The sequence below is a fragment of the Spea bombifrons genome, chromosome 11, assembly GCF_027358695.1.
Source record: "Spea bombifrons isolate aSpeBom1 chromosome 11, aSpeBom1.2.pri, whole genome shotgun sequence".
Classification (NCBI taxonomy): Eukaryota; Metazoa; Chordata; class Amphibia; order Anura; family Pelobatidae; genus Spea; species Spea bombifrons.
This window is the reverse complement of record NC_071097.1, coordinates 466,348-982,500: the sequence shown is the minus strand read 5'-3', so window position 1 is coordinate 982,500 and position 516,153 is coordinate 466,348. Positions and strand designations below refer to the sequence as shown.

The 516,153-nt window shown below is 46.2% G+C and overlaps 41 protein-coding genes, 2 long non-coding RNA genes and 5 pseudogenes across 49 annotated transcripts in view; 26 read left to right on the top strand and 22 right to left on the bottom strand.

Annotated features, from left to right (window-relative positions):
• VDAC2 (voltage dependent anion channel 2) overlaps nucleotides 1-4,893 on the bottom strand; it is a 5,763-nt gene extending 870 nt beyond the window's left edge. The window contains exons 1-7 of one of the 2 annotated variants that reach the window (XM_053450061.1): nucleotides 4,659-4,893; nucleotides 1,595-1,666; nucleotides 1,156-1,205; nucleotides 848-1,000; nucleotides 677-729; nucleotides 221-448; nucleotides 1-90 (exon numbers count right to left, since the gene is read on the bottom strand). The exon at nucleotides 1-90 is cut by the window's left edge and continues 61 nt beyond it. In XM_053450061.1, the coding sequence (XP_053306036.1) occupies nucleotides 1-90; nucleotides 221-448; nucleotides 677-729; nucleotides 848-1,000; nucleotides 1,156-1,205; nucleotides 1,595-1,666; nucleotides 4,659-4,887 (875 nt within the window). In that variant the 5' untranslated portion in view covers nucleotides 4,888-4,893. The remainder of the gene's footprint in view (nucleotides 91-220; nucleotides 449-676; nucleotides 730-847; nucleotides 1,001-1,155; nucleotides 1,206-1,594; nucleotides 1,667-4,658) is intronic. The other variant, XM_053450062.1, reaches the window with a different exon arrangement.
• A 2,836-nt stretch (nucleotides 4,894-7,729) lies between these two features.
• Nucleotides 7,730-15,214, bottom strand: SAMD8 (sterile alpha motif domain containing 8). The gene is made up of 6 exons (XM_053450373.1): nucleotides 15,050-15,214; nucleotides 10,591-11,171; nucleotides 8,964-9,059; nucleotides 8,617-8,734; nucleotides 8,372-8,522; nucleotides 7,730-8,282 (listed from the first exon to the last, which is right to left on the bottom strand). The coding sequence occupies exons 2-6, from the start codon at nucleotides 11,154-11,156 to the stop codon at nucleotides 7,978-7,980; spliced, it is 1,236 nt and encodes a 411-aa protein (XP_053306348.1). The 5' UTR covers nucleotides 11,157-11,171; nucleotides 15,050-15,214; the 3' UTR covers nucleotides 7,730-7,977.
• Nucleotides 15,215-16,176: 962 nt separating this feature from the next.
• On the top strand, nucleotides 16,177-18,037 carry LOC128468745 (dual specificity protein phosphatase 13-like). The gene is made up of 3 exons (XM_053450532.1): nucleotides 16,177-16,366; nucleotides 17,049-17,266; nucleotides 17,754-18,037. Exons 1-3 carry the CDS (start codon nucleotides 16,203-16,205, stop codon nucleotides 17,972-17,974), a joined length of 603 nt encoding a protein of 200 aa, XP_053306507.1. The 5' UTR covers nucleotides 16,177-16,202; the 3' UTR covers nucleotides 17,975-18,037.
• Nucleotides 18,038-18,642: 605 nt separating this feature from the next.
• LOC128468626 (dual specificity phosphatase 29-like) lies at nucleotides 18,643-20,262 on the top strand. The gene is made up of 3 exons (XM_053450377.1): nucleotides 18,643-18,784; nucleotides 19,328-19,545; nucleotides 19,626-20,262. The coding sequence occupies exons 1-3, from the start codon at nucleotides 18,666-18,668 to the stop codon at nucleotides 19,835-19,837; spliced, it is 549 nt and encodes a 182-aa protein (XP_053306352.1). The 5' UTR covers nucleotides 18,643-18,665; the 3' UTR covers nucleotides 19,838-20,262.
• A 1,329-nt stretch (nucleotides 20,263-21,591) lies between these two features.
• LOC128469275 (dual specificity protein phosphatase 13-like) lies at nucleotides 21,592-22,408 on the top strand. The gene is made up of 3 exons (XM_053451097.1): nucleotides 21,592-21,744; nucleotides 21,946-22,107; nucleotides 22,223-22,408. Exons 1-3 carry the CDS (start codon nucleotides 21,592-21,594, stop codon nucleotides 22,406-22,408), a joined length of 501 nt encoding a protein of 166 aa, XP_053307072.1.
• A 1,520-nt stretch (nucleotides 22,409-23,928) lies between these two features.
• LOC128469274 (uncharacterized) lies at nucleotides 23,929-31,870 on the top strand (annotated as a pseudogene).
• A 1,327-nt stretch (nucleotides 31,871-33,197) lies between these two features.
• Nucleotides 33,198-34,980, top strand: LOC128469160 (E3 ubiquitin/ISG15 ligase TRIM25-like). Its single transcript, XM_053450999.1, has one exon. It carries the CDS (start codon nucleotides 33,215-33,217, stop codon nucleotides 34,850-34,852), a length of 1,638 nt encoding a protein of 545 aa, XP_053306974.1. The 5' UTR covers nucleotides 33,198-33,214; the 3' UTR covers nucleotides 34,853-34,980.
• Nucleotides 34,981-40,389: 5,409 nt separating this feature from the next.
• On the top strand, nucleotides 40,390-42,096 carry LOC128469192 (dual specificity protein phosphatase 13-like). Its single transcript, XM_053451027.1, has 3 exons — nucleotides 40,390-40,514; nucleotides 40,618-40,838; nucleotides 41,380-42,096. Exons 1-3 carry the CDS (start codon nucleotides 40,390-40,392, stop codon nucleotides 41,577-41,579), a joined length of 546 nt encoding a protein of 181 aa, XP_053307002.1. The 3' UTR covers nucleotides 41,580-42,096.
• Nucleotides 42,097-45,875: 3,779 nt separating this feature from the next.
• On the top strand, nucleotides 45,876-48,548 carry LOC128469183 (dual specificity phosphatase 29-like). The gene is made up of 4 exons (XM_053451019.1): nucleotides 45,876-45,902; nucleotides 46,025-46,234; nucleotides 46,634-46,854; nucleotides 47,605-48,548. Exons 2-4 carry the CDS (start codon nucleotides 46,056-46,058, stop codon nucleotides 47,838-47,840), a joined length of 636 nt encoding a protein of 211 aa, XP_053306994.1. The 5' UTR covers nucleotides 45,876-45,902; nucleotides 46,025-46,055; the 3' UTR covers nucleotides 47,841-48,548.
• Nucleotides 48,549-50,840: 2,292 nt separating this feature from the next.
• Nucleotides 50,841-68,414, bottom strand: KAT6B (lysine acetyltransferase 6B). 2 transcript variants are annotated; one of them, XM_053450983.1, is made up of 18 exons: nucleotides 68,344-68,414; nucleotides 67,576-67,633; nucleotides 66,197-66,889; nucleotides 61,697-61,805; nucleotides 60,842-60,957; nucleotides 60,679-60,760; nucleotides 60,335-60,467; nucleotides 58,833-59,764; nucleotides 57,773-57,894; nucleotides 57,308-57,423; nucleotides 57,028-57,169; nucleotides 56,733-56,894; nucleotides 56,525-56,618; nucleotides 55,215-55,446; nucleotides 54,863-55,022; nucleotides 54,532-54,771; nucleotides 53,913-54,138; nucleotides 50,841-53,649 (listed from the first exon to the last, which is right to left on the bottom strand). In XM_053450983.1, exons 3-18 carry the CDS (start codon nucleotides 66,803-66,805, stop codon nucleotides 51,197-51,199), a joined length of 5,928 nt encoding a protein of 1,975 aa, XP_053306958.1. In that variant the 5' UTR covers nucleotides 66,806-66,889; nucleotides 67,576-67,633; nucleotides 68,344-68,414; the 3' UTR covers nucleotides 50,841-51,196. The 2 variants fall into 2 exon arrangements, with proteins under 2 accessions (XP_053306958.1, XP_053306959.1); XM_053450984.1 differs by having other exon boundaries at nucleotides 59,709-59,764.
• Nucleotides 68,415-70,030: 1,616 nt separating this feature from the next.
• Nucleotides 70,031-98,892, bottom strand: ADK (adenosine kinase). Of its 2 annotated transcripts, none has more exons than XM_053451007.1 (11): nucleotides 98,734-98,892; nucleotides 87,157-87,231; nucleotides 86,573-86,626; nucleotides 81,847-81,925; nucleotides 78,983-79,155; nucleotides 78,765-78,873; nucleotides 73,123-73,293; nucleotides 72,785-72,820; nucleotides 72,150-72,264; nucleotides 70,867-70,953; nucleotides 70,031-70,683 (listed from the first exon to the last, which is right to left on the bottom strand). In XM_053451007.1, exons 1-11 carry the CDS (start codon nucleotides 98,796-98,798, stop codon nucleotides 70,559-70,561), a joined length of 1,089 nt encoding a protein of 362 aa, XP_053306982.1. In that variant the 5' UTR covers nucleotides 98,799-98,892; the 3' UTR covers nucleotides 70,031-70,558. The 2 variants fall into 2 exon arrangements, with proteins under 2 accessions (XP_053306982.1, XP_053306983.1); XM_053451008.1 differs by lacking the exon at nucleotides 98,734-98,892 and adding an exon at nucleotides 90,746-90,864.
• Nucleotides 98,893-100,535: 1,643 nt separating this feature from the next.
• AP3M1 (adaptor related protein complex 3 subunit mu 1) lies at nucleotides 100,536-106,064 on the top strand. The gene is made up of 9 exons (XM_053451005.1): nucleotides 100,536-100,566; nucleotides 101,468-101,742; nucleotides 101,943-102,114; nucleotides 102,607-102,744; nucleotides 103,601-103,686; nucleotides 103,969-104,102; nucleotides 104,448-104,655; nucleotides 104,744-104,888; nucleotides 105,564-106,064. Exons 2-9 carry the CDS (start codon nucleotides 101,470-101,472, stop codon nucleotides 105,662-105,664), a joined length of 1,257 nt encoding a protein of 418 aa, XP_053306980.1. The 5' UTR covers nucleotides 100,536-100,566; nucleotides 101,468-101,469; the 3' UTR covers nucleotides 105,665-106,064.
• Nucleotides 106,065-106,865: 801 nt separating this feature from the next.
• On the top strand, nucleotides 106,866-109,233 carry LOC128469161 (E3 ubiquitin/ISG15 ligase TRIM25-like). The gene has a single exon (XM_053451000.1). It carries the CDS (start codon nucleotides 107,482-107,484, stop codon nucleotides 109,096-109,098), a length of 1,617 nt encoding a protein of 538 aa, XP_053306975.1. The 5' UTR covers nucleotides 106,866-107,481; the 3' UTR covers nucleotides 109,099-109,233.
• A 4,458-nt stretch (nucleotides 109,234-113,691) lies between these two features.
• Nucleotides 113,692-117,388, top strand: LOC128469164 (E3 ubiquitin/ISG15 ligase TRIM25-like; annotated as a pseudogene).
• Nucleotides 117,389-119,474: 2,086 nt separating this feature from the next.
• LOC128469273 (E3 ubiquitin-protein ligase TRIM39-like) lies at nucleotides 119,475-120,927 on the top strand. The gene is given in 2 exon segments (XM_053451096.1): nucleotides 119,475-120,700; nucleotides 120,702-120,927. Coding segments are annotated over 2 exon segments (1,410 nt in total). The 5' UTR covers nucleotides 119,475-119,516.
• A 2,627-nt stretch (nucleotides 120,928-123,554) lies between these two features.
• Nucleotides 123,555-189,951, bottom strand: LOC128469151 (E3 ubiquitin-protein ligase TRIM11-like). Its single transcript, XM_053450992.1, has 3 exons — nucleotides 189,421-189,951; nucleotides 180,764-180,788; nucleotides 123,555-125,306 (listed from the first exon to the last, which is right to left on the bottom strand). Exons 1-3 carry the CDS (start codon nucleotides 189,949-189,951, stop codon nucleotides 123,721-123,723), a joined length of 2,142 nt encoding a protein of 713 aa, XP_053306967.1. The 3' UTR covers nucleotides 123,555-123,720.
• Nucleotides 128,430-145,700, bottom strand: VCL (vinculin). Of its 2 annotated transcripts, XM_053450987.1 has the most exons (22): nucleotides 145,162-145,700; nucleotides 140,464-140,534; nucleotides 139,983-140,133; nucleotides 139,747-139,855; nucleotides 139,394-139,516; nucleotides 139,127-139,287; nucleotides 137,841-137,931; nucleotides 137,479-137,626; nucleotides 137,019-137,172; nucleotides 136,611-136,786; nucleotides 136,171-136,361; nucleotides 135,878-136,077; nucleotides 135,663-135,791; nucleotides 135,423-135,572; nucleotides 135,171-135,279; nucleotides 134,753-135,055; nucleotides 134,430-134,554; nucleotides 134,166-134,351; nucleotides 132,610-132,846; nucleotides 129,898-130,101; nucleotides 129,319-129,423; nucleotides 128,430-129,077 (listed from the first exon to the last, which is right to left on the bottom strand). In XM_053450987.1, the coding sequence occupies exons 1-22, from the start codon at nucleotides 145,327-145,329 to the stop codon at nucleotides 128,931-128,933; spliced, it is 3,438 nt and encodes a 1,145-aa protein (XP_053306962.1). In that variant the 5' UTR covers nucleotides 145,330-145,700; the 3' UTR covers nucleotides 128,430-128,930. The 2 variants fall into 2 exon arrangements, with proteins under 2 accessions (XP_053306962.1, XP_053306963.1); XM_053450988.1 differs by lacking the exon at nucleotides 132,610-132,846 and having other exon boundaries at nucleotides 145,162-145,698.
• On the bottom strand, nucleotides 149,704-158,498 carry CHUK (component of inhibitor of nuclear factor kappa B kinase complex). The gene is made up of 21 exons (XM_053450991.1): nucleotides 158,341-158,498; nucleotides 157,335-157,429; nucleotides 156,818-156,932; nucleotides 156,590-156,659; nucleotides 156,009-156,097; nucleotides 155,664-155,753; nucleotides 155,300-155,424; nucleotides 154,947-155,054; nucleotides 154,698-154,833; nucleotides 154,314-154,508; nucleotides 154,075-154,177; nucleotides 153,530-153,653; nucleotides 153,287-153,438; nucleotides 153,010-153,071; nucleotides 152,497-152,606; nucleotides 152,186-152,241; nucleotides 151,950-152,046; nucleotides 151,658-151,805; nucleotides 151,268-151,398; nucleotides 150,654-150,753; nucleotides 149,704-150,321 (listed from the first exon to the last, which is right to left on the bottom strand). Exons 1-21 carry the CDS (start codon nucleotides 158,443-158,445, stop codon nucleotides 150,292-150,294), a joined length of 2,241 nt encoding a protein of 746 aa, XP_053306966.1. The 5' UTR covers nucleotides 158,446-158,498; the 3' UTR covers nucleotides 149,704-150,291.
• PLAU (plasminogen activator, urokinase) lies at nucleotides 179,350-184,627 on the top strand. The gene is made up of 11 exons (XM_053451004.1): nucleotides 179,350-179,414; nucleotides 180,471-180,580; nucleotides 180,678-180,711; nucleotides 180,845-180,949; nucleotides 181,537-181,711; nucleotides 181,905-182,008; nucleotides 182,288-182,480; nucleotides 182,588-182,739; nucleotides 182,827-182,967; nucleotides 183,206-183,354; nucleotides 183,629-184,627. The coding sequence occupies exons 2-11, from the start codon at nucleotides 180,521-180,523 to the stop codon at nucleotides 183,812-183,814; spliced, it is 1,299 nt and encodes a 432-aa protein (XP_053306979.1). The 5' UTR covers nucleotides 179,350-179,414; nucleotides 180,471-180,520; the 3' UTR covers nucleotides 183,815-184,627.
• Nucleotides 189,952-192,116: 2,165 nt separating the features above from the next.
• LOC128469272 (E3 ubiquitin/ISG15 ligase TRIM25-like) lies at nucleotides 192,117-193,712 on the bottom strand. Its single transcript, XM_053451095.1, has one exon. The coding sequence runs from the start codon at nucleotides 193,704-193,706 to the stop codon at nucleotides 192,117-192,119; it is 1,590 nt and encodes a 529-aa protein (XP_053307070.1). The 5' UTR covers nucleotides 193,707-193,712.
• Nucleotides 193,713-195,651: 1,939 nt separating this feature from the next.
• On the bottom strand, nucleotides 195,652-197,596 carry LOC128469178 (E3 ubiquitin/ISG15 ligase TRIM25-like). The gene has a single exon (XM_053451013.1). It carries the CDS (start codon nucleotides 197,579-197,581, stop codon nucleotides 195,983-195,985), a length of 1,599 nt encoding a protein of 532 aa, XP_053306988.1. The 5' UTR covers nucleotides 197,582-197,596; the 3' UTR covers nucleotides 195,652-195,982.
• A 2,586-nt stretch (nucleotides 197,597-200,182) lies between these two features.
• Nucleotides 200,183-202,071, bottom strand: LOC128469162 (E3 ubiquitin/ISG15 ligase TRIM25-like; annotated as a pseudogene).
• A 2,050-nt stretch (nucleotides 202,072-204,121) lies between these two features.
• LOC128469271 (E3 ubiquitin-protein ligase TRIM39-like) lies at nucleotides 204,122-205,991 on the bottom strand. Its single transcript, XM_053451094.1, has one exon. It carries the CDS (start codon nucleotides 205,709-205,711, stop codon nucleotides 204,122-204,124), a length of 1,590 nt encoding a protein of 529 aa, XP_053307069.1. The 5' UTR covers nucleotides 205,712-205,991.
• Nucleotides 205,992-208,802: 2,811 nt separating this feature from the next.
• LOC128469167 (E3 ubiquitin/ISG15 ligase TRIM25-like) lies at nucleotides 208,803-210,458 on the bottom strand (annotated as a pseudogene).
• Nucleotides 210,459-213,943: 3,485 nt separating this feature from the next.
• On the top strand, nucleotides 213,944-223,277 carry ERLIN1 (ER lipid raft associated 1). The gene is made up of 12 exons (XM_053451012.1): nucleotides 213,944-214,081; nucleotides 218,144-218,261; nucleotides 218,499-218,580; nucleotides 218,934-218,980; nucleotides 219,277-219,338; nucleotides 219,630-219,755; nucleotides 219,962-220,035; nucleotides 220,917-220,975; nucleotides 221,387-221,478; nucleotides 221,761-221,850; nucleotides 222,457-222,536; nucleotides 222,772-223,277. Exons 2-12 carry the CDS (start codon nucleotides 218,149-218,151, stop codon nucleotides 222,958-222,960), a joined length of 1,014 nt encoding a protein of 337 aa, XP_053306987.1. The 5' UTR covers nucleotides 213,944-214,081; nucleotides 218,144-218,148; the 3' UTR covers nucleotides 222,961-223,277.
• Nucleotides 223,278-227,253: 3,976 nt separating this feature from the next.
• LOC128469181 (sperm flagellar protein 1-like) lies at nucleotides 227,254-244,283 on the bottom strand. Of its 2 annotated transcripts, none has more exons than XM_053451017.1 (7): nucleotides 244,075-244,283; nucleotides 243,267-243,378; nucleotides 241,193-241,355; nucleotides 240,159-240,207; nucleotides 239,472-239,553; nucleotides 237,642-237,744; nucleotides 227,254-227,474 (listed from the first exon to the last, which is right to left on the bottom strand). In XM_053451017.1, the coding sequence occupies exons 1-7, from the start codon at nucleotides 244,187-244,189 to the stop codon at nucleotides 227,469-227,471; spliced, it is 630 nt and encodes a 209-aa protein (XP_053306992.1). In that variant the 5' UTR covers nucleotides 244,190-244,283; the 3' UTR covers nucleotides 227,254-227,468. The 2 variants fall into 2 exon arrangements, with proteins under 2 accessions (XP_053306992.1, XP_053306991.1); XM_053451016.1 differs by lacking the exon at nucleotides 227,254-227,474 and adding an exon at nucleotides 231,860-232,505 and having other exon boundaries at nucleotides 244,075-244,282.
• A 1,287-nt stretch (nucleotides 244,284-245,570) lies between these two features.
• ADAM8 (ADAM metallopeptidase domain 8) lies at nucleotides 245,571-260,665 on the bottom strand. Its single transcript, XM_053450993.1, has 24 exons — nucleotides 260,579-260,665; nucleotides 258,559-258,635; nucleotides 257,858-257,936; nucleotides 257,044-257,120; nucleotides 255,181-255,370; nucleotides 255,017-255,082; nucleotides 254,863-254,931; nucleotides 254,494-254,663; nucleotides 253,999-254,080; nucleotides 253,712-253,860; nucleotides 253,388-253,565; nucleotides 253,170-253,259; nucleotides 252,894-253,089; nucleotides 252,161-252,263; nucleotides 251,792-251,975; nucleotides 251,632-251,709; nucleotides 251,142-251,226; nucleotides 250,885-251,002; nucleotides 249,134-249,323; nucleotides 248,832-248,894; nucleotides 248,467-248,544; nucleotides 248,285-248,332; nucleotides 247,535-247,603; nucleotides 245,571-247,099 (listed from the first exon to the last, which is right to left on the bottom strand). Exons 1-24 carry the CDS (start codon nucleotides 260,663-260,665, stop codon nucleotides 247,064-247,066), a joined length of 2,562 nt encoding a protein of 853 aa, XP_053306968.1. The 3' UTR covers nucleotides 245,571-247,063.
• Nucleotides 260,666-272,072: 11,407 nt separating this feature from the next.
• On the top strand, nucleotides 272,073-274,592 carry LOC128469270 (gastrula zinc finger protein XlCGF57.1-like). Its single transcript, XM_053451093.1, has 2 exons — nucleotides 272,073-272,189; nucleotides 272,798-274,592. Exon 2 carries the CDS (start codon nucleotides 272,895-272,897, stop codon nucleotides 274,590-274,592), a length of 1,698 nt encoding a protein of 565 aa, XP_053307068.1. The 5' UTR covers nucleotides 272,073-272,189; nucleotides 272,798-272,894.
• A 173-nt stretch (nucleotides 274,593-274,765) lies between these two features.
• LOC128469268 (NACHT, LRR and PYD domains-containing protein 12-like) lies at nucleotides 274,766-312,745 on the bottom strand. The gene is made up of 9 exons (XM_053451092.1): nucleotides 312,423-312,745; nucleotides 311,301-311,336; nucleotides 309,421-311,137; nucleotides 308,607-308,777; nucleotides 307,326-307,496; nucleotides 278,800-278,970; nucleotides 276,952-277,122; nucleotides 276,572-276,742; nucleotides 274,766-274,817 (listed from the first exon to the last, which is right to left on the bottom strand). Exons 1-9 carry the CDS (start codon nucleotides 312,721-312,723, stop codon nucleotides 274,766-274,768), a joined length of 2,961 nt encoding a protein of 986 aa, XP_053307067.1. The 5' UTR covers nucleotides 312,724-312,745.
• Nucleotides 290,335-298,968, top strand: LOC128469148 (NACHT, LRR and PYD domains-containing protein 12-like). Its single transcript, XM_053450989.1, has 9 exons — nucleotides 290,335-290,412; nucleotides 291,099-291,434; nucleotides 291,522-291,557; nucleotides 292,106-293,825; nucleotides 294,937-295,107; nucleotides 295,767-295,937; nucleotides 296,432-296,602; nucleotides 296,812-296,982; nucleotides 297,213-298,968. Exons 1-9 carry the CDS (start codon nucleotides 290,397-290,399, stop codon nucleotides 297,268-297,270), a joined length of 2,850 nt encoding a protein of 949 aa, XP_053306964.1. The 5' UTR covers nucleotides 290,335-290,396; the 3' UTR covers nucleotides 297,271-298,968.
• A 7,751-nt stretch (nucleotides 312,746-320,496) lies between the features above and the next one.
• LOC128469267 (gastrula zinc finger protein XlCGF66.1-like) lies at nucleotides 320,497-322,858 on the top strand. Its single transcript, XM_053451091.1, has 5 exons — nucleotides 320,497-320,560; nucleotides 321,639-321,756; nucleotides 321,943-322,312; nucleotides 322,594-322,737; nucleotides 322,839-322,858. The coding sequence occupies exons 2-5, from the start codon at nucleotides 321,667-321,669 to the stop codon at nucleotides 322,856-322,858; spliced, it is 624 nt and encodes a 207-aa protein (XP_053307066.1). The 5' UTR covers nucleotides 320,497-320,560; nucleotides 321,639-321,666.
• A 138-nt stretch (nucleotides 322,859-322,996) lies between these two features.
• LOC128469266 (zinc finger protein 850-like) lies at nucleotides 322,997-331,655 on the top strand. The gene is made up of 2 exons (XM_053451090.1): nucleotides 322,997-324,120; nucleotides 329,874-331,655. Exons 1-2 carry the CDS (start codon nucleotides 322,998-323,000, stop codon nucleotides 331,502-331,504), a joined length of 2,754 nt encoding a protein of 917 aa, XP_053307065.1. The 5' UTR covers nucleotide 322,997; the 3' UTR covers nucleotides 331,505-331,655.
• On the bottom strand, nucleotides 327,025-327,390 carry LOC128469195 (uncharacterized). The gene is made up of 2 exons (XR_008345923.1): nucleotides 327,227-327,390; nucleotides 327,025-327,172 (listed from the first exon to the last, which is right to left on the bottom strand). It is a non-coding gene; the product is annotated as an uncharacterized LOC128469195 (long non-coding RNA).
• On the top strand, nucleotides 328,824-329,847 carry LOC128469199 (uncharacterized). Its single transcript, XR_008345926.1, has 3 exons — nucleotides 328,824-328,911; nucleotides 328,971-329,079; nucleotides 329,621-329,847. It is a non-coding gene; the product is annotated as an uncharacterized LOC128469199 (long non-coding RNA).
• Nucleotides 331,656-337,858: 6,203 nt separating the features above from the next.
• On the bottom strand, nucleotides 337,859-347,106 carry LOC128469149 (gastrula zinc finger protein XlCGF58.1-like). Its single transcript, XM_053450990.1, has 2 exons — nucleotides 346,946-347,106; nucleotides 337,859-340,660 (listed from the first exon to the last, which is right to left on the bottom strand). Exon 2 carries the CDS (start codon nucleotides 340,385-340,387, stop codon nucleotides 338,084-338,086), a length of 2,304 nt encoding a protein of 767 aa, XP_053306965.1. The 5' UTR covers nucleotides 340,388-340,660; nucleotides 346,946-347,106; the 3' UTR covers nucleotides 337,859-338,083.
• A 4,000-nt stretch (nucleotides 347,107-351,106) lies between these two features.
• On the bottom strand, nucleotides 351,107-356,682 carry LOC128469153 (gastrula zinc finger protein XlCGF58.1-like; annotated as a pseudogene).
• A 1,422-nt stretch (nucleotides 356,683-358,104) lies between these two features.
• On the top strand, nucleotides 358,105-379,951 carry LOC128469145 (NACHT, LRR and PYD domains-containing protein 3-like). 2 transcript variants are annotated; one of them, XM_053450985.1, is made up of 13 exons: nucleotides 358,105-358,125; nucleotides 362,049-362,384; nucleotides 362,472-362,507; nucleotides 363,773-365,471; nucleotides 368,258-368,428; nucleotides 369,173-369,343; nucleotides 370,090-370,260; nucleotides 371,007-371,177; nucleotides 372,679-372,849; nucleotides 373,483-373,653; nucleotides 374,681-374,851; nucleotides 376,264-376,434; nucleotides 379,754-379,951. In XM_053450985.1, exons 1-13 carry the CDS (start codon nucleotides 358,110-358,112, stop codon nucleotides 379,797-379,799), a joined length of 3,501 nt encoding a protein of 1,166 aa, XP_053306960.1. In that variant the 5' UTR covers nucleotides 358,105-358,109; the 3' UTR covers nucleotides 379,800-379,951. The 2 variants fall into 2 exon arrangements, with proteins under 2 accessions (XP_053306960.1, XP_053306961.1); XM_053450986.1 differs by lacking the exon at nucleotides 358,105-358,125 and adding an exon at nucleotides 359,559-359,580.
• A 10,500-nt stretch (nucleotides 379,952-390,451) lies between these two features.
• LOC128469265 (oocyte zinc finger protein XlCOF22-like) lies at nucleotides 390,452-393,636 on the top strand. Its single transcript, XM_053451089.1, has 3 exons — nucleotides 390,452-390,569; nucleotides 390,706-391,099; nucleotides 391,778-393,636. Exons 1-3 carry the CDS (start codon nucleotides 390,480-390,482, stop codon nucleotides 393,316-393,318), a joined length of 2,025 nt encoding a protein of 674 aa, XP_053307064.1. The 5' UTR covers nucleotides 390,452-390,479; the 3' UTR covers nucleotides 393,319-393,636.
• A 2,512-nt stretch (nucleotides 393,637-396,148) lies between these two features.
• On the top strand, nucleotides 396,149-407,407 carry LOC128469264 (zinc finger protein 845-like). Its single transcript, XM_053451088.1, has 12 exons — nucleotides 396,149-396,280; nucleotides 396,598-396,964; nucleotides 397,091-398,241; nucleotides 399,170-399,292; nucleotides 399,729-399,935; nucleotides 400,183-400,371; nucleotides 400,537-400,600; nucleotides 400,886-402,222; nucleotides 404,550-404,696; nucleotides 404,952-405,119; nucleotides 405,201-405,324; nucleotides 406,084-407,407. Exons 1-12 carry the CDS (start codon nucleotides 396,206-396,208, stop codon nucleotides 407,124-407,126), a joined length of 4,995 nt encoding a protein of 1,664 aa, XP_053307063.1. The 5' UTR covers nucleotides 396,149-396,205; the 3' UTR covers nucleotides 407,127-407,407.
• A 1,799-nt stretch (nucleotides 407,408-409,206) lies between these two features.
• LOC128469263 (zinc finger protein 551-like) lies at nucleotides 409,207-424,189 on the top strand. The gene is made up of 13 exons (XM_053451087.1): nucleotides 409,207-409,242; nucleotides 410,208-410,376; nucleotides 411,045-411,212; nucleotides 411,294-411,417; nucleotides 412,009-413,034; nucleotides 413,582-413,745; nucleotides 414,699-414,844; nucleotides 415,253-415,478; nucleotides 419,500-419,742; nucleotides 420,125-420,292; nucleotides 420,374-420,497; nucleotides 421,368-422,505; nucleotides 423,773-424,189. The coding sequence occupies exons 2-13, from the start codon at nucleotides 410,224-410,226 to the stop codon at nucleotides 423,783-423,785; spliced, it is 3,693 nt and encodes a 1,230-aa protein (XP_053307062.1). The 5' UTR covers nucleotides 409,207-409,242; nucleotides 410,208-410,223; the 3' UTR covers nucleotides 423,786-424,189.
• Nucleotides 424,190-438,091: 13,902 nt separating this feature from the next.
• On the bottom strand, nucleotides 438,092-445,525 carry LOC128469190 (oocyte zinc finger protein XlCOF6-like). The gene is made up of 5 exons (XM_053451026.1): nucleotides 445,406-445,525; nucleotides 444,550-445,295; nucleotides 443,827-444,337; nucleotides 439,386-439,825; nucleotides 438,092-438,715 (listed from the first exon to the last, which is right to left on the bottom strand). Exons 1-5 carry the CDS (start codon nucleotides 445,488-445,490, stop codon nucleotides 438,263-438,265), a joined length of 2,235 nt encoding a protein of 744 aa, XP_053307001.1. The 5' UTR covers nucleotides 445,491-445,525; the 3' UTR covers nucleotides 438,092-438,262.
• Nucleotides 445,526-449,258: 3,733 nt separating this feature from the next.
• On the top strand, nucleotides 449,259-470,449 carry LOC128469261 (uncharacterized). Its single transcript, XM_053451086.1, has 17 exons — nucleotides 449,259-449,334; nucleotides 449,886-449,976; nucleotides 454,523-454,696; nucleotides 454,857-454,923; nucleotides 455,422-456,815; nucleotides 458,828-458,883; nucleotides 459,374-459,556; nucleotides 459,789-459,900; nucleotides 460,138-460,240; nucleotides 460,514-462,052; nucleotides 464,084-464,271; nucleotides 466,590-466,694; nucleotides 466,880-467,068; nucleotides 467,150-467,273; nucleotides 467,386-467,691; nucleotides 468,253-468,980; nucleotides 469,806-470,449. The coding sequence occupies exons 2-17, from the start codon at nucleotides 449,899-449,901 to the stop codon at nucleotides 470,169-470,171; spliced, it is 5,712 nt and encodes a 1,903-aa protein (XP_053307061.1). The 5' UTR covers nucleotides 449,259-449,334; nucleotides 449,886-449,898; the 3' UTR covers nucleotides 470,172-470,449.
• Nucleotides 450,171-452,158, top strand: LOC128469174 (oocyte zinc finger protein XlCOF7.1-like). The gene is made up of 3 exons (XM_053451009.1): nucleotides 450,171-450,288; nucleotides 450,521-450,581; nucleotides 451,168-452,158. The coding sequence occupies exons 1-3, from the start codon at nucleotides 450,265-450,267 to the stop codon at nucleotides 452,148-452,150; spliced, it is 1,068 nt and encodes a 355-aa protein (XP_053306984.1). The 5' UTR covers nucleotides 450,171-450,264; the 3' UTR covers nucleotides 452,151-452,158.
• A 3,426-nt stretch (nucleotides 470,450-473,875) lies between the features above and the next one.
• On the top strand, nucleotides 473,876-475,058 carry LOC128469259 (oocyte zinc finger protein XlCOF8.4-like). Its single transcript, XM_053451084.1, has 3 exons — nucleotides 473,876-473,899; nucleotides 473,981-474,104; nucleotides 474,217-475,058. The coding sequence occupies exons 1-3, from the start codon at nucleotides 473,876-473,878 to the stop codon at nucleotides 475,056-475,058; spliced, it is 990 nt and encodes a 329-aa protein (XP_053307059.1).
• Nucleotides 475,059-484,847: 9,789 nt separating this feature from the next.
• Nucleotides 484,848-497,135, bottom strand: LOC128469188 (oocyte zinc finger protein XlCOF6-like). The gene is made up of 5 exons (XM_053451024.1): nucleotides 496,199-497,135; nucleotides 495,927-496,091; nucleotides 495,722-495,845; nucleotides 494,216-495,278; nucleotides 484,848-485,846 (listed from the first exon to the last, which is right to left on the bottom strand). The coding sequence occupies exons 1-5, from the start codon at nucleotides 496,421-496,423 to the stop codon at nucleotides 484,985-484,987; spliced, it is 2,439 nt and encodes an 812-aa protein (XP_053306999.1). The 5' UTR covers nucleotides 496,424-497,135; the 3' UTR covers nucleotides 484,848-484,984.
• LOC128469186 (gastrula zinc finger protein XlCGF66.1-like) lies at nucleotides 486,415-487,665 on the bottom strand. Its single transcript, XM_053451021.1, has 3 exons — nucleotides 487,464-487,665; nucleotides 486,906-487,049; nucleotides 486,415-486,621 (listed from the first exon to the last, which is right to left on the bottom strand). The coding sequence occupies exons 1-3, from the start codon at nucleotides 487,539-487,541 to the stop codon at nucleotides 486,496-486,498; spliced, it is 348 nt and encodes a 115-aa protein (XP_053306996.1). The 5' UTR covers nucleotides 487,542-487,665; the 3' UTR covers nucleotides 486,415-486,495.
• A 7,736-nt stretch (nucleotides 497,136-504,871) lies between the features above and the next one.
• Nucleotides 504,872-507,049, top strand: LOC128469204 (oocyte zinc finger protein XlCOF8.4-like). The gene is made up of 4 exons (XM_053451032.1): nucleotides 504,872-504,943; nucleotides 505,054-505,242; nucleotides 505,324-505,447; nucleotides 505,632-507,049. Exons 1-4 carry the CDS (start codon nucleotides 504,872-504,874, stop codon nucleotides 506,837-506,839), a joined length of 1,593 nt encoding a protein of 530 aa, XP_053307007.1. The 3' UTR covers nucleotides 506,840-507,049.
• Nucleotides 507,050-508,121: 1,072 nt separating this feature from the next.
• Nucleotides 508,122-510,119, bottom strand: LOC128469158 (oocyte zinc finger protein XlCOF7.1-like). The gene has a single exon (XM_053450997.1). The coding sequence runs from the start codon at nucleotides 510,085-510,087 to the stop codon at nucleotides 508,306-508,308; it is 1,782 nt and encodes a 593-aa protein (XP_053306972.1). The 5' UTR covers nucleotides 510,088-510,119; the 3' UTR covers nucleotides 508,122-508,305.
• Between the last annotated feature and the right edge of the window lie 6,034 nt (nucleotides 510,120-516,153).

Genomic DNA, 516,153 nt, shown 5'->3' with positions numbered 1-516,153 from the left:
TTGCCGGCCGTCCAAGCCAGGTTGACGGCCGTCTCCATCTTGTCGCTGACCTTCTGGTAGATGGAGCCGGCAAACTCCGAGCCGTCGTTTCTGGAACCAAGGAGGAGAAGATTTACCCCAACGAATCCCAAAGGGTGAAGTTACACCCCCCCAACCGGAAGCCCTGGGAGATGCCTCCACGAGGGGTGAGAAAGCGCGTGGGGACTGGTGGGTCACTCACACGTTGGTGTGCAGCTGGAAGTCGCCCGTCTTGTAACCGATGGCGAAGTTGTTCTTGGTCAGCTTGGACTTGGCGCTGTCGAATGTCATCTGGTAGCCGGCCAGCCAGCCTTCATAGCCCACGACGGCGGAGCCGTGGATCGCTGGGCCGGCGAAGTCGAAATCCACATCGCAGCCCAGGTTCACGAATTCGCGTTTGTAGGCGGCCTTCACCTTCCCGCTCTTCTTCCTGAAACACGAAGGACTCGGGTCACCCCAGAACTCCGCCGAAAGCGACCCCCCCTCAGAACCCCGCCAAAAGCCCGCCCCCCCTTCCAGGCGGGAGCCCCGTCAATAGCCCGCCCCCCTTCCAGACGGGAGCCCCGTCAAAAGCCCCCCCCTTCCAGACGGGAACGCGCATGTCACTGAAGAGACCGCCCACAACACCTTAGGGGTGCAGTAAGCTGCCGTCACTTACCCGGTGTTTGGGGAGAAGGTCGTGTCAAAAGTCAGCTTCAGGCCCTTGGCGATCTGGAGAGGAAAAACCCAACAACATTCAACAATAATCCGGGGTGTAAGAAACGTAATGCATTAAAGGCGTCTGGCGCGCGGAACTGCATTCCAGCAGAAGAGACAGAGGGGCGCGCACCTGGTCTTCGATGGTGATCTCTGTCCCCAGAGTGTTGTCGGTGTTCCACTTCTCGGTAAAGGTCAGGCCGTACTCCCCCCACTTGTATTTGGTCTCGAGGCTGCCGTTCACTTTCCCGGAGTCCGTGTTGGACGAGCCGGAGGTCTTAAACTCCTGGCAGGGAGGAAAAACAAAAAGGGAGGCGATAAATAAACCCCATGGAAACCATGGCAACCAGAAACAGGGGCACGAGCTGTGGGTGATGTTCAGAGCCCCCTGCCCAGGAGTCCGAGGGTTAAAAAGCCGAAGCTATTTATTTGTTAGCTTACCACTCCGCTCGCCGACTTGGTCTTCACGTCGAGTTTCACCAGCCCAAAACCTGATCACGCAGGAAGAGAGGAGAGCGTTAAAGCCGCTTACAATCCGCATCGCATCCGCCAAGGCCTCGCTAACCCGCAACCAATAGAATTCCTGGGCTTCAGTAACCCCGGCTATCAGGTGACTAAGGCCCGTCATAAAAGGCATGCTATGGAGCAGCCCTGCCCCATAACCCAGTATCCCCCACCCCATAACCACCCCCATATCCCAGTATCCCCAACCCCATAACCCCCCATATCCCAGTATCCCCAACCCCATAAACTCCCCAGCCCACTATCCCCCAGCCCCGCTATGCCCCACCCTATTAGACCCCCCCACCCCATCAGACCCCCCCACCCCATCAGACCCCCCCACCATATGTAATTATTATAACCCCCCGCCCGCACTCACCATATCCTTTGCCGAAAACATCTCTGGCGGATTTGCCGAGGTCGGCGTAAGACGGGGGGACGGCCATTTTTCCTACAAGTCAGAGAAGAGGGGCAAATCCTCAATTCAAGATGCATCAAAATGCAACATGCGCAGGGGGGGTTGGGGGCAGCCAAAGCATTCAAACGATTGGAGGGTCAGACAGGAGGGGCAGTTACAGCACAGCCTCAACGTCATGAAGACCCCCGTTACCCTACGAGACACCCGCCCCGGGGGTCACAGAGACCACATCTGCCACTGAACACACGCAAGGCTTCCCTGCATCAATGGAGACGCATCTACCCCTCCCCCCAGTAACAGCGCAGGAAGGCTCCGCCCCTAAAGGCAGCAGATAGACTTTATATATAGAATATAATATATATAGAATATTTAGAGAGAGAATATAGAGAAAATATAATATATATAGAATATTTATAGAGAGAATATAGAATATAGAGAGAGAATATAGAACATATAGAGAGAATATAATAAATATATAATATATAACATATAGAGAGAATATCATATATATCTATAGAATATATATGGAAGGCTGAGGCGGCATGCGCGGCTTGGACACAGCCGGGGCTCTTAAGGACAAAGTGTCACATGCTAACCCGTCCTATATATAGCACACGCTACACGTGGGGGGCAGCCATCTTTGAAGCATGCACGGGGAGGAATAACTGATACGACTTCATGGCTAAAGGAGCAGCCGGTGAACTAAACCGGAAAAATCCCATCCAGAGAAGGAAGGGAACCCCCCTGGGGGGAATAACTCAGGAAGGGCTGGTTTATTCATTAAAAATAGAATTAAAAGGGAAAAAAGTGTGTGTGTGTGTGTGTGGGGGGGGGGTACATTAAAAAAAAACAATATATATATTTTTTTTTTTAAGATCACAAAAAACAGTTTCCCCTTTTAGAAAAGGCAGTGTGTCTCCATGGAGACGGCAGCAACCGGTATTAATGACAGGCGTGTCCTTGACTTCTCACAGGCCCTACACGTTGAGATGGCGGTCCCTTCTTCATTTATTGACCTTCTGAGGACAGGGGATGAACCAGCGCCCGCCGCCAACCAACGGGCTCACCTACACCAGTAGGGGCAACAACTGGCCCAACCCCCCCCATACATTCCCGTGGGGCCATACTGAACCCCCCCCATCATATACAGAACATACATGAGCAGCTACACGCAGTTATACAATCACCTCACCAACATATATACATTATATACACACCGATATATATATACATTATATACGCCCACATATATACTGTTCTGTATGAATATTACATATACACCCACATATATATTACATATATACCCACATGTATACTGTTCTCTGTGTATATATTATATCATATTATATATACACCCATATATACTGTTCTGTGTGTATACATCATATTATATATACACCCATATATACTTTTCTGTGTGTATATTATATAGTATATCAATATATATATATATATATATATATATATATATACACACACACACCAAACATATTATATAATTATATTTACACCCACATATATACTGTTCTGTATTTATATTATACAGCCACTTATATTACTTAATATTATATTACATATACACCCACATATATACTGGTCTGTGTGTATATTATATATACACACACACATATATATATATATACTGTTCGGTATGTATGCTATACAGCCACTTATATTATTTAATATTATATAACATACACCAACATATATACTGTTCTCTATGTATATTATATAATATTATAATACATATACACCCACATATATATATACTGTTCTGTATGTATATTATATATACGCCCACATGTACTGTTCTGTGTGTATATTAAATAGTATATCATTATATATACACCCACATATTATATTTACACCCACATATATACTGTTCTGTATGTATATACACCCACATATATACTGTTCTGTGTGTGTATGTATATATATATATATATATATATATATATATATATATACACATACACACACTGTGCTATGTGTATATCAGATATATATATATATATATATATATATATATATTACTATATCTGTGGGTGTATATATAATATGATATAATATACACACAGCACAGTAATATATATATATATATATATATATATATATATATATATATATATATATACACACACACACACACCCTCTCACATATATACTGTTCTGTACATTATATAAATATATTTTCATATCATTACATATGTACACCCACTCATACACACTGTTCTCATACACACCCATGCACTATTAATACATTATATATTATATACACCGACAGACATATATACTGTTCTGCACATATGTATATTATACACACACATATGCTATTAATACATTATATATATATTTTTTTTATTATTACACTCACATATACTATTAATACATTAACATACATTGTATATTATACATATACACACACCCACTTTACTGTTCTGTATGCATTATATACGCACATATATCCCATACTGTTCTGTATGTATATTATATATACACACACACTCCCATACTATTAATACATTTACATTATATATAACAGATATATAGATATACACACACCTCATACTAATACGTTTCACATTTTTTTCATATATATATATATATATATATATATACACACATATGTATATCTCTATACACACACACACACTATATATATATATATACATATATATATATATATATATATATATATATATACATATATATACATATATACATATATATACATATATATATATATATATACACACATACACACATACACGGTATTATACACACACACACAGAGATATAGGGACCGGTGGTATTTCCCAACTCCAGCATCTGCCCCCCACCGGCGTGAGGCAGTTTTAACCCCTACAGCTCGCGGAGGGGCAGAGCGCCCAGTACCCACAGACATTCGGCCCTATGGCTCAGTCTGCCCCTCGGACACATGGCGGCCACCGCTATCCCCCTGCCCAAGCCACGGAGCACCGGCCCCGCTCTGTTCTCTGGTTCCCAACCCGTTTGCCCCGGGCACCTGCCCCGCCGAGCCGTGCCAGCTCCTCGGCTGCCCCGGGTACCTGTGCTGAGAGTCGTGCGGCCTGTGCTACCCGGTGCGTGCGGCTGGAGGGCGAAGTGAAGGAGACACGGAGCCTGTCAACTGCCAACCACTCCCAAGGACCCCGCCCAGGTTCGACCCCGGGCTGTCCTCCGTACTGCCTGTAACGCACGAAGCCCGCCCCGCGCCCTGTATCTGGAAGCCCCATAACGCTACCTCTCCACCGCTTACTACTAACACCGGGGTGGAAGCCACAGGCGGCGGGAGGCCGATATAAACGAAGCAAACAAGGAGGTTATCTACAGGCGGCGCTCGGGCAGCTCCAGTCACTCGGGGGTCCTTCAGAGGGCGGTAGCTGAAGCAGCGATTGCGCTGTCCTAGGAAAAGGTGACCTCACGGGCAGCAGACACTAGGTGGCGCTCCACCCCCTCCCAGACGACATATGAATGAATGTGTACTAAATGCCTTATAACATCCTTATTAGAAATACAAAGTCCTTATAAGGAAATGCTTACATTTACAAATATTGCTTAAAAGCTTATTTTTAATCAAAACGTGGACTCTGCTTTACTATCTCCCAATAAAATGTTTTTTAGAGCAAGTGTCGCCGCATTTCCTTCCACCTTTGTTAACAGGGGTGGTGGCCACCTACCAGGCAACTGCCCCTGACCCACCCTGAACCAGTAGCGTCTATGCCCACCCTCGTGTGGGAACTTTTAGGCCCCTTTCAATAGCTATTTCTGCCCCTATGTGGGCAATTAGCCTCCCGCTCCGAGGAGAGTGTGCAATCCATGCCGGTGGCCGCTCGCGGCGGGTGTCTCCAGCAACTCAACCAACCATGAAGCCACCAACGGCCCTTCTAGAAGATTGGGTGGGAAGCACACAAGTGCCTGGTCAAGACTGAGATAACCAACATGCGGCCTGTAGGCTGCCCTCAGAGCCAACAGGGCACAGAGCATCGCCACAAGAGAAGCACTTTCCCGGTAGATTAGTTCCGTGGTCTTTTGGTTCTATGAGCATAAACAGGGCAAGACCCCCCCTTACAGGAACCAAAAATGGAGCACGGGACCGGACTGTCTAGAAGGTATAAGAGAAGGTTAGGAGGCAACTATGGGGAACGTGTCTACAAACTGCTTTAGATGTAAAAACTTGAGTTTACCTATGGAAGCCAAGGACCCTTTCACATTCTGAAGATCTAGAGCTTCACCCACGGAAGCCAAGGACCCATCCATCAAGAGGCCCACCCATGGAAGCCAAGGACCCATCCATCAAGAGGTCCACCCATGGAAGCCAAGGACCCATCCATCAAGAGGTCCACCCATGGAAGCCAAGGGCCTGTTCTCTACCTTGAAAAAGGTCCATGTCCAACCCAGCAAGAAATAAGCAGGTGACACGTTGAGACCAGTCTCCTCTTTAATAATCTACGTTCATGTAAACAGATCACAAGCCCCATGCGCAGGCTCAGGTTAACGGAAATCAACGAGAACATATTAAAATGAATACTGTTGCCGCGGGCAATACGGTAAAAACGTTGACATTTTAAACATGGCGGAATCGTAAACACGCGGTAGAAAAGTCTATTCTACCGGACGCAACAAAAATAGAACGCAATACACATTCTCCACCGGGAGGTCTCGTCAGAAGGGCGCCCAACAGACAAACCGAACATTTTCCTTACACCAAAAACTTTAGCTTTATGGACCTAACCCCCCCCCTCCCCTCCCCAAAAAATCATAAAAATAAGTGTTTAAAAAAGAAAAAATTATATATATATATACACATTTTTATATTTGAGAAAAAATTGATTTTTAATTATTATTTTTTTTTTTAATTAGAATTGAATTAAAAACCGGCAGTTTTTATTTTAAAACCAGTTTCAGGCGGTCAGGGCGGCCCCTGTTTGCGATGAGGCGGTGAACCCTACCGGCCGTTGGCCTTACACACCGCGTGCTACGGGATCTGGTCGAGCGAGCCAATCAGAAAGGGCGCGCGCTGGCAGCAGTAGCTATGTGATCTCATTTACAGACATTAGAAGAACGCCAACACCTTTAAAGCTTTTGGGTTTTTTTTTCTCATCTGAAAAAGAGCCCTCTGAGGTTTTGAGTGCGAATGACGACGATCTCTTGGACAGATACGGTCATTTAAAGGCACATAAACATAACTTAAAGGGGGCGGGGGGAGGCTGTGATTGAGCAAAATACTGTAATTCACGGGGTTAACGGGAAATATAAAAATTGGAAATTTTAGGGCATAGTTTTACTAGAAATACTTTTTTCTTTTAAAACAAAAATACAAATAAAGTAGACGTTCGCGTAGAGTCTGTTAGTCGGCAGCTTCTTGCCCCTCGCAGAAGGGGCGTCAGACCTCCAAGGTGAGCGAGGGCCCCCAGCGGCTGCCGCTAAACCGGTTAATAAATAGCAAATCGGCAGAGTAAAGGTAGCAGCATAACAAAAAAAAAAATTGAACAAAAAGAGTGCCCTGGTGGACTGCGCACACCAGCCAAGTGTCGCCACCCCTGGGGCACGAAAGGTAATGCGTCTCGGGGAACCGGTACACATCGCGTGGCGCCCCCCCTCACTGCGGATGTAAATTAAGCTCACGGCGGTTAAAGCAAATATATTAATAATATTAAAAAAAATCCCGGAACAAGTAACCATTTCAACATTTTTAGTAATTTGGAAGAAAAAAAATATATATATATATATTAAAAAAAATAAAATCCCATATTTAGTAATTTGGAAGAAGAAAAAAAAACGAAGAAAAATAAAAGAAATCCCGGCACAAGGAACCATTTTTAGTAACTTGGAAGGAAAAAAAAAATATATATATAAAAAAAAAATGTTTTAGGAATGAAAGACTAAAATTTTGTCTGTCCAGACAAAAAAAAAATCCTCAGATTAAAATATTTATTCTATACACGATATTCTGGGTAATTTCAAGAAAAGGAGGAAAAAAAAAAATAATGCGTGCGCAGAGGCAGAACCGTCCACTTTCGGCCATTCTTATGCATAAATTAAATCATCACCGTGGTTACGCTACGGCGGATATACTCCACGCGGAGTTTATTTGGAAAGTGCGTAGAGGTTGGGGGTCTCGTTAGAATTGTATAGCAGCCTTTCGGTGGGTCCTTCCGACGAGCGCGTGCAGGAGATCGGCGGTCTCAGCCGAGGCGCTCCGTGCGTCTTGGTACCTGCACCCCCCAGCCCCCCCACCACGAGCGTGCGGAGGCAAAAAGCGGGAAGCCCCCCCAAGCGTCGGCCGTCAACCTTCAAGACCTTCCGCTGGTCGGGAAACGGCTTCAGCCGAACAAGTTCTTGAGGAAGGCGGGGCGGGAGAAGGGCCAGCAGTACTCGTTGGGGACGGGCCCTCGGACGTTGCACTCGAAGAAGGAGAACATGGGGAACCAGATGCGGGCGCGCCGGCTCTGCTGGTAGGCCCGGGTGTTGGCCAGCGTGTGGTAGTAGAGGAAGAGCCTGGTCGTGATGTAGAAGGCGATGAAGACGTCTATGGAGTAATGCTCATGGGCGGCCAGGATGAAGAAAATCCCAAACAGGTTGAGGACCCAGGACAGGGTGTGCAGGAAGTTCCAGCTCCGGGGGGTATCTGCAACACAAAAGGCGTCGTTGAGGCTACGGGGAGGGCCACAAGCTCGTTGGCTACGGTCAACAGCGGCTCTCTTTTCGACAACTTACATTCCGTGACGAAGAAGTTGAGCATCGTCAGGACCACCGTGTGGCCGCTGAACATGTAGTCGCCGCACGTGTGCACCCCCGTCAGGGTCATACCAAAACCACTCCAGATGGCAAAGGCTCGCTGGAGCTTGGCCCACATGTTGTCGTAGAGCTGGAAGGCAAACACAAACCTCTGGTTACGCAGTAAGGGGTATTTAGGGGGGTCCTACGGGTACGGAGGACAGGAGGGCCGTGCTTCGCCGTACCTTTCCCGAGCACTGAAGGTGTTCTCCGGGGACGGAGAGCGACGTCACGAACATGGTGATGCACCTCAGGAGGAAGACGGTCCCCATCAGGCTACAGAGACGGCGCAACAGGATGGACCTGGGGTGGGGGGGGGTGACAAGTCAAAGCGGGTTAATCTCCCGAGAGCGCGGGTCATACCACCGGGCTTGGTTCGGTCCTACAAGTCCACCCGACCGGGGCCAGAACATCTACTCTATGGCGCGTCACAGATCATCATGAACGTTAAAAGCCACGGACGGACCAAAGGCCTTAGACTCCCGCCCCATGCGAGGAGCCGATGGGGGGGGGCATATTTTTTTTTCCGTACCGGTGTTTATGGAGGAGGAGGACCAGCAGCCAGATGTAACAGAGGACCACGCCGCACATCTCCGTCATGGCGAAGGCCCAGGGGATCCGAGGGACGCTGCACGGGGAGACAACGAACACTTTACTTTATGCGCGAAATGGCCACCAGGGGGCGCTGCCATCGTGAAGAACCTCTTCACCACCACACGGAATCGGGGGCAGATCGGCCCGTCTAGTGGCCCTTTTCCCCAAACCTTAACCAGTCGTCGGCCTCGTCTTAGATTCAGGAGCCGTACGCCTCTCCCGTGCATGTTTAAATCTCCTCACTGTATTACCCTCTACCACCTCTGCTGGGAGGCTGTTCCACTTACCTACTACCCTATCATCAGTGAAGTAAAACATTCATCTAAGCCCCCTGACCCTCTAGGTTCTAGGTTATCACTTCTAGATCTGCTAAGCAGTCCGGGTGATAACAGAAGGAGGGGGGCTTCACAAAATCCCCTCTACATGTAAAAAAGGCCAGAGGGAGGGCGGTATGGAGGGGTGGGGATAGAGGTGTTGCTAGGGGGCACTTTAGCCACATATATTACATAACATGAGCGAGGGGGGTAAGTCCGCGGGGCGGGTCTATGGTAACCCGACCACCCGGTGGGGGGGCAGCCAGGAGTTACTTCAGTTCATACTTCAGTCAGCCCGACGGCGGCAGACGCGTCTCGTGGCTGTTACCCAATAGCCCCTCCGGAGAGCGGACACCCAGCTGCTGGATGAGTTACTCAACTTCTTGTAAACTGCCCCACCCCCTCCCCGGACGGGAACACATACTGGGTGTATATCCTGTAATTTGCCCCCCTCCCCGTTAACCCCTTAAAGGGCACTCAAGGCTGTGACCGGTGGCAGCCTGTGGCACACCCAGTATCATCTGATCAATGCCCTGTCTTCTTATTGGCAACTTAAAAGGAGGGAGATAATTTACTGGGGAGGAATAAGCTTGCAGAGGCTGAGGACAGGGCATGGTTTATTTAGTGAATAGACTAAATATTCTGCGTTAAATCACTGGCCGGCAGCACAACACGCTTGGTCTTCAGAGACCATGAAGGCTGGCCGAGCCTGTGGCTAATTATCACGCCGGCTGTAACCAAAATACAGAGGCAGGGGCTGGGTCAGGCACGCCCCGGAGAGTTTCGAGCGATCCCGTGAGCAGCGATTGGCCGCGCCCTCTGCCTGTCACATTATTGACAGAGGGAGGGTAAATACCGACAGCAGAAGAATAGGCCGCCTATAGCGTTCGGCCCCATTCGGCCCGTCTAGTCTGCCCAATCAAACCTTAATCAGCCGTTGGTCTCGTCTTAGATTCAGGAGCCGTATGTCTATCCCATGCATGTTTAATACCCTCACTGTATTACCCTCTACCACCTCTGCTGGGAGGCCATCTCCCGGGTATTTATGCTATCCCCCCCGCCTCTCTCCATCATTCTGATATCTACCCATCTCCCGGGTATTTATGCTATCCCCTCTGTCTTACCCCTTGGCTCTCTCATTCCAGTATTACCTAGACGAGTCCCCTGGGTATTTACCCAGATCTTCTTCCACTCCACAGTATTTACCCATGTCCTCGTCACCAGGGGGCACGGATATTTCCAGGCACCTACCTGTCGAGGAAAATGTCCGGCAGGGGCGGGTAGGTCTGCATGTCGGGCACGCGCTCGTGGACTATAACCATCACGAAGGAGGTGAAGCCGAAGACGATGAAGACGTAGACGCAGCTGATGGCGGTCTTCCAGTACTCCGGGTCCAGCCTCTTGGCCGCGTGTCTGTGCTTGCCGTTGGAGTACTGGTGCTGGTCCGCGCCGGAGTCCGTGGCGTTCCCGTCGTAGTCCCTGGCCAGCTCTCCGTTGCACAGCCAGTCGGGGCTCGGCGGGGAAGCGAGGCCGACGGCGGGCGGCTCTCCGTTCAGTCCCAGCTCCTCCAGCACGTTGACGTGCTGCTTCTGCAGCTTGCGGATGGACAACATGAGGCGCTTGATGTCCCCCAACACCTTGATCTCCAGCGGCGGTGAGCGCAGGTCGTAGTCCGTTAGTGCCAGCAAGGCCGTGCCGTCCAGACGATGCTTGTTACACAGGAGGTCCACGTAGTCGCAGAACCCTTCCTCCCGCAGCCATTTGGCCACGTGCTTGGGGGTCCACCGCCGGATGCAGAGCTGGGTGGTGCTCGCCATGGTTTTCGGGGTTACCTGCAACAGAGCGGTGATTAAGCTCCGCTATCGACCCGTTCAACAGACAAGTTCGCAGGGGCCAGCCTTCGTATCTATAAGAGCCTTCGACGATTAAAGGTCAAAGGTCAAAAACATGACATTAAAGAAATCGAACAGGTTTGACAAGGAGGCTCCACCCCCTCATTACCCTCATTCCAAAGGTCTATTTAAATCTATTAGCCTCTATTTTTAATTTCTATTAACCTTTAGATTTTATTATTTTATTTTATTTTTTACATTTTCTTCATTTATTTGGACTAAAAGTATTTTTTTTTAATTTAATTTTTTACACTTAAGGACTAGAGTTTTTGTGCTCAGGTTTTTTTTTTGTAGAAACCACACATTTTGCCAAAAAAATTAACTCTAAATACCGGTATATGGTTCTGGATTAAGAAAAAAAGAAAAAAAATCAATCCAGGGTCCGCATCCTATCTTGTCCAGTCATAAGAATGGAGGTGTTGGCGATGGACTTCATTCCTTTACGCTGGCAGAGAAGCGTAGGAATGTGGTGGTGGGAAAGAGGTGCCGTAATCTCACGGTTCAAAGTGTTCAAGGTTACTGTAGGCAAAAAAAACAAAAAACGGGGAGGCTCATTAACGCCCCCCTCAAAGGCCACGGCGAGCCGCAGATCAACACTGCTGAGCCTTCAAATTCCATTCTATGATCGTTCCCTGGGACATTCATGCACGTTCTCCGGTCCTCCTACGCCTGGGCTCGCTGCTTCGCTCACCGAAGTTCCCGCAGAAAACATCTCAGCTCCTGTCTCCCTCTCCCGGGTATTTACCCAGGAAACCCTCTGATTTCCTGCCCTCTTTGCCTGGATTTCTGTCGGTATTTGCCCGGTACTCCGCTCTTTGATCCTGGAATTAATTGGCTCCCTGGATCTATCATTCAGTCACACCACAAAATTTACCCATCTCCTGGGTACCTGAAACCCGGCTCTCTCATTTACCCATCTCGCAGATGTCTCTCTCTCCCTTACCCTGGTGTTTATCTACCCGCCGGGTAACAATGCAACCCCCTGCCTCTCTCCCCCACCCCAGTATTTATTCTTCACCGCTACTGACTGACATTTTACGATCGCCCGGGGATTCATGGGACGCCCCGTTAATCCCCAATAACCTGCTATTTACCCATCTCATGGGTATATATACGCTGTCCCCTGTTTATCTCGAGGGTATATAAATATGCGCTCCCCTGTACATCTTGCGGGTATATAAATATACGCGCTCCCCTGTATATCTCGCGGGTATATAAATATACGCGCTCCCCTGTATATCTCGCGGGTATATAAATATACGCGCTCCCCTGTTTATCGCGCGGGTATTTATGTGATACTCTGCCTGGTACCTGTTCTCTGAGCCCCCTCTTTACCCAGAAACCCTCCGGTATTGACCCTGGTCTCTGATCAATATATTGACCCGCACACACACTACACGCCCCAGCCAACAAAACACACACCCTATAGCTGAAAACAACATCACGCTACCCCCTCTGCCGGGCGTCCGGCTCCTGCTTCCACTTGTCACTCCGTCAGCGCAGACCGCCGTCGGGTAAATACCATTAGAAGCTTCTGTGTCCCACCGAAAGACTTGCAGCAACAAGTTACGCGCGTGGATAAAGTAACTCACCTGGGGCGTCATTCCTGCACGCGCACGACTGCCGGTGGAAGCCTCGGACTTTAATATCCCGGGGGGGGGTTAAAGCCGTGGGGAGGAATTATTAACGCTGCATATTTCACATGATAAGGACTGGAAGCGAAGGGCTCCTTGGCATTTATCAGGACGAGTTCCCCGGTTACGCTATCAGCTCTCCGATAAGGCGGCAGGGAAAAACTGCGCATGGACACGGGCAGAGCACCGGGGGGGCCGCGGCTGGTGAAAGTTCACCCACATCTACTCGGGTTCCTTGGGCGAGTCTCTCGGAGCTCCCGGGGCGTAGCGAGGCATGAATCACTGCGATGCAGTCGCGCAGGAAAAGGAGCCTTGTGTCTTGAGCAATTGTTGTTGCCTCACAGCTCAGTGCGTGACGCCTGTGAGCGGGGAGGATGAAGGAGGCACTCGGGGGGCCGAGGATCGTTACGGCGTGACAGCCCCGGCACAGCGCGGGTTAACCCATCTAGTGCCACGAGCTCGCAGCCGCACCACAGCATGATTACTAGCTGGGAAGGGCCGGCCTGTGCCAAGAAGACCTATCCACCAATGAAACTGGGGGAATTTGCATGTGCATTAACCTCTTCAGTACCAAGCAGATGTAGCAGTGCTGTTTCTATGCACATTAATCGGGGCTTTTAGGGCCGTAGAACCCTGCGATACCCTCATACCCAGCAAACATTCTGACCTCCTAGAAAAGAGGGGCATCGGGGGGGAGCAAGAGGGGAGCTTCTGGAGAGGAGCAAGGGGGGAGCTTCTGGAGAGGAGCAAGGGGGGGAGAGCATCAAGGGAGGAGAGCGGACCTGATCAAACTATAAAAGAGTACTTGGAAAGTATGGCAGGACTGCCCCAGCTAAATACGGACACTTGTCAAGTACGCACTTACAATAAATCTGTAACTATGTCTGCAGTGACGGGAGCTGCAGTCCCGCGAACGTCACACTCAACCCCGCCAAGTCGGACCACAACATCAGTCATTCCAGCCTCTGTGGGCCTAACGCTATGGAATAAACGCATCCGGAATCCCCACTGCAAATTATTATCGTTCCCATGGCAACCAACTACCGAAAACTTTACAAAACACCCATAAAACCAGCTGAATATTACATAATCTAAATCTAAAATAATTGGCGGAAACAAGCGATTCTTTACAAACACATATATATATATATATATATATATATATATATATTATAACACACGCATACACACATAAGTGAGAGAATAAATTAATTAGTGTGTGGATGAATTGTGTGAATGAGGGAGAGAATGAATGAATGTCTGGATGAATCGTGGGCAGTGTGGACGTCAGGGCTGGCTTTGGGGTGTGCAGCCTGTGATCTATGCCTGTAATTTAGGGGGTTATCTATGCTGAGTTTGTATGTGAATTCCAGTTGATCTATACCTGCAAAGCTGGGTTTGTGTGTTAATCTGTTGATCCATATCAGATATGACATGCTTCCATACATTATTTATGTTTACCTGCAAATACAGGGTTTGTACGTCTTATTCAGTTGCACAATACCCGCAGTGCTGTTTCCATGTGTTGTTTATTTGATCTATACCATCAGTGCTGTTTACATGTGATTTCCGGTTGATCTATACCTGCAATGCTGGGTTTGTGTGTTATTCTGTTGATCTATACCTGCAATGCTCTGTTTCCATACATTATTATTGTATACCTGCAAATACAGGATTTGTTTGTCTGATTCTATGCCTTCAGTGCCGAGTTCACATGTGAATTCCCAATTGATCTATACATGCAAAGCTGGGTTTGTGTGTTAATCTATCCTTGTTATGCGATGTTTCCATACATTATGTACGTAGTTATGTTTATAGGTTTGTATGTCTTATTCAGTTGATCGATACACGCACGTGCTGTTTTATGTGTTGTTTATTTGATCTATACCTATTTTTGGTGAGGGAGTGATTGCATACTAGGGAGCGTGGAGCGAGGCCCAACGTGTAACCAATCACGTGCGTGTAATCAGGGGTACACAAGCATATCACATGATGGCGTTATATATATATATATATGTATGTATGTATGTATGTATGTCATATATACATACATACGTACATTTCTATATACATGTGAACATATTACACACATGTAAATAACATGTGTATAATACATTATATACATATAGATTTTACATGATATATAGATATTACATGTATACGTACATGTAATATCCCTCTTACCTCCCTGAGGAGCCCTTCTTGCTCCCCGGGGCCCCCTCTGTCCTCCAGCGGGGCCCCTGCCTCTCCTCACCCGATTGCGTTACACGAGTACGGGCTCCCTGCTACCGAGCAGGCCCCAGCCGCGTCCATGGAAACGGGAGTAACAAGTCGGGCAGTGAGTGTAAAGAGCGGCCCCAACCAGAGAGATTACGTGATATAGACACGCCCACAGGGTACACAGGCGGCGCCACAGCGGCACCCGCTGGCCACCCAGCGCACTGCGCGCACCCTTCAGCTGCCGGCTTCCCTAAAGCTGCACATTATAAATTGGATTTGTGTTAAATCGGACCGGGGTTCCCCATACGCTGTGCTGGCCGGGTTATTTTTATTAATACTATTACTATTATTATCATTACTATTATTATTAGTAGTATTATTATTACTACTACTATTATTATTATTAATATTAGTAGTATTATTATTACTACAACTATTATTACTATTATTATTAGTAGTAGTATTATTATTACTATTATTATTACTATTATTATTATTGTATCATTATTTTATATAGCGCCATCAAAGTCCGTACCGCAGGTTACTGGCAAAATGTAAAGACCAGATCCTATTCCCCTGGGTGAGGGGGCAGATTCTCAGGGTTTTTACCCCAGTCTCGGGGTCAATGGGCAGATTCTCAGGGTTTTTACCCCAGTCTCGGGGTGAACGGGCAGATTCGCAGGGTTTTTACCCCATTCTCGGGGTCAATGGGCAGATTCTCAGGGTTTTTACCCCAGTATCGGGATGAACGGGCAGATTCTCAGGGATTTACCTCCTTGCTATATCACAGCTGGAATCCCTGCTTGAATACAGGTGACTCCATTCAGAATATCGTCACCTGACCAGTCACAGTTTCCTTAATGACCGTTATTGGAGCCATCCCGTCACTGCAACAGGGTCTGTGTGACGGTCTATTAAAGGGTTAATGTTAAAGGAGCCTAGGGGGGCAGAAATGTCTATAACCTCTGTCTCTGTGTTTTTGGGGTGAAATATGTCATTTTTAGAAGGTATGTTTGTTTGCGACGGCCCCCCCTTTAAAGACGATTCCCCGGCTGACTCCTATCACCTGTTGCCAGTAATCACGGCTCGTCCGTAACACGGAGTCTGGCGTGTTGTCATGGAGGGGCCGGCAGCGCAGCGCACAGAGCTCCCAGGGGAAGAGGATGATGAGGGACACGCGAGACCCTCTGTAAAGGAACTTCAGAGCCTCCTGGACAGCAGACGGACCTCGTTCCCCCATCACGTTAACGAAGTGTGGCCCAACCTGTACTTAGGAGACCTGTGAGTACATCCCATGCCTGGACGTTGGCCTCGTCTTAGAGCCCTCACTGTATTACCCTCTGCCACCTCTGCTGGGAGGCTGCTCCACTTATCCACCACCCTCTCAGTACAGTATAGGGAAATACGATCAGGTTTTTTTAGTCCATGAGCAGCTCTCAAAACCTTAAACGACACCTGAATAACCGAGACAGATAGTTCTTCTGCCTGACGGATAGTTCTATGGAACGTTCTTATTATTCCACGGAGGGGAAGCTCTGTTGCCGTAACAACAAGTAGTAAGAGTGTCTCTTATAGACTGTGTTGGGTTTAAATGGGGTTTTAAAGAGGCCGGAGCAAGAATGTCCTGAAGGAATCCTCTTCACAACTTCATGGCTTGAGGAGAAGGCCGTATCTAAGAAAAACAAAACCCTATTTATTCAAAACAGTTTCTGTTTTGATACTTTTTGAAACATTTTTGGGGGTTCTACAGCATTCCGATAGGTAAAGTATGGAGTTTATATCAAAATCCCATGTGATGTTTTTGTCCGGGGCAGAAGGAACGTGTCTGGGGTCCCTCAGTTTCCCAGTTCTGGTCCTGAGCAGGACGGAGCTAGAGGAACATCAATATGGAGGTTCTCAGGCCACCAAATTGTCCCCAAGAACACATAAATAACATTATTTATCCCCAAATTCCTCTTCTCAGTGTCATCGCCAATAACAGATATGAGTTATGGAAGATGGGCATCACCCACGTTCTGAATGCGGCTCACGGGGGCCGGTTTTCTGAAGGAAACTGCGACTTCTATGGTTCCACCATCACGTATCACGGCGTCCCCGCGTGTGACGTTCCACACTTCGACATGACCAAATATTTCCACTCCGCCTCAGAGTTCATCCACAGGGCTCTAACCACCGATGGAGGTACGGCAAGGGCCGAGGGGGTGGGGGGACCCCGTGCTACCCCTGCTAACGATATGGGGTCATCTTAACCATTATGAGGAAACATCTCAACCTGTTCCAAGATGTCCATGGTGCTGTGTAGAGCGAAGCCGATGTACATTCCGCCAGGACGGACATAGGGCTCCACCATCTTACAATAATGACACGATAAAATTAAATATTAAAAAATATTCTATTTCCCTTTTAACCTCTTAAAGACTAAGGGTATTTTTTTTTTTTTATATATATATATATATATATATATATATATATATATATATATATATATATATATATGTTGTTTTTCTAAGGGTTTTTTAAGCCTTTTTGCCTTATTTTCAAGAACACAATTTTTTTTATTTTTTTGTGTAATTTCATCAATCATAAAATAGGTAGAAAGAACAAATTACCGATGTAGTCTTGATAAATTGGTTTAGTTTTAGTCATGATGGTTTAATTTCCTTTCTAGCCAAGCTTCTGGTCCATTGCGTGGTCGGCGTTAGCAGGTCCGCCACCCTGGTCTTGGCTTATCTGATGATCCATCACCACCTCTCCCTGAAGGGGGCCATAAAAAAGGTACAGGAAAACCGATGGATTTCCCCGAATCCGGGATTTCTCCGACAGCTGCTTGACCTGGATGAGGAACTACGTCGTACCCAGCGAAATCCGGGACAGGGAAACGGGACTTAAGAGATGATGTCAGAGTCACATTTTTCTCAACATGATGTAATAAAGAGGTTTTCTATCAACACAGTTACGTCCTCTCCTCCTTCTGTCTCGTATCACAGCTGAAAAAAAAGAGTAAAACTCTGTAAAACTTTATCCATACGGAATAACCCAACAATTAAGGTTAAAAAAAACCATATATATATATATAGTGGATTCCACATTTTTAATGCTCTTACTGTTAAGAGCCGTTTTTCACAGCTTCAGGTCTCTTGTTCTTTTAACCAACGGGCCATCAGAGAGCGGCTGGTGTTGGCCCCGTATTTATTTATTTTTCTAGCCTTTCTTCATAACTAAGGCCTTCTATTAATTCTGAAGCCGCCCCCCCGGAGCTTTTTAAGCTCTAAAATGTCCTTTTTAAGAACCGGTGTCCATAATGTCATTTTTTCTCCATATGGTTAAAAAAAACTTCCCACCATAGACTCACGAAGAGTAATAATTCTAACACAACAGACGCCTGACATTAAAGAAACAATGGCTCAGTGTTTGGGCTTCTCTCCGGCCCCCCACCGACGCATTCGGCCGCGTTTGGTGACAGCCCGTCAGCTGCTACGTCCCATCAAGCTACTTCACAGAGGGACACCAGGAAGTCAGACACAGCGGTCGCTTCACGGAATCTCCTGCCGGTTACGAGAAGCGGTGGGAATCTCCAAGTATGAGGAGGTTGTGCCGGAGCCCACCTTCGGTTCTCGAGCTGGAGACCCTGCTAGAAGCCTACAAAGGAGGTTTCCACCACGTCGATCAAGTTTTCCCCAATCTGTACCTTGGTGATGTGTAAGTGATCTCCGTAAGATTAAAGGATCAAGCGTCTCCTTAAAAGCTACGCACACAATAATCCACGCTAAGGATCCGGGATCTTCTTAAATGTCCCACATAGAAGCGACCAAACGAATTAACAACCACTCAAAATGTCATAAAAAGGGGGGGCTTCCACCAAAATGATTTCAAAATAATATAGTTTTAAAAAATTTGGAGGCTCCTCACAAATTTTTTTTTTAAAAAAAAAAAACAGGAGCTCCTCAGAAAAAACTATCACAAATTTGGGAGATCTCCACAAAAAAAAATATAAAAAAAATTGGGAGATCCTCAAAAGAAAATGTAAAAAAAAATTGGAGTATCGTGTTAAAATGTAAAAAAGAAAATTGGGGTGATTTGCACAGAAATGAATAAAAATGTTAGGGGATGCATACTTTTAGATTTCTGACCCGGCCGTATTATGAAAATGTTCTATCGATGACCTTCACAGGGAGAGCTATGATAAATTATACGATGGCCGTGGGCGATACCTTCTAATGGCTTACCCCTGTGTCATAACAGCGTCATCGCAGGTGATAAGGAGAAATTGAAGAAAATGGGGGTCACTCACATCCTCAACGTGGCCCACTGCTCCTGGGAGTGCAGAGGAGACAGCATTGACTATGGCCCCCATATTCAGTACTACGGCATCACGGCCGAAGACTGCCCACAGTTCAACATCAGCCGGTTTCTCAGACCTGGAGCTCAGTTCATCCACAAGGCCATGAGTACGCCCAACGGTAAGAGTCCCACCAAGCCACCGTTGACTAGATCCATAAAACCGTTAAAATAGTTAACTTGTTGATCACATTTATTACAGGAAAGATCCTGGTTCACTGTGTGCTCGGTAAAAGCCGCTCCGCCACCCTGGTCCTCGCCTATCTGATGATCTACCAGAGGTTTACGCTGGAGGAAGCCGTACGCCACGTGTCTCGGTTCCGTTGTATATCTCCCAATCGTGGCTTCCTGGAGCAGCTTCGGAACCTCGAAACTGACCTGCAGCATGGACTCTGGGGATGTCATATCCTATAAGGGCCCAGGAGACAGAGGAATAATTGGGTACTTTTGGGGGTCCTACGTTCGTCCAACCACTTTGGAATCGTTGCATTGAAATCACTTTTAATTTAACTTTTACTAATGCCCTTCCATGCTTGGGGCAGAAGGAACCTTCTATGTGAAAATCGGAGGCTTTCTTCAAGGACTTCTAGGACAATTTGACCTGTATTAGGAAGGACCAAGTGATCAGAGGATGCAAGTGTCTCCTCTGATCACTTGGTTATCAGTTCTCCTTTAACTTGCCCCTACAACAGACACTTACCAATAATTGTCCATGGGACACCATTGTCACCACCATGTCCAACCACTGACCATGCCAGACGAGTGATATATTAATGTGGTTGACTCAGAATGCCAAAAGAACCACTGGGCCATCACTGGTCTTCAAAAGTGTTCATAGAAATAGTTTCAAATGAAATTGGAAGATAAAACTTCATTCTTGAAGGCCACGTCAAACATATGCATCAGTTGGGAGGTCACACGCTTTTCACACAAGAGAGGAATGCCCCTGAAGCTGACAGGTGGTTGACAAGTCCTCCATTAAATCTGAATGGCTTAATAGTTAATCCATCCTCGAATACCCAGCTTATAAAGCTTATCAGAAGGTTTCTTACCAGAAAACCAACCATGAATGAATTTTTCCCTCAAGTGAGTTATGGCGGTTGAATAGGGTCAGTTTCGGGTAATGTACAAATCCAAATTGTAGAAGAACCGTTGTGGACATGATGCCTTTACACTTTCTTGTAAATAAACATTTGGTTTAACATTCTAATAAAAATCGAATTATTTATAAGGCCTGAATGTTTTTTTTTTTTTTGCGATGGTTGGTAATGGTGCTACCATCTTTGTGTGAGGACGACCATGAGCAAAAATGGCTGTATAAACGTATAAGAAGAACATAAGACCATAAACGTATAAGAAGAACATAGCATATAAAATGCTAAAAAAGAACCCAAAAAGGTAAGAGAGGACGTCGCACTGCATCGGACATGAAGACCATGTACAAAGGTACACAAGGTCAAACGAAAGAGCTCCAAGAAGGATCACAAGGCTATTTGCTGGATTGTGAAGATAGAAGAAAGGAACGATATGTGGTTGGATACAATTTAAGGATTTAGGGCAGAAGCCAGGGCCGGCATGGATGTGTTGGAATATAATGATGGAGACACGTCTCATGGTAGGTGTTGGCTCACAGGATCTTGAGGTGGTGTCCTCTATATGCGGATATTAAAGCCATTAATTCCGCCATTGCTTTATCAGGTTTTCAAGTACTAGTTCTGGCGGAATTTAGTCATAAGGGAAGCATGACATCACACATCACAATACATACAGTTATGTATCCATGTTCCTGACCAGCTGTGGATAAACAGATGTCATTTGAATCCTTGCTCTGCCAGGAGGTAAGTTTTATTTCATGACACTTTATGCACGCAGGACATTTCCACAATTAACATGTTAGGATTAACGACTTCCCAAAAAATTGGATTTTTGGCGAGTAAACCCAATTCAATCAAAATCCATCCTTTTTAAAAAAAAAATATATTATATCATGTATTTGTTTTTGGTCGATAACAGTAACGGTGGACCATGTTGCCCTAGTCATGCAAAGGGTTAAATACCCTATGAATTTAACATTTGGCATTGGTGGAAAAGCTCTCAAGTGGTGTCATCTGGTGGCTACCTTGGGGTACTACAGGTTCATGCTTGAATTGCAAGTAGTCCACATAAGGATGTCGTCCATTACCCCCACCGTCAAACCCATGAAAGAATCAGAAGGGAAGGAACAATATCTATCAGAGATACAGAAAATCCTAGAAGCGGCCTCAGCCCCAATAAAACCCATTGACCACATCTGGACCAGCATCTTCCTTGGAAACGCCTACGTAGTATAACGCTCCATCTCCTGCCTACAGCATGGCGTGGACCATCTCTTGCTTGCCAACCTCAAAGAGGACAATGGCTACAAAACCCTAATGCTGCTTGTATGGACTCTTTAATGTTGAGCCTTTGCTGCATGAACATTATCCTTTCATTCTATGTGCAGAGCTGCTGCTAGGGACATATCCCTCCTACGTTACCTGAAGGTCACCCATGTCCTGCGCGTGGCCGAAGAGGCTGTGAATAACCAAGTAGACCCGGCGGTGTACACCGGACTGCATATGAACTACAAAGGGTTCAAGGTTCTCGATGACCCATCTTTTGACATCAGCTCCTTCTTAGAACCAACGAAGGTGTGTCCTCTCATGGTGAGCAGACATATGTGATTGTTCAGCTTGGACTTTGAGGACCTTGTATTTTAGGATTTATTACCTATTTTTCTCAAAAAAGAAATTCTATAACTTTTTTTTAAACTTTCCACAGGTAGAGTTCTGGTTTTCTGCCCAAAGAGTGTCAACTTACTTGATGCTGTACTACAAAATGTCTCTCAAGGAAGCTGTCTACACCGTCATCGCCCATCAGAGCATCAACCCCAACGTAGGGTTCCTGTACCACCTCTATAATCAGGACCAGCAGTTGAGTCAGCAGAGAGCAAAGAAAAATGCATAAACCGGAAGTCCGGTTAATAAACATCTGCATCCATAACCCAAAGGCTTCATTATATGTCTACAAAGCCGGAATAGGTTTTCCTGTGTCCCAATGGCCAAACCCCTCAAAGGGAATCGTTTTTAGTGAGAATTCCATCTGACACTAAAAGCGGAACTGTCCACCTTTTTAAAACATTGGTATGCTGGACCCAAGACCTTGGGTTCTGGATGCTCCTGGCATCCTGCTTCACACTTTTATAGTATAACATAACAACTTATTATAATTGACCTTTTGAAGTGGGTCACAAAGTGGATAGAGGTGTCATGAACTTGAAAGTTGTTTTTCTAGAGTTTAGCGCCCTGGTCCTTGCCCCCAGTTCATGTTACCCATTTGTGTTCTCCCTGCCCGGCTCTTGCCCTTGTTTCAATAGTCCTGACTGTCGGGACTATGCCGGCTGTTTTCTGAGCTTGTACTGACCAAGCTTCCGTCTCTACAGTCCCTCTGGCTACAAATCCCCTGGCTTGTGCCGGCCACGCTATAGCCTCTTCAGTCCATCCGACTCAGTTTTCCCAAGCTTTGCTAATTTTTTAGCCCAGTCCTCACTCCTGTTTGTCTGTTCTCTGTGTTACCCAGTGTGAGCTGTCATCTCAACCTTAATGCTCACTGTGAGCATCACAAGGTCATGGTCTTCCTCTACATGGTTTCAGCTCCCACGGCTCTGGACCAGGTAGGTCCAAACACTCACCCTTCTGAAGGCCTGATCCAATCAACAGCAATCTGTAACAACAGGGTAAATTGATATTGTTAGTGAATGTATAGATCAAAGACATTTTGGTAAACTGACCACTTTGTTTCCATCAGAAATAAACAGGTGTGGAAATGCTCACCTGGTTGTACATTGGATTTTCTACTTCAACTATATCATTGTAACCCAGGGCTATGGAGACCTCCTTGTGACAATGGCAAATCGGTCATTTCTACAGCGACTTCTCGGCCAATCAGGCTGGTTTTCTATGGCTTGAAGGGAAGGGTATGACCAGTTGGATTCAGTATCGCAGGATCGCAGAGGACCACTTAGTCCACTACCTTTGGTCTGGTGGGTCAATGCCTGACCGTGCATGGTAATTTTGCCCTCACTTGAACTTGGGGCAATGTAACAGCATTTGTGGTGACCTCCTCTTCCCCAATTGAAGAGCAAAGTGAGCGTTTTAGGTGACATCTTCTCCCCCGATTGGAGGATGGGGGAGAGGACGTCACCGCAAACACTGCCCTTTTGGTGGAAGCTCCCACATGCCGAGATGTGGTATCTGCATGGATCCCAGCTCTCTTCACATCACTGATGTACTCGTTTAAAAATGATTATACAACATTATCTACTTGTTTACTCCAAATTGTGCAAGTTATATGAAGCAACCCACACATAAAGCTGTAGGGTTACCAGCAAGTAGGTGGCATAAACTGCCCACACCCTGTATGTGAAATGAGTTATAACATGTACTCTGAAGAAATTTTACTTTCGTTTCTTGCTCCTGTGTTCAGTGATGGCGTCCGCTGGTCTGAGAGAGGAGCTGACCTGCTCCATCTGCCTGAGCATTTATACCGATCCCGTAACCCTGACATGCGGACACAGCTTCTGCCGGGTCTGTATTGGGAACGCGCTGGACACCCAGGAAGGATCTGGAGTTTATACGTGTCCTGAGTGCAGAAAAAGGTTTAGGATGCGACCTAATCTTAAAAGAACATTGAGACTAAGAAACATAGCAGATAATTTCTTCAGAATAGAGTCCGAGCTGGAAAAGATTGGGATAGCCTGCACTTATTGTATTATCTGTCCTGTTCCTGCTTCTAAAACTTGTCTACATTGTGAAGCTTCTTTGTGTGAGAACCACATCAGGGTCCACAGTAAGTCACCAGAGCACATCTTAACTGAACCCACTGCCTCCATTGAAAAGAGAAAATGCTCCGTCCACCGGGAGATCCTGAAATATTACTGCACCGAGGACGCTGTCTGTATCTGTGTGTCCTGCAGGCTGGATGGAGAGCACAGGGGACACCAGGTGGAGACTCTGAATGAAGCCTCTGAGAAGAAGAAGGAGAAACTGAGAAATGTTCTGGAGAAACTGACCTCAAAGCGAGAGGAGACAGAGAAAGGAGTCCAGAGTCTGCAGGAGCTCAGGAGAGAAGTGCAAGAAAAAACAGCTGCAGTAACAGAGCGAGTCGCTGCCCTGATTAGAGACATCAGGGAACAGCTGGAAGCTCTAGAGAAGCGGGTTCTTGGTAAGATCTCCCGGTACGAAAAGCAGGTCTCACTCAAAGCCTCAGATCTAATCCAGCAGCTGGAAATAAAGAAGAAGGAACTGTCCAGGAAGATACAAGACATCGAGGAGCTGTGCAACATAACTGACCCATTAACTGTCTTACAGGAACAGGAATCAGACCATTATAACTTCTGTGATGCTGATGAGGGAGATAATAACGATAAGGGGAGAGATGATGAAAAGCTCCGTGCTGTAGATCTGGATGAGGATCTGATCTCAGTGATTTTACACGCAGGTTTAACTGGTATTGTGACCGCTGCAAAGAGACGTCTCGATGCTCCTCAGGCTTCAGACATATTACTGGATGTAAACACGGCTGGTAATCGTGTAGATGTATCAGGTGACTTGAAAACTATATCCAGATCAAAAATTAACCAGGGTCGCCCAGAAACACCAGAGAGATTTCAGGATTATGCTCAGGCTGTAAGCACCAGGAGCTTCTCCTCAGGGAGACATTACTGGGAAGTGGAGGGCAGTGAATTAGGGGAATGGGGCGTAGGGATGGCCTATCCCAGTATAGACAGGAGAGGACGTCAGTCACTGATTGGATGTAATAAGAAGTCCTGGGGTTTGTGGAGCTTTTTGGGTAATCAGTATTCAGCGATACATGACAGTAAAGAAATCCCTTTACCTTACTGGCCATCCTGTCTGATTTTAGGGATATTTCTGGACTATGAGGCCGGGCGGCTGTCCTTTTATGAGCTGTGTGACCCGGTCAGACACTTACACACCTTCACTGCCACCTTCACTGAGCCGCTTCACACTGTACTCTGGGTAGGGGATGAAGACTGGTCCCAGATATTGTTTAATAATGCCTGGATAAGAATCAGGAGTTGGGATAACTGACAAGAAACATAATAATCGCCCGTGTGCCAGTAATATTTCACTCCCTTCTCATGGGGCGCGCAGCCTCAGTCATGTTACATGGCGTTATGTGACCCCCACCGCACTCCTAGATGAAGAATTCCAGACAGGCCTGGAAAGCAATCCCCCCCCCGCCTCCTGGATCAGCCTGCCCTGTTAATAATAATAATTAGAGCTATTACCTGGCATATAATATTTACATAAATAATATATTTCTAACGCTAACACTATGGCCCCCAGAATGATGGGAAACATGGCAGGAGGGGGTTCATAGAGGCCTGAGCCATAAGAATGGGTCATCTAGCCGACATGTAGATAGGGGATGGTTGTTACCTGTAGACTGGTAATAACATGGGGGACATGGTCATGATTTATTAACGTAGAAAGCACCACAACAACCAAAAATATGGCATTTTCATACATCAGACCAGAGTCTGCTGCCCGTCTTTATGACCCAACTCATTACAAGCGTCATAAAGTGCAGGGGCCCCCCAGCCATTGTCACGAAGGGTACAAAAAATAAAATCAGCCATTGTCACCAAGGGGTTAACGTAGAAGAGGAGACTCATTACGAGCGTCATAAAGTAACTGGGCCCCACATTCCCTCCCATGTGACACCAAATGGACGTCTCCTCGACACGGAGAAAAGGGGGATTTCTATAAAAATGGGAGATACCCAAAGATTCTTTCACTCTGATACAGTACAGATTTTCTGTCATTAATCGTTATTTATCTTGAAACTCTTTTGTGCGTCTTTAACTATCATTTGTGGATAAAATTCAGATTAAATATAAAGGAATCGGTTCTGTGTTTGTGATGTTATTTTAAAAACCTAGCTTTCCCAGCACCGCAGGTTCTTGGGGCTATCGGAGCCTCCTCAGGTATTCTTTAAACCTTAAACATAATGCAGTGGTGGCGGTGGCAGCGAGTCATTTTTGGGGTAAAGAGGTCTGGTTTGAGGTTTAGTTGCTCTGTGGCCAGAAGGCAGCGCGATGAATGGGCCGGAGGACTCGTTTCGATTTATCCTATTGTAGGAGACAAAGGGTTAACTTCACAACAAACGGGCCTCTTCAGAGAGTTCCAGATCCTCTGAAAACTGCTTACGTTGTGGAGGTTACCGGCTGATGTGGTTTCACTAAAGCTCTGCCTTTGTCCGAAAAGAGATAAGGAGTTAATGAAACTGCCCTATATATGTATAACTGCCCCTATATACATGAAACTGCCCTATATACATGAAACTGCCCTATAAACATGAAACTGCCCTATATACATAAAACTGCCCAATATACGTATAACTGCCCTATATACGTATAACTGCCCCTACATACATGAAACTGCCCCTATATGTTTAAAACAGCCCACTTGCGCAAATAAGGGCCGACCCTTTTAAGATAAGGTATAAAAGGTTGGAGAAAATGTTTTTTATTACCGCAACGTCTGTTTCACTTTATTAGGGAACGAGCAGTCGGATTTGCACACACTTTCACGGCCATAAACCCAAAAGTTACACCCTATAGGGTTAATACGAACAGGTGAGATAAACTGTCTGCACCCTATATGTGGACTTTGTTCTAACATTTCCCTTACAAAAAAATTACTGCATTTTTTCTGAAGTAATACTGCAGTTTTTTGGACATGAAAAAACTGCAATACTGCACTTTTACTGCACATTTACTGCAGTTTTACTGCATTTGTACTTCTCTGTACTGCAGTTTTACTGCACATTTACTGCGCTTTTTTTTTATATTGCAAACCTACAGTTGTTCTTCAATGTACTGCAGCTTTATTGCATTTGTACTTCCATACAAAAATAACTGCAGTACAGTGAAGTACAAATGCAGTAAAACTGCAGTAAATGTGCAGTAATATTGCAGTAAAAGTGCAGTATTGCCGTTTTTTCGTGTCCAAAAAACTGCAGTATTACTTCAGAAAAAATTGCAGTAGTTTTTTTGTAAGGGTTTCTCTCTGCTTCCTAAGAAACTAGACAGTTTCAGTTTCATTTCTTGCTCCTGTTTTCAGTGATGGCGTCCGCTGGTCTGAGAGAGGAGCTGACCTGCTCCATCTGCCTGAGCGTTTACACCGATCCCGTAACCCTGACATGCGGACACAGCTTCTGCCGGGTCTGTATTGGGAACGCGCTGGACACCCAGGAAGGATCTGGAGTTTATTCGTGTCCTGAGTGCAGAGCAGAGTTTCAGGAACGTCCTGTGATGGAGAAGACCAGGAAGCTCTGTAACATAATAGAGACTTTCCTATCTACTCACCCAGCGGAGGAGGACGTTGGGGTCTCCTGTACTTACTGTGACTCTCCTGTACCTGCTGCTAAAACCTGTCTGCTGTGTGAAGCTTCTCTGTGCGAGAAACACTTACAGAAACACAGCAAGTCCCCGGAACATGTTCTAACGGAACCCACCGCTTCACTGGAGAGCAGAAAATGCTCCGTCCACCGGGAGATCCTGAAATATTACTGCACTGAGGACGCTGTCTGTATCTGTGTGTCCTGCAACTTGGCCGGAGAGCACAGGGGACACCAGGTGGAGACTCTGAATGAAGCCTCTGAGAAGAAGAAGGAGAAACTGAGAAATGTTCTGCAGAAACTGACCTCAAAGCGAGAGGAGACAGAGAAACGAGTCCAGATTCTGCAGGAGCGCAGGAGAGAAGTGCGAGAAAAAGCAGCTGGAGAAACGGAGCGAGTCGCGGCCCTGATTAGAGACATCAGGGAACAGCTGGAAGCTCTAGAGAAGAGAGTCCTGAGTGAGATCTCCCGGCAGGAAGTGCAGGTCTTACTCCGAGTCTCAGATCTAATCCAGCAGCTGGAAATAAAGAAGGAGGGACTGTCCAGGAAGATACAAGACATCGAGGAGCTGTGCAACATGACTGACCCAGTAACTGTCTTACAGGAACAATCAGACAAAACTGACTTTGGTGATCCTGAGGAGGGAGATACTGAGAGTGATGAGGATGAAGAGGATACCGAGGACAGAGACATTGATGATCTGGACGAGGGTCTGATCTCAGTGATTTTACACACAGGTTTACCTGGTATCGTGACCGCTGCAAAGAGACGTCTCGATGCTCCTCAGGCATCAGACATATTACTGGATGTAAGCACGGCTGGTAATCGTGTAGATGTATCAGGTGACTTGAAAACTGTATCCTGGTCAGAAATAAACCAGAGTCACCCAGAAACACCAGAGAGATTTCAGGATTGTGCTCAGGTTTTAAGCACCAGGGGTTTCTCCTCAGGGAGACATTACTGGGCAGTGGAGGTCAGTGAATCAGGGGTATGGGTTGTCGGGATGGCATATCCCAGTATAGACAGGAGAGGACGTCAGTCACAATTTGGCTATAATAAGAAGTCCTGGTGTTTGTGGAGGTGGTTGGATGATCAGTATTTAGTGAGACATGACAGTAAAGATATCCTGTTACCTCACCTCCCGTCCTGTCAGAGGTTGGGGATATTCCTGGACTATGAGGCCGGGCGGCTGTCCTTTTATGAGCTGTGTGACCCGGTCAGACACTTACACACCTTCACTGCCACCTTCACTGAGCCGCTTCACGCTGCGATCAGGGTAGGGAATAAATCCTGGGTGACGATCCGGAGCTGGGATTAATGATCTCTGTGTTACTGATCTGCCCGGCAACTAGTGATACCTCAGAGGAAATAAATCTGATTTGTTACAGAGCTATTTCACTCCCCATCAACAAATCTATCTCCAAGTTATAAATAACTAAATATAAATTTTTAAGATTAACTCTGGGGATTTATTTCATTCTAAGAAGTTACACAGAAAGAAGCAGGGAGGATTTTATTTGGTAGAAAGTAAAATATAAACGTTAGTTATGAGCGACCCCTTTTACATTTAGCATCCATAATATAGAATTGAATGGGGCCAATAAAATGAATTGGATGATGGGATGGATTTCTTGCGATATCGAATGTTAAAAACTTTTTTTATTGCATTTGGCCCCAATTCCTTGGTAAGCGTGATCGTTACAGTTCTATACGTTATATAAACCCATAGAACGGTTTTTAAAGAGTTAACAGAGCGCCTCGTATTGCTCGTTTCTTTAATGTATGCCGGGAGTCAGTTTTTTGAAGGATTCCAAAGTATTTCACTGCGTGCCAATAGAACAGAGCGACACATTTTTATATTCAGCTTTTATAATCAGTTATTCGATATGCTTTTATTTGTAGTAATAGCGTTAGGTAAGGAAATGGTTAACGGGCTAAGGTTTTTTTTAATAGATTTAAATAGTAAATAGATGGGATCTCTACCCAAAAAGTCTGTCGTCTGCGTTGCTGTGACGTCTGTATCAAATGTGTAAATGATTGGCTGATAAAAAGCCTATGAAACTTGTGTTGGGGGTCCATTCCAGAGACCACCTGTCTGCGTACAGCTGTGATTGGTCCTTATTAAAAGGTATTATCCAATAAACACCGATATTGTTGTAAAGAGTACCTGAGACTGGCGAATGATTCTTGGATTCCCCATAACAGAGTCTGAATGGGATTTCTTAGTTATCGCCATAACTGGGAGCTCTCCAGGTTCGACCCGAGAAATGCAACACCCAACACCCCCTACTCTCCGCCCATTTCCCCGTCCAGTGACGTCAGCGGAACCGCCCACTGACGTCAGCGGCCTGACATGTCCGCATCCTGCAAGGGTAGCCTCTGGTGGCCGGAGCCCCAAAGTTCGAGAAACAGATAAGAACTCAGATCAACCTGCAAATAGACAGAAATATGGATATTTTGAATTTAAAATGTCAGGGGCAACACCTTTAATGCCATGACGGCCTTATGTAAAAACGTAACTGCAGGGATAAAGGGTGGTGGTTTTACATCAGAATGGTCCTCTGTCTCTAATGAGACAAGACATGGTTGCCCCCTCTCACCCTTGCTGTGTTTATTAACTGTTGAGGCTTTAGCGATAACAATAAGGGGGAATGATGGAATTAAAGGGTTCCCAACATCAATTAGTGTTAGAGACAGACAGATATTTTTGTCCAATTACAGGATGAATATCGACAAATTGGTGGCTCTTGCGGTGAATGTCAATTAAGAAGACCTAGCAATGTGGAAATTTTTTTTTTCCCTGCAGGGTAGATAATAAGTTTCAATACCTTGGAATAACAATTACTGCCGATCCTGGGAAGATAATGGAAAACAACTTTATGCCCCTTCTGAAATAGGCCTGGGCAAGGCGATCATGGAGCAGCCTAGATGTCAGTCTGAACCACATGATGCATAACAAGTAACTGGTAGGTACAGACAGGTTAGATGAAACACACAGGGCTGGATAGGAGAGCACCGACAGGACTAGTAAATGCAAAACAGGACTGGTTTGCACAGAGAAGACAAAGCACAGAGAATGTGCTGTTCCACCAAGGCAGGACTACTAAACCAGGCAGGTAGAACATACCCAGGCGGGATAGTTGTTATGGAGTTATTATGCAAATACTGTGACTGTTTGTTTATGGTAATATTGCATTGCCTTGTACTTCCTGTTTCCTGTTCCAACCTCTGACCTAGATGCAGTTATGCAGTTCAACATGATTCCTCAAACCAACAGCTTACTGTGTCTTGATTTCTTTACATGAAACAATAGTCTTCCGGCCAAGGGTCTGAGTGCAGAAAAAGGTTTAGGATTCGACCTAATCTTAAAAGAACATTGAGTCTAAGAAACATAGGAGATGCCTTGATGCTCCTCAGGCTTCAGACATATTACTGGATGTAAACACGGCTGGTAATCGTGTAGATGTATCAGGTGACTTGAAAACTTTGTCCTGGTCAGAAATAAACCAGAGTCGCCCGAATACACCAGAGAGATTTCAGGATTATTCTCAGGTTTTAAGCACCAGGAGCTTCTCCTCAGGGAGACATTACTGGGAAGTGGAGGTCAGTGAATCAGCGGCATGGGGTGTCGGGATGGCCTATCCCAGTATAGACAGGAGAGGAGATCAGTCATGAATCAGATATAATAAGAAGTCCTGGGGTTTGTGGATGTGGTTGGATGAACAGTATTCAGAGATACATGACAGTAAAGTAATCCGGTTATCTCACCGCCCGTCCTGTCAGAGGTTGGGGATATTCCTGGACTATGAGGCCGGACGGCTGTCCTTTTATGAGCTGTGTGGCCCGGTCAGACACTTACACACCTTCACTGCCACCTTCACTGAGCCGCTTCACGCTGCGTTCGGGGTCCCAGTCCAAGTGACACCAAATGGACGTCTCCTTGACACGGAGAAAAGGGGGATTTCTATAAAAATGGGAGGTTCTGTGTTTGTGATGTTATTTTAAAAACTTAGCTTTTCGAGCACCGCAGGTTCAAGGGGCTACTGAAGCCTCCTCAGGTATTCTTTAAACCTTAAACATAATGCGGTAGTGGCGGCTGTGGCAGCGAGTCATTTTTGGGGTAAAGAGGTCTGGTTTGAGGTTTAGTTGCTCTGTGGCCAGAAGGCAGCGTAATGAATGAGCCTGAGGACTCGTTTCGATTTTTCCTTTTGTAGGAGACAAAGGGTTAACTTCACAACAAATGGGCCTCTTCAGCAGATCCCAGAAAGCTCCAGATACTCTGAAAACTGCTTATGTTGTGAACGTTACCGGCTGATGTGTTTTCACTAAAGCTCTGTCTTTGTCCGAAAAGAGATAAGGAGTTAATGAAACTGCCCTATATACGTATAACTGACCCTATATACACGAAACTGCCCCTACACGTGTCAGGATTGGGCTGGGAGCGTAAGAGCAGAGGATAGTTCAAAGCGGTGTCAGTAAACAAGCAATAGGTCAAGGGCAGGCGGCCGATCAGCATAAACGGTAGTCCAGGCAAGGGTCAGGTAACAGGCAAACGGGGTAGTCCAATAGAGAAACCAAAGGTCAGGTAACGAAGAATCCAATAGAGGGTCTGTAGCAGAGCGAGCAGAGGAGAGGAGAACAGGAAGCTGAAGTCCACGGACAGACAGGAACCAAAGTTCTGGAACACTGGAGTAAAGGGTTTTTATAGTGCTGCAGGTATCTACTCCTCCCCGTGCCGAACAAGCTCCTTACTGGATTGGTTACCAGGCAGGGGTAAATCCATAGCACCTGGTTCATTAGTGTTGTATGTGGCCTTCACTGGTGGATGCTTAATGAGGATTACAGGTATTACCACCCTGCTACAGGTGTACTGCATTGTGTTAATGCTTGAGCAAGCTGAGGTTTGCTGCAACTTTAGGCCGCGGTTTCGGCCTACCGCACTACCGCGATCGGGGGAAGATGTTGCTACTACAGACCGCGGCTTTGGCCTACTGTGTGATCGCGGAGCTTTTGCATGGCATGCAGTAACGGAGGACAGCAGGGGGGAGCAGGTAAGGGTGAGAGGGGCATGACAACATGTTTAAAACAGCCCACTTGCGCAGATAAGGCCCGACCCTTTTAAGATAAGGTATAAAAGGTTAGAAAAAATGTTTTTTATTACTGCCACGTCTGTTTCACTTTATTACGGAACGAAGAGTTGGTTTTGTATAACCCAAAAGTTACACCCTACAGGGTTAATACGAACAGGTGAGATAAACTGTCCGCACCCTATATAAGGAATTTGTTCTACAAACTGCTTTCTGAGAAACTAGACAATCTCAGTTTCGTTTCTTGCTCCTGTGTTCAGTGATGGCGTCCGCTGGTCTGAGAGAGGAGCTGACCTGCTCCGTCTGCCTGAGCGTTTACACCGATCCCGTAACCCTGACATGCGGACACAGCTTCTGCCGGGTCTGTATTGGGAACGCGCTGGACACCCAGGAAGGATCTGGAGTTAATTCGTGTCCTGAGTGCAGAGCAGAGTTTCAGGAACGTCTTGTGATGGAGAAGACCAGGAAGCTCTGTAACATAATAGAGACTTTCCTATCTACTCACCCAGCGCAGGAGGACGTTGGGGTCTCCTGTACTTACTGTGACTCTCCTGTACCTGCTGCTAAAACCTGTCTGCTGTGTGAAGCTTCTCTGTGCGAGAAACACTTACAGAAACACAGCAAGTCCCCGGAACATGTCCTAACGGAACCCACCGCTTCACTGGAGAGCAGAAAATGCTCCGTCCACCGGGAGATCCTGAAATATTACTGCACCGAGGATGCTGTCTGTATCTTTGTGTACTGCAGGGTGGTCGGAGAGCACAGGGGACACCAGGTGGAGACTCTGAATGAAGCCTCTGAGAAGAAGAAGGAGGAACTGAGAAAACTTCTCCAGAAACTGACCTCAACGCGAGAGGAGACAGAGAAACGAGTCCAGAGTCTGCAGGAGTGCAGGACAGAAGTGCAAGAAAAAGCAGCTGCAGTAACAGAGCGAGTCGCGGCCCTGATTAGAGACATCAGGGAACAGCTGGAAGCTCTAGAGAAGAGAGTCCTGAGTGAGATCTCCCGGCAGGAAGAGCAGGTCTTACTCCGAGTCTCAGATCTAATCCAGCAGCTGGAAATAAAGAAGGAGGGACTGTCCAGGAACATACAAGACATCGAGGAGCTGTGCAACATGACTGACCCAATAACTGTCTTACAGGAACTGGAATCAGACAGAACTGACTTTCGTGATCCTGAGGAGGGAGATATTGAGAGTGATGAGGATGAAGAGGATACTGAGGAGGAAGATATTGAGAGTGATGAGGATGAAGAGGATACCGAGGACAGAGACATTGATGATCTGGATGAGGGTCTGATCTCAGTGATTTTACACACAGGTTTAGCTGGTATTGTGACCGCTGCAAAGAGACGTCTCGATGCTCCTCAGGCTTCAGACATATTACTGGATGTAAACACGGCTGGTAATCGTGTAGATGTATCAGGTGACTTCAAAACTGTATCCTGGTCAGAAATAAACCAGAGTCACCCAGAAACACCAGAGAGATTTCAGGATTGTGCTCAGGTTTTAAGCACCAGGAGCCTCTCCTCAGGGAGACATTACTGGGAAGTGGAGGGCAGTAAATCAGGGGAATGGGTTGTCGGGATGGCCTATCCCAGTACAGACAGGAGTGGAGATCAGTCAGTGATTGGATATAATAAGAAGTCCTGGGGTTTGTGGAGGTGGTTGGATGATCAGTATTTAGTGAGACATGACAGTAAAGTAATCCGGTTATCTCACCGCCCGTCCTGTCAGAGGTTGGGGATATTCCTGGACTATGAGGCCGGGCGGCTGTCCTTTTATGAGCTGTGTGACCCGGTCAGACACTTACACACCTTCACTGCCACCTTCACTGAGCCGCTTCACGCTGCGATCTGGGTAGAGGATAACTCCTGGGTGAGGATCCGGAGCTGGGATTAATGATCGCTGTGTAACTGATCTGCCTGGTAACCAGTGACAGCTCAGAGAAGGGAAATCTGATTGGTTACAAAGCAACTTAATAACCCCTTCTGCACCAGAGCTATTTAACTCCCCATCTTAAAATCTATCTCTGCCAAGTTATAAATAACTAAATATAAATTTTTAACATTAACTCTGGGGATTTATTTCATTCTAAGACGTTACACAGAAAGAAGCAGGAAGGATTTTATTTGGTAGAAAGTAAAATGTAAACGTTAGTTATGAGCGGCCCCTTTTACATTTAGTATCCATAATATATAATTCAATGGGGCCAATAAAATGAATTGGATGATGTGATGGATTTCTTGCGATATTGACTGTTAAAAACTTTTTTTATTGCATTTGGCCCCAATTCCTTGGTAAGCGTGATCGTTACAGTTCTATACGTTATATAAACCCATAGAACGGTGTTTAAAGAGTTAACAGAGCGCCTCATACTACTTGTTTCTTTAATGTGTGCCGGGAGTCAGTTTTTTGAAGGATTCCAAAGTATTTCACTGCGTGCTGATAGAATAGAGCGACACATTTTTATATTCAGCTTTTATAATCAGTTATTCGATATGCTTTTATTTGTAGTAATAGCGTTAGGTAAGGAAATGGTTAACGGGCTAAGGTTTTTTTTAATAGATTTAAATAGTAAATAGATGGGATCTCTACCCAAAAAGTCTGTCGTCTGCGTTGCTGTGACGTCTGTATCAAATGTGTAAATGATTGGCTGATAAAAAGCCTATGAAACTTGTGTTGGGGGTCCATTCCAGAGACCACCTGTCTGCGTACAGCTGTGATTGGTCCTTGTTAAAAGATATTATCCAATAAACACAGATATTGCTGTAAAGAGTACTTGAGACTGGCGAATGATTCTTCTGAACAGCGTCTTAGTTATCACCATAACTGGGTTCGACCCGAGAAACGCAACAACCGAATCCTCCGGGTCCCGGGGGGCCACTAGAGGCTGCAAGTTGAAACAGCAGCACAAGGGATCTGATGTATCCACGAGCCTGGTGTTATGGAGTCATTATGCAAATACTGTGACTGTTTGTTTATTTGGTGTCGCTGCATTGCAATGTTTATGCTGTCGGTCTGCCGTCTGTCCTGGCCCATAACTTTCATACGTCTGTCAGTGAGCTCCGCGCGGGACGGATTTTTTAATCCCGCTCCCGCTGATTTTTTGCCCAATCCCGCCCGCTCCCGCAATGTGGGTGTTCCGCTCCCACCACCTTTGTGGCCAGTCAAGCCCACCTCCTTACCTGAACTGCAGATTTCCCGCTCAGTCCCGCAAGGCTGCCCTTGAGTTGCTCCCTCACAGCGTCTCTTCTCTTGCTCCGCCCAGGAACAAGGTGGAGTCACGGGAAGTGACGTCACATCGCGTGACTCCGTTTTGTTCCTGTAAGGGAGCAGCGGGAACGCAGCCTTTGCGGGTTTGCGAGGGATTACCGGGACCCACAGGTACAGTGCCTGACTGCCTGCTCCCCCCAGCAACCCCAGCAAGACCGCCCGCGCCCACGCCACGCCAATGCAGTCTTCTAATGTACGGGCTCAAAATGCATTGTTTTCAATGGGTTTAGGGGCTGCCGATTGTCCTTAAGGGTTTATATACAGGCCTACATTCACTGCCCAGGATTCTCCTCAGAGTTGCTGCTTGCGCTGCTGCAGATTTCTCATTCAACCCCGTAGCCAGGGAATAATCTTCAAACCCAGCTCTGAAAGTATCCCAATCGCTGCTCCAATCCCCAGTGATTCTCGTGCCCTCAGGGGGAGGAATGCAATTCATGGCTGCCATGTTTACGCCTCTGAGCTCTCAAATGTCAGAAAATCCACAAAGAACAGTCTCACGAACCTGTGCGGTATCCCAAAGCTGCTGTGCCCAGTCCTGAATCTATCCCACTTCTAACACCATGTTTCATGTAAAGAAATCAAGACACAGTAAGCTGTCGGTTTGAGGAATCATGTTGAACTGTGTAACTTCATCCAGGTCAGAGGTTGGAACAGGAAAGCAGGAAGTACAAGGCAATGCAATACTACCATAAACAAACAGTCACGGTATTTGCGTAATAACTCCATAACACCTGGCGCAAGCAGGGTGTAGAACTCTAGAAGATCTAGAAGTGGATCCTCACTGCAGGAACTGGAGAAGGCTGCCCCCCTAATGGTCGACTGGTGACACAGCTACTGATGGAGCGGGATGTGGTACGCGGGTATAGGGCAGAAGAGTCAGAACCCCACAGTGGTCAGATGGACCGTTTTGAGAAGACCTTCCATCAAAGTAAGCATTGCTGTTGATTTAAGGGCAGAAGGTCTACCATGAAGTCCGTTGCCAGGTGCATCCATTGCCAAGTGCGTTCAGGAGGGGGTAGTGGTTGTAGTAGACCCTATAGCGATCTTCAAGGAGGTTTGGTGACAGCACAAAGCGGGCAGGATGAAGCAAAGTCCAACACATCCTTTCTCCTGGTGGGCCGCTTACATTGTCTGGCGATTAATGATAAAGTTTGTGAAGCCCCGGAATGACCTGCCATTCTGCTTGAGCAAAGAATTCTGGGAATTACGGATGTGTTTTAGTAAAGGAGATGATAGATTAGTGGTGAAGGCGATACGATGCTGGGGAACAATGGGTTCCCCCTGTAGGGTATCCTCTTCCATCTCAATTAGAATATGAGATAGTTATGTGTGATGTAAGCTCTTCGTATCAGTAAGAATGACATCACAAGCACGTCTCTAAACGTGAGTGTGCGGTAAAAAACCTTTCCACCACTAGGTGGCAGCAGTCACTCGACACAGATAGAAGACCACGGCTAGTCGGAAGGTTTGTCTCATCCTAGGTAACGAAGACGCTTGGACACTCTGTCCCTGTTGTGTCCCGAGGAGGATTAGTGGAGTTATGTGCGACTGCCCACCATGACCTGGCACGGCTCAGGCGGAGGTTTTAACGCATTCCCTTATTAACCCTCTAAGCAAAAAAAAGGGTGAAACTGATCTCCCAGCTTCCCAAATGCTTGCCTTACTGGGGGCAGCCATGTGTACCTGAATGGCCCTCCACAGTGTAGCATCACAAGCAGACAAATACCAACAATCTCCTGCGCCCCACAACATGTACTCTTCCTGTTTTGCCACTAGAAGGACGCAACACACAGGGGAGGACAGCTGTAGGACCCAGGCTCCTCTGCCAGGACTGACCACAAAAAAACTGGACAGCTGGCAACCACAAGAAGGAATGATAAAAGGGGAGATGGGTTCAGGGAACGCAACTAGGACTGGGCAGAAATCGCAAGACAGTAAGGTCTCCAACACCTCAGTGGGCCCCTGTGCTAAAAACTTTACCTGCTGGTGGGTACTTTTTGTGTAGGAGCTGCCTTTTGGCACTGCAGGGCTCTCTATACAAAGTTTCTATAAGAGACAGCCAATAAGAGAGGAGGGATTGCACCACATACTGCAGTCTGGAGGGGAAGGAGGCTCTCCATGTCAAAACGAGGATCCTTCAAAGTGCACCAGCTAGTCAGATTGAGGCAGATGGTAGGGTTGCCAGCACTCCCTTTAGTCACCTGTTAGAACTATACCCAGAGGTGGCTTCAGACATGGACGCGGCAGGACTTCTGGCCAGGTGGGGGACCAGGGACAGAACAGTCATCCTGCCATATGCCACCAGTCACCGTGTGATGTATTGAAGCACGATGGTGGAATATGATGTCATATCCTGGCCTTCTGCTTCAAAAGTGAGGCAGGTACCTGGCAATGTTCACTGCCAGCTGCTCAAAGCACCTCTGCTGTGTCACCACTCTGTGTATCCACATCTAAACGCATGTGCGCGCTATCCCAGTCACCTTGGGCAAAATGGGACACTTGAGGTGAGTGGTCCATCCGAACAATAAAAGTTGGTAGGAACACGTCATGATTATCTATTATGCCTGTGTCCAGGGCTAGAGGTAGAAGGTTCATACCATATCCACCTCTAAATTGTTCTTCAGGTTTGGTTTAAACAGAATTATTTTTTTAAAGGACAAACCTGGCCCCTTCGTGCCCAGAGCCTCGGTTCCTTCCTGGCAAAGAGGGAAGGGCGAGGGAAAGGAGAGCGCCCAAGGATTAAATTAACCGAGATCAAAAATAGAAGCAAAAGTAAGATTTGCCTGAGTCAGAGCCCAGACATCTAGAAGGAGTCAGCTTTAGGCGGAAGGGGGGAAAAAAACCAAGAAGAAGAGTGAAGCGAAGACAACTCCAAGAGAAGGAGAATCGAGACCTTACATGCAGGTGTGTGCTTTCAGTTGTGTCCGCCGAGGATAGCAGCCATTAAATCTCCACGTTCAACAGCCCGGTTCCAACCAAATGACATTTAATCCCGACGGAAATATCTAAGTGCGTAGGACGTTAGTGTATTGGATATTTAGTATATGACAAATAGGCGTTACTTGTCCATGGGATACATAGGCATACCTTCCAGCATTACATAAGACCTAAAAGGGGGAACTTTTACAATGGCGCCGATGGAGGCGGGGCCAGGGGCGTGGCTTATTCCTGACTTTTTCCATGGCTCAGATTAATTTTTGAGCTCGCTTTTTTAATATTGTTGAGGAAAAGCATACAGAGATGCTGAGATTATTCGTAGCACTTATTGTTCCTGTTTTCAAGCTGTTAAAATATAATTTTGACCGCAAAGCTTATTTCAAGAAAATGTATCATTTAAGCATCTCGCATTGGTAATGTTTGAAAATATGCAAGACCATAAAGGACTTTCTAGGACTACCTAGGACTCTAGGAAAACCGTGGTCCTCTTTGATCTGACGGGCTTCTGACGTTGAATGGTTGTTACCTGCTTTGTGTTTACATGAGTCTGGGTGGGCATATCATTGTAACAACTAAGAAGGGTCCATGGTTCTGGAGCACCTATTATTGGCTGATTATTATCTTCTTTTAAGCCCCGAGGTCAGTGGCCACAATGGCAACCAGAACCTCAAAACACCATCTCCGTATCCGAAAAGATATTTTATTAAAATAAAAAAACTAGTACATCGTGAGGGAAATATCTGATTATATTATATGCAGGATTGGTGAGGAGAAATATTTCCAAGAAAGGTAGTCTGTGTTTTGGTCGAGACCTGTCCTTTCCGAGCTCCTGAAGGTTTAATTTACTGATAGTCTAATCCAAGCTTCTTCTGAAGCCACCATTTGGTGTTCCGAGAGCCATGAAGGAGTAAAGTGTTGAGACGTAATTAATTGTCCCCCAGATTCCCCAAAAACCGTCTTTCAAGTAGTTGGCACCCGATAAGATCTGAAGGTCATGTACGTTCTTCAAAATACCTGTTCTAGAGAAATAAATAAAATGGCATAAAGTGTTGGGATAAAGCTCAGTTAGGCCCATAGTTGGACCCTGGTGTTCCAAACAAACCTGCTTCTTATATTTGTAATGGTCTACAAGGTGACTGAGAAATGTTCACCAGCAGATGACTCCATCTATCATTTCCAGTAAGGAGAAATTCATCCCAACGACAATAATACTCTTTTTGTTCAGGATGGCCAGTCTCGCGCAGGCCCATGAACCCCTTCCTGTGTCTGATCTTCAGCGTTTTCTCTGTTGCCATCGAGGTTCTACAGGGCACGTGAACCAAGTCTGGCCAAGGCTGTACCTGGGAGACGCGTAAGCATACTTATTGATCGCGGTTTGCGGTGGGACTGAAGAAGACAACTTGAAGATCGCCAGTATAACAACACTGATGTTCTAACTTATGTTCCTTACGCAGGTTTACAGCCAGGGACAAATCCGTGTTGCGTGAACTGGGGATCACACACGTGTTAAACGCTGCCTCTGGGAGATACCGCATCAACACCGGACCCGAATTCTACAGAGACCTCAAAATCGACTACTACGGGGTGGAGGCAGACGATGATGCAAATTTTGACCTGAGTGTCTATTTCTACCCGGCGGCCCAGTTCATAAGATCTGGGCTGCAATCTTATAAAGGTATAGCGTCAAACAAAACAGGTCTGGATTTTAGGGTCTGTACAAATAAACCGAACGTCAGCATTGCTTTTCTGTCTCTTTGTGCTTTGAATTCCTTGGCCAGGTGGTGGTCACACAGACGATGGTGGAGACAGCCAGCAGGAGATATCAACATCACCCAACAAAGGGTGGCCTTGGCTTCACCTGTCTACACAGAGTGATCTGATGTTTTATGTCTTACTGGTATTCTATGAATCACAGAGACAGTGATGGGATGGTAGAGACGTGTTATTTATAGTACATAAGGCAGGGCTGTCCAACCTGAGGCCCTCCAGCCATTACAGGACTATATCTCCCATACTCCTCTGCCAGCCCCATAGCTTAAAGAGCGCTATGGGAGGTTGGACATCCCTGACATGCGGCACAGAAGAAGAGAGATTCGGCCACGGTGGACGTATTTGACTTTATGTCCAAAATACAAATATTTCCCATGAGGTCCCTCTTTTTATCCAGATGTTAGGTCAGCTGGTGGTAATAACCATGCCTTTATTGGTCATTTCAGGCCGGGTGCTGGTGCACTGTGCGATGGGCATCAGCCGAGCTGCCTCCCTGGTCCTGGCCTTCCTGATGATCTCTGAAGGCTTCTCCTTGGTGGACGCCCTACGAAGCGTCAGTGAGCATCGTGACATCTTTCCCAATCATGGCTTCCTGGAGCAGCTTCGTCAGCTTGATATGAAGCTTGAGGCCAAGAAAAGGTCTTGAATGGAGCAGATACAGAAGCTTTCCCTCAACCGATGACAACCATCACTAACACGTAAAAGTCACCATCACCAAAACTATTTGCCCCATCCATCAGGACACTCAGAAAAGTGCTTTAGCAAGTAGTTTATTTTATCTAGCAGGACGTGGCTTCAATGCCCATGGCTGGCACAGGTCTGGTGAATGAGACCACTCAGGCAGGAGAGCATTTCTATGAACCTACTACCTTCCTCTGGTGGCCAAGGTTCTACACCCAGGTTGCAATTTGGGGCGGCTGCCATATACACATGTCCAGCGTTTGATCATGCGTTTGTCCAACACTGCGTATGGTGAATACCAGGGCTTTTGGTTAAAGAACTATTCTAGTGCAAAGTGGTAAAAGTGGGCAACCACCAGATCTCATTGGCTGCCAAAGTGTCTGCACCACTCTTACAGCCCCGACTTTCAGCAACTGGGAACTATTTACTAAGCTTCAGGTCACATTAATGATTTTCTCCTATTAAAAATGATACCATATGGAGTTTCTGGTTGCTTTGCTTATTGACGCTCATGGTGGGACTTTCCTTGGTGGCCACTCCTGCTGATATCAGACACATGGCTAGAAGTCCAGATCTCATCCCTGTTGTGTATTTTGCCCCATTACTAGATTTGTAGTTGAAACCTTGATTTGTCGTTAGTTAAAGATACACTAAGTTGAGTCACCTGCATTCAAGCAGGGATATCAACCATAACACACTGGGAGCAAAAGCACCAACTGGGAGTCTCACAGTGGGAGGGATAGGAAGGAGTCAGATCCAGACTGTGTGACCCCCGAGAATCTGCCCCTTTACCCTGAGATTGGGGCAACGCTAAGGGTATGATGCAACGGCCCACATTTTACTTGCAATGAGGTTTCATAGCGGAAAAACTGAGAAATAAAAAAAGACATTTCCTTAAGTTTGGTTTCCCAAATATTTTTTACTAAAGTTTGTTTTTATTAACAAAGTTCTGTGCGTGGCAACGTAGGGTTAAAATGTCCAAAGACCGTTAAAGGAAGGTCTGACCAGCAGATAAAAGATCTGACCCCCCCCTCCAGTCTGCCCCCACCCCGCCACCAAGGTCACAGTCAGCAAATCCCACCCTAAAAATAACCCAAACTGCCAGCGAGGCGAGGAGTCGCACAACGCGCCTCATTCACACCCGGGATACGGCAGACGCAGGTACCTGCGGGGTCTCCTGGGGAATCGCAATGGGGGTCTCCTGGGGAATCGCAATGGGGGTCTCCTGGGGAATCGTAAAGGGGTCTCCTGGGGAATCGCAATGGGGGTCTCCTGGGGAATCGTAAAGGGGGTCTCCTGGGGAATCGCAAAGGGGTCTCCTGGGGAATCGTAAAGGGGGTCTCCTGGGGAATCGCAATGGGGGTCTCCTGGGGAATCGTAAAGGGGTCTCCTGGGGAATCGCAATGGGGGTCTCCTGGGGAATCGTAAAGGGGGTCTCCTGGGGAATCGCAAAGGGGTCTCCTGGGGAATCGTAAAGGGGTCTCCTGGGGAATCGCAATGGGGGTCTCCTGGGGAATCGTAAAGGGGGTCTCCTGGGGAATCGCAATGGGGGTCTCCTGGGGAATCGTAAAGGGGGTCTCCTGGGGAATCGCAAAGGGGTCTCCTGGGGAATCGTAAAGGGGGTCTCCTGGGGAATCGCAAAGGGGGTCTCCTGGGGAATCGCAAAGGGGGTCTCCTGGGGAATCGTAAAGGGGGTCTCCTGGGGAATCACAAAGGGGGTCTCCTGGGGAATCGCAATGGGGGTCTCCTGGGGAATCGCAAAGGGGGTCTCCTGGGGAATCGCAAAGGGGGTCTCCTGGGGAATCGCAAAGGGGGTCTCCTGGGGAATCGCAAAGGGGGCCTCCTGGGGAATCGTAAAGGGGGTCTCCTGGGGAATCGTAAAGGGGTCTCCTGGGGAATCGTAAAGGGGGTCTCCTGGGGAATCGCAAAGGGAGTCTCCTGGGGAATCGTAAAGGGGTCTCCTGGAGAATCGTAAAGGGGTCTCCTGGGGAATCGTAAAGGGGTCTCCTGGGGAATCGTAAAGGGGGTCTCCTGGGGAATCGCAAAGGGGGTCTCCTGGGGAATCACTGTTTTTGCAGCATTTCCTATAATTTGTGATTATTTTTATGTATATATATGTAATATTTATGGCTGCACTGAGAGTCCTGGATCCATGCATTAGTCACGTGCTCTCCGAGTGATTGTCGGACACAATGCAGATGCCGTGACGACACGTGACTTGCTTGTGGCTGTTAACACGCGTGTTAGTTAAGAGATCTGTCACAGAGCAATGTGCGGAGTTAGACCATAGACTTTCGTTAGTCAGAGAGTCCTGCTGGTGAATAAGACTGAGTCATTCTATTGTTCCCCACAGGCAGTATGATAAGGAGTCGGGGGGTTTAGTAGATCGGGGGTCAGAAAACAGAGCGAGAATCATACAAACGGCTGATATGCAGCTGCCTGAAAACTTTATATTATGGGGGGGAAAACTACAACTGGGGTAAAAAACCAGCAAAATATTTTTGAAAATGAATTTTTGTTCTGATTCGAGGAATAAAACGAACGGTGGGAGATCCCGCTTTATATCTTTTTCGTCCCCCCAAAAAAGTACTTTTGTAAAAAACTAAAAGACTCATCGAAAGACTCCCCACAAAATACGTTCAGTACCCCCTTTCCCAGGGTACTGCAGATTAATACCCCAGAGGACAGATAACTGGCCAACCCACCCTCAAAGAGAGGAGCCCAGTTTCGGGTATGAGGGTATGTAGAAAAGCCCCTTTGAATCCCGGGATATATAACCTTCACCCGTCTGGCTTTCCTTTAACTACTACCGATTCCTCGTCGTATGAAACTCCACTTACACCAGTGGCTTAAAACAATGGGTTTATTAACATAACAAATACATATATATGAGTATATAGAGAAGCGTCTGAAATACAAGGCTCTATGACTCTAACTACACTATGCTAATGACTATGTGTGCATGTAAGGATGGGGTGTCCCTGTCACCTTGATGTTATCCTTCCTTCTTTCTTTCTGGTTCTCTCTCCCTTCTTTCTTTCTGGTTCTCCCTCTCTGTCTTTGTTGCTCACACCTTTATAGCCACCATGCCCAAACAGTCCCAGCCAATCATCTTCTGAGTTTGTGTCCACTCATCCTTAGGAAGGCACAATCTTGTACCTGCACCAGCTGCCTGTAGAGACCGCTCTTGTCCATGAAGTTAGATTGCCCCCACAGTGAAGTTGATGGTCCTCAGGGTGGGTCTCTGGAATGTTGATATTGTCTCCTTTTGTTGTAGGACAAACACATGCTTGTCTCCAGCCCAGATACTATCTCCTGCAGTCCTTTTGTTGTAGGAGATTGTAGATTGTATCTCCTGTTTATTGTTCCCACCTGGTAGAGAGATAGCCCTTTGATGTATTGGGAGTTCCTGGACATTTGGGTTTCGCCACTAGTGTAATTCCTTGAAACTGGTTTACTCAAGAGGAATCCCATTGTGTTGGGAGCCAGCTGTTGTCCATGGAGATTAATAGTTGACTTATATTTATTACAGGGTAAATACTAGATTCTATGTTTATGGAATATAAGACTTTTTGGAAAAAAATTATGAAAAATATTAGGACTATGGGGTTTTTTTTATAACCAAATGTGAAAGAAATAGAAGAATTTCTATAAATATATATATATTTTGGTAAACGCTCAACTCAAATAATTGGTAGAAATTTGAGAGGTTTCGTCGAGGTGAGATGTCCACAAATTTGGATCAGAAATGAAATTTTTGGAATTTTTTTCACGTCTCGTTGGCAGCTGCTTAGTTAGCGTGCGCGACGGGTTTGTGATGGGACATGGCTGGGACGACGGTTTTGCTGATAGATTGAGATCTTGTTAAGAGTCGGGTCATGTAACCACATACTGATCCCCATGGCCCCCGGGGTGTAATTTCATTCCTCGCAAGCAGTTGGGGCACGATGTGATCCTCTGGGAGGCTGTTTGACCCGTCGCGTCATCTCATTACAGCAGCTGTCTTTTCACATGGACATTCTCGCTCTGTTGACACTCTGTTCTTCCCAACGTTACGTGACGGAGCCGCCGTCAGTGGCCGACGTTAACCGTTTATCTGATCTCAAAGGATGAGGGTAAAATCTAAAACCGTAACGTTCAGCCGTAAGATACGTATTTGTGGGTGGAACGCGGACGGAGTGAAGTTTCAGACGCCTGGGAATCCGTGGGCCAGGAATTAGCTCTTATGTAGCATTCCAGTCGGGAGATGAAGTCCACAGTGGGACAGTGGGCAAAAAGGACCTTTGAGGTGCCTAGTAGAATGCGAAAACCTTATCCATGATAATTTATGATATTTCAACCCAAGCGCGGCCTTTCCCTTCATCGTCCAAGGGTAGATAATACTAAGAACCTTCTCATTTTTCCCCCCAGGTACCACTGACCATAGGTTTCCAGAAAGGAAATGCCCGTGGACGCACCCCTCCGAAATAAGAAGCCCAACGCGTACGCAGCTGTGGCTGTGGATCCAGAGACTGGTTACTGCACCCCGGGAGCGTTTGAACTGGAGAGACTTTTCTGGCATGGGGCGGCCAAATATGCCCACGTCAACGAAGTCTGGCCCAATCTCTACATCGGAGACGAGTAGGTTTGACCTCTATAGTTCTTACGGGTTCAGTGGCAAAGTACAAAGACACCTCAACAGAAAATGAATCCGAGGTTCAATAGGTTTCTTCCACCTGAACGCAATTGTTTTATACACAGCATCGGTATGACGCGAAGACGAGCGTGGGGGCTTTCTCTTGCGGTTAACTTGAGGTCCTCTCGTCCGGTTAGAGTGTTTAGTGCTAAATAATGGATTATTCAGGCAAATCCTGGAGTAACGCATTATTTTTGGTTCTTTTTATACGATAATCTGCCAGGGGTTTAACGAGAATCTCTTAAAGCGAGGCTTTAGGACGTGTTTGTAGAGGGTTAACGTGCCGTTAACGGAATTGCCGATGTCGGATTGCCGTTGACTTAACGTTCTCTGGTGACCTGCAGGAAAACCGCTCTGGACCGATACAGCCTGGAGAAAAATGGATTCACGCACATTCTGAATGCCGCGCATGGACGTTGGAATGTAGACACGGGCGCAGAATACTACAGCGACATTACGGTGGAGTACTATGGGGTGGAGGCCGAGGATCTCCCGAGATTCGACCTCAGCCAGTACTTTTACCCTGCAGCTCAATTCATTCACACGGCGCTGAACAATCCTGACAGTAAGTGGTCCCTGTTAGAACCAGATATTGGATGATGTAACGGAGCCTTGCTTTACAGAGAGGGTGGTAGATACGTGGAACAGACTCTCAGCAGTAGCAGCAGAGGGTAACACAGCGAGGGGATTTAAACGTGCGTGCGATAGGCGTACGGCTCCTCAGTCCAAGACGAGACCAAGAAATGATTAAGGTTTGAGTCTTTACAGCAGGAGAAACGGGCGACTAGATAGGGCCAGCAAGTCTGAGAGTGACTACTTATACTCACAGAATACGACAGAACAATATATTTATATTAAACACTACAGGTGATCACTGAGACGCTAGGACCGATGCCACGGTTGGCACAGGGTTGGCGCAGGTTTAGGCAATCTGCCCAACGATAAGCACAACTTCATATTTCAGAATAGATGGGCAACGCTTGCTGCAGTAAGCAATCTTCCGTTGTGCCCTATTAACTATGTCTACCTCGAGCAGCAACTTTCCGCACCACAGAGGAGAAACGTGTCAGGGATTCTGGTATCTTCAGACCCTGGTGCGTTTCACCAAAGCTATTATTGGAGCGGAGTGTCTCCTGCATCAAGCAACTTGGGGAATGATTTTTGTGAGACTTGCAGGAGTCTCAGACATCCTAATAAAACAGATAACTCGTCAATGACAGCTAGAGATCAGGTTGCCAAAATCCTTGGGTGTCGGGTTTAGGATGTTCTAGGTCGTGGACAAGCTTGTACTGAAAACCTCCCCCTCTGTCTGCAGGTAAAGTGCTTGTACACTGTGCCATGGGCCGCAGCCGATCCGCATCCCTCGTGCTGGCCTACTTGATGATCTACAAGGACATGACCGTAGTTGATGCGATCGCGCAGGTCCTGAAGCATCGCTGCATCTTGCCAAACCGGGGGTTCCTCAAGCAGTTGAGGGAGCTGGATATTCAGTTGGCCTTGGAGAGACGGGCTGCCCGGGCACAGGCCAACGGGACGGAGAAACAGGAGTGATGGCCAACCAAAGAATTAACAGGCGAAGGAAGCCTAGAGACGGAAGATGGACTCCACACAGTAGGTTCACGTGGAGATACCTCATCTACATGAGGACCATGCTTCTCCTCTGGATCAAGCTAGTCCAACAAGTTACATCTGTGGTCCGGGTTCCTGCCAGATAGTGACATTTCCACTCTCCATCTTACTTTTGCCAAGACATAGATTTTTAGTTTATAGCAACGCGGACCTACTTGGTGATGGACAACGTAGACCATAACTGTGTTTTGGGGTCTTCTCCTTGACTTGGACACAGAACTTGGTGAATATAGAGTGGATGGGTCTTACTTAATCACTGCCCTTCCACCCTTCCTCATAAAACCTTCACAGGAGAACATTACCAACATTTGTTTTTGTAATGATGTCATCAGAAAACATAAACCACTCATTGATCAAAAGGTGGGATAATGGAGAAAAATGGCTAATTTCAAAACGATTACCATTCATTAGATAAATGCGTACAATTATTTTTACCCCAATTTTGCACTACTTATTATTTTCTCTCGTGGATCCTTCATTATGTCGCCCAAACCAAGGATCAACGGCATCGGTTTTTGTATCTGTATCACGTTTGAGTCTTAGAACATGATGTAACCAGTTTAAAAAGTCATGGAAACTTGTTCGATGTATGTGATTAGAGACTTTCAGGAAATTTAATAAATTGTTTTCATAAATTGATTACTGTTAAGAATATTGGCCACGAAGGACAGTGAAAGGTGCGAGGAGCAGGGTCGCAAGGGTAATCCACAGCGGCAGTGGCTCCAGGATGGGGTTCTGCTCAACGCTACTCTACAGGGCTGTCTAGACTAGGGAAGACGAGAACATTTTTAACCTCTTGTCCCGGGGACACAACAATTTCATTGGGAATCGTGCTTTTCTTAACCTCATGAGAATTCATGGAGCCAACATGAACTGTCCTCCACTCAACCTTTGAGGAAGGAAGGTTTTACTGAGAACAGGAAAAAGTCAAAATGGAGGACCACCACGGAAGCGCGGTGGAGTCAAAACCCTAGAAGATTCATAGTTGATCCCAAGTGGTTCCACGTATTAATAGACAGGTTCATGTGTACTACACATCTCCACCTAACCTTCTAAAATGGCTGTGTAGCTTTGGTTTTGTGAATGCATTACAAGGCATTGACCAATTACATAAGAGCCGCCATCTTTCTGCCCCATCATAGCGGTAATAGCTATACGGAGGGACCTGCGCGGCTGGAAACAATCTCTAGCGCTAGAGGCTTGTGCGCCGTACGCTAAAACAACAGAGGTAGAGAACAGGAAGTGGGGTACAACTTCCTGCTTGGGTTGACGGGAGAATTCAGATACCTGTACCCGCTATGCCTTTGGGGGATGTCAGAACTGGAAAATCTAAATCTGAACCACTTAAAAAAATAAGAATAATAATAAAAGTAATAGTTTTAGCGCAAAGCGAGACGGGGTTCTAGAAAATCATACTATTAAAAAAAATAAATAACTTTTTTCTTGCACATAATTCAGAAATGGCTCCTCATAATTTATTCCATGTTAAAATGTACAGTTTTTTTTGTCCACTCTGGACAAAATGACGTGTCATATCAAATAAAGAATAGAACGACGCATTAAATAATCCCTAGAAATAAACAAGAAAAAGGGGAGGAAAAAAATAACAAAAAAATTCTCACAAATAACAGTCTCAAAGGGCATAAATATATATATATATGTGACATGCGTCTCCTTCTGTTGTGGGCAAAGATACTTTTTAATAAAAATAATTCCAATTTTTTACAAAAAGACATAAAAATATTCAAATGGAATGAAAGTTTTAAGTCAACTCTAGTGTTCCAAGAGGACTTTAAAGGCATTTTTGTAATTTTATACCAATTTTTTTTTTAACCAATCCTCACCAAAACGTTACTCAGCATTTTACATTTTTTTGTTAATGTTAAAATTTCTTTGCCAATTGAAAAACTATACTTAATCCACCCTACACCTATTTAGATCCATTATATGGATTTTTTTTTATTTTATTAAATTTTTTTTAGATTTTCCACATTAATTTTTTTAAAAACTTTTTTTTTTTTTCTTTTTTTTTTTTTTAGAGGACACCTGGAAAAAAAGTTAGAATTTGTATACAGTTTCATAATTAACAAAAATATATTTATTATTTTTTTTTTAAACTTTCAACAAGGCAGACCAATGTCAGAAAAAAATTAATAGCGAATGGCTTTACAGTTTAAGCACAGGACTTATAACGTTACTACGTAGAAAAGCTCACACACCACAAAGCAGCATGCTTAGTAAGGCTTACTTCCAGCAAAAAAAAACAAAAAACATAATATTTAAATAAATGTAAAAAAAAATGTAAAAGAAACCCAATAATATAACAATATTTAAATTAAATGTAAAAAAAAAAAAAAAAAAAAAAAAATCAAGGCAGGTGAGGGAATTATAAACAAGATCATATTGGAATTCAGTGCTGGTTTAAGAGAAAATCCCTTTTGTATAGCAAAAAAAAAAACAAAAAAAAAACCCCACAAAAAATTTAAAATAAAAAACAAACCAAAAGTATAACGGATTTTAACCATTTAGCTACCAGAGAAGTCTCTCACATGCCATATGGCTGTGCTCAACACAAAAACTTTCTTGGTCGTGAAGAGTCGGGATGATGTATAAGGCTTCCTAGCGTCCATGTTGTCAAAAAAAAAAAAAAAAAATCTTATGTTTTTTTTTTTTGTCCTCATTCATACCAAGTGCTGGCTTTGAAATCTCATCGTAAAATACTTGTGCAGTAATGGGGGGAGGGGGGAGTTTGTAGGAACTGCGGGAAAAGGGGTCGTGAGGAAGGGGAAGAAAAACTAGATGGTGAACGGGGATAAGGCGGACAATCCATCGTAGGGAGAATGAAGGAACGCAGGGCACTCTCCTTGGGATTTTAAAGCATTGGTGGGAAAAATTAAAAAAAAAAAAGAAAAGTACTAGAAGATCAGTGCCAAAAAAAAGGAAAAAAAAGGTGAAGGAGGCGTGGGAGAGAAACTAGGAAGACGAGAACATGACCGACACGTAGCGGAACCGCCTTCCCGTTGCTCAAGGTTTGACCGACATGGAGGGGCAAGGAGAAGAAAGCTGCATTACATCCTAAAATACTGGCCTGGGATAAGGTGGAGGGCCGAATAACAGGAAGGAGGGAGAGTGCACGCGGTGGGGGATGGGACTGGTGGACAGCCGGGCCGAGTCCGTCTCTTCTGGGATGGCCGTCAGTCCGTATCAGCTTTTGTAGTGCAGATTATACTTTGAGTTAGGGGAGCAGGGTATGGGATGCTGGTAACCCCAAGGGCAGCTCACCGCCTCATGTACGACCCGTTGAGCGGCGACTGTTTGGGCATGGCCGTATTCATGTAGCCGTGATGGCCGGGGCTGGAGTACATCATGTTGCCGTGAGGACTGGCCTGCATCGACTGCTGAGCATAGGGCTGACTGGCCATCATGCCCATTTGCATCGGGTACTGAGGGGTCTGGTTCATGTAGCCGTGGTTGCCATGGTAGCCACTGTTCATCATGGACTGCGGCATACGGTAGCCGCCCATGGCGTTGAGCGTGTTGACCGGGTTCACATTGTACGCTGGTGCTGGCATTAAGTTGACACTCATGTTCATCCCGCGTTGCATGGCGAGCGAGCGAGAAGGAGCTTGCATGGCCACAGTCTGGGGGGGAGGTGCGTGGCCGTACAACTGGGGCGGGTGGGGCCCGGAAGAGGCTCCTGGGGGCAGCGCAGACACCTTGGTCCTCATTGACATGGCGCTTTTGCCAGACATCTGGGACTGCAGCCTTTGGCTGTGGGAAAGCCCCATTTGACCACTGGACATGTTGCGTTGAAGAAGGGGAGGGGGCAGGTTCATGGGTGGCGGGGTAAGGTTTGGGGGAGGGGTCATGGTGGCCTGGGACTGAGGGGGCACAGAATGCGGAGACTGGGAAAGCTGTACCATGTTACTCAGGGACGAAGAGAGGGAGGCACTGCTTGCATAGGACGTAACAGCCGGCGCGTGGCTGTAAGGCAGGGAGTGATCCATTAAGGTGTTGGTCAGCTGCTGAAGTTTGGCAAGACTAAAAGTAGCAGAGGGCTGAGGGTAATGGCCAGGTCCAAAGTCCCCTTGGCCCAACCGGTCATAAAGCGACCCCAAGCCACCTCCTCCCGTCTCGGGGATGTCTTGCAGTGTGAAGCCAGAGCCGGACATGCCGCACGGTGCAAGCTGCTGCCCGCTGCTCGGGGGTCTCTCCACAGCACATGCTTGCGGGGACTTAACGTTACATTGGGCCTGAGGCGGTGGTGACCCGATCATGTTGCAGCTGCTGTTCATAGCGGACCTCTGCTGAGTTACGGCGCAGCTACTCTGGGTCAAGTTGGAAGAGGTCAGCCCCCCGCTGTATGAACAGCTGTTCTGAGAGGACAGGTTACCCCCTCCCATGGCAGAGTCATAACTGCTGGGATTATCATAGTTCTCTGAAGTGCTTTCAATGCTGCCCAAGTCACTGAACCCGCTGTCCACCACCTGCTGCGAGTGGTCAGGCACAGACGGGACATCCATCATTGGGCTGGTCTCTAGGCTTTGAAGGGAAGGGACAGGCATGCCAGTCTGTTCTGGGCTTATCTGGGCATAGCTGCTGTCCATGTGGGGGGCACTGGGACTGCTCGCTGACCTTGCCGACTGAGCAGGCTGCGAATGAACAGAGGAGACAGGGCTGCTGTGGTCCGGTGGCTGGCACTCATCTGAAACGCCCACAGCTGGGCTTTGGACGTAGTTCTGAAGACCGTGGCAGGGCTCTGGGGCCTCTACGCATTCTCTGTAGGCATCTTCGTGTTCTTCGCTCTCCCGTGTAAGAGACTGGACAGCCTGCGCCGTTTCCGAGTCAATGTCCAACGTCCCCCCGCCGCCCCCTTGGAGCGCAGGCAGCAGATCTTCGGTTACAGGCTCATCGGGAGCCGGGGCTTGCTCTTCTGCTTCAGCTGCAGGATCTGGGTTCCTGGGCGTGTCGTTAACGGGTTCCACCGCCTTTACTTCACTGCAGCTGCTGGTGGAGACATCTCCCTCAGATGTCCTATTCGCCATGCCAAGAGCTAGCAAAGCCTCCTGCTCCGCTAAGGTTTCCTGAAACGTCTCCTCTGGTATCTCTTTCTTTGTTGTGTCCAGATGACTCTCATCCTCGTCATCTGCATCATGATCATCGTTCTGAGAACGTTCTTCCTCATCATCCTCTTCTTCTTCTTCCGCAGCCACTCGCTGATCTGTCTGCCCGGTCACTGAAACATCCATCTTCTCCGCTCCTTTGTCTGGTTTCTCTTCCACTTCTGTGTCCTCCTTGTTCTCATCGCCTCCCTGCTGCTCATCTTCCTCTTTCTTGGTTTCCTCTTCTTCACCCATGGCATCTCCCGTCATTTTTGTGTCTCCAGCTTCTGTCTGTTCCGGTTTGGCAGCGTGCGGGCTGGATGGCTCCGAGGAGATAGGGGCGGCCTCTTCTTTAACGTCAACATCTTTGCTGGTTTCCTCTGCAACCTCTTGAGGGGCAAGTTTATCCTCCCCTTCCTCCTTCACCTCGTCACCCTGAGCCTGGTGGTCGGACTCCATGGGAGTCTCTGGCGGAGTATACAAGTTGAGTTTGAAGCCAGCATTTCGCTCCATGCTGCGTCCCCTCCTGGGTCCTCTTTTCACTCCCTTCGGCCACCCTTGCTTTCGTGGAGTGCGAGCGGGGACGTGTTTATTTGCGGTCTTCCCTGGTGTTGCTTCCTCTGCATGACCTGTGTAGACAAACGGGGTAATAAACGCCTGCTTTACCAAAGCACCATAACGCACCAAAAAAATCTCATTTTCCACCAACTAGGGACAACTTCACCTCCTAACAAACCCTAAGACACAGGCCGTACCGGGGTGTCATCATTTATTGTTTTTATATAGCGCCATCATATTCCGTAGCGCTGTACAGTGGATGCTTCATCTCACAACGGAGCCGGAATATGCTACTTTTTCACTCTTCCAACATCCCCCCCCCATCAGGGCGTACCTGCGTCGGACACGGCTCCGCTTGGCACATGATGGGACCGTTGAGCGCTCTTCCTCTGGTCAGGCTTGACGCTCGGGTCAGTGGGCTGCGGATCGGGGATGCCCAGATCAGAGTCGTCAAAGGGCTCGTCCAGCACCTCTGTGGTTTCAGAGATGGTCTCGGTAGTGACGCTGCTGTTAATTCGGCCGCGTTTGCGCCCCCGCTTCCTCCTCAGGCTGAAGGCTCTCTGTGCAAATAGATTCTGGTATTTATACAGCGTATTGGGTTGTAAAACGGGCCATTTAATGCGGTTCTGGCCATTTCACACACAAGATCAGGACTTTTTCTTGGTATTTTAGCAAAGGCCAGCAGCAAATAACACCACCAGGTCCTGCAGTACCCAAAGTGTCCAGCAGAGGCCAGCAGCAAATAACACCACCAGGACCTGCAGTACCCAAAGTGTCCAGCAGAGGCAAGCAGCAAATCGATATTTACAAAAATGAAACTCAAAAATATGAATACACTGAAATAACTGGGTCTACAAACCAAAATGGGTAATTTTACATTTTACGCTCAGATCGGTCGGGGGCCGCGGATCTGTCTTGATATGAACATAGAACGTGAAATGCCAACACGTTACCTTCCTCTTCACTGCCAGCGTCGGGGGTGAGGATTCTTGGCTCTCGTCTTCCTCCTCTCTGTCCTCCTTCTCGCTTGCCTCCTGCTTCCCCCTGTCTGCTGGGAGCGGGCTGCTCTCCGCGAGGAGCAGATATTTCGCGGCGGACTGCTCCTTGGGAGGCGACTGCTTGGTGTAACGGGACGCATGCATGCGCTGGTAGTCCCGATCCCCAGAGCTCGCCTGTTCCATGAGACGCTCAGCCTGCAGGACCCAAAGCAACGTAAATTCGGGCCTCGCCCGGAGAATGAGGTTCTGGAAGATATTCACGTGCCGTCGGCGGCTCGCTTCCTACCTCCTTTTCAGCTTCTCGCTCCTCTTCGGACATGGCGGCGCTGGAGGGGATGACTGGCGTCCACCGGAGACACTCTGGATCCACCTCATTGACACAAGAGCGGTCTTTAGCCTTTCGGAGGTGACCCGCCATGACCTTCTCTCTCTTGATGATCGCAAACCTGTAGTAATTTTATGGAAACACAGCACAATGAGAAACACGGAGCCATTACATCATCCATCCCTAAAAAGATGGCGGCCCAGGCACATCATAAACCCCATGAAGACTGCTCCCTGTTGGAGGCCAAACCATTCTCTGGAAGCCATGAGTGTGTTGATGATCACGGATGCCTCCACGGGGTCGCTTTGCTCACCTGTCCCCTCTTCTGTCGATCATGTTGAGATGCTGCAGAGTGGTGGCGATATCATGGGGGCACATCCCCGTGGCCCGGCTAAGTCCTTTGACGCTGACCTGCTTCTCCCGGTGAGAAGACAGGTAATCGATGAGGACGCTCTTCCAGTACGCCAGGTAGGACAGCCTGCCCAGGTCGGACAGGGGCTTTTCGGGAGAGCCGGCCTGGCCCTCGCGGCGAGACAGCAGGTAACCTGTAAGAAGATCCATGCAGTGAGAAGAACTGCGTGTTCCTGGTCTTACGTGATGGTTCTAGGCTACGCGCTCCTGCCTGCCCGGCCCTGGGAATCCCCACGGGGAAGGTAACGATGGCCGTCGCGGTCTCGTCTTTTGTGCTACTAAATTTCGATTTTACTTTTTACAATACACCAACAAAAACGTGCGTAGTTTTACTACAGAACTAACGGGCAATTTCAATAAGAGACCAGAAGCCGGCAGAGCGGGATAATGAGAGAGCCCTGCGGACTGTCGGGGTTATTAAGAGGCACTTGGAGGGACACAAGTACCCCGGGGAGAGAAACTGCCCAACTAGCTGTGCTTAGAGCGGACCTCATTACACACCTCCGCCGGCTCTAAATAAACACAGACACGCAAAGAACAGATAACATGCTCAACGGAGAGCCTCACACGCGTGTAGCACCGAATCGCATTCTTCTGTCTATATAGCGCTATAGGGTGGGTGAGGAACCGGAGCGCTGGGGTTATCTCCCAGAACAAAAACAAGGCACAGACGACAACACCAGAAAGACACGACAGCAGCCGAGAGCGCGGGCAGACAAAAGAGCTGCCGAGACCAGCCCCGACGGCATAGACAGGTGGACGGAGACGGGAGGAAGGCGAGATTTTGCAAGCAACGCCTGACCGGCCCATCGCGGTTCTACCAGTACTACGCAACCCGTTCACAAAGCGATGCCACCACCACACTGGGTCTTACGATGCCATCACCTGGTAACGTGCTCACATCTCTCGTTAGTTTATCGGTAATCCTAGAGGTTCTGGCTGGTGTCCCTGCCGCATTCAGGTTAAAGTTTGCTGAATCAGATCTACCATTGCTTGTACGGCCTTTTCTTGACAAACCTAAACCTAAAACCGTTGATGGATGTGGCCGCTCCCCCACTGGTGGCCTTGGAAATTGCGCTTTGGTTTGGCCTTCTGTTGGCTGGTTGACTAAGGTACACAAAGCTAGTGGAGAGAGCAAGGCGGCACTCATCGCTACGGGCCTGGCGCTGTCTGGACAGGTTTACGTTGGAGCGGGGAGGTAGGCAAACTTACTGAAGTCGATGAGGAGCCTTCCAAATCCCTGACGCTGGTACTGAGGCAAGATCATAATGCAGGAGACGTTGTACTTCTGCTGGCAAAGCTTCTCCTGTAGGGTGGAGAGAAGTGAAGAATGGGATAGGGAAGACAAGAAAGGAGACGGATGGGGTGGGGTACGGACACCACGGCTGAGCTGTCCACAACGGACCGGCAGCCACCGTACCTTGGAGAAGTATCCGACCACATGACAGCCCTTCTTGTCATTTTTGGTGAGGACATAAAAGAGGAATGGCTCCACGTCGTAGTACAAGGTCTTGTGGTCCAGGAACAGCTTTGCCAGCAAACACAGGTTTTGGCAATAGAGTTTGCTGACGTTTCCGTCCACCTGGAGGACAAAGAGGACAGACCCTTAACGCACGTTTCATGGAACATAGATTTATTGGGGTGTACAGATAACGGGACAAGGTAGGTACGTTCACCCCCCCACCATCCGAGCCACAATAAATCCAAAAACTTGCCTCGAATACAGAGAGGTCGTCTTTGCGGTAGATTTCATTGGCCGGTGGGTGGAACCAGCCACATTTCTTCAGGTGGCGCAGGAGCATACCCTTACTTTTCATGTACTTCAGACAGAACTCACACAGGTAGAGCTTCGGTAATCTAAGAAACGTGGAGACGTTAAGTCAGTGGGGGGAGCTCTGAACACAACACAAAGCCACGGTCCGAGCTCGTACAGCAGAACAGGTGGGGCCGACGGCTGGTATCTGCCGGCAGGGTCCACGTTCCTACGTTCCTCACCTTGCATACTCCTGTGGGTAAGGCGATGAGTACCACGTCTGGATTTCGTACTTGCCGAACTCAATAACGGAAGGGTAGCGGCCGATGTTGTCGGGGACATTCTTGCATCCTATTTTCTGCCAGAAGTAAGCAACAAAAAAGGTCTTAATTTACAGCCTGCCGTTCATTGGGTCGTGTCGAGTGACAGCCTAAAACGATAGGACGTCCCCCACCCAATCGGCTGCTTGGCTCTACAGCTTCCCTCCAATACAGCTGGTGTCTCCTCCCCATTATTTTGCCCCTAGCAACACCTGACCTCACACTGAGCTCAATGGGCCTGAAGCTCTGAAAGCCAGCCAATTGAACGCCGGTAATTCTAAAAGTCACATGACCCGGACAAATTAACACTGAATTTCTTGATACTAAGGAGACCAAAGTGTGCAATCTGGCAAGTCTACACATCCAGGATGGCCTGGCGCCGCTCACCTCGAACGAGAGTTCTCGCGCTTGCCTGAATATGTCCACGTCTTCTTGGGTCAAAGTGTCCACTCGGCTCAGCAAACCCATCTCCCAGCTCTCTGGCTTTGCGCATGTTTTTGAATCCACGGCTGGTGTTTAAAAGCAGAAAGGTTATTGGTAAGTGGGACTTAAACCTCACGGTAAAAGGGCCCAGAATAATCTATACCGTTAATCCCCCCCAGGGACGGGTATTTTATATGCAGTATGCCGTTGGGTCTAACAAGAACATAATTAGCAAATCAAGTTTGTGTGTTGTACATATATGTTCATCTGAACATGCACGTGTGTTTCATGCATCTATGAGACGTACAAGAAAGAGAGGTCATTGGTTAAAAGAAAGAGAAAGAGTTAAAAGAGGAGATGTTTGTGGTAATGGGTGGTGGGGGGGGATATGGTAACATGGTCAAGCGATGAATGGATGGAAGGAGCTCAAAGCGAGGGATGGAGGGGATGATGAAGCAGCCAAGAAGACACTGGACCAGCCATGCCAAAAAGCGATGAGGTGATGGAGCTGCAGGAGAAAGCTAGAGAACTACCTACGACGAAGACACAGGCGAGAGCTGGGACGGAGAACAAGAAAAGCGAAGGTGGAGAGAGTTCGACTAGCCGCAAGGGGTCACTAAATGGGGAGACTTCAGCGCATGGATCGAGAAGAAATTTATTTCAAGAAAGAAGAAATACGAAAAGGAAGAACCATGTGTATTAGGCAGCGTCTGCTCGGACACCACTGACCGTTACCGCATCTCTTGGTGTAAAAAGACCGGAGATTTGGGCGGCCGGTGGTAATTTGGCCCACCTTGCCCTGCTGCCTCCTGACAAGGAGGACCACGTGAGAGAGGACACCAAAACACAGCGTGGCCGCTTAAACTGCGATATCCGGCACCGGGAAACAGGCAGGCCGGACACACCTCGATGGTTCTTCTGAGAAGTCCCAGGGCATTTATTTTACAGAGCATTAGTGTGTAGGCCCCAGGGCAGTTATCGGATTAGAAAGGATGGAGGAGGGGGGTCTTTAGCCCATGCTTACCATCATCTTGGTTGGCCATAATCCTGTTGTCTGTCTGGCCGACTTTCCCTGGAGTCCTGGATCCCGCCCCTAAGGGTCCCGCTTTATACTTTAACCTGCCTACAGTCACGTGGTTTTTAAGCAACGTTGAGCGCTTGAAGTGGGAGATGGCTTTCAGCGCCCGTCCCCTGGCCGCTGCCCAGTTAGGAGGGACGGGGTGCGGGAGAAGGAGTCTAGCCCTAGCATCCCTCATGCTAAAGAAGTGGGCCGAGGTATAGAGTCTGCCTTTGCGTCGAACGCGCTTGGGAGGTGCGTAGCTCGGATGGCTTTTTTGGCGTGGCTGGCCCTGGGTGGCATAGATGTGGGACAGTCCGTCAAAGAGCCCCTTCAGTTGGCTGTTACTGGGAAGGCTTCTAAAGGACGGGGCACTGGAGTGGCTGGAGGAGCTCCGAGGGGACGTAGAGCTGATGGAATTGCTGGATTTCTGGGAGCCCGGGCTGTGATTGGAGACGGGGTTCGCAAGCGAGAGAGGAGGAGGAGGATGTGAAGGCTTGTGTGTGGTACTCGTGGCTGGCACGTGAAGCGGAAAAGGCTCGGGGTCAGCGAGCTCGTTCCTGGCCCGGCAGTGCATGGACAAGTCTACGATCCGACCACGGAACCTGCGCCCCTCGGGTGAGGGAGTGAAAAACTTAGTGAGCCCGTCAATGAGGCCTTTTGTTTTCTTGTTAACTTTGAGGGGGGAGCAGGCGGAGGTGAAGGTGGAAGTGATGTGATGGGGGCCAGGCCGGATGAGGTTGCTTGCAGCCAGGCTGCTGTTGCTGGGTTCCTTCACGGATTCAGCATGACCAGATGGAGGGGTGGTGGTGGGGGGACACACTTTAGTTTTTTGACTCCTACCAGGTGGCCCCCTTCCTGCGAAGGCATTCAGCGCTCCTCCATCACCCGACGAGCACCTGTAAGAGAAAGAGGAACAATTAAAGCAAGAGGCCACTTCAGTAGGTCGATGCCCTCCATGGATGGAGACATCACCATGCAACGGGAATGGCTTCTTCCCCATGGAGCACCACGACTGTAACAAATCTGGTCCTAACAGGACACACAAACTCCCACAAGGCTAGTGGCTGACCGGTCACCGCATGGCCTTCAAACACACATCGGCAAAATAAAAAAAACGAGGGTGAACACGGGCATATATGGTGGATCTGTCCCCATCTAAGAGTCTGCTGCTCAAGCCGTGCCGTGATTTCACAGGTCCTGTCCGCGTAAGCGAGACGTTAAAATAATTAATTCCCACAGATTAACTTTAATTAGAGACGGATCGACTAATAGCCCGGGCTTCACACACTCAATACAACCTCCAATTACGTACCATTTACAGATACCTGGGGGGGGGGCTTCCAGAGAAGAGGTTAATTTGGCCGGGGGGGGGCTTTCTTGCCCTACCCAAGGGTGCCAGGGGTACCATCGCTGCAGATCATTACCCCTGGGCCCCGGTGATTTTAGTTTTTAAAGCTATGACCTACAACTTGTGCTGCTTTAGCTTGCTTTTCGGCCGCCCGATGGGCTTCGCGTATCTCCTCTTGATCTGTGCGGCTTTCTCCTGCAGAATCTTCCGACCCCTTTTTTTGGGCTGACACACGTGACAAATCCACATGCCTGAATCAAGAAAAAATGACAGATTAACGATTCAGCCCCTGAAACATGCGCTGCCCTAAGGGGTGGGGGGGACCCCCCGGAGTCATGATGGACCCAAGTAACCAATTTTGCCCACGAGCTGGGCTTTAAAGCAGATGGACAAACAGCGGCAAACGAACACGAATACAGACCACAGCGCGGCCCTTTGAGAACATGACCGTTTTACCCTCACCTTTCGGCATGCGCGAGAGAGGCGGGTCGCAGCACTCCATGTGAAATCCTCGGTCACAAGAGTCGCAGAAAAGCATGTTATCCTGAAATAGAGAAACACGCGTGAGGCTGGCCGCGTTGCCGCGAGGTTCGGTAGACGCGCGGGCACAGAACAAGCTACTCACGGCGTTTTTGCCCTGGATCCGGCAGGCACTGCAGGTCTTGCACTCGATGCACTGCCACCTTAAAGCCTTCACGTTGGAGGTCAGCTCCGGGCAGAACTTTAAACAGGACGGGTGACCTGGTGGAGGACGGCCAAGGGGTAAAATAATAATAAGTACTGCCACCCCAGATCGAGTCTTAATAGAAACAGGTTTCCGGTAACAGAAACCAAACTCAATAAAGAAACCGGATCTGGTTGGGTCGGCCCAAGAGACGATGATGTTGGGCCAACATAATTGGAGCCACATTGGTTTTTGGGACCTCGGAGGCCTCACGTTCGGGTGGAAAACGGCCCAGGCTTCTGCAGACTACCGAACTCAAACTCAATTACTAATTAAAGGCAGAAGGGCCTGGAGACCCCAGCCCAGGTCTACCTGCTCATCAGGGGCCTTAAGATGTGGGCACTGCCAACCACAAAACCCATGGAAACAGGAAAAGCGCCCATGGATTGGGATGCCCGCTGGAGCGTGATGGGAGCGGGCGATGCCCCCTGGAGCGTGATGCCCCAGCAGAGGTCCTATTACGCCAATGGTATTGTTGGATGGAGTACATGCCTCCTTCCCACGGGATTCGGAACGCAGCCTCCAAACACAGCGGAGGAGCTAATTAAAGATAATTTGATCCTAATGAAGCAGAGAGAGGATAAGCTGCTAGCACTGACAGAGGAGGATCCATTACAGAGACTTATCTAGAGCGAGAGAGACAAAACGCGTACGCAGACAAGCAAACTACCTCCGCTGGGCGGCTGTACCACGTCTCCTCCCGGAGATAAAAAGCTACCCCTGAATTGTAAGGAGAATCACAAAGCCGGCACTCACCGCTGCTCCCGCAGTCCGCGCATGAGATCAGCTCCTCCGGCTTCTTCTCCCGGTTAGACTCCTTTGTCCCGAGGCAGAAGCTGCAGATGGGAATGGGGTCTGCCCGCGGCTGTGGGGAGACATGACACAGAAAAGTCAGTACGCCGCCGCCGGACCCAACGGAGAGCTCTACAGGAACCCGGCTTCACTGGACGAGGGCGTTTAGTACTAATCCACCGAGGACACGGATGTCTCCAGCATAAAAACACAGCAGATGACGAAAATAGTCTAATCCAACCCAACTGGCGTTTGTGCCATACCCTTTCCCACATGGACCATACCAACCATGACTATCACCGGGGGTCCTCTCTGTCCCACACCCCTTCAGCTGATGGTCAATGACGTCCGCCATGACGGCTCGGTCAGCGGCACAATAAATGAACTCTCACAACGGTCTCACAGCCCACCAGTCTCTCTAAACTATCTTGACGCCCATCTCAGAGACCTATCTGAAGAGCTTCTGTGAGCTCGGGCTTCACAAGCTCGATTCCAGATCTCCGTTAAGCGGCAGCTCCCCCCAGCTGCTATGATGTCATCAAAGCGATATCGCACGGTTTGAAAGGCGCGCATTGTGTCAATTTATTTCCTCCCGGGGTAATTGCTTCTAAATCAGTGAAAATAAATAAAGGCTGTCGGCAACGTTATCTAAGGAGAAGATTATCGTCGGCGGGCGAGACCTCGGGGGTAATTAATTCCCTCCACGCATTATAAACTGCTCGCTCACTAATGAAATCCGTTCCCCATTGACTTTCATTAGTCAGAGTCCGACTGTATGATTAAGACCGAGCCATACTATTGTTCCCCGCAAGCAGTATGATAAGGAGTCAGGGGGGTTTGTTTAGTAGATTGGGGGTAAGACAACAGAGCGAGAACTCACACAAAACACATGAAAACATGATATTATGGGGCAAAAGCTACAACTGGGGTAATATTTATAAAAAAAAAAGTATTTTTAATCTGATACAAGGAATAAAGTAATCATAAGACTCCCGTCAGCGATGATATCCATTAGGTGGTGTCACACAGGGGTAAATAACGGGGCATCTTGGATCTTATATATTTTGCAGACATGTATGACAGATAATTGCCCCCCCTCCCCCAGATTTGTGTCTACCTAAAAACGTAAACATCTGACCTCCTTACAGAAGCCGTCAACAAGCTTTGAAGAATTTGTGCCGTCAAGACCAATTTATTATGCTCGACCCCCCAAGAATCCCAATGCGAAGCGATAATGGTATCACCCAAAGTCAGAATGGTATGATCCATATAAAGGTTCATTGGTAATCCTCGGACTCCACAGGGGTCCGAGGATCTAGTCAATGCCAGGAACCACGGGGGCCACAGAGGCCCCTGAAAGTTTAAAATGACTGAGGATTTTCAAAAGAATCTATTCCTATAAGAAGAAGAAGAAGAAAAAGTAACCAGGAGTGGTCCAGAAATGCTGCCACCTACCCCGGAGTGACCCTCCCTGGGGTTTAAACGCTAAAGCCCCGGTATATTTGATAGACTCTTTGCGTCCCGGTTTGAACTTTTGTAACCGGAGGAACTTCTGTATTTGTTTTGGAGCGTCATTTGGGATAAAATTGTCAGGCCTTTTTCTTATTTTCCTTGCGGTATGGTAGCCGGTGGGATTGCAGGAGAAGTGAATTGGAGAACATTCCTAGGTCGGGGGGGATGTGAGGTCACAGCAGCTCACACGTACCATTAGACGCGGGCACGTTCTGGGGCTAGACTGTCGGATTTCATGGAATGACCCCATGGAGATTGGGTGTAGAACCAGATGTTCTCTTCCACCAGTTTGCCAACGATGAGCAGAAGTTGAGGCTTCTGGTTAGAACTCGTATAATTGGGCCTCATGCCTTGCAAGTTCTGGATCTAAACTGTGGATCAACGGACCCAATGGTGAGGACATCAGGTGGGCGCCTACAAAAGTAGACTTCCCCGAGGGTGGATCCGGGCAAGGCTCAGTTGTACGCCATCAAGCAGAGAGCACTCATCATGGACCTCCACGAAGATCCAACTTCGGAGGAACCTTGAGCTTCTCCACGTGAGTTTTCCCAAAGCCCTACACAAAGCCCGCCAGGATCCGTGACCGTCAGGTGGACCTCGATGTCCTTTCCAAGGTTCTATTCAGCCCGCCGGGAGCTCGAGGTTTTTGGCCACATTAAACGCTTTTTGTGCTAGAGCTGTGAGTAGGGGGGTCAGCCGGCTGCCTGTCCCCCCCCCATCCTCCTGGCTGTTGCTAAGGGATACGGGTCCCTGATGTGCGGTCTCTGAACACACGCCTGCGGGCTGCCACTTGCTGTACACGAGTCCGCCGGGCCGCCTCGCAGATGGCGGGGGGGGGCAATCTTTTGTCATTTGTCCCCGTTGTTGGGTTGGTGACTCGGCAGCTGCTCCCTCCTCAGCCCTGTGTTTACAAGAGACCCCCTTCTGTAAAAACGCAACACGAGCCCCCCCCACCCCGAGTCTTAATGCAGAGGGTCCGGGATTGTCCGGGGATGGGGTCCTGAGCATGTTAGAAGTGCCATACTCAGCCCTGTCAGATTGTATCATGACTGTGCTGGGTCAGGTGGATAAGTGGAAAGGCCTCCACGCAGAGGTGGTAGAGGGTAATACAGTGAGGGGATTAAACATGCATGGGATAGACATCCGGCTCCTGAATCTAAGACGAGACCAACGACTGATGACGGAGAAACGAGCGGCTTTTCTCCAAAGGATTTTTACCTGCGCACTGCAGGGCCCTACCCACTAAACGCAGCGACGCATTTCTCCTTCTACATTATACAGGGGGTCACTGATTTATCTATCCATTACACAGGGGCCGGTCACTGATTTATCTATACATTATCCAGGGGGCCGGTCACTGATTTATCTATACATTATACAGGGGCCGGTCACTGATTTAACTATACATTATACAGGGGGCCGGTCACTGATTTATCTATCCATTACACAGGGGCCGGTCACTGATTTATCTATACATTATCCAGGGGGCCGGTCACTGATTTATCTATACATTATACAGGGGCCGGTCACTGATTTAACTATACATTATACAGGGGGCCGGTCACTGATTTATCTATACATTATACAGGGGCCGGTCACTGATTTATCTATACATTATACAGGGGGCCGGTCACTGATTTATCTATACATTATACAGGGGCCGGTCACTGATTTATCTATACATTATACAGGGGGCCGGTCACTGATTTATCTATACATCATACAGGGGGCCAGCTCGCTGATTTAACTATACATTATACAGGGGGCCGGTCACTGATTTAACTATACATTATACAGGGGGCCAGTCACTGATTTATCTATACATTATACAGGGGGCCGGTCACTGATTTATCTATACATTATACAGGGGGCCGGTCACTGATTTATCTATACATTATACAGGGGCCGGTCACTGATTTATCTATACATTATACAGGGGGCCGTTCACTGATTTATCTATACATCATACAGGGGGCCAGCTCGCTGATTTAACTATACATTATACAGGGGGCCGGTCACTGATTTATCTATACATTATACAGGGGGCTGGCTCACTGATTTATCTATACATTATACAGGGGCTGGCTCGCTGATTTAACTATACATTATACAGGGGGCCGGTCACTGATTTATCTATACATTATACAGGGGGCCGGCTCGCTGATTTAACTATACATTATACAGGGGGCCGGTCACCGATTTATCTATACATTATACAGGGGCCGGTCACTGATTTATCTATACATTATACAGGGGGCGGGACGTCGGGCAGAGGTTTCTGTACAATAAATCCAGTGCAATGTCTGGGGGTTTGGATTTACTGAGAGGGTGGTGGATAAGTGGAAGAACCGGCTGGCAGATATGGTAGATGCTAATACAGTCTTTTACAGCAGGGGAAACGGGCAGACTAGGCGGGGTGGTGGTCTTCAGCCTGGTGGAACCCTGGTGGCCATGGAGAAGTTTGAGGGCACAAAGCCCCTCCACCAAAGGAATTGGAACCAATAAGGGTTCCCCCTGGTAGTCCTGAGGTCACAGTAATGACATCATAGATGTGAGGCAACCTCCGCTATAGGATCACTTGCCACCATGAATCCTTTTGGCTAAGATATCTGTGTGATGGGAGTGGGGGTCTCCGGGGTGGGCATCAAGGGGCCACATACATTAACATGAGGGGGGTGGGCTCTTCTCTGATCGGTCGCCCCATCCTATAGCGTAATATGCCGAGCCGTTGTTTTTGCCCGTTGGAGACACACCCCCCCTGGCCATTTATTGGCTGATGGGCGTAACCCCTCACTGCTCATTGGTGGGACTGACTGGACACAGACAAACCCCCCCCCCCTCCGCACGGAGAGCTGCGATTCTGGGTCAAAGCGGCAAAAGCGGAGCAATCGCCATAGCGACCAACGAATCCTTCCTGTGCCGCTTTGCACAGCACCCAGCTTCTCAGCTTACCTGGTCCTTCTCGTGGGGCAGCAGGCCGACGACGGGGAGGCCGGTCCCCAGGGGGCCGCAGTATTTCGGGGCCCCCTTGCCGTCGTGGCCCCCGTAATGGAGTCTGTACTGCGCGCCGACCTTCAGCAGCCTCCCGCTGTTCACGGCCCTCTTGGCCGCCATGCGCAGCCTCCTCTCGAAAATGGGGTTGGCGACGACTCCGGCCAGGTCGTCCTGGCCACGCAGGAACTTCTCCATGGCCTTCAGCGAGGACCCGGTGGGCTCCTGGAGACCCTCCAGCGCCCGCCGAAGGAGCTTATTCCAGTCCACGGTGCGCATGTCCGTGCCCACCACCCTGGCTCTGGGCAGAGGGGCCGACGGGGTCGCCGTGAGCCGCCCCGGGTTCTCGGGGTCCTTGTACGAGACCACTCCTCTGTTGTTGACCTTGAGGACGGACCCATCCTGGACGCTGAGCTGGAGCTGCTCGACGACCAGCCGCTTCTGGAGGCCGTGGGCCGCGTGGACAGCGTGGCAGATCCGTTCCTCCGACGGCCGCTGCTTCTGCCGCTTCACCTTCTGGATGGCCTCCAGGATCCACTCCGTGTACAGAGGGCTCGCCAGCTTCACCATGACTGAGTCCGGGAGCCGCCGGCCGGCCCCACCGCTCACCCGCGCGCCACCCAACACATTCCCCGGGACACCGTCGGCCAGCAGCTGCAACACAGAGAGAGAGTGGCCATCAGAGAGAGAGAGAGAGCGGCGTCAGAGAGAGAGAGGGGGGGGAGAGAGGGGGGAGAGGGGGGGAGAGAGGGGGGGAGAGGGAGAGGGGGGGAGAGAGAGGGGGGGAGAGAGGGGGGAGCACCGCATCAGAGAGAAAGAGAGCAGCGTCAGAGAGAGAGAGGGAGAGAGAGAGAGAGAGCGCGGCGTCAGAGAGAGGGAGGGAGAGAGAGCACCGCATCAGAGAGAAAGAGAGCAGCGTCAGAGAGAGAGAGAGGGAGGGAGAGAGAGAGCGCGGCGTCAGAGAGAGGGAGGGAGAGAGAGCGCGGCGTCAGAGAGAGAGAAGGAGGGAGAGAGAGCGAGCGGCGCCAGAGAGAGAAGGAGGGGGGGAGAGAGAGCGAGCGGCACCAGAGAGAGCGAGCGGCACCAGAGAGAGCGAGCGGCGCCAGAGAGAGGGAGGTTACTTTACTGAGGAGGTGGTGGATACGTGGGAGAGCCTCCCAGCAGAAGTGGTGGGTACTGTGACATGCGCAGGCCCCTGAGTCTGAGACTAACCCGCGAGGCGCTGGCCGAAATTAGCCCCCCACGCACACAAATTACTGCTGGGAGGCTGTTCCACGTATCTACCACCCTCTCACTAAAGCGCCCTCGTGCACCGGGTGCAGACAGAGCACAGGCCTTACCTTCTGCAGCGCCTTAACTCGATGATGTCATGGTTTCTCTGTGAGCTCGTATCTCAGTCTGGGGGAGAAAAAAATAAACATTAATAAAAAGATGCAAAGACATGATGTCAGAAGTCAGCTAATGATGTCACAGTCCGGCACGTAAACCAGTTAATACATTATGACATCAAAGTTTGGAAAGCCGCCTTATCGCCGTAGCAACCAATGAAATGCCTCTTCAGGCTGGACCCCTCTGTCAGGTTGCCATGGCAATAAGAGCACTTTCTGAAACTTTGGAAGCTGCTGGTCGAGCAGCGGCGGCTGAGTGTGATGGGCTTTCTGAATCCTGCCCACCTGCCACCTCGCACGAGAGGCGGGAGGGCAGACACAGAACACACGGGACACAATGGTACCTGATGACATCACAACAAATCTTGGTGGCACTGGGTGACATCACACACACTATACACCTTGCAAAGATACTACTCACTGTTTACAGATGACGTCACACGCAGCTTGCACACTGCAGATGCTACACACTGTTTACAAATGATGTCACATGCAAACAAACGCACGCGAGTGCCCCGGTGACGTCATGCGTTACCCGGGATACACACAGTCCTCAGCACACAGGCGGCCAAGATAAGCCCGATTCCAGAAGGGTGACGTCACCGCCCACGTCCTCGGTTTCCGGATGACGTCACGGTGCAGGTGCCGTCTCCCCTGAACCCCACCGCGGCCCCAGGTGCTTCCCGCCCCCTCATCCCCAGCCACCGGGCGGACTCTCACCTCGCTCCGGCCGCCGTTAAGCCTCCACCGCCATTTTGTTGCCTCAGCGCTCGGCTCCGACATGACACTGAGCGGCCCAAGCAGATCACAGCCCCGCCGCCTCGCCGGGCACGCCCACACCACGCCCATTGGCGGCATCGCCCGTCCCTCACCGCACTCCGCCAATCAGCGCCGGCGCTAGACCGCTGGGGGGCGGAGACAACGCCTTCCTCACAACCTGCCCTCCCTGTCCGCTGTTGTGGCAGAGCTGAGCCCTGATTGGTGAAGCTGTGTGGTCGTCAAGGTACGAGGAGGCGGGGTTGAGCGAGAGAATCCGGGACGGTGTAGAAAGCGTTAAACACCCCAGAAATTGGGTAAATCGGCCAAAAAAAACAACCGGGGGCGGGGGAGAAATCTGTGCATGACGTCATGGGGGTGACACGTGCAGAGCAAAGCTGGGATGAAGTGGCGTAGTTACCATGGAAATCAAACACCACAACGGGATTGCGCCACATTTGCACCAGGATTTGATATCACGGCCAAATATATTTTGTATAAAGGTAAAGGTCATCCATGGGGGGCAAAAAAAATTCTGGATGAAAATCATTTAACTCACATTTTCAAAAACTCTGGAATTTTGAGATTCTCTGCCCAAATTTTCCAAAATACTCCCCCCCCCCACCTCACACTGTGCTTTGCGTTCAGTTTACACAATGATTTCAGTCATTTACCCCATCTGCCCCCATTTTTATTTATTTAAAGAAGACTCTTAAGCTTCAATAAAAAATATATATATATATATATAAAAAACATGTAAAAAACAAAAAGGCCATTTGTTCCGTTAAAAAGGATTTTTAGAATATAATTTAAAACCTCCGCGTTCTCCGGGACTTCAGTTTGAGGATCAGAAAGAAGTTTGGACCCCCATCCCGGGACATGTCCAGCAGGGTCACGTTGGGTTCCATCGGTCTTCTGAGCATCGTCCCGTTGGCCCCAGCGACAGGTCAGGGGACCCAATCTGATGGCCAACATGGGGTGAGCTGGGGGCCAGAGCTGGACACGTGAGGAGAAAGGGCACCAGGGGGCCAGGCCTGGACCATCACCATGCAGAAGAACCTCCTCAGTCAATGGTCTCCTCCAAAAACGTCCACCTCCGGTCAACTCCACCAATCATTGGGGCATCTTCTCCCCGGGCAGGGGCCTCACGCCACCGACAGCTCCAGACCTCGGCAGGGGTAAGTTTTATGCATCTCCCGGGTATTTTATTATTATTTTAATTATCTATGACACCTTTGAGATGTGTGATGTCATAACTACTTAAAAAAAAATGAACAAAAATGTTTTATTTTTTTATTAGTATCAAATAAGACATTTTATGAACAGATATTTTGTTTATGATGAACATCGTTTAAAAAAAAAAAAAAATACAACTGAGATCTCTTCCGATAATGAAACTGTGCGTTTACACCCTTTAAAGCCCGCGGGGGGTCCACAGGAGCGTCCGAAAAGCGACGCGCTGTGTCGAGGGGGGCCCTCGGACTTTACAAAACGGGTTAAAGAACTGATTTTGGCATCGCTTAAAAGTAATAAAAAAAAAACGTTTTCTGAACGAATTAGTACCTGATTTCGATGCCAAGGGGCACCATTTTAAAAAAAAATGCAGCTTATGCAGAGGGGGTTCCCAGTGGGGATTTGGGGCGAGCAGGCCATGAAGCTCACGGGGGGGGGGGGGTCAGACAGCTGAGGACTGTCTGGGGGGGTAATTCAGAAGTTTAGTGCCCAGCAGGAGAATGATATTATGTCCTCACCAACCCCGAGCCTCATTTGTGGTGCAGAGTTGGACCTCCACCCAGTAGAAGGGCAATAACGTGGACCCATGAGTGACATCATAACCCCAGACTATGGAGGTGGTCCGGGCCTCTTTGCCCCCTTTGGTGTTGGGAATGCTTCTCTCGTCGAGCGCTGCGGGAGGGCAGGTCTTCTGCTGGTAACCCAACTCCTGAGGGCCACGCTACCCTTGCCGATGGCTGGAGGGAAGCCGTCCTCCCAAATACTGAGCAGATGCCGCTGGAGCAGAGGTAGCGAGAGGGCCCCCCCCCCCACGCACTATGTGTGGGGGGGGCAGGAAGAGGGTCCTTTAATATGCACGTTGGAGATGGGAAGTGGTTGGCAGGGGAAGGCGAGAAGATGTCTGAAGGAGCTCCCGGGACGTCCTCCGCTCCGTCTCCCGACGTTATTACTTGAAGTCTGGTTTCTCAGGGAGGGTGCAGCCGGCCCGTCGGATGACCACGTTGGCCGAGTAATGACCGGCTCGGACGCATTCTTCTAAAGGCTTCTCCGAGACCAGCTGAGACAGGAAGCCTGCGGGAAGAGACACGCTTCAGAACGTCTGGCAGAAGCATCATCGCGAAGGAGGAGAAGACGAGAACGTGCCGGGCTCACAGAGGTCGGCGGCTCCCGAGCCCGGTTCTAGAGCGGACTCGCCGCCTGACCGAGAGCCAGGACAGGAATCGGGGCCGTTCTCTGGCCGGACCGGGCCCTTACCTCCCACAAACGCGTCTCCCGCTCCGTTGGTGTCCACGATCTTGGACTGGTCGATCTCCAATACAGGGAAGGACCTGACTTCGTCGGCTGCGGAAAGAAAACGCACAACGGTCAATAAGAAAGGCAACAAAACAAGAGACCAACAGGGCCCCGGCCTGGGGAGGAATTACAGAGCCCACACATGGAAGCCTGGATTGACATTGATAACTTTTATTGGGCCAACTTAAAAGTTTCTGGAACAAGAGACCTCCGAGGTCTCGAAGGCTTAAGTAACTTTACAACTTTTTCTTGACCTAATAAAGAGGCATTAACTCCGACTCCGGACTCCGTATAAATCTGCGGGTCTATTAGCCAGTAACGGACCAGCTTATTAGATCACGTCGGATTAGATGGCTTTATCCCCGTCTCCCTCCTCTACCCCTTCCAGCTCGAGGGAGCCTCTTAATTCCCACGGCTAGCACGCCCGCATACTGATCTGATTAAGCCATGAACATGCACGCAGCACAGCCAGTGCCGGCCACATGCAGAACTCAGCCCTGCCCCTCCCCCCGCGTGATGCAGAGTCCTCCTCACGATGGTTTAGCCACGGATACACCGACGGCGGAAATATGCCGTTGTGCTAGGCGGGGCTTATAACCAAAGTCCAATCGTATGACTGGTCCGTGACACGCTGTGTTTTTGCACGGTGCGGTTCTAAAAGATGCTAAACGCCACACCGATTTCCCTCTGGGGCGCACGGAGAGCGGTGCTGGCAGATACGAGCCGTCGGCCGCCATCTTGGATGGAGCATCTAGAAGCGATAAGAGACATCTCAAGTCTAATGACCGTCCCGACATCGCCCGCTTCCCAGGAAGACGCCTCCACTGTCTATCTGCTCGCTGCTCCCAGGAGCGGCGCTGGGGCCTCCCGTCCGAGCGTTGAGCTCTCCGGGACAACCGGCCAGGAATTTCTGGGAGCAGCTGGCCTGTCAGATCTCCGCGAGTACGAGAGATGCCAGGAAAGGCCGGATCGTCATGAGCTCTGCTCATTATCATGTCAATGGAGTCTGCGCCGGCCACACAAAGCCCGGCTACGAGAAGCTCAAACAGCCTCCTGGCTCGACCCGCTAACAAAACCTCTCAGGAGAGCATCTGTAACACGGAGCTAATTATCTCCCCAACCTGGAGACGCGGCTGTTGGGGAGGACCACCACCTCGCTGGTGGGGATTCCACCCTCGCCCGCCATTGCTAAGCCGCTCCTAGCGGGGCATGTGATCTGCTCTGTGCGGAATCGGGGCCCTTACCTGTGGCCATGATGGTGTCTTCGCTGCCCTGGGTAAACACGACAACCCGCGGCCTACTGGAGTTGACCTTTGGCAGAGCCTGCGTCCTCCGCGCAATCTCGCTGATGTCATCGGTCTGTCGGAGGCAAGGAGGAGAGAAGCACGTTGGCCGTGTGCATTCATGTGTACATGGGGGGAGGGGCCATCGCTGGGAGCATGTGGCCTGATATGCAAATTAACTGCTTCAATAATGACTTAATTTGCGTGGAGGGGCGCCCGGTGATGTCACGTAAAGGGCATGGAACCTACCATTTTAAAAACCCTTTGTTCACTTGCACTAGTGGCTCCCCCCATGTGATTATGAGAAGATCCCCTACACCGCCGAGCAGGGGAGGACTAAGTATCAAAAACTAAAGCCTACAGTTGAGGCTTAAAGACAAAGCAGAAAGGTAATAGTCCTAAGAGCCAAGCGTGGCAAGCGCCAGAACATGCACGTTACAGGCTTCGCTACGGCTGATGAGCGCAGGACAACATATTTGCCATGGCAACAAGTACAATGGCGCATCAATGGCTGCCAGACACTGAAATCACCGGCAACACGCTACAGGAAAAGCTCGTTAACCCTTGTGGGCCCGGTATGGTCCCGGCTCACTCACCTCAAACCCTTGTTCCCGGGCGAAGGCCGCCGCTTCCTGTAAAAGAGACAAACCACAAAGATTACATTCAGTACACCCCCCCCCTCCGCTAAATACCCCATCAGGCATGCCTGCCGGGCCCCTCTCTCACTGACCCTAAAACACGCAGTGGGATGGAGGACATTCATAAAGCGGACACTAAAGAAAATTGGCGCAACGTCACACTCGTATGACATGAAGGTGTCTACGGCCCCCCTCCCCCCATCTCATCAGGATGATAACGGCCACAAGAGGTGTCCAGAACCCCACCCCACCCCACCTCTTCGGTTCAGGTCCACCTTCGGGAGGCCACAACTCACCGTTTCGTTCCCAAACAAGATGTCCACGTACGGCATGGCTTTCATCAGAGGCTCCTTGTAGAACTGGCTGATGAACGGGGCCGAGAGGTTCATGCAGAAGATCTTGTTGCTTTCCGAGGCCTGAGTTCCGACTTTCATGATGGACTCCGGCGACACCGTCAGGAAGAAGCCCTGAAAGAGCGAGGGGATCATCAGCCATGTAACCAACGCTGAAGCAAATCAACCAGTCGGCAATAACAAAGCCTATAATATAATGTGTGCCTGGGCACGCGCCCCTCGACATGTGTAGGACACGCGGCCTCCACGGTGGAACCACATAGACCTTCATTAGTGGACATTTATATGGCCGAGACAAACATGTTTTCAGCTTTATTCCTCCCAGCAGATATTTTTTCTGGTTGCTCCAATGTCTGCTCAGTGACAGAGAGACAGAGGCTGGGTGTGTGGCCCCTGGGATCCCGTACCGGTGGACACCCACCGACACCCTCCCCCTGATACCGAGTCCCATGCATTGAGTTGGGACCTCTGATGAAACGTCTTCTCCAAGGCGCCCGCTGAGCCCCCTGGCAAACCCCGGCGTCAGGAGAACAACGAGGCAAATTAAGTCTAATTCCGCTAACAGATACCACATGAGAGGGGGGGGGCGAGAGGGCGAGGGGAAGAGAGCGATAGAGAGAGAGGGCGAGGGAAAGAAAAGCCCCAGCGTTACTATACAAGGCTCCACACTTGACACACCCGGAACCCCCGACGCGCCGGCCGCTCTCTCCATGAATGGGCCCTTCTTCCCGTGCTGTTTTATTGAGTGTGAAAGTGATGAAAGCCGTGAGTTTACATTAAAACACCAAGTGAAGTCATTTTTAAGGGCGCTGCGACCCGCGACCAATAACCCCCCGAGCGCGCCTATCAAAGGGCCTATTATGGCTCGATCCCCCGCCTCGCACCTCTCCCAAACCCAAATCACACATTCCAACCCGCAGGAGATGTCTCCAAAGGTCACATTAGCGGCCTGGAACTCCCCGCTCTACGACTTAGCGCTACACTAAACCCATACATCTAACCTGCACAAGTACAGCAAACGCATAGACCGAGGGGTGATTGACAGTGAGCTCCGCCCACCTTGCAGCCTCCTATTGGTGCAGGAAAAACTATTTTGGATTCCCAAAAATCTAACACATTTCAGATTTTGATGATAAAAGTGGCTCCATATTAAAGGGAAGTCGTAGATGAGTGGAACAGCCTCCCAGCAGAAGTGGTAGAGGGTAATACTGTGAGGGGATTAAACATGCATGGGATAGGCATACAGCTCCTGAATCTAAGACGAGACCAACGACTGATTAAGGATTAACGGGCGGTCAAAGTGGCCCTTCTGCGTAGTGAAGAAGCCATAACTTGCCCAATGCGTCAGAATTTAGGGCGAGACCGTTTGGGGCCAAAGGGTTAAAGTGGCAGCTTCGCAGGGAGCTGGGGGGGAGGCATCAGTAGCCTGCAGCGCGATCAGACGGACGCCTGCTGGATCCACGAGCTTCTGGGCAGCTGCCAACGGCGGGAAACAGAGGCTTTTATTCTCCTCGCCGGACATCGAGTTACCGGGACACGCTGCGCTAACCGCAGAGAGGAACACGGCGGCCGAGCTACTAAACCGGGTCCGGCGCAGAGACAAATTTATTTCACTCCCCGCACCTTAAGGCTCTGCCTCCCCACGGAGCTGGTGAGGAGAACAGAAAAAGGAAGCTCCCCGTGGACCCCTAGAAAGACAGCGTTTAGATAAAGCCATAGAGACCACGGCTAAGGAGGCCCGAGACCCCAGTGGAAGGACCTGGATATGGGAGGATGGGTTATGGGACCTCACCGTGCGTGGTCAATTATAACAACGTTATTAAATGTTCTATATTAACATCAGCCAATCACAGGAGGGATCACGGTTTTCAGATTAAGACAGTGTCCAATAGAAAACGTGGTCTTTTCCACATGCTGACACAAAAAGGTCTCTGTCCGGACGCAAACCTTGTCCTGTCAGCTCACGGCTTCCGGCTAACGCAACGGGCAAAGAAGTCATTTCATTAATGAGGCCGCTGAGTCATGGACTCGTTAAGGAGGTGATAATGTGGCAAGAGTTCATTAAATCAGGCACCAAATCCCTCAGCAAACATTTGCAGAACGGAGTAAGAGGGAACGGACGCAGAGTCGCTGTGGCCTTCAAACCAATGGAGGAATTGGGTCTCCACCGGTGAGGAGATATACTGGAGGACACAACTCGCGGTCACCAATGGGTTTGGGATGAACCAGTCCGGATGGACTCAGTTTTGGGGTCTGTGAAACCAGTGGAGAAGAGGTAGAGGTTTGATGCAGTGAGGGAATCTGAACACGTTCTCCCATCTAAGACAGGACTGAGTAGAGTTTGAGGACTTATGGAGGCTGGAGAGGCAGGCAAAACCAGAAGAAGACTTTGCGGATCGCAAGGAGCCTTTTTTCTGCCAGAGGCCCAGCATACAGGTATGAGGACGGTGCCTACAGGTTACCCCTCATAAACCTGGCAGCAGAAGAGCGTCACCAAAGTAGGCTGACCACCCAGCGGTGGCCGATGGAAGTAGAAGACAAATGTAGGAGAGACTCTAGAGTAAGGTAGTGTGGAGGCAGAGGGCAAAACATCAGATGACACCGGTAACGGGGTGTAGACCCAGCGCCATGAGGAGGAACGGACAGTTAGTCCAAGCTGGTCTTCACTAGGATAGATGATGAAGAGTAAGTGTTGAGGAGGCTGAAGCCAAGTCTGATGGGCAACCATTTTTATCTACAGCTACCAAGGCGGCCAAGATGTTTTGAGCCTCGAGGCCGTAAAGCTCTATACAAGGTTTAAACAAGAGGCGCCTTTATGAAGAGCTAAAGCCAGGTGGTGTTGTTCATCGAACGCGAACACAGAGGTGTCTGAGCTAGCGAGAAGGAGCCGGCCGCGCCGCTGTCACATTCACTAAGGTTGAAGTGGGACATAATGAAGGCTTTCCCAGACGGAGACCTCAAAGATCACATGATTCAACAGTCTCTACGACAGAGAGGACAGCGGCTGATCCAGGTCACGGTACATAGCGGCCTATTTAATGTATATAGGCACAGCCTCCACCACGCGCTGATTAATGGAGACCCAGCCTCCCGGAGCACTCCAAGAGACCCTTAACTACATTTATCTCTGGCTGGAAGTCGGCCACGGGCCAGAGACAGCTACAAAGCCACCCCGTCCCACGGAGCAGCACGCCGACAGCTGATTAAAAGGCAATTATTCACCGGCGGGGAGGAAGAGCCATTCACGCTGCTGGGAGAAAGGTTCCCAGCCTCTGCTCCGGGGAGAGGACCTCTGCTTAATCAGATCTGTGAAAGTCTTCTTCCAGATACGAGGCACCGAGATCATCAGGTCCGAGAAAGAAGAATTAGACTCAGGAGCCATATGCCTCCTCGTTTATTCACTGCATTAGCCTCTCTTGCTGGGAGGTGGTTCCACTTACCTACAACCCTCTTAATATAGTCAAATCACCTAGATTATGACTTTGTGCTCAAACACATCAATTCTTCAGAACCATCAACCAGGATGGACGAGGCCCAGAAGACGACCTGCCCTTCACGTTCTCACACGCAGCCATAATCCAGACCGTGAGTCTTACGTCTAAAGAGACCTAACCCCCGTAACGATTACATTACACTTTGTGACACTAATTGCTGCCGTTTCCTCAGCCGTCCTCCACGCGCAGCTGGGTTATTGCCGGAGAGCACGCGCCGGCCGGATATCTTGAATTATTCAATCACATCATGTGTCGGGGATATAGAACATGCGGATACAGTGGGCTCGGTCACCCTCTTAGGGGTAAAAAGGACGGGAATGCCCCTACAGCAGGCAGTTGGGGGGCCTTGATAGTCTTTGGACCCCACAGGCTAGATGTCGGGTATGGAAGGTTCCTCAAGGTAATAGCGAGCCGAAGAATTAATCGTGTCGATGGACACCAAGCGTGCTCGGCTGAAACGGGCTCCGGCCCCTGGGCTCCTGTGCTACTCCTCACTTTGGACCCTATTATCTTTATTCACCGATAGTATTGCCCAAGGATCCACTACATCTAAAAGGTCCATCTGGCACAAAGACTCCCCACTGCCCGGGGAGCCCGCGCCGCGCAATACTACATGAGAAAACAGGGCAAAACAGAGCAGGTCGATGGATAAACGATTAAAAGAGGACGTCCGTCTGTCCGTCGGAGCGCCTGGTAACCAGATGCGGTGCTTGACTGGTGTGAGGAGGAGGAAGCGGGGCGAGGGTCTCGGCACAATGGGCCGCATTAAAACAGCTCGGAAAGCGCATCTGTCGCTGGGATCGCATTACGAGAGGCGACCGCGGAGCCCGAGAGGAGGGGGTAAGCCTTCTCCCCCTGCACGGGGGGGGGGGGGTATTATGTCAGTGAGCGTTTAGCGGCGTGGGAAACAGGCGAGGAGGGGGAGCGAAGCCAGCCTCCAATTACACTCAATCATGTGTGTAAGAAACAGGCAGGTTTAACCAGACGTGTTGCCGGGATAATTACACGAACATTATCCTCTTCGCTCGTAACCCCTTCCGCACAAGACGCCGCCGTGGACCTCGGATTGGAGGAGTCTGCCCGGCATGGTCCGGACCTGAAAGGGTGCGCTGAGACAAGACCCCAGACTTTTCGATACGCTCGCGGTGTCATTAATAGCGCGCGGGTTTTGGTTCCTTAGCAACGGATTGGCACCAAAATATTTTGGCCGTGTTTCAGGGATTTTATTCTTTCCCTCCCCTCTACTTCTCTCCCGTCTGTAAGATTTGTCAGGCAGGGGAAGGGCTCCAACGCCCGGCACGGGCTCAGGCGTAAATCCTAAAACGTTTGGCATTTAAGGGGCTTCAAACAGTTACATCTACGGTAATTGCCCCATGGGAGGGCAAAAGAAAATTTGGGGAGAAGGTGAGATGGCCGAAGGGGGTCAATGAATTAGTGTCTTCTGCCCTTTAGTGGAGGTGGATGGGGAATCGGGTGATTCATTATGAAAATGGGGTCCTACCACCCAACATACTTTGCCTGGAAACGCCAGCTCCCACTTTCACGCCCCATAAAAACAGAAGAGACTCTAGAACGTTCTGGAAGCCGGCGTCAGATATGGTGCAGAGGCAGGAGAGCGGCTTCAAGCCCCCTCTTCACCGGGACGTATCCTACACAGATGAAGAGTCAGTCTGCGGACCCCCCCCCCTGAAGCTGGACAGATGTCTGTCTCTGGGGCCCTCGCTCAGATGGAGGATATGAACGCTCTCTCGGTAACCCTAAAGCCCGGCCCCGTTCCTGGAGATCGGACGTCTCCGCTCCCAAGAACATCTGGAGACCAAACTATGGAGTCTAGCACGTGGACGACGCTTCTCCACAGCCAGCTGACCGTCTCTCGGTATGCGAAGCCCATAAACGTGACAATTGGGTGTTCCCGGCCAAATTCTTTACACCCCTGAATTATTTTTGCGTTTGGACAGGCTGTGGTCTGGGTCCATGCGTGTCATTTCCATACCACAAAGACCAAAAACATTAAGCAATAGCAGGAGAGGGCCATGTCAACCGCAGACATTGGAGGAGATGATAGAGCGCTCCCCACCCTCCACCACTTACCGCGATGTAATAGACTTTGGCTTTCTCCACCAGCTGCCAGTTCTCCTTCAGGTCCAGGTGTTTGGTTTTATCGTAGCAGTTGGCCGCCGCCAGATTCGCCACCAGAGACCTGGAAACAGACAGGGTAATGGTAAGCAGGGCCACCAGTAGAAATCCAGGGGCCACCAGAAACCTACCCCCCCCCAGCCCACTGACGACCCTGGGGAGCAGCGTCTCACCTGTTATCCCCGGTAATGCAGGCGGCGCATGTTCCCGTCGGCTGCTCGCTCTGCTCGTAGTAATGAGCGTCCACGCGCGCCTCCTCTGCCTTCTTCTTCAAGATCTCGCCGAACTTGTCTTTGCCGATGCAGCCGAAAAACGTGGCGACTTTGTGCGGCTTCTGGATCATCCACTGCGGAGAAGAGACGAGACGGGGCAAATTAGCAGCAAGACATTACCTCTGGACATTTTCCGACGGGGTGTAGAGAATTTAAACATGCACGGGACAAGAACGCGGCTCCTGAAACTAACCCGAGACCAAGGACTTAATTCCGGCCCGGTGGAGATTAGGTCTCCTTCGCTCGGCATGACCCTTGGCCAACGTCTTCTGGCCGCCGTCGCTGATCGTGAAGCGACCCGAATGAGCCACAATCTGCCCCTATTGTGCGGATGACAGGTTTAACCTCAATGGGAGAGGATGGAGGGCAGAGGGGCCAGGGCCAACTCCGATCTGGAGGTGGACTCCAACTCTGGACCTCAAAATAACGGTCGCTCTCACCACGTGGGTCTGAGTATCTAACAGGAACGGATCGGGGTCCCTTAATTACCTCGGGACTTGACGGATTTCTACAGGGAGGTCGTCCACTGCCCTCAAATACATTTTATTACCCCAACTGCCCCTGTTACGGGAAAAGCCTAACCAACACTAGCCTCTAAAACGAGGAGACTTTGTTTGAAGCTTCTGATTAACATCCGCCTAGGCGATAGGTTTCATACCATCCGACCGACTGCTCTCCATATTCACAGGTTCCCGAGCGTCTCCCCCCCCCCATCGTCTCATCGAGTATTTATCCGACAATAGCGGGCGAGGAGGGAGGGCGGCCGATAAGCTTTCTATAACAGGCAGGAGGGAAGCGATGAAAACCCGGCGGCCGCCTGCTAATGACACAATGGGGAAGGGGGGGGGAGCAGTTAAAAGCCGCTCTCTCTCATTACAGCCGGGGAGCTTTACCCGCTCCGTCTGCGGCGAGAATTAAAAGCTGCCTCGATTTGCCGGCGATCTCCGGAGCGGGAGGAGGGAGGGAGGCGCTAATTGTTTTCTCAGCAGGGTTCGAAGGCACGATAAAAGTCTCGGTTACTAATCAGTGTTATGTGTAAGGGCACGGCGGGGTCGCCGGCGCGGTTACTGCGCAGCCATCGGGGGCCGACGTCCCACCCCATTACAGCCAATACGTTAATAGAGCGCCAGCAATAACATGAACCCTGTTCCCGAGAGCTTGCAATCTATTAGGACTGCTTCCAGCGGGTGGTCTCTGGGTATACCCATTGGGGTTCCGCCCTTGGGACGTGGCATTTTGGGTGATTTTTGCAGCATTTGTCACTAACCAATCGGCAGTTTCCAAGGTAACCGGAACGTGCGCTTTGTGGAAGGTGTGCTGTGCGTGCCCCTCGTCGTGAGCGCGGATTATGATTTTCTGCAATTAAGCACCCGTCAGGGACCCCGCAAGCAGTGCGAAATCTTTTAACCCTTCGGTAACCAGAGAACGTGAATTCCACGCCCCATAGATTCCATGGTGGTTTTTGCCCTAGTACCCAGCCCCCGGGGGCAATTATTCCTGCCCCGGCTACACCAAGCGGGGTTAAATAGTGCTGCCGCTGCCCTAAATGCCCCTCGTACGGGGCATCACTCCCTCGCGTGACTCTCGGCCGCCCCCCGTAATGTCGTTTGGAGGCTCTTGGTACCCCACTTTGCAGCGACCCCTCTGAGTCCATCACCAAGAGACTTTATAGTGGATTCTGCCAATTCTGCCCCAAGAACGGGATTGATACAACCGCGCAGGACTCGAGGGCCACGCGTCAATCACCAACGCGTCCTTTCTATACTACAAAAAAGCGAATAAATCGCCCTCCCGAGAAAGAGAGAGCGAGCGAAAGAGCAAGAGAGCCAGAGAAAGAAAGCGAGTGAATGAAAAAGCGAGTGAACGAGTGAGTGAGCGAGCAAGAGAACGCTGTGTTCTACTTAGCGCGGCTCCCCATCTGCTGAAGATAATTAGACGATTATATCAGGCGGTGCCGCGGCTTTTGTGTCGGGGAGGAGAAGGGGGAGAGGAGAGGCTCGTTCCACCGGCACAGATGTCTTAATAACCCGGGCAGGAGGGGGGGGTAATCGGGACATGATCCTTCCCCGATCCAGGACCCCGTAACCACGCTGCAGGTCTCACCTGGTGAACGTCGAGAGCGCCGCGCCCCCCGGGTAAGAGACGCTTTCTAGGAGAGCTGGCGCGTGAGCGATGAAAGGGCCCGAGAAAGAGACCCCCGAATTCCTGCCGGGACAGACGTGAACGAAACGCATCGGAATTCCAGGTGTCAGCCGCCAACGCCGTGATTTACGAAGCGAGGACGCTGGCACTGCGCCGCACGGAGGGGGCCCGACTCTTAACCCGGGCCCCGAACACAGCCCACGGAGGGCCCTGGAACCAACACAGCAGCTGCCACGGCGACCCCCCCTTTAATGAGCCGTCAATCCACGCGGCACCTCGTGAAATCCCAACCCGGCTGGAATTTGCTTTTTTTCTTTTTTTTTTATGCGTTTTGCTGAAAAATCAGCATTTAATGTTATTTATGGCAGCGGAATCATCTCAGTCGGCTAATAATCCCTCCAGGTTCCGGCCTCCATTGCGGCGCATGTGCGCTGTGAAGGGCGGAACCTTGCCAAGAAGAAAGCCGCCGGATTAACCCTTTCAGCCAATCCAGGCCAAGCAAAAAATAAAAATGAAAAAATAAAAATAAAAAGCAATAATAATATTATAACAAAATAAGTAAAATATAAAATAAAAATAATAACCCTGGCGTGGGGGAGGGGAGAGATAACGGTGAAACTGACCTGGGCCACTTTGACGGAGTTTTGCGTGGATCCGCCAGCGTGATAATCCACCTTGAACTTTTTCACGAGCTCCTCGAATCTGCAACGAAAAAAAAAAATATATAAAAAAATACAAAAAATTCCCCAAAAGTTAGTAGGAAGGGAGTTTCAGAGCCAGGAATCGGAGGGGGAAGGGTGAGCAGGATGCGCACGGCGCTCGTTAGCCGCTTTACAAGGTGTGAGCTGAGAAAACGCAACGCCGCTGCTGCACAAAGAGGGTCCTCCAGGCGCGGGGGCCTCGTGGGGGCCGCAAGACCCGGGAAACTCCGACTACACGCGGCTGCCTTATTACCTCCGCTACCCCGGGGGGCTAGACTGTTCTCCAACCCCCCGGCACAGCACGCAAGTGGTTAACACACACCGCCATTCCCAGGCGCAAATTTTCGTATTTAATTATTTTAAATATTATTAAATTAATAACTTATAATAATTTTATTTTTTTTGGGGTGCACATCCGGCTGGCGTGGTGCAAAGACCCCCCCCGGCATATGACCGGTTAGCGCCGGACATGACATGTGTTATCATTCGATATGGGGGGGGGTGTGCTGTTATTTCCATGACAACACCGCCTCCGGCATGTTCTTGTAAAAAATAATAAAAAAAAAAAAAAAAGTGTGCCCGCGTGTGGCGGGAAGAAAGAAACGCTCCAGGGCCACGCAAGCAGCGAACGGGGACACTTGGCAGGTATGGAGGGCAATCTGGCCACGCTATACACCTGGCTCCTTTAAATGCCCCACGAGAGGGGGAGGTAGGACCCTAATATATACATATTCATAAAAAAATAATTACATGACATTTTTTTAATAGAAACTAAGATTTGTCCCAAAAAACGTTAAGGGGCGGAAAAAATAAATCCCTTTAAATGTCAGATTGATGGAAGCCAAACGCCCCCCCCCCCCCACACACACACACACACACACACACACACACACACACACACACGTGTTTGTACTTAAAGCTATTGAAACAATATGGCCAGAGGGGGAGGAAAAAGAGGCATTCTGGGCTGGTTTGGAACAGACGGTATGGGGGGGGTTTGTACAGCGCTGCAGAGCACGATGGCGCTATATAAACAGACGTCCCTTTTTTACTTCCCCTCGGGCAGCTACGGGTACCCAGAGGGGTCTGACGGTTGGGGCAAATAAGAGCCTCTATTAATACCCCCCTGCCCCTTTAATTTGCCCCATGGGGCAACACACAAGGTGGCCGGGGGGGGTGATCGCGCTAGACAGAGAGCTTGTGGGAAGTAAAGGGGGGGCCAGGGGGCATTCGGGGCAGCATGAAAATTAACAGGTGCTCTTTGGTGGCATATGCAAGAAGGGGAGGGGCTTAATGGCAGCTCCACCCAGTCCCCTTTCGTTAATACCCCCAGTATGGTCTTTGTTACACTTAAAGTTGTTGAATGTATGGGTCAAAGTGCCCTGGGGCGGGGGTAGCTCTCAATAGAGTTTACTAAGAGGGTGGTGGATAAGTGGAACCGCCTCGCAGCAAAAGCGGTAGATATTAACACAGCGAGGGAATGCATGGGGTGGGCTCCTGAATGTAGGAGGGACGGTAACGAAAGGGTTAAAGTGACTGCCGTTGCCCCCTTCTTGCTTCCGTGGCTTGAAACAAAAGGAGCGTCAGCTGCTGGGCCAGACACGCCGGATAGGCAGGTGCATCTTTCTTTTGGGGGGGCTGCTGGCAGATGCCAATAATTTATCCCCCCCCACCAAGGAATGCAGTCCCTTTATTGCCTCTCTAAGCCACATCCGGGCCCTTCCACCCCCCCAGAGCAGGAAGGGGGGCCCCGGACGAGCATGTGGGGGTGTTGGGCTAATGAGGAGCAGCACTGAAAACGGGGGGGGGCAATTAAAGGGCCGCTCGTGGCCCCTGTGAGGGAAGCCCCCCCCAGACCCCTGCCACATATTCCAGACGAACAACGGCCGGGAGCGACACGGGCGCCACCTAGTGGCAGAGCCCCAGAATGGTGGGCCTTTAACCCTTCAAGTGCCGAGGCAAATTGTGTACACATTAACCCTTCCCAGACACCTGGTGTAGGGCGATGGAACACACGAGAAGGGGGGTAACATGCCACGCGCACGCTCAACGCTCTCAGCAACCCTGCTATACGGGCTACAACTCCCACCGCCCATCAGGATTCTGGCTGAGCATGATGGGAGCTGTGACCCGAAACAAAAACCTCACCGAGCCCATTTCTTTACCTAAAACACACACACATATATATATATATATATATATATATATATATTTATTTATTTATTGGAGCGTGGGGGGGCACCTGTGATGTCACAGACCCCGGTGCCTACATGCTACCTGCTGATCTTGCGTTAACATTTTGTGTGACATCTCTGGTTACCATGGTAACAAGCAGCCCTATTGGCCATCTATATATTCCAATAAGCGGTTAAGCGATTGTTAGCTGATAAGGATAATATTGTGTGGAAGCGGGCGCAGGGCCCCTAGGCATTGCTAGGCCCCCCCGGGGGTTCCAGGTACGGAGGGGTATGCGTGCTGGGGCCCCCAGGGTGGGGTTCCAGGCATTGCTAGGGGCCCCAGGTGTTCCAGGTACAGTGGTCTGCATGCCGGGGCCCCCAGCGCCACCTGGTGGACGCGCAGCATCAGCACGCCTCCAGGTACGGCCTGGCCGTCTCCGTGGTGAAGGAGTGGAGGCGTGATGTACCGCGCGCCTGCGCATGTCTCACACATGTCCACGCTGGCACGCGTTGCCTATTACTGGTTAACCCCTTGGTGACCAAGAGCAGCACCAATAACCCCCATCCCGTCCTGCTGCCCAAAGCCTTCCCGGAAACAACCCTTTCATCGCTGGAAACCCTTGTCATGTGACCCCCAAAAAAGCAGGCGCTGGGGCAGTTGCCATAGAAACCTATCAAGTTTCCGGGTTGTTTCATCCGATTTACAACAACGCGTCACCTGTCAGATTTGAGACCCCCCTCTGTACGGGAAGGAAGTCTCGCAGTAACCAGCTGTCTAAAATACACAGATTAGACAGACACCTCTCCTCGACCGGCCCGAACCCGTCCGAGACAGGAAAAACCAACAACAGCCTGCCGAGACCTCCCCCGAGGGGCGTTCAGATCCAAAACAAACATCTCAGGAGCCACAAAGTACTGGGCGGGCCTAACTGAAACCACAATGGTCTCTATTCAGAAAAGAAATGCAAAAAAATACAAATACAACATTTGTAGAAAAAAAAATATTTAAGAAAAAACTCTTCTCTTGTGACTTTACCGGACGTCTATAATGAATATAATATGTATACGACGAACATAAGCTTCCCGGGGCGGTCTCGGCGAGCGTCTACTCTGCGCGTCTCGTGTCTGGGATTTAATCACAACTAACCTTTACGTTAATGCAATTTGCTTCGCTCTAATGCGATTGGACGGCTTCGACTGCCGGGAGAGCCCGATGCACGCTGCCGGCTGTAACCGGAGACCGACGGGCGGCCGCAGAGAGGACAAGAGCGCGGAGACCGCTACCCGGTGACCACAGAGAGAGGACAAGAGCGGGGAGACCGACCGGTGGTCACAGAGAGAGGACAGGAGAGCGGAGACCGCTACCCGGTGACCAGAGAGGACAAGAGCGCGGAGACCGACCGGTGACCACAGAGAGGACAAGAGAGCGGAGACTGCTACCCGATGACCACAGAGAGGACAAGAGAGCGGAGACTTCTACCCGGTGACCACAGAGAGGACAAGAGTGTGGAGACCGACCGGTGACCACAGAGAGGACAAGAGAGCGGAGACTGCTACCCGGTGCACAGAGAGAGGACAAGAGCGGAGACTGCTACCCGATGACCACAGAGAGGACAAGAGAGCGGAGACTTCTACCCGGTGACCACAGAGAGGACAAGAGTGTGGAGACCGACCGGTGACCACAGAGAGGACAAGAGCGTGGAGACCGACCGGTGACCACAGAGAGGGGACAGGAGAGCGGAGACCGCTACCCGGTGACCAGAGAGGACAAGAGCGCGGAGACTGCTACCCGGTGACCACAGAGAGGACAAGAGAGGAGACTGCTACCCGATGACCACAGAGAGGACAAGAGAGCGGAGACTTCTACCCGGTGACCACAGAGAGGACAAGAGTGTGGAGACCGACCGGTGACCACAGAGAGGACAAGAGCGTGGAGACCGACCGGTGACCACAGAGAGGACAAGAGCGCGGAGACTGCTACCCGGTGACCACAGAGAGGACAAGAGAGCGGAGACTTCTACCCGGTGACCACAGAGAGGAGAAGAGCATGGTGACCGAGGTTGTTGGCTATGGTGACCACTAACAACCTTTCCAAACCACGAAGAGCAGATCCTCTCTATGGTGGAGGACCGGCCATCCGCGTTCCCCAGCTGTGAGCAGTCTGGTTAAGGGAAATTACGGGGGGGGCGCAGGGTGAAGGAGCCCAAAGGAGCTCTTCAGCATGGAGATGCCCCATCAGTCTGCTTGGGCCCTCGTGGGACTTGTCAGGGAGGCGCGAGCGAGCAAGGAGGTGCTTATTTCAGCACGCAGAGCTTGGAAGGGCATTAACTCCTCAATCTCAACGCCAGGTTGGGGACTCTAAGTGAATTTAGGAGCGGCAGCCCCCAGGGGCCCCTCCTGCCCGCGACGCGCCCCTCGCTTCTTTTTCCGTAGAGCTCAGCGGCCGCTGCGGGTGGAAAATTTCAACTTACAGCTCTTTGTGCTTGTCCTCCGCCAGGATCTGGTCGTTCGCCTTCAAGCCGTACCTGCGGAGGAGAAAAAGAGGGCGTTACTACCGTCACCGTGTTCACTTTGGGACAGAGCTTACGGAAAGGGTGGTAGATAAATGGAACAGCCTCCCGGCAGAAGTGGTAGAGGGTATTAAACATGCATGGGATAGACATACGGCTCCTGAATCTAAGACGAGACCAACGACTGATTAAGGTTTGAGTCTTTACAGCAGGAGAAACGGGCGACCAGACGGGGGCCGGATGGGGCCGACACTTGAGATCTCGGCTAATCTTCGGCTAACTCTCTGATGGATTAAGAAGATTTGCGGAGGGAAGTCAAGGCAGTAATCGGTTTAGCCGATTAGATTAAAGGCCCGCAGTCAGAGAGGGGCTGACGACACTTGTTTGTTTTATTCAGTTTTAAGTTAATATATTTTTAGAAATATTTTGCCATTTCCTTTTTTTTCCACCCCAGCTGTAGTTTTTGCCCCATAATGTAATATTTTCAGGCATCTGGGCCACGCCCCCCCTCCGCGCCATCATTCGCCACCTCGCGTTCCACGTACTTATCCAGGAAGTCCTTGTCCACCACGGCGCAGATGTCCAGGAGCGGGTTCCCCATCCCAAAGAGGGTGTTCTCGCTGCAAGAGAGAAAAAAAAACAAAACACAGAGCGTCAGACGGGGGCTGGTCTCGCGGTCTCGGCTGCGGTTTTTTCACCCCAGTTGTAGTTTTTGCCCCATAATATAATGTTTTCAGGCAGCTGCATATCAGCCATTTGTTATACGACCCCCGATCTACTAGATCACACGGCCTGTGGAAAACAATAGAATGGCTCGGTCTTAATCACCAACAAGACTCTGACTAATGAAAGTCTATGGAGGAACGGACTTCATTAGCATCGCCATAAAGCATCAGCTCGGTGTGGTGTCTGAGCCGGGAAAGTCACCCAAAATATCACATGACTGACAGCAATGGCGGCTCCAGGTCTGCAGATAAAGGGAGTTTATTGAAACAAAATGAGGTAAAATCAGGTTTACTACTAGTATAAATATAATAAATATTACTACTACTACTACAATAATTACCACTATTATAATAACTATAAATATTACTATTATAATAAATATTACTACTACTACTATAAATATAATTACTACCATGACTACTAGTATAAATATATTACTACAATTATAATAAATATTACTTCTATTATAATAATCAAATATTACTACTATGATAAAAAATATAATTACTACAACGACTACTAGTATAATTACAATATTACCATTTTAAATTATAATAAATATTACCACTATTATAATTATATTATTACTACTACTACTACAATAAATATTACTACTACTACTATAAATATTACTACTATTATAATAAATATTACCACTATTATAATTATATTACTACTACTACAATAAATATTAAATATTACTACTACTACTATAAATATTACTACTACTATTATAATAAATATTACCACTATTATAATTACTACTACTACTACAATAAATACTAAATATTACTACTACTCTAAATATCACTACTACTATTATAATAAATATTACCACTATTATACTTATATTACTACTACTACTACAATATTAAATATTACTACTACTACTATAAATATTACTACTATTATAATAATTACCACTATTATAATTATATTACTACTACTACAATAAATATTAAATATTACCACTACTACTATAAATATTACCACTACTATTATAATAATTACCACTATTATAATTATATTACTACTACTACTATAAATATTACTACTACTATTATAATAAATATTACCACCATTATAATTATATTACTACTACTACAATATTAAATATTACTACTACTACTATAATTACTACAACTACTACTACAAATATTACTACTACTATAATATTACCATTATTATAATTATATTACTACTGCTATTATAATAATTACTACTATTATATTACTACTTCTACTATTATAATATTACTACTATTATATTACTACTGCTAATATTATAATAAATATTACCACTATTATAATTATATTACTACTACAATATTAAATATTACTACTACTACTATAATAAATATTACCACTATTATAATTATATTACTACTACTACTATAAATATTACTACTACTACTACTACAATAAATATTACTACTACTATTATAATAAATATTACCACTACTATAAATTATAATATTACCATTATTATAATTATATTACTACTACTACTACTACAATAAATATTACCACTACTATTATAGTTTAATATTACTATTATAAATATTCTATCAGTAATAAGACCCCACTTCCCTTTGAATATTTGTAACCCCCGCGCGGCTCTGTATGACGATGTGCGTGGCAGAACACGAGCTGAAGTGCCGTTTGGCCCCGAGGCATGTTCTTTGGCCCCAGATCCTGCCAATTAAAATCTAAAACGGGTTCAAGGAGAGAGCCCACGAAACCACGGAGCAGAGGCGCACGGCGGTGTCCACGGAAACCACAGAGCGGAGGCGCACGCCGGCACCCACGGAAACCACGGAGCGGAGGTGATGGAGGACAGGGTTTTGGGATCATCGCCTTCCCTCCGTAAACAAGACGTCAGCCTTAAAAGCCGTCTGTCTGGATAAACCGGAAACACGCGAAGCGGCCCAAAATATTTACAGGGGCAGCTTTATGCCACGTCTGCAGGACCGGCGTCACGGGGCTGCCGAGGGGGGAGACCCCCAGCCCGGGAACACCAGATCATTACGGGGGCTACGTATAGGAAACGCGCGGCGATCTAGCAGGAAAACAGGAGAAATTCCCCCAAACTCCTCCACGCAGCCTGGATAGAGCGTCAGCTCCCAAGCTCAGGGCCTGGATGCCACTCCATGTAGACGGACGGAGCGGCTCTCCGCAAGGAATTAACCCCGAATAACCCGAGCAGGGGCGGGTACTCATTGGAAGCGGCCCATCGGACCCTCTTGCGTTGAGGGAACGAGCGGCGGAGGCGCGCAGAGCGTTATCTGGCCACGTGCGCTCGCCGCTCAGGGTTCCCACCACGTGAAGCCGACGGGCCGGCAGCGAGATAAGCAGCTGTCGCCAGATTGTTATCGGCGCCTCCCAGCTCCACCAGCGACCGGGCCCCGCCACGCCGGCAATCAGTGGGGCTTAATAACCGACAAGGCACAAATACTCCCGGAACGAGAACGCCGGCATATAGCGCCACAGCGCTGTACAAACCTACAAACTGCTGGTCCCGTCTTAAATTCAGGAGCCATATGTCTATCCCATGCATGTTTACATCCCCTCGCTGTATTACCCTCTACCACTTCTGCTGGGAGGCCGCTCCGCTGATCCACCACCCCGCAGTAGGATGAACTCCAAAGGCTGGAAGGCTCTGTAAATAGAGTCTAGGCTCTCGTCCTCCGCTGCGCCGTCCGCATACCTTTCATACCGAGCGAGAGGCCGCGAGGCTCCGAGTGACAGATCGCCGGCACGCCGAAAAACGAAATGTTAAGAAAATTAAGATCATTTATAAATAAAAATAAACGATTAAAGCGTGACATTATTTCCGGTCGCTGTGTGCCCCGGCCAAAGTCTCCGGGGTATTTGCCCCGGCCGCAGTCTCCGGCTGGGTGGGGTGATGAATAAGTCATGGCGTGAAGAATATAAACGATAGCCTCCGGCCAAGTGCTGGCCGCCCCGCAAAGGGTTAAGGAGGCCATTAAAATACGGCACACAAACAAACAGAGGCTCGGTGCCAGGGGTCAACCGGGGCCGGCCTCTCGGGCAATGACAGCTAATGCCCCCCCCTACTGCCCCGAGACCCCCACCGCAAACACAACAGGTGCCCACCAGGACAGGACACTATTAACCCTTAGTGAACAAGGGCCATGTGGGGGGCTGACCACTGCCCAATGACACTGCGATTCGATGACATGACAGGGCAGATGGTGCCCCAGAGGGGGGTGCAGGGCAGGCCGGGGCAACTACAACTGACCCCCCCCCCAAACCCCAACGTCCCAGCAGCTTCTATAACCCGTGCGTTTAAACCGAGGAGCGGGGGTAGGGGGGCAAATGACAGCGGCCTGCCGGGGCAGCAGAGCCCGAGCCGTAGCCGGGCGGGAGGCAGGCTCGGCGGGGTTACCTGAGGGCTGGCATGGCGGCTGGCAGGGTGCTGTAGCGCTGACAGTGGCCGGAGCGCAGTAGCAGCAGAAGACAGCGTGCTCCCGGGGATGACTAGCCAGCAGGAAGCGGAAGCCCCGCCCCGTCGCCTGTGATTGGCTGCGGGCGCAGGGTGCTCGGGGGAACACGTGGGCCCATGCCAGTACCAGCCCCGGCAGCAGGCAGACACACGCAACGCTGGGGGCAGATCCGGGGACAGAGGGGCAGATCCGGGGACAGCAAAGGCTGGGGCAGAAGCGCACAGCCAATCGGACGGCGACTAGCACATCAGGCAATGCTCTGTGCTACCATACTGCACCCAGAAATGCCCCAACAGCTGGCACCAAATACCCCTGGGGTAGGAGCCACATGCCCTAGATGCGTGGCCCCAGCCCCTTCACACGGTTTAATCCCCCATTGCAAATACCCCATTACCCCAGGCGCTGGCCCCTCTCTCCCAGCAGACTGCCCTGCATTAAAGCCCGCGCAGCCCAATACCTGTATAGAAAGTAACCCTGTAACTGCCCCAACAACTGCCCCTCACACCCCCTACCTGCTGGGGGGCATCTGGGGTAATAGCCTGGCAGCCATCATTACCCCAGCGTACCTTCTAAACCCCCCTGCTATTAAAGGGGCACTGCAGCCATCATATAGCGCGCCATAGTATCACCAGACGCATTTGCCCCTTCTGCCCCCCCCACACATCAAATGCCCTGCACCCCCCCTCGGATATACCCCTCTCCCTGGGGCTGCGCGGAACGCACTCCCACCGATTCTTAACGGTTCTTCTCTGCCGCTGATTGGCTGCTTCCAATTGTCGGGGGCATTAAACTGCCCCTTTAATTACCCCAGAACCCCTAAAACGGCAAAGCTGCCCACGCAAGGTGTAACGCTTTCTATATCGGTTTTAAGTAACTGACCAGTACCCCCACCCCGGGCCCGGCATATAGCCCTGCTGGGGCAATTTCCGTTACGGCTGCCCGCGTTCACACGACGCACCTGGGCACCTAGAGGCTGTTGCCATAGCAACTACCAATGCTTCTTTCAAACCTGGGGCTTATGAGGTGAAACCTTCTGCAGGCCGGCTGAGGGTTATTTGCTCAGAGGGGCAGTTTACCCCCCCAGGGGCATTTTCAAGGGGGGGCTCCATGAAGATTTAAAAGGGCCTGCGCATGTTCAGACATTCACCTTTGCTTTACTTTAGGCACACACCGGGGTGGGGGCGTCTCCAGCTTCAGCCAATCAGCAGCCAGAGGCCGTGCCGTGTGACCCTGAGGACCCGGCCGCGCACCGGGCGACCCTGAACCCCCTCCTCCTGGGCACGGAGCCAAGGAGTCAAAGTTCCCTGGAAGGCTGCGCATGCACCTGGTGCAAACCCTTAAACCCCCTCCCGGGGGCATCTCATAACCCCCCCCGGCCCCGGGACAGGCGGTTATACCCCGGAGGCCCACGCTATGGACAAGGAACAGCCTGGGGAGCAGACACCTGCCAAGTGTCTCTGATCAGTTTGGCCAGTCCCTCTCCCAAACCCCTCGTGCCACTCTATCAGTCCCAGATGTCCCTTTTTTCCTCCCCTGATGCCCCTCTTTTCTAGGAGGTCGGAATGTTTGCTGGGTATGAGGGGATCGCAGGGTTCTACGGCCCTAAAAGCCCCGATAATGTGTATAGAAACTGCACGAAACGGCTTTATCAACTAAGCGGTGTAAATTAACCCCATTATTCTTCTAAATGCCCCCCTGAGTTCCACAAATACCCGGCGACAGGAGACAAAGTCGCAGAGAGTCTGCAGAAAGCCCTGTTGGCCCTTACGGACAGCGGCCAGCATCAGGGGCCGCACGAGGCCAAAGGGCGGCATTCTATTCCTCTAGTGATATGTCCTGTTATACGTTGGGAAGGAGTGCCCTGCACTGCCCCGTATCCTCGCTGTCATTCCCCATCGCTGCCACTAGAGGGCGATAGAGCATTTTACTGCCAACAATAACTCGGCGTCGCACTCTGCACCAGGGCTGCCCCCACGGGCCGGGTATCTGCCCCCACGGGCCGGGTATCTGCCCCCACGGGCCGGGTATCTGCCCCCACGGGCCGGTGACTGTGACGGGATCGGGAGCTCTGCAGAACCTTTCCCACACATTGTGCTCCCATCAGGCTATCACAGATCCCTCTGACACAGAGAGCTCCCCCCCGGGGGGGGTAATTAAACTGTTAAGGCGCTCCCAGCCTTATGGCCATTAACCATTTCATCGCCTCAAACAGTCGTCAGTCTCGCCTTAGATTCAGGAGCCACGCGTCTGTATCACCCTCTACCACTTCTGCTGGGAGGCTGTTCCATTTTTATGTTCCACTCTCTCAGTAAAGTAACATCTCCGACCCCTAGTGTTAGATTCTGGTCATAGCTCTAACTTTTATCCTCCCCCTAACTATTTAAATGTCTCTCCCATATCCTCTCTCCCTCCTCTCCCAATCCCACATCCCCTCCCTCCTCTCCCCATCCCACATCCCCTCCCTCCTCTCCCCATCCCACATCCCCTCCCTCCTCTCCCCATCCCACATCCCCTCCCTCCTCTCCCCATCCCACATCCCCTCCCTCCTCTCCCCATCCCACATCCCCTCCCTCCTCTCCCCATCCCACATCCCCTCCCTCCTCTCCCCATCCCACATCCCCTTTCTCTCTCTCACCCACTCCCTGTCCTCTCCCTTTTCTCCCTCTCTCTTCCCCGTCATCCCCTCTCTTCCTCTCTCTCCCCCCCTCTTCCCCCTCTCTCCGCATTCTCCTAACATTAAACTGCAGCCGCCGCGCTCTCCCCCATTCTCCTAACATTAAACTGCAGCTGCCGCGCTCTCCCCCATTCCTCTAACATTAAACTGCAGCCGCCGCGCTCTCCCCCATTCTTCTAACATTAAACTGCAGCCGCGGCGCTCTCCCCCATTCTTCTAACATTAAACTGCAGCCGCTGCGCTCTCCCCCATTCTTCTAACATTAAACTGCAGCCGCGGCCCTCTCCCCCATTCTTCTAACATTAAACCGCAGCCGCGGCGCTCTCCCCCATTCTTCTAACATTAAACCGCAGCCGCGGCGCTCTCCCCCAATCTTCTAACATTAAACTGCAGCCGCGGCCCTCACCCCCATTCTTCTAACATTAAACTGCAGCCGCGGCGCTCTCCCCCATTCTTCTAACATTAAAACGCAGCCGCGGCGCTCTCCCCCATTCTTCTAACATTAAACTGCAGCCGCCGCGCTCTCCCCCATTCTACTAACCTTAAACTGCAGCCGCCGTGCTCTCCCCCATTCTCCTAACATTAAACTGCAGCCGCCGCGCTCTCCCCCATTCTTCTAACATTAAACTGCAGCCGCCGCGCTCTCCCCCATTCTCCTAACATTAAACTGCAGCCGCCGCGCTCTCCTCCATTCTACTAACATTAAACTGCAGCCACCGCGCTCTCCCCCATTCTTCTAATATTAAACTGCAGCCGCCACGCTCTCCCCAATTCCTCTAACATTAAACAGCATCCGCCGAGCTCCCCCCATTCTTCTAACATTAAACTGCAGCCGCCGTGCTCTCCCCCATTCTTCTAACATTAAACTGCAGCCGCCGCGCTCTCACCCATTCTCCTAACATTAAACTGCAGCCGCCGCGCTCTCCCTCATTCTTCTAACATTAAACTGCAGCCGCCGCGCTCTCCCCCATTCTTCTAACATTAAACTGCAGCCACCGCGCTCTCACCCATTCTTCTAACACTAAACTGCAGCCGCCGCATTCTCCCCCATTCTACTAACATTAAACTGCAGCCGCCGCGCTCCCCCCATTCTTCTAACATTAAACTGCAGCCGCCGCGCTCTCACCCATTCTCCTAACATTAAACTGCAGCCGCCGCGCTCTCCCCCATTCTTCTAACATTAAACTGCAGCCGCCGCGCTCTCCCCCATTCTTCTAACATTAAACTGCAGCCACCGCGCTCTCCCCCATTCTTCTAACATTAAACTGCAGCCGCCGCATTCTCCCCCATTCTACTAACATTAAACTGCAGCCGCCGCGCTCTCCCCCATTCTTCTAACATTAAACTGCAGCCGCCGCGCTCTCCCCATTCTTCTAACATTAAACTGCAGCCACTGCGCTCTCCCCCATTCTCCTAACATTAAACTGCAGCCGCCGCATTCTCCCCCATTCTTCTAACATTAAACTGCAGCCGCCGCGATCTCCCCCATTCCTCTAACATTAAACTGCAGCCACCGCGCACTCCCCCATTCTCCTAACATTAAACTGCAGCCGCCGCATTCTCCCCCATTCTAATAACGTTAAACTGCAGCCGCCACGCTCTCACCCATTCTTCTAACATTAAACTGCAGCCGCCGCATTCTCCCCCATTCTAATAACGTTAAACTGCAGCCGCCACGCTCTCACCCATTCTTCTAACATTAAACTGCAGGCGCCACGCTCTCCCCCATTCTTCTAACATTAAACTGCAGCCGCCGCGCTCTCCCCCATTCTTCTAACATTAAACTGCAGCCGCCACGTTCTCCCCCATTCTCCTAACATTAAACTGAACTTGCCGGGCTCTTCCCCATTCTACTAACATTAAACTGCAGCCGCCACGCTCTCCCCCATTCCTCTAACATTAAACTACAGCCGTCGCGCTCTCCCCCATTCCTCTAACATTAAACTGCAGCCGCCGCGCTCCCCCCATTCTTCTAACATTAAACTGCAGCCGCCCCGCTCTCCCCAATTCCTCTAACATTAAACTGCAGCCGCCGCATTCTCCCCCATTCTACTAACGTTAAACTGCAGCCGCCGCGCTCCCCCCATTCTTCTAACATTAAACTGCAGCCGCCGCACTCCCCCCCATTCTTCTAACATTAAACTGCAGCCGCTGCACTCTCCCCAATTCCTCTAACATTAAACTGCAGCCGTCGCATTCTCCCCCATTCTACTAACGTTAAACTGCAGCCGCCCCGCTCTCCCCAATTCCTCTAACATTAAACTGCAGCCGCTGGGCTCTTCCCCATTCTTCTAACATTAAACTGCAGCCGCCGCGCTCTCCCCCATTCTACTAACATTAAACTGCAGCCGCCGCGCTCCCCCCATTCTTCTAACATTAAACTGCAGCCGCCGCGCTATCCCCCATTCTACTAACATTAAACTGCAGCCACCGCACTCTCCCCCATTCCTCTAACATTAAACTGCAGCCACCGCGCTCTCACCCATTCGCCTAACATTAAACTGCAGCCGCCGCATTCTCCCCCATTCTACTAACATTAAACTGCAGCCGCCACGCTCTCCCCCATTCTTCTACCATTAAACCGCAGCCGCCGCGCTCTCCCCCATTCCTCTAACATTAAACTGCAGCCGCCGCGCTCTCCCCCATTCTTCTAACATTAAACTGCAGCCGTCGCGCTCTCCCCCATTCTTCTAACATTAAACTACACCCGCCGCACTCTCCCCCATTCTCCTAACATTAAACTGCAGCCGCCGCGCTCTCTCCCATTCTTCTAACATTAAACTGCAGCTGCCGCGCTCTCCCCCATTCTTCTAACATTAAACTGCACCCGCCGCGCTCCCCCCCATTCTTCTAACATTAAACTGCAGCCGCCGCGCTATCCCCCATTCTTCTAACATTAAACTGCAGCCGCCACGCTCTCCCCCATTCTTCTACCATTAAACTGCAGCCGCCACGCTCTCCCCCATTCTTCTAACATTAAACTGCAGCCGCCGCGCTCTCCCCCATTCCTCTAACATTAAACTGCAGCCGCCGCGCTCTCCCCCATTCTTCTAACATTAAACTGCACCCGCCGCGCTCTCCCCCATTCTCCTAACATTAAACTGCAGCCGCCGCGCTCTCCTCCATTCTTCTAACATTAAACTGCAGCCACCGCGCTCTCCCCATAAAGGTACAGGGAAGGAGTTAAGGTGCGTTGGCTGCGCTTTACGATACCACACCGCGTGTTCATCTCCGCGCTCACGTGTTCTTCTCACACGCCTGACTCTAAAATAAAGCGCGGCGTCCGAAGGATGATAACCTTCACCGCAGAGGACTGCCAACAGCCCTGACTCCAGGGACACGGCCTTCAAGGAGTCGATTGGAGGGTTTATTTTAAGAAGGAATAAAAAAAAAAAAAAAAAAAGATGCATCGGCTCGTTACTTAGGAAAAAGGCTATTATTAGACTGTGTCTGCCGGATGACTGGCCCTCGGCGGCCCATTTGCCTGTAATGACTCGGACCTTAATCAGCCGTTGGACTCGTCTTAGATTCCAGGAGCCGTATGTCTATCCCATGTTTAATCCCCTCACTGTATCACCCTCTACCACCTCTGCGGGGAGGCTGGTCCACTCATCTACTACCCTCTCAGTAATTTAAAACTTCCATATTAATTGGCCTACGAAGACTGCTTCGGATGCGACAGTCGTACCTATCAGAGAGACAGCCGCTCCGAGGACAGTGAGATGGCTGCAGGGAGAGAGACGGGCCCTCCACGGGGTCACCGCTTCCTGAATCATGTAGAGACCGGATAACAGCCGGACAGGAAGTGATCAGCCGGACAGGAAGTGATAAGCCACATCCCGACATATAACACCGGCACAGACCCGGGACACCAGAGAGTACACGAGTTACCCCAGCACCAGTAACAAGAGTAATACCCCCGGGGCAATTATTACAAGCAACGGCATAATACAAAGAGCTGCTTGCCCACCTGTCCTGTCCTTAGCCCCCACTGCTTGCTAATGCCCTCACCCCATCCTTAGCATTTCTTGCTTGCCCAATGCCACTGTCTTCAGCCTCCGCTGCTTGCCTCCCCGCACTGTCCTCAGCCTCCGCTGCTTGCACCCCTACACTGTCCTCAGCCTCCGCTGCTTGCACCCCTGCACTGTCCTCAGCCTCCGCTGCTTGCACCCCTGCACTGTCCTCAGCCTCCGCTGCTTGCACCCCTGCACTGTCCTCAGCCTCCGCTGCTTGCACCCCTGCACTGTCCTCAGCCTCCGCTGCTTGCACCCCTGCACTGTCCTCAGCCTCCGCTGCTTGCACCCCTGCACTGTCCTCAGCCTCCGCTGCTTGCACCCCTGCACTGTCCTCAGCCTCCGCTGCTTGCACCCCTGCACTGTCCTCAGCCTCCGCTGCTTGCACCCCTGCACTGTCCTCAGCCTCCGCTGCTTGCACCCCTGCACTGTCCTCAGCCTCCGCTGCTTGCACCCCTGCACTGTCCTCAGCCTCCGCTGCTTGCACCCCTGCACTGTCCTCAGCCTCCGCTGCTTGCACCCCTGCACTGTCCTCAGCCTCCGCTGCTTGCACCCCTGCACTGTCCTCAGCCTCCGCTGCTTGCCGCCCCCTGCACTGTCCTCAGCCTCCGCTGCTTGCCGCCCCCTGCACTGTCCTCAGCCTCCGCTGCTTGCCGCCCCCTGCACTGTCCTCAGCCTCCGCTGCTTGCCGCCCCCTGCACTGTCCTCAGCCTCCGCTGCTTGCCGCCCCCTGCACTGTCCTCAGCCTCCGCTGCTTCCCGCCCCCTGCACTGTCCTCAGCCTCCGCTGCTTCCCGCCCCCTGCACTGTCCTCAGCCTCCGCTGCTTGCCACCCCCTGCACTGTCCTCAGCCTCCGCTGCTTGCCCCCCTGCACTGTCCTCAGCCACCGCTGCTTGCCCCACTGCACTATCCTTAGCCTTAAATGCTTACCCTATGCCCCCTGCCCTGTCCTTAACCTCAGCCGCTTGCCCCCTGTGCTGTCCTCAGCGTGCCCCCTGCCCGGGCTGTACCCTCTGGTGCTTGCCTTTTCTGTCCATACATTCCACTGCATGCCGCCTGCCCTGTGGTTGCCTTCTGCCCCTGAATTCTGCCCCACGGGCACGTACGCCCAGAGAGGTCCATGTCTTTAGCTGTCTGAACCCAGGAAGACCCCCTCTGGATGCCTGTAATGCCCCCTTCTATACCCCAGATTGACCCCTGGCAACCAGTAATACCCCCCTCCATCAGCCAGTGGCGCGGTTACCTGGGCCCAGGCTCCTCCAGCTTCTGCTTCTTGGGCTGGGGCTCCTCTGCTGCTGCCACCTTCATGCTTCACGGCTGTGGGGGGTCTCTGCCGGGCGACTGCACCTCGCTACCTTACACACGCTGCCTGCTGCCCCTCCTCCTCCGGCAACTGCCCTGCCCTCCAGGACTGCCCCCTCAAACTGCCCTCCTCCCCTCTCACCTCATCGCCCTAGGCCTCTCCTGGCCGTGGTCGCCTAGCAACCGGGGTCCTCGCCCACTCTAACACAGTAGTCCCGGATAGTGCCTGACGGGCGGCTGGCCTAAACCTGAACCCCCATGACCTGTGCAAATATTTATTGCTTTATATAGCGCCACCACATTCCCTAGCGCAGTGCCCTACCAAAGCAGTCAAAGCGCCAAGAACTTCATTAAAATGACATCGTCTCACAGTCAATCACAGAAGGTCATGACATTTTTCTCCCTGAAAAACACTTTTTAATAGACTTTTTTAAACAGTCATCGGACCAGGCAGCCACCGCTGTACAAATGACACGGCAATCAGTCAGCGGGTGTCCTAGTTGTTTGAAGGCGAATGCCAGGGCTACCTAAATGGGTCCTCGGCGCCATCTTGGTTGTGGCGGAGTAGGCTTTGATGATGTGTACAGCTACCTGGCCGCCCCAGTGACTTCCTGGTCCTTACTTTGGCTCTTCCCGGTAATTTATTCGCTGCTCCGGGCTGCGGGAGGCTGCCGGTACCGGGTAAATACCAGGACTTTAAGTGCCAGGGGCTGCAGGTCTGGTATTGCGTTGAAATCTACGTGTATGGCAGCCATGTGTCTCTGCATTACGTTATGGGCTTGTTAGAAATGATGTAATATAGAAATATTTGGCGTATATCCTGTCATTAAACTTTGTACCGGATACATGGATTAGAACCCAAACGTATCTAAAATAATTGATCCCGGCGGGGAGGAAAAAGAAGCTTCATGTCGGCTGTGGCTAAAAGCGATGTAATTCGTAGCCACGTATAAAAAAATATATATATTAAAAAAATGATTTTGTGTTTTTCACGTGATGTCGCCGACGCTCTGTCTGCGGCGGTGTCTGGGGTAAAGATGGCCGTCACGTAGGGGTCCCACCCCGTGTCCCTAAGGCAGGGGAATTCCCCCCAACGGCCACTAGTCACGATCAGGAGTGTAGCCTGGTTTCGTATACCCCTCTCTGGGGCAGTTGATCGAGACAGGGGTAATTATCCCACCTGTCGCTTCCGAATGTAACTCCAAAAGAGAATTAAGACCCCTGTCGGCCCTTCGGAGCAGGACCCACATCCCGCTACGTGGCACGGCGGCAACCCACCTAATCGGTCTCGACTTAGATTCAGGAGCCGTACGTCTATCCCGTGTGTTTAATACCCTCACCTTATTACCCTCTACCGCTTCTGCTGGGAGGCTGTCCCGCTTATCACCTTCTCAGTAAAGTATTTAAAAAAAAAAAAAAAAAAACATATCCTATATACACTTATTACCCGCTAATTTATTAAATTCCTAGCTGTATTAAGTTGGAGATCTCAAAAATGCTCAATTATTTTTTTTCCTTCACTTAATTATTCTGAATTATTATTATTATTAGTGTTTTTTATTTTAATTGAAAAATATATATCATTTTTTTGTATTTTTTTTTAATGATAGTTTAAAAAAAATAAAATAAAAAAATTAATAATTTAAAAATAAAATAAAAATGAATTTTTTATTTATTTTTAAATATTGTTTGGGTTTTTTTTTTCCAGTCTTTCTCGGCAAAACCCAGAGAAGGTTATCCTCCCTCGCGCATGTGGTGTCCCCTCTCACCTCGGGTCTAATCGTTCTAGGTGAGTAATTGGGGGTAATAATTACGCCGAGCCGCTAATAAGGACGAGCCGTGTTCTTGTATCAAGGTTCACGTGGTGGAAGATAAGATCCGAGGAGTGGCGTGAGGAGTCCCAGGGTCACGCGTTAGGGTATGACCCGGCGCCCGTTCCGTGTATCTTATCCCGTGGGATGATTACGCGTCGATCGGATGTCAGGGGCCGGCTGAATTATTCTAAGATCCTGGAAAGGAAGGATCCGTTGAAATGATTAAAAAGTTTTTTAGTGTTTTATATTTTTATTAACTTACTTTTTATTTGCTGGGGGGCTTTTTTTATTATTTTTTTTTTTTTAATATTTTTTATGCATATTTGACATCTGAGAAAGGGACCTCTGAGTTCCAAAAAATACCGCCTTCCAAAAATATCAAACATTACAGAGAGAATTATTTTTTTATTCTATATATATATATTTATATAAATAATATAAGAAAATATATATTAAAGGAGTGGACCATTAAAGAGACATGTTTTGGGGTTATTTCTTTAAAAAAAAAACAAGGCGGGAATGAGAACCGGTTTTCTAAAGACTAAAAAAAAAAACTAGTAATTCAAAACACAGGAGGCAGTCTTTGATAGTTGCCCCAAAAATGGGTGAATTCAAATTGAAAGTATTGCCAAACCTCAGCTTTTTATTATTATTATTATTATTAAAAAAGGACGTGGTCACATGGCTTTTGTCCAGCGGAATGTCAGCGCGTAGATTTATCTTTTGACAGTTGGGTGGTATGGTCTATAACTTACTCTTCTGGAACGTTGTTGCGGATGTTACTTGTTGAAGGGTTTGAAGGAACGTTCTATGGTTCTAGATTAATGATGATGGTCTGCTCCTTGTATCTGCCGCTTGCAGAAATGATTCACAGCCTCTTCCTGGTCAACGGCTCTGGAGACATCTTCCTGGAGAAGCACTGGAAGAGCGTGGTGAGCCGCTCGGTCTGCGACTATTTCTTCGAAGCCCAGGAGAAGGCGGCCGACGTTGAAAATGTCCCCCCGGTCATCCAAACCCCCCACCACTACCTCATCAGCATCTACAGGGAGAAGATGTTCTTCGTGTCGGTGATACAGTCCGAGGTGACCCCGCTCTTCGTCATAGAGTTCCTGCACCGAGTGGCCGACACCTTCCAGGTGAGCGTCTCCTAAAGCGCCCCAGACATTCATGGTGGCAAACAGAACGTTAGGGCGGTTTCCGGAGGGGGTCACGGGTGTTTCTAGGGTCCTGCTGGTCCATGCTTGAAGGCCCATTCCCACCACACCAGCACGCCGACATCCATGCGCGTTGGCTGGCTTGCCGACCCTTAATCTTGGGGTTTAATTATTTCTCCGAGGACTACTTCGGCGAGTGCTCGGAAACCTGTCTGAAAGATAACGTGGTGGTCGTGTACGAGCTGTTGGAGGAGATGCTGGACAACGGGTTCCCCCTGGCCACCGAGTCCAACATCCTTAAGGAACTGATTAAACCACCGACCGTCCTGAGATCCGTGGTCAACTCCCTCACAGGTAACCAAAAGCCGTCTTAGCGCCTCAGGAGATGGGCACGATAATTCCTCCCCGTTATGTGGGCTCTCGCGCCTGATTGGTTCAGGCAGCTTTTGTAAGGGTGGGCGGAGGAGGAGAAGGGAGAGAACGTCAGGACGGGAAAATGAAGTCCTTTCCCCTATTATCCCCACGCGTAGACAGTCATCTTTGATCTGGCACTCAAAGGGTGCGTTTGCCTAGCAACAGACTGGGAAAGGTTAAAGGTCAATAACGTGCGAGTTCCACGTGGCTCCAGTTCCTCGTCCCTGAACTGGTTTTACAACCAGTCGGAGGCTTTACTTATCAAGTACCCCGACTGCCGAAGGTGGCGGACGTCATCGCGGGCCACCGTGTTTTAGCTGGGGCAATGTTTAAATCCCGTCTACCGCTTCTGCTGGGAAGCCGTTCCGCTTATCCACCACCGCCTCATTACTTACCGTTTTCTCCCCATTTCCCCCTGCATTTCTCCCCAAGGGAGCAGCAACATGGGGGACACCCTGCCCACCGGACAACTCTCCAACATCCCCTGGAGGAGAGCGGGGGTTAAATACACCAACAATGAAGCCTACTTTGATGTCATCGAGGAAGTTGATGCGATTATAGATAAGTCTGGTGAGTGAGGCTGGCAGGCGGTTCCAGGTGCGTCAGGGACACGAGACACCCGTTCACCCCCGAGACTGGGGTAAAAACCCTGAGAATCTGCCCCTTCACCGCGAGACTGGGGTAAAAACCCTGAGAATCTGCCCCTTCACCCCGAGACTGGGGTAAAAACCCTGAGAACCTGCCCCTTCACCCCGAGACTGGGGTAAAAACCCTGAGAACCTGCCCCTTCACCCCAAAACTGGGGTAAAAACCCTGAGAACCTGCCCCTTCACCCCGAGACTGGGGTAAAAACCCTGAGAACCTGCCCCTTCTCCCTCAAAACTGGGGTAAAAACCCTGAGAACCTGCCCCTTCACCCCGAGACTGGGGTAAAAACCCTGAGAATCTGCCTCTTCACCCCGAGACTGGGGTAAAAACCCTGAGAATCTGCCTCTTCACCCCGAGACTGGGGTAAAAACCCTGAGAATCTGCCCATTCACCCCGAGACTGGGGTAAAAACCCTGAGAATCTGCCCCTTCACCCCGAGACTGGGATAAAAACCCTGAGAACCTGCCCATTCACCCCGAGACTGGGGTAAAAACCCTGAGAACCTGCCCCTTCACCCCGAGACTGGGGTAAAAACCCTGAGAATCTGCCCGTTCACCCTGAGACTGGGGTAAAAGCCCTGAAAATCTGCCCATTCACCCTGAGACTGGGGTAAAAACCCTGAGAATCTGCCCCGTTCACCCCGAGACTGGGGTAAAATCCCTGAAAATCTGCCCGTTCACCCCGAGACTGGGGTAAAATCTGCCCCCACAGCCAGTGACTTGGAGCGGCGGCTTATTGTTTATAATGAACCGGGGTCCCTCTTCCTGTTTCCTCGGCAGGTTCCACGGTGTTTGCGGAAATACAGGGGGTGGTGGACGCGTGCGTCAAGCTGAGCGGGATGCCGGACCTCTCTCTCTCCTTCATGGTAACCCCAAACTGGGGGGGGGCGGGGGGGCTCCCAGTGGACTCCAGTCTCTTTCTGCTAACGGGATGATTGGTTCATTCAAGAAACTGCTTGGACATCGCAGTGTTTTGTGATGGCATCGGATAATCTTTGGGTGTGGAGATGGCGCAATGGGGGACCAGTCCAGCAGTGCAAAGGATAGGGTTAAATTATTCCTCTGGTCCAGCACTGTCCATAGGGGCCAAAAAAAAAAAGTTTTTTTGCTTTATTAGCCTAAGCCGTAGCTGGTTTCTTCCTCCGCAGAACCCCCGGCTCCTGGATGATGTCAGCTTCCACCCCTGCGTCCGATACAAGCGATGGGAGTCGGAGCGGGTCCTGTCTTTTATACCCCCCGATGGCAACTTCCGCCTCATGTCCTACCGCGTCAGCTCGCAGAAGTAAGCGCGTCCTTCCGGTGGGGGGGGGGCTGGTGTTATTAGGCTTTTAGGGTCTGTAATGAGACCGAGACAGAGATGACTCCAATAGCTTCTGAGAACATGTGACTTGGGATTGCTTGGTGCTAGAGCAGTATGGACTGGGTTGCAGTTGAAGGATGTCAGGCTCTAGGGATTCCCATGAGCACCTCTGCATCAGCGCTGCGCACGGACAGCTCTGTTTAGCGACCGTCTCGCATTGCCTGTGCCCGGTCGCCCCCTCTCGGTCGCCCGCTTGTGCCCGGTCGCCCCCTCTCGGTCGCCCGCTTGTGCCCCGCTCCTCAGCCAGCTCCTTTTCCCTCCTTACAGCTTGGTAGCAATCCCGGTCTACGTGAAACACAACATCAGTTTCCAGGAAAACAGCTCGTCGGGCCGGTTCGACGTAACCGTCGGCCCCAAACAGAACATGGGCAAGACGGTGGAGGGGATCGTCATGACTGTACACATGCCCAGAGCCGTGCTGAACATGAGCCTCACGCCAACCCAAGGGACGTACACCTTCGATCCTGTCACAAAGGTACGTCGCTGCCAGCGCAGACCGGACCCCTCTGACACCGCGGGCTTTTGCAATTCCGACATTGTTTTGGGGTTTTTTGTCTATTCAGGTGCTGAATTGGGACATCGGGAAGATAAGCGGGCCAAAGCTTCCCAACCTGAAAGGGATGGTGTCCCTGCAATCCGGAGCCCCCAAACCCGAGGACAACCCCAGCGTGAACATCAACTTTAAGATCCAGCAGTTTGCGATATCAGGTAACCTCGCCCCTTCCCAGCCGCTTTACCCTTTTTTTTTTTTTTTTTACCCTCCTCCATTCGAAGAGGTCTTTCCGTCGCCCCGCGCGACCACCGGGACCTTCTGTTACCATCTGCGCGAGATTCCGAGCTGCGTTCCTTGGCAGTGAGATCTCTGCTGATTGGTTTGGGGAGGACCGACGACGATCCGGGAGGCGCATGCTTTTCGAGGGCTCCCGACAACCTATGGGTCTTAAGGCCCGTTCTAGGCGCTCTGTGTAGCAACCTCATGGTCTTCGCTGGCGGGTCAGGCGGGTGAATTTTTGTTTTTCTCATTGGCTTCGTTGTTATTACACTAGGGGGGAGGAGGGGCAAGTTATTGCTATGTTACCATGACAACTCTTCCCCTAAAACCAAATACTTTAAAATGCTGAAAACTGATATCGTATGCGGGGAACCCAACCGCTCCCTTCTTCACTACATCATGCTGTATAGCCGGTCCGTGACTGGCTGAGAGTCTTGGCTGTGGGTTGGGGGAATGACTTGCAGGGTGCGCTGCACATTTACCAGCCAATCAGGAGAAAGGAAGATGTAGACGCCTCAACTGGACTCCCCACCAGGAGTTGTCCATCTGGCAATGATTGGCATTGTGTGGGGATACCTGTAACGAGCCCTGTACCACCGCTTCCTCTGCAGGTCTTAAGGTGAACCGGCTGGACATGTACGGGGAAAAATACAAACCGTTCAAGGGTGTGAAGTACATCACCAAGGCCGGCAAGTTCCAGGTGCGGACATAACACGCCGCCCGGGGGGGGGGGATACACAAAACCGAATGCGGCCTTCAGTCCCAACCACAGAGCCTGGGGCTATGCTTTCCTGACCCGGCAGGGAAACGGCCTCTACGGAGCTGGTATGTGGCAGGAACCTTGTAGCGAATACAGAGTGACCCCTGGAGTCGAGGGAACTGACGTCTTCGTACATAAAATAAATTGCTGTTATTACACATGGCTGTAATACTCACCTGTTCCCACTAGAGGGCAGCACACGCACAGCGACGCTGGGAAGCTGCAGCCGTCCACCCCGCGCCCTCTCATGTTTAAAGTATTTCAATTGTAATATTTCTAGGGTTTCATCCAAATATTCCCGTGTCGTTATTAAAATAAACCTCCGATCCGGTTCACTGAACCGCCCCGCTAACCCGCTGCGTTGGTTCATTTCGCCACTTCGGTCTTTTATTCGGAAACGTAAAAAATGTCTCGGTCTTCTACCGGACGCAGAGTCTGGGAACCTTTTCTGGTAAAGAAATAGAAAGAAATACTCGTTTCTGTTACAGATATCTCCATAGTAGTTGTGCTCATTAATTGCATTCCCATAATGCATTGTTACAAGTCACTTCCACAAAGTTTTGAATGGTCTCGTCGTTGTAAGAAATAAAAGTTATCTCTGAGAATCATCAGCCATCTGATTCAGAATTTTCAAGATACAAACCCCCTCTTAGCTCACAAGCAGGCAAAAGGGGTATGTAGGTGTATTTCTGTCTAATTATGTCGTGTGATGTCATTGACTGCATGCCTGATGATTTGTCTTTCATATTCATCTTCTTTACTTAGTTCTACGGTGTTGATTTGTCTTTGTTGGAAGCTGACATGTGCATTAAACATCTGTGAGTGTCAGGCATCCCCCAGAGTCCCACAGACTGCAAGGCGTGACTGCCCCTTTAAGAGACCTGGTTGGACTTAAACTCACTGAGGTGTTACCACCTAGTTCTGTTATGGACTGCACCTCTCTCACCTGGCCTCGTCATCAGGCTTTATATGATCAGCCGCACCTCCAGCCCAGGATCTGGTTGCGTGTTGGCTTTATATGATCAGCTGCACCTCCAGCCCAGGATCTGGTTGCGTGTTGGCTTTATATGATCAGCTGCACCTCCAGCCCAGGATCTGGTTGCGTTTTGGCTTTATATGATCAGCCGCACCTCCAGCCCAGGATCTGGTTGCGTGTTGGCTTTATATGATCAGCCACAACTCCAGCCCAGGATCTGGTTGCGTGTTGGCTTTATATGATCAGCCGCACCTCCAGCCCAGGATCTGGTTGCGTGTTGGCTTCATATGATCAGCTGCACCTCCAGTCCAGGATCTGGTTGCGTGTTTTTGCTTCTGGATGCGCTGTGATTATATGCCTGATTCCCCGGACTTTGACCTCTGCTTTGATACCCCGTTTGTGAACCCTGTCTGCCGGCCCTGACCTCTGCTTAAGTTTGACTCTGCTTCTGGATATCCCCTCTCTGTACCACGTACCTGTTTTGCCCCCGTGCACACGTTCACTGCTCTAGTGATTTCTCTACGCTGTCACTCTGAGCAGTGTTATTTTGCAAGGGTGTGCGCCACCTCCTGCAACTGGGCTCCGGCTCAATTGTTATACATTATTCAAATAATGCACTGGGAAAAATAAATATGCCCCTAAACAAAACAATACAGACTGAAGCGTACAGGGTTAACAGAAAGTATGTGAGTTAAACTCTCCGCACCCAGTATGTGTAATACGATATAACACACCCCCTGCTTTCCGGGAAATCACAGAAATACAGTTTCGTTTCTTGCTCCTGTGTTCAGTGATGGCGTCCGCTGGTCTGAGAGAGGAGCTCACCTGCTCCATCTGCCTGAGCGTTTACACCGATCCCGTAACCCTGACATGCGGTCACAGCTTCTGCCGGGTCTGTATTGGGGACGCGCTGGACACCCAGGAAGGTTCTGGAGTTTATTCGTGTCCTGAGTGCAGAGCAGAGTTTCAGGAACGTCCTGTGATGGAGAAGAACAGGAAGCTCTGTAACATAATAGAGACTTTCCTATCTACTCACCCAGCGGAGGAGGACGTTGGGGTCTCCTGTACTTACTGTGACTCTCCTGTACCTGCTGCTAAAACCTGTCTGCTGTGTGAAGCTTCTCTGTGCGAGAAACACTTACAGAAACACAGCAAGTCCCCGGAACATGTCCTAACGGAACCCACCGCTTCACTGGAGAACAGAAAATGCTCCGTCCACCGGGAGATCCTGAAATATTACTGCACTGAGGACGCTGTCTGTATCTGTGTGTCCTGCAACTTGGCCGGAGAGCACAGGGGACACCAGGTGGAGACTCTGAATGAAGCCTCAGAGAAGAAGAAGGAGAAACTGAGAAAACTTCTCCAGAAACTGACCTCAACGCGAGAGGAGACAGAGAAACGAGTCAAGAGTCTGCAGGAGCGCAGGAGAGAAGTGCGAGAAAAAGCAGCTGGAGAAACGGAGCGAGTCGCTGCCCTGATTAGAGACATCAGGGAACAGCTGGAAGCTCTAGAGAAGAGAGTCCTGAGTGAGATCTCCCGGCAGGAAGAGCAGGTCTCACTCCGAGTCTCAGATCTAATCCAGCAGCTGGAAATAAAGAAGGAGGGACTGTCCAGGAAGATACAAGACATCGAGGAGCTGTGCAACATGACTGACCCAATAATTGTCTTACAGGAACAGGAATCGGACAGAACTGACTTTTGTGATCCTGAGGAGGAAGATATTGAGAGTGATGAGGATGAAGAGGATACCGAGGACAGAGACATTGATGATAGAAAGCTCTGTGCTGTAGATCTGGATGAGGGTCTGATCTCAGTGACTTTACACGCAGGTTTAGCTGGTATTGTGACCGCTGCAAAGAGACGTCTCGATGCTCCTCAGGCTTCAGACATATTACTGGATGTAAACACGGCTGGTAATCTTGTAGATGTATCAGGTGACTTCAAAACTGTATCCTGGTCAGAAATAAACCAGAGTCACCCAGAAACACCAGAGAGATTTCAGAATTATAATCAGGTTTTAAGCACCAGGAGTTTCTCCTCAGGTAGACATTACTGGGAAGTGGAGGGCAGTAAATCAGGGGTATGGGGTGTTGGGATGGCCTTTCCCAGTATAGACAGGAGAGGACGTCAGTCACTGATTGGATATAATAAGAAGTCCTGGTGTTTGCGGAAGCGGTCAGGTGATCAGTATTTAGTGATACATGACAGTAAAGTAATCCGGTTATCTCACCGCCCGTCCTGTTGGAGGTTGGGGATATTCCTGGACTATGAGGCCGGGCGGCTGTCCTTTTATGAGCTGTGTGATCCGGTCAGACACTTACACACCTTCACTACCACCTTCACTGAGCCGCTTCACGCTGCGATCTGGGTAGGGAAGAAATCCTGGGTGACGATCCGGAGCTGGGATTAATGATCTCTGTTAACAGATTCACCCAGCAACCAGTGACAGCTCAGAGAAGAGAAATCTGATTGGTTGCAACATACTACAGGATCATAAACTCTTGTTTACCTGGTAAATCTATTAACCCTTTCAGGAACTGTTTTTTTTTGCCATGCTTGCACTAAAGAACCAGAGCCGTTTCCCACCAACTCATTTAGTGCCCCCCCCACACATTATATATTGTTTATTTCAGCACAAGTAGGGATTTCTTTTCAATTAATAATTATATATTAAAAAAAACATCATTTCGTATGAAAATTTTAAAAAATGTGGGGGAAATAAGGAAAAAAAGAAAATATTTTCACAGTTTCACCTATAAAAACTATACGTAACCGGTGCAAATGGGAAAAGACCCCTCATATGCCTGTTGTTTTCATTTATTTTGGCACTTACAGGGTTAATTACGAATGACGCACATGCTGGGAGTTGCGCCCCAATAGCGGCCAGAAAAAGAAAAACTGCTAAACAAAAGTATATATTTTTTGAAAGATTTTTTATTTAACCATTTCAGTGCCAGTCTGCCCTAAACATTGCAGTAAAATTGCATTTTTTTCATTTTTAATGAATTTTTATTTCAGTATTTTTTTCCTGGGTACGTGACATGACTGAAATAACTTGTGATTTGTATTCCGAAACCCCCCCCCTGCGTACAGGAATCCCCCGTATACACGGGTAGGGCATGTCTCTGCGGCACTGCGGGTTGGGAACATGCGCATTAAAGTGTTTAAACAGTCTCATCTGAGACACGTAGACGTCCCATATTTCATTTTAACCCCTAAAACGATATATTTCCCCAAACTAGACAGCTCAGGGAGACCAATCAATAATCAGTGAGTTAAATGTCAGCGACAAGTGATGAGGTAATAATTATGTATTTTTTATTAATAATTTGTGGGTTTTTTATTATTACCCTAGATGACCCCTCTCTCTTTCTAAGGCAGGGTCACCCAGGGGCCGCCATAATGATCCGATCGCTCCTGTTGGCCAGGAGTGATCTGATCATCATGAGCCCACTTTTGATTGGTTCTAAACTCACAGCATTTGACCTGAAAACAACCTTTTTCAGTGCCGTTATTTTTTAAAAAGTTTTTTTTTTACTTGTGTGGCGACCCAATCAGCGATCAACCCCCTTCCCTGAAGCTGCCTGTGGCCGTGGAAACCGCGATCGCCGGATTACCCGGGTACCAGGTACGCCTGCGGTCGTGAAGGGGTTAACCCCTTATTTACTGACGGTACTTTGTACCCAAAATCCTGGGGCTTTTCTTGCGTTTTGACGATATGCTTGTTTAGCTGATCATCCTTTTTCATTTTTACTAAACCCGCACAAATTATACATCATTTTTTTAAAAAAATATATGAATAATACATTAAAAAAAGATGAAAAAGGGAAAACAGCGTCACATTTTTGTATGATTTTGCTACGACAAATGTAGCTGAGTTGATCAAAATCCAGTAATTTGAGTGTTGAATTTGGGAATCCCTCATATGGAAGAATTACGATATCTTTGCGGGGAACCTCGGTTTTTTGATTCTTGTTATGCAGCCGTTGGGCCGCCAAAGTTAGCCATTGTGTTTTTTTCACAAAAGCTTTCAGATTGGCCCGAGGACAGAGGGCAATCGCCCCTCCAGGCGGTCCAAAGGTCTTCACAAAGGGCCGGTCCGACCTGGACCCGGCTAAATGGATTTGTTTAGAAAATGTAGTGGCCGTTTTTGGTTGTTTTTATTCTGGTTTTTTTATTATTTGTGATATGCGGGGGGTGGGGGGGTTCTGATGGAACGCCATGAAGCTTTTAAGCGGTTAATGTTCTTATGTCTGCGTCTGAATGCAATTTCTCAGGATAATTAAGTAAATACAGATTGTTTAACTAATTATATATAATTATAAGTTCATTATGTTAAAACATTTATTGAATTTGAAGCTCATAATCCTCTCACATACGGTTGCCATATCAGCCATATTTCTTCACCGTATATTTTATTTCTCATTTGTTCCTTTTCCGTTTGCCGGTGAAGCCGGTGAAGTATCACCCAAAAAAATAATAAATGAACCAATGAAACGATCTCCTCTTATTGCCTTATACGTTATAATGTCAGAAGACCGTTAGTTATGACATGATCCTTGTCGTCCTCTTTTTCTTATATATATATATATATATATATATATATATATATATATATATATGTGTAAAAAAAGTTTATTTTTATAAGCTATTCCTAAACTTAGTGTTGTATCTTCACAAAAATTCCTTGCATGGAAAGAGTTAAATAACGGTATTTGAAATGCCCATGCGGTGTCTAGCTTTCACAATTGTGTGGTTTCATGCTGTAAGTCTAACTGGCCGAGTCCAAAGACATCCCAAATAGGACATAGGTGCAGACTGACCAGGTGTCAAAATTCCCCAAAATATGTGCACTTCCCTAATGTGGCCTTTTACCCCCCAAACAACCAGAAATCCATGCATGGGGGTTATCGCTGTACTCGGGAGATGTTGCTGAACACATATTGGGGTTTGTTTGACAGAGACATAAACCAGGAGCTGAAGAACAATGCGTGTGAAAACTAGACTTGGGCACCGGCCAACTCTTCGTGTTCGTCTTTGTGGGGGAACAAATCTTTGTGTTCCACGAATATTCATGTACGTTCTGCATGTTCGTTTTTTTTCATTGTTTTTTGCCGTTTCTTTTTTTTCTTTTCTTTAAAAAGAGGGGTTAATATGGGGTTAACGCAGTAACTGTACTCAGCAGCTTGGGCGCCAGCATCTTAAATGTCCGTACGAGCAACTCTATTGGTCACCGGCAAGTTTTCAACACATATACTGATACATTTCCCCTATACACACATACACTGCCCCTATACACATACACTGCCTCTATACACACACACTGCCTCTATACACACACACATACATGTACATTTACCCTTGCAGTCACACGCTTATATCCACTAACACACATATACTTTCAAAATACAATCACACTCCTCCCTTTCTCGTTATCCATCACCTTTTTCTTTATATCTCTTCTTTCTCTTTACCTTTCTTTTTTATCTTTATTTCTCTTATGCTCCCATTTCATTATCTCCCCGTTTATCTTATTTTTCTTTATATGCTCAATTTCTCACAGTTTCTCTCCTTTCTCACTGTCTCTCCTCCCCATTTTCTCTTATATCTCCCCTTTCTCCCTAATCTCTTACCTTTCTCCCTCTGCCCCCTTCTCCCCATCTCTTTTCTTTTTCCCTCTATTATTATCTTTTATTTATATAGCACCAACAAGTTTCGCAGCGCTTAATACAATCCATATATTCAAGGGGTCTGAGAAGACGAGAATTGACAGACAAACCGATACATTAGGTGGAGAGACTCGGCTCGCAAGCTTACAATCTAGAGGGAATGGGGTGACAAAAATAAGGCACAAAGAAACGGTGAGAGGTAGTGTGGGGGGTATCAGTGACGGGTGAGAGGTAGTGTGGGGGGGTATCAGTGACGGGGTGAGAAGTAGTGTGGGGGGGGAGCATCCGTGATGGGTGAGAGGTAGTGTGGGGGTGTGAGAGGTAGTGTGGGGGGGGAGTATCAGTGACGGGGTGAGAGGTAGTGTGGGGGGAGTATCAGTGACGGGTGAGAGGTAGTGTGGGGGGGTATCAGTGACGGGTGAGAGGTAGTGTGGGGGAGTATCAGTGACGGGTGAGAGGTAGTGTGGGGGGGTATCAGTGACGGGGAGGTTATGGGGCGGCTTCTCTGAAGAAGTGAGTTTTGAGAGGTTTCTTGAATGTCGGGAGGGTGAATGCTGAAGGTTCGGTGGAAGTCGGTTCCAGAGATTTGGGGGCAACGAGTGACGGGAAAAGGAAGAGGTGAGAAGGAAGAGAGCCTCAGTCCATGGAAAGAACGTAAAGATCGAGTAGGAGAGTATTTACTTATGAGGGCAGAAATGTATGGGGGGCAGTGTTATGGTGGGCAGTGTTATGGAGGGGGTAGTGTTATTGGGGGGCTTTATATGTCAGTACCAGGATTTTAAATGTAATTCTAAAGGTAATAGGGAGCCAATGGAGGATCACAGAGTGGGGAAGCAGAAGAGGAGCGACGTGCAAGGAAGATAAGCCTAGTAGCAGCATTTAGGACAGACTGTAGAGGTGAGTGGAGACAGTGGAGCGCCAACCAGAAGAGTTTCACTTTCTCCCCATCTCGTATCTTTCTCCCTCTGCCACACATTCTCTCCATCTCTTTTCTTTCTCCCTCTGGTTTCTTCCTCTCCATCTGTGGTGGGAGCGCGAGGTCTGTTTCTTTGGACCTCTTTGGAACCAGACTGCTACAACACAGGTCTGAAGAAACAGACTCCCTTATTTTTGGGACAATTAGACGGAAATGCATGATCTCCCAAACAGCACCTGGACAACACCCGCTACTAACGATATCCAAGAACATGTAACAGGGCATGACCTAGGACTGTCTCAGGAAAATCGGGACAGTTGGCAACTATGTAAGTGCTCCCAATCAATGGCACGAATTGTTATACATTATTCAAATAATGCACTGGGAAAAATAAATATGCCCCTAAACAAAACAATACAGGCGGCAACTAGAAACGTACAGGGTTAACAGAAAGTATGTGAGTTAAACTCTCCGCACCCAGTATGCGTAATACGATATAACACACCCCCTGCTTTCCGGGAAATCACAGAAATACAGTTTCGTTTCTTGCTCCTGTGTTCAGTGATGGCGTCCGCTGGTCTGAGAGAGGAGCTCACCTGCTCCATCTGCCTGAGCATTTACATCGATCCCGTAATCCTGACATGCGGACACAGCTTCTGCCGGGTCTGTATTGGGAACGCGCTGGACACCCAGGAACAGGGGAGATACACGTGACCTGAATGCAGAGAACGTTTCGGGACTCGACCTGAGCTTAAAAGATCCCTGAGACTGAGGAACATAGCACAGAATCTCATCGATACAGAGCCTGTGCAGAAAAAGACTGGGATTCCATGCACTTATTGTATTACCTCTCCTGTTCCTGCTTCTAAAACCTGTCTACGCTGTGAAGCTTCTTTGTGTGAGGAGCACCTGAGGGTCCACAGCAAGTCAGCAGAACACGTCTTAATGGAACCCACCACCTCTACTGATAAAAGAAAATGCTCCGTCCACCGGGAGATCCTGAAATATTACTGCACTGAGGACGCTGTCTGTATCTGTGTGTCCTGCAGCTTGGCCGGAGAGCACAGGGGACACCAGGTGGAGACTCTGAATGAAGCCTCTGAGAAGAAGAAGGAGGAACTGAGAAATGTTCTGGCGAAACTGACCTCAAAGCGAGAGGAGACAGAGAAACGAGTCCAGAGTCTGCAGGAGCGCAGGAGAGAAGTGCGAGAAAAAGCTGGAGAAACGGAGTGAGTCGCTGCCCTGATTAGAGACATCAGGGATCAGGTAGAAGCTCTAGAGAATAGAGTCCTGAGTGAGATCTCCCAGCACGCCTTACTCCGAGTCTTAGATCTAATCCAGCAGCTGGAAATAAAGGAGGGACTGTCCAGGAAGATACAAGACATTGAGAAGCTGTGCAACATATCTGATCCATTAACTGTCTTACAGGAGCAGGAATCAGAATGTGCTGAGGACAGAGACATTGATGATAGAAAGCTCCGTGCTGTAGATCTGGATGAGGGTCTGATCTCAGTGATTTTACAGACAGGTTTAGCTGGTATTGTGACCGCTGCAAAGAGACGTCTCGATGCTCCTCAGGCTTCAGACATATTACTGGATGTAAACACGGCTGGTAATGGTGTAGATGTATCAGGTGACTTGAAAACTGCGTCCAGATCAGAAATAAACCAGATTTACCCAGAAACACCAGAGAGATTTCAGGATTATGCTCAGGTTTTAAGCACCAGGAGCTTCTCCTCAGGGAGACATTACTGGGAAGTGGAGGTCAGTGAATCAGGGGTATGGGTTGTCGGGATGGCCTATCCCAGTATAGACAGGAGTGGAGATCAGTCAGTGATTGGATTTAATAAGAAGTCCTGGGGTTTGCGGAAGTGGTCAGGTAATCAGTATTTAGTGATACATGACAGTAAAGTAATCCAGTTACCTCACCGCCCGTCCTGTCAGAGGTTGGGGATATTCCTGGACTATGAGGCCGGGCGGCTGTCCTTTTATGAGCTGTGTGACCCGGTCAGACACTTACACACCTTCACTGCCACCTTCACTGAGCCGCTTCACGCTGCGATCTGGGTAGTGAAGAAATCCTGGGTGACGATCCGGAGCTGGGATTAATGATCGCTGTGTAACCGATCTGCCTGGCAACCAGTGACAGCTCAGAGAAGGGAAATCTGATTGGTTACAACATACTACAGGATCATAAACCCTTGTTTACCTGGTAAATCTATTAACCCTTTCAGGAACTGTTGTTTTTTTTGCCATGCTTGCACTAAAGAACCAGAGCCGTTTTTGTGTTTTTGATTTGACTTCAGCTCTGATTGCCCACCAACTCATTTAGTGCCCCCCCCACACACATTATATATTGTTTATTTCAGCACAAGTAGGGATTTCTTTTCAATTAATAATTATATATAAAAAAACATCATTTCGTATGAAAAATTTCAAAAAATGCGGGGGAAATAAGGAGAAAAAGGAAATATTTTCACAGTTTCACCTATAAAAACTATACGTAACCGGTGCAAATGGAAAAAAAAACTCCAAAAGTGTATTTAGGTATACGTCCTGTTTTTGGAGACCCCTCATATGCCTGTTGTTTTCATTTATTGGGGCACTTACAGGGTTAATTACGAATGACGCACATGCTGGGAGTTGCGCCCCAATAGCGGCCAGAAAAAGAAAAACTGCTACATAAAAGTATATATTTTTTGAAAGCTGACATCCCAAAGTATTTTACCTTGGGGCATTTTAACACTTTTTATTTAACCATTTCAGTGCCAGTCTGCCCTAAACATTGCAGTAAAATTGCATTTTTTTCATTTTTAATGAATTTTTATTTCAGTATTTTTTTCCTGGGTTCGTGAAATGACTGAAATAACTTGTGATTTGTATTCAGAACCCCCCCCCCTGCGTACAGGAATCCCCCGTATACACGGGTAGGGCATGTCTCTGCGGCACTGCGGGTTGGGAACATGCGCATTACAGTGTTTAAACAGTCTCATCTGAGACACGTAGACGTCCCATATTTCATTTTAACCCCTAAAACTATATATTTCCCCAAACTAGACTGCTCAGGGAATCTAGTTAGGGTTATATTGGACGTCCCACGCAGCTTATTCCACCCCGGCGCCTTCCACAATTACTCTAACAAAAAAAACCTTTTTCACATCCGCGTTGCGGTTTCATGGATTATTTTTCTGAGTGGATGTGAAAAAACAAAATCGGTCTTGATTTGTGTTCAGTGACCCCCCCCCCCCGAGTACAGCGATACCGCGCATGCGGAGATAAGTCATGTTTCTCAGATATTGTGGGGTCAAAACTGGAACGTGCGCAGTTCAATTTCTAAACTTTTTGTAAATATTTTTTTATCAGATTACTTGAAAGCGACGAGTTTAGACATCGATCAGGGAGACCGATCAATAATCAGCGACTTAAATGTCACCGACAAGTGAAGAGGTCATAATTATGTATTTTTATTAATAATTTGTGGGTTTTTTATTATTACCCTAGATGACCCCTCTCTCTTTCTAGGGCAGGGTCACCCAGGGGCCGCCATAATGATCCGATCGCTCCTATTGGCCAGGAGAGATCTGATCATCATGAGCCCACTTTTGATTGGTTCTAAACTCACAGCATTTGACCTGAAAACACCCTTGACTTTCAGGTCAGTGCCGTTATTTTTTAAAAAGTTTTTTTTTTTACTTGTGTGGCGACCCAATCCGACCCGGACCCGGCTAAATGGATTTGTTTAGAAAATGTAGTGGCCGTTTTTGGTTGTTTTTATTCTGTTTTTTTTTATTATTTGTGATATGCGGGGGGTGGGGGGGTTCTGATGGAACGCCATGAAGCTTTTAAGCGGTTAATGTTCTTATGTCTGCGTCTGAATGCAATTTCTCAGGATAATTAAGTAAATACAGATTGTTTAACTAATTCTATATAATTATAAGTTCTTTATGTTAAAACTTTTATTGAATTTGAAGCTCATAATCCTCTCACATACGGTTGCCATATCAGCCATATTTCTTCAACGTATATTTTATTTCTCATTTGTTCCTTTTCTGTTTGCCGGTGAAGCTCACCGAGTTTATATCACCCAAAAAAAATAATAAAAGAACCAACGAAACGATCTCCTCTTATTGCCTTATACGTTATATCGTCAGAAGACCGTTAGTTATGACATCATCCTTGTCGTCTTGTAGAATAAATACAATATGCTTAATTCTCGTGTAAATAAGCATAGTGTATAAAAGGGAAAAGAAAAAATGAGGTACATGTAAGGGAAGAAAATAAATATATAGCGTGAAAAGTATAAACACTAGAAAATGAGTGAAGTTATGGCTGCACTCACAAACGGATGGAATGCTTCAGGCCCTTCAAATAGCTTGGAAAGAGAATTCTTTAATATATCTTCATCCAAAATCTAAAAGATAAAACTGAACATGGTGCAGTATCCTCAATAAAACGATAGTCGTTTAGAGTTCACTTTACTAACAAGGAATAAACATACGGAGAAAGCCGGAGAAATCCGAATACGTCCGAACGCGACTACATTGAAGACGTCAGAGTGCGCGACGGGACACATACACGAGGGATGTAAAAGAACAGCGACATTGAACATGGATGAATACCGGACAAAAAAATCTTCTCTTGAGGAAGCCTATACGGCGACGCGCGTCAGAAAGATTATACGGAACCCCCACGGCGGGCTTTTTACCCACTGCTTTTAAGGAAAGACCACACGGGATCCCCCCCCGGCGGACTTTTTATCCATCGCTTTTATATGCACTCAGTATAGTAACGACTATCGTTTTATTGAGGATACTGCACCATGTTCAGTTTTATTTTTTAGATTTTGGATGAAGATATATTAAAGAATTCTCTTTCAACGCTATTTGAAGGGCCTGAAGCATTCCATCCGTTTGTGAGTGCAGCCATAACTACACTCATTTCCCGGTGTTTATACTTTTCACGCTATATATTTATCTTCTTCCCTTACATATCCTTGTCGTCTTGTCCTCCTTTTCATGCGTCGTGTCTTCCTACGGAGAGTTAACACGGCACCCAGGCGCCACTAACCTAAGCTCGGTATGGGCAGGGCAATGGGTGTGGCGGTGGGATGGACATGGGGTGGGCCGATAGGAGGGGCATGGGGCTCTGTTTTTGCCCCCAAGATTTGTGACGGGGGCCCTGGCTTCAAGAGATCTTATTTTCGGTGTCGCCTTTGGGTCAGGGTTAGACTTTATTGCTGCTCTAGTTCATGAAGCCTCAGAAGAAGGAAGGTCATTTTCTGTTCTCTAAGCTGGGCTAAACTTAGTATCAGATATATCAATGAGAATGGGTTTTAGAAGAAAGCCTTTGTTGACCTGAAAAAAGGGTATATGGGGTTGTGGGGATGGAATAAATACAATAAAAGGTTACAGTTAACCCTTTAAGGACAATGGGCGGTCCCTAAACCCATTGAAAACGCTGCATTTTGAGCCCGTACATGTACGGTCTTTGTCATTAAGGGGTTAAAGTCGTCTGTAAGACTTTATAAGAAGAGCCTTTATAGCAAACAAAGTGGCTGATGGCTCCTCTGCCTGGTGGCTTGGAGGTGATGGTGTTGATGGATGGATTATTGCCCAAATGGTGCATGCGAGTCTTCCCTATCTTCCCGCGTTTCTGCCCGCTCTACGAGGTAAGGCTTTCCCTTTTATCTTTGGTTTAAAAAAATTGCCACATTTCCAGAGAAGTTTTTGGGGTATTTTTTGGCAATATGATGACACGCTTGCTTAGCATTAATAATGATTTGCAAAATGATGGCTTCTGTGATTTTGGCTTAACTTATTCTACACCTCATTGGGCCCCACCGCCCCATAATCACCCTACCCTGAAAACCAGGAAGCTGGGGAGGTATGTGTGATGGTGCTAGGCCTGCTAGGCCCGTCGTTGAGCTGCTCCTCTTCCCTGCATGTTAACATTCCATCACTGTGCTAAAATCTACAACTGGAAGACTGTTCCACTAATCCGCCACCTTCTCAGTAAAGTAACAAAGATCTAAGGAATGGTGTTCAACTGTTCATACACTGAAACATTATACTTTATTTAATTCCCAAAATGAATATGCCTCAAAAGGCAACAGGAACTGATAGGGTTAAGGGAAGGTATGTAAAAAAAAAAATTTCGCACCCTGGAAGTGGAATGAGATATAACACGTTCTCTACAGTTTATTCGTGTCCTGAGTGCAGAGCAGAGTTTCAGGAACGTCCTGTGATGGTGAAGACCAGGAAGCTCTGTAACATAATAGAGACTTTCCTATCTACTCACCCAGCGGAGGAGGACGTTGGGGTCTCCTGTACTTACTGTGACTCTCCTGTACCTGCTGCTAAAACCTGTCTGCTGTGTGAAGCTTCTCTGTGCGAGAAACACTTACAGAAACACAGCAAGTCCCCGGAACATGTCCTAACCGAACCCACCGCTTCACTGGAGAGCAGAAAATGCTCCGTCCACCGGGAGATCCTGAAATATTACTGCACTGAGGACGCTGTCTGTATCTGTGTGTCCTGCAACTTGGCCGGAGAGCACAGGGGACACCAGGTGGAGACTCTGAATGAAGCCTCTGAGAAGAAGAAGGAGAAACTGAGAAATGTTCTGGAGAAACTGACCTCAAAGCGAGAGGAGACAGAGAAACGAGTCCAGAGTCTGCAGGAGCGCAGGAGAGAAGTGAGAGAAAAAGCAGCTGGAGAAACGGAGCGAGTCGCGGCCCTGATTAGAGACATCAGGGAACAGCTGGAAGCTCTAGAGAAGAGAGTCCTGAATGAGATCTCCCGGCAGGAAGAGCAGGCCTTACTCCGAGTCTCAGATCTAATCCAGCAGCTGGAAATAAAGAAGGAGGGACTGTCCAGGAAGATACAAGACATGGAGGAGCTGTGCAACATGACTGACCCAATAACTGTCTTACAGGAACGGAAACATGAAGGAGATATTGAGAGTGAGGAGAATGACGAGGACAGAGACATTGATGATAGAAAGCTCCGTGCTGTAGATCTGGATGAGGGTCTGATCTCAGTGATTTTACACACAGGTTTAGCTGGTATTGTGACCGGTGCAAAGAGACGTCTCGATGCTCCTCAGGCTTCAGACATATTACTGGATGTAAACACGGCTGGTAATCTTGTAGATGTATCAGGTGACTTGAAAACCGTATCCAGATCAGAAGTAAACCATATTTACCCAGAAACACCAGAAAGATTTCAGTTCACTCAGGTTTTAAGCACCAGGAGTTTCTCCTCAGGGAGACATTACTGGGAAGTGGAGGTCAGTAAATCAGGGGCATGGGTTGTGGGGATGGCCTATCGCAGTATAGATAGGAGTGGACGTCAGTCACAATTTGGATATAATAAGAAGTCCTGGGGTTTGTGGAAGTGGTCAGATGATAAATATTCAGTGATACATGATAGTAATCCTGTTATCTCACCGCCCGTCCTGTCAGAGGTTGGGGATATTCCTGGACTATGAGGCCGGGCGGCTGTCCTTTTATGAGCTGTGTGACCCGGTCAGACACTTACACACCTTCACTGCCACCTTCACTGAGCCGCTTCACGCTGCGTTCGGGGTATGGTATGAAGTCTTGCCTCATATATTGTGTAATAAAGCCTGGGTGAGGATCCGGAGCTGGAATTAATGATCTGCATTCACTCCCCAGCACTCGAGTAACTCTGCTGATGCACAAATGTCTGCGTCTGAATGCAGTTTCTCATAATAATGAGGTAACTACAGATCGATGAATTAGTTCTTTTTTTTTTCTATGCTGTTTCTGTCATTCTAATAATTTTCATATAGAGGAGCAGGAAGTATACGCTGTATTTGATGAGATGGAAACGTAACTTAAATGTGCGTTTTTCTCTTACATTCAGTATCTCTGATATATAATTATCCTGCAATTCATTATGTTAAAACATTTATTGAATTTGAAGCTCACAATCCTCTCAGCCATATTTCTTAAACATGTATTTTATTTTTTTATTTCTCATTTGCTCCTTTTCTGTTTGCCTGGTAAAAACTTTATATCTCCCAATAAAAATAATAACTGACCCACTGAAACTATCTCCTCTTATTGCCTTATACGTTATATTGTCAGAAGACCATTAATTATGACATCATCCTTGTCCTCCTTTTCATGCGTTATGTCTTCCTATGGAGATAAAGCTTATCTATTAATTCAAAGGGTAAATATAGAAATGTGTCCTTCTATTCATATCAGAATAATTAATATTGTAAAAAAAAAACTGAATGGGAATAAATGAAATAACCCAGAATGAGTTAAACGTGAATATTTACATGCAAATTTTGAAGGGTTAATAATAAATGGCACCTGACAGAAAAATATGTGCGCTGCTATGTCGGAGCCCTGAGGTAACGCACATGCGCCAGAACTACAGCTCTCTTTAAATGTCACGTGAAACTATGGCCGGCACTCCGGACAGAAGGAAGGCCACGAGCAACCAACGCAACAAAAGGCAACCGCTGCTACTCGCTACCTGAAGCACTGAATTACCAACAACACTTACAGAAATGGCGGGAAAAACACCACACAACACAGTGAATGAGCTGCACAAAAGAATGAATGAGCCGCACAATAGTGTAAATGAGCCGCACAATAGAGTGAATTAGTACAAAACACTAAAAGGAAAAATTATCAGCAGATAAATAAAAAATCAAAATGATAGAAACGCCTCAAAGAGGAGCATAAATGTTACCTCAGAAAAATAATGCGCCATTTATTATAAGGTGACGCTTATCTCAAAGCAAACAAAGAGGGTTGATGGACCTGGGGGTGTGTTTATATAACGTCTGCTGCTTTACTATTGGTGGAATTTAGGGGGTTTTATATCTGTAAAGAAAATTAACTCTTCATTTACTGTGTTGTTTACCTCGATGCTGCTATTGGGAGTAGTAAAGGAAGATAATGCATAATATGAAGCTTTCTGTCTAATAATAAAATCATTAATTATTAAATATTACCAGCAAATTAAAAATAAAATATATTAAATAGTTCCTGACCTTAACATATTTTTCTGCATAAAACCCAAAAGCTGTTTGCCTAAAGAGCTGTTGTGGGGCAGTTTGGCCGGTGAGAGGGTGTGGCTATTCCTATCATGGCCCGCCCCTTTGGGACAGGCAGTTTCCTCCAGCAGTTTATAGGAAGCACTTGTTTGTGCTGATATTTTACACTTAATTCTTTGCACAATAAAGTTATTTGATGAAATTCACCAAAAAAATATCAGCAGAGATATTTTTGGACACACTGCAAAGTGACCGGCCAATCAGGGGAGAGACTTCACTGCAAAGTGACAAGCGACTCTTTTTCCCAGAAGTCGTCTGAAGAACCCTGCGGAGTCAATAAAGTGAAACGGTCGTCCAACGGATTTTTATTGACCCCTTGACGAAAAAAATCAAGGCATTCAGCGACACAGAAAAGCCACCCCAGGGTGCAGCATGACCGCTCCGCAGAGATGTTGCGGCTCGCATTTAAAAGGCCGTTTCTTCTGTTGCTTGCTGCTCAGTGTTCTGCGGGGTCAGTACATGGCGCTTCCTTTTCACCTCGGATCGTTTAACCGTTCGGCTGCCTCTCTGGTGTCTCTGACCTCGGCTGAACTCTTCCTGCTGGTAATTTGGGATCCCTTCCCTGCATTTTGGGCTCCTGCTCAGAACTACCTAACATATACACACAGTATATATATAAATATATATATATGCACTGCCCGTATACACTGCCCCTATACACATCTATATACACTGCCCCTATACACACACATACATACACTGCCCCTATACACACACAGCTTGCTCCAAATGGATTCATGGCTACCAGGCCCACACACTTGAGGGCCACGGCCAGTTGGTTCTGCTGCAACATTTCTAATTTGGACAAGGCAGCACAGCTGTAAAATAATACCAACAAAAGGGAACCCAGGCCTCAACCCCATAGGCCTGCAGCTTCCATGTCCCACCATCAGGACCAAGATGGACATGGCTGGCTACCCTGGTCTTGCTTCCTCTGACATTTTGGGATGAAGCTTGCGAGTGCTAGAGTATAATGCATTCTAAACGTGAGACAACTGGACTCAGGACCCTCCAGTGCACTGGGAAGCAGCAGTGCTCTCCTGCCCTAGGAGAGGGGAAGACCAGCGACAACAGCCAAGGCACCGACGGCCTTACAATGAATTTCAGGATAATATATCAGTGATATCAGTGAAAAACAGCGTTAAAGAAAAACAGAATTAAATCATCGATCTGTATTAACTTCATTATTATGAGAAACTGCATTCAGACATAGGAGCATCAGCAGAGTTACTCAGGTGCTGGAGAGTGAAATAGCAATGGCGCACAAGGGGTTATTATGTGTTTTAACCAATCAGATTTATCTTCTCTGAGCTGTCACTGGTTGCCAGGCTGATCAGTTACACAGAGATCATTAATCCCAGCTCCGGATCTTCACCCAGCCTGTATTCCATACCTCAACCGCAGCGTGAAGCGGCTCAGTGAAGGTGGTAGTGAAGGTGTGTAAGTGTCTGACCGGGTCACACAGCTCATAAAAGGACAGCCGCCCGGCCTCATAGTCCAGGAATATCCCCAACCTCTGACAGGACGGGCGGTGAGATAACTGGATTACTTTACTGTCATGTATCTCTGAATACTGATCATCCAACCACCTCCACAAACCCCAGGACTTCTTATTATATCCAATCCGTGACCGACGTCCTCTCCTGTCTATACTGGGATAGGCCACTCCTAAAATCCATTCCCCTGATTCTTTGCTCTCCACTTCCCAGTAATGTCTCCCTGAGGAGAAGCTCCTGGTGCTTAAAACCTGAGCACAATCCTGAAATCTCTCTGGTGTATTCGGGCGACTCTGGTTTATATCTGATCTGGATACAGTTTTCAAGTCACCTGATACATCTATACCATTACCAGCCGTGTTTACATCCAGTAATATGTCTGAAGCCTGAGGAGCATCGAGACGTCTCTTTGCAGCGGTCACAATACCAGCTAAACCTGTGTGTAAAATCACTGAGATCAGACCCTCATCCAGATCTACAGCACGGAGCTTTCTATCATCAATGTCTCTGTCCTCTTCTTCTTCAGAATGTAACTCATCCTCATCACAGAAGTCAGTTCTGTCTGATTCCTGTTCCTGTAAGACAGTTAATGGGTCAGTCATGTTGCACAGCTCCTCGATGTCTTGTATCTTCCTGGACAGTCCCTCCTTCTTTATTTCCAGCTGCTGGATTAGATCTGAGACTCGGAGTGAGACCTGCTCTTCCTGCCGGGAGATCTCACTCAGGACTCTTTTCTCTAGAGCTTCCAGCTGTTCCCTGATGTCTCTAATCAGGGCACCGACCCACTCTGTTACTGCAGCTGCTTTTTGTCGCTCCTGCAGACTCTGGACTCGTTTCTCTGTCTCCTCTCGCTTTGAGGTCAGTTTCTGCAGAACATTTCTCAGTTTCTCCTTCTTCTTCTCAGAGGCTTCATTCAGAGTCTCCACCTGGTGTCCCCTGTGCTCTCCGGCCAAGCTGCAGGACACACAGATACAGACAGCGTCCTCAGTGCAGTAATATTTCAGGATCTCCCGGTGGACGGAGCATTTTCTGTTCTCCAGTGAAGCGGTGGGTTCCGTTAGAACATGTTCCGGGGACTTGCTGTGTTTCTGTAAGTGTTTCTCGCACAGAGAAGCTTCACACAGCAGACAGGTTTTAGCAGCAGGTACAGGAGAGTCACAGTAAGTACAGGAGACCCCAACGTCCTCCTGCGCTGGGTGAGTAGATAGGAAAGTCTTTGTTATGTTACAGAGCTTCCTGTTCTTCACCATCGGAGGACGTTCCTGAAACTCTGCTCTGCACTCAGGACACGAATAAACTCCAGATCCTTCCTGGGTGTCCAGCGCGTTCCCAATACAGACCCGGCAGAAGCTGTGTCCGCATGTCAGGGTTACGGGATCGGTGTAAACGCTCAGGCAGACGGAGCAGGTCAGCTCCTCTCTCAGACCAGCGGACGCCATCACTGAACACAGGAGCAAGAAACGAAACTGTATTTCTGTGATTTCCCAGTAAGCAGGGAGTGGGTGTTGTTTCACTCTAAGTACAAAGTACAGTTTTTTTCTGGATTGTTTCCTTATAATAATAATTTTATCTGAAAATAGGGTGTTTGTTATGTAAAGATATCAGCAGCTTAACTGGTGTAATAACAGAGTATTCTCTAAATATAAAGGGACAGTTTAATGACCCTGACAACCCCAGTATGAGTACTTACTTATCGTCCTCTGTGGTCTGATAATTCTAACCCACTGATTGGCTGCTTCAAACAGACAAATTACGTCAAAAACTCGTTGAGTTGGAGCCCTTTACACACAGGAGCAAATGAGTCTGAAGCCTCAAATGAAAAGGTTCCCTGGGTCAGCGCTGGGGGCGAGTTTGCTGTGGCCCCTAATGCCAATTTAGAGAGGCACATGGGGGGAGACCAGGGCTCTTACTTAGTGGGCTTACAGCTTACTCAAAATGGATTCATGGCTACCAGGCCCACAGACTTGAGGGCTATGGCCAGTTGGTTCTGATGCATCATTTGTACCAAAACAGTTTGGACAAAGCTGTGGAGCTGGTCCCACCATCAGGACCAAGATGGACATGGCTGGCTACCCTGGTCTTGCTTCCTCTGACATTTGGGATGAAGCTTGTGGGTGCTAGAGACAACTGTCATGCCTTTCATGGAGGAGAAAGTGAGTCAATGAGGTTGAGGAGATGAAATAGTTCTTAGGTACACAGGCAAGAAGTCGGCTACTGTAGGACAGGCCACACCACAAGCTCAACAGGCAAAGTATCACTGAGCAAGCAATCCAGGCAAGAGGCAGGTTTAAATAGTCTCCTAAAAGGGTGCCGTGATCAGCACTCGGTGGCTGCTGGTGGAAGTTCCCTGACCGCAGAGAACAAAATAGCAATGCAGGTAGTTGACTGCAAAATAATGGATGGGTAGCACCGATTGGCAAGTGGGAGGTAGATCTGAGAAGCTCTCTACGGGTTTGAGGTTCCTTCGGCAGGCACAACCCCTGATGAGCCATCCGCAGACCTTGAACGCTCATTCCCACTTTGTATCCATTTTATGACATTGTTTTTTTTTTTCTTCCGTCAGCAATATCTCCATGGTCATTGTTCTAGGTGAAAAACCTCATCTCCGTAACAAGGCTGTTGGACTCGCCCTGGATCAATATAACCTTATCTACTTTCACTCGTGATAACTTCAGGTAGCAGTCTACTGTTAACCGCCCTAACAGTAAAGAAAACTTTCTCTATGTTGAAGACGAAAGCTCCTTTCATTCCGGTCTTAAGGGATGTCCACGTGGTGTCAGGAAGAGATCTCCAAAAACACCACTGCATTGACCTTCAATATACTTGCAAAGGTTTGTCACAGCCCAACGAAGACGTCTTTTTCTTCAGAGAAAACAATTCCAATTTGGACAGCTTTATTAATTTCTGAAATTTTCCATTCCTTTAATCATTTTTGTAGATGTGGTCCTACCAATGATTTATAAAGCGGCAAAATGATCTTCTCATCTCCTAAACCTTTTCCCCTTTTAATACACGCCAGCATCTTACTTGGCTTAGCAACAGCTGCCTGAGGTTGTGCACAGCTGCATAGTCTATCGTCAATAAGGACACCCAAATCCATATATAATCCAGTATAATTAGCTTTTTTTGTTTTTCTAGCCCAAGTGCATCAGTTTACATTTATCTATGTTAAACCACATCTGCCAATTAACTGCCCATTCTCCCGATGATATCCTGCTCAGACTTTAGTACCTCACATGATTTTGTATCCTAACTCTGGTATTCTCAGGATCTTTTTCCTCCGCACTAAACGTATCCCTCCTCTATTGTTAAGTTGCTGATTGCTGTTGATTGGTTAAGGGCCACATTTGTGAGAAGGAGAGGAATTCGAGAGAGGAAATTGATTTGCATAATGCTGGTTCTGCCGCCGAGCTTCTCACGGATGAAACAGGATTAAAAAGTGGTTTAGCCGGCAAATAAATGCACACCAAACAGAAAGCTATACAAATGCTCTTTATTTTTTTTGTAAAGTAATAGAGTAAAGCTGAATCAGTGACAGTATAAGACCCATTAGGTCGGGATACCCCATACTGCGCCGCGTCTACAGATCTGTGCCATGCAACAACCCTTCTGATCAACACATCAACCTCGGTCTAAATTGGAAGCCTCATTTTAGACACTTTCTGCAGCCAAGTGGAGTCACAGTATTCACCAAAAATATAACCAACGGCCATGCTAACACTTTGATGAGTCCACGAAAAAAAGCTATAATAGTATTAAAAAAATGTCTTTGGCTTAACTAATAAGTTTGAATGGGTAAAAAAATAACCAAAAAAAGGCATTATGGCGTTTTATTGAAATCTACACAACCCATCTCCCGGCAAACACACACCTTAGGAAGATGGTACTTTGGAAGATGGGAGTGCCGAAGGCAACTAATGTAAAACATTCAAGAGTCAGGACTGAAAAGGTGGAACCGATGTTGATTTTAAAATGGCCAGGCTTGCCTATCATGGAGGAGAAACTGGTGGGGTGAAATTCATTCTCAAGGAAGCTCTCCTTTGAGGTTCCTCAACTCAGCCCAAAGTTCTCCAACCAAAATGCGGCTCCTTTATAATGTAGTTAACGTGGGGGAATTCACGCTCTTCGTTTCTCGATCGTCACCCTTTTAGCAAGTTCAGACCCTAGAACTTAATAACGTGACGAGGCATGTAGGAACCCTCTTCAGGGTCACCATAGTGGTGTTAATACCCACGTGGAGAACACGAAAGGTTAAGGATGGACGGCTACCATGCAAAAGTTTGTTATGTCCATCTTGTGCAGAAGACCTTGTCTCATTACCAAAGAAAGTAGATTATACACCCTGCCAGTTATCAGGGTTTTCCGGGAACAGAGATGGACAACTCGACCATCCGTGACCTTGGGGTCTGGGACGGCTGGGTCGCCGCGTTCATGTTAGGCTTTGAAATCGGTTGGTGGAAACGTGAATATTATACAGTCAAACCGTATGATTAAAAGGACACTTCATAAACACTTAAGTGTAAAAAAAAATCTGGTATCAGCTCAGAGAGCGCAAGGGCTGAACCGCGCGAGACCGGAAAAGCTCAACCAAGCACCAGAAGAAGGCGGCAAGAAATACAAGAAGTAAACAAAAGTACATTCGGTTTTAGTGTTTCATACGTATAAAGTGAGGCCCGCTCGGATAACGATACTCGCAGGCAGTGCGCAGCAGAATGCGTGTGCGTGTGGGGGGGTGTGACGTATGCCAGAGCCAGCTACGCAGCCTGACGTACCGGATACAGGCCGAGGCCTGGCAGAAATATCATTAGGTTTACTGGTGCAAGGAGATGTTAATACTTTAGCCTGTTAAACAAAATATTAATAATAATAATAATAATAATGAAAAGGGGGGATTGAAGCAGTCGCTGGAAAGAGCCGACATACTGCTAGAAAAACGTGATGCAAAAATCTCCAATATGTCTAAAAAAAACCCGAAATGTGTTGGGAGCGCTTGCATCTCTTATTATTGGGTACAAGGTACTAGCGTGTGCTGTACAGAGGGCAGCGGGGAGGCCTGGCCCCGGAGTTACTGGTACCATGGGGTTTTCCTGGCCCAACGGAGGGCGAAACCAGCATCCGTTCGGATCTTGATGGACGCAGCCTCGGCTTCCCTCACGGTCTCTTTCACCGACTGCATGAGGTTCTGGGCGTTGTGGACAAGCATTTCCGTGGCCTGCGGAGAGGAAAGGCAACCAAGCGGAACGTTAGATGAAGCCCATCAAAGAGGATGGATATTATCATGGCTGCCAGCGAAGATAAGCACAATTATGGCCTGGGTAGGTTAAAAGGGGTCTGCATGAACCTTAATCTCGCCAAATCATAAGACATGCAGAACCAGGAAAGATCGCGTTGAGGTTTTATGGAACCCCAAACCACAGGCCGGTTTGTACGATAAAGAAAACCCTCGCACCCACCTGCTCAGACTCCTCTTCGCTGATGTTGGTGCGTCCCAGCATGGTGGCCTTGACGGTACTGAGAATCTTAAGCTGGGTGCTGATGGTTGGAATTCTCTCGCATACCTACACAAGAAATTGAGACTGATGAGACAGCGGGGGGGGGGGCAATGCCACCAAACAATTTGCATTGGGGTCTGTTCTGTAGACGTAAAACGTCTTTTCTATGTCGGCCAAAGATCAGTGCAATAGGACGTGCTGTCAGTCACGTGAAATTTTGGGAGAATTTCCCTGCTCACACACCAGACTGAGCTGATGCTTTATGGCGATGCTAACAAAGTCCGTTCCTCCATAGACTTTCATTAGTCGGAGAGTACTGTTGGTGATTAAGACTGAGCCATTCTATTGTTCCCACAGGCAGTATGATAAGGAGTCAGGGGTGTTTGTCTAGTAGATTGGGGCTCAGATAACAGAGCAAGCACTCAAGCAGTATCTTTGAAAATGTATTTTTAATCAGATAAACAGGACATTTTTAACAGTGAGGTTCTTCTTTTTGATGACATCATATAACCCCCCACACTCCCAGCCAAAGTTTGTTACCTGCAGAAGATTAGTTCGGATCCTCTTGTCTGTGCATTGCTTGGCCACCTCCTTGGCCAGCCGAGTGACCTCGTCGGAGGCTTTGGCGATGTCCTTCGCACATTGGATCAGGGCTCGCTTGTTCCCGCTGCCTCCTCTCACCAACTTCGACATCTCTGCCATCAGAAGCGCCATGCGCTTGGCAGCTGCGATGATGTCATTACCCTGCAGGTCACAACACACAATGACCAACTCCTTTCTGGGATTTTGGGGAGCGTTATTCTGCGGTCACTAGCGTTATATTTGCAAAAAAGCCCCCAAAAACTTTCTGTGCCTCTCTCTCTCTCTGCTTTTAGGAGAGGTAATTAGAGACTGCACATAATCCAGTATATAAGAAAAAGCGCTCTCCACGATAAGGCGACTTTGTTTCGGTTTCTTTGTGTAAATGGTACATTCGGGGTCACACCATCATGGAGCTCACATTCTCGATCAGGACGAACCTTAGACATACTTAGACAGCTGAGAACAGTTAGATATATGCAGGTCTGTCTCCGGAGACACTGCCACGTAGCTCAGGGACATACAAGAGTCAAAACAGCAAAAAAGTGAAGCTGGTGTCAGACTTGCAGGGTTGGGTTGCAGGGATCGGTATGACTGACATCAACACATTTAAGCTCCCTTCAGTCCCACTTATTCTTTCAAAGCCCTGCAGACGGACGGCAAGACAGGCTTCACGTTCAGACATGAAAACAAGTCACAACAGTCAGCACCGCAAGACACGACACAAAGGGCTAGGTCGTCCAGCGTGCGGCCAGACGCCGCGCTGCCGCTCGCAAGCTGTGGGTTAGTACCGAACACAGCAATGACAGGTCATGCACCGGTGGCCATCGTTAGTATCATTTATATATTTTAAACAGGTGGATGAATGCCGGGGGCTTGATAAACAGAGATCACGGAAGGCTCCAGGCATGGCATAATATGAACATATTAATATGAGAATAACTACGGAAGACACGAGAGAGAGGGGGATGGGATAGACACATTATAATACATAAAAGCAGTTAAAGGATAGGAGGGACATTTATTACAGAGGAGGAGAAATGTTATAAGAGATTATGCTCTAACACTAGAGGGTAAGAGGCTGAGATGGAATGGGGGGTTTGTTTTTACTAAGGGGGTGGTGGATAAGAGGAACACCCTCCCAGCAGAAGTCATAGAGGCTAATACAGCGAGAGGATTTACACATGCATGGGATAAGGCATATGACTAAATCCACGACCAAGGACTGCTTAAAGCTTTGGGTCTTTACAGCAGGAGAGACGGGCAGAAGTTCCCATCACCAACCAACTTTTGCAGAAGCATCTTCAAAGGTCAACCGAGCAGATGGGGGGCTTTAGCACTATGTGGTGGGTCACCCTACGGATATATATGCAAATTAGCTAGCGGCTAAATCTGCATGTGGGAACCTCATGGTGAGGTCGCTAAGTTACAAAGTGCAATCTTATTTCCCATGTCTGATTGACGTGCATGAGACCCATTTTATGTTCCAGAACTTCACAAGGACGACTGCTTATTCTGCATCTCACAGGAGGTAAGGCCCATGAGATACCTGGGTATCTTTCCATTAAACGTGACGGAACTTGCTTGCTAAGGGTATATATGAAGTGCCTGGATCAATCTATTTTGACCACAGTGGCTCCCCACACCCATTTTTGGGATGTGATTTGTATGGAGGTAGTGTTCTTAAAGATGGTTCTACAGCTTCTCAATACCTTCATCTCCAGTTCTCCACCATCAACGAGGCTTATCAGGTTCTCAGTGCAGCAGGAACCCACAAGCATTGAGGACTGGACATCAGGGGCAAAAATATTTTGCTTTGTTTTTTTGTTTTTTTTTTGGAGGGCAACAACACTTTGGACTTCATCCACTCTGACAGACAAGACTCATGTTCTTCATGAACACCGCCATTCCAAGCCATGCTTTTTTTGTTCTCGGTGGAAGCCAACAAAATCTACAACATGTGAGACAACATGGACAGCGGGGGGGGCTCCAAGGCTTGCCTTTCTCTATTGGGCTACAGAACCACTACTTTGTCGGATGGCGGTTCGGGAAACTGGCTGTCCTCCAGATGGTGTTGGATCAATGCCACCTCTGCCAACGCCTGGTTGAGGGCGCTGGATGTAAATCTCCTAATTTGATAATCTGGTCACAACTGGTAAAAATCACCAGCAAGTAATCCAAAGTATGACCATACACTTCCAACTTAACCAACACATCTCTGCAGAGAGCAAGAAGACTTACTACGCATATACTTATTGATTTAGTTAATGGAGATCGAGGTACTACTAACCATTCAAGGCTGAGGGGAGGCCTTAAAACCTTCAGTGACCGTATTATGCAGGCCCCTTGATGATAACAGTGGTTCACCCAGTCTACGTGGCACTGAAAACCCAGTGGGGGGGTATATTACTACTTTGGAAGTGTATGGGGATACCATTCTTGGGGGGTCTTCCAAAAAAAGAGACACGGGACCACTAACCCCAAAAACGTTTCACACAGAACACACGCAAGCGGATTCCCGCAGACTGTTGAAGCCATTCAAGCCGGCACAAGTACACACAGGGCACTCAGCGAGAACGTCGCAGCCCGAGGGGAGGCGCAAACCGTGTCATGGATGGAGGGTGGGATGCACATGGCACGGTGGAGGATGCAGATTTGGTAACCGTAGAGTACCTTACTGGACCATTTGGTAGCCTCCCGATGCAGAGCCTGAGCGGCGGCCAGCATTGGCTGGTTTACAGGCTGCCCCTCGGGCACTAAGAGCAGCTCTGGCTCATAATCATCTTCCATGTCAGAGGAGAGGGCGGCTTCCACTGACACCTCCTCCTCTTCCTCACGCTCCTGCTCTACCTCCGACACAACGGACTCTCTACCCTGCTGCGGGGTAGCAGGAGCGGGGCTTCCGGGCGACTGGGGAGGGAGGGGTGAAGGTAAAGAAATAAGGGGGACAGAGTTAGTATAAGAAGCAGAGGCAGGAAGGGAGGGTAAAGGGGCTGGCGGCACCAGAAGCCAAGCCACATAAGGATTGAGGAACACTTGGAAGACCTTTTCAGAATGCGATATTTACCGTATTTGCTCGATTATGAGACGGCCCCCAAATTTTGAATGTTAATTTAGGAAGAAACCTTGGTTTTATTTCCTTTTACTTGTCAACCTGCCCCCCAGTTATGCACATCTGCCCCCAGGCTTGCGACTTTGCCCCCTAGATATGTCTTATACCCCACTATATGCCACTCTGCCCCCATATATACCTTATACCCCCCTATTTGCCACTCTGAAACCCCCCCCACACACACACACACTCCCTGCGTGTAGACAACCTCTGCTGCTGGCCGGCACTTCCGCCAGGGCTTCTATGATGGAGCCCCGGAAAGTCATGTAATGCGGGCCCCAGGCGGAAGTGCTGGGCAGCAGCGGAGGTTGCCTGTGTGCATTGCGCAGGCGTTCACCGGCTGCCAGAGAGGAGGATCCAGGTCTCCTGCAGCGCTGCGGGGGATCTGGATTTTAGTCTTGCAGTCAGACCTCTATTTCAGGTGTGATTATAAGACGACCTCGAATATAAGATGTATTTGCTCTGAAAAAAAAACTTGTCTTATATTCAAGCAAATACGGTATAATTGTCTGGTCTTCAAAACAATTGGTCTTACAATTTGGTGGCTTCAATGCAAAAAGCACCTGTTCTACGTGTTGGATGGATTATCACCATAACGTCTACCGAAAATTTCCATCCCTGACCTTGTCTACTAGAACCCCCCAATTCCACAGTCACAATGGCCGGCGTACATTAGCGTCTGTGGTTTCCTAACCGCTCTCCATTCTTTTCCTCCGGATGTAAACGCCACCCAGGCCAACTTACGCGTGTGAATCATGCCCGCGGGACGATGCCCCGGACAGCCGGGAAACCGAGGCAGCTCGGGTGTCATTACGGCAAATAAGAAATCAAGTTATAATTATTGTAAATAGAACCCAAGGCAAAGATATCACAGCTGAGAAACCAAAGGGCAGTGGTGTCTATCTGCAGCTTCCCTCTCCTTCCCCAACCCGTGTCAGGAGCTTCTCCTAGAAGCCAACTCAATCATGTCACAAGAGATGTCGGCCCTTTTAGCTCTGTGTGCCTGTTTTTAATTAGTGGGTTAATATTCCAAAGCGGTTAAACATGCCCTCCTCTACGTACTGATATAACCCTTCCTGTTTCCCTCAGCGGGTTATGTTATCCCAGGTTGGGTTACCTTGCTGGACCACTTGCGGGCCTCGTCGTGAAGTTGTCTTGCGGCCACCATAATCGGCTGGTTGACCGCCTCGCCCACTTTCAGCTCGGGAAACTCCTCGTCCTTTTCCTCGGGCGGCGGTGGCCTTGGAGGTGGAACTTCTCCTTCGGGGAGCGGGGGTTTCGGAGGAGCGGCTTCGTCGGACAGCTGCGGGAGAAGCAAGCACCGCGTGAGACGAGAAGGACTTTGGGAGCGGGGGCCGTCCAATGAAAGTTAAACAATTACCCGCAACTGCTCCAAGTCGGGAGGTGGTGGAGGAAAATCTGGTTCCGGTGGCTGAAATGCCTCCCTGACCTTTGCCACAGCAGACAGAATTTTGTATCCAGAGTCCAGGAAACCTTTCTGGAGAGCTGAAGAAAGAACGCAGAAAGATAAAAACCGCAGGCACACGCGGACATCTCCTCTAAATCGGGACTATTCCTTCTACGGAACTCCATTACACAAAGAGTTCTGTCTGCATCAGTTTTTTGTTGTTGCAAGACAGATATTACTATTATTGCTCTTCTCATTGTCGAGTTCTGCTTTTGTTAACAAGGTTGGGTTCTTACCAGGGTTTGAGATGTTTCCAGCAACCGATTTGGCCTCCATCACCATGGGGGAGATGGTCTTACTCAACTCATCCGAAGCCGTCTTCACCGCCTCGCGGAATTTAGGGTCTTCAGAGTTCTCCACCTCCCGTTTGGCCACCAGCAGGATGCGGTTGGCCCTACGGGCAATGCTTGTGGCCCCAGCAACGAGCATCTGAGGCTGCATGTTGGCCATAGCCACCTTACACTTATCGATGTCCTTCTTGATGGCTTCTTCAGAGGCATCCAACAGGGACCTGGTGTCAATGGCTTCATCCACCAAGCCTTGGTTTGGAGAAAAAGTTGGAGAAATATAAAAAAACAAAAAATACATGAAACTACAACCCATGTAGGCTTCTGATGATGTCCTACAAATTTCCAAAAGGTTTTCCAAACGTACCCGTCATCTTCTCCACGTTGTCAATCCACTGGTTTTTCATGGTTTCAAAGTGCTCGTAGGCAGCCTGATTCCCGGGATTTCGGAGCAGAATGCGCGCCGCCGAGATCACCTGCAACGGACCAGGCTTGGTTATGTGGTGGAATCTGGCATTGCCGCCATATTCTTTTTCATTCGGAGTAGAACCTATACATTGCTTTAGGTACACCGAGTTTCCTCCCTCCCTCAAAACGTTCTTCTTTCCCAAAGACTAACCTGGGGCGTCAGCTCCCTGGCCGACTTCACGGTGGCTTGGATTGCCTCCACGGTGGCTTTATTAGCTGACCCCACGGCGGCGGCCTTGTCGGCGGTGGCTCCAAGTCGAGCAGCGTGGTTCTCAAAGTTTGCAGCCCTCTCGTCGAAGACCTGCGTCGAGGTAAAACAAGAATAAAAGGTTACACCGCCCCGTTATTATAGAAGTATTAACGGAAGGCGATCGCAGGAAGGTGAGCACACCTCTTCCCTGTTGGGAGCGTCGGGAGGAGATGTTGCCGCTACGGCAAGCAGTTTGATTGGAGTGGTGGTGTCGCTGAAGATGTCAGAGACTTCCTGTGTCATCGCTTCCTGCATTTTTCCCTTCAGGTCCTGTCATTGGAGGGGAAATAATGGACTTGTTATTCTGAAATTCCTGCTTCGATACAGGTGAATATCTATGGCCATAACCCAGATACCTTCAGAGCCTCCTGGAGCTGAGCTGCCACGGCTTGAGCTTGAGGAGAGTCTCCTTCTCCCCTCGCAGCCAGTTCTGCCAGCTGCCCGGCCAGCTGTTCTACCCGGTCACACTTGGCCATCATGTCCTGGCGAAACGGTCCCATCATGGAGTTGGCCAGACGGCGCCCCTCGGCCACCATCGCACGGATCGCAGCCTGGCCTGTTCAGGAGACAGAGGTCCGTGTGAATCCAGGAACCCTGCCCAGACCTTTATGCTGGTTGTGAAGCCCGAGCCCGTTCAGTGTTCTCATACCGACTCCCCTATCGTCCATGGTTGGGTTATCGATCCAGCGCTGGGCCTGCTCCACCTTTCCCTCCATGTTGACAGCCGCCTTCACCGGGCGACTGTTCGCCACGGCGCGGTTCACCTTGGTCTGTAGGTTCTGCAGCGAAGTGGCAATCTGCTTGGCCAATGCACGGGCCTCTGGGGTGTCTCCTTTGCCCCTGTGGGGAAAGTAGGGTAATTTGTACGCGTGGCATTAACGCATGCAAGCATTACTCGCTCATTTCTACCGAGTGGATGCTTTAGGACTGGCATAAATGGAGGTGGTGTGTCTGCTCTTATAAGCCAGTCCTCAACTGCCATTACCCCCAACAAGAACCATTATGTCCTCTTGTTTTCCATTCCTCCTCAGTTCTACCCTGTCTACATCCCCAGACCACCTCCCCCCGGGCCCCAGTCACTGTACATACTGCCGGCGGAGGTCGGTGAGCTTAGCGGTGAGAGCGGCGACCTCTCCCAGGGAGCGCAGGATGTCGTCTCGGTCTTTGGGATCCTCGCAGAGCTCTGCAATCTTCTGGGCCTCCGCAAGCAGGGCTCGGATATTTTCCTCTCCCTCCGGTCCCCCGTTGGGATCTGCGAGCCAGCTCTGCATGGGAGAGCGGGGAGACACGTCAAAGAAATAATTCACGCTACTCATTGTATTCTCTAAACAGCAGCATCCGCGTCAAAATAACAAGAACTACGGTGAAAAGCAAAGGTAACAAAGCCTGGAGACCGTAAAATAGTAAAATATAAAAATATTAATTTAAAGTAAAAAATAGTAAAAAAAAGGTAAAATAGCCAACTGGCCGTCACCAGGGCCAACGCGATGTCCTCACCTGGGCGGCATCAGCCCTCTTGCCAATGGCCTGCTTGGAGTTTGTCAGGGCCTCCAGTTTGCGGGCAGCGTTCCCCACCTTGGATGTCAAGACGTCCAATCCCTGGGATACTTGCTGAGCTTTCTGCATGGCTACAGGTGTGGCGCCCTGGCCCCTAAGGAGGAGAGGAAAACAAGCCTCCATTAACCAGGGATGCGAACTAAAGTGTTCCACAGAGAAGAGTTACAGATACGAAACGATATGTTGACTGGGGCACCATGATGGGTTTGCACCACCATCCCAAAGGTATGTTTTCCCCTTAACTGCAGGCCTTCTCAGTCAGCCATGGCCAACCCATGGGCAACCGAGCTGCGGCCGGAATGTAGTCGCGCATGTATCTCGGCTTATGGTTCCGCAAACTCTTCTCCATGCCCAACGGCAAGGTCTGTTTCTGGACTCAAAGGCATGATGTCATCGTTACCTCGCTCTTAGCTCAGACACCTGGTCGGTCATCTGGCCCAAGGTCTGGCAGGTGCCCAAGATATCTCTCCGCTCCTTCCCGGCACACAGCTCTCCGACCTTCCCAGCTTCGTCCAGTATCTGCCGCACGGCTTGTTCACCGGCATCACCTGCGCAGGCGGGGAGGCACATGGGAAACCAATGAGCAAGCGGGGATCCTTCCGACCGGGACCTTCACGTTTAGAAGACCGGACCCAGCAGGACCCATATAACGCGGCCCCCGCTCATCAGTAACGCAATAACCTTAAATGTAACAGTCTTAATGAATGTGACGAGTTTACTATCGGCCCAGAGGAAGAGCCGTTCCCGGGGTAAAACCGCTACCTGGAGGAGCGTTGGGATCACGCAGCCAACCTTTGGCCTGGTTCAGCTTTGAGTCAATCAGGGCCAGCGCTCTCTTCATGGCCTCCGTATCCTGCGCGGGAAATAAAAGCAGACCCCCTGTGAGTTCTCCGTCGCCCAAGATATAAAGCGCTGCTGCCGGAAGCCACCGCTAAACGGGCTTTACTGAAAACCCGGCCATTATCGGAAATAATTGTAGAATTTGGATAAAAAGTGTCATTTTTAGCTCTCACGGACAAGGTTTCTAAAGAGATCATCGTCATTTGTGAGGTCAACAGCCTCGGAGCGAGACGCGGCGTGCAATCCAGCGGGACAGTCTCCGAACAACAAGGCGGCCATGTTACCGGCACGTCACGCACACCTGCCGTTTATACTTGGGTAGGGGTAACCCTTCAACCAAACCACACCAGCCGAGAAGGCATCTCACACACCACCAAGGAACACTTCCCATGCAAAAAAAATAAATAAAACTAAAATAAATAAATAAAATGAAAATAAAAAATCACCAAAATCTTTAAAACAAACCAAATCCCAAAACTTTGATTACACAAAAGAAACTAAACGCAGCGGTTAGGAGGACAAACTTCATGACCATCATTTCAGAACAAGCTTCCTCAAACCTGCAAAGAGGGTTTATTAAGCTTTCGGGGGGGGGGCGTAGAGTCCCCATATAGCCAGTAAAGAAGGGGGGCTCTGTCTGCAGAAAGGGGGTCAATGTGCCTTATGGGGGCTTTTCTGGATACCCCACAAGCAGGCTGGGGGTCACATCTCACACTCAATATCTAAGGTTGTTTAGTCTACACGAGCAGCCCAAGATCTGCCCCCTTCAGGTCTCTCTAGGTGTCCGACGGTTGCCCCTCGCCTCTAGCAGAAGACCCCGAAACCGCCCCAGGTCTTCGGTAAGCATGTGGAGTCCCGACGGGCACATCCAATCAAAACACAAGATCAAGCGGTAGCGAAAACACTGCATTCTACGGTTACGGGGACATGCGGCTCCTGTACGGCTTACCTTCTACACGGCGCAACATAAAAATAAAGACGGGATTGGGGGGGGGAAATAAAAACAGAAAGAGAAAGCAGAGGATGAAACGAAGGACACAAAGAGATCAGCTCTGTAACAGCAACGAAGACCCAAAGCTTCCCCCAAAACCTTGTAACCCGCACCGTTCCTCCCGCTGAGAAACCCAATGCCGCCATTACCTTTTCTTGATGTGGTTTGCCCCAAAATCCCAGTTTTTTTTCTTAGCGTTACCCCCCCCCCAACTTACCTTGCTAGCCCAGGCGTCTTCGTCCCAGGACGTGAGTTGCAGCACTCGGATAATCTCGTTTATCTCCGCGCTCATCTTCTCCACTGTGAAGTTGCGGTTCTTGAGGGCCTCCTCGATGCCCTGGCTGCGGGAGTTCTTGGTGGTCACAAAGATCTTCATGGCTAGAAGAGGGGAAACGACCAAGCGGAGGGACGCATGAGCAACAGCGTGACGATTCCATACCGCATGGAACCAGAAGGACGCATGCGTTATCTAAAGCCTCCTCACCGGATATCAGGACAGGGAGGAGGTCTTTGACCATGTTCATGGAGTTCACAAGCATGACGCGGTGCTCCTGGTGGGTTAGCTCCTGCTGGCGTTCATCGATCATCTTGGCCATCTTGGTCATTCCTGCGGCAAGAAGACTCACATTACCGCCTGCGCAGACTCGAGGTCACCCCACACTGAGGAGATCAGACTCTGAGATCCAAGAGATCCAGCTTCTGTAGCCGCCATATTGCCATCGCACTTTGTCATGGGGGGGTCTCAGGCTATTACTCAGCTCTACTATTTGAGAAAGAGGACGCCGCCGCCCCCCCCCCCAGACACCACGCGATCAGGTGACTGAGGAAATCGCATACCGGGACCAAGGTTTTTGGTGTAGGTCACGAGGTCCTCCATGCTCTCCACAACTTCTGCCACCGTCAGGTATTCCAAGATTCCTTTGCAAACGCGGATGATTTTTCTCACCTAAGGAAAGAAAGATGATTTTTTGGGGGGCCTGGGGGTGTCTGGTGGTCCGACCCCAGAACAGGATGAGACAAGACGGGTATCCCAAAGATCCTCCCCGCACCCGAACAGCTTATAAACGACCTACCTCGGCTTCGTCAAAGGTCAGGAGCAGGTCGGAGGTCCCGGAAAGTATCCCTCGCGAGCCGTCGATCAGGTAATCGCGGGCCGGGACGGAGTACGGATCGGCATGCAACATCTGAGCCGCTTGGACAAGCTTGGTGCAGGCGTTTTCTACTCTGGGGTAAGAGAGCGAGAAGAGTTAACCAAAGAGGGCAACCACATAAAAGAAGGATCAGCCTTGGACCCCCCCCCCCAGTATCACAAATAATGATTTCTAGGCGGCTGCCTTTTTGGTTTGTTTTTATTAAATTGAAAAAAAATAATAATAAAAATAATAATAATAATAACAAAAAAAAATGCTGAAGGGCATCGCAATCCCAAATTTATACTTAAAAAAATAAAAATAAATAAATAAACCATCTCCTACAAAAATATATATTTTTTATTTATTTTTGAAAATTTTAGTCGGAGCCAAAGAAACCAGCGCAGGATACGTCGGGACTTACTTGATAAAAGCGGGTGGCATGTCACGCTTCATGATCTGGTCCTCGGTGGTTTGAACCGTCTCCTTCCCAACCTAAAAAAGAAACGAGCGGGTTTCGGGTGTCAGGGTTCACGGCACGGCGTCAGTGCCCGGCTACGGCGGGGGTTAACGTGGCCACCTTCGGCTGGGAGCTACCTCCTGGCTCGTCACCCGGGGCCTCGTCATCGCTAGACCAGAGCCAGACCCTCCAGAGACCGAAAGGGGGTAAAAGCAGCTGTCCGGATGGGCCAGCTGACTCATACTGGGAAGCTGGAGGGAGTGGTAGATAGGTGGAAGGGCCTCCCAGCAGACGTGGTAGAGGCTAATACAGTGAGGGGATTTGAAGAGGCATCTGGATGAGATAAAACCGATGCAGCAGTGGAGCTGCAGCTTCTCCCTCACAGCCAAGGGCTTGGCACAGATTATTTATCAAACTGTAGTTAATAGGGATTCGGGTGCAAAGGGGTAGAACTGAAGCAGTCGCCATAGCAACGAATGGAGGGTTTCTGCCCCAGTTTTAGAACTCGCTAATTGCCCCCAAACAGAGGGTTATTCAGAAGCGCCGGAAGGCGGGGGCCCGGTAATAAAAGGGTCAATGAAGCAGTGGCCCCGAGCGCTTACAGGGGCTGAACAATGACTCCCCTATCGACGCGGGGGGGCAGGAAGCGATGATGTCATTTTCATTGACCCCAGGGAAGAATTACCCAAACTTTCCGACTGCATCATCCGGCACGCGGACAACAAGAAAAAAGGGGGGGGGGGGCGTGAAGCCTCAAGAAAGTGTGGGGCAGTTACCATGGTAACGCCTCCATTGCTGCGCTGCTTGCCAAGTCAGGCAAAGTAAAAATCCAGCCCAACATCGGCACGCGGGAAACGAGAAGGGGCGGAAAAAATTTAACTACACCACAAACTTTTAAGAAGCCTTTTCAGTTTCTATGGCAACCACCTCTGTATCACCCGACAATTAAGTGTTCCCGGCAAAAACTATACGTATATATACATATAAATATTAACGTTTCAATTAACAATAAAATAATGGTCGGGAGGGGGGGAATTAGCCGCGGGTGAGACATTAGAAATACAATCTGCTTCACGCGGCAACCGACGCGGCAACCGACAGCCTCCTCCAGGGGCCACGATGTCTCAACAGCCGCGGGAAGACGTTATTTACAACATCGAGGGTTTGTGTCGCAACCAAGAAAAAGAATGAGAAGAATTCCCCCCTCCCCTGCGTCTGCACGCTACCAGATGCCAAGTGTCCCTGTGCAGCTCGGCCAGTCCCTCTCGCCTCCATATATATATATATATTCCTGTCACTCATCGCCGGGTTACGGATCGTAGCATCGCCGGCCGCTGCCTGAAAGGGTCCAGTTTAATTTACGAAGCTGTTTGAGAATTTGGTGGGTAAGTAGAACAGCCTCCCAGCAGAGGTGGTAGAGGGTATTAAACATGCATTGGATAGACATATGGCTCCTGAATCTAAGACGAGACCAACGACTGACTAAGGTCTGAGTCTTTACAGCGGGAGAAACGGGGAGACTAGACGGGGGCCGGAAGGGGCCGATCTGCTGGCGGGTTCTATGTTCGGCCCATGGGTAGGATGCCCGGCCCCAGGGGGAGTCGGCTGGTGGTTGGAACGTATCTTGGAGGAAGCAGAGCACGGTGTGGGTGGCAGAGATACCGGCTCACAGGACACACAGCACCCCCCCTGTCCCTGACCTAAATTGGTACGACCTTTTGCCTGCGCCCCCCCTTCCTTCCGAGTTAAATGACCCCGGACCACCCAGCCACACTATTAAGTTACACAGCGTTCTCACAGCGGGGTATTTAAAGAGCGGTCTACACCCCCTGGAGGAGGAGCCTCGGTAACGCAATACGGTCCGCGGGGAGAGCGCCGGCGCGTTCCGCAACGTAAAACCCCGACGCCGCGAGAACGGGTCAAAATATAAACATTTATGATAAATAAAACAAAGAAGGAAAATTTACTAAAATACAAGCGTCGTCGGAACTAAAAATCTGACTTTCTCATATTAATTACAAAGGAGAAACGCGTCGGGGCCGTCGGTTTCCCCAACATGTGACCACTGGCCCCGCCTACAGTTCCACCCCCATGGAATTTTTATTTTATTCTATTTTTATTTTTTTTAATGAAATCTTTTTAAATTATTTTATTATTTCTCGTCAAATATAGTTTATTAAAATTATTTTATTATTTGTTTTTTATTTTATCTTTTTTTTATTTTACCCTCCCCCAAAAAAAGCGAGGGAGCTAATGATCCGGCAGAATCCATCCGCACATTCGCAAGGGGGGGGGCACAAAAAATGTAAAGGAAATAATAAATAAAAGAAAAAATATTGAAAATTTAGAAAAAAAAACAAACAGTATTTTTAGAATTTTTGTTTTTTTGATGGCAGGAATGTCAGGGCACTTTCCCCAATAGGTATTGAGGTTTGTCAGATGCTGGCTGGCAATCATGGGAGTTGCAGTCGCCGGAAGCTTGTGATATTGAGAAAGAAAAAAAAAAAAGAAATTTTATGGGAATGGAGCAAAAAAATAATAGAAATATTGTAAAAAAAGAAATAATAAAATAAAAGTTTTGGTGGCAAATGTTTAAAAAAAAATTCCCGGCCCGAGGAGCGGACCCCCCGGCGGGACTAGTGACCCCAGTACTGGCGCCGGCCCCCTTACTGGGAATCACTGGGGTTTCCTCGCGGCGGGAAGTCCGAGGCACAGCTGTGTTTACCAGCCACGCTGGCTGCCGTCCAGGACCACTCTCACCGCCACCCCCCCAAAACACAGAGCCTGCCGGCACATCGGCCCCCCGTCTAGACTGTAAAGACTCAAACCTTAATCAGTCGTCGGTCTCGCCTTAGACTCAGAAGCCGTACGCCTATCCCGCGGCACTGTATTACCCTGTACCACTTCTGCTGGGACGCGGCTCCACCCATCCACTACTCTCCCAGTGGAGAGTAAAACGTCCTTCCAGCGGTACACTTCGCCTCTGAAACGACCCCAAGCGCTCTGATCCGCAGCATGGACCGCGGTCATCAGGTTTCTACTCGATTCCGGAGCGAACCCTGACGTTTCCATGGCAACGTCTCCCCCTTGGCCCCAAATTCCTCTTTTTTCCCCAGGTCGCCTACTCCATGTTTGAATATGTTCATGTCCTGGTGAGGAAGAGGTTAACAGGCAATTGACACCTGCCCCCCCAGCTGCCCCCCCCCCAGTCTCCAGACAGTCTATGGCCGCCCTCCGTGGCCACTTTTAGAAGGTGACAGGAGCCAAAACGCAAGGGGACCTGTTTGGGGGTGGGGGTAGGGTGGGGGTAGTATGGGGTTTAAAGCGCCATTTTTTTAAGTTGTTTTTTTTGCTAAATAATAAATTGCACATTTCTTTGTTTCATATAAATAATAAAAAATGTAAAATAATAATTTTAAATTCGATGCGCCTGGAAGTTGTCAACACGACAAAAAAAAACAAACAAAAAAAAAAAGTCGTAGCTCAAAAATGATAATAAATTTTCAAACAGTTAATGGAAAAATCTCTAATGAAAACCCAATTTTTTTTTTAAAAAAAAAATGGGCAACCCCACGTAAAGTAAAAAGGGAAGTATTTATCGGGAAAAGAGGGGCCGCGGCGCGCGCCAAGAATAGAACGCAGATTAATTCTATATTTAATTATCTCCGTCGGGGTGAAATTCATCCGCCGGCCTCTCGACAGCTCAGCTTCCGGCCAAAATTTACCCCCCCACAACGTGGGCTAACGTAACTGCCCCCCCCCGGTAAACTTGCCCCCCCTGGCACTTGGAATGCAACTGGTAAGAGATCCCTGGGGGGGGTTATGGGGCAACAGCTGAGCTCCTCGCTCCAAAATATCAGCGGGATTCTGGATTTCCCCCAAATAATCGGCCGGCCTCAACCAAGAAATTTGGCTAATGAGCCTAAAAAATGCCCGAGACATTTTTTTTTTCAGGGCTTCCGGGACTGTAATCAACTGAATTTATCCCAGGTTTTTTTTTTTTTTTTTTTTTTTGTAGCTTACAAAAAAGAAGAAAAAAAAAAAAAAAAAATATTTATTAATTCTAAATTTTAACACTTCTGGTTCGATGACATCCAACGCACAGATGTCACGTATGGGTTATACTTGGTGTAAAAAAAAAAATACTAATTTTTCGGTGAATTTTTTTAAATTTTATTTATTTATTTTATTCTGAAGCTGTCGCTGGAGGCAGGAAATTCCCCGACGTCCTCCACCGAGCCACACGAGTTAAATGTCACCGTTTGACGGACGGGGTGACATCCAGTCCCCAGATGCCACGGACGGGGTATATTTGGGTTTAAAGAATTTGTATTTTTTTTTGTCTTGGGAGTTTTTTTTTTTATTTTGTTTTTTTTAGAAATTTTGTACTGAAATTAGAAAATTAAAAAATTTTTAATAAAAAAAAACAACTAAAAACAAGATCCTCACTCGAAACAGCGGCAGGTGCGCCTGTAATATTGGGTGCGCCGTTAACGGCAGAACGGACCGTACTTTGTCGCCGTTAACACAAATTTCGGTAAATTCCCGGCAAAACGCGAAATTTCATAATTTGGCGTAAATTTCCTTATTTTTTTTTTCCTCATGCCAGGCAGGTTCATAACGGATTTAAAGTCCCCCAAAAGTCCCCCCCGGCTCACTTACCCGCACCAGGTTGCTGACGGCCGCCTGCACGGCGGCCACAGGGGCCGTTAGCTCCGGGATGGCCTTCCCGTCCACCTCGCCCTCCTCGTGCATGATGACCAGGTGCGAGATCTGCTGGGCCACCGGCTCCAGGATGCTCTCGATGGTCTTGGTGTGGAACACCGGCATGATGGCGGCACACGTAACACTCACCCAGCGGAGAAACTACGGCCCCTCAGCGGCCCTCGGCCCCCACGCTCACTGCAGCAAGGGGTATTACCCGGCCCTTCCTGGGGTACTACACGGCTCTGGGTTGCTGGGTTCTGTTGCCCCTGGCACTTCTCTGCTCTTGCCCTTGCTTCCCTGCTACAAGAGCCTCTGTGGCCCCTGGGTTCCTCTTCTCTGTGGCCCCTGGGTTCCTCTCCTCAGTTGCCCCGGTTCCTCTCCTCAGTTGCCCCGGTTCCTCTCCTCAGTTGCCCCGGTTCCTCTCCTCAGTTGCCCCGGTTCCTCTGCTCTGTTGCCCCTGCCTTCCAGCCCCCGGCCTCCCTCTCCGGACTTTTCCACCTTAGCTTTCCAACTCCTGTCTCTGCCTCAGCCGGGTGGCGTCACCAGACCACGCCCACTCCCTCAGACGCCCGGCTTCTGCCACCACCCTCCGACCCCACCCCGCCCTCGAATCCCGCGCTGCCATTGGTCGTCGGCAGCGTCGCTCACAGCAGCGCCGCTTCTCACGCCCCGTCCCCTCCTAGTGACGTCACCCAGCTGCCATCTCCTTAAAAGGCGAAGCCTGGAAATCAGAGGGATTCCTGGGACTGTGACGTCACTGGGGGTCTCAGGAATGTGGGAAAGAGGGTGGTCTGGCGGGGGTAACCTGAAATACCCCAACAAGGGGCAAAGACAGCATGCAGACGCTGCCAGGAGTGCCTTTTTAGTGTGACTTTAGTGTAGCTGTCAATACCTGCTAAGTATCCCTGCTTAGTCCTGCCTCCCACTTTGTGCCCCTCTTCCCTCCCTTGTCCCCCCTCTTTCCTCTCCTGATGCCCCTATTCCCTCCCTTGTCCCCTCTCTTTTCTCCCTTGTCCCTCCTCTTTTCTCCCTTGTTGCTCCTCTTTTCTCCCTTGATGCCCCCTCTCTGCCACCCTGATGCCCCTCTCTCCTCCCTAGATGCTCCTCTTTTCTAGGAGGTCAGAATGTTTGCTGGGTATGAGGGGATCGCAGGGTTCTACAGCCCTAAAAGCCCCGATAATGTGCATAGAAACAGCAGGAAATGGGTTCATAAATTAATCTTTTTAAAATAATTTTTTGAATAAATGATTTTTTTCGCATTAAATTACTAAGCACAAAAAATATATTTTTTTAACGAAAAATTATGAAAATTGTCCCTTAAACTTGTTATTCTGGATAGATTTTCCAAATTTGAATTTAAAAAATATATATATATATATATATTTTTTTTTTTACTCCAGATTCCTGAAAATCACACCTTGCTTGGTTTTTTTCCTCCCCAGGGCTGACTAATTTGTCACCTCTTGGTTTGTGGTGACATCAGCCGCTCCACGGTGGTAAAGGTTCGTTCGAGGCGCGGTCGGCGACCACTTCCTCCCCACTCACTGCTTCTTCTCCTTCTTCTAATCTGATGAGTGTCTTCCAGGTGACGGCGGCAGCCGGATGGCTCTTCTGACCGTCGCTATGGAAACCGTGCCTGGTCAGGGTCTGAATGGAGTCACCTGTGTTCAAGCAGGGATTCCAGCTGTGATATAGGAGGGAGAAAAGCACCAATTGGAACGCTCAGATATCATTCAATCAGATGAGACCAGGTGACCCCTTCACCCCAAGACTGGGGTAAAAACCCTGAGAATCTGCCCATTCACCTCAAGACTGGGGTAATAACCCTGAGAATCTGCCCGTTCACCCCAAGACTGGGGTAAAAACCCTGTGAATCTGCCCCTTCACCCCGAGACTGGGGTAAAAGCCTGAGAATCTGCCCCTTCACCCCGAGACTGGGGTAAAGACCCTGAGAATCTGCCCCTTCACCCCGAGACTGGGGTAAAAACCCTGAGAATCTGGGGCGGAAAGAGGGACTGGCCACACTAAACAGGGACACTTGGCAGGTATGGCTATACTTGAGTTTTCTGAGGACGGGGAGGAAGAATGGTCTTTGGAATCCAACACAAACCACAAGAGATGAAGCTCCTTCAGCCAACTTCCTAATATGGGAGAAGCAGCTCCGGCGGGGTGTCGGACGGTCTGACGGTCAGCCGAGGCCAGGCAGGCGTCCCCCATAACCCAAAGTCCACAATTTGGGGCATTTTTATTATTCCAGGTCACTTTTACCCGCCTTTTATCGCACAATCTTTATAAACGAACTCATTTGCATTATGGATACCTGCCAAGTCTCTCTGTTAAGTTGGGCCAGTCCCTCTTCTAAATTCCTTGTGCCTTTTTACTCCCCTAATGCCCCCCCTTTTCATTCCTTGATGCTCCTCTTTCCTCCAAAAAACTCCTATAAGGTCCTGACTTCGAGTCACTGGTGGGTGAATGAGACGATCCGGGGAGAGGTGGAACCGGTCACCGATCTCCTCATTTGGTGGCATCGTTTCTTACGACAGCTTTCCACCCCCCCCCAGACGCGATGGGCCTCCACCCCCCCCCACCCCGGACCCAATGGGCCTCCACCCCCCCCCACCCCAGACCCAATGGGCCTCCACCTCTCACCCTTAAGATGCGATGGACCTCCACCCCCCCCCCACACACACACGATGGACCTCCACTGTATTAGCCTCTACCACTTCTGCTGAGAGGCGATTTCACTTATCTTCCACCCTGTTGATATTCGGGGGCCATATGCCCGTCCCGCGCATGTTTAAATTCGCTCACTGTGCTGATTATTATTAGGGAGGGAGGTAGAGGGAGGTTTTGACAGCCATACTTTAAGAAGGATGGAGGAGACAGGTGGAGGAGACCCCCCTGGGCTCCAGGGGGGCAAGGGTCAAACAGCACGGGGAGGGGGGGTTTGATTGACAGCCATAACAGTTAAATATAGACGCGCTGGGGGATTGAGGGTCGGTCGGAATTTAGAAGATCAATATTTGCTACCGGGGGGGGCGGAAAAACCTTTTCAGCTTGAGAAAGATGCCCCCCCTTCACTTGCCGCCGTAGGCCTAATCAACCTGGGCCAGAAGACTGATGAACACAATAAAGTTCATTTTGCCTAAAACCTTCCAACCTGTGATGTTTTTTGGGGGTGAAAAAACAAAAAATGGAATTCCGCCAGCTCCGAAGCTCTTTGGAGAGATCAGTTTATCCCTTTGAGAGATAGGCCAGGACGAGGTGCACACGGAACACTCTGCCTTCACAGAAGGTCTTCTTGAGTTCCTCGACTGGTTCCTACCAGCTTCTTGGCATGAAACACGTCCAAATAGTTGAAGGCCAAATGTCATGGTTTGGTCTCCATGGGAATGACCTGTAGATGACGTTGAGGGCGTCGTGGAGACCCTAAAGGAGGACTCCCATGGTTTTGTGTTGGTGGTACGGATGTGTTCCTAGCCTCGCGTGCCAAGTTTCTGTAAGCGAAGACGTCTTGTGGTGGAAAACTTGCCTGAAGTTCTCCATGGGTGTCCATGCTTCCTGGTTCCTTCCGTGTCTAACCGGGCTGTGACATCCTCTGATGATGTCAGGAGGCCCCGCATCACGAAGCTACGTTTGGCCAAAAGGTAAGGCTTCCTTATGGGATGTTGGACACAGTTTGCCGCCAATGACATCACTGCGTGAAGCCACGTGCCACGCCATCGCAGCAGTGTTCCAGAAGCCTGCTGGGTCACGAGGTAAGACATTGAAGAGCGCCAGAAGATCGGATAGTCCCTGGTAAAGCTACAGGTAAGTAAATAAGAGCTTAAGAAGGGCTTAGAACATTATGTATCACTAGAATGAAGGCTAGGCCCCATCCTCGGCTACTGGTTGTACCTTCCACCAGAACCACCACCGATAGTGGCCCCTGGTCTTCAATGTAACATTTTTATAAATGAATGAGATGCCCCAAAGTCTGAGACTAGGAACAATGAAATCAGGTGTCCTGAAACTTGTAGGCATTAGCCAAGCGGCCACCTGTGGCAGCATACCCTGATGGACCTCGTTGGCCAAAGCCTCCGTGACAATATCTCCAGATGTCCTACAGAAGAAAAGGGAGACATCACTTCGGAGGCTCGTGTGACGGGAGGATAGAGGAAGTAGGTGATCACTTCCTGCTTGGGGCTGTTCTCCAGCCAAGGATCATGGGAAATAGACACATTTACATGAAAGGTCCTGCCTCTGTCATCTCTGACGGAAAAGATAAGTCGAAATACCCAAAAATGTAAGATTCCGATAGGTTTTCTTATGGGTTAGAGGGGGGGGGGGGCTTAAGTATTTTCATGGATTGGCACACTTGCTGGGTTGGGGGGCTCCATTTATTTATTTATTTACATTTCCTTTCATTCTGGTATTTCATTATTTTGTTGTATTTTTGCTATTACAATTTTTTTTATAAAACAGAATATATTTGTGAAAATAGAAAAACAAAGAAAATACCAGAAAGTAGAATTGTATTTATTCAAGAAGTAGATTCTTCGCAATTTAAATATGAAATTTAAATGAAATTATACAAAACGTGCAAAAACATTTTTTTGTACACATATACAGACCTGACATTTTTGACAGATACACAAAAATATTACGCCCCCCCCCCCCTTTATTAATTCAGGTAAAATACTAATTTCTCATGGGTAGGGGTCATTTCCAAAACCCAGGGGGCCGAGGGTCTTCCTCTCAGAGGATACAGAAAGCAAACAAAAAGAATCGGTAGCAGTTTTTCTGCCTGGTGGCAGCTAAACCCGCGTACGACTCTTGGTTGGGCGGTCGGATCGGAGGTCTGGTCGGGACGTGGACCTCATGGCGCTAGAAGATGGAAGACGGCACGTTGTAGCGCCAAACATGGTGGGGACGAGAGAGATTGCGAGAACGACGCAGCTGGTTCTGGACCCCGGCCGGTCAAACCCTTCCATGTAGGAGAGCTTCATGCCATCCTGGAGGAGCGGGGCTTGCGAATGGCAGGTGGCCACACCAAGCATCTTCCACCGAGATGGCCAGGGCTGCTTCTAACCAACGGAGCCTCCGTCACTGCTTTAACCAACCCCAGTCCATGCTCTGAAGGAGAAGAAGACATCACAGGTTAACGGGGGGACGGATCGGACTCCTCGCTGACCTCCAAATACACACCGACCCCATCTCTGCTCTTCTAACGGTCTTCACCGGCCCTCTCGTGATCTTATACAAGACTTCCCAATGGCTGCCCCCATCCTCTGGAATGCCCTCTCCCGGCTTATCCCACTCCCCCCTTCTGTCCTTCAAAAAAAACTTCTTTGAGACGACCTATCAATGGACAGGTTACCTGGCCTCCTCCCCCTACCTCCCCATTCAGGAGGACCCTGTAAGCGCCGTCACCCGAGATTGACTCTCCGTGGACACCGTACACTCACCATGATGCTGTTCTCCTGCTCCACGGAGGTCGCCAGGATTAAGGTGCTCAGCTGCTTCTGATAAACCAGATTGTCGTCTATTAGCCGTCTGCAGTTCTCCCTACGGACAAAGGGGAGGAAAAAAGTCACCGTCCGCACCTACACTGTATCTCCCCCCCCCCATTTACTAGCAAATAAGAAGTGGGGCAACAATGTCTCAAGAGCCACGAGAAGACGTTATTTACAACATCAAGGGGTTTGTGTCGCAACAGAGGAAAGAATGAGAAAAATCCACCCCCTCTGTGTCTGCACACAAGATACCATACCACCCAAGCGTCCCTGCTCAGCTTGGTCAGTCCCTCTCCCGAATCCCTGTAACCCCCACATCTTCCATATATATTCCTGCTCCCCTAAATTGTAGAGAATCCATGTTCTGGATCACAGGGTCGCTGGTCACTCGTTCAAACGGTCTATTTTTATGAATCATAAAAAAAAGGTTTGGGTCTTTACAGCAGGAGAAACAGGCAGACCAGACGGGCCAGATGGTGGCCGATCTGCCGGCAGGTTCTGTGATTCTTTCCTGGAATGTCACAGGTTAATAAAACAGACCCCCGCATTATGTGCTTGCCCCCCACCTGCTTTTGTCCTTGGGCATGGAGGCTGCGCAGAGAGGCTGCGGGGAGCTTCGGTCCGACCAGTCGCTGGTCTGTAGAGTGTTGGGGGGCTCTAGACTGGAACTGCCGAGCGAGCGCGCCGAGCTCTGTGTCTGGAACGATAGAGAGGGAAACGTTCTAAACGCAGATCTAAAGTATCAGACATTGGGGTAATTCGGAAAGCGAGAAGAAATGACACAAAGCTGGGAAATCCGCCTTCTTTCATATCATTTGCGATAAAATGACATTTTGCGTATTCAGTAAGATCTGACACCAAAAATAAATTATGAAATGCCAAAAAATAAAATAAATAAATAATAAACAAGAAACGCTGGTAAATAAAATAAATAAAAAATAAAAGGCCGCACTCACGCATGCGATTTTCAGCAGGTGCCATATCTCCCGCTGTCTCTTGGCCTGCATCTGCATCAGGGAGCTGTCGGCGTCCTTAATGGTATTCACCGTCATCTCAATTTGGGGAAGCAGGTCGATGATCTTCTGCTTACATCTGAAAAGCCGGCTGCGGACAGAGACGAGGTCAACGCGTTTGTGACGTTTAATATTTTTTTTTTTAAATAAATGTAAAAAAAACCAAAAATAAACGGAGGATCCCACTTCTGCCACCACGCTCACGTAGCTCAGGGGTTTAACCGTCTCACGCTACCTCAGGTGTCCAAACAGCTCCCGGAGCACGCGATCCTGACTCTGCACCGTCTGCACGATGATTTTAACCATTTCGGTACTGTCACAGTAGGCATTGTCTGCAAAATAATAAATAAATCATGAAATAATAATAGTTAAATAAAAAATTTAAAAAAATAAAATAAAAATCATTGCAGACAAAGCAAGGGACAGAACTCTAAACTCTATCGTTTGACACATCGTCCGATAAATACAGACCTGGAGACCAGGATTTCCCTTTCAGCTGTTTGTATAATTCAATAGCTCTTTTTTCTCTAAAATAAGAAAAAAAAATTTAAATAAAATCAATATATGAAAACAGTCACTGGGACAACCTGCGCGGTGGGACAGCGTGACCATTTATTGTAGAGCTGATGGGGCAAATAGGTTTGCTATAGAAAGGCTCATCAGAACATTAAAGCTGCTGTTCCACTAAGCAGGCCCCTCGTTTTGGCTTTGGTGTCACATTGGGGGGGGGGTGTTAATTGAATTCTGCATGTTACGGGACCGGGGCGAAGGCGTCTTCTTACAGCTGGTCCATCACGTCTCCTTGTCTGCGGGCGTACGGACTCCTCTGCAGTTCCACTATCTCCGTGTGAAGCTCCATGATCAGTTCATCCAGGAAGCCGATCTCTCCAGCCTGCCACAAAGAGCACACAGAATGAGTATGCGGAGCGGCACGCCGGCAACCTTCAGGAACGCGGCGGAGACCCCCCCCCCCCCCCCCGAAGTCCAAGGATATCGCGTGCTTTCCCTTATCGCACGAAGAAGGGGCGCTCCGAGCGTGACGAGGGCTTTCAAAGAACACCAGATCCCCAATCCTTCCTCTTCAATACCCACGTTGGGACCACGTAGCCCCCTGTACCCCCCGACCAAGGCCTAAGGAGGGCCTGATCTTCTAGGACCTCCACAATGCAGCCAAAGTCTACATATATTTGTGGTTCTGAAGGTGTAAGAATGGCTCATTTTATTCACTACACACCTAGCAGATCTGTTTGTTTTTTTTCAGTATTTTGAGTAAAAATAAAAAAAAAAACAATTACCTTCCCACAGGCCACAGCTTTATTTTCCATCTCCTTCCAGGCCCTCAGCATCTTCTCGGAAGCTGAACGGGGGAGGGGTAAACAACAGACCTAAAGATTAGTATTTCTAACTTATTTTGCATTAAAAAAAAAAAAAAAAACATTATCCTGACTGTACAAAAAAATAAAAAAAATAAAAAATTAAAAAAAAAATTAAAATAAAAAAAATCATTAAAAAAATAAAATGATCAAAACCAATTAAAGATAAAAACGAAGGTGTTTTGGGGGCTAGACGTACAGATGCCGTAGGTCATTTGGTCGCTGTAGCGTTCCAGGTCGATGTTGATGCTCTGCTTGAAAAACCTCAGCTTGGCTTCCAGCTGCTGGGAAGCGGAGAACATGGTGTTCTTCATCTTGGTCAGGTTCGTATTGTAGCGCAGAAGACTCAGCCTAGGGGGACGCCGGACACTGATTTGGTTACCGGAGTCACCGACGGAAGGACAGAAATAAAACATAACAGGAAGGGGGGGGGTAAACTTACATGGCGGCTCTCTGACCCTGGAAGAGACGGCTGTAGTCTTCTTTCAGGCCGGAAATGTAGTGTACCGCCTCCGCCCAGACCTTGCGCAAGTGGACGACGGGGAACTGGACCTTGCTGTCCTGGACTGGAGGTACAGAAAAAATAAAAATAAACCACGATTCCCACGCAGCTAAGAGCCCCAAAACGCCTTGTTCAGGACCTCTAATTCAGGCTCCTTCTACATATGCCTGCATCGCGCAGGACCAGGTAATAAATTAGCCTACAAGCAAATGGAGGACCAATCAATTTGGAGCATTACATAGAAGAGTGGGCCCCTGCATCCGAGACCCCTTCCTCAGGAGAAGGATTCCAGATGCTCAGTCGTTGTTGGAGAGGAGAGATGTCTCTGGTGGCATGGACCTCTTCCCTCGGCCAGGAAATGACATCATATCCCCTGACAGCGATCACAAGGGAAACGTGTCATCGTACGGCCTATGGCCTCAGCCACACAGCCAGGGGTTGGATTAGGGAGCGCGGGTCTTCACTGACACTAGCAGGATACTCACCGATGTAATTAACGGATTCCGATAGGCTTCTCGACTGGAAGGGCCCCTCGTAGACGGTTTTGCTTTTGTCGAACAAATATACCATGTAACTGTCCCATCCTCTCTGTATGAACAAAAACACAACGGGGGGGTGAGCGGCCACCCCTCATTATCCTGCCCGACGTCAATACGGGGCGATTACCGGCCTTTCCGCACCCATACGTCGGCCATACTTAAAGGAAACCAAGCGAGATCCTCACCACCCCGTCTATGACGCACTGCGAGGCCGGTTTACGAGGGTCGAGAGACAGTCCCATTTCCAGCAGCAGTTCCTGGTTGCCGGCGCTGATCCCGGTCTCCCTCTCGATGCGAGACTGTAAGGAGAGCAGGTTCTCGTCGGGTTGCAGGAGCACAGAGAGGATTTTGGCCGACGTCATGTTCAGGATGTGCACGACCTGCGGGGGGTGATAAAGCAGCCGCGTTGCCTGACCAGTTAGCCGTCTCTAGCCCTCCATCGCCCTCCATTCTTACAAAGGCTGCCTAAACCAACCAGCAACTCAACACTGGGGGAGACATGATATTTTTGGGCGATAACTCGCTGAACCCTTCGCTCTTCTGAATGTCCCGGGAGGGAAACTCCTCACCTTGAGGTTTAGGATATTATCCATGAGCTGGAAGCATCGTGGACGACCAGTGGCGGGATCAATCAGCCCACCGCGGCTCTGGGGGTCCCAGTTGAGGACCAGCTGTAACCAAGCTTCCCACTGCTCCACCATGATGCTGAAGAACCAACAGGAGACAACGGGTTAGACAGAACCGGGACACGCTGCCGGGCTAGACAGCACCCAACAGAACCGGGACACGCTGCCGGGATCGGGCTAAATGCTCCTCACCTGCATAAGTTATTGGGCGCCGGCAGATTGGCGCTAAACCTTATCTCGCCGGACAGGTCTTCATAGGCGTAGATGTGCTTCGCGTCCTTCTTCTTAATCTTTTCGTGCCTGCGTTACACCAAAGAGATAAATGAGTCCTACAGCACCCTCAAACCCCCGCTTCCCTGCCACCGGTCTGCCCCAGATACAAGCAAAGGTGACTAAGGAACATCACCCGGCATGGAAATCTCTACAGAGACAGAGGGGGAGGGCGAGCGAATGGGGAACGGGCGAGCGAATGGGGAACGGGCGAGCGAATGGGGAACGGGCGAGCGAATGGGGAACGGGCGAGCGAATGGGGAACGGGCCCTTACCAGGTGAACGGCTGCATATAGTGTAAGAAGGGACGGAAACCGCAGATGCACTCGAACACCATGGTGCCAAAACTCCAGTAATCGACGGTGGCGCTGTACGGCTTGTTCTCAAAGAGCTCCGGGGCCTTGTGTAGAGTGAAAGGGACGGTGGTTAAAGGATGGTGGTCCGCGAGGGTCACTGATACCCAGACCCGCCTTTGATCTCTCTCTACAATGTCAATATCCTCCTGGAGATGGGGTCTCCAGCACTAAACCCACTACCCTAGGTGAGGTCTGGTCAGAGATCTGTAACGTGGCAGAACCTCCTCCCCTCAGAACGGGCAGCGGGGTCGCTGGGTAAGATTTTACCCCGCTGTATACGTACCAGGTACTGCAGGGTACCCACAAACGACGTGCAGAGACTCCCGTGATCGAGGTCCTTGGCGTATCCCAAATCAATGATCTTGTGCAGCGTCTAAGAATAAAAAAAAAAGATGAGGCTAGCAATCCCCTGCACATATATTTAAGAGTAGTAGGTACATGGCATCACCGATCAGTAGAGGATGGTGGCACAGAGCACAACCTTATTTCTATCTTTATTTGGCCCAAACCCAGAAGCCGAAGGCAGATCGGCCCCGATCCGGCCCGCCTCGTCTATCCGTTTTCCCCCTTTAAATCGGTCCTCGGTCTCGTCTCAGGAGCGCACAGGGACGCTGTATTAACCCCTCACCTTCCCATTACTCTCCATCAGCACCACGTTTTCCGGCTTTAGATCTCTGTGGATGATTCGATTTTCGTGTAGATACTGAATCCCGGAACCTGAAACACGAAACGGAGCGGGTTCACGCGGGCCGGCTGTTACACGGCTCTGGTGTTTAGCACTTCATAGGAGACTTCCTGTAGACTCTGGGGGTTCAAAGCACCGGCCGTGGGACTCTGTTATGTTCCCAGCCGTGAAGAGGTTAACAGATTTGACCTTAACCCTTCCTCCCCATCTTATTCCCATTTAACGGCCTCCTCAATCTCACGCGGGTGTTCCAAACACTAGAGACAACCCAAGCCTCCTAACCTGCGCTGCAAAGCCTCTACCAACCTCCACGTGCCACCTGCGGACTCCATGATTTAAAAGGCTGGACTCTGGAGTAGAGGAGCCGCAGGATCTCCGGCTAAAAGCAACGCCTCCAATTTTCTACACCACTGATTGGTTGCTCCCACCGTCAGTCATTTTATTGGACCAACCGCATGAGTCCAGCCTCTCCGGCGGACCGTGCCATTACACGCCTCGGCAGGGGGGAGCCGCCCGCCACGTACCTATGTCGCTGATGAGGTTCAGCACCTGGCTTTCCTTCAAGCCGCAGCAGTTTTCCGGTTTGTTCAGAAGCTGAAAGCAAAACAAAAAACGCACATATGTGACCGAAAACACCAAACACACGTGTCCCAGACTTAAACAGCGGCCCCCGAGGGCCCCCGTCTAGTCGCCTGCTTCTCCTGCTGTAAAGACTCAGACCTTAATCAGCCGTTTAGTTGACCGAGACTCACCTTCCGTAAATCCCCCCCGGCGCAGTACTCCATCGCCAGGTGAGGCACGTCGTTCACCAGGAAGTCCATCTCCGGGGGGACGTCGCACGCCTTCACCACGTTGGGGTGATTTAATCTAAAGGGGAGGAAAAAAAAACCCACAACTGAGCTCATAGGAGCCGTCATTACTGTCACGGAGACGCGTCTGACTGCGCGGTAATAACTACATGCCCCTCCCCAAAGGGGCGTATACAGTAATATAACCCCCCCTTCGTATACATGTACAACACCACATAACCACCCCCCCCACGCCGTATACAGTAATATCCCCCGGCGTCGTATGCAGTTATATACCGCCCCCCCCGGCGCCGTATACAGTTATATACCCCCCCCGGCACCGTATACAGTTATATACCCCCCCCGGCGCCGTATACAGTTATATACCGCCCCCCCGGCACCGTATACAATTATATACCGCCCCCCCGGCGCCGTATACAGTTATATACCGCCCCCCCGGTGCTGGAGAAGCGCGTCAGACCTTTTCATTATGTGAATCTCCTGGCACCATCGCTCTTTATTCTTCGTACTCAGCTCCAGCCGGCAGGATTTAATGGCTTTCAGCTCTCCGGTTTCCTGCGGGGAGGAAAAACTCTCAGTGACACAAACACAATAATTCCAAACGCAACAACTTCCGGGCAGCCATTATCAACAGGGCATAGAGGGGTCATACCCACCCCTTGTCTGTCTGTGGGGGCATCTCCTGGGTCAAAACCCCTCTTATCTGTCTGTGGGGGCATCTCCTGGGTCATAACCCCCCTTGTCTGTCGGTGGGGGCATCTCCTGGGTCAAAACCCCCCTTATCTGTCTGTGGGGGCATCTCCTGGGTCATAACCCCCCTTATCTGTCTGTGGGGGCATCTCCTGGGTCATACCACCCCTTGTCTGTCGGTGGGGGCATCTCCTGGGTCATAACCCCCCTTGTCTGTCGGTGGGGGCATCTCCTGGGTCATAACCCCCCTTGTCTGTCGGTGGGGGCATCTCCTGGGTCATACCACCCCTTGTCTGTCGGTGGGGGCATCTCCTGGGTCATACCACCCCTTGTCTGTCGGTGGGGGCATCTCCTGGGTCATACAACCCCTTGTCTGTCGGTGGGGGCATCTCCTGGGTCATACAACCCCTTGTCTGTCGGTGGGGGCATCTCCTGGGTCATACAACCCCTTGTCTGTCGGTGGGGGCATCTCCTGGGTCATACAACCCCTTGTCTGTCGGTGGGGGCATCTCCTGGGTCATACAACCCCTTGTCTGTCGGTGGGGACATCTCCTGGGTCATACAACCCCTTGTCTGTCGGTGGGGGCATCTCCTGGGTCATACCACCCCTTGTCTGTCGGTGGGGGCATCTCCTGGGTCATACCACCCCTTGTCTGTCCCCCCCCCCGGGTAACAGCCCCGTCTATAATACCCTCTCCCTGTAATGCCTCTATTACCCCAACCCAAAAGCTACGCTCCCACCACCCAGCCAGCACCCCACAGCTGCCCACACACACCCGGTTCTGATAGAGGCACACATTGCCGAATCCCCCGGTACCGAGCCGGTCCTTCATCTCCCACGGGCCGCACACGGCTCCGTGCTGCACCGGCGGCCGCTCCATCCCTTTCCTGGTTTCCCCTTCCCGGGGCCGCTTCCGGTCACCTGTCACCTGCACGCCGGAAGTCCACAGGGCCTCTCACAGCAACTGGGCGGGGTTACGCGCGTCACGCCGGGCGCTCCCGCGTTCCACAACTCGCTTTGAGGTTTGCACGGCGGCTTCCGGTGCAGCCAGCCAATCGGATCGCGAGGGCGGGACGAGCTGATACAGGCGTGGAATGGTGGGTGTGTATGTCTGTGTGTTTATGTAACCGTGCGTGTTATTTACATGTATGTATATGTATGTGTGTGATATATACATGTGTTTCTTTCATGTCTGTGTGTAGATTTACATGTATGTATAGATAAATGTATCTATGTATGTGTGTTTCTCGGTGTATGGCCATATGCAGGTGTCTGTGTTTATTTACGTGTACACATGCACATGTATGTATTTTCTGGTATGACGTCACATTTCGTCACTAGAGCAGGTGATTATGGTAACTGATAGCATTAAGACGTGGTTTCGCGGGCGCAGTGCCGCTGCTTTGCCTATTCTTATCATGACGTGTAATCCCACGTATGTAACCGGGTATAAAACATACTATCACGCGAAGGCTCGCTTCCATACCTGCAGACGCTCAGGGCGTCTCTGCCCCAGTCCTAAGCTGAAGGGGCAGATTCTCAGGGCCGCGCCTTCCTACCCTACCCCGCTGTGATCGTATACGAGACTCCCTATTGGTCCTTTCATTTGTTGATAGTCCTGCTTGAATGCAGGTGGCCCCGTGCAGGAGCACCGTGGTCAGACACATTCGACGAGTCGCTGCGCAGAAGCTTCACGATGAGCCATTAAAGGGTTAATATTCTAAGAGTCTCGGGGCCAGGAATTCTCGGTTCTCTCAAATTGGCCCCAACACAGAGATCCTTATATTTATTTATATATATTTTTAAAATGTTTGATTTATTTGCATAAATAGAAGGTTTTACCTAAAAAAAAAATAATATGAATAAATAAAGAGATGCCTGCTGCCGGTAAGTCTGACACTTTCCTCGTCCCTGACGCTGTGGTCGTCGACTAACTCTTATTTTTTCTTTCTTCCCCTCGCTCAAAATATTTTACTCACAGCTTTATTTCTATTTTTTTTAAGTAAATAGTTTTTCTCATTCTGTCTGTAATATATATAAATAATTATTATTATGCATATTATCTATCAAACAGGCTAAAAAAATATATTTTCCACTTAAAAAATTTCAAAAAAAATGTCATTTGAAACTTTTTTGTTTTATTATTATTCCTCTTTTCTTTGTTAAAAAAAATCAAGATGGGGGGGGTTTTATTTTTTTTGTAGCCCTGTTTTACCAAAATATAAATTTTATGTTTTATTAATATAGGCTAATTTCGTGTTGTTGTGGCTGGTAAGGGTTATTAATAAAGTTATTAAAAAAAGTGAATTGTGTTTTTTTTTATTATTTCTCTGTCCGCAGACGAAAAACTTTTTTTTTTTTTTTTTACGTGAAGCCAATGAGGGACCCTCCTTCGGCATCCGGCCCTTCCTCAGCCTCTTCTGGACGGAGTCCACGGAAAAGACCCGCGTAAATAAGGAGGCTGGAAGCTGCTTACCCTCGGATGTCGTTCATTAGATTTTCGATAAAGTTTTGAGATGTTTACGAGCGATACTTTGTTTCGCGGGTAAACGGAAGGCCGAGGTAGACGATGATGTCATGCTTACAGGAAGAGGGGGTGTCCATGTGGATCAAATGGTCACACAGGGGCCATCTTTAAATACCATCATACGGGTTAGTGAGACAGTATAGATGTGTTAGGGCGTCCCAGTTAACCAGTTGGCGTTCCCTTTGGTGGCAAGCAATATGGCGGCCATGTGCACGCTAGTGATGTCATATGAGGATCCGTTGGGCGCCACCAGCAGCAGCAGGAAGACCCTGGTGGAGATGGACGATATTGACACTGTCCACATGTTGGGGGAGAACCAAGACGACAACGAGGAAAGTAAGTCCACCGATTTGGGTCCACCAGAGGAGAAGACAACGTCCGTGCAGATGACTCGCCACGATGAGACGCCACCGGCGACGGAGACGAACGCGGAAGAACACAACGCGAATCAGCTCAACGCCAACAGCTGGTACGTCGCCATTTACCAAACTTTTTAGGGAGGGGGGAGTAAAATTAGGGATTCTAACAGTCCGTAGTCCAGGCGATCAGCGCACGCCCACTAAATACCATTTAAAAGCCCCCGTCTGGGGCGTAACGTCGCGGATACAGGTGGATGGGCCGAGCGGGGCCCTGATTTCTAGGAGTTTCCGCTTGAAAGTTTGCATGTAGTTACAGAGAGTGTCCAGGAGGCGGAGCGCGAGGGCAGCAATCCTAGAACCCGTGTTCTAGAGCCTCCCTCGGCTTCTGTGATGCCTTTGAAAAGCGGGTCAGGGTAAAGCTGACGTTCCGACACCTACGGTCCCGTAAGCCTCGGCGGTCACTTCTTCAGGTAGAAATCCTGTTTCTGAGCGGCCTTGTCCATGACCCCCCCGCCCCGAGTCCCTCGTTTAGTCGTCAGCCCCGCAGAACTGGACTCTGTTTATTAAAAAGAAGGTCACGCCGGGAACATTTGTTAGGAAAAGGTTCAAGCTCTGTTTTTCCGCCCCCGTTTGTCCCTTTGAGGTTATATCGCATGTATGTGCCAAGCCGTGTGTCTGTGTGCCGACGTTGTTTTAAGCGGTAGATGTGTTGCGTAGAGCCGACCGCGCTGCCCTTGCAGATTTAAGGTGAACGTCTGGTCCGGGGGCGACGCAGAGTGTTCTGCCGGGGTAAATATTTCTCCAGCTCTCGACAGCGTAGCCATGAGCCGGCATCAGCGATGGGTAAAGAAAAACAGATGTGTTTGGAGGGGCCCGGCTGTGCGACGGCAAATGACATAAAAAAATAATAGTCGCACGCGTGTTACTTAGTAAGTACATTATATATGCAAAAAGCACTTGCCTTAGGGAGAAGCTGCAGCTCCAGCGCTGCAGAGGAACACCACCATTGTGGGCCAACGTTTCGCGTTAATCGGTGGCAGGAAAAGCAATCCCACGGGGAGCTCCTTCCGCACAGGGGTCTCCCACCTGGAGAGTTCTCAGGGGGCCCGCCCTGACTGGCAGTAAGTATATCATATGTCAGGGGGTATGTTTGGACCAGTTGAGGGGATGGGGAAAGGGGCAAATAGATATGGGGGGATTCTGCAATACCCCCCTCCCCCATGTGGGGAAGAGGAGAGAGAGACATTTAAATACATAAAGGGATTTAACAAAGTACAGGAGGGAAAATGTTACAACCAGAGGCCGGAATCTAACACTAGAGGGCCAGAGGCTGAGATGGAAGGAAGCTTAACCTCACTACGAAGGTAGTAGATAAGTGGAACAGCCTCCCAGCAGAGGTGGTAGATGGTAATACAGTGAAGGGATTAAACATGCATGGGATAGACATACGGCTCCTGAATCTAAGACGAGACCAACGACTGATTAAGGTCTTTAAAGCAGGAGAAACGGGCGAGTAGACGGGGGCCGGGTGGGTCTTATAAAGCTCTGTTTCTATGTCGTATTTCATGCCGCAGGATCTCTGTTGGGTCGATTAATCTCGTTAGGATTTGGGTGTCAGTTCACGAGTTATCAATAGAGAACCGCCCCCCCCCAGTCACCTGATCTCTGAAATAGAGAACCGACCCCCCCCGTCACCTGATCACTGAAACAGAGACTGACGCCATCGTAATCCCTGGAACACAATCTGCCCCCTTTCTTTTTACCCCTTATAAATTAAAAGCAGTTAGACCTCCCTTCTCATCAGTTTTCTGTACGGTCCGGATTTCTGCTCACGGTTTAGGTTACCGGCTGGTTATTGTTCTACGGCGCGCGGTTAATAATAGGCTGTCCGGGTCGGTCAAACCCCCCGCTCCGTTTCAAAAGAAGCCTTGCTTGATACGGATAATTCCTCTAAAGACGCGGAGAATTCCCACAGGTGCGGGATATAGCGGAGTAACAGTAATGCAGCTGGTAGACAGATGCTGAGAAAACCATCGAGGGGGGCGCTTACCAGAAACAGCCATTACTTAGAGCGGGGTGGAGGAGAGGGTGAGGAATGGAAGGAGGGATCGGCATGAAGAACGCCGAGAGAAGTCCCAATCCTTTTTCCAGAGGTGACCTATTTAGATGCCATCGAAGGCAAGAGTCCTGTCCATTGACGCTCGTCCCGAGAGCCTGCCGCGGACTCACTCCTTTCGTTTCTGTCTTTTTCAGGTGCATCGCCGTCGTTACCGTCGTCCTCTGCCTTCTCTTCTTCCTCTACTACTGCTTTTAGACGTCAGCCCCCCGTTGACGCTACACGCAGAACCCACAGTCGTACCCCTAGCCTAGCTTCACCCTGGACACAGAAGAAAACCACCCGGATAAACTGCCTTTACCCCAAGAAAGGACCTTCCGGTGTTCAGGGGGAAGGGGCAGAGGTTACTTGGAATAATGACAATCGGTCATTCTGCTCAAAAAATGCGTTCTGTTCCACATTCAAAGCATTGGAAGAAAGAGGTCTACATTCTCGAAGCCATCCCGATAACGCGACGGTCTCTGGGGTGGAAAGCTTGACTCGTTACCGGCTGCTGACCTCATACATCAGCCTGGGAACGGAATGATTCGCTTGATGTTTTATTTAACGATGGTCGTCCACCAGTTTCAAGATTTAGAGGCTTCCACCATGTTGTATTTCTCTAGTATTTAACAAAAGGAAGTTGAGAGCACGCTCGGTGTGTGTTGAGAACGTTAAAATATGGTATGTATTGGACAAATTGCACTAGAGGTTGTCGAGACGAGAAGAGCTTCTATTTGAAGAACGCTTCCAAGTTGGATGTACCGGTCCACGGTCAATAATGTTCCATGAGTGTCCTTCAGCCTAAAAGCCCTGAGGAGTGAGGCGAAACGGGCCCTCGAGCTTAGTGAATAGACCAAGCTGTAGAGGACTGGGCTCTTCATAAAACCTTCTGGTTTCGCTTGGACTATCTGAAGACATCTGGTCGATGTTATAGATAACTCTCACACTCTACCTCTGTGGGCCCTGCTTATTAGGATCCTGGATTAGAACTACCACGTTAGGCGGGTAGAAACCCGGGGGTAATTTCATAATTCGCCAGGTCCTCCTTAAACTCTGAGTTTTGGAGATCATCAGCCCAACTCGGCATTACCTGCTCTCAATGGCTTTGAGTTCCCACCACCTTTCTCCAGCTGGATCTCTTTAAGACAAATTCAATGCTTCCAAAACCTATGTGGCCCTCAGCACTAAAAAGTTGGAGAAGGAATCCTGATGGGTTTACTCAAAACTCCCTTAAAAAAAACCCCACATCTCCGTGATAAATACCCCTTATTCCTTAAGGGGTTTGTCTTAGCACTTTATTCTAGAATCTTTGAACACAAGCACTTTTCGTCTAGAGTTCTAGAGCACAAGGTTTTCATACTAATTCTGCATAAACACCCCAAAATACCCTTGTACTAGAGTTAAGTCGCACCATCAAAGCTTCTTTTACGAAGGAAGCATCCAGAAACCCCCAGATAAATATGAGAATCAGGTAAACCCCCTACCCGGAACCCCCTGAAATTTTGCTTGCGAATCCCTGAATAAATTGGTCTAAATACTTAAATCCAAGTAAAGTATGAGATTATCGTGGGGGCGATGGTCAGGTCTTCTCCTGGTTAATCATCCCACTGCTGCAAGGGACACATTTGAAGGACTTTGCTAACCTAAAGGATCATGGGTAGGAGAAGGAAGGCACCTGAAATTCTGTTTACAGCGTTGACGCGGCCAAAATAAGTGAGAAAACTGGTTAAAAAAACCAGCAATTTTCAATGTATTGGTGGTCTTCCCATGCCTGGGGATTAATATATTTATGTGTAACTGCTAGCGTATCATCCTAGAACGTGTTTGATCCTAGATTTTGCTTTCTGTGATCTATAAGGGACCCTTCCCAATATTTAATCGAGCATGTTCTAGCGCGTGGGGTGCCCCTTGTGTTAGGAACATGGTATCTATTCACTTAACTCCTATGTGTTCTACAGGTCGCTGCACCTTTCGTGTATCTGTTTACAGCCTGCGGTAGCAGCCTATGGCACAGTTCTTTACGGTGACATGCACAATGTTACGATGTAACCGTGTTTAGGTCCTCGGAACCCTCTGTTAGTTTTGGAGGGGGGGTTCCCCTTTTTGTTCTAGAGCACGTACTAGAGGGGGCAGTCATACAGTGTTAGATTCCGTGTACCATACATTGACTGTTATCTGTATAGTAGATGTCACATGTATGGAGAGCAATGGCGGGTTATTTCTTAATTTCTTGGAGTCAATTCACTAAATCACAAATTTAACTCCTTATTACTCTAGAGCAGGAGGAACAGCAGAGGAATTCGTCTTTCTCTCCAAGCAACTCCCAACATTTATGAGTTGCGGCAAAATCAATCCCATTGGATTCCATTAGAGCCTTTAGTCTTTGGTGATACCTTTTTTTGGAGCCAGCATAGAAAAAGACACTTTGTTGGACATCAGAGGTCTCTCCTCCAGATGGGAGAAGAGAACTCTGAGGTTCCAGAAGCTTATGTGACTCTACGTCTTTTTCTGTCTTGGTCCAATAAATGTTATTGCCTTCAACCAAAGACTCCATCTTGTCTTGGAGCATTATGGCGGCATATACATTTTCCTGAGTTCAGTAAGGATTTGTAGGAAATGAAGACTTTTAAAAGTAACAAAAAGAATGCGTTTTAAAGGAACTCATTGGGTTTTAACCTAGAAAGGGATTAAGTCAAATGTCCCCAATGAGGAGGACTCATGTTTTTCTGAGCAACTTGCAAGTTGGTCAACGCCAATACCTTTTATTGGACCAATGGAGAAAAAAAGATGGAGAGTCTCTTTCTGGGACCTAACAGACCTGAGGCTTGAGGGTCCAAAAGCTCTAGATCTTGTTTTTCTGTTGGCCCAATAAATGGTATGGCCTTCAAATAGTCTCCACATTGTATCCATTTTCCTTATTTGGATTCAGGAAGGGTTTGTAGAAAATGTGGAGACGGAACATTTTTCTGGATCCCCAAGATTATAGTTTCCGCCATGACCAGTTTATCATATATGTAGCCCGGAGCAGAACACTGGTCAACCGAATAGAAGTATTCTAACCCAAAGTACTGGCTCGATAATCCGACAGGCTCTTTACTAGACTTTTTGGAACAGTGCGTAGTAACGGATTTAATATTTTCTATATATATATATCCATAATTTTATATTCGTTCTTGAGGGCTTCGTGTAATTTTTACACGCGCATTAGCGTAACGCACCCTTTGTAAGCACAGATCGTTTTATAGATATATAAGGGCTTAGTGTGTTTTTGTGCAAATGTAATATTTTTTACGTCGTAGCCGAAGCGAGTATGGTTTGTACCGGAGATTTTTGAAGAGCACCTGTGTGTTACGCACTAGAAGTCTTAACAGTATTTTTATACGTTCTTGTGATTGTGGCAGTAAATCTGGGAAAAAGGTCTATTAAAGTGGACGAATCTGACCCCTGAATTTAAAAAAAAAAAAAGTTTATATTTTTAAAAAGAATTTGGTATTTTTCCCCTTTTTTAACAAAAAAATATACTGATATAAACACGCTGAACAAAATAAAAAAATAATAAAAATGTTGTCTTCCAGAGAGACTAACCGCATTTATTCTCAAACCAGATTTTGAGTTTTTTTAATTTTTTTTCACCCTCAAAAAATTGTGCTGTTTACGGCTTTGTGCACTTTAGAGAGAAGATCTTCTCAGAGCATATAACTTTAGATGGATAATTCTGACACCGTGACTGTAAAAGTATGTGTTCTGTGACTCTCTCCTGTACCTTGTGGTGCATTTTTCAGAAATAAATGTCACTTTAGATCCACGCTTGTCTGTGAAATGTTTTTTTTCCTTCATATGTCCAACACGTAGTGGATGGGATGTAAACTAATGGAATTTTTGAGATGTGTGTGTGTGGTAGAAAGTTTGAGAGACTGTTTTTGAGGTCCAGGCTGAGGTTGTGAGATGACTCGTCTGCGTTTGTCTGGGTGCGGAATTGTATTTTTCGGGTTTTTTTATTATTATTTGGGCAGTGTGTGGCTTTTGGAGGCTGAGAGTTGTTTTTCAAGGAAGTCCAGTTGGGTTTGACCAAACGTCCAGTTGACTTTGACCAAAAGCGTGGTCGGCACTTATGAGTTTTATCACAACGTTTTCTATGGCAAGCTGAGTTTATTACTGTACCATAGACAAAAAATGATCTCCGGCAACCAAATCCAACCCGTGGGTAGATGTTCCATAAGGGACGTCTAGGCAGCTTCTGAGTTTTCCTCTGTAAAATGTGTGGCTCAGAATCGGCCTCGGAAAAATAAATACAAAAGCGGATTACAGGTAAATTGTCCACAGCAGATTGGATCCTGCTAACCAAAAGTCAAATTGCTGAAGTCCTACACGATAACGGATGTGTCAAAGGACATCACAGATCAAACCACGGTGCCAGTAATCAGAAATAATCCCATTGTGTTTGTAGGTGGTCGTATAGTATTCTTGGTTTTGGAGATATCTGAGCCAGAACCCTTGTTAAGCACCATTTCATCCTCTACAATGTTCTTCTCATCACATGTGGAGATTTATGTTTGTGGAGAGGTACGGTGCCCTGACTCCACAAAACTTGGCCGTATGGATCAGACAAGTTCTTGGGCTAGATGCTTGGCTGCAAGGTCTGATTGACCGGATTAACGATGCATTCTGATCTACTGTCTTGTCCGGCTGATGACTTTGTGACCACCTGCTAAATAGTCCTTTCCGCTTAGACAGTGGACCATGACGCCTTTACATAATACATGCAGGATTCATAGTCGGACAGGAATGGCTGAGACTACGGTATGACATGTAGTCTGTTCCCCAGAACATGCAGCAGATGTGATGATGTCAAATCTCCGAAAGGGACAGTACTTATTCCGAAAAAACTGGTCCCAACGGGACAGGGTTTGAGCAGCTGCCTTCAGCGTGGACATGGGAAATGTTAGATTCCTGGAAGACCGAGACAAACCCTGTTAATGAAGTCTTAAAAAAAAAAATAACCACTTTTTTTCCCACTAGAACCTTAAGGTTGGCCAAAAGGGAACACGATTTGCGATTTTCTCCAGCTAGACTGATGATTCCAAGAACTAATTCCTAAATTGTTATTGAAGACATTGTAAGCACTCACTCATAACATGCCTGTTCAGAGGAGCTTACAATCTATCCAACCAATGCCTTCCACCTGCAAGAAACCATCTGTGCTCCTCACCTTCAGGATCTTCAGCCACCGACTTCTTCACCCGCACTACAATGAAATCAACCTCACCCAATCAGCTCCTCCCCATCTGTCTCCTTTTCTTCTCAACCTCCTAAAAGATTGTAGGCTCACACAATCAGGACCCTCTTCTCCTTCTCTACCAATATGATAAATCTGTCCATGTTGTCAGTTCAAATATTATTTTTACTTTTGTCTTCTCCTTCGTTGGCTCTCCTGGATTTACGGAGATCCCTCTGTAAACGCTAAAGGTAATTTCTATACTTTGTTAAACAAATTGGGTTAGGTCTGTGATAAACGACACCTCGCAAATATGAATAGCAGGAACTCAACTAATCCGGACGACGCAGGCTGAATTATTATTGTAGAAGGCCCTGTACTTGAATAAACATTTGAGGTTCACACATTCGGCTGTTTAATTTGGTCTTTGGCTGATTTATCTTTAAAAAAGATGTCCAAGAAAAACAACCAGCCTCCAAGTCTTAAGCATCAAGAAGGGTCTTCTAGAAATAAGACGTTCAATGTGGTTCCTCTTTATGTCTCACCAGGGTGTCAAAGTCAGAAAAGTCAACGTCATAAAGAAAACTAAGCATATTTGGCCATAGATTATGCCGCCTGCCCTGACGTTGGCTTATTCCTCACTAGAATGTGGCTTTTTTAAAAATTGTTCTTAGGCTTGACCTCTGCCTTTTTTTTTATATAAAACCTGCTGCATGCCCCAAACTCGGCTTCTCTCTAATTAGAACCATCTGCTGCCTACCCTGACCTCAGCTGATTTCTGGCTTTAATCGTCTTCTGCCTTTCCTGACCATAGTTTCTTTCTGGTTAAAATATGTTGCTGCCTGCCCTGACCATAGCTTCTTCCTGGTAAAATTTTCCTGCCCATCTGCCCTGACCTTGGCTCTTACGTTGTGCTGCTGCCTGCCCTGACATTGGCCTTCTTTCTCATTATAATTTTCTGTTGACCTCAGCAACTTTCTGGTTAGAATCTTCTACTGAGGAAGTGATCTACCAATACCTGCATTAATTATTAGATTCGGCATTGTCCAGCTTCATCTTAAAATTTGGTTCAGTAAATAACTGAAACGATGACGGCCAACTAAAAAGTTAGGGCTTAAAATGTAAATGCTAAGAAATAAATAAATATATTTTTAATTATATGTTGACAAAGGCAACAATAAACCACTCCTTTCTTTTAGTTTTGACACTCGGAGCCAAGCGTGGGTGTAATTAAATGTAATAACATAATTGTTGTGCTTTGTAGTAGTGACAGTTAACCAGAGCTTGGGGTTATTAGTAAATGGTTCCTTTCTTTTTAAGCTTCCTACCAACCACCAATGGACCCCCTAAACCCACTATGCCTTTGGAGCAATGATAACTACCCTAAGGGCTACAACACAGCATGCGTTGAGAAAAAAAGCTCTCAATAACTCAAAAATGACAACAGCCAGGTTATGCAGCTTGGTTTTAGAGACAGAACCCTCCTCCAGTGTTGAGGCTCTCCAACGTTCTCTTCCATGTTGCTCGACACTATAATAGAGGACATTTTTCCTCCCAAAAGTATCAGCGTTGGCTGGTCCCACCACCGAGCTCCAGGGACTAGACCCAGTTACCTGGGAGAAAAATTAGTCCTCCAGAAGAAGGAAAAAATGTCTCAGCTCTGGTAATGAATCTATCTCTTGACGATCGAGATGACTACGTTTCGGTGGCCGAACGGTCCTTCGAGACACAATCAGAATCTTCCCTATTTTTAGCTACAAAACAATGACTAATAACTAACTTCTTGCCACATTCTATTTTGACCAATTTTAGACACAATCGAGAGAAGAATTGTGTTAAAAAAGAACACCCTGACCCCATGGGTTATCTGAGCATTTCCCCAAATATTCTCTAAAGTGAGCAATTATTATTGGTTCGTTAAAATAAAAGTCAAGTTCTTGTATGTTTTTCTAATGTACCAAAAATTCCCTTATTAGACAGAAACTGAACCTGAAGTCTAAGTTTGACCCTAGCCCTATTGTAATGAGTTGAAAAAAATATAAAATCTCCATGCGGCGGCCATTGTTTTTTTGATAATGGGTTATCAGACAGGATGTGGTCAGACTCGACGAGGTTTTGGATAAACTGCCGTTGCGTCACAACTTTTTTTTTTTTAATTACCCCGGCAGGAGTGTGAGGCATCTGTCGCCATAACCCACCGAGTCCTGCGCAGTCACGGCCATTAATCTGTCCTAATAAGGGAAACGAAGAAGGAGATGAGAAAGGAGGAAGTCTCCAATATTGTGGTTACGTCTGATGTCATTGTACGGAGAAATGCTTGCTGCGACTCTTTTCAAAGAACCCCTTAAGACCCATTTCTTTTGAGAAGAACCCACCAATGCTTGGGACCGGTCCTCAACAAGATAGGGCCTCAGGCAAGAAGCCTCCATTGTTGCCCCTCACATGTACACACCTCTTCTTTGTACCAATACAAGCATGGACCTCTTATTCACGTCCACCACACATTGTAGAAGCTCCAGCTGTGCCACTATCAGGTACTAGACCAACGCCTACTAATTGGGGGCATTTTCTGGGGTGCCTCCTGGTCCGCTCCAGTCACCCCAGGCAGCTGCCTCAACACACCTTCTTAAAGAAGCCCCTGCAAGTTTGCAGAACCCCCCCTCATATTCATTGGCAAGGGGGACACCACAAAAAAACATAAAGGGACCTCTTAGCTACGATATGCATTACGTATAAGTATGACGGCTGGACTGCCCCTTAATAATAATAACTGGATGACATCACGTTTACTGGATATGTTACCCAAACCAGTCTGAGCCCATCGTTTTCTGGATACATGCCCCGGGAATCTAGTGGGCCCCACCGCTTTTGTATAAGTTGGCAGAGCCTTGTTTGTATGTTCCTAGTCCAATGAAGTCTGGCATCCTGACAATGTAAATGCCGCACCTGTAGGCCACGTGAGAGACCTGAAAGTCCCGTGGAAAACCAAATATTTCCTTTTGCACGTTAGGTCCCATCTGGAATGGTGTCAGCCGAGGTAGCGTTGGAGAAAAGTGATTCCCCCCATTTTTTAATACAAAACTGGCGTAAATGTGGACGTTGGGGCGCCATTAAAGGCAGACATGTGATACTAAGACTCCACCCCCTCACTCGCAAGCCACACTGTGCTGATTGCTTTATGGCAGCCCTACTCAAGTCCTAAGTTAGTCCTTTCGACATAAGGATTTGTTAGGTGGTCCCACTGGGTGAATAAGATAAAGGCATTCTACTACGTGATAAAAACTTTAGTGTTTTTGTCTAGTAGATTCAGCCAAAGGGACGAGACGTATACACGTAGTGCGGCTGCGCACACTAATGTTATCCTGAAAGCTTGGACAACTCTGCCCTACTTTTATTATTTTATTTACTTTATTCAGATGTCGTTTTTTGCAGTTGCTATTTTATTTAATATTATTATTTTATTAATTTTTTATGTTTTTTTTTAAATTAAATTATATAGACATTGGAGTGTATGAAGAACAGTTGGGTCACTGAATAGCACCCATAGCGTCTCAGAACAGAACATTTCTTAAGGAAGGGCATGCTGGGATCTGCTACTTAAAACCAAAAGAATGCGTGGAATCCAGCCGTAGAAATATTCAATTTATTATTTCATTCATGCGCCGCGCATGATAACCAAAAATCACAGATATTCAGAATGCTTTTTCATTGATCCCATGGGTTCACAAAACCGAAAATTCTCACAAAACGGAATAATTCTTCACAAAAATTAAAATTCTTCACAAAAATTAACATTAAAATTTGATGGTAGCAGCCAAATGGCTTTAATAACGATCCATATGGAAACCATGAATGGTCAGGAGGTGAAGATATTCTAATTGAATTCACCTGTATTTAAGCAGGGATTCCATCTTTGATATAGCAGGGAGAAAAGATCGGGATGCTCCTAAATGATTAAATTAGAGTCATGTGACCCTGAGAATCTGGGAGCCCCTGGGACTGGGGTAAAAACCCAGAGAATCTGCTCATTCACCGCGAGACTGGGGTAAAAACTCTGAGAATCTGCCTATTGATCCTGAAACAATGAGGCTGGGGGGTAAAAACCCTGAGAATCGGCCTATTCGCCCCAAGACATGGGGAGTATAAAAAAAAGTTTCTCAGCTAAATACAGGAAGTGAGTCATACATGTGGAGTAAGGGGCAGTAAAGCATTGTTACCCCACCAGCACCCAGGGGGTTAAACGCAGATCAAAGTCATCATAAATCGATATCTGCACATTAGTGGGTAAGAGGAAGCCCTATTAGCCACTAAACAATGTTTAACCAACGGCTGGAGGGAGCGTCAGCTCGTTCTCATCCTCCGGCCGCGGAGAGGATATGAATAATACCGACCAAAATAGAATGAAGAAACTGGATATTTACTAACAATTATTAGAGCGTCTGCAGTCACTCGCCGGGTAGGATTGTGAAACTCATGAGCAGTCACAGAAACTTGAGGTTTTACTTTTACAGAGAAGATGGGCAATCACGTGCCTCGGAGGCAACAATTCTCGATGCCAAACCACAGGACGCGGGCATACCCACCACGTGTCCCTGTTTAGTTTAGCCAGTCCCTCTCCCAAACCCCTGACGGCCCTCTTTCCTGATGGCCTTCTTTCCTCTCCTGATGCTCTTCTTTCCTCTGCTGATGCACCTTTCTTCTACGGATGCCCTTCTTTCCTCTGCTGATGCACCTCTCTTCTACTGATGATGATCTTCAAATAATGACAAGCCAAGGTTTTCACGAGGGCCAGTATTAGAGCCATTTGGTTAACATATTTGGTCAGTAGCTAGAATCTTTACAACGGGAAGGGAGTCTCATCACCGTGCCGCCTCCACCTATAGATGTGTCCCAACAGGGAGTAATCAATAAACCCTATTAGTGGGTAGAGTCTTACACGATGACGTAAAGTACAAAAAAATGTAAAATTCTGGGAAAATTCAGGGTCAAGATCGTCGATTTGTCACCGTGACAAATGTTTACAAATGTTTACATGCAGGACCGGCACACACGGTCGAGGAAAGCTATAGGCGTAAACAAATCAGATATTTGCCGTAAACAAATTTTCATTAAGTAAGCAATGCAGACGCAAGCAAACTGCTTAAAAATCCTTAGCAATGTTCGTCGTGTTTTAACACGCAGATGTATCCGCTCGGCCAAACGTTAGCTTCTGCAACACTGGGTTTTTTTTTGGTGTACAAAGGAAATAGTTCAAAATTGTTCATAATTTGACTCTGTAAACATTCCGTAAGCGTAAACATCTGGATTTTCCCGGCGGCTTTTACCCTACATTTGGATAATTTGTTGCCGGATACATTTGGATGGCGAACCACATCACGCGACTCTAAGCGTTGCCTTCAAGACAGGGCGTGTAGAGGTAGACACAGGGCGATAACCTATAGAGATCAGCTAATTTTGAAACAATTAAACGGTATAAACGCAGCTTGAATGAGTCGGAGGCCCTCGCGGTAAAAACCGCTGGGAATCAGGGCAGATTTCGGCTCCCACAGGCTGAAATAGAAAAATTGCTTCTGCGTTGAGCCGGTCTGAGTACTCATTAAATATTAAACAACTCTGAAAGGGTGCATTTTTATAGGGAATTGCTTTGTTTACGGGTGTACGGAGAGCTGCAGAAACAGAGTCCGCCATATTTCCATAGACGTGAAGCTATTTTGCCTTCCCTCTCTTGAGATCTCGCCCTCTCCTCACCAACTGTCTCTCTGAAATGGCATCATGGATGGTGTTCCACTGCCTGAAGCTCAACATCTTCAAAGCTGAGCTTTTGGTTACCCCATCATCTCCTCTGGCCCTAGTTCTTGATATCTCCACCACAATTGAGAATTCCTCTCGACTCAACAGCCCAAGTGGATATCTCGCTTGGTTCTGCTCTCTCCTTCACCCCTCACATCCAGAAGCTCTCCAAGTCCTGCCACCTCCACCTGCAAAACATCTTGCAAATAAGACTAATACAATACTAATCCTTTCTGTTGTGATCCTCCATGTGGATTATCGCAACTCCCAACAAACCATCCTCCTCTATGGCCTTTCGCTACTCCAACCCATCATGACTTGTGTTACCCCCATTGCTCTCCATCTGCTGCCCACCTGTACCAGTCACTCCACTGCCCCCCATACCCTCTAGAATTAAACTTAACCCCCTCTTAAAAGCCCAGCACCCCTATATCTCTGGTCTTATCTCCAAATATTCTTAACCATCCTCTTCACTCTGCCCAAAACGTGCGTCTCTCTTCAAACTTTATTTTCCTTTTTCCCAACCCTGTTCCCAGGATGTTACGTCCTCCCTACCTTCTAGATCTCTGGCCACCGATCTCACCACATCATTCTCGCTACAGTCACATCATCCTCAGCCAAGCAGCGTCTCTCCATCTGTCTCATACCTCCTCAACCTCCTAATAGATTGTAAGCTCCCAGGACCCTCTTCTCCTTCTGTACCAGTCGCCAAGTACAAGACCCTCATCTCCTACAGAGTCATCACCCTCGAAAATTCTTCCCGTAGAAGCTTTTAGAGACACGTAGAGCGTCCCATTCGTAGACTTCAGACAGTGCCAGGGAGAGGTGCCATGCTAACACCCTGACTCATATCTGCTCCTTCCTGCCAATCCTCATTACTAACAAACTGCCAAGGGACTCCCATGCAAAGAAGCAGTTTCAGATGCGGCGCCTACGTTTCCTCTCAACGCTGAGAGACAATGGCCACTCTTACCGGCCTATTCTTATTTCTCAGCTTTACGGAAAGCGTCTACACGAGGAAGCAGACAAGCCGCGGGAAAGTGGACGTGAACCCATGAACCCAGACTTTGTCAAACTTCACCTTCATATATTTTCTCAGGGGAAGGCTTAATTGTCACGTGACACTGGAAGTTGGCTCTGATAGGCTGAAAAAAATATTTGTAAAATAAAGATCAGAGCAGGCTCCAACAGTCCAAAGATCAGGGCAGGAGGCAAGAGACTTCTGATACAGTTACCTGTTTGGTGTTTTAGCCATGACCTCCATCCTTAAAGGTATATTCTAATTCACATTGCTTCCTGACCCACACAAATGTAAAACAGGTGGAACCCCATCTTGAAGATCAGAGAGTGCATCGGCAGTCCAGGATCAGGGCAGGAGGTAGACAGAGACTCCTGATACAGATACTCTTTTGCTTTAGTTAGGTCCTCCACCCTACACACTCAAGTTACTTCCCAGCACAAGGCGACGCAGAGGACCCCACCGCACAGGACTTCTTTGTTGAGGTTCTTCAAAATAATGTTTTAGATGATCTGAGTTTCTCAACATTGATCATCCATTCTGCTGTTACTAGAAATCCGTGTTGGTTTTCCCACGGCCCTAAAAGCATCTTTCTTAACCTTAACGGTCCCCGTTTCTTACGACCTTATTGGGCAATGAAGTATCCCCGACATTTAGATAATTATAATATTATTTCTTAATTGTACATTCTCCCACATTCTAATAGCGCTATAGAATGTACTGGTGCTCAATAAATAAACTATAATTATTATAATTAATAATAATAATAATTATTATTATTATATATTCTTTTGGACTGTAACCCATTATATGTATATGTGGGATGGTGATATGAGTCTCGACAAGTCACGAGGCACTTCGCAGAAAATAGCTGAGAAGCACTTTGGGTGAATTTTGTAAAACATTTGTTTGGTCTGTTTTGTAATATTTCAGCACTATCGGTTCCTATTTAGAAAAACAGAAGTAAATTAGAATGAAAAACAAATGTCATTCCCAACATATGTGAAATAAAGTCCTCCTAATACATACAAGTTTGCGAACACTGATTTTTTGGAGATAATAGTTCACGGTCCCCATAAATAGGCGCTCACTAAGGTGGGTCTGCACACAGGTGTCAAGGCATGAGTGTGTGTGTGTTAGCGTATCGTGTTGGCCAGTGTGTGTATGTGGAAGCTTATGGTGTTAACATTAGTGTGTGTTAGTGCATGGTGTTAACATGAGTGTGTGTTAGTGTATGGTGTTAACATTAGTGTGTGTTAGTGCATGGTGTTAACACACTGTGTTAGTGTATGGTGTTGAGTGTGTGTTAGTGTATGCTGTTAACATGAGTGTGTGTTAGTGTATGGGGTTGGTGAGTTTGTGTGTGTAGGTGGAAGAGTATAGTGTTAACATGAGTGTGTGTTAGTGTATGGTGTTAACATTAGTGTGTGTTTCGGAGAGTGTGTGGGTAACTGCATGGTGTATGATGTTGGAGAGTGTGTGTGTTATCATGGTTATCATGAGTGTGTGTTAGTGTATGGTGTTAACATTAATGTGTGTTTGGAGAGTGTGTGGGTAAGTGCATGGTGTTAGAGTGTGATGTTGGAGAGCGTGTGTGTGTATTGTGTTAGCATGAGTGTGTTTGTGTACGGTGTTAGCATGAGTGTTAGTGTGTTTGTGATGTCTGGAAAGGTCACTAGAACGTAGAGGGGAAGAGAGTGTGAGTATATGAATGTGTAAGTGCGTGGTGTTAGAGTGAGTATGTGGGTGCTGGGGCGAGCGGGCAGGTGAATACTGCACCCACTAACGCCCCGCTGATAGTGAGCCCAAGCTCTTCTCGGGTTAGTGAAGCACCGAGTTAGTTCTGTAAGGTTGGGGAAGCGGGGGAGCTGGGACGGTTCTGCTTTCCGACAGCAGCTTCAGGCGTCTGCTGATAACCGCACTTTGTAAAATCTGTCACGGTCACTGAAACATAAACGTGCCGGACGCAGAGCTTCGAAAATCTGTGCTCAGCAGGAACGCCGATCCTGCCGCCAAATGCGGCTCCAGCATGCGCCTCTGCAGTAACATCATGCAGCACATGCCAGAGCTGCGGCGCATGTCCCGGGATGCTCTCATGCTGTACAGACACAGGCTTCCATCTACTTTTTAACCTGGTCTGTGGACCCTGGGGTGAATGGGGCAGATTTTCAGGGTTTTAACCTAGTCTCTGGACCCTGGGGTGAATGGGGCAGATTTTCAGGGTTTTAACCTAGTCTCTGGACCCTGGGGTGAATGGGGCAGATTTTCAGGGTCACGCAGTCTGAAGCCGACTCCATCATATTCTCCTCTGATATCTGAGCATCCCTGCTATATCACAGCTGGAATCCCTGCTTGAATACAGGCGATTTAATTCAGAATATCTCCTGACAAGTCCATACGGCCATTGACACCAAGGTGTCCACCATGATGAGGACTTTAATCCCTGATTGGATCTGTTCTTATGTCTTACAAACACATCCAAGCAAAGTCGGTCTATAAACACAGCCCTGAAGACAGCACTGATGCTGATTGGCTATTTTGTTGCACACACAGGGGTGGAAAAAAAAAATCAATCCTTATTCTTTAATGGCACTCAGATATTATTACATGGTAAGACTGGAGGCACTTATACCCCCCCCATGCTATTAACACAGGTTCACCATGGGATTCGCTCTGATCTCCCGCACAATATGGCTGACTCAGCTTCCTCTGAATGCGGAGGAATGAACTCACTTCCTATCGGCAGGTAAAAATAAAACAAGGAGAGTCATTAACCCCTTTTACGAAGGGCACTCAGTGGAGAAGGACACCTATAATATAGCGTATAGAGCTCCGCGCGTCGTGTGGAAACACATTTCATGTCTACATGTCATGTTGCAATTCTGTAATTAAAGTCATTAAAGAATAATAATAAAAATACATTATTAAAATACAAAAAAACATCAAAAAATTCTCAGTCCCGATCATGACTGGTGGCTTCAGGAGGCAGGAGAATGGGGGTCTTCAGAACATCTGATGGTGGCCCTGATTAACGCAGAACCCCATTACAGAGGGACGTGTTACCATGTCTTACTCAGGAACTTTGAGGTTTTGCCAGGAACTGTAGCTCCGAATCGTGCTCAGTGAATGTAGAAGCAGCCTAAGTAGGAGGAAATGGAGTAATAAGAGGAAAAAAAAAGAAAAAGAAAGGAGAAGAAGAAGAGAGGAAAGAAAAGAGAAAAACAGAGATATTTTGGATAACTTAGGGCTTCCACAATCGGTAGACAGGTGGTCAATCAACCAAGTTTACAGTTACCTCCTTTTTATTGTGATGTCTACATCAAAAAGTGGTCTGATGGGTGGCCATCAAGATGACTTCAACTTATCCTCGCTAGAACCCTACGAAATAATGAGCTTTTGTAACCACTTAACGTGTTATATTTCAATGGTAGCGGAACAGGTTCTTAAAGTCTACTGGAACAGGTCCTTTAGGTCCACCAACTCCTTAATCATTCATGGTCCCTGGAAGTCCATGCCGTGGATTTATCACCACCACCACCACCACCCCCCCAATAGAACGAGCCAACACCTATTTTGGTACATCACAAAAATAGATTTTTTCTTAAGCAGGAATCATCATCCCACGGCCAACTACGGAATGCGTCCTCACAATGAGTTATAATGAGCGAAGACCGAAATTGGCAGGTCGATGAGGAGAAGCTTGAGTCATATTCTCACCGTACACATGCCTCCGCAGGAAGTGCACACCTCCCGGTAACACCAGCACAGCTGGGAGAGCTGGCTCGGGGGGAGAGAAAGGGGTTAATACCAGCCCCAGCCAGGGGCAATCTACGCCCTGAGGGTGACCCTGCCTTATTTTATTCTGCATCATCACGTGGCACGTGTCTTGTCTCATTCATACGGTTAAGCAGGCATGGTGCGTTGGGGAATTTTTAAAGGAAAGAGTGAAAATTACCCATTTCAGAAGATTTTTTTTCGGGTTAATAAACAAAAATTTACAGTATAGTCCCTGAACCAAGTTGATCCTTTATAATATGTTTGATATTCCCCGTGAACTCACATTTAAGTGAATAAGTCACCAAAACCAGTGGTCATTTTATGTTAAATGAAAGAATCCCCCCAGGTTCATTTCGATTAACAGCTCTTTTGGGGACAAATAATCGATTTTAATGATTCACTTAATTACGCACATTCTTTATTATTCCATAATGAGTCACGTGCATTCTATATTCACAAAGAGGTGGGGCACTTTATCCAGCTGGGAATACCTGTATTTGCCCATCGGCCATCATCAAATGGGGCACCTGTCCAGGTGGGCCGACGGGTCGCGACTTCACCCGATCCTTTTTGTTTTTAATGATTTGGGTGAAGAGATACTTTGTAACGAGTTATGTTGGTAAATATAGGTGAAGTCACCATATACGTACCCAGGGGACACACATTCTATGCTGAATAACTGTGCTTGTTGTAAGAACATACTAAGTACCGCTATACAGCGCGTAATCCTGCAAAGACGGGGAGGGGGAGGTTAATCATTTCATTTTTTATTTTTTTTTAACCACTTTGGGCAAAGCTTTTCCTGACAAATCAGCTGTAAACCCCGACCGCCTGAGTCACATCCACCTCTGGGTGAAAAAAAAAAAAGAGTTAATGAGCTGCCACGCCTAGGGCACAGTGCCAACCAATCAGAGCGCAGGGGCCAGCATTCTAAGGGAAGGCTGCCAGCCAATCAGAGCGCACAGCTGTTGATTATAAGGCACAGTCTGCATTCTAGCTGCAGCACAGAGAGAGTATCAGCAGCAGGGAGCATCCTCAAACCAGCAAGGGCACTGGGGTGAACTGGTGAGTGGCTTCTGCTCTGGGCAGGGTACTGCTGTGGATTACTCCTGGGCTTCACACGCCACCAGATTACTGGCCAAGGCAGCCAGCAGCAGCATATGAAATTTATATTTTATTATTATTATTACTATAATACAATTATTACAATTTTATTTATATTTTATTATTAATATTATTATTATAAGAATATTACTATTATATTTTATTTATATTTTATTATTATTACTATAATACAATTATTACAATTATATTTCATTATTAATATTACTCTGGGGTTATTAATATTATTATATTTTATTTATATTTTTATTATTAATATTATAAAATTATTATTATTATAATTCTATTCATATTATTACAATATTATTACGATTATATTTTATTATTAATATTACCATTATATTTTAATTATTAATAGTATAAAATTATTATTATAATTGTATTTTAGTAATATTATTATAAGATTATTATTATACTTTCATTATATTTTATTTATATTTTATTATTATTATATTAATGTAGTTCGGCTTTTAGTCTGGGATGTTCACTGCAGATGCTGTGGCTTTCAACTCTCATCATGCTCAGCTTATAGCCCAGCTGCTGTGGTGTTTGGAATTAAAACAAAAATAAATAGAAAATGTTACGTTGAAAAGTGAAAGTCACATTACAATATCCTGAGTTCGGTTTTGTTAATACATTTTTTTACATTCTTTTTTATTTAAAAAAATGAATAGAATCAATTTGAAAAAATGATTAATTTACTGAGCCTGTAGTGCGTTATTCTGTTTATCAGTTTTTTAATTTCTAAAGATCTTTGGAAAATGTAATTTTGCGGGGGATTCTTGCTACACAGAGATGAATTGAAAGGAGAACTAAACATTTTATTTTTAGAATATATCTATATATAGAATAAAAAGTTATTTTTTAGAATTTATCTATTTAATATTCATTTTAATAATATTTATAATTTTTTTTATAATATTTTGCAAATTCTCATTTACTAAATTTACTAAGATGAATTTCTATAAAAAAATAAATAATATCTTTATATTATTTTAGACAGTGGTGACCTCATCAACCTCACTTCTAGAAGATAAATACCGAACGAGATGAAGACGTTTTTGTTCTCCGTAGTGTTTGCGTTCGTCCTTTTTTCTGGACTTGAAGCAGTAAGTGTTTTTTCTTCATATTCCAAAATTCCATATGAAATATATATATAAAAAATGTACATTTTTACATTTACTTTTTCTCTTCTTCCTCCCTTAGAGATTATCAAAACTAATGAAGGAAAGTACAGAAGGTAAGAGTGAAAAAGAAAGCAGGGGACAGAAGATAATGGGCGAAACAAAGACATCTGGAAGTTTTCATTCCTGATGCCTTCAACCCAAAGACTTTCAAGATAAATATTATATAAATGTATATTTTTTTTACAGAATGCGTCTGTCTGAACGGAGGAACCTGTGTGTATTACAGACTCTACGGGAGACCTTTCCGATGCATCTGCCCCAAAGGCTTTACCGGAGAACAGTGTGAAATAGGTAATTGGGTCAACACCAGCGCCAATCCAACACTAGTATCACCATCAATGGCAAGGTGTCTCCAGCTGGTTGAGGATATTGAGGAGATCTCCTTTCAGGACTAATCTTAAAGTCTGTCTGAAGGAGGACATCCATTGGAGGAAAATCTTATCCTTCTTGAGCATAAACCGCAGCACTGTATGCAGTAATATCTTGTTTTGCCCCAAAGAACTCCCTTTATCTGCAGACCTGGAGGCCACTACTGTTGTCATGTGATATTTTGGTTGACTTTCCTGGCTCAAACACCACACTGAGCTGATGCTTCATGGCAATGCTAATGAAGTCCGTTCCTCCATAGACTTTCGTTAGTCAGACAGTCCTGCTGGGTGATTAACACTATTTCTCCCCACGGGGGTATGATAAGGAATTAGAGTTTCTCAACTTGATTGGGCTAAGATAACAGAGCTGTTCTGTTGTGGTATTTGCACTACCAGTGGAGCCAATAAGATGTCCACATCTGCCCCACCAGGAGAAAAAAAAAATCCAAAATCTGGTATTTAGATGTTTGATAACTGTGATATAATGTATATTTTGTTCTTCATTTCTAGATATTAAATCAAAGTGTTATAAGGATACAGGCTTTGACTACAGGGGCATCGCATCTAAGACTAGCCACGGCAGAGACTGCTTGCCCTGGGATTCAGTTGATATAAGGCATCATTACTTTAATACCCAGAAGAAGGACGCCTTCGTACTTGGACTTGGCAAACACAACTTTTGCAGGTACTAATGCCATTTGTAACAGCACACAAACACCAAGAACAGAAGAACTTCCAGAGTCAGGAGGTCAACCAAACCAGCAGTTATGGATCCTTACCTGGCAATCTGCTGAGTGCTTAAAAAGTCACCTGATTTGATTTGTTTTGGTGTGAAGTTATCTTAGTACTGTTTATGTAATAATTCCATTTTTTTAAAGGAACCCGAGCAAAGGCTTAAAGCCATGGTGCTATTTCAAGAACGGGAAAAAAATCGCAGCCATGCCTTGTGATCTTCCAAAGTGTGAAGAAGAAAAGAGTCCTGGTAAGTACGCTGCATAGTTGGACCTGGAAACATGGTCCACAGTCTCCCCCTAGTGGAATAAACTGACACATAGCCTCTAACTGAAATACCAAGTAAGAGTTTCTACTTACTATCTAGGTCTCCATATGGGACATGCGGACCTAGAATGGTCCTGGAATTTGGAGATGATCCAGTTGTATTGCATATGAGATAAAACAAGAAAATACTTTGTTGACCATCCATAAGTTTAACTTTGTCTTACTCCCATTGAATTTTGATGATTTTTTTTTTCACCCACAGAACCCACATGTGGCCAACGTCAGCATAAGATGTATAAGGTGGTCCGTGGGAGTAGCACCCCCATCGAGTCCCAGCCGTGGATGGCCACCGTTTACCAGATTTCAAGGAGGAGCCGCCAGGAAAATTTTCTGTGCGGCGCCAGCCTTATCAGTCCGTGCTGGGTGCTAACCGCAGCCCACTGCTTCCCTGACAGGTAAGAAACCCTCCAACGTGGTTACGTTCCGGCCGTGACTTTCTTCAGCACATATGTAGCTAATACCTTGTCATTTGAGTGATCCCTGATCTATGTTTCCCATTTAGTGAGTTCCCAGAACCCAAAGATTATGTGGTCATCTTGGGAAAGTCTAATCTTGACGAGGCCAATGAAGAGAAAGAGCAAAAATTCCAGGTTGAGAAGGTTATCCGACACGCAGACTACAATGACCATACTGGAGCACTGGACAATGACATAGGTAAGGGACCGTTTGGTGGCTTAAAGTCACTTTTCTAGGGCCTTGGTTGATGGGTGGTAACTCATACATTTTTTTTTGTTTTTTCAGCTCTGGTGAAAATTCGCTCTGCATCAGGGAAGTGTGCATCCATGACAGAATCCGTCCAGACCATCTGTCTCCCACCATCCGAGCTCAAAATGGCGAGCAGCACCAAGTGTGAAATTGCCGGATTCGGCAAAGAGTCCTACAGTAAGTACATACTTAGCTAGGTGTAATTGGATTATTATTGAAGTGTAGGCACAAGTTTTGAGTATTTAGCCATTCTTCTTCTGAGCATTCAATACCTAACCCTATAGTTAAAACCGACAATTAGTGAATAGTCCATCTTGAAGGCCTTGAGAACCTCAGATGCACCTGTTTCCTCTTACTCTGTCTATAAAACTGTAGACCAGTAAGCTGTATGTAACGTTGTTCTCCATTTCTGCAGACAGCTTGGTTTTCTCTCAGCTTCTGAGGTCCACGTCAGTCCAGCTGATCCCCCAGGAGCTGTGCCAGTCGGAGCTTTACTACGGGAAACTGATAAACAACAATATGTTTTGTGCTGGAGACCCCGAGTGGAAGGTGGACGCCTGCAAGGTGAGAAGCTGTCTTTGGTGATTCTCTGTTAACACTGCCTGGAATTACTGTCGCTGATTAACACCCTTGTGGGCAAACCTACTGAGGTCCTTGTGGAACCTTTTGTAAATTCCTCCAACAAAGAGCTGGCTCAGATTGAGGTGACAGAAAAGTAGTGGTGACCAAGTATGAGAAGTTGGCGTTAGCCGCCTATGATCTCTCTTCTAGTACCCAACGTCGACAGGTTAAGTCGTGCTAAGTTTAACTTTAACCCGGTCTTTGTCTGCTCTTCTAGGGGGATTCTGGTGGACCTCTGATATGTTCCCATGATGGACAGATGACCCTCTATGGAGTAATTAGCTGGGGGGACGGATGTGCTAAGGAAAACCGACCTGGAGTGTACACCCGCATAACACAATATCTACCCTGGATAAAGGAAAACATGGCAGAGGATAATTACAAGCAGAAAACACCCAAATAATGAAGTTTGATCCAAACCTCCAGTGGCTTATCTCTTCACTGCTAGTGGATAAGGACCTGTAAGCCTCGACGGAGGGGAAGTTGGAGACTGTTACTGTGACAACATTTCAAGAATTCGTTGACCACACAAGCAATGGTGCAATGTAAGGTTGACCAAAACGTTCCATGGTTGCTGTCGAAAAAACCTTCAACACCAGCGTTTATGCATTGGTCATGGACATAAGTTCTTAAGATTTAGGTGCAAATTATCTTCTGGTTTTGAACCAGAGGGTCTTCTGATCCATGAGTGGTCATCATACATCCCCCAAAAAGTTCTTCCATACACGGGGAGGGATTTTAGTTTAAGTAACTTACCACCACCCACCCTAGACTTACGTAATTGGCTATCTGGTCCTCTTAACGTCGGCAGGAGGAATTTGGGGACCTTATGCAGCACCTTTTCCACCTTGTGGTGTCCAAGTATCGCACATCCCGTCACGGGTGTATTCAGACGTTTATGAAACTGAATCCTTTTGTTGGGATATGCAAATGAAGGTATTTGGTTTTTTTATTATTATTATTTCCTGAAAAAAAAATGCACTTAACCCGTTCACCGCTGGACTGATTTTATACAAAACTACGGAGTTTCATATCTTCGTGACAATGGTTTGTAACAAGAAACACAGAATCTCAAGATGGGTGACCTCCCTCTCTCACCGAGATGAACTTGCTTCTAGGCCAACGTTCCCAAACTGACATTTCTTAACGTCCGACGTTCTTCATGGTTTCTCGGAGTCTGAATGCTAATTAAAGGGGAAGCGTCATATTACGATTCTCTGATATGGTTCCCCTTTAAGCAGATCACACGACGGTGGAATTTAATTTACTGAATTAACCCTCTTTATGGTAAATCTAACCCCAGAGAATGAACTCTATATATATAACTTATTTCTAACTATTTATCTTATTAATTATTTATAAAACTATTTTATTTATTTATTTGTGTATTAGAAGACTTGTTAATATGAAGGATATCCTCGTCTGCTTTAATATCAAAGGTCTGGCGATCCCTTCAGCGTTAAGACATTTTTTAAAAAAAAGTTTATTTATTGTCTTGTATGTTTTTTTAATTGTTGATAATATGAATTAATTTAATATTATATAAATATTAGATTAAACCAATAAATTATTTTCTCTGTATTTTTGCCTTTTATTTACGTTCTATACATTTAATAAACCCATGTTTCGGATTGCTATAGGGGGCTGAGTGGGAACCTGTTGTGGCCTTTAGGGCAGAAGAACCCTTTGATCCGGTAGCATCTTCCTGGCATCCCGTGGCACTTACCAGGGTTACTGCTTTGGGGCTCACTTGGGACTTCTGAGCCCCTACGTTAAACAAAGAGATTGGGGTATCTGGGTCATTGGCAGCGTCCCCTACTGGATAGGAACCTGCAATGCAGGTGATGATCCCTAACCAGCATACCTGGGGCCCTTGCCTGGGGTACAGGAGAATATATATATATTTGTGTTTCTGGCCAACCAGTCCTGCCTCCTCCACGCTGTCCCGGAGGTCTCTCTACCATCGGGCAGCATAGAGACAGCGGGCACTCAGATCTGAGCGGGGGGGATCCCGGATACCCTCCCCAGCTAATGGCGGGACCCCAGGGTAACTACAAGACTTCTCTCCTCAGGGAGCCCACAATACTGTAAAGAGTGTTCCTGCGGCCTGATCACACAGCCCACTCCTGTGGAGGACCTTCTTCCACAACCTCCCTCACTGCCAATAGCCAGCTCCCAAAAACCTCTGGAAGATCCTGCCGCCCCCTGATTGGTGTATCAGATCACATGTCCCAGCAGGCAAAGGGGCATGAGAGAAACATTCAGCTCCTCCATTTGAAGTCCTGAACTATACTGATTTTCCCAAAACATAAAGCGTGAGCTTTATCACGTTCTAAGTACAGGGTGCGGACTGTTTATCTCACATTTCTGTTTCGCTTTCTGTTTCTGGGAAATCATAATTGCCGTGTCCTATTTATGTTCTCAATTAGATGTATAAAAAGTATGAATTGCCCAGTGTAGGGTGGGGTAGTGCATAATACCTGATAATCCTGTTTAAATCACATTAATAAAGAGGGTTTTTTGATGATGAGCAAGATGGAAATGCGAGGAAGGAGTTCCTGTGATTCCCCCCACCGTCCCTATGTTTTTAGTTAATTATAGTGAATATATGTACCTGGAAAGTCCTCCCCAAATGTGTCCCATAGCTGAGTTAGGGAAAGTTTGGCTAGAGTTTCCGTTTTTTTGAGAAAACCGAAAGCCATAGAGGCACAAAACATGTCACAGTAGGTGGAGAAAAGCTCTAACTCATCAACAGGTCTAGAGTCTATTGTGGCTGGAGATCAGAGCTCTTAAGTGTTGGAGACAAGTGGTGATAGCCCAGTCATGGATACCTTAATGAAATCACTCCTCTAAAATAAGGGTGAAGCGTTTAAAAAGGATACACGAGACATGACTAATATACTGCAAAAAGATATCCAAGAGTTACATGGGTGGACCACATGGAATCCAAGATGATGGATTACATGGAGGCCCATAATGGGTTTGCAGACAATGTCATTGACGTGCTTGTGGAGATGAATTGAATAAAGTGGCTGACCTAAAAGACTAGTCTCCCCGAAATAAAATTCGTAGGAGTGATAAGTTGGTCAGACCATGCACTGATAGCAGGCGTGCTTGGCTTAGCTCGTTCCTTCATGAGTATGGAGATTGAACGATTGAATAATGACCCAAGCTCCATCTAACAACAGATCACAGATTACTTCAAGGACAACCCCATTCTTCAGTTTCTCCAGACGCCCTGGACTGTTTACAAAGCAGTGGTTGGGGGGGGGGGGATAATTCACATTAATACAAATTGAAACAGGAACAAGAGCGTACATGCCTAGGTTGATGTGACCAGGAATAAACGAACCCCCACCGATCAGGCGACCCGACATATGTTGACTAACAGCATAATAGATACCAAAATGTTAAAATACAGTGTGTTAGTTAGAATACTGTTTTACTATTCCACTAATCTAATTTAATCAAATTTTTTTATTTTTTAAAAAAGCACCTAACTTTTAGGATGCGGCCTATAATCGGGTGGGGCCTATAATCGAGCCGATACGGTAATTACTGTTAGCGCAATCAATGGGAAAATACCTTCAGCAGGAAGAAAACTTTCTCAGAACAGAGACTGAGCTTTATCATATTCTATTTTATATCATCTATTTATTTTTGTAACTGATGAATGTTGGGTTTAGGATTGAGACATGTTTTACATACATTGTCTTATTATACATTGTTGATTACCTTCTTGCTTCTTGATTTCTACCTTTCTTCGCTTAGATTTATTTATGTGGGATAAAGCCAGGAGGAGGTCTGAGCCAAACCCGTACATCCTCCATGGCAGCTTTACCCAGCAGCGCACGTCCAGCAGAGCGCCGGGTACGGGGTACCATGCTGTATCCAGGCAGCAGGGTTCTGTTCGCTTGGATCAGGCCTAGGCCAGTACCCAAGGTTAATATGCCCCTGAGTTTGGCCCTACAGAGACTGGCACTGAAATGGCCCAGTGAAATGTGCGGATGTCTCCATTATCGGCAGACAGTCCCTACACCGCAGACATCCCGACATTTCAAATAATGGAAGAAGACGCTTTTAAGGGGTGGGGTTAGAGGCGTGGCTGGGGTAGGGCTTTACCCAGAGACTCTATGTCACTTTATGCCCTACTGCTGAGTATTTGTGTAACTGAGTGGGGTATTTAGGAGAATGGGTTATATTTGCCGGATTTAAAACTTAAACAAGGCAAATATACCCTGATACGCAGCAACCATTCTGAGCTCCTGGAAAGGACTGGCAACAGGGGAGGAAAGAGGGACACCGTGGGAGGAAAGAGGAGCAATGAGGGAGGTAAGAGGGGCAACAGAGGAAGACAGAAGCACACAGAAATATGGCGCTCCCACAGAGGCACTGGACAAATGAAATAAGTATCAAGATATGATACTGAGATTTCTGATTCCAGTTAGCATTTGCCACGGAATCCCTCTTTTGTCCAAAAGTAAAGTAGGATTTGTGAGGAGCGGCGTGTTTTATTTCAGATGCAACAACAGGACTTTAACATAATCAATCCCAAGACACAAATCTCCATCAACCGATTTATTTGCTTACATGAAACCATTAAATTATATGTTATTGATACAGAATCTTAAACATTTGATTAGAGAACTATAAAGAGATACATGGATAGATAGATAGATAGATAGATAGATAGATAGATAGATAGATAATAGATAGATATATAGATAGATAGATAGATAGATTCTGATTAATTAAACCCATTACATCACTTGGTGCAATATATGAAAAATTACATTCAGACACAGATCTAGTAACATTCCCAGAGTTACTCAGGTTATGGGGAGTGAAACAGCCCTGGCACACAACGGGTTATTATGTAACCAATCGGATTTCTCTTCTCTGAGCTGTCACTGGTTGGCGGGCAAATCTTTTACACAGAGATCATTAATCCCAGCTCCAGATTTTCACCCAGGATTTACTCCATACCTCAAAGGCAGCGTGAAGCGGCTCAGTGAAGGTGGCAGTGAAGGTGTGTAAGTGTCTGACCGGGTCACACAGCTCATAAAAGGACAGCCGCCCGGCCTCATAGTCCAGGAATATTCCCAACCTCTGACAAGACGGGCGGTGAGGTAACTGGATTACTTTACCGTCATGTCTCACTAAATACTGATCACCTGACCACTTCCGCAAACCCCATGACTTGTTATTATATCCAATCCATGACTGACATCCTCTCCTGTCTATACTGGGATAGGCCATCCCGACAACCCATACCCCTGATTCTATGCCCTCAACTCCCCAGTAATGTCTCCCTGAGGAGAAACTCCTGGTACTTAAAACCTGAGCATAATCCTGAAATCTCTCTGGTGTTTCTGGGTAAATCTGGTTTATTTCTGATCTGGACACAGTTTTCAAGTCACCTGATACATCTACACGATTACCAGCCGTGTTTACATCCAGTAATATGTCTGAAGCCTGAGGAGCATCGAGACGTCTCTTTGCACCGGTCACAATACCAGCTAAACCTGTGTGTAAAATCACTGAGATCAGACCCTCATCCAGATCTATAGCACGGAGCTTTTTATCATCAATGTCTCTCTCCTCTTCTTCTTCAGAATGTAACTCATCCTTATCACTCTTAGAATCAGAAAAGTCCTGTTTCTGTAAGACAGTTAATGAGTCAGCCATGTTGCACAGCTCCTCAATGTCATGTATCTTCCTGGACAGTCCCTCCTTCTTTATTTCCAGCTGCTGGATTAGATCTGAGACTCGGAGTAAGACCTGCTTTTCCTGCCGGGAGATCTCACTCAGGACTCTCTTCTCTAGAGCTTCCAGCTGTTCCCTGATGTCTCTAATCAGGGCAGTGACTCGCTCCGTTTCTCCAGCTGCTTTTTCTCGCACTTCTCTCCTGCGCTCCTGCAGACTCAGGACTCGTTTCTCTGTCTCCGCTCGCTTTGAGGTCAGTTTCTGCAGAACATTTCTCAGTTTCTCCTTCTTCTTCTCAGAAGCCTCATTCAGAGTCTCCACCTGGTGTCCCCTGTGCTCTCCGGCCAAGTTGCAGGACACACAGATACAGACAGCATCCTTAGTGCAGTAATATTTCAGGATCTCCCGGTGGACGGAGCATTTTCTTTTATCAGTAGAGGTGGTGGGTTCCGTTAAGACGTGTTCTGCTGACTTGCTGTGGACCCTCAGGTGCTCCTCACACAGAGAAGCTTCACAGAGTAGACAGGTTTTAGAAGCAGGAACAGGAGAGGTAATACAATAACTACAGGAGATTCCAGCCATTGTAAGCACAGGCTCTGTATCGAACAGACTCCGTGCTATGTTCCTCAGTCTCAGGGATCTTCTAAGCTCAGGTCGAGTCCTGAAAGTTTCTCTGCATTCAGGGCACGAGTATCTCCCCTCTTCCTGGGTGTCCAGCACATCCCCAATACAGACCCGACAGAAGCTGTGTCCACATGTCAGGATTACGGGATCGGTATAAATGCTCAGGCAGAACGAGCAGGTGAGCTCCTCTATCAGACCAGCGGACGCCATAACTGAAAACAAGAAAATGAAACTAAACTTTAATTACCCAGAAAGCTACTCAACTAATTAACTCTTTGGGTTCTCTGTGGTAATACTGTTTTGTGTTCTTTTATTCTTTCTTATTAACTGAGCATTTCCCCCCTCTGTGTGAACTTTGGGGCATCTCATAATGCGTTTTGCCTCCTTAAGATTTGTTTTGTATTTTCTCCCTCAGTCTGGTTATAGTTCTAGGCCGAGACTGGATCCTGAAAGGGCCTCAAAACAAAGAGCAGGATCTGCTTCTTGTCTACCATTTTCTCCTGTTCACAACCACCTGTAGTCCAACGGTCATTTCCAGGAAGCCTCTGAGGCTGCAGCACCGGTGATTTGTGTGGAGTTGGAGAGTTTGTAAATCTCAGCCTCCACTTTATGAACCTCCTGATATAAAAGAAAGAATTGCTGGTAAACAGAGTTTTATAATCCGCCATGTTGGTCTGAGGTAAAAATACAACACACATGTCACGTCAACAGGCCGGCGGCCTATTACTGTACCTGAAGTGTATGCAGATGCTTATTATCACCACCAGATCACCTCCTGATTATCACCAACTACACTTAGAAAATGCTGTATTTGGACAAAAGCTGCCGATTGACAGATGTACCCCAGACGATGCCCTAGGCCTGACCCAGCGCAGCACCTCCAGCAAACTCAGAAAATACTGCCCGGCTATAGACAGTTTAAATACTCACACAAGACTCCACCCACTACAAAGTAATCCAATCACCAACACCCAGCTGGTTCCAGTCAGATTAACTCTCTCCTAATCTAACCAAGGCCTCAATTTTTCTTCGAGTCTCCCAAGGAGAATCTGGCCTGTGGTAGAGGAGAGGGAGATGTCAGTAAAGCCGGATACAAAAAGAGATCTCCAGAATATCTCTGGCTAGAATGCTGACCCGGGACAAACGCTTCCCACTTCTCTTTCTGTTGGAGGAAAGTGGAATCCATATTTTCATTTCTCAGCCACAGCTTAAAATCTATGGTTTGCTGCCTTGTACACTCCTGTCTCGCATACACGGGTAAAACCCCCGATAAAGATACGTTGGATGCCACCTGCTGCAGATCCTCATCAAGGTTACTGAAAACACCTGTTAGCGCGCTGACCTCCTCACTGGACAAATTCACAATAACATCCAACTTCCAGTCATGTCTCGCTTCCTTACCATTTTTAAAATGTGTCAGTAACACCCTCTCCCAGGTGTTTACCCTTCTTACCCTTTTCTCAGTGCATTTACTCTTATCTACCTGTATAGCTAGAGATGGGGTCTCAGAAGCCCCCTTACAGCACTGTTAGGAGAAGGCCTGGAGAACTCCAGGAAAATTGCTTCTTCTCCGGTTTAACAACCGAATCTACCAGGTCACGGGAATGTGGTCCTGGCATGCCCCACTACCCATCCATTATCCCTTTTAAATGGGGGTGTTTCCAACAATGTCACCAGGAACACCCACTGACATCTGGGAGAACGCCCACTGACATCAGCAGGACTGCCCACTAATCTGGGCAGTTCTGACCTTATCCCTCCAGGGTATGCTCCAGAGGGCCGGAGCCCACAAATTCCCAGGTATGATTAAGAGAGCTATAGGGGAGTAAAGAAGGGCACAAAGATTTGGGAACTGGCCAAACTAAGCAGGGACTCTTAGCAGGTATGCTATTTAGGTTTCTGACTTTGATTGACATTTGTTTGTGAGTCCCACTTAAGTCCAATAAGTAAAGTGTGATTTGAGAGGGATGATTTATTTCAGATGCCATGAATTTATTTTAATCTAATTAAGACCACGACACAAATCGCCATCAGCCGATTTATTTTATTAAATGTCACCATTAAATCATGTTATTAATGCAGAATTTGAGGGGGGATTAAAAAGCCCCAGAATTTTAAAAAATTTGGTTAGGTTGATTTAGGAAAGATAGATAGATAATTCATTGTTATTAATTAAACAGAGTATATAATTTGGCACAATAAATTAGAAATTCCATTCAGAAGCAGGCGTAGTGACGTTAGATTTACTCGGGTCCTAGAGCGTGAACTAGCCCTGGCATGCAATGGGTTATTAAGGCGCTACCTGTTGTAACCAATCAGATTTCCTCTCTTTGAGCTGTCAGTAGTTGCCAGGCAAATCAGCTACACAAGAATCATTATTCCCAGCTCCAGATCTTCTCCCAGGCTTCACTCCTTACCCCAAACGCAGCGTGAAGCGGCTCAGTGAAGGTGGCAGTGAAGGTGTGTAAGTGTCTGACCGGGTCACACAGCTCATAAAAGGACAGCCGCCCGGCCTCATAGTCCAGGAATATCCCCAACCTCTGACAGAATGGGCGGTGAGGTAACTGGATTACTTTACTGTCATGTCTCACTAAATACTGATCACCTGACCACATCCACAAACCCCAGGACTTCTTATTATATCCAATCGCTGACTGACGTCCTCTCCTGTCTATACTGGGATAGGCCATCCCTACACCCCATATCCCTGATTTACTGACCTCCACTTCCCAGTAATGTCTCCCTGAGGAGAAACTCCTGGTGCTTAAAACCTGAGCACAACCCTGAAATCTCTCTGGTGTATTCGGGCGACTCTGGTTTATTTCTGACCAGGATACAGTTTTCAAGTCACCTGATACATCTACACGATTACCAGCCGTGTTTACATCCAGTAATATGTCTGAAGCCTGAGGAGCATCGAGGCGTCTCTTTGCAGCGGTCACAATACCAGCTAAACCTGTGTGTAAAATCACTGAGATCAGACCATCATCCAGATCTACAGCACAGAACTTTTTATCATCAATTTCTCTGTCGTTATCATCTCCCTCCTCAGCATCACAAAACTTATAATGGTCTGATTCCCATTCCTGTAAGACAGCTATTGGGTCAGTCATGTTGCACAGCTCCTCGATGTCTTGTATCTTCCTGGACAGTCCCTCCTTCCTTATTTCCAGCTGCTGGATTAGATCTGAGACGCGGAGTAAGGCCTGCACTTCCTGCCGGGAGATCTCACTCAGGACCCTCTTCTCTAGAGCTTCCAGCTGTTCCCTGATGTCTCTAATCAGGGCCGCGACTCGCTCCGTTTCTCCAGCTGCTTTTTCTCTCACTTCTCTCCTGCGCTCCTGCAGACTCTCGACTCGTTTCTCTGTCTCCTCTCGCTTTGAGGTCAGTTTCTGCAGAACATTTCTCAGTTTCTCTTTCTTCTTCTCAGAGGCCTCATTCAGAGTCTCCACCTGGTGTCCCCTGTGCTCTCCGGCCAAATTGCAGGACAAACAGATACAGACGGCATCCTCAGTGCAGTAATATTCCAGGACCTTCCTGTGGACGGAGCATTTTCTGTTCTCCAGTGAAGCGGTGGGTTCAGTTAGAACATGTTCCGGGGACTTGCTGTGTTTCTTTAAGTGTTTCTCGCACAGAGAAGCTTCACACAGCAGACAGGTTTTAGCAGCAGGCACAGGAGAGTCACAGTAAGTACAGGAGACCCCATCGTACTCCTGCGCTGGGTGAGTAGATAAGAAACTCTCCACTATGTTATACAGTCTATGGCTTCTTTCAAGCTTGGGGCGAGTCCTGTACCTTTCTCTGCACTCAGGACAAGAAAATCTCTGCTCGTCATCCTGGCCATCCCATGTCTTAGTGATACATTCCCGGCAGAAGCTGTGTCCGCATGTCAGGGTAACAGGATCTTTGTAAATGTCAGTGCAGACAGAGCAGGTCATCTCCTGTCTCAGACTACCAGTAGCCATCACTGAGAACAGCGAGAAGAAAACTATACTGAATTTCCCGGAACGCAGATGGTGAGCTTTACCATCTTCTAAATACAGGGTGGGGACTGTTTGTTTCACATAGTTTCTGATGACGCTCTAGATTAATAATTGCCGTGTCCTATTTATGTTCGTATTTAGATGCATAACTATGAGTTGCACGGTGTTGGGGGGAGGGTGTGCACAAGACCAATAATCATGTATAAAAAGAGTAAATCTGGGTAATGAGCAGGAGAAATTCATTCCCTCCATACAGGATTATACATTCATTCGCAGATACTCAGCGCTGTTACCCAAGTGACGTCTGGCAGCATCCGCTGGGCAAGATTAATGCAAATTGCAGAGAGACATAGTTTGCGTCACTCATCTGTAAAAACGTTGGAGGTGTGACTCAATTTAGCCCTCTGAGTGCCAGGCAAAAATGTCCTGTGTGAGACACTGGGATAATTTTACACTTTACTCAGGGGAATCTCCATATATTTTCTTGAGGACAATTTAAGCTATCTTTATATACCTTGCTTACCCGTGCACCCGGCTCATCATAAAATGGAAATCGACAGAAACCAGAAAGGGACATTAATAAACACATATTCATTAACCCCTTAATGACAAAGCCTGTACATGTACGGGCTCAAAATGGTTTTCAATAGGTTTAGGGACCGCCCATTATCCTTAAGGGGTTAATAAATACATATTTTTGTATTTATTTACTCCTTTATGGTTTGCACTCTGGTGATATGATTTTTTTTTTTTGGTTAGGGAGGAGACCTGTATGGCAGCAGCAGTCTTAGTAGAGACGTTTAAGCTCATAATTTCCACTTTTGTTATTTATTTTGACTTCGCATAATAGTACAATTATTTTTTAAAAAAAAAGTTTTAATCCCCATTATCTTCCCATTTAACACAAACCCAATGAGAAAACTGTTCAAAAGTTTTTTTTTTTTAATTGAAAAATGCATCAGTCTGATGGTTGATCGCGCATCACTATTGGTCTGGAGGATGCCATTTTGAGGGACACTTTTCTCTCTTAGCTCCTTTTTCTTGTGTTTTGGGAGTTTTGTTTATTATTTATTTATTTCCAGGAGACCTCTGAGGCAGTGGCACCTGCTGATTTGGAGAGTTTATAAATCTCAGCCTCCACTTTATGAATCTCCTGGTGTAAGAGAGAATTGCTAGCCTTTTATAATCCGCCATGTTGGTCTGAAGTAAAAATACAACACAAATTGCACGTCAACAGGCCGGCGGCCTACTACTGTACCTGAAATGTATGCAGATGATTATTATCACCACCAGATTACCTCCTGATTATCACCAACTACACTTAGAAAATGCTGTATTTGGACAAAAGCTGCCGATTAACGGATTTACCTCTGACGATGCCCTAGGCCTGACCCAGCGCAGCACCTCCAGCAAACTCAGAAAATACTGCCCGGCTAATATAAACAGTTTATATAATCACACAAGGCTCCACCCACTACATGGTAACCCAATCACCAACCCCCGGCAGACTCCAGTTAGATTAACTCTTTCCTAATATAACCATGGCCTATATTTGTCTTCAAGCCTCACAAGTAGAATCTGGCCTGTGGTAGAGAGGGAGACGTCAGATGATACAAAAAGAGATCTCGAGAATACCTCTGACTAGAATGCTGACTCGGGACAAACGCTGCCCACTTCTGCTCCTTTTGGAGGAAGGCGGAATCCATATTTTTTTTATACAGTTTCTTATTCCGCTAAATAGGGCCATTGTGGGAAATAAAACCAAATCCTTGTTCTTGGCTTCATTTCCCAGCCATGGCTTAATACCTATAATTAGCTGCCTCTTATGCTCCTGTCTCGCATACACGGATAAAACCCCCTAAATAAATAAAACTATTAAATTATGTGTTATTGACACTTAATTTAAGAAAGAAAATCCACATTTCGTTACATTCGCCATCTTTATTACAGGTACATTTATTTTTACTTGTTCTCATTATGGAAAGGGATATGTAGTTTTTTCCAAAGCAGCCCAGAATTTTAAAAAAATTATTAAAGAACTATAGATAGATAATAGCTTTAATTAAACCCAGTAAATCACTTGGAGCAATAAATGTGAAATTCCATTCAGACGCAGACGTAGTAACATTCCCAGATTTAGTCAAGTTACGGGGAGCGAAATGGCCCTGGCGGTATATTGTAACCAATTGGATTTCCTCTCTCTGAGGTGTCACTAGTTGCCAGGCAGATAAATTATTCAGAAATCATGAATCCCAGCTCTAGATGCTCACCCAGGCTTTTCCCCAAACCCAGAACGCAGCGTGAAGCGGCTCAGTGAAGGTGGTAGTGAAGGTGTGTAAGTGTCTGACCGGGTCACACAGCTCATAAAAGGACAGCCGCCCGGCCTCATAGTCCAGGAATATCCCCAACCCCTGACAGGACGGGAGGTGAGATAACAGGATTAATTTTCCATTATGTCTCACTGCATACTGATTACCCGGCCACCTCCACAAACCCCAGGACTTCTTATTATATCCAATCCATGACTGATCTCCTCTCCTGTCTATACTGGGATAGGCCAACCCTACAACCCATTCCCCTGAGTTACTGCCCTCCACTTCCCAGTAATGTCTCCCTGAGGAGAAACTTCTGGTGCTTAAAATCTGAGCATAATCCTGAAATCTCTCTGGTGTTTCTGGGTAAATCTGGTTTATTCCTGACCAGGATACAGTTTTCAAGTCACCTGATACATCTACACGATTACCAGCCGTGTTTACATCCAGTAATATGTCTGAAGCCTGAGGAGCAACAAGATGTCCCTTTGCCCCGGTCACAATACCAGTTAAACCTGTGTGTAAAATCACTGAGATCAGACCCTCATCCAGATCTACAGCACGGAGATTTTTATCATCTCTCTGTGTGTCCTTAATAACTTCTTCATGCTCATCACTCTCAATATCTCCCTCCTCAGCTTCACAAAAGTCAGTTTCATTTAATTCCCGTTCCTGTAAGACAGTTAATGGGTCAGTAATGTTGAACAGCTCCTCGATGTCTTGTATCTTCCTGGAAAGTCCCTCCTTCTTTATTTCCAGCTGCTGGATTAGATCTGAGACTCGGAGTAAGGCCTGCACTTCCTGCCGGGAGATCTCACTCAGGACTCTCTTCTCTAGAGCTTCCAGCTGTTCCCTGATGTCTCTAATCAGGGCAGCGACTCGCTCCGTTTCTCCAGTTGCTTTTTCTTGTACTTCTCTCCTGCGCTCCTGCAGACTCTGGACTCGTTTCTCTGTCTCCTCTCGCTTTGAGGTCAGTTTCTGCAGAACATTTTTCAGTTTTTGCTTCCTCTTTTCAGAGGCTTCATTCAGAGTCTCCACCTGGTGTCCCCTGTGCTCTCCGTCCAGCCTGCAGGACACACAGACACAGACAACATCCCTTGGGCAGTAATACTCCAGGACCTTCTTGTGGATGGAGCATTTTCTCTTTTCAAATGACATGGTGGGTTCAGTTAAGACGTGTTCTGCAGAGCTGCTGTGGACTCTCAGGTGCTCCTCACACAGAGAAGCTTCACAATGTAGGCAGCTTTTAGAAGCAGGAACGTGACAGAGAATACAGTAAGTGCAGGAAATCCCAGTTTTTCTTAGATCTGACGAAAAAAGATTCTGTGCTATGTTCCTCAGTCTCAGGGTCGATTTCAGCTCAGGTCGAGTCAGAAACCTTTCTCTGCATTCAGGGCATGAGTATCTCCCCGCTACCTGAGAATCCAGCGCATTTCTAATACAGACCCGGCAGAAGCTGTGTCCGCATTTCAAAGTTACGGGATCGGTGTAAACGCTCAGGCAGATGGAGCAGGTCAGCTCCTCTCTCAGACCGGTAGATGCCATCACTGAAAACAGGAGCAAGAAACGAAACTAAACTGGTCTGATTTCCCAGAAAGCTACTCGCAACTAATTAACCCTATAGGTTCCTATTTGTAGTACCTCATTTGTGTTCTTTTACTATTTTTCTTTCTTAAGCACCAACAACAATTCCACAACACTGTACAATTTAAATATGAGGGGACTTAACATACACATGATATACACACATGTATATATATATATATATATATATATAGATACTGTGGCAAGGTAACGGAGTCTGTCTACGTCAGTGGCAGGTTGGAACGCTCAATATTCCCAGCATGAGGGGGTTAATTGCTGGAAGTCAGCAGGTGGAACCAATTAACCTGCACTGAGGTGTTTAAAGGGCTGTCGTTAGAGGTATTAGTTGTCTGGAAACAGGGAGAGAGGCAGTCAAGCCAGAGGCCCTCAGACTTTATAAAAAAAAAGGTGTTTGGAGTTTTTTGTTTTGATTGGGCCATCCTGCCACAATACATAGACACACCAGGAGCTACTTTACAAAGTTCCTGGCAATAATGGTGGGCTTATAAGGGCCATGTTAATCATCTTACAATTTAAGAATTATGATATGGGTAACCGAGACATAGGGGAAAGTGGTTGCGGGTAAAATAGAATCTATAAAGAAAATGAAGGCATGAAGGTGGCTTGCGTTGATCTTGAGGTATTAACAGGAAAGCTTTCTGTCTTGGAAGGAGCTTGTGGCAAGATGGTGGCAAACAATGGATGCCCTTCCTTTCAGTAATTTTAAAGAATATTTGTGATGATACATAAGTGTGGGTTGCACACACAACCTGTATAGGCCACAGTACACAATATATAATTTAACACAGGATTTCAAAAGGGTCCAAAGTCCTCGTTTCAACAGTTCACGATGTTATGAAGACACGTTCTGCTCATGGAATTGTCAATAGCCTCCCAGGGCGTGGTGGCCAGAGTCAAATTAATCAGAGAAACCTTCAAAGGTAAGTGTAAACTGTGGGAAAACACCACATGAGACATCCACACAGGTTACGGTGGACCTGGAGCAATCTTGAGTGATGATCTCATCCCGCTCTATATGCTGCATACTAAACCAAGAAGGCTTTATGGGCAAATGCCAATGAGGACCCAACTGCTGAAAGCAACTGATCTTTGTCCAAACCTACCTAGCTTCCTTCAGGTAAATGTTCTATGGACAGATAAAACCAAAGTAGATATCTTTGGCGATGCATCCCTGTGAAATGTTTAAAGGCAACAAAATTAAGCTTATAAGGAAAAGAACACGCTACTTCCAGTAAAATATAGTGGAGGATCCGTAATGTTGTGGGGCTGTCTCTGGTACTGGAGGCCTTGAAACTATTAAGGAAATCATAAAATCAGGATTACCAGGGTATTCTACAGCAAAATGGTATCAGAAAACTAGGTATGGGATGAAGGCTGTGGGTCTTCCAGCAGGACAATGATGTAAAGCACGCAATTGAAAGTACAAGAGAATGGGTTAAAAAAAGACACTGTTTTAGACAGGCCATCAATGAGTCTCAATCTCAATCCAATTGCAAACCTTTGGAAGGAGCCGAAATCTGCCGCTAGGAAAAGGAATCCTGCAAAACGTTCGGGAGCTTGAAGAAACTACAAATGAAGAGTGGAAGAGACTGCAAGAAGCTTATAGAAACACTAGGACTCTGCCTTTAATGCTGTCCACGTCATATTTTATGAAATCACATCAGCTGAAGATACATCCCTTTGGGTGTCCAGTTAAAATATTCTCATAATACAAAGTAGGTACATTTCAAATTAATTCTGAAGGTCTATATGATGTAAAGAAAAACTCAGAGGTACCAATAATATTGACCATTACAGTATGTAGTGTTTGCAAGAGAATTCAAAAACAAGACTGAAGAACTCTGCGGGATTCCACTCACACTGAGAGGGAGTCCCACCGAAACAAACCCCTTCCCTTCATCCTCAAAAACCGAACAGAAGTATTTACTGAGGCATCGGCTAGATCTTTATCCTCTTTTAACCCCGAACACTTACAATCACCGAGCGTCTTAACTCCATCCAACTCCCCAAAAGGAAGCAGTGGGTGCTCACAAACCCAAGGGTAGGATTCAGACCTTCCACTTCAAAGCATACAGTCCACAAGCAGCACTTGATTACCGCAAAAATAAAGCTAGTCGACTCTAACAGTAATAGATGATTAAGCACCTTGTTTGACAGAGAAGTTGGAGATGGGGGGTCTCAGAAACCCCTTACAGCTGTGTCAGAAACAGTCGAAAAAAAGAAGCAACAAAAATATGAAGGGTGTCGTAGGGGAGAGAAGAAGGGCACAGAGATTTGGGAGACGGACTGGTCAAACTAAACAGGGACCTTTGCAGGTATGATATGTATGACTCCGTTTGACATTTAAATCCCTGAATGCCTCTTAAATCCAAAACATAAAGTATGATTTCGGCGGAACGGATTATTGCAGATGCGATAAAAGAATATTTCTCATCAGCTATTTTATTTGATTATATAAAAAACATTCAATTGCATTAAATTGATGCAGAATTTGAGAAAGAATTTAGAAAACAGTTTTAAAAATTGGTTAGGAAAATAGATAGATAGATAGATAGATAATAGGGCTAATTGCCATTAATGAAACCATGTATATTATTATTTTAGTACAATAAATGAGAAATTACATTCAGATGCAGACATAGTAACACTCCCAGATTTACTCAGACACGAAATAGCCCTGGCACACAACGGGTTATTATGTTGCTATCTGTTGTAACCAATCAGATTTCCCCTCTCTGAGCTGTCACCGGTTGCCAGGCAGATCAGTTACACAGAGATCATTATTCCCAGCTCCGGATCCTCACCCAGGCTTTACTCCTTACCCCAAACGCAGCGTGAAGCGGCTCAGTGAAGGTGGCAGTGAAGGTGTGTAAGTGTCTGACCGGGTCACACAGCTCATAAAAGGACAGCCGCCCGGCCTCATAGTCCAGGAATATCCCCAACCTCTGACAGGACGGGCGGTGAGGTAACTGGATTACTTTACTGTCATGTGTCACTAAATACTGATTACCCGACCAGCCCCACAAACTCCAGGACTTCTTATTATATCCAATCAGTGACTGACGTCCACTCCTGTCTATACTGGGATAGGCCATCCCTACACCCCATATCCCTGATTCTCTGACCTCCACTTCCCAGTAATGTCTCCCTGAGGAGAAACTCCTGGTGCTTAAAACCTGAGCATAATCCTGAAATCTCTCTGGTGTATTCGGGCGACTCTGGTTTATTTCTGACCAGGATACAGTTTTGAAGTCACCTGATACATCTACACGATTACCAGCCGTGTTTACATCCAGTAATATGTCTGAAGCCTGAGGAGCATCGAGACGTCTCTTTGCAGCGGTCACAATACCAGCTAAACCTGTGTGTAAAATCACTGAGATCAGACCCTCATCCAGATCTACAGCACGGAGCTTTCTATCATCAATGTCTCTGTCATTATCATCTCCCTCCTCAGCATCACAAAACTTATAATGGTCTGATTCCCGTTCCTGTAAGACAGCTATTGGGTCAGTCGTGTTGCACAGCTCCCCGATGTCTTGTATCTTCCTGGACAGTCCCTCCTTCTTTATTTCCAGCTGCTGGATTAGATCTGAGACTCGGAGTAAGGCCTGCTCTTCCTGCCCGGAGATCTCACTCAGGACCTTCTTCTCTAGAGCTTCCAGCTGTTCCTTGATGTCTCTAATCAGGGCAGCGACTCGCTCCGTTTCTCCAGCTGCTTTTTCTTGCACGTCTAACCTGCGCTCCTGCAGACTCTGGACTCGTTTCTCTGTCTCCTCTCGCTTTGAGGTCAGTTTCTGCAGAACATTTCTCAGTTTCTCCTTCTTCTTCTCAGAGGCTTAATTCAGCGTCTCCACCTGGTGTCCCCTGTGCTCTCCGGCCAAGTTGCAGGACACACAGATACAGACAGCGTCCTCGGTGCAGTAATATTTAAGGATCTCCCGGTGGACGGAGCATTTTCTGTTCTCCAGTGAAGCGGTGGGTTCCGTTAGAACATGTTCCGGGGACTTGCTGTGTTTCTGTAAGTGTTTCTCGCACAGAGAAGCTTCACACAGCAGACAGGTTTTAGCAGCAGGTACAGGAGAGTAACAGTAAGTATAGGAGACCCCAACGTCCTCCTCCGCTGGGTAAGTAGATCAGAAAATCTCAGCTATGTTAGAGAGTCTCCGAGTTTTCGTAAGCACTGGGTAAGTCTTATATATTTCTCTGCGCTCAGGACATTTATACCTCCTCTCTTCATCCGGTGTGCGCCATGCTCTGGTGATGCATTCTTGACAGAAGCTGTGTCCACATGACAAGGTTACAGGATTTTGGTAAATTTTAGGGCAGATGGCGCAGGTCAGCTCCTCCTTGAGATCAGCAGAAGCCATCAGTGGAAGTAGCAGGACGAAAACTAGACTGAATTTCCCGGAACGCAGATGGGGAGCTTTATCATGTTCTAAACACAGGGAGGGGACTCTTTATTTCGCATACCTTCTGATGACGCTCTAGATGAATAATTGCCGTGTCCTATTTATGTTCGTATTGCGATGCATAACTATGAATTGCACGGTGTGGCGTTGTGCATAAGCCCGATAATCATGTAAATCTTGGTAATGAGCAGGAGAAATGCATTCGCTCCGTACGGCATCATACATTCATGCGCAGATACCCAGATTAATAAACCAATTAATTTATTGATAAATAATTAAAAACACAGTGTTTTATTGACCTTTTCTCCTCCCTTCATGGTGTCCACCCTGGTGAGCGACAGCCGACGTATTAGAGAAGTTTAAGCAGTTTATTTCCACTTCTGTTATTTATTTGGATGTCATATAATTGTAGACATGGAGGAAAGATGAAGAACTTTCCTCCAATGATCTCCCCGTTTATATCAAACCCGATGCAAAACGTGAAGAAAAGAAAATATTTTCCTTAAAAAAGCATTGTATGGTTATTTGAGCGCCGGCCATTGTTGGTCTGGGATATTTTGATTGCCTCTTTTCTCTCTGCCCACCTTTTTCATGTTTTTTGATAACTTTGTTAGAATTTTTGTGATGATTTTGAAGATAATTATTCAATAATTAATAAAAAATAAATAAAATGAAATTATATTCTTTACGATTTGTGGATGAAATGATTGGGGATTTATTTTTCCATAAACAAAACCAGATTTTGATCATATGATGAATAATTTACAGCATTCTACGAATTTCAGGAGTTAAATATCGAAAAGAAAACACAAACATTTGGATTTGAGTGATTAGCAAATAAACTTGTCAAGAAAGGAAGGAGGAAACGGAAAGTAGAGAAGTGAAGAGTGGTATGAGAAAAAAAAAATAGAGAAAATTGAGAGGAGAGAAGAGTGACACACTCACACACACGCGCTCACACTAACACTCATACATACAGTCATTAATGCACAGAGGCACTGGGATTAGGGAGAGGGACTGACGAGGGCCGTGTCCTATTTTTGTTCTTAATTAGATGCATAATTATGAAATGCCCAGTTGCACAGGGTGGGGTGGAGTGGCGCATAATGCCCAATAATTCAAAACGAGCTAATCCGGTAATTAATAAATACATGCGTTCATTAAGAAATAAACCGCTTTGTATTATTACGCTTTGTATTATTACGGTTTGTATTATTATGGTTGAATTTTCCGCTGTCGTCCAAGTCTAGTCTCTGATACCCTACAAGTATCAATAATGTCCTGACCTGTTATTCCGTCAGTCCTCACCCTCATCATTCTTCTGACATCATAATATCTGATCCAGTGTGGTAGCAATGTCACCAGGAACACCCACTGACATCTGGGAGAACGCCCACTGACATCAGCAGGACTGCCCACTAATCTGGGCAGTTCTGACCTTATCCCTCCAGGGTATGCTCCAGAGGGCCGGAGCCCACAAATTCCCAGGTATAATTAAGAGAGCTATAGGGGAGTAAAGAAGGGCACAGAGATTTGGGAACTGGCCAAACTAAGCAGGGACTCTTAGCAGGTATGCTATTCAGGTTTCTGACTTCGATTGACATTTGTCTGTGAGTCCCACTTAAGTCCAATAAGTAAAGTGTGATTTGAGAGGGATGGATTTTTTCAGATGCCATGAAATTATTTTAATATAATTAACACCATAACACAAATCCCCATCAGCCAATTTATTTTATTAAATGTCACCATTAAATCATGTTATAAATGCAGAATTTGAGGGGGGGGGGATTAAAAAGCCCCAGAATTTTAAGAAATTTGGTTAGGTCGATTTAGGAAAGATAGATAATTAATTGCCATTAATTAAACAGAGTATATAATTACTTTTGGCACAATAAATTAGAAATTCCATTCAGAAGCAGGTATAGTGACGTTAGATTTACTCGGGTCCTAGAGCGTGAACTAGCCCTGGCATACAATGGGTTATTAAGGTGCTACCTGTTGTAACCAATCAGATTTCCTCTCTTTGAGCTGTCAGTAGTTGCCAGGCAAATCAGCTACACAATAATCATTATTCCCAGCTCCGGATCTTCTCCCAGGCTTTACTCCTTACCCCAAACGCAGCGTGAAGCGGCTCAGTGAAGGTGGCAGTGAAGGTGTGTAAGTGTCTGACCGGGTCACACAGCTCATAAAAGGACAGCCGCCCGGCCTCATAGTCCAGGAATATCCCCAACCTCTGACAGGACGGGCGGTGAGGTAACTGGATTACTTTACTGTCATGTGTCACTAAATACTGATTACCCGACCAGCCCCACAAACTCCAGGACTTCTTATTATATCCAATCAGTGACTGACGTCCACTCCTGTCTATACTGGGATAGGCCATCCCTACACCCCATATCCCTGATTCACTGACCTCCACTTCCCAGTAATGTCTCCCTGAGGAGAAACTCCTGGTGCTTAAAACCTGAGCATAATCCTGAAATCTCTCTGGTGTATTCGGGCGACTCTGGTTTATTTCTGACCAGGATACAGTTTTTAAGTCACCTGATACAACTATATCATTACCAGCCGTGTTTACATCCAGTAATATGTCTGAAGCCTGAGGAGCATCGAGACGTCTCTTTGCAGCGGTCACAATACCAGCTAAACCTGTGTGTAAAATCACTGAGATCAGACCCTCATCCAGATCTACAGCACGGAGCTTTCTATCATCAATGTCTCTGTCATTATCATCTCCCTCCTCAGCATCACAAAACTTATAATGGTCTGATTCCCGTTCCTGTAAGACAGTTACTGGGTCAGTCGTGTTGCACAGCTCCCCGATGTCTTGTATCTTCCTGGAAAGTCCCTCCTTCTTTATTTCCAGCTGCTGGATTAGATCTGAGACTTGGAGTAAGACCTGCTCTTCCTGCCCGGAGATCTCACTCAGGACCTTCTTCTCTAGAGCTTCCAGCTGTTCCTTGATGTCTCTAATCAGGGCAGCGACTCGCTCCATTTCTCCAGCTGCTTTTTCTTGCACTTCTCTCCTGCGCTCCTGCAGACTCTGGACTCGTTTCTCTGTCTCCTCTCGCGTTGAGGTCAGTTTCTGCAGAACATTTCTCAGTTTCTCCTTCTTCTTCTCAGAGGCTTCATTCAGAGTCTCCACCTGGTGTCCCCTATGCTCTCCGGCCAAGTTGCAGGACACACAGATACAGACAGCGTCCTCAGTGCAGTAATATTTCAGGATCTCCCGGTGGACGGAGCATTTTCTGTTCTCCAGTGAAGCGGTGGGTTCCGTTAGGACATGTTCCAGGGACTTGCTGTGTTTCTGTAAGTGTTTCTCGCACAGAGAAGCTTCACACAGCAGACAGGTTTTAGCAGCAGCTACAGGAGAGTAACAGTAAGTACAGGAGACCCCAACGTCCTCCTCCGCTGGGTAAGTAGATCGGAAAATCTCAGCTATGTTAGAGAGTCTCCGAGTTTTCCTAAGCACTGGGTAAGTCTTATATATTTCTCTGCGCTCAGGACATTTATACCTCCTCTCTTCATCCGGTGTGCGCCATGCTCTGGTGATGCATTCTTGACAGAAGCTGTGTCCACATGACAAGGTTACAGGATTTTGGTAAATTTCAGGGCAGATGGCGCAGGTCAGCTCCTCCTTGAGATCAGCAGAAGCCATCAGTGGAAGTAGCAGGACGAAAACTAGACTGAATTTCCCGGAACGCAGATGGGGAGCTTTATCATGTTCTAAACACAGGGAGGGGACTCTTTATTTCGCATACCTTCTGATGACGCTCTAGATGAATAATTGCCGTGTCCTATTTATGTTCTTATTGCGATGCATAACTATGAATTGCACGGTGTGGCGTTGTGCATAAGCCCGATAATCATGTAAATCTTGGTAATGAGCAGGAGAAATGCATTCGCTCCGTACGGCATCATACATTCATGCGCAGATACCCAGATTAATAAACCAATTAATTTATTGATAAATAATTAAAAACACAGTGTTTTATTGACCTTTTCTCCTCCCTTCATGGTGTCCACCCTGGTGAGCGACAGCCGACGTATTAGAGAAGTTTAAGAAGTTTATTTCCACTTCTGTTATTTATTTGGATGTCATATAATTGTAGACATGGAGGAAAGATGAAGAACTTTCCTCCAATGATCTCGCCGTTTATATCAAACCCGATGCAAAAAGTGAAGAAAAGAAAATATTTTCCTTAAAAAAGCATTGTATGGTTATTTGAGCGCCGGCCATTGTTGGTCTGGGATATTTTGATTGCCTCTTTTCTCTCTGCCCATCTTTTTCATGTTTTTTGATAACTTTGTTAGGATTTTTGTGATGTTTTTGAAGATAATTATTTAAAAAAATAAAATGAAATTATATTCTTTACGGTTTGTGGATGAAATGATTGGGGATTTATTTTTCCAAAAACAAAACCAGATTTTGATCATATGATGAATAATTTACAGTATTCTACGAATATCGAAAGGAAAACACAAAAAATGTGGATTTGAATGATTAGCAAATAAACTTGTCAAGAAAGAAAGTAGAGAAGGAAAGGAGAAGTGAAGAATGGTATGAGAAAAAAAGAAAATAGAGAAAATTGAGAGGAGAGAAGAGTAAGGCTAGGTTTCCACTTGGGTTTTTGTCCGGCGTTTTTTTCTTGAAGAAAAACGCCAGGAAAACTGCCAAGAAAACTGCCACTGCATTTACCTGCGTTTTGGCGTTTTTTCTGCAGTTTTTTCTGGCGTTTTAGCCTTTCTGTGGAAATTGCTTTTTTTGACCTTAGGCAGTTTTTCCAGCCTTTACAAGTTAGAAGTTTCACCCAGATAAAAGGGATTAGGATAAATGGCAAGTATCTGCCCTCTCCTGATGTCATTTACTTGGTAGACCCTTTTGTCTCTTTTCTGTGGTTTGTAAGGCATGCTTTATTCCGAATGTCTGCTCCTCTGGGAAGATTAGCCTCCAAATGATGGTGCAAATTGTTTGCTGTTGCTTTTGGCACGCAGGATCCGGTCGCGTATGTTTGTTTGTAATGGCATGTTTGTTCCAAATGGTGTAAAATTCAATATGAACCAGTCCAGGACTTTGTTTTGTGTGAAACTGTTTGTTTTCAGCCTATTTCTCGTAGGACACACAGATACTGGGTCCATCCTCTGCATTGTAACTGTGGAAAAAACGCCATAAAAAACGCCAAGGCAATAAACCCACATGGCTTTTTCATGGCGTTTTTTCTCTCCCATAGACTTCTATTGGAGAAAAAAAGCCAAGATTTCTTGCAAAAAACGCCAGAGTGTCAACATGAAAAACTGCCACAGAGCCCAAAAAAGCAGAAAAACGCCAAAGAGGACTGAAAAAACGCCAGACAGAAAAACGCCAAGTGGAAATGGCATTTTCCGATTTCCTATTGAATTACAGCTAACATCTGGCTGCAGCCGTTTTTCACAAAAAAAACGCCAGGTGGCGCTATTGGCGTTTTTATAGGCGTTTTTAGCAAAAAAACAACAAATGGAAACCTTGCCTGACACACTCACACACGCGCTCACACTAACACTCATACATACAGTCATTAATGCACTGGGATTAGGGAGAGGGACTGTGGAGGGCCGTGTCCTATTTTTGTTCTTAATTAGATGCATAATTATGAAATGCCCAGTTGCACAGCGCGGGATGGAGTGGCGCATAATGCCCAATAATTCAAAACGAGCTAATCCGGTAATTAATACACACATGCGTTCATTAAGAAATATACCGCTTTGTATTATTACGGTTTGCACTCCAATTATTTGGCTAATAATTCACAATCTGATTTTGATAATATATTTGAATGATTATGAAATAAATGAGGTGCATGTGTGACATTTTAGAGTCACTTGTCACCGTGATACTGTCATACGTGACCGACATCAGGGGCAGCTGTTGATGCGTCTCTAGCAGACTTGCGTGTTAGTTTTCGCACAAATGCGTTTTTTGTCCCGAATTTTACAGTTTGTGCCGAATTTAACAACATTGCAACATTGGATGAAACAAATGTGGGCAATAAGAAAATCGTCGCCGCAGCCGCCATTTTAACTCCACTGAGAGGCGGAGAATCATGCCATTTTAATTCAACTTCTTCTACGTGTTTATTTGTTGTTTCCATGGCACCCGGACAGTCCAATGGGATTTCTAATTTCAGCCGAACCAAAGACAGATGAATTTTCCCGCTGTTGCCCAAGTCTAGTCTCTGATACCCTACAAATATCAATAATGTCCTGACCTGTTATTCCGTCAGTCTTCACCCTCATCATTCTTCTGACATCATAATATCTGATCCAGTGTGGTAGCAGGAAGCAGGTTTTCTTTACTTGCGTGCTAACCAGCTGATCTCAAAATATATAAGCAGGCCCTTAATTCCTCCAGCATCTATTAGCATGGAAGTCAAGTAGCCATATTTGGCTGCCCACTTCATGGACTGATTGCTGCCTTCATGACCTATTTTTTCTGTTTTTTTAGTAAATTACCTTCAGTTGTGAATTGGTCAATTGCGCTGTGTGAATGTATAGAATTTATCCATAGACCAAGTTTTGCCTCCTTATAACAAAAACTATTTCAGACACTTCCGTTTCACTTATATGCAATTTATTAGAATGAAATAAACATATTTAAAAAAAAAGAAAATCCCCATAATTTATTTGAATAATCTGATTAGTAATGTACAAGGAGATGAATAGATAGAGAGATGGATAGATAGACAGATAGGTACGTACATACATAGATAGGTGGATAATAGCTCCATTTTTTATACATTTAACCATTTAAGATGCACTGGTGCAATAAATGAGAAATAGTAAAATTACTAGATTTACTCATGTCCTGCAGAGTAAAATAGCTCTGGCACACAAGGTACTAACCCCAGCACCTGATTCCCACCCAGGCTTCGTACCCTGCCCAGAGTACAGCGTGAAGCGGCTCAGTGAAGGTGGCAGTGAAGGTGTGTAAGTGTCTGACCGGGTCACACAGCTCATAAAAGGACAGCCGCCCGGCCTCATAGTCCAGGAATATCCCCAACCTCTGACAAGATGGCTGGTGAGGCACTTTGGTTGCGTTACCACCATGTCTCACTAAATACCGATTACCCAGCAACCACCACAAGCCCCAGGACTTGTTATTATTTCCAATCACTGACTGTTCTCCTTTCCTGTCTATACTGGGATAGGCCATCCCTACACCCCATGCTCCTGAATCTCTGCCCTCCACTTCCCAGTAATGTCTCCCCGAGGAGAAACTCCTGGTGCTTAAAACCTGAGCATAATCCTGAAATCTCTCTGGTTTATTTCTGACCAGGATACGGTTTTCAAGTCACCTGATACATCTACACGATTACCAGCCGTGTTTACATCCAGTAATATGTCTGAAGCCTGAGGAGCATCGAGACGTCTCTTTGCAGCGGTCACAATACCAGCTAAGCCTGTGTGTAAAATCACTGAGATCAGACCCTCATTCTGATCTCCCGCAGTATGGAGCTTTTTATCATCTCTCTGTCCTTATTATCTCCTTCATCAGCATCACAAAAGTGATCAGCTCCGTCTGATTCCTCTTTCTGCATGACAATTAATGGGTCAGTCATGTTGTACAGTGCCTCAATGTCATTTATCTTCCTAGACAGTCCCTCCTTCTTTATTTCCAGCTGCCGGATTAGGTCTGAGAGTGGGAGTAAGACCTGCTCTTCCTGCCGGGAGATCTCACTCTGGACCCGCTTCTCTAGAGCTTCTACCTGATCCCTGATGTCCCTAATCAGGGCAGCGACTCGCTCTGTTACTCCAATCGCTTTTTCTTGCACTTCTCTCCTGTGCTCCTGCAGACTCTGGACTCGTTTCTCTGTCTCCTCTTGCTTTAATATCAGTTTCTCCAGAACATTTCTCAGTTTCTCCTTCTTCTTCTCAGAGGCTTCATTCAGAGTCTCCACCTGGTGTCCCCTGGGCTCTCCATCCAGCCTGCAGGACACACAGATACAGACAGCATCCTCGACGCAGTAATATTTGAGGATCTGCTTGTGGATGGAGCATTTTCTGCTTTCAAATGAAGCGGTGGGTTCCGTTAGAACATGTTCCGGGGACTTGCTGTGTCTCTTTAAGTGTTTCTCGCACAGAGAAGCTTCACAGTGTAGACATGTTTTGGCAGCAGGTACAGGAGAGTCACAGTAGGTACAGAAGATCCCGTCCTTGCATGGTCTAAGGGTGTTTTTAAGGTAAGAGTGAGTCCCATGCATGTCTCTGCAGTCCGGACACCAATTTCTCTGCTTCTCCTTATCACTATCCCATATACTGGTGATACAGACTAGGCAGAAGCTGTGTCCACATGGCAGGATTACAGGATCTCTGTAAATGTTCCGGCAGACTGGACAGGTCATCTCTTCACTCATATCAGAAGAAGCCATCACTGAAAGCAGCGGGAAGAAAACTATACTGAATTTCCCACAGCGCAAAGGATGAGCTTTATCTAAATACAGGGCGCGGGCTATTTATTTCACATACCTTCTGTTTCTGTGAATAATTGCCGTGTCCTATTTATGTTCTCTCACCTAGATACATAATTAGGAATTGCCCGGTTGCACAGCGTGGGGTGGAGCAGTGCATAATGCCCGATGATCTCGTTGAAGAAGGGGAAATTTATGTATAAACAATTGGGCATCATACCAACATAGCTTGGGACTTAATTTTAATAACATTCAGGTTACTCTAAATTACACAAAAAGGGGATTATTTGGCCAAAATGAATGATTAATGAGGAATTAATTAATAATTTTATCAACGATATCTGGATTTCTGGAGTCAACAATCGAACAAGAAACTCCTTTTGGAGCATGGATTGTGATACATCATCTAATACCTCCCAGGAGGACCATTCTGATACCTATGGCCACCCAAATTATGTATAGATTGATTCTGGAGTATACAAAAACAAAGTACATAAACAAAAACTGAAGAAGCAGACCATCTTGATGTCAGGGGCCCACCTTCCATGGTGCTTGGGTACAGTCCCATGTGCTTATGAACATTTGTTGTCTTCCGAGTCGCTCCTCCGTGTCCATCTGCATATTTTGTGATATTGGTATAAATTGTTCTCTGCACAGATTAATGTCGCTCGTGCATTTAGCGCGAGAGCGTCTTGGATTATTTAGTCCAGACACTATTGTCCTTCTCTGCCCGTGGAGTTTCTTGGTGATCTTCGTGATTTTCTGTGTAGATTTTTCAGAATTCTCTCTACCGTGGAAATTTGACCACCAAAAGAACTCTGCCAGCCCAGATTTTGGATTGGGACATGTCGATTGTGTTGCGTTGTTCCTAACTCTGGTCTGGATTAGGTTTGCCCTTGGCCTTAAGGGTTGAAAATTTGCTCAGATGGGCATCTGGGATTTTCCGTCATCCGGCGTGGTGCCAAAATACTGGTGTTAAGTATTTCCAATATTCAAAAAGGGACACCATTTTAGCCAGCTAATTACAGACCTGAGAGTCTGGTATTTCGGAATGGTGGACAGAAAACTTGATATCATCTAACATGGGATGTCCCAAAGTATCACAGTTTCCTTTGGACTGATAACAAACATCTCCCTTTGAAGGAGCTTTCTGCCAAACTTAAAATGTTATCACGTTTAATCTCTTCCGAGAGCTGCTGATGTACATACTCTAGATTTTCTCAAAGATTTTTTGACCCAAAAGGTGAGACATTTTTTATTTCCACACAAACTAAAACCATCAGTAGCTCTTTTTTCCATTCCAAACTTCCGTTGAATTCTCAGCATCCTCTGGTTTATTATCATATGATTTTATGTCATTCTGGAAACCATCCACTCCGGTATCCACGGCTACGTTAGCTACATGGATTTGTTATGGATTTATTTCCAGCTATTTTTTAAATGTAATTTATGTGATTTAAAAACATTTGGGCCTCTTGTCTATAATAATATTGGGGGGCAGTGACGTAAAGTCTAGATTTTATTAAAGGCAGGAGGCATTATTCCGCCTTCGTCCTTTAATGCAGATTTGCCTTTTGTGTATTTCAGGGTCTTTATCTTTCTAAATAAAATGCTCTGATTAACATCTTAAATTCCCTCCTTCTATATTCCCAGCTGCCACGCCTGCTCTTCCTGACGGGAAATCTTACTCGGGAAATCTTCCTTCTCTAGAGCTTCGAGCTGTTTCCTGATGTCCTTCATGAAGGTGGTGACTGGCACTGCTAGTCCACCTGCATTTTTCTTGCACACCCCTGCAGTCTCTGTACTTTTGTCTCTGTCTTCTCTCACTTTGAGGTCAGTTTCTGCAGGACATTTCTCAGTTTCTCCTTCTTCTTCTCAGAGGCTTCATTCAGAGTCTCCACCTGGTGTCCCCTGTGCTCTCCGGCCAAGTTGCAGGACACAGAGATACAGACAGCGTCCTCAGTGCAGTAATATTTCAGGATGTCCCGGTGGACGGAGCATTTTCTTTTATCAGTAGAGGTGGTGGGTTCCGTTAAGACGTGTTCTGCTGACTTGCTGTGGACCCTCAGGTGCTCCTCACACAGAGAAGCTTCACAGAGTAGACAGGTTTTAGAAGCAGGAACAGGAGAGTTAATACAATAACTACAGGAGATTCCAGCCATTGTAAGCACGGGCTCTGTATCGAAGAGACTCCGTGCTATGTTGCTCAGTCTCAGGGATCTTCTAAGCTCAGGCCGAATTCCGAAACGTTCTCTGCATTCAGGTCACGTGTATCTCCCCTCTTCCTGGGTGTCCAGCACATCCCCAATACAGACCCGGCAGAAGCTGTGTCCGCATGTCAGTCTTCCGGGATCGGCAGATGCAGCAGGTGTAGTTTATCTAACATACTTTTTGTAGACTTGAGTGGGGTTCTAGCTGTAGTATCCTGATTTCTTTCTATTATATTAGTCTTTTATTGCCCCAAGCTTGCAGGAATGACACCGTGAGGCAGGAATGACACCTTGAGGCAGGTGATGGGTAATCTCACGAGTAACATTTCTTAGCTTCACTACCCTGTGAGTTGTTTTGGGGATTGTACAAGTGCTTTAATATTAAATGTTAAAGGTGAGGGCATGCGAGTTCAATGTGAGTTTGCATGTCTTTGCCTATAACTCGCAAAATCAGCAACCCCATACTACATATTTAGATTTTAGCGATAAAGGTTGGTCCCCCACCTCTAGTTTTATTGAGGCGCAGATACCCACCCTAAGGGTTATTTAATTACCCTCAACTTCACCAATCACAGAAGAGGGGAAAATCGTCAGGCCCCAGTTTGGTTTAATGGGAGTCCTGGAAAACCCCTGGTTTTATTGTGTGCAGGGGGGGCTTGCAAAGTGAAGTGCCAACAGGGATTTAAAGTGGCGGGCACCGCGAACGTGAACCACGTGTGAGGGCATGCGAGGTCTGGTTTTTGCTGATGCACGCTCGCTTTTAGTGAGTCATATGCGCAGGGATCAGTTTTACTGGAATTTCATTCATTAATGAACAAGATTTAAAGCCATTCGTAGATACCTAGTCCGCTGTGGCTGTGAGTGATGGGATAAACCGGTTCTGCGCATATTTCTATTTATACGTACTTCACGCGCTTGGGTTTTGTTTTAATTCATTCAGGGTGGCTGCTGGACCACCGATCCCTGGTGACCCCCCCAACATAAAGGGCCCCTTATCATCATCACGTCATCATCCTGAGACCACTTTGCCAAGCATGTACCCCACACGTGGTGAGCGATGAAAGGGTTAAAAGACGTTGTTTGCACTTGGGGCGTGGCGCTGAAATGGTTAATGCGTGTGAGTTGCTGCCTGAGAGTAGTGGGGGCGTTGGTTGCGCCCAGGGATGCGAGACATCCGGATACTTCCTCCCACAATCCTCCTGACCAGGAAGGAAGCTACCGGAAGTGGAGCCGCGCGCTGGAGGAGGTCTGTAGCGGTTGTTATGGTGACGGCTCTGGGCCCTGTCGCCTTCCGTAGCTGGTGGAGCGCAGGAGCGCGGAGTATGTGAGGGAGAGGGCGCCGCACGGCCGAGGAGAGTCCCGGGACTGTACTGAGTAAGTGGCCGTCCCGGGGGCAAAGAGAAGGGCTATTACTGGGAATACCTGTCACCGAACTGCCCCTCCACAGTGCGAGCGAGTGACAGCATACGGAGGGGCATTTCCCACAGCGGGTGGGGGTGAGTGCGGGGCATTTCCCACAGCGGGTGGGGGTGAGTGAAGGGCATTGCCCCCAGCAGCTTTGGGTAGGGGTATGGGGGGTGAGTGTAGGGCATTGCCCCCAGCAGCTTTGGGTCGGGGTATGGGGGGGTGAGTGCAGGGCATTGCCCCAGCAGCTTTGGGTAGGGGTATGGGGGGGTGAGTATGGGACATGGCCCCCGGCAGTTTTGGGTAGGGGTATGGGGGGTGAGGTGGGGCATGGCCCCCGGCAGCTTTGGGTAGGGTATGGGGGGTGAGTGCAGGGCATTGCCCCTGGCAGCTTTGGGTAGGGGTATGGGGGGGTGAGTGGGGGCATTGCCCCTGGCAGCTTTGGGTAGGGGTATGGGGGGTGAGTGCAGGGCATTGCCCCCGGCAGCTTTGGGTAGGGGTATGGGGGGGTGAGTGGGGGCATTGCCCCTGGCAGCTTTGGGTAGGGGTATGGGGGGTGAGTGCAGGGCATTGCCCCCGGCAGCTTTGGGTAGGGGTATGGGGGGTGAGTGGGGGCATGGCCCCCAGCAGCTTTGGGTAGGGTATGGGGGGTGAGTACGGGGCATGGCCCCCAGCAGCTTTGGGTAGGGGTATGGGGGGTGAGTGCAGGGCATTGCCCCCGGCAGCTTTGGGTAGGGGTATGGGGGTGAGTGGGGGCATGGCCCCCAGCAGCTTTGGGTAGGGTATGGGGGGTGAGTGGGGGCATGGCCCACAGCAGCTTTGGGTAGGGTATGGGGGGTGAGTGGGGGCATGGCCCACAGCAGCTTTGGGTAGGGTATGGGGGGTGAGTGGGGGCATGGCCCACAGCAGCTTTGGGTAGGGGTATGGGGGGTGAGTACGGGGCATGGCCCCCAGCAGCTTTGGGTAGGGGCATAGGGGGTGAGTGCGGGGCATTGCCCCCAGCAGCTATGGGGGGGGGTAGTGCAGGGCATTGCCCCCGGCAGCTTTGGGTAGGGTATGGGGGGTGAGTATGGGGCATGGCCCCCGGCAGCTTTGGGTAGGGGTAAGTAAACACAGTAAGCGTTTACACATTTGTAAACACAGTAAGCGTTTGTGGCGCCAGCGCGGGGTCCTGGCCTCCCTCTCCGGGGGGCTGCATTTCCCCCTTCTGGCCGAGTCTGCACCGCGGCGTCTGCAAACGCTCCTCTGTTTAAATATCCATCCTCCCCGTCTGTGCCTTTACAGAGAGGGTGGTGCATAAGTAGAACAGCCTCTCAGCAGAGGTGGTAGAGGTTACAATGGTTCGGCTAGTGTGTGACATCACGGCTTCATAAGATTATGTCCTGTTTACGAAGCGGGTTGGCGGCTGAACGCCTCTCGTAAATTGGCCTCGCCGGGATGGGTGGGAAAAAATAATTAGGTAAAAAAAAAAAAGAAAACATCCAGAAAGCTTTATTATGTCTTTATTATTGTTGTTATCTTTTATTTATATAGCACTTGAGGGGTTAACCCCATGTTGGCGGTTGGAATTATGGGCAGCAATGAGTTAAAATAAAACCCCATTGGCCAGTGTAAGATGTGCCAGCCGGCGGCAGTAACTGCTTCTGGTATAGTTTTCTGATTTGGGGGGGCTGGTCTTATCTTTAGGGGGTTTTCGACCCGGTCCAGAATGGCCTCAGGCGTGTGTGAGATCATCGCCCCCACCCCTCATTATGTAAATTGGAGAGCCATGTTTAAAGGGCCAAGGTCACTTTGGGTTCACGGTGGGTGAAAGGTCGCGCTTTGTGCGTCAGTCTTACAAGCCGGCGGCGACGGTTCTTTGTGAAGCCCTGATTGGTCAGGGTAACTCTGAAATGCTTGCAGAAGCCCTGATTGGTCAGGGTAACTCTGAAATGCTTGCAGAAGCCCTGATTGGTCGGGGTACCCCTGAAAAGCTTGTGTCACGACGGGTTCCTTCTGGAGGTCTCCAGGACTGCCCTGTACCCTCGGTGAGGTCTGACCACAGAGCCGTGGAGGGGCAGAACCTCCTCGTTGTACCTGCCTCTAATGCCCATCACTATACACCCAGCTTGTAATATCCACTAGGCGGTCTGATGTATCAGGTTCTGGTGCCAAAGGTGGGCTGAAGCCCCCCACCCCCCACCCTCCATGGCCTAGTGATGCCCCAGCGCTATTTCTCAGGAAACTGAGATGTCTCACCCGGACTCGCGCCGCACTCTCGAGTCACCCCGGGCTCAGGCCTCTATGACCTGTACGACATAAACCCAGACCGAGAAACGGAACTCGCCCCCCGAAGTCGCGTTCCCCCTCTATGTGTGGTGTACACATAGAGGGGGAACGCGACTTCGGGGGGCGAGTTCCGTTTCTCGGTCTGGGTTTATGTCGTACAGGTCATAGAGGCCTGAGCCCGGGGTGACTCGAGAGTGCGGCGCGAGTCCGGGTGAGACATCTCAGTTTCCTGGAGTGTGACGCCGAGGCTGTTTATTCCGCGGCCCCCGGGCCGTCTCGGGATATTGTGTTGACTTTTTCGTCACGTTGCCAAATGGTTGGGGGGGGGATGTTCCTGATCTTCTGTTCTGTATATAAAAGGACAGCATGTTTAATTAAGAGACGGTGCGGAGCGCGGCTGCGTCTCCTACGCCAGGAGGGCCAGCGGAAAATGTTTATAAAGTTTTCGCTTAAAATCTCCAAAATATAGTGATATAAATCACTAGATACAATGTATTCATTAAAAATAATAATAATAAAATATACATCTATTTTCATAATTATACAAAAAAACATCTGATTAGGAAAAAAAAACAATGTGAACAGTGGTGTTTTTATCGTATATAGTATTATAGTATAATTAGTTAAAAAAAAAAAATATATATATATATTATGTAATATATTAAAAAAAAAAAAAAACTAGACGTAATATGTTTAAATATCCGAAGGATTAAATTTTTTAATATATATTTATACAGTTTAAATAAAAACAAAATCTAAACATTTGCAATAAAGTCTGCTTAAAAAAAAACAGTGGAAAAATACAAAAAAATAGTCTGATTAAAGCAAATAAAAAGTAAGAATGTGAATAACGTGTTATCTTCTTATTGAGTTAAAGATCCCTAGAACGTGGATAAGTTACGGAGAGCGGGGAGGGGTGGTTAAGGGTTAAGCAGGGAACGTCTGCCCGGGTGCGAGGATGATCTTCTGGGTTATTTTTAGGAGTATCAGTAAAATAAACATTAAGAAGAGATCATCAGAGAGCGGGGCACGGAGCGGGAGAGTGTGCGTGTATGTATGTATGTATGTGTGCACGCCCGCGTGCGTGTGTCTAACGATCTGCAATAAATGTTCTTCCTGAAACTCGGGCCAAACATGCCTTTAAAGAGGACGTGTCGCTCATTTAAGGGTTAAAGCTGCCTCCGGGTTCTCTACACTCTATAAAGCCGTGTAATGCTGTTTACGGATTCATTGCTCTATATGCGTTTGAAGGCCGGCATGCACCCTGAGAGCAGCCGTCTTAACTTCCTGTTCTCAGGATTATTCCTCCCCATTAAGTGGTGGGTTAAACTAAGTACCCCTTTAAAACCCTGAAAAGCATGGGCTGTAAGAAGTCCGCTGGTAGCTTTGATGGCAGCTCCTCTGGGAACGCCGTAAAGTCTGTCCGGTTGGGGGTACGTGGAAGTCGGTTTTGGAACCCCCTACTCTCAATACTGTTCCGGTGACACCCAGGCCCGGTGGGTGCAGCTCGGTTTCTCGGCACGCGCCAGCAGGCTTAACTTGGGAAAGCAACGAGACACGGCACCCCGTACTATCCCCTGGGAGACTTCCGTGACGTGTAATTATCCGTTTCACTCTGCGTGTCACGCCACACGGCCTTAATTACTACCTGTAGCCCTGCCGTTAGTAGACAGTTCCTCGGCCAACATGGACGGACCCCCCGCTCTCTGAAACCCGGAGCCTCGCGCGGGGACCGCTGCTGACATAGCGCTTCGTGTCTTGCAGGTAGGATGACCATGGCACAGCTGGGAGCGGTGATCGCGGTGCTGACGGCTGTCACTGCCCTGGTCCTCCACTCGTCCATACACAAGGTGGAGGAAGGCCACCTGGCCGTGTATTACAGGTAAGAGAACGGCTCTGAAACACGCGTGCCGGGGGGGCTGGCAGCACCGTCGTCCCATCAGAGCCGCGCTCGAGACACCATGGGGGGGATGGTCTACCAGCATGCCGCTCCTCTGCAGAGGGAACGGGCCAGACATGCTGGTGGCTGCTGCTTTTTTTTAAACGGTTTTAATAGTTTTGTGCGCTTTTTTTGCACAAATTCTTCAAATTCATCGCTGATCCCTTTCTTTTCTTTTAGAGGGGGTGCGTTATTAAGTAACCCGAGCGGGCCGGGCTATCACATCATGGTTCCTTTTATCACCAGCTTCCGCTCCGTCCAGGTGAGTCGCTTCACGGCGCACTTGCCGTTTGGGTGGCTGCGGGGAAGTTACTGGATTTGTCTCGGAGAGGAGCGCTGCGATAACCTTAGTGGCCGGGAGTCACAGAAGCTTTGGAGAGCGACTAATGAGCAGATGGCATTAAGTCGTTTATTATTTATTCATTTATGTAGCGCCATCGTATCCCACGGTGCTGTACAATGGGGCCTCTGCGAGGATGGCCCAAAGAAAGACAACGTCCATAATGTATTACCGAGAGCAGCATCTGTAGTGTTTTGGGGGGGGGGGGGTTTGCTGTGTTTTTGTTATTTGGAGATAAAGTGTTGCTGACCATGCTTTTTCTTTGTTCCTTTCAGACCACTCTTCAGACCGACGAAGTAAAAAATGTACCATGCGGCACCAGGTGTGTCTCTGATTATATTTGGGGGCTAATTCCTGTTTTTTTTTTTTCTCTGTAAAACCCTGTTCTTGCCGCGTGACAGGAATTGAGATGCTGGCTTCTGGTCACTAGGCATGTATCTTAGTATCCGTCGCTCTCTTTGATAATGTGCCGTTGCTCTTACAGGTTATGTACATACCCCACGGTAACGTTTTGGGCACAGATCCAACCGCGTGTGAATGAAAGCTCTGAAGCGTTACTCCGATTTTAAGAAGTGTCCAAATCTGAACGTCCTGATCTTTGTTTTTTTTACCTTCCAGCGGTGGTGTCATGATCTATTTCGACAGAATTGAGGTTGTGAATATGTTGCTTCCGTCAGCAGGTGAGTGAATGAATTATTCGGGGTCATGCTTAAAGTCAGCAGGCGAGTGAATGAATTATTCCGGGTCATGCGTAAAGTCAGCAGGTCGACAAATTTGACTTGGTTCTAGCTCCTTGAGCATGATGGCGTTGTGCTTCTAGTCAAGTTCGCGCACGCTGTTCTGTTGTAAACCAAAAATATTCTGGTTCCATAAAGGCCACAAAGAAGAAGAGGTCATCTCTAGCTTTAGGTGCTTTAGATCCGGGCAACAGATTCCCTGATGCAAAGCTCTTTCAACCTCTGTCTTTATAGTGTATGACACGGTGAGAAACTACACCGCGGATTACGACAAGACCTTAATATTCAACAAGATCCACCACGAGCTCAATCAGTTCTGCAGTTCTCACACCCTCCAGGAGGTTTACATTGAGCTGTTCGGTGAGTTTCCATATGTTCCTCGTCTATGATTCTGGGTAGATATACATTTATCCTTGGTCTACCAACGCTTGGGTCCATCTTCAGTCAGCACGAGGAACATTTGGGGTTGTAATGAACTGGAGTTCGTTTTGGATTCCAAAAGCTTTGGTGGACTCTAGAGAAGGTTGAGTAACGCTCTTCACTTATTCCTCTCTTCGCTCGTACAGATCAAATAGACGAGAACCTGAAACTCTCGCTACAGAAGGAGCTCAACGTCATGGCTCCAGGACTTTCGATACAGGTAAGAGCTCTGCCCTGGAGGGAATTCTCGGTTAATGTCCAGATAGCGCAAATTCACGCTCCGCCATCTTTGTGTAGGACGTTGGGCAGAGTTTTCAGGAACTCCGTGCCCTGAGTGTAATTAAAGGCGTGGAAGGAGGGCCTTTAACCCTCTGACCTTCAGAGCTTATACTAAAATCTGCGAGCAGAGGCCCTCACGTGAGATCCGCTCATAATGTCGGGATAAATAATGATCTTTAAGAGAAGGATCTGTTTCTGTGTTGCAAAGGCAAGGACTGTATGAAAAATAAAAGGTAATGTTTCCGTGCCCCACTGTTAGTGATGGTGCGGCCGCTTAGGAGACCACCACCGTATCCGCTCCTAACCTTGGGGGGCATCTGCCAATGGCGGGTCGCACTTTATCGGTCAATTAACTCCATGAAGATCCTGACCTAAAGGCCTGAGTGCAAAGTGTGTTCCTCTGCCTTGCCCTTTTTTATTGTCTCTCATCGAGTGAGATTAGCAGCTATTTGTCAAAGGTGTCGCTTTTCATAACCCAGGGCCGTCGCTCTGCCAGTGACACAAATGCATCATAAACCAGCCTGTCATTCTTTAAGGCTGCACCCTTGTAGCAGGTTTATTTTATTTTATTTACTGTGGCTCTAGACAGGTTTTTTTTTTTTGGTTTTTTTTTGGATATGCGGCCTGAAAAAGTTTTTAGAGTATTTCCTCTTAGTGAAGTTCTTAGTATATTCAGACATGTTGGAGGACCTTGCATGGTCCATCTCTGTTCGAACAGCCCACGTTTGGTGTGGAAATTAGTACCTTGTTTGCTGCGTTGTCTTTAGTAACATGCCAGCCTGGCTTACGCCCAAATCCTGATCTTTTCCAATCTGCCATCAGGCCGTCAGAGTTACCAAACCCAAAATCCCAGAAGCCATTCGGAGGAACTTCGAGCTGATGTGAGTAGCCGATCTTGGTTCTTCCACAATAAAAAATTCCTGAAATGAGGGGCTTGTGTACGTATTTAGTTTTATTAAGTCAACCATTAAGAGCATAATAATAACTATAGATCTTTACCAGTCTCTGTTTTGTTCAAGAAATAATTTAAAGCTCACCAGGGTTGTATTTTGGTGGGCAGTTGGCAACTTTTCCACATTTGGTGGATGTACCTGGGCACACTCAATAAAAGGCCCTGTGCCCAGTGCTCTTCAACACAAAACATAATGGATGGGGAAAAAGATCATAATGATCTCAAACACAAACTGGCATTAGGAGGGCCTCTCCGGTTCTCCTCACCGCAGTTCATATTATCTCTGAGGTTCTAATGCAAAATCAGATTCATAACGCTTTACTTAAACCCTCGTCTGCAGGGAAGGTGAGAAGACGAAGCTCCTTATTGCGGCTCAGAGGCAGAAACTGGTGGAGAAAGAGGCAGAGACTGAGCGGAAGAAGGCTATAATAGGTACAGTTAACGTGGTCTGGGTTGGAGACTCCATGGTGTGTTCATACAGATGTGGCTTGGAAATGTTTCAAATGCGCAACCTACAGGACATTAGGTGGCCGGTGAGAAGTGGACGTTCAACCCTTGGGTCTTCTCCGTTAGTTCGGTAGGCTTTTGAAATGATGGGAAATCATTGACTGATTTCTAGGTACCTCACCCTGCCGCTCGTTCCGGGCTGAAGGACTGTGCAGCAAATCATTACCTCCTGTCCTTACCTAATGCCCCCCTTTCTTCTCACCACAGAGGCAGAGAAGTTTGCCCAGGTGGCAAAAATCAATTTCCAGCAAAAAGTCATGGAGAAGGAAACCGAGAAACGCATCTCCGAGATCGAAGGTACGTTTCTCCTCGATGACCGGTGTGAGACCGGAGGTGATGCGCAAATACACCCCTTCACAGAAGCTGGATGACTAAAAGTAATGTCCTGAAAGGGTTCATTTAAAGCTGATGTGTCACCTTTATACAAATTACAGCCGTGTAACTGTTTACAGATGTGTGTGTGTGTGTGTGTGTGTGTGTGTATATATATATATATATATATATTAATGTGTGTGGGTTAGAAATTGAGTATACCATTGGAGCAACCATAATAACTTCCTCTTTTAAGCATCTGCAACTCTTACGTAATGTTCCCCCCTATTGTTAAGTTGCTGTTTGGTTCAAGCAGCCTTTGTAAGGATGGGGAAGGAGTAGAAGGTAAAGGAAATCAGGACAGGAAATTCATGAGTTAATGTTGGCTCAACCACTGATCTCGGCTCCTTACTCTTACTCCAAAGAATTTAACTTTTTGCCAAAATAGAAGGCTATGAAGATAAAGGAGTTCTGTGGTGGTTACAGTCCAGACTTTGAGGAGCAGGTGCCACAAAGTTGTCATCCTGTAATAAACGTGACAGCGAGGGCCCGATCATGGTCTAACAAACTCTTCTGTTTCGCTTCCCTCAGACTCCGCTTACCTTGCCAGAGAGAAAGCCAAAGCCGACGCCGAGTATTATACTGCTGAGAGGTTTGCGGAGTCAAACAAGGTGAGAGCGCCGGCCATCAATATGAGTCATATTGGTGATATTTCCAAGACATTGGCCCTGAATGGGTAATTAAGACTGAGTCATTCTATTGTCCCCCACAGACAGTATGATAAGGAGTCCGGGGGGGGCGTTGTCTAGTAGATTGGGGATTAGCCATTTGTATGAGTTCTCGCTCTGTTATTTAATATGAAGCTGCTGGAAAGCATTGTTTCTCGCTAACATCTCCCCCGTGCAGTTAAAGCTGACCCCTCAGTACCTGGAGCTCATGAAGTATCAGGCTATCTCCGGGAACAGCAAGATCTACTTTGGAGCTGATATCCCCAGCATGTTCTTGGACAGCATTCCTCTCAGGTCGTCACAAGAGAGACAAGATAGCGGCACAACTGAAGTCGATGGCAAGGCGCGCAAGAGCGAGAAAGTATGAATTCGCGAACGAGGCGGAGACAACGTTTGATCTAGACGGAAGCAGATGACGGGTCGCGCCCCCCTTCGTCCATCACAGGCTGAAGGAGGGCCACCACCTGTTGAAACTGCCAATGAATATGCTCTGTTTTTTTGTTTTTTTTTCAGCTGAAATGTACTAATTTTTAACGATTGGCTTGGGAAATTTGATGATAAGATTTATAGGCAACGTGTTGACGCTAAAGGTTGATTTATGGGTTCCTCGGGTTGAGGTGTTGGAGGAGCCTGTGCTACGTCCTAATGAGCTTATGCCAATAATATATCCGAAGCTTGATTTGCGGCTTTCATTTTCTAATTGAAGGAAAAAAAATAATTTTTTAGTAATCTCTGTAGCGTAAGGAACCCATTTAACCCCAGTAACTGCAAGTTCTACAACAGTACATGATACCGCCAATGCTTCGTCTTCTGTGACGCCATGGATTCTGAAATTCTAAGGCTGGCACCTAACCACCTGTGCTGTTTTATATCGATCACTATAGATACGTCCCTTCCTGCCTCTGAAAACCTCATTTTGGATCCTGGTTTTCTCCATTGGTTTGTCCAGCCCCATTTCACGTGTTCTACTTGTCGTGGACAGCACTTGCGATACTAAATGCTGGTCAACTAATGGTTTGTTGGACTAAGTAGTAGAGCCGTTTGGGGTTAAACACAGGGCTGGACAAATCTCAGGAGAGCTAGGTAGCCATGGCTTCTGAAATGTTATGGCTGGCGTGTAACGATTTGTGATGTTTTAGATCGGTTTGGATGCCTTCCTTTCAGGCTTCTGAAGACCTTTTCTGGTTTCATAGATTCTCTGTTGGATTGTCCTGTAGAGGCTGAAGGCTTCTCTTTGTGATGGACTTTGCTTGTGGCTCGAATGCTGGTCGTGCTGGTGGTTTGTTGGACGGAGTAGTGGAGCCCTTTGGGGATGTCTATCCAAGGACCTTTGATAAGTGCACCTAGGAGGCCATCTAGGAACTACATCAAGCGGTGGCAGGACATTAGCCTTCATGATTTATCAAGCTCATACGACTTGAGCTGTTCCTTGGTAGAATCATGAGAAGATGTTCTGTGATGAATATCATTTTCGAGGGGATAGTGTAGAGTAATCTCAGATTTAACTGCCAGTAGTGTTTTCAGTCTTCTTCGGGAAGAGATTTTGGGCTATTTTGGATGAAACAGAAGTTGAGTTTTTTTGCAGGGTGGCTTGTTCATGAAATATTAGTTTTAGAAGTTCACGGCCTGGTTACTTAAAACATTTGTTTAAATAAATTTTAACAAAAACGTAATCGCTTACTTTTCCAAAGAGGCAAATGCTTGGTTTTGGGGGGGGGGGAAAGTCTTAATGATGCTAGGCCAGGGCTTGGCAAATCCCAGGATTGTGCCTCTGGCTTCTAGATTTTTTTTGTGCTATTTTTGGTGCAAAAACAAATATAACGTCTGCAATTTGTCTGGTTCCTGTGGTCGGGGGCATCTTAAAAATTGATTTAGTATTAAAGAGCCGGGTTCCTGCACTCAGCTCCCACTCCATACACTACAGGACTGACGGTCCGTCGATACGGCTACTGCTTTTTTTTTTATTATTATTTTTTTTCTAAAATCGCTTGGCAAGGCTTTTTGATGACTCAGGGGTTAATAAGGACTTGGGTGCTTTTTTGTATAAATATGTTTTCTAACCACTATTTTACCAGCCTTTCAGCCCGACGTCTGTGTACTCGGTGCTGGCTAGCAATTTTCTTTTCTTTTTTTTTATTATTATTTTTGTTTATTTTATGGTTATATCAAGGGTTTTAAGGATGACATCAGTGGGATCCTGTAGGGATGATGATACAAAACGGCTAATTCTAATTGGTTCTTCCTTGCGTGGAGGTAATACACTTCCGCTCAACAATGGGCTTATATGACTGCATTTAATATCGATCGGACCTGGGCCAGCTTCTGCTCGTTCGCACGGGGTTGTTCTGTTAACAACAGCCCCTCAAAGTCGAATGGGTTACCTTAACACACCTTTCCCTATAAAGGTCCTGTTACTATTATGGAATATTCCAGAACATCTGACGCAAGTTTACTTCTGGTGTGGATTCGACCACGGTGTACATGCGTATGTACAGCCCCTTGGCACCACTACTTTTAGGTTATCCTGCAGTAATCTGGTGGCCTCTCTCTGCTTGGTTTTAAGGGAGGCATCCTGTGTCTGATGGATAATCTTGGGCACTCTACCAAAATGGTGACGGAACGTTTTACCCAGCGTGGCCGCAGCGGTCATTCGCCACGAGTCCGAGCAAACATCTGTGACTTATTAACATGACTTGTTAGGGACAGAGTCCCCCTTCTCTTCCATTTCCAAAGCCCGGCCTTGTTTTATACAGCTCGGTGTTATCTGTACATGACAATGAAAGAAAACATTTATAAGAAATTACTTTTGGACTTAAAAAATAAAGCAATTATTTTGATAACCTGGTAATGTTTTTTTATTTATTTTTTTGCCTCCTGTCTTTAGTTGTAGTTGATACCCTTTTATGGGGCTAAAACATGTAAATTTAGATAAGCTTTTTGGAACCTCAGAGGTCTCTTCGGAACAGATTTGTCAAGCGTGATATTTGGACGACTTTATCTGCACCACACTGAGCTGATGCTTTATGGCAATGCTAATGAAGTCCGTTCCTCCATAGAGTTTCGTTAGTAAGAGAGTCCGAACGGGTTTGACACTCCCCATTCTTGTGGGAGAAACATGGTTGGGTTGGCCATTAATTCTTTAATGAGCAAAAAGTTAAATTCTCCTTCAAATTCTCCCGGTGGGATTTTTTGGGCAGGTCACGTCTCTGAAGCTATGAGTTGAGCTTGTGTGTTCATGGACACTTCCTTGAGCTCATGCCGTGGGCCGCCATCTTGGGTCTAACTAGCGTTTTCATTATTGTCACGCGGCTCCTGAGTCCGACACCCTCATTGGTGAGAACTGAGCGCTGATGATCTGTTTTGTTATCGGCCTCCAGCTTGGTGAAAACTGCTGTAACACCGCATTAGGCCACTAGGTGGTAACCTTTATACATATTACTCTATTGTAAGGAGCTCCTGCGTTTGAAGTATCCTAAGCTTGACCAAGATAATGTACCCCCTAAACCTATGAAGCGTGCCCTTTATCGAACTAGCACATGGTTTATAATTACCTGCTTGTACCTATGGGTACTTTGTGCCTATAGAGTCCCATGGAGAAGCCAGTAGCCTGGAGAATTAGAAGATCTAGGTAAGGTATAGTTTGCCACCAGTGAGTTATCCGGATCTAAGGATAGAGGAGACGCGGGGAATGACTAGCAGCTCAGGATGCAAATTTTAGAAAGCCAGGCAAATTAGAAGAAAGGGTGAGATGTCAATAGAGAAAAAAAGGGAATAAGTGTGTCATTGGCATAGGCAGCAATCAAAAAAAAGATAAGTCTTCCAATAGACGAAAACATAAGAGGAAAGACTGTAGGCTCCAGGACTGAGCCCTGATGCCGCCAACAGAGAACGTTTGAGGAACACGTTCCACAGAAGAAGGTACGGTCAGGGGTAGAATTTCAGACGGGAGACAGCTGTATCGCAGATGCCATGAGGAGGAAGGGGTTGGTCAACAGTGTCCAAGCAGATAAGCTCGAACAAATGACCTTTTGTTTTAACGGTGAGGAGGTTGTTGGTAATTTTGGTGAGTGTTGTTTTGATTGATTGAGGTCTCCTCAGTGTCAAGGCTGCAGGTATTTTGGTTTTGCAAATGGGGATAATATAAGTAGTCTCCATTCTTCATATAAATGAACACTCAGATGCTCCTTCCTGCTGCTTGCCTGCCCACTTGGTGCGTCTCTGAGCGATAGGCATTTGGCAGGTGGGCAGATCGAGCTGGCAGAGAATGAGTTGAGGGCTGTTGGCCAGCCAGACATCTATGTTTCTGTAGAAATGCAGAATTGGCTCTGGCTGCTTCAAGACTGAGCTAGATCTCTGGTTTTCAAAACTGTGTAAATTTTATGACATCAGATACTGACATGCCTGGAACGGATGCCACAGGGCCAATCGAGTGCCTGGAAGAAACCATCTTGTGTCGGTTATAAGCTTTTTTTTTTTTATCTAGTATGTCCTTTTAAATTCTAAAAAACATTTTATGTATAATTTTCAAAGGACTCCGCGATTCGCTTGTAGGATTGAACTTTGTTCTTCAGCGCTTATAAATGATATTCGTTGAGGACCAACAGAGACTTGCATGATCACGATCAAGTGAAAGCAAATATTACTCATCTATTGGCGTTGGTCACGCTGAGATATCTGTTTTATTAGGTCATGGAGGAAGACACGATGATCCCCCCCCCTGCTGGTGCCAATACCTGTGCTTTAATGTATTAGGTTATTGTATGCAAAGGTTTATGGAGGGAGCCAAGCCGCGGTATGTCTGCAGGGTATAGGACGCAGAGCCAAAAAGTGAGTAAGTGCACTCAAATTCATTCGTCACTGGAAAATATTAGATTCCTACGGCTGAAAGACAAAATTGAAAATAAAAACGGAAATTAATGAAGGAAAAGGGCTTGGCATTGAGAGGCCGGAATCCAGGCTACTGATTGTTGAGATGCAGCTGATGGGAGCGGTGATGAGTTCTTCAGCTGCACAAATGTTTTTGGGAAGAGCCTGGAACCCAGGGGTGGCTTTTGGGTTGATCTGCATCCTGATTTGGCATTGAAGTGCTTGCATTATCTATTTGGCCCCCATATAATTAAAGGGGGGGATGTCTACAAAAAACACAGATCCAAGACACATCAAAATTCTGTATTTCCCTAAAAATATATATATATATATATATATATATATATATATGAAACCCCCACTGTTACCCTCTGTGGTGCTATATGTAGGAGCCAACATCTTGCTGCCCCATCACCCCCCTTGCACTATGATATTTGCGATAATAGCTTTACAGAGGACCTCTAGCGCTAGAAGCTCATGCGCAATGTGCAAGGAAAGTCCAAGTAACAGCTTACAACTTCCTACTTGGGCTGACAGGAGGATTCTGATACAGTCCGCACTGAGGGATCATGGGAAATATAAATTTGATGATTTTTGGGTCTGGATTTCATTTCCAAAGCGATATTTTCGATATGAAGTCGCTCGGTGAAGCAGGAGTGAATCATGGAGCCGCGAGTCCTTAAGTATGTGGACCCAGCGGTGGTGGAGCAGGCAGGAGGGGGGCCAGCGGGCTGATCTCATGCCTTAGAGCTGACTAAGTAAAGTCTGTCTCCAGAAGAGAGAGGCAGATTAAAAATCTTCTCCAAGAGGACAGTAACTTGCAATCTTTTTGTAAAACCACGAAAAAAAAGCCTTAAACTTCTTAACCCCTAAAATGCATAAAAAAACGGCATTTTCAGTATTTAAGCATTCTCGGGTAACAGATTACGACAAAGAACTTTGGTTATATTATGATTAGGGATACTTTAATCTTGAATGAAGTTTCCAGGAACACACATGAGAAAGATGTAAGGTTGGGACCTTGTGCATCTCTGGTCAAATCTCACCTAGAGTATTGGGGATCGTCCTGGAGACCCCATCTCTGGATAGACATTGAAAGAGAGTCCAGAGGAGGCAACTAAAATAGGCTATGGTTTGTAGGATAAAGATCTTAATATGTCTGGCTTGGGGGGGGGTGGAGAGGAAGGAGAGGGAATGGGAGGGGGTGGATGGGGAGAGAGGTTGGGAAAGAGAAGAGAGAGAGGATAGAAGAGAGATATTTAAATACATAAAGGGATTTAACAAAGGACAAGAGAGAAGTTTATTTTTTTTAAAGGAGGAGAAAAGTTACAAGAATCTAGCACTCAGGTTCAGGGAATGGAGAGTGGCAGATAAGTGGAACAACCTCCCAGCAGTAGTGGTAGAGGCAAATACCATTAGGGGATTTAAACATGTATGGATAGGCATATAGCGCCTGGATTTTTCACGTTCCCATATGAAAAAAGAGGCTTCTGAGTTCCCAACAGCTTATGAAACTGTACTTTTTTTATATTGGCCCAATAAAAGGTGTCACCATAGACTAGGGATTCCGTTTTGGGCTATATCCATTTATCTTATTCACTTAAATACAGATGTGACCTTTCTTTTTCCGTGTTTCGTACTCCTCCTCACGCCCGTGCATCTGTACCGAAGCTTCAGGCCGTAAGAGATTTACCCCAGGAAGATACGCTTCATATAATCTGGGGGTAATTGATTTTCGGTCTCCTTTGTGCACTTAAAGCCCGTGGCTATTGTGTTTTTATCACCTGATTAACTCTTTAACCCCCTCTGTGGTACTGGAACAATAAGAAAGGACAATTCCGCCCAGAGAAGAACATAACCACCCAACTTAAACAAGGTTTTTTTTTTCTCCTAAATGGGGCGAGTATCGTCTCAAAGGTCGGCGTTGAGTTATCTTGTAAACTGCCATAAAACTAAAAAAAAAAGTAGGAATAAGGACCTCAGAGCCAATCAAGTTAATTAGCACAATATCTAAAATCCATTTAAAGGTGAATTGTGGCCATTACGGAGAAAGCCCACGTTGCGTGGCCTCCTAAAAAACGTCTGGTGGCTTTTCAAACATGAGATAACCATTAGTGCTTTTAGAAGGAATGACTTCACTTTCCCCAAATGTGCCTTTTATCGTTCTATCCTCTAAATAAACCAATTTACCTGTGTTTAAAATAAGCATTACACATGTTTTAGAAACTCTTATTATGCCATCATAACCTCCCGGGATCTGCAGGATTATTCCTCCCCATTGTTTATTTTACTACATGAGTTTATTTAGTGTATAGACAAGTGAGAGATCTGCTCTAAGTAAACTATTCTAAATCATCCAAAAAAAAATGTTGGGGTCAGATGCTTGCATGTATGTAGCTGCGGAGCCATGCTGAACATAATTCCTACATTATTCATGCATAGGGGGGGATTTCGTGGGGGGCTTTATTCGGTTACTAATGTACGCTGACGCGAGAGGTGCCACGGTGCCTTTTATGTAGAAAGGTGACTAATGCACTTCATCTTATACCCGATCCTGTTAAGTTTGCTGTGTAGCCGATCATGTTACAATGTACCGGAGAGCTTGTTGGGTTATGTTTTTATAAAGTCCCGAGTCTCTCTTTGTCTTCGGACAGATATATATATATATATATAGAACCCGGTGGGGTTTGTGCCAGAACTAACAACATTATTCCAGGACTTGAAAGTGTGGGAGAGGAGAAAGAAGCCAAGGGAGCCAAGAAGACAAGGGGAAGGGACTTGGCCTCCTATGTGTTTGTGTGTGGGTGAATGTTACTGGGTCAGTGGGTCACCGGCAGAAGAGAAGACCTCAGGCGGATCTTTTTCCCCAACATCTGGAGTAGACCGCCGCTTACATCAGCAGTCTGGGTCGGTGCAGGGATCAAACGTCCGAGCTACAATCATGGCTCCTGACACTATTACAATAGGAAAGAACAGCAACAGACTGGTGGAGAAGATGATGAGGGCGCTGCTCCTGGGAGCTTACAATCTATTGGGGGGCTGAAGGAGAATGACACAGGATAAGAGGGTATTCTTGGGTGAGGAAAGTTTGATTGTAGTCGCGAGATCTCAAAGGGTGGGAGTATGGAGGGAATGCGGAATGTTGGTTGAGGATATTAGAAGGACAGGTTGTAAGTTCCTCTGGACTGGTGGGTTTTTATTGAATGTCTAAAATTAGAATAAGCAGGAAACAGCCCAACAAAGCTAAGGAATTCCAAAAAATAGATAAAGCATTATTATTGTTTTATATAGCGCCATCGGATTCCACAGTGCTGTACAAAGGGCGATGCATAGAGAGGGAGAGACAATGGCTTTCTACCCCAGCAATGCCTGGAAGTGAAGCAAGTACCCGGTAACCTTTAAATAGTTCGGTCCTGCAGCTGAAGCTTTTTCTTGCGGTTCATGAGGTCATTTACACCATGAGTGGATCCATTATGTGTTCTCTATATTACTTTTCTATGTCCTGTTTTGCATGGGACTAGATGGTGTACATTGACCGTGTTACCTGTTAAATGTGTTTTAGGACAATATTATTGGCCACTTGACCGGAGTTGCCCACTGGATTAAAATGCTGCCAGACCTCTCGTGATGGCGGTTTCTTTGTAAGGACATCAGTCAGTCCATATAATAAGACAGGGTTTCTGAGGGCTGTTGTGCTGATGATATTGTCTGGTTGTAATTACCTGAGGTTTAATGGTACTTAGACTTAAAATAAAGGTTAACATATGGGTATAATTTAAGCCAATCACACTTAAGATAAATAATGTTTCTCTCAACATGGTATTTGCCACCTGCAAATTATTTCTAGATTGCCTTTTTATGTCGCAACTTAACCTAATCACATTCTCTGCTAGGTTGATAATACGTGCCGCTCCATCAGCGGTGGGTTGGTGGATCTCAAGGTCACTTGAGTGGAAATAACTATTGTGAAGTTTAAAAGGTTTCACTGTGCAGAGTCCTCTGGACACAATCTGAAGTCTATTTGACCATAAAATATTTATGTCCAAAGACCTGAGGTTGTAAGTTGTATGTGGGCCTCGCTGCCCACAATGCGACCAATGGTGATGTTTTCTTCATCATCTGGCCTTAAGGTTGGGATAGCTGCTAAGCCCTGACGTATGTTTGGAGCTCTCTTACCATATCCCAGGTCAGGAAGCGTGTCACATGAAGGCTAATTGTGCAGGTTACACATGACACTGTTGGTCACCAATTCCTAGTACTTATTATTTTATGTGTCTGTATCAGTTGGTGTCCCAGTAAAATTGTTGTAGTACTATAAATGGACTGTCTGATACCCCTTTCTGCCCCCAAATTAATTAAATAGTGATGACTTTCCTGCTCAAAGGAATAATCATTAATGGTTCCCAACATATCATATTTTAATGCAACTCGATGTAGGACCTTCAGCAACGTATAGAGCTAAGACTAACTAATTAGATTTTCATAGCATACAATACACAGCATTTAAGAAAGGTAACACGGCGTTTAAGGGCCCTGCAACTATTCTTCACTGCATGAAATCTCCACGTATTGTGAGGGCAGCCATGTTGCATGACAACTTCCAAAGTCCAAGACACAACAGATTTTGCCTAATATGAAAAGGTCACCCATGTCCTAAAATGCTACTCTGGGGCTAGACTTTTAAACCATTTCCTACTAGAGAATATTAGGAATCCACCACCGGATCATTCAATTGTATTATTGTGTTGAGTTGTGGGTACTATTAAATTGTTTGTGGTAGTGGTCCCTCGAATCTCCTTGACCATGCTATATGGTGGTGATGGCTGGACATGTAAGCACTGGGTTGGCATGACATGGACCTCACTGGTTGGAATGGGCTGTCCTTCCTTCCAGACAATATGGGTGAAGCCGCTTTTTGGCAATGCTGGGGGCTCAGGTGATGTTCCTCTGCCCTCTCTGCTTGTTCAGGTGTCTTGTTAAATCCTCTATTCTCAGATCTTTCAGCTGAACCAAGTGCTCCAGGCGCTGGACTTTCATTTGTAAGATCTGCCAAGGCAAGAGATCATTTTGTTTATAGTCTCCCACTAGTATAAAAATGTTATAATATTGAGGTGAGTTTATTTCACAGGAGTTAGGCTTGAGAAAGACCTGTGTGTTGAAACGTTGCCTGTGAAATAAACTCACCTTACCATTTGAGTGCTGAGCCTCTGCTTCTTTATTTTGGATTTATTGAAGGACTTGGTGGTACCCTGGCTCGTGCACCATCTCACAACTGAGTGCTGTATTCCAACCTTTTGTCTCTGTATAAAATTAATCAAAGCACTAGCAGAGAGTAGCACTAATTGGGTAAAAAAAAAGAAAAAAAAAGTTTGCACCTTGCAGGCATCCTGAAAACTCCACATCTCTTCGACCTCTTTGATTTTCCAAAAAAGATTTTTAACTCAAATAAAAAAAAAAAAAGTAACCATAACAATGTTGGTCATGACAGATCTAGTCTTCTTCTGGTGACCTAATGATGACCACCCTCGTTCACAAGGCTTTGATTTGAACATAGAATTGTTGCCCAGTGCTGCTCTTAGTGCTTTCAAGTTGGAGTTGGACATCCTTCTTTTCATATATTTTGCTCACTAAACCAATTTGTCAGTGAGATAACCCCAAACAAGGCCAGGGAATAGCTATAAAGCTACCACCTACCACTGTGGGGTCTGAATGGGTGGCAGACAAGTCTATCTACTGCTCTCTAAAACCTGCCCGAAGCTGCGTAAAAAGTGCTGTTACGACGACATCTCTCTCCTATTTATAAACACGTGGCTTAATCTTCAAACACTCGCCACCCGCTCGCTCTTTGCTGTGGTCAACTGTCCTGTAATAGCTCTTCTGACTGCGCAATTTAACAATTGTTTTAACCTTGATGTGGATTTATTTTATAACACGAGAACATCTGACTAGCCCTTCCCCAAAAAAACCAGTTCACGAGATGAGAAACAGCTGTTTGAAGAAGGTCCACTCTTTGTTTTTCTTGGGAGCGGTGTTAACCCTGCTGTCACATGGCAGACATGACACGCTCCAGACCCGTGAGAGCACCAGATAGTCGGCCTTTATCTCCCAACTTACAGGACACTTTTATAAATAATCTTCAGGCTTTAGATCTGCGGGGTTTCACAGAAGCAATAATATGCTGGGTTCTGTTTGGTGTATACTGTACGCCTTTGGTACAGACGCGTGTTTATGTCTGCTGGAGCTTCACAGATATAAACACTATTTGTATCCTTTTTTTCTAAACGAGCACCTTTATTGGCTGCATTGATGCCGCCATAAAGGGGTCCTTTGGAAAAGTGTTGTGCAAAGAAAGGTTTTCTCTTCTATTGTACGTAAAATGGGGAGTTTATAGAGCTGTCTCTTCCTAGACAAGGTAGCAATCAGCCCTCCTGCTTTCAACACACAGCACATTATGTAGGATTAACTCTTTGAATGCCCTGGGGATCAAGGCACACTGGTATTCGGAGAATGATGTGAACAAAAACCTTTTTTGTGTCTAAATAATACATTAAAAATACATAAATGTATTCTAATAAATTAATATGTTTGCATATGAGGTAGGGATAGTTTACAGTGGGGGGCACCTATGCCATCATAATCCCTGATCCCTAGTAACTAGTTGGCACTCTAGCCCTTTTGGGCCAGCTGTATACCTCAGAAAGGGTTAAAACTTCATGCTGGTCAGCATTCACACACAGTTAACAAAGTCTAGCTATGTAGAAGGCCATCTCGGTTTAATGTGTTGAGAGTTGCTAAATATTTAGTTATGATTTATAATTGCAGGCACGGGTGCTCGAAAGCGGAACTGCTGTCTTCGGACTCTGTCCACCGAGCGGAAAGAGCATTTCGTTACCTTTATCGTTGATTTAATAGGATATGAATCAGTGGTTTGGATGTGACAGATTTCTGCTTGCTCGTGCTACATCTGCAGTGCTGTGGTTAGAAATATCATTCCACATTGGGGTATAGAACGTGTCAGCTCTTCCGTTAATCACTGCTGTCTATAAGGGACCCGGCGGTAATTCACTCAGAGAATCGAATGCATTCCACATACAATTCCTCGCACTTTTATAACTTAAGTTATAAATGCTCGTTCCATATCAAAAGAATCCAGAGGTAGCTTTGATTATTACCGTCTATTGTTACCCACCTAACACATCTACTGGGCATTCTTCTTCCTCCTTTATTATTTATCGATTCATATAGCACCATCATATTCCCCAGCGCTGTAGTGCCTTCAGTAGCTAATGCCCACCAAAGAGAAAAACTTTGAAGGTCATAGAGTCCCTGGTGGTCTAGTGGTTAGGATTTGGCGCTGTGGCCCGGGTTTGATTTCCGGTTAGGGAAGTTTTTTCGTTATTGAATAGTAAAGAAGAATTTGCCTGCTTGTTTCATATGGTTGGTCCTTGAATCATATAATAAAAATACTCTTAGTTTGTCATTTCATGCTTTTAACAAGTGTAAATGTTTTGAGGTTTCTCTTCAGGGAACTATTTTATATCTGTAGATTAACTACTTACTGCCCTGCCATTAGGCGGTGATGTCCAACAAAGGGGAGATCCATTGATTCAATAGCATCCCTGGTGGTCTAGTGGTTAGGATTCGGGGCGATTCTCGGTCAGGGAAGCATTTTCGTTATTGAATAGGGAGGAAGAATTTGACCAAAGCATGCCTGCTTGTTTCATAAAGTCTACCCACCTAGCACATCTGTTGGATATTCTTGTTCATCATTTATTTACTGTTTTATATAGCGCCATCATATTTCCCACTGCTGCAGTGCCTTCATGAGATGCTAATGCCCACCAAAGAGAAACATGAGCATCATTATGATATTCCTGGTGGTCTAGTGGTTAGGATTCAGTGCTCTCACCGCCGTAACCCGGGTTTGATTTCCAGTCAGGGAAGCTTTTTCATCATTCAATAGGGAGGAAGAATTTGACCAAAGCATGCCTGCTTGTTTCATATGGAAAGGATTCAGTGATACATTCCATGAAGTCTACCCACCTAACAAAGCTGCTGGATATTCTCCTTTACCCTTTATTATTTACTGTTTTATATAGCGCCATCATATCCCCCACCGCTGTAGTGCCTTCATTAAGTGCCACTGCTCACCAAAGGAAAGGTGAGCATCATTATAGTATCCCTGGCGGTCTAGTAGTTAGGATTCGGCGTGATCGCCGCGGCCTGGGTCTGATTCCCAGTCAGGGAAGCTTTTTCATCATTCAATAAGGAGGAAGAATTTGACCAAAGCATGCCTGCTTGTTTCATATCGAAAGGATTCAGTAATACATTCCATGAAGTCTACCCACCTTACAAAGCTGCTGGATATTCTCCTTTACCCTTTATTATTTACTGTTTTATATAGCGGCATCATATTCCCCAGCGCTGCAGTGCCTTCATTAAGTGCCACTACTCACCAAAGGAAAGGTGAACAACATTATAGTATCCCTGGCGGTCTAGTGGTTAGGATTCGGCACTCTCACTGCCGCAGCCCAGGTCTGATTCCCGGTCAAGGAAGCTTGTTTCATATCGAAAGGATTCAGTGATACATTCCATGAAGTCTACCCACCTTACAAAGCTGCTGGATATTCTCCTTTACCCTTTATTATTTACTGTTTTATATAGCGCCCAGGGCCGGCCTTACGGGTGTGCGACCTGTGCGACCGCACAGGGCGCCATGGTTGCAGGGGCGCCTGACCGGGACTTAGATTAAAGCATCGTTTTTTTTTTGTTTTTTTTTAAACTTTATTTAACATTATTGATGTTAAATAAAGTTTAAAAAAAAAAAAAACGATGCTTTAATCTAAGTCCCGGTCAGGGGCGCCGAGCGGTTGCTCGTGATGTTCTCGGCAACCGCTCGGCGCCCCTTACTCTCCGTGACTCCGTCGCGGTGCCAGCATCTCATGTTGAGCGCCGGACTATACCGGCGCTCAACATGAAATGCCGGCAGAGCGAGAAGACGGATGCCTCCCGCTCTTACCGCAGGACTCCGGCAACAAGGTAAGTGGGAGGGGGGGTAGTTTGAAGGGGCAGAGGGGGGGGTAGTTTGAAGGGGCAGAGGGGGGGGGTAGTTTGAAGGGGCAGAGGGGGGGGGTAGTTTGAAGGGGCAGAGGGGGGGGTAGTTTGAAGGGGCAGAGGGGGGGGGTAGTTTGAAGGGGTAGAGGGGAGGGGTAGTTTGAGGGGGGGTAGTTTGAAGGGGCAGAGAGGGCGGGTAGTTTGAAGGGGCAGAGAGGGCGGGTAGTGAGGGGGGGCGCCAGAGGAGTAGTCCGCACAGGGCGCCACAACGCCTAAGGCCGGCTCTGATAGCGCCATCATATTCCCCACCGCTATAGTGCCTTCATTAAGTGCAAGTGCTCACCAAAAGAAAGGTGAACAACATTATAGTATCCCTGGCAGTCTAGTAGTTAGGATTCGGCGCGATCGCTGCGGCCTGGGTCTGATTCCCAGTCAGGGAAGCTTTTTCATCATTCAATAGGGAGGAAGAATTTGACCAAAGCATGCCTGCTTGTTTCATATGGAAAGGATTCAGTGATATATTCCATGAAGTCTACCCACCTAACAAAGCTGCTGGATATTCTCCTTTACCCTTTATTATTTACTGTTTTATATAGCGCCATCATATTCCCCACCGCTATAGTGCCTTCATTAAGTGCAAGTGCTCACCAGAAGAAAGGTGAACAACATTATAGTATCCCTGGCGGTCTAGTAGTTAGGATTCGGCGCGATCACCGCTGCCTGGGTCTGATTCCCGGTCAGGGAAGCTTTTTCATCATTCGATAGGGAGGAAGAATTTGACCAACGCATGCCTGCTTGTTTCATGTCGAAAGGATTCAGTGATACATTCCATAAAGTCTACCCACCTTACAAAGCTGCTGGATATTCTCCTTTACCCTTTATTATTTACTGTTTTATATAGCGGCATCATATTCCCCAGCGCTGTAGTGCCTTCATTAAGTGCCACTGCTCACCAAAGGAAAAGTGAACCACATTATAGTATCCCTGGCTGTCTAGTGGTTAGGATTCGGCGCTCTCACCGCCGCGGCCCGGGTTCGATTCCCGGTCAGGGAAGCTTTTTCATTATTGAATAGGGAGGAAGAATTTGATCAAAGCATTTTAGTGTAAAATGCGTGTACTAATACTCACTTGTACTGTTTCCTGAAGGGTCATCAGTTCTTGTTCCTTTTCCTCCAATAGCAGACGTACATGAGGCTCTAGTTGCGTGTATGGGTTTGAGCGGCCATCCTGCCTGTAAGACAATGCACCCATAAGTTAAGTTGTCAGTCCGGCTTCCTATCTGTACCGGCAGCATAAGAAAACATGCAGATGGCCCGTTTAAACCTCTGGAACCATGTTAAACCCCCTCCCCCAAAAGCCTTGTCTGTAGACCATAAATCTCTCTGCCTTGTGCACTTGGGATTGACCCCTGAATGAGATAGTTTGCTGACTAAACAACATGAAGTCTACAGAGCAATCGAGGTCGGAGAAAGAAAAATACTGCTGGTTTGTCCCTTTCTGCAGATTAAAAAACTGGCTGTGGTCTAAGAAAATGATTAAGTTACCAAAAAAAAAAGCTTTTCTGGGCCGCTGAATGATCAGTGCTGTTTCTCATTAGAAAACACATTTTTGTTTCCCGAGAGAATTTCAAGAATATGAAAATGCATCAAAAAACAAGAAGGTCACATGGAACTCGCGTTAATGTCACTTTTTGGCCATTGTATGTTTGCTTGATGAGGTCTTGTAGTTCCCACAAACCTCATTGTGGACTTAGCTTGGAGTTCAGGAGGTAGCGGAATGGTATGATCCATCTAAAGCACTGTACATGTTAGCAGGGTCATGGTATAACACAGCACCTGAAGGCCGTCCGCACTGAGGGTGTGCAAATCAGGGCCCTAGGGGAAACCCTACACTCCTACATCATTTGGCCAGCTCTCCGAATAGCATGTCTTTACTTTTTGGGTTTTTACAATGTTAGATAATAAAGCCGTGGACACAGTGGACGGGATGATAATTCTTACATATCAAAAATCTCTTTGGACACAAAATTTGGGGTATAAACTATTTTCCTTGAGGGTACCGAGCAATTCTGAGTGAGAGTATGAAAGATTTTCAACTTGATGACCGTTTCAGCTGTAGCTCTAGAAAAACTTCCAATTGTCCCTACATACGGGTCGGGATAAATATATTCCCACTTTACTGTTTCTGCTCATTGCAAAACTTAGACGAGGGGCCAAATGAACATGGTATCCGGGCTACTGTAAACCACAGTGTCGCCGGGCCACAGGTTCTCTTAGATTACCTGCTACTTCCAACAATGCATGGTATGTACTTACAATCAAACATTTAAAGTCTAAAGGGTTAATAGTAGTATAAGGCCACTAACATTACCTCCAGGACGTGATAACTGATTATCAATTAATTATATTCAACAGTGTATTTTTTTGAATGTAATTTAATTTAGCTTTAAAAATCAGCTAAAGCTGTTACTAAGCTCTTCTGTTTGAAAACGAAAGTGATGTTATACTGTGCTACCTAGTTACCCAAGTCTGTCTTATTATATATTATATATATATATATATATATTATTATTATTTTTTTGTGTGTTTTCATTTGGCGTAATTAACAAATTAACTTAATCAATTAAGTGAACATTAAGTACCAAACATGCCATTAGCTAAAATATTAGCACTATATTAATAATTAATAATAATAACAATATTAATGAAATGATTGCAGGGAGAGAACTCCCCTGCCTCATGGGAAGAAAAACTTGGGAGAGACATGGCATAGGCTGCTACCTCTGACCTTGGCTTCCTGGCCTTGCGGAGGGGAGGCTCAGCTGTCCACCTCTCCATCACAAGGTCACAGGATTTAACAACTGCAAAATATTAACACTCCACATTCCCAGCCCGTAACCCTCGCACTGCCAGACAGACGCAGAGCGCCTGGCTGGAAAAAGGTTAAGCAGAACGTTACCGTTTGGGGTGTCTCTGAGGCTGATCATTGGTCCCCGTCGGGGGGAAAGGCTTTCTCGTGGGGGAGAGGACGGCACCGGAACCTGTAAAATCAGAACTAAAACGTCAGATCCCTGCATTGGCGACACTGTATAGCATTTGCACACCGGACGCATTTCGCCTTTGGAGTAGATAGATAGCACAGGGTTAAGGGAAGAACCCGTTTAATGCACAAGTTCCTGCATGACCTTAAAAACCAGCATCTGAAGTATAATTCATGTGACAGGGCACAGTCCCAAGTATTAAGACAAGCTGGCAAAGTTTAACATGTTTGGAGCTGAAATTCCCACATCAGTGCTTTTATTCTGCAGTCACAAATTCCTGACCGAGCGGCCCAGGAAATGAGCAGGAAATGCAAATAAACGTGTTTTTCAGAAGAATTATTAATTCTAGACCCGTGGAAGTAAAACCTCCTCTCTACTGATCCTCGACTTCAAAGGCCAGTAAGCAAAATTTACGACCGTAGCATTAATTCATCGATTCATCCTATGCCGTCCCCTTATAAAAGGTTGTCTGAACCAATCAGCAATTTAACAATAGGGGAGAGATAACTGAATGGGGAGGAATAACCATGAGGATCCGGAAGACGGGAAGTTACGACGGCTGTTTCCATGGGATACACGCAACACATACACGTTCTTACACTTACTATAGGTTGGGGGTCCTGTGTTCGTACTGTAGTATTCTGACTCCTGCAACTGAAAGAACCGAGAATTGATGTCCAATACCCGTCATAAACCAAGGAGCTGAACTCATCCACATCTAGTTTTATTATTTATTGCTTCATATAGCGCCATCATATTCCGCAGCACTGCACAAAGGGGGGGACAGGACTTAACATGTAGTGCATCACATACATACCAGGGAACTGGTGGGACGCCGGAGCAGTGTTTAACATTGCCCAACCCCCACCCAATTCCCCTCCCACTTCCATAGAAGTCTAGGTGCTCTGGGGCTAGTCCCGCCCCCATACATGTCAAACCATGCCCCCTCACCAAGCCACTCCCCCCAGTACAGGGAGCACTTTGGTTTGCCAGGTATGATCACATAACAATTTGGATTTATAGGCCCTCTCAGCCTCTTTGGGGGAAAAGCTAAGAAAGGGGCAGGGCTAGCCCCAGACACTTTAAAACTGTATGGCGGCAGGAGGGATATTGGGCGGGAGGTGGAGGTACCCAGTGCGACCCCTTCAAGACGGGGTCACGTGACCCCTTCTTCCCGTCTCCTTGTACGAGTTCAAAATAGTTTAGAAAGGGCCCTTCCGACCTGGTCCGCACCGATCAAGGTTGGAAGGGCCCTTTCTAAACTATTTTGAACAGGCCATGGGGAGACAGCAACGTCTCTGAGTCACATGACCCCGCGGTGTATGTGAGCATGCATGTGTACTTGTGTGTGTGAGCATGGATGTGTTTTCGTGTGTGTGTGAGCATGAATGTGTTATTGTGTAAGTGAGGTGAGATGGAGTGTGTGTACGTGTGTGCACTTTGTGTAAGTGCGTTTACATCTGTTGTATGTTGGAGGGGGGCATGGGGCAAAAAAGGCACAAACCAGTTGTTTAGGGGCAATGATGGCACAGACCGGTTGTTGAAGTTGGGGGGCCCGCCGCAATTTTTCACCTCTGCTTTGGAACGAATACAATGTTTTGTAAAATCTAGAAAGATTGCCCCTTCCCGCCAGACAGACCTTGGCTTGCTGCGTGTCCTTCTCCTTCTGCTTTCCATGGAGTCTTTCGTCGATCTTCTGGCGCAGAGTGTACAGGACCGGCTCAATCACTCCCGGGGCATTGGAGACCAGCTTTCGCACAATGTCCTCAGGGACGTGAAAGTTCATCTTGGAAAATACCTTCCTGTGAAATAATAATAATACGTCGTTACTGTATGGCCACCACGCGGTAACGGGGAGCCCCCTCAATTCTAACCTTAACACCGAATTATCAGTAAATAAAGAATAAATAATTTACTAGTTACTGAAATTATCCAAATAATTCTTTACTCGTTATTTGATACTTATTGAAATGTTTATTCATATAATAACTACTCATTCACTAATACTTATTTAAATAATTATTTACATATTATTATTCACTGATAATTATTCAAAGATTTATTCACTGAAAATTATTCATTATTAAATTAATTATTCTAATAATTATGAGTGGATTATGGATAAATAATTATTTGAATGAATTAGAATATAATTAATTATGACCAGTACAGTAGCTTGTATAGTTCTCATGTCTATGAAACTGTGGAACTTATCTTAACTCCCTGTTATTCAAACCTCCATGATTATTCCGTCCTATTAAGTTATCTCCACCCTATGAAGTTGCTGATCGTTGCTGACAAGAAGTTGATTTGATAACGCCAGTACTGTGACATTTTGCAACTTAATAGGGGAGAGATAATGTAATGGGGACACCAATGAAACTGCGTGACCAGGCCAAGACCTGGACCTGTGATAGATCTCTATATCCTGACGAGTATCTGAGACATTGGAAGCCACAGCAGGCTTTGCTCAGGTGATTCATTCAGAACTTCAAATGGAATGACAGCGTCTCCTCTCAGATATAATGTGCTTATGGGTTTTATTCATGTCCCTGCAATCAGTTCATAATCATTCTCTCTCTCGCCCTCTCTTTCTCTCTCGCCCTCTCTTTCTCTCTCTCACACTCTCTCTCCCCCTCTCTAAGAGCGGCTGCTGGGTTTAAGGAGAGCCAGCTTCCCTTGGGTTTGGAGAGCTGGCTTCCCTTGGGCATTTCCTGATTCATTAGTGAATAGTAGAAGGGATTAAGGTGCATGAAGACAAGATGGATGCACGGCCCCCCGGGGAGCGGACACAAGCTCTCCATTATTTTTCTTAATAGCCCTTAGTCATTAAATCCAGGTTTCTCTGCTTCCATTCAGACCTGCCTTTTAACCCCGTATACACCATAATTCACATGGCAGACTCTTTTTAAAGAGGATCTCTCACCCTTTTTATTCCTAGTATCAGATTTTCCAAAATATTGCTCTGTTTTCTAATTTACCCAGTTGTTGTTTTTTTGGTGCTTTCAGGCAGCTGCATATCAGCCATTTGTATGAGGTTCTCGCTCTGTTATCTGATCCCCAATCTACTAAACCCCCCGACTCCTTATCATACTGCCTGTGGGGAATAATAGAATGGCTCAGTCTTAATCACACAGCTGGACTCGCTGACTAATGACAGTCTATTGAGGAACGGACTTCATTAGCATCGCCATAAAGTTACCCAAAATATCACATGACTGACAGCGACGCCAGCTCCAGGTCTGCAGATAAAGGAAGTTTATTGGAGTGACCTAAATTCCTGTATACAGTACCGGAGGTTATATTACTGTATACAGCGCTGGGGGTTATATTACTGTATACAGCGCTGGGGGGGTTATATTACTGTATACAGCGCTGGGGGGTTATATTACTGTATACAGCACTGGGGGGTTATATTACTGTATACAGCGCTGGGGTTATATTACTGTATACAGCGCTGGGGGGGTTATATTACTGTATACAGCGCTGGGGGGGTTATATTACTGTATACAGCGCTGGGGGGAGTTATATTACTGTATACAGCGCTGGGGGGGTTATATTACTGTATACAGCGCTGGGGGGTTATTACTGTATACAGCGCTGGGGGGTTATATTATTGTATACAGCGGTGGGGGGTTATATTACTGTATACAGTCCGGAGGACTTGATTGCCCCCCTTCCCTATATCATAAGCCCCTAGCCGGGGCACTTACCGGTTGAGAGCCCCCCAGTTGCTCAGCTTCTGCTGCGTCGAGTTGGCCGGGATGTAGTTGTGCATTTCGACAATCTTTGGAAGGAAATGCTTCACAACCTCCGCCACCATCACTGAGAAAGAGAGAGGGGGATAAACGCACATTGGGGTCCGCAGTATACTTCACTCTCTCCGACAAACCCCTGCCACACACTCCTCCATCTTCCCACAATTCTGCCCTCCCTTCCTGACCCTTTTGCACTTTGACCTCTTACCCGTGGAGGACACCAACCCTCAGCATCCCTCCACTACCCCCTCTGCTCGGTCCAAATCCTTCTCCATCCCTCTTTCTTTCTAGTAGGCCTGTGGACATCCCTCCTAATCCTGGTCCCCACGTTTCTCTCCATTCCCACATCCATCTAGGGCAATCCCCTAACTCCATACCTTCCCCCACTCCTTCTAGAGCATAAGCTCCTGAGCCAAGCCCCATTACTAGTTCTGTCAGACGCTTTGAAGGTAGGGACTGTAAGAAGTGCCACGGGAGTTGTTGGTGCTATATAAATAAAAGGTAATAATAGTTTATTAAAGGGTTAATATTTGGGGTATCTGGGGGGGGCAGGGAATTCATACTCTGCGCATGCGCTGCCGTATATACCGAGACTACAGGCAGGGGAGCATGGGCAGCTACAACTCCCATCAGTCTCAGGCAGCCGAGGACTGTCTAGGAGTGCTGGGAGTTGCATCCATAGGGCTGTTTATGCAGATATATATATCCCTCCGCATTACCCCACGTCCCACCCTCCTGCCCCTCCGTCTCCCCGGGGCATTACCTCCGTCGCTGAAGTCCCGGCTGATGCTCCTCTTGGCCCGGCTGAGCGGAACCCGGTCTATCCAGGCGTATAACTCCTGCAGCCGCTCCTCGCCAAGCTCGCCGCCTGCCCACATCGCGCTATTCACTAACGATCCGAGCCGGAGCGGCCTCTGTTGTCATCAGTTGCCGCGGAGACCGCACCGTTGCTAGGAGACGCACAGCTCAGGACCCGGGCTACAGGAAGCGGGAAGGGACAGAAAGCGGCGACCCAAAGCCAGAAATTCGTGTCCGTTACAGACAGAGATTTAAATTTTTGCGTATTTGAATATTTATAAATTATTTTTATTCATATTTTTGTGCATTGTTTTATATTTATTCACATTTTTTGTGCATTGTTTTAGATTTATATATAATTTTTTATTTATATTTTTAGGTATATTTTTTAGATTTATAAAGGATTTTTATTCATATTTCTGTGCATTGTTTTAGATTTAAATATTTGTATTCATATTTCTGTGCATTGTTTTAGATTTATATATTGGGTTGTTTTTTTTAATTTTGTGTGCATTGTTTTAGATTTATATATTATTTTTTATTCATATTTCTGTGCATTGTTTTATATTTATATATTGGGGTTTTTTTTTTGATTTTGTGTGCATTGTTTTAGATTTCTATATTATTTTTTATGTATGTTTTATGCATTTAGATGTTTTGCACATCTCGCGCAATATTTTAGATTATTATATTTCTATTTTTATTTATCCTTTGATCTTAACTACCAAGCCAGCAAAACAGCATGTTCCAAAAAAAAAAAAAGCATGACTTATATGTAGTGCATAAGTCCCCAAGCACTCAGGTGTTCAATCGCTGGGGGGGGGGGCAGGGTGACAAGTGGGGCAGGACCACGTGCCTATTTGTCCTTCCTGCCACCTTGCGGCACTAGAGCAAAAATGCCATGGACCTCAATCGACGTTACACATAGCTGCCCCATGAGAATCGGGACTGTCGCATGGGAAACAGGCAGTTGGGAGGTATAGTAGTGTATCGGTTGTAGGATCAGGATTGGGGGGCTATTCTGGAATGTGAAAAATCCCCACAAAATACAGTAATTAACGTATTTAATTGTTTCTAAAGGCATATGACGCATGCAGAGAGCAGTTGTGGCTCGTGGACGAGTCCTCCGACTCACCTGTGATGTGATCCCGGAGTGACTCAGAACCCGCTTTATTCGTCAATTTGTATAAATCCGGACTATTTTTAAGACAAATATATGATGAAAACTGACTCAGGCATTAAGAATCCGCCACCCCCACCCGATTATACCCTTAGTCAGGGCAAATCCGTTCAAGATCCATCAGAGTGTCTTCTTATCAAGATTACAGGACATTCTTTCACTTCAAATATTTATCCCTGAGCACGGATTTCGACACACGCATGCATACACACACACGCATTCACACACACACACACACGCACGCTCGTAAATCCTCACGGAGAGGCGTGGAAACCGTACACTCAGTGACATCCATTATATACACTTTTTATTGTTTAAAAAAAGACACAAAAATACAAAAACATTATAATTTAAGCCTTTCCATGGTACGGCAGTCACCGTTTTACGATCTATTGCATCCACCCCACCCCCGTTTGTAGGAAGGGTCCATGGACGATAACATGCGGTCCTTCTCCATGGTGGGAGGAAAGGGGAAAAGGATGATAGACGTAGATCCGATGGGAACGGAGAAAGTACCATTGAGTTTGGGTCTTGCTGGAGAAGGTCGTTGCCCCGACAAGGAGTCACATGCAGTCTCATGATCGTATACATGTCAGCGCGTCTCTAATTAGACTTCCCCGGCGGGCCAGGAACACAAGACACAGTTTGGTTTGAGATGAATCACAAGTCTTTCCTTTCATCCTTCACTTTAAAACCCAGAAAAGCTGGCGATGAATTCTTATCTCCGGCTACGAAGGAGGACCATGAGAGGTCAGATGATTGTGGATGAAACGTGAAGACCATCCAAAGAACCGGTATAAAAAGTCTGACCGTATAACTGAAACATGAATGTACCCATAATTCAGTGCAGACGATTGCATTGATATAACAAGTGTACCTAACATATGTAAACCGGAGGTCGTCTCGCACGAGACTCGCCCAACCTTTGTCCGTAACACTCTTATAACGTCAAAAAACAAACACATTTCTTGGAATGTATACGAAGGAAACACAATATTCTCCAAATGTAAAGAATTTCTTAAATATCAAAAAACGTGCAAAAAGAAAACCAATAAAGTTGGAATAATTTAACGGCACTGGTGAAAAGTACGAATCAGATCCCTTTTTGTATCCGAGACGCGATCGGTTCGGTTGTACGTAAAGGCAGTGCAAATTAACTTTTTTTTTATATAGAAAAAGTGTCTTGTATAAAGCAGCAGTTTTTTGATTGAAAATTCCTTTTTTTCTCCTCGGATTGTGCACTCGAATCGCTTCGAGTGAATAGTGCAAAATTTGCAGGGCAAAACCACCGATATAATGCACTGTTTAAGTGAACCTTGAACCGTCTTCCAGAAACTAGGTCAATTAGCCCTAAAAATGTCCTCTCCTTCATCAAGTGCAAGTCTTCCTGCATAGTAGTTGAGCTTAGCCCCACATGCCAATTAGAATTCCAATCGTTCTTCCAGTTCCATTTGGGATCCGCGGAAACGTTCTAGAAGCCCTGAAAAGCACCCAAATTACCCGGACTGCTTGTAAAACTGATGATTTGGAGGAAAAAGAATCTTCCCAAATCCTGAATTTTCTGCTCCACGTTGGACAGAGATTCTTGGAATCCTGTCTTCATCATCAGTCGTGCCCTTGCTACGTTGAGACCTTCATCTTCAGAACGTATGTAATAAGGCACTCGATGGAACGACGGAATAAGCCTAAACCATTTCGAACAGTCGGCAGCCAAGCAGTCAAAACGTTTTGTGCAATTGTTTAGTCAGAGGCAGACGGCAATCCAGGCAAAGGGTCATCTCCGCTGGATAGGAGGCCTTAAGGCCACTTTCTGAGAAGAAAACAAAAAGGAGAAAAATTGTTCAAATGCTTACAGATTCAAAATAAGTGTATTTATGGTATTTTTCTTTTCTGTCAACATGTCATTGCTTCATTTTTGGAATGGTGAAGACCAGAAAATATGCTACCCTCTGTCACAATATTAACCAAAAATATTAACGAGCCAGAGGTGACAACTGTCTTGGAATCTAGGTGGATAAGAGAAGATAAGGTGGACAACGGAAGATAAAATGGATAGCAGTAGACAAGCGTTGTCGCTTTTGGACATTCGACTGCGTAAGAAGTGAAACACTTATGTTGTGGATCAACAAAACTTGCACATCCATTGGGCAGATTCGATAAAGTGGATAAAGAGTAAGACGCCGACGGTCTCGGACAACACTTTTCTCTACACCCCACCAAGCACCACACCAATATGGTGGCTCACCTGCGAGGACACCTCTTTCATGCGAAATTCCGAAGGTTTCACCGGTGGTGACGGCTTCTGTTTTAATTCCTGGAACAAAAGCATTGGTAGAGTGTAAGCTATCTTGATATGGTCAGACATCTCATACAACGTCTAGTTTTTTGCTGTTGTGCTAAATTTGTGGACTTAGTTGGCGGGTGTTTGTGTGTATTGGCGATGACTCAAATGAGTATTTCAACTGGATTGAACCAAACATTTCTCTGGATTTCCTTGCGCTGGAGAAAATTGAGAATTTATGTCTTTGTGAGCAACCACCATATCTTAGATGATGAGGTGACCCTCATGAAGAGAGTCACCACAATGGGCAAAGTTGTTCTCCTTTCAAAAAGTTGAATGAATCTCAGCGATCGGCCCAAATGGACCAAAAAGCTCTCTTTTCAAATTATTGATTGAGCAGAAATAATATAAACAAGTGGGTAAAAAAAGTCCCCATTGAGACCCAGCGCTCTTTAATGAGACTGTGTCTTTAATAAGAAAATCCCAACAAGGAGAGGCAACTGTGAGGATTTTTTTGTCATGCTGATTCACTGGCTGTAAACCGAATACAATCCAGATGTTGATTTTTGGATTCTCGAACGTGCTCCTCCTTGTTGAAGCTTTCTCGCCCGTGGGGAGTTTCAGGAGTTGCAGAATCTGCCGAAACTCATCTCAAGCAAAGAACCAAAATTGGTGCTTGGTGTGTGTTATGTTACCCAAATAAAACATAATTACCGGTTTTGTTTTCAGTGTCGGCAATGGTTTGTTTGGAGGGCTTGATGCCTGTAAAAATAAGTAAATACAAAAATATATTTTTTATAAGATGCAAATTTGATGGCCTCAAACCCAAATTTCTAATTTTCTTAGCTCACTTTACCATGCTTCAGCCCTTTGAAATTCTACATAAGTTCACCTACCTGTGGAAATCCTAGTCTGGCCTGTTGTTTAGAGGTTGGTGGAGGAGGCACAGGAGGTGCTACTCTGGGTTTTGTCACCTGGAATGACAAAAAGAAATTTATAGTTTAAAGGTAGTGGGGCCCACTAACTGCATGGTCAATATTCCCTTTAAAAATTGACATTTCAGATAAATAAATCACAGACTTACAATCTAGACGTAAAGTTAAATTGAGGTGCTAGAGCACGATAAGCTCCAAATTTTGGTGAAACCCAAAACCTCATCATGAAACACAACAAAATACAAAAAAAAAGCATCCAATGGGCTTGAAAATTCCAGAATTTAAGAAATGCAAGCTTGGAAAAGATACTCAGCACAACAAAGTACCTGGGGTGATTTGGGGATTAATATTGGAGACCTCGGCTGGGGATCAGAAATGAAGGCTGGAGCCTACAGAAGAAGAAGAACAATGGACAAAAATGAGCGCTAAATTCTCACTAGCGCTAGATGGATACAAGATATGAGATCTGAATTAAGAACGAGGCAAGAAAGGAGAGACGAGGAGAAGATACGTCTGTGACAGAAGACATGAGAAGCAATGGCTGGTTGAAAAGAAGACCTATTAGGCCAAGTGTGGAATTGAATCGCCATGTTCTGTAATGTATCAGGAGACATTTTCTTTTTCTCACCTGCTCTGCGTCCTCACAAGGGACTATCGTTATGAATGCAGATCTAGAATCCTCCAGATTAGAAGTGCTAGCTATTAGCTGGGGTCGACCAATCAAGTGATTTGGGACATCCTTCTTGACAGGCCTGTTGCTTCTGCTGTCTTGGAACAGAGGATTGGTCAAGCCGGAGCCGGAGTTTGTCTTGATTGTCCTAAATCAAGAGATAATAAAGGTATAATTTTTAATGAATATAACATAATTTAATTGAATTTAGAAGCTGAAAAGAAAGGCTTTGTGAATATGGATCTTCATTGGATTTGTGGTATGAGGACTATTCAAGGTCATCTAAAAGGCTTTTCCAATTACTTTTGCTGGTGGATAATGGCATGCGTTTTACCGATTGAACATTTTATCTGCCTAATAGTCACTGAAATCAATACTTGTAATTTTTTTGGTCCTTTTAGAGTCAGTATCTCCGCCCCGACTGCAAAACGGGTTAAAAGAATTATTCATGGAAGGAAAGGAAGCAGTAAATTAAAAAGATCGGCTGACTCATATTTTTTTTTTTTTTTTTTTGCCTTGCAGAGATATGTCATAAGATCCTCTTTCCTAAAAAAAAAAACCCAAAACCACTAAAACTGTACACAGATGGACATCTGGAGTGTGAAGCCATTACAATTCCATGTCCACTCAAGAGGAAGTGGTCACCGAGTTCCGTAGGAAGCAATTTAGGAACTCAGCAATAACAAGAGATGATTAATTGTGAAATATTAGGAGGATGTAGAACTTCCACTTTTCACTCTTCTTCATCCATTAAATGTATAATTGTTGGACAATGAATCCATTATTGTGGACAAACCTCGTCAAAACGGTTACCTTTATTGATTGCTGGAAGAATGAGTCCGATGGCCAAGAACTGAAATTAACTTACCCAAGGACGACTGATTGGGTTTAATAAACGGGGACTGTGTTGAGTTTGATGGTGATGTATTAAATATGATTTCTAGCACCATAAACCCATATTACTAACAAGTCCTGTGTCTCATCATTTCGAGCCAAGAACACATAGACTATGTCAGCTCAGGATTCGGGGAGGAGGGGGGGATTGAGAACAGCCGATGTAACATGAGTCAGACTCCCAGATTAGAGAATTTGTGAAGACTGATTCTTTCTGACATCAGAACTAATCAATGATCGGCCGCAGAGCTCGGGAATTGCTGAAGGTAATTACAGCTCGGAACGTCAAGCCTTCTTACAGGATTCCATAAATGATACAACGAGGAAGGCTTATTGATAACTAACTCTCAACGTCCATTTCTGCTAAAGAGCTGCTTTCTCTCCAGTCCCATATCAGGTTCTCTTGGTGATAAATCATTGACTTTCAACCCAAATAGACTTGTTGGACTTCTATGTGCTTTCAACCTAAATGACTGATGTTACATCTGCAAAAATGCCTGAACGCCAAATGCTTTTAAGAATTTTTCCTTTAGAATAAGCCAGACTTACCCTATTGACCCTGAATATATACAGCAGAATCTCAATTTGTGGTATTAGCATATAGACCAGACAACATTTGTCGGCCAGGGAAGAGATACACAAAACATTCACTTTATAAGCTGATAATCATACTATCCCGGAGACGGTTATCATTTTATATTAAATAAATAAAACATAGCCTTCCTACCTGGCACCAAAAATGGTTAAAATGTGTCCTAAGTCACATTATTAATTTTGTTAGTAGTATTATTATTAATGGAATACGCAATATTTACCTTTTTTGAGGATAGTTCCTCAGCCTCCACTTGTAGTAATAAATCCCAGCAATAATCAAGACTCCAAAAAGAAAAACAGCCACCAAAATCCCAACGATCAAGAGCCAGTTTCCGTCGCCTGCGGAGACGGGTACAAGAACGACGGTTAGTCTTCGGACCGACTCGAACATTTACATAAACAAAGCCTTCGCCAATGAATTTAGGTGGAATAACATTATTATTCTCCTCCGAATGCAAGAACGCGAAGAATCGATTACCTGCGGTGATCTCTGTAAACTTGCGGTCACAGAACGGAGGTGCCCATCCTGGCTCGCAGTGGCACTGCCTTTTGTGATTACATGTCTAGATAGGAAAAGGTGTATAGTATGCGAGATGTTACATATGTCGCGTAGTCATTATTAGGTCACCTTTTCAGGGTAGACCAAGATATTTTCATAACGTTCCCCCAATGGAGGTCTCGAGGGGATGAACACATTTTGCGCCCATTGTTGAGGAGAAGACAGCTCATTAAGCCAGCAGGTTTATATGTGATGACTATAAGGGTGGACTGACCTAGGTGTCCACCAAACTGACCAGGGACCCATCGTTCACATATGACTCTCGGCAACATACCCCGGACTTTGTCCACACGTGAAGTACGCTAGCGGAGTAGTCAGTCTCTATCACGGACAATTAGACTATTGAAGGGACCTCAATAGATGATATTTGTATGCGACCACAGATGAAGCAGTTGTGGAGAAGACTTACCCCTCTACTGTTACATTTCGCTGAACAATTCTTTTCTCCAAATACTGAAAGGTCCCGGCATTCCCCTTCGAAGCAAACCTGGAAGAAACAACATTTTAGTGTTTAGCGGGATATCCTCCTCTGGCTCTATCAGTGATCTGCAAGCAAGGTAGAGCCGTACCATGCCAAAGCCACACTTTGTCCCGGTCTGGATCATGCCAGGATCAGAGATGAACCCACTGTCCTTATCCGAGACTTCGGCCACCTTACACTCCTGCCCGCCGATCAGTGTGAGGACGTATTTGTTGTTGGTTATTGGGAAGTCTTTGCCTCTGATACAGTGTAGACGCCCACACTTGACATCCCTGTAAAGATAAAACAAAATGGTTATTGAGACCGAACTGTATGAAAAGCTTTCAAAATACGTACATCTAAATAAAGATGGCTTGGAAATAATGTGTGACGTATAATAATAGAATAATATAATATGTAATATATAGGTTAAAGTGAATCTAGGCTTTAAAAATATTTGACATTTGATATTTCATACTTTATTCTGCAGCCTCGGTATCCGCTCTCTGTCTTTTTGCAGTGCAGATGCTTGTTGCCTTGAGTGTTGCTCTTGAAGCACATATCCGGAGCAACCTGTGCATCTGGAAGACATCAGCGGGACATTTTGATTAGATTTCAGAAGTCTATGCGATTATAACTCCTCAAGTATCTCCAAATAGAACTTCTCACATGACCACGGGACAATTTGCTTGGATGACTAAGACGTTGTTTGTTACTTGGAGGAGGACCAAAAAACCTGCATGTGCTGTTGGTAGCTGGTGGTAGCTGAGGATCGACTTTGGATCGACTTTGAGAACTTGATTTGGAAAAGCTAAACAAAGTATCAAGGTATATACATATTACATTAGGCTAAAGTATACCCAAGCCTAAATGAAGTTGGAGGGTATTGCCATCTTTAGGGGTTTGATCAGCACCAGATTATCTTCTCCTGCTAGAAGGATTCCCTAGCAAATCCCTCATCAGTGAGGAACGTGAGATATCCGTGCTTAAGAGAGGCAGATATCTCCTTGTTCTCCTACTAGACCACCACCTTGAAGGATTCCATGAGCTACAGCATGGTTGTGTCTCCAGGATTTAGGATCTGGTCACACTTAAACCTCCTTAGACACCTTCTGCTCCACCACTGACTTCCTCTCGTTTTCAAACGGGTTCTTCATACATTCTACATTTCCTCTACCACCAAACCACCATTATAAATCGGTGAGCATTACCAGAGCCCCAAAGGGTCTTGCACTGTTGGTTGAGGGATGGGCATTCTCCGTTGTAGCAGTACCCACTGCCATAGCCACAAGAAACTCCATTCTCCTGGAAGGCATCTTCAGGACATTGTGCAGAGTTCCCGGTGCAATACTCTGGCAAATCACAGTCCCCCTTTTTTCTGCGGCACATCTCACCAACTGGTCTTATCTGTGAAGATGGAGCATTGGTAAGCTACAGTCTCTATACCTATTACTGGGTAATTATCCCTAGCCTGGATCATGACGTACCTTGCACTGTCGGCAACACTCCCCCTGTGCGCATTCTGCGCCCTCCTTAAGCCGACAGGTGGTTGCGTTGCAGCATGGATTGGTGCATTCCTGCCACAAAAGCAATTAGAAACATAGATAAGTATACAACTAGATCACGAGACACGTCTACCCAATTGATCAACATCTAAAGTGTGCAGGTCAAATACCCATAACAAACCCAACACTAAATGAATTACCTCGGAGGATCCACAGTCACATTCCTCTCCGCTCTCCACGAACTGGTTTCCACAGATGGGTCCACCGTACAGCTGGTCGGTGTCTGGAGCATTGAGTAGACAGGTGGGGCTCACGTCGCTTAGAAACGTTTCCAGATCTGCTTGGCTGCAGCTGCTGAACCGTTTTGGGTACACGATGCTGCAAACATAGGACTATATGTTAGATGTCAACTATCATCATGCAGGTTTCATACTCAATGGGACCATTCTTTGGAGAACCTTCAATGGAGATGAAGCTTTGTAACTACAAGCGTACAAACATGGCCGCACTGGTCCTGTACTCACCCCACGCTTTGAGACATGACACAACCACCATTCTCTCTGGACTCGACACATCGGCAACCTGCCACATCTTCATCATGGGACATTCCCAAGTTGTGTCCCATTTCATGTGCCATTGTCGAGGCGGCTCCAATTGGATTGATGCTGTGATCCTTGAGGTTGGGAAAATCAGATGTTAATGACATCAATGCAGAAGAACAAAATGAGAAGGAACTGGGCAAAAGCAATGGTGGGAAACCAGAGAAAGATCTGTGTTGGCTCATTGATGCTACTCAATGCTTATTACTCACTTGGTTAATAGCTCCCGAATCCCCCGTACACATGGCCAGCTTGGTGGCCAGTCCCACTGTAGCACCGTCAAAGTCAATCCCGCTAGATAGAAGAAAAAATGATATCAAAGTTAGGATGAGTCTAGTCAATCATGGGATGTTTCTAAAACCTTTTGGCCTCTAATACAAACGATGTCCCTCTGATATCACTCCACGTGTCAATGGGGGACACCAGGAAGGTTGCATCCTGCAGTTAAGAGGTTCTTATTTTGGAAGCAGGGAGGGATATACATCCTGTATCCTCATCACAGTGACCTTTTAGGACTAGTGCTGACTCTGCTGGCCATTTGACGGAGAACACAATGATTGTTAAACTTCTGCTCCCTGCCTCCGACCCACCCGACTCATGATGCGTCATGATGTTTAATTCAGCGCTTATTCACACATATCAACAGCCAATAAAACGACCAACAATGCATCTGCAGCCCCACCCCCCCCGCATCTCCTGGTTCTTACGTAATGAGTTGCGCATTATCGTGGCGCCTTTTGGGAAGAAGGTCTCTTTTGCGCCAGGTCAGGAAGTTATCAAGGGTGGTGCCCGCGTTGGGGCTCACGGTTATCTTGTCCCGATTGGTCCACACTTCCATGCCAATTAACGCTACGCGGAATTTCAGGGACCGATACAGCTGCAAGAAAGAACACAAGTGGAAACTGTGTTATCATACACGTAAACAGGGCCATCACATGGACATGGGGACATGATACATAGAATAGGAGTGTATTTTTGGCCAGAGGAAGGGCTTGAAGAAGCCTAGATTGGCGTCCATGCTGCCCACAAACCCCCATAGGTTCTTATTTATGACATCATTTGTCACGTGGACTTACCTTGTCCACATGATTGACAATCTCTTTCATCCGATGCTGAAGGGTAGCCATGTCTCCGAACTTCCGATACTGAAAGGATAAAAAGTAAAACCGGTCACATCACACTCTGAAGACACGCGGCCGGGAGAGTTCGGGGCTTCTGTTGCGTACGTACCTCTGCGTTATCTACCACGAGGTAGAGCTCCACGTATTTGGTGCCTGTCTGTAGGGGGGCGGCTTTCTGAAAGAGAATTGACACCGTACAGATGGTTAGGAACGTAGACAACGACATAAACTGTAGCATGTTGCCCACAGATGGAATCACACTTTGCCTCTCACCCATGGCTGAGGCTTGAGCATTGCAGCTACTTTGGGGCCGTAGTCGTACACCGCGCTCCCGTTACCCCCTTGGCACGCGCCCCTCTTCATCCTGAGGTGTTCGTGTTTGTAGACGGCGTGTACGCCTTGGTCGCCGGCCCCAGGCAGCGGCTCGATCAGGTACATCTCCCCGTCGACCAGCAGGAAGCCACTGGAAGAGGAACTCAGTAAATGAATCATCCATATATATCAATAGGAGAATAATCTAGAACTCATCATTAACCTCTTCACTACCAGAGTGTCTGAAAGACCGATCAACCGCACAGTGTCAGATGTCTCACTTTGGAGGCATATTAGTATTTGGGGGAGGGGCGGTGACTTGCTTGTTGCACCACCAATATTATAGTTAACTGAGAGGGTAGTAGATAAGGGAATGGTCTCCCAGCAGAAGGTTCATATAGTGAGGGAATTTAAACACACGCATGGGATAGGCATATGGCTCCTGACGAGACCAACCACTGATTCAGAAAAACGGGCGACCGGATGGGGACGATCTCCCGGCAGAGTTAACCCTTTCACTTGTCGTGAAGGGGTTAACCCTGATGGGGTCATTTCGTGTATAGGAGCTCTCACTCATATGTAATAACCGCGACCGGTCTCCTTTTGGACTTCTTCGCACTTGCGGTTGTGTAAACTCGCACGGGGGGAGTTGTAGTGTAAAACGTGTAAACACCCGCCGCTTCCTTCCTAATTGTACACTAGTAGCGAGGTTCTTCCTATACGACCTATACATTACTGGGGACAGAGCGCGCCCGACGGGCTCAGCATTACAGCCTCGGGCCAGGAAATGCACAGAGTGAGAAATGACCTCCGTTCGCCTCATTTCCTGGAAGCCGTTAGGAGATCTGATAACCGAAGCCACTTCCGCTCGGTGGAGCTCCTCCTGGCTCCTTACTCACTCGTTTCAGGTCTACGCCATTAACGCGTCCATCAAGCCCCTCTTACTTCTTTCTGCCCTAAAGACTTGGCTTTTATTTTATGTTATTAGTGCCATCTTTCTATAACCGTCTCGCCCGGTTATATAATAATAATAATAATAATAATAATAATAATAAAATACCACTACTACTAATAATAGTAATAGCAATAATATAAATACTACTACCAATAATAATTTAAAAATAACTACTACTAATAATAATATTAGTAATAATAATAAAATACTAATAATAATAGTAATAATATAAATACTACTATTATTACTAACAATAATATAAATAACAATACTACTAATAATATAAAAATTACTACTACTAATAATAATAATAATATAAATACTACTACTACTACTACTAATAATAATATAAATACTACTACTAGTAGTAATATTACTAATAATACTATAAATACTACTACTAATAATAATAATATAATTACTACTAATAATAATAATAATATAATTACTACTACTAATAATAATAATAATAATAATATAAATACTACTACTACTAGTAATATTACTAATAATACTATAAATACTACTACTACTAATAATAATAATATAATTACTACTACTACTACTAATAATAATATAAATACTACTACTAGTAGTAATATTATTAATACTATAAATACTACTACTACTACTCCTACTAATAATAATATAATTACTACTACTACTACTAATAATAATATAAATACTACTACTACTAATAATAGTATAAATACTACTATTACTACTACTAATAATAATAATATAAATACTACTAGTAGTAGTAATATTACTAATAATACTATAAATACTACTAATAATAATAATATAAATACTACTACTTATAATAATGTAAAAATTACTACTACTAATAATAATAATGAGGTTCACACCTTATTCCATTGCAGGTGCTGATGCTGGCCGAAGACTCGACGTCACCTTCCAAATGTCCGTGATAGAAGCAGTGATCCTGGAAACCAAAGACATGGTGAGAATGGAGACTGGTCTAGAATGTATTCCACCCAGCAAGTGTGCACCATCTCTGCCAAGTGTCCCTGTGTAGTGTGGCCAGTCCCTCTCTCCTCCCCCTGATGCCCCCTCTTTTCTAGGAGGTCAGAATGTTTGCTGGGTATGAGGGTATCGCAGGGTTCTACAGCCCTAAAAGACCTGATATCGTGCTTAGAAACAGAATTTTTACGTTAATAATAAAGCCCCTTCCTATGTGTGGAATGATTTGGAGAGCGACGGATCGGCGGTAACAGAGACTGTGTGCTAAGAGAACAGATGGAGACAACGTGTTTCCAGGCTCTCCGGGAACAAACACAGCACAAGGATTTGTGTCGAGCGCAGACCCCCCTGACGGGGTGATATGCCTCTGATCCTCCAACAGGTTACATATATTATTATTTTACATTATTATTAAACCCGACGCATTTCATCTACAGGAAGGGCTGAGCCCTGTATAATGTATAATGAAGTCAGCGAGCCGGCCCTGCATCATGCATGGATAAATCAGTGAGATGGCAGCTCAGGAGAAACGCGTTGGGTCAGCCGTTATGCTGATACGATACGTACGTGTTATCATCCGTACCAATAATTATTTGTGAAAAGGCAAAAAATAAATAAATATAAAAAACGTCACTTTTGAAGAATGAACCCATTTGATTGCATACAGAACTAACGTACCCCCGAAAAATGCCCCCTTACCTCCCCGCCTGAGGCTTCTGTCACCTGCCCCCCATTTTCCAAGTAATAGGTTAAGGTGTAGTTTTTGCTGATGAGCTCCCTGGGGAAAAAAAATTATTAAAAATGTAATTTGTTTCGAAAAAAAATGTAAGTCACCAAAAAAACAAAAACACATTTTATGCAATAAAAAAAATCCAAATTTTATAGAACTTCCCCAGGAAAGAAGCGGTTAACGCTCGTTACTTAGAAATAGTGATTAATAACGGCACAGGACATCCTGTACAGATATATCTGTTTAGTCATTAACTACCCAATTACAAGAAGAAAAAAAAAAGACAGGCTTAACCCTTTCACCGCCAGCAGATTAAAAGGCGGATGCCGGGAAGCCAGGATCCTCCAGAGAGATTTTCACGATGATGTAAACGTCTTAAAGGGGCAGACACACATTTTTATTTTATTTCGTCAAGGACTAGTGGGGCAGAAAAGGAGATAAACCCCTAGGAATAGAGTTTCTCCTTAAAAAACATTATATTTTAATAAAGAGAAAGGGTTTTTAAATTAATAATACATTTAAAAAAATATAAAAAATATTACTTTTTTTTAAAGGGCCACTCTTTGAAATTCTGGCTATTTTAAGAGCTTCAGGTGCCATAACCGGGAGGTATATATATATATATCGTACCACACCCCCCCCCCCCCGCCCATCAAAGTGCCAACTGTACCTGTTCTTCTGTAGATGGAGGGTATAGTTTTTGCCTCTGAGATTCAGGGCGTACCGCGCATGTTCTGGGTGCAAATTCTGCAAACAGATAAAGAGATGGGGGTCAGTCAATCTCTTCACACAAAAGCCCGACAGATCGGCATGTCATCGGACCTGTTGTACTACGCTACTGAGTTTATAATAATAATAAAGGGGTTCAAACCCACAGCATACAACGACGCAGCGCCCATCGAAACGGTGAAAAAAAAGTAAATAAATGAATGCGCATGCACACAATCTTTAGGGCCACACCTCTGAGCATCCCACGGCAGCCATCTTGAATTATGACATGTACTTAAAACGTAAGGGCCGTGAAACTAAAACACTAAGAAGGACAAACCACAGAAAATCATCCAAAACCACCTACGAAGCCGATTACTGCGCATGCCCCGGTCGGCGGATCATCTTTAGGGCCACGCCTCTGAGCATCCCCACGGCGGCCATCTTGAATTTCAACATGTACTTAAAACGTACTAAAATACTTAAAAGGAGGCGCAATGTGTCCTGATTCCGTGTACCGGTACTGGAAGGACTATCCTTTATGGTTACTGCCATGTCTGCCGGTACATACATTAAAAAAACAAACCCAGAAGGGGTTAACTCTCCTACGAGGGCTGTTTTTGATCAAGGGGGGGGGGTGAGAACGTACATCATGGATGGAGACCACAGGAGAAGACACAGAGAGGCCACAGCAGACTAAATAACCCCGGCCCACATACCCCGACATACCCCGACGGTGGTTTAAAGAAGCGTCCCATAATTCATTAAAGATCCCCGCGCAATAAGTAACCTTTAAATAAACTCCGCCGGGCCGCTGCATACCTTCTTCATTTATATTACATATACATATACGCTGTAACGGGACAGAAAGAAATCCGGGGCGGAAAAAAAAATGGCTCTAAACTTTTCAACGTTTTGAAATATTTTCCAAGAAAGAAAAACATTTTCTTTTTGCATTTCAAATTAAAAAAAAAAAATGTAAATAAAAAATAATAAAATAATAAAAAATGTGTTTAAAAGTAAAATTTTGGGTGCGATTTTTGGATTTATTTATTTTAGCGGCGGTTCCGATTTCTTTATTTAGGTTCCATTTCTAGCAAAATAAACATTTTGTGAGTGAAAGAAAATATTTGGGTTAAAAGATGAATTTATGTGCGGAATAGAGGTTCGGTACGCAAAATGAATATGTTTTGTTACTGGAAAAATGTAGAAAAGAATGTTTTTTGTTTTTTTTCTTGTGGGTGAGTTAAGGGGGTCTTGCGCCCGTCTTGTTTATATTATCTCTGGGTCTGGATTATTCCTCCCCATCCTCCTCTCTCTGTGTGAGTCAGGGTCTCGCAGACCTCACCTTATCTCCTCGCTGCTTTCATCTGACATGGAAAAAGGGCTTAATATATGGGAGCGAGGGGCGAGGAGGCATCTAGGACTGGTTTATGGTTTATGTTACAAGGGGGTCGGCCATCTTGTATCTGTCATGTTTCAGCTGGCGCTCCCGAGACATTCCATATATACATTTAACCTCTTCCGTGACCGATGGTCTGCCTTACTTTAAAGGAGGGGGCGTCAACCTTTTAATATTTTTAAATAAATAAATAAATAAAATAAATAAAATTATTAATTTAATGAAATTATTTATTAACGCTGTCTACATCGGTTAGAATTTGAAGACAGATTAGACCCATTCGGCCCCATCTAGTCTGCCCTTGGTCTTTCCATAGATATCTATATGTCTATCCCATGCTCCCTCACTGTATTAGCCTCTGCCACTTCCGCTGGGAGGCCATTCCACGTATCCACTAACCTCTCGATAAATTAAAACCTGCTTACATCGCGTCAATGGTTTTGCAGATATTTGGTTGCCAAAGAGAAATAATTTTGAACAGCTGTAAGACAAGCTGTATATTGGTGCATAGTGCCCCCCACCCAAATCCTTGTTATGGTGGGCTTCCAGCATGACGTTCAGGAAGGAAACACTGTCGTACCTGCGTCAGGTCTCTCTTCGACAGATCCAGGTGAAGCCTCTGTGGGGTTACCCTCTCGTACTTCTCCACATGGGGGAGCTCCACCATTTCCGAACATCCTGCCGGGGGGGGGGGTAGAAATGGGGAACAGTCAGTGCCAACAATCTGCGGACTACAGTAACCTACCCCCCCCACCCCAAGGAAACATTGTAATCCTACATGGGAATTTTAAAGAAAATCACTAAAAATGTGGGAGATATTTTCCCAAATATAGTCCTTTTCTTTATAGACCATGTTAAGTTAAATACATATATATGTTTTATCCAACCAGGATCAAGCACGAGTTCCATAGGCATATATATAAAACCAGGAAAGAAACAGTTAAAAAATAATATATATAGATATATATATATATATATATATAATAAAAAATACTGTCAATATAGATAATGAATCAATATATAAATAATAAAAATATATGTATGTATTTATATTTAAATAATAATACAAAATAGTATATATATAAATAATAATACAAAAATATATGTATAAAAATAATAATAAATACATTTTACACACACACACACATATATATATATATATAGTTTCCCCTTCCAGTAAAGAATGTAATTGGGTCAAGGATCAAATCACATTTTGTCAACACACAACCTTCAGCATGAATGCTCATAACAACTGTGAATGCCCATTTATATACATTTACAAAAAAAACACAAAAAAATCACACAACAAAAGTTTAAAAACAAAGACCCAGAAACACTTAAAATCAGCATTTAAGATGTTTAGACCCCAGAGCCATCCCCCTTAAAAAGTTTTGTAATATTACAACTGGGAGGGAGAGAGGCTTTTGTAAAATAATAATAATAATAAAAAAAGCATCTGTTTTTCAATGCAAAAAAAATGTAAAAAAAAAGCCAAAAACAAAATCAAAACTAAAGGCCCCACACAAAACCATTTCCTTCCATCAGCAGGAGCCTGTAAAACAAACTGTAATTCCTGCCCATACATTAGGAGTATCTATAGGTGCCTGGCATGGATTTCCACCCAATAATTGCAATCATATTTAAAAAAATGATTTCAAATATGTGTCATATATGTCTACTTGATGCATAATTATTATATATTGATTTATATAGCGCCACCTTATTCCATAGCGCTGTATGATGGGTGGACAAAACAGGTATGGAATATAATGTGATAACATAATACACTATTTAATAGATAAATATACAGCCACATGTGATACAATCTACTATAACTATATAGTACTATATATATATAATGTATATAATGCTGTATAACGTAATAAAATAATACAAAGTTCTATAATTATGTAAATTAAAAAAATTATAAATAGTAATAATATAATACAATGTAATATTATGATCTAAAATGAAATAATGTATAGAATATAATGCAGTATAATATAAAGTAAGAATATAACACAATGTGATAAAAATCTAAATGAATTAAATAAAAATAATATAAATAACATAAGTTAATATAATGATCTTAAAAAAATGTACTATAATGGAGGATAATATAAAGTAATAATATAATACAATGTAATATAAAAATATAAATGCAATAATTAATTAATATAAATAGCATAAGTTAATGCAGTGATAAGGTAATATAATACAATGTAATATAACAATATGAATTCAAATAATGTATATAATTTAATTCAGTGCAATATACAGTCATATAATACAATGTAATATAACAATTGAAAATGAAATGATGTATATCATATAATGCATTATAATATAAAGTAATAATATAATACAATGTGATATAAAAATACAAATGAAGGCATTAATATATAATTCATATAAATAATTGGTTTCATGCAGTGTAATATAAGAATGTAATATCACAAGATGACTTCAAATAATGAATATAATTTAATGTAGCGCAATATAAAGTCATCATATAATACAATGTAATATAACAATTTAAAATTAAATCATGTATATAATATAATGCAGTGTAATACAAAGTAATAATATAATACTATGCAATATAAAATATAAATGAAGTAATTAATATATAATTAATATAAATCAGTTAACATAATGCAGTGTAATATAAGGTAATATAATGATATGAATTCAAATCATGTATATAATATAATGCAATGTAATATAAAGTCATCATATCATACAATGTAATATAACGTATGTAATATCACTTTACGCATTTGTATTTGTATTGTATATATTATTTATGTGTTCTTTTATATGTTTTTTTTTTTATGTATATGCATAGAATGAATGTATCCTAAAAAAATACACAACTGTATCGTATTCGCTGTAACTCTTTGTATGGAACATTTAGTGAGAGTTACCCCTCCCGGGGCATGGAAGGGTCTCCCAGTTCCCAGAGCTTCCAGTTACATTGCATCCATCACTCACCCAGTACAGTCCAGAAAGCCAGCAGCTGGATGACGGAGTTCATTCTGCTGGCTCCTTACCCTGCCTTATCCCATCGACTCCCCCAGCACTGACTATATCAAGGGCTCATTAGCATACATACATATTCTAATGAGAAGGAGGCTCTGATTGGACGGAGGCTGAGTCACACGCTTACTTGTCTGTGATTCATTCATTTCAGGAAATGAGAGATTCAGGGAGATCACCGCATGCTCCTGCTTTGTGCTACAAAAGCATATTATTAGAAACATTGCACTTTTTTTAACGCTATTTATGGCCGAATTGGTTAAATTGTGGAAATCTAAGAGGACTGATTAAGGTTTGATGCTTTACATCAGGAGAAAGGGCGACTAGACGAGGCCGATTGGGTCTGGTCTGCCGGCGGGTTCTAGGTTTCTACCTGCGCGGCTCTCGGTAGTTGCCCTGTTGGTGGCAAAATAATATTTTATAGGAATAATGAACTATATGTATCAAAATGCCCCATCCTTCCTGGTACATACATGAGTAGCAACAAGTCCAGCAGAACCTGGGCAGGAGCCTCGGAAGCTTCATGTTGGGTTTGTTAAGCTATTGACGGGTTGCCGCTCAGTCATTCGGGGTATTAAGTTACCCTTCTCTATAAACAGTTGGTGTTACTCCCCCCGTTATAGGGTTTTCTGCCTCGATAGTAACTTGAAGGCAACTATAGCCATGCTGGTCCAAGAGAAGATGGAGTCCTTTAACTGGCCAACATAGAAGAAGATCACATAAGCTTCCGGGACCTCATAGGTCTCTTCTTCGGATGTTATGGACAAGTGAAAGGAACAGAACCCCCAAAGAGAGTGATATCGACCCATAGAAACGTGGACAATCTCTCTCTTGCCCCACCATCTGGCCTCCATTCTTAGGGTACATAGGAAGCTTGTAGATCAACAGGTAGCCGTCCAGGCATCAGACAACTACAATTCCCATGATCCTCAGACCCGCAGACAGATTTTAGTCGCCTCCTCTGAACTCTCTCCAGAACTGTCCCCACTACTCTAGGTGAGGCACAGACCCGCCACATGTTGCATTGTCCTCAGCAGCATCTCTTTGTACATTTAATGATTTAATATTTGCATTATTCTGAGTGGGTGGTGGATAAGTGGAACAGCCTCCAGCAGAAGTGGTAGAGGCTAATACAGCGAGGGGATTTAGACATCTGAAAGACCAGACCTAGGACTCATTACGTTTTTTACAGCAGGAAAAACAGGGGTCTAAGGGGCCGAATGGGGCCGATCTGCCGGCAAGTTAAAATCGTGCATTTCCCTTTAATTATCATTTGTCTTGCACACAGGGAAGATGGGGAGGAATAAAGAGGAGGTAATGAACAGAAAGTCTTAATACAATTAACTTTGTCATGAAAACTACAGTGAGTCACCACCCCGGGGGGCTGTTCTGCTAATTCATTTGCCTCCCAATCTCATTAGAAAGGCAGTTTGTTTCACGTCACTAACTGCATTAAAGTCCGGGGCAGCTGGGTCTGTCTACACGTCACATATGCAGCACACACGCCACGGCACATGGGACGTCAGACATACCCCGACAATCGCCCAGTGTCTCCAAGTCCTAAAAAAACAATCTTGGTTAAAAACAAATTAAAAAAAAAAAGTTAAAATCTCCAAGTTTTGGGTAAAGTGCTATTCTGGATCACCTGGTGTATGTGTGTGGGGGGTATTTCATTGGCTGCCACGGTTATTGCACAACATTTCCTAAATAATATATTTTTTAATATTTAGAACGCCCTATCTGTATTCTGAATTTTTTTTTTACATTTTTTTTACATTTTTTAATTTAATTTTTATTTTTTTATTATAAATATCTAAGGGTGTTAATAAGAAAATGGAATATAAATAGTATTTTTAAAACAATTGGGTTAAAATAATAATAATTATATTTTATTTCCCTACGGCCGCCAGTTGAGCGATGGGGAGGGGGGTTGGCGGACGAAGCATTAGAGTATATAATATAACGGAGGGGTGCTTATATTGCTGTTGGGTTATCAGGGTCCCAGCATGTGTTAGATGAGTGATTTCTTCCCTTATTTCCTCAAACCGCGGCCTGGGGGGCTACATTTGGCCCGGGACACAGATAGAGTCTGTACGGATGAACACCCCCCCCCCGCTCCCTCCTGATAACAAATCTGTTATTGACATTCGACTCCCGAACACTTTGATCTCATTTACGCTGAATGAAGCCAAATGCCATCTTGACTCAATCGGTGTGAGTCGGCCACAGGCCCTCCATTGTTCCCTGCAGTGTCACTTAGATTGTAGAAAGACTCAATTACCAAACTGTTTTCATGGCTTATCCTGGGGGTTACAAGATAACCTACTCACGACACCTCCTTAACTCCTCTAAACAATTACCTGGAGAGGTTTAGGAGGTGTCCGGAGAGATGGAGCAGAAAAAAATATATATAACTACTGGGAATTTCCAAATTGTAGTAGATAAGTGGAAGAGTCTCCCGGTGGAAGTGGTAGAGGGTAATCCAGTGAGGGAATTTAAACATGCAAGGGATGGGCATATGGGAAAGAATCTGAGATTGGGCTGAGGTGGCCCCTCCGGACTATACGCTCTCTAGCGCTAGCGACCTGTGGCCAGTTGGAAACTGTCTATTTTTACTCCAAAAAGTTCTCAAAAATTCATTTTTTATATCCAGTTCCATCAAAAAATAGCAGTTAATGATAAAAATCCCACTTTTTTGTATTTTAAGCACCAAAACATGGCAAAATTTAAAAAAACAAGCTGTTGAGAGAAGCTTCCGAAAAGTTACGGAAATTATGGCGGGTCTGCAGTAGAGCATCTCTGAAAACGATATCCAACGGCAGGGCGCGGCGCCCCGCTTATCGCGGTTCAGTCAGGTACACGGAAAGGAAATTAAGTTTCCGTGGCAGCCCGATAATCATGCGCGGAAATTTGTGATAATTTGAACGTCATGGTGCAGCTGGAGCGCTGAAAGAGAAGAGAAACTGGGGTTATTTTATCTAGAAGTCGATCTCTCTCAGAGGGTATCGGTTTTCCTACTCCCACTCCAAATGGGTTAGGCCTTCCTGGACAGCTTATGTTCAAGTGGTTGTCAGTGGGTTCAATATGGCTCTCGAAACATTTTCAAATAATCCGAGGAGGAGAAGGCCGATCTTCTCAATAGAATGTGGTCCACCACAGAAAAATGCTAGACAACATATTTTTCCACCCAGACCCATGGACCAGGTGATGTCCCCCAAGGTTTGATCTTCTGAATAGTATGTGGTCCACCACAATAAAAATGTTCTCGACCCAGACCCATGAACCAGGAGATGTGACCCCAAGTACGATCTTCTGAATAGTACCTGCTCCACCACACTAAAACGTTAAGACAGCATTATTCTCAAGCCAGACCCATGGACCAGGTGATGTGCCCCAAGGTTCGATCTTCTGAATAGAATGTGGTCCACCACAGTAAATGTTGGACAACATTATTCTCGACCCAGACCCTCAGACCAGGTGATGTTCCCCCGGTCTGATCTTCTGAATAGTATAAATGTGGGGCAACATTATTCTTGACCTAGACCCATGTACAGTAATAAGTGGTCTGCCACGTTGAACAATAATCTTGACTTAGACTCGTGTACCAGGAGATGTGACACCCCAGAACCAATCTTCTGAATACTGCATGGTCCAACACAGTAAAATGTTAGTTAACATTATTCTTGACCCATACAAAGACTTGGAGATGTGCCTCTAAGTCCAATCTTCTGAATAGTCCATGGTCCACCCCAATAAAATGTTGGAGAACGTTATGCTTGAACCATGATATGGGCAACGGTAACGATGTGTATCTTTCATGTTATTTGCAACAAAAAAAACCCTTTTCAACAGATTTGTTGACATTTTCTGTCATTTCATGCAGTGTCACCTCGTTATAAGTGACAATTGCTTTCCGTAGAGAATTCTCCACATTGTCATCCGCTCCTCAACACAGAGGAGTTCATCGTTTCACAGGAAACCATTCATTATGCTGAGGAGGTGTTACTGTTGCTAGTTTTACATTTATATCAGACAGTGAGAACTAATTTATAAAGAAATGGTGATTTGCACCAAAAATATGTAAAAAAAAATAAATAAATACAAAGAATTTTTGATTTTTTTTTTCCTTCTAGATACGTTTTTAGTTATTAGCGGTTTTTGCCATATCTTCAACTCAGGGCCATCCCTGATCCGGTCAAAAGCCCAGAATGACTTGACTTTTGTGCCACCTCCCCCAGCGACGATCACGTAACCACCATGGGCCAATGAGAATGCAAGAGCTCCGCTTTTTCTCATGGAGATGCATCCCGGACTGGTGGGAGCACAGGGCCCGGCCCCCCGTCTTGCCCTATATAAAGCATACCCCTGGTTGCCCCGTAGACTAATTTTAGTCAAAACATCTTCTTTTCTCGTTAAAAAAAGGAGAAGCTCGTAAAACGGTAACATCACTGAAAATACAGGGTTGCGGTGGTTGCCCTCCTTACTGTCATTTTGCTTTTTTTTGTGGTCCTTCAACCATTTAGGCGACCATACAAAAAAAAAAAAAAGACATTAAAACATTAAATAGATTAAAACTTGATTTACAAAAAGGTATTCTGGAGTCTGGGGTCAACCGGAGGTGTTAAAGTAATCGCTGTAAACGAAAAACAGGAATTATAGCATTAAGATACTTCTTTTGTCACCCAACAAAAAATGTGGAGTGAGTCCGCGCAAAAATAACAAACCAAAGGAAACCCAAAATAAAGATTAGTCAATTGGAGGCCAGTTTGGGTTTTTTTAATGTCTGTTTCCACCACAAATACAGAATAAACACCACGTGGATCTAGAAGAGGATGTGCGGATTGATCTCCTGGATTTAGTCCTTCTCCATTACATCTTGTCAACTGATACCTCCAGAAGCTTGTCACTCAGCCGAGACCGGCCTAGATCATTAAGAGGCAGCTTGACCAAGTCGCCAAGTGGGAGAACTTCTGTCTTTCAGAAGAAGCAGGGGAGGGTTATGGTCTCCTGTCTTCACCTGTTACCTTCAGATGGTTTATGGTTGCGATGGTGACCCGTGACCCAGCTTCTAAAAAACCCTACTGTTTTTAGTATGTTAAGGCAGAACATACATCACCACCAGCCGATAGATGGCTTTAAACTTCTGGCTTAGTATGGCCAAAAATGGTCACCACCAGTAAAAGGTCCGGTCCATCAAGTAGCTCCAACGTTGACGCTACATCGACGGGTATCCCTCAGGGCAGGTCCTTCATATCTAATACCGAGAACATCCAAAATGAAGTAGGCATTGCTGTACTTTCTGGCCCGTAGGCTGGAAAACCTCTGGATCGGGCAGGTGGAATGTCCATTTTCCACGGCACCCTCTTATTGCTGGAGTGTCGCTCCCCAAAATGGTGACAATGATACTTAGCTGTGCCTACAATCCCACCCGGGTGTGCGAAGCGAGGCATAAGTGAAAAGCTTTAAGTGTACATTCTGAGCTGTTTAATTATGTGAATGATATATATTTTTGCCTTTTTAGGTAATAAGAGCAGTATTTGTCTGCCTTTTTCCTTTTGGATTTTTTTGGGAGGATTTTGACGTGTTTTGGAATGTCTTGTTGATCAGATGCTTGTTTTTTGTACTACGTCTCCATCTGCTGGCGGCATATTTCTATATTTTTGTTTTTACAGTTTATTAAAACACTAGCTCTGTCTTAAAAGGGATCTCTTGCCATTTCTTCATTACTAATATTAGATCAAATATATCAAGTTCTCGCTCTGTTATCTACTAAACACCCGATTCCTTATCATACTGCCTGTGGGGAACAATAGAATGGCTCAGTCTGACTCTTTGACTAATGAAAGTCTATGGGGAACGGACTTAATTATCATTGCCATAAAGCATCAGCTCAGTGTGGTGTTTGAGCCGGGAACGTCACCCAAAATATCACATGACTGACAACAATGGCGGCTCCAGGTCTGCAGATAAAGGGAGTTTATTGGAAAAACATAACATGTCGACCTACATTACTGTCTACAGTGCTGGGGGGTTATATTACCGTATACAGCGCTGGGGGTTATATTACTGTATACAGCGCTGGGGGTTATATTACTGTCTACAGCGCTGGGGGTTATTACTGTCTACAGCGCTGGGGGTTATATTACTGTATACAGTGCTGGGGGGGGTTATATTACTGTATACAGTGCTGGGGGTTATATTACTGTGTACAGCGCTGGGAGGGTATATTACTGTATACAGCGCTGGGGGGGTATATTACTGTATATAGCGCTGGGGGTTATATTACTGTATACAGTGCTGGGGGGGTTATATTACTGTATACAGCGCTGGGGGTTATATTACTGTGTACAGCGCTGGGGGTTATATTACTGTGTACAGCGCTGGGGGGGTAGATTACTGTATGCAGTGCTGGGGGTTATATTACTGTGTACAGCGCTGGGGGGGGGGTATATTACTGTATACAGCGCTGGAGGGTTATGAAAGGAAACTACATGTGAACTCAGACCCCAGACTATATGTGGATGTAATTCAGACATGTTCCTGGGCATTTATTGAAGAATAACTGACAATGGGGGAGGGGGGCTTCCTTGAATTTCTTACTTTATTTTGGTAACGAAAGCTCTGTGTTTCTTCCTGATCAGTACAATAAATCCCCCCCAAAAATCACACAACAATCACACGTCTGACGGTTTGGGTTAAAAAAATAGTTTTCGCGTATTGAGTGACACGCAGGGGATGGAATTCCGACCAATCACGGTAATGGAATTGCCACCATCAGACTAATTAACACGTGCATGACGATATCACCGGGGCGTTAAGGCGGCTGTTTGCAGGTTTAAAGAGCGTTATTCAGAGGATATTGTGTACCCTGCTGTGCAGACGGGGCTTTTATTTTTGTTACCCCCCCATTCAGACGCAGACAGGGCTTTTAATACATAAACATAAGCAACACCTGGATGAATTTGCAAGTGGCCCCCTACATAAACAGTACATCTCATGCATGTTTAAATTCCCTCACTGTATTAGCCTCTACCCCCTCTGCTGGGAGGCTGTCCCACCCTCTGAGTAAAGTAAAACCCCCTTCCATTCCATCTCTGGCCCCCTCTTCTATCATTTCTCCTCCGTTGAAATAAACTGACTGTAGATCTGTCCATCTAGCGGGTTTTACCATATCCCGTGGACGTATTTTTGACGAATAGCGACCACACTCAGGAAAAACAAAATGTATTTATCGGTGCAAAGTGCGGGATAAAAATCAAGGACTACCTCCACAAATGTCAAGGGAATGCTGGCGCTATATAAACCAATAAATAATAATAATAAAAGAAACTGGAGTCGGTAGCGCCACCTAGTGGTCAGATGTTAGTAATACGTATGGCCTGTTGGAAATAGGACATCTTGTCGAATGTCGATCATCCTGCCATGTAGAGGCTACATGTATGTACTACAGTCTGCATCCTTCGGCTATTGCCCCAGATGTACGCTCCCTGAAAGGCTCCTTCTCTGACATATTGGGGCTAAACTTGGACTGTTCTGTATTATTTACCCCTTTAAGGTGGGGCGTATCTGCTGGCCCAGCAGGACTGGTCAAAAATTATTTAAAAAGGGCCGGTCTGACCAGCCACATGGGCAGGCAGGAGCACGGGGGGGGTCATGTAATGCGATATGTGAGCAGCTGTAAAGAAGGGCTTTGGGTAAGGATGTCAGGTGGAAAGTAGGAAATGGAAGGGGTTGGTGCGTGACAGGAGTGAGGTGTGATGGGAGTGATGTGAATGATATTTGATTGATAGGTGTAATTGGAGGGAGTTGTGAAGCCAGCGAGGGGAATGATGTGTGAATGATAGGTCTGATGGGAGTGATGTGTGAATGATAGGTGTGATGAGAGTGAGAGGAATGGTGTGTGATGGGAGCGAGTTATGATTGGAGTAATGGCAATGGTGTGTGATAGGTGTGAGCCGATGTGTGTGTGATAGGTGTGATGGGAGTGAGTTGTGAAGGCAGTGAGGGGAATGATGTGTGATTGATAGGTCTGATGGGAGTGATGTGTGAATGATAGGTGTGATGAGAGTGAGAGGAATGGTGTGTGATGAAAGCGTGTTATGATTGGAGCAATGGCAATGGTGTGTGATAGGTGTGAGCTGATGTGTGTGTGATAGGTGTGATGGGAGTGACGTAAATGATGTTTGATTGATAGGTGTAATGGGAGTGAGTTGTGATGGCAGTGAGGGTAAAGATGTGAGATTGATAGGTCTGATGGGAGTGATGTGTGAACGATAGTACATCACATTATGAACCCCAATAATCAGCCTCCTAGGGGGCAACTTATCAAAGAAAAAGAACAAAAAGATCAAAATACTGCGGCATCATCGGCAGGGAGATTATAGGGACTGCTAGGGGTTTTGCAGGAGCGCATATATTACCCTTCTTAGTACTAGGGTTAATAGGTGAATTTTTGCTTGGTATCACAGGTCCTAAAGCCCTAAAAGCCATAGCATACATGCCACGTACCCCTGTTTAGTGTGGCCAGTCCCTCTCTCCCCCTCTGATGCCCCCTTTTTCTAGGAAGTCAGATGTTGCTGGCTATTATAAATTAAACCCATTATTCTTCTTCCAAATGCCCCAGCCACGCCCCTAACCACACCCTCTAAAACAAAAATGCCCCTCTTGGTGACATGTTGGGAGGGGGTCATAATATCGTCTGGCCATTTAATGACAGCACCTTGGGACTGGCTGCCCTGGGGTAAAATAAATACCCCCGTGTTCAGCCCCTGCTCTGATGGTCGGAGTATCTGGGCAGTTAATGGCAGTTCCGGACACCCAAAAGACTCAAAGCCCACCGCAAACATGACACTCTCGGCAACACTTCCAACCTGGTCTCCATGGTGACGCCAACTTCCGGCTGCCGGCGACACTACATCTCCCATGATGCCCCGCGGCGGTCACGGACCCTGCTGCTGAAGTCCTTCCGTATGGACATCACCGCGCAGCCGTTTCCATGGCAAAAAAGGAAGCCGCGCTAGTGGAAAGAGAAAGCCACGCCTCAATGGAGTGGGCGCATCCTACTGACGTCACTAAGTGGGCCGATGCGCTGAAAAGAGTCGGTAGTTGTGAAGGGGCCCCAGGTGGGGCAATTATTATAAGTGAAGCAAAAGGTGAGCTCGGTGGGGAGAGAGCCTCGGCTGGGGGTATTATTATATTATAATAAGTGGAGCAGAGGGTGAGCTCGGGGGCAGGGAGCTTGGGGTGGAGGAATTATCTTATTATAATAAGTGAAGCCTGGGGTAAGAGAGCGAGTTGGTGGGGGCAGGGACTTCAAGGTGGGGGTATTAATGGAGTTATTATAATAAGTGGAGCAGATGGTCCAGTTTCCTTATGTTGGGGGGGCATTGAGCCTCAGCTTGGGGTATATTAATATTATACTATCCCTCACTCTCAGCTAGCGGGGTAACACACGTGCTATATGGCCATCTAGAGCTTTCTTCACCAGGAAGTCGTTCCCTGGTATCTCTTTAACCCTCAGCCTTCCTTCTCCCCCCCCCCCAGATCTTGGTTCTGGGCTCCCCTTTTGGTTTATGATGTTTCTCGCAAGGCTGTAGTCCCCAGAGCGATCCCCGCCACCTGTTTTGCTCCTGATGATAACGAGTAAAGCGTTTGGCGAGTGCTATTCTAATAACCCTCGGATGTAGCCTGCCTTCCACTTTTTTAACTTGACCAAACCTTTAAGGCTTCAACCATCTAACATGTGTCTTTGGCCCCGTAGGTGTTGGTCTCCAGGAATATGGCGGACCTCTTTTGGGTCTCCACCAGCATTGTGAGCCTGGGGCAATAAAGCTAGTCTGGAAGTAGATCACCTCGTTATGAGGAGGAAAGGTCTGCCTGTGGGATACGTGGCAGGAGAACATGCCTCATGTGGCGAAGAAACCGTTGGTGTTTGTCCCATCGCAGATCGTGTTGAGGTGGACTCAGAACCATGCGCGGACGCTGAAATGCAGGCCGCCACAGAGCATACAAGGATGTTTATAGACATGAAATGGGAAACTAGTGAAGAAGACTCTAAAACAGATCCATCATCAGGACGTCTTTCATTTCATGCTAAGGAGGAATCTTCTCCATATCGGGAGGCAGATGTCTCTGACGGCGTTACAGAACACCTGCACACTAATAAGAAATTAAATATCAGTCACGTGTGTACAACAGCTGCTGTCTCCGTGGAACACGCCAATATTTACACTAAGGGGGAAGATGTACGTGAAAAGGAAACTCGCAGTGATGGCCAAGTACATGCGTTTAATGAACAAACACACTCAACGTGGGCTTCCACCGGTGAGCAACCCAACGAGACCAGTCTGATGCAGGACGGTGACGCGGACCTCTGTAACCATAAACCATCCCACCAGAGAGTATCCGATACCTCCTCTCCACATCAGGAGCGTTCTCACCATGTTCAACATCAGAACGTTCGTCTGGATGGTACCGACCAATCAGAGGGCAGTTCGGTAGAGAAGCCGCCATTTACGTGTTCTGGGTGCGGGAAGTCGTATAAAAATAAATTTCAGTTTAATCTGCACCAGCGAATACACGTTGGCGATAAACCGTTCTCATGCTCCGATTGCGGGAAATGTTTCGCCCGGAAGTCGGAGCTTGCCTCGCATCAGAGGACACACACGGGGGAGAAGCCCTTTCCGTGCTCTGTGTGCGGGAAGCGATTTGGTACGGTCTCGAGTGTAATTGCACATAGCAGGATTCACACGGGCGAAAGGCCGTACGCCTGCTCCACGTGTGGGAAACGCTTCACCACCCAGTCCGGCGAGAAAGCGCATCAGAAGGTCCACACGGGAGAGAAGCCATTTGAATGTTCAGACTGCGGGAAACGTTACGCCAATCGTGGATTGCTTATGGTACACCAAAGAACTCACACCGGAGAGACGCCGTACTGCTGCGCCGTGTGCGGCAAGCGCTTCACCAACTTGTCGAGTGTTGCAGCTCATAGGAAGGTCCACTCGGGAGAGAAGCCATTCTCGTGCACTGATTGCGGGAAGACCTTTGCTATCAAAGGACATCTCTATGCTCACCAAAGGGTCCACACCGGCCAAAAGCCATTTTCATGTTCCGAGTGCGGTAAATGTTTTGCTCATGCGTCGGGCCTTACTGTCCATCGAAAGTCTCACGTAGGAGAGCAGCCCTTCCCGTGCCCCGAATGCGGGAAATGTTTTCACAGCAACTCGAATCTTCTTCGTCACCAGAGAATACACACGGGGGAGAAGCCGTACTCTTGCTCCGAATGCGCAAAGTCTTTTAACTGTAAGAGCAGTCTGGTTACCCATCAGCGGATCCACACGGGGGAGAAACCCTTCTCGTGTCCCGAGTGCGGGAAACGGTTTACGGATCAGTCCGGCCTCGTCGCGCATCAGAGGATTCACACCGGGGAGAAACCTTTCTCTTGTGCTGCATGCGGAAAGCGGTTTAGTAACCCTTCGGGTCTCCTTGGGCATCATAAAATCCATGCGAGAGACGAAGCAATTAATGATCGCCTGACAAGTAACATAGAAACATAGAAAGTGACGGCAGATAAGAACCAGTCTGCCCAACCTCTGAGTACTTTCCTTTAGTACCGGCCCTTATCCTATATCTAGCTTGGCCTTATGCCTATCCCATGCTTGCTTAAATGTCTTTACTGTATTAACATCTACCACTTGACCGGGCTCCTGGCCGCCATTTGAATTCTAGGCTAGCAGAACTGGAACTTTGGAAACCCGATGGTTTCTAATCTTTGCTGAACCCTACGAGGAAAGAGTTTTATAAAGGTGCAATCTAGGTTCTCGTCAATCTTTTTTGACTGAATCTCATGCTATTAACATTTTCTGAGAAACCTATTGGATGTGTCTTAGTGTATTGTATTATAGAATGATTATAAGTGCGAGTATAGTGCTAGAGTAGAGATATATATGGTGTTGGAGTATGTGTGTCTTAGTTTATGGTGTTAGAATTAGTGTGTGTGTTAGAATGGAGACTAATGAGGGGGCGATAAAGAAATGCTCCCATGCGCCAGTAACCCTAAACTCACCTCTTAGTGGTATTACACAATTACACATGGAGTTATGTTGGGTACTTTGTACTGTACCTTAGAGGGATCTCAGTCCAGGGGGATATCAGTTAGATTCATAAAGTATGACAAGGGGAGCAGTCCATTCTGTTTCCTGTATTCAGAAACATTCCTATAATTTCTAAAATCATTCCTAAAAATAAACATAAGAATTACCTTTTAATTAAGACGACACATTTATATATATATATATATATTTTTTTTTTAATAGCAGTGGCAGTTTTCAGCAACGACACCTATTCTTTGGTAAAAAACTGGAAGAAGAGGTTAGCGTTTGTTTTATGATTGGCGTGGAAATGGCTGCATGAGAAGTGGTGCCTTTTGTGAAATAGCCTAAACATGTAAACATGATGTGCATATAATATTTTACTGTAAGTGATCCCCAACATCTGAGATGTTTCCCCAACTCCTGATAAGTTGTCTATTTATAATGGATAAAACTGTGAAAATGTGTTTTATTTTTCAATTATCACCCCCTTTTTTCTTTTCTTGATTCTAAATTATGATGTATTTATATTGATATGGTTTAAAAGATATTTCGTTTTATGAGAAAGGTGAAAATCACTGTTGGACAAAGGCATGGTGAAATTTAAGGAGTAAAAAAGTTTGGTCCTTATGCAGCTCTAATAAAGTCCAGCAGTGTGGTTTCAGCCCGAACCTTCCTTCTGATTAGTCGGTTTTGCCAATTAGGAAGGCTCTAGTCGTCACCGATTGGTTTCCTCTTTATTGTCCCGTTGGGACATAGAGTTCTTTAACTATATAAGAAGCCAGTTTGTCAGAGGAGCCTCTAGTTATGGTGTTTTATTAGTTTTTCTTTCTGTGATTTGACATCGCTTTTTGCTTTGCGTCCATCTTGCTCCCCTGGTTTGATGACCAGGTATTCGCTGTTCCTGCCTAACCTCGGCTCAGCTTTTTTTTGTCTTTGTGTCAATCTCCTACTGTAACAATTGATGTTCCTACACTACAGCCCATATTTAGCCTTATGTCACCCCAAAACAGCTGAGCGAGGCTTCTAATAACATATGAGCCTCTTCAAAAGAAGTAGGGGCCCTGCACCCAGCAACATTACGATACATACTCCAGGTAGTGCTACCTGGAACAACTGGAAGCCCCCCAGCTAGTGTATCATTGTTCCTCTGGGCACTGACGGGACCATCTGAGGGAACTGGACTCTATTGGGAGGAGGGTTGTACGGGGGATTATAAAAATGAGTTCTGTAGGTAGTGTAGCTGGAGATTACTTATTCCATGTATTTCAAGTTAAGGGGTAAGGTTTTTAACTTACTAATGTACCCAACAGGAACAAACTCTTATATAAATACAGGTCTTATTGATGCGCTACTTATAACTCAAATGATGGCTCCAGTATGTACAAATCTGAACTAATGTGCTACCTGGGTAATGCAGGGTAATAAAATAGTCCGGTTCTTACCACAACTCCCGCAGGGTGCAGTCTGGGTGCCGGAGACCCTCACACAGAAGTTTTACTCCTGAGTCCTGAAGGTTATTCCCTGACAGATCCAGTTCGGCCAGAGATCGGTTTGTGATAATAACATCTCGCAGATCCTCGCAGCAGAATGAGGTCAAACCACAGCGACGCAACCTGCAGAGAGATGAGAGAAAGACAACAGAGAATGTGACCTGATTCATAACTTGGCAAGTAATTAGTTGCCAGGAGAGATGTGTATAACTGAAATGTTTCTCAGTATGGGCAAAGGCAATGATAGGGAAACAATTTGCTTCGTTGATCCCTTACAAAAGTTGACATGACTTTCCATACAAAAAATGTAAAAAGGATAGTCCAGCTCTCACCCCAGCTCCCGCAGGCTGCAGTCTGGATGCAGGAGACCTTCACACAGAAGTTTTACTCCCGAGTCACGCAGGTCATTCCCTGACAGATCCAGTTTGGTGAGAGATCGGTTTGTGATAATAACATCTCGCAGATCCTCGCAGCAGGATGAGGTCAGATCACAGTTACACAACCTATAGAAACGCAACAGAGAATGTGACCTGATTCATTACTTGGCATGTCAGATACTGATCACAATACAGTATAGACCCACAGCTACTGACTACATCTTGATTTCTAATTCTGTGTACTGAACACTGCTATCAACTGCCCAAATGTATTTAGTCTTCCATAAAGGCCAACTATCTGCTGAACCATGTCATGATCCCCTGCTGTGTTTACCAAATGGAGTTGTCAAAGGTACCTGTACCAGTAAAATGTAAAAACCCTTTTGCAGAGAAGTGCCTGCTCTATAGCCCCTCTGGCAAAGGTGAAGATTTTCAGGACCAACCACAGAGGGAAAATGTAGGACATGGACAAGGCAAATAAGTGATATTCACTGGGGTCAGAAACAATGCTAGAGTTGGATAAATAGTCCCTAGTAGAAGCACTTAAGGGTCGCACAGGTAGGGTCTGCAGCGAAGCCTTGGTCAGGAGCCAGATTAACATTCACCAAGCAGAAGTACCAGAGTGCAGTACCAGAAGTTAGGTCCAATATTTATCCTAGATCAGGAGCCAGAATGCCAGCCCACCAGCAGAAGTACCAGCGAGCAGCTAATGCAGCTGGTTTGAGACAAAGAACTAATCCAGACAAGTGGCACAGGACAAGTAAGGGTCAGGAACGATCAGCCTGCCAGGGACCCACTGAGTTAAATTATTTCATCGGTACCTATCCACTGACCATGTTTCAATATCTTGTTCTGTTTACCAAATCAAGCTGTCCTCTTGAAATTCTCCTGTCCTGTTTTTGCCCAAGCATGGGTTTGTCTTCCCACAGGTATCTTCTATAACAGAAAGTTAGAAGCCTGGTGGCCATCAAGTATTCTGAGGTTCAACTTCTGGGGGAAATGTGGCTGTTGCAGGTTGATTTTTATACAAAAAAAACCTCTGGTTTTAATTTTCTAATCACTGAACACACTATTTTCAGGCCTTTTTCATGAAAAGGAAGTAGATGTCTTACAAATCTTTACCTTTAGCCTGGGTTTTTACTTTTCTGTTGCCTGACCTGAGAGAATGACTATATCATTGCCAGGTCTTACCCCAGCTCCTGTAGCAAACAGTCCGGGTGCTGGAGGCAACCACACAAAAGCTTTACTTCTAAATCCTTAATTTTAAATCCTGACAAATTCAGTTTGACCAGAGATCGGTTTCTGTTAATAACATTCAGGAAATATTCACAGCATGATGAGGTCAGACAACACTGATCCAACCTGCAGAGAGAAAGACAACATGAAAATAACTGAACATGAAGAGAATATTGCATCACCCAAGCTTGTTTTTAATATAATTAGAAGTAAAATCAATGTCAACGCTCACAGCAAGATATTACGCTCAAGGAATTCAGAGTTGAAAGTTTTTCATGCCTAACCTAAGAAATGGCTGAAGTAGGGAACAAAAATCTGATTCCTATTTGGGCGAGAGGTTAGAGGTGCAATGGAATCCCTGTGAAGGAAGTATATTTCACGATGTTTAGATGCCCTCACTGTATTAACTTCTGCCACTGTGATGGCGATATCAGGACTGGAGGTAGAGTATATGACCAGTATCGCAGATTTTTAGATGTTCTGAGAGAAGGGAGGACAGGAGTTTTGGAGAGGAAAGGTAGACCAGTGTGCCGTCAGCGTAAGGGGGACAAATCGTATGATTCTTACCCCAGCTCCCGCAGGGTGCAGTCTGGGTGCAGGAGACCCTCACACAGAAGTTTTACTCCTGAGTCCTGAAGGTCATTCCATGACAGATCCAGTTTGGTGAGAGATCGGTTTGTGATAATAACATCTCGCAGATCCTCGCAGCAGGATGAGGTCAGATCACAGCTATACAACCTGTAGAGAGAAACACAATAGAGAATAAGATTGTGAGTTTGCGAGCAGGGCCCTCTTTCACGAATGTGTCTTAGTCTGTCGGTTCTAGTTGTGTCATCCCATTTGAAGATATGTGTTGTAAGGATCTCAGTATAAAGTTTAGGCACTATATGAATAAAAGATGATAATAATAATGATTAAGTAAATATATTATCGCTTGTGACGTTAACACAGCGCTAAAAAGGCTACAGTTTATTTTGTGCATTAGATATTTCAATGCAGGTCTAGAAATTTGTACAGGTTTAAAATAATATTGCCGTCAAAAGGTTACACACAACTTATGCAGAAATAGAACTTTTTCAGCATAAGAATATCTGTGCGAAACGTGTTAAGCCCTTCCAACTCTTAGAGTAATTTACATGAATAAACAAGGTTTTTGCTGCCTGTTCTGGCATAATTTGGCCTGACTATTTGTGGTATGAGATGCCGCTTATCTTTTTGATTTGTTGGTGTATTTTTACAGCTGGGTTAGGTTAATATCTTTTTATGACCACACTTTACAATTAATTTGATCTCAATTGGCTGCCCAGAAAAATTCTGCTACTTGTGTTCCTCTCCTAGTTTTTTGGTTTTTTATCTCATTTGAAAGATAAAAGGGTGAAAGAGAGGTCACATCCAACTATGACTTACTTAAGGAAGTTAGGGACATCATCGCTCACACATTAAGATACAGACTTGAGAAACACACAAGTGTGTCTGAACTATCTCTGGAGCATGTACTATCCATTCATGTGTATGAAATCAGATGTATATTTTTGAGGCTTTGTAACTTTGCCGCCAAGGGTGATCTAAATTAAGATGTTTTTCAACCACAATTCTCTACTTTCAGCGGCCCCAGCTTAATTGTATTGCTAAACAGTCTACTACTCACCGCAGCTCCTGTAGGGTACAGCCTTGGTGCTGGAGACCCTCATGCAGAATTTTTATTCCCGAATCTTGCAGTTTATTCCATGACAGATCCAAGTTGGTCAGAGATCGGTTTGTGATAATAACATCCCGGAGATCGAGACAACAGGATGGGGTCAGATCACATCTACGCAACCTGCAAAGATAGAAAAACGCAACAGAAACTTTGACCTGACCTGGTCTTTCCAGCCTTGGGCACAAATCAGAAACACAAATGCTGGTCCAAAAGACACCACTCTGTTAAGAACTAACTTATTATTTTATATATTTATATATATATATATATATATTATTTTATACTTAATTGTTAGTTCTTACTTCAGCTCCCTCAGGGTGCAGTCTGGGTGCCGGAGACCCTCACACAAAAGTTTTACTCCTGAGTCCTGCAGTTTATTCCATGACAGATCCAGCTTGGTCAGCAATTGACTTGTGATAATAACATCACAGAGATCCTCGCAGCAGGATGAAGTGAGTTCACAGTCATCCAACCTGCAAAGGAATGACAAACACACAAAAGATAATGAGCCAGTTTCTTCAACTTTACTCTGTTCAGACAAAAATGAGTTTGGATGGGTTTTAAGGTAGTGTCATTCAACTGCCTGGCACAGAGTCCAGCAACATGCTAATTGTTTATCCACCTGCCACCTAAATTAGCTGTAAAAATGTGTCCAGATCCCCCTGATATCAACTGAAGTATGAGATCCAACCTTAACACACACACACACAAAAGATATGAGAATCAGAGAAATGAGAATTGAAACGTTTAAAAAAAAAAAAAAATCTTACAATGCTGGCACCTTTTTACATTTTAACAATAACTTAATTCCGTAGTTATTAATATATCGACAATTAGTATTATTATTGTTATTAGTGATTGTTAAAGTTTGGATCAAGGGGATCTGGACACAATTATTCAAATATGTTGATCTCAATTGGGCTGCCTGGAGCACATATATACATAATTTATATGTTAAAGTGTATTTAGACAAATGTACACATGCTCTATATTTAACTTTTTGAGGATGCCAGTATATTTCTAGACCTGCATTTTTATTGTCTAGACATTCTGACTAAAATATATAATTTTAATAATGTTTCAGATGTTTTGGTTATAGAGTTCTCACCCCAGCTCCCGCAGGGTGCAGTCTGGGTGCCGGAGACCCTCACACAGAAGTTTTACTCCTGAGTCCTGAAGGTTATTCTCTGACAGATCCAGTTTGGTCAGAGATCGGTTTGTGATAATAACATCTCGCAGATCCTCGCAGCAGGACGAGGTCACGTCCCCCATCCTGTAGAGGAATAAGAAAAACAAAATAGGCAATGTGACAGATTGGCCTCATGTGTCTAGTCGCCCGTTTCTCCTGCTGTAAAGACTGAAACCTTAATCAGTCGTTGGTCTCGTCTTAGATTCAGGAGCCGTATCCCTATCCCATGCATGTTTAATACCCTCACTGTATTACCCTCTACTGCTTATCTACCACCACTCAGTAAGTAAAACTTCCTTTAAAGACCTCTAAGCCACCGACCTTCTCATTTAGATATTGGCCTATTGCTCTAATGTTTCTTCTCTTGATATAAACTGCCCACCAGTACTTTGTTAAAACTTCCTTACACTAAATGCAATAAAAAGACTTTCCCTACCAGGAATCAACCCTGGCCATGGGAATAAGAGCACTGAATCCTAATCACTAGACCACCAGGGACACTGGTTTGACTTGTCATGAAGACTAGTTAAGCAAAAATATTTAATGTTCCCTACATGTCATGAAGCTATTAGGGGAGGTGGCGCATCTTACATGTAACAGTCCTATCCACCAAATTAACCCATGTAATGCTTTCTACAAATGAATATAATCTATATGTTATATAAATCCACCGTGTGTGAATCATAGAAGCAGCAGTTCCCTCTTCGCAGGATCTGTTGGATTATTCTTCCCTATTAAGTTATCTTTCCCCTATTGTTAAGTTGCTGATTATTGTTGATTGTCTCAGACAGCCTTTATAGAAGTGGGAAGGGTAAGAAATACAGACAGGAAAATATTAAATAATGGTGGCTCCGCCTTCTTTGAATTTAAATGAAATCTCTCTAAAACCACTACTCCTTCCATGAGGTAATGAAGATGACATCAGAAGGCATCATTTTGCATGTCATGATGGACTTCAGTGTTAAATATGAAAACACTTTAATAGGTTGAACCCCGTGATAAGCAGATCATATCCATATTTCAACCAGGGCTTTTACCTGTTTATACTGTCCCAGTTAACAGACATAAGATACAATTGTTTATATCAATTAAAATACCCATAGGCATGTTTTAATTCGTTTTTAGATCCATGAGTTTAGCCACTTTATGGAATCACACTAGTAAAGGAGACCATTTTTCGCAATACAAATGCCTCATTAAGCTATTTACAAACCTACTCACAAAATCAGATGTGGAACAAACACTCACATGATCTCTGAACACTTGCGAAGTCCTGGAGACAGCATATTTATTGCCTCGCAAGTCAGCGTAGAGCAATGGAACTTCACTGTGTGAACCGTATCGCTATTCCTCAAACAGTAGGCCACAGTCCGAACAGTGAGGGATTCTGCAAATTCTTCATCGTACTCGTAGAAAGAAAAATATTGAGTACGGATCGTCAAATGAACCAAATGAGACATCATTCTCTTCACAAAGTCCTTATCTTGTGTCTCATACAAATAGTACAGGATTTCATTGCTATCTGAGGCTGTGGATATCTTTTTCTTCATCCATTCTTCCAGAATAGGTTTCAGTCCCGATGACATTTTACACCCAACGCTTTTTGCAATTTCATTTATTTGGTTTTCCCAACAGAGGCCAAACAAGAATTGGATGGATGACTTTAAGTGCTCATGTTTATCAGACTCATTAAGCAGTCGCCAGACTTCATCCATATGACTAGTAAGATCAGTTCCCTCATCCAAGACATAATAGAGAGCTGCGAAGAACTCCTGTACACTCAGGTGGATGAAGCTGTAACATGTCTGAGTTTCAATGTCCCTCTGAAACACGTTCTCGTTCAGGAAGAGAGATTCTTCTTCTGACAAATCACATCCGTACTTTTCCAAATCTCCTTTCTCAAATATGATCTTACGGCTCCAGACTCCATTCTTGGCCAAATCACACAGCTTCTTCATGTAGGACTTTATGGGCACATTGGAAGTTCTGCTGTGATATTTTAACAAACCTTTCCAGTAAAGCGTGTAAACAGAAGTGGATGTTTTATAACGAGTCTCATTAAAAGTCTTTTTTATCTCCTGTTTGAGTACAGTGCATACAATCCAAGATATAACAGGGACGGCACACATAGTATAGAGCACCGCATTCTCTTTTATCGCATTGAGAGCTGCCTCAGCTTCGTCTTTATTCTCAAAGAAGTTGAAGACATATTTTTCACGTTCTTGCCCCGTAAATCCCAGAATTTCTACATAACGAGGACGTACGATATACTCGTTTAACTTCTCCAGCGCGAAAGGTCTTGTCGTAATGATCAGTGAAGACGTCTCGAGAACCTGTTTTCTTATCAAGCTGCTTAAGATGACCTCTTTGGGGACCACCTGAAAAGGATGGCTACAGTCCTCACTGAGACCCATAAATGACTGATCCAACTCATCTAACCCATCAATAAGGAAAAGGATTTTCTCAGGATCTCGTAAAATTGACTCCATCGCACTCTGTGAGCATTTTAGCCGACACATCTTGGATATAAAATCAGCAATGCTCATTTCTCCGGTCATTCGGTTTATCTCCCTGCAACTCAGATAAAACACATAATTAAACCGCTCCTCATACAGTTTTCCCGAGGCCCAGTCCAGCATGATCTTCTGGGCTGTCATAGTTTTTCCGATCCCCGCAGGTCCCTGTAACACCACAGTTTTCGGAGTAAACCCATGTTTATCAGGATCAAAGAGGTCTGCGGTACTGGTTGGGGAATAATCCTCTGAACATCTATGCTCCATCATCTCAAGATGCTCTTTGCCCAGATATGTTATTTCCTCCTTTCTTTCTTCCTCATTACGATGTTTTTTTATTAGTAGCAGCTTGGTGTAGATTTTCTCCGTGCTGACAATCTCTCCTGTCAGGCCATTTTTGAATTGAATCCATTGGAACCAATTCCGTACACGTTCCACATAATTTCTTCTAAAGTCTGAAGATGAAACAACATATAAAAAATCATAGTACATTAATTACAGTAAACTCTATTGCTTTGATTGGTGGTAGGGGCAGAATCTGGGGTAAAATGTTGGACACCATATTTTAGCAGCAGAAGACAATGGTGGTGGGTGGGGGCTCCATTGTGGTATTTTTAGTGCATATACTTCATCCAACAGAGACACAGTAATAAATACAATATATGTTGTTATTGGTGCTCATCACCAATAAACCTATATGATACAAGCCCAGATTGTACCTTCTCTGGTGGTCTGAAGAACCCCGGGCTTCTTGTGTCCACACCCTTAAGCTTCCGTTAAGGGCCACGATAGATCACTGGACCTCCAAATCTTCATATAATAGGGCCACACTCCCAAAGGGATATGTGACCACCTTCTTTCCCTCCTCAGCCATAAGGCCTGCAGGAGGAACCACTGACGTGGTCAAGGGTGACCCATCTCGCCTAGCAAAAACCAAATCTTCTGGGGATCTAGCTTCACTATGACCATTCATTCTCTTAGATCTACATCACTTAATTTTTTTAATGTTCTTATCATTCATTTTGGGTAGGGGAATATGAAAGGTAACACATCACAATACATGGTGTATGTATGTGTAATATATATATATATATATATATATATATATATATATATATATATGTTTAGATATATAATGAAATTAAAGACTCATTGCCTCTCACTCTACTGACAGCAGCTGTTCTGGTGTAGGGAAAATGTGAGCACTTATGGTGCCAGAAAAGAAGGAAATGGGGCTAAAATGTAAATTTCTGTTGAATAACGAATTTGCTTCATTACACTCACTGATGTATAGCAAAAGTGTTAATTGTTTCATGAGAATACAGAACCTTCCAAACAAGTTTACAAACCTTGAATGTCTTCTGAAAGTTTTATCCCAAATGAACCTGAAATATAAAGTACGGCCAGTGAACGGGGAGGTGAATGAACTTAAATACATATCTTTATAGGAACATTGAAAGGGCGATCTTTCAGACTGTGAGCCATGGGGAGAAAACACCAGGATGATTTAGATGACTGAGCCATTATCCATGTGGGAAGACACAATGTGTATATTAAATACACATGGGACATGTCAGGGTATGGCTAATGGGTTGGAGACATTTCAATGTCTAGTTTCAAACCTAACAGGACCTTGTTTTTTTTATCTTTTGTTGGTTCACTTTGGGATAATCAGAACTGTGAGAAACAAAATATTCCACAAAATATCACTCGAGTTTATCCCCATTTCTGCATGAGCTAAAAGCTATGGACTTTCATGTCATATTATTGGATTTCATACATTCTTTTGAAGTCCAGAACCTTGCCTGTTCTCCAAAATCTGTGGAATGTTCTTCTCCCTCATGTTACGGGGTTGTAGTGATTTATTGTAGAAAACATGGCATGGCAAGAAGTGAAAGTTGCTCTAACGTATCATTTTATTATTTGATTAGAGTTCCTCAGACTTACATGATTTTAGTGTCTCCTGGAGCTTTTCTACAAGTCCCATCAGACCAATTGACTGTAAGACTTGACTCGTCACATCCAGAGCGTTCCTCTCTCCATAATAATCCACGAGACGCCATGAGATATCAACAGGGTCTGCATTTTCCAGGAACCCCCGTTCTAGGGGTCTTTTATCTTTATATCTAAAATCTGACAGTTTACCCCGAAATCTCTTTAAATCTTCTCCTCCCAAATCATACAGAAAGTGCTGGAGAATGTCCAGAATAGATGGTTTATCGACATCAGTGGATGAATCTGAAGCAGCCATGTTGGTGTGGAATAAAGAGATTATGTCTTTCTGAATCCTTTTGATACATGATTCACCAGGTCAGATTAGGCTCACCTTTTGAAGAGAATGAAGCCATTATGAGGATGATTCATGCATCAAAGACCTGCAGAAAATATAAAGTGTCCATCATAATGATTTAACGGTTTCTAAGTAGTTTTCATGACGTCCTTCAATAGCCTAAACCCTGGCTACCATCAATGGAATTTACATGTATCAAGTTCATCTTCTAGTGATAATGCCTATCCCATGAATCTTTAGATTCCCTCACTGGATTAATCTCTATCACTTATCTTCTTGCCTCCCAACTTCTAAGTATAGTTAAACGTCCTTTAATGACATCGAAGCTTCTAACCCTCAAGATATAGACTGACATCTTTTCATGAGATTTCTCTAAGTTTGAGAAATCTTTAGTTGGCATTAAAGTTCAAAGAGTTACAAGTCATAATGTCAAAAAAAGATAATCTCGCCATGCAACATAGACAGTGACACCACGCGTGGACAACCGCACATCAGATGAGAGAAACACGCAGACACTGCTGGTTCTCGAAACTATATAAATTGGAAAGTGAAAATGTATTTTCTGGTCTGCATATCACAGGACTAATGAAATTCAGATTATTTCATCCTGATTATGGAGCAATCCATTAAGAAGGGCTTCATACATTCAGGTGGCCATTTGTAGACCCTACAGAAGTCCATCTTGGAATAACATTAAAAATGTATATATATTCTCATGCCATGGAAATAACGTTTTATCTAATCAACATTGTTGCTTTCTGTTTAGGGGTATGAGATGGATAGGGGAGGCTTGATGGGAGTCAGAGTGCTGTTGCCCAGCAGGGAAAGAGGTATTCTAGCATTGGAAGGCCACATAGAATAAAGACAGAACCAGGCTGCCTGCTGCAACATCGAATAACTTGGAGAAGCTGCACACATCTTAAACCGGTCACCATTCTACACAGGATAAGAAGCAGAAGGTCGGAACTTATCCTATTGGACGCTTTCCCACCATAAGAGGAGAAGCAATCCCCCCACAAAACACGTTATCCTATTGGTCGCTTTCCCACCATAAGAGGAGAAGCAATCCCCCCACAAAACACGTTATCCTATTGGTCGCTTTCCCACCATAAGAGGAGAAGCAATCCCCCCACAAAACACGTTATCCTATTGGTCGCTTTCCCACCATAAGAGGAGAAGCAATCCCCCCACAAAACACGTTATCCTATTGGTCGCTTTCCCACCATAAGAGGAGAAGCAATCCTCCCATGAACCATCTTATCCTATTGGACGCTTTCCCACCATAAGAGGAGAAGCAATCCTCCCATGAACCATCTTATCCTAGCCCTACATGTGTGCAGTTTTGCCTCTCCTGATTGGTTGTTTTTGTGTCCATGTGGTTTATGCGTTCAAAGGCTTTAATAAAATTGATTTCCATCGTTCACGCACCTCCCCATTGTTCTGTTGTCTACAAAAGACCCGTGGCCGTGCTTGTTTAGCTGCACTCAGTACTCTAGCTCTGTGAGGCAGACACAGTACAATACAGTTATAGTTACTACAGCCGTAAAGTAATAAAGTGCTGCTATTAAATAATAGACAAACCAGACGAAGGAGAACAGGATAACAGGATGAAGCGGGAGATTCTTCCACCAGGAGCACCAATTTATATAACGATACTAATGATTTTCTCAGAGGTGTCATTAAAGCAACGAGCGTGAGCTGGAGCCTACCTTTACCTCCGGTTACCGGGAGTCAGCACACTGACTGTGGGCCCGCGAGACTGTGTTTGCTCGGGGAAAAGGAGGGGCATATAGTATAGCGTATATACGTGTTATCGGGCAAACAAGTCCGACTGCATTCCAGGGGACAGCAAATACATTCTGCTGAAGAAATAAGTCATGTCCTGCCTCCCCGGGATTATAGAGCAGACATAGGGCGCGGCATCAGGGATCACCAAGCACGTGTGTCCATCCAAAAATATCAAACTTTATTGATTCACAAGGACTTCTTAAAAAGAATGAGAAGAACGTCTCACGCGTTTCGCACATAGCCCCAAAATATAAAAAGAAGTAGTGATAAGTGGGCCCTGACTAAAGTTAACCCATTCAGGTCTCAGTTCTCTTAATTAAGGCAGCGTACAGAGGGTTTGACGCCCTCTGTACATCAAACACCGATTGTGAACTACAAAGGGTGAAACGATGTTACAGAGCTTTTTTTTTTTAAAAGTCACAATTTTAATAATTTATTAAAACATTAACCCTTTCCCAACCTTATTTTACTTTTTTTTGTTTACAATGTTATTTAGCCTATTTTTTGGACATTTAAAAGGTTTTATTAAAACTAGTTTACTTTAACCCTTGCAGCCACCTTCTATTTCTCAGGTCGCTGGGATCAGTACGTTGGAAGTGGTCGGCAGGTGACGTCCTCTCCCCCGTTTGGAAGATAATAAATAGTTAAATGCCATAATATACTAAATAAACACAGTGGGAGTAGAAAGGACACTTATTTTTTATTGAGCTGGTCAGCTGCTGGAACAATGCGAAGAGTGATGGCAGTACTAAAGCAAAAATATCTAGGGCAGCAAATAAAAATAAGAAAAAATAGAAATAAATATAATAGAAAAAAAGGCAAGGAGCGCTACCAGTGTATAAAAATAATGAACATTTTCATACAAAAAAATAAAATTATGTAATTCTTCCAGGATGACTAGTTTATTTTTTGGATAAAGTCCGTATATATGAAACAAAAAAAATAAAACAAGCTTTTTGCAGCCATTCTACCAGCAGGTAACGATGTAAAGGCTCCTCCTTGGCGTTCTACGTAGAAGGTTTCTGCACAACGCGTTTCGCCCGGCCCAGAGGCTTCCTCAGATTTTATTTAGCCTTTTTCCAATTAATTTGCGAGACAGCTCATCGGTCTTTGACTCACCACCGGCGATTGTAGGCTTACGTACCGGATGCCTTGCATTTACACGTGTCTGTGCGAGACGTCCGCCATAACGGACAGAAAAAAAGATGCATTGTGTATTTGTTGCATTTTTGACCTTAGGATACCATTTGGTGACTGTGACGGGTTCACCGAGAGAGCTGTAGTAACTCCCAGAGATCACCCACATGTATCCTCCTGTTGTCCCCGGAATCACTTCCAGCACCAGCCAGCATGCGCACCTTGGAACCCTGCTATGTGTACCCAATAAGTAGACACAACTACCTTGAACTGAGTACAGCAGGAATGAACAGCTTATTGTTGTAAAACATAGACTCATATATCCACAGAACTTCATTAACATAAATTAACAGATACATGCATACAACCCAACCTTTAATCCCCAGGCAGCAATCCTATTGATGGGATTAATTAAACAATGGAGTTCCTGCCTGTGCTATCTTTGTTTGGCAGCCAGGCTGGAGCCATCTCTGACTACCTTGCGGCCTTGTATGACAGCTCATTCTGTCACAGTGACCCATCCAATTCTGGCCCACTTTTTAAGCTGAGACATGATTTGCTCCCCTAATTTTCCGACGTAACCTCAGATGTTTGAGCTAGGAAGCTATTCTCCGAGGCCGGTAAGTTCTTCGAGTGTTTGGAGATTTCTCTCGTTATACAGATACGAGTCTCATGTTAGGTAATTGGAGCCGTTACAAGCTGTTGACATATCTGTTAATTAGGAACTTGGACATATTTGAATTGGGGCATTGAGCGTTTGAATCGGAACGACCCTTCAGGGGAGATGTGAATCGTAGGCATGTCCCACAGCCCCAAGTGCTGAAGAAAGCCTCAGCCCAGCCGAAGCTGGGTTTCTAAGGTGTTTGCGATGCGTATCGAGACCCCAAACTTGAGAATATTCCTGTCCTGGTCTTGCTCATCTGTGATGTAGTACCGAGATGCCCGAGCACTTGGTTATGGCTGCCGTCTTGGAATTAAGTTTGATTAATAAGACGCCCCAACTGATTTCAGCGATAAGTAGGGATCCTTTGGATTTGGTTGCGTTAAGGACAGAAAAAGAAATGTGAAGAATTGCATAAGTAAAGTTTACTGGAAAGAGTATAGAACTCCTTGAATCCAACGATCATCAGCAGGTGAAATTTAGTGTTTTGGGGAAAAATACAAAGTTTTTTTTTCCCAAAAGCTTAAGGTTTGGATTTTAGAAAGGCTGCTTTTTAGTGAATAGAGCAGCCACTGAAAAAAAGAGGAGTTTTCCGGTCTGTAGATGGGGGCAGCTACTCTAAAAACAAAACCGCAGATCCATTTGGAAAGTGATAGAGAGTAATTAGGGGTAAATAATTAGACGAGCAAGTGCCGGACAGAGAATAAAAAAACCCTGTCAGTAAGCCAGGGACATTCTTAACCCCTGAAGGACAATGCAGTGTAAGTCCATACATGTACAGTCTTTGTCGTTGAAGGGGTTAAAGTATGTTACTGAAGAATAAAGCTCCTCCCATTCCCAGTAAAGGGCGAGTTCTACCAGCACACCCAGTCCATCCTGCTGAATGTATGCACGCAGGCAGAGGTAAGGCTGCACGTCGCCCTCATCTTACTTCTCGTTAGTGGTGACCCCTCTATGAAATCATCATCTCCCAGGAAACCAGGTTTTCTTCTTATGATGGAAAGTAGCTAATTTACGTAGGAAATGAAATAACGGGGAGGAGGAGAGCAAAAAAAACAACCCCATTTCCTTATTTTTCGCTCCTTCATTTTGTTTCACTTTCAATTTCAGCCCCTCCTTTTTTCTCTTCCCTTTTACAGTTTCTGCTTTTATTACCATTAATTTCCTTGGATTTGTATTATTTCTCTTTTCCTTGAATCGCGTATAATCATTATTTTTGCTTTTTGTTACACAATTTATCTCCTGAACTCCCCGGTTCTCTGTTTGTTTATCTTTGGTTTAGCTGTAACTCGGAATGTGTAATATTTCCTGCTCCTTCCACGGAGAAAAATTAACCTGTTGTGGGTCCCTAGAGTCTGAAGTTTGCAGCAAAGGAGATAAGTCAGAAGGAAGGGGGGTAAATAAACCTAGATATTTTGCAGGGTTCGCAGAGCAGTGCAAAAAAAAAAAAGAAAATAGACAAAAATGAAAAAATAAACAATTGTAGTTGCAGACATAGTTTTAAAGGGACCCCTGCAATGTTGTAATGACATTGTCCAGAATTTAGAATGGCATTATTATTTTATTCTCCTCCGCCATGTCTTTCCCAGATTCATCCTCTGATGCTGCATTTACCTCCAGCATGTCTTCTCCAGACGCGTCCTCCAGGACTGATACGCCAACTGTTCTGGACATTCTCCAGCACTTTCTGGATGATTTGGGAAGAGAAGATTTAAAGAGATTTCGGGGTAAACTGTCAGATTTTAGATATAAAGATAAAAGACCCCTAGAACGAGGGCTCCTGGAAGGTGCAGACCCTGTTGATATCTCATGGCGTCTCGTGCATTATTATGGAGAGAGGAACGCTCTGGATGTGACGAGTCAAGTCTTACAGTCAATTGGTCTGATGGGACTTGTAGAAAAACTCCAGGAGACACTAAAATCATGTAAGTCTGGTGAATTTCTGTTACCATAAAGACATTTATTTAATGAGTTTATTACATGATGCTGACTGGCCGTACTTTACATTTCAGGCTCATTCGGCCTGAAACCATCGGAAGAAGTTAATGGTATGTAAACTATAGATATTTGTCTTTATAATGCCAACAGGTAAATGGTGTGAGTTAACACAGAAATGAACCAGATTCTTTTAGATGTATAGATTTACAGGTATGGCCCCTCCCGGCGATAACGTGGGTAGGTGGACAACCCCCAATGCTCGTTGGTTCCTGACTACCTCCCATAAAAAAGGAGAGCTTCCGCGTATTCTACCATCATATTTATTCTTATTATGACATTTGGGTTTATTTACGAAGAGAGAGTTTACAAGAGAGTTGTGGTTTCATCTCCTTGTCTTTAGCAAACGTCATAAATGTCCAACCCTACTGAGCTTCTACTGCAGGAAGAGCTTGGCTGGTCCTGTTTAGTATATTGGCAAGATTTCTTTAAAGTCTTCTTATACATTGAATTATGCTCAGCCTTCCTAGTTGGAGAAACTTGCAAGCCGTTCATATTAAAAAGTGAAGTTGGGAGAGTTGAAACCATATCTCTCCTGAAAACTCTGGCCCAGTCTTTAAATGTTCCATACTGAGGTGATCTGATATATTTTATCCTCCAGAGTGTAGAAGAAATTACCTGGATCTTGTAAAGAAGCAGCACCAAAGGATTCAATATAAAAATGGCCGAATGGGAGAGAACGTCAAAATGGAGACGATCTACACCAATCTGCTACTAATAAAAACGCAGCGTGACGAAGAAGAGAGAAAACAGGAAATAAGAGGTTTGGGTAGAGAACATCTTGAGATGATGGAGCAGAGATGTTCGGAGGATTATTCCCCAACCACTGTTGACAAGCTGTTTGACCCTGAGGAAGATGGGTTTACACCGAAAACTGTGGTGTTACAGGGACCTGCGGGGATCGGAAAAACTATGACAGCCCAGAAGATCATGCTGGACTGGGCCTCGGGAAAACTGTATGAGGAGCGGTTTAATTATGTGTTTTATCTGAGTTGCAGGGAGATAAACCGAATGACTGGAGAAACGAGCATTGCTGATTTTATATCCAAGATGTGTCGGCTAAAATGCTCACAGAGTGCGATGGAGTCAATTTTACGAGATCCTGAGAAAATCCTTTTCCTTATTGATGGGTTAGATGAATTGGATCAGTCATTTATGGGTCTCAGTGAGGACTGTAGCCATCCTTTTCAGGTGGTCCCCAAAGAGGTCATCTTAAGCAGCTTGATAAGAAAACAGGTTCTTGAGACGTCTTCACTGATCATTACAACAAGACCTTTCGCGCTGGAGAAGTTAAACGAGTATATCGAGTGTCCTCGTTATGTAGAAATTCTGGGATTCACGGGGCAAGAACGTGAAAACTATTTCTTCAACTTCTTTGAGAAGAAAGACGAAGCTGAGGCAGCTCTCAATGCGATAAAAGAGAATGCGGTGCTCTATACTATGTGTGCCGTCCCTATTATATCCTGGATTGTATGTACTGTACTCAAACAGGAGATAAAAAAGACTTTTAATGTGACTCGTTATAAAACATCCACGTCTGTTTACACGCTTTACTGGAAAGGTTTGTTAAAATATCACAGCAGAACTTCCAATGTGCCCATAAAGTCCTACATGAAGATGCTGAGCGATTTGGCCAAGAAAGGAGTCTGGAGCCGTAAGATCATATTTGAGAAAGGAGATTTGGAAGAGTACGGATGTGATTTGTCAGAAGAAGAATCTCTCTTCCTGAACGAGAACGTGTTTCAGAGGGACATTGAAACTCAGACATGTTACAGCTTCATCCACCTGAGTGTACAGGAGTTCTTCGCAGCTCTCTATTATGCCCTGGATGGAGGAACTAATCCGAACCGGCATAAGAAGGAGGTCATGAGACTACTGGAGAAGTCTGAGAAAAACCTGCCTTTAAAGTCATCCGTACAATTCTTGTTTGGCCTCTGCTGGGAAAACCAAATAAATGAAATTTCAAAAAGCGTTGGGTGCAAAATGTCATCGAGACTTCAATCGATGCTGGAAGAATGGATGAAGAAAAGGATATCCACAGCCTCGGATAGTAACGAAATCCTGTACTATTTGTACGAGACTCAGGATAGGAACTTCGTGAAGAGAATGATGTCTCATTTGATCCACTTGAAGATCAACTACAGATATTTTCCTTTTTTCAGAAATGACGAAGACTATAGAGAAACCCTCATTATCAGATCTCTGCTCTACTGCTTGGTAAATAGTAGTACGCTTCACACAGTTCATTTCAGAGGCTGTAAACTGACGCTTGAGGCAGTGAGCATGTTGTCTCCGGGACTTTGCAAATGTTCGGAAATCACGTAAGTCTTTGTGCCATGACTTGATCCTGCGAGAAGGATCTCAAACCGGTGTCATATAAGATCCCTTTCCTATCATTATTTGGGAGGTAGATATTTAGCAGGGCCAAGAGACCCGAGCACTTAAAGAGTGTACATGTTGGGGGGGAAATTGTCTAGGGCTCTCTCTCGCTGTCAAGCAACCACAGGTGTGGGACAAATATTGGAGGAGAAACGTTTAGGAGCAATAAGCTAACCAAGAATGAGGAAGATGACAGCTAATATAAAGCCAACCTCAAGGAGGCATGATTAGATACGCTAAAGCACATACCGAGGAGAAGGTTGCCATTTTAACGTCTTAGGGGTAAAAGCAAAAGGATAATATGAAAGAGAGGGATAATACGAGAAAGGACAAGTGAAGGGAGTTATATAAATAGATAAAGATCTTGCCAAGGCCTAAGGCCAGAGGAAAATGAAGGAAAGGGACCTTGGCTAGATAGGAGAAACAATAGAAGACCTAAAGCATGTGTGATTACAGAGCAAGTGGTCCTACTGAAAGTCTACAAAGTAAAAAGAGACAAATCAATGGGGTCTGATGAGATCCACCTAAAGTTCTTGAATGTCTTGGCAAAACCATTTCTTGATTTTCTGGAAAATCCATTAGCAGAGTTATTTTACCAGTGGCTATTGGCCCGAGTGGTTCCTGAAGCCTAGACGGTGGCAACTGTAGAACCATTTTACAAAAAAAAAGGTAGCAGGGAAGACCCAGCTAACCACAGACCAGTAAGTCTTACGTCCATAGTTAGGAAATTAATGGAAACCCAGACACAAAAAATAATCATATTCCCGACTGCAGCAGATTCTACAAGGGTTGTTCCTTGAGCATGTGTAATAAAAATATATATGTATAATACCTATGCACCAAGTGGTTGGAGGATGCATTACATAATGTACAGATTTTAATTTACCGGTTTGAACCTGAAACTACCTGCCCCAAGACGTATGTTTTTCTGGGGCTATTACAAGTGTCTACTTAATATAAGGGAGTGAAAAATGTAGGATCTTGGTAAAAAAAATAAATAATCCACCTAAAAGTAATAGGGCCGCATTGTCTGTTGTGTTTCTCCCTTCGCAGGTTGTCACGTTGTAATTTGACGTCATCCTGCTGCGACGTTTTCCGAGACGTTTTTATCAAGAACCAATCTTTACGAAAACTCGATCTGTCGGCTAATGAGCTGGATCGTTCAGGGGTACAGCTTCTGTGCGAGGGTCTCCGGCACCCAGGCTGTACCGTGCGGGAGATGGGGTGAGAAGTGGACAGTTAAGCAGCGTGACTGAGGAAGGGAAATGGGGGCTGATGGCACAGCTTAGAAGCCTCATATTTTTACAGAAAACTAAAAAATATATATTTTAATCCAATGTTAAAAAAATAACAAAAACCACTATACCGAATATGAATTGCCCACGGTCCTCGACTACAAAGACATCAAACGGATTTAACACTCATATCTGGCACACTAAGGGTTACACCTGTGACCTTTTCTATACCAGGTTTCTCAAGTAATGAAACCAGGGTAACCCCCCCCCCCACTTTTTTACTAACATATAGATCAACTCAAGTGAATCAAGGGTCCATAAGAGGACTTGGGGTAAGTAGGATCCTGGGTCCTCAGTACTTGCCCTCCATTACTCTTCCTTACCCCCCATCACTGGGGTTAGACAGTGAGTGTCCTACATCTTCATCTCACCTGTCCATTCTTTCACCCAAAAAATGAGTCATACCACGAAAATACCAAGCCACGGGCTTGTCCTTCAAGATATTTGGAGATTGCTCCATAATGGTGGGGTGCGCGCTCATAATGCCCCATAATCTACAGTTCACTTTCCCGTCTTTAGTTCTACGGCGTCTTATCGATAATGAATTCCCGTCGCGTTATCTCCTCCATTTCTCCAATCTTTCTTCAGGCTGCATGGTTTCGATCTGATCTCATCCTGTTGCGAGGACCTACGAGATGTTATCATCACAAATCGGTCGCTGACCAAACTGGATCTAAGAGTGAATCAACTGAAGGACGCGGGAGTCAAAGTTCTGTGCGAGGGTCTCCGGCATCCATACTGTACCCTACGGGAACTGGGGTGCGAAACTGTCTATTAATCACATGATCGTTTTGGGTCAAGGCATGGAAAGGTCAACATCTGGAATAGAGCTATAGCTGTATTAAAAGCATAAAAAGCTGGTGCAATCATTTAAAAATCAAAAATTAAGATATTTATCACTTGGGGTAGAGGGGTTGAAGCATTTTATCTCGCCTGCTGGTGGCACTGTCTCTCTCTGAGCAAAATAAATTAAGTAAAACAATGAAGAAAAGGATTTATTAATAAAAATAAAATATAAAAAATAAATATATGTAATTGGGAGATGCATTTTACATCATAATAACATTTTTTAATACATTTATTAGCGATGCAATGTTCCACAACAACCAGAGGTCTCACTAATACCAAGTTCATAGGATAGGCGTATGGCTTAACTGCCTCTAAGATGAGACCTCGTGTTAAACTGTCTAAATTTCCAAAAGCCAAGTAATAAATACGGTCTCGTTTTCTGTTGTGTGTGTCTCTCTCTGTAGGTTGCAGTACTGTGATCTGACCTCATCTTGCTGCGAGGATCTGCGAGATGCCATCATCGCAAACCGATCCCTGACCACATTGGACCTGTCGGGGAATGAGTTGCAGGACTCTGGAGCTAAACGTCTGTGCGAGGGTCTGCGGCACCCAGACTGTACCCTGCAGGAGCTGCGGTGAGGGCCGGACTATTATTCTGTGCGAGGACTAAATCTATAAGAAATATAAAACATGCACCAATAAAAACTAAAACAAAAATCTTACACTATATTATTCAGTATTTATTGGCAATATATGTAGATGAGATACATTTTACCTCCTATTACGTTTTTAGCGTCTCAAATTGGAAATGAGGTCTTATACTCTGTTGTGTTTCGCTCTACAGGTTGGAGCACTGTTATTTGTCATCCTTCTGCTGCGAGGATCTCCGAGACGTTATCGTCACAAACCGTTCTCTGACCAAACTGGATGTGTCGGAGAATGACCTGAAGGACTGGGCGGTTAAACTTCTCCATGAGGGTCTCCAGCACCCAGACTGTACGCTGCAGGAGCTGTGGTGAGGACTTGGCTGTTAAATGCATGATAACCGTCACAGTATGTGGAGTGGTTGAGATCAGGGACTAGAGGTATACCCCTCTATTTCCTATATGTCATCCAGGAGGTCTGTAGCTAAGGGCTGTAGGTCAGAGTAGCATGCCCTTGAATACAAACTGTTTAACAATAATAATACATGCTTTATGACCTGAGATGTGACTAAAGTGGCCTGTTTCTCTCGTCTCCATGCAGGTTTGAACAGGTGGATTTGATTGTATTCTCCCGTGCGGATCTCCAAACAGAGCTATAACAAACCAGAAACGAGCTTTGCATCATCTGTGAAAAAAATGCTCCTTGATATGTCTCCAACTGAGGAGGTTGGCACCGTTGGCCAAGGCCAATGCTACTATGAGACTAACTCCACAGGGTTACTCTTAGTCCTTTGCAACTTATCGGAAAGCAAACTTTGGCGATGATGATGACTTCCTCGAGACTGCACCCCAAATGTACAAAGGTCTAACACCAAAGCACCAGCATTCCGTTACGTTCATTTACTATTCCTCTACTGAGATGACATGTGGCCTTATCTGACCTTCTTCCCAAGACCAATTACCTTCATGAATGTGCCATAATTCCATACCATTTTTTCATGATAATAATAATAATAAAAAATAATAAGTTATCTATTATTCATATAGCGCCAACAATTTACGCAGCACTTCATACAATACATATATTTAAGGGGTCTGACAAGACGAGAATTGACAGACAAACTGATAAATCAGGAAGAGAGGCTCAGCTCTCTAGCTTACAATCTTGAGGGAACGGGGTGAGGACAGATGTAAGGCATAGAGAAAGGATGAAAGGTAGTGTGGGGGGTATCAGTGACATGGATGTTATGGTGCGGTTTTGAGATGCTGGGAGAGAGGATGAACGCTGAAGGTTCGGGGGAAGTCGGTTCCAGAGATATTGGGTAGCTTGAGTGAAATCTTATAGATGGGAAAAGGAAGAGGAGATAAATGAGGAGGAGAGCCTCAGCCCATGGGAAGAACGTAAGGATCCAGTAGGAGAGTATTTGGGAGGGGGCAGTATTATGGTGGAGCAGTGTTATGGAGTTCCTTATATGTTAGTACTAGGATTTTAAATTTAATTCTAAAGGTAATAGGGATCCAGTGGAGGATCACAGAGGGGGGAAGCAGAAGAGGAGCGGCGTGCGAAGAAGATAAGCCTAGCAGCAGCATTTAAGACATTTAGGAGAGAGTCAAGATGGTGGAGTGCCAACCAGAAGAGTTTTGCAGTAGTCAACATGAGAATCAAGCATTGTTTTTGTGGATTATTGGGGGAGATCGACGTCTTTGAGTTGTCCACCTCAAGGTGTAACGATTTAAACCAACCCCCATACACCCTCAATGCTCCGTCTTTCTGTTGCGTCCGGTTTGAACACTGAGCATATGGGATTATTTGCCTTACGTAGGGCTGCAGAGAATTTTAAACCCCATTTAAATGTTTTCCTTTTTTGTACATTCCCCAAAAGGAGTAAATTCCCTTCTGTATTAGCCCTTTACCATGTTTGCCTCATCAGATCCCTGCTTTGCTCGCCCTAGCCTGATTGGGTCCTAGCCATGATTTCCCTGAAACTGTTTAGCGGCTAAGGATGGTTACCAAGAGGGAACTCACTGGGGAACTCACCAGTTTCTGTCACCATCTTCCGACGGGTTCAGCAGCCGCGACTATGGATCCTCTGCCCAGCTGCATCACAGACTGTCCTGGGGAAATTTCAACTCTTGCCACCCAGGATCCCCTTTTTGGACTGGACCAGCAACACCCCGGGATTGCAGCCGCTCCCTCTGGATGACCCCAAAAACAGCGCCTTGGGGGGTCATGCGGACCTTTCTGTACTTGGAGGCCAGATTGTGGCGCGGGGCTGTTTGGGCAGGGTGGTGGTGTGATCATGTGGGTACGCTCCTTAAAAGGCTGTGTGTTTTTGCAATAAAGTGTTTTCCCCTCAGCATTGGTTCGTTCTGATGATCGGGGAATAGCTCACCGCCCTTTTCAGGACAGAGGTATCTTCCTCTCCCTCTCTGCTGCGCCAGCTTTCGGTTCAGACTAAAATCGCAGGGCTTTGGGAAACAAAAATTCTTTGTCACTCACCATGATTCGGCCTGTTAGGGATATTAATGAGATAAAATAGGCAAAACCAATATTCTATCACATACGCAAAATAACGACGCTATTAATTATTGGAGGACCACATCCACAATATTAATACAAAGAGATACCCTATATTTCATCTCTTATCCTAAATCCTTTCAGATCGCACCGAAAATTATAATTCAGAATGAGATATTATATTGTCACGATAGTCAATCAAAATATTATTTATCGTAAAAACACAATCTATAAAATAGCTATATAAGTGCATAATAGCTACATGCAGTGCATAATATAACAGAAAATATATCTTCAAATCAATCAAAATGAATCAAATCAAAAACATTGTATTATGGATTAGTTATCAAATATGAATCATTATATTATGAGTCTAATACATAGAAAATGCAACAGGTGAAAAAGCACATGGCATCGACATTTCAGCTTCATCAATTATCACCTTATATAAACGGCATTTATCAAACCAATTAATTTCCAATCCACTCAGCAACCAAAATAAAACCAAAAATATTAATAATCAGGGCGGTAACAAAAAGATCACGATCTCTCTATATTAGTCTGTTTCAGTGTTACTAATACATCAATAAAAAATAATTAATAATGTCTAAAGGTGTATTAGTGAAATATCTAATAGATGCAAATAATGTCAAACTTCAGTTACAGGTAAAAATGGGTACCGTTGTATTTCCTTCATTTACCTCTAAGAGACGCTCCGGTCTAAGAAATAACTTTAAGGCCATGACATATACATCTGGAATTTGTCCTTGATCTCGAGAAGTTACCCCCTAGGTAAACAAATTTACCCCCAATTTACATTCCTAGAGATAAGCAGCTTCTACCCCTTACATTTTCTCATAGAAGATCCATTAATTAGGAAATATTTGCTGAAACAGCTATATTCATAAAAGCTTCTTTGTTCTCACTATAGAAAAAAAGTCATTTATATGATTAAGGAAAACAAAATGGCTCTGACTCCATTTTGTGTTCATGTAATATACACAAATATAAAATACTTGTTTTCCAGTCTGAAATATCTGACAGGTCTCTCATGCTATTTCTCACACATTCTGGCGTCCCGGTGAGCCTCTGGGCTCACGTCCGCTGCCCGGTTCCGCCATTTTGTGGAAGTTCACCAAGCGGCCATGATAACGAAGACAGGTTCACTGAGAAAGAGAAGGGTTTCTGCGCCTCTCTTTCTCCACTAATCTATTTGCATTATTATGGTCTCTTTGTGAACTTCTGCAAAAAGGGGATGTGCCACCGTTCCACCAATCGGGGGAGAGGGTATGCCCGGAAGCTCCGCCATTCATTGGTCATGAGGCCATGTCTACGGAGCAGCAGACAAAGATCGGGAGACAGGGACAGGAAAACAGTCGGCCGAAGGTAGGAAGACATTGAGGGAGAGAATGAAAAAAACAACAACAAATTGTGATGTCTTTGCTTGGTTTTCGTTTGTTTTGTTCGGGGTCCCTCATTGTTTTCGGAGATTTGCATGAATTGAGAAAATTTGCAAGTTTTGTCAAAATTGCATTTTGGACAATTCTAAATGCACAAGTCTAACATATATATATATATATATAAAGATTTAGCATCTTCCTGAAGTAGAAGGTGATTCATTGGCACTGACCTCCAATTTTGCTTTGAATTAAGTGAAAACATAAAAGATGGTTTCGCAACTGGCAGATAATCTATGGATCTTGTGGGTCTTTAAAAAGTATGGGAGGGGAGCGACATTTCATCCTTATCTTGTGCCGTCACTGGGTCGGCCCGCTGACATCAAGTTTTCAAGTTAAAGAAAACCTGCGTGCAACTTGTATGTTCCTAGCACAGCGATGCTTATATATAGGGCTGGAACAACTAATCGATATAATCGATAATGAAAATCATTGTCAACGATTTTCATTATCGATTGGTCAAATCGATTTTTATCAATTATAAAAAGGGTTTTTTTTCAGAGCAAATGCTCTGAAAAACTCCTCTCCTTATAATAATCCGATCTCAAACAGAGATTGGATTATAACACCGAAATCCAGATCCCCCGCAATGCTGCAGGGGACCTGGATTCCCCTCACTGTCGGCCGGTCTCTCACTTCCGTCTCTCCTTCACTTACGCTGAGGCTTCTATGAAGCTGCAGTTGATCGCCTCCTAAACGATTTTAAAACGGGCGTCCGCCCGAAGCATTACAGTAAGGCTGTTTAAGCTTAGAAAGTGATCATTGATCACTTTCTAAGCTTATTTAATTTTTTGACGGTTCAGGACCGTCAAAGGTCATTTAGTGACCTTTATGCCATGACGGTCCAGAACCGGCAAAGGTCGCGAAGGGGTTAATGTCCATATTTCCCTCTAAGGACTCTTTCTACGTTGCAGACTACGCCTGTGTTCGTCAGTGTCACAGGCAGGGCTATCGGCCGTGACGTGGGAGTATGGGTGTAACAAGGGTTAAACGCCAACCAGACTTCCGCTGCGTTTGGTCACTTTCCCCCGCAGGGCACCAAGCAACCACCACCAACCCCAACCAGTCACCCCAAAACTCCCAGTGTAAAACATGCTGCCACCACCAAGAACTTTAAAACCGGGCGTCTTAGGTTACCCAAAAACAATCCGACTGCGATAACTACACAATCCTCAAACTGATATCTATAGTTAACCGCTTGGTAACGTGACGTATCTATATGTATACAAAAGGCTATCTCTAGGCTGAATTCGATTAGAGAACAAAGACAGAACTGATTAAAAATGTTTAATCTGAGTATAAAATGGGTCACAGTGCTGTTACACAAAAATGCATATAAAATAGTACAAAAACAGTGTAAAATAAAAGGGATAAAACAGAGTATCTTACCACACTTCCTTGGAGCCTTGATGTTGTCTCTGTGATGGTAAAAACAGGCTCTCTCCCATTACCAATTGCCCACCTTTTTATCCCCCCATGACCGCCCTTTTCCTGTTACCTGAGCAAGGGGATGGGAGCAGGGGGTTCAGAACTATGACCTTCTGAAGGCGGGGTTATATCTTCTCAACTTTGGTCTGGGATCAGAAAATATGTAATATGACGCCGGCCGAGCTTGGCATAATTATGACACCAGGATCATCATAATTCTCTGGTCCTAGTGATCATTTTCATACCAAACTCCACACCTGTATCAGTTGGCACCGGGACACGTTCGCATAATACTTGTTATGGTCATGCCTGCATGGCGTGTTTGGTCTCTCTGAAACCAGCACATCACAGGCATAAGGCTGCAATGTATGATGGGGCCCAAAGGTTATGTACTCATCATATTTTGGACATTATGCATTTAATAATTTTTCCCTGTGTACCTTGATACCGTCTCCACACCCCAGGGAGATGTAGCCAGGATGTCTGCCCCTTCACTCTTCCACAGGAATCCCTTCCTGTCCAAGGTGACAATACCCTTAGCCTCAATCAAATCCCTTAACCCCTTCAGTGCCAAGCCCCAGTTACTCTAATGCCGTGGCATGAAAGTCAGGCCAGCGTAATCTGATCTTGCTAAGATTACAGAGACGCGTTCAATATTATACCGATCTCCTGTGTTGTCCTGCTCTAAAAAACAATAGCTGTAAGCGCTCAATAAAACGTCGTTATAAAAAAACAAAAATGACCCCAACATATTTGTAATGAGGTCCCTCAAAAATATACATGTCCCAGCCTTGTTAGGGTCATTCTGTGAGAGATCAGCTTGTTATCATTCCAAACTCCTCATACTGTCTATTTCCAAAATTCTTATCCAAGGTTTATCAGTATTTTCAATAAAAGCGTTTGGAGGCTCCTTGCAACAGTTTGCAATTTAAGTTGGAAGATCCTGAAAAAAATCCTGCAGAGAGACGAGAGAAGAACAACATTACGCAACCTAGTTTATTAAATTTCTAGCCTGAGATCCTAATCAGAAAGACCGCCAAAGAGGAAGACTCCGTCAACGATACGGACTCTATGGGGGATTAAAGATGACTAAGTAACTCAACATCGAAGAATGAGCCAATGGCAGCATAAACAGCTCAAAGATTTGGGTCCAGTTAACTGGTTTCATGGAAAACAAAGACATTTCTGGCTGTAACATAATTTGCAAAAAGGCTTCTAACCATCAATTAGCCTTTTAAACTTAAACTTGGATCAGCGAACACAACGTGCCATTGGAGAACAGGAGTGATGGGAGTGATAAAGGGCCATTGGAGAACAGGAGTGATGGGAGTGATAAAGGGCCACTGGAACCCAGGAGTGATGGGAGCCTCTATACGCCTATGAAGATATTCCATTGAAATCAGCCATTTCCAGCTACAATATTCATTTACAGCATTAACCCAGTCTGCGCTGGATTTTAATGGACAAAGTGCGTTTTTCATTCAAAAACAAGGAGATATCTAATCGACCCCAAACTTTTGAAAAAAAAGAAAATATAGAAAAAAAAATAGAAACACAAAATACATCTCTCATTTACATACATTATCAATATTTTAATTGGAAAATTATTTTTAATGACATTTTTGTTGTCTTTATTTCGTTACATCCTGGATCCCGTTACAGTGAAGGTTCCGTTTTCTTTCTTTTCCGTGCACCTATCACTTACTATCCTTACCCAGGTACCACCCTCATCCACGATGACATGACTCTTTGGCTATTTACTATCCCAGGGCTCGACAAATCCCAGGTGCCAGGTCGCCATGGCGACAGAGAATTTTGTCCTGGCGCCTAGGTTTTGTCAGCCTCTTACATCCAGAAAAAATTGTGGATGTAAGAGGCTGAGTCACCACACGGGGGCGCTGTTCCTGTCTGCCCAGAAGTCTGGGCAGACAGCACAGCCACTCCGAGCCCGCCCCTGAGCCTGAGATCCCTCCCACGGAGTGATCCTGTAGGCTGAAAACGCGGTTGCTGGAAAAGCAGCAATCGTGTTTTCAGCTGCCACAGGCAGCCTCAGGGAAGGGGTTTGTGTGTTGATTAGGTCCTCACACAAGCCTGGGGACCTCACCAAACACCCCCCAGCTGCCTGATCGCTCCATGGGAGCGACAGCGCAGCGTTAACCCCTTCAATGCCGCGATCGCGGCATTTAGGGGTTAATTCCCGTTTTGGGGTCTTTGCTGCTGGTGGTCTGCCTGGAAGCCCAGGCAGACCAGCAACAGCAAAAACGAGCCCCCACAAGCCCTTTGATGACTCCTGTAGGTATGGAAGCCTACAGCAGTCATCAAAGAGACTCCCTCTGCAATGGCTGGTCCATAGACCAGCAATTGAGTCCCAGCTGCCAGAGGCAGCTTCAGGGACAGGGGAGAGGGTTCTTCGGTCTCCACATGAGTGTGGAGACCAGCCCCAACACACCCCTGCTGCCTGATCGCTCCCTGAGAGCGACAGTGCAGCGTTAACCCCTTCAATGCCGCGGCGTTTTAGGGGTTAACTCCCGTTTTGTAAGGGGCTCTGCTGCCGGTGGTCTGCCTGGAAGCCCAGGCAGACCAGCAACAGCAAAAAAACGAGCCCCCACAAGCCCTTTGATGATTCCTGTAGGCATAGAAGCCTACAGCAGTCATCAGAGACTCCCCCCTGCAATGGCTGGTCTATAGACCAGCAATTGCTTCCCAGCTGCCAGAGGCAGCTTCAGGGACAGGGTGAGAGGGTTCTTTGGTCTCGCCATGAGTGTGGAGACCAGCCCCAACAGCCCCCTGCTGCCTGATCACTCCATGAGAGCGACAGTGCAGCGTTAACCCCTTCAATGCCACAATTGTGTATGACACATTCGTGGCATTGCAGGGGTTAACATTTGTCCCCACAAGCTTGTGGGGACTAAATATCTGTCAATATTCCAGTGCTCCAATGGAACATCAGCATCGAAAGAGTTAAAAAAATGAAAAAAATGTATTTAAAAAAAAAACAAACAGCACTGACCTGAAAGTCCAGGGTGCTTCCAGGTCAAACGCTGTGAGTTTAGTAAGTGGGCTGATGATGATCAGATCACTCCTGACCAACTGTTAGCTTAAAAAAATCCTGGCTCCTAACTTTTTTACCTGGGGCCTAGATTCACAACAAATTTGTCAAGCCCTGTACTATCCATTATTATTTTGACAACTGATATTGTCACATTTTGTTTTTTATGATATTTCAATGATGTAGAGGTACTTTAATTTATCTATAGCTCATTCTTTTATCCTCCGTGCCCTGAGGTCAGGGCAGTAGTATTTGATTCCTGATGAGGCCATGGGCGGTCTCATTAACCTCAGTGGGCGTTACCAATGATATCAGGCCAGACCATCACATTTAAAGTGAAATTCAGATTTTGGTTTGAAGTCCTGACATGGTCACACTTGCCATTATATTCTAATAACTCATGCATATTCACCCGCCGGTTATAATTCATTGATTATTATTTTTATTTATATTTATTATCTTTATTATCTGTGTTTGGTTTGCACTCTTATTCGTGGCAATGTTTTGCTTTTTGTATATATTTCTTTTTAACCTCATGGCCATTAATTGGGTTGTTATTTTTTTGGTTTCCAGTGGGGGGGGGGGTGACACGAAAGCAAGGCTTTGGATGTAATTTTCCTCCCGGCTGCACTCATTGGTAACTAATTACTCTCGAGTGAGGTCTTTTTACACATTTAACTTTTTATTCTAACATCGTAACTCTACGAGGTAGGGCAGCTGACGGTTTCTCCTAACAGGTAAAGTAGACGTGTCTCTCGTAACAAATCCCCCATAAACACCCTCCCATCCTCCATCCATAAATCATACTCATGAAACACTCACATGATCCTTGAACATGTGGGGGCATTTTGGGGCTTTGTACAAATTGCAGAATTTACCTAAATTCGGTAAATTTGCAATTTGTACGAAGTTCTGTCCTAGATTTTAACCCCTCCAGTTTGGTTTGAGATGATAAGTCTGTAACTAATAGTTCGGCCCTCACCCCAGGTCCTGCAGGGTACAGTCTGGGCGCCGGAGTCCCTCACACAGAAGTCTTACTCCTGAGTCCCGCAGTTTATTCTCCGACAGATCCAGTTTGGTCAGAGATTGGTTTTTGATAATAACATCTCGCAGATCCTTGCAGCAGGATGAGGTCAGATCACAGCCACGCAACCTGCAGAGCGATGACAGAAACACAGCTGATAACTGGACCTGATTCATTACTTGGCATTTCCCCAAAAAAATTGTGAGTGCTGACAAGACAAATCCATCTCGGAGGAACATATGCTACCAAGGATAATTTGAATTATGTGTAAAGCAGATAATGTATGTTTTTTTAATACTTTTTTATTATTAACTGTATTATTCCATTCCTGTTTGGAGCTTGTTAACACTCATGCCCATCCGCTCCACAACCCCCCCCCCTCTTAGTAGGAACTTCTCCGGCCCCTCCACTTCCTGTATAATCCTCTGGACTCGTTCCCACATACTGCCTTTTTTTGCTGGGCCTTGCTGTTTCATGGGCGGTCCCACTGACACCGGTTGGCGTTCCTGATGAGGCCATGGGCGGTCTCATTAACCTCAGTGGGCGTTACCAATGATATCAGGCCAGACCATCACATTTAAAGTGAAATTCAGATTTTGGTTTGAAGTCCTGACATGGTCACACTTGCCATTATATTCTAATAACTCATGCATATTCACCCGCCGGTTATAATTCATTGATTATTATTTTTATTTATATTTATTATCTTTATTATCTGTGTTTGGTTTGCACTCTTATTCGTGGCAATGTTTTGCTTTTTGTATATATTTCTTTTTAACCTCATGGCCATTAATTGGGTTGTTTTTTTTACGTTTCCAGTGGGGGGGTGACACGAAAGCAAGGCTTTGGATGTAATTTTCCCCCCGGCTGCACTCATTGGTAACTAATTACTCTCGAGTGAGGTCTTTTTACACATTTAACTTTTTATTCTAACATCGTAACTCTACGAGGTAGGGCAGCTGACGGTTTCTCCTCACAGGTAAAGTAGACGTGTCTCTCGTAACAAATCCCCCATAAACACCCTCCCATCCTCCTTCCATAAATCATACTCATGAAACACTCACATGATCCTTGAACATGTGGGGGCATTTTGGGGCTTTGTACAAATTGCAGAATTTACCTAAATTCGGTAAATTTGCAATTTGTACGAAGTCTAATAACTATAGCTCTGTCCTAGATTTTAACCCCTCCAGTTTGGTTTGAGATGATAAGTCTGTAACTAATAGTTCGGCCCTCACCCCAGGTCCCGCAGGGTACAGTCTGGGTGCCGGAGTCCCTCACACAGAAGTTTTACTCCTGAATCCTGCAGTTTATTCTCCGACAGATCCAGGTTGGTCAGAGATTGGTTTTTGATAATAACATCTCGCAGATCCTCGCAGCAGGATGAGGTCAGATCACAGCCACGCAACCTGCAGAGCGATGACAGAAACACAGCTGATAACTGGACCTGATTCATTACTTGGCATTTCCCCCCAAAAAATTGTGAGTGCTGACAAGGAAAATCCATCTCAGAGGAACATATGCTACCAAGGATAATTTGAATTATGTGTAAAGCAGATAATGTATGTTTTTTTAATACTTTTTTATTATTAACTGTATTATTCCATTCCTGTTTGGAGCTTGTTAACACTCATGCCCATCCGCTCCACAACCCCCCCCCCTCTTAGTAGGAACTTCTCCGGCCCCTCCACTTCCTGTATAATCCTCTGGACTCGTTCCCACATACTGCCTTTTTTTGCTGGGCCTTGCTGTTTCATGGGCGGTCCCACTGACACCGGTTGGCGTTCCTGATGAGGCCATGGGCGGTCTCATTAACCTCAGTGGGCGTTACCAATGATATCAGGCCAGACCATCACATTTAAAGTGAAATTCAGATTTTGGTTTGAAGTCCTGACATGGTCACACTTGCCATTATATTCTAATAACTCATGCATATTCACCCGCCGGTTATAATTCATTGATTATTATTTTTATTTATATTTATTATCTTTATTATCTGTGTTTGGTTTGCACTCTTATTCGTGGCAATGTTTTGCTTTTTGTATATATTTCTTTTTAACCTCATGGCCATTAATTGGGTTGTTTTTTTTACGTTTCCAGTGGGGGGGTGACACGAAAGCAAGGCTTTGGATGTAATTTTTCCCCCGGCTGCACTCATTGGTAACTAATTACTCTCGAGTGAGGTCTTTTTACACATTTAACTTTTTATTCTAACATCGTAACTCTACGAGGTAGGGCAGCTGACGGTTTCTCCTCACAGGTAAAGTAGACGTGTCTCTCGTAACAAATCCCCCATAAACACCCTCCCATCCTCCTTCCATAAATCATACTCATGAAACACTCACATGATCCTTGAACATGTGGGGGCAATTTGGGGCTTTGTACAAATTGCAGAATTTACCTAAATTCAGTAAATTTGCAATTTGTACGAAGTCTAATAACTATAGTTCTGTCCTAGATTTTAACCCCTCCAGTTTGGTTTGAGATGATAAGTCTGTAACTAATAGTTCGGCCCTCACCCCAGGTCCCGCAGGGTACAGTCTGGGTGCCGGAGTCCCTCACACAGAAGTTTTACTCCTGAATCCTGCAGTTTATTCTCCGACAGATCCAGTTTGGTCAGAGATTGGTTTTTGATAATAACATCTCGCAGATCCTCGCAGCAGGATGAGGTCAGATCACAGCCACGCAACCTGCAGAGCGATGACAGAAACACAGCTGATAACTGGACCTGATTCATTACTTGGCATTTCCCCCCAAAAAATTGTGAGTGCTGACAAGGAAAATCCATCTCAGAGGAACATATGCTACCAAGGATAATTTGAATTATGTATTATGTGTAAAGCAGATAACATGTTTTTTTTTAATACTTTTTTATTATTAACTGTATTATTCCATTGCTGTTTGGAGCTTGTTAGCACTCATGCCCATCCGCTCCACACACCCCCTCTTAGTAGGAACTTCTCCGGCCCCTCCACTTCCTGTATAATCCTCTGAACTCCAGTTCCCACATACTGCATTTTTTTTTTGTTGGGCCTTGCCGTTTCATGGGCGGTGCCACTGACACCGGTTGGCGCTCCCGCTGATGGTGAGCGTTCCTGCTGACGCCAGGGGTGGTCTCACTGACCTCAGTGGGTGTTCCCACAGATATCAGTGGGAACTCCCACCGTCAGTGTACATTCCTGCTGATGTCTTGGGACTCAACCCCATTTAAGAGGGAAATATGCAGGGAGCGGGGCGTCAGGACTGCTGTAAAATAGACGTGTCTCTCGTAACAAATCCCCCATAAACACCCTCCCATCCTCCATCCATAAATCATACTCATGAAACACTCACATGATCCCTGAACACTTGCAAAGTCCTGGAGACAGCATTTTGATTTCCTTACAGGTTAGTTTAGAGCAATCGAAAACAACCGGGCAAACCTTTTCACAAGTGTCCAAGTAGTAGGCCAGAGCTTGGAGAGTTAGGGTTTTATAGTTTTCAGCACAACTGAAATAAGGAAAATATCTAGAACTGATCTTCAAATTAACAAAATGAGACATCATTCTCTTCACGAAGTCCTTATCCTGAGTCTCGTACAAATAGCACAGGATTTCGTTACTATCAGAAGCTGTGGATATCCTTTTCTTCATCCATTCTTCCAGAATAGGTTTCAGTCCCGATGACATTTTACACCCAACGCTTTTTGCAATTTCATTTATTTGGTTTTCCCAGCAGAGGCCAAACAAGAATTGTACAGTTAATTTTAAGTGCGATTGTCTCTCAGACTCCTCCAGCAGTCTCCTGACCTCCTCCTCATGCCGGTTCGGATCAGATTCCTCATCCAGGACATAATAGAGAGCTGCGAAGAACTCCTGTACACTCAGGTGGATGAAGCTGTAACATGTCTGAGTTTCAATGTCCCTCTTAAACACGTTCTCGTTCAGGAAGAGAGATTCTTCTTCTGAGAAATCACATCCGTGCTCTTCCAGATCTCCTTTCTCAAATATGATCTTACGGATCCAGACTTCTTTCTTGGCCAAATTACTCAGCTTCTTCATGTAGGACTTTATGGGCACATTGGGAGTTCTGCTGTGATATTTTAACAAACTTTTCCAGTAAAGCGTGTAAACAGACGTCGGTGTTTTATAAGGAGTCTCATTAAAAGTCTTTTTTATCTCCTGTTTGAGTACAGTGCATACAATCCAGGATATAATAGGGACAGCACACATAGTATAGAGCACCGCATTCTCTTTTATCGCATTGAGAGCTGCCTCAGCTTCACCTTTATTCTCAAAGAAATTGAAGACATATTTTTCACGTTCTTGCCCCGTAAATCCCAGGATTTCCACATAACGAGGACGCTCTAAATACTCGTTTAACTTCTCCAGTGAGAAAGGTCTTGTTGTAATGATCAGTGAAGATGTCTCGAGAACCTGTTTTCTTATCAAGCTGCTTAAGATGACCTCTTTGGGGACCACCTGAAAAGGATGGCTACAGTCCTCACCGAGACCCATAAATGACTGATCCAATTCATCTAACCCATCAATAAGGAAAAGGATTTTCTCGGGATCTCGTAAAATTGACTCCATCGCACTCTTTGGCCATTTTAGCCGACACATCTTGGATATAAAATCAGCAATGCTCGTTTCTCCGGTCATTCGGTTTATCTCCCTGCAACTCAGATAAAACACATAATTAAACCGGTCCTCATACAGTTTTCCCGAGGCCCAGTCCAGCATGATCTTCTGGGCTGTCATAGTTTTTCCGATGCCCGCAGGTCCCTGTAACACCACAGTTTTCGGAGTAAACCCATCTTCCTCAGGGTCAAACAGCTTGTCAACAGTGGTTGGGGAATATTTATCCGAACGTCTCTGCTCCATCATCTCAAGATGTTCTTCACCCAAAGCTCTTATTTCCTGTTTTCTCTCTTCTTCGTCACGCTGCGTTTTTATTAGTAGCAGATTGGTGTAGATCGTCTCCATGTTAACGTTCTCTCCCATCCGGCCATTTTTATATTGAATCCTTTGAAATGTATTCTGTACGGAAGCCATGTATTCTTTTTTGTAGTCTGTAAAGGAAAAGATATAACAGGTTATATATGAGCATACCTATGAACTTTTATGCATTGGCTACCTGGAGCTCCTCTTGCGGGATGCAGCCAGGACTACCTGCTGACGTCAGGGGGCAATCCCGCAGCCAGTCCCACCAACATATATTTATAATTGACATACCGTTAATTTGTTTGGAGGTTTTTGTCCCAAATCCACCTGAAATGTAAAGTACAGCCAGTCAGAGGAGCGTGAAAAAACAATAGACTTGTGCATACGGATTTGTACGAACTTGTTTTTTTTTAATGAAAATTGACATTACATTACATTTGTACAAATGTCCAGAAACGAGGGCAATCCTGACGAAACTAACGAAAATAAATTGCAAAACCTGCAGAAGTTCCATTAAATGTGTTCATTAGTTCGCCTGCTATAGATGAGTCATCTCTCTCTCTCTCACACATTTTCTGGTTAAGGTTCAAAGTGGGTACGCGTGTTAAGCATTCAGAGTCGAATAAATCTAACTGCTTAATAAGTATTAGCAAAATACAAACTTCACAGGAAACAATCTAGGACAGGGTGCATGAGGTTACATGGAGCAAATGGAAGCAAAAATAACCATTGAAATATCAGCGATATCTATACTGGAAAAAATCTTTTCTCAGACCACACTGAAATTAAATTTTTAATAATATCTTTAGAAATCTCAACCAAAACACCAACTTATACTAGCCAGGTGTAACAGGGATTCTGTGGACTAGAGCCCTGCGCGGGACTGTTTATTAAAACCCTCTCCCGCTGATTTTGTGTCCATTCCCGCCCACCACATTTGTGGTCAATCCCGCCACATATGTGGTCAATACCCCCCACGCCCTTACAAGAACTGCAGATTTCTCTCGCAGTCCCTCAAAGCTGCCTTCGCGTTGCTCCCTCACAGCGTCTCTTCTCTTGTTCCGCCCAGGAACACAGCGGAGTCATGGCAAGTGACGTAAAATCACATGATTGGGTTCCTGGGCGGAACAAGAGGAGAGACACTGTGAGGGAGCAGCGCGAAGGCAGCATTGCGGGACTGTGCGGGATTACCGTGACCCACAGGTACAGTGCCTGACCAAGCGCAACCCCAGCAAGGTCCCCCACGCTGTTTTGGCGGATCCTGGGAGACCTGCATCCCAATGCAGTCCTCTACTGTGGACTTCAAGTTACTTGTACTGGGGGAGAGAGACTTGTCTGTTCTACAAAATGTAAGGGATGTCCATCTCCCAGATTCGTAAGTTACCGTAGTAAACTTTGGTTCTCCAAACTTACATGTTTTTCGTTCCTCCTGCAGTTCTTTTGCAATTCCAATGAAGCCAATAGCACATAAGACTCGATACATCACATCCAGGACATTCTTCTCTCCATAATAATTTACAAGAAGCCTTGAGGTGTCGGGAGGTTCTCCTCCTTCCAGGCGTCCATATCCTATGGGATCGCGATTGTTATAGCTAAAATCTGATAGTTTACTCAGAAATGTCTTGAAGTCTTTTGCTCCCAGTTTATCCATATATTTCTTCAGAATTTCCTGAGTAGTTTTACCATAGCGCAAGGATGAGCCTGGGAAAGACATAGTGGTGGTGAATGCAATGATTGAGTTTTTTTTTAATCTTTGCGACACACACGTGATTAACCGCTTTATAAGGAAGGCTTCATACTTCAGGATCACTTTTTTTTTACATGTTAGGGAGAACGCCTAATGCATTTACAAGGACTGCAACTTGCATGTTTACTAAACGTGATATGTAAATAGCTCTTATAAAATAAAATCCCTACCTTGCAAAACTCTATACAGCGATAATCTAACTGGATTACTCACGTTAGTTAAGACTCACCTTGTACAAAGGAAACCATCATAAAGACCTCAGTCATAAAAACCTGCAAAAAACAAAACACATGGCACATTCATGGTAAATACATTTTTCAAACCAACCAGGAAAAAAGGTACAATATACGGTATTTGCTCGACTATAAGACAAGTTTTTTCAGAGCAAATGCTATAAAAAATACCCTTGTCTTATATTCGAGGTCGCAGCGTTGCAGGGGACCAGCGATGGATGCACACAATCCCCGCTGCTGCCGGCACTCCCGCCAGGGCTGTAACAGAGCACCGGCGTCACATAGATGCCCCGGCGGAACTAACGTGCAGCAGAGGTTGTCTACGCGCATCGGGCAGACTCCCACCAGCTGCACCCACTAGACACCAGGGAGTCAAAAGCACCGGGTGCAGGGGTGCAACAACTAATCGATAAAAATAATCGGCCAACTAATCGATGATGAAAATAATCGTTAGTTGCAGCCCTAAATAAGTGCAGTTGTAGTAATCATTGGTTGTGATTCCTGTATTTGTGTGATTGTTGTTTGTGCTTTTGTTCTCTCTCACGTGCCGCCCCTGTCCATGTTTCACAAGTCCTGCCCATGGACTTTAACCACTCGTATCTTGGACACCGCTGACCGCACCAGAGCACCCCTTGCGCGGAATTAACCCACAGGTGGTGGGGTATGGACCAGGCATGGTTCGCAGAGGAAGCCTCCTGTGGATTCCCGGTAAATCGGGGGGGGGTTATATGGGGGCATAAGGTATTTCTGTAGGCAGTGTCCCATGATATACCAGAGACCAAGGTCTCTTAATTGTGTAGCGAGGTTCAGGTGTCATTAGACAGGGGGGAGAGCTTTCAAGCCTTACCGCTCCACAGCCAAGTCAGCTCAGGAATGGGAGCTACTGCTGGGCCTGCTTTTGGCTGCCTGCTGGGCCTGCTTCCTTCTTCAGCTTCTGCTGGGCCTAACTCTTCAGCTACTGTCGGGGCTTTTTTTCTTCAGCTGCTGCACCCTTGTCCTTCAGATGCTGCTGGGGTCTGCTCCCGCAGCAAATGCCGGAGGCCTTCTCCCTCAGCGGCTGCTGCACCCTTCTCCCACAGGAAATGCCGGGGCCTTCTCCCTCAGCGACTCCGCACCCTTCTCCCTCGGCGACTGCCGCACCCTTCTGAACTCCCAGCCAAATGCCGTTTTATCTATCTCCAGCCGTGAGCTCAGGGGCTCCACCTGCTGGTCACTACACAGAACTGCAGCTCAATCAGTGACCCCAGAGATCCATGTAATATCTACACAACTATATAACTAACCAGAAACTCACTAGTGTTGTATCTATTGAGGAACTTTGTGATGCTTTTTGGTGAAGATTTTCTTGTAATTATTGTCTCTTCATAAAATTTGAGACATTTAACATTCTCCTTGTCTAATCACGTGTTGATAAATCTTTGGATCAAATGATATATATTGAAATACTTTCTCAATAATTTTTTTTTTCTTTTTCCATTTTTGAGATCATTATTATTATTATTATTGTTTTTGTTGGGTCACATAGCGGTAGCTTTCTTCGTATAAACTGAATGTTTTCTCTACATTTTATATTGTATTCTGAAGAAGGAACAGCTGGACCCCCTGGTTTTTTTTTCCAGCTGCTGTCTCCTAAATTTGGAATTAATCAGTACCCCGAACCTCTCACCAGAAAGGATTATTCTAATTTATTTTATTTAGTTCATATTTAGCATGCCCCCCCCCTGTAATCTGTATGCTCCTTTAAGGTTATAGAAACCGGGAATATGTTCAGCCCGCCCACTACGGTAAAAATTATGAAACCCCGCTTGAGGTCCCAATTGTTGCCCAATTGATACCCAGAAATACTAATATATAACATGATTTTTCTTTCTGTATTCGTGGTAGTCTGGACTGGTCAGGTTGTTGAGACACGTGTAGTATATATATTTCGGTGACTTGATCTGGCTATGAGTCTGTAATCATCATTGGGTAACTGCGGCCCAAGTTGCTCCTCTGGTCACTTTGGCTTTACTGGATGGACAGCTACTAGACCCAAGCGCCCTTTTGGCAGTATTCATTTCTATCATGTCCCCCGTTCACTGTGAGAACCGTAAATCCCACAGCGTTAGGAGCCGTATCCATTCCCATCACCTTCTCTTTTGGGGGTTTTCTGAAGTCCATCCAAACGCGATTCAAACGGGAACATGAAAAATTAATTGTGAAAAGAAAACGTTTGAATAAAAAAAAGTTGAATAAGTCACTTCATAGTCAGACGCAACATAAAGAATAAGCGATATTCACACTGAATACCTTAATATATATATATTTTTTTTGATCTTAAATATTTTTGTAACGGGTTCACCAAGAGAGCTGTAGTAACTCCCAGAGATCACCCACATGTATCCTCCTGTTATCCCCAAAATCACTTCCAGCACCAGCCAGCATGCGCACCTTGGAACCCTGCTATGTGTACCCAATAAGTGAACACAACTACTTTGGATTGCGTACAGCAGGGATGAACAGTTTATTGATGTAAAACATAGACTCATATATCCACAGAACTTCATTAACATAAATTAACAGATACATGCATACAACCCAACCTTTAATCCCCAGGCAGCAATCCTATTGATGGGATTAATTAAACAATGGAGTTCCTGCCTGTGCTATCTTTGTTTGGCAGCCAGGCTGGAGCCATCTCTGGGTACCTTGGGGCCTGTATGATAGCTCATTCTGTTACAATTTTAATGGATTTTTATTTGAGATTTCCTTGGGCTCATCAGGCGCATTAAATATAAGAGCCACCAAACAGGGCCGGCCCAAGACAAAATGCCGCCTGGGGCGAAGTTTAAAATGCTGCCCCCCCCATTATCTACCCTTCTTCTCCCTCCCTCCCTTTTATCTACCCTTACTCTCCCCCACCCCCCCTTGTACTTACCTTACAGCAGTCCTGCGGTGAGTCTCCCTGCTCGGTCTCGGTGCCGGCTTGTAATGCTGAGCACCGGAAATGACGTCATGTTCTGGCGCTCAGCATTACTAGAGGGCTCGCAGAGGAGAGAGAGAGGGGCGCTGAGCGGGTGCTGACAACTTGGTAAGCGAAAACCACTCGGCGCCATCTCTCTCCTCCGCTTTAAAAAAAAAAAAAGGGCCGCCCTGCCGCCAAATTACTCTACAACCGTTGGCAAAGCCATAAGTCGAGAGAAGAAACGCCTCAGCCGGTACATTACTGGAATCCCTACCCAAATAATGTGACCTTTTATCACATAATACACTGTTTCTGGCGGCTTTGTGTAGTGTAGGTTCAGGGTAGGGCTGAACTTTCGGAAGTTGGGAAATGAACAGTGGGATGCATTGGGTTGAAAAATAGTAGCTTGGTGGCGATGGGTACAAATGCTCGTAGTTTAGGGAATAAGATCCCTGCACTTACTGCGTATTTGCTTGATTATAAGATGCCCCCCCCTCAAAATTTAAATATTATTCTGGGGAAAAAAAAGAAATATAAGACTACACCATAGGAAAAATGTTTTATTAGTAAATATTCACATGTAAAGTATTTTTTCATGTTTAATAAAAACTATGATTGAGAAAAATGCATTTTTTTGTTTTTATACCCCTGTATTTGACAACCTTTCTTCCAGTTATGCAGATCTGCTCCCAGGCTTGCCACTCTGGCCCCCAGAAAAGCCTTATGCCCCCCCCCCCATATGCCACTCTGCACACAGGCAACTTCCAGCGGGGCTTCTATGACTGAGCACGGGAAGGTCTTGTCACGCCAGCACTCCATCATAGAAGCCCTGGCAGGAACGGAGGTTGCCTGTGCGCATTGCGCAGACGTCCACCGGCTGCCAGAGAGGAGGATCCAGGTCCCTGCAGCGCTGCGAGGGATCTGGATCATAGTCAGACCTCTGTTTGAGGTCGGATTAAAAGAGCATTTTCTTCAAGCAAATACGATATAAACGATAGAGGTGGCAAAAAAGGAGCTGGGGTCACCCTTTATGTTTAATCTTATACAGTAAGGAGGAGAACCTGGAGACAGTTTGGGTAGCTCTAGAACAAATAGACCCCTTGGACATGCAGAGGAGCATCCGCCACTGGAAGAAATTACTAAAATGTCAATTAAATGTTATCATTATGGGAGACTTTAACCCCCCTGATGTAGATGGGAAGAACTGATTCTAACCTATGGGTGCGCCCTGGAGCTCAAGGAGATAGCTGATCAACAACCCGCTTACAGTCACTCCCCACCTCCACAGAAGGCCACATCCATGCTTTACCTATTACCCCGTATTATAGATCTTTAATACTATTGGCTTAAGAGGTCGGGGTATTGATGTTTTTTTTTTATATATTTTATTTTTATATATCATTTTTATGCAAAGAGGGGATCGAGATTTATAGCAATAGATATCTCGATCACAAACAGCAAAAGGCAGTCGGGCCTTCCGTTTTTAATGCCCGTGATTGACGTTCAGCGGGTTTCCAATCCAATTTTTTATTATTATTACGGAAATAAGGTTGCTCCACGGTGTGGATTCAGAGATGTTTAACTGCTGAAAACATTTCTCACACATCTCACTATTTTTTTTTCCCATCCGTGTGAGTCCACTGGTGGCGGATAAAATTTGCACTCAAGACAGGAATAATGCTGCTCACCGGTGTGAATTCTGAGATGTTGAACAAGGTGAGACATACTGCAAAAACATTTCCCGCACTTAGAACACGAAAAAGACTTCTGCCCGGCCTAAATTCTGAGAATCCGACCAACGTCTAAGTTTCCTGCACTCGGGACAGAAATAAGGTATCAAATCTGTGTTTTTCCCCAGAGTGGAGACCTCCGTTCTTTTTTGATGGATGGTCTGATGTAGAAGAAGATCAGCGTTACCGGTAAACCATTCCTGACGCTCGGGGCAACTATATGTACTTGCATCGGGGGGTGTTTCGCACTGAAAATGTGTGGTAGTGGTTTGGGTTTTATCATAATAGGGAGCAGCGGTAGAAGTAGACTTCTTCTGTTTGGTTTGTGTACAGTAAGCACGGCCCTTCAGAATGGGCTCCTCCTCTGCGTAGACAGGCATATAACACCCCGCCGCATGCTCCGTGTGTGTATCGTGGGCTGAGTCATTTCTGTCCTCATATTTGTTGGGCTTGTCTCCATGACGAGTCGATGTGAGCTCCGAAAGAGCCTCCACCGACAGCCTACAAATGTCCGTGTTACGTGGACAGACGTATTATCCCCCCCGTCGTGCTCTGTGTGTGTATCGGGGGCTGAGACATTTCCGTCTTCATCTGAGGGGGATCCGTCCTCATTACGAGTCGATGGGAGCTCTGTCTGTGGAGACTCCGCCGGGTCACAAATGTCTGTCTCTTCACATGAGGCGGATTCCTCCTTAATAAAATGAGACGTCTTACAGTCCAGCGGAGAATTAGGGGCTCGATCTCTGACCTCGGATGCGTCTGTCGGAGAGAAATCATCAAGTTAAGTGAAGCAGCCGCTTTTTCCTTAACCTCTTACCCAGAGAGCCGCAGGTCTGGAGGGTCTCCATCATCACGTCCCTGTAAAGCTCCTTGTGTCCTTCTAAATACTCCCACTCCTCCATGGAGAAACATATAGTGACATCATCACACCTCACAGGAACCTGAGACACACAATGAGCCGTCACCATCCAGACACACGCCTCGGTGTTACTGTATAACGTCCCGTTCCCAGCAGCGCTCACCTCTCCAGTCAGGAGGGACATCATCTTGTTGGTCAGTTCCAGGATCTTCTGCTCGCGGCTCCTCTCATGTGTCAGCGAGTGAGGTGGAGGCACCGGGTTGGGGCTCAGGGTCCCGGGGGGTCCGTCTGACACACGGGGGCTGTCGCTGGGTGGGACGCAGTCACTGGGCTTCCTCACAATCATATAATCCTGTATATCGGGAAAGATATTGAAATATCGATGAGCAAAGAAACATCTGAGCTGCGGTTTGTGGACATAACGCCATCCATGTTCTGGCCCCAGAGACACCGACCCCTCACCTCTCCGCTCAGCAGGGAGATGATCTCCAGGGTGAGGCTCAAGATCTTCTCAGCCACCGGATCCTTGTCAATGTTCAGTCCTAAACCGGATTCTTTCCTGGGTCACCGCGTTTGGTGCTCAGACGCCTCCCTCTACGACAAGAAGACAAAATATAGGGTCATGGTTTGGATTCTGCTGGGGACGGCTGCACGTTGGAGTGTGTCTGTTGTAGTTGTAGTTGAACACATCGGCGCAGCTTCTATACTTACGAGAGATGTCTTCAAAAAGACTTCTTCACCTCGCGCCGTAAGAAGACTGAAAAAGCGCGGGAGGCCTGTGGATCCTGCATCTCTTCGAGGTCCACAACGAAGAGGAACTCCAACCACTGGTGGGAACAACATTATAGAAACATTAGAAATCATGTTCTCACTGCAAGAAGAAGGATGAAGGCGTGGAAGTTGAAGAATTTTTGCTGATTGTGGATGTCAGCACAATGATCTCTTTACCTCATTGCTTATTATTCCGATAAGATAACACTACAATCACCTGTCTACCTCATTTCTTAGTTTACTTATGTCTTGTTTGTGTCTTGGAAGAATGCGTACGTATGGTATGTTCTCGTATTCTTTCTTTGCACTAAGTGCCTTGTTGTAAAAGAATCAGAGTCCGCCACGACAGAGGACAAGTTGTCCCTTTCTTGACCTTCTGTAAATAAAGATTTCACATGTCGGGGGTATTTTTTTCCCAACTGTGTGGCTAGACGATATGCTAATAACTGTTTGCGCTTCTTTGCCTGTATATTGTTAGAAAAATAAGGAGGGGGAGAGAAGTCTGTGGACTGGACTCTCCTCTGCGCGGACTTGAATAAACGGAGCTCCAGCCGCGATATCCTGCCCCAGAATCAAGGGCCACACCAGAGATCAGTACTGAGTATGCTTACAAAGCGGAGTATAACCAGAACCCCCAGCATTTACCTGCACAGACCCTGCCAGGGGTTACAGGGAGAGTGTCAGCTCCCGGGCCCAGACTGCCCCTCCCCCAGCATTTACCTGCGCACACACACACCTGCCAGGGGTTACAGGGAGAGTGTCAGCTCCTGGGCCCAGACTACCCCTCCCCCCAGCATTTACCTGCACACCCACCTGCCAGGGGTTACAAGGAGAGTGTCAGCTCCTGGGCCCAGACTGCCCCTCCCCCAGCATTTACCTGCGCGCACACACACACCTGCCAGGGGTTACAGGGAGAGTGTCAGCTCCTGGGCCCAGACTGTGCCTCACCCCAGCATTTACCTGCACACCCACCTGCCAGGGGTTACAAGGAGAGTGTCAGCTCCTGGGCCCAGACTGTCCCTCCCCCAGCATTTACCTGCACACAGACCTGCCAGGGGTTACAGAGAGAGTGTCAGCTCCTGGGGCTCAACGCCTTACACGGGAAGTAAGTTAGACGGTTCTTCTTTGAGCTTCCCCAGCCTGTATTTCTAAAACCATCAGTGTTATACGTTACTTCCGGATTGCGTTCCATTTAACTTCCGGTTTTGCGTTCCACATGCCTGCGCTACTTCCTGTGCCCCGAGAAGGTCTCTTGTGAGGATTACTGGTTTGTAGTCATTGTTGGCCTTTTGGTTTTGACTGATTTAAGGGTGTTCGGAGTTTTCCTCTCTCTGCGGTATACATAATGAGAGTTGGAGTCCTTATTTAGTGAGTGCTGGTTAATGGCTGTCAGAGCCCAGTGCATAATGGGAGGCAGGCGATGGGGGTATCTGGATGATGGGAATTGCACTCTTCCTTTGCTTTATTCTAAGCTTGGCATTATCTCATGGAGACAGCTGTGTGATGGGAGTTGCAGTCTTTATGGGGTATAAGCTGTCTTTGCATGTATTATAAAATAGTGCTGAGGATAATAGGAGTTGTAGTTCTCTTTATAAAGCAGTCATGTGACATCTTCAGGCCCTGAGCTGCACAGATAGGGATTGTGGGGATTGCAGATCATTCACAGGCAACTCCATCCAAATAATTCTTATCATTTAATTAAATCACTAAAATCTCGCTCTGTCTGCGGCCCTTGGGGCCAGAACTGGACACTGCTGAGCTACAAGGGATAGCGGGGGTTACACAGGGTGACCCTGCAGTCTGGGCAGAGCCTTGGCAGGTTCCAGGGGGCCACCGCAATCACCCAGAAACCCACTTCCCCGCCGTATTATTGTGATGTCATTATACGTATTCTATATGGTGAGAAATGTCTCCTCCCCCTCCGTATTATGCTGTCATTATATGTATTCTATATGACTTTATTTGGTGACAAAGGTGTCTCCACCCCAGTGTATTATTGTGATGTCATTATATGTATCTATATGGTTTAATATAGTGAGAAAGGTGTCTCTGCCACCCGCGTATTATTGTGATGTCATCATATGTAATCTATATGGTGAGAAGGTTTCTCCTCCCCCAGTGTATTATGCTGTCATTAAATGTATTCTGTATGGGTTTATATGGTGAGAAAGGTGTCTCCGCCCCTATTGTATTATTGTGATGTCATTATATGTATCCTATATGGGTTTATATGTGAGAAAGGTGTCGCCTCACTATCTATTCCCTGCAATGTGGGCGTCTGTCGGGAAGGTGATTGCCCCCAGGGGGCCGTCTGTGCAGACAGATGATGTTTTGTCTTTCTTTAGGTTGATGTTGCTGTGAACGGAGAGCACAATGGTCATCGGAAGCCACCTCAAGACCGGCCATTTGGCTGAGGAGATATTGACCCTCAGCCTGAAGATTATCTGCCTACTGACTGGGCAGGTGAGGAGTCTGGGCAGAAGGCCACCCGGAGACCACCAGGGAGACTGATAATTTGGCATATGGTGGTCCTTTAACAAATAAAGTTGGGTAAAAGGAATGGGCTGATTTTTTTTACAGCTTATGGTTGAGACTCTTGGCATGGGCGCCTTCTTTCCATTGGGATAAAAAGTTGTTTTCTACATGTAGGATTATATAATTGTAAGGAAGCACGGAGACCGCATCCCCCATGAGTCAGACGGGACCCGGAGCCCCAGCCCGGTGCCTCCACCTCACTCGCCGACCCACGAGAGGAACCGCGAACAGAAGATCCTGGAACTGACCAACAAGATGATGTCCCTGCTGACTGGAGAGGTGAGCGCTGCTGGGAACGGGACGTTATACAGTAACACCGAGGCGTGTGTCTGGATGGTGACGGCTCATTGTGTGTCTCAGGTTCCTGTAAGGTGTGATGATGTCACCGTCTATTTCTCCATGGAGGAGTGGGAGTATTTAGAAGGACACAAGGAGCATTACAGGGACGTGATGATGGAGACCCACCAGCCCTGTGGTTCTCCGGGTAAGAGGTTTAATCCCTGCGGTCTGTGTGTAGAAATTAAGGCGTCTTCACTGTAACAAATAACATGTAAAATGTGAGGTCCGTATAATAAATACTCGCCAATAAGGCAGCCGCGAGAGCTCTCAGGAGCCGGGGCCGCTGTTAAGACTTCTGCCAGACGGGGAGTGTTTAGAAATGGCGGCGTCTCCGCAGGTAGAAGACATTTATCTGTAAGAGACTCTGAAATCTACTTGTTTGGGAAAGCGGCCGCTTCACTTAATTTGATCATTTCTCTCCGACAGACGCATCCGAGGTCAGAGATCGAGCCCCTAATTCTCCGCTGGACTGTAAGACGTCTCATTTTATTAAGGAGGAATCCGCCTCACGTGAAGAGACAGACATTTGTGACTCGGCGGAGTCTCCACAGACAGAGCTCACATCGACTCGTAATGAGGACGGATCCCCCTCAGATGAAGACGGAAATGTCTCAGCCCCCGATACACACACAGAGCACGACGGGGGGGATAATACGTCTGTCCACGTAAAGGAGGGATCCGCCTCATGTGAAGAGACAGACATTTGTGACCCGGCAGAGCCTCCACAGACAGAGCTCACATCGACTTGTAATGAGGACGGATCCCCCTCAGATGAAGACAGAAACATGTCAGCCCCTGATACACGCATAGACCTCGAAGGGGTGGATTATATGTCTGTCTGCGTAAAAGAGGAATACATTTCAGATGCTTACTGTATCCCAACCAAACACAATGAATCTTCTTCTACTGGTGAACCCCAAACCAGTAACACACATTTTCAGTGTGAAGCACCCCCCGATGAGGGTACATATAGCTGCCCCGAGTGTCAGGAATGGTTTACCAGTGAGTCTGATCTACTTCTACATCAGACCATCCATAATAGATCGGAGGTCTCCTCTCTGGACGCCGGGAAAAGTTCTTACTCTAAATCTAAGCGCATTAGGCATCAGCGAGGGGAGAAGCCTTATTCCTGTTCTGAGTGCGGGAAATGTTTTATTAGTAACTGGCACCTTGTGCAACATTTCAGAGTTCACACCGGGGAGAAGCCTTATATATGTTCCGAGTGTGGGAAATGTTTCAAGGGGAACGCTGACCTTCTTCGACACCTCAGAATTCACACCGGGGAGAAGCCTTTTTCGTGTTCCGATTGCGGGAAATGTTTCAAACAAAGGACACATTTTTTACGCCACCAGCAGACTCACACGGGAGAAAAACCCTTTCCCTGTTCTGAGTGCGAGAAATGTTTTACCAGCAACTTTCACCTTGTTCAACATTTCAGAACTCACACCGGGGAGAAGCCTTTTTCATGTTCTGAGTGTGGGAAAAGCTTTGGCAGTAACTGGCTCCTCGGTCAACATCTCAGAATCCACACCGGGGAAAATCCTTATTTGTGTTCCGAGTGCGGGAAATGTTTCAAGCAAAAGTCACATTATGTAGTCCACCAGCGGACCCACACAGGTGAAAAACCATTTCCATGTTCCGAGTGCGGAAAGAGTTTTGGCAGTAACAGGGAACTCATTCGACATCTCAGGATTCACACCGGGGAGAAACCTTATTCCTGTTCCGAGTGCGGGAAATGTTTCAAGCAAAAGTCGCATATTGTAGCCCACCAGCGGAGCCACACAGGAGAAAAAACATTTCTGTGCTCCATATGCGGGAAAAGTTTTATCAGCAATTGCCACCTTGCTCAACATCTCAGAATTCACACTGGGGAGAAACCTTATTCCTGTTCCGAGTGCGGGAAATGTTTCAAGCAAAAGTCCCATATCGTAGCCCACCAGCGCACTCACACGGGTGAAAAATAATTTCTGTGAGTTTGGAAATCTCCAAACTCTTATTCCTGTTCCAGAGAAAGAGATGCAAAACGCTTCTCTTTCTCTTGGTCTCCTTCCTTCGCTTTCCGCCGGCCTTGTCTTTTTTCCCGGTTGGGTTGTGGTTGGGGAGCGCGTCTCCACCTCTGTCGTCCGCCATCTTCCCAACTTGTGCGCCATGTGTTTCTTTCTTTTCCTGCCCTGCCTGCTCCTGACTCACAGAGTTTTCGCTTGAAAAATATTCTAATCTTCTGATTTTTTTTCCCTTATTGTTATTTTTGTTTGCCTTTAACCCCTTCTGTACTGTAATACTCTACCATATTAATCTCTTATTTTGTTTGTGTTTATTAGAACGTAGTTACGTTAATTGTTGTTAAAAGAACTGTTACTAATCAACAATTTCTGATGTCCTGTTAAAGGTTTTTGTTTTATTAAATTTGTCATGCACCTCGAGGTAAGACTTTGGAAAGGGGGTATTCTCCCGAGACACATATTCTTCCGAGTTTGGGAGACGCTGTAAAGGACAGTATTAACTTTGGTACGGTCTCCTGTAAGGGGAAGGATCATGGCGGTTGTGATCATATATGGCAGAGAGCAAGACTTTCAATTCAGCCGTTACCAAGAACCCTATGACCTCCTGCCAGAGACAGACAATAATATATATATGTGCTTCTTAGCCACACAAAAGACCCTCAAAGAGCGAGGAAGACATTTTTATGCTGTCCTGTCGTTAATGTCACAAGAATAAAAATTTGTCCTCACCAGGCTTTACGGAATCTGACGATTATTAATCACCAACAAATTGCGTAGCGTTGTGCAATTTAGATGAGGTTAACAAATATACATGTGTGTGTGTATATGTGTATATATATATATATATATATATATATATATATATATAATAAACACAAGAGGAAATGGGGGGCTTATGGGTTAAAGGATCTTATATATATATATATATATATATATATATACATACATACATACATACATACATACATACACACACACACACAGCCTGGAAGAAAGACGAGACAGGCGGGGCATATGATAGAAACATTTAAATACTTAAAGGGATTTAAATTGTGACACGACTTGTATTAATAACATGTTCACGAGGTCCCTAAGAGGACCTCTAACATTTTAAAATATATAAATATATATATATATATAAATATATATAAAATACATCCCCCCCAAACCCGTTAAGCCATAAGCATAAAAATTGTAGAAAAAATGTACACCTTATAGTTTGTTCCCTATAAGTGGTGGGAAAGTATGGAAAATCTATATAAATTTGGTATTTCTGAAATCAGGAGACCTGAATTGATAAACCTGGAGGGGATTTTCCATAATTTTACCTAATTTTGTGAGAATTCAGAGGGATTTTTTTCTAATTTTCGCTAGTTATTACTAAATTTTTCAGCTAATCATCCAACTATGGTATGAAAGGAAGCTCTATCACTCCTTGAAAAAACAATATATAGTTTACACGGGTACACTATTCACAGGAAAAGAGAATAATCGCTGAACTGACATAGCGCAAAATTGCTCCGGGACTTGAGGTACCAAAATGGGATTGAAGGGGTTAAGGCTGCCTGACAGGAAAATAAACTACTCTGCACATGCTCCACCCACAGCCCTAGCAGAAATGGCGGCGGGGGGCGGGGGAGGCAGCTACATATGGATGTGATGTCACAGGAAGTGAGTGCACAGGGCTACCATCTTTGTTTCAGGCAAGTTCCCCTCACAGCTCTACTGGGAGTCCTGGCATGTAACCCCACAGGAAGCATGGGTTACGTTACATGTGGTGAACACTCCCAATGTTTTGAGACAACTGTAGAAGTGACTTGCGTGGAATTGAAAGATTGCAATCCAATGCAGGTCAGTTGGCTGATAATGTTATCGTGTTTACCAAATGTAAGCCCCCGGAGTAGTGTTATAGTGTGTATGTGTATAGTCTGTATGTAAATATAGTGTGTATGTGTATAGTGTTAAAGTGTGTATATATATATATATGTAGTGTTATAGTCGGTCTGTGTGTGTATATAATATATATATATATATATATGGTGTTTATAGCTAGTAGGTGTGTGTGAATATACTATAGTATTATTGTGTATGTGTGTATATGTATAGCGTTATGGTCAGTGTGTGTGCAAATATACTGTAGTATCATTGTGTGTGTGTGTGTATGTATAGTGCTAGAGACAGTATGGTGCCAGATTCAGTGTGTATGAGTGCATAGTGTTATATGTAGGGCTGCAACAAACAGCAGAAAAAACAGAGAAAAAAAAGCATTTCTTGTCTTTATTGCCCAACCTGTCCCCCAAGTTATGAACATTTAAGCCCAGGCTTGCCACGCTGCCTCCCACATATGCCTTATACCACCTGATACGCCACTGTGCCCTCTCATATCCCACTCTGTCCCCCCCAGATATACCTTATATCCCCCAGATACCATAGTGCACTCTGATATGCCTTATACCCCAGATATACCACTCTGCCCCGAATATGCCTTATAACCCCCAATATGCCACTTTGCCCCCCTGATATGCCTTATAATCCCAATATGCCACTGTGCCCCAATGAAATAACCCCCCCCCCCCGTGCTCCAGACTCCTTGGTGTCTAGTAGAAGCAGCAGGTGAACGTATACGCGTACACAACCTCTGGTGGTGGCTGGCACTTTCGCTGAAGCTTCTTAAACTGAGCACCGGAAGATCATGTGACGTGGGTGCTCCATCATAGAAGCTCCAGTGGAAGTGCCGGTGTTTTGGATGCTTTCCAATAAAGCCTTTCTTCAATTGTTGAACTGCTCCAAATTATATGAATATAAATGTACGTGCACGGAGAGAGAAATAAGACACACGACACACTCTGGGTCAGGTCCAAAATCACTCTGTTTTATTACGTTTAGGGTATAGGTTATATAGTGTACAAAAAGAGGGACGTCTTAACATATAAATCATATTAATTGGTTATTCCTTAAAACTATGCGGATATAGGCAGAAAACCGTTAGAACAAGATGCTATCTTGTGGTTAGCGCGACAAACGGTACATTTCCTGTAGCTAGAACAAACTGCTACCTTTGTGGTTAGTAAGACAAACATGAACGTTTAAAATACTGCTACTTGCGTCTCTCACATATTTATGTGAGGTTTAACTCTTTATACTAGTCAAAGCCAGCTTATATTCACTAAAACCATAAGCGTTTCTTGCTGATATATATATAGTTATAGAACTGGGTTCCATAACACCGGCAGTAGTGGAGGATGTCTGCGCGCATCGCACAGACGCACATCGGCTGTTAAAGAGAATGATCCGGGTCCCCTGCGGCACTTCGGTGGATCCTCCTCTCTGTCTCTTGCTGCCGGTGAACTTTGCACAATACGCCCAGACAACCTCTGCTGTGCTAGCCGATATTGGAAAAAATTCAATAAATATATATATATATATATATATATATATATATATATCACTGCTAACAGCAATGACACTCCTATCATGCCCAGGCATACCCAGATTCCAGCATATTGTTATTGAATTTGAATTTTTCTGTCCAATTTTGGTGTGTTACTTTTAATAAAAGTGTGGTTAACACACCAAAATTGGACCAAAAAAATCAATAATATTATATATATATATATAATATATATATATATATATATATATATATATATATATATATATATATATATATATATATATTGCTAACAGCAATCACACTCCTATCATGCCCAGGCAGCCAGTACATGCTGGAACCTGAAGGCTGGAGGCAATAACGATGTACCCCAGCTTCCAGGGAGTGATCTCTTCCGGAATGCCAACTGCGTCTGTAATTCGCCGATCAAACACCATCTTGTCGCAGAATTCAGACAGTCGCAGTAAACTAAATCTGCTTGGTGTCGTGTGATTGGGATCGCACTTGGTTCCTTTAACTCCGCTTGTGTCTTTAGCCCAAGTTCTTTAGCGAGTGTTTCTTAGAACCGCTTCCAGTATTAGTGACTCTGTCTGGTGGGCGCTTTGAGTATAATTGGGTTGTGTATTTAAGTCCCAAGCACATGGTCAGCGACTCCATTTTGACACAAGCACATGGTCAGTGACTTTATTTGAACACATTAACACAGCTCGATAGGTTTATGGTTCTCTCTTACTCGCTTTTCACACTCTTACATTTAGGTGTAAGTGACACTTTCTGAACAGCAGATTTTCTGAAACTTTTTTTTTTTTTATTTCTTGTACAAACAAGAGACTGTAGAGTCCTCTGCCCTCCCCTCATTTCATTGCCACAAGTATGAAAAGAATGCAAATGACCACATTGTAAGAAATCTGGACACCTTGAGAAGGAAATCTATTGAAAAAAATGCTGTAGTTTTTTTTCATGGTTCTCCTGGGAACATCAGGGAATTTCACCATCCGGTGTATCAATAATCAAGGTTTCATTCCCTTTGATATGCGAAGTAGAGATCCCAGTAACCTTCTCTCCCGGGCGGTGGATGTCATACTGTCTCCACACCTAACTGATGAAAAGGAAGATGAGGGTTTTCTCACCTCTACGTCCTGGAGCCAGAGCTCTTGCATATGCAAATGACCAGGTGTGGGTGGACTACCCAGTTCTATAACTATATATATATCAGCAAGAAACGCTTAAGGTTTTACGTACCTTTATATTCATATAATTTGGAGCAGTTCAACAAGTGAAGAAAGGCTTTATTGGAAAGCATCCAAAACACTGTCTCCCGACCTCCTTGAGTATTCGGGAAACTATGCAGTGCTGACTCTCCCAAACTCCAAAGAGAAAATATGTATAAAAACCTCACCCAAACTGAGGGGAGACTCTAAGGAGAAGCTCGTGGGAAGGAAAAGGCCTGCAGGGACTGCAGTGTACAGACCTGGGGTGGTAACTCTATCTGCCCCTGGCTGTATGTTCAGGTTTGTTGTGTGTTCTTTATTGTGTATATTATATTGTCTGTGTGTTTGTAGTGTTCGTTTTGTTGAGTGTTACTAGTTTGAGGTGCCTGTTGGTTTATTGCTGTTTATAACCCCCATAAAGCCCCTGCCCTTCTCTCTCTCCTGATGCCTCGTATAACATTAGTAATAGAACACAAGTCAGAGGAAGGTCTTGTTCCTAATGGGGCCCCTAAGAGACCGGTCCTAGGGCCCAGACTTTGTAATATACTTTTACGTGGTCCAAACCCTTCTGCACAGAGCTGACGCCTGTTTCTGGTTTAATTTCCTTACATAGTTTGGTTTCATCTGTTAAACATATAGCTATTGCTTTCCGGACCCTGTTCCCAATCATTGATAATTTAAATAAAAAGAAAGAGACCAAAGACAGAGCCTTGGGGTAGTGGACTCAAACGTGCAGCTGGAAAATGCCCCATTACCAGAAACGCTTTGTGTGTGTTCACCAATTCTCTCTGTTTGAAATAATATATAAACATGATTATTTGATTATTTTTCTCTTTCTTTCATTCTAGGACTATAAATATACCAACTATTCTGACCACGTAGATGGAAGATCTTCTCCTGCGTCATCTCTCTCATCATCAAGTCTGAAGAAACAAATACAATCACAAGGAAAATCCTGAAACGATCCGTAACGAGGAGTTTGGGGATAAAAGTGCCGCCACTCGCAGCCAAGGAACCCCAATCTCTGGTGGATAAAGTGTTTAGTGAGCAAAATAGAAACATTCAGAGAAATTTGAGGTTCTGTTTTTGGATACTCGGCAGAAATGGATCAAACAGCAGAGAAAACCTTTCCGTGTTCTGAATGTGGGAAAAGCTTTGCACGAATGAGTGGTCTTAGAGCACACAAGGGAATTCACACCGGGGATAAACCGTATGAATGTTCCGAATGCGGGAAATGTTTCACCTTGATAGGAAATCTCAGTAGACATGAGAAAACCCACACGGGAGAGAAACCGTTTGCATGCTCTGAATGTGAGAAATGTTTCATTTCAAGCTGTGAGCTCACAGAACACGAGCGAACTCACACCGGAGAGAAACCATTTGAGTGTTCCGAGTGTGGAAAAAGTTTTGGTCATAAGGTATCACTTAGGTTGCATCTGAGACTTCACACCGGAGTGAGACCGTATTCATGTGCTGAATGTGGGAAACGTTTCATCACAAAGCCACAACTTACCCAACATGAACGAAGTCACACCGGCGAGAGACCGTTTGTGTGTTCCGAATGTGGAAACCGTTTCGCCACAAAACAAGTGCTTACCAGGCATGAGCGAGTTCACACCGGGGAGAAGCCGTACGCGTGTTCAGACTGCAAGAAATGTTTTTTTACAAAGCCAGAGCTACGCAGACACGAGATGTTTCACAGTGGAGAAAAAACATTTGCGTGTCCGGAGTGCGGAAAACGTTTCACCTTAAAGTCAGAACTCACCAGACACAAGCGATTTCATACTGGAGAGAAACCATTTCCGTGTCCTGAATGCGGGAAACGCTTCACTACGACGGGGAGCCTCAGTGATCATATGAGAATGCACACGGGAGAGAAACCTTTCGCGTGTCCTGAATGTGGGGAACGTTTCGCTAGACAATGGAAGCTTAATATACATGAAAGGTTTCACAAAGAAGGAAACCAGTTTGTGTGTTCTGAATGTGGGAAAAGTTTTGCCACGCAGAGAAGCCTTAATCAACACGAGAAGCTTCACACTGGGGAGAAACAATTCGCTTGCTCTGAATGTGGCAAAGGTTTTCTGAGAATGGAACATCTCAAGAGCCACGAAAGGCTCCACACAGGAGAAAAGCCATTCGGGTGTACCGAGTGTGGAAAATGTTACACAACAAAGACCGCACTTAGCATTCATGAGAAAAAGCACAAAGGAGAGAAATCATTTGCGTGTTCCGAATGTGGAAAATGTTTTACCACAAAGTCAGAACTTCTAGTACATGAGCGATATCACACTGGAGAGAAACCTTTTAGATGTGCCGAATGCGGAAAACCGTTTACCACAAAGTCAGAGCTGGCTCAACATGAGAAATTCCACACAGGCGAGAAGTCGTTTGCGTGTTCGGAATGCGGAAAGTGTTTTTATACCAAAGCACATCTCAAGCAGCATGAGAGAATTCACACGGGAGAGAAGCCATTCGCATGTTCAGAATGTGGAAAATGTTTTGCCACGAAGTCGGAGGTCAATCGGCACCTGAGGACTCACACGGGAGAGAAACCGTTCCCGTGTTCGGAATGCGGAAAATCTTTTCACACCAAGTCACACCTGAGTAGGCATGAGAGGACTCACACCGGGGAGAGGCCATTTGCGTGTTCTAAATGCGAAAAACGTTTTAACACGAGCGAGCACCGGAATAGACACGAGAAAACACACATTTCAAAGGTTCCAACTGCATAGAGGAATGTGGACAGAATTTAGGAATAGGAAGATGATTTTGGCCCCAATCTTTGGCTGCCCCAATCTTTGGCTGCAAGATTAAGTTTTCCATCTTTAATTTTTAAACCGCGTGGTGCAAATTCTAACTTGTGTGATTTTTTTTTTTTTTTTTTTTTTTTTTTTTTTCTTCTTCTTCTTCCTCTCAAAACTTGGATTACACGCAGGATCTTAACCCTTTGCGGTCCAATAAATTTTCTCTAAGACTAAAACCACATAATTTTTATACAAAAAAGTTATATTTTCTTATTGATACAAAGCAATTAATAAATACAATTTTAAAACCATATGTTAGTCTCAATATTTTTTCATTGTATGAAACTTTAATAATTATCCTCTTCACTAAAATCATTTAGAATCACCCCATAATAATAATGGCTAATCTTTATCATAGCGACATCTAGTGGTCACTAGGAAATCTGACATTGGACCAAGTACACTAATCGAAACCTTAATGAAATCTGTGGCATAAGACCAGAGATCAGAGAAATCGTTCGGACAGAGGGATGCAGTAATACTTATACTAAGCTTGAAAAGTGTTCCTGCAATGACTTAAATTTTTTTTTTAGGCAGTGTACATGTGTGTGTAAAGGCAGTGTGTGTTTGTGGGCAGGTATGTGTGTATAGGCCGGTGTGTGTAAGAGCAGTATAGTGGTGGTAAGGGCAGGCAGTGTACATGTATATGTGTGTGTGTTTATGGGCAGGCGTGTGTAAGGGCAGTGTATGTGTATATGTGTGTGTAAGAGCAGTATAGTTATTTGGTAGCTGGTGTGTAAAGGCAGTGTACACATATACATGTGTGTGTTTATGGGCAGGCCTGTGTAAGGGCAGTGTGTGTGTGTGTGTGTAAAGGCAGTGTGTAAGGGTCCTGGGAGGTAGGCAAACATTAGCCTTTTTTAAATAAATAAATAAACTGCTACTGTGGACTATTCCAGTGATACTCAACCAGCATTATGGTGGACACATGGCTGGCTGAGAATCATGGGAATTTTAGTTCACAGCTAGCATCTGCAGCTTTACTGTTGCTGCACTTCCTATGACGCTCTCTTAATACTGAGACTTATTTTTGCGTAAATTTGTATTTTTTTCAATACCTCATTTACATACTACATGCTGGTAAAAAGGTCATGTATGTATGCGCTATAGAGGTGAGCTGCTAGTATCTAGAAATACTGCAATCCTCACCATAAACAAATGTTCTCGACTTCGTCCTATGTGGGCCAGCAAAGTATTGGCCTGAAGGGGACAGACACGCAGGGCCAGCATGACTGGGCTGACCGTAAATTGCCCAGTGTATCTTTTTTTAGGTGGTAGCCCAATAGGGACCCTCTGATAAAGTTTATGGTAATATTATCTGTTACCCCTCCCAGGGGGTGTTTATTTCTGCACAGGGGTAATTCCTTTCAGTTTTTAGAAAAAATATACAGTAGTTTGCACCAATCCTCCCTTGTTTTGTTGGGTATGGCAGGGGGTCCCTCGGGGTCTGGCGTCAGTGCGGGAGTTGGCCATCTGAGGTACATGCAGGACTTCCCAAGGGACGGCCCCGCGGAGTTCATATCAGCTTTGCTACCGTGCAGGGAGGACGCCAGTAAGCGCTTTAACATTGTTTACGCCTGCGCCAGCATTCCTGGGGGATCCTGTCCTAGTAAGCTAGGAGATGGCTGCTACTGACTGCTGGGTGACCCCAGCGATCCATAGCAGCCAATCCCCCTCAGTTCCGTGCACCGCACCTAATCGCTTCTGAAGCGAATCACGTGTACGGAACCTGAACATTTAGTGAAATCTTCCAGAGAAGACGCAGTACCCAAATTCCGGTAGCGAAGGGGTTAATATTTTTGTTGAACTTTTGCGTCAAATTTCGGTGCGTTACTTACTTTTAATAAAAGTGTGGTTAATACACCAACATTGGACAAACAAAATCAATAACAAAATTATATATATAATTGCTAACAGCAATCACACTCCTATCATGCCCAGGCAGATGTATATGCTAGAACCTGGGCATGATAGAAGTGAGATTACTTTCTCTCTATGCCCTGCTATTCCCCCCACCCACTTACACATACATGCGATCACACACACATTCTTTCACATTCATTCACTCATTCATATACTCGTACACATATTCAGTTAATGTCTGCCATAGTTCATAACTCCCGTAATTATATACCGAACAAGACATTGGCAATGGTACAGGCTACAGCATAACACCCATCATATACATTTATATATGCACTAGACATGCATTTTTCACTACATAATATGTACTTATCTCTTTGAAGTAAAGATCATGATTGAAATGTGATTTCAAAATAACAGCTAAACTGGCGGTTTCTTTAATATCAGACCCTGCTGCCGATATATATAAATATTAGACCCTGCTGCCAATACACTTTATTTTGAAAAAATTGGACCATATACAAACATCTCCTTGGGGCCCGCTCCACAGCATGCAATCGCTCCCTCCACTCCCGGACCAAAGATAGGTATAGATCAAATAAAACAGGACTTGCATGTATAGATCAACGACATAAGACATACAAGCCTTATATTTGCAGGTATACATAATTAATGTATGGAAACATAACATTGCAGGTATGGATCAACAGAATAACACACAAACCCAGCATTGCAGGTATAGATCAACCTGACAAGCACCCAGATAACACACACACAGGACTTGCCATCTTTGTCCCCAAACAGCCCAGCTTGTGCCATCTTTGCCTTTCCACAAATCAATTATACATCTATGATACACAAACACTTTTACAGTCACTCACTAATTCACACTTTCCTTCACATAATCCATTCATACAATCGTTTATTCTCTCACTCATTCACACATCTTCATTAACCCCTTAAAGACCGGGCTTATTTTTTCTTTTTGTGGGACCGAGGCTGTTTTAACACTTTTACGGTGCTTGTGTTCCGCTGTAATTTTCTCCTCACCCATTAAGTGAACCCACACACGTTAAACATTGTTTTATTCAGGACAAGATGGGCTGTCTTCAGATACCATTATTTTGATCATATCATCTTATGTACTATAAAAAAAAAATAAAACATGGTGAAAATTTGAAGAAAAAAAGAAAACACCTTTTATGACTTTTATTTGAAAAAATCTTTTACTCACCTACAAAAACAAAAGCTGTTTTTTGTAAGTTATAGGGCAATAAGTACAAGTAGCATTTTATGATTTCCAAACTTTTTTCCAAATCTGGGTATTCTGCCTCCATATCCTCTTTGGAACAGCTTTGAAGCCGGTTAACTCAATTTATCCCCATGCATGAGATTCTATCAACAGCCTTTGCCAAAGTTTGTGGTAGTATTTTTATTTTTTCCACACAAAAATTGTACTTCAGGAATGAATTCATAGCTCCTGGCATGCGTCACTATCAAACAACAACAACACAATATATGTTCAGTAACATCTCCCGGGCTCAGTGATACCCCACACGCATGGGTTTGCCGGGTTGTTTGAGATTTAAAATGCCACATTTGGGAAGTGAGCTTTTTTTCTCCATTTTGGCCAGGCTGTGTCTATGCCCGGCCACTTCAATTTACCCCATCAAACCATTCATTTTCTATTAAATTAGACACCCCTCGGGTATTTGAAATGCTTTAACTCTTTCCATGTCGAGATTATATTTTTTTTGAAATTTTTATTAATTTTTGAACAAAGAACAAAAACATCGTAACATAACGTCACAGCTACTGTCGCAGATGTTAAGGAACTGTACACAATCCCAGATAAGGGAGACAAGTGACAATAACATAAAAAGAAAAACAAGTCCCCCCCCCACCCCCAACAACCATTTAAACCCATGGCCATGGAAAAAAAGAGAAAAGAAAAAAAAAAGTAATATATATACACACACACACACTTTTCATCAGTTGTCCAGTCAAACATAGTAACAACTTAGGTGCAAGGGGTAGCACCTTGAAGTAATCGGGCACTGAACCATGAGGTATCCTGAAAGGTATGTATAATTTGTGTCTTAAGGGGTTCGTCCAACGGTTTCCCATTTCGTAAAAAAAAAAAAAAAAAACGTATAGTACCTTCGTCTTTATTAAGGGACGCATCCAACCAGTCCATTCGAAGCAAATACAACAATTTAGTATGAACTAGGGACAGAATGGTGGGGACGCCTGTATCCAACGGTGCAAAATAGGTTTCCTAGCCACTGCCAAAATTATTCTAATTAATGTCACATCTCTGGCCCCCCCTATCTTAACCAGGCCATGAATTGCCGCAGTTGGGTCGATACAATAAGCATCAGCTGATAACTGCCTCAAAAAGGTTTAAGTAGTAGTCCAGAAGACACGAATTAGAGGGCAAGCCCAAAATTATGAAACAGATCAGCACCTTCAACACCACATTTTGGTCAAGCGTCCACTGGTATTATGCCGATTAAAAATGGTCTATGGGGGGATAAGTAGGCCTGATGCGCTATCTTAAGTTGCATGTTTAGATAGGAGCCAGCTGGTAACAGTTTACAGGTGGGCCATGTCGAGATTTTTAAGATAAAGCGTTAATTTTAGCATTTGCTCATAAAAACTTTTAAAAAAATTTTTATTCTTTTTTGGACTTTGTTTTTTTAACATTTTGCTGGTACTGGATGGTTCCTCTGGTGACATCACTGCACAATTATTTTTAAATATTAGCAGTTTTTTTTTCTTTTAGCAATTTGGTTTCCATAATTTTAAAAAAACTATTTGAATATTTTACTAATCACATTGTGATTAGAAAGCTGGGCTCCATTGACTTGCATGGTTGTAAAGCTAAGCTAGATATAGGATAAGGCCAGGGAATAAGGAAAGTATTCAGAGGTCGGGCAGACTGGATGGCCGAATGGTTCTTATCTGCCGTCACTTTCCATGTTTCAATATTCTGTAATCTGTTGGATTTTTGTTTGATAGAAAAAAAATGGTATCCCACGTAATTAAACATCATACATTTTTTACACCGGCCACTTTTCAAGATTAGTATAACTATTACCTCATCACTCTGTCCGCAGGATTTTTCAGAATATTTGTTTTACGGCACATTGCATTCAAGTTTCGATTCTTACGGTTTAGGTTTATTGTGGTTTTCAAATATTCCTATAAATCTTTGTAATTTAGACAACTTCTCTAAAGCTTTTGCTGCAGAATCTATAAAAACGAAAAGGACGTTCCTTCTGAGCGTCACTTTCTCGTAGAACTTTAACCCTTTGCGGTCCTGTATCGGAATATATCCGACAAAATATTTTACCATTTGTGGTCCAATGTCTGATTTCCTGGTGACCAGTGGATGCCGTTATTATAAAGAAGAATTAGCCATATTGCCTCGATTATAGGCCGCACCCTAGAAGTTAGGTGCTTTCTTAAAGAAAAAAAAATTATTTTTAGAAAAATAACACATTAGTGGAATAGTAAAACCATATTCTCCCAAACATACTGTATTTTAACATTTTGGTATCTATTATGCAGGTAGTCAACATATGCTACATACAAACAGAAAACCAATAGCCATTTTAATGCACCTTACTTAAAGATATGCCACTCTGCACCCCTCCCCCCGACTTACCAATGCAGACTTCCTGGTGTCCACGCATGCACAGCTTCTTGTAGGGGTGGTTGTTTGAGTGCATCCCGCAGACGTTCACCAGCTGCGGCAATGCGCGCAGACAACCTGCGCAGTTGGCAGTTCCACCCGTGCTTCTGTCACCCAGTGGAAGTGCTGACAGCGGAGGTTGTCTGCGGGATGGGTTCAAACAACCTCCCCTGTCTAGGCGTGTCGCGCAGGCATCAACCAGCTGCCGGAGAGTAGGATCCAGGTCCCCTGCAGCGCTGTGGGGGTTCTGGATTCTAACCCTTCTGCCTGCCCGGCTCCCAGAACTGCATGTCCCGGGCGATACGAATTGCGGTAAACCCCGATTATAGCCCGCTCCCCTATATTCAGGCAAATACGGTATTATTATGGAGTGATTCTGAATGTAATTTTAGTTATGAAGATGATAATATAAAAAAAATAGAACCTAAAATATGATTTTAGTTTAGTATTTATAAATATTATAGAAAATATAACTTTTGTATAAAAATTAAGAATTTTTTCCCGATAATTAAATTGGACCCGCTTGGCACAATTAGTGAACAATGTATTGGGCCGCAAAGGGTTTAGATCCTGAGTAGGACCACATTTAGAGGGGGGGGGCGGGGGGAGAAATCACAAGGCGAAACTTGCACCACAAACAAAACATGAATTGTTATAAAGCTTCAAATCTTGCAGCAGATAAAGAGCCCCTTGGGGTCAAAGTAATCTTCCTATTCTTCAAGTCTGTCCACGTTCCTCTATGCAGTTGGACCCTTTGAAATGTGTGTTTTCTCGTGTCTATTCCGGTGCTCGCTCGTGTGAAAACGTTTTTCGCATCTAGAACACGCAAACGGCCTCTCCCCGGTGCGAGTCCTCTCATGCCTACTCAGGTGTGACTTGGTGTGAAAACGGTTTCTCCCCCGTGTGAGTCCTCAGATGTCGACTGACCTCAGACTTCATTTTCCGCATTACGAACATGTGGACGGTTTCTCTCTCGTGTGAATCTGCTCATGCCGCTTGAGATGTGGTTTGGTATAAAAACACTGTCCACATTCCGAACACGCAAATGACTTCTCGCCTGTGTGGTATTTCTCGTGTATGGAGAGCTCCGGCTTTGTGTTAAAACATTTTCCGCATTCCGAACACGCGTACGGTTTCTCTCCCGTGTGCGTTCGCTCATGCTGCTTGAGTTGGGGTTTTGTACGAAAAGACTTTCCGCATTCCGAACACGCAAACGACTTCTCGCCTGTGTGGTATTTCTCGTGCGCGGTGAGCCTTGACTTTGTGGGAAAACATTTTCCGCATTCGGAACACGCAAATGGTTTCCCTTTGTGATTTTTCTCATGAGTTACAAGCGAGCTTTTGGTCGTGTAACTTTTTCCACATTTGGTACACGCGAATGGCTTTTCTCCTGTGTGGATCCTTTCGTGGTACGTGAGCTCCACCATTCTCAAAAAACATTTCCCACATTCAGAACACACAAATGATTTCTCCCCAGTGTGAAGCTTCTCATGTTGATTAAGGCTTCCCTGCGTGGTAAAACATTTCCCACATTCAGAACACACAAACGGGTTTTCTCCTTTGTGTAACCTTACATGTATATCAAGGTTATCTTGTCTAGCGAAACGTTTCCCACATTCAGAACACGCAAATGGTTTCTCTCCCGTGTGCGTTCTCATATGAGCAGTGAGGTTCCCCATCGCAGCGAAGCATTTCCCGCATTCAGTACATGAGAATGGTTTCTCTCCCGTGTGCGTTCTCTTGTGAGCACTGAGGTTCCCCAGTGTACCGAAGCATTTCCCGCATTCAGGACATGAGAACAGTTTCTCTCCCTTGTGCACTCTCTTGTGAGCACGGAGGTTTCTCAATGTAGCGAAGCATTTCTCACATTCAGAACACGCAAATGGTTTCTCTCCCGTGTGCGTTCTGATATGATCACTGAGGCTCCCCGTCGTAGCGCAGCGTTTCCCGCATTCAGGACATGAGAATGGTTTCTCTCCAGTATGACATCGCTTGTGTGCGTTCAATTCTCCCTTTAAGATAAAACATTTTCCGCACTCCGGACACGCAAATGGTTTTTCTCCACGATGAAACAGCTCGTGTCTCCGCAGCCCTGGCTTCGTCAAAAAACACTTCTCGCATTCCGAACACGCATACGGCTTCTCCCCCGTGTGAAATTGCTCATGCTGCTTGAGTTCTGAGGGACTACGAAAACACTTTCCGCATTCCGAACACGCAAATGACTTCAGGCTGATGTGGAATTTCTCGTGTACGGTGAGCTCCGGCTTTGTAGCAAAACATTTTCCGCATTCGGAACACGCAAACGGTTTCTCTCTGGTGTGAAGTTTCTCATGAATGCTGAGCGCGGTCTTGGACGTGTAACATTTTCCACATTCGGAACACGCAAATGGCTTTTCTCCTGTGTGGATCCTTTCATGGAACGTGAGATTTTCCTCTTTCATAAAACCTTTGCCACATTCAGGACACACGAACGGTTTCTCTCCCATGTGCGTTCTCATATGAGCATGGAGGTGTCCTGTCAAAGTGAAGCATTTCCCGCATTCAGGACACGCGAACGGTTTCTCTCCCGTGTGCGTTTTGATATGATAACTGAGGCTTTCCGCCCTAGGGTAGCATTTCCCGCATTCAGGACACACGAATGGCTTCTCTCCAGTATGAAAGCGCATGTGTCTGGTGAGTCCTGACTTCATGATGAAACGTTTTCCGCACTCTGGACACGCAAATGGTTTATCTCCGCTGTGAAACGCCTTGTGTTTCTGTAGATCTCCCTTCGTAAAAAAACATTTCTCGCATTCTGAACACATGTACGGCTTCTCCCCCGTGTGAGCTCGCTCATGCCACTTGAGATTTTGCTTTGTATAAAAACGGTTACCGCATTCCGAACACGCAAACGGTTTCTCGCCGGTGTGACATCGTTCATGTTGGATAAGTTGTTGCTTTGAGGTGAAACATTTCCTGCACTCAGCACATGAATACGGTCTCACTCCGGTATGACTTCTCAGATGCACAGTAAGCGATTCCTTATAGGTGAAACATTTTCCACACTCGGGACACTCGAACGGTTTCTCTCTGGTATGAATTTTCTCATGCTTACGGAGATCTCCTATTAAGTTGAAACATTTCTCACATTTAGAGCAGGCAAACGGGTTCCCTCTTGCGTGGATTTTCTCGTGTCTGATACAATTTCCCATTGTGGTAAAATGTTTACCGCATTTGGAACACGGAAAGGTTTTCTTTGTGGTTTGATCCATTTGTGTATGGCCAAGTTTGGATCCAAAGTATCAAGAAGTATCAAACAGAACCTCAAATTTCTATGAATGTTTCTATTTTGCTCACTAAACACTTTATCCACCGGAGATTGGGGCTCCTTGGCTGCGAGTGGCGGCACTTTTAATCCCAAACTCCTCTTTATGGATTGTTTCAGATTTTTCCTTGGGATTGTATTTGTTTCTTCAGACGCGATGATGAGAGAGAGATGACGCAGGAGATGATCTTCGATCTATGTAGTCAGTATATTTAGACTCCTAGAACGAAAGAGAGAAAATAATCAAATAATCATGTTTATATATTATTTAAAACACAGAGAATTGGTGAAAAGAGAGTTTCTGGTAACGGGGTATTTTCTAGTTGGACGTTTGAGTCGACTCCCCCGAGGTTCTGTCTTTGGTTTCATTCTTTTCAGTTTAATTATTATCAGGAACAGGGCCCGGAAAGCGATATCTAAAAGATGAAACCAAACTATGGAAGGAAATGAAATCACAGGGGTGTGCAAAAAAATTCTACCTGTCCAAGAGACTAAAATGGTAGCCCAATCTACTTGTTCTTCATGACAATCTATTTGTCCCGATACCAAAAAATTTTAATCAAAGCTATTATCCCCTTCCGTACCGGGACGTACCTGGTACGTCATCCTCAAAAAATGCCCCCCACATCGCCACAATCGTGGTGATCCCGGGGGCGCTGCTGTCTGCCCAGGAGTCTGGGAAGACCAGCACAGCCACTCCGAGTCCGCACTGAGTCTGAGATCACTCCCACGGAGTGATTCTGCCACATGCAGCTTCAGGAAAGGGGGTTGGGGGTTGAGTGTTGAGTGGGTCCCCACACAAGTGAGGGGACCTGACAGAACATCCCCCTGCTGCCTAATCGCTCCATGAGAGAGTGTGAGTGCAGCGTTAACCTCTACATTTTAGAGGGGGCTCTGCTGCTGCTGGTCTGCAGACCAGCAACAGCAAAAACGAGCCCCCACAAGCCCTTTCATGACTCCCCACATGCATGACTACTTCCTCCTACAAACTCTGGTGCGGCCAGAAACAAACAGGGCTGCGTGACATCATATCCTGCGCAGCTACAACACAGCGAGGGGGAAGAGGCTTATTACTTTTTTGATTTAATGGATAAAAACCAAATATGCTGGGTTTTTTTTTGTTAAAAACAAACCACAGAATAAAAAATAAAAAATAAAAATTAACATCGATGAGGGAGACCGATCAATAATCAGTGACTTAAAATATCATCAAGTGATCACGTACTAATTACGTATTTCTTATTAATAAAATGTGTGTGTGTGGGGGGGGTCATTATTACTGTAGATGACCCTTCTCTCTTTGTAGGGCAGGGTCATCCAGGGGAGTGATCTGATCATCAGCATCCCGCTTTTGATTCTGCAGCAGTTTTTAACTTTCAGGTCAGCGTTTTATTTTTTTTAAAAACTTTTTCAATGTGCTTGTGGGGACAAATATTAACCCCTGCATCATGTCACACAATCGCAGCATTGAAGGGGTTAACACTGCACAACTGCTCTTAACAGAGAAATCTGGCAGCAGGTGTGGGGGGGGGGGAGGGGGACGCGGGTGGTCTTCACACAGGGTTCTTCAGTCTCCACGTTTCTCCCTGTCCCTGCAGCTGCCTCTGCCAATCACCAGCGATTGCAGGGACGAGTCTCTGATCACTCCTCTAGTAAGAAGACTTGGGGCCCGCCGCTCCACGTTAATTTTACACTAATGTTATACGAGGTATCAGGAGAGAGAGAAGGGCTTTATGGGGGTTATAAACAGCAATAAACCAAGAGGCACCTCAAAATAGTAACACCCAACAAAACGAACACTACAAACACACAGACAATATAATATACACAATAAAGAACACACGGCAAACCTGAACATACAGCCAGGGGCAGATAGAGTTACCACCCCAGGTCTGTACACTGCAGTCCCTGCAGGCCTTTTCCTTCCCACGAGCTTCTCCTTAGAGTCTCCCCTCAGCTTGGGTGAGGTTTTTATACATATTTTCTCTTTGGAGTTTGAGTCAGCACTACATAGTTTCCCGAATACTCAAGGAGGTCGGGAGACAGTCCACCCACACCTGGTCATTTGCATATGCGAGAGCTCTGGCTCCAGGACGTAGAGGTGAGAAAACCCTCATCTTCCTTTTCATTGGTTAGGTGTGGAGACCGTATGGCATCCACCGCCCAGGAGAGAGGGTTATTGTGATCACTACTTTGCATATCAAAGGGACTGAAACCTTGATTATTGATACACCGGATGGTGAAATTCCCTGATGTTCCCAGGAGACCCATGTGTTTTACATTAAAATTAGATCAACTACAGCATAGAGACCAGTTCAATAGATTTCCTTCTCAAGGTGTCCAGATTTCTTACAATGTGGTCATTTGTATTCTTTTTATATGAAAAGAGGGGAGGGCAGAGGTCTCTACAGTCTCTTGTTTGTATAAGAAATAAAAAAAAAAGTTTCACAAAACCTGCTGTTCAGAAAGTGTCACTTACACCTAAATGTAAGAGAGAGAACCATAAACCTATCGAGCTGTGTTAAAGCTCACCGACCATGTGCTTGTGTCAAAATGGAGTCGCTGACCATGTGCTTGGGACTTAAATACACAACCCAATTATACTCAAAGCGCCCACCAGACAGAGTCACTAATACTGGAAGCGGTTCTAAGAAACACTCGCTAAAGAACTTGGGCTAAAGACACAAGCGGAGTTAAAGGAACCAAGCGCGATCCCAATCACACGACACCAAGCAGATTTATTTTACTGCGACTGTGAATTCTGCGCCAAGATGGCGTTTGATCGGCGAATTACAGACGCAGTCGGCATTCCGGAAGAGATCTATCCAAACAACGCAATACTCACCCCAATACAATCTGCCCCCGAACACTAGCAGAGATTATAATGTTTAATAAACAATAGTAACTTAAACCTGCTCTAACAAAACACCAAAAATTTCACCAGAGAGACAATTATCAACGCAGCGTCCAAATTACCGCAATAATAACACAACAGTCACAGCAGAAGCACCATACGCCGGTCACTAATAAATATTGTATAAACAGCGTGATACCCGTATACTTATCAGCTCCTGGGCAGTCTCACGGAGACAACGTAACCGGAAACGATGGAGGACTGGAGACACGCGGCTGGATCAATTCAGCTAAAGTCACGCTCTTCAGAAGAGTTCCCCCTGACCTGGCCTTTTAAGTTTTCACCGCCTGTAACCAGCCTACTTTCCTCGCCTAGTTCAGTCACTTATTGGTTGCCCTGGCCCCCTGCTAGTAGCCTGGGAGACCCTGTTGCCTGTGCTTCTAGCTTGGAAAATCTCCATTGTGTTGGGGAATATCTGCTAAATGGTTATACTGTATACCGTTCCACATTTATCTGTGTCCATAACACCTCCTTACACCCCGCGGGGGGATCCGGAGCCTCCGCTCCCAGGGAGACGGGGTACATGGCTTCGTTATTGCCACCAGCCAGCTGGGCACCCAGGGTATGGATGTGGGGTCCAGTTGGGAGCAAATCTAAGCCAGCAATAAACTCTGACACAGAGCTAGTTTATATATAACTATGTACTGCTCAATAACACAATACTATGCGGGAATATAGGGGTTAAATAATGCAATAGTCAGTATAGTGTCCATATAACCGTCACCCACCCGCAACCAGTACTGTGGCCCTCCCCAGGCCTCACCCTCGGGGTAGTTGGGTACCGTTAGTTGGGGCACAGGTTATGCTGTAATCTTCACCGGGTATCGGAGACCGAGGTCTCTTAATTATGTAATTAATTCACACAACACTACACGCTGACATACACACTCAGGCTAATGCCATCCTGTAACAAACACCATACACACAAACCGACACTATACATATATACAATTACACACGCTAACACTATGCACACATACACACTGAAGCTGGCACGACACTAGACACACCGTCTCCATCACTATACATATATACATGTACAGTGGTACTACAGTATATTCACACACACAATGACTATAACACAATACATACACACACCGACTACAGCAATATTCTTCTACACAAACACACAGCGATACTACAGTCTACACACACACAAACACACTGACCATAACACTATACATATACACACACATACAGAGTGATACTACAGTATATTCACACACACACACTATGGACTATAACACAATACATACACACACACACACTGACTACAGCACTATACATTTACACACATACAGAGTGATACTACAGTATATATACACACACACTATGGACTATAACACAATACATACACACACTGGTACTATAGTATAACACACACACTAACTAGAGCACTACACATATACTATAGTATATACACACACTAACTACAGCACTATACAGTTACACACACACTGATACTATAGTATATACACACACACTAACTACAGCACTATACAGTTACACACACACTGATACTATAGTATATACACACACTAACTACAGCACTATACAGTTACACACACACACACACTGATACTATAGTATATACACACACACACTAACTACAGCACTATACAGTTACACACACACTGGTACTATAGTATAACACACACACTTACTACAGCACTGTACATATAAACACACAAACTACAGCACTACACATATACATACACACACACACTGATACTATAGTATATATACACACAAACTACAGCACTACACATATACATACATACACACACTGGTACTATAGTATATATACACACACTAACTACAGCACTACACATATACATACACACACACTGATACTATAGTATATATACACACACACAAACTACAGCACTACACATATACATACACACACACACACTGGTACTATAGTATATATACACACACTAACTACAGCACTACACATATACATACACACTGATACTATAGTATATATACACACACAAACTACAGCACTACACATATACATACACACACACACTGGTACTATAGTATATATACACACACAAACTACAGCACTACACATATACATACACACTGATACTATAGTATATATACACACACACACAAACTACAGCACTACACATATACATACACATAGGTACTATAGTATATATACACACACTAACTACAGCACTACACATATACCCACACACACACACACTGATACTATAGTATATACACACACTGACCACAGCACTACACATATACACACACACTGATACTATAGTATATTCACACACACTAACTACAGCACTACACATAGACATACACACTGATACTATAGTATATACACACACACACTAACTACAGCACTATACAGTTACACACACACACACTGATACTATAGTACATACACACACTAACTACAGCACTATACAGTTACACACACACTGATACTATAGTATAACACACACACTAACTACAGCACTATACATATACACACACTGATACTATAGTATATACACACACTAACTACAGCACTATACATATACACACACACTGATACTATAGTATATACACACACTAACTACAGCACTATACAGTTACACACACACACACTGATACTATAGTGTATATACACACACTAACTACAGCACTACACATATACATACACATACACACTGGTACTATAGTATATATACACACACTAACTACAGCACTATACATATACCCACACACACACACACACTGATACTATAGTATATACACACACTAACTACAGCACTATACAGTTACACACACACACACTGATACTATAGTGTATATACACACACTAACTACAGCACTACACATATACATACACATACACACTGGTACTATAGTATATATACACACACTAACTACAGCACTACACATATACCCACACACACACACACACTGATACTATAGTATATACACACACTGACCACAGCACTACACATATACACACACACTGATACTATAGTATATTCACACACACTAACTACAGCACTACACATATACATACACACTGATACTATAGTATATACACACACACACACACACTAACTACAGCACTATACAGTTACACACACACACACTGATACTATAGTGTATATACACACACTAACTACAGCACTACACATATACACACACACTGATACTATAGTATATTCACACACACTAACTACAGCACTACACATATACATACACACTGATACTATAGTATATACACACACACACACACACTAACTACAGCACTATACAGTTACACACACACACACTGATACTATAGTATATACACACACTAACTACAGCACTACACATATACACACACACTGATACTATAGTATATTCACACACACTAACTACAGCACTATACAGTTACACACACACACACACTGATACTATAGTGTATATACACACACTAACTACAGCACTATACAGTTACACACACACTGATACTATAGTATATTCACACACACTAACTACAGCACTATACAGTTACACACACACACACTGATACTATAGTGTATATACACACACTAAATATGATGACTTCATCAGCCAACTGACCTGCATTAGATCGCAAACTTCCAATAACACATAAGTCTCTTCCTCAGTAGTTTCGCCAGGAATCTTCTCCACGTTTCCTGCGGGCTTTCTCTGCTGTGCCAGGACTCCCAATAGAGCTGTGAGGGGAATTTGCCTGAAACAAAGATGGCTGCCACGTGCACTCACTTCCTGTGACCGTTCCCCGGCCGTTTTGTGCAGGCTGTGGGCGGAGCATGCGTAATGTAATACATTCTCTTCTCTCAAACAGCCCAGAGGTAGTGGTTACATGGCTAGGATCCTCTGTGGGTAACCAAAGGTAGGAACTATAGGGTTAGGACACCCTGGAGGATCCCAGAGGTAGTGGTTACATGGCTAGGATCCTCTGTGGGTAACTAAAGGTAGGAACTATAGGGTTGTGACCCCCTAGTTTACACTGGAGGTAGTAGGTACATGGCTGGGACATCCTGGGGTAAACTGGAGGTAGTGGTTACATGGTTGGGATTGCCAGGGTAGACTGGACATAGTGGATATTGAGCTGGGACTGCCACTAAGACAGAGTTACAATAGTCAAGGTGGGAGATAACGAGGGCATCAAGCAGAGCCTTGGTGGCATTTGGGGTTAGATAGGGACGAAGGCGGGCAACGGTTTTAAGATGGAGACGGCAGCGTTTAAAACAGGTTGGAGGACACTGAGGCAGCGGGGGTGATGGGACGGGGAGACAAAGGCCCCATTAACAACTCTTTAAAGCGTTGGAGGAGCGATAAGAAGTTCAGTTTTGGAGGGATTGAGTTTTGTGAATCGTGTCGACATTCACAAGTGTCAGGAACGGTTTACCAGCGACTCTGATCTCCTTCTACATCAGTCTGTCCATAACAGATCGGGGGTCTCCTCTCTGGGCCGCGAGGAACGCTCAACTCACACCGGCGAGAAGCCTCGTTCCTGTTCCGAGTGCGGGAAACGTTCTGACAGGAAAACGAAGCTTGTGCTACATCTCACGACTCACACCGGGGAGCAGCCTCGCTCCTGATCCGAGTGCGGGAAACGTTCTGACAGGAAAACGAAGCTTGTTCTACATCTCACGACTCACACCGGGGAGCAGCCTCGCTCCTGATCCGAGTGCGGGAAACGTTCTGACAGGAAAACGAAGCTTGTGCTACATCTCACGACTCACACCGGGGAGCAGCCTCGCTCCTGATCCGAGTGCGGGAAACGTTCTGACAGGAAAACGAAGCTTGTTCTACATCTCACGACTCACACCGGGGAGCAGCCTCGCTCCTGATCCGAGTGCGGGAAACGTTCTGACAGGAAAACGAAGCTTGTGCTACATCTCACGACTCACACAGGGGAGCAGCCTCGCTCCTGATCCGAGTGCGGGAAACGTTCTGACAGGAAAACGAAGCTTGTTCTACATCTCAGGACTCACACCGGGGAGCAGCCTCGCTCCTGATCCGAGTGCGGGAAACGTTCTGACAGGAAAACGAAGCTTGTTCTACATCTCACGACTCACACCGGGGAGCAGCCTCGCTCCTGATCCGAGTGCGGGAAACGTTCTGACAGGAAAACGAAGCTTGTTCTACATCTCACGACTCACACCGGGGAGCAGCCTCGCTCCTGATCCGAGTGCGGGAAACGTTCTGACAGGAAAACGAAGCTTGTTCTACATCTCACGACTCACACCGGGGAGCAGCCTCGCTCCTGATCCGAGTGCGGGAAACGTTCTGACAGGAAAACGAAGCTTGTGCTACATCTCACGACTCACACCGGGGAGCAGCCTCGCTCCTGATCCGAGTGCGGGAAACGTTCTGACAGGAAACTCCTTCTGCACCCGAGGCCGGGGGCGCGCTTCTTCCTGCTTCCTCCGGAGCCGCAGCTAGCTCCTGCGCCCGAGGCAAGAATTGTGTTTAAGGATACTCAGAAATATCTAAGGAAATTAACACATTTTATTTCCCTTTGATAGGGTGTTTTTTTGATAATTGTATATACCTCTGGAATGATCACTTTTGTCTCTTTGAAGTTTTTTACTTTTAATTCCTATAATGGTTTCTTCCATTTTTTTTGTATTTTTACTTTCAAATGTTGAATGTTAGTTTCTACTTCTGAGGGATCTTTATATATATATATATATATATATATATAAGATCTCCCGTTTGTCTGATCTCTTTCTCTAAAGTATTTAGATTATCTTTTTGAAATATCACTAACCGTTTCATTAAGTCTATAGAGCACTGATCTAGGATTTTATTCCATTTATTCATAAACATTTCATTATCATTTCCAAAGGCTGGATGTTTCTGTATCCTCAAGCCTCTGGGTATTAAATTATTACCCACCTGATACTGCACTATTTGGGGGTTTTACCTATATTCCAGATTTTAAGAAGAATTCAAGTCTCCTTGTTCTTTACTGCTACTCTTGTGAGGGTTAGCAGTTCACACATTTATATATCACTAGTGTGAATGCTCAGTAACTTTGAGACACAGATTCTTCCCAAAAGAGTTGAATAAGCAGATTTTATTGCTCGTCATCAGCCAGACTACTCTCCCTCAATGAAAACAACACACGTCTTATATACCTTCACAAACAAGACAGCTACGTGCTAAGATCTGTCTACGTAGCAAGTGTCCTGAAATATACATACAGAAACATACAGAAAACCATTCATCCTATTATGGTCAGTTTATGGCAAAGACCATGTTTGCAGCTGAGATGATCAATCACTTCCGACCCCCCTCATTGTGGTCCTTGAATAGACTTGGTCAGTTTCTTTTAACTTACTTGGAGCAAGAAATAGCCAACCACCTGTCCGCTCTTAACCTTTCATTGCACAGAGTCACACAGAAAAGGACACTCAGGGTTAACATAAAAATATCTGCTGAGAAGCTGAAGGCACATATTCAATATTCACACTAGCGTGTTAATTTATTACACTATTATTGTTGTTTTTTTATTTTTTTCCACGTTTTTGCGCCCCGTTCCCGACGTATCTATTATATGAACACTTGTGAGGAGTGTTTTTTCTGCGAGCTGCAGAACGTGTAGGATACATTTCTTTATATTCATTTTTTTTATTACTATTTTCACGTGACCGGTGGTAGTTTTTCGTATAAAAAATACCACTCTATAGGGTACCATATGTAAGGGATGGATATGGCTCTCTAGAAAGACAAAACTAAGGATGTGGGGTATTTCTTTACTCTGGAGAGGCGGCTGAACACTTTTCACCGGGTTTTTCTGCCGTAACGCATACCCTGTGCAAAAAATCTAATCAACACAAAAAAGTGCAGAAAATATTTATTCGGCCACCTTCGACAGTGATTGGTTGGCCACGTAGCTGCATGAAGAGCCTAAATACCCCTGATAGGATAGTGCGGGTTGCATGCTTTAGAGAAATATATCATTTTATGGGTATTTTTGGTTTATTTGTTTAAAATTAGAGTTGCAGTCCCATCGTACCTAATGTAAAAATTCAACGGCTTTGTGAGAAATAATGTCCACCTTATAGTATGTTGCCTATAAGTGCCGGGAAAGTATGGAAAATCTTTATAAATGAGGTATTTCTGAAATCAGGACACCTGAATTGATAAACTTGGAGGGGATTTTCCATCACTTTACCTAATTTTGTGAGGGTTCAGAGGGGACTATATGTATATAAAAAATTAGGGTTTTTTTTAAACTAAATTTCTCATCCTAAATTTTCAGCTAATTATCTAACTATGGTATAAAAAAAAGCTCTATCTCTCCTTAGAGATAGTTGACACGGGTACACTATTCACAGGAAAAGAGAATAATCGATGAACCGACATACTCCAAAAATGGCAAAATTGCTCCGAGACTTGAGGAACCAAAAACCCCCGGGACGGAAGAGGTTAAACCATCGTTCTCTGGGAAACGCCAAATCCCTGAGACAACTGGTCGTCCAAGATAGCTTCTGATGTTTAGGGATCATGAATTCTCTGACGCCTACTTTTACATGGAGTTAAAACATTTTTCGTCGTTCAGAAAACAAATGGTTTCTGTCCCGTGTGAGCGGTAGAGGTTAAAATTAAAGGTGATTTTTTTCCGAAAATTAAATTGGACCTGCTTGGCACACTTAGTAGTACAAGGTAAAATTTGCACCAGCAAAAAAATTGAAAAAAACTAAACATGAATTGTTAAAACGTAAAATCTTGCAGCAGATAAAGGCAGAAATGGCTTTTCTCCTGCGTGGAGCCTTTCGTGGCACTTGTGCAGTTCGTTTCTCAAAAAAACCTTTACCACATTCAGAACACGCAAATAGTTTCTCCCCAGTGTGAAGTTTCTCATGTACGCTGAAAGTGAAACCTTTCATGTGTATTAAGGTTCCTTTGTATAGCGAAACCATCCCCGCATTAAGTACGCACAAGCGGTTTCTCCCATGTGTGCGTTTTCATGTGGGCACTGAGGTGTCCTGTCGTAGTGAAGCATTTCCTGCATTCAGGACACGCAAACGGTCTCTCTCCCGTGCGCACTCTTTTATGAGCACTGAGGCTTCCCGTCATAGTGAAGCATTTCCCGCATTCAGGACACGCGAACGGTTTCTCCCGTGTGCGTTTTCATGTGGACACTGAGGTGTCCTGTCGTAGTGAAGCATTTCCCGCATTCAGGACACGCGAACGGTATCTCTCCTGTGTGCACTCTCTTATGAACATTGAGGCTTCCCGTGGTAGTGAAGCATTTCCCGCATTCAGGACACGCGAACGGTTTCTCCCCTGTGTGCGTTCTCTTATGAACATTGAGGCTTCCCGTGGTAGTGAAGCATTTCCCGCATTCAGGACACGCGAACGGTCTCTCTCCCGTGTGCGTTCTCTTATGAGCACTGAGGCTTCCCATCGTAGCGAAGCATTTCCCGCATTCAGGACACGCGAACGGTCTCTCTCCCGTGTGCGTTCTCTTATGAGCACTGAGGCTTCCCATCGTAGCGAAGCGTTTCCCGCATTCAGGACACGCGAACAGTTTCTCTCCCGTGTGCAATCTCGTGTGAGCACTGAGGCTTCCCATCGTAGCGAAGCGTTTCCCACATTCAGGACACACAAACAGTTTCTCTCCAGTGTGCGTTCTAACATGATCACTGAGTTTCACCGTCGTAGCGAAGCGTTTCCCGCATTCAGGACACGCAAATGGTTTCTCTTCCATGTGCGTTCTAACATGATCCCTGAGGTTCCCCATCCTAATGAAGCATTTCCCGCATTTAGGACAGGCGAATGGTTTCTCTCCCGTGTGCATTTTCATATGAGCTCTGAGGCTTCCCGTCATAGCGAAGCATTTCCCGCATTCAGGACATGCAAATGGTTTCTCTCCCGTGTGCATTTTCATATGAGCACTGAGGCTTCCCGTCGTAGTGAAGCATTTCCCGCATTCAGGACATGCAAATGGTTTCTCTCCCGTGTGCGTTTTCATATGAGTACTGAGGTTTCCCGTAATAGCGAAGCGTTTCCCGCATTCAGGACACACGTACGGTTTCTCTCCAGTGTGCACTCTCTTGTGATCACTGAGTTTCCCCCTCGTAGAGAAGCATTTCTTACATTCAGGACACGCAAACGGTTTCTCTCCTGTGTGTGTTCTGATATGACCACTGAGGCTCCTCATCGTAGAGAAGCGTTTCCCGCATTCAGAACACGCAAATGGTTTCTCTCCCGTGTGCGTTCTGATATGATCACTGAGGCTCCCCGTCGTAGTGAAGCGTTTCCCGCATTCAGGACATGAGAATGGATTCTCTCCAGTATGACATCGCTTGTGTGCGTTCAATTCTCCCTTTAAGATAAAACATTTTCCGCACTCCGGACACGCAAATGGTTTTTCTCCACGATGAAACAGCTCGTGTCTCCGCAGCCCTGGCTTCGTAAAAAAACACTTCTCGCATTCTGAACACGCAAACGGCCTCTCCCCGGTGTGAGTCCTCTCATGCGCACTCAGTTGTGGCTTTGTGTTAAAACATTTGCCGCATTCCGAACACGCGAACGGCTTCTCTCCCGTGTGAATCCGCTCATGCTGCTCCATATGTAGTTTTTTATAAAAACACTTTCCGCATTCCGAACACGCAAATGACTTCTTGCCTTTGTGGTATTTCTCGTGTATGGTGAGCTCCGGCTTTGTGGCAAAACATTTTCCACATTTGGAACACGCAAACGGTTTCTCTCCTTTGTGATTTTTCTCATGATTGCTAAGTGCAGTCTTTGTCGTGTAACATTTTCCACATTCAGGACACGCGAAGGGTTTTTCTCCTGTGTGGATTTTCTCGTGCCTGCTACAATTTTCCAGTGTGGTGAAACGTTTCCCGCACACGGAACACGCGTACGGTTTGTCCCCGGCGTGAATTCTCTCGTGAGTTCTAAGATCACTCATTTGTGTAAAACGTTTCCCGCACTCGGAACACGGAAAGGCTTCCTCTGCTGTTTGATCCATTTCTGTACGGCCGAGATTGGATCCAAAGTATCCAGAACCTCAAATTTCTATGAATGTTTCTATTTTGCTCACTAAACACTAAATTCACCGGAGATTGGGGTTCCTCGGCTGCGAGTGGCGGCACTTTTATCCCCAAACTCCTCGTTACGGATCGTTTTAGGATTTCCTTGTGATTGTTTTTGTTTCTTCAGACTCGATGATGAGAGAGATGACGCAGGAGAAGATCTTCCATCTACGTGGTCAGTATAGTCAGTATATTTATACTCCTAGAATGAAAGAGAGAAAAATAATCAAATAATCATGTTTATATATTATTTAAAACACAGAGAATTGGTGAAAAGACAGAGTTTCTGGTAATGGGGTATTTTCTAGTTGGACGTTTCGAGTCGACTCCCCTGAGGTTCTGTCTTTGGTTTCATTCTTTTCAGTTTAATGATCAGAGATTGGGAACAGGGCCCAGAAAGCGATATCCAGATATTTAACAGATGAAACCAAACTACGTAAGGAAATTAAATCACAGGGGTGTGGAAAAAAATTCTACTTAGTCCAAGAGACTAAAATGGTAGCCCAATCTACTTGTTCTTCATGACAATCTATTTGTCCTGATATTATTAATACACATATAACCGGTCCAATAAGTCATTTGCTGTTGTGATGTCATACTTTGTTTTGCATACATTATCCCCTATGCACCAGTCATGTGCATTAACAGCTAAATAACGTTATATTAAAGCTATATTAACCCCTTAATGACAAGACTGTTTCATACTCGTAGGAGACTTTGGGACAAAGGCTCTTAACATTTTTCAGTGTTGCTGTTTAGCTGTAATTTCCTTCCCTCTCATTTTGTGCTCCCACACACATTATATATTTTTATTTTTCTCATATCTAATTTACTATAAACAATGATAAAATATGGTGCATTTTTGTTAATTTTTACTATTAAAAAATATAAAATATGGTGAAAATAAAAAAAATACTCATTTGTTTTGAAAAATCTTTTACTCATCTGCAAAAACTAATGAAAGAAAAACCTGCTACATTGATTCTACTATTTGTGTTAAGGGCAACCGAAAAGGATTAGTGGAACAGCGAACCGAAGACCAAGAGGGAGGTCCATTCGGTCTGAGGTGTGCCAAAACCGACGTACCAGGTCGGCCGAGAAAGGGCTACCTCGTGATAGAAATGGATAGAGAAGAGAGTGGAAATAAAAGGAAGGAAATGAATAGAGGAGGGGGACAACGAAAGAAGGAACTAAAGAATTTTAGTTGTGAATTTACCGCTCCTGGTTTATGTCCGTGTCAAACACCCCCCCCCAATGTGTGTTCATCTCCTGAGTACAGCGACCCCCCCCCACACATGCATGGGTTTGTTGGGTTATTTGGGAGGTAAAAGGCCACGTTCAGAAGGCCACCTTTGTGGGATGCGCATTTTTTGGCATTTGGACATCTGGTCAGTTTGCTGGTCATCTTTGAAGCCGCCCAATTCGATTTACCCCATCAAATCATCATTTTTTATAACTAGGCGCCCCACTGGCTTTTAAAAATTTTAACTCTTCCCATGTGACAAGTTTTGTGAATATATAATGCTAATTGTAGGACTTGCTTATAAAAAACCTTTTTTGTATATATATATATATGTTATTATTTTTATTTTTTACCCGAATGGTTGAATGCGGTACTTGAGTTCTCTAGAGGGCCTGGATAGACCCTCTGAGATCTTTGATTTGTCACAGTTGGCGCGGCCATCATCCTCCTACCCCCCCCACCTTATCCTTAGCACTGCGTGTGTTATCAACACAACTTTGTCTGTTCTCCATGCAGCGTTATTCACATTGGCTGCGATTTCCCTGACTTCTCTGATGAGCGGTGCATGCGGACGTTCTCTCTGTGGTGCAGTGCGGCCCGGGGTCAGAAGTGTGAATAAATGCGTTTGATTTCCCTCGTCCTTTACATCGCACATCATAAAGAAATTCATGCCGTTGTTTTTTAACGTCACCTATTTAGTTACAATAAAAACACTGTAAAGGGTCTTTGTTCCAAATCCTTTGCCCCCTGGGAGCCACCATATGGTTCTTGTTAAACTCCTGGGGAGGGGAAGGTGGGGGGGGGGGATAAAGGAATTAACCCTTTCCTTTCTGTGTGTGAAAACCCCTGTTAATAGCAGCCACATTCATTTTAACCCTTTCATGTTTGCATCCCCTCCTGATTTTATCGATAAATGCAGCAGCGTCCTCAAATGCAGCAGCGTCTCCGAAGCAATTATATTTAACCCCTTAATGACAAAGCCCGTACATCCACGGGCTCAAAATGCATTTTTTTCAATGGGTTTAGGGACCGCCCATTGTCCTTAAGGGGTTAAACTTGGCAGGACATTCATCACCGGAAATGTTACGTTTCTTTCTTTGCAGTTCCTCTTCTGAACCGACCTCTGCTTCGACCTCTGCATTTTCCGGCATTAAGCCGTCTTTGCTTATCTCTCCTGGTAATTATAGAAGCTTCTTTCAAGTCCTTCTGCAACTCTGAAATTAGCAAATTCTTAGTTTCCAAACAAATCGGACAAATCGGAAATCTCTTCTGTCATTAAATCACATTTAGGACATTCCTTTTCTATCGCACACACATTGTGCATCTCATCTTTAACCCCGTCACTACTCTACATTATTAGTCAGATCATCACCACCAGCAAGTAATGCATGAAAAATCTTTTTCATGACATTTCCCAACTTTTTGTTTCTCCTTCTTCACAGAAAATATCTTTTTATTTATTTCAATATTTATTTATTATTTGCATCTTCACACCGACGCCATAAATCGGGCCACAAACTTGCGTCACTAGCCGTATAAGGAACAAACTTTAATTCAAGTTTACTTGCCGAGGAAAAGGTGTCAATAAAACCCATGCTTACCGTAGATCAGCTGTGATCAGCGTGATACACGATGCTCCTTCCTTCTCACCACGTGGTCTGCTCGTGTGGAATCACTCTCTCTTCTGGTCACTGCTAGGTTCTTGAGTCAGAGAATTTGATCTTTTCCACTTTGTTGGAAGAGGAAAAAAAAACAAAAAGAAATAAATAAAATAAAACCGTGCAGTAGAGGCTGGCCGTAGAAAACAAACACCGGCCGAAGACTGGCTGCCTCCTCAAAACTTCTCCAGTGACCAAACAGCAATGAAGGCCACGGCTTCTAAGTCTTCTTCAGTAGATTTACTTAGTAACCAAATAACATGCAAACAGTACTGGCCGACGGACAGATGGCAGTCGTAGGTGCTGTAGGCTCAGTATGTTTGGTGAGGTGAAGATGGAAGAGCGGAGAAAGAGTATTTATACCCCTTTCCATTCAGGGTATCAGTCATAGGATACACCAACATTCCACAGAAGAGCTCCGTCACGCGTTTAAAAACATATGTTCCTGCCACTCGAATTGCATTCAGGCCTAACGTGCGTTGGACAGAATAAAAGGATAAAAATGATTTCTTACAGGGGTATAATGCTCTGCAGTCTGCAACCAAGCCAGCCCGGGAAGCAGAGCTACCCGATATTCGGCAGCCCACTCAGGCAACCGTGACAACTGCCACCCCACCGACCCACATGACATCAAAGAAAGTGGGGCATTAACCTTCCCTCCTTCCATGCCTTGCAGCAAGTATGTAAGGAATGCAAGTGGCTGCACAGTGTGAGCAGTATTAACTTCAGCCTCTTCTGCTGGGAGGCTGTTCCACATATCCACCCCCCAGTGGAGTAAAGCTTCCCAACATCTCCAGGGATAGTTTATTCGCATTGCAGCCTTTCTGGGAGCATTTGATTTGGGCTACGCTTGGTCTGTTTTTGCTGCGGCCGCCTCTCCCCCATTCTTCTAACATTAAACTGCAGCCGCCGCGCTCTCCCCCATTCTTCTACCATTAAACTGCAGCCGCCGCGCTCTCCCCCATTCTTCTTACATTAAACCTCAGCTGCCGCGCTCCCCCCATTCTTACATAGTAACATAGTTCATAAGGTTGAAAAAAGACCAAAGTCCATCAAGTTCAACCTATATACCTATTGTGTCCCTACTGTGTTGATCCAGAGGAAGGCAAAAAACCCTTATGAAGCAGATGCCAATTGCCCCATACCAGGGGGAAAATTCCTTCCCGACTCCAAATATGGCAATCAGAATAAATCCCTGGATCAACGTTCTGTCCCCATTAATCTAATATCCATAACTTGTAATATTATTGCTTTCAAGAAACACGTCCAGGCTCCTTTTAAACTTTTATTGAGTTTACCATTACCACTTCCTCTGGCAGAGAGTTCCATAGTCTCACCGCTCTTACTGTAAAGAACCCCCGTCTGTGCCGGTGTAGAAACCTTCTTTCCTCCAGCCGTAGAGGATGTCCCCTTGTTATAGATACAGTCCTGGGAGTGATCTCTGTACTGCCCCCTTATATATTTATACATAGTTATTAAGTCCCCCCAAAGCCGTCTTTTTTCCCAAACTAAATAACGCCAATTCTGATAATCTTTCTGGGTACTGCAGTCCTTCCATTCCCCTTATTACTCTGGTTGCCCGTCTTTGAACCCTCTCCAGCTCCACTATATCTTTCTTGTACACTGGTGCCCAGTACTGTGCACAGTATTCCATGTGTGGTCTGACTAGTGACTTGTACAGTGGTAGAATTATTTCCTTGTCGTGAAGGGGTTAAAGTATGTTACAGAAGAGTAAAGCTCCTCCCATTTCCAGTAAAGGGCGAGTTCTCCCAGCACATCCAGTCCATCCTGCTGAATGTATGCACGCAGGCAGAGGTAAGGCTGCATCTTCCCTCTCATTTTACTTCTCGTTAGTGATGACACCTCTATGAAATCTGCATCTCCCAGGAAATCGGGTTTTCTTCTTATGATGGAAAGTCACGGAAATAAAATAACGGGGAGGAGGAGAGCGAAAAAAACAACCCCATTTCGCTCCTTCATTTTGTTTCACTTTCAATTTCCGCCCCTCCTTTTTTATCTTCCCTTTTAAAGTTTCTGCTTTTATTACCATTAATTTCCTTGGATTTGCATTATTTCTCTTTTCCTTGAATCGCGTGTTATCATTCTTTTTGCTTTTTGTTACACTATTTATCTCCAGAACTCCCCGGTTCTCTGTTTGTTTAGCTTTGGTTTAGCTTTTCTCTTTACTCTTTTATCCTTTCTTCTCCTGTTCAGCAGGCTGTCCACAATCTGAGGCTTAAGAACTAAAAATTAATGAATAATCTCACTTTACAGCATTTATGACCGCAGTGACCCTGTAACTGGAATGTGTAATATTTCCTGCTCCTCCCATAGAAAAAAATTAACCTGTTGTGGGCCCCTAGAGTCCAAAGTTTGTTTTTTTCTGTGATAGATTTAGATTCTTTGTTTCTATGTCAAGGATTTACAAAATAAAACAAAAAGTAATAATTAAAAATAATATAAACACCCCCAAAAAAACAAATACTGTATTGGCCCGAATATAGGGTGCACTCCCCCCCCCACACTTTTAGTCTTTCAAGCGGGGATGCAGCCTATAATCTGTGTTTAGAGCAGGGATGCGCAATTCGTATCACCGGGACATGGAGTTCCAGGCGCCGGGCCGGAGTTTTTTTTCTTTATCAATGAGCCATGCTGCGGCCAAGCAGGAGGGTTAGGCTCCGCTCAAGTTGTCTGAGCGCAGAGGTTGTCTACGCGTATCACGCAGGTGCCCACCGGCTACCCTCGCTAGACACCATGGAGTCTGGGGATGCGTTGGTAAGTCTGGGGGAGCGGGCAGAACGACATATCAGGTTATAAAGCATATTAGGGGGCAGAGTGGTATATCTGGGGCAGCGTGGCATATCAGGGGTTATAAAGCATTGTCACAGGTTCACCAGGAGAGCTGTAATCGCTCCCGGAGATCACCCACATGTATCCTCCTCTTGTCCCCGGAATCACTTCCAGCACCAGTCAGCATGCGCACCTTGGAACCCTGCTATGTGTACCCAATAAGTAGACACGACTACCTTGAACTGAGTACAGCAGGAATGAACAGTTTATTGTTGTAAAACATAGACTCATATATCCACAGAACTTCATTAACATAAATTAACAGATACATGCATACAACCCAGCCTTTAATCCCCTTTAGCTACTGAATCTCCCCCTGGTAGCCATCCTGTTAATGGGATTACTTTACACAATGGAGTTCCTGCCTGTTTGGCAGCCAGGCTGGAGCCATCTCTGACTACCTTGGGGCCTGTATGACAGGTAGGACTGCAACTAACGATTATTTTCATAATCAATTAGTTGGCTGATTCTTTTTTCGATTAATCGGATAAAAAATAAATGTAAATTTTTCATTTATTTAAAATAACTGGATGTTAAAAACAAACGGCAGAATAAAAAAAATGCATTTCTTGTTTTTATTTCCCAACCTGCCCCCCCCCAGATATGCACATCTGAGCCAAGGGTTGCCGCACTACCTCCCAGATGTCACATACCCCAGATATGCCACTCCACCCTCCCCACATATGCCTTATATACCCTACATGCCTTATACCCCCAGATATGCCACTGTGCCACATGATATGCCTTATACCCCCTGATATGCCACTGTGCCACCCGATATGCCTTATACCCCCAGATATGTCACTGTGCCACCTGATATGCCTTATACCCCAGATATGCCACTGTGCCACCTGATATGCCTTATACCCCCAGATATGCCACTGTGCCACCTGATATGCCTTATACCCCCTGATATGTCACTCTGTCCTCCCCAGATATCCCATATTGCCCTCATAGATTCACAGACTCATTCGCATCACACTGACACCATACTTTTATAAATAAGTACTGGATTAATCTTCACTGCCCCCAGGATTTAGATTCCCCTTAGTCTGCCCCCCCTTTACCTATAACTGCGCCTTAAGTTAACTTTATTAAATTAAACCTCAGTCCTCAGCATTCAATTAACCCTAAACACCCCATCAACCCAAACTGCCCCTAAATTAACCCTAAACACCCCATCAGCCATAACTGCCCCTAAATTAGCCTTAAACACCCCATCAACCATAACTGCGCCTAAATTAACCCTAAACACCCCATCAGCCATAACTGCCCCTAAATTAACCCTAAACACCCCATTAACCATAACTGCCCCTAAATTAACCCTAAACACCCCATAAACCATAACTGCCCTTAAATTAGCCTTAAACACCCCATCAACCATAACTGCACCTAAATTAACCCTAAACACCCAATCAACCATAACTGCCCCTAAATTAACCCTAAACACCCCATTAACCATAACTGCCCCTAAATTAACCCTAAACACCCCATAAACCATAACTGCCCTTAAATTAGCCTTAAACACCCCATCAACCATAACTGCCCCTAAATTAACCCTAAACACCCCATCAAGCACAACTGCCCCTAAATTAACCCCCCACCTCCCCTAACTTTCAGCAACCCAAATATTCATTTTATACTCACAGTTAGATGAGTGTCACAGCCATGTCTTCAGTGTGACTGCAGGGAGGGACTGGGAGACAGAAGGGGCGGGGCCAATCAGCAGTGACTGCAGGGAGGGACTGTAAGTAGTAACTGCTGCAAGTCTCACTGAATGAAATGGATTTTATAATCGATAAAAATTGATTCAACTAATCGATGATGAAATTCGTTGACAATGACTTTCATTATCGATTATTATCAATTTTATCGATTAGTTGTTGCAGCCCTAATGACAGGTCATTCTGTCACAAGCATAATAGGGGCAGAGTGGCACAACAGGGGTTATAAAGCATATCGGGAGGGCAGAGTGGTACGTCTGGAGGGCAGAGTGGCATATCGGGGGTTATAAAGCATACCTGGGGGGCAGAGAGGCATATCACGGGTTATAAAGAATATCTGGGGGGCGGAGTGGCATATCACGGGTTATAAAGCATATCTGGGGCAGAGAGGCATATCAGGGGGTATATCTATAAGTAAGCTGCATTGTGAATTAAGGGGGGGACCTTAAAATGGCTATTGGTTTTCAAAATTTCTGTTTGTATATAACCTATGCTGACTAACTGCTTAATAGATACCAAAAACCATGAAGTACATTTATTCCTGTTCATAAAATGCTGCTTTACCGTTCCATTCATATGTAGTTTTTCTCTAAAAATATTTTTTTCTTTAAAATAGCACCAAACTTTAAGGGTGCAGCCTATAATCGGGGGGCGGCCTATAATCGGGGGTGGCCTATAATCCAGCCAATACAGCACAAAAATAAAAGTGAATAGTAATTAAAAAAACTGTTGTAGTTGTAGATATAGTTTTAAAGGGGCCGCTGCAATGTCATAATGACCTCATCTGAGGTTACTTTTAGGTACAAGAAATATCCTGGTGGTTTCCAAACATAAAGAAAAATACAAAAAAAAGGAAAAATGTAAAAACATAAAATTTAAATAACGCTAAAAACAAAGTCTCTAAGTATTCTGTGAACCTTAAAAAAAACCTTTAGGTTAGAAAAACCCTTATTTGCCCAAAAATGTGAAAAAATGTAATAGATGTTTTGGCCCTTTAAAAAAAATGAAAATGCAGATTGGGTGGGTATTTAAAATGAGATAGCTGTAAATTAATCCTTGGTCTCGTTAGGATAGCCATATCCCTGTCCCATGAATGCTAACCGTATGTGTCCAGAATTTAGAATGGCATTATTATTTTATTCACCCCCTCCATGTCTTTCCCAGATTCATCCTCTGATGCTGCATTTACCACCAGCATGTCTTCTCCAGACGCGTCCTCCAGGGCTGATAAACCAACTGTTCTGGACATTCTCAAGAACTTTCTGGATGATTTGGGAAGAGAAGATTTAAAGAGATTTCGGAGTAAACTGTCAGATTTTAGATATAACAATAAAGATCCCATAGGACGGGGACGCCTGGAAGGTGCAGACCCTGTTGATATCTCACAGCGTCTCGTGGATTATTATGGAGAGAGGAACGCTCTGGATGTGACGAGTCAAGTCTTACAGTTAATTGGTCTGATGGGACTTGTAGAAAAACTCCAGGAGAAACTAAAATCTTGTAAGTCTGGTGAATTTCTGTTACCATAAAGACATTTATTTAATGAGTTTATTACATGATGCTGACTGGCCGTACTTTACATTTCAGGCTCATTCGGCCTGAATCCGTCGGAAGAAGTTAACGGTATGTAAACTATAGATATTTTTCTTTATAATGCCAACAGGTAAATGGTGTGAGTTAACACAGAAATGAACCAGATTCTCTTGGCCATGGCGTGGGTAGGTGAATAACCCCCAATGCTTACTGGTTCCTGACTACCCCCCATTAAAAAAGGAGGGTTACCATCATCTTTTAACTGTCCAGCATCAAGATTTATTCCTTTTATGACATTTGGGTTTATTCACCGAAGATAGCTTAAATAAATAAAGAAAAAAGAAAAAAAAAATAGTTAAAAAAATTTCTCCTTCAACTTCCAAAAAATGTAAAAACAAATAAATAAAAAAGGCAAAAATAAGTAAATATATAAATATTTTTATGAGCAAGTCTTAGAATTAGCTCTTTAGCTTAAAACAATTCTCGCATGGAAAGAGTTAAAATACTGGCATGTTAAATGCCCATGGGGTGTCTACTGTCTAAATGTATGATCTGATGGGGTAAATTGAATGGGCCGGGTTCAACAATGTCCCAATTAACACGGGGGGAGGATGACCACACATCTAATTTCCAACTTGAGAAATGCACACGTCCCAAATCTGGCCTTTTAGCCCCCAAAAACCCGACAAACCCGTGCATGTGGGGAGTTGTAAATGCATACCTGAAATAAAATGTGTGTAAAAAACACAAAAAAAATGACTACCACAAAGTTTGACAAAGACTGTTGGTAGAATTAGTGCATGGAAAGAGTTAAAACACCAGCATTTGAAATACCCTGGGGTGTCTAGTTTTAAAAAATATATAGTTTGATGGGGTAAATTCATATCAAAGATACCCGAAATGGCACATGGGGAAAGAATTACCAGATTTGGAATAAATGGTTTTCAAATAGCAAAACGCTACCCATACTTATTGCAGAAAAAAAAAACGTATCATGGGTTATTTCTAAACTCAGGACAAATAGTAGAATTTATTTAGTAGGTTTTTTCATTAGCTTTTATAAATGACTAAAAGATTTTTCAACTTAAAGTTAAAGTCATTTTTTTCCTCAATTTTTCACCAAATTTTATACTTTTTTATAGTAAAAAAAATATGATACAATCAAAACAATGACATCTAAAGAAATCGCTTCTTGTCCTGAAAAAACCCCATATGTAACGTGTGTGGGTTCAGTGAATGGGAAAGAATAAAATTACAGCCAAACACGAGCAGGTACAAAAAATAAAATCAGCCATTGTCACAAAGGGGTTAAATGTTCCATACTGAGGTGATCCGATATATTTTATCCTCCACAGAGTGCAGAAGAAATTACCTGGATTTTGTAAAGAATCAGCACAAAAGGATTCAACATAAAAATGGCCGGATGGGAGAGAACGTTAACATGGAGACGATCTACACCAATCTGCTACTAATAAAAACGCAGCGTGACGAAGAAGAGAGAGAACAGGAAATAAGCGGTTTGGGTAGAGAACATCTTGAGATGATGGAGCAGAGACGTTCAGATAAATATTCCCCAACCACTGTTGACAAGCTGTTTGATCCCGAGGAAGATGGGTTTACTCCGAAAACTGTGGTGTTACAGGGACCTGCGGGGATCGGAAAAACTATGACAGCCCAGAAGATCATGCTGGACTGGGCCTCGGGAAAACTGTATGAGGAGCGGTTTAATTATGTGTTTTATCTGAGTTGCAGGGAGATAAACCGAATGACTGGAGAAACGAGCATTGCTGATTTTATATCCAAGATGTGTCGGCTAAAATGCTCACAGAGTGCGATGGAGTCAATTTTACGAGATCCTGAGAAAATCCTTTTCCTTATTGATGGGTTAGATGAATTGGATCAGTCATTTATGGGTCTCAGTGAGGACTGTAGCCATCCTTTTCAGGTGGTCCCCAAAGAGGTCATCTTAAGCAGCTTGATAAGAAAACAGGTTCTCGAGACGTCTTCACTGATCATTACAACAAGACCTTTCTCACTGGAGAAGTTAAACGAGTATATCGAGTGTCCTCGTTATGTAGAAATTCTGGGATTTACGGGGCAAGAGCGTGAAAACTATTTCTTCAATTTCTTTGAGAATAAAGCTGAAGCTGAGGCAGCTCTCAATGCGATAAAAGAGAATGCGGCGCTCTTTACTATGTGTGCTGTCCCTCTTATATCCTGGATTGTTTGCACTGTACTCAAACAGGAGATAAAAAAGACTTTTAATGTGACTCGTTATAAAACATCCACGTCTGTTTACACGCTTTACTGGAAAGGTTTGTTAAAATATCACAGCAGAACTTCCAATGTGCCCATAAAGTCCTACATGAAGAAGCTGTGTGATTTGGCCAAGAAAGGAGTCTGGAGCCGTAAGATCATATTTGAGAAAGGAGATCTGGAAGAGTACGGATGTGATTTGTCAGAAGAAGAATCTCTCTTCCTGAACGAGAACGTGTTTGAGAGGGACATTGAAAAGCAGACATGTTACAGCTTCATCCACCTGAGTGTACAGGAGTTCTTCGCAGCTCTCTATTATGCCCTGGATGAGCAATCAGATCCGAACCGGCATAAGGAGGAGGTCAGGAGACTGCTGGAGAAGTCTGAGAGACATGAGCATGTAAAAGTAACTGTACAATTCTTGTTTGGCCTCTGCTGGGAAAACCAAATAAATGAAATTGCAAAAAGCGTTGGGTGTAAAATGTCATCGGGACTGAAACCTATTCTGGAAGAATGGATGAAGAAAAGGATATCCACAGCTTCAGATAGGAAAGAAATCCTGTGCTATTTGTACGAGACTCAGGATACGACGTTTGTGAAGAGAATGATGCCTGATTTGATGCACTTGAAGATCCGTTCTGTATTTGCTTATGATGATGAAACCCTCCTTGTCCAAGCCGTGGCCTACTGTTTGGAGAATAGCGAGAAAGTTCACACAGTGACTTTCAGTCATTATAATCTGACTCACAAGGCAATGAAGACGCTCTCCAAAAGCTTTTGCAAGTGTTCAGAGATCACGTAAGTGTTTGTACCATGACTGATCCTGTGAGTAGGATTTATAGATGAGGGGAGGGAGTTTATGTAGATTAATGAGGGACATGGCTTCATCTACCTGTGTAACTCCAGAAAGTGAGAAAACCCTTGGATCCATATTACGTAGCTGAGCTGGTTTGAAAGAAATGTGAAAATTGATTGAAACACCGTGTCTGTGAATATTTGAATTTATTGTCATTATTATGTATTGTTTTATATAGCGCCATCATATTCTGTAGCGCTGTACAATGGGTGGACAGTACAAGTAGTTGTGAATGGTGGACGTTTCTCTAGTTTTTGATTCCTTGTGAATTAAATGCCGTAGATGACATCGCTGTTGGTCTTATAAAAGGTACCTCACTGGAGATCTTCTATGGGTATGACAATATCTCACAACGTGTGGCTCAAAATATTGTTAATTGTGTACAATGCAGTGTGTCTGAAAAGTATATCGTCCTATGAAGACAAGCAGTTTTTCCATTACCTGCCACAGACGAGTCAAGTGATTTGAAAATGGTTCTGCAGCAGGAGATGAACTGCTTATTGACGGCTTAAATTAGTAAACTCATGGAGACACGGTGTGAAGGTTGAGATACATTTCCAAACAATCGCCAGAAACTTACATCCATTCTGCCAGAAGACCATTTGCGTGGTCAGGTCTGAGGTTGGAAAACCCGGCTTCGAATCGGAGCTCCAGTTTATTGTTAAAGTGTTGAATAGGGTTATGGTCAGTGCTCTGTGAGGGACACTCGAGTTCCTTCACACTAAACTTGTGAAACCATGTCTTCATGGACCTGACTTTGTGCACTGGGGCACAGTAATTCTCAAACAGAAAAGGCCTTTCCATAAAGTTGGACGCATCCAATTGTCCAACATGTCTTTGTATTCTGTAGCATTAACATTACCCTTGACTGGAATTAAGGAACCAAAACCCTGATCAACTGCCCCAAACCATTATCCTCCTCCACCAAACATTACAACAGGCACTATACCATATTTGCTCGATTATAAGACAAGGTTTTTTTCAGAGCAAATGCTCTGATGGGGGTCGTCTTATAATCAGACCTCAAATAGATCTGACTATGAGACGACTAAGATCCAGATCCCCCGCAGCGCTGCAGGGGACCTGAATCCTCCTGCCCCCCCCCCCCACACACACACATTTACCGGCTGTCAGAGAGAATTCCCCGCACCGGTCCGGTGAACTCTGATCTCTGACAGCCGGGGAAGGTCTGGACGCAGACAACCCCCGCTGCTAGCCACACCTCCTTCCGGCTGCAGCATAAGTTGTCTATGTGAATCGCGTAGACATCTACACGCTGCCCCAGCTGCATGACAGGGGAGTCAGAAGCACCGGTAAGTTTCAGGGGGGCGGGGGAGTGTTAAATGGGGGGCATAAGGCATTTCTGGAGGCAGACTGTTCTGTGAAATGCCTTTTAACCCCCTTAATGCCACTCTGCGTCCAGAAATGCCTTTTTAACCCTCTATACGCCACTCTGCCTCCTGAAATGCCTTAAACCTCCCTATATGCCACTCTGCCCCATAATATGCCTTTTAACCCCCTTAATGCCAGAGTGGCATATAGGGGTATAAGGCATTTCTGGAGGCAGAGTGGCACATAGGGGGTCAAAAGGCATATCATGGGGCACAGTGGCATATAGGGTTAAAAGGCATATCATGGGGCACAGTGGCATATAGGGGGTATAAGGCATTTCTGGGGCAGATGTCCATAACTGGGGGGGGCAGGTTGGAAAATAGAAGGAAATAAAACCAAAATATTTTCTCAATCGTAGCTTTTATTAAAAAAAATAGTTTACATGAATTAACATTTACTGGTAAAACTTTTTTCCTATAGGGTCGTCTTATATTCAGGCTTTTTCTTTTTTTCCTAAATTAATATTCAGATTTGGGGGGTCGTCTTATAATCAGGGTCGTCTTATAATCGAGCAAATACGGTATATTCCGATAGGCAGCGTTCTCCTGGTATTTGCCAAACCCAGATTCAGACATCAACATACCTTTCAAGAATCATAGGCAACCCAAGGCAGGCCCTTGTGGTCTCGTGTAATAGATCAATAACACCCCTTGTTCCGTACAGTGATCAAAGATAAAGGCTTTCCTTATCATATCTCCAAGGGGTAAGATCCAACACTTGTACAATGTGCAGATCACATCTCTTAACATCAAAACACCCTAGGCTTCAAACGAGCGCCCGCCGCATTGCAGAAGGCCTATTATTTACATTATGAGAGGTAGAATATTCTAAGAAAAACCACAGAGGACTTAATTATATGTAAAATACTCACATCAGAGCAGGAAGAGCAAAGATAAGGCATTAGAAAAGTACAAGAGAGAGAAAGAGGAAAAAATAAAGGCAAAGGAGAGGGGAGAAATAGGATATATAGAGAAAAAAAGTGGTGGGGAGAGCCGCATCCCATATGCTTCACATGCCGAGGAAGTCCTCACAGGCTGTCCAATGAGGAGTATTCATGGGACAACACGTGCCGCCCTCTTGGTCAGTCCGGAGCCAATAAAATCTTACCGCCTACTGTGTAGAAGCAGCAAAATTTAAATGTGTTTTTTTTCTGTTTCAGTATAGTGTTTTATCTATCATCACTAATAATTTGTGCGGATTCATCAAACAAGGAAAGGGGAATCATACTGTAACAAAGATATAGTAACAATATACTGGGACTGAAGGGGTTAAAAAAAAATTCAAAGTGTAATTCTGACAAGTACTTATCTTTTGTGTTTTTCTCATCTCTCTGCAGGTTGTGGCACTGTCTTCTGACCTCATCCTGCTGCGATGTTCTGCGAGATGTTATTATCACAAACCGATCTCTCACCAAACTGGATCTGTCAGGGAATAACCTTCAGGACTCAGGAGTAAAACTTCTGTGTGAGGGACTCCAGGACCCAGACTGCACCCTGCAGGAGCTGCGGTGAGAACTGGACTGATATTTATACAATAATCATCTCACCTGAGGGCATGGATGGGTTAAAATCTAGGATAGCGCTGTAGTTATGTGTTACCTCTTATGACAAAAGCACAAAGTTGGAATGGAATAAAATATTTAATGACCCCAACCAATAAGTCCTGAAGAACTCCCTGTGTGAGTATTCTTAGAATATTGTAAGAAAAGCCACAGAGGACTAAATGTAAAATACTCCAAAATAATTAAACAGAAATTTCTTAGGGCTTTCACGGTCTTGGCGAGGCTCGAGAGCAGGAAGAGCAAAGATAAGGCATTAGAAAAGTAGAAGAGAGAGAGAGAGGAAAAAATAAAGGCAAAGGAGAGGGGAGAAACAGGATATATAGAGGAAAAAAGGATGGGGAGGGCCGCATCCCATATGCTTCACATGCTGAGGAAGTCCTCAGAGGCTGTCCAATGAGGAGGGGTCATGGGACAACAGGTGCCGCCCTCTTAGTCAATCCGGAGCCAATAAAATCTTACAGCCTACTGTGTAGAAGAAGCAAAAATAAAAATAAAAACATTTTCTGTTTTAGTATAGTGTTTTATCTATCATCACTAATAATTTGTGCGGGTTCATCAAACAAGGAAAGGGGAATCATAGTGTAACAAAGATATAGTAACAATATACTGGGACTGAAGGGGTTAAAAAAAAATTTAAAAGTGTAATTCTGACAAGTACTTATCTTTTGTGTTTCTCTCATCTCTCTGCAGGTTGTGTGACTGTCATCTGACCTCATCCTGCTGCGAGGATCTGCGAGATGTTATTATCACAAACCGATCTCTCACCAAACTGGATCTGTCAATGAATAACCTTCAGGACTCAGGAGTAAAACTTCTGTATGAGGGTCTCCGGCACCCAGACTGCACCCTGCAGGAGCTGCGGTGAGAACTGGACTGATATTTATACAATAATCATCTCACCTGAGGGCATGGATGGGTTAAAATCTAGGATAGCGCTGTAGTTATGTGTTACCTCTTATGACAAAAGCACAAAAGTTGGAATGGAATAAAATATTTAATGACCCCAACCAATAAATCCTGAAGAACTCCCTGTGTGAGTATTCTTAGAATATTGTAAGAAAAGCCACAGAGGACTAAATGTAAAATACTCCAAAATAATTCAACAGAAATTTCTTACGGCTTTCACGGTCTTGATGAAGCTCGAGAGCAGGAAGAGCAAAGATAAGGCATTAGAAAAGTAGAAGAGAGAGAGAGAGGAAAAAATAAAGGCAAAGGAGAGGGGAGAAACAGGATATATAGAGGAAAAAAGGGGTGGGGAGAGCCGCATCCCATATGCTTCACATGCTGAGGAAGTCCTCAGAGGCTGTCCAATGAGGAGGGGTCATGGGACAACAGGTGCCGCCCTCTTAGTCAATCCGGAGCCAATAAAATCTTACAGCCTACTGTGTAGAAGAAGCAAAAATAAAAATAAAAACATTTTCTGTTTTAGTATAGTGTTTTATCTATCATCACTAATAATTTGTGCGGGTTCATCAAACAAGGAAAGGGGAATCATAGTGTAACAAAGATATAGTAACAATATACTGGGACTGAAGGGGTTAAAAAAAAATTTAAAAGTGTAATTCTGACAAGTACTTATCTTTTGTGTTTCTCTCATCTCTCTGCAGGTTGTGTGACTGTCATCTGACCTCATCCTGCTGCGAGGATCTGCGAGATGTTATTATCACAAACCGATCTCTCACCAAACTGGATCTGTCAATGAATAACCTTCAGGACTCAGGAGTAAAACTTCTGTATGAGGGTCTCCGGCACCCAGACTGCACCCTGCAGGAGCTGCGGTGAGAACTGGACTGATATTTATACAATAATCATCTCACCTGAGGGCATGGATGGGTTAAAATCTAGGATAGCGCTGTAGTTATGTGTTACCTCTTATGACAAAAGCACAAAAGTTGGAATGGAATAAAATATTTAATGACCCCAACCAATAAATCCTGAAGAACTCCCTGTGTGAGTATTCTTAGAATATTGTAAGAAAAGCCACAGAGGACTAAATGTAAAATACTCCAAAATAATTCAACAGAAATTTCTTACGGCTTTCACGGTCTTGATGAAGCTCGAGAGCAGGAAGAGCAAAGATAAGGCATTAGAAAAGTAGAAGAGAGAGAGAGAGGAAAAAATAAAGGCAAAGGAGAGGGGAGAAACAGGATATATAGAGGAAAAAAGGGGTGGGGAGAGCCGCATCCCATATGCTTCACATGCTGAGGAAGTCCTCAGAGGCTGTCCAATGAGGAGGGGTCATGGGACAACAGGTGCCGCCCTCTTGGTCAGTCCGGAGCCAATAAAATCTTACCGCCTACTGTGTAGAAGAAGCAAAAATAAAAATAAAAAAAATTTCTGTTTTAGTATAGTGTTTTATCTATCATCACTAATAATTTGTGAGGGTTCATCAAACAAGGAAAGGGGAATCATAGTGTAACAAAGATATAGTAACAATATACTGGGACTGAAGGGGTTAAATTTTTTTTAAAAAGTGTAATTCTGACAAGTATTTATCTTTTGTGTTTTTCTCATCTCTCTGCAGGTTGTGTATCTGTGATCTGACCTTATCCTGCTGCGAGGTTCTGCGAGATGTTATTATCAGAAACCGGTCTCTCACCAAACTGGATCTGTCTGAGAATAACCTTCAGGTCTCAGGAGTAAAACTTCTGCGTGAGGGTCTCCGGCGCCCAGACTGCACCCTGCGGGACCTGCGGTGAGAACTGGACTAATATTTATACAATAATCATCTCACCTGAGGGCATGGATGGGTTAAAATCTAGGATAGCGCTGTAGTTATGTTACCTCTTATGACAAAAGCACAAAAGTTGGAATGGAATAAAATATTTAATGACCCCAACCAATAAATCCTGAAGAACTCCCTGTGTGAGTATTCTTAGAATATTGTAAGAAAAGCCACAGAGGACTAAATGTAAAATACTCCAAAATAATTCAACAGAAATTTCTTACGGCTTTCACGGTCTTGATGAAGCTCGAGAGCAGGAAGAGCAAAGATAAGGCAATAGAAAAGCAGAAGAGAGAGAGAGAGAGAGAGAGAGAGAGAGAAACAAATGAAAAAGGAGAGGGGAGAAACAGGATATATAGAGAAAAAAAGTGGTGGGGAGGGCCGCATCCCATATGCTTCACATGCTGAGGAAGTCCCCAGAGGCTGTCCAATGAGGAGGGGTCATGGGACAACACGTACCGCCCTCTTGGCCAGTCTGGAGCCAATAAAATCTTACCGCCTACTGTGTAGAAGAAGCAAAAATAATTTTTTTGGTTTTTTTCTGTTTTAGTATAGTGTTTTATCTATCATCACTAATAATTTGTACGGCTTCATCAAACAAGGAAAGGGGAATCATAGTGTAACAAAGATATAGTAACAATATACTGGGACTGAAGGGGTTAAAAAATGTAAAAAGTGTAATTCTGACAAGTATTTATCTTTTGTGTTTTTCTCATCTCTCTGCAGGTTGTATCGCTGTGATCTGACCTCATCCTGCTGCGAGGATCTGCGAGATGTTATTCTCAGAAGCCGATCTCTGACCGCACTGGATCTGTCATGGAATAACCTTCAGGACTCAGGAGTAAAACTTCTGTGTATGGATCTCTGGTTCTCATACTACACCCTGCAGGAGCTGCGGTGAGAACTGGACTAATATTTATACAATACTCATCTCACCTGAGGGCATGGATGGGTTAAAATCTAGGATAGCGCTGTAGTTATGTTACCTCTTATGACAAAAGCACAAAAGTTGGAATGGAATGAAATATTTAATGACCCCAACCAATAAATCCTGAAGAACTCTTACGGCTTTCACGGTCTTGATGAGGCTCAAGAGCAGGAAGAGAGGAGAGGGAGAGAGAAAGGCAAAGAAGAGGGGAGAAATAGAGAGGATAAATAGAGAAAAAATGGGGTGGGGAGGGCCGCATCCCATATGCTTCACATGCTGAGGAAGTCCCCAGAGGCTGTCCAATGAGGAGGGGTCATGGGACAACACGTGCCGCCCTCTTGGTCAGTCCAGAGCCAATAAAATCTTACCGCCTACTGTGTAGAAGCAGCAAAATTTAAATGTGGTTTTTTTCTGTTTTAGTATAGTGTTTTATCTATCATCACTAATAATTTGTGCGGATTCATCAAACAAGAGAATCATAGTGTAACAAAGATATAGTAACAATATACTGGGACTGAAGGGGTTTTTCTTATCTCTCTGCAGGTTGTGGCACTGTCTTCTGACCTCATCCTGCTGTGAGATTCTGCGATTTGTTATTATCACAAACCGATCTCTCACCAAACTGGATCTGTCAGGGAATAACCTTCAGGACTCAGGAGTAAAACTTCTGTGTGAGGTTCTCCAGAACCCATTCTGCACCCTGCGGGACCTGCGGTGAGAACTGGACTAATATTTATACAATAATCATCTCACCTGAGGGCATGGATGGGTTAAAATCTAGGATAGCGCTGTAGTTATGTTACCTCTTATGACAAAAGCACAAAAGTTGGAATGGAATGAAATATTTAATGACCCCAACCAATAAATCCTGAAGAACTCTTACGGCTTTCATGGTCTTGATGAGGCTCGACAGCAGGAAGAGAGGAGAGAGTGAAAGGCAAAGGAGAGAGGAGAAATAGAGAGGATAAATAGAGGAAAAAAAAGGATGGGGAGAGCCGAATCCCATATGCTTCACATGCCGAGGAAGTCCTCACAGGCTGTCCAATGAGGAGGGGTCATGGAACAACACGTGCCGCCCTCTTGGTCAGTCCGGAGCCAAGAAAATCTTACCGCCTCCTGTGTAGAAGAAGCAAAATTTAAATGTGGTTTTTTCTGTTTCAGTATAGTGTTTCTATCTTTCATCACTAATAATTTGTGCGGATTCATCAAACAAGGAAAGGGGAATCATAGTGTAACAAAGATATAGTAACAATATACTGGGACTGAAGGGGTTATTTTATTTTATTTTTTTTAAAAGTGTAATTCTGACAAGTATTTATCTTTTGTGTTTTTCTCATCTCTCTGCAGGTTGTATAGGTGTGATCTGACCTCATCCTGCTGCGAGGATCTGCGAGTTGTTATAATCCGAAACCGATATCTGACAAAACTGGATCTGTCATATAATAACCTTCAGGACGCAGGAGTAAATCTTCTGTATGAGGGTCTCCGGCGCCCATACTGCACCCTGCGGGAGCTGGGGTGAGAACTGGACTAATATTTATACAATAATCATCTCACCTGAGGGCATGGATGGGTTAAAATCTAGGATAGCGCTGTAGTTATGTTACCGCTTATGACAAATGTCCTTTTTTGGGGTCACTGGAGCAAACTACGTTTCCCTGTCCTCGTCTGTAGCTGCGATGCAGTGATTTGGTTATTTTTATGTTACATTTATAGGTGTAATGTTTAAGTGTTTCCTGATAAATGTTTTACTTTGAATGATCGGTGTGTGAATGTTTTGTTAATTTCTAATTTCTGTCAGGCCGGACACCGTATAAAATCTTTCTTTGGGTTTTGGAGGGGTCAGCGGCAGGATACATTGTTGGGATTTGCAGCTTGGATGTAGAATGTGTTTTATGTGGAGTGAACCCAAGCTGCGCTGTTACTCTTGTATTGTCTTCTGTAAAGTATTCTTTGATGCGTAAGATTTGTTTGTTAAATGCTTGTTTATGCCGGTTACCTGTAGCCGGGTTGAAGGGAGGGAGGTTGTTCCTCTAAGAGGCCGGCCAGCTGCACGTCTGGGTATTTAAAGGTAAATTACTTGGCATGATGGGAGTTAAAGGGTCTTTAAAAGGAGTGTGGGACCATGGCAATGGAGGAGTCATTCTGTTCAGTATTACAACTGCAGCAGCAAGGACGTCTTATCTCAGGGGCATCCAACCTGCGGCCCTCCAGCTGCTGCAGGACTACATCTCCCATCCTTCTCAGCCAGCCCCTTAGCTGAAAGAGCATTATGGGAGATGTAGTCCTGCAGCAGCTGAAGGGAAGCAGGTTGGACGCCCCTGTCTTATCTGATGTTTGCCTAATAAAAGAAAGCAGCTGTTTTTCTTTATCTCAGGTCCATCGAGTTTTGTTTGTGAATTCAAAGTCTCAGATTATCCAAATCAGCAACATTCAAGTTCCCACATCTTACTTCACTCACTTGGTGACGGCCGTCTGACTAATCCAAGACTAAAAATTACAAAGAATCAGGTGTAATTCTTTTGTTTTTCTCGTCTCTCTGCAGGTTGTCGCGCTGTGGTCTGACCTCATCCTGCTGCGAGGTTCTGCGAGATGTTATTATCAGAAACCGATCTCTCACCAAACTGGATCTGTCAGGGAATAATCTTCAGGACTCAGGAGTAAATCTTCTGTGTGAGGGTCTCCGGCACTCAGACTGCACCCTGCAGGACCTGGGGTGAGAACTGGACTGATATTTATACAATAATCATCTCACCTGAGGGCATGGATGGGTTAAAATCTAGGATAGCGCTGTAGTTATGTGTTACCTCTTATGACAAAAGCACAAAAGTTGGAATGGAATAAAATATTTAATGACCCCAACCAATAAGTCCTGAAGAACTCCCTGTGTGAGTATTAGGGAGATAACGCATCCAGGGTTTTCTGGGTTAGGAGTTTATTTAGGGGGCTTGTCCTGCATCCTGGGCCATCCGTTTCAGAGACAACGCACTGTCCAGGAATGAAGATCAGCAGTGAGGACGCCGACTCGCTGATCATACGCCGGATACAGAACATTCCTTTCTTTCCAATCATCATCGTGTGCTCAAACAGGAGAGGGGAAAGGGAAATGTAGCGAGCGCATGTGGGAACCGGAAGGAGAACGGCTTACAGGGGAAAGAGGGGAGCTGGGCTGGGAGGTAAAAAAGAAACAGCTCTATATAGAGACCGCTGTCAGACGCACAGACTATTTTTATATAGAGTCACTTCCTGTCCAGCAGGCAGAACCCCGGACACCAGGAAGCAATTATTAGTTATCATGGCTACCTCAGGCCTGGGGTTTGTGAAGCTATGATTTATGGGGTCAGTTTCCTTTTTGGGGTCACTGGAGCAAACTACGTTTCCCTGTCCTTGTCTGTAGCTGCGATGCAGTGATTTGGTTATTTTTATGTTACATTTATAGGTGTAATGTTTAAGTGTTTCCTGATAAATGACCATTTTTTACTTTGAATGATCGGTGTGTGAATGTTTTGTTAATTTCTGATTTCTGTTAGGCCGGACACCGTATAAAATCTTTCTTTGGGTTTTGGAGGGGTCAGCGGCAGGATACATTGTTGGGATTTGCAGCGTGAATGTAGAATGTGTTTTATGTGGAGTGAACCCAAGCTGCGCTGTTACTCTTGTATTGTCTTCTGTAAAGTATTCTTTGATGCGTAAGATTTGTTTGTTAAATGCTTGTTTATGCCGGTTACCTGTAGCCGGGTTGAAGGGAGGGAGGTTGTTCCTCTAAGAGGCCGGCCAGCTGCACGTCTGGGTATTTAAAGGTAAATTACTTGGCATGATGGGAGTTAAAGGGTCTTTGAAAAGGGTGTGGGACCGTGGCAATGGAGGGTGACTTTTGTTCAGTATTAAGACTGCGGCAGCAAGGATGTCTTATCTGATGTTCGCCTACTAAAAGAAAGCAGCTGTTTTTATTTATCTCAGGTCCGTCAAGTTTTGTTTGTGAATTCAAAGTCTCGCATTATCCAAATCAGCAACATTCAAGTTCCCACATCTTACTTCACTCACTTGGTGACGGCCGTCTGACTAATCCAAGACTAAAAATACCAAATAATCAGGTCTAATTCTTGTGTTTTTGTCATCTCTCTGCAGGTTGTATGACTGTGGTCTGACCTCATTCTGCTGCGAGGTTCTGCGAGATGTTATTATCACAAACCGATCTCTCACCAAACTGGATCTGTCAATGAATAACCTTCAGGTCTCAGGAGTAAAACTTCTGTATGAGGGTCTCCGGCACCCAGACCGCACCCTGCATGACGTGTGGTGAGAACTGGACTAGTATTTATACAATAATCATCTCACCTGAGGGCATGGATGGGTTAAAATCTAGGATAGCGCTGTAGTTATGTGTTACCTCTTATGACAAATTTCCTTTTTGGGGTCACTGGAGCAAACTACGTTTCCCTGTCCTTGTCTTTAGCTGTGATGCAGTGATTTGGTTATTTTTATGTTATATTTAAAGGTGTCATTTTTTTTTTATTATTTCTTTACAAAAAAGAGTATACATTTGTAATCTTCTGTATACAAACAAATCTCAAGACAACAACATAATTTAACGTGACATACATATAGTGGTAAGAAGCATACAATTTATATATCCATCCACAATCAACAATCCGGTGAGGCTGATCCCATATTCATACTTTCTAGCTACTCAATTTATTTTAGTATTTGTATCTTATTCCCTAATGCACAATTTTTACGGACTCCATATTTATTTTTATTATTTTCTCAACCCCTTAAGGACAATGGGCGGTCCCCAAACCCACCGAAAACAATGCATTCTGAGCCGGCACATGTACGGGCCCTGTCACCAAGGGGCCAATGTTCACACATATGGACCTTTAACCTGTCTTATATACTTGTTATATGTTTTCAAGTTTATTTATCCAGTTATCCCACTCTTTATATCTTTGAATATACCGCCCAAAGTTGTAAGCAATCTCTCTTTCCATTTTACATTGATGTATTATTTGAGCTTTGATTTTTATCCATGTATTAACCATTATAGACCTCCAATTTTTTGCTATTGACAATTTTACAGCCATCATAAAATGATATAGTATCTTTTTTTCAGATCTTTTTAGAGGCGGGATGTTAAGGTGTAATATAGCTAGATCAGGAGATCTGCTAATCTCCCGACCCAACAATTCCTCCAAATTTTTCAGTTACGTCCCACAATGTTCTAACCAGTGGGCAGCTCCACCATATGTGGAGAAAATCTCCATCTTGTTGACCACACCTCCAGCAATAAATTGGAGAGTCAGGGAGTATTTTTACCAACCTAGTAGGTGCCAGATACCACCTATTATTAATTTTAAATTGAACCTCACCTAGATTTAGGCAGTGGATTGCATTACACATCTGATTAAATGGCTTATAAGCAGGGGCGTAACTAGAAACCTCAGGGCCCCGGTGCGAGAATCTGTTAAGGCCTATGCCGGCATATGCCGGCATATGCCGGCACTCAGTGTGAAGCGCCAGCACCCGAGACAAACGCCTCACGCTCCCAACACTGCACTCTGGGCAGCGCTGAGGCAGGCGGCGACGGCGGCAGAGCCGTTTGCTCTGGAAAAAAACTTGTCTTATAATCACGCAAATACGGTACTTTGCATGATGGGAGTTAAAGGGTCTTTGAAAAGGGTGTGGGACCATGGCAATGGAGGATGAATTTTGTTCAGTATTAAGACTGCAGCAGCAAGGACGTCTTATCTGATGTTTGCCTAATAAAAGAAAGCAGCTGTTTTTGTTTACCTCAGATCTGTGCGTGACGGCCGTCTGACTAATCCAAGACTATAAATGCCAAACAATCAGGTCTAATTTTTATCTTTTTCTCATCTCTCTGCAGGTTGAATGGCTGGGATCTGGCCTCATCCCGCTACGAGGATCCGCGAGATGTTATTATCACAAACCGATCTCTCACCAACCTGGATCTGTCAAGGAATAACCTTCAGGACTCAGGAGTAAAACGTCTGTGTGAGTATAACCAGCACTCAGACTGCACCCTGCAGGAGCTGGGGTGAGAACTGGACTAATATTTATAGAATAATCATCTCACCTGAGGGCATGGATGGGTTAAAATCTAGGATAGCGCTGTAGTTATGTTACCTCCTATGACAAAAGCACAAAAGTTGGAATGGAATATTTAATATTTAATGACCCCAACCAATAAATCGTGAAGAACTCCCTGTGTGAGTATTAGGGAGATAACGCATCCAGGGTTTTCTGGGTTAGGAGTTTATTTAGGGGGACTTGTCCTGCATCCTGGGCAATCCGTTTCAGAGACAACGCACTGTCCAGGAATGAAGATCAGCAGTGAGGACACCGACTCGCTGATCATACGCCGGATACAGAACATTCCTTTCCAATCATCATCGTGCGCTCAAACAGGAGAGGGGAAAGGGAAATGTAGCGAGTGCATGTGGGAGCCGGAAGGAGAACAGCTTACAGGGGAAAGAGGGGAGCTGGGCTGGGAGTTAAAAAAGAAACAGCTGACCGCTGTCAGACGCACAGACTACTTTTATATAGAGTCACTTAACCCCTTCAATCCCAGGGGTTTTTGGTACCTCAAGTCCCAGCGCAATTTTGGCATTTTTTGCGGTATGTCAGTTTAGCGATTATTCTCCTTTCCTGTGAATAGTGTACCCGTGTAAACAATATATAGTGTTTTCAAGGAGAGATAGAGCTTTCTTTTGATACCATAGTTGGATGATTAGCTGAAAATTTAGAATGAGAAATTTAGTAAAAACTAGCGACAATTAGAAAAAAAACCTAGTATTATTTAAATTTTTCCTCTGAATCCTCACAAAATTAGGTAAAGTGATGGAAAATCCCCTCCAAGTTTATCAATTGAGGTGTCGTGATTTCAGAAATACCTAATTTATATAGATTTTCCATACTTTCCCAGCACCAGGGAGCATACTGTAAGGTGTACATTTTTTGTATAATTTTTATGCCTATGGCTTAACAGGTTTGGGGATGTGAACGGGGGCAGGGGGTTATACTGGCTAGATGTTATGCTAGAGCAATGGGATGTAAGGTTTTTAATTTTTTATGATTTTTATCTTTTTTATATATTTTTTTAATTTTTTTATTTTATTTATTTTTTGTATTTTTTTATATATTTCTTTTACACAAAAATGGTTAGAGGTCCTCTTAGGGACCTCCTGAACATGCCAGTGATGTCACAATTATTGCAGGGGATATCCTGTCCTCCGATGAACTTCTGGGTTACGTCAGCAGTGACCCAACCCGGAAGGGAAAGCCTGATCGCGCGATCGGGCAGTTAGAAACGTAACAGCTTTCCGGCTTCCATGCCGGAAGCTGTTACATCAGATCGGACAGCAGAAAGCCGGCCATTGGGGGAGTCCAGCCTGATCGCCCGTGCAGCGGCAGGGATGTGTCCTGACGCTGCAAGAAGGGCTGGATGTACCGGTACGTCCATAGAGGTTTCTTAAGAGGTGTTTTTTGGACGTCCCGGTACGTCCATAGGGGATTGAAGGGGTTAATGTCCAGTAGGCAAAACCCTAGACACTAGGAAGCAATCGGGTCTAATTCTTGGGTTTTTCTCATCTCTCTGCAGGTTGTTGCACTGTAATCTGACCTCATCCTGCTGTGAGGATCTGTGAGATGTTATTATTATAAACCGGACTCTGACCAAAGTGAATGTGTCAGAGAATAACCTTCAGGACTCAGGATTAACTTCTGCGTGTGATGTATCTACTGATTCACAAAATAACTCCAAAAAAATCATATAAAATAAAGCTCAGCGCCCATTGGAGCGCTGTCTCTCTGGCTGTACTCTGCTCGCCCAGACTGACCATCCTAACTAATCTCTTCACTTCACTGCCATACCCAGCTAAGCCGGGCTCTGGAAACCTCCCCCAAACAGTTGTGGAAGTTGAAGATTTTTATGATTTGCAGCTGCCATTACAGCAACCATTTTGTCTTGTTCTTGAACATGAATTAATATTTACTAGTAAAACTTTTTTCCCATAGTGTAGTCTTATATTCAGGCTTTTTCTTTTTTTTCCCTAGATGAATGTTCAAATTTTGGGGGGTCGTCTTATAATCGAGCAAATATATATATATTGGACAAAAAAATCTACAACAATATGATATATATATAATAAGGCATACATACCTGCTAGAACCTAGGTATGATATAAGTGAGATTTATCCCTCGCTATGCCATGCTATGCCCTTACACATCCATGCTATCACACACACATTCATTCACACACATTCACACACATTCATATACTCATATTCAGTTAATGTCTGGCATAGTATATAGTGATGGGAGTTATGATATACTTTAGAGCATAACTCCCATAATGTCTGAACAAGGTACAGGCTACAGCATTATATATATATATATATAATATATGTGTTAGCCATGCATTTTTAACTACATTATATGTACTTATCTCTTTGAAGTAAAGACCACGATTGAAATATGATTTTTTTTAAAAAAACAGCTAAACTGGCAGTTTCTTTAATATTAGACCCTGTTGCCGATATATATAAATTATTAGCTTCTGCTGCCGATATATATAAATATTAGATCCTGCTGCCAATACATTTTATATTGAAAAAATTGGACTCTACGCAAGCATCTCCTTGGACCCCCCTCCACAGCATGCAATCACTCCCTCACCAACAATTAGGTATAGATCAAATAAATAACACATAAAACAGCACATGCATGTACAGATCAACTGAATAAGACATAAAAGCCTTATATTTGCAAGTATACATAATATATATCATAGCAGGTATAGATCGACACATTAACACACAAGCCCAGCTTTGCATGTATAGATCAATTGAAATTCACATGTTAACTCAGGACTAAAGGCATAGAATCAGACATACAAATCCTGTATTTGCAGGTATGCAATATTAATGTATGGAAACATAGCACTGCAGGCATAGATCAACCTGCAAAGCCCAGCGTTGCAGGTATAGATCAACTAGAAATCAAATGTAAACTCAGCACTGAGGGTATAGATCAAATAAACACATGGAAACAGCATTTCAGGTATTGATCAACTGAATATGACATACAAACCCTTTATTTGCAGGTATACATAATTTATGGAAACATAGCATAGCAGATATGGATCAACAGAATAACACACACAGTAAGGGGTTGCTTGGCGTCCCTCTCCTCCGACTCCAAAAAAAAGGGACGCCGTTTCGACTCCGGGACCCCTGATTTAAGTTCCATTGCGGGGCTGTCCCAGGCAATCCAGGACATGTGGTCGCCATAGGTGGCACCCCCCCTGATGAGCAGGACTGCCCCCCGCTAGATACGCTACTGCCCTTAGGGGTCCAGAAGAGGAGTTGCCACCTTCCTTGTAGCTTGTTCCATTTACACCTCCAGAGCAAGAAAGGCAACCTAATCCCCCTAGAATATCAAGGTTCAATGTTCAGCCCACAGGACCATGAACAAGAACAAGATCCAGAAAGCCCCATTCTGATTCTAATGATGAGGAAGAGACATTTGTACATGCTATGCCCATGAGGGACACTGGGGGTGCTAGAGATCAGAGGGGTGTACCACTATCAGTCCATCATCCATGGACACCAGGGGAATTATTGCTGATAAAAGATCGATTCCCCAGACCTGAAAATGTCAGACAGTTTTGTAAAGAATTACGTAGCTTCTACTGCTTATGATCCAGTGAAAAAAGATATTATGCAGTGTGACAGTATGACCTGTCATACAGGGCCCCAAGGTAGACAGAGATGGCTCAGACAGGAACTCCATTGTGTTAACAAATCCCATTAACAGGATAACTGCTAGGAGGATATTCAGTAGCCAAAGGGGATTAAAGGTTGGGTTGTCTACATGTACCTGTTTATCAATGTTAATTCAATTATGTGGATATTTACAACAATAAAGGGTTCCATTTGTTCTTCACAATCATGGTGGTCGTGACTACTTTTGTGATCTAAGACAAAGATCCATCTATTAGCCTTTTGAGGCTGGAGGTTATCCTGGAGGAACAGACGAAGGATTCATAGGGTATCTATAACCCTAACTAAGCAACCCATTACATGCAGTTTGACTGACTCAGAGAAAAAGCAGTTCATTAAAGCTTATAACACCATGGGTTAGTGAACCGTTGATTTAGAGATTGAGCCAGGCCCAGACTGGGACAAAAAATAGGCCCGGGCATTTAAGCCTGAGCAGCCCATTTTTATTTATTTATTTATTTAGTGTTAAAGCCCACCCTTCATGTACCATCTTTGCATTTACTCACTCATTCACACAAATCACACACATTCATTAATGCAGTCTCACAAATCATTCAAGCAATTCATCCACACATGAATTCATTAATTGTCATACACATTCACACAATTCATCCACACATTTATTCATTCATTCCCCTACCCCCTCTGCCCATCTTATCTGCCCCTTCTCACTATGTTCCCCCTTTTCACTATGTACCCCCTCTCCCCATTTCTCACTATTTAACCCCCCCTCTGCCCCTTCTCACTGCACCCCCCTCCCTCACCCTACTTACCTTGTTGCTGGAGCAAGCAGCAACTGCGACCGGGCCCGCGGCAGGGCCGGATTGACTTAGGGGCTGATGGAGCTGCAGCTCCAGGCCCCTACCTTAAAATAGGCCCAGTCAGGACCGGACTGACTGGGCCTATGCGGCCTCTACGGCCGCATTAACGCAGAGCATAAAGGGCACCTGTCCCTTAAGCCCGCCGCAACTGCGACCGGGTCCGCCACTCTAAGGGGCCGGGAAGCCCCCACCAGGGCCGGCCTTAGGGGTCTGCGGCCGCACAGGGCTTAAATTAAAACATCGGGGGTTTTTTAACTTTATTGAACATCCTCCATGTTAAATAAAGTTAACAAAAACTTTAACAAATGAGGATGTTAAATAAAGTAAAAAAAAAAAAAAACCCAATCTGCGAGATTTTATTATTAACTGGACCCTGAGAATGACTCTGGGATCATTTCTTTACGGGTTGAATCTCATATATCTATCTATGATTCATCGGGTGTTATTAGTGGAGGATCTTCCTGGTACAAAACCTATTTGTTCTGGATGTAGTAAAGAGTCAATAAATTATTGTAATCTAGTGTCTAGTATTAAAGACGTTTTTATGATTTGCTACATTCGTGGGTGACTTTCCAGTTTTAATAATATTCTTATGGGAAGAATATTAGTTTGTGTCATTTCTTGTGGGAATTTCCCTTCTTGAACTATAATGTTGAAAGTAGTAGTTAAATGGGTTGCTATATGAGGACTAAACATTTCATAGAAGAGATCAGTAAATCCATCTGGACCGGCGGTTTTCCTGGTTACCAGTTTGGATATTGCAGATAAATCAATCCTGTCACTCTGAATGTTTGAAAGTGTGGGAAAGGAGATATTCATATCTTTCTTATTCTACTTATGGGGTAAATTATACCGTCTACTCCATAAACACTCTTTATTTTCAACACTCTTGTCCATTCTGATGTTTCTAATTTTATTAGTAAGAATTGCGTCTGCTCTGTTGCTCTTGGCAAAGTATTTTAACCTAACTTTCTGTAAATTAGACAGTTATCTCCATAGGTTTTTGATTTATCTTGTTTTGGGTGTCCTTGATTTCTGCTAGTTATTAGATGGTGGGGTTTATTCTGAAATATTTTCTTTAAAGTAATGTGCAATTTCTGTTTTTGGTAGCTCAATATTGTGTGGATTTTGTATTAAAATGTAATTAAATCTCCATGTTGATCTATTTCTTTGTCTAGAGTCTTCAGTGCTCCATATAACGGGGGGGGGGGGGGTTTGGGGGTATGAGTTTTTTCCAGTATCTCCTTATCTCCCCACACCATGTCAATTCGAGAGTATGATCCATGGACCCCTGATAAATAAGTTCAATCTGATTCTTTAGGCTGTTGTATTCTCCAAATATAAAGGAGGTTGAATTTATTTTTAGAGTCTCTGATCAAAGATTTATCTAACGTTGCTTGTCTCATAATTTTTCTTTATCTTGATACAGATTTAAAATCATATTAAAGTCCCCGCCAATTAGGCGTTTACCTACTTTTACCTTCTCAAAGGTTTCCAAACTTACTCTTAGGTGTTAAACAGGATTTTTATTTGGTAAATATAGATTTATTATGGTATACACTATATCAAGGAAGCATATATTATTATTCGCAATTTGCACCCACCTCATATAATTTTCTCGGGACTTCTCCAATGAGTTTCTTGTAGGAGACATATCTTAGTTTTTTTCTTTAGTAAGGTAAATAGAATTTAATCCCTGCAATCCCTTTCATGATATCATTTTAATCATATTTCTTTCTTTCTCTTCCTTTTCCTTCACCCTACTCTAGTAAAAATCCAATAGTAAGTCTACGTCACACTCATACCAATACATAATCGCATAGATTTCCTCCTGTAGTATTGATGATCTAGTGGACCATTTACCAAAGAACATCACTCCTGTATCCCTTCGATACACTCCACTGTGTCTTACTATAGAGACACAAGAGGGGAAACACAGCAAAATCTTGCCCTACGTTCATTAGGCGCGAGCGGGAAGAAGAAAAGAGAAAATAACATTATATCGCTCCTAGTGACAGGCCTTCAATCGGTTTAGCAACATACGTGAGGAGAAAAAAAAAAAAAATTTCTACTCCTATTGACAATCGTACGATCAATACAGATGATAGTACATCGCCATAAGGAGAGCATACCCAATACAGGAGGAGATGAAAGGAGAGAAAAATCAATAACACGTGATCTATTTGTGTCCCTATTTCTTCACATATAGTCAAATGGACTTAATATCCAATTTGCATTAAAATATATCCTCCAATTACTGCAGCATTAGCCTCTTGATGCATTAACAGATGTGTAATTCTAAATGACACACTTATGCCAAAATATCCCCACCGGTGGAAAAAAACAATGTTCCAATTAACCTTCTTTTGTGTCTCAGTGCATATCTCTTAAAACCTTTAGTGGGGCTATATGACTCTTACTCGCCCCCCGTGTTTATTATCTATAGCGTTCTCACTTGGAACCTAAAGCAAACGTGGCTATAGTGCTTTTCCTGTGTACCTCCTGTGTATATATATATATGGTGTGTAGTCTACATATTATTTAATCAGTTCCTATAGTCTTTCTGTCTTTCCTTTCCATAGAATTTGCAAAGCTAGGGAGAAAACCCCATTTGTAACTTCTATTATGTTTTCTCAACATTGGTGGGATTGTTGAGAACAATGTTCTCCATTTTCTTGTATGGTTAGACCAATCCGGAAAGATCTTAATGTCTGAGAGCCAGCTAGCTGATGTTCTCTCTGACAGCCCATCTGTTTAGACCCTATGTTAATTTGGTCCCATACCTGTTTTCCTGTGTTATACCCCATCTCTGTAGTTTTAACAAGGGCTAAAGGTTCACGCACCCTGTATACCCCTAATGTTGGTCGAATTCCACATTCCCCCCCCCCTGCTTTGCACATGACTGGGACAAAGCTGCAAATGCATGGAACTGTGCCGGCGGCTAGGGACCGCGGCCAACCCTGCCGGCAATTGGAAATGTGTCGCTACGGACATCCTTTGTCCCACCACGTTGCTCTTTTGAGGTTACATTAAACTCGTGGTGGGCAACACTTGTGGTCACTGAGAGGGAGCTCATTTGGGAACTCTGGTTTTTTTAACCAATCTTTAGGACCGGGGTTACCCAGCAGCGGCTATGGAACTCTGGTCCGGCTACCACATGGACTATTCCCTGGGAAGTTTCCAACCCTGTCGCTCAGAGTCCCGACATCAGATCACGTCGCTTTTTGGACCATAACATCTTTGGATCCTGAGCTCTCCAATGGTGCCCCGGGATTGACGCCGCACCCTCGGGATCACCCAGCAAATAGTGACTCTTTGTCAGATGGGCATTTCTGGCCATAGAACTGTATGGAGATGCCGGGCTGTCTGGGAGTGATGAGATTATACCTGTAATCCTATCATGTTTGTGTGTATCAATACCTGTGCTTTCCTCAATAAGGTCTGTTTTGTTTTACCCCTACACTAAGTCTCGGCTAGTGCTTGGGGAAATATGAAGGGTTAATCCCTTGAGCAATTAAGCTTTCAGCGGCAGGGAAGATCTCTACGGCGGAGCTACTCAGTCCAGGTACGGGTCTCCGTCACATTCTCTATAGGCTCTTAGTATCTTTTCCTTAGTAGAAAGTGAGTGGAAGTTCACAATAACATCCCTGGGGAACACCTCAGGAATGTCTTTTGATTTATACGTTCAATGTACCCTTTCCAGCTCAATTTTCCGTCCTATAGATTTTACATTCAAAAGTTTGCTAAATTCTGACAAATAATCCTCCAGTTTGTCTGGTGTAATTTCCTCCGGTATATTCCGGAAACATAAGTTTAATCGCCCAAAGCAGTTCAATTTTATTTCCATATTTTAAATTTTCTGGTTGAAATCCACAGTCACGTTTTTTATGTCTTTATATTGAGTGTCTACTTTACTTATACGTTCTTCCAGGTTTATCAGAAATTATTTTCATTTCTTCTTTTATCTCCCCTGAGTTAGCGTTAATATAGTCTTGAATGAGTCATGACTGAGAGTCTAGGGACTGCTTAATAAAGTCTTTAGTGGTTGAAGGTAACGGGTGCACCATTGATTTGCACCTCAGAGAAGCATGCCGAGTGGTTTAGTTTGTTTCCTTTTCCTTGGTTAGACATCTTATCTCTCACTATTAGTCCCATAAATAAAGTCTTAAGTGTTTTTTCTCTCACCCTCCTGGCTCCTGGATTTACAGCATTTTGCAAAGTGATTATTTTTGTTGCACATGTAACAAACACACTAAAAGGCTGGCCATCTTCGAGGTGGGTGAACGCTGCCACACATTCCATTGTTGCTCAGCCCTTGTAACATAGTGAAGTTTGTTTTTTTCTGCATCTAGTTGCCTCTGTTGGCTTAAAGAGAGTCGATTTCTACTCAAGGGATCATGCATGAAGTGGATATAGACGCAAAAGGTTGACCTTATTTGCATGCACCTACCCAGAATCCCTTGTGATTGTGGCAGCACCATGAGATTTCTGAGGGAACAGGCCTTCTGGCTTGTCTGGTGTCTGTCGATGAGTGTGCAATAATAATGCTCCTACTACCCCTTTAATTTTAAGTGGAAGGGTTTTCCATCCCCTTTACCCACCATCACTTATGTAATAGATTTGTGCTCTAATGCATGAATAGGCTGGTAAGCGCTTGCTGACACGTTTGCAGCCATAACTTGAACCTGGGCTTTTGTGGCTTCAGCAGCCTGACACATCTCTACTGCCTTTTGAAGTGTGACGCCAGTCTCTCTGAGCAGACGTTCTCTAATTCCGGCATCACTAGCACTAAAAACCAATTTCTCTCTAAACATGTCATGAAGTATAGTCCCAAATTTAAAGTCTCTTGCTTTCACTCTTTATTCCGTCATATATCCTTCAACATCTTGCCCCTCCAGATGTGGATGTGTCCAAAACTTGTGTCGCTCAAACACAACATTTTTCTTTGGATTACGGTGGTCCCTGAACAACTTCAACAGACAGGGCTGACTCCAGTGTGTTGTAAACCTCTTGTCCTTCCCCACCCACAACATGCATAAATTATAATTATATAAATTTCCACAGCCTCAGCATAAATTAAAAATCTCTGCTCCCATGTGCTCCAGTTTACATTTCCTGTGAACCGCAGAGGCTCTGGTGGTTTGAAAATCTCCATGCTGATGCTGGATGAGCTGTAAATAAAGTCCTAGTAACAATATCCTTACTCCGGCACTCCTGACAGCATGTAGTGTTTTCTGTGTGTAGTGTTTAACATGGAGAGCAGGAGCCAGCACTACACAGAGCAGTTCTTTATTCAGCTCAGACGCAAAGCTAACTCCCAAACTGGAAAACTGACGCTAAACTTAAAATGGCCGCTGACCATAGAGTTCCCAACAATCAGGCCAGAGTGTCCTTTCTTAAAGGAACAGTATACCACAACAGCATAACTCCTATCATATACTGAGCCAGGCACTGACAGTGGTACAACATAACTACCGTCCCTAAATGCTGAGCTAGACATTGATGGTGGTGCAGCGTAAATTCCTAATAATTTCTATAAAATGTATTACGTGACGGTATGTGCATAAGTGAATCAGTGTGTATGTGAGAGATATAACACGCGCCCGTGTGCATAATCCCATCTGCTCTATACTGCATCCCGAATCCCTAAACTCCTCCTAATCCCTCCCTCTGACCTGTCTATCACTGTCGACGGTACCACTATCTCTCCTTCACCACAAGTCCGCTGCCTCGGAGTGACCCTAGACTCTAACCTATCTTTTATCCACCTAGAATGTAAGTTCCTGCGGGAACATCTTTGTGCAGCCCTGCAGAATCTGTCGGCGCTTTATAAATAAAGTATAATAATAATATTTTAGGTTACATTGAAGCTAGACTTAGAGGCACCTCATCTGTAACATTCTCACACCCTGCAGAGGCATCTGGATGGAGTCCCAGCTATAAAAGAGGAAATAATGATGTAAAACCTTCTGACAACATCTTTACAACCCTCTTTATTAACCCTTCCCAGGCTGCCTCCCCCAGAATTTACCTGCACACAGACCAGCCAGGGGTTACAGGGAGAGAGTCAGCTCCTGGGCCCAGACTGCCCCTCCCCCAGCATTTACCTGCACACACAGACCAGCCAGGGGTTACAGGGAGAGTGTCAGCTCCTGGGCCCAGACTGCCCCCTCCCCCCAGCATTTACCTGCACACAGACCATCCAGGGGTTACAGGGAGAGTGTCAGCTCCTGGGGGTCACACTTCTCTTTAAATCCCAACACCGAATGTAACTTGTAAACTTCCTTTGGTTTCCTCAGGATGCGTTTCTTATGTGACAAAGATTACTTCCGGTTTTGCGTTCCATTTAACTTCCGGTTTTGCGTTCCAAGTGCTTGTAGTACTTCCTGCGTATTGAGAAGCTGCGGACCGGACGCTCTCCTGTGAGGATTACCGGTTTGTAGTCATTGTTGGCCTTACCCCAAACTGGCATGAGGATGATGGTTTCCTCTCTCTGTCCATCGGGATACATAGAGGGAGTTGGAGTCCTTGTTTAAAGTGACTTTTGATCCCGTTGCATGATGGGAGGCAAGCAAAGGGGGTATCTGGATGATGGGAATAGCAATATTTTATTTTATGGTAATAACGTTATGAGAGGAGACCGGTGTGTGATGGGAGTTACAGTCCTTGTGTGTATTGTGAGGCAGAAGCTGGGTGTGTGGGGATTATAATGGGATGCTGAGGATTATGGGAGTTGTAGTTCTCTTTATAAAACAGTCATGTGACATCTCCAGGCCCTGAGCTGCACAGATAGGGATTGTGAACTTGTTGTTCCTCAGACCAGGTCACCTTCTCCCGTCGCTCCGCGGCCCAGTTCTTTTGCTCGCGTGCCCAGCGGTCAGTATGCGCACCCTGACTGGTATGCGGCTACGTGGCCCCCATACCCAACAAACTGCGATGCTCTGCGTGTGCTGACCCCTTTCAGAACCAGCGTTCGCTCTTTCAGCAACTTGAGCTGCAGTCGCTCGTCTGTTGGATTTTACCCCACGGGCTGGCCTTCTGCCCGACGTGCATCAATGAGCCTCGGCGGCCCCTGACCCTGTTTCCAGTAACCACTCTTTCTTCTTTGGACCCCTTTTGATAGATACAGACCCCTGCAGACCGGGACCCTCCACAAGAGCTGGAGTTTTATAGATGCTCTGGCCCAGTGATCTCGCCTCCACAATATGGCCCTCGTGAAAGTCGCCCGGACCCTCACTCTGCCCACTCGTCTTTCTAACAGAACGAAATGATAACTCGCCGCCTGATATACCCCCCGCTGACGATACCATTATTCCTCTTACTTGTCCGCACGCAGAATATTATGGCCACTGTATATGTTTTATTTTATTTGAAATACAATCCGCTCTGTTACCCCCAGATACCCCATTTCATCCTTGCACTGACATCATAACAAATCATGTGGCCAAATCAGGGCTGTTAGTTTACAGGAGTGGGATTTATAGCCCAGGAATTGGGAGGGAAATGTGTGACGTTCCAGCTTCTGCTGCAGGTTTTATCCAGTTGTTCATCTAATAAATGTCATTGAAACGAGGATGCAGATAGCCCCCGACACGTCGTTCCTCACATTCCCTGCGATGTGGGCGTCTGTCGGGAAGGTGATTGCACCCAGGGGGCCGCTCTGTGCAGACAGGTGATGTTCTGTCTTTCTTTAGGTTGATGTTGCTGTGAACGGAGAGCACAATGGTCATCGGAAGCCACCTCAAGACCGGCCATTTGGCTGAGGAGATATTAACCCTCAGCCTGAAGATTATCTGCTTACTGACTGGGCAGGTGAGGGGTCCTAGGAGGCTTTCTTCTGGAACCAGTAACAGACTGAGATAATTTGGCATATGGGTGGCCATTAACATATTGGGGTTTAGACGCCTTTTTCTTTCCATTGTGGTAAAGATTTGTTTAATACAATTAGGATTATATGATTGTGAGGAAGCCCAGTGACTGCGTCCCACCCAGCGACGGCCCCCGTGTGTCAGACGGACCCCCCGGGACCCGGAGCCCCAGCCCGGTGCCTCCGCCTCACTCGCTGACCCACGAGAGGAACCGCGAGCAGAAGATCCTGGAACTGACCAACAAGATGATGTCCCTGCTGACTGGAGAGGTGAGCGCTGCTGGGAACGGGACGTTATACAGTAACACCGAGGCGTGTGTCTGGATGGTGACGGCTCATTGTGTGTCTCAGGTTCCTGTGAGGTGTGATGATGTCACCGTCCATTTCTCCATGGAGGAGTGGGAGTATTTAGAAGGACACAAGGAGCTTTACAGGGACGTGATGATGGAGACCCACCAGCCCCGCGGCTCTCCGGGTAAGAGGTTTAATCCCTGCGGTCTGTGTGTAGATATTAAGGCATCTTCTCTGTAAAAAATAACATGTAAAATGTGAGGTCCGTATAATAAATACTCGGCAATAAGGCAGCCGCGAGAGATCTCAGGAGCCGGAGCCGCTGTTACCCAACAACATGTGAGAGCCGGGGAGACAGCGGGGAGCGAGTTTATACTCATGAGAACTGTCACTGTTTAAGGCAGATCTGTCCCTCAGATCCTCCATGTTGAATCTCTATTCGCTTAACCCACGTAATCCACAAATAAGAGTAAGCAATATATATGTAAAGAAACCCCTCTTACACGTAGACTATTGGAGCGGCCATCTTAACTTAATGAGGAGGAATAATAATAATGCAGTTCAAGAGAATAGAAGTTCTCTCTACCCCTATTGTTGAAGAGAAACTGTGTAACTTAGCGACTGTTTCTTGCTGCTTGGTGTTGATTGGTCAATGCAGCTTTTGTAAGGGTCTGGGAGGAGAATGTAGACCTCATCCAAACAGGGAATTTACATCACACAAGCTGTAGGCAGTTTACTTATTGATATTAGTAACGCATAAAAGCGGTGATGGCCGCCATTCTCTAAAATAATCTGAAAATATTAGTATAACAGAGAAGCAGATTCTGCTGCTTTACTTAATTTGATCGTTTCTCTCCGACAGATGCATCCGAGGTCAGAGATCGAGCACCTAATTCTCCGCTGGACTGTAAGACGTCTCATTTTATTAAGGAGGAATCCGCCTCATGTGAAGAGACAGACATTTGCGACCCGGCGGAGTCTCCACAGACAGAGCTCACATCGACTCGTAATGAGGACGGATCCCCCTCAGATGAAGACGGAAATGTCTCAGCCCCCGATACACACACAGAGCACGACGGGGGGGATAATACGTCTGTCCACGTAAAGGAGGAATCCGCTTCCAATGAAGATTATTGGATCCCAACCGAACACAAGGGATCTACTTCTACTGATAAAACCCAAACCAGTAACACACATTTTCAGTGTGAAACACCCCCCGATGAGGTTACATATAGCTGCCCCGAGTGTCAGGAACGGTTTACCAGTGACTCTGATCTTCTTCTACATCAGACCATCCATAATAGATCGGCGGTCTCCTCTCAGGACGGCGAGAAAAGTTCTCACTCTAATTCGGAGCATATTAGCCATCAGCGAGGGGAGAAGCCTTATTCCTGTTCAGAGTGCGGGAAAAGTTTTAAGTGGAATGCAGATCTTCTTCGACACCTCAGAGTTCACACCGGCGAGAAGCCTTTTCTGTGTTCCGAGTGCGGGAAATGTTTTAAGTGGAATGCAGACCTTCTCCGACACCGTAAAATTCATACCGGGGAGGAGGTTTTTCCGTGTTCTGTGTGCGGGAAATGCTTCACAAGAAAGTTACATCTTTTAGTTCACCAGCGGACTCACACGGGTGAAAAACCATTTGTGTGTTCCGAGTGCGGTAAATGTTGTAACAGTAAAAAGGAACTTATTAAACATCTCCAAATTCACACCGAGGAGAAGCCTTATTCCTGTCTAGAGTGCGGGAAATGTTTCAAGAGGAAAGCAGGCCTTCGCCGACACCTCAGAATTCACACCGGGGAGAAGCCTTTTCCGTGTTCTAAGTGTGGGAAATGCTTCAAACAAAAGTCTCATTATGTCGTCCACCAGCGGAGTCACATGGGCGAAAAACCATTTCCGTGTTCCGAGTGCGGGAAATGTTTAACCAGTAAGTGGCACCTCGTTCAACATCTCAGACTTCACACCGGGGAGAAACCTTTTCCATGTCCTGAGTGCGGGAAACGCTTCACGCAAAAGTTACATCTTTTAGACCACCAGCGGACTCACACGGGTGATAAAACATTTGCGTGTTCCGAGTGCGGGAAATGTTGTAGCAATAAAGGGGCTCTTGATAGACATCTTCGAATTCACACCGGAGAGAAGCCTTATTCCTGCTCAGAGTGCGGAAAATGTTTCACGAGGTCATCAGATTTTACCCTCCACCAGCGGACTCACACAGGAGAGAAACCGTTTCCGTGTTCGGAGTGCGGGAAATGTTTTATTAGTAAATGCCGACTTCATGAACATCTCAGAGTTCACACCGGGGAGAAGCCTTATACGTGTTCAGAGTGCAGCAAATGTTTCAAGCATAGGTCAAGTTTAGTGGCCCACCAGCAGATGCACGCGGATGAAAAAACATTTCCGTGAGTTTGGAAATGTGTGGGGAACGCATGGCGGTAGCAAGAGACTCGCTGACCTTGTCAGAATTCACACCTGGGAGAAGCCTTATTCCTGTTCCAAATGTGAGAAACGGTTCCCACGCTTCAAATACGTTATTATCTCGAATACGGGCTGCCGTTTACCTTCTAATTCAACTCTCTAAGTTAGGCGTGAGGCCTATAAACAGATGTTAGATATTCTCCAAGTCTCCTTACCTGTGTCCCTTTCTGCTTTCCAGTGGCTCCCTGGGCCTCCAGAAGCGCTCCAGTTGGTCAGAATAATGCAAATTCACAGAGAAAGAGAGATTAAAAATACTTCTTTCCCTGGTTTTTGCTGGCCTTGTCTTTTTCCCCGGTTGGGTTGTGGTTGGGGAGCGCGTCTCCACCTCTATCGTCTGCCATCTTCCCAACTTGCGTGCCCTGTGTTTCTATTTTTTCCTGCCCTCTGCTGAATCATGCCTGCTCCTGACTCACCGGCAAAGCCCTTTCTCTTGTTGTTTTTTTTCACACATTTGTTTCTTTAACCCCTTTGTCTGAATATTTTTTTTCTCTCACCTGAATATAGCCACGCATACATTATTATTGAGATTACGTAATCACTAATGTTTCTGGTGGTCTTTTTATTGGAAATGGGATATATATCATAGTAGTTTTCAGGTGCTGATACACCTTCAGCTAGGGGCAAATTTTTTCTTGTGACTCGGTTATGTATAAGGGCACCCCTTATCCATAACCGAGTCACCAGAAAGAATTAAGAGCCCGACTGCGAGATAAATTATATGGGGGCTGCTATCGCAATCGCCCTCTAGTCGGCTCAGCATTAGGGAGTGCGAGGTCTGTCGCTTCAGACCTTTACTGCTCCCCCATCACTACGCACCGGCAAATAAGGCCAAGCGCGGGGATACTGAAGATGCTCTGATAAAATCCCTTACGAAGAGACTTACGTGGTATTGAAAGCTAACAATCTAAAACAGTCTGGTAGCTGATAAAGGTATCGTTTTTATCAAAAGTATTTTTTATTTTTTTTTAAACCCCGCCCCTTCCGGCACAGATAATAGGATATACATGAGACCAATGGGCGTGACTCTCCCAGGAAATTCTGGTCTGCTGTCAGCTATGATGAAGTACCCTACAGGGGTGGATCTCGGAGTCAGTGAGCAGCTTCCCGAGTCCTGTGTTTGCCCCACTGCCCGGGGTAACTGGAATACCCTGCGCTGATGCTGGGGTCTCTCTCAGACTTCCCGATAAGCTGGCTCTTCAGGATCTCCCTTATCCTTTGGAGATACTCGGATGTTGCTGCCTTCCTTGCCTCCTCATCGTGGATCCCATGTGACTGGGGTATCAGGGTACTGGTAGCTGGCCTGTATGTCTGCTGTGTGCCCTGCTGGTAGTTCCACCCCGTCGGTCTTAAGCATCTTGCCTCTCTTTACTGCTATCCGGCCGCACTTCTCCAGTCCGAAGGACGTCCTAATGAGGGGCAAGAAGATACCCCCCATGCCCATACAAAGTTAAAGAGTCTTTTTAAAGGGAAGGTACCTACTATTGTGTGTTTTACAATTAATCCCCTCATACCCAGCTCTAGGAAAGAGGGGCATCGGGGGGGAAGGGGCATCAGGTGAGGAAAGAAGGGAAAAGGGGCATCAGGAGAGGAAGAAACTACAGCAGGGGAGGAAAAAAACAGAGTGACCTCTTAGGAGGGATCTGCCTGAGAATATCATACCTAGACTGTCTTCTCTGTAAGTACCACCAAAGAAAAAAAAAATGCACCATTTTTATATATTTAATATAATAAACCAATTAAACATTTATTTTGTGATATAATCAAAATACACTTAAAAACGTATTATATATATTATGTGTTACATTTTTGTGTTTTTTTTTTTTGTTAATTATTACTATTGTCATCACACCCCATATAGAGAAGCCCCTAGAAACCCCCCTTCCCAGAGGAGCTTCTTGCGCAAGGGCTCATGGGAGATGTAGTTTTACCCATTCGTCGTCAGAAAAGCCTGTGCAGTAGATATAGACAGGAAGTGGCTGGAGTATCTTTGTCAGGAAGTTACTGGCGGCCATGTTGGATGAGGGCAAACTTCCTGGACAGCTGCTGGTGATGTGTAAATGCAGTCACGGATTTCTGTGTCCCACTGGGCAACAGAGAAAGGGTAGTGGAGACAGGGAGCTGTCTTTAGGAAGGTGTCACATAGGGGAGGGTTCACAGGAGAGAGAGATGGGTGAGAGGTTCTGCAGTTAGGGGGTAATAAAATGCTCTGCAGAGCCAGTGCTTCCAGTAATGAGATGATCTGCAGCGGAAGCGGTTACTGGTCATACATGACTATAACGTCACGTGTGTTTGTTTTCCAGGTGGTCTGTCGCCAGCCGCTACCCTCCTATATGCAATGCATGTGGTGACTGATGAAACGGGTGAGAGACCTACCAGCATCACCGGCACCTTAGGGTTTTTACCCCACGCCAGGGTCTCAGGGTCAGTGGGCAGATTCCCAGGGTTTTTACCCCAGTCCCGGGGTGAAGGGCCAGGGTCTCAGGGTTTTTACCCGAGTCTCGGGATTAATATAAAGACTCTCAGGGTTTTCACCCCAGTTTCAGGGTAAATGGGCTAAATCCGCTAAGGGGCAGATTCTCAGGGTCACACATATCCTCTGATTTCATTTGGTGCACCTATATGTAGCTATTAACGGGTTAATATTTGGTGCATGTCAGGGATTGTAGATTATGGTCCCCGGGAGTCACTCTCAGTCCTCTCTCTCTGGTTATCTGAGCAATTTTTGCTTCCCTTTCTAGATTCCATTTGAAAAAATAGCCTCAGGGACCGGGATTACCGGACCCTATCCTCGGAGAGTCCCACTGACCCCACGATCATGAAGGACGGGAATCGGGTGACTGAGAGGGTCCTGGACCTCACCCTGGAGATCATCTCCCTGCTGACCGGAGAGGTGAGGGCATCGGTGAGACGGCGCTTCACGTTATTAGTGTGAATTATCTAATTATAACGAAGGTTAAATCGGATTTTCAGAAGATAATCTCCAGTCCACTGAGGTCTCTTAATTGGACTCCAGTCTAATATTTGCATACAGGAATGTCTCGATCCCTCCTATGCATATCCACACATTTCTGTAGCGGCAGGGTCTCTATCCACACCACATCCACAACTACTTATCCAGTACCTCCCTTCATCTTCATGCATGAACAGGGCATAATATAGGACATGAGAAGGTGACACTTTGATGTCCTTAACTTTCTCTACATGTAGGATTACATGATTGTTAAGAAGGGTGGTGATATGTCTGACGGACCCCCCAGGACACGGAGCCCCAGCCTGGTGCCTCCACCTCACTCGCTGACCCACGAGAGGAACCGCGAGCAGAAGATCCTGGAACTGACCAACAAGATGATGTCCCTGCTGACTGGAGAGGTGAGCGCTGCTGGGAACGGGACGTTATACAGTAACACCGAGGCGTGTGTCTGGATGGTGACGGCTCATTGTGTGTCTCAGGTTCCTGTAAGGTGTGATGATGTCACCGTCTATTTCTCCATGGAGGAGTGGGAGTATTTAGAAGGACACAAGGAGCTTTACAGGGACGTGATGATGGAGACCCACCAGCCCCGCGGCTCATTAGGTAAGAGTTGTACAACAATACCTCTCCCGTATTGTTTAGTTGTTGATTGAGTCAGTCATTTGCCACTGATTGTTGATCGCCAACGTGTTTAGTTTCGCAATCGCCTCATAATCCATCTACTTCCAGGAGAAGGGTTCATGGCGAGCACTACGTGCAGCGAATTTCCCCTTCGTGTTACGTCGGCCGATTCTGCAGAATCACACAGAGACCGTACCAAAAATAGGGGAACCCAATGCTTGCCTGCCAGAGAACCACAGAAGAAACAGACCAACTGTCTGAGGAATATGGGGCAGAATTCAGATACCTGCGAAGACACAACTCTCACAGACAACGCCAAACCTGTACCAGGTACAGCGACAGAGTATCCAGTGACTCGTATTAAGGAGGAATCGGCTTTGTGTGAAGGAGGAGGTTTCATAGACCCCAACATATCTACATCCAGAGACAATACACAGTTACAGTATACATCAACCTTAATTAAGAATGAATCGGGCACATACGAAGAAGGAAGCCTCTCGCTAAAGATGTCTAAGATGGAGACGTGTAGTGATGCATCTTCTCATCCACCATTCCAAGCAGATCACCCAACAAAGAGCGTTCACAACTGTTCCGAGAGCTTGGAAAGTTTTACGTCGACCTCAGATCTTAGTTCTCAGGAGTCTCACAACGGAGATAAAACATTCTCGTGTCCCGACTGCGGGAAGGGTTTTACCCAAAGCGCGCACCTTCTCACGCACCAAAAGAGCCACACAGGAGAGAAGCCGTTCTCGTGTTCTGAGTGTTGGGAATGCTTTACCGACAAGTTGAGTCTTTTTAGACATCAGATCATCCACACAGGGGAGAGAGGGTTCTCGTGCCCCGAGTGCGGGAAATGTTTTACCCGTAGCTCGCGGTTGGTTAGACACCAGTTCCTTCACACCGGGGAGAAACCGTTCACGTGTTCTGACTGCGGGAAGGACTTCACCCATAAGTCAAAGTTCCTGAAACATCGGAGGATTCACACCGGAGAAAGGCCGTTCTCATGTTCTGATTGCGGGAAATGTTTCACGGATAAATCAACCCTCGACAGACATAGGAGGATTCACACGGGGGAGAAACCGTTCGCGTGTCCCGAATGCGGGAAATCTTTTATTCAGAGGTCAATACTCGTCACGCATCTGAGGATTCACTCTGGGGAGAAACCGTTCGCCTGCTCGGTATGCGGGAAACGTTTCAGCCAAAACGCCAACCTTCTTAAACATCAGCTGATTCACACGAGAGAGAAATCAACCGCCTTTCACTAATTCCGGAATGAACCCAAGAAAAAAAAAATTCTGGTGATTTTCGACTTCATTTCTGTAAAGAGGGTAACATTTTTTAAAACGTAGGTGGGACTTCCAATAGCGTCCCATGTGTTTGTTGGGGTTCTGATCCAGAGCTCAGCACAGTATTGGTGAAATGGAGACGGTCGCTTTGTCACTGGATCTATGAACCAAAAGAATCAATAAATAAAATTGAATCGGGGGGGCTTCATAATGATTCTTCCAGAAACAAAATTACATGACTGCTTCTAAGCGCTGCCTGGGGGCAGATGTGCATAACTGGGGGGGGGCAGGTTGGAAAATAAAAGGAAATAAAAACAAAATATTTTTCTCAATCGTAGCTTTTATTTTTAAAAAAATATAGTTTACATGAATTAACATTTACTGGTAAAACTTTTTTCCTACAGGATCGTCTTATATTCAGGCTTTTTCTTTTTTTCCTGAATTAATATTCAGATTTTGGGGGGGTCGTTTTATAATCGAGCAAATCTGGTAATTATTCTGTTTTATGTTTTTTTATTATATTACTTCTCCCTAAAAAAATGATGTATAATTTGTGTGCGTTTCTCATATATGGAAAAGGGGAATCGTGGGTTTACAAACATATGTTAAGGGATAAACAGTATTTCTATGTCAATGGTGGGGGGCAATAATAGGATTGCTGGTGTTGTGGGGCATACTGGGAGCTGTATTCTTGGAAAACCCATAAATAGAAATGTGGACTACAACTCCCAGCATGCAACTGAATTTTTTTTTTTTTGTTCGTGAGACTCATAAACACTCGAGACATGAAGCACTATTATCTCAGGAGCCATGTTGCCGGAGCCTTTTGCTCAGTGAAGCTGTGAGAGTTTCGGTGAAATGGCAGCAGAAGCCACGAACTCTGGTGTTTGCAACTCTATAGCGACAGGTTGAATACGAAAAAGGGTTTAGGAAGAGGTTTGGAACGCAAAAAGCAGGAAGTGAGCTGTTTCCGGTTAGTGGCTTCCTGTTTCTAATGATCTCAATTATGAAGCAGGAGCTGCAGGTCAGTGTGGGATTACTTCATGTGTTTTGGGGCAGGACTGACAGGTCTGTGTGGATCCAAGACGTAAAATGTACCCCTTATTGCCCCGGGGTTAATGCCCTCCTCAGTAAGCAGAAAACCCCCTGTCTCTACCACACTTGGAATAAATGGGGGCTTTGGGGGGTCAGTGTGGATTGCCCCAGGGGTAATATCCTCCAGAATAAGGAGCCCTAAGGCTGCAAACCTCACCTGACTTCCCCTGCCTAACATAGACCAAGACTAAAGTGGCTATTGGGGCAGGAGCCGGTCATAGCTCGTGATGGCTACAGGTGCCCCGATTTGCGGACATAGGGATGTGGCCGGAGATCTCGAAGGTGGTGGGACAGATGGCTTCTTCAAGGTGCTGGCTGAGGGTATTAGAGGGGTAGATTGTAAGCTCCTCTGAACAGGTGAGTAGCTTGAGGAAGAAGGACAGAAGAACCTCCGTCAAGGACATTTGACGCCATCTGCGGTTACGTCATGTGTGACATATGGTGAGCGCCGTATATATATTTTACTCGTTCCAGAGCCCATCAGGTTACCGGCAGTAATGAGGGACCGCGGTCTGCTCTGTGAGAAGATCTTAAACCTCACCCTGGAGATCATCTCCCTGCTGACTGGAGAGGTGAGGGCCACTGGGAATGTCTTGTCCCGGTCACTGTGACGTTGCTGTAGGTTTTGGAGAAAGCAGGTAATGAATACCGAGAGCCCCAGAAGAACCCTTACCCTGAGCTGAATTGAGGCGGACATCTTCTCGTCTTCATCAGGCGTGGTTATGGTATTGAGATGTTTGGGTGGATAATGAGTCTGGATGGACAATCAGGGACCTCAGCGTTGAAGCCCATCACACCTGTCGGTTCTCTCCATTGTAGGACTGTAAGGTTGTCAAGAGGTCTGGTGAACCTGTTACGTGTAGCGGAAGCTCCCATGGATCAGACGGACCCCCCAGGACCCGGAGCCCCAGCCCGGTGCCTCCACCTCACTCGCCGACCCACGAGAGTAACCGCGCGCAGAAGATCCTGGAACTGACCAACAAGATGATGTCCCTGCTGACTGGAGAGGTGAGCGCTGCTGGGAACGGGACGTTATACAGTAACACCGAGGCGTGTGTCTGGATGGTGACGGCTCATTGTGTGTCTCAGGTTCCTGTAAGGTGTGATGATGTCACCGTCTATTTCTCCATGGAGGGGTGGGGAGCGGCTCATTGTGTGTGTTCCTTCCTATAGGAGGAGTTTTTGGAAGGAGACAGAGATTTCATGACAGAGACTCCACAGTCCTTTATTTCTCGGGGTAAGAAGATAATTTGTGTTAGGCCTTGTCTACGTTATGTGGGGTAAACGGTCTTTCTCTCTCTTTCACTCCCTTTTCTCTCTCTCTCTCTTTCACTCCCTTTTCTCTCTCTCTCTCCTTTCGTGCTCTCTTTCTCTCCTTTCTCTCTTGCTCATTATAAATTTTTCTGCATGAGAAATAACAAGACTAATTGGTTAAGAGCAGCACTCGAAATGCAAATGTTTGTTTTTGATCAGAAAATCTTAAATGATGTCCGTCTAAAATGTTGACATTTATTTCCCGTAGATGGATCAGTGGAGAGAACTTCACAAGAGAGCGCAGATTGCGGGCGTGAAGCTAAATGGGGCGGCAGAACCGATCAAGGAGCAAAATCCGCGACTGCAAGTAAATCACCCCCGAGACGCATGAAATCTGTTCGAAGCACGATACAGAACGTTGCGCAGGCAGAGGGCAACGAGACAGACGTTAACAGTACCGCCCCCGCGGAACGTACACGGACAGAACCTCCTCGTATTCAGGGGGACTCGTGTGAAGAAGGGACTGTCTCGGACACAGACCTTTGTAGAGAGCATCCGTCTGTTCATGTAAAGGAGGAACCGGACACAAGTGACGAAGGTGATCTCAGCGACAGCTACGCACCCGGAGAGGAACCCGAGATAGAGTACAAAACGGTTATCGTTAAAGACGAGTCGGACTCAGGGGATGAAGAGAGCTCCTCGGAAGAACAGATCGAATATAAAACGGTTATGATTACGGAGGACTCGGGGTCATGGGGCGATGAAAAGCTTGCAGACTTGACAACCCCCAAACACACATCTACGTGTATCGAGAATGGACTGGCCAAACGAGGGGGCAAGTTGGCACCGGTGGAATGCACACCTCGCGATAGGGAGGGTTCTGCCATATGCCAACGAAATCCCACCGCCGTGGTCATTGATCCACCCGCCGGCCGCCCAATGACGCCACACACGTCTCGGTTTAGGGAGAGACCCGCCTCTCGCTCGCAAAATTTCACCGACATCTACGCCCCTGCCAAGCATATACAGCTACAGTACTTTGTCATGGTGGACAATCAGGAGAAGAAGAAAGCCGAAATCGGCGCTTTCGCTGCCCACCAACAAACGCACGGCGCCCCAAACGCGCTCAGCTGCTCCGACTGCCAGAAGTGCGTGAAGCACCAGGCGGCCCAGAAGGCGAAGCCCTTCTCCTGCCCTCACTGCAGAAAGGGCTTCTCATACAAGTCCGATCTGGTGAAACACCAGCGCATTCACACCGGGGAGAAGCCCTTCTCCTGCTCGGAGTGCGGGAAGCGCTTTACTGACAAGTCCAACCTGGTGTCGCATCAGAGGCTTCACACGGGCGTCAGGCCTTTCTCGTGCTCCGAGTGCGGGAAGTGTTTCTCCCGCAGCACGCACCTCGAGAGACACCAGAGCATTCACAGCGGGGAGAAGCTCTTCCCCTGCCCGGAGTGCGAGAAAGCGTTCACCAAGAAATCGAACCTCGACGCTCACCGGCGGACCCACACGGGAGAGAAACCATTCGCCTGCGCCGAGTGCGGGAAACGCTTCATCGAGATGTCGTCCTTAATACATCATCAGCGGGTCCACAAGAAGCCCTCGTCCTGAGCACAAGAGGAGAAATATTTACCTATCCCAGGACAGGGCGATACGGGGGCCGCCATAGCCATGGGACACATCTTCATGGACATCCAGGGGAGGGGGACGACAAATCTCCCTTTCTGGATCCTGATGAACATTTTATTGGGGGGGGGATACTTGATTATTGTACACGTGGAATATCTCATCAATAAATCAATGTTGTTACTTCAACCTGCATATTATAGTGAAAGGATCCGGCCCCCGTCTAGTCTCCCGTTTCTCCTGCTGTAAAGACTCCAACCTTAATCAGTTGGTCTTGTCTTAGATTCAGGAGCCGTATGTCTATCCCATGCATGTTTAATACCCTCTACCACTTCTGCTGAGAGTAAAAGTTTGGATTTACACACCGTGTGTCAGTGTATGTACATAGAGGTATTATGTTCTGTTACATGTATGCAGAGGCCAGGGTGTACACAGGCTCCGGAAGAGGTGGGGGGGGCATCAGGCTGAGCCGTTCCTTTTTTCTACAGCCTGGCAGAAGCGCCCGGAAGTTCTTTTGAGGAGAGGAGAGCCTCGGCATGGTCTTTCTACACCCTTCTGGGCTTTCCCGCTGCTCCACCTGTTGGCTGATCACAGTTATTGCGATCTGTATTGCACGTTGTGATCGGAATAAGCAGATGAGAGGGCGGAAATATAGTTCCTCCCCCTTCCAAAATTAAAGGGGGGAAAATGAAATAAAGATAAAATAAAATTGAATGGGAGCCCAGTGATGTCACCATTACATCACAGCCATCAAAAGATGTAGGAGATCTTCAAATGCATCTCTAACCATATTGTAGAGAAAAATAATAGAATATTTTTTTAAAAAAAATGCCCCCTTAGCCCTTCCACTGTAATAAAAAAAAAATATAAAAAAATGGCTCTCTCCACTCTCTACTACAACTCCCAGCATGCCGCGGGTGCCCCTCTGTAACCATAGCAACAGATTCCTGGCCTTAGGAGACACAATTTCTCCACCGGGAAAGCCGTTTTGACTTTGTTTCTAAACAGGTCTGTCGCTCTTTACCTCCATCAATAGGGCGGCTGCTTTATAAACGAAGAGTGCTCGGAGTTTACGGGTTTAAGCTTTGGCGTTGTCGCGATCTCTAGTGGATAGAACTCTGCGCGGAAACCGCCCAACAATGAGATTGAGGTCTGAAACGCAGTGACTTCCGGTTTGATTGTGCGCAGCGGTAATCGGGAGACGGAAGCTGCAGGTTGGTGCTTTTTCGTGGTGTCGGTGTTCCGGGTGTTATATGATTCGGGTGGTTACTGGGATCGGTACCGGATGTACCGGCCGTTATAATAAAAAGGATTTTAGATTTGTATTGCCCTCCCCCTCCATTCTCTCACAAACCCTTCCAGTGAAATTCTAACCCCTACACTCCCTCTTCATCTCGTTCCCCTTCATCCATCCTCCTCCCTCTCTTTCCCCCTCCTTCTTTCCCCTATTCACCCGCCTCCTATTCTCTCCTCATCATTCTCATCTCTTCCCTCCTCCTTCTCATCATCCTCATCTCTCCTCTCCTCCTTTCCCCTATTCACCCGCCTCCTATTCTCACCCCAGCTCCTTCTCCTCTCCCCTATTCACCCCACCTCAAATTCTCACCTCTTCACCCCTCCTCTCCCTCCCCTGCTCCTCATCTCTCCTCTTCTCTCCCCCTTTACTCTTCCCCCTGTCTCTCCCTCCTCCTTTCCCTTATTCACCCCACCTCCTATTCTCGCCTCTTCACTGCTGCTCTCTCCCCCCTCCTTTCCCATATTCACCCCGTCTCCTATTCTTCCCTCTTCAACCCTATCCAATTTGGGACCCTATCCCTTCACCTTGTATATCCCGTCACCCTCCTCCTTCTCTCTTCCTCCCGTCACCCTTCTCCTCCTTCCTCCCGTCACCCTTCTCCTCCTCCCTCCCCTCCCCTCCCGCCACCTTCCTCTCTCCCTCCCCTCCCGCTACCTTCCTCTCTCCCTCCCCTTCCGCCACTTTCCTCTCTCCCTCCCCTTCCGCCACCCCTCTCTCTCCCTCCCTCCCTCCAACCTGTCACCCTCCTTCTCTCTCTCTCTCTCTCTCCCTCCTGTCACCCTCCTTCTCTCTCTCTCCCTCCCGTCACCCTCCTTCTCTCTCTCTCTCTCTCTCTCTCTCTCTCTCCCTTCACCTTCTCCTCTCTCTCTCCCCCCCTCTCTCCCTCCCCTCCCATCACCTTCCTCCTCCCTATGCCAACTGTGTGTTTGTGTCCCGTTGCAGGGGGACCCCAGACCGACGTGTAATACGGGGGGGTATCTCACCGTTTTAGGGCGACTGAGCCAACATGCAGAGCAGTGAATTTCCCAGTAAATGCACAGAGCAGAGACCATTAATGGAGCATCTGATGGACTCTGTGAGGAGGAACATGGACAGGAACCAGGTGTCTGAAAGGATCCTGAATCTCACCCTGGAGATCATCTGCCTGCTGACCGGAGAGGTGAGGGGGCCGGGAACTCCGCAGGAAGGTCACCGATACCTGACTGTTCCTGACTATATATCAGAGCGTTCAGGATGTGCACACTGGGTACAGTAATCTCCTATATGTTCATAATTCCGCACTTGGTACTGTATCTGCCCAGTATTGTTATGACATCATACCTCACTGCGCAAGATGTCTTCTCACTTCACTGCGAAAGAAAATAATTTACACAGGAGGATGTTTCCTGGTTTTAATTAATCTCTCAATAAATAGGATTATATTATTATGAAGAACCCCGGGGAGGATCGTCCGGCAGAAAAAGCTTTCAGGATCCAGAGCCCATTCCTGGCGCCTCCAGCATCCTCGCTGACAGATAAGAGGAACGATGACAATGAAACCCCGCAACCGGCCGATAAGAACGATCCCCAGGAGACGGGGGAGGTGAGCTCCGCGGGGAACGGGACGTTATACGGTAACACCGAGGCGTGTGTCTGGATGGTGACGGCTCATTGTGTGTCTCAGGTTCCTGTAAGGTGTGATGACGTCGCCGTCTTCTTTTCCACGGAGGAGTGGGAGTATTTAGAAGGACACAAGGAGCACTATGAGGACGTCATGATGGAGACCCACCAGCCCCGCGGCTCATTGGGTAAGAGTTTTATAACTGGCGTCCAATGGGTAGGATGGGGGTCAATCAGTGCAGGTTAATATACAGGCGGAGGCTGCGCTGCAACCACACTCACACTAACATTTAGGATGATTTTTGTACAATGAAAAGAAAGAGAGAGTCTTTGATGGTCGGACATCTTTAGATGGCCTTCTGGGTATATTTAAGAGAAGTTCTGTTATAGGTAGATCATCGCGATAAAATTTGTCAGAAAACAAAAAAGGAAACCACTGAGGCTCTCCACAGATGCAGCTCACATCTTGAAGGTGAGGACGGTAGCTTTAAGAGAAGAATCGCAAACTGGACAGTTCTGGAGACCCCATCCCATAGCGTTATTGAGAGCAGGGCCGCTAAAATTAGGAATGCTTAGCTGGATGAAACACTGAGAGATCTCAATATGTCCGGTTTGGAGCCGGGATACAGTGAGGGTATTAAACATGCATGGGATAGACATACGGCTCCTGAATCTAACGACTGATTAAGGTTTGAGTCTTTACAGCAGGAGAAGCGGGGGGAGTAGACGGGGGCTGAATGTAACTTATTGATCGTCTTTATTGAACTTTGGTTGCACTCTCAGTGGCCTTTTGGAATGTAAGATGTCCCATTGGGTTTCTTCTCCAAGAACGGTTGAGTTGGACGGTTATACCGTGGAGTCTAGCGTGTAATAACTTCATGCTGCAGGCGTTGCTGTAGAACATGTTATAGAAAATGATCTAATGTCAGCGCGTTTTGTTCCAACAGATGATGCCGCGGGGAGAAACACATCTCAAGGATTTGGCGCCGCCGTTTCTCCACCACATGATGTAACCGAAACTGAAAGCGGCTTTCAAACCCATCGAAGAACAAGACTCCAAACAAGAAATCAACAACGCTCTGCGCAGGGGAGATCTGAACAAAACGCGACGGAGGCCTCGGTCTCCTGTAAAGACGGAGACATCATGGACATCGTGGTTTACACGGCCATAGACCATACAGGGGCAGAATATTCATCACAATATGTATCTGCGCGTAGCAAGGAACCGTCCGTCTCATCAGACACAAGTCAGGGGAAACGGACGTATAGATGCTCTGAGTGTCCAAAATCCTTTTCTGACCATTCAGAACTTGCTAAACATCAGACGGTCCACGACGATGACCGGCTGACCTGCCCAGACTGCGGCAAACGCTTCTCCAGTAAATCACATCTGGACAGACACTACATGATCCACGCCAGAGAGAGACCGTTCGGGTGCATAGACTGCGGGAAGAGCTTCACCGATAAATACATCCTCGCTCAGCATCAGAGGGTCCACGCGGGGGGGGAGGAGAACTCCATGAAGAAGTCAACGCTCGAGAGAAACCAAACGGTTCACTCGGAGAAGAAACCGTTCAGCTGCTCGGATTGCGCGAAGTGCTTTGCCGACAAATGGGAATTAATTTCGCATCGCAGGATTCACACGGGAGATAAGCTGTTCACGTGCTCAGCGTGTGAGAAATGTTTCCACCAAAGGTCACATCTCGTTGAACATCGGAAGGTGCACAACGGAGGGAGATCGTACTCGTGTTCCGAGTGCGGGAAACTCTTCGCCTATAGCTCGCACCTCGTCACGCATATAAGGAGTCACACGGGCGAGAAGCCCTATTCATGTTCCTACTGCGGGAAGTTGTTCTCGCACAACTCAAACCTCGTCAGGCATCGGGTGATTCACACCAGAGGGAAGCCGTTCCCGTGCTCGCAGTGCGGGAAGTGCTTTATCGAAAAGTCCTTGCTTCTCAAACACCAGAAGATCCACAAGGCTGATTAGCTGTCTCGCTGCGAGAGGAGGAAGATGTCTCAGTAGTCACAAGATGTCTCGTTCTAGGAATCGACTCGTTTCCATCAAACATCACCGGCCATCATGTGCACTTTAGTGCACGTGGTAGCTGTTCACTAGTGATCCCCTTTTCACCACCCCTCGCAGCTCATCAATGCGCATGGAGTGGACACTCACTGCCAGCAAGCTTCTGTAAATAAATTGGTGCATGACCTCGAGTCTTGTGTCACTTCATGTCTCAGCATGCCCTCATAAAGGGGGATGTCTTTAACCCCTTCCGATACGTTTTTACCGTGAGTTCCGTGTTTGATTTATACATCGTTGTCAGAAAAGATGGGGCTTTTTGTTTGAAACCATGGAAGCACGAAAAATAATAATTCTGTAGTTGCCTCTTAGGAACTATGACCTGATTTACGTTCAGCAACATCCCCTGATAAGACCCCCCCACACATTTTTTATGTTCTATAGGGCCACATCCCTTACATATTATTCTAAAGCAATGTGAGGGATCCCACGTACATCGTATGAATGCCGGTGCTGTCGCAATGACATCAATAAATTCACTGCAATGTGGTTTTATTTATATTTTATCAGAAAAACTTTTTCTTTTAACTTTTTCCCTCTGTGGGAAGAAGGAGAAACGTTTCTCAATCTCTTCCCTCTGCGCTCTCCCCCTGCACTGATCACACTGTGATCAGCAAGCATGGCTCCATGGAACGTGCATCGCTCATCGCAATGCGTGCGATCATCCAGCAGAGGGAGTAATCAGAGATCTCATCTGGGTCTAGGCGGACGCGGTTGAGTCTTTTCTCAACGCCAGTGAGTTTTATGAGGGTGTCAGCAGTGACGCCTACCGTAATGGGACGCCCGTTGCGATCGAGCGTTCTCTACGCACCGACGCGCGAGACCTCTGATCTCCAACTCAAGGCTGATTATTGGTACTGCAATCAACCGTGTAGGTCAATGGAGCCCAGCTTACTAATCACTGCCATTAGTAAAATAAAAATATAGTAACATTTAAACATAATGCTCCAGTGATGTCAGCATGATATCATAACAGGAACCAGCCAATTCCAAGAAAATTTATTCAAAAACCCCAAAAATGGTAACAAAAGTAAACTGCTTAATTTTATCAGCAATTTTTAACATTAGCGCTAGATCTATCCAAAAATCCTGCCATAGAAAGTGTTAAAATACCAGCATTTGAAATAACCTTGGGGGCGGGGGGGGGGTTTCAGAAATATATGGTATGAGGGGGTAAATCGAATTGGCCAGGTTTAAAGGTGTCCCGAATAGGACATGGGACAAAACGACCAGATTTTGAAAAAATGCCCTATTACCTATTACATTTGGTATTTTCATTAGATTTTGTAGATGAGTGAAATATTTTTAAAATAAAATCAGAAAAAGTATTTTATTTTTTTAGCAGATTTTCTCTATTTTCTTTAAGTAAATTAGATGATTTCATTAAAAAAAGTTAAAATGAGGGAGAAGAAAATTACAGCTAAACATGAGTACAAAGCGCGTACAAAGGGTACAAAAAAACCTGGCCTGAAGAAGTTAGTTTTATGTTTTCTGGGTGTGTTTTGGGGTCAGAATGCAGAATCTTTAAGATTTTGCGTAAATTAAATGAATAATAATATAAATCGTGAAGAAGCTCAGCTCATAAACTAATGATTCTCCCAGGACTGTCACTCATCTAATAACAGCCTGAGCGGTGCATGCTGGGAGGTGGAATGGCTCTCTGCACTCTCTACTACAACTCCCAGCATGCCGCGGGCGCCCCTCTGTAACCATAGCAACAGGTTCCTGGCCGCAGGAGGCACAATTCAATGGTCTTTAAGGACACAGAAGCTTTAAGCACCGAAGATACAATGTTTCTGAAATTGCGTCGCCACCGGAAGAGCCGTTTTGATTGTTTCTAACCAGGTCTATTCTTTTATACCTTCAACAAAATGGCGGCGCTTTATAAACGAAGAATGTTCTAGTGTTGTCGCAATCTCTGGTGGATAGAACTCTGCACGGAAACCGCCCAAATTGAGGCTCTTTACGTCAGAGACTTCCGGCTTGGTTGGGCTCAGTGATAATCGGGAGGCGGAAGCTTCAGGTCGGTGCTTGATTCGCGGTGTCGATGTTCCGGGGTGTTCTGTGATTCGGGTGGTTACTGGGATCGGTACCGGATGTACCGGCCATCATAATAAAAGGATTTGAGATTTTATGTGTCCTCCCCAAATCTCACAAAACCCTCCCAATTTTAGTCAAACACTGACCCCTCCAGCCCCCTCCTCTCCCCGGCTCCTCTTCGTCTCCTCCGCCTCCTCTCTTCACGCCCTACTGTTCTCCTCTAACTTTCTTCCCCCCTTTCTCTTTTCCCTCACCCTCCCTCCTTTCTCTTTTCCCTCACCCTCCCTCCTTTCTCTTTTCCTCCACCCTCCCTCCTTTCTCTTTTCCTTCACCCTCCCCCCTTTCTCTTTCCCTTCACCCTCCCCCCTTTCTCTTTCCCTTCACCCTCCCCCCTTTCTCTTTTCCTTCACCCTCCCCCTTTCTCTTTCCCTTCACCCTTCTCTCTCTCCCCCCACCTCTTTCTCTCTCCCCACCTCTCTCGCTCCCCACCCCTCCTCTCTCTCTCCCCACCCCTCCTGACACTAATGTCCTCGGCTTGTATTCTTGGAGCTGGAAGTAAAGGTGGGATTGAGACAGGAAGCGACGCTGGGAGATATATAGAGTAACAATCATTATGTATAGAGTAATGTTCAGTCATTTCGTTAATGGGTTTAACCCTTTCAGTACAAGCAGCTTCGGGTATCACGGTGGCTGCCGGACCCCCCTTCGCCTGCATGTAATCTGTGGAGTAGGGGAGAAGACTCGGGTCACAGAGACACCGGGACTCTGTCTGTCTGTCTGCTACTGATACGGACTCAATAGATTTTCACCAGATACAGGGGCCTGGCCTACAGATTGTAACCCATGTCACCTGTGTTAATGCAGGGGGACACAGCAGTGCCAGCTGCGTGTGTCTCATTGCAGGGGGACCCCAGACCCACGCGTAATACGGGTGTCTCACCGTTTTAGGGCGACTGAGCCGACGATGCAGAGCGGTGAATTTCCCAGTAAATGCACAGAGCAGAGACCATTAATGGAGCATCTGATGGACTCTGTGAGGAGGAACATGGACAGGAACCAGGTGTCTGAAAGGATCCTGAATCTCACCCTGGAGATCATCTGCCTGCTGACCGGAGAGGTGAGGGGGCCGGGAACTCCGCAGGAAGGTCACCGATACCTGACTGTTCCTGATAATATATCAGAGCGTTCATGATGGGTATTTTTGGGTCTTCTGTATGCAGATCTCTTGTTAGTTCTAAAAATATAGGACAGTCATGTGATATTTTGGGTGACTTTTCCAGCCCAAACACCACACTGAGCTGATGCTTTATGGCAATGCTAATGAAGTCCGTTCCTCCATAGACTTTCATTAGTCAGAGAGTCCTGTTGGTGATTAAGACTGAGCCATTCTATTGTTCCCCACAGGCAGTATGAAAAGGAGTCGGGGTGTTTAGTAGATCGGGGATCAGATAACAGAGCGAGAATCATACAAATGGCTGATATGCAGCTGCCTGAAAACTTTATATTATGGAGCGAAAAATACAACTGGGGCAAAAAAGAAAACTTTTATGAAAACCTATTTTCCGTACCTCAAATGGCAAATTCTTGTGGGCAGTACCTTGGCAAGAATGACACTGTGTCCTGGGGACACTGATCTCCATTAGAAACGTACAGCGTGTCCAGGAGGGCCATAGAATGTCCTCCTGACGCAGGGATTGGGTTTCAAAGACTATTCCCGTAGTTTCACGATTCCACGCTTGTTACTGTATCTCTGCGCAAGTTATGAATTAATCTCTCAACAAATAGGATTATATCATTATGAAGAACCCCGGTGAGGATCGTCCAGCGGAAAAAGCTTTCAGGATCCAGAGCCCATTCCTGGCGCCTCCAGCATCCTCGCTGATAGATAAGAGGAACGATGACAACGAAACCCCGGAACCGGCCGATAAGAACGATCCCCAGGAGACGGGGGAGGTGAGCTCCGCGGGGAACGGGACGTTATACGGTAACACCGAGGCGTGTGTCTGGATGGTGACGGCTCATTGTGTGTCTCAGGTTCCTGTAAGGTGTGATGACGTCGCCGTCTTCTTTTCCACGGAGGAGTGGGAGTATTTAGAAGGACACAAGGAGCACTATGAGGACGTCATGATGGAGACCCACCAGCCCCGCGGCTCATTGGGTAAGAGTTTTATAACTGGCGTCCAATGGGTAGGACGGGCATTTATTCCGGTCACACAGACTGAGAGCCGTATAATATAAAAAGGTGTGGATCATCGCATCGAGGTTTTGGTAAGAATAAAAGAAAAGGCCAACCGCTGAGCTTCACTCAAACGCAGATGTACAGTGAGAGAATTTCTCTTGGTGGAACGGGTTCTTCGGCAGACCCTTTACCCTGAGAACAGGAATGGCTAGGCATCTTGTCGCCGGCTTTCGCTATGAGGACGGCAGCGATGTCCAGCTAGACCCCTTGGTTCCTGTTATAGAGACCAAGAACGGATTAAGATCTGAGTCTTTGCAGCAGGAGCTGGGGTCGCATGGGTCTTATCTGCTGCATGTTAATTCTATTGAAATTTGGTTGCACTCTCAGTGGCCTTTGGAATGTAAGATGTTCCATTGGGTTTCTTCTCCAGGAACGGTTAAGTTGGACGGTTATACCGTGGAGTCTAGCGTGTAATAACTTCATGCTGCATGCGTTGCTGTAGAACGTGTTATAGAAAATGACCCATCGCTTTTTTGTCGAATCTAACGTCAGCGCGCTTGGTTCCAACAGATGATGCCGCTGGGAGAAACACATCTGAATGCGGCTTTCAAACCAGGCGAAGAACAAAATGTCCCAAAAGGAATCAACAACGCTCTGCGCAGGGGAGATCTGAACAAAACGTGACGGAGGCCTCGGTCTCCTGTAAAGACGGAGACATCATGGACATCGTGGTTTACACGGCCATAGACCATACAGGGGCAGAATATTCATCGCAATATGTACCTGCGCGTAGCAAGGAACCGTCCGTCTCATCAGACTGCCAGGGGAAACGGACTTATTACTGCTCTGAATGTCCAAAATCCTTTACTGACCATTCAGAACTTGCTAAACATCAGATGCTTCACGACGATGACCGGCTGACCTGCCCAGACTGCGGCAAACAGTTCTTAAGTAAATCCAATTTAGAGAGACATTACATGATCCACACCGGAGAGAGACCGTTCGAGTGCGTAGACTGCGGGAAGAGCTTCACTGATAAATCAAACCTCGCTCAGCATCAGAGGGTCCACACGGGGGAGAAGCCCTTCTCTTGCTCTCATTGCCAGAAGAGCTTCACCAACAAATCAAAGCTTGTGAGACATGAGATGGTTCACACGGGGGTGAAACCGTTCACCTGTTCGGATTGCGGGAAGAGTTTTACCGACAATTGGAAGCTCGTCTCCCATCAGAAGGTCCACACGGGAGAGAAGCCGTTCACGTGTCCGGATTGCGGGAAAAGCTTCCACCAAAAGTCACATCTCGTCGAGCACCAGAAGGTTCACGATGTAGAAAAATCGTACTCGTGCTCCGAGTGCGGGAAGCGCTTCACCTATAGCTCGCACCTCGAGAAACACAGGAGGCGACACACCGGCGAGAAGCCGTATTCCTGCTCCTACTGCGGGAGGTTTTTCACTCAAAAATCAAATCTACTCCGGCATCACATAGTCCACACGAGAGAGAAGCCGTTCCCGTGCTCGCTGTGCGGGAAGTGTTTCACTCAAAAGGCAACGCTTCTCAAGCACCAGAAAATCCACCAAGCCAACGAGCTGCTGCTGTGAATGAGGGAAATCTTTTATTATAATTCCCTTATTAGACAAGATAAAACAATAAGCAGAGGATGCCAGAGGAGGAGTAAAAAGTATATCGACAATCTAGTTCTAATTAGTCTTCTAGGGTATTAATTCACCTATTCCAGATATAATATTTGATCGGATCTGGACGGGATGAGGAAACTCCGGTTTGCGTTGGGACTTGATAAGTCAAAGTAGACCAGTCTAAAGGGGCTTTTGTCTTCCGGTTTCTAGCTATGACTACTTTAGCCCCAACAAAGAAGTGGGAAGACCGCTAGAGTTTATTCTTTGGAATATCTGACCTATTTAGATGCTGTCTCAGATTTCTTTTTCTACCATAGCTGTCCAAGCCTTTGGAGGCCAGAAATGACCAAATGCCACCAAATGTCTGACTTCTGCACAGCCCCACCAGACGCGTGGAATGAGCCCACCTCTTTCTCGCATCTCCGACATTTATCTGAGGATTGAGGGGTACGTCGTTGTCAGTCTACTTGGTACCATAGCCAGAAATTCATGACCTCTTTCTTCATTAGGTCTGATAGCATCCATCTTTTTTGAGAGGAGAGTTCAGACCTTGTGCATTTGTGGATATAAACCGGGTGATAAGAAGCAAAACTCAAACGTCCCTCCCTATCCGGCATCCTGGACATCCTCAGTGGACCTCATAACCTTCTATCTGCGGAACTTCCACAATGGGGTATCCAGACAACAAATAGAACTAATCAGATATCGCCTCGCTGCAATCACCGACGACATTGAGGAGGCGTCATTGGCCGGGCCGCGTGGAGACGGGAGGAGAAAAAATCTATTGAAATAAACCATTCGTTAGTGAATTATTCACAAAAGTGCAATTAATGAAGTAAAGAACAGGCCATAGGTTATTTCTATTATAAAGTTCATCAAACTAATTACATATAATTATAAAGAACTATCGGTTCACACCAAGTGTAAAGTATCCCAAAGGTATAACGTACGTTTTTATAGATGAATTTGGTAAGATATAATTATCAATAAGAAACCCCAAATTATACCCAGGAACGAATCCTGAACAATTCAATAATAATTATAAAATACAATTTATTTGTACAAAAAAAAAAAAAATTCCCAAAAGTAAAATATCTTTATAGATTAATTTGTCAAGAGATTGAGGAATATTTATGATTTAGGAACCCAAATTATACCCATAGGACAAAAAAACAAAAACAAATGTGTAACTTATATAATTTAATAGTAGTGTATAGTTAATAATACTTTCATAATTATAACATTAAGGTAAAGCGCATTCTTTATCAATTCATTTAGCAGGATTAATAGATTTGATAATATATTTGTAATGTAGAAACCCAAATTTAGGAGGAAAAATGTAAAAAAAAAAAAAAATCTAAGGCGACTTTCCCGATATAGTTTGACTACTTTGGGAGATCGTTGGTAGATAGAAAAAAGCTTGTATTGTAAAATGCAATAAAATGCTAATTCCAATGAAAAAAAGCCTTGTTAATTAGATAATTTTTATAACAATAGGCTATGCCAACAAAAAAAAACCCCATATGGATGAAATGAATTTACAGAAATTCCTCATTAATCTTTAGTAACCCCGTCGTCGGTTTTGGAGGAAATCCCCATTTGTATTGGATGTTTTGTTTTCCGAAGGAGTTGGTTCCACTCGTGGACGATCTCCAGGCTTTCCTAGTCTTTGTAAATATCGTCTCGTCTTCTATTTTCTCTCGAAGCCGTCAGGACCTTCTCTTTAAAGTTGTGAGAACGGAAGCTTCTGATCACATCCCGTGGCGAGATCGGTAGGTTTGGAAATCCTGCGGTAACGATTTAGGATATTGGTTTCTTCCTCCGGGTTTAACCCGAGATTATAAAAAAAATAGAAATCCTAATAGTTGTAGCGTTATTTCCTCCTGATTGTTCTGTTTTTCTTTTTTCAATAAAGCTTGTTTCATATCAGCATGTTCCTATGTATCTTCTATTATTTAAGTTTCACTTTCCATCAACTTTGCTTCTGATCTGGCATCTTCTTGCTCTTCGGCAAGCAGGGCTCCATTGACTTGCATTGCTCGTCGTAATGCATGTGATCAGCCAGCAGGGGGAGTCTAGGGAGACCCTGCTGAGTCTCTCATGCCCTCTAGTGACCGTCCAGCGGGCGTCAGCTAGAAGGGAATGCCTGATTGCACGATCGAGCATTCTTTGTGGAAAAGTGTACCGGCGCTCGTGCATGATGATGAGGGCATGGCAGAGATCCACGGGGCCGATGGGATCCACCCAAAGTTATTAAAAGAGCTTCGGAGTTTCCTTGCAAAATCGTTGGGAGACTTATTTAGCCAGCCGCTATCAACAGGCGTCGGTCCAGAAGACTGGAAGTTGGAAATTGTAGAACCGCTTCAACAAAAGGGTAGCAGGGACGACTCTGCTAAGTACAGAGCAGTAAGCCTTACGTCAGTAGCCGGGAAATGAGTGGAAACCGAGCTAAAGGAGAGGACTTCTAAACATCTGGATGTAAATGGTTTACGAGATGAGAAGCCCTCGGGTTAACTGCCGGGAGATGGCGTCAGACTAGCTTTATTTATTTTAGATATCGCCTATCGGGTTTCAGTAAGGCGTCTGACACGCTCATAGAAAACGTATAAATAAATTGCGGGGATGCTGAGGGCGTTTGCCGGTAGACGGGAGATCAGGCTGGCGAGTGAAATGCGATCGGCGTCAGCACCAGTTACATTACATGACATGGATTTATATGGCACCAGCAGAATCCGTAGCGCTGTTGCAATCAGTGGGGTGATTTAAAGTCACTCACAATAACAAACTGGTACAAAAGGAGAAGAGGGCCCGGCTCCCGGGAGCTTACAATCTAGCCGGTGTTTGAGGGGGAAGTGAAGCAGCAGGAGAGGACGGCTTGGATGGGGATGAGTTGGTTGAGTGCAGATGATCTGTAGAGGTTGTTGGTCATTCAGGTGGTTTGATTAGGATGTTGGCCGAGAGAATTCGCGTACGAGGGAGAAAGTCTGAAGGAACAGGGAAGGGAATTCCAGAGAAGGGGGAGCGGCACGGGGCAAATCCTGACTATAGGAGTAGGAAGAGCTAATGATGGAGAAGAGAGATGCAGAGAGGGCAGTTAGGGGGGTAAGTAGTTAGTAGGGAGTTGCAGTAATCCAGACGGGAAATCACAAGGGTCGTTTCATGTGTGAGGAACAGGTGGATTCGGGAGATGTTTTTCAGGATTTGGTGAGGGACTGGATGTGAGGGATGAATAAGAGAGGACAGTGTGACACCAAGGCAGGGAAATTGGTCTGTCGGTTGGATGTTGGAGTTGTCAGCAGCAATAGAGATGTCAGGACGGCGGGATTACCTTAAATTCAGTCTTGGAGACGTTGAGCTTCAGGTAACGCCATCCATGATGCAATTCCTGAAAGACAGTCGGTGAAGCGAGTTAGAAGAGAGGGGGAGAGGAGATATAGATTAGGGGGTATAATCTAGGAACGGAGCGTGAGTTTGTAATGTGTAACGTCTTCAGGTGAGCGAGACCTCCTCCGCGGGTATGTGAACAGTTTTGGAGGGGTCCGTGAGGTTTCCCTTAAATAATGCATATTTTATAATGTAATAAATGTAAATGAGCGTCTAAGCATCTATCCAGACCCTCCTGAGACCTCTGATGATTTCCCCCGCAGGCTGAACAGAGGTACTGCAATCAGCAATGTAGCGCTAAAGAACAAGGGAAAAGAACGAGAAATAGAAAAAAAGTTAAAGTACATAAAATAAAATAAAAAATTAATCAGCGGATGGAGGCCATGTCACCGTGACATCATAAGGGTGCCCACCTGCTTCAAAGAGGGATCATTTAATCGGAATACATGCATCACCAGTTTTTGATACTTATAAAGGATCGTTGAGGGGCGAGAGTTCATTTAGGGGGACCCAATAGAAGGGGGACACAGGGGCCGAGAAGTACGGTGGTTCTTCTTCATTCTGCAACCTACCAAATGGTCTGATAACTCAGATCGCTGCAAAGCCCGCCGTCTTTATTCAACACACAGAAAGAGGCAGGGAGGGTGAAAGGTAAGCAGAGCATCCTCCCAGCAGAGGTGGTAGAGGGTAATACAGTGAGGGGATTAGACATGCATGGGATAGACATACAGCTCCTGAATCTAAGACGAGACCAACGACTGATTAAGGTCTAAGTCTTTACAGACTCAATGGGGCGGATGAGGCGGGTCTGCCGGCTGAGGTTCTCTCTGTTGGCTCCAATGAAAGGTGTAAAGGACGGAGCGCCTGAGAATAGCTCCCTGCTCTGTGCTACCACCTCCTCCCAAACCGCAAACTGCACCCTCTGTGTTAACCGATGATGTCATGGGGGGTATTTGCATTCTCAGTTATCACATTCATGTAATGTCTTCTGTGTGTTTTTTGGGTCAGAATGGCAGAATTTTTAAGATTTTGGGTGAAATAAATGAATAATAATATAAATTGCGAAGGAGAAGCTCAGCTCATAAACTAATCATTCTGCCAAGACTGTCACTCATATGGCTCTCTGCACTCTCTACTACAACTCCCAGCATGCCGCGGGCAGCCCTCTGTAACCATAGCGACAGATTCCTGGCCGCAGGAGGCACAATCGCGGTCTAAGGACACCGAAGCTCTAAACACAGAAGATACAATGTTTCTGAAATTGCGTCTCCACCGGAGGAGCCGTTTTGAATGTTTCTAACCAGGTCTATGGCTCCGTGACTCCAACAATATGGCGGCTGCTTTAGAAACGAAGAATGCTCGGAGTCAATGGGTTTACGCTCTGCTGTTGTCGCGATCTCTAGTGGATAGAACTCTTCACGGAAACCGCCCACAATAGGAATGAGGTTTGAAACGCAGCCGATGGTAGCTTCGTGAAACGCAGGCACCTCCCGTTAGTGACTTCCGGTTTGATTGGGCTCAGTGATAATCGGGAGGCGGAAGGTGCAGGTCGGTTTGTGGTGTTGGTGTTCCGGGTTTTTTTCTGTCTCTTCTCTCACAAACCTCTCCAGTTTTAGTCAAATACGGACCACCTTTATCTCCCCCTCTCCTCTTTATCCCCTCCCCCCACCTCCTTTCTTCACCATTCGCTCCCTCTTCACCCTCCTCTCTCCCCTCCACCCCCCTCCACCCCCCTTTCTTACTCCTGCTCCTCTTCATTTCTTCCCGGGCTTCCCCTCTTCCATCCTCCGCTTTCTTCTCTCCCTGCCTCCTCTCTTTACCCTTCACCCCTCCTCTCCCCTTCATTCCTCTCACTCTACCATTCTACTTCAACTCTCTCTCCCTTTTAACCTCTTCACCCCTCCTCTCCCTTCATTCCTCCTCTCCCCTTCATTCCTTTTCCCTCCTCATTCCTCTCTCTCTCCCCATCCCCCTCTCCCCCCCCCATCCCCCTCTCTTTCTCTCTCTCAGTCCCTCCCCATCTCTTTCTCTCTCCCCCTCTCCTCTTCTCCCTCTCCCCTTCTCTCTCTCCCTCTCCCCTTCTCTCTCTCCCTCTCCCCCTTCTCCCTCTCCCCCTTCTCCCTCTCCCCCTTCTCTCTCTCCCCCTTCTCTCTCTCTCTCTCTCTCCCTCTCCCCCTTCTCTCTCTTCTTCTCTCTCTCTTCCTCCCCTTCTCTCTCTCTCCCTCCCCTTCTCTCTCTCTCCCTCCCCATCTCTCTCTCTCCCTCCCCTTCTCTCTCCCTCCCTCCCCTTCTCTCTCTCTCTCACTCTCTCTCTCTCCCTCCCCTTCTCTCTTTCTCCCTCCCCTTCTCTCTTTCTCCCTCCCCTTCTCTCTCTCTCCCTCCCCTTCTCTCTCTCTCCCTCCCCTTCTCTCTCTCCCTCCCCTTCTCTCTCTCCCTCCCCTTCTCTCTCTCTCTCTCTCTCTCTCCTCTTCCCTCCCCCTCTTCTCTCTTTCCCTTCCCCCTCTTCTCTCTTTCCCTCCCCCCTCTTCTCTCTTTCCCTCCCCCCTCTTCTCTCTTTCCCTCCCCTTCTTCTCTCTTTCCCTCCCCCTTCTTCTCTCTTTCCCTCCCCCCTCTTCTCTCTTTCCCTCCCCCCTCTTCTCTCTTTCCCTCCCCCTCTTCTCTCTCTCTCTCTCTCTTCGCTCATCCCCTCCCCCCTCTTCTCGCTCTTTCCCTCCCCCCTCTTCTCGCTCTTTCCCTCCCCCCTCTTCTCGCTCTTTCCCTCCCCCTCTTCTCGCTCTCTCCCTCCCCCTCTTCTCGCTCTCTCCCTCCCCCTCTTCTCGCTCTCTCCCTCCCCCTCTTCTCGCTCTCTCCCTCCCCCTCTTCTCGCTCTCTCCCTCCCCCTCTTCTCGCTCTCTCCCTCCCCCTCTTTTCTCTCTCTTCCTCCCCCCTCTTTTCTCTCTCTCCCTCCCCCCTCTTTTCTCTCTCCACTCTCTCTCCCCTCCCATCAAGGGCCTGTCCTACAGATTGTAACCCATGTCACCTGCGTTAATGCAGGGGCACATAGCTGTGCCTGCTGCGTGTGTCTCATTGCAGGGGGACCCCAGACCCACGTGTAATACGGGTGTCTCCCCATTTTAGGGCGACTGAGCCGACAATGCAGAGCAGAGAATTTCCCAGTAAATGCACAGAGCAGAGACCATTAATGGAGCATCTGATGGACTCTGTGAGGAGGAACAAGGGCAGGAACCAGGTGTCTGAAAGGATCCTGAATCTCACCCTGGAGATCATCTGCCTGCTGACCGGAGAGGTGAGGGGGCCGGGAACTCCGCAGGAAGGTCACCGATACCTGACTGTTCCTGATAATATATCACAGAGCGCCATTGTTGTCAGTGATATTTTGGGTGACTTTCCCGGCTCAATCACCACACTGAGCTGATGCTTTATGGCGATGCTAATGAAGCCCGTTCCTCCATAGAATTTCATTAGTCAGAGAGTCCAACTAGTTGATTAAGACTGAGCCATTCTGTTGTTCCCCACAGGCAGTTTAGTAGATTGAGGCTCAAATAACAGAGCGAGAATCATACAAATGGCTGATATGCAGCTGTCTGAAAACATTATATTATGGGTCAAAAACTACAACTGGGGCAAAAAAGAAAAGAAAACCTCTTAATTAATCTCTCAATAAATAGGATTATATCATTATGAAGAACCCCGGTGAGGATCGTACGGCAGATAAAGCTTTCAGGATCCAGAGCCCATTCCTGGCGCCTCCAGCATCCTCGCTGATAGATAAGAGGGACGATGACAACGAAACCCCGGAACCGGCCAATAAGAACGATCCCCAGGAGACGGGGGAGGTGAGCTCCGCGGGGAACAGGACGTTATACGGTAACACCGAGGCGTGTGTCTGGATGGTGACGGCTCATTGTGTGTCTCAGGTTCCTGTAAGGTGTGATGATGTCGCCGTCTATTTCTCCATGGAGGAGTGGGAGTATTTAGAAGGACACAAGGAGCACTATGAGGACGTCATGATGGAGACCCACCAGCCCCGCTGCTCATTGGGTAAGAGGTTTATAACTGGCGTCCAATGGGTAGTATGGGGTTTATTACGGTCATGTATGCAGCAGAGAATATTGGTAACCGTGTCCCACGCAAGAGACAGAAACGTACGACAAGGAATTAACTCGTGTGCTTATAACGGACATTCGAAGGCTGGTGTCTTCACGGTCCTTTCTTCTCACAGGCGCTTACTGGAGGAGAGTATAGTTGAAGTTTATTAAGTGAGGCTCCACTTTACAATACTCTTGGTAAATGGGGGTCCAGTAGTTAATGAAAATGAGCAGGTGTGATATATAAGACGGCCCCCCCGGCAAGTAAGCCTTTATTTTCACTCAATGCATTTAACCATATGCACATTATTTAAGGTGTTGTTATTTTTTGTCTTTTGAAGGAATTATATGTTATAAGTTCTGATTAAAAGTTAAAATGTATTATTTATAATTTTTTTAAGCTATCTCCATAACGATATTGACAGAGAGCTCAGAGGAGGCGACTAAAATGGGGAATATAGCAAAGTCTAAGATCTCAATATGTCCATCTTGGAGCCGAGATACAGCGAGGGTATTAAACATGCGCGGGATAGACATACGGCTCCTGAATCTAAGATAAGACCAACGACTGGTTAATGTTTAAGTCTTTACAGCGGGAGGAACGAGCGACTAGACGGGGGCTGAATGTTGGTCTTAATTGAACTTTGGTTGCACTCTCAGGGGCCTTTGGAATGTAAGATGTCCCATTGGGTTTCTTCTCCAAGAACGGTTGAGTTGGACGGTTATACCGTGGAGTCTAGCGTGTAATAACTTCATGCTGCAGACGTTGCTGTAGAACATGTTATAGAAAATGATCTAACATCAGAGCGTTTGGTTCCAACAGATGATGCCGCGGGGAGAAACAAATCTCAAGGATTTGGCGCCGCCGTTTCTCCACCACATGATGTAACCGAAACTGGACTTCAAACCAATCGAATAACAAAATGCCCCAAAAGAGATCAACAACTTTCTACACAGGGGAGATCTGAACAAAACACGACGGAGGCCTCGGTCTCCTGTAAAGACGAAGACATCATGGACATTGTGGTTTACACGGCCATAGACCATACAGGGGCAGAATATTCATCGCAATATGTATCTGCGCGTAGCAAGGAACCGTCCGTCTCATCAGAAGGAGATCTTCTGTCACCTACAGAATACACGCAGACTGAATATCCAACTTATGCAAAGCTGGAACCTGTCTCGTGTGAAGAAGGGAATCTCACAGACAACAGTATTTCTATGCCCACGGAGTATACAGCTGTTCATATCAAGGAGGAAGAGACCTTCGATGAAGAAGCACATTTCTCTGGCGCTTGTATGCAGGCGGAATACGTTCCTGAGAGTTACGGAGAATCCTGGCACAATAACAGTCATCAACTTGTAACGCATCCAGGCTTTCCAGATCTAAACTTCAGCGGCCATATTGAAACCTATAACATGGTATCCGGTGACACAAGTCATGAAATGGGGATTTATAGCTGCTCTGATTGTCCAGAATACTTTAGCAACAGCTTTGAACTTGCTAACCATCAGACAATTCACAAGCTCAATAAGCTGACCTGCTCAGAATGCGGGAAACGGTTCTTAAATAAATCAAGCTTTGAGAGGCATTACATGATTCACACCGGGGAGAAGCCGTTCGTATGTTTAGACTGCGGGAAGAGCTTCACCGATAAATCAAAGCTGGTCCGACATCAGAGGGTCCACACGGGGGAGAAGCCGTTCTCTTGTTCTCAATGCCAGAAGAGCTTTACAGACAAGTCAAAGCTTGTGAGACATCAGATGGTTCACTCGGGGGTGAAGCCGTTCACCTGTTCGGATTGCGGGAAGTGTTTTACCGACAAATGGAAGCTCGTTTCCCATCGACGGATTCACACCAGAGAGAAGCCGTTCATGTGTCTGGAATGCGGCAGATGCTTTACTCAAAAATCACATCTTTTTAAGCACCAGAGAATCCACCAAGCTGATAGATACTTGCCGTGAGAAAAATTTTACATTTAGAAAAAGTGTTACGGGGCCAAATGTGGTTATTCCAAAATTGAATTAATGGGTTTCTGTTAGCGCAGGAAAAGTCTTGTGGGGGAGGGGGGATGAATTGTTAACAATAAACAAATTGTTTTGTAATCCTTATATTTATTATTTCAATCTGTTAATTCCACCATCCGCCGGTGGACGTTATATTAGAAGGAGGTTAATTCCACCATCCGCCGGTTGCGTTATATTAGAAGGAGGTTAATTCCACCATCCGCCGGTTGCGTTATATTAGAAGGCGGTAGGTTTCACCATCCGCCGGTTGCGTTATATTAGAAGGAGGTTAATTCCACCATCCGCCGGTTGCGTTATATTAGAAGGAGGTTAATTCCACCATCCGCCGGTTGCGTTATATTAGAAGGCGGTAGGTTTCACCATCCGCCGGTTGCGTTATATTAGAAGGAGGTTGGTTCCACCATCCGCCGGTTGCGTTATATTAGAAGGAGGTTGGTTCAACCATCCGCCGGTTGCTTTATATTAGGAGGTTAGTTCCACCATCCGCCGGTTGCGTTATATTAGAAGGAGGTTGGTTCAACCATCCGCCGGTTGCTTTATATTAGGAGGTTAGTTCCACCATCCGCCGGTTGCGTTATATTAGAAGGAGGTTGGTTTCACCATCCGCCGGTTGCGTTATATTAGAAGGAGGTTGGTTTCACCAGCTGCCGGTTGCGTTATATTAGAAGGAGGTTGGTTTCACCATCTGCCGGTTGAGTTATATTAGGAGGTTAGTTCCACCATCCGCCGGTGGCGTAATATTATGAGGAGGTTAGTTCCACCATCCGCCGGTGGCGTAATATTATGAGGAGGTTAGTTCCACCATCCGCCGGTTGCGTTATATTAGGAGGTTGGTTCCACCATCTGCCGGTGGCGTAATATTATGAGGAGGTTAGTTCCACCATCCGCCGGTGGCGTAATATTATGAGGAGGTTAGTTCCACCATCCGCCGGTTGCGTTATATTAGGAGGTTGGTTCCACCATCCGCCGGTTGCGTAATATTACGAGGAGGTTAGTTCCACCATCCGCCGGTAGCGTTATATTAGAAGGAGGTTGGTTCCACCATCCGCCGGTGGCGTTACTTTAGGTTAGTTCCACCATCTAGACGGATAGAGGGCCTTTTTCAGGAAAGTTACGATGGTCAAGGAGTGGTAGAGAGATTGTCATAATACCGAGAGAGAAAAACTCATGCATTCCCCTCTCTCTTCCTCTCCTCTACAGCACAAAGAGGTAACGTCGTTCTTCTCACGGCGTCCGTTATCAGCTCGTGGCGGTGCTCAAAAGAAACAAATCTCCCCGAAAGAGACAGAAGCTGTGATGTCATCTGATCTCTGGCAGCTCCACGTTTTGAACGATCCGTAAAAAGGAGCGAGACATCGAGCCTGGAGCTCAGTGCAGCCTTAAAGTATATTGCGGACAATCATTCTCAATCCTAGCACCGCTCAGGAGGATGCAGAATAGATTGCAAGCTCATAAGGCAAGCCCTTTTCTCCTGTGGCGGTATACGTCAACGTGAGCTCCAGTTATTGTTCATTCTGTATATGGTTCGCGTTAACGTGATTGGTGATTTTATATTTTCCCCTTTTGTTCATTTCGCTGTGAAATCCGTTACCGGTGCTCTACCAATAAAACGTAACGATATAAAATGTAACACATACATGTATTTTGGGTCGGTTTGGTGGTTCTTCCTTGAGTTTCATTTATTTTTGTGTTGGCATTTTGGGTACTCTCGGTCCCATGCCATTTCAATTTGACACAAGTGCATTTGACGGTCTGCCCGGTCAACGAAACCTTCCACCGCGAGGAAGGAGAACCAATGGAGTGCGCGGTCCACCATGATACTGGCTCATTATCATTAATGATTATCAGTATCATTGGCAGATGTTATCCTCCCTCCCAGAACCTTAATACACACTGCCCATAAACACACATATACACATACACTGCCCTTACACACACACACACACACACATATATATATATATACACATACACTGCCCTTACACACACATATACATACACACTGCCTTTACACACACCTGCCCATAAACACTCACATACTCTGCCCTTACACGTCTTCCCTTACACAACAGCTTACAAATACCTACACTACTCTTACACACACCTGCCCATACACACACAAACACATACACTGCCCTTACATATGCCTGTCCATACACACTGCCTTTACACACACCTGCCCATAAACACACATGCACATCCCTTATGCGTCTTCCCTTACACACCAGCTTACAATTACCTACACACACCTGCCCATACACACACATATACACATACACTGCCCTTACATATCCCTGCCCATACACACACATATACACATACACTGCCTTTACACACACCTGCCCATAAACACACATATACACATACACTGCCCTTACACGTATTCCCTTACACACCAGCTTACAAATACCTACACTGCTCTTACACACACCTGCCCATACACACACACATATACACATACACTGCCCTTACACCCCTTTTCTCACCCTCTCTTACCCCATCCTGTGGTGGGAGCATGAGGTCTGTCACTTCATATCTCTGCTTTTCTGGTCCGTCATCACTACGCGCCGGTTATTGATGCAGAGGGATGACGATGACGAGGTGAATGCCTTTCGGCAAAGCGGGACAGAGGTAGGGATAGGCGGGACAGAGCCCCAAAGTCGGGGCTGTCCCAACCAAATCGGGACAGTTGGGGGTTATGGAACGGGGTTAACTTACCCTATCAGCGACGCGGAAGCAGTCGGTCGAGTGAGTGAGCGTGAGGGTGTTTTCTCATCAGCGTTATGTACCTCCCCCGCGAGGAGCTCACATTTTACTTTAATTGCCCTCAATGTCTGTATACAGATAAAAACATGGATGCCGGGCGGGTGTCCACGCATCCACTACATCACACAACCTGCCCAGCGTTCTGTATCTGCTCATTATCCATGAACATTAATAGCCAGTCCATCTGACATATGTTAAAACGCTGAGCAGTGAAAGGGTCAAAAGTAACCTGACCAATGAGCAGTCAGGCTGTTACCAAATGTGGAGAGATTCGGCCCCGTGGGGGGCAATCCCATATCCTCATGCCCTTCTCCCACACTTCTGCAGAGCCCCTGCCACCCCTGCCTGCCCCAGATAATCTTCTGTTTACCAGCCGCTCCTCGGCTCTGATCCGCTTGTCAGTGTGTTCTGCCGTCACACATATCCCAATATCAGTTTAACTCATGTTCCCTTAGTAGGCGGTAGAGCCATGCTAGAACTAAGCTTCTTACTTCTGAAGCTATGCATTATGGGAGAACTTTATTCTTTAAATGGGAGAAAAAGGATTTAGGAATCATTGGGAACAGACTTGGCCACAGTGCACAATGCCAGTCAGCAGCCGCAAAGACCGATGAGATATCAGCATGTATAAAACGGGGTATCGCCCCCGGGAGGAGGATATCATATTACCTCACCTTAAATACGCCTGCAATTCTGGGCACCAGTGCTTAAAATGGAAGATCCATACACAGCAAAGGAAGGGGTTCTTTACAGCCATGAAGATAAAGCGTTCTTGACAGTTAATTTTGTTAAATCGTATAAGAATACATTAAAAAAACAAAAAAAACATTATACAGGAAACCCTGATCTCCTGCCGTCCGTCAACTGCCCAAAATGCCCACGAAGGAAGTCAATCACATGATCTTCTGCAGAACGGGAAGTCTTTAAATATATTCAGTTTTCGCTTGTGATGTCATAGCTGTGACTTCTCCCTTATATGAATCTTATTATGTTTACTTAGATCGTTCCTCATGGTGAAAGACTTCCCGCACTCAGAACAGGAATACGGCTTCTCCCCCGTGTGGGACCGCTTGTGTTTCACGAGACACGTGCTGTATGTGAAGCTCTTCCCGCACTCCGAGCACGAGTACGGCTTCACCCCGCTGTGGACCCGCTGGTGGATAATGAGGTGCGAGCTCTGCCTGAAACGCTTCCCACACTCCGAGCACGCGAAGGGCTTCTCTCCCGTGTGGATCCGCTGGTGGGTACTCAGGATGAATCTACTCCGAAAGGTTTTCCCGCACACGGAGCACGAGAACGGCCGCTCCCCCGTGTGAATCCTGTGGTGAAGAACGAGAGCCGAGCGCGCAGGAAAACCTTTCCCACATTCGGAGCACGAGAACGGCTTCTTCCTCTTGTCACATTGTTTCTGTACTTCTGGCAGCCTCGATGTCACGCAACGAGCCCCCCCGGCAGTGACATGACCTACGTAATCGTCTTGGCCAACTGTGACGTCACCTCCATCGCGGGAAGCTGCCTCCTCTTTAATACGAGACGGCGTGCAGTCCGCGGGCGCGGGTTCTGTCAGAGTATCTGCCGGATCTTCCCGAGTGAAGGGGGTCGGCAATGTATGAGCAGGAGTCCGCCGCGCAGGTTCTTGTGATGTGTGAGCGTCGCGGTCTGACTGCCCTGTAATATGTTCCAAAGACTCGCTCGTCGTCGCACTTTCTATATTCACATTCTGAGGGTCTGTTTGAAGAAGGTCGCGTTTCTCTTCATTCCCACAATCCCCGGAATTAATGAAGATGTCGCCGCAGGCAGATTCATATACTGGGATAAAAAAAAAGAAATTAAACCCAACTCTAGATATTAATCCACCTGAAGATCACGGAGACAGCACTGCTTGTGACAAACAGGCCAGAGATCGGTCATCGTATTACCCGGAGAGCCGCTGGGCTGGTGGGTCTCCATCATCACGTCCCTGTAAAGCTCCTTGTGTCCTTCTAAATACTCCCACTCCTCCATGGAGAAATAGACGGTGACATCATCACACCTTACAGGAACCTGAGACACACAGTGAGCCGTCACCATCCAGACACACGCCTCGGTGGTACTGTATAACGTCCCGTTCCCAGCAGCGCTCACCTCTCCAGTCAGCAGGGACATCATCTTGTCGGTCAGTTCCAGGATCTGCTCGTTGTTCCTCTCGTGGATCAGCGAGTGAGGTGAAGGCACCGGGCTGGGGGGTCCGTCTGACTCATAGTGACTTCTTTTACACATGACGGGGTCTCCACGTTTCTTCACAATAATATAATCCTAAAGAGAGTGCGAGAAACACATAATGAAAGGCGTTCAGCCTCCTGCTCCCAGTAGATATTCTCACGAAGTCCTAAAATACAGTTTTGTACTTCTTTGAATTTCAGGTTGACCAGCACTTTGGCTTCTTGGGTAAATATGAATTACAAATTGTAAATAACAACAAAAACATGGAAAACCCCACTTTGGAAAATAAAGCGTCTCCCGCTGTGACCTCCTCTCACCTCTCCGATCAGCAGAGACAGGATCTCCAGAGTGAGGTCCAGGATCCTCTCGGCCACCCGGCTCCTGTTGTCCATCGTTGTGTCCGACCTGTCCGTCCGTCCGTTTATCCTCGAAGTGACCTGGGAGGAGAATATATTGTATTTACAAATGGCCCCTGAAATGATAAAAACTCCATGAAACGGATCTCAGCATCACATGGATGTCAGGGTCGCCGCCTGTGGCTGAGAACGTGCTGACGTTGACAGGTCACCATGACGACAGCTGCGTACATTTCACGTTAGAGATGGGTGCCATCTTTACACCCAAACAGTGCCACATTTACACCCAAACAGCTCAACAGTGCCATCTTTACACCCAAACAGCGTCACCATTACACCCAAACAGCTAAACAGTGCCATCTTTACACCCAAACAGCGAAACAGTGCCACGTTTACACCCACACAGCTAAACAGTGCCATCTTTACACCCAAACAGTGCCATCTTTACACCCAAACAGCTAAACAGTGCCATCTTTACACCCACACAGCTAAACAGTGCCATCTTTACACCCAAACAGCTAAACAGTGCCAACTTTACACCCAAACAGCTAAACAGTGCCACCTTTACACCCAAACAGCTAAACAGTGCCAACTTTACACCCAAACAGCTAAACAGTGCCACCTTTACACCCAAACAGCTAAGCAGTGCCATATATACACCCAAACAGTGCCATCTTTACACCCAAACAGCTACACAGTGCCATATTTACACCCAAACAGCTAAACAGTGCCATCTTTACACCCAGACAGCTAAACAGTGCCAACTTTACACCCAAACAGCTAAACAGTGCCACCTTTACACCCAAACAGCTAAATCGTACCATCTTTACACCCAAACAGCTAAACAGTACCACATTTACACACACACAGCTAAACAGTGCCATCTTTACACCCAAACAGTGCCACCTTTACACCCAAACAGCTAAACAGTACCATCTTTACACCCAAACAGCTAAACAGTTCCATCTTTACACCCAAACAGCGAAACAGAACCATCTTTACACGCAAACAGCTAAACAGTGCCACATTTACACCCAAACAGCTAAACAGTGCCACATTTACACCTAAACAGCTAAACAGTGCCATCTTTACACCCAAACAGTACCATATTTACACCCAAACAGCTAAACAGTGCCACCTTTACACCCAAACAGCTAAACAGTACCATCTTTACACCCAAACAGCTAAGCAGTGCCATATTTACACCCATACAGCTAAACAGTACCACATTTACACCCACACAGCTAAACAGTGCCACATTTACACCCAAACAGCTAAACAGTGCCACATTTACACGCAAACAGCTAAACAGTGCCACCTTTACACCCAAACAGCTAAACAGTGCCACCTTTACACCCAAAACAGCTAAACAGTACCATCTTTACACTCAAACAGCTAAACAGTGCCACCTTTACACCCAAACAGCTAAACAGTACCATCTTTACACCCAAACAGCTAAGCAGTGCCATATATACACCCAAACAGTGCCATCTTTACACCCAAACAGCTAAACAGTGCCATCTTTACACCCAAACAGCTAAACAGTGCCACATGTACTCCCACACAGCTAAACAGTGCCACATTTACACCCACGCAGCTAAACAGTGGCACATTTACACCCAAGCAGCTAAACAGTGCCATCTTTAAACCCAAACAGTGCCATCTTTACACCCAAAACAGCTAAACAGTACCATCTTTACACCCAAACAGCTAAACAGTGCCATCTTTAAACCCAAACAGTGCCATCTTTAAACCCAAACAGTGCCATCTTTACACCCAAACAGTGCCATCTTTACACCCAAACAGCTAAACAGTGCCACATTTACACCCACACAGCTAAACAGTGCCACATTTACACCCAAACAGCTAAACAGTACCATCTTTACACCCAAACAGCTAAGCAGTGCCATCTTTACACCCACACAGCTAAACAGTGCCATCTTTACACCCAAACAGTGCCATATTTACACTCAAACAGCTAAACAGTGCCATCTTTACACCCAAACAGCTAAACAGTGCCACCTTTACACCCAAACAGCTAAACAGTACTATATTTACACCCAAACAGCTAAACAGTACCATCTTTACACCCAAACAGCTAAACAGTACCATCTTTACACCCAAACAGTGCCATCTTTACACCCAAACAGCTAAACAGTGCCATCTTTACACCCAAACAGCTAAACAGTGCCAAATGTACTCCCACACAGCTAAACAGTGCCACATTTACACCCACGCAGCTAAACAGTGCCATCTTTAAACCTAAACAGTGCCATCTTTACACCCAAAACAGCTAAACAGTACCATCTTTACACCCAAACAGCGCCATCTTTAAACTCAAACAGTGCCATCTTTAAACCCAAACAGTGCCATCTTTACACCCAAACAGTGCTATCTTTACACCCAAACAGCTAAACAGTGCCACATTTACACCCACACAGCTAAATAGTGCCACATTTACACCCAAACAGCTAAACAGTACCATCTTTACACCCAAACAGCTAAGCAGTGCCATCTTTACACCCACACAGCTAAACAGTGCCACATTTACATCCAAACAGTTAAACAGTGCCACATTTACACTAAAACAGCTAAACTGTGCAATATTTACACCCAAACAGCTAAACAGTGCCATCTTTACACCCAAACAGCTAAACAGTGCCATCTTTACACCCAAACAGCTAAGCAGTGCCATATTTACACTCAGCTACACACTACCATATTTACACATAAACAGCTAAACAGCGCCATCTTTACACCCAAACAGCGCAATCTTTACACCCAAACAGCTAAGCAGTGCCATATTTACACTCAGCTACACAGTACCATATTTACACATAAACAGCTAAACAGTGCCATCTTTACACCCAAACAGATATACAGTGCCATATTTACACCCAAACAGCTAAGCAGTGCCACATTTACACCCACACAGCTAAACAGTGCCACATTTACACCCAAACAGCTTAACAGTGCCAACTTTACACCCAAATAGCTAAGCAGTGCCATCTTTACACCTAAACAGCTAAGCAGTGCCACATTTACACCCACACAGCTAAACAGTGCCACATTTACACCCAAACAGCTTAACAGTGCCAACTTTACACCCAAACAGCTAAACAGTGCCATCTTTACACCCAAGCAGCTAAGCAGTGCCATATTTACACCCAAACAGCGCTATCGTGGTCCCCAAATAGCTAAACAGCATCAGTTTGTCAACAGTTTAACAGTGCCATGTCCCATAGAGCTATGGGAAGCTGTTTAGTGACAGATAAGGCTGTTTAGTGACATAGTCCCATGTTTAGTCACTAAGCAGCTTCCCAAAGCGACATCTTCCTACAACTATCTTTGTCCCCAGCCTCCCATTGCCAACCATGTCCCCAGTTTGCCAACTTGTCTGAAGGTATCGCTTGACCCTCCTCCATGTGCCCCAACACCTTGCTGGGTTCCCGCTGCCAAACTAGCTCCACCCACAAAAATCATTGCGCGGGCCTGGCGCCACCCAGGAAAATTATTGAGCGGGGCTGCACTCCACATGTAAGCGTTCTAATGATGCGCATGTGTACTGATCTTACGCTCATTAACCTGCGTAGTACTGGATCATTTTCACAGTGGTGGGACTTGGGTTCTAAACAAAAGGCAGCTAGGAGGTATGGTGCATTCCAATAATATACATGGTGTGTGTTGGAGTAGTAGATACATAGCTCTGCATCTAGCAGGCCTCCACTGGGGACAGACCCAGCCTGATATACCCCCTCTAGTTACCCCTGTGTGCCCCACTGATTGTCAGGAGGAGCCCCCTATCACACACAGCCATCCCCTGCGGGGTAAACCCCAAGACAGACAGGATTTCACCCTGACGTCACACACAGCTCTCCTAACCACCGATTTCCACCACCCACTCACCTCTTTTCTCACTTCGTTCGCCAAACGGAAGTGACGTGCGTGACGGCAAGCCTTAGCGGGCGCCATATTTGTTGTGGGTAGAAAATCGTTTTCCAGGTTTTACACTCATTTCCCCGGGTCAGGTAGGAATCTTGGGGACTCTAGAAAGGTTGATCTGCGGCTGTGCGCCAGGAGGCAACTGCAACAGCTTCCGGTAACTGTCTTGAACCGGAAGTGTCGCTGATAAGAAGAGTTTAGACGCCATGTTGTTGGTGGGCTTTGTTTTGCAATCATTGGGTTGTCTGTTATTCATATGCTGTGTTTGTGCCTCTTACATATAGAGATAGACTCAGAAAACTGTGGAAAAATAACAATTACCATTTTCTGTAATTTTTTCACTCAAATTAACTACGATGAATTAGAAAGAGATACACATTAAACTCGTCCACCAAAGCTTCCATGTCACACGCGTGCCCTCGATATACACTAGTCCCAAACACTTTTCTATACGAACAATATAATGAATGATAGTGGGCGTGTCCTCATCGCAAGACGACGGTCCACTCCACGCAACATGTCGCCTCCGAAGAGCTTACGTCAAGCCACCTCAAACTTACACCCACAGAAAAGAGTTTGTCGTAGACCCAACGATGGTTAGGTTGGACAACGGAGAAGAAACATGACCGTGGACACCATGACAACCATCCAACTCGGACCCCGAGTGTTATTATTGGAAAACCGCTGCATACGTTCTGTTTTTCATTTTAATCGCACTGTGATGTCATACCCGCAACTTCTCCCTTACGTGACTCTTACGGAGATTCCAGTAACTATAGGATCGGCTCTTTCACTCGATCGAGTTCTCCTGACGAAGCTAACGTATAGTTAGCGAAACCTGAGTCGGGGATTTATCCGCCGATGGTATAAATGGGGGAGGTAACTTTATTCTTTATTTAAGCCCCCACCCCCCATGACAGTTCTACTGAGCCTAGAAGGCAGTTACTTTTTGTGTTACTCGAGTGGGGACTTGAGGGTAATGCTGTTAGAAGATGCGCTCGCCGCTTTCATCCAATGAAAGACGATTACGCGATCGTGCAAACCCTTCCACAAGGGACGCCCACTGGAAGTGCACTTGAGCAGACAAGAGCCTCCCTATTACCCCAATAATTAAAGTTATAATCCTTGTACTATAGCTGAGGCTCTCCTCCTCACCTCTTCCCGTCTACAACATTTCACTCGGGCTGCCCCCATACCTCTGGAACCGACTTCCAAAGAACCTTCAGCTTTCACCTTCCCTCCCAACATTCAAGAACCATCTCAAAACCCACTTCTTCAGAAAAGCCGCCCCATAACCTCCCCGTCACTAATACCCCCCCATACTACCTCTCACCCGTCACAGATACCCCCCACACTACCTCTCACCCGTCACTGATACCCCCCCGCACTACCTCTCACCCGTCACTGATACCCCCCCACTACCTCTCACCGTTTCTCTGTGCCTTATGTTTGTCACCCCATTCCCTAAAGATTGTAAGCTTCCGAGCCGAGTCTCTCGTCTTGTCAGACCCCTTGAATATATGGATTGTATTAAGCGCTGCATAGATTGCTGGCGCTATATAAATAAAAGATAACAATAATAATATTAAACATTTTCCCACAGCCAAGAAACGAAAGCTTTATTGCGGGATAACTCTGTAAATCCTATTAGGATATGTCTTTAAAAGAGAACCGTCAAAAACCAGCAGCTTCCATTCCAAGTTCCTTAGAAGGAGGGAGTTCCTTGGACGCCCGTCATCTCCCGTGGTGTGCCAAGAGTCCAGAAGACCCACAAAACAGGCACCGGTGCATGGAATCAACGATCTGATTTACTGAGGCGAGGAAAACCCTTTTCCATGTATTCACTCTGGATTTAAATCCGACGGCGTGATGTCATACCCGTGACTTCTCCCTCACGTGAATCTTCAGGTGATTTCTCAAACCGTGCCTATGGGCGAAACACCTTCCGCACTCCGTGCACGGATACGGTTTCTCTCCCGTGTGGGTCCTCAGGTGCTTCACAAGGCCAGATTTGTGTGTGAAGCTCTTGCCGCACTCCGAGCATGAGTATGGCCTCACGCCGGTGTGGATTCTCTGATGCACCACGAGGCTCGAGCTCTGTCTGAAACACTTTCCGCACTCTGGACACGCGAACGGCTTTTCTCCCGTGTGGATCCGCCTGTGAATGATGAAGGCGAATTTACAGCTTAAGATTTTCCCGCACATGGGGCACGAGAATGGCCGGTATCTCGTCAGAGTCTTCTGATGATGGACAAGAGCTGAGCTCTCAGAATACGAGAAGGGTTTCTCCCCCGTATCACACGGCCTCTCTGTCTCTTCCGAGTCTGGCTCCTCCGTGATGCCATCCGCTACGTAGTCGTCTTCGCCAACTGTGACGTCACCGTCATCGCGGGAAGCCGCTTCCTCTTTAATACGAGACGGAGAGCAGTCCGCGGGCGCGGGTTCTGTCAGAGCATCTGCCGGATCTTCCCGCGTAACAGGGGTCGGCGATGTATGAGCAGGAGTCCGCCGCGCAGGTTCTTGTGATGTGTGAGCGTCGTGGTCTGACTGCTCTGTAATATCTTCCAAAGACTCGCTCGCCGTCGCACTTTCTATATTCACATTCTGAGGGTCTGTTTGAAGAAGGTCGCGTTTCTCTTCATTCCCACAATCCCCGGAATTAACGAAGATGTCGCCGCAGGCAGATTCAGCTACTGAATAAAAAAAAAAAAGAAATTAAACCCAACTCTAGATATTAATCCACCTGAAGATCACGGAGACAGCACTGCTTGTGACAAACAGGCCAGAGATCGGTCATCGTATTACCCGGAGAGTCGCGGGGCTGGTGGGTCTCCATCATCACGTCCCTGTAAAGCTCCTTGTGTCCTTCTAAATACTCCCACTCCTTCATGGAGAAATAGACGGTGACATCATCACACCTTACAGGAACCTGAGACACACAATGAGCCGTCACCATCCAGACACACGCCTCGGTGTTACTGTATAACGTCCCGTTCCCAGCAGCGCTCACCTCTCCAGTCAGCAGGGACATCATCTTGTTGGTCAGTTCCAGGATCTTCTGCTCGCGGTTCCTCTCGTGGGTCGGCGAGTGAGGTGGAGGCTTCGGGTTGGGGCTCCGGGTCCTGGGGGGTCCGTCTGACACATAGTGACTCCTTCTACACATGACGGGGCCACCACGTTTCTTCATAATAATATAATCCTACACAGCGTGAGAAACACATGCGTCACTGAGCCCTGGAATATGTATAATTCTATACACTTTCTACACTCTCCCGACCCCGGGACCAATCAGATTATCAGCTCTTCAGCTTTATAAGAATATAAGAAACATGGAGACCCCAGTTGGTAAAATGAAGCGTCTCCCGCCGTGACCTCCTCTCACCTCTCCGATCAGCAGAGACAGGATCTCCAGCGTGAGGTCCAGGATCCTCTCGGCCACCTGGCTCCTGCTGTTGATCATCGCGTCCGACCCGTCCGTCCGTCTATCCTCGGCGTGACCGGGGAGGAGAATATATTGTATTTACAAACGGCATCAAACGGCCCCTGAAATCATAAAAAGGGCCCTCAGAGAGGAAGCTTCTTTCCAGTTAACTCCATTAACCCCTTAAGTACCAGAGCTATTTTACACATCAGGACCAGCCCAATTTTACAACCATTATCTCCCTTATCCAGAATTTTTTTTTTATTAAAACCATATAAATATATGTTAGTAATAAAATGTAAACAGATGGGATTAAGTATATAATATATATATATATATGGATTATGTTTTAAGGGTTGCTTCCAGTGGTGCAGCCAGGGTTTTGTAATTGGTCTTTACAGAGAAAAGAGTGACATCAATAAAAAACAAACAACTGAGAGGAAACATGGAGAAATGCAAAAGAGAAAGGAGAAAAGAGAAAGGAGAGAAGAGTCAAAAGAAGGGGGCAAGAGAGAAAGGGGGAGAAGGCAGAAAGTAGGAATGAGAGGAGGAAGAGACACAAGAAAGAAAAAAAGATGATGAAAGGAGAGAAGAGAAAAGGGAGAGGAGATAGATGGGGTTGTAATGACAATTTTTTTTTCATATTTTGTTCTTTACAGAGAAAAGAGTGAAAAAAAATAAACACATTTAAAACAAAACAATTGGGAAATGCAAAGGTATACAAGGGGGAAAGAAGAAAAAATGGGAAAGGAGAAAAGGGGAAGGAGAAAAAGGGGAAGGAGAAAAAGGGGAAGGAGAAAAAGGGGAAGGAGAAAAAAGGAAAGGAGAAAAGGGAAAGGAGAAAAAAGGAAAGGAGAAAAAAAGGAACGGAGAAAAAAGGAACGGAGAAAAAAGGAAAGGAGAAAAAAAGAAAGGAGAAAGGGAGAAAAGGAGAAAAGGAGAAAAAAGGAAACGAGAAAAAAGGAAAGGAGAAAATGGAAAGGAGAAAATGGAAAGGAGAAAATGGAAAGGAGAAAATGGAAAGGAGAAAATGGAAAGGAGAAAAGGGAAAGGAGAAAAGGGAAAGGAGAAAAGGGAAAGGAGAAAAGGGAAAGGGGAAAAGGGAAAGGGGAAAGGAGAGATGAGACAAAAGAAGGGACAAGAGAGAAAGGGGGAGATGAGAGAAAGTAGGAATGAGAGGAGGAAGAGAGACGATGAAAGGAGAGAAGAGAAAAGGAGAAGAGATAGATGGGAGAAGAGAAAAGAAAAAAAAGACAAGAGATTAAATTTAAAGGTGAGAAGAGCAAGTCACACAATAAAACACACACATACACTCACACCCTCACTCACTTCAGTGCAGCTCCCACAAACACAACGTTACGCGGAACCCCGTCTCCTCCTGGAAATTACTGGAAAGGCCATCCGCCACCAGCCCAGCAGTCTCTGGGCATAAATAGGTAAATCCAGGCCTCGGGACTTACTTCGTTACAAGCCCCCACAGCATGGGACTGTATGTTTTGGGTGGGGGGTGCTCAGTCCTGACCCCCCCCCCAGGTCCCATGCCGCTACAGCTGTATTTTCCGTGAAGTGCGTACATTTCACATATTACCCAGTGGCGCAGTATGGATGTATAATGGTCTCTTCCCCAATACCGCGGGGGGGGCACTTTCCCGGGGCAGTACGGCGGGCCCTATTCTAATTCACCAGGACCTGCACAGTACTGGGTTTAAAATCATTTTTAGAATGGTGGGATTTGGGTTGTTAACCAAGGGCAGTTGGGAGGTATTATGCATGGCAATAATACACATGGTGTGTGTTGGAGTAGTACATACACAGCTCTGCCTCTAGCAGGCTTCCACTGGGCACAGAATCAACCTGATATACCCCCTCTAGTTACCTCTGTACCACTGATTGTCAGGAGGTGACACCCATCACACACAGCCACCCCCTGCTGGGTAAACCCCGGACACAGAGATGTTTCACCCCCCCTGACGTCACACACACCTTTCCCGACGACATTAAAATCTGCACTCACCAGTTTTCTCACGATATCCGTTAAGCGGAAGTGACGCCAGGTAGCTACCTGCCTCAGCGGGCGCCATTTTGGTTGTGGTTTTTGGCTCCTCCCCGGGTTAGTTCTTAGCTGGGAGACTCTGAGGGACGGTAAAGATGATCTGTGCGCTGAGCGACGGAAACTGCTTCCGGTCTTCCCTTCAACCGGAAGTGTCCCTGGTGAAGGGGCATCAGCCGACATGTTATTGGTGGGTTCTCTGTTTCCCTATCAGCGTTTGTGCCTCTTGTATGTACAGAGAGGGGGGGGGATAATAACAATTACCATTTTCTGTAATCTTTTCTCCTAAATTATTATTTGCCCTGAATCAATAAGAGTGCACAACTTTTACAGCATCAATAGAGTACATACTCGCTGTAATCACTCAGAGAGACCGCGGTGCACATACGTTACTGTGTCTGCGTGTACGTGTAAGGGTGGTATAGTTTGCGTATGTGTAACTGTGTATGTGTAAGTATGATAACGGACTCCCCCTCTTCAGAGATGGAGGTGTGTATGTGTTATAGTGTGTGTGAACCCCCCCTACTAAAACAGGAAGTGTTAATATGTAAATGTATTACGCACGATCAGCAGCACCGCAAGTTTGCATGCTGGCAGAACATCAGTGTTCAGATCCCGTACGTGTGATTGGCTGCTTCTACTGCCATTGAGTTCTCCAAGACATCAGCAGAGACCGCCGGAGGAGAAGAGGTCGATGACACTAGGAACACCCCAATAACCGCACCAGCAGCGATTTACATGGAGCCCAGTATGACATAAGAGGAGACGGCCTTAAAACAGAATACAGTAACAAGAATACATTTATTTTCATATTTAAGCTATTACATCACTTCCTGTTGTCCACCAAGACCCCTAAAGACCCAGGAACCAAATATACAAGGAAACCCCCCCCCCTCTGCTTGGGACATCACATGATCTATTGGGGTATGTGATGCAAATCTGACACAGTGATGTCATAGCCGTGACTCCTCCCTAACATGGATCTTCCGATGTTTATTTAAGCTACTTTTCTGGGTAAACCGTTTCCCGCACTGAGAACACAGATGCGGCTTCTCCCCCGTGTGGGTTATCCGATGTTTGGTGAGAGACGAGCTGCGAGAAAAACTCCTCCCGCACTCCGAGCAGGAATGCGGCTTCTCCCCGGTGTGGTCCCTCCGGTGTTTGACGAGAGACGAGCTGTGGGAGAAGCTCTTCCCGCACTCCGGGCACGAATACGGCTTCTCTCCGGTGTGGGACCGCTGATGCTTGACGAGAGACGACCGGTGTCTAAATCTCTTCCCGCACGCCGAGCACGGGTGTGGATTTATTCCCGTGTGGACCCGCTGATGTACGGTGAGTTCGGAGCTGCATTTGAAACACTTCCCGCATTGCGAACACGAGAAGGGCTTTTCCCCCGCCTGGATCCGCTAGGAAAAAACGAGAATAAAAAAAACGGCAACAGGAAACAGATTAAAACGATGCTCGGCCACTAAAAACCCCAGGGGTGAGCCTAGGGCAAGTGGAGCCTGGGTGTAGTATTTCTCCAGCGGGCCCCTACCTACAAGCACATACTAACACGCAGACTTGCTGCAGCACACGCTCGCTCTAGTCTATACTTACACGTGAGCACACACTCTCTCTCCTTTGCATCATTAGTTACCCCTCAAACTCTGATCCCATACATTGACACACACACACACACTCATGCTAACACACTCTACAGTACTCTACTGCCACACTCATTCTAACACCATCCACGTACATTCTCCGTTTCTAACCAAACTTTTTCTGGAGCTTCTTCCTCTCCCCCCTACTAATCTCAGTTGGTGTTCTTCAGTGTGAGATCTGAGACCTTCTCTCTCGTCTCATCCACACCCCGGAAGGTGTCCTACTACCTAAAGCTCAACTCCAAGACTGAGCTGTTACGAATTCCTAGACCATGTCCGCTGACCTTACTCAACTCTCTCTTTCATCCGCCCCAGTCACTCACCAAATCCGCCACCCTCAAGAGAAGCATCTCTCAAACGCGCCCTTCTCTCCCACAAGACACAACAATCTTCCCCCAACACGCCGTCCTGACACACGGCGATGTCATACCTGTGACTTCTCCCTCATATGAATCCTACGGTGTACATTAAAACAAGTCCGCATGGTGAAACATTTCCCGCACTCAGTACACGAGTACGGTTTCTCTCCTCTGCGGCCGCTCTGATGTCTCTGAAGACACACGCTGTGCGTAAACCTCTTCCCGCACTCACAGCAGGAATACGGCTTCTCTCCGGTGTGGACTCGCTGATGGATAATGAGGTTGGAGCTCTGTCTGAAAAGCTTCCCGCACTCCGAGCACGCGAAGGGCTTGTCTCCCGTGTGGATCCGCTGGTGGGTAATGAGAACAAATTCACAGCTAAAGGTTTTCCCGCACACGGAGCAGGAATACGGCTTTTCCCGTGTGTGCGATCTCTGGTGACGGACAAGAGCTGAGCTCTCAGTAAAAGCGTCCCCACATTCAGAACACAAGAACGGCTTCTCCCCCGTGTCCCATCGCCTCTCCTCCATGATGCGAACTGCCCTGCAATCAGCCTCCCCGTCCGCGACGTCACCTCCATCGCAGGAAGCTGCCTCCTCTTTAATACGATACGGAGTGCAGTCCGCAGGTTCTGTCAGAGTATCTGCCGGATCTTCCCGCGATGTATGAGCAGGAGTCCGCCGCGCAGGTTCTTGTGATGTGCGAGCGTCTCGGTCTGACTGCCCTGTAATATCTTCCAAAGACTCGCTCGTCGTCGCACTTTCTATATTCACATTCTGAGGGTCTGTTTGAAGAAGGTCGCGTTTCTCTTCATTCCCACAATCCCCGGAATTAATGAAGATGTCGCCGCAGGCAGATTCAGATACTGGGATAAAAAAAAAGAAATTAAACCCAACTCTAGATATTAATCCACCTGAAGATCACGGAGCCAGCACTGCTTGTGACAAACAGGCCAGAGATCGGTCATCGTATTACCCGGAGAGCCGCGGGGCTGGTGGGTCTCCATCATCACGTCCCTGTAAAGCTCCTTGTGTCCTTTTAAATACTCCCACTCCTCCATGGAGAAATAGACGGTGACATCATCACACCTTACAGGAACCTGAGACACACAATGAGCCGTCACCATCCAGACACACGCCTCGGTGTTACTGTATAACGTCCCGTTCCCAGCAGCGCTCACCTCTCCAGTCAGCAGGGACATCATCTTGTCGGTCAGTTCCAGGATCTGCTCGTTGTTCCTCTCGTGGATCAGCGAGTGAGGTGAAGGCACCGGGCTGGGGGGTCCGTCTGACTCATAGTGACTTCTTCTACACATGACGGGGTCTCCACGTTTCTTCACAATAATATAATCCTAAAGAGAGTGCGAGAAACACACAATGAAATGAATGGATAGACATACGGCTCCTGAATCTAAGACGATACAAACGACTATTAATGGTTGAGTCTTTTCAGCAGGAGAAATGAGCGACCAGCTGGGCCAAGTGGGGCCGATCTCCCGGCAGGTTCTAGTTAATTATATTTTTGTTGGACAGAAACATGGAGACCCCCAGTCGGTAAAATGAAGCGTCTCCCGCCGTAACCTCCTCTCACCTCTCCGATCAGCAGAGACAGGATCTCCAGAGTGAGGTCCAGGATCCTCTCGGCCACCCGGCTCCTGCTGTTGATCATCGCGTCCGACCCGTCCGTCCGTCTATCCTCGGCCTGACCGGGGAGGAGAAAATATTGTATTTACAAACGGCCCCTGAAATCATAAAAAAGGCCCTCAGAGCCGAACCTCCATGGAACGGATCTCTAGGTTGATTATTATTATGAGATTATAACGGGTCAATGGGATAAAGCGATGGCTTTTGGGACTCAGATAAACCCCCTCTAGTTACCCCTGTGCGCCCCACTGATTGGCAGGAGGTGACCCCCATCACGCACAGCCAACCATGCTGGGTAAACCCCAGACAGGTTTTCACCCCCCTAGCATCACACACAACTCTACCAGCGACTTCAAATTACGTACTCACCTGGTTTTACAACGTTAAGTAGCGGCAAGCTTCAGAAGGCGCCATTTTTCTTGTGGGCAGAGACCAGCTTTCCAGGTCTTCAGAAGCAAGAATATTCTTGTTCCGTCTCGGAGGCTTTTTTTCTTTTTAGCGTCGGCAACCCAGTGAGTCTAGAAAGATAATCTGCGACTATGAACCGAGGAACAGAAACAGCTTCCGGTACCTGTTCTGCCATTAGCCGGAAGTGTCGTAATTAACGGACGCAGACGCCGCCATCTTGTTGGTGGGTTACAATTTGTAATCAGTGTCAGTCTGTTTTCCTGCCCCCAGAATGGCCGCCATTTCCCCTCCTCTTTTCCTTATCTATGTAGAGGATGTGTAGAGATGATGAGGCAGAAGGATGGAGAGTAGAGGAGATAAAGCAGAGGGAATTACTGACACTTACAGTAACCCTATTTTTGGTGTTTCTTTGGATTTTCCTACATTTCCCATATTAAATAGAAAAAATATTGTTTACCCGTCTGAAGACCACCCTTAGGGCCCGCGTGTTCATATACACGGAACGAGAGGTATTGAGTATTTCCAATTAAGAAATGTAGTGAAGTAAAATATTAGTGATGGTCGTGATAAACACATTATTATAGTTGTTGTTTTATATAGCGCCATTATATTCTGTAGCGCTGTACAATGGGTAAAACAGGAGTCACAGGACATAACAAGTGATTTCAAACATAACAGGTGAGGAGGGCATTAGGTCACCGGTCATCAGTGACCCGAGGAGTTGCCGTACCTGGGACCTCTCAGGGTTTTTGCCCCAATGTCAGGGTGAAGGGGCAGATTCTCGGGTCACACAGCCTGGACCACACAGCCTTCCTATTCTTCCCCCCGCCATGATCATATATGAGACTCCCAGTTGGTACTTGTTCTTGCAGTATGTTACAGTTGATATCCATCCTTGAATGCAGGTGACTGAAGTGTGTCATTAAATAACGACAAGTCAAGGTTATCAGCCATTAGGTGCATAGATGACTAGGGCTTATTAAAGGGTTAATATTTCAAGAGTCTAAAGGCTGGCTCATCTAGAGCTTTCCCAGGTACGGGAGTCACACGTCGGCATGCATGGGAGACTCCGGGCCTCCTCGAAAGGTAACAGGGGTATTATTTAAAGCCCCAGGGGTGTGTACTTTTAGGGATTATATGGTTTGTGGAGGTTATTTTTGGTATATAGGGGCATGTATTTTTGAAATAATTCCAGGGGCTCAACTGTGAGCTCTTGCCCCAATCAGAAAGCCTACCCGAGGTAGGACTCAATAGATGCTGCTGGGACTAACTTGAACCTATTTATCTCAAAACGTCACAAAAGAGGGAGGGCAAACAGAAAATAGCACTTATTGGTGGACTTTCGGAGCTAGGGTGACAAAGCTCACGTCTGCGTACTGGATCATCATCCTGGACTGGCCCAGAAGACCATGGAGACGGACCAAGCTTTCTCCATCAGGGTCCAGTCCTACATCCCAATCAGAAACATCTAAAGCAGGGGCCGCTGGCTGCTTGTGCTCAGTTGACTCAGGTCGTGAATATCTTAGTCAAGTCGACCCTTCTGTCAAGTACGCCAAGATCTAGAAGACCTCCGACTACTGTTGAGTTGGGGGTCATCGCCTATGGACTCTTTCTTTTTTCAGGCTTAATGCCACACCCAGCAGGTTTAAGTGTTTTTAGGAAGGACCGTGTGTCTTATTACCTGCGAGTCTGAGATTTCCAAAGTCTACTATGGTGTCCTGCTTGGGACTTGGGTGCCGTTCTGTCACAGTTAATGCTTTTTGAACCTCTTCCCTCAAATGAACAGAAGCGCCAGTTATATTCCTCGAACGTTAAGTGGTGCCGCTTTAACATGGAAACCCCCCCCCCACACAAAATCTGAGATTTTTATCAAACGGCAATTTTGTGCTGCACAAGGAGCTGCTAGAATAATAAACCTATTGGTTTCCATGGCGACTGTGCCACCTACAGCACTTGAGATTGAGACCAACTTCATATTAAAGTCTATGTAATTAAAATGTTATGTCATCAAAGTCCCTGTTGGCGTAACCATCAGGTGTCCTTATACTTTTGGCCATACAGTGCAGGAATAAGGAAAAGGAAGCGAACAGCCGGCAAATAAAACCGGGCGCGTGTTGCTCGGTACATGCCGACCACCACAGGAGAAGAGGACTCCCCACCGCGTCCCCATAAGAATAACCCTGCTCCGCACCACTGCATGGCCTGGGCCATAGAGACCACAGCGGCGGGGACCCATGACGTATATATATTCCAATTACGGTACAGAATTTAAGCTGTTACATACAAAAAGGACATTTCTTTGACACCCACCCTGTGGTCCACAAAACCCCTAAATGCCCGAGAAGCAGGAAACTACGCCCCTGCTTGGGGTATCATGATTTATTAAGGCATGGAAACATTTTACACAGTTTTCATTTAAATCGGATACCATGATGTCATACCTGTGGCTGCTCCCTCGTATGAAGCTTAGAATGTTTTTTTAAACTACTTTTGTGGGCAAAACACCTTCCGCAGTGGGTGCAAGAAAACGGCTTCTCTCCTGTGTGGATCCTCTGATGTTTTGTGAGAGACGAGGTGTATGAAAAACTCTTCCCGCACTTCAAGCACGAATATGGCTTCTCTCCCGTGTGGGCCCTCCGATGGCTCACAAGAGAAGAGTTGTCTGTAAAGCTCTTCCCGCACTCCATGCACGAATATGGCTTTTCTCCTGCGTGGGCCTTCCGATGTTTGGCCAGAGACGAGCTGCTCGTAAACCTCTGTCCGCAATCAAAGCACGAATATGGCTTCTCTCCCGTGTGGATCCGATGATGTTTCACAAGGGATGAGTAGTGACTAAAACTCTTCCCGCACTCCGAGCACGAATACGGTTTTACTCCGGTGTGGACCCGCTGATGTATAACGAGGTCCGAGTTCCATCTGAAACACTTCCCGCACTCCGAACACGAGAACGGCTTTTCTCCGGCGAGAGTCGGCTGGCGAGGGACAAGAATGAAGATCGATGGACAGATATGACATACACATCTCTAAACGGTAAAAAAAAAAAAAGCATAGCATACAAGCGATTGGCTACTGCTACTCCCATTGACTAAAACAGGAAGGAGAATTCCTTCCTCCCCAAAATGCCCACCTATCAAGTCTATAGAAATAAATGCACCCCTGCTTGGAACATCATATATAATCCTACCTGTGCCTTCTCCTTCATATGGATCCTGCGATGTATGTTGAAACAATTTCGCATGGTGAAGCATTTTCCGCACTGAGTACACGAGTACGGCTTCTCAGCTTTGTGGGTGCCCTGATGGTTCAAGAGACGAGTGCTGCAGGTAAAGGTCTTCCCGCAGTCCGCGCATGCATACGGGTTTTCCCCGCTGTGGATCCGCTGATGGATGATGAGGTTCGAGTTCTGTCTGAAAAGCTTTCCGCACTCCGAGCACGAGAACGGCTTTTCCCCCCAGGCCTTCCCGCATTCGGAGCATAAAAACGAATCCTGGCGATGGTCAAGAGCTGAGCTCTCGGAAAAAAACGTTGCACATTCGGAACACGACAGCGGTTTTTCCCACATATCGCACAATCTCTGCGTCTCTTCCAAGTCTGGGTCCTCCGTGATGCGAATAGCTACGTAGTCAACCTCCTCGTCTGTGACGTCACCTTCATCGGAGGAGGCTGGTTCCTCTTTTATACGAAGCAAAGTAAAGTCTGCGGCTTCCCGCGTGACGGGGGTCGGCGATGTATGAGCAGGAGCCCGCCGCGCAGGTTCTTGTGATGTGTGAGCGTCGCGGTCTGACTGCCCTGTAATATCTTCCAAAGACTCGCTCGCCGTCGCACTTTCTATATTCACATTCTGAGGGTCTGTTTGAAGAAGGTCGCGTTTCTCTTCATTCCCACAATCCCCGGAATTAATGAAGATGTCGCCGCAGGCAGATTCAGCTACTGGGATAAAAAAAAAGAAATTAAACCCAACTCTAGATATTAATCCACCTGAAGATCACGGAGACAGCACTGCTTGTGACAAACAGGCCAGAGATCGGTCATCGTATTACCCGGAGAGCCGCGGGGCTGGTGGGTCTCCATCATCACCTCCCTGTAAAGCTCCTTGTGTCCTTCTAAATACTCCCACTCCTCCATGGAGAAATAGACGGTGACATCATCACACCTCACAGGAACCTGAGACACACAATGAGCCGTCACCATCCAGACACACGCCTCGGTGTTACTGTATAACGTCCCGTTCCCAGCAGCGCTCACCTCTCCAGTCAGCAGGGACATCATCTTGTTGGTCAGTTCCAGGATCTTCTGCTCGCGGGTCAGCGAGTGAGGTGGCGAGTGAAGTGGAGGCTTCAGGCCGGGGCTCTGGGTCCCGGGGGGTCCGTCTGGGTCACAGCGAGTCTTTTTACACATGACGGGGCCACCGGACTTCTCCACGATAAAATAATCCTATGCGACATGAGAAGTGCTAGCATCATGAAATGTCCTACCGTAACAATTCTGCACGGGATAGGTGTTTGGCTCCTGACAGAAAAACAGGCAACTAGGCGGCCCCTACTTTCTGCACTCCATCAAATCAGCGTTATCCGAATATAATAAACATGGAGAAAACGAAGCGTCTCCCGCCGTGACCTCCTCTCACCTCTCCGATCAGCAGAGACAGGATCTCCAGCGTGAGGTCCAGGATCCTCTCGGCCACCCGGCTCCTGCTGTTGATCATCGCGTCCGACCCGTCCGTCAGTCTATCCTCGGCCTGACCGGGGAGGAGAAAATATTGTATTTACAAACGGCCCCTGAAATGATAAAAAGGGCCCTCAGAGCAGAAACTCCTTTCCACCCGAAACCCCATGGAACGGATTTCACAGCCTGATTCATTTTATTACGAGATTAAAAACGGTTAATAAGACAAATGAGCTGAATTTACGCAAATTGTGGCCAAGGTCCAGACAGACTGTATGTTTGGGACCCACTTACCATGCCAAGAGGCACGTGGCTGGACAGCGCCAAGTATGTCTGCTTATCGCTGCACAGCGCTGAGTACACCAACAATATGGAATTCACTTGGACGGTCTAGACAACCCATCTTATCTCTCGATTATCAGCCGGGCCGGCGGTCGCTTGAGAGACCGCAGCGGCTACGTTTTCCACGACACTCGTATAAAGTGCTGCCCCCTGCAGTATGTGGGATGTAAGTGACTCCCTTAGACGAGTTTATTTCTCGTCCCTCCTGAAGGAGAGCGGCTAAGGAGATCGTCACAGTCATCGCACGCGGCAAACGGGCCAATCCAGGGGCAGAATGTCATTACTACGCACGCAAAGTGTGCACAGAGACGTATGACATCATATACCAAAGATTTTCTTAGCAACAGCAACCCAGGTATTGTACTCTCTAATTGACCAATAAGTAGCCATGTTGCTCATGGGCTGGGTTTATCGGCCCTGAACCCGCGCAGCACTTATTTGGATTGGGACCTGGATTGTACACCAAGGGCAGTTGGGACGTATGGCACATACAGATAGTACACAGGTGTGTGTTGGAGTAGTATATACACAGCACTACCTCTAGCAGGCCTCCACTGGGCACATATATACCTCCCTCTAGTTACCCTTGCCCCCTTTGTGCCCCACTGATTGGCAGGAGGTGACCCCCATCACACACAGCCACCCCCTGCTGGGTAAACCCCGGACACAGACAGGTTTTCACCCCCCTGAGATCACACACACCTCTTCCAGCGACTTCAAAATATGCACTCTGCTCTTCCTCACTACTTCTGTGAAACGGAAGTGACGTTGCCAACGACGCGCGTCACCCGGCGCCATTTGTATTGTGGGCAAAGAGACGTTTTCCAGGTTTTTGCCTTTTTTTTAAGGCTTTTTGTTGCGCTGTTGCCGGCTCGGTGCGAGTAGAAACTTTCCTGCGCCTATCCACTGACCAACGGAAATTCAAGTGCCATAAACCGGAAGTGTCGCTGATGCAACGGCCGCCATCTTTTTGGTGGGCTGCAATTTGTATTTGTTAAAGTGATAGATAGGGGGGCAGTTTTTCTCTCTCATTAGAAATAAAGAGGCAGAATGATAGGTGGAGGAGTCAGAGCAGAAGACATTAAATAGAATCATCTAATGCTCCGACATATTTCTTTCCCCATATAATGAATTGCCCCAAATTAAAGAGGAAAGGTTTGGTTTATCTGGTCAGGGCTCTGAACCCCCCGGAGCCTGCAGGAGACACATGCGTGCGCTTTATATGCACGGAAGTCCCACCTTTTATACGCGTTTATACAGCAGCGTCCAGATTCTCACTCAATTAATTGTGTCAGACCAGTATAACTCTCACTGGGACTCCCATTAACACCAGGGGGGGGGGGTGATGATGGCCGGACTCCAAGGTCAAGTTTCTTGACTTCCTTCCAACTAAGTGGGATTGCACGCTAGTGATAGGAAGAGATCCGCCAGGAGGCTTCAGCACAAGTTGTGGTCCCTCTTAGTATGGGTGGGAGGTGGAGGAGACCAAATAGAACATCAAAAGGAGGAATCCTACAAACCATCTTCCATGAGAAAGTGGATGTGACAGGCCTCGGTACCATGGCTGCGTACACCCGTCATTTCTTTGTTGCTTCCTCCTGGAACCACAAGGGTTAACCACTTCCAGTGCTAGACTATACTAGCGGGGAAGGAACCAGGAATCAGGCTTGGATTCTTTGATGAATGAGCACCGTAGCTCGCCGAAGCGTGGGTTAATAGCAGGGAAATGATGCGGTAGGAAGGCCGATGGCGTCCGGAATACGAAGGGTTAAAGTATGTGGGGAAGACATTCACACAGATAGATATACATAACAATCGCAACCCCTGACTATTAAACAGCACTTTTTAACCCAGGGTTGTGACCCCGGGAAGTGGAGAATCTTAACAAGGGAGAAAAATAAAGCGCTTTCTTCTTCAGGACATCTCATTTGGTGGCCACTCTTGCCCTTCCTCGGGCACTTTTGCGTCACCGCTGTGTTCCCAGGTCACATACACAGAGTGCAGCACCGAGTATACCGGCCCCTGCTGACCAGCTATAGTGATGCTGAGTGTACAGTGTATAATAGTATGGAGTATCCTGTGGCCCTATAACACCAACATGGGGGCCCCTGAGGGCCACACTGCCCTGCTTGTCATCCATAGCAGTGTAGCGTATCCGAGTCCTTACAATAATAATACTAATAAAGGGGGCCCTGAGGGCCACACTGCCCTGCCTACCATCTACAGTAGTGTAGAGTATCTGAATCCCTATAATAATACAGGGGCACCTGAGCGCCACACTGCCCTGCCTGCCATCTACAGTAGTGTAGAGTATCTGACTCCCTATAATAATACAGGGGCCCCTGAGGGCCACACTGCCCTGTCTGCCATCTACAGTAGTGTAGAGTATCTGACTCCCTATAATAATACAGGGGCCCCTGAGGGCCACACTGCCCTGCCTCCCATCTACAGTAGTGTAGAGTATCTGACTCCCTATAATAATACAGGGGCCCCTGAGGGCCACACTGCCCTGCCTGCCATCTACAGTAGTGTAGAGTATCTGACTCCCTATAATAATACAGGGGTCCCTGAGGGCCACACTGCCCTGTCTGTCATTTATGGAATTATACACAATGACATAGGCAGTCAAACTGCCCCGTTCGCTCGCCTATAGCCACTGTACCGGAAGTGGCGTCACTGTGGGAAGTGCATTTCCCGATCTCTATGGTAACAGGATGGGTCGCGCTGCCTGCTTGCTTCCGCTGTTGCCATGGAGAACGTGGCTCGCATCTCCTGGCCCAGTGTTCCGTGATGCTCTGCGTAGTGACGTCATCCCCGCGCGCCGGGCTTTGAGGCTGAAGTGGGCTGCAGGTGACAGGCGAAAGGGCCTCTGTGGCCCTCGGGGGCCCCCTGACTCGGTTATTATCGAACCGGGTAGTCAACAATCGCGTGCAGACATCATTAGAAGAGATCAGTAAAGCGGGTGTGTATGTGTGGCCCCCAGGGACCCCGTGTCATTACCATTCAGAGCAGATACTGAGGCTGAGCGAGTGTGGCCCCCATGGACCCAGTGTCATTATGTTAATAGCAGATACTCAAGTGGACAGAGTTGCTCCTAAGGGCCCTGCTTCATTATTGTAATAGCAGATAGCAGGGGCATGTGGCCCTCAGGGCCCTGTGTCATAGTAACGGCATATACTCAGATGGAGTTTGTTGCTCCTGGGGCTCCATATCCTTATAGGCATAGCAGGTACTCAGGTGAAGTGTATCAGTATTTTAATTGCAGACACTTGGGTTGAGTGTTTGGCCCCTAGGGCCCCTGTATTAGTATTCTAATAGCAGACACTCGGGTGGTGTGTGTGACCCCTAGGGCCCCTGTATTTATGTTGTAATAGCAGCCCCCCAGGGGCTCTGTATCAGTATTGTAATAGCTGACACTCAGGTGAAGCGTGTGGCCCCCAGGGGCCCGGTATCATTATAGTCATAGCAGGTATGTTTCTGGGACTGGTTAATGTGCTTTTCCTTCACCTCCAGCCCAGCAGCCAAGATGGGGAAAAAGCGGAGCCGGGTGTCGGAGAGGATCCTGGAGCTCGCCCTGGAGATCATCACCCTGCTGACCGGAGAGGTGAGTGGGGAGCGGGGCTCCTGCACTCGATTACTACCCTAGGGGGCTGTCTGCGGGGGTAACTCGGAGACCTAAAAACTACAGGGATCATGGGAGTTGTAGTTGGAGAAGCTGTTGGCTCCTCGTAAAGTCTTTCTCCATACTTAGGATTATGTGATCGTCAGGAAGCCCAGTGACCCCATCCCCTGCGTGTCCGACGGGACCCGGAGCCCCAGCCCGGTGCCTCCACCTCACTCGCCGACCCACGAGAGGAACCGCGAGCAGAAGATCCTGGAACTGACCAACAAGATGATGTCCCTGCTGACTGGAGAGGTGAGCGCTGCTGGGAACGGGACGTTATACAGTAACACCGAGGCGTGTGTCTGGATGGTGACGGCTCATTGTGTGTCTCAGGTTCCTGTAAGGTGTGATGATGTCACCGTCTATTTCTCCATGTAGTGGTTGGGAGCAGCTCATTGTTCCTGTACGGTGTGATGATGTCACTGTATATTTCTCCATGGAGGGTGGGGAGCAGCTCATCGCTGACACGGTTTTCTTTACGCAGGAGGTGGATATATTGGAAAGGCCTAAGATGTCGGAGAATCACCGGCCCCTCGGAGCGCAGGGTAAGACACTTGGAGACGTTTCCCATCGTCCTCTGGCCAAGGGGTCCAGAGCGAGGGTCTTCTAAATAATACCCGACTCTGTGATGGTGGAAACTTCTACTTTTTGAATTTAATTTTTTTTTATTCTATTTATTTTTTTTACATTTACATTTTTTGGATAATTAGATAATTGATAAAAACAGATGAACAATCCAAATATTTACATTTATAAGGCAAAAAAACACTATATATATATATATATATATATATATATATATAAAATACATAATTATATTTATAAATAATATATAATTCCAAAGTTTGCAGTTAATGCCAATTTTTTTAGATCTGGAATACTGAAGAAAAAAAAAAAATCAAGAAAATATAAAATGTATATAAAATAAAATAAAAAAGGGTTTGGAATCTTGACAGGAAAAGCCTCCCATATGTTTTTTTCTTCACCAGTAGACAGTGTTATTATTCGGGACAGTTGGTATGTGTTGGTGGAGCCGGGACACGGGGGTGTAGTGCTTTTAGTGCTGATATTAACATGTCGAGCGGGGATAAGAATGACCAGGAGAGACGTCTTCTTGCTTCTCCTCTGTAGACACAACGGCAGACGGGGGTCCACCTCCAGAACTTCCCAGCCTTGTCTCACCAGAGCAGACGGACGACGAGGCCGGCCCTCCGAGCGAGCCACCCAATAAACCCGCGAGAAGCGCAACCGAGGCGACGTCTTCTGGTGAAGAAGGAGATCCCACGGACTCCGATGTCTCCCCATCCCCAGGACGCGCTTCCACTGATACAAAGGAGGAACCGAGCTCGCGTTCAGGCGGAGGGGCCCCTGAGAGCGTGTACGGGGCCACACAATGTACGATGAGGTGTATTAAAGAGGAGCCTTTGTCTTGGGAAGAAAGAAGTCCTGGAGACGCCAGCGACTGCGCCCCAGAGGAACATCAGGAGGAGGAGTACTTCTCTGTGGTTATTAAGGAAGAATGCGCTTCAGACGATGAGGAAGACGCTCCTCGCCTTGGCGCGGCCGGTGTCTCGGAGGAGCGCGGCGCCGGTAGTCCACCGTTGCAGAGAATAGACGGAAGCCTCTACTTCAGGAGGTACAACGAAATCGAGAGGAGCTACGTGCTGGCGCAGGTCCTGCCCTCGGCAGAGAACCTGTATTTCTGCCCCGTGTGCAACAAGTGCTTTCGGACCGACTCGGAACTCGTCGGGCATCACGCGGCGTCCCACCAGAGCCGCCCCGCCGGAGAAAAGCCGTTCGTCTGCGCGGAATGTGGCAAAGCGTTCGCCGTCAGGAGCCTGCTGAAGCGCCACTGGACCACCCACAAGCCGTTCACGTGCTCGGAATGCGGGGAACAGTTTCCTTTCAAGAAGAACCTCATGGTGCACAAGAGGTTCCACGGGAAAGAGAAGCCCCACTCGTGCCCGGAGTGCGGGAAGTCCTTCGGCAGGAACTCGCACCTCATCAGGCATCAGATGATTCACACGGGAGCGAGGCCCTTTCCCTGCCCCCAATGCGGGAAATGCTTCAGCCGCAAGTCGTCCCTCAGCCTCCATCAGAGAAGCCACATATGATACAGACGGCCTTCACCCCCCCCCCCCCGGCCAACGTCTGCTCGTCTTCTCCGTAGGGTTTGGTACGAAGCCAGATTGTGTTCTATGGAGCAGGAGAGCGATGTCCTTCGGAAGAGCCGCGCATGAAGCCGGTTCCAGAAGAAGGCCTCTTCCCGGTCTGCGTGGCGGAGGGATTCGGTGGACCTGCGTCGAGTAGCCTGTGCTTGGTGGGACGCGTTTCAGGGAAGACCTGCTTTGGTATCAGAATTCCAAACAGACTTAATGTTATTTATTAACAGACGGGCCCCCCAGGACCCAGTGCCTCCGCTTCACTCATTGACCCGCGAGAGGAACGTTTCAAACGTGTCGCTTCCTGGTCCGTGGGGTGAAGAAATCCCACACGCGGCTGGGTAACGCCTTCAGAAGGTTGCCAACATGCGCGCTTCAAACCCGGACCTGTTGCTTGAGCAGAACTCAGCCCAGAAACGCCCTAGCCGTTTGCTTGGGGAGGAGCGCTTGGCGCTGAGAGCCTACGCAACGCCAATTAAAGATATTTCAGTCCGCTTAACGCTGTGAGATAATTGGCTGTCGGGCGGAGCGAGCTGGTGGCTCCGCCCCATGTGAATATTGTGCGCCGCCGTTCTGTGGCCATCTTAATAAAACTATTCTAAGAATTCCGTGGGGTTGTTTTTGGTTGACTAAATACTGTTTTTTGAGAGTTATCCCCTAAATCTGTATTTTTTTTCACCTGGAAAATAATAAAAAGAGGACAAAATAATGAAAACGATAAAAATGTACCCCAACGGCCTTTACCCCATCGTTAGAAGTAACACCCCCCCCATAAGCCAGTAGTATTAAGATAACACGCTCTGGGGTAATGTAAGGAGTGGATGTGGGGTATCCCTGGAATTAGGGGACGTCGCTGATCATAAGTGGAGTGGCTGTCCAGCTGTGGCCCCTGCTGTGTTGGAGAAATGGCAAAAAGTCTGCTTTTTTCCCCTATTTCAGTACACTTTATTTTAGAAATCACTATTCCGGGACAAAATGACAGCTATTTTTTGTGCAGGTTTATTAAATACGGAAAAAAGGAACAGCGCTCGTCACTTCCTGTCTGCGGTGGCGCGGTTATTAAGACGACACGTTTCACTCTCCGCGAGCTGGGTTTCGGTATGGCGCTATATGTGGCTTTACGATCGCCATAGAAACGCGATATTAACACCGTAGTGCTTGGATCATAGAGAAGCCATAAAAAGGTTAAATACACAAAGTCATCATTTTTCATATTTGTGTAGAATTAGCGGGAATAAACCTGTCAGGGCTCGGTGCTGCGTTGTGGGAGTTGTGGTGAGCCCGTGGACTACAAGTCCCAGCATCCCGAGGGGTGTAGTGTGACGGTCCCGGAAGTGGTGCTGGCGGCCATGTTGTTGGAGTTCAGTGGCTGTTAGTTGTGTCTCGTGTGGTTAGTGCTCGGTGATGCAGAATGTGTGCGCAGAACGAAGCCCGGCTAGGAGTTCACATCCTCCAGGGCTCCATGAGGCTGCTGTCCAGGGGCAGTAGGGGAGGGCCAGGGGTATGTATGGGCCCTGGGTTACAGGAGTAAGGAGAGGTGGGATGCTCTGCAGGACTGTGTTAGAGGAGTAAGGGGTGGTGGGATGCTCTGCAGGACTGGTTTAGAGGAGTAAGGGGTGGTGGGATGCTCTGCAGGACTGTGTTAGAGGAGTAAGGGGAGGTGGGATGCTCTGCAGGACTGTGTTAGAGGAGTAAGGGGTGGTGGGATGCTCTGCAGAACTGTTAGAAGAGTAAGGAGAGGTGGGATGCTCTGCAGGACTGTTAGAGGAGTAAGGGGTGGTGGGATGCTCTGCAGATATAGGTGTGTAGACCGTTCCCCGTCCCCTTGGGCATACAAGGGAATTTCAAGGCTCCGGCTACCCAGAGCCCCTCCTTATGGGACACGGCCAGGACTACCCACCGATGTTGTGGGACGCACCCACATTTAAGGGGGAAATGGGCGGGGAGCTCCCAGGTACCCCTTTGGGGTGTAGATCCCGTCTAAATTCTGGATAAAGACCGAATGTAAGTTTGGTTGAGCTGATGACCCCCTCCCCCGCCTCTCCCCACCACGCACGCCATCGCGCACTCCCATCACGCCGGCCCAACATTAAGGCTTTTTGTCCTATAGGTTGACTCTGAGTGATCCGTAAATTCGTTTTATTAACTCCGCGCTCACCATGAAGGACGGGAACCGGGTGTCTGAGAGGATCCTGGAGCTCACCCTGCAGATCATCTCCCTGCTGACCGGAGAGGTGAGGCGGCTGCTAATGGCGCAGTCATGTCCCTGTCCTCCACACCTTTATGTGCATGGATCTGAGGCGTGTTATGCTCTCAACATGTAGGATTATATGATCGTCAGGAAGCCCAGTGACCCCATCCCCCGTGTGTCAGACGGACCCCCCGGGACCCGGAGCACCAGCCCGGTGCTTCCACCTCACTCGCTGACCCACGAGAGGAACCGCGAGCAGAAGATCCTGGAACTGACCAACAAGATGATGTCCCTGCTGACTGGAGAGGTGAGCGCTGCTGGGAACGGGACGTTATACAGTAACACCGAGGTGTGTGTCTGGATGGTGACGGCTCATTGTGTGTCTCAGGTTCCTGTAAGGTGTGATGATGTCACCGTCTATTTCTCCATCATACGGTGTGATGATGTCACTGTGTTTCTTTGTGTAGGAATGCGAGGATTTTGAAGGACGCAGTAAAGCGAAGACGGAGGACCCCCAACCGCCCAGGTCACAGGGTAAGGCATTCACTCTCCCGGGATCTTTGCTGCACTCGTAAGCAGGGGCTGTACGGATATTCATCGCTGATCGCGCTCAGGGTGGCAGCTTCAGGGACACAGTCGTCCCTATCGGGCGATCAGGCTCCTCAGCACTCAAAGATCTCCATCGCAAGCACTATGGAGCACTGTGTCTACCTAGCACATCCTCCGTAGTGACACGACTCATGATGTCGTATCGCACGCTCTGCATGATAAAAGGCAACCGTTGAGCTTCCCCGGGTCAGGCCGGCCCAGATACGTCTTTATTAGGTGGAATCGGTGGGAAGTCTTCTCCTCTGTAACATCAAAACCCAAAAAGTTCCAGTTTTGAAACAACGTAACTATTGAACCTTTTCTGAGAAGATGCGCCCCAAAAAAATGAGTTGCGAGCCTTCTTTTTTCTGGATCCTGAAAACACTTTCTAGATTTCCCTCTGAGAATGTTTTGCTGACCATTAACTCTTCGCTTTTTCCCCAGATGGAGGAGTTCTCGGAATCCAGCACGAGGGACGTGACACCACCGTATCGCTACTTGACCGTGTAACCGAAAATAGAAGCTTTGGGAATGTTCCAGAAGAAAAAGACCCGAGAACAAACAAGCCAAGTGAGAGCCTAGCCGCGAAACGCGTGGGAAAGGAACCCTCCCGGCGTGAAGAAAGAAGTCCCAGGGGCACCATAATCGGTATCCAGTCAGAATATACACGTAGTGACTCTGAGGAGGAACAAGCCCCATCGGAAGGCCACGGAGACACCGCTGCTGAGACAAGAAACACGCGTCAGATCAAAGAGAACGCGGCATTAAAGGGTGAAGATGATCTTATGGACAACTATGACCCCACAGAATGTCCTCCTACAAAAGAGGGATCAGCCTTGGGTGAAGAAGCGTATCTCGCAGACAGCGACGGTTACACACCCGGAGAACGTCCGTCTCGTCGAATTAAAGAGGAACCTACTTCATGCGATGCAGGGTCTCCCGAGGATGATGAGCAGTCAGAATATAAACTGGTCATTAAGGAGGAATCGACCTCGTGTGAAGAAGAGGACCTCTCAGACACCGACTTCCACACACCCACCGAAGCCGACCTCATAAAGGAGGAATCGTCTTCCGGTAAAGAAGAAGAGACGGGTCGAGATCTTTGCGAGTCCGGTAATTCCGATCCCGCCGCAAACCAGGCAGCCGACAAGCAGCCAAGGTCCTTCATATGTTCCTTTTGTGGGAAATGTTTCACGAGAAACGGAAATCTTATCGTCCACCGGCGGATCCACACGGGAGAGAAGCCATACGCGTGTTCCGACTGCGGGAAGGGCTTCACCAACAGCTCGCACCTTGCCCGCCATCAGCGCGTCCACACGGGAGACGGCTTTTCGTGTTCGGAATGCGGGAAGTATTACACGGACAAGTCGAACTTGGTGAAGCACCAGAGGATCCACACAGGAGAGAAGCCGTTCTCGTGTTCGGCGTGCGGGAAAAGCTTCACCGATAAGTCGAGCTTGGCGTACCATCAGAAGATCCACACGGGAGAGAAGCCGTACTCATGTTCCGAGTGCGGGAAAAAGTTCATCACCAAGTCCCACTTCCTCAGACATCAGAGAAAGCACCGAGGAGACCGCTTCTCGTGCGCGGAGTGCGGGAAGTGTTTCACCGACAAGTCGAATCTCGTCAAGCATCAGAGGATTCACTCCGGGAAGAAGCCATTCTCGTGTCCGCAGTGCGGGAAAAGCTTCCTGGAGAAGTCGATGCTCGTCTACCATCAGAGGGTCCACACGGGGGAGAAACCCTTCTCTTGTTCGGAATGCGGTCGATGTTTCGCCCAAAGCTCCAGCCGTGTCAGGCATCAGAGGACCCACACAAAAAGTAACGTGTCCTCGGGATAACGAGAAAGGGAAGGAGCTCGCGTCGGAACGCCTGCCCGTCGGAGGACCGCCAACGGAGAGAAATTCTTGACTGGATTTTATAAAAAGGTTTTATTGATGTTCTAAATTTTTTATGGCTAAATATTTAAATAAACCCCACAGTATAGGTCGCAGAGACCCATTTATAGCACAGGCTCCAGGCCAAAGTCTTCCAGGATGGATTTCATGATGGGGCAGATGGTGGGACAGCAGGAGACCTCGGCGCAAAATATGCTGCAGAGGACACCGATTTAAGAACAGCCTGAATTAGACATGGGGGAGTCTAACGTGGACGATTCTTTTGTTACCACAGTAATAACCCCCCCACCCCACACCGCTGTGTACAGTATCTGTAGTGTATCAGCAATGTATCCAGTAATATAACCCCCCGGGGGTATGTATCCAGTAATATAACCCCCCACTGCTGTGTACAAATCAGCGCTGTATCCAGTAATATAACCCCCCCCCCGAGCTGTATCCAGTAATAAATCCCCCTGGCACTGTATCCAGCCCCCATGGGACTGTATCCAGTGATATAACCCCCCCCCCTGATCCAGTAATATAACCCCCCCTGGATCCAGTAATATAACCCACAGGGCTGTATCCAGTAATGTCGTTTGGAATTGACAAAAACTTCCCTTTATCTGCCGACCTGGAGCCGCCGTCGCTGTCAGTCATGTGATATTTTGGGTGACTTTCTCAGCTCAAACACCGCACTGAGCTCTGATGCTTTATGGCGATGCTAATGAAGTCCGTTCCTCCATAGACTTTCATTAGAGTGTCCGGCTGGGTGGTTCAGACCAAGCCATTCTATTTTGTCCCACAGGCAGTATGATAAGGAGTCGGGGGGGGGGGTTGTCTAGTAGATTTGTCTCAGATAAGTGTGAGAACTCATAGAAATGGTCAATATGCAGCTGAAAATTAATTTTTAACCCTCTATTCGCTAGAAAAGACTCTGCGCTTCCGTCACTCAGTACATTGTTATTAGAGCTCATCGGCCAGCCCACCCTCTCTGTATACATCCCATCTGCTACTTCCAGGGCTCCCGCTGGGGGAGGGGCTCCCACCAGGGGAGGGGCTGACACCTTATGGCCCAGGGGGCAGGTTAAGCCGAGTGGCCACCCCTGGTAACCAACACATATATATACACACCCCCACAGCTCCTACGAATGAGCCATAATGAGACCCTGTGGCCCAGTTACACGCTACACGTGTCTATATGGGTCTTCCGCCCCTCAGCCCCCCTCCTGGCCCACGTGCGGAAGATCTAAATTACCCCCCCATATTACCTAGAAAGCTCTTCACCGCAGTTCCTCTACCTACATCTCCTCACTTATCTCCAAATACCCTCCTACCCCATCCCTCTCCTCATCACCACCTCTTCTCAACTCTCACTCCTAGTTATAACGCCACTTCTCAATGCAGGCTATGGCGGCCCCTGATCACCCAAGATGGCGATCTGCCCCACTGGTTTTGCAGCAGGAGAGGGGGGACTGCCGTCCTAGGCCAGGATCTGCCACTGGTTATGACATCACACATTAAAATTCACAGATAAAGGAAAATATTCCTGAGTTCTGGTGGGACACTCCAGGAAGAACGGCTGAGCTTAACTGTACTTAACTGTACATTATACAGGGCCTGGCTAGGGGATTCCTGCCGCAGAAGCCCACGGGGGTCGGACCTCCTTAATTTGTCGGGTCAAGGAGGTGGAACACAAGTCTCTTCAGTAGACACCATAGAGTTCTCCAGTCACGGAGGCTTCAGGTTATTTAGACCCAGGCTTACCATTTAACGGAAGGATTTGTCCGACGGACGGATTTATAGGGTGCTGCCGGATTGCGAGGCGCTGTACAACGGGCAGAGCATAGCGTTACCAAAAGCGAGGAGGGGCCCTGCTCAGAAGAGCTTACAATCTAGAAGAAAAGGTTGAAAGGTCCAACACGGACAACCCTGTGAACGAGCCTCACGGGGACGGGCCCTCCCCCGAACAGGTCTTCTGTTCCCAGTTGACCCCGCAGCGGGATCGAGAGAAGCGCGTCTCCCCCGGGTGAGTCCTGAGTGGGGGAGCACTTCCTCTGCCGGACACGTCATGCCTGGCGAGGAAGGACCTCGTGAGGGAACTGCCGAGTAACGCATTTCCTCTTTATTCTAAAGAAAACAAATACATGAACACAAAGCTTTATTCAAAATGTCAATCTTTACGAGAATGTCCAAAAAGTCAAAGTAACTCCATTAATGATACGATAGGCCCCTCCTCTTACGCAATGAGCTGCGGGGCTGGTGGGTCTCCATCGTCACGTCCCTGTAAAGCTCCTTGTGTCCTTCTAAATGCCCCGGCAGGGCTGCAGAGCATCTCACTGTCTAACCACTATTTAGCTCAGGACTCTCCCCCCAGTCTGCAGAGCATCAAAATACTCTGCACCCTCCCATATCTATCACTGCAGGCACCTACCTGGCTCTCAGCTACTAAAGGGAATCCCGCCCTCATCCAACATGGCCGCCGACTTATCCTATTTCCGTTGTTGAGCGTTGTGCAGACACGCCCTCAACTCTATGGTAACGCAGCCGGGAGGCTGGGATCCAGTGCGCATGTGTAGTGCACCTCCAACGTTAAACTACAGCTCCCGTCACCCCACGGGCAGCGGTGACGTCAAAATAAAGCGCTGCCGGGGCAGAGAGGGTCGGGGCAGTGAGCTGGTCTCTGCTGGTGGGGGCAGACGGTATGTGGGGGGTCCAGAGGTGGGGTAACAGCTGAGGGGCAGTCATGTGTCATAATTTATAATTTAATTAAACGTCCTTCTTTACTGAATCAGTTGGGGCTTTAATGTGTTAATGGGACAGACGAGATGAGCAGCAGGACTTGTGTCAGTGCAGTTGGCAACTATGATTTTTTTCCAAGATGGTGGACACATTTGAAATGGGTCTCTTAAATTACTTATCGTCTCTTTGCAGGAAGTCTGGGTGCTGCGCCGTCGTTACCGGTAGCCCCCTATCTGCCGGGGTGGTCTCAGCATTAAAAGTTTACCTGCTGGTCTCGAGTCCCTCCGAAGAGGTGGGCGGACGGGTAAGAGAGACATGCGTGTTAACAGCCGGTCTGTGCGAGGCGGTCCAGGGTTAGGAGAGGTCACGTCAGCTGGAGTTACCGACAAGGAAGGGCTTTTGTGGCTACCAGGAAGCTAACAGCCTCCCACCAGAGGTGGTAGAGGGTAGTCCAGTGAGGGAATTTAAACACGCATGGGACGGCACTATAGAGTCATCTCCAGAGCAAATTACAGACTGACCGTAGTCATTTTTTTGTTAGGTACCATCCATGCTGGGCGACAGAGCTGCTTGCATCAAAGAACAGAAGATGGAGGAAGAGGAACTTCACGGTGATGACACATCAGCGATAACCCGGCCTCGGGGTAAGACATAGCCTCAGGGGCCGTGTTGTCCTGTGCAGCTTCGGCGTTGGGGTATTACGCTCGTGACATCGGTGGGGCCCCGGATAGGACTCCTGATGGGTCCCGTAGTGCTAATCCAATGCGGATAATAAAATATAACGTTCACCCCTCATTATAAATCCAGGTTTAGCGCGTTCCTCGTAGAATGTCCGTGACGGGCACATGAAGCGGCCTCTTATTTGTAACTCGGTAGGGTCGAGCGAGTTCTAATCTAAACTTCTCTCCACGAGGCAGATGGATCTGTGGGAAGTAAAGAAACCAAGGGCTTCCCCAGCCGTATCCCTATGCCGGGCGACGAAGGAGGCCCTACGTGTAATCCGAAGAAGAGAAAAGGCCGGGGCGGGAGAAGAGCGCAAGAAGGCGGAGCCAAAGAAGCGAATCAGAGCTACACAGATCATTCTACACGCGAAGAACATACAAAGCACGCAGATGCCGGTATTGAGGAGGAAGAAACCTCGCGCGGGGAAGGAAGCGAAGAAGAGTCCCTCTCGGGCGAAAGGGGACTTCTGACCGTTTGTATAAAGGAGGAACCGCGCTCGGAGGACGAAGAGGCGGAATACAGAACGGTTATCGTCAAGGAGGAGTCCCCGTCCGGAGATGAAGGAAACCTCGTGGAACAGACGCGGGTAGAATATAAAACCGTGGTCGTCAAGGAGGAATCGGACTCCTTCGATGAAGACGATGCCACCGACGCGGAAGGAATGCCGATAGAATACACCACTTTCATCGTGAAGGAGGAATCAACCTCGGGCGAAGAAGGAAACCTAGCAGACGTGACGGAAGATGGCGACCACCCGAAACACCAAGATCTCAAGATGCATGAGAGGAGCCGCGCAGGGGAGAAGCCCTTCTCCTGCCCCATATGCGGGAAATGCTTCGCCCATGAGTCGGGTCTGGCGTGCCACGAGCGGGTCCACGCCTCGGAGAAGCCGCACGCCTGTTCCGAATGCCGACGGCGGTTTATTACCAAAGCGCATTTGGTGATCCATCAAAGGAGCCACACGGGAGAGAAGCCTTTACCGTGTGCCGTGTGCGGGAAACGCTTTGCCGTGACGTCGAGTCTGGTTAAACACGAGAAGATTCACACGGGAGAGAAGCCGTTCTCACGCTCTGCGTGCGGGAAGCGTTTCAGCCAGAAGTCCGGTCGCGTTTCGCATCAGGAGAGTCACGCCGTCGAGAAGACTTTGGCCTGCTCTGTGTGCGGGAAACGTTTTCCTGACAAGTCGGATCTCCTTAACCATCAGAGGACTCACGGCACGGAGAGACCGTTCCCGTGTCCCGAGTGCGCCAAGCGGTTTAACACCAAGTCGCAGCTGGTCCAGCACCAGCGGGTTCACACGGGAGAGAAGCCGTTCTCCTGCTCTGTGTGCGGCAATTTTTTTACCTTGAAATCCAGTCTTGTGAAGCATCAGAGGACGCACACTGGGGAGAAGCCCTTCGCGTGTTCAACGTGCGGGAAGTGTTTCACGTTCAAGTCAAGTCACGATCAGCATCAGAAGGTCCACACGGGAGAGAGACCTTACTCGTGCTCCGAGTGCGGGAAGCGCTTCAGCACCAAGTCGCATTTCTCTAGGCATCAGAGCATTCACACCGGGAAAAAAACCTTTGTGTGTTCCGAATGTGGCAAAGGTTTCACCGACCGCTCAGGACTTATTTACCATCAGAGGACTCACACAGGAGAGAAGCCGTTCTCCTGTTCCCAGTGCGGGAATTCCTTCGCGGCAAAGTCGAGCCTTCTGACGCACCAAAAGATTCACGCGCGGGACAAGCGCAGTTAACGCTGTGAGAACGAACTGATCCTGTGCATGGAAACTGACTTTGCAGACATTTGTCCATATAAGGGCGTACCGTATTTGCTTGATTATAAGACAACAACCCCCCCCCCAAACTTTGCATCCTAATGCAAAAAAAAAGTCCTGAATATAAGGCGACCCTATTGGAGGGGAAAAATCAAAACCAATGCTTTAGTTTTCTCGCACTCTGACTCTCTCTCTCTTACCCTCACTCCCTCACACTACCTTAAGCTCTCTGTCAATGTCCCTCTCTCCTTTTCCATAGCTTCCTTTCTTTTTTTGCCTCTTATCCTTCTGCCATATTCTCTTGTCTCTTATGCTTCTGCCTTCTTTCTTCTCTTGTCTCTTCTTATCCTTCTGCCTTCTTCTCTTGTCTCTTATGCTTCTGCCTTCTTTCTTCTCTTGTCTCTTCTTATCCTTCTGCCATATTCTCTTGTCTCTTATGTTTCTGCCTTCTTTCTTGTCTTGTCTCTTCTTATGCTTCTGCCTTCTTTCTTCTCTTGTCTCTTATGTTTCTGCCTTCTTTCTTCTCTTGCCTCTTCTTATGCTTCTGCCTTCTGTCTTCTCTTGTCTCTTATCCTTCTGCCTTCTTTCTTTGTCCTCCGTTATCCAAGTACTTCAACAAAAGGGTGGAGCCTCTCCCCCGTTTCTCCAATTAGGGAAGAGGGAGGGCCCAGAGACTCTCTCCTTTTGTAGAAGTGCTCCGAGAGGACTGGTTCACACAGAAGCGAAGAAAGAAGACAGACTAACAAGAAGAGGCAAGAGAAGAAGTGGAGCTGCAGAAAAGGAGAGTGAGTGTGAGATTGAGTTAGTGTGGGAGATGAGTAAACACCTGATCTGAGGTCTGAATAAAAGATGTCCTCGATTATAAGACAAGGTTTTTTTTTCTGAATAAAACCTCATAATCGAGCCAATACGGTCTTCACAGAACTGTAAAATATTTTTAGTTTTGCCAAAGATAAAACATAATGATATGAAAAGGGAACCGGCTGAGGAATGTTTGTCATTGAAAGGTAAAAACTAAAAACATACCTTCCTCAATAAATGAGAGCCCCCACTTCGCTTTACCTTGTCCTAGAGGTTTTTAAAACTATTTTTTGTTGCAAACGGAACAACATGAGAGCGATCACAATCGCCCAATCAGATTTGCCCCTTAGCGCCTACCCCAAATGAAACAGTAACTGGCATTATTTGTGCGTCTTTCGTGTCGTAAACATATATTTTTTGTTGTAAAAGAAGATTTTCCACACTCTAGTTTGGTCCAATTTTTTCAGAACCCCCCATATAAATGTAAAGATTTACCAATTTTCCGTTTTTTTCCCCCAGACCTTCCCATCGCTATGCATACCAGGGTTAACCCCTTAAGGACAATGGGCGGTCCCTAAACCCATTGAAAACAATGCATTTTGAGCCCGTACATGTACGGGCTTTGTCATTAAGGGGTTAAGTACCAGCTGCTACGAGTGGTTAAGCCACGCGGTAAAGAGAAATAAAATGAGTGAAGACTTTGAATTATAGGGTATGTTTCACCCCAAAACTTATCTAACGCCTTAACCCCTTAAGGCCTGAGGCTTTTTAATGTGTTTTTACAATTAAAGTATTTTTAGCATTATTTTTTTCCCAAATAGGGCTTTCTTTTCAAAGCAGAGACCATAAAAGTAGCTCAGAGTGGAGAATGGAAACTACTATGAAAATTTCATTGAGCAAAAAAATCTCTTGGGTGAAGAACGATCGGAGTGAGGTGTTTTGAGTGATAGGTGTGATGCGAGTTAGGTGTGATGACTCTCGCAGGGGGCCACGTAATTTTTTGGCAGGAAATAAAAAAAAAAATAGGGTTACTGTAATCGTCATTAATTCCTTCTGCCCCATCATCTCTACACATCCTCTACATGGAAAAGGAGAAGAAAGAAGAAAAAAATGGCGGCCATCCTGTGGGTGGGAAAGCAGACTCACAGACTGATTGCAAATTCTAACCCACCAACAAGATGGCGGCGGTGGTTTCCGTTTTCAGCGACATTTCCTGTTCACAGCAGGAAGCGCTACCCGTTGCTCAGTGCGCAGTCGCAGAACATCCTTTCATTTCCGAAGATTCTCCAACTTTGGCAGAATCCAATTTTAGAGACCCCAATAAACAAGGCGGCTGTGTACGTTCACTGCCACGCAACGTCACTTCCGCTTATCGGACGTCGGAAGAAACAGGTGAGTGCATGTTTTAAAATCGCTGGCAGAGGTGTGTGACGTCAGTGGGGGGGGGAGCTGTCTTTGTCTGGGGTTTACTTTACCCAACAGGGGGTGCTGTGTGTGATGGGGATCACTTCCTGACAATCAGTGGGGCACAAAGGGGGCAGGGGTAACTAGAGGGGGTATATCGGGCTGGATCTGTGCCCAGTTGAGACCTGCTTGATGCAGAGCTATGTATCTACTACTCCAATACACCATGTGTATTACCTGTATGCACCAAGCCTCCCAACTGCCCTTAGTGTAAAAACCTAAGTCCCACCACTGGGAAACCGTCAGCTGCAGTTTAATGTTCGTAGAATGTAGGAGAGCGCAGCGGCTGCAGTTTAATGTTAGGAGAATGGGGGAGAGCACGGCGGCTGCAGTTCAATGTTAGAAGATTAGGGGAGAGCGCGCCGGCTGCAGTTTAATGTTAGAAGAATGGGGGAGAGCACGGCGGCTGCAGTTTAATGTTAGAGGAATGGGGGAGAGCACGGCGGCTGCAGTTTAATGTTAGAGGAATGGGGGAGAGCGCGGCGGCTGCAGTTTAATGTTAGAGGAATGGGGGAGAGCGCGGCGGCTGCAGTTTAATGTTAGAAGATTAGGGGAGAGCGCGACGGCTGCAGTTTAATATTAGAAGAATGGGGGGGAGGGCGGCGGCTGCAGTTTAATGTTAGAAGAATGGGGGGGAAGGCGGCGGCTGCAGTTTAATGTTAGAAGAATGGGGGAGAGCACGGCGGCTGTAGTTTAATGTTAGAGGAATGGGGGAGAGCGTGACGACTGCAGTTTAATGTCAGAAGAATGGGGGAGAGCGCGGTGGCTGCATTTTTATGTAAGAAGAATGGGGGAGAACGCGGCGGCTGCAGTTTAATGTTAGAAGAATGGGGGAGAGCGCGGCGGCTGCAGTTTAATGTCAAAAGAATGGGGGAGAGCGCGGTGGCTGCATTTTAATGTAAGAAGAATGGGGGAGAACGCGGCGGCTGCAGTTTAATGTTAGAAGAATGGGGGAGAGCGCGGCGACTGCAGTTTAATGTTAGAAGAATGGGGGAGAGCACGGCGGCTGCAGTTTAATGTTAGAGGAATGGGGGAGAGCACGGCGGCTGCAGTTTAATGTTAGAGGAATGGGGGAGAGCGCGGCGGCTGCAGTTTAATGTTAGAGGAATGGGGGAGAGCGCGGCGGCTGCAGTTTAATGTTAGAAGATTAGGGGAGAGCGCGACGGCTGCAGTTTAATATTAGAAGAATGGGGGGGAGGGCGGCGGCTGCAGTTTAATGTTAGAAGAATGGGGGGGAAGGCGGCGGCTGCAGTTTAATGTTAGAAGAATGGGGGAGAGCACGGCGGCTGTAGTTTAATGTTAGAGGAATGGGGGAGAGCGTGACGACTGCAGTTTAATGTCAGAAGAATGGGGGAGAGCGCGGTGGCTGCATTTTTATGTAAGAAGAATGGGGGAGAACGCGGCGGCTGCAGTTTAATGTTAGAAGAATGGGGGAGAGCGCGGCGGCTGCAGTTTAATGTCAAAAGAATGGGGGAGAGCGCGGTGGCTGCATTTTAATGTAAGAAGAATGGGGGAGAACGCGGCGGCTGCAGTTTAATGTTAGAAGAATGGGGGAGAGCGCGGCGACTGCAGTTTAATGTTAGAAGAATGGGGGAGAGCGCAGCGGCTGCAGTTTAATGTTAAAAGAATGGGGGAGAGCGCGGCGGCTGCAGTTTAATGTTAGAAGAATGGGGGAGAGCGCGGCGGCTGCAGTTTAATGTTAGTAGAATGGGGGAGAGCGCGGCGGCTGCAGTTTAACGTTAGTAGAATGGGGGAGAGCGCCGCGGCTGCAGTTTAATGTTAGAAAAATGAGCGGGAGAGAGCGGCGGCTGCAGTTTAATGTTAGAAGAATGGGGGAGAGCGCGGCGGCTGCAGTTTAATGTTAGAAGAATGGGGGAGCGCGCGGCAGCTGCAGTTTAATGTTAGAGGAATGGTGGAGAGCGCGGCGGCTGCGGTTTAATGTTACAAGAATGGGGGAGAGCGCTGGAGACCCCATCTTCGGAAGGACATTGCAATATTGGAGAGAGATCAGAGAACGCGATGGGAAGGAGGGACGGTCTGCAGGATACAAATGATGAGGAGAGACTGAGGGATCTCAATGACTCCGCGGTGGGGGGAGACGGTCGGGGGAGGGGCTGATCTGCTTCTGTGTGAGATGTATAAAGCAACATAAACCTCATAATAACAATTAGACCATTTTTATGATTTCAGGGCCCGTTTGATGCCGTTTGTAAATACAATATATTCTCCTCCCCGGTCACGCCGAGGATAGACGGACGGACGGGTCGGACGCGATGATCAACAGCAGGAGCCGGGTGGCCGAGAGGATCCTGGACCTCACTCTGGAGATTCTGTCTCTGCTGATCGGAGAGGTGAGAGGAGGTCACGGCGGGAGACGCTTCATTTTACCAACTGGGGGTCTCCATGTTTCTTATATTCTTATAAAGCCGAAGAGCTGATAATCTGATTGGTCCCGGGGTCGGGGGGAGTGCAGAAAGTGCATAGAATTATACATATTCCAGGGCTCAGTGACACATGTGTTTCTCACGCTGTGTAGGATTATATTATTATGAAGAAACGTGGTGGCCCCGTCATGTGTAGAAGGAGTCACTATGTGTCAGACGGACCCCCCAGGACCCGGAGCCCCAACTCGAAGCCTCCACCTCACTCGCTGACCCACGAGAGGAACCGCGAGCAGAAGATCCTGGAACTGACCAACAAGATGATGTCCCTGCTGACTGGAGAGGTGAGCGCTGCTGGGAACGGGACGTTATACAGTAACACCGAGGCGTGTGTCTGGATGGTGACGGCTCATTGTGTGTCTCAGGTTCCTGTGAGGTGTGATGATGTCACCGTCTATTTCTCCATGGAGGAGTGGGAGTATTTAGAAGGACACAAGGAGCTTTACAGGGACGTGATGATGGAGACCCACCAGCCGCGCGGCTCTCCGGGTAATACGATGACCGATCTCTGGCCTGTTTGTCACAAGCAGTGCTGTCTCCGTGATCTTCAGGTGAATTAATATCTAGAGTTGGGTTTAATTTCTTTTATTTTTTTATTCAGTAGCTGAATCTGCCTGCGGCGACATCTTCATTAATTCCGGGGATTGTGGGAATGAAGAGAAACGCGACCTTCTTCAAACAGACCCTCAGAATGTGAATATAGAAAGTGCGACGACGAGCGAGTCTTTGGAAGATATTACAGGGCAGTCAGACCGCGACGCTCACACATCACAAGAACCTGCGCGGCGGGCTCCTGCTCATACATCGCCGACCCCCGTCACGTGGGAAGATCCGGCAGATACTCTGACAGAACCCGCGGACCGCACTCCGTCTCATGTTAACGAGGAAGCCGCTTCCCGTGATGGAGGTGACGTCACGGACGGGAGGGGGACTGATTATTATGTGTTTCTAATGCAATTTTGTTTTAGAATGATTTTTTCATTCTATATTTTTTGGTATCTTGGTAATTAAACCCACACTGTATACACTAAACTAACCCCCCATGCTGTATATAGTAATATAATCCCTCCCCCTTGTTTACAGTAATGTCGGTCGGTGACAAAAACCTGGTTTTATCTTATTTTGCCCCAATAAGCCCCTTAACCTGCAGACCTGGAGCTGCCATTGCTGTCGGTCATGTGATATTTTGGGTGACTTTCCCGACTCAAACACCCCACTGAGCTGATGCTTTATGACAATGCTAATGAAGTCCGTCCCTCCATAGACTTTCATTAGTCAGAGAGTCCAACTCGTTGATTAAGACAGAGCCATTCTATTGTTCCCCACAGGCAGTGATTTTGGGTGAGGTGTTTTCTCTCTCTCTATATCTGTGGTTGGATTTCCTCTTTAGAGATAGAGCTGGGTTTTCTCGGGGTGAGTTTATTTGTTTTTTTCTCTTAACATTATTTAATGTTTCTCTACCCAATAGCTGAATCTGCCTGCAGCGACATCTTCATTAATTCCGGGAATTGTGGGAATGAAGAGAAACGCGACCTTCTTCAAACAGACCCTCAGAATGTGAATATAGAAAGTGCGACGACGAGAGAGTCTTTGGAAGATATTACAGGGCAGTCAGACCGCGACGCTCACACATCACAAGAACCTGCGCGGCGGGCTCCTGCTCATACAACACCGACCCCCGTCACGTGGGAAGATCCGGCAGATACTCTGACAGAAGATGAGGGTGATGTCACTGAGGAGACACGGAGGCCGCGTGATGCCGGGGAGAAGCCGTTCTCGTGTTCGGAGTGCGGGAGGCGTTTTGCCGAGAGCTCAGCTCTTGTCTATCACCAGAGGACTCACACGGAGGAGCGGCCGTTCTCCTGCTCGGAATGCGGGAAGACCTTTGGCTGTAAATCCAGTCTCGTCATTCACCAGCGGATCCACACGGGGGAAAAGCAGTTCTCGTGCTCGGAGTGCGGGAAGCTTTTCAGACAGAGCTCAAACCTCATTAAACATCAGCGGATCCACACCGGAGAGAAGCCTTATTCCTGCCCCGAGTGCGGGAAGAGCTTCGCAGACAGGACGTCCGTGATTAGCCACCTGAGGACCCACACGGGAGAGAAGCCCTTCGCGTGTGCGGACTGCGGAAAGTGTTTCGCCCAGAGGCACGGCTTAAGAAATCATCTGAAGGTTCACGTCCGGGAGAAGTCACAGGTATGACATCACGGCGCCTGATCGAAATAAAAAATCGAGGGGAATATATAGAGGGTAATCCAGACTGAAGAGGGGCAAGTAAAGAGGTGGAGAGAAACGTTGTTACTGGTGTCTTAAAGAAGTCATTCAATAAGCTTGGAGGCGATGAGACGGTGGTTGGGCAGATCGGTCAGGACTGTTTTCAGGATAGGAGTGATGGAAGCTTAAAGGAGTATGGGATGGATCCAGTAAAGAGGGAGAGGTTAAAGATGCGTGTTGGGGCTGGAGTGGATGAGAAAGGATAGGTTAGGCGAGGAGAGAAAACTCATCAGTGGCCAGAGAGAACTGGTTAATAGTACAGGAGGAAGGACAGTTTAGTGTATGTACGTGTGTGTGTGCGCGTACGTGTGTGTGTGTGTGCGCGTACGTGCGTGTGAAGGAGCATATGGCAGACCGATCAGACATTTCACGTATGATTGCCTCAGTTTTATTATCGAAGTAGATGACAAAGTCAGGGGCGGGGAGGCTGGCGGAAGGGGTAGTTGTGACAGGGGCAAGAAGGGAATTGAAAGCACCGAAGAGGCATTTAGGGTTAGAGAGGAGGTGAGGGAGGTGACGTAGGTTTCCTTAGTAAGGGTGAGAGCGGAGTAGTAGGCGCTTGGCATGGTAGAATGAGACTTCCACCAACTGCGTTGGGCAGCATGGGGATGACGTTTTAGGATTATAAATAAAGTTGATTCGAGGAGTCCTATTAAGCACCCAAATTACCGTTTAGTTTTTTACGGGTTTTTTTCCGTCGGATTTTAAACCTTTCGCTACAAATTCATTCTCGTTCCTCACCGGCAGATTCCCGATGCAGAGAAACCTTTCACGTGCCCGGAATGCGGAGAGTGTTTCATCCAGAGCTCGGAGCTCACCCAGCACCTGTGGACCCACGCGGGAGGGAAGCTGTTCTCCTGCTCGGAATGCGGAAAATGTTTCAACAAGACGTCGAACCTCACTAAACACCAGCGGATCCACACGGGGGAGAAGCCCTACTCGTGCTCGGAGTGCGGGAGGAGGTTTACAGAAAGGTCCTCTATGGCCAACCACCTGAGGACCCACACAGGAGAGAAGCCGTTCACGTGTACCGAGTGCGGGAAATGTTTCTCCCAGAGGCACGGCTTAACGAACCATCTGAAGATTCACATCAGGGAGAGGTCACGGCTATGACATCACGGCTATGACATCACGGCGCGGTTTTAGTGAAGGCTGAAGATACAATACGCGACGAGGGCAGAGATCGAGGACACACTTTAGAAGACAATGATGCCCGCATTCCACCCCATACAATGAGGGCTTTGAAACATCTCTGCCCCGACGAGGGTTAGCTGGTCCCTGACATACCCCCCAACTACCTCGACTCCCGCCATCACATGCGGTATCCACGCAATTAGTTTTGTGAAGCCGTTCCATCGTTGCATTAAAGTCTCCGTTTCCTTGTTGAAGAAGCATTTTCTTGTTAGTATTTGTGCCTCGCGGATTAATACAAGTAACCGTTAGACGCTTAGAGATTGGTCGGCAACTCATTATTTCGCTATAAGGTAAGGTAGCCACCCAAATCCCCACATAGCCACCCAGGTGGCAAAAGAGCGTGGGAGCTCCTCTTGGCCTTTTTGTATGAAGGCTCCCACCTCTGGGCAGATTGTTGTTATAGTAGCCCAGGGTTCTTAAATTTACTTGGCACCCCCACTCCCCCAGAAACTGGTGTACCCCAAACATAAGCCTCACGCGACACGTGTTTTGCCTAATCAAGAAATTCTGGCCCTTAGGTATACCGATAACAAGGACATGTATGTTCTCTACACTATACATGGGGTGCTGGTACGTGTTAGAGGAGGGGGTGACACACGGGTCAGGAAACTAACGGTATCTATAGATTGTTAGCTTGTAAGCCGAGCCTGCTTTACACAGCCCAGCCTATATCGCACCGCTGACTTCCCCTGCTGCTAATGCAGCACGTCCCTATATATGAGGAGCGATATCGCCCGTCAGGGTCAGTCCAGAAGTTTCCCAACAGGGCTGGCCCACTCACGGGAGTGCGGTGAGGTCGCACAATGGTATGGCTGCTCCAGGGAAGGTAAGGGTGTGATGGAGCGAGCGAGGTGTGATGGAGCGAGCGAGTGTGCTTTAGTGTAAAAGTGCTTTACACAGGAGGGAAGACGGATCGGTCAACACCGTGAGGAGCGGCGGAGAGGGGTAACAGGAGAGAAGACGGATCGGTCACCACCGTGAGGAGTGGAGGAGAGGGGTAACAGGAGGGAAGGCGGATCGGTCACCACCGTGAGGAGCGGAGAATAGGGGTAACAGGAGGGAAGACGGATCGGTCACCCACTGCTGTGACGAGCTCTGGCAGGTTCTTGAATTTGAGTAATTTGGGTAAGAAATATATATTTCAGTGAAATAAAAGCCCAGGATTGTAGTAACTGAAGCCCCTGTCCCTGCCAGGCCTCCCCTTCCGCCTCCATTTCTCTCCCCTCATAAATGACTCCCCATCGGTGGGAAATTGTTGCCCACCAATAACATGGCGGCTTTTGACTCCACTACCAGAGACATTTCCGGTTCATGGTGTTTACCGGAAGTCGCTTCTTTACCTCAGCGCATACAGACAGGCCTCCGTTTTAGCCCCACTGAGTTCCCGGCACCCAAAAACCTGAAAGGAAAAAGAAACACTCGGACTGTCAGAACCCCGAGGAACGGCTCTCTGCCCAAAACAAAAATGGCGGCCGCTGAGGCGTAGCGCTAGACAACGTCACTTCCGCTTAACAAGCTTCCTGAGAAACAGGTGAGTGCATGCCTTAAAGTCGCTGAGAGAGCTGTGTGTGACGTGAGAGGGGTGAAAACCTGCCTGTGTCCGGGATTTACCCAGCAGGGAGTGGCTGTGTGTGTGATGGGGCACACCTCCTGTCAATCAGTGGGGCACATAGGGGTAACTATCAGGCTGTGACCAGTGGAAATCTGCTAGATACAGAGCAGTGTATATACTACTCCATCATACTTCCCACCGCTGTGAGAGTAACTGAAAATCCAGTAGCGCTCGGGTTCTGGCTGTGCCGGAATATTATAGTCCATGATCACCGGTGAAGTCCTCGATGGGTCAAACATGGAAGCTTCCGAAAAACGTCTGGTGCGGCCAATGCTCGAGTTTTCCCAGTGCCGTCTTCGGAATGCCCCAGTTTGCAGGGCAGATCCTTCAGCAGTTCCTCTACCTGCTACCAAAGCTTCTGGCGTTGCTGTGTCGCGTTGTCTTCTGCTGTCCACCTGATGTTCCTAAGTCCTGGACTTCAGTCACCCTTATCTGCCATTTGTCAGGTCCGGTCTAACGGCGTCACTACGAGCTGGAGACGATCCTCCCGGTACAGTGGAAACTCGTGATGCCGTCCAGACAGGGAGAGGCAAGTTCCTGGAGCCCATCCCATAGGGAAGGCTGCTGCAGCGTTCTTCACCGGGGAAGTCATGACCTGAAAGTGGTAGATTTAGTCATGCTATAAGACCATATATTGATTATCCACCCACCATGTCAAAGTACCCCGATCCTGACGGGTCCTATCTAACCCCGGCATGGCTTACCCCAATTTAACCTCCTCTCGGGACACTTTTACTTAGGGCTCTATGTGCTACGAGAAGTACTTAATCCAGAATTCTGGGTGATAGGATGATCTGGGGATCTGCCAACTTCCCCAGATCTAGGGTGGTCCAGCTGGGCAGCATGAAAGGTCATTATGTCAGGGCACTGAGTCAGTGATGGCCCCGTCATTCTGTCGTCTGTAACCCACCCAAATTCGCATGCTTCTATCTTATTTAGGTACAGAGCTTCTGAGGCCAGTTGGCTCTTCAAGTGCTCGATGAACCCCAACACTGGCATATGGTCAAGCTCAGCCTCCAAGGTGGGTCGCTGGAAGGAAGCGCCCTGGAGTCTTAACCTTCTGTTATGTGATAAAACTGAATATCTCGCTTTAGCGCCACTAACTACCTTAGATAGTCCTTGGTCTCCTAGTTGCTGTCTTATCTGGACTTGGTTAAGGGACCTATTCCCTAACGTATCTTAGAGGAGGCCTGGAAGTAAGAACCCCATAGAAGCCTCCAAGCCATAGAATGCCTTCTCCTCCTCGACATCAAAGTTATTGATACATCAACATGTATAGTTAGTGTCACCGAGGCATTCTGCAATTCAGCAAGGACTTCCCAGGCCGTGTGCACCATATCCTACTTAGGCTGCAGAACAAATACCCCCGTCCTACCAGGAACTCAACGTTTAGGCTCTTCTATTCTACTCTGTTTTCCTCACATAGCTTATCAACCATTTGTGAGACTTTTTGGCCAGAAAGGAGTTTCTGCTTTTATCATTTCAGTGCCGTTTGTAAATACAATATATTCTCCTCCCCGGTCACTCCGAGGATAGACGGACGGACGGACGGGTCGGACACGATGATCAACAGCAGGAACCTGGTGGCTGAGAGGATCCTGGACCTCACTCTGGAAATCCTGTCTCTGCTGATCGGAGAGGTGAGAGGAGGTCACGGCGGGAGACGCTTTATTTTCCAAAGTGGGGTTTTCCATGTTTTTGTTGTTGTTTACAATTTGTAATTCATATTTACCCAAGAAGCCAAAGTGCTGGTCAACCTGAAATTCAAAGAAGTACAAAACTGTACTTTAGGACTTTGTGAGAATATCTACTGGGAGCAGGAGGCTGAACGCCTTTCATTATGTGTTTCTCGCACTCTCTTTAGGATTATATTATTGTGAAGAAACGTGGAGACCCCGTCATGTGTAAAAGAAGTCACTATGAGTCAGACGGACCCCCCAGCCCGGTGCCTTTACCTCACTCGCTGATCCACGAGAGGAACAACAAGCAGATCTTGGAACTGACCGACAAGATGATGTCCCTGCTGACTGGAGAGGTGAGCGGTGCTGGGAACGGGACGTTATACAGTAACACCGAGGCGTGTGTCTGGATGGTGACGGCTCATTGTGTGTCTCAGGTTCCTGTGAGGTGTGATGATGTCACCGTCTATTTCTCCATGGAGGAGTGGGAGTATTTAAAAGGACACAAGGAGCTTTACAGGGGCGTGATGATGGAGACCCACCAGCCGCGCGGCTCTCCGGGTAATACGATGACTGATCTCTGGCCTGTTTGTCACAAGCAGTGCTGTCTCCGTGATCTTCAGGTGGATTAATATCTAGAGTTGGGTTTAATTTCTTTTATTTTTTTATTCAGTAACTGAATCTGCCTCCGGCGACATCTTCGTTAATTCCGGGGATTGTGGGAATGAAGAGAAACGCGACCTTCTTCAAACAGACCCTCAGAATGTGAATATAGAAAGTGCGACGACGAGAGAGTCTTTGGAAGATATTACAGGGCAGTCAGACCGCGACGCTCACACATCACAAGAACCTGCGCGGCGGACTCCTGCTCATACATCGCCGACCCCCGTCACTCGGGAAGATCCGGCAGATGCTCTGACAGAACCCGCGCCCGCGGACTGCACGCCGTCTTGTATTAAAGAGGAAGCGGCTTCCTGCGATGACTGTGACGACACGGACGGGGAGGCTGATTATATAGCAGTTCGTATCTCAGAGGAACCAGACCCAGAGGAGACACAGAGACAATGTGACATGAAGAAGAAACCGTTCTCCTGTCCCGAATGTGGGAAGTGCTTTACCGCGCGCTCAGCTCTTGCCCATCATCGGAAGATTCACACGGGCAAAAAGCCATTTTCATGCCCCCTATGCGGGAAAACTTTTACCTGTAAGTTTGTCCTCATTACCCACCAGCGGATTCACACGGGAGAGAAGCCCTTCGCGTGTTCAGAATGCGGGAAGTGCTTCAACCAGAGCTCACACCTCATTATCCATCAGCGAGTCCACACTGGTGAGAAGCCCTATTCCTGCTCGGAGTGCGGGAAGAGCTTCTCCCACAGCTCGTCTCTCGTGAAGCATCAGCGGATCCACACGGGGGAGAAGCCGTATTCCTGTTCTCAGTGCGGAAAATGTTTCACCCAGAGAAATGGTTTAAATAAACACTATAAGATTCACATCAGGGAGCTGTCACAGTTATGACATCACAGATTCAACATGAAACTGAAGTTTTTCCCATACCTCAAAAAATAACGATATTGCAAGCTGGATATTCCCAGAATATTTGCCTCCTCTGCATTTTGGGCTCTTGATATAGAACAAGAGGAATCAAAAGAATCTCCACTTGATACAAAACCTTTTTTGGGGTAGTTTGTTTTAAACGCTAGTATCAGATTCAGATTGTTTTCTAAAAAATTGCTTTTTTATATAAAAAAAAAGTTTTCATTTATGTATAATATGTTTGTGAACAACTGCATAATTCCTGATTATTCTGATTTTTTGTCAGCACTTTATTGAGGGGTTTACAGGTTGTCCTGAAAGGCTCGTTCACAGGCAGAAGACGCGTGCGTTGGTTAGGAAAGAGTTAATCTGACTGGAGTCGGCCAGGCGTTGGGTATATAAATTGTTTAGTAGGGAAGACTCGGCCGACTACAGACCGGTAAGTCTTACATCAGTAATGTGGAAATTAATGGAAACCGAGCTAAAGGAGAAGACTTCCCAAAGTCTGGAAGGAAATGGTTTCCAACGTTATAAAATGCGCGGGTTTACTGCAGGGAGACTCAAACTAACTTATTTTTTTACTGGGTTACTAAAACATTAAAAAGTAAAAACAGAAGTCTGTGAGACCTGATAGGATACACCCAATAATTTAATTGGTCACTTTTGACAGGATTGGCGCCAGAAGTTGGCACCTGTATGTTGAATATGAATAGTCTTAATATTCTATACTCTCCAGCCGTATAACCTGTTATATCCTGTATAATCCTCATATTATATACTCTTCGGCCCGTATATTGAATCCCGTCCTTATAACCCGTTATATCCTGTATATTCCTCATATTATATATTATATACTCTCCGGCCGTATAACTAATCCCGTCCTTATAACCCGTTATATCCTGTATATTCCTCATATTATATATCATATACCCTCCGCCCGTATAACTAATCCCGTCCTTATAACCCGTTATATCCCTGTATATTCCTTATATTATATATTATATACTCTCCCCCGTATAACTAATCCCGTCCTTATAACCCGTTATATCCTGTATATTCCTCATATTATATATTATATACTCTCCGGCCGTATAACTAATCCCATCCTTATAACCCGTTATATCCCTGTATATTCCTCATATTATATATTATATACTCTCCGGCCGTATAACTAATCCCGTCCTTATAACCCGTTATATCCCTGTATATTCCTCATATTATATATTATATACTCTCCGGCCATATAACTAATCCCGTCCTTACAACCCGTTATATCCTGTATATTCCTCATATTATATATTATATACTCTCCCCCCCGTATAACTAATCCCGTCCTTATAACCCGTTATATCCTGTATATTCCTCATATTATATATTATATACTCTCCCCCCCGTATAACTAATCCCATCCTTATAACCCGTTATATCCTGTATATTCCTCATATTATATATTATATACTCTCCGGCCGTATAACTAATCCCGTCCTTATAACCCGCTATATCCTGTATATTCCTCATATTATATATTATATACTCTCCGGCCGTATAACTAATCCCGTCCTTATAACCCGTTATATCCCTGTATATTCCTCATATTATATATTATATACTCTCCGGCCGTATAACTTATCCCGTTCTTATAACCCATTATATCCTGTATATTCTTCATATTATATATTATATACTCTCCGGCCGTATAACTAATCCCGTTCTTATAACCCATTATATCCTGTATATTCTTCATATTATATATTATATACTCTCCGGCCGTATAACTAATCCCGTTCTTATAACCCATTATATCCCTGTATATTCCTCATATTATATATTATATACTCTCCCCCCGTATAACTAATCCCGTCCTTATAACCCGTTATATCCCTGTATATTCCTCATATTATATATTATATACTCTCCGGCCGTATAACTAATCCCGTCCTTATAACCCGTTATATCGCTGTATATTCCTCATATTATATACTCTCCCCCGTATAACTGATCCCGTCCTTATAACCCGTTATATCGCTGTATATTCCTCATATTATATATTATATACTCTCCGGCCGTATAACTAATCCCGTCCTTATAACCCTTATATCCTGTATATTCCTCATATTATATATTATATACTCTCCGGCCGTATAACTAATCCCGTCCTTATAACCCGCTATATCCTGTATATTCCTCATATTATATATTATATACTCTCTTGCCATATAACTAATCCCGTCCTTATAACCCGTTTTATCCTGTATATTCATATTATATACTCTCCGACCGTATAACTAATCCCGTCCTTATAACCCGTTATATCCTGTATATTCCTCATATTATATATGATATACTCTCCACCCGTATAACTAATCCCGTCCTTATAACCAGTTATATCCCTGTATATTCCTTATATTATATACTCTCCCCCCGTATAACTAATCCCGTCCTTATAACCCGTTATATCCTGTATATTCCTCATATTATATATTATATACTCTCCGGCCGTATAACTAATCCCGTCCTTATAACCCGTTATACCCTGTATATTCCTCATATTATATATTATATACTCTCCGGCCGTATAACTAATCCCGTCCTTATACCCCGTTATATCCTGTATATTCCTCATATTATATATTATATACTCTCCGGCCGTATAACTAATCCCGTCCTTATGACCCGTTATATCCTGTATATTCCTCATATTATATATTATATACTCTCCGGCCATATAACTATCCCGTCCTTATAACCCGTTATATCCCTGTATATTCCTCATATTATATATTATATACTCTCCGGCTGTATAACTAATCCCGTCCTTATAACCCGTTATATCCTGTATATTCCTCATATTATATATTATATACTCTCCCCCCGTATAACTAATCCCGTCCTTATAACCCGTTATATCCCTGTATATTCCTCATATTATATATTATATACTCTCCGGCCCGTATAACTAATCCCGTCCTTATAACCCGTTATATGCTGTATATTCCTCATATTATATATTATATACTCTCCGGCCGTATAACTATTCCCGTCCTTATAACCTATTATATCCTGCATATTCCTCATATTATATATTATATGCTCTCCGGCCGTATAACTAATCCCGTCCTTATAACCCGTTATACCCTGTATATTCCTCATATTATATATTATATACTCTCCGGCCGTATAACTAATCCAGTCCTTATAACCCGTTATATCCCTGTATATTCCTCATATTATATATTATATACTCTCCGGCCGTATAACTAATCCCGTCCTTATAACCCGTTATATCCCTGTATATTCCTCATATTATACATTATATACTCTCCGGCCGTATAACTAATCCCGTCCTTATAACCCGTTATATCCTGTATATTCCTCATATTATATACTCTCCGGCCGTATAACTAATCCCGACTTTATAACCCGTTATATCCCTGTATATTCCTCATATTATATATTATATACTCTCCGGCCGTATAACTAATCCCGTCCTTATAACCCGTTATATCCCTGTATATTCCTCATATATATTCCCCATTAGTCTGATCTTTTTTTATGGAACTCACGGATGTAGAGAGGACGACCCTGACGCGGTACATATCTGGCCCTCTAGGACTAATCAGCCAGCTACATTGCCTCCCATAACCTCATTGAAGGTAGAATTCCCACATTTATTTTTTCCTCCCCGAGCAGGACGTGAGGAGGTACAGCAGATGGTGGACCTCACACACTACATCGACCTGAATGCCGCCATAGACAAACACTCCTGATAACAAATGTTTGGAAAAATTAAGTATTGTGAAATTACAAACGGAAAAAATGTACAATAGTGGTCCGTTTTAACGAATTACCCCCTCACCTGCCTTTATGCGAAGAATTTGTATATTTTGATATATGTTTTACATTTTTGAGTTTCAAGCTTCTAGAAATCGTTGGAAATGGCATACCGTTCTCATGAAGAACAAATAAAAAGGCAAAAAAATAAAATAAAAAGGGGAGGGGGCCGCCTCGCCGACAGAGGATGGACCAGGGAGGGTTCACGGCTTGGTCTGTTTCCATAGAAACGAATATCAGATAAGTCTCTATAACAACAACAAAAATTGGTTTCAGTCCACTCTTGGAACCCCCCATACAGCTCAACCAGCTTAGAAGCATTTACATTACATCTTAAATATTTGTCATTATTAAACAAAATTTTGTCTCAAAGTCCATTTTTTTCCCCCGAAACACGATGAGAACTTCTAGAAACACAATCTCAGTTTTTTTTCTTTCTTCCATGGTTCGTCTCCAAACTGGACTTTTTTCTACAAAAACATATATAGGTGACCGCGCCCCTCACACCAAGTGAGTATAAATAATGCAAATGATACCAATTCAATGTAGCTTCAAGGAAATCCAAGCAGTATGTAAAATTCAATCATAAAACAAAGAGAAAAGAAAAAAACATCATAGTGTAATTCATCAAAATAGTTGTGTGTATATATCTAACAGGCAAAATGGACCCTTACGTTTGGTGGGGCTTATTCAAGCCCATAAACCGCGTAGGGGGGTGAGCGGGAGGGATTGTTCGTCTCCCGAATAAATTTCAGTCTCCACCGTAGAATTATTCAAAACTTCGTGATCTCGGAAGAAGAGCGAGAAATCGAGGTAACTACTCCCAAATTCTTCAAAGCAACAAAGTGGGGATTTGTTCTGAGGTGTACCAGCAGCACATTCACATTTATTTATTTATTACATTTTTTTGCTTGTATATTTGCATCTTATATTATTTATATAATTCTATTGCGCACTACTCACTTTTTATTCTAGTTGGACTTTTTTCTGCTTGGAATATAAGGAGCTTCCCGCAGGGCAGGAAGTAGAGGGGTTTAGGTTCCATTACACGGCAGGAGTCATGGGGTAGCCAGACTATATTGTTAATATATACCCCTACCCTGTTGCCATGGTTCCCAGAAGTTTCTTTGCCCCCCCCCAGTAACCTCTGGGGTGGGGATAAAATGGCCAAAAAAGATCAGGACCGAAGGGGCGAAGCCTCTCCCGCGTTCTTAAGATGCGGACTCTTTCTCTCGCAGGTGAATCCTGCGGTGCCGACTCAGACTCGACTGGTCGATGAAGCCTTTCCCGCACTCCGAGCACTGGGACGACTTCACCCCGAGGTGAATTTTCTCGTGCGCGAGGAGGTTTGAGCTCCTTTTAAAGCGTTTCCCGCACACCTCGCAGCGGAACGGCTCCTCTCCTGCGTGTAGAAACAGAGACATTATGTAGATCAGCCACTAGCACATCTCACCCTCTCGGACTACCTCTTTGCTACGATTTCCCATCATCCCATCTGTTGTAGTTACCCCAATTACCCGTGTGAATGCGTCGATGGGTGACAAGGTGTGAGTTCCTGGCAAACCGTTTTCCGCACTCCGAGCACTCGTACGGCTTCACTCCTCTGTGGATCTTCTGATGAGCGGCCAGATTTGACTTCTTGCTGAAGCTCTTCTCGCACTCGGAGCACTGGAAGGGCTTCTCTCCCCTGTGAACTCTCAGGTGGGTGAGGAGGTTGGACGTGCGGTTAAAACATTTGCCGCAAATAGCGCAGGACTTCTCCTCCCTGTGGTTCTTCTGCTCGTGCCGAACGAGGCAGGTCATGTTGATAAAGCGCTCTCCACACTTGGGGCAGCCGAAGGGCTTCTCTCCGGTGTGGCTCCTGAGGTGCGTGGCCAGGTGCGGTTTGGTCGTGCAGCCTTTCATGCAGATGGGGCACATGAGCGATTTCTCCCCCGTGTGCTCCCTCTCGTGCAAAATCAAGTCGGCTTTATACGTGAACTCTTTCCCGCACTGAGGACACGTCAGTTCCGCGTGCGACGTCTCACCGGTGATGAGCTTTGAAGCCGCTTCCTCCTTCACGCTTGCTGACCTATCAATGTCTTCGTCCGACAGACTCCCTTCTTCCCCGGACTCCGGTTCGTCCTTGATAAGGAAAGACGTATATTCCTCTTCTTTAATTTCCACCTCTCCTGGCCTCCTTTCTTCGCATGAGGCTGTTATATCGTCTTCGGGTTTCACGCCCTCACTTGGCTCTGGTTGTTGCGTGTTTATTCCCGCTGAGTTCGGTGGGTTAGCTGGAGTGTGAGATCCTCCTGCCGTACTGGATCCGTTACCTAGAAGCAAACACAAAAGCCCGAAGAAGTCAGCGGGGTGAAGATAGAACCCGCCGGCAGATCATCCCCACTTGGTCGAGACTATTTGATGTCCTCCTGGTTATTGAAGGTCCAGCAGCTAAAACCTTTTCTGTGCATCTACTTCCCAACTTTTTATTAAAGCGTAGACTGCCTTTGATAAAGCATTCAGACACTCTCTGGTGTCCGTCTTCTGGCCCCTGCTGGAGACGAAAGAGCTTCGAGCTCTCGCTGGCGCAGGAAGTAGAGGCACAGAAGAGGTTTTATCTCACTCACCCCTAGCAGCAGACACAGCTTGTGGAGGAGAAAGCTCTTCTCACCTAATGAGCTGAGAGACTGGTGACTCTTTGTCTTCACGTCCTTGCGCCCTTCAGAATTCTCCTCCTTGGAGAAATAGACGGTGACGTCATCACACCTTACAGGAACCTGAGACACACAATGAGCCGTCACCATCCAGACACACGCCTCGGTGTTACTGTATAATGTCCCGTTCCCAGCAGAGCTCACCTCTCCATTGAGAAGTTGAATCATCTTGTTGGACAGTTCCAGGATCTTCTGCTCATGGTTCCTCTTGTTGATCCGCGGGTGAGATGGAGGCACCGGGCTGGCGCTCCGGGCCCCTGGGGGTCCGTCAGACACATGGAGGCTGCTTCTGGGTTCTTGCTTCTTTTTGGCAACAACATAATTCTACACATTGAGAAAGTATCGTGAGATGACATAGAAGTGATGGCTTCTGGGCTGAAGACCATCTACCGCGCATTGTAGACATAATAGCAGCCATTTTTGTAATACCCCGCCCCTCTCTCCGTGGGGTCGCTCCAAGGACCCCTTGGGATGGCGGGTATCTGGCACAAAAGACATTTTAGAAGCAAGTCTGCAAAGGGGGCAAGAAAATCCCCTGAGAGGTGGCACAAGTTACACAAAGATGCCGCAAACTCGAGGCTATGAGGTCAATAACGATGCCATAAATCCGCCCCATCATATATGATGTCATAGGATAGAAGTTACCACCCCCCATAGGTCACCGATATATATAACGAGGGTCCCGAAACTCCTCACCTCTCCGGTCAGAAGCGAGACGATCTCCAAGGAGACGTTCAGGACCTTACCGGTCGCCGGCCGGCCACCGTGGCTCATTATCAGATGCCGCTAGAAGCCTCTGAAAACAAAAGGCTGCGTCAAACTATTTAGGGACAGCGTAAAATGATAAAAGGAACGTTATCTGCCACGCTACGGCCCGGGTCCGGCACCCGGAGACAGCCGATATACACATTCCTACCACAGTGCGTGAACACGGGGCAAGTTTCTCATTACTGCCTCAGGCTGGGGTTATGTATCAGAAGGGGGAGGTACAGGCATGTGTATTTGCCCAGTCCACTTTTAACCCCTTCCCTCCTCATTTACCCCCTCTTATAGCCTCACCCGGTGACTTATCTGTGGCCCCCATTAGCTGCAGGGCTCCCTCAGACCTGCCCAATCTGCTCCCTCGCTGTAACTGCCCTCTAGAGGCGGGACGCGGGTATATTACGTCACACAACGCCCGCTCCCCTCCCAGGTAGAGCATCCGATTCCCGTGCCCTCTCTCCGTTATTAACGGTAAACGGTCACCGACCTCCTCGGGGGCTCCCGGGACCAAGCTTAACCCGCAGCCGTGCGACGTAAAAAACACGCCGACGAGATCTACGCACAAGAGACACGAAACGCGCTGCGCGGCGGGCGACATTTTGTTGGTGGCTGTTGCTAGGTTACCAGTAACGGCTGCCGCTCTGTGCCCCTCATAGTTAGTAGTAGTTGAGGGGAACGGACGCCTCAGCGCCCTCCTGTCTTCTACCCTGAACCTTTACAGGCAGAATTGCAGACATTTCCTCATAGTAAATACAGGAGAAAAATGCTTCATTAATTATCAATTAATAATTATCATCCTTATTAATTAGCTTCCACTGTTTAATCTAGATTCCTTCTGCGTGTGCAGCCATTTTGTGTCTTTGGGTCCCTCGCTGTGCATCGGGGATCTCCTCAGATCAAGGCCGCAAGTTAAGAGGAAACGAGGAATTTACTGGGCACTGACGTTAATGGGAGTTCCCGCTGGAAAATGGGCGGGGAGTGGGACGTGTCAAATCCCCGCTCCGCAGCCCAGAGGATTCCGGTCTTGACCCTCAGAACCGGAGGAGCAGCGCTCAGACATCAGGGGGAACTCCCATTAACGTCAGTGGGACCGCTCCGCTTACGTCAGTGTGCAGTCCTGGCCGCTTCCCTTTAAATGGGGGGGTTTCCCGCGGGACCGCCACCGACGTCACGGGACGGCCCACTTACGTAAGGGATGTAACAGGTTCTAAGGACGGGATTAGTTATACGGTCGGAGACAGGGTCGGCCCTATAATGGGGCAGACTGGGCGGCACTTTGCCGCCCCAAGCGCTTTTTTTATTTTTTTTTTTTGAAGCGGAGGAGAGAGAGAGGGGCGCCGAGTGGTTTTCGCTTACCCGCTCGGCGCCCCTCTCTCTCTCCTCTGCGGCGAGTCTCCCTGTTCGGTCCCGGTGCCGGCTTGTAATGCAGAGCGCCGAAAGTGACTTCAATTTCCGGCGCTCAGCATTACAAGCCGGCACCGTGGCAGAGCAGGGAGACTCGCCGCAGGACTGTTTAAAGGTAAGTACCGGGGGGGATTTTGGCGTCGGCGAAGTTTAAAATGCCGCCCCCCCCCGGCGTCGGCTGGGGGGGGGGGGTGACGTCGTTTTAAACTTCGCCCCAGGCGGCGTTAAGTCTTCGGCCGGCCCTGGTCGGAGCGGCGTTAAGTCTTCGGCCGGTCCTGGTCGGAGAGTATATAATATATAATATGAGGAATATACAGGATAAAAGGATGGGATTAGTTATATGGGGGAGAGTATATAATATATAATATGAGGAATATACAGGGATATAACGGGTTATAATGACGGGATAAGTTATACGGCCGGAGAGTATATAATATATAATATGAGGAATATACAGGGATATAATGGGTTATAAGGACGGGATTAGTTATACGGCCGGAGAGTATATAATATATAATATGAGGAATATGCAGGGATAGAACGGGTTATAAGGACGGGGTAAATTATACGGCCGGAGATTATATAATATATAATATGAGGAATATACAGGATATAACGGGTTATAAGGACGGGATTAGTAATACGGGGGGGAGAGTATATAATATATAATATGAGGAATATACAGGGATATGACTGGTTATAAGGACGGGATTAGTTATATGGCCGGAGAGTATATAATATATAATATGAGGAATATACAGGGATATAACGGGTTATAAAGACGGGATTAGTTAGACAGTGGGAGAGTATATAATATGAGGAATATACAGGCATATAACGGGTTATAAGGACGGGATTAGTTATACGGGGGAGAGTATATAATATATAATATGAGGAATATACAGGGATATGACTGGTTATAAGGACGGGATTAGTTATACGGCCGGAGAGTATATAATATATAATATATAATATGAGGAATATACAGGCTATAATGGGTTATAAAGACAGGATTAGTTATATGAGTTGAAGAAAAAAGTATAATCTATGGAAGTCCAATAGAAAAATATTATGCTGCTCCGATCAAAAGATATAAAGCTTTATTAATCCTCTAAAACACGCACACAAGCAGCAGTACGGCTCAAATAAATCATTTGCTGCATGTTAAGATAAATATCTAGATAAATAAAAGCTAATAATATCCTGGGGGGCTAATCATAGGTGCGACTGTAAAGTACTTTCTCTCTGAGTGTGGACTTTCATATGCCTACTTAGGTAACTCTGACATCCAAAACATTTGCCACACTCGGGGCACGCAAACGGTTTCTCCCCGGAGTGGACGCTCTGATGCGTGAGAAGATGAGAACTTCGGGTGAAGCAGTTCCCGCATTCGGAGCACGCGTACGGCGTTTTCCGGGTGTGAATCCTCTTGTGCTTGGCGAGGTGCGAGCTGTTGTTGAAGCTCTTCTTGCAGACCGGGCAGGAGAACGGCTTCTCCCCCGTGTGGATCCTCTGATGGGATATCAGGTTGGAGCTACTGATAAAAGACTTCCCGCACTCGGAGCACACAAAGGGTTTCTCCCCTGTGTGAATCTTCCGATGCCGGACAAGGTACGAGTTATCCGAAAACTGCTTCCCGCATTCCGTGCAAGAAAAGGGTTTCTCGCCCGTGTGAATGGTTTGATGGGCGAGGAAACGCGAGCTGCTCGTGAAACATCTCCCGCACTGCGAGCAGGCGAACGGCTTCACCCCCGTGTGGATAGTCTGATGCCGGAGAAGGTTTGTTTTAATGGTGAAGCACTTGCCGCACACGGAGCAGGCGAACGGCTTCTCCCCGGTGTGTATCCGCTGGTGGGTGATCAGGTTGATTTTGCTGGTGAAACGTTTGCCGCATTCGTCGCAGGAAAACGGTTTCTCCCCGGTGTGGATCCTCTGATGCTTCAGAAGATGCGATTTGTAGGAGAAGGCTTTCCCGCATTCGTCGCAGGTCAAATTCTTGACTTTGTGAACCCGCCGATGCTTGGACAGCTCAGAGCTGCTAGCGAAACACTTCTCACACTGTCCGCAGCTATAAACCCTGCCCCCGCTGCTCGTCCTTTGGTGAGAACCAACCAATTCCAAGTCAATACTCGTCTTGCGATCATCCTCGCTATCCTCCCACCCGCCACTAGGGGTGCCTTTTTCAGTCACGCTCATTTTGGTGGCCGAAAGGTCTTCTTCTTCCTCCGATGACACGGACTCCTCTTTAATACATATGGTGATATCCGTCGGCGTATAAACGTCGGTGGGTTTGCTCTCTTTACTAGAGTCCGAATCCCGTTTAGCAGGAGATGATGTACAGAGGTCTCTGGGAATTTCGTCTTCTTCACAAGAGGTCGACTCGTCTTCCGTGTTCCTCACAGCCTTTAGCTCTACCTTCTTCACTTTACCCCGGGTACTTTCGATGTCTTTTTTAAGGTCACCCGGGGAAGAAATAGGATTACAAGATCTGTCATCTCTATCCTTGACCACGGATCCATCTATTTAAAATAAAAAAATAAATACATACATGAAACAATATATTCGAGGTGCCTTTATTAACAGTGATTTTTTTAAAAAAAACTTTTCAAATTTTTCTTTTTACCATTTAGAGATAGGCCAATGCCTGGAAAAAAAGCCTAATAAAACATAGAAATAAAAAAAAGGAATCTAAAAGCATATTTTCTCCAGATGGGACAACGACCGAACTATTTCCTACCTTGAGAAGGGTGGGGATGGTTACTTCCCTTCATCACGTCCCTGTAAAGCTCCTTGTGTCCTTCTAAATACTCCCACTCCTCCATGGACAATGAGACGGTGCTATACTCAGGAACCTGAGACACACAATGAGCCGTCACCATCCAGACACTCCATAAGAGGACATCGTCCTGTCCATCATTGACCCTGTGTTTTCCCCCAATAAACATTAGTGGTTTTGCATCAGGTCCCTTGTTGTGTTACCACTCTGGTGGAAGCACCTTATACTGAGGACCGTGGTGGCTACCGATCAGTAGCTGGCCAGAGCGTGAGGAACATGTGATGACAGAAGACCCCCTCGTTGCCGTCACACACCTGCCTCGGTGTTACTGTATAACGCCCCGTTCCCAGCAGCGCTCACCTCTCCAGTCAGCAGGGACATCATCTTGTTGGTCAGTTCCAGGATCTTCTGCTCGTGGTTCCTCTGGTGGGTCATCGGTCGAGATGGAGGCTCGGTGACACCTCTGCTCTGTGCGAGGCTGCGTTTCGTCACAACAACATGATCCTATCGATTAAGAACACAGTTTTAAGAAAGCAGAGAAATGGACCCTCTGAGATCAAACAATTTCTGCTGGACTTCATTCACAAAACATCCACCAGCCTGTCTGTGACCGGAGCTGGAAGATCTGGATCAAGGCATACATTTTAGAATCGTTTGGTTTAGCAGGTAGAAATTCCATTAGAAGTTTCTTCCCCTTTGGGGGCCATTATGATACATTTGGCAATAAGTTTGGCTTGGGGGACAGCCAACAGGAGAGAGAGACATTTAAATTGATCAGGGAGCGGGAGGGGTGCGCGGGTCGTGGGTGGCGGGAGAGGAGCGCGGGGAGCAGGAGAGGAGCCGCCTGTAACTGTACTGCTGTCAACGTGATCTCAGCGGATCCTTTTCCTAAATAAATGTGCCAATTAACCCTTTCACCTGTCCGGTCAGCAGGTAGATGATCTCCAGGGCGAGCTCCAGGAGCCTCTTGTGTATCTGGGTCCTGTCCTGGTCCATCTTCCCCAGCTCAAGAGGTCCAGGGGCTGCGGCCGCTGTACGGATCTTGTTGTGTTCCCAATTTAGGGTTAAAACTGAAGAGAACGAAGAAGATGTAAGAAACACAACCCAGGCCGCCCCCCTCTGGGGCCACACAGCCCCTCCGTGGCCCCCCCTCCCCTCCGGGGCCACACCCCCCCTCCGGGGCCACACCGCAACTCAAGAGAACACAGAGAGACTTATAACCAGCGTAGCTCCAGCACAATCCGCAGAAGAGATCCGTGGAGTTACACAGGGGAGGGGGAGGACGCACTCAATAAGAGATATGAGGAAGTGGGAGGGCAGCCTAAGAGGGATCAGTGAGTGGGAGGGCACCCTATGAAAGATAGAAGGGCAAGTGGGAGGGGAGAGAGAGAGAGAGAGAGAAGGGTTTGTGGGTCTGCACAAAGATAGAGGGGGCAACTGGGAAGGAACACTCAAAAGGAGAGAGGCTGGGGTGGGAGGGCACAAAGGAAGATAAAGAGAGAGAAGGGCAAGTGGGAAGGAACACTCCAAAAAATAGAAGAGGGGTGGGAGGGCATAGAGGGGAGAGAGAAGGGTCAGGGGGCACACTTTTAAGGAGATGGGAGGGCAGAGAAAGAAAGAGGGATAGAGAAGGGCACGCTCAAAAAGAGAGAAGAGCAGGAGTGCACATAGAGAGAGGGGGCAATGGGAGGTTACACTCAGAGACAGGAGGGGGTGTGTCAGGGCACACTCAAAAAGAAAAGGAAGGAGGAGTGGAAGAGCACACTCATAAAGAGATCGGTGAGTGGAAGGGCACACTCAAAAAGAAAGGGAAGGGGGTAGGAGAGCATATTTAAAAAAACAGGCTGGGGAATGAGAGGGGCACTCACACAGCAGCTGAGAATGGAAGGGCACACTCACACCGGGCATACAGCCCTGTGTACCCTCCCACACACCTGGCACGTACCATTCGCCTGCCCCAAGTACCCGCGCTCCGCCTCCCCTGTTCTCTCAGCCTGAATCGTACGGCCGTATCGTGACGTTATTACACGAGGCCCGATATTGCGCAGGCGCGGGGACTGCCGTTACCACGGGAGACGAAAGAAACGCAGCGGGGGGGGGGGGGTACGCGCGCTCGTTCATTCACTGCGCATACACTCTCTACGACTCCCGTGACCCTTTGCTCGCGTGATCATTCGCGCAGTGCAGACATCAGGCCCCCGGCGTGTACAAGGGGCCGCATGTACCAGCAAGTCACATCTGCCCTACTTCCTGACCTTGGGGGTATAACAGTATTTTATTCTCCTCCATGCGTTAATACCTCCTGCAGGGGGCAGCACTATACCTGCGCTGGGTACTGCGCATGCTCAGCACGATACTGCACGCGGGAAGTGACGGCACGCACAGTGCGGTTCCTCCTGCTAGGCGTTGGTGAATACGCATGCGCTGCAGAGTCTACGCCCGCACCTGGGAACTACATTTCCCATGATCCCTCGCACCACAGCTGTCCGTTATCCCGGTTCTAGACATGCGAGAGAGCTGAAAAGAGTAGTAGGGGCAGAGCTCGGCCTGTAAAAGAAGATCAAAGTTTAGGTGGGTGTGGGGTCCTCGTCTTCTCAGGCGATGCTCAGTATCACTATGGGCTGGGGGGGGTCTGTTCTGCTGATATAATGGGGGGGATGCTCAGTATCACTATGGGCTGGGGGGGTCTGTGCTGCTGCTATAATGGGGGGGTGGGTACTCAGTATCACTATGGGCTGGGGGGGGTCTGTGCTGCTGATATAATGGGGGGGATACTCAGTATCACTATGGGCTGGGGGGGTCTGTGCTGCTGATATAATGGGGGCGGCTTAGTATCACTATGGGTTGGGGGAGGTCTGTGCTGCTGATATAATGGGGGGGGATACTCAGTATCACTATGGGCTGGGGGTGTCTGCGGCTGCTGATATAATGGGGGGATACTCAGTATCACTATGGGCTGGGGGGGTCTGTGCTGCTGATATAATGGGGGGGATACTCAGTATCACTATGGGCTGGGGGGTCTGTGCTGCTGATATAATGGGGGGGATACTCAGTATCACTATGGGCTGGGGGTGTCTGCGGCTGCTGATATAATGGGGGATACTCAGTATCACTATGGGCTGGGGGGGTCTGTGCTGCTGATATAATGGGGGGGTCTGTGCTGCTGATATAATGGGGGGGATACTCAGTATCACTATGGGCTGGGGGTGTCTGCGGCTGCTGATATAATGGGGGGATACTCAGTATCACTATGGGCTGGGGGGATCTGTGCTGCTGATATAATGGGGGGGATCTGTGCTGCTGATATAATGGAGGGGGTCTGTGCTGCTGATATAATGGGGGGGATACTCAGTATCACTATGGGCTGGGGGGGTCTGTGCTGCTGATATAATGGGGGGGATACTCAGTATCGCTATGGGCTGCCAGTCATCGCAGTTAATTTCTTTCAGGCTGATATTTGGTTAGCTGGGGTCTTTTCTTTGAGCGGACTTAGCGATGATGAACAAAGACAGGGGTCAGATGGCTGAGAGGATCCTGGACCTCACCCTGGAGATCATCTACCTGCTGACCGGAGAGGTGAGGGGGCCCCGTTGTATTTGGTCCAAGCCAGCAGTGGATCATACCATTCTTAAGTCTGAGGTTGAGAGGTCTGCTTGTCGCTAAAGCTGTAGTTCCTCTTGGTCTCTTCTGTCCATCTTTAGGATTACGTTGTTATGAAGAAGTCCAGTGAGACCCTCAAACACGGCAGCAGCCACCACTCACAGGAAGACTTCACTCGGAAGCAGACCTCTCGCTTGGTGCCTCCGCCCCATTTGCTGATGTACGAGAGACGGTATGACAAGAAGATCCTGGAACTGACCAACCGGATCATTCACCTGCTGACCGGAGGGGTGAGAGCTTCCCCAGCTAGGTCTTTACGGGGAGGGTCTGGTTTCTATGAGGTCTTGAGTTTTGTGTTTCTCCTCCTAGGAGTGGGAGTACTTAGAAGGACCCGAGAACGACGATAAGGAGGTGAAGACCCACCAGCCCCTCGGCTCCATAGGTGAGAGGTGTGCGGGGGTGGGGGGGTCATCTCTAGTACTTGGAACGTGCAATACTTTGGGTTATTTATTTTGTTTACATTTTATTTTTCTGGAATCTCTCTTGGAACTGGATGGTGCCCTTATGATGTCATGGTGACATCACTGGAGTCTGATCATTTAAAAAAAAATTTTTTCAAGAGGCGGAAACATTGTTTTCTCCCTCTTTTTGTACCCTCCATGGCCAAGTCACTAAGCGATCACAGCAGGGTGCACGTGGACATGACGAAAACCCTAGAAGGGCAATCGTTTGATCCTATATTTCTTTTTCTTGAAATAAACATCTAGAACTCGAATGTCCAGGGTCCTCCCCCAAACCGTGTCTTCATAGCGAGATACGCTTCCACTTATATATGAATCTATTGCAGTGCCGGACGACACAGTGACGATAGTCAGCGATGACGACGAATGTTCGGACGACAGCGACATCGTTTATAGAGACGCGCCACAGATTCCTCAAATTAAGGAGAACACGATCTCGTACGGCCAAGGAAGTTCCCAGAAGACCGACGCAATGTCCCCTTCGCACCAAACCTACGCGGAATACGGCTCTGTAAGTATTGAAGAGAAGCTCGTCCCAAGGAGCAAGGACGTAGGCGCTAAGACCAATCCACCTAGACAATACTCGCCGGTTATTATTGAGGAAGAACCGATCTCTTGTGATGATGACGACGATGAACTTACAGACACTGACAGTTACTCACACACATATTATACGTCTGGAGCTATCGAGGAGGAACCACCTTCGTGTGAAGATGAGGTTCACGTAGAAGTCAATGCTCAAGGTTTTTATAACACATCTGAGAACCTCTCATTCTTGAAGAACACGGAACGCCCAATCGATCTCCATCGTAGAACCTCCTTCAACCAGAGGCTGAGGATCTACACCTGCTCCAGTTGCCAGAAACGCTTCACCGGTAACGCCAATGTTCTCGGTCACGATAGAATGGAGATAACTTGCTCTCGATGTTCTGCAGGAAGCTCTTATGATTCCCCGCTTCTCATAGAGCAGGTCTTTAGAACGGTGGACGACCTCTACATGTGTCCCGAGTGCGGGAAATGCTTCACGCAGCTGTCACACCTTCTCTTGCATCAAAAGGTCCACGCGGGGAGCTTCTTCTCCTGCTATGAGTGCGGGAAGTGTTTCGGGCACAAGAAGAACCTCAACAGGCACATGAGAATCCACACGCAGGACAAGAAATATGCCTGCCCCGTGTGCGGGAAATGCTTCTCGCAAAAAAACAACCTGGCCACTCACCAGAAGATCCACACGGGGGTGAAAATGTACTCGTGCCCCGAATGCGGCAAATGTTTCCGCCGGGGCTCCCACCTGGTTATCCACCAAAGGATACACACCGGAGAAAAGCCCTACGCGTGCTCCCTTTGCGGCCGAATGTTCGGGGACAAAAGCAACATGAATAAGCATTTGAAGACCCACGTCGGGGAAAACTCGTTCCAGTCTCCATAACACGAGTTCCTCTTTCTCATTGGTCGTCGTGTCTGTTGATCATTCTATGGCCTCGTCGTTGAGATGACCTGTCCAACTACCATTAGACTGGATCTACCCGGGATTAATTCCTTATCTTAATGTCCTTAGAATGTCCGTGACGTTCCATTTTTTTTTTTATGTAATGTATGAGGCTCCCACCCTCCGTACCGAAACTTTAGTTTTGCGCCGTTGATGTAAATGCGGCAGATGTGATCTCCGCCTCCTGCGCCTGTCTGCCTCATCTACATTCTGCGTTGCCGGGGGGGGTGCATTTTGGCCGGACCGCACCACCGAGAGCGCTCTGCAGTCTTCTGATCCGGTTTTCCAGACACCCTGGAGACGGTAAAAAAATACAAAACCCCCTGATTATAGGCCATGCCCCCACTTTAAAGATTTATATTCTGGGGAAAAAATCAGCCTATAATCAGGCTAATACGGTATATATATATATATATATTTTTTTTACTAAGATGTCCAATCTTGGTCAACAAAAAAAAATATATATATTAGTTCAATTTTACTTATTTTATTAATTTAGTAAAAAAGTTGAATCTCAGATTTATTTGGTAAAATTAAATTGAAATTTGAAACGTTGAAATCTAAATGGCAGACATGGTCGGGGAGGGGGAAAAATCTATTTTATTCCTACTAACAGGTCAGTTTTTATGTGTTTTTTCTATGTAGCAAGCATTTTTTATAATTTTTTTTCTATTATATATGTATCGCGTCTGTGTTTTAGTCGTCCGTCACGCGCGTTTTATTGTTTTTCAGGGGGGGCCGTATCAGTTATATGTATATATTCCGGTCCTCCCTAGAATGTTGAGGTTTAAGTTGCCATGAATGTTTTGTTTTATGCCAATGAATTAAAAAAAAAAAAAAGTTTTTTTTTTTTGTCAAGATGCAGTGTTTTTCTCAGCGCGACAACACGCAGTAAACGTTAATTTCCGACAAACCATATGTTTTCTAGAGCCCTCAAAATGTATCCCTGCGCGGCGTCCATATTTCAGGGGTCAGTAATGACCAAAAATTTCAGCAAACAAGGCTTAGAGGTAAGCGGTAAAGGGGCAGAAAAGCAAGCAGAGGGTGGGTTCCGGGCTGTATATCGAGGGGCATTAATACCATTTTACAGATCTATGGTCAGACCTCAGCTAGAGTAGTGGGTACAGTGCCGGAGTTCCCATCTCTAGAACGATAACAACATTCTGGAGAGAGATCAGAGGAAGTGACTAAAAAGGGCAACGGTTAACAGGAGAAAAATGATCAGGAAAAACTGAGGGATGGGGAGAGAAAGGGGGCGGGAGAAAAAAAAAAAGGATGGGGAGAGAGGGGATGGGAGACAAAAAAAGGATGGGGAGAGAAAGCGGATGGGAGACAAAAAAAAAAAAAAAAAAGGATGGGGAGAGAGGGGATGGGAGGAAAAAAAAAAGATGGGGAGACGAGAGAGGGGGTGGGGGAGAGACGAGGGAGAATATTTAAATACACAAAAGGATTAAACAAAGGACAGAAGCAAAGATTATTTCAAAGGAGGAAATACGTTCCAAGAGGCTGGAATCTAACAATAGAGGGTCAGAGGCTTAGGTGTGATATAAAGAAGTTTTACTTTACTGAAAATGGAACAGCCTCCCAGCAGAAGCGGTAGAGGGTAACACAGTGAGGGGATAGGCATACGGCTCCTAAATCTAAGACAAGACCAAGCACTGATTTAGGTTTGAGTCTTTACAGCAGGAGAAACGGGCGACTAGAGGGGGGCCGGATGGGGCCGATCTGCCGGCCGTGAAGGATCAGCAGCCTCCAGTGACCTTGCACACTCATCCGTTTACTTCAGTCTTTTCCAAACTCCCCCGGTGATAAAGAAGAGGCTAAAACCTGGCGCGTAAATGGTTAGGCTGAGAGTGGGATTCAGGGTGTAGCCCCCCTCTGTGGACATAGAAATGCTATGGGTAGGGGGGGGTCTGGATATTAACGGGAGGACGCAGAGCCGAAGGAAGCGGAAGCTCATGGACGCTTCTCCTCAAGTCTACGGTGGCAAACAATGCGAGAAAAAGGCGCGTAAAATCACATGCGATTTATTTAAGTAGGACGAGAAGGTTCCGGAACGTTACGATGGCTTCTTCCCCTGGTGCTGCCTCTGATGTCTGAAGAGATTCGAGGTGTTTGTGAAGCTTTTCCCGCACTGAGGACAGGGAAATGGCTTCTCCCCCGTGTGGACCCGCCGATGGATGATCAGATACGCGTTATTCGGGAAGTACTTCCCGCACTCCGAGCACGAGAACGGCTTCTCCCCGCTGTGGGTCAGCTGATGTCGGGTGAGATGGGGTTTTTGGGTGAAGCGCTTGCCGCATTCCGGGCAGCCGAAGGGCTTCTCCCCCGTGTGAATCTTCTGGTGGGTCAGTAGGTGGATCTTCTGGATGAACGCTTTCCCGCAGTCCGCGCAGCCGAAGAGCTTCTCTCGTGAGTGGTACTTCTGGTGCTTCAGGAAATCCGAGTTGTAGAAGAAGTGTTTGCCGCATTCGGGGCAGATGAATAATTTGTCCAAGGAGTGAACCCTCTGGTGCGTAACAAGTTCCAGTTTAAAGGTGAATTCCTCCCCGCACTCGGAGCAAGCCAGCTTCTTCCCGTTATGAGTCCTCTGGTGTCTAACGAGGCCCGAGTTACTCGTAAACCACTTCGGACACTCCAAGCAGCTTAACGTCCTCTCCGGCGGCTCGGGAGACGCAGAAGAAGACAGATGACTGTTCCTCTCAAGGGCGTAAGCAGACTCTGTGAGCGTATCTCCTATGGGTACGTGAAGGCCATGGTGGGGGAAATGCTCTTGTCCATGGAGGACCTCAGGGCGAGTAGACCCCATCTGCGAAGTTTGTTCTGTGAAATGTCCTTCCTCGGCTATGGCTGATTCCTCACTGTTTATACATTTCGGTCCGGTGGGTAGAAAAATATCTTCACGGCTGAGGTCTGCTTCTTCACACGTGGAAGGTTCCTCCTCGGTATTATTACACGACCGCGTTCCTTGCTGTTGTCCGGGGGGTGCGGACATTACTGTGAGACAGAGTTCTTCCCACGGAGAGGATTCTGTGGTCGGGTTCCCTTTCTTTTTCGGTTTCTCCATCCACAAGCACCTTTTATGACCAGGTCCTTCAGATGTTCTGATGACCACCGATCCGTCTCCTGGAACATGTAATTAGCAGGACATGAGAAGTCATTGTATTGATTAGGGTTAGGGTTGATTAACGGGCAATGGTTTTTCGGGTTTTAACCCCAAATCATCTTTATGTACTTTTACAAAGGTTTTGAACGCTGCCTGAGCTAACTGTCTCGGCTAACCTCTCAATGGTTCTTAGGTGGAGTTTTGGTTTTCCAGGAAGTTGCTGGTCTGAAGCAGGTGTGATAGTAGCGGTTCCAACCTGGTCTAATATCCCTTTTAAAACATCACAGGGTCCATCACAGAGATAGGTAGACACAAGAAGTGATAGCCAAAGTGACGGGACTTGATGAACGAGGGCTTTACTGAATGAGCTGTACTGAGATACATCTGATGGGCCCCTCACACGTCTTATCCAGGTTACCAAACACATAAGAAGTAAAACATGAGTTGTCATATTTCTTCTTACCTGGAGAGCGGCGGGGCTGGTGGGTCTCCATCATCACGTCCCTGTAAAGCTCCTTGTGTCCTTCTAAATACTCCCACTCCTCCATGGAGAAATAGACGGTGACATCATCACACCTTACAGGAACCTGAGACACACAATGAGCCGTCACCATCCAGACACACGCCTCGGTGTTACTGTATAATGTCCCGTTCCCAGCAGCGCTCACCTCTCCAGTCAGCAGGGACATCATCTTGTTGGTCAGTTCCAGGATCTTCTGCTCGCGGCTCCTCTCGTGGGTCAGCGAGTGAGGTGGAGGCACCGGGCTGGGGCTCTGGGTCCTGGGGGGCCGGTCTGGGTCATGGTCACCAGGCTTCTTTACAACAGCGTATTCCTGTTTATTAAGAAAGATGATGATAATCCATACGCAGTCATTCATAAATGAAGAGGGGGGACTTGCGGAGTATGAGTACAGAAGAGATGTCCCCATCCCCCGCTCACCTCTCCGGTCAGCAGCGAGACGATCTGCAGGGCGAGCTCCAGGATCCTCTCGGCCATCGCCTGTCCAGATCTCCGCGAGGACCTTCTGCGTTTGGCTTGAATTTTGTGTTTAAAAAAAGTGTAAATTAGATGCCAAAGAATCAACGAATCACGCGATAAGCCCTGAATTAAATCGCACAGATGGGGGAGGGGCTGATGGCGAAACGCATCGGCCACCGCAACCATAAAACCACGTGCTGCTGTCCTCCGAGGCCCTGGTGCATTGTGGGAGCCCACGTGACAGCGACACCGTGTGTATCATAGAGGAAGTGCATGTCTCCCTGTAACAGGGGGCAAAATACTCGGGCAAAACATATGATTTTCTAAAAATGAACATTTCTGTATCGCCAAAGAGCCAGAGTTTTAACTTTAACCAGTAAGAACAAAACTATTGAGACTTATAATAGCCCCATGGGGCAAATAGGTGGCGTGGGGGTTATTTTTAATGGAAAAGCTGAGTGAATGTACCCCCATCGGACATTAATTAGGCATTCTGCAGCCCCTAGGCCCTGAACACTTACCTGTCAGCCTGCGCCCCTCTGCACTCATTACAGGCTCTGCACACATCACTGAACTCAGCCTGCCCGGCGCGGGGCATCACGGGAGATGTAGTACTGGTCGGCAGAACAGCGCAGGACCCTCGATGCCGTACGCGCAGGCGCTCGCGTGACCCGGTTGCCATGGGGATAGTGAAAGCGACGGGTAGCGGTGGGCGTGCGCATGCCTGGAGCTCAAAACACGAGAGACATCACCGCTTTTCACTGCAATATGTCTCCAAACGGTAAATTCTCTCGCGTCCTGTCTGTTATTTTCTGTGGGGCCTGTAGGTGAGACGCCCGGTGACAGCCGTTTGTTTAGGATTACAGTAGTAGTGCAAGCTGTGCTGGGGTCTGGGCACAGTTGGTTTCCCCAGGGAATATAATAGTAAATACACAGTGTGGTACTCAGTATCACTATGGGGTGGAGTGAGACTGACATATGTTATGTGTTATTATTATATTATTGCTAGATACTCGGCACTATTATGAGGCTATTACCGTATTACCTCTCCAGCGATTGAATAAATGCAGCCGGGTACACCGACCTGAGCCAATGAGCCAATGGGGTAATAAATACCAGAAGCCCATCCTAAACCCCGACGGACGCCCCCCCAGATGGGGTAAAACCGCCTATCACAGGGCAGTAGGTAGCTATGAGGCTTTAGAGTCCACGTCCGGTCCGTTTCTGACCCGTTAACGCTCACCCCAGAGCCCACCACCCAGTCCCTATACTTTCTGGCATGGGGGGGGGTATTTGCTGGCTTTCACACTGCAACACAAACCAGCAAAAAGAAAAAAAATCATTAAAATAAAACAATAAATAATCATTTAAAAAAAATAAATAAAGTGAGCTAAATGATGTCATTGTGACATCACTGGCATTAATAACATGTTCAAGAGGTCTCTGCGAGAACCTCTAACCCTACTGCGCTGATAACGGTGCATGTTAAAAAAAAATATACAAAAAATTATAAAAAGATAATAATAAAAAGGAAAAAACCCTTACATCCCATCGCCCTAACACAACATCTAAACAACAGTCTAAACTTTCAGCTAATCATCCAACTATGGTATGAAAAGAAAGCTCTAGCTCTCCTTGAAAAAACAATATATAGTTTACACGGGTACACTATTCACAGGAACAGAGAATAATCGCTGAACCCACAGAGCGCAGAAATGCTCCAGGCTTTGCGGTACCAAACCCCCCTGGGACTGAAGGGGTTAAACGTTACTTCCGGTTTTGCGTTCCAAGCCCCTGCAGTACTTCCTGTGTATTGAGAAGCTGCAGACCGGCCGCTCTCCTGCGAGGATTGCCGGGATCAGAGTCATTGGTGGCCGTTTGTTTTTAATCCCAAAATCACATAGGGATGATGGGAGTTGTCTCTTTTCCTTGTCACACGGATATTGGGAGTTGGAGTCCTTGTTTAAAGTGATTGCTGATGGCTGTCAGAGCCCAGTGCGTGGTGGGAGGCAGGCGAAGGGGCATCTGGCAGGGGTACGGGACGTCAGTAAAGAACCATAAAGCCAGCGAAGACACGACGCACCAGTCACGCTTTATTGGGACTGAGCATATTTTATCAGGGAACAGGAAAGAGTTAACACGATGGACCCTCGGCGTAACAAAATGGATTCCATTCCACTCAACAGAGGCGCAGGGATTAGTAACTTCAAAGTGGACCAGACGGCGAGTCACCCTTAATACAAATATAGAGACAAAAGGGTTTAATACAAAATATTACAATTTAACCCCTACAGGGCAGCCCCAATAATCTTCCTAGAATACGTTTAACTGGGTCTGAACATCCTGCGCGCAGACGCTGTCTCTACCTCGTGTGTGTATTCCGGTGACTAACGAGGTTTGTCTTTTTGTTAAAACCTTTGCCGCACTCCGCACACTCGTAATGTTTCTTCGCGCTGTGAAGCTTGAGGTGCCGATAGAGGTTTGAGCTCCGGTTAAAACGTTTCGCGCATTTCGAACAGGAATAAGGCTTCTCCCCGGTGTGAATTCGGAGATGCTGGACGAGGTCCCTGTTCTTTGTAAAAGATTTCCCGCACTCGGAACAGCGATGGGGCTTCTTCTGGGGGTGAATTCTGCGGTGTTGAGCAAGGCACGAGTCGCTTTTAAAACGTTCTCCGCACTGGGAACAGACATAAGACTTCTCCTGGGTGTGAATATCGAGATGCCGCACAAGATGCAGGTACCTCGTGAAACATTCTCCGCACTCAGAGCAGGAATAAGACATCTCCTGGCTGTGAGTTCTGAGATGATGGGCAAGGTGTGAGTTATTGCTAAAACTTTTCCCGCACTTAGAACAGAAAAAAGGCTCCTGAGTGTGAATTCTTAGATGTCTAACGAGGGGTGCATTCCTGTTAAAACATTTCCCGCACCTGGGGCAAGAATAAGGCCTCTCGTCTGTGTGAATACGCTGATACCTAACGTGCTGAGAGTTAGAACTTTTCTCACAGCCCTGAGAGGAGGCCACCGATCTATCATGGATGGTCTGATGTAGAAGAAGATCAGAGTCAGTGGTAAACCGTTCCTGACACTCGGGGCAGCTATATGTACCCTCATCGGGGGGTGTTTCACACTGAAAACGTGTGTTACTGGTTTGGGTTTTATCAGTAGAAGTAGATCCCTTGTGTTCGGTTGGGATCCAATAATCTTCATTGGAAGCGGATTCCTCCTTTACGTGGACAGACGTGTTATCCCCCCCGTCGTGCTCTGTGTGTGTATCGGGGGCTGAGACATTTCCGTCTTCATCTGAGGGGCATCCGTCCTCATTACGAGTCGATGTGAGCTCTGTCTGTGGAGACTCCGCCGGGTCACAAATGTCTGTCTCTTCACATGAGGCGGATTCCTCCTTAATAAAATGAGACGTCTTACAGTCCAGCGGAGAATTAGGGGCTCGATCTCTGACCTTGGATGCGTCTGTCGGAGAGAAATGATCAAATTAAGTGAAGCAGCCGCTTTCCCAAAGAAGCAGATTTCAGAGTCTCTTTCAGATAAATGTCTTCTACCTGCGGAGACGCCGCCATTTCTAAACGCTCCCGGTCTGGCAGAATCTGTAAAACTCTCGAGTCTTGTTTGGTAACAGCGGCCCCGGCTCCTGAGATCTCTCGTGGCTGCCTTATTGCCGAGTATTTATTATACGGACCTCACATTTTACATGTTATTTGTTACAGAGAAGATGCCTTAATATCTACACACAGACCGCAGGGATTAAGCCTCTTACCCGGAGAGCCGCGGGGCTGGTGGGTCTCCATCATCACGTCCCTGTAAAGCTCCTTGTGTCCTTCTAAATACTCCCACTCCTCCATGGAGAAATAGACGGTGACATCATCACACCTTACAGGAACCTGAGACACACAATGAGCCGTCACCATCCAGACACACGCCTCGGTGTTACTGTATAACGTCCCGTTCCCAGCAGCGCTCACCTCTCCAGTCAGCAGGGACATCATCTTGTTGGTCAGTTCCAGGATCTTCTGATCGCGGTTCCTCTCGTGGGTCAGCGAGTGAAGTGGAGGCACCGGGCTGGGGCTCCGGGTCCCGGGGGGTCCATCTGACAGATGGGAACTTCTACGATGCGTCACATACTCATCACACTTTTTCGCAACAATATAGCCCTACAGAATAATAATAATGATGATGATGATTATGTCGGTGGTGAAGTGGTTCCCCACCCACTCTAGAAGCCAAATACATCTACCGACCATCTTTTTGGACCAATCACGCGTGGACTGGGCCCCCTATAACATGTCTCCTCTGCCTATTGATTATGTTGATTGGATTATTGGAAATATCTTCCTTGACCATCATATTTCCCAACATTATAAAATGTTACTTATGGACCAACCTAGGAGGACCACCTCAGCCTATCGACCAAGCAAGGGCTGCACTTAAATCGTCTACCAAATGAGTGATGGGCTAGTGCTGCGAACACTGCTGGTGAATAATGGCATCACTTCTTCACCTCTCCTGTCAGCAGGTAGACAATCTCCATGGTGATCTCCAGTATCTCCTCTGCCACCCCGATCCTGTCCTTGTTCCTCCCAGCTGAGTCTGCCAAGGTCCCTGAGACACGGCTCTGATCCTCGTGGGCGGGGCTGAACTTGGTGAATCCGGCCCATTTCTGCCATTAGATACATATACTGTGTTTAAAAAACACCAATAAGTCTACAGCGTGACCCCTGAAGACGATTGGCTTATTTAGAAGGGTATTTAGCATTTCTTGAAGGGTACGTCATTTGCACAAAAAAAAGGTGGAGTCATACAGCGCTAAGACAGATCTGCCCCCGGCGGCCCATCTAGCCTGTAGAGACTCAAGCCTATCCCATGCATGTTTAATACCCTCTCTGTATTACGCCCCCAACAGAAGGCTCCTGAGTCTAAGACTAAGAACCATTAAGGTTTGAGCCTTTAGAGGCTGATGGCATTGGGCCAGACATCACCTACCATTCCTCGCTGCTTTGACCACTGACCCCTGCTGCCCTCTGATGGGAGCGGATCCCGCTGGGGCTTCCTGGCCGGTGGGCCCCTGTCGCCTTCCTGCCGGGGGGAGAATATGGTGGGTATGGAGTCCTTCTTCATGATCCTCTTTTGGACGGCCTGGATGGTATAGCAGTCGTCGGTGAAGTGCTGGGAGCAGATGCGGAAGAGGTCGCTGCGCTTCCCGTCATAGACCCGCCGGGCGAAGTCGTCGAGGTCCCCGAAGCTCTGGCCGGCCTCCTCCATCTTCTGCAGCCACCTTTTGATGACGTCCAGGTTTTTGGGGAAGACGTGCAGCGTCACGTCCCGACATTCCACCTTCTTTCCGGAGTAGTACTTGCAGTTGTTGACGATGCAGTTGGGCATGTTCTTGGCTTCCCTAAAATAACCATAAAAAACCTCCCATGAGCCTCAGCCTGCCAGAGAGGAAGAAGCCCCTCCTACCCTCAGTGTTTGTAACCTGTGTGGACTACTACTCCTCACTCTCTGTAGAATACTGCCAAGTGTCTCATATCATAGCCCTGTACCCACTACTTCTGGTCCACCCCAGGGTGTCCCAACCCCGTAGTGACTACCTTTGGGCTCCCACAGGGGATCCAGGCCGGTTCAGTGTGATGACAGATGTCTCCTTTAATGCATGGATATTACAGTGCTCCGCCCACTCTGTTCTCAGAGCAGCCAATCACTGGCAGGAAAGCGCTGGATGTGATTGGTGGATTGATTTGTTTATTAAAGCATCATGTGCGCTCCGCTCGCCCCGCAGGGGGTGTTTTCAGTCAGTTACCGCAGAGGAGACGGTGGCCGCCAACCATAATTTTATGTAAGGGTTAATCCCGGGGGCCGCATCGGCCATCTTTCTCCACATATTGCCACAATCTGGAACTTTCCGGGGCGGCCACCCGGAGCTCTCCTTTTGAGGGAGCAGCTTCATGTAGGGGCATGGCTAGCACCAGTGAGCTGTTATTGGATGGAATAAGAAAAAGTGGGTGTGGCTACGCTGGAGAGTTCCCAGGTATGCGTGTCATTGGCTGTTCTGTGTAAAGTGCTGCCCCCTGTAGGGTGTGGGGCGGATAAACTAATGGAGCAGAAGAGTTACCCCATTTTACCCCCCATACCCTGCAGGGGGCAGCAATTTACCTGCAGCGCTCAGCAACGCGTAACACTCGGCCCGGAAAACATGGCTGACGCGGCCTATTGCCCCTCAGAACCACGGAACAAACCACTTGAGGTGGTGGGGGGAGTCTGATCCAGTCGGAAACACAGACCCGTTGGGTCACGTCACACGCGGAACGATAATTTGCGAATTTCCTGTCCGTTTCCTTCTCCTTCTGGTTCCCTCAGAGTGACCCAAAGAGGGGCAGCAGCAGTAGAGTACCGGGTCTGGGTGGGCAGGCAGACACTGGCGCATCATAGCTACATACAGCCCCGTGGAGCAGGACTGGATTTCCCCAATATTATAATGCCTGCTTTAGTCACCAATATTTATCAATGAAGAATAATAGACGACACGATAGAAAGAATAAGAAAGATGGACTCAAATGGCGGGTTTGGCATCGATGGGCGGCGGTATTCATTCTCACATTCATTCTCTCTCTCTCCTTGTCATTCACTATCATACGGTAACATGCCAACATCATAAAGTAACACACGCCATCATGATACAGTAACACACGCCATCATGATACAGTAACACACGCCATCATCATACAGTAACACACACCAACATCATACAGTTACACACACCATCATGATACAGTTTCACACGCCAACATCATACACTCATGCACACACATGCTAACACCCTACACACTTGTGCTAATGCCATACTGTAACATACACACTAGCACCACATACATGCACACACTGGCTACATGCTAACACCATGGGCACATACACAAAGAATCTGGCAATACACACACTGACACTCCATTATACACACACTCACAGACTGACTCCAACACTATACACACACAGACACTACAGCATACACACTCACCGACTCCAATACTATACACCGACACTAAACTATACACACACTGACACTACATTATACACACTCACCGACTCCAGCACTATACACTGACACTGCATTATACACACTCACACACAAACTCCAGCACTACACACTGACACTACCCTATACACACACTGACACTACATTATACACACTCACCAACTCCAATACTATACACCGACACTAAACTATACACACACTGACACTACATTATACACACTCACCGACTCCAGCACTATACACTGACACTGCATTATACACACTCACACACAAACTCCAGCACTACACACTGACACTACCCTATACACACACTGACACTACATTATACACACTCACCGACTCCAGCACTATACACTGACACTACCCTATACACACACACTGACACTACATTATACACACTCACCGACTCCAGCACTATACACTGACACTGCATTATACACACTCACTCCAGCACTATACACACACTGACACTCTGACGGTATTCTCACACTCACTCACACTCTATCCCCTCCCTTGGCGGAACTACAACTCCTATAATCCTCAGCACCCCATTACAATCCACACATCCCCAGCTTCTGCCTCACAATACACACAAGGACTACAACTCCCATCACACTCGTCTGCTTTCACATAAATCAAATTACAAATCCTATCATCCAGATTCCCCTCGGCCTGCCTCCCATCATGCACTGGGCCCTGACAGCAATTAAAGGGCAACCAATCACGAACTAAAGATCCCAACTCCCATTATCCGTGGAGCCGGGCAGAGAGACAACTCCTATCATCCCTATCTCCGCTTGGACTTAAAACCAAAACCGCAACAATGACTACAACCCGGTAATCCTCACAGGAGAGCGTCCGGTCTGCAACTTCTCCATGCACAGGAAGTACGGCAGGGGATTGGAACGCAAATGGACCCGCTAAACCGGAAGTTACATGGAACGCAAAACCGGAAGTAACGTTTCACACTGATGCTTTTAGAAATGCAGGCTGGTAAAACTAATGGGACCCTCTAACTCACTTCCGGTGTATAGGGTGGAGCTCCAGGAGCTGACACTCTCCCTGTAACCCCTGGCAGGTGTGTGTGCAGGTAAATGTTGGGGGAGGGACAGTCTGGGCCCAGGAGCTGACACTCTCCCTGTAACCCCTGGCAGGTGTGTGCGCAGGTAAATGCTGGGGGTTCTGGTAATACTCAGCTTTGTAACCATACTCAGTACTGATCTCCGCTGTGGCCGCTTTCTCCTTGATTTCTCCGTTTCCCTCTTTCCGGGGCAGGATATCGCGGTCGGAGCTCCGTCTGAGGTCTCTGTTTTCTTCCAGTTAGACCCGGACAGTCCCAGAGGAGGCTGCCGAGGGCCCTGATCTGGTCGAGGGGCCAACGCTCCATCCTCAGTAACCTGGAAGCTGATAGGTGAGTGTCAGTCACGGAGGAGACCGTCCTATGCAGTGACCCTGTGCCGGGTGATGTGACGGCTGCTGCGCTCTCTTTGGGGTTTGTCTTTTTGCCGTCGCGTTATTAGAATTTGTGGTACAGGGAGGCGTCTGAGGGCCAAACACGGTGACCCAGGAAAGAGTCCGGTTTAGGACTGAACATGGACAAGGATCCAGTGGCTGAGAAGATCTTGAGCCTCACCCTGGAGATCATCTCCCTGCTGAGCGGAGAGGTGAGGGGCCGGTGTCTCTGGGGCCAGAACATGGATGTCGTTATGTCCACAAACTGCAGCTCGGATGTTTCTTTGCTCATTGATATTTCAATATCTTTCCCGATATACAGGATTATATGATTGTGAGGAAGCCCAGTGACTGCGTCCCACCCAGCAATGGCCCCCGTGTGTCAGACGGACCCCCCGGGACCCGGAGCCCCAGCCCGGTGCCTCCACCTCACTCGCTGACCCACGAGAGGAACCGCGAGCAGAAGATCCTGGAACTGACCAACAAGATGATGTCCCTGCTGACTGGAGAGGTGAGCGCTGCTGGGAACGGGACGTTATACAGTAACACCGAGGCGTGTGTCTGGATGGTGACGGCTCATTGTGTGTCTCAGGTTCCTGTAAGGTGTGATGACGTCACCGTCTATTTCTCCATGGAGGAGTGGGAGTATTTAGAAGGACACAAGGAGCTTTACAGGGACGTGATGATGGAGACCCACCAGCCCCGCGGCTCTCCGGGTAAGAGGTTTAATCCCTGCGGTCTGTGTGTAGATATTAAGGCGTCTTCACTGTAACAAATAACATGTAAAATGTGAGGTCCGTATAATAAATACTCGGCGATAAGGCAGCCGCGAGAGACTCTGAAATCGACTTGTTTGGGAAAGCGGCCGCTTCACTTAATTTGATCATTTCTCTCCGACAGACGCATCCGAGGTCAGAGATCGAGCCCCTAATTCTCCGCTGGACTGTAAGACGTCTCATTTTATTAAGGAGGAATCCGCCTCATGTGAAGAGACAGACATTTGTGACCCGGCGGAGTATCCACAGACAGAGCTCACATCGACTCGTAATGAGGACGGATCCCCCTCAGATGAAGACGGAAATGTCTCAGCCCCCGATACACACACAGAGCACGACGGGGGGGATATTACGTCTGTCCACGTAAAGGAGGAATCCGCTTCCAATGAAGATTATTGGATCCCAACCGAACACAAGGAATCTACTTCTACTTATAAAACCCAAACCAGTAACACACATTTTCAGTTTGAAACACCCCCCGATGAGGGTACATATAGCTGCCCCGAGTGTCAGGAACGGTTTACCAGTGACTCTGATCTTCTTCTACATCAGACCATCCATGATAGATCGGTGGCCTCCTCTCTGGGCTGTGAGAAAAGTTCTTGTTCTAAATCGAAGCGCGTTAGGCGATGTCGTATTCACACCGGGGAGAAGCCTTATTCCTGCTCCGAGTGCGGGAAACAATTTAACAGGAACATGCAGCTTCTTGAACATCTCAGGACTCACACGGGTGATAAGCCTTTTTCCTGTCCTGAGTGTGGGAAATGTTTTAATAGGAACTTACATGTTGTGGAACACCTGAGAACTCACACGGGGGAGAAGCCATATGTGTGCTCTGAGTGTGGTGGTTGTTTTATCAGTAAAGCAAGCCTTTCTGTGCATCAGAGAACTCACACCGGGGCGAAGCCTTTTTCCTGTTCCGAGTGCGGGAAAAGTTTTACCAGTAACTGGCACCTTATTCAACATACCAGAACCCACACCGGGGAGAAGCCTTTCTGGTGTTGCGAGTGCGGCAAATATTTTAACACTAACTCAAACCTCGTCAAACATCTCAGAATTCACACCGGCGAGAGGCCATTTTTGTGCGATGAGTGCGGGAAATGCTTCTCGCAAAAGATAGAGTTGGTAGTCCACCAGCGGACTCACACGGGTGAGAAGCCATTTCCTTGCTCCGAGTGCGGGAAGAGCTTCAAACAAAAGATCGGGTTGGTAGTCCACCAGCGGACCCACACAGGAGAGAAACCGTTTCCGTGTTCCGTGTGCGAGAGATGCTTCACCTGTCACTCGCACCTTGTTCAACATCTCCGACTGCACGGCCGGGAGAAGCCATAAAGTGTTGGGGCTGTGCCAAATGTTTTAACGCTAAAGGGAATTTCAGTAAGCGCCAGCGGGCACACGGGTTAGAACCATGTGAAAGAATTGTGGGTAACAGGTCCGGGGCTTGTTAATAAATATTCCTTTATTGCTTAGCACCAAAGGACACATTTACACAAACATTCTAATGTTTCTAAGGCTTGAGAAAGACCTGTGCGTCGAAACGTTGCCTGCGTGAAATAAACTCACCTTATCATTTGAGTGCTGAGCCTCTGCTTCTCTATTTTGGATTTATTGAGGGACTTGGTGGTACCCTGGCTCGTGCACCATTTCACTGCTGAGTGCTGCATTCCAACCTCTTTTTTTGTGTATTTCTGGTCTAGGGCAGACAGATAGTGAATTTTAACCCTTTTACCACCAGAACCAAGTCACGCGCACGCTTGGAGTAGGGTGCGTTCCTGACAATGAGAATCATTTATTTGTTAAATTTCATGATTACTATAATTCATACTCCGAGGTCTTCCATCGATTTCAGGAATCAGAGAACTTTGTGATTTTTAACAAGAATGAAGTGACGGTCTGGAGGAAGGTGCTTTCGTTGCTGAGAATCGAGTCTTCTGACATGGTTATAAACGGGGTGTCCTTCAGCCGATGGTTTTATAGATTCTGCAGCAAAAGCTTTAGAGAATTTGTCTAAATTACAAAGATTCATAGGAATATTTCAAGATCGCAACCCAAAAGGTAAGAGGAGAGCCGCGGGGTTATTAAGAATGGCCGACCTCGTAAAAGAATGGGATTTACTCTGTGCTGACGTCTGTTACCCATAATAACCATCTCCTCAGTGTGGCCTTTCCCTGTCTCCACGTCAGAGACCGGTGTTTATGTCATTATACGGATATACTTTAGATATAAGGCAGGTTATGGACTCCGCTGGAATCCATGTTATTCTGTTTAGAAAGAAATCCAAGTGACCTAATGAATAATGGGTGAAATATATCATCTGTGTTGAGGGAAACGACTCGTTCCTCCTCATCGTAAACTTTCTCTTAAATAGGTAACGATCACTTTTTTCCGGCTTCAGTGGTTTACGTTAGAGGATTTTGGTTCCACGCACCAGAAAATTTGCTTCACACAATTTATTTATTTTAAAAAAATACTTCAAAATGGAAACAAGAAACAAATGATTATGAAACATAAACCTCGCAGCAGATAATGGCCCAGATTATTCTTCGAATCGATGTAAAACCTCAGAGTATGAATTATAGGAATTAGGAAATTTAACACATAAATGATTCTCGTGACTTTATACCCCCCCCCCCTAAGGTGAGTTCCGAGAGAATTGTGAAAAATCCGGATCTTCCCTTTCAGGACTCGGAACAGATTTCTCCCCGATGTGAGTTCCTGTATCTAATAAAGCCGTTATTTGTACCATGGACTTGTTTTTTTCCTTTATGTGGGAATTTGCCACTTTCTATTGCATTTCTTTACGCAAATTCTCCCTTTCCAAGGTGCGTTTTCTCGTGTCTACTCCGGTACTGGCTTGATCTAAAACATTTCCCGCATTGAGAACACGCGAACGGCTTCTCTCCCGTGTGAGTTCTCATATGTCGAATTAACGTTGACTTTGCATTAAAACCCTTTCCGCATTCTGAACACGCGAACGGCTTCTCTCCCGTGTGAAATCGCTCATGTACAGTGAGGGCTGAATTTGTGATAAACCGTTTCCCGCATTGAGAACATGCGAACGGCTTCTCTCCCGTGTGGATTCGCTGGTGTATGACGAGAGAAGACTTTGTGGTGAAACATTTTTCACATTCGGAACAGGCGAATGGTTTCTCTCCTGTGTGCGTTCTCACATGAGCACTGAGGTGTGATGACCTGATGAAGCGTTCCCCGCATTCAGGACACGCGAATGGTTTCTCTCCCGTGTGCGTTCTCTTGTGAGCGCAGAGGCTTGTCGTCGTAGTGAAGCGTTTCCCGCATTCCAGACACTCGAATGGTTTCTCTCCAGTATGGTATCGCATGTGTCTGGTGAGTTCTGACTTTAAGGTGAAATGTTTTCCGCACTCTAGGCACGCAAACGTTTTTTCTTCGCTATGATACAGCTCGTGTCTCCGTAGCTCTGGCTCTGTAAGAAAACGTTTCCCGCACTCCAAACACGCGCACGGCTTCTCCCCGGTGTGAATCCGCTCGTGCCTGGTAAGCGCTTGGTTGGTGGTGAAACTTTTTCCGCATTCGGAACACACAAAAGGTCTCTTTTCGCTGTGACTCCGTTCGTGTTGGATAAGGTTTGGTTTCGTGATGAAACATTTCCCGCATTCGGCGCATGCGAACGGCTTCTCCCCCGTGTGGATCTTCTCATGTTTATTACGATTTCCTACTTGGGAGAAACGTTTCCCGCACTCGGAGCACTCAAAAGGCTTCTCTCCGGTGTGATGTCGCTCGTGTACTTTCAGCTTATGATTTGTCGTGAAACATTTCCCACATTCGGAGCAGGCGAATGGCTTCTCCCCCGTGTGCTTTCTCTGATGAATAGTAAGCGCCTTCTGGGAGGTGTAACATTTCCCACAGTGGGAACACGCAAACGGTCTCTCGCCGGTATGACTCCGTTCGTGTTGGATAAGATTTGCTTTTGTGATGAAACGCTTCCCGCATTCGGCGCATGCGAACGGCTTCTCCCCCGTGTGGATCTTCTCATGTTTATTGCGACTTTCAATTTGGGAGAAACGTTTCCCGCACTCGGAGCACTCAAAAGGCTTCTCTCCGGTGTGATGTCGCTCGTGTTTTTTTAGCTCATGACTTCTCGTGAAACATTTCCCACATTCGGAGCAGGCGAACGGCTTCTCCCCCGTGTGCTTTCTCTGGTGCATAGTAAGCGCCGTCTGGGAGGTGTAACATTTCCCACAGTGGGAACACACAAATGGCTTCTCCCCCGTGTGGGTCTTCTCATGTTTATTACGATTTCCTATTTGGGAGAAACGTTTCCCGCACTCGGAGCACTCAAAAGGCTTCTCTCCGGTGTGATGTCGCTCGTGTTTTTTCAGCTCATGACTTCTCGTGAAACATTTCCCACATTCGGAGCAGGCGAACGGCTTCTCCCCCGTGTGCTTTCTCTGGTGAATCGTAAGCGCCGTCTGGGAGGTGTAACACGCAAATGGACTCTCTCCCGTGTGGATTTTCTCATGTTTATTACAATTTCCTATTGAGGTGTCACATTTCCCACATTCGGAACACGGAAAGGTTTGTTTTGCCGTTTGATCATCCATGTCTCGAGATTGGGTCCAGAAGATAATGGAGAACCTCAAATTTCTATGAATGTTTCTATTTTGCTCACTAAACACTTTATCCACCAGAGATTGGGGTTCCTCGGCTGCGAGTGGCGGCACTTTTATCCCCAAACTCCTCGTTACGGATCGTTTTAGGATTTTTCTTGTGATTGTATTTGTTTCTTCAGACTCAATGAGGAGAGAGATGACGCAGGAGACGATCGTCCATCTATGTGGTCGGAATGTCTGTTTATTCTGAATATTTACACTCCTTAAAAAAAATAAAAATAATAATTTTAAATCATGTTTAGAACACAGAGAATTGGTGGAAAGACACAGTTTCTGGTAATGGGGTATTTTCTAGTTGGGTGTTTCGTGTTGACTCCCCCGAGGTTCTGTCTTTGGTTTCATTCTTTTCAGTTTAATGATCAGAGATCGGGAACAGGGCCCAGAAAGCGATATCCAGATATTTAACAGATGAAACCAAACTATGTAAGGAAATTAAATCAGAAACAGGCATCATCTCCCTGCAGAAGGGTTCTCTTAGGGGCCCCATTAGCAACAAGACCTTCCTCTGACTTGTGATCTGTTACTAATGTTATACGAGGCATCAGGAGAGAGAGAAGGGGAGGGGCTTTATGGGGGTTATAAACAGCAATAAACCAACAGGCACCTTAAACTAGTAACACTCAACAAAACGAACACTACAAACACACAGACAATATAATATACACAATAAAGAACACACAGCAAACCTGAACATACAGCCAGGGGCAGATAGAGTTACCACCCCAGGTCTGTACACTGCAGTCCCTGCAGGCCTTTTCCTTCCCACGAGCTTCTCCTTAGAGTCTCCCCTCAGCTTGGGTGAGGTTTTTATACATATTTTCTCTTTGGAGTTTGGGAGAGTCAGCACTGCATAGTTTCCCGAATACTCAAGGAGGTCGGGAGACAGTCCACCCACACCTGGTCATTTGCATATGCGAGAGCTCTGGCTCCAGGACGTAGAGGTGAGAAAACCCTCATCTTCCTTTTCATCAGTTAGGTGTGGAGACCGTATGGCATCCACCGCCCAGGAGAGAAGGTTACTGGGATCACTACTTTGCATATCAAAGGGAATGAAACCTTGATTATTGATACACCGGATGGTGAAATTCCCTGATGTTCCCAGGAGACCCATGTGTTTTATGATATTAAAATTAGATCAACTACAGCATAGAGACCAATTCAATAGATTTCCTTCTCAAGGTGTCCAGATTTCTTACAATGTGCCATTTGCATTATTTTTATACTTGTTGCAAGGAAAGGAGGGGGAGTTGTTTTGGTGTAAAAGGTGCTTGTGTCAAAATGGAGTCGCTGACCATGTGCTTGGGAGGTAAATACACAACCCAATTATACTCAAAGCGCTCACCAGATAGAAACGCTTACAGTATTAGTCACACCAATAAACACTCGCTAAAGAACTTGGAATAACGTCACAGGAGCCAATCACACGACACCAAGCAGATTTATTTTACTACCACTGTCTGAGTTCTGCGACAAGATGGCGTTTGAGCGGCGAATTACAGACGCAGTCGGCATTCCGGAAGAGATCTATCCAAACAACGCAATACTCACCCAATACAATCTGCCCCCGAACACTAGCAGAGATTATAATGTTTAATAAACAATAGTAACTTAAACCTGCTCTAACAAAACACCAATAATTTCACCAGAGAGACAATTATAAACGCAGCGTCCAAATTACCGCAATATTAACACAACAGTCACAGCAGAAGCACCATACGCCGGTCACTAATAAATATTGTATAAACAGCGTGATACCCATATACTTATCAGCTCCTGGGCAGTCTCACGGAGACAACGTAACCGGAAACGATGGAGGACTGGAGACACGCGGCTGGATCAATTCAGCTAAAGTCACGCTCTTCAGAACGGTTCCCCCTGAGCTGCTCTTTTATGTTATCTCCGCCCATAATCAGTCTGCTTTCCCCGCCTAGTTCAGTCACTTATTGGTTGTTCTGGTTCCCCTGATTGGTGTATCAGATCACATTTGCTAGCAGCAAAAGGGGGATGGGAGGAACTGCCAACTTCTGGTTGCTAGGCAACCCAGCAGCAGCAGAGGAGGTAGAGTAAATAGAGGGGCTACATTGCAAATGGAGAGGCATTTAGAACAGAGAAAAAAAACTAAAGTAGCCCGGGGGATGTCGCTAGGGGCTTCTGGACACTTTCTATGAGGCCATTGGCCACCGATTGCAGCCGTCGCAGTAATTTCCTGCGTTTTCTCAGCACCACAAATCCGGCCGCGTTAATCCAGCCGCATCTCCAGATTACTGAAATACCCCGCAGACAGAGGGTTTTTGTGGAAGTTACAGGGCACGACGGATTTTTGTGTAGGTGATGTGTCAATTCAAAATACCCTCAAATACCCCAAAATGTTACTTGCCCCGTCACTTGGCTGCTGCCCCCACCAGGTAAAAAATAATATCTTTTTTGTGGTATTCTGTGATGCAGAGTCCTGGGTGATAGGGGCAGGAAGGGCACCTAATACCCTTTTTGTGACAGACTCTGCTCCTGTCCTGTGCTCTCCTCTTCCTGATTGTGCCACAGGCCGGGGTAACAAAGAAACACCTAAATTATTCTGGGGTTTTATTTAGAAAGGGCAGCAGTGGGTCCCTATACAATGGGACCTTATTTTATGTAAACAATTAAATTGTGGGTCACCTCCGGGGGGGCGTTGGGCATTGTCACTGAAATGGGGTGCCTTGGTTTTAGACTAAAAACCCACACAATATATTTTAACGCAATAATTACGTGATTTCAAATTACCAATAAAACGGTCTCAACAGGCAGAACTTAATAAAGGAATATATATTATGAACAAAAAGGGGATCCAGGCATGGTGGAGTACTCTGTCCTTTTACATTGGGGCTAGACATAGCGGCACCTTCTTTTGTAATGTTTCACACCTTGCGGAGGGCCCTGGTTGAAGTCTCATCTTCAAAAGACAAATTCATGTTAAAAGACCTTTTGGCACCACATCCCTATACAATCAAATTAACCCCTCTCATACAGAAATTGGCCATACCATCTCTACTGGGTAGCAAGTCCATGTATACAGCATAACCTGAGCCATACTATGTGCCCCAACTAACGGTACCCAACTACCCCGAGGGTGAGGCCTGGGGAGGGCCACAGTACTGGTTGCGGGCGGGTGAAGGTTATATGGACACTATACTGACTATTGCATTATTTAACCCCTATATTCCCGCATAGTATTGTGTTATTGAGCAGTACATAGTTATATATAAACTAGCTCTGTGTCAGGGTTTATTGCTGGCTTAGATTTGCTCCCAACTGACCCCACATCCATACCCTGGGTGCCCAGCTGGCTGGAGGCAATAACGAAGCCATGTACCCCGTCTCCCTGGGAGCGGAGGCTCAGGATCCCCCCGCGGGGTGTAAGGAGGTGTTATGGACACAGATAAATGTGGAACGGTTTACGTCTCTTTTTGAGTTCCTACAACTGAAAAAAGTCACAAAATTACAAAAATACAGTATAACCATTTAGCAGATATTGCCCAACACAATGGAGATTTTCCAAGCTAGAAGCACAGGCAACAGGGTCTCTCAGGCTACTAGCAGGGGGCCAGGGCAACCAATAAGTGACTAAACTAGGCGGGGAAAATAGACCGGTTACGGGCGGAGATAACATAAAAGAGCAGCTCAGGGGGAACCGTTCTGAAGAGCGTGACTTTAGCTGAATTGATCCAGCCGCGTGTCTCCAGTTCTCCATCGTTTCCGGTTACGTTGTCTCCGTGAGACTGCCCAGGAGCTGATAAGTATACGGGTATCACGCTGTTTATACAATATTTATTAGCGACCGGCGTATGGTGCTTCTGCTGTGACTGTTGTGTTATTATTGCGGTAATTTGGACGCTGCGTTTATAATTGTCTCTCTGGTGAAATTATTGGTGTTTTGTTAGAGCAGGTTTAAGTTACTATTGTTTATTAAACATTATAATCTCTGCTAGTGTTCGGGGGCAGATTGTATTGGGGTGAGTATTGCGTTGTTTGGATAATCTCTTCCGGAATGCCGACTGCGTCTGTAATTCGCCGATCAAACGCAAAATCATTTGTTAAATTTCCTAATTCTTATAATTTATATTCTCTGAGGTTTTACGTCGATTTGAAGAATAGGAAGACTAATCTGGGTCAAGGTGGCCATTATCTGCTGCGAGGTTTATGTTTCATAATCATTTGTTTGTTGTTTCTATTTTGAAATATTTTTTTTGTTGAAAAAATAAATAAATTGCGTGGAGCAAATTTCCATTTATTTGTATAAAAAAAAATAGATGTTATCGAAAATGTAAAAGTAGACGAGCTCCAAAGGTGCTCCATAACTGAAGTGATGGACAGGAGGAAAAGGTTCTTTTATCGATGAGTCTTAGATTCTGTATCAAAAGCTTTAGAGATGTATGAAATGAACCATTTCCGGTTAAAATAAATCAATTACTTAAAACACATAGGTCACTTTCACAGCAGAGAATTGCGAAGGAGAGCTGCGCTCGGGATGAGTAGCTCCGCCGTGTAGGTCTTCCGTCCCGACAGTTCACGAGGCAGCCGAGTAATTATAGCTCTCATTCACTTGCCGAGACACGATGTAGAGTGAGAAACAGACTCAGGTCCATTGAAAAGCACTCGGGTATTTATACATCGAACCAGATGAAATACAATATCCTCCACCCCGTCCGGCCCAGGGTGAACATTATGGCCGTCTGGCTGGCGCCCCCCGATACACTACTGTAAAATGTCCGGGTATACAGAAAACAGGGTCCCCAGTATATTCCTGGACGCCTCTAGCAATTGCTGCCCTCGTCCCAAAACAGCACACCAGGGGGCTTGATAGGGCAGCGGCAACTGCTGCATGTCCTCTAGTGCCATACTAGATTTCACATCATATCTGTTCTGCCTCTGCCTCTGTGGCTAGCCGAAGCTGAGCCACACAGTGGGGCTATTGTCCTGAAAAGGACAATAAGTGATCATAGCAGAGGACACAGCTCTTCCGGAACCTCGGGGTGTTGTAGTATACGGAGGTATAGCAATACAGCGCTCTACCGCCCTGATAAGAGGTAGTCCACATAACCCCGCCCAGGCAGTGCGGTGTCATGCTCTGGCCAGCGAGCCCCGCAATATCTGTACAACCTTAAACCGTCGTTTTCGGGTGATCCCGAAAGAGCGGTGGCAATCCCGGGTTACCGATGGATAGCTCTGTCCAAAAAGCGATGTGATCGGTCGAAGGGACCCCGAGTAGCAGCACTTCAAAGTCCCATCGGTCGGGAATCTACAGGCGGCTCCCTCCCAGGACCATCTCTGGTCCACACCCAACTAGCCGGGGGTCAACTCCACAAAAGAGCGCTCTAGTGGGGTTGACGGTGTCCGGGATAAAAGGGGTTAAAGTCAGAGGGCAGGACATGGGGCACATGGACAGGGTAAGACGTAAGGGGGAACAAAAGCACACACGATAATTACAACACATACCGGGAAATGCAGGCATCACAAACAATAACTATTACAGATGGCACCTATTAACCCTGGGCCGTCACAGGTAAAGTAACAGTTTTTCTGTCCGTAGGGCTCCGGCAAGGAAAGATTTCTTTCCATAAGCCACATCGGACAGTCATTTCTTCTATTTTAACTAAACGGGGGTCGCTGGATCATGAAATTAGCAGGAATTCACACTTTAATCCTCATTTTGCTTTTCTTTCTGGAGGCGGTTTACAGGTTACTCTTACAGCAGCTGATTGGTCCAGTGACTTCTAGGAAGATTTGTCTTAAACGGATTGTTCACGTCTCTACCTCTCTTTACTATGAATCCCCCCTCTTTACTATTTTACCGACCCTCCGAGATACTTCTTTATCTTTTCTCTGGTAGGTTAATCGAGTCACAGTCTGGTAACGGAACCTGGGACGCTGTTCCTCTATTCTGTACAGCGCTAAGTAATTTGTTGGTGCTTAATAAACAAAGGATCACTGTGACAGAATGAGCTGTCATACAGGCCCCAA

Bases quoted from the DNA above. Each gene is read 5' to 3' on its own strand.
- ADK (XM_053451007.1), bottom strand. From the start codon at position 98,798: ATGAAGGTGGCAGCAGCAGAGGAGCCCCAGCCCAAGAAGCAGAAGCTG. The intron at 86,627-87,156 runs GTACGTGGAACG...TCTCCTCCGCAG, and splicing joins GACAAGGACTTCCTGGATAA to GTACGGCTTGAAGGCGAACG. The intron at 81,926-86,572 runs GTAAGTTGAAAT...TTTTCGTTGCAG, and splicing joins GAGGACAAGCACAAAGAGCT to ATTCGAGGAGCTCGTGAAAA.
- LOC128469270 (XM_053451093.1), top strand. From the start codon at position 272,895: ATGAGGAGGAAAGGTCTGCCTGTGGGATACGTGGCAGGAGAACATGCC.
- LOC128469158 (XM_053450997.1), bottom strand. From the start codon at position 510,087: ATGGATGATCAAACGGCAAAACAAACCTTTCCGTGTTCCGAATGTGGG.
- LOC128469186 (XM_053451021.1), bottom strand. From the start codon at position 487,541: ATGGACCAGGACAGGACCCAGATACACAAGAGGCTCCTGGAGCTCGCC. The intron at 487,050-487,463 runs GTGAAAGGGTTA...CTTAATCGATAG, and splicing joins TCTACCTGCTGACCGGACAG to GATCATGTTGTTGTGACGAA. The intron at 486,622-486,905 runs GTGAGCGCTGCT...TGTGTGTCTCAG, and splicing joins TGTCCCTGCTGACTGGAGAG to GTTCCTGAGTATAGCACCGT.
- LOC128469160 (XM_053450999.1), top strand. From the start codon at position 33,215: ATGGCGTCCGCTGGTCTGAGAGAGGAGCTGACCTGCTCCGTCTGCCTG.
- KAT6B (XM_053450983.1), bottom strand. From the start codon at position 66,805: ATGGTGAAGCTGGCGAGCCCTCTGTACACGGAGTGGATCCTGGAGGCC. The intron at 54,772-54,862 runs GTAGGAAGCGAG...TGGGTCCTGCAG, and splicing joins AGCGAGAAGCTGAAAAGGAG to GCTGAGCGTCTCATGGAACA. The intron at 54,139-54,531 runs GTAACGTGTTGG...CTATTTGCACAG, and splicing joins CGCTGGCAGTGAAGAGGAAG to AGAGCCTTCAGCCTGAGGAG.
- LOC128469272 (XM_053451095.1), bottom strand. From the start codon at position 193,706: ATGGCTACTGGTAGTCTGAGACAGGAGATGACCTGCTCTGTCTGCACT.
- LOC128469148 (XM_053450989.1), top strand. The intron at 291,435-291,521 runs GTAAGTCTGGTG...TTTACATTTCAG, and splicing joins CCAGGAGACACTAAAATCAT to GCTCATTCGGCCTGAAACCA. The intron at 296,983-297,212 runs GTGAGGACTTGG...GTCTCCATGCAG, and splicing joins TGTACGCTGCAGGAGCTGTG to GTTTGAACAGGTGGATTTGA.
- LOC128469266 (XM_053451090.1), top strand. From the start codon at position 322,998: ATGTCTGTCTGCGTAAAAGAGGAATACATTTCAGATGCTTACTGTATC. The intron at 324,121-329,873 runs GTGAAAAATAAT...GATACTCGGCAG, and splicing joins CCACCAGCGCACTCACACGG to AAATGGATCAAACAGCAGAG.
- LOC128469261 (XM_053451086.1), top strand. From the start codon at position 449,899: ATGGGGAAAAAGCGGAGCCGGGTGTCGGAGAGGATCCTGGAGCTCGCC. The intron at 467,274-467,385 runs GTAATACGATGA...TTTTTTATTCAG, and splicing joins CCAGCCGCGCGGCTCTCCGG to TAGCTGAATCTGCCTGCGGC. The intron at 467,692-468,252 runs GTGACGTCACGG...TCTACCCAATAG, and splicing joins AGCCGCTTCCCGTGATGGAG to CTGAATCTGCCTGCAGCGAC.
- LOC128469264 (XM_053451088.1), top strand. From the start codon at position 396,206: ATGAAGGACGGGAATCGGGTGACTGAGAGGGTCCTGGACCTCACCCTG. The intron at 405,120-405,200 runs GTGAGCTCCGCG...TGTGTGTCTCAG, and splicing joins ATCCCCAGGAGACGGGGGAG to GTTCCTGTAAGGTGTGATGA. The intron at 405,325-406,083 runs GTAAGAGTTTTA...TTGTTCCAACAG, and splicing joins CCAGCCCCGCGGCTCATTGG to ATGATGCCGCGGGGAGAAAC.
- LOC128469188 (XM_053451024.1), bottom strand. From the start codon at position 496,423: ATGGTTGCGGTGGCCGATGCGTTTCGCCATCAGCCCCTCCCCCATCTG. The intron at 496,092-496,198 runs GTGAGCGGGGGA...CTTAATAAACAG, and splicing joins TCTCGCTGCTGACCGGAGAG to GAATACGCTGTTGTAAAGAA. The intron at 495,279-495,721 runs GTAAGAAGAAAT...TACATGTTCCAG, and splicing joins CCAGCCCCGCCGCTCTCCAG to GAGACGGATCGGTGGTCATC.
- LOC128469161 (XM_053451000.1), top strand. From the start codon at position 107,482: ATGGCGTCCGCTGGTCTGAGAGAGGAGCTCACCTGCTCCATCTGCCTG.
- LOC128469174 (XM_053451009.1), top strand. From the start codon at position 450,265: ATGATGTCCCTGCTGACTGGAGAG. The intron at 450,289-450,520 runs GTGAGCGCTGCT...TTCTTTACGCAG, and splicing joins TGTCCCTGCTGACTGGAGAG to GAGGTGGATATATTGGAAAG. The intron at 450,582-451,167 runs GTAAGACACTTG...TCTCCTCTGTAG, and splicing joins CCGGCCCCTCGGAGCGCAGG to ACACAACGGCAGACGGGGGT.
- LOC128468745 (XM_053450532.1), top strand. From the start codon at position 16,203: ATGGAGGGGCCGGCAGCGCAGCGCACAGAGCTCCCAGGGGAAGAGGAT. The intron at 16,367-17,048 runs GTGAGTACATCC...TCCTCTTCTCAG, and splicing joins AACCTGTACTTAGGAGACCT to TGTCATCGCCAATAACAGAT. The intron at 17,267-17,753 runs GTACGGCAAGGG...TTTCCTTTCTAG, and splicing joins GGCTCTAACCACCGATGGAG to CCAAGCTTCTGGTCCATTGC.
- LOC128469271 (XM_053451094.1), bottom strand. From the start codon at position 205,711: ATGGCTTCTGCTGATCTCAAGGAGGAGCTGACCTGCGCCATCTGCCCT.
- LOC128469149 (XM_053450990.1), bottom strand. From the start codon at position 340,387: ATGGATCAAACCACAAAGAAAACCTTTCCGTGTTCCAAATGCGGTAAA.
- VCL (XM_053450987.1), bottom strand. From the start codon at position 145,329: ATGCCGGTGTTCCACACCAAGACCATCGAGAGCATCCTGGAGCCGGTG. The intron at 137,627-137,840 runs GTAGCGGTTTTA...CCGCCTGCGCAG, and splicing joins TGATCCCAACGCTCCTCCAG to GTGATGCCGGTGAACAAGCC. The intron at 135,280-135,422 runs GTTAGTCTTTGG...GGTCCGTTGCAG, and splicing joins CCAGGGAGCTGACGCCCCAG to GTGATCTCGGCGGCGCGCAT.
- LOC128469145 (XM_053450985.1), top strand. The intron at 365,472-368,257 runs GTAAGTGTTTGT...ATCTCTCTGCAG, and splicing joins TGCAAGTGTTCAGAGATCAC to GTTGTGGCACTGTCTTCTGA. The intron at 374,852-376,263 runs GTGAGAACTGGA...ATCTCTCTGCAG, and splicing joins TGCACCCTGCAGGACCTGGG to GTTGTATGACTGTGGTCTGA.
- LOC128468626 (XM_053450377.1), top strand. From the start codon at position 18,666: ATGAGGAGGTTGTGCCGGAGCCCACCTTCGGTTCTCGAGCTGGAGACC. The intron at 18,785-19,327 runs GTAAGTGATCTC...GTGTCATAACAG, and splicing joins AATCTGTACCTTGGTGATGT to CGTCATCGCAGGTGATAAGG. The intron at 19,546-19,625 runs GTAAGAGTCCCA...CATTTATTACAG, and splicing joins GGCCATGAGTACGCCCAACG to GAAAGATCCTGGTTCACTGT.
- PLAU (XM_053451004.1), top strand. From the start codon at position 180,521: ATGAAGACGTTTTTGTTCTCCGTAGTGTTTGCGTTCGTCCTTTTTTCT. The intron at 182,968-183,205 runs GTAAGTACATAC...CCATTTCTGCAG, and splicing joins ATTCGGCAAAGAGTCCTACA to ACAGCTTGGTTTTCTCTCAG. The intron at 183,355-183,628 runs GTGAGAAGCTGT...CTGCTCTTCTAG, and splicing joins GGAAGGTGGACGCCTGCAAG to GGGGATTCTGGTGGACCTCT.
- CHUK (XM_053450991.1), bottom strand. From the start codon at position 158,445: ATGGAGCGGCCGCCGGTGCAGCACGGAGCCGTGTGCGGCCCGTGGGAG. The intron at 153,654-154,074 runs GTGAGTATCCTG...CTGTACCTCCAG, and splicing joins GGAATCCGTTAATTACATCG to TCCAGGACAGCAAGGTCCAG. The intron at 152,242-152,496 runs GTAAGAAGACGC...TTCTTATTTTAG, and splicing joins GGAGACGTGATGGACCAGCT to AGAAAAAAGAGCTATTGAAT.
- LOC128469275 (XM_053451097.1), top strand. From the start codon at position 21,592: ATGTCGTCCATTACCCCCACCGTCAAACCCATGAAAGAATCAGAAGGG. The intron at 21,745-21,945 runs GTAGTATAACGC...CGTTACCTGAAG, and splicing joins TCTTCCTTGGAAACGCCTAC to GTCACCCATGTCCTGCGCGT. The intron at 22,108-22,222 runs GTGAGCAGACAT...AACTTTCCACAG, and splicing joins CGAAGGTGTGTCCTCTCATG to GTAGAGTTCTGGTTTTCTGC.
- LOC128469204 (XM_053451032.1), top strand. From the start codon at position 504,872: ATGGACAAGGATCCAGTGGCTGAGAAGATCTTGAGCCTCACCCTGGAG. The intron at 505,243-505,323 runs GTGAGCGCTGCT...TGTGTGTCTCAG, and splicing joins TGTCCCTGCTGACTGGAGAG to GTTCCTGTAAGGTGTGATGA. The intron at 505,448-505,631 runs GTAAGAGGTTTA...TCTCTCCGACAG, and splicing joins CCAGCCCCGCGGCTCTCCGG to ACGCATCCGAGGTCAGAGAT.
- SAMD8 (XM_053450373.1), bottom strand. From the start codon at position 11,156: ATGGCGAGCACCACCCAGCTCTGCATCCGGCGGTGGACCCCCAAGCAC. The intron at 9,060-10,590 runs GTAGGTGCCTGG...CTCCCCGTGCAG, and splicing joins CCGGACATTTTCCTCGACAG to CGTCCCTCGGATCCCCTGGG. The intron at 8,735-8,963 runs GTACGGAAAAAA...CCCCCACCCCAG, and splicing joins CTCCTCCTCCATAAACACCG to GTCCATCCTGTTGCGCCGTC.
- ADAM8 (XM_053450993.1), bottom strand. From the start codon at position 260,665: ATGGTGGAGCTCCCCCATGTGGAGAAGTACGAGAGGGTAACCCCACAG. The intron at 254,932-255,016 runs GTACGTACGCAA...TTATCCTTTCAG, and splicing joins TCGTGGTAGATAACGCAGAG to TATCGGAAGTTCGGAGACAT. The intron at 251,976-252,160 runs GTATGAAATATC...TTATCTTTACAG, and splicing joins TACCGAGGCTGCAGAATAAA to GGATGTCAAGTGTGGGCGTC.
- LOC128469190 (XM_053451026.1), bottom strand. From the start codon at position 445,490: ATGGAGGAGTGGGAGTATTTAGAAGGACACAAGGAGCTTTACAGGGAG. The intron at 445,296-445,405 runs GTAATACGATGA...TTTTTATCCCAG, and splicing joins CCAGCCCCGCGGCTCTCCGG to TAGCTGAATCTGCCTGCGGC. The intron at 439,826-443,826 runs ATACGAGGGAGC...AGAGGCGATGGG, and splicing joins AAAAAAACATTCTAAGCTTC to ACACGGGGGAGAAGCCGTTC.
- ERLIN1 (XM_053451012.1), top strand. From the start codon at position 218,149: ATGACCATGGCACAGCTGGGAGCGGTGATCGCGGTGCTGACGGCTGTC. The intron at 221,479-221,760 runs GTACAGTTAACG...TTCTCACCACAG, and splicing joins GCGGAAGAAGGCTATAATAG to AGGCAGAGAAGTTTGCCCAG. The intron at 221,851-222,456 runs GTACGTTTCTCC...CGCTTCCCTCAG, and splicing joins ACGCATCTCCGAGATCGAAG to ACTCCGCTTACCTTGCCAGA.
- AP3M1 (XM_053451005.1), top strand. From the start codon at position 101,470: ATGATTCACAGCCTCTTCCTGGTCAACGGCTCTGGAGACATCTTCCTG. The intron at 102,115-102,606 runs GTAACCAAAAGC...TTTCTCCCCAAG, and splicing joins CGTGGTCAACTCCCTCACAG to GGAGCAGCAACATGGGGGAC. The intron at 104,103-104,447 runs GTAAGCGCGTCC...CCCTCCTTACAG, and splicing joins TACCGCGTCAGCTCGCAGAA to CTTGGTAGCAATCCCGGTCT.
- LOC128469181 (XM_053451016.1), bottom strand. From the start codon at position 244,189: ATGTGGGCAGGCGGCGAGCTTGGCGAGGAGCGGCTGCAGGAGTTATAC. The intron at 243,379-244,074 runs GTAATGCCCCGG...TCTCTTTCTCAG, and splicing joins CCGGGACTTCAGCGACGGAG to TGATGGTGGCGGAGGTTGTG. The intron at 241,356-243,266 runs GTAAGTGCCCCG...ATTATTTCACAG, and splicing joins AACTGGGGGGCTCTCAACCG to GAAGGTATTTTCCAAGATGA.
- LOC128469268 (XM_053451092.1), bottom strand. From the start codon at position 312,723: ATGTCTTTCCCAGGCTCATCCTTGCGCTATGGTAAAACTACTCAGGAA. The intron at 308,778-309,420 runs GTGAGTGTTTCA...ATCGCTCTGCAG, and splicing joins TGCAAGTGTTCAGGGATCAT to GTTGCGTGGCTGTGATCTGA. The intron at 277,123-278,799 runs GTAAGAATCATA...GCGTTTCTATAG, and splicing joins TGCACCCTGCGGGAGCTGGG to GTTGTGTAACTGTGATCTGA.
- LOC128469265 (XM_053451089.1), top strand. From the start codon at position 390,480: ATGGTCATCGGAAGCCACCTCAAGACCGGCCATTTGGCTGAGGAGATA. The intron at 390,570-390,705 runs GTGAGGGGTCCT...TAATACAATTAG, and splicing joins TCTGCTTACTGACTGGGCAG to GATTATATGATTGTGAGGAA. The intron at 391,100-391,777 runs GTAAGAGGTTTA...TCTCTCCGACAG, and splicing joins CCAGCCCCGCGGCTCTCCGG to ATGCATCCGAGGTCAGAGAT.
- LOC128469259 (XM_053451084.1), top strand. From the start codon at position 473,876: ATGATGTCCCTGCTGACTGGAGAG. The intron at 473,900-473,980 runs GTGAGCGGTGCT...TGTGTGTCTCAG, and splicing joins TGTCCCTGCTGACTGGAGAG to GTTCCTGTGAGGTGTGATGA. The intron at 474,105-474,216 runs GTAATACGATGA...TTTTTTATTCAG, and splicing joins CCAGCCGCGCGGCTCTCCGG to TAACTGAATCTGCCTCCGGC.
- LOC128469267 (XM_053451091.1), top strand. From the start codon at position 321,667: ATGGTCATCGGAAGCCACCTCAAGACCGGCCATTTGGCTGAGGAGATA. The intron at 321,757-321,942 runs GTGAGGAGTCTG...TTCTACATGTAG, and splicing joins TCTGCCTACTGACTGGGCAG to GATTATATAATTGTAAGGAA. The intron at 322,313-322,593 runs GTAAGAGGTTTA...TCTCTCCGACAG, and splicing joins CCAGCCCTGTGGTTCTCCGG to ACGCATCCGAGGTCAGAGAT.
- LOC128469151 (XM_053450992.1), bottom strand. From the start codon at position 189,951: ATGGCGTCCGCTGGTCTGATAGAGGAGCTCACCTGCTCGTTCTGCCTG. The intron at 180,789-189,420 runs GCTTCTGAGAAG...TTTGGGTTGAAG, and splicing joins AGGTGGAGACTCTGAATGAG to GCATCAGGAATGAAAACTTC. The intron at 125,307-180,763 runs GTCTTTGTTTCG...TCCTGTGTTCAG, and splicing joins AGGAATGAAAACTTCCAGAT to TGATGGCGTCCGCTGGTCTG.
- LOC128469183 (XM_053451019.1), top strand. From the start codon at position 46,056: ATGCCCGTGGACGCACCCCTCCGAAATAAGAAGCCCAACGCGTACGCA. The intron at 46,235-46,633 runs GTAGGTTTGACC...GGTGACCTGCAG, and splicing joins AATCTCTACATCGGAGACGA to GAAAACCGCTCTGGACCGAT. The intron at 46,855-47,604 runs GTAAGTGGTCCC...CTCTGTCTGCAG, and splicing joins GGCGCTGAACAATCCTGACA to GTAAAGTGCTTGTACACTGT.
- LOC128469192 (XM_053451027.1), top strand. From the start codon at position 40,390: ATGGCCAGTCTCGCGCAGGCCCATGAACCCCTTCCTGTGTCTGATCTT. The intron at 40,515-40,617 runs GTAAGCATACTT...TTCCTTACGCAG, and splicing joins AGGCTGTACCTGGGAGACGC to GTTTACAGCCAGGGACAAAT. The intron at 40,839-41,379 runs GTATAGCGTCAA...TGGTCATTTCAG, and splicing joins TGGGCTGCAATCTTATAAAG to GCCGGGTGCTGGTGCACTGT.
- LOC128469178 (XM_053451013.1), bottom strand. From the start codon at position 197,581: ATGGCATCTACCGGTCTGAGAGAGGAGCTGACCTGCTCCATCTGCCTG.
- LOC128469263 (XM_053451087.1), top strand. From the start codon at position 410,224: ATGCAGAGCGGTGAATTTCCCAGTAAATGCACAGAGCAGAGACCATTA. The intron at 411,213-411,293 runs GTGAGCTCCGCG...TGTGTGTCTCAG, and splicing joins ATCCCCAGGAGACGGGGGAG to GTTCCTGTAAGGTGTGATGA. The intron at 411,418-412,008 runs GTAAGAGTTTTA...TGGTTCCAACAG, and splicing joins CCAGCCCCGCGGCTCATTGG to ATGATGCCGCTGGGAGAAAC.